Source organism: Pristiophorus japonicus, chromosome 6, assembly GCF_044704955.1.
Source record: "Pristiophorus japonicus isolate sPriJap1 chromosome 6, sPriJap1.hap1, whole genome shotgun sequence".
Classification (NCBI taxonomy): Eukaryota; Metazoa; Chordata; class Chondrichthyes; family Pristiophoridae; genus Pristiophorus; species Pristiophorus japonicus.
This window is the reverse complement of record NC_091982.1, coordinates 150,294,634-150,871,349: the sequence shown is the minus strand read 5'-3', so window position 1 is coordinate 150,871,349 and position 576,716 is coordinate 150,294,634. Positions and strand designations below refer to the sequence as shown.

At 45.0% G+C, this 576,716-nt stretch overlaps 1 protein-coding gene and 1 non-coding gene across 4 annotated transcripts; one reads left to right on the top strand and one right to left on the bottom strand.

Moving 5' to 3' along the window:
- The first annotated feature begins 174,266 nt into the window (after window positions 1–174,266).
- On the top strand, window positions 174,267–552,648 carry LOC139265824 (glypican-1-like). 3 transcript variants are annotated; one of them, XM_070883291.1, is made up of 11 exons: window positions 174,267–174,489; window positions 176,305–176,369; window positions 211,701–212,123; window positions 405,188–405,346; window positions 456,260–456,651; window positions 506,895–507,060; window positions 513,863–513,993; window positions 521,442–521,573; window positions 522,966–523,099; window positions 539,995–540,170; window positions 551,674–552,648. In XM_070883291.1, the coding sequence occupies exons 4-11, from the start codon at window positions 405,238–405,240 to the stop codon at window positions 551,892–551,894; spliced, it is 1,461 nt and encodes a 486-aa protein (XP_070739392.1). In that variant the 5' UTR covers window positions 174,267–174,489; window positions 176,305–176,369; window positions 211,701–212,123; window positions 405,188–405,237; the 3' UTR covers window positions 551,895–552,648. The 3 variants fall into 3 exon arrangements, with proteins under 3 accessions (XP_070739392.1, XP_070739391.1, XP_070739390.1); XM_070883290.1 differs by having other exon boundaries at window positions 174,267–174,551; XM_070883289.1 differs by lacking the exons at window positions 174,267–174,489; window positions 176,305–176,369; window positions 211,701–212,123 and adding an exon at window positions 313,928–314,682.
- trnay-gua (transfer RNA tyrosine (anticodon GUA)) lies at window positions 424,930–425,021 on the bottom strand. The gene is given in 2 exon segments: window positions 424,930–424,965; window positions 424,985–425,021. It is a non-coding gene; the product is annotated as a tRNA-Tyr (tRNA).
- Window positions 552,649–576,716: the final 24,068 nt, after the last annotated feature.

Sequence of the window (576,716 nt, the reverse complement as noted above, 5' to 3'; positions counted from 1 at the left end):
GGGTAAAATTATTCTCTGTCTGGGGGTAAAAGTATTCCCTGTCTAGGGGTAAAATTATTCCCTGTCTCGGGGTAAAATTATTCCCTGTCTCGGGGTAAAATTATTCCCTGTCTGGGGGTAAAATTATTCCCTGTCTTGGGGTAAAATTATTCCCTGTCTTGGGGTAAAATTATTCCCTGTCTAGGGGTAAAATTATTCTCTGTCCAGAGGTAAAATTATTCTCTGTCTCGGGGTAAAAATATTCTCTGTCTCGGGGTAAAATTATTCTCTGTCTAGGGGTAAAATTATTCCCTGTCTAGGGGTAAAATTATTCCCTGTCTAGGGGTAAAATTATTCCCTGTCGAGAGGTAAAATTATTCTCTGTCCAGAGGTAAAATTATTCTCTGTCTAGGGGTAAAATTATTCCATGTCCAAGGGTACAATTATTCTCTGTCTCGGGTAAAATTATTCCCTGTCTAGGGGTAAAATTATTCCATGTCGAGGGGTAAAATTATTCCCTGTCTAGGGGTAAAATTATTCCCTGTCTAGGGGTAAAATTATTCCCTATCTAGGGGTAAAATTATTCTCTGTCTAGGGGTAAAATTATTCCATGTCCAAGGGTAAAATTATTCTCTGTCTCGGGGTGAAATTATTCTCTGTCTCGGGGTAAAATTATTCCCTGTCTAGGGGTAAAATTATTCCCTGATTAGGGGTAAACTTATTCTCTGTCTGGAGGGAAAATTATTCCCTGTCTAGGGGTAAAATTATTCCCTGTCTAGGGGTAAAATTATTCCCTGTCTAGGGGTAAATTATTCTCTGTCTAGAGGTAAAATTATTCTCTGTCCAGGGGTAAAATTATTCTCTGTCTAGGGGTAAAATTATTCACTGTCTAGGGGTAAAATTATTCTCTGGGGGTAAAATTATTCCCTGTCTAGGGGTAAAATTATTCCCTGTCTAGGGGTAAAATTATTCCCTGTCTAGGGGTAAATTATTCTCTGTCTAGAGGTAAAATTATTCTCTGTCCAGGGGTAAAATTATTCTCTGTCTAGGGGTAAAATTATTCACTGTCTAGGGGTAAAATTATTCTCTGGGGGTAAAATTATTCCCTGTCTAGGGGTAAAATTATTCTCCGTCTAGAGGTAAAATTATTATCTGTCTTGGGGTAAAATTATTCTCCGTCTAGAGGTAAAATTATTCTCTGTCCAGGTTTAAAATTATTCTCTGTCTTGGGGTAAAATTATTCTCTGTCTCGGGGTAAAATTATTCTCTGTCGAAAGGTAAAATTATTCTCTGTCTAGGTGTAAAATTATCCCTGTTTAGGGGTAAAATTATTCCCTGTCTAGGGGTAAAATTATTCTCCGTCTAGAGGTAAAATTATTCTCCGTCTAGAGGAAAAATTATTCTCTGTCTAGGGGTAAAATTATTCTCTGTCCAGGTTTAAAATTATTCTCTGTCTTGGGGTAAAATTATTCACTGTCTCGGGGTAAAATTATTCTCTGTCTAGGGGTAAAATTATTCTCTGGGGGTAAAATTATTCTCTGTCTAGGGGTAAAATTACTCTCTGTCTAGGGGTAAAATTATTCTCTGTCCAGGGGCAAAACTATTCCCGATCTCGGGTCAAATTACTCTCTGTCCAGGGGTAAAATTATTCTCTGTCTAGAGGTAAAATTATTCCCTGTCTAGGGGCAAAATTATTCTCCGTCTAGAGGTAAAGTTATTCTCTGTCTCGGGTAAAATTATTCCCTGTCTTGGGGTAAAATTATTCCCTGTCGAGGGGTAAAACTATTCCCTGTCTAGGGGTAAAATTATTCTCTGGGGGTAAAAGTATTCCCTGTCTGGGGGTAAAATTATTCCCGGTCTAGGGTAAAATTATTCTCTGTCTAGGGGTAAAATTATTCTCTGTCTGGGGGTAAAATTATTCCCTGTCTAGGGGTTAAATTATTCCATGTCCAGGGGTAAAATTATTCCCTGTCTAGGGGTAAAATTATTCTCTGTCTAGGTGTAAAATTATTCCCTGTCTAGGGGTAAAATTATTCACTGTCTAGGGGTAAAATTATTCTCTGACTAGGGATAAAATTATACTCTGGGGGTAAAAGTATTCCCTGTCTGGGGGTAAAAGTATTCCCTGTCTGGGGGTAAAATTATTCCCTGTCGAGGGGTAAAATTATTCTCTGTCTCGAGGTAAAATTATTCTCTGTCTCGGGGTAAAATTATTCCCTGTCTCGGGGTAAAATTATTCCCTGTCTCGGGGTAAAATTATTCCCTGTCTAGAGGTAAAATTATTCTCTGTCTCGGGGTAAAATTATTCACTGTCTCGGGGTAAAATTATTCCCTGTCGAGAGGTAAAATTATTCTCTGTCCAGAGGTAAAATTATTCTCTGTCTAGGGGTAAAATTATTCTCTGTCTAGGGGTAAAATTATTCTCTGTCTAGGGGTAAAATTATTCACTGTCTAGGCGTAAAATTATTCTCTGGTGGTAAAAGTATTCCCTGTCTGGGGGTAAAAGTATTCCCTGTCTGGGGGTAAAATTATTCCCGGTCTAGGGTAAAATTATTCTCTGTCTAGGGGTAAAATTATTCTCTGTCTGGGGCTAAAATTATTCCCTGTCTCGGGGTTAAATTATTCCCTGTATCTGGGTAAAATTATTCTCTGTCTCGGGTAAAATTATTCACTGTCTCGGGGTAAAATTATTCTCTCTCTAGGGTTAAAATTATTCTCTGGGGGTAAAAGTATTCCCTGTCTGGGGGTAAAATCATTCCCGATCGAGGGTAAAATTATTCCCTGTCTCGGGGTAAAATTATTCTTCGTCTAGAGGTAAAATTATTCTCTGTCTGGGGGTAAAACTATTCTCTGTCTAGGGGTAAAATTATTCCATGTCCAAGGGTAAAATTATTCTCTGTCTCGGGGTGAAATTATTCTCTGTCTAGGGGTAAAATTATTCCCTGATTAGGGGTAAAATTATTCTCTGTCTAGAGGTAAAATTATTCCCTGTCTAGGGGTAAAATTATTCCCTGTCTCGGGGTAAAATTATTCCCTGTCTAGGGGTAAAATTATTCCCTGTCTAGAGGTAAAATTATTCTCTGTCTCGAGGTAAAATTATTCTCTGTCTCGAGGTAAAATTATTCTCTGTCTAGGGGTAAAATTATTCACTGTCTAGGGGTAAAATTATTCTCTGGGGGTAAAAGTATTCCCTGTCTGGGGGTAAAATTATTCCCGGTCTAGGGTAAAATTATTCTCTGTCTCAGGGTAAAATTATTCTCTGTCTCGAGGTAAAATTATTCCCTGTCTCGGGGTAAAATTATTCTCCGTCTAGAGGTAAAATTATTCTCTGTCTAGGTTTAAAATTATTCTCTGTCTCGGGGTAAAATTATTCTCTGTCTCGGGGTAAAATTATTCCCTGTCTTGGGGTAAAATTATTCCCTGTCTAGGGGTAAAATTATTCTCTGTCCAGGGGTAAAATTATTCTATGGGGGTACAAGTATTCCCTGTCTGGGGGTAAAATTATTCCCGGTCTAGGGTAAAATTATTCTCTGTCTCAGGGTAAAATTATTCTCTGTCTCGAGGTAAAATTATTCCCTGTCTCGGGGTAAAATTATTCCCTGTCTCGGGGTAAAATTATTCCCTGTCTAGGGGTAAAATTATTCCCTGTCTTGAGGTAAAATTACTCTCTGTCTAGGGGTAAAATTATTCTCTGTCTAGGGGTAAAATTATTCCCTGTCGAGGGGTAAAATTATTTTCTGGGGGTAAAAGTATTCCCTGTCTTGGGGTAAAATTATTCCCTGTCTCGGGGAAAAATTATTCTCCGTCTCGGGGTAAAATTATTCTCTGTGTAGAGGTAAAATTATTCTCCGTCTCGGGGTAAAATTATTCCCTGTCTAGGGGTAAAATTATTCCCTGTCTCGGGGTAAAATTATTCCCTGTCTCGGGGTATAATTATTCCCTGTCTCGGGGTAAAATTATTCTCCGTCTCGGGGTAAAATTATTCCCTGTCTAGGTGTAAAATTATTCCCTGTCTGGGGGTAAAATTACTCTCTGTCTAGGGGTAAAATTACTCTCTGTCTAGGGGTAAAATTACTCTCTGTCTAGGGGTAAAATTATTCTCTGTCTAGAGGTAAAATTATTCTCTGTCTAGGGTAAAATTACTCTCTGTCTAGGGGTGAAATTATTCTCTGTCTATAGGTAAAATTATTCCCTGTCTAGGGGCAAAATTATTCTCCGTCTGGAGGTAAAATTATTCTCTGTCTCGGGTGAAATTATTCCCTGTCTGGGGGTAAAATTATTCCCTGTCTAGGGGTAAAATTATTCCATGTCCAAGGGTAAAATTATTCTCTGTCTAGGGGTGAAATTATTCTCTGTCTAGGGGTAAAATTATTCCCTGTCTAGGGGTAAAATTATTCCCTGATTAGGGGTAAACTTATTCTCTGTCTAGAGGTAAAATTATTCACTGTCTCGGGGTAAATTATTCTCTGTCTCGAGGTAAAATTATTCTCTGTCCAGGGGTAAAATTATTCTCTGTCTAGGGGTAAAATTATTCTCTGTCTAGGGGTAAAATTATTCTCTGTCTGGGGCTAAAATTATTCCCTGTCTAGGGGTAAAATTATTCCCTGTCGAGGGGTAAAATTATTCTCTGTCGAGGGGTAAAATTATTCTCTGTCTAGGCGTAAAATTATTCTCTGTCAAGGGGTAAAATTATTCCCTGTCTAGGGGTAAAATTATTCCCTGTCTAGGGGTAAAATTATTCCCTGTCTCGGGGTAAATTATTCTCTGTCTCGAGGTAAAATTATTCTCTGTCCAGGGGTAAAATTATTCTCTGTCGAGGGGTAAAATTATTCTCCGTCGAGAGGTAAAATTATTCCCTGTCTAGGGGTAAAATTATTCTCCGTCTAGAGGTAAAATTATTCTCTGTCTTGGGGTAAAATTATTCTCCGTCTAGAGGTAAAATTATTCTCTGTCAAAGTTTAAAATTAATCTCTATCTAGGGGTAAAATTATTCTCTGGGGGTAAAAGTATTCTCTGTCTGAGGGTAAAATTATTCTCTGTCTAAGGGTAAAATTATTCTCTGTCTAGGGGTAAAATTATTCCCTGTCTAGGGGTAAAATTATTCCCTGATTAGGGGTAAAATTATTCCCTGTCTCGGGGTAAAATTATTCCCTGTCTAGGGGTAAAATTATTCCCTGTCTGGGCGTAAAATTATTCTCTGGGGGTAAAAGTATTCCCTGTCTGGGGGTAAAATTATTCCCGGTCTAGGGTAAAATTATTCTCTGTCTAGGGGTAAAATTATTCCCTGTCTTGGGGTAAAATTATTCCCTGTCTTGGGGTAAAATTATTCTCTGTCTCGGTGTAAAATTATTCCCTGTCTCGGGGTAAAATTATTCACTGTCTAGGGGTAAAATTATTCTCTGTCTCGGAATAAAATTATTCTCTGAGGGTAAAATTATTCCCTGTCTGGGGGTAAAAGTATTCCCTGTCTGGGGGTAAAATTATTCTCTGTCTGGGGGTAAAAGTATTCCCTGTCTTGGGGTAAAATTATTCTCTGTCTCGGGGTAAAATTATTCCCTGTCTCGGGGTAAAATTATTCCCTGTCTAGGGGTAAAATTATTCCCTGTCTTGGGGTAAAATTATTCCCTGTCTTGGGGTAAAATTCTTCCCTGTCTAGGGGTAAAATTATTCCCTGTCGAGAGGTAAAATTATTCTCTGTCCAGAGGTAAAATTATTCTCTGTCTAGGGGTAAAAATATTCTCTGTCTCGGGGTAAAATTATTCTCTGTCTAGGGGTAAAATTATTCCCTGTCTAGGGGTAAAATTATTCCCTGTCTAGGGGTAAAATTATTCCCTGTCGAGAGGTAAAATTATTCTCTGTCCAGAGGTAAAATTATTCTCTGTCTCGGGGTAAAATTATTCTCTGTCCAGGGGTAAAATTATTCTCTGTCCAGGGGTAAAATTATTCACTGTCTAGGCGTAAAATTATTCTCTGGGGGTAAAAGTATTACTTGTCTGGGGGTAAAAGTATTCCCTGTCTGGGGGTAAAAGTATTCCCTGTCGAGGGGTAAAATTATTTTCTGGGGGTAAAAGTATTCCCTGTCTTGGGGTAAAATTATTCCCTGTCTCGGGGAAAAATTATTCTCTGTCTAGAGGTAAAATTATTCTCTGTGTAGAGGTAAAATTATTCTCCGTCTCGGGGTAAAATTATTCCCTGTCTAGGGGTAAAATTATTCCCTGTCTCGGGGTAAAATTATTCCCTGTCTAGGGGTAAAATTATTCCCTGTGTAGAGGTAAAATTATTCTCTGTCTTGGCGTAAAATTACTCTCTGTCTAGGGGTAAAATTATTCTCTGTCTATAGGTAAAATTATTCCCTGTCGAGGGGCAAAATTATTCTCCGTCTAGAGGTAAAATTATTCTCTGTCTCCGGTAAAATTATTCCCTGTCTAGGGGTAAAATTATTCCATGTCGAGGGGTAAAATTATTCCCTGTCTCGGGGTAAAATTATTCCCTGTCTAGGGGTAAAATTATTCCCTGTCTAGGGGTAAAATTATTCTCTGTCTAGGGGTAAAATTATTCCATGTCCAAGGGTAAAATTATTCTCTCTCTCGGGGTGAAATTATTCTCTGTCTCGCGGTAAAATTATTCCCTGTCTAGGGGTAAAATTATTCCCTGATTAGGGGTAAACTTATTCTCTGTCTGGAGGGAAAATTATTCCCTGTCTAGGGGTAAAATTATTCCCTGTCTAGGGGTAAAATTATTCCCTGTCTAGGGGTAAATTATTCTCTGTCCAGAGGTAAAATTATTCTCTGTCCAGGGGTAAAATTATTCTCTGTCTAGGGGTAAAATTATTCACTGTCTAGGGGTAAAATTATTCTCTGGGGGTAAAAGTATTCCCTGTCTGGGGGTAAAATTATTCCCGGTCTAGGGTAAAATTATTCTCTGTCTCAGGGTAAAATTATTCCCTGTCTAGGGGTAAAATTATTCTCCGTCTAGAGGTAAAATTATTATCTGTCTTGGGGTAAAATTATTCTCCGTCTAGAGGTAAAATTATTCTCTGTCCAGGTTTAAAATTATTCTCTGTCTTGGGGTAAAATTATTCTCTGTCTCGGGGTAAAATTATTCTCTGTCGAAAGGTAAAATTATTCTCTGTCTAGGTGTAAAATTATCCCTGTTTAGGGGTAAAATTATTCCCTGTCTAGGGGTAAAATTATTCTCCGCCTAGAGGTAAAATTATTCTCCGTCTAGAGGAAAAATTATTCTCTGTCTCGGGGTAAAATTATTCTCTGTCCAGGTTTAAAATTATTCTCTGTCTTGGGGTAAAATTATTCACTGTCTCGGGGTAAAATTATTCTCTGTCTAGGGGTAAAATTATTCTCTGGGGGTAAAATTATTCTCTGTCTAGGGGTAAAATTACTCTCTGTCTAGGGGTAAAATTATTCTCTGTCCAGGGGCAAAACTATTCCCGATCTAGGGTAAAATTACTCTCTGTCCAGGGGTAAAATTATTCTCTGTCTAGAGGTAAAATTATTCCCTGTCTAGGGGCAAAATTATTCTCCGTCTAGAGGTAAAGTTATTCTCTGTCTCGGGTAAAATTATTCCCTGTCTTGGGGTAAAATTATTCCCTGTCGAGGGGTAAAACTATTCCCTGTCTAGGGGTAAAATTATTCTCTGGGGGTAAAAGTATTCCCTGTCTGGGGGTAAAATTATTCCCGGTCTAGGGTAAAATTATTCTCTGTCTAGGGGTAAAATTATTCTCTGTCTGGGGGTAAAATTATTCCCTGTCTAGGGGTTAAATTATTCCATGTCCAGGGGTAAAATTATTCCCTGTCTAGGGGTAAAATTATTCTCTGTCTAGGTGCAAAATTATTCCCTGTCTAGGGGTAAAATTATTCACTGTCTAGGGGTAAAATTATTCTCTGACTAGGGATAAAATTATACTCTGGGGGTAAAAGTATTCCCTGTCTGGGGGTAAAAGTATTCCCTGTCTGGGGGTAAAATTATTCCCTGTCGAGGGGTAAAATTATTCTCTGTCTCGAGGTAAAATTATTCTCTGTCTCGGGGTAAAATTATTCCCTGTCTCGGGGTAAAATTATTCCCTGTCTCGGGGTAAAATTATTCCCTGTCTAGAGGTAAAATTATTCTCTGTCTCGGGGTAAAATTATTCACTGTCTCGGGGTAAAATTATTCCCTGTCGAGAGGTAAAATTATTCTCTGTCCAGAGGTAAAATTATTCTCTGTCTAGGGGTAAAATTATTCTCTGTCTAGGGGTAAAATTATTCTCTGTCTAGGGGTAAAATTATTCACTGTCTAGGCGTAAAATTATTCTCTGGTGGTAAAAGTATTCCCTGTCTGGGGGTAAAAGTATTCCCTGTCTGGGGGTAAAATTATTCCCGGTCTAGGGTAAAATTATTCTCTGTCTAGGGGTAAAATTATTCTCTGTCTGGGGCTAAAATTATTCCCTGTCTCGGGGTTAAATTATTCCCTGTATCTGGGTAAAATTATTCTCTGTCTCGGGTAAAATTATTCACTGTCTCGGGGTAAAATTATTCTCTCTCTAGGGTTAAAATTATTCTCTGGGGGTAAAAGTATTCCCTGTCTGGGGGTAAAATCATTCCCGATCGAGGGTAAAATTATTCCCTGTCTCGGGGTAAAATTATTCTTCGTCTAGAGGTAAAATTATTCTCTGTCTGGGGGTAAAACTATTCTCTGTCTAGGGGTAAAATTATTCCATGTCCAAGGGTAAAATTATTCTCTGTCTCGGGGTGAAATTATTCTCTGTCTAGGGGTAAAATTATTCCCTGATTAGGGGTAAAATTATTCTCTGTCTAGAGGTAAAATTATTCCCTGTCTAGGGGTAAAATTATTCCCTGTCTCGGGGTAAAATTATTCCCTGTCTAGGGGTAAAATTATTCCCTGTCTAGAGGTAAAATTATTCTCTGTCTCGAGGTAAAATTATTCTCTGTCTCGAGGTAAAATTATTCTCTGTCTAGGGGTAAAATTATTCACTGTCTAGGGGTAAAATTATTCTCTGGGGGTAAAAGTATTCCCTGTCTGGGGGTAAAATTATTCCCGGTCTAGGGTAAAATTATTCTCTGTCTCAGGGTAAAATTATTCTCTGTCTCGAGGTAAAATTATTCCCTGTCTCGGGGTAAAATTATTCTCCGTCTAGAGGTAAAATTATTCTCTGTCTAGGTTTAAAATTATTCTCTGTCTCGGGGTAAAATTATTCTCTGTCTCGGGGTAAAATTATTCCCTGTCTTGGGGTAAAATTATTCCCTGTCTAGGGGTAAAATTATTCTCTGTCCAGGGGTAAAATTATTCTATGGGGGTACAAGTATTCCCTGTCTGGGGGTAAAATTATTCCCGGTCTAGGGTAAAATTATTCTCTGTCTCAGGGTAAAATTATTCTCTGTCTCGAGGTAAAATTATTCCCTGTCTCGGGGTAAAATTATTCCCTGTCTCGGGGTAAAATTATTCCCTGTCTAGGGGTAAAATTATTCCCTGTCTTGAGGTAAAATTACTCTCTGTCTAGGGGTAAAATTATTCTCTGTCTAGGGGTAAAATTATTCCCTGTCGAGGGGTAAAATTATTTTCTGGGGGTAAAAGTATTCCCTGTCTTGGGGTAAAATTATTCCCTGTCTCGGGGAAAAATTATTCTCCGTCTCGGGGTAAAATTATTCTCTGTGTAGAGGTAAAATTATTCTCCGTCTCGGGGTAAAATTATTCCCTGTCTAGGGGTAAAATTATTCCCTGTCTCGGGGTAAAATTATTCCCTGTCTCGGGGTATAATTATTCCCTGTCTGGGGGTAAAATTATTCTCTGTCTAGGGGTAAAATTACTCTCTGTCTAGGGGTAAAATTACTCTCTGTCTAGGGGTAAAATTATTCTCTGTCTAGAGGTAAAATTATTCCCTGTCTAGGGGCAAAATTATTCTCCGTCTAGAGGTAAAATTATTCTCTGTCTAGGGTAAAATTACTCTCTGTCTAGGGGTGAAATTATTCTCTGTCTATAGGTAAAATTATTCCCTGTCTAGGGGCAAAATTATTCTCCGTCTAGAGGTAAAATTATTCTCTGTCTCGGGTGAAATTATTCCCTGTCTGGGGGTAAAATTATTCCCTGTCTAGGGGTAAAATTATTCCATGTCCAAGGGTAAAATTATTCTCTGTCTAGGGGTGAAATTATTCTCTGTCTAGGGGTAAAATTATTCCCTGTCTAGGGGTAAAATTATTCCCTGATTAGGGGTAAACTTATTCTCTGTCTAGAGGTAAAATTATTCACTGTCTCGGGGTAAATTATTCTCTGTCTCGAGGTAAAATTATTCTCTGTCCAGGGGTAAAATTATTCTCTGTCTAGGGGTAAAATTATTCTCTGTCTAGGGGTAAAATTATTCCCTGTCTAGGGGTAAAATTATTCCCTGTCTAGGGGTAAAATTATTCCCTGTCTCGGGGTAAATTATTCTCTGTCTCGAGGTAAAATTATTCTCTGTCCAGGGGTAAAATTATTCTCTGTCGAGGGGTAAAATTATTCTCCGTCGAGAGGTAAAATTATTCCCTGTCTAGGGGTAAAATTATTCTCCGTCTAGAGGTAAAATTATTCTCTGTCTTGGGGTAAAATTATTCTCCGTCTAGAGGTAAAATTATTCTCTGTCAAAGTTTAAAATTAATCTCTATCTAGGGGTAAAATTATTCTCTGGGGGTAAAAGTATTCTCTGTCTGAGGGTAAAATTATTCTCTGTCTAAGGGTAAAATTATTCTCTGTCTAGGGGTAAAATTATTCCCTGTCTAGGGGTAAAATTATTCCCTGATTAGGGGTAAAATTATTCCCTGTCTCGGGGTAAAATTATTCCCTGTCTAGGGGTAAAATTATTCCCTGTCTGGGCGTAAAATTATTCTCTGGGGGTAAAAGTATTCCCTGTCTGGGGGTAAAATTATTCCCGGTCTAGGGTAAAATTATTCTCTGTCTAGGGGTAAAATTATTCCCTGTCTTGGGGTAAAATTATTCCCTGTCTTGGGGTAAAATTATTCTCTGTCTCGGTGTAAAATTATTCCCTGTCTCGGGGTAAAATTATTCACTGTCTAGGGGTAAAATTATTCTCTGTCTCGGAATAAAATTATTCTCTGAGGGTAAAATTATTCCCTGTCTGGGGGTAAAAGTATTCCCTGTCTGGGGGTAAAATTATTCTCTGTCTGGGGGTAAAAGTATTCCCTGTCTTGGGGTAAAATTATTCTCTGTCTCGGGGTAAAATTATTCCCTGTCTCGGGGTAAAATTATTCCCTGTCTAGGGGTAAAATTATTCCCTGTCTTGGGGTAAAATTATTCCCTGTCTTGGGGTAAAATTCTTCCCTGTCTAGGGGTAAAATTATTCCCTGTCGAGAGGTAAAATTATTCTCTGTCCAGAGGTAAAATTATTCTCTGTCTAGGGGTAAAAATATTCTCTGTCTCGGGGTAAAATTATTCTCTGTCTAGGGGTAAAATTATTCCCTGTCTAGGGGTAAAATTATTCCCTGTCTAGGGGTAAAATTATTCCCTGTCGAGAGGTAAAATTATTCTCTGTCCAGAGGTAAAATTATTCTCTGTCTCGGGGTAAAATTATTCTCTGTCCAGGGGTAAAATTATTCTCTGTCCAGGGGTAAAATTATTCACTGTCTAGGCGTAAAATTATTCTCTGGGGGTAAAAGTATTACTTGTCTGGGGGTAAAAGTATTCCCTGTCTGGGGGTAAAAGTATTCCCTGTCGAGGGGTAAAATTATTTTCTGGGGGTAAAAGTATTCCCTGTCTTGGGGTAAAATTATTCCCTGTCTCGGGGAAAAATTATTCTCTGTCTAGAGGTAAAATTATTCTCTGTGTAGAGGTAAAATTATTCTCCGTCTCGGGGTAAAATTATTCCCTGTCTAGGGGTAAAATTATTCCCTGTCTCGGGGTAAAATTATTCCCTGTCTAGGGGTAAAATTATTCCCTGTGTAGAGGTAAAATTATTCTCTGTCTTGGCGTAAAATTACTCTCTGTCTAGGGGTAAAATTATTCTCTGTCTATAGGTAAAATTATTCCCTGTCGAGGGGCAAAATTATTCTCCGTCTAGAGGTAAAATTATTCTCTGTCTCCGGTAAAATTATTCCCTGTCTAGGGGTAAAATTATTCCATGTCGAGGGGTAAAATTATTCCCTGTCTCGGGGTAAAATTATTCCCTGTCTAGGGGTAAAATTATTCCCTGTCTAGGGGTAAAATTATTCTCTGTCTAGGGGTAAAATTATTCCATGTCCAAGGGTAAAATTATTCTCTCTCTCGGGGTGAAATTATTCTCTGTCTCGGGGTAAAATTATTCCCTGTCTAGGGGTAAAATTATTCCCTGATTAGGGGTAAACTTATTCTCTGTCTGGAGGGAAAATTATTCCCTGTCTAGGGGTAAAATTATTCCCTGTCTAGGGGTAAAATTATTCCCTGTCTGGGGGTAAAATTATTCCCGGTCTAGGGTAAAATTATTCTCTGTCTCAGGGTAAAATTATTCCCTGTCTAGGGGTAAAATTATTCTCCGTCTAGAGGTAAAATTATTATCTGTCTTGGGGTAAAATTATTCTCCGTCTAGAGGTAAAATTATTCTCTGTCCAGGTTTAAAATTATTCTCTGTCTTGGGGTAAAATTATTCTCTGTCTCGGGGTAAAATTATTCTCTGTCGAAAGGTAAAATTATTCTCTGTCTAGGTGTAAAATTATCCCTGTTTAGGGGTAAAATTATTCCCTGTCTAGGGGTAAAATTATTCTCCGCCTAGAGGTAAAATTATTCTCCGTCTAGAGGAAAAATTATTCTCTGTCTCGGGGTAAAATTATTCTCTGTCCAGGTTTAAAATTATTCTCTGTCTTGGGGTAAAATTATTCACTGTCTCGGGGTAAAATTATTCTCTGTCTAGGGGTAAAATTATTCTCTGGGGGTAAAATTATTCTCTGTCTAGGGGTAAAATTACTCTCTGTCTAGGGGTAAAATTATTCTCTGTCCAGGGGCAAAACTATTCCCGATCTAGGGTAAAATTACTCTCTGTCCAGGGGTAAAATTATTCTCTGTCTAGAGGTAAAATTATTCCCTGTCTAGGGGCAGAATTATTCTCCATCGAGAGGTAAAGTTATTCTCTGTCTCGGGTAAAATTATTCCCTGTCTAGGGGTAAAATTATTCCCTGTCGAGGGGTAAAACTATTCCCTGTCTAGGGGTAAAATTATTCTCTGGGGGTAAAAGTATTCCCTGTCTGGGGGTAAAATTATTCCCGGTCTAGGGTAAAATTATTCTCTGTCTGGGGGTAAAATTATTCTCTGTCTCGGGGTAAAATTATTCTCTGTCTAGGGGTAAAAATATTCCCTGTCTAGGAGTAAAATTATTCTCTGTCTAGAGGTAAAATTATTCTCTGTCTCGGGATAAAATTTTTCCGTCTAGAGGTAGAATTATTCCATGTCCAAGGGTAAAATTATTCTCTGTCTTGGGGTGAAATTATTCTCTGTCTAGAGGTAACATTATTCCCTGTCTCGGGGTAAAGTTATTCCCTGATTAGGGGTAAAATTATTCTCTGTCTAGAGGTAAAATTATTCCCTGTCTCGGGGTAAAATTATTCCCTGTCTCGGGGTAAAATTATTCACTGTCTTGGGGTAAAATTATTCACTGTCTAGGGGTAAAATTATTCTCTGGGGGTAAAAGTATTCCCTGTCTGGGGGTAAAATTATTCCAGGTCTAGGGTAAAATTATTCTCTGTCTCGGGGTAAAATTATTCTCTGTCTTGAGGTAAAATTATTCCCTGTCTAGGGGTAAAATTATTCTCCGTCGAGAGGTAAAATTATTCTCTGTCTTGGGGTAAAATTATTCTCCGTCTAGAGGTAAAATTATTCTCTGTCTATGTTTAAAATTATTCTCTGTCCAGGGGTAAAATTATTCTCTGTCTAGGGGTAAAATTATTCTCTGTCTAGGGGTAAAATTATTCTCTGTCTAGAGGTAAAATAATTCTCTGTCTGTGGGTAAAATTATTCTCTGTCTGGAGGAAAAATTATTCTCTGTCTGGGGGTTAAATTATTCTCTGTCTAGGGGTAAAATTATTCTCTGTCTCGGGGTAAAATTATTCCCTGTCTCGGGGTAAAATTATTCTCTGTCTGTGGGTAAAATTATTCCCTGTCTAGGGGTAAAATTATTCCCTGTCTGGGGGTAAAATTATTCTCTGTCTAGGGGTGAAATTATTCTTTGTGTCGGGGTAAAATTATTCCCTGTCTAGGGGTAAAATTATTCCCTGTCTAGGGGTAAAATTATTCACTGTCGCGGCGTAAAATTATTCTCTGTCTAGGGATAAAATTAGTGTCTGGGGGTAAAAGTTTTCCCTGTCTGGGGGTAAAATTATTCCCTATCTAGGGATAAAATTATTCTCTGGGGGTAAAAGTATTCCCTGTCTGGGGGTAAAATTATTCCCTGGCTGCGGGTAAAATTATTCTCTGTCTCGAGGTAAAATTATTCCCTGTCTCGGGGTAAAATTATTCCCTGTCTAGGGGTAAAATTATTCCCTGTCTAGAGGTAAAATTATTCTCTGTCTCGGGATAAAATTATTCCCTGTCTCGGGGTAAAATTATTCTCTGTCTAGAGGTAAAATTATTCCCTGTCTAGGGGTAAAATTATTCTCTGTCTAGAGGTAAAATTATTCTCTGTCTAGGGATAAAATTATTCTCTGTCTAGGGGTAAAATTATTCTCTGTCTTGGGGTTAAATTATTCCATGTCCAGGGGTAAAATTATTCCCTGTCTAGGGGTAAAATTATTCCCTGTCTAGGGGTAAAATTATTCTCTGTCTTGGGGTAAAATTACTCCCTGTCTAGCGGTAAAATTATTCTCTGTCTAGGGGTAAAATTATTCTCTGGGGGTAAAAGTATTCCCTGTCTGGGGGTAAAATTATTCCCTATCTAGGGGTAAAATTATTCTCTGTCTGGGGGTAAAATTATTCTCTGTCTCGGGTAAAATTATTCTCTGTCTAGGGGTAAAATTATTCTCTGTCTAGGGTTAAAATTATTCTCTGTCTTGGGGTAAAATTATTCTCTGTCTCGGGGTAAAATTATTCTCTGTCTCGGGGTAAATTTATTCACTGTCTCGGGGTAAAATTATTCTCTGTCTCGGGATAAAATTATTCTCTGGGGGTAAAAGTATTCCCTGTCTGGGGGTAAAAGTATTCCCTGTCTGGGGGTAAAATTATTCCCTGTCTGGGGGTAAAATTATTCTCTGTCTCGGGGTAAAATTATTCTCTGTCTAGGGGTAAAAATATTCCCTGTCTAGGAGTAAAATTATTCTCTGTCTAGAGGTAAAATTATTCTCTGTCTCGGGATAAAATTTTTCCGTCTAGAGGTAGAATTATTCCATGTCCAAGGGTAAAATTATTCTCTGTCTTGGGGTGAAATTATTCTCTGTCTAGAGGTAACATTATTCCCTGTCTCGGGGTAAAGTTATTCCCTGATTAGGGGTAAAATTATTCTCTGTCTAGAGGTAAAATTATTCCCTGTCTCGGGGTAAAATTATTCCCTGTCTCGGGGTAAAATTATTCACTGTCTTGGGGTAAAATTATTCACTGTCTAGGGGTAAAATTATTCTCTGGGGGTAAAAGTATTCCCTGTCTGGGGGTAAAATTATTCCAGGTCTAGGGTAAAATTATTCTCTGTCTCGGGGTAAAATTATTCTCTGTCTTGAGGTAAAATTATTCCCTGTCTAGGGGTAAAATTATTCTCCGTCGAGAGGTAAAATTATTCTCTGTCTTGGGGTAAAATTATTCTCCGTCTAGAGGTAAAATTATTCTCTGTCTATGTTTAAAATTATTCTCTGTCCAGGGGTAAAATTATTCTCTGTCTAGGGGTAAAATTATTCTCTGTCTAGGGGTAAAATTATTCTCTGTCTAGAGGTAAAATAATTCTCTGTCTGTGGGTAAAATTATTCTCTGTCTGGAGGAAAAATTATTCTCTGTCTGGGGGTTAAATTATTCTCTGTCTAGGGGTAAAATTATTCTCTGTCTCGGGGTAAAATTATTCCCTGTCTCGGGGTAAAATTATTCTCTGTCTGTGGGTAAAATTATTCCCTGTCTAGGGGTAAAATTATTCCCTGTCTGGGGGTAAAATTATTCTCTGTCTAGGGGTGAAATTATTCTTTGTGTCGGGGTAAAATTATTCCCTGTCTAGGGGTAAAATTATTCCCTGTCTAGGGGTAAAATTATTCACTGTCGCGGCGTAAAATTATTCTCTGTCTAGGGATAAAATTAGTGTCTGGGGGTAAAAGTTTTCCCTGTCTGGGGGTAAAATTATTCCCTATCTAGGGATAAAATTATTCTCTGGGGGTAAAAGTATTCCCTGTCTGGGGGTAAAATTATTCCCTGGCTGCGGGTAAAATTATTCTCTGTCTCGAGGTAAAATTATTCCCTGTCTCGGGGTAAAATTATTCCCTGTCTAGGGTTAAAATTATTCCCTGTCTAGAGGTAAAATTATTCTCTGTCTCGGGATAAAATTATTCCCTGTCTCGGGGTAAAATTATTCTCTGTCTAGAGGTAAAATTATTCCCTGTCTAGGGGTAAAATTATTCTCTGTCTAGAGGTAAAATTATTCTCTGTCTAGGGATAAAATTATTCTCTGTCTAGGGGTAAAATTATTCTCTGTCTAGGGGTTAAATTATTCCATGTCCAGGGGTAAAATTATTCCCTGTCTAGGGGTAAAATTATTCCCTGTCTAGGGGTAAAATTATTCTCTGTCTTGGGGTAAAATTACTCCCTGTCTAGCGGTAAAATTATTCTCTGTCTAGGGGTAAAATTATTCTCTGGGGGTAAAAGTATTCCCTGTCTGGGGGTAAAATTATTCCCTATCTAGGGGTAAAATTATTCTCTGTCTGGGGGTAAAATTATTCTCTGTCTCGGGTAAAATTATTCTCTGTCTAGGGGTAAAATTATTCTCTGTCTAGGGTTAAAATTATTCTCTGTCTTGGGGTAAAATTATTCTCTGTCTCGGGGTAAAATTATTCTCTGTCTCGGGGTAAATTTATTCACTGTCTCGGGGTAAAATTATTCTCTGTCTCGGGATAAAATTATTCTCTGGGGGTAAAAGTATTCCCTGTCTGGGGGTAAAAGTATTCCCTGTCTGGGGGTAAAATTATTCCCTGTCTGGGGGTAAAATTATTCTCTGTCTCGGGGTAAAATTATTCTCTGTCTAGGGGTAAAAATATTCCCTGTCTAGGAGTAAAATTATTCTCTGTCTAGAGGTAAAATTATTCTCTGTCTCGGGATAAAATTTTTCCGTCTAGAGGTAGAATTATTCCATGTCCAAGGGTAAAATTATTCTCTGTCTTGGGGTGAAATTATTCTCTGTCTAGAGGTAACATTATTCCCTGTCTCGGGGTAAAGTTATTCCCTGATTAGGGGTAAAATTATTCTCTGTCTAGAGGTAAAATTATTCCCTGTCTCGGGGTAAAATTATTCCCTGTCTCGGGGTAAAATTATTCACTGTCTTGGGGTAAAATTATTCACTGTCTAGGGGTAAAATTATTCTCTGGGGGTAAAAGTATTCCCTGTCTGGGGGTAAAATTATTCCAGGTCTAGGGTAAAATTATTCTCTGTCTCGGGGTAAAATTATTCTCTGTCTTGAGGTAAAATTATTCCCTGTCTAGGGGTAAAATTATTCTCCGTCGAGAGGTAAAATTATTCTCTGTCTTGGGGTAAAATTATTCTCCGTCTAGAGGTAAAATTATTCTCTGTCTATGTTTAAAATTATTCTCTGTCCAGGGGTAAAATTATTCTCTGTCTAGGGGTAAAATTATTCTCTGTCTAGGGGTAAAATTATTCTCTGTCTAGAGGTAAAATAATTCTCTGTCTGTGGGTAAAATTATTCTCTGTCTGGAGGAAAAATTATTCTCTGTCTGGGGGTTAAATTATTCTCTGTCTAGGGGTAAAATTATTCTCTGTCTCGGGGTAAAATTATTCCCTGTCTCGGGGTAAAATTATTCTCTGTCTGTGGGTAAAATTATTCCCTGTCTAGGGGTAAAATTATTCCCTGTCTGGGGATAAAATTATTCTCTGTCTAGGGGTGAAATTATTCTTTGTGTCGGGGTAAAATTATTCCCTGTCTAGGGGTAAAATTATTCCCTGTCTAGGGGTAAAATTATTCACTGTCGCGGCGTAAAATTATTCTCTGTCTAGGGATAAAATTAGTGTCTGGGGGTAAAAGTATTCCCTGTCTGGGGGGAAAATTATTCCCTATCTAGGGATAAAATTATTCTCTGGGGGTAAAAGTATTCCCTGTCTGGGGGTAAAATTATTCCCTGGCTGCGGGTAAAATTATTCTCTGTCTCGAGGTAAAATTATTCCCTGTCTCGGGGTAAAATTATTCCCTGTCTAGGGGTAAAATTATTCCCTGTCTAGAGGTAAAATTATTCTCTGTCTCGGGATAAAATTATTCTCTGGGGGTAAAAGTATTCCCTGTCTGGGGTAAAAGTATTCCCTGTCTAGGGGTAAAATTATTCTCTGTCTCGGGGTAAAAATATTCCCTGTCTCGGGGTAAAATTATTCTCTGTCTAGAGGCAAAATTATTCCCTGTCTAGGGGTAAAATTATTCTCTGTCTAGAGGTAAAATTATTCTCTGTCTAGGGATAAAATTATTCTCTGTCTAGGGGTAAAATTATTCTCTGTCTAGGGGTAAATTTATTCACTGTCTCGGGGTAAAATTATTCTCTGTCTAGGGATAAAATTATTCTCTGGGGGTAAAAGTATTCCCTGTCTGGGGGTAAAAGTATTCCCTGTCTGGGGGTAAAAGTATTCCCTGTCTGGGGGTAAAAGTATTCCCTGTCTGGGGGTAAAATTATTCCCTGTCTGGGGGTAAAATTATTCTCTGTCTCGGCGTAAAATTATTCTCTGTCTAGGGGTAAAAATATTCCATGTCTAGGAGTAAAATTATTCTCTGTCTAGAGGTAAAATTATTCTCTGTCTAGGGGTAAAATTTTTCCGTCTAGGGGTAAAATTATTCCCTGTCTAGGGGTAAAATTATTCTCTGTCTCGGGGTAAAATTATTCCCTGTCTAGGGGTAAAATTATTCTCTGTCTAGGGTTAAAATTATTCTCTGGGGGTAAAAGTATTCCCTGTCTGGGGGTAAAATTATTCCCGATCTAGGCTAAAATTATTCTCTGTCTAGGGGTAAAATTATTCTCTGTCTGGAGGTAAAATTATTCCCTGTCTAGCGGTAAATTTATTCCCTGTCTCGGGGTAAAATTATTCGCTGTCTAGGGGTAAAATTATTCCCTGTCTAGGGGTAAAATTATTCCCTGTCTAGGGGTATAATTATTCCCTGTCTAGGGGTATAATTATTCCCTGTCTAGGGGTAAAATTATTCCCTGTCTAGGGGTAAAATTATTCTCTGTCTAGGGGTAAAATTATTCCCTGTCTCGAGGTAAAATTATTCTCTGTCTAGGGGTAAAATTATTCCCTGTCTAGGGGTAAAATTATTCCCTGTCTAGGGGTAAAATTATTCTCTGTCTAGGGGTAAAATTATTCTCTGGGGGTAAAAGTATTCCCTGTCTTGGGGTAAAATTATTCCCTGTCTCGGGGTATAATTATTCCCTGTCTAGGGGTAAAATTATTCCCTGTCTAGGGGTAAAATTATTCCCTGTCTCGGGGTATAATTATTCCCTGTCTAGGGGTAAAATTATTCCCTGTCTAGGGGTAAAATTATTCTCTGTCTAGGGGTAAAATTATTGTCTGTCTCGAGGTAAAATTATTCTCTGTCTAGGGGTAAAATTATTCCCTGTCTAGGGGTAAAATTATTCCCTGTCTAGGGGTCTAATTATTCCCTGTCTAGGGGTATAATTATTCCCTGTCTAGGGGTATAATTATTCCCTGTCTAGGGGTAAAATTATTCTCTGTCTAGGGTTAAAATTATTCTCTGTCTAGGGGTAAAATTATTCCCTGTCTAGGGGTATAATTATTCCCTGTCTCGGGGTATAATTATTCCCTGTCTAGGGGTTAAATTATTCCCTGTCTAGGGGTTAAATTATTCCCTGTCTCGTGGTAAAATTATTCTCTGTCTAGACGTAAAATTATTCCCTGTCTCGGGGTAAAATTATTCTCTGTCTAGGGGTAAAATTATTCTCTGTCTTGGGGTAAAATTATTCTCTGTCTAGCGGTAAAATTATTTCCTGTCTCGGGGTAAAATTATTCTCTGTCTGGGGGTAAAATTATTCTATGGGGGTAAAAGTATTCCCTGTCTGGGGGTAAAAGTATTCCCTGTCTGGGGGTAAAAGTATTCCCTGTCGAGGGGTAAAATTATTCTCTGTCTAGGGGTAAAAATATTCTCTGTCTCGGGGTAAAATTATTCTCTGTCTAGGGGTAAAATTATTCCCTGTCTCGGGGTAAAATTATTCCCTGTCTAGGGGTAAAATTATTCCCTGTCTAGGGGTAAATTATTCTCTGTCTAGAGGTAAAATTATTCTCTGTCTAGGGGTAAAATTATTCCCTGTCTCGGGGTAAAATTATTCCCTGTCTAGGGGTAAAATTATTCCCTGATTCGGGGTAAAATTATTCCCTGTCTCGGGGTAAAATTATTCCCTGTCTAGGGGTAAAATTATTCCCTGTCTAGGCGTAAAATTATTCTCTGGGGGTAAAAGTATTCCCTGAAGGGGGTAAAATTATTCCCGGTCGAGGGTAAAATTATTCTCTGTCTAGGGGAAAAATTATTCCCTGTCTTGGGGTAAAATTATTCCCTGTCTTGGGGTAAAATTATTCTCTGTCTCGGTGTAAAATTATTCCCTGTCTCGGGGTAAAATTATTCACTGTCTAGGGATAAAATTATTCTCTGTCTCGGGATAAAATTATTCTCTGAGGGTAAAATTATTCCCTGTCTGGGGGTAAAAGTATTCCCTGTCTGGGGGTAAAATTATTCTCTGTCTGGGGGTAAAAGTATTCCCTGTCTAGGGGTAAAATTATTCTCTGTCTCGGGGTAAAATTATTCCCTGTCTCGGGGTAAAATTATTCCCTGTCTAGGGGTAAAATTATTCCCTGTCTAGGGGTAAAATTATTCCCTGTCGAGAGGTAAAATTATTCTCTGTCCAGAGGTAAAATTATTCTCTGTCCAGGGGTAAAATTATTCTCTGTCCAGGGGTAAAATTATTCTCTGTCTAGGGGTAAAATTATTCACTGTCTAGGCGTAAAATTATTCTCTGGGGGTAAAAGTATTACTTGTCTGGGGGTAAAAGTATTCCCTGTCTGGGGGTAAAAGTATTCCCTGTCGAGGGGTAAAATTATTCTCTGTCTAGGGGTAAAAATATTCTCTGTCTCGGGGTAAAATTATTCTCTGTCTAGGGGTAAAATTATTCCCTGTCTCGGGGTAAAATTATTCCCTGTCGAGAGGTAAAATTATTCTCTGTCTAGGGGTAAAATTATTCTCTGTCCAGGGGTAAAATTATTCTCTGTCTAGGGGTAAAATTATTCTCTGGAGGTAAAAGTATTACTTGTCTGGGGGTAAAAGTATTCCCTGTCTGGGGGTAAAAGTATTCCCTGTCGAGGGGTAAAATTATTTTCTGGGGGTAAAAGTATTCCCTGTCTAGGGGTAAAATTATTCCCTGTCTCGGGGTAAAATTATTCCCTGTCTAGGGGTAAAATTATTCCCTGTGTGGAGGTAAAATTATTCTCTGTCTTGGGGTAAAATTACTCTCTGTCTAGGGGTAAAATTATTCTCTGTCTATAGGTAAAATTATTCCCTGTCAAGGGGCAAAATTATTCTCCGTCTAGAGGTAAAATTATTCTCTGTCTCGGGTAAAATTATTCCCTGTCTAGGGGTAAAATTATTCCATGTCGAGGGGTAAAATTATTCCCTGTCTAGGGGTAAAAATATTCCATGTCTAGGAGTAAAATTATTCTCTGTCTAGAGGTAAAATTATTCTCTGTCTAGGGGTAAAATTTTTCCGTCTAGGGGTAAAATTATTCCCTGTCTAGGGGTAAAATTATTCTCTGTCTCGGGGTAAAATTATTCCCTGTCTAGGGGTAAAATTATTCTCTGTCTAGGGTTAAAATTATTCTCTGGGGGTAAAAGTATTCCCTGTCTGGGGGTAAAATTATTCCCGATCTAGGCTAAAATTATTCTCTGTCTAGGGGTAAAATTATTCTCTGTCTGGAGGTAAAATTATTCCCTGTCGAGCGGTAAATTTATTCCCTGTCTCGGGGTAAAATTATTCGCTGTCTAGGGGTAAAATTATTCCCTGTCTAGGGGTAAAATTATGCCCTGTCTAGGGGTATAATTATTCCCTGTCTAGGGGTAAAATTATTCCCTGTCTAGGGGTAAAATTATTCTCTGTCTAGGGGTAAAATTATTCCCTGTCTCGAGGTAAAATTATTCTCTGTCTAGGGGTAAAATTATTCCCTGTCTAGGGGTAAAATTATTCCCTGTCTAGGGGTAAAATTATTCTCTGTCTAGGGGTAAAATTATTCTCTGGGGGTAAAAGTATTCCCTGTCTTGGGGTAAAATTATTCCCTGTCTCGGGGTATAATTATTCCCTGTCTAGGGGTAAAATTATTCCCTGTCTAGGGGTAAAATTATTCCCTGTCTCGGGGTATAATTATTCCCTGTCTAGGGGTAAAATTATTCCCTGTCTAGGGGTAAAATTATTCTCTGTCTAGGGGTAAAATTATTGTCTGTCTCGAGGTAAAATTATTCTCTGTCTAGGGGTAAAATTATTCCCTGTCTAGGGGTAAAATTATTCCCTGTCTAGGGGTCTAATTATTCCCTGTCTAGGGGTATAATTATTCCCTGTCTAGGGGTATAATTATTCCCTGTCTAGGGGTAAAATTATTCTCTGTCTAGGGTTAAAATTATTCTCTGTCTAGGGGTAAAATTATTCCCTGTCTAGGGGTATAATTATTCCCTGTCTCGGGGTATAATTATTCCCTGTCTAGGGGTTAAATTATTCCCTGTCTAGGGGTTAAATTATTCTCTGTCTAGACGTAAAATTATTCCCTGTCTCGGGGTAAAATTATTCTCTGTCTAGGGGTAAAATTATTCTCGGTCTTGGGGTAAAATTATTCTCTGTCTAGCGGTAAAATTATTCCCTGTCTCGGGGTAAAATTATTCTCTGTCTGGGGGTAAAATTATTCTATGGGGGTAAAAGTATTCCCTGTCTGGGGGTAAAAGTATTCCCTGTCTGGGGGTAAAAGTATTCCCTGTCGAGGGGTAAAATTATTCTCTGTCTAGGGGTAAAAATATTCTCTGTCTCGGGGTAAAATTATTCTCTGTCTAGGGGTAAAATTATTCCCTGTCTCGGGGTAAAATTATTCCCTGTCTAGGGGTAAAATTATTCCCTGTCTAGGGGTAAATTATTCTCTGTCTAGAGGTAAAATTATTCTCTGTCCAGGGGTAAAATTATTCTCTGTCTAGGGGTAAAATTATTCACTGTCTCGGGGTAAAATTATTCTCTGGGGGTAAAAGTATTCCCTGTCTGGGGGTAGAATTATTCCCGGTCTAGGGTAAAATTATTCTCTGTCTCAGGGTAAAATTATTCCCTGTCTAGAGGTAAAATTATTCCCTGTCTAGAGGTAAAATTATTCTCTATCTTGGGGTAAAATTATTCTCCGTCTCGAGGTAAAATTATTCTCTGTCTAGGTTTAAAATTATTCTCTGTCTAGGGGTAAAATTATTGTCTGTCTCGAGGTAAAATTATTCTCTGTCTAGGGGTAAAATTATTCCCTGTCTAGGGGTAAAATTATTCCCTGTCTAGGGGTATAATTATTCCCTGTCTAGGGGTATAATTATTCCCTGTCTAGGGGTAAAATTATTCTCTGTCTAGGGTTAAAATTATTCTCTGTCTCGGGGTAAAATTATTCCCTGTCTCGGGGTATAATTATTCCCTGTCTAGGGGTTAAATTATTCCCTGTCTCGTGGTAAAATTATTCTCTGTCTAGACGTAAAATTATTCCCTGTCTCGGGGTAAAATTATTCTCTGTCTAGGGGTAAAATTATTCTCTGTCTTGGGGTAAAATTATTCTCTGTCTAGCGGTAAAATTATTCCCTGTCTCGGGGTAAAATTATTCTCTGTCTGGGGGTAAAATTATTCTATGGGGGTAAAAGTATTCCCTGTCTGGGGGTAAAAGTATTCCCTGTCTGGGGGTAAAAGTATTCCCTGTCGAGGGGTAAAATTATTCTCTGTCTAGGGGTAAAAATATTCTCTGTCTCGGGGTAAAATTATTCTCTGTCTAGGGGTAAAATTATTCCCTGTCTCGGGGTAAAATTATTCCCTGTCTAGGGGTAAAATTATTCCCTGTCTAGGGGTAAAATTATTCCCTGTCTAGGGGTAAATTATTCTCTGTCTAGAGGTAAAATTATTCTCTGTCCAGGGGTAAAATTATTCTCTGTCTAGGGGTAAAATTATTCACTGTCTCGGGGTAAAATTATTCTCTGGGGGTAAAAGTATTCCCTGTCTGGGGGTAGAATTATTCCCGGTCTAGGGTAAAATTATTCTCTGTCTCAGGGTAAAATTATTCCCTGTCTAGAGGTAAAATTATTCCCTGTCTAGAGGTAAAATTATTCTCTATCTTGGGGTAAAATTATTCTCCGTCTCGAGGTAAAATTATTCTCTGTCTAGGTTTAAAATTATTCTCTGTCTAGGGGTAAAATTATTCTCTGTCTAGGGGTAAAATTATTCTCTGTCGAGAGGTAAAATTATTCTCTGTCTAGGTGTAAAATTATTCCCTGTCTAGGGGTAAAATTATTCTCTGTCTAGGGGTAAAATTATTCTGTGGGGGTAAAAGTATTCCCTGTCTGGGGGTAAAAGTATTCCCTGTCTGGGGGTAAAAGTATTCCCTGTCTCGGGGTAAAATTATTCTCTGTCTGGAGGAAAAATTATTCTCTGTCTGGGGGTAAAATTATTCACTGTCTAGGGGTAAAATTATTCTCTGTCTCGGGGTAAAATTATTCTCTGGGGTTAAAATTATTCTCTGTCTAGGGGTAAAATTACTCTCTGTCTAGGGGTAAAATTATTCTCTGTCTAGAGGTAAAATTATTCCCTGTCTAGGGGCAAAATTATTCTCCGTCTAGAGGTAAAATTATTCTCTGTCTAGGGGTAAAATTATTCCCGATCTAGGGTAAAATTACTCTCTGTCTAGGGGTAAAATTATTCTCTGTCTAGAGGTAAAATTATTCCCTGTCTAGGGGCAAAATTATTCTCCGTCTAGAGGTAAAATTATTCTCTGTCTCGGGTAAAATTATTCCCTGTCTAGGGGTAAAATTATTCCCTGTCGAGGGGTAAAATTATTCCCTGTCCAGGGGTAAAACTATTCCCTCTGTCTGGGGGTAAAATTATTCTCTGTCTGGGGGTAAAATTATTCTCTGTCTCGGGGTAAAATTATTCACTGTCGAGGGGTAAAATTATTCTCTGTCTAGGGGTAAAATTATTCTCGGTGTAAAAGTATTCCCTGTCTGGGGGTAAAATTATTCCCGGTCTAGGGTAAAATTATTCTCTGTCTCGGGGTAAAATTATTCTCTGTCTGGGGGTAAAATTATTCCCTGTCTAGGGGTTAAATTATTCCATGTCCAGGGGTAAAATTATTCCCTGTCTAGGGGTAAAATTATTCCCTGTCGAGGGGTAAAATTATTCTCTGTCTTGGGGTAAAATTATTCTCTGTCTAGCGGTAAAATTATTCTCTGTCTAGGGGTAAAATTATTCTCTGGGGGTAAAAGTATTCCCTGTCTGGGGGTAAAATTATTCCCTATCTAGGGGTAAAATTATTCTCTGTCGAGGGGTAAAATTATTCTCTGTCTGGAGGTAAAATTATTCCCTGTCCAAAGGGAAAATTATTCTCCGTCTCGAGGTAAAATTATTCTCTGTCTCGTTGTAAAATTATTCTCTGTCTAGGGGTAAAATTATTCTCTGTCTTGGGGTAAAATTATTCTCTGTCTAGGGGTAAAATTATTCACTGTCCAGAGGTAAAATTATTCTCTGTCCAGGAGTAAAATTATTCTCTGTCGAGGGGTAAAATTATTCTCTGTCTGGGGGTAAAATCATTCTCTGTCTAGGGGTAAAATTATTCTCTGGGGGTAAAAGTATTCCCTGTCTGGGGGTAAAAGTATTCTCTGTCTAGGGGTAAAATTATTCTCTGTCTAGGGGTAAAATTATTCTCTGTCTGGAGGTAAAATTATTCTCTGTCTCGGGGTAAAATTATTTCCTGTCACGGGGTAAAATTATTCTCTGTCTTGGGGTAAAATTATTCCCTGTCTGGGGGTTAAATTTTTCCCTGTCTAGGGGTAAAATTATTCTCTGGCTAGGGGTAAAATTATTCCCTGTCTCGGGGTAAAATTATTCTCTGTCTATGGGTAAAATTATTCTCTGTCTCGGGGTAAAATTATTCTCTGTCTCGGGGTAAAATTATTCTCTGTCTAGGGGTAAAATTATTTCCTGTTCGGGGTAAAATTATTCTCTGTCGATGGGTAAAATTATTCCCTGTCGAGAGGAAAAATTATTCCCTGTCTGAGGGTAAAATTATTCCCTGTCTGGGGGTAAAATTATTCCCTGTCTAGGGGTAAAATTATTCCCTGTCTAGGCGTAAAATTATTCTCTGGGGGTAAAAGTATTCCCTGTCTGGAGGTAAAATTATTCTCTGTCTAGGGGTAAAATTATTCCCTGTCTAGGGGTAAAATTATTCCCTGTCTAGGGGTAAAATTATTCCCTGATTCGGGGTAAAATTATTCCCTGTCTCGGGGTAAAATTATTCCCTGTCTAGGGGTAAAATTATTCCCTGTCTCGGGATAAAATTATTCTCTGAGGGTAAAATTATTCCCTGTCTGGGGGTAAAAGTATTCCCTGTCTGGGGGTAAAATTATTCTCTGTCTGGGGGTAAAAGTATTCCCTGTCTAGGGGTAAAATTATTCTCTGTCTCGGGGTAAAATTATTCCCTGTCTCGGGGTAAAATTATTCCCTGTCTAGGGGTAACATTATTCCCTGTCTAGGGGTAAAATTATTCCCTGTCGAGAGGTAAAATTATTCTCTGTCCAGAGGTAAAATTATTCTCTGTCCAGGGGTAAAATTATTCTCTGTCCAGGGGTAAAATTATTCTCTGTCTAGGGGTAAAATTATTCACTGTCTAGGCGTAAAATTATTCTCTGGGGGTAAAAGTATTACTTGTCTGGGGGTAAAAGTATTCCCTGTCTGGGGGTAAAAGTATTCCCTGTCGAGGGGTAAAATTATTCTCTGTCTAGGGGTAAAAATATTCTCTGTCTCGGGGTAAAATTATTCTCTGTCTAGGGGTAAAATTATTCCCTGTCTCGGGGTAAAATTATTCCCTGTCGAGAGGTAAAATTATTCTCTGTCTAGGGGTAAAATTATTCTCTGTCCAGGGGTAAAATTATTCTCTGTCTAGGGGTAAAATTATTCTCTGGAGGTAAAAGTATTACTTGTCTGGGGGTAAAAGTATTCCCTGTCTGGGGGTAAAAGTATTCCCTGTCGAGGGGTAAAATTATTTTCTGGGGGTAAAAGTATTCCCTGTCTTGGGGTAAAATTATTCCCTGTCTCGGGGAAAAATTATTCTCTGTCTAGAGGTAAAATTATTCTCTGTGTAGAGGTAAAATTATTCTCCGTCTCGGGGTAAAATTATTCCCTGTCTAGGGGTAAAATTATTCCCTGTCTCGGGGTAAAATTATTCCCTGTCTAGGGGTAAAATTATTCCCTGTGTGGAGGTAAAATTATTCTCTGTCTTGGGGTAAAATTACTCTCTGTCTAGGGGTAAAATTATTCTCTGTCTATAGGTAAAATTATTCCCTGTCAAGGGGCAAAATTATTCTCCGTCTAGAGGTAAAATTATTCTCTGTCTCGGGTAAAATTATTCCCTGTCTAGGGGTAAAATTATTCCATGTCGAGGGGTAAAATTATTCCCTGTCTAGGGGTAAAATTATTCCCTGTCTAGGGGTAAAATTATTCCCTGTCTAGGGGTAAAATTATTCTCTGTCTAGGGGTAAAATTATTCCATGTCCAAGGGTAAAATTATTCTCTGTCTCGGGGTGAAATTATTCTCTGTCTCGGGGTAAAATTATTCCCTGTCTAGGGGTAAAATTATTCCCTGATTAGGGGTAAACTTATTCTCTGTCTGGAGGGAAAATTATTCCCTGTCTAGGGGTAAAATTATTCCCTGTCTAGGGGTAAAATTATTCCCTGTCTAGGGGTAAATTATTCTCTGTCTAGAGGTAAAATTATTCTCTGTCCAGGGGTAAAATTATTCTCTGTCTAGGGGTAAAATTATTCACTGTCTAGGGGTAAAATTATTCTCTGGGGGTAAAAGTATTCCCTGTCTGGGGGTAAAATTATTCCCGGTCTAGGGTAAAATTATTCTCTGTCTCAGGGTAAAATTATTCCCTGTCTAGAGGTAAAATTATTCCCTGTCTAGGGGTAAAATTATTCTCCGTCTAGAGGTAAAATTATTATCTGTCTTGGGGTAACATTATTCTCCGTCTAGAGGTAAAATTATTCTCTGTCCAGGTTTAAAATTATTCTCTGTCTTGGGGTAAAATTATTCTCTGTCTCGGGGTAAAATTATTCTCTGTCGAAAGGTAAAATTATTCTCTGTCTAGGTGTAAAATTATCCCTGTTTAGGGGTAAAATTATTCCCTGTCTAGGGGTAAAATTATTCTCCGTCTAGAGGTAAAATTATTCTCCGTCTAGAGGAAAAATTATTCTCTGTCTAGGGGTAAAATTATTCTCTGTCCAGGTTTAAAATTATTCTCTGTCTTGGGGTAAAATTATTCACTGTCTCGAGGTAAAATTATTCTCTGTCTAGGGGTAAAATTATTCTCTGGGGGTAAAATTATTCTCTGTCTAGGGGTAAAATTACTCTCTGTCTAGGGGTAAAATTATTCTCTGTCCAGGGGCAAAACTATTCCCGATCTAGGGTAAAATTACTCTCTGTCCAGGGGTAAAATTATTCTCTGTCTAGAGGTAAAATTATTCCCTGTCTAGGGGCAAAATTATTCTCCGTCTAGAGGTAAAATTATTCTCTGTCTAGGGGTAAAATTATTCTCTGTCTGGGGGTAAAATTATTCCCTGTCTAGGGGTTAAATTATTCCATGTCCAGGGGTAAAATTATTCCCTGTCTAGGGGTAAAATTATTCCCTGTCTAGGGGTAAAATTATTCTCTGTCTTGGGGTAAAATTACTCCCTGTCTAGCGGTAAAATTATTCTCTGTCTAGGGGTAAAATTATTCTCTGGGGGTAAAAGTATTCCCTGTCTGGGGGTAAAATTATTCCCTATCTGGGGGTAAAATTATTCTCTGTCTAGGGGTAAAATTATTCTCTGTCTATGTGTAAAATTATTCCCTGTCTAGGGGTAAAATTATTCACTGTCTAGGGGTAAAATTATTCTCTGACTCGGGATAAAATTATTCTCTGGGGTTAAAAGTATTCCCTGTCTGGGGGTAAAAGTATTCCCTGTCTGGGGGTAAAATTATTCCCTGTCGAGGGGTAAAATTATTCTCTGTCTCGAGGTAAAATTATTCTCTGTCTCGGGGTAAAATTATTCCCTGTCTCGGGGTAAAATTATTCCCTGTCCTTCTGGGTAAAATTATTCCCTGTCTCGAGGTAAAATTATTCTCTGTCTCGGGGTAAAATTATTCACTGTCTAGGGGTAAAATTATTCCCTGTCGAGAGGTAAAATTATTCTCTGTCCAGAGGTAAAATTATTCTCTGTCTAGGGGTAAAATTATTCTCTGTCTAGGGGTAAAATTATTCTCTGTCTAGGGGTAAAATTATTCACTGTCTAGGCGTAAAATTATTCTCTGGTGGTAAAAGTATTCCCTGTCTGGGGGTAAAAGTATTCCCTGCTGGGGGTAAAATTATTCCCGGTCTAGGGTAAAATTATTCTCTGTCTAGGGGTAAAATTATTCTCTGTCTGGGGCTAAAATTATTCCCTGTCTCGGGGTTAAATTATTCCCTGTATCTGGGTAAAATTATTCTCTGTCTCGGGTAAAATTATTCACTGTCTCGGGGTAAAATTATTCTCTCTCTAGGGTTAAAATTATTCTCTGGGGGTAAAAGTATTCCCTGTCTGGGGGTAAAATCATTCCCGATCGAGGGTAAAATTATTCCCTGTCTAGGGGTAAAATTATTCTTCGTCTAGAGGTAAAATTATTCTCTGTCTGGGGGTAAAATTATTCTCTGTCTAGGGGTAAAATTATTCCATGTCCAAGGGTAAAATTATTCTCTGTCTCGGGGTGAAATTATTCTCTGTCTCGGGGTAAAATTATTCCCTGATTAGGGGTAAAATTATTCTCTGTCTAGAGGTAAAATTATTCCCTGTCTAGGGGTAAAATTATTCCATGTCCAAGGGTAAAATTATTCTCTGTCTCGGGGTGAAATTATTCTCTGTCTCGGGGTAAAATTATTCCCTGATTAGGGGTAAAATTATTCTCTGTCTAGAGGTAAAATTATTCACTGTCTAGGGGTAAAATTATTCTCTGGGGGTAAAAGTATTCCCTGTCTGGGGGTAAAATTATTCCCGGTCTAGGGTAAAATTATTCTCTGTCTCAGGGTAAAATTATTCTCTGTCTCGAGGTAAAATTATTCCCTGTCTCGGGGTAAAATTATTCTCCGTCTAGAGGTAAAATTATTCTCTGTCTAGGTTTAAAATTATTCTCTGTCTCGGGGTAAAATTATTCTCTGTCTCGGGGTAAAATTATTCCCTGTCTTGGGGTAAAATTATTCCCTGTCTAGGGGTAAAATTATTCTCTGTCTAGGGGTAAAATTATTCTATGGGGGTACAAGTATTCCCTGTCTAGGGGTAAAATTATTCTCTGTCTGGAGGTAAAATTATTCCCTGTCTAGGGGCAAAATTATTCTCCGTCTCGAGGTAAAATTATTCTCTGTCTAGGGTAAAATTACTCTCTGTCTAGGGGTGAAATTATTCTCTGTCTCTTGGTAAAATTATTCCCTGTCTAGGGGCAAAATTATTCTCCGTCTAGAGGTAAAATTATTCTCTGTCTCGGGTGAAATTATTCCCTGTCTAGGGGTAAAATTATTCCCTGTCTAGGGGTAAAATTATTCCATGTCCAAGGGTAAAATTATTCTCTGTCTAGGGGTGAAATTATTCTCTGTCTAGGGGTAAAATTATTCCCTGTCTAGGGGTAAAATTATTCCCTGATTAGGGGTAAACTTATTCTCTGTCTAGAGGTAAAATTATTCACTGTCTCGGGGTAAATTATTCTCTGTCTCGAGGTAAAATTATTCTCTGTCCAGGGGTAAAATTATTCTCTGTCTAGGGGTAAAATTATTCTCTGTCTAGGGGTAAAATTATTCTCTGTCTGGGGCTAAAATTATTCCCTGTCTAGGGGTAAAATTATTCCCTGTCGAGGGGTAAAATTATTCTCTGTCGAGGGGTAAAATTATTCTCTGTCTAGGCGTAAAATTATTCTCTGTCAAGGGGTAAAATTATTCCCTGTCTAGGGGTAAAATTATTCCCTGTCTAGGGGTAAAATTATTCCCTGTCTCGGGGTAAATTATTCTCTGTCTCGAGGTAAAATTATTCTCTGTCCAGGGGTAAAATTATTCTCTGTCGAGGGGTAAAATTATTCTCCGTCGAGAGGTAAAATTATTCCCTGTCTAGGGGTAAAATTATTCTCCGTCTGGAGGTAAAATTATTCTCTGTCTTGGGGTAAAATTATTCTCCGTCTAGAGGTAAAATTATTCTCTGTCAAGGTTTAAAATTAATCTCTATCTAGGGGTAAAATTATTCTCTGTCTGGGGGTAAAAGTATTCCCTGTCTCGGGGTAAAATTATTCTCTGTCTCGAGGTAAAATTATTCTCTGTCTAGGGGTAAAATTATTCTCTGGGGGTAAAAGTATTCTCTGTCTAGGGGTAAAATTATTCTCTGTCTAGGGGTAAAATTATTCCCTGTCTAGGGGTAAAATTATTCCCTGTCTAGGGGTAAAATTATTCCCTGTCTCGGGGTAAAATTATTCCCTGTCTAGGGGTAAAATTATTCCCTGTCTAGGCGTAAAATTATTCTCTGTCTCGGTGTAAAATTATTCCCTGTCTCGGGGTAAAATTATTCACTGTCTAGGGGTAAAATTATTCTCTGTCTCGGGATAAAATTATTCTCTGAGGGTAAAATTATTCCCTGTCTTGGGGTAAAGGTATTCCCTGTCTGGGGGTAAAATTATTCTCTGTCTGGGGGTAAAAGTATTCCCTGTCTAGGGGTAAAATTATTCTCTGTCTCGGGGTAAAATTATTCCCTGTCTCGGGGTAAAATTATTCCCTGTCTCGGGGTAAAATTATTCCCTGTCTGGGGGTAAAATTATTCCCTGTCTTGGGGTAAAATTATTCCCTGTCTTGGGGTAAAATTATTCCCTGTCTAGGGGTAAAATTATTCCCTGTCGAGAGGTAAAATTATTCTCTGTCCAGAGGTAAAATTATTCTCTGTCTCGGGGTAAAAATATTCTCTGTCTCGGGGTAAAATTATTCTCTGTCTAGGGGTAAAATTATTCCCTGTCTAGGGGTAAAATTATTCTCTGTCCAGAGGTAAAATTATTCTCTGTCTAGGGGTAAAATTATTCCATGTCCAAGGGTACAATTATTCTCTGTCTCGGGTAAAATTATTCCCTGTCTAGGGGTAAAATTATTCCCTGTCTAGGGGTAAAATTATTCCCTATCTAGGGGTAAAATTATTCTCTGTCTAGGGGTAAAATTATTCCATGTCCAAGGGTAAAATTATTCTCTGTCTCGGGGTGAAATTATTCTCTGTCTCGGGGTAAAATTATTCCCTGTCTAGGGGTAAAATTATTCCCTGATTAGGGGTAAACTTATTCTCTGTCTGGAGGGAAAATTATTCCCTGTCTAGGGGTAAAATTATTCCCTGTCTAGGGGTAAAATTATTCCCTGTCTAGGGGTAAATTAATCTCTGTGTAGAGGTAAAATTATTCTCTGTCCAGGGGTAAAATTATTCTCTGTCTAGGGGTAAAATTATTCACTGTCTAGGGGTAAAATTATTCTCTGGGGGTAAAAGTATTCCCTGTCTGGGGGTAAAATTATTCCCGGTCTAGGGTAAAATTATTCTCTGTCTCAGGGTAAAATTATTCCCTGTCTAGAGGTAAAATTATTCCCTGTCTAGGGGTAAAATTATTCTCCGTCTAGAGGTAAAATTATTATCTGTCTTGGGGTAAAATTATTCTCCGTCTAGAGGTAAAATTATTCTCTGTCCAGGTTTAAAATTATTCTCTGTCTTGGGGTAAAATTATTCTCTGTCTCGGGGTAAAATTATTCTCTGTCGAAAGGTAAAATTATTCTCTGTCTAGGTGTAAAATTATCCCTGTTTAGGGGTAAAATTATTCCCTGTCTAGGGGTAAAATTATTCTCCGTCTAGAGGTAAAATTATTCTCCGTCTAGAGGAAAAATTATTCTCTGTCTAGGGGTAAAATTATTCTCTGTCCAGGTTTAAAATTATTCTCTGTCTTGGGGTAAAATTATTCACTGTCTCGGGGTAAAATTATTCTCTGTCTAGGGGTAAAATTATTCTCTGGGGGTAAAATTATTCTCTGTCTAGGGGTAAAATTACTCTCTGTCTCGGGGTAAAATTATTCTCTGTCCAGGGGCAAAACTATTCCCGATCTAGGGTAAAATTACTCTCTGTCCAGGGGTAAAATTATTCTCTGTCTAGAGGTAAAATTATTCCCTGTCTAGGGGCAAAATTATTCTCCGTCTAGAGGTAAAGTTATTCTCTGTCTCGGATAAAATTATTCCCTGTCTTGGGGTAAAATTATTCCCTGTCGAGGGGTAAAACTATTCCCTGTCTAGGGGTAAAATTATTCTCTGGGGGTAAAAGTATTCCCTGTCTGGGGGTAAAATTATTCCCGGTCTAGGGTAAAATTATTCTCTGTCTAGGGGTAAAATTATTCTCTGTCTAGAGGTAAAATTATTCCCTGTCTAGGGGTAAAATTATTCCCTGTCTCGGGGTAAAATTATTCCCTGTCTAGAGGTAAAATTATTCTCTGTCTCGAGGTAAAATTATTCTCTGTCTCGAGGTAAAATTATTCTCTGTCTAGGGGTAAAATTATTCACTGTCTAGGGGTAAAATTATTCTCTGGGGGTAAAAGTATTCCCTGTCTGGGGGTAAAATTATTCCCGGTCTAGGGTAAAATTATTCTCTGTCTCAGGGTAAAATTATTCTCTGTCTCGAGGTAAAATTATTCCCTGTCTCGGGGTAAAATTATTCTCCGTCTAGAGGTAAAATTATTCTCTGTCTAGGTTTAAAATTATTCTCTGTCTCGGGGTAAAATTATTCTCTGTCTCGGGGTAAAATTATTCCCTGTCTTGGGGTAAAATTATTCCCTGTCTAGGGGTAAAATTATTCTCTGTCTAGGGGTAAAATTATTCTATGGGGGTACAAGTATTCCCTGTCTGGGGGTAAAAGTATTCCCTGTCTGGGGGTAAAAGTATTCCCTGTCGAGGGGTAAAATTATTCTCTGTCTAGGGGTAAAAATATTCCCTGTCTCGGGGTAAAATTATTCTCTGTCTAGGGGTAAAATTATTCCCTGTCTCGGGGTAAAATTATTCCCTGTCTAGGGGTAAAATTATTCCCTGTCTTGAGGTAAAATTACTCTCTGTCTAGGGGTAAAATTATTCTCTGTCTAGGGGTAAAATTATTCCCTGTCGAGGGGTAAAATTATTTTCTGGGGGTAAAAGTATTCCCTGTCTTGGGGTAAAATTATTCCCTGTCTCGGGGAAAAATTATTCTCCGTCTCGGGGTAAAATTATTCTCTGTGTAGAGGTAAAATTATTCTCCGTCTCGGGGTAAAATTATTCCCTGTCTAGGGGTAAAATTATTCCCTGTCTCGGGGTAAAATTATTCCCTGTCTCGGGGTATAATTATTCCCTGTCTGGGGGTAAAATTATTCTCTGTCTAGGGGTAAAATTACTCTCTGTCTAGGGGTAAAATTACTCTCTGTCTAGGGGTAAAATTATTCCCTGTCTAGGGGTAAAATTATTCCCTGTCGAGAGGTAAAATTATTCTCTGTCCAGAGGTAAAATTATTCTCTGTCTAGGGGTAAAATTATTCTCTGTCCAGGGGTAAAATTATTCTCTGTCCAGGGGTAAAATTATTCACTGTCTAGGCGTAAAATTATTCTCTGGGGGTAAAAGTATTACTTGTCTGGGGGTAAAAGTATTCCCTGTCTGGGGGTAAAAGTATTCCCTGTCGAGGGGTACAATTATTTTCTGGGGGTAAAAGTATTCCCTGTCTTGGGGTAAAATTATTCCCTGTCTCGGGGAAAAATTATTCTCTGTCTAGAGGTAAAATTATTCTCTGTGTAGAGGTAAAATTATTCTCCGTCTCGGGGTAAAATTATTCCCTGTCTAGGGGTAAAATTATTCCCTGTCGAGGGGCAAAATTATTCTCCGTCTAGAGGTAAAATTATTCTCTGTCTCGGGTAAAATTATTCCCTGTCTAGGGGTAAAATTATTCCATGTCGAGGGGTAAAATTATTCCCTGTCTTGGGGTAAAATTATTCCCTGTCTAGGGGTAAAATTATTCCCTGTCTAGGGGTAAAATTATTCTCTGTCTAGGGGTAAAATTATTCCATGTCCAAGGGTAAAATTATTCTCTGTCTCGGGGTGAAATTATTCTCTGTCTCGGGGTAAAATTATTCCCTGTCTAGGGGTAAAATTATTCCCTGATTAGGGGTAAACTTATTCTCTGTCTGGAGGGAAAATTATTCCCTGTCTAGGGGTAAAATTATTCCCTGTCTAGGGGTAAAATTATTCCCTGTCTAGGGGTAAATTATTCTCTGTCTGGAGGTAAAATTATTCTCTGTCCAGGGGTAAAATTATTCTCTGTCTAGGGGTAAAATTATTCACTGTCTAGGGGTAAAATTATTCTCTGGGGGTAAAAGTATTCCCTGTCTGGGGGTAAAATTATTCCCGGTCTAGGGTAAAATTATTCTCTGTCTCAGGGTAAAATTATTCCCTGTCTAGAGGTAAAATTATTCCCTGTCTAGGGGTAAAATTATTCTCCGTCTGGAGGTAAAATTATTATCTGTCTTGGGGTAAAATTATTCTCCGTCTAGAGGTAAAATTATTCTCTGTCCAGGTTTAAAATTATTCTCTGTCTTGGGGTAAAATTATTCTCTGTCTCGGGGTAAAATTATTCTCTGTCGAAAGGTAAAATTATTCTCTGTCTAGGTGTAAAATTATCCCTGTTTAGGGGTAAAATTATTCCCTGTCTAGGGGTAAAATTATTCTCCGTCTAGAGGTAAAATTATTCTCCGTCTAGAGGAAAAATTATTCTCTGTCTCGGGGTAAAATTATTCTCTGTCCAGGTTTAAAATTATTCTCTGTCTTGGGGTAAAATTATTCACTGTCTCGGGGTAAAATTATTCTCTGTCTAGGGGTAAAATTATTCTCTGGGGGTAAAATTATTCTCTGTCTAGGGGTAAAGTTACTCTCTGTCTAGGGGTAAAATTATTCTCTGTCCAGGGGCAAAACTATTCCCGATCTAGGGTAAAATTACTCTCTGTCCAGGGGTAAAATTATTCTCTGTCTAGAGGTAAAATTATTCCCTGTCTAGGGGCAAAATTATTCTCCGTCTAGAGGTAAAGTTATTCTCTGTCTCGGGTAAAATTATTCCCTGTCTAGGGGTAAAATTATTCCCTGTCGAGGGGTAAAACTATTCCCTGTCGAGGGGTAAAATTATTCTCTGGGGGTAAAAGTATTCCCTGTCTGGGGGTAAAATTATTCCCGGTCTAGGGTAAAATTATTCTCTGTCTAGGGGTAAAATTATTCTCTGTCTGGGGGTAAAATTATTCCCTGTCTAGGGGTTAAATTATTCCATGTCCAGGGGTAAAATTATTCCCTGTCTAGGGGTAAAATTATTCCCTGTCTAGGGGTAAAATTATTCTCCGTCTAGAGGAAAAATTATTTTCTGTCTTGGGGTAAAATTATTCTCCGTCTTGAGGTAAAATTATTCTCTGTCAAGGTTTAAAATTAATCTCTATCTAGGGGTAAAATTATTCTCTGTCTGGGGGTAAAAGTATTCCCTGTCTAGGGGTAAAATTATTCTCTGTCTCGAGGTAAAATTATTCTCTGTCTCGGTGTAAAATTATTCCCTGTCTGGGGCTAAAATTATTCCCTGTCTAGGGGTAAAATTATTCCCTGTCGAGGGGTAAAATTATTCTCTGTCGAGGGGTAAAATTATTCTCTGTCTAGGCGTAAAATTATTCTCTGTCTAGGGGTAAAATTATTCTCCGTCTAGAGGTAAAATTATTCCCTGTCTAGGGGTAAAATTATTCTCCGTCTACAGGTAAAATTATTCTCTGTCTTGGGGTAAAATTATTCTCCGTCTAGAGGTAAAATTATTCTCTGTCAAGGTTTAAAATTATTCTCTATCTAGGGGTAAAATTATTCTCTGTCTGGGGGTAAAAGTATTCCCTGTCTAGGGGTAAAATTATTCTCTGTCTCGAGGTAAAATTATTCTCTGTCTCGGTGTAAAATTATTCCCTGTCTAGGGGTAAAATTATTCCCTGTCCAGGGGTAAAATTATTCCCTGTCTAGGGGTAAAATTATTCTCTGTCTAGGGGTAAAATTATTCACTGTCGAGGGGTAAAATTATTCTCTGTCTAGGGGTAAAATTACTCTCTGTCTAGGGGTAAAATTATTCTCTGTCTGGGGGTAAAATTATTCCCTGTCTAGGGGCAAAATTATTCTCCGTCTCGAGGTATAATTATTCTCTGTCTAGGGGTAAAATTATTCCCGATCTGGGGTAAAATTACTCTCTGTCTCGGGGTAAAATTATTCTCTGTCTAGAGGTAAAATTATTCCCTATCTAGGGGCAAAATTATTCTCTATGTAGAGGTAAAATTATTCACTGTCGAGGGGTAAAATTATTCTCTGGGGGTAAAAGTATTCCCTGTCTGGGGGTAATATTATTCCCTGTCTAGGGTAAAATTATTCTCTGTCTAGGGGTAAAATTATTCTCTGTCTGGGGGTAAAATTATTCCCTGTCTAGGGGTTAAATTATTCCCTGTCTAGGGGTAAAATTATTCTCTATCTCGGGTAAAATTATTCTCTGACAAGGGGTAAAATTATTCCATGTCCAGGGGTAAAATTATTCCCTGTCTAGGGGTAAAATTATTCCCTGTCTCGGGGTAAAATTATTCCCTGTCTGGGCGTAAAATTATTCACTGTCTAGGGGTAAAATTATTCTCTGACTAGGGATAAAATTATTCTCTGGGGGTAAAAGTATTCCCTGTCTGGGGGTAAAAGTATTCCCTGTCTGGGGGTAAAATTATTCCCTGTCGAGGGGTAAAATTATTCTCTGTCTCGGGGTAAAATTATTCCCTGTCTCGGGGTAAAATTATTCCCTGTCTAGGGGTAAAATTATTCCCTGTCTAGAGGTAAAATTATTCTCTGTCTCGGGGTAAAATTATTCACTGTCTCGGGGTAAAATTATTCCCTGTCGAGAGGTAAAATTATTCTCTGTCCAGAGGTAAAATTATTCTCTGTCTAGGGGTAAAATTATTCACTGTCTAGGCGTAAAATTATTCTCTGGTGGTAAAAGTATTCCCTGTCTGGGGGTAAAAGTATTCCCTGTCTGGGGGTAAAATTATTCCCGGTCTAGGGTAAAATTATTCTCTGTCTAGGGGTAAAATTATTCTCTGTCTGGGGCTAAAATTATTCCCTGTCTCGGGGTTAAATGATTCCCTGTATCTGGGTAAAATTATTCTCTGTCTCGGGTAAAATTATTCACTGTCTCGGGGTAAAATTATTCTCTCTCTAGGGTTAAAATTATTCTCTGGGGGTAAAAGTATTCCCTGTCTGGGGGTAAAATCATTCCCGATCGAGGGTAAAATTATTCCCTGTCTAGGGGTAAAATTATTCTTCGTCTAGAGGTAAAATTATTCTCTGTCTGGGGGTAAAATTATTCTCTGTCTGGGGGTAAAATTATTCCATGTCCAAGGGTAAAATTATTCTCTGTCTCGGGGTGAAATTATTCTCTGTCTCGGGGTAAAATTATTCCCTGATTAGGGGTAAAATTATTCTCTGTCTAGAGGTAAAATTATTCCCTGTCTAGGGGTAAAATTATTCCCTGTCTCGGGGTAAAATTATTCCCTGTCTAGGGGTAAAATTATTCCCTGTCTAGAGGTAAAATTATTCTCTGTCTCGAGGTAAAATTATTCTCTGTCTCGAGGTAAAATTATTCTCTGTCTAGGGGTAAAATTATTCACTGTCTAGCGGTAAAATTATTCTCTGGGGGTAAAAGTATTCCCTGTCTGGGGGTAAAATTATTCCCGGTCTAGGGTAAAATTATTCTCTGTCTCAGGGTAAAATTATTCTCTGTCTCGAGGTAAAATTATTCCCTGTCTCGGGGTAAAATTATTCTCCGTCTAGAGGTAAAATTATTCTCTGTCTAGGTTTAAAATTATTCTCTGTCTCGGGGTAAAATTATTCTCTGTCTCGGGGTAAAATTATTCCCTGTCTTGGGGTAAAATTATTCTCTGTCTAGGGGTAAAATTATTCTATGGGGGTACAAGTATTCCCTGTCTGGGGGTAAAAGTATTCCCTGTCGAGGGGTAAAATTATTCTCTGTCTAGGGGTAAAAATATTCCCTGTCTCGGGGTAAAATTATTCTCTGTCTAGGGGTAAAATTATTCCCTGTCTCGGGGTAAAATTATTCCCTGTCTAGGGGTAAAATTATTCCCTGTCGAGGGGTAAAATTATTTTCTGGGGGTAAAAGTATTCCCTGTCTTGGGGTAAAATTATTCCCTGTCTCGGGGAAAAATTATTCTCCGTCTCGGGGTAAAATTATTCTCTGTGTAGAGGTAAAATTATTCTCCGTCTCGGGGTAAAATTATTCCCTGTCTAGGGGTAAAATTATTCCCTGTCTCGGGGTAAAATTATTCCCTGTCTCGGGGTATAATTATTCCCTGTCTGGGGGTAAAATTATTCTCTGTCTAGGGGTAAAATTACTCTCTGTCTAGGGGTAAAATTACTCTCTGTCTAGGGGTAAAATTATTCTCTGTCTAGAGGTAAAATTATTCCCTGTCTAGGGGCAAAATTATTCTCCGTCTAGAGGTAAAATTATTCTCTGTCTAGGGTAAAATTACTCTCTGTCTAGGGGTGAAATTATTCTCTGTCTATAGGTAAAATTATTCCCTGTCTAGGGGCAAAATTATTCTCCGTCTAGAGGTAAAATTATTCTCTGTCTCGGGTGAAATTATTCCCTGTCTAGGGGTAAAATTATTCCCTGTCTCGGGGTAAAATTATTCCATGTCCAAGGGTAAAATTATTCTCTGTCTAGGGGTGAAATTATTCTCTGTCTAGGGGTAAAATTATTCCCTGTCTAGGGGTAAAATTATTCCCTGATTAGGGGTAAACTTATTCTCTGTCTAGAGGTAAAATTATTCACTGTCTCGGGGTAAATTATTCTCTGTCTCGAGGTAAAATTATTCTCTGTCTAGGGGTAAAATTATTCTCTGTCTAGGGGTAAAATTATTCTCTGTCTAGGGGTAAAATTATTCTCTGTCTGGGGCTAAAATTATTCCCTGTCTAGGGGTAAAATTATTCCCTGTCTCGGGGTAAATTATTCTGTCTCGAGGTAAAATTATTCTCTGTCCAGGGGTAAAATTATTCTCTGTCGAGGGGTAAAATTATTCTCCGTCGAGAGGTAAAATTATTCCCTGTCTAGGGGTAAAATTATTCTCCGTCTAGAGGTAAAATTATTCTCTGTCTTGGGGTAAAATTATTCTCCGTCTAGAGGTAAAATTATTCTCTGTCAAGGTTTAAAATTAATCTCTATCTAGGGGTAAAATTATTCTCTGTCTGGGGGTAAAAGTATTCCCTGTCTAGGGGTAAAATTATTCTCTGTCTCGAGGTAAAATTATTCTCTGTCTCGGTGTAAAATTATTCCCTGTCTGGGGCTAAAATTATTCCCTGTCTAGGGGTAAAATTATTCCCTGTCGAGGGGTAAAATTATTCTCTGTCGAGGGGTAAAATTATTCTCTGTCTAGGCGTAAAATTATTCTCTGTCTAGGGGTAAAATTATTCTCCGTCTAGAGGTAAAATTATTCCCTGTCTAGGGGTAAAATTATTCTCCGTCTACAGGTAAAATTATTCTCTGTCTTGGGGTAAAATTATTCTCCGTCTAGAGGTAAAATTATTCTCTGTCAAGGTTTAAAATTATTCTCTATCTAGGGGTAAAATTATTCTCTGTCTGGGGGTAAAAGTATTCCCTGTCTAGGGGTAAAATTATTCTCTGTCTCGAGGTAAAATTATTCTCTGTCTCGGTGTAAAATTATTCCCTGTCTAGGGGTAAAATTATTCCCTGTCCAGGGGTAAAATTATTCCCTGTCTAGGGGTAAAATTATTCTCTGTCTAGGGGTAAAATTATTCACTGTCTAGGGGTAAAATTATTCTCTGTCTAGGGGTAAAATTACTCTCTGTCTAGGGGTAAAATTATTCTCTGTCTAGGGGTAAAATTATTCCCTGTCTAGGGGCAAAATTATTCTCCGTCTCGAGGTATAATTATTCTCTGTCTAGGGGTAAAATTATTCCCGATCTGGGGTAAAATTACTCTCTGTCTCGGGGTAAAATTATTCTCTGTCTAGAGGTAAAATTATTCCCTATCTAGGGGCAAAATTATTCTCGATGTAGAGGTAAAATTATTCACTGTCGAGGGGTAAAATTATTCTCTGGGGGTAAAAGTATTCCCTGTCTGGGGGTAAAATTATTCCCTGTCCAGGGTAAAATTATTCTCTGTCTAGGGGTAAAATTATTCTCTGTCTGGGGGTAAAATTATTCCCTGTCTAGGGGTTAAATTATTCCCTGTCTAGGGGTAAAATTATTCTCTATCTCGGGTAAAATTATTCTCTGACTAGGGGTAAAATTATTCCATGTCCAGGGGTAAAATTATTCCCTGTCTAGGGGTAAAATTATTCCCTGTCTCGGGGTAAAATTATTCCCTGTCTAGGCGTAAAATTATTCTCTGGGGGTAAAAGTATTCCCTGTCTGGGGGTAAAATTATTCGCGGTCTAGGGTAAAATTATTCTCTGTCTAGGGGTAAAATTATTCTCTGTCTGGGGGTAAAATTATTCCCTGTCTAGGGGTTAAATTATTCCCTGTCCAGGGGTAAAATTATTCTCTGTCTCGGGTAAAATTATTCTCTGTCTAGGGGTAAAATTATTCCATGTCCAGGGGTAAAATTATTCCCTGTCTAGGGGTAAAATTATTCCCTGTCTAGGGGTAAAATTATTCTCTGTCCAGAGGTAAAATTATTCTCTGTCTCGGGGTAAAATTATTCTCTGTCTGCGGGTAAAATTACTCCCTGTCTAGCGGTAAAATTATTCTCTGTCTAGGGGTAAAATTATTCTCTGGGGGTAAAAGTATTCCCTGTCTGGGGGTAAAATTATTCCCTATCGAGGGGTAAAATTATTCTCTGTCTAGGGGTAAAATTATTCTCTGTCTAGAGGTAAAATTATTCCCTGTCTAGGGGTAAAATTATTCTCCGTCTCGAGGTAAAATTATTCCCTGTCTCGGGGTAAAATTATTCCCTGTCTAGGGGTAAAATTACTCCCTGATTAGGGGTAAAATTATTCCCTGTCCAGAGGTAAAATTATTCTCGTCTACGGGTAAAATTATTCCCTGTCTAGGGGTAAAATTATTCTCTGTCTAGGGGTAAAATTATTCTCTGTCCAGGGGTAAAATTATTCTCTGTCTAGGGGTAAAATTATTCCCTGATTATGGGTAAAATTATTCTCTGTCTAGAGGTAAAATTATTCTCTGTCTAGGGGTAAAATTATTCTCTGTCTCGGGGTAAAATTATTCACTGTCCAGGCGTAAAATTATTCTCGGGGGGGTAAAAGTATTCCCTGTCTGGGGGTAAAATTATTCCCGGTCTCGGGTAAAATTATTCCCTGTCTAGGGGTAAAATTATTCTCTGTCTATGGGTAAAATTATTCTCTGTCTAGGGGTAAAATTATTTCCTGTGTAGGGGTAAAATTATTCCCTGTCTAGGGGTAAAATTATTCCCTGTCTTGGGGTAAAGTTATTCTCTGTCCAGGTTGTAAAATTATTCCCTGTCTGGGGGTAAAATTATTCACTGTCTCGGGGTAAAATTATTCTCTGTCTAGGGATAAAATTATTCTCTGGGGGTACAAGTATTCCCTGTCTGGGGGTAAAAGTATTCCCTGTCTGGGGGTAAAAGTATTCCCTGTCTGGGGGTAAAATTATTCCCTGTCTAGGGGTAAAATTATTCTCTGTCTCGGGGTAAAATTATTCCCTGTCTAGGGGTAAAAATATTCTCTGTCTCGAGGTAAAATTATTCCCTGTCTCGAGGTAAAATTATTCCCTGTCTCGGGGTAAAATTATTCCCTGTCTCGGGGTAAAATTATTCCCTGTCTAGGGGTAAAATTATTCTCTGTCCAGAGGTAAAATTATTCTCTGTCGAGGGGTAAAATTATTCTCTGTCTAGGGGAAAAATTATTCTCTGTCTAGGGGTAAAATTATTCACTGTCTAAGCGTAAAATTATTCCCTGTCTAGAGGTAAAATTATTCTCTGTCTCAGGGTAAAATTATTCCCTGTCTAGGGGTAAAATTATTCCCTGTCGAGAGGTAAAATTATTCTCTGTCCAGAGGTAAAATTATTCACTGGGGGTACAAGTATTCCCTGTCTGGGGGTAAAATTATTCTCTGTCTAGGGGTAAAATTATTCCCTGTCTAGAAGAAAAATTACTCCCTGTCTGGGGGTAAAATTATTCCCTGTCTAGGGGTTAAATTATTCCCTGTCTGGGGTAAAATTATTCTCTGTCTCGGGTAAAATTATTCTCTGTCGAGGGGTAAAATTATTCACTGTCGAGGCGTAAAATTATCTCTGGGGGTAAAAGTATTCCCTGTCTGGGGGTAAAATTATTCCCGGTCTAGGGTAAAATTATTCTCTGTCTAGGGGTAAAATTATTCTCTGTCTGGAGGTAAAGCTATTCACTGTCTCGGGGTAAAAATATTCTCTGTCTCGAGGTAAAATTATTCTCTGTCTCGGGGTAAAATCATTCTCTGTCTCGGGGTAAAATTATTCACTGTCTCGGCGTAAAATTATTCTCTGGGGGTAAAATTATTCCCTGTCTGGGGGTAAAATTATTCCCTGTCTAGGGGTTAAATTATTCCCTGTCTCGGGGTAAAATTATTCTCTGTCTCGGGTAAAATTATTCTCTGTCTAGGGGTAAAATTATTCCTTGTCTCGGGGTAAAATTATTCTCTGGGGGTAAAAGTATTCCCTGTCTGGGGGTAAAAGTATTCCCTGTCTGGGGGTAAAAGTATTCCCTGTCTGGGGGTAAAATTATTCCCTGTCTCGGGTAAAATTATTCTCTGTCTCGGGGTAAAATTATTCCCTGTCTGGGTGTAAAATTATTCCCTGTCTCGGGGTAAAATTATTCCCTGTCTAGGGGTAAAATTATTCCATGTCTAGGGGTAAAATTATTCCCTGTCTAGACGTAAAATTATTCTCTGTCTCGGGGTAAAATTATTCTCTGTCTCGGGGTAAAATTATTCACTGTCTCTGGGTAAAATTATTCTCTGTCTCGGGTTAAAATTATTCTCTGGGGGTAAAAGTATTCCCTGTCTGGGGGTAAAATTATTCTCTGTCTAGGGGTAAAATTATTCTCTGTCTAGGGGTAAAATTATTCTCTGTCTAGGGGTAAAATTTTTCTCTGTCTAGGGGTAAAATTATTCTTCGTCTCGGGGTAAAATTATTCTTCGTCTAGAGGTAAAATTATTCTCTGTCTCGGGGTAAAATAATTCTCTGTCTAGGGGTAAAATTATTCCATGTCCAAGGGTAAAATTATTCTCTGTCTGGGGGTGAAATTATTCTCTGTCTAGGGGTAAAATTATTCCCTGTCTCGGGGTAAAATTATTCCCTGATTAGGGGTAAAATTATTCTCTGTCAAGTGGTAAAATTATTCTCTGTCTACGGGTAAAATTATTCCCTGTCTAGGGGTAAAATTATTCCCTGTCTAGGGGTAAAATTATTCTCTGTCTCGAGGTAAAATTATTCTCTGTCTAGAGGTAAAATTATTCTCTGTCTTGGGGTAAAATTATTCTCTGTCTAGAGGTAAAATTATTCTCTGTCTAGGGGTAAAATTATTCTCTGTCTAGGGGTAAAATTATTCACTGTCTAGGCATAAAATTATTCTCTGGGGGTAAAAGTATTCACTGTCTGGGGGTAAAATTATTCCCGGTCGAGGGTAAAATTATTCTCTGTCTAGGGGTAAAATTATTCCCTGTCTAGAGGTAAAATTATTCCCTGTCTAGGGGTAAAATTTTTCTCTGTCTATGGGTAAAATTATTCTCTGTCTAGGGGTAAAATTATTCTCTGTCTAGGGGTAAAATTATTTCCTGTCTAGTGGTAAAATTATTTCCTGTCTAGGGGTAAAATTATTCACTGTCTCGGGGTAAAATTATTCCCTGATTAGGGGTAAAATTATTCCCTGTCTAGGGGTAAAATTATTCCCTGTCTAGGGGTAAAATTATTCCCTGTCTTGGGGTAAAATTATTCTCTGTCTAGGGGTAAAATTATTCTCTGTCTAGGGGTAAAATTATTCTCTGTCTAGGGGTAAAATTATTTCCTGTCTAGGGGTAAAATTATTCCCTGTCTAGGGGTAAAATTATTCCCTGTCTAGGGGTAAAATTATTCACTGTCTAGGGGTAAAATTATTCTCTGTCTAGGGATAAAATTATTCTCTGGGGGTAAAAGTATTCCCTGTCTGGGGGTAAAATTATTTCCTGTCTAGGGGTAAAATTATTCCATGTCCAAGGGTAACATTATTCTCTGTCTGGGGGTGAAATTATTCTCTGTCTAGGGGTAAAATTATTCCCGGTCTCGGGGTAAAATTATTCCCTGATTAGGGGTAAAATTATTCTCTGTCAAGAGGTAAAATTATTCTCTGTCTACGGGTAAAATTATTCCCTGTCTAGGGGTAAAATTATTCTCTGTCTCGAGGTAAAATTATTCTCTGTCTAGAGGTAAAATTATTCTCTGTCTAGGGGTAAAATTATTCTCTGTCTAGGGGTAAAATTATTCACTGTCTAGGCGTAAAATTATTCTCTGGGGGTAAAAGTATTCCCTGTCTGGGGGTAAAATTATTCCCGGTCTAGGGTAAAATTATTCTCTGTCTAGGGGTAAAATTATTCTCTGTCTTGAGGTAAAATTATTCCCTGTCTAGGGGTAAAATTATTCTCTGTCTATGGGTAAAATTATTCCCTGTCTTGGGGTAAAATTATTCCCTGTCTCGGGGTAAAATTATTCTCTGTCTAGGGATAAAATTATTCTCTGGGGGTACAAGTATTCCCTGTCTGGGGGTAAAAGTATTCCCTGTCTGGGGGTAAAAGTATTCCCTGTCTGGGGGTAAAAGTATTCCCTGTCTGGGGGTAAAATTATTCCCTGTCTAGGGGTAAAATTATTCTCTGTCTCGGGGTAAAATTATTCCCTGTCTAGGGGTAAAAATATTCTCTGTCTCGAGGTAAAATTATTCTCTGTCTCGAGGTAAAATTATTCCCTGTCTCGGGGTAAAATTATTCCCTGTCTCGGGGTAAAATTATTCCCTGTCTAGGGGTAAAATTATTCTCTGTCCAGAGGTAAAATTATTCTCTGTCGAGGGGTAAAATTATTCTCTGTCTAGGGGAAAAATTATTCTCTGTCTAGGGGTAAAATTATTCACTGTCTAAGCGTAAAATTATTCCCTGTCTAGAGGTAAAATTATTCTCTGTCTCAGGGTAAAATTATTCCCTGTCTAGGGGTAAAATTATTCCCTGTCGAGAGGTAAAATTATTCTCTGTCCAGAGGTAAAATTATTCACTGGGGGTACAAGTATTCCCTGTCTGGGGGTAAAACTATTCTCTGTCTTGGGGTAAAATTATTTCCTGTCTAGATGAAAAATTACTCCCTGTCTGGGGGTAAAATTATTCCCTGTCTAGGGGTTAAATTATTCCCTGTCTGGGGGTAAAATTATTCTCTGTCTCGGGTAAAATTATTCTCTGTCGAGGGGTAAAATTATTCACTGTCGAGGCGTAAAATTATCTCTGGGGGTAAAAGTATTCCCTGTCTGGGGGTAAAATTATTCCCGGTCTAGGGTAAAATTATTCTCTGTCTAGGGGTAAAATTATTCTCTGTCTGGAGGTAAAACTATTCCCTGTCTCGGGGTAAAAATATTCTCTGTCTCGAGGTAAAATTATTCTCTGTCTCGAGGTAAAATTATTCCCTGTCTCGGGGTAAAATTATTCCCTGGCTAGGGGTAAAATTATTCTCTGTCTATAGGTAAAATTATTCCCTGTCTAGGGGTAAAATTATTCCCTGTCTAGGGGTAAAATTATTCCCTGTCCAGAGGTAAAATTATTCTCTGTCTCGGGGTAAAATTATTCTCTGTCTCGGGGTAAAATTATTCACTGTCTCGGCGTAAAATTATTCTCTGGGGGTAAAATTATTCCCTGTCTGGGGGTAAAATTATTCCCTGTCTAGGGGTTAAATTATTCCCTGTCTCGGGGTAAAATTATTCTCTGTCTCGGGTAAAATTATTCTCTGTCTAGGGGTAAAATTATTCCTTGTCTCGGGGTAAAATTATTCTCTGGGGGTAAAAGTATTCCCTGTCTGGGGGTAAAAGTATTCCCTGTCTGGGGGTAAAAGTATTCCCTGTCTGGGGGTAAAATTATTCCCTGTCTCGGGTAAAATTATTCTCTGTCTCGGGGTAAAATTATTCCCTGTCTGGGTGTAAAATTATTCCCTGTCTCGGGGTAAAATTATTCCCTGTCTAGGGGTAAAATTATTCCATGTCTAGGGGTAAAATTATTCCCTGTCTAGACGTAAAATTATTCTCTGTCTCGGGGTAAAATTATTCTCTGTCTCGGGGTAAAATTATTCACTGTCTCTGGGTAAAATTATTCTCTGTCTCGGGTTAAAATTATTCTCTGGGGGTAAAAGTATTCCCTGTCTGGGGGATAAAATTATTCTCTGTCTAGGGGTAAAATTATTCTCTGTCTAGGGGTAAAATTATTCTCTGTCTAGGGGTAAAATTTTTCTCTGTCTAGAGGTAAAATTATTCTTCGTCTCGGGGTAAAATTATTCTTCGTCTAGAGGTAAAATTATTCTCTGTCTAGGGGTAAAATAATTCTCTGTCTAGGGGTAAAATTATTCCATGTCCAAGGGTAAAATTATTCTCTGTCTGGGGGTGAAATTATTCTCTGTCTAGGGGTAAAATTATTCCCTGTCTCGGGGTAAAATTATTCCCTGATTAGGGGTAAAATTATTCTCTGTCAAGAGGTAAAATTATTCTCTGTCTACGGGTAAAATTATTCCCTGTCTAGGGGTAAAATTATTCCCTGTCTAGGGGTAAAATTATTCTCTGTCTCGAGGTAAAATTATTCTCTGTCTGGAGGTAAAATTATTCTCTGTCTAGGGGTAAAATTATTCTCTGTCTAGAGGTAAAATTATTCTCTGTCCAGGGGTAAAATTATTCTCTGTCTAGGGGTAAAATTATTCACTGTCGAGGCATAAAATTATTCTCTGGGGGTAAAAGTATTCCCTGTCTGGGGGTAAAATTATTCCCTGTCTAGAGGTAAAATTATTCCCTGTCTAGGGGTAAAATTTTTCTCTGTCTATGGGTAAAATTATTCTCTGTCTAGGGGTAAAATTATTCTCTGTCTAGGGGTAAAATTATTTCCTGTCTAGTGGTCAAATTATTTCCTGTCTAGGGGTAAAATTATTCACTGTCTAGGGGTAAAATTATTCCCTGATTAGGGGTAAAATTATTCCCTGATTAGGGGTAAAATTATTCCCTGTCTAGGGGTAAAATTATTCCCTGTCTAGGGGTAAAATTATTCTCTGTCTAGGGGTAAAATTATTCTCTGTCTAGGGGTAAAATTATTCTCTGTCTAGGGGTAAAATTATTTCCTGTCTAGTGGTAAAATTATTTCCCGTCTAGGGGTAAAATTATTCCCTGTCTAGGGGTAAAATTATTCACTGTCTAGGGGTAAAATTATTCTCTGTCTAGGGATAAAATTATTCTCTGGGGGTAAAAGTATTCCCTGTCTGGGGGTAAAATTATTTCCTGTCTAGGGGTAAAATTATTCCATGTCCAAGGGTAACATTATTCTCTGTCTGGGGGTGAAATTATTCTCTGTCTAGGGGTAAAATTATTCCCGGTCTCGGGGTAAAATTATTCCCTGATTAGGGGTAAAATTATTCTCTGTCAAGAGGTAAAATTATTCTCTGTCTACGGGTAAAATTATTCCCTGTCTCGGGGTAAAATTATTCCCTGTCTAGGGGTAAAATTATTCTCTGTCTCGAGGTAAAATTATTCTCTGTCTAGAGGTAAAATTATTCTCTGTCTAGGGGTAAAATTATTCTCTGTCTAGGGGTAAAATTATTCACTGTCTAGGCGTAAAATTATTCTCTGGGGGTAAAAGTATTCCCTGTCTGGGGGTAAAATTATTCCCGGTCTAGGGTAAAATTATTCTCTGTCTAGGGGTAAAATTATTCTCTGTCTTGAGGTAAAATTATTCCCTGTCTAGGGGTAAAATTATTCTCTGTCTATGGGTAAAATTATTCCCTGTCTTGGGGTAAAATTATTCCCTGTCTCGGGGTAAAATTATTCTCTGTCTAGGGATAAAATTATTCTCTGGGGGTACAAGTATTCCCTGTCTGGGGGTAAAAGTATTCCCTGTCTGGGGGTAAAAGTATTCCCTGTCTGGGGGTAAAAGTATTCCCTGTCTGGGGGTAAAATTATTCCCTGTCTAGGGGTAAAATTATTCTCTGTCTCGGGGTAAAATTATTCCCTGTCTAGGGGTAAAAATATTCTCTGTCTCGAGGTAAAATTATTCTCTGTCTCGAGGTAAAATTATTCCCTGTCTCGGGGTAAAATTATTCCCTGTCTCGGGGTAAAATTATTCCCTGTCTAGGGGTAAAATTATTCTCTGTCCAGAGGTAAAATTATTCTCTGTCGAGGGGTAAAATTATTCTCTGTCTAGGGGAAAAATTATTCTCTGTCTAGGGGTAAAATTATTCACTGTCTAAGCGTAAAATTATTCCCTGTCTAGAGGTAAAATTATTCTCTGTCTCAGGGTAAAATTATTCCCTGTCTAGGGGTAAAATTATTCCCTGTCGAGAGGTAAAATTATTCTCTGTCCAGAGGTAAAATTATTCACTGGGGGTACAAGTATTCCCTGTCTGGGGGTAAAACTATTCTCTGTCTTGGGGTAAAATTATTTCCTGTCTAGATGAAAAATTACTCCCTGTCTGGGGGTAAAATTATTCCCTGTCTAGGGGTTAAATTATTCCCTGTCTGGGGGTAAAATTATTCTCTGTCTCGGGTAAAATTATTCTCTGTCGAGGGGTAAAATTATTCACTGTCGAGGCGTAAAATTATCTCTGGGGGTAAAAGTATTCCCTGTCTGGGGGTAAAATTATTCCCGGTCTAGGGTAAAATTATTCTCTGTCTAGGGGTAAAATTATTCTCTGTCTGGAGGTAAAACTATTCCCTGTCTCGGGGTAAAAATATTCTCTGTCTCGAGGTAAAATTATTCTCTGTCTCGAGGTAAAATTATTCCCTGTCTCGGGGTAAAATTATTCCCTGGCTAGGGGTAAAATTATTCTCTGTCTATAGGTAAAATTATTCCCTGTCTAGGGGTAAAATTATTCCCTGTCTAGGGGTAAAATTATTCCCTGTCCAGAGGTAAAATTATTCTCTGTCTCGGGGTAAAATTATTCTCTGTCTCGGGGTAAAATTATTCACTGTCTCGGCGTAAAATTATTCTCTGGGGGTAAAATTATTCCCTGTCTGGGGGTAAAATTATTCCCTGTCTAGGGGTTAAATTATTCCCTGTCTCGGGGTAAAATTATTCTCTGTCTCGGGTAAAATTATTCTCTGTCTAGGGGTAAAATTATTCCTTGTCTCGGGGTAAAATTATTCTCTGGGGGTAAAAGTATTCCCTGTCTGGGGGTAAAAGTATTCCCTGTCTGGGGGTAAAAGTATTCCCTGTCTGGGGGTAAAATTATTCCCTGTCTCGGGTAAAATTATTCTCTGTCTCGGGGTAAAATTATTCCCTGTCTGGGTGTAAAATTATTCCCTGTCTCGGGGTAAAATTATTCCCTGTCTAGGGGTAAAATTATTCCATGTCTAGGGGTAAAATTATTCCCTGTCTAGACGTAAAATTATTCTCTGTCTCGGGGTAAAATTATTCTCTGTCTCGGGGTAAAATTATTCACTGTCTCTGGGTAAAATTATTCTCTGTCTCGGGTTAAAATTATTCTCTGGGGGTAAAAGTATTCCCTGTCTGGGGGATAAAATTATTCTCTGTCTAGGGGTAAAATTATTCTCTGTCTAGGGGTAAAATTATTCTCTGTCTAGGGGTAAAATTTTTCTCTGTCTAGAGGTAAAATTATTCTTCGTCTCGGGGTAAAATTATTCTTCGTCTAGAGGTAAAATTATTCTCTGTCTAGGGGTAAAATAATTCTCTGTCTAGGGGTAAAATTATTCCATGTCCAAGGGTAAAATTATTCTCTGTCTGGGGGTGAAATTATTCTCTGTCTAGGGGTAAAATTATTCCCTGTCTCGGGGTAAAATTATTCCCTGATTAGGGGTAAAATTATTCTCTGTCAAGAGGTAAAATTATTCTCTGTCTACGGGTAAAATTATTCCCTGTCTAGGGGTAAAATTATTCCCTGTCTAGGGGTAAAATTATTCTCTGTCTCGAGGTAAAATTATTCTCTGTCTGGAGGTAAAATTATTCTCTGTCTAGGGGTAAAATTATTCTCTGTCTAGAGGTAAAATTATTCTCTGTCCAGGGGTAAAATTATTCTCTGTCTAGGGGTAAAATTATTCACTGTCTAGGCATAAAATTATTCTCTGGGGGTAAAAGTATTCCCTGTCTGGGGGTAAAATTATTCCCTGTCTAGAGGTAAAATTATTCCCTGTCTAGGGGTAAAATTTTTCTCTGTCTATGGGTAAAATTATTCTCTGTCTAGGGGTAAAATTATTCTCTGTCTAGGGGTAAAATTATTTCCTGTCTAGTGGTCAAATTATTTCCTGTCTAGGGGTAAAATTATTCACTGTCTAGGGGTAAAATTATTCCCTGATTAGGGGTAAAATTATTCCCTGATTAGGGGTAAAATTATTCCCTGTCTAGGGGTAAAATTATTCCCTGTCTAGGGGTAAAATTATTCTCTGTCTAGGGGTAAAATTATTCTCTGTCTAGGGGTAAAATTATTTCCTGTCTAGTGGTAAAATTATTTCCCGTCTAGGGGTAAAATTATTCCCTGTCTAGGGGTAAAATTATTCACTGTCTAGGGGTAAAATTATTCTCTGTCTAGGGATAAAATTATTCTCTGGGGGTAAAAGTATTCCCTGTCTGGGGGTAAAATTATTTCCTGTCTAGGGGTAAAATTATTCCATGTCCAAGGGTAACATTATTCTCTGTCTGGGGGTGAAATTATTCTCTGTCTAGGGGTAAAATTATTCCCTGTCTCGGGGTAAAATTATTCCCTGATTAGGGGTAAAATTATTCTCTGTCAAGAGGTAAAATTATTCTCTGTCTACGGGTAAAATTATTCCCTGTCTCGGGGTAAAATTATTCCCTGTCTAGGGGTAAAATTATTCTCTGTCTCGAGGTAAAATTATTCTCTGTCTAGAGGTAAAATTATTCTCTGTCTAGGGGTAAAATTATTCTCTGTCTAGGGGTAAAATTATTCACTGTCTAGGCGTAAAATTATTCTCTGGGGGTAAAAGTATTCCCTGTCTGGGGGTAAAATTATTCCCGGTCTAGGGTAAAATTATTCTCTGTCTAGGGGTAAAATTATTCTCTGTCTTGAGGTAAAATTATTCCCTGTCTATGGGTAAAATTATTCTCTGTCTATGGGTAAAATTATTCCCTGTCTTGGGGTAAAATTATTCCCTGTCTTGGGGTAAAATTATTCTCTGTCTAGGTGTAAAATTATTCCCTGTCTAGGGGTAAAATTATTCACTGTCTAGGGGTAAAATTATTCACTGTCTAGGGGTAAAATTATTCCCTGTCTCGGGGTAAAATTATTCTCTGTCTAGGGGTATAATTATTCTCTGTCTAGGGGTAAAATTATTTCCTGTCGAGTGGTAAAATTATTTCCTGTCTAGGGGTGAAATTATTCACTGTCTAGGGGTAAAATTATTCCCTGATTAGGTGTAAAATTATTCTCTGTCTAGGGGTAAAATTATTCCCTGTCTAGGGGTAAAATTATTCCCTGTCTTGGGGTAAAATTATTCTCTGTCTAGGTGTAAAATTATTCTCTGTCTCGGGGTAAAATTATTCCCTGTCTGGGGGTAAAATTATTCTCTGTCTAGGGGTAAAATTTTTCTCTGTCTAGGGGTAAAATTATTCTCTGTCTAGGGGTAAAATTATTCACTGTCTAGGCGTAAAATTATTCTCTGGGGGTAAAAGTATTCCCTGTCTGGGGGTAAAATTATTCCCGGTCTAGGGTAAAATTATTCCCTGATTAGGGGTAAAATTATTCTCTGTCTAGGGGTAAAATTATTCCCTGTCTAGGGGTAAAATTATTCCGTGTCTTGGGGTAAAGTTATTCTCTGTCTAGGTGTAAAATTATTCCCTGTCTAGGGGTAAAATTATTCACTGTCTCGGGGTAAAATTATTCTCTGTCTAGGGATAAAATTATTCTCTGGGGGTAAAGGTATTCCCTGTCTGGTGGTAAAAGTATTCCCTGTCTGGGGGTAAAATTATTCCCTGTCTAGGGGTAAAATTATTCTCTGTCTCGGGGTAAAATTATTCCCTGTCTCGGGGTAAAAATATTCTCTGTCTCGAGGTAAAATTATTCTCTGTCTCGAGGTAAAATTATTCCCTGTCTTGGGGTAAAATTATTCCCTGTCTAGGGGTAAAATTATTCTCTGTCCAGAGGTAAAATTATTCTCTGTCTAGGGGTAAAATTATTCTCTGTCTAGGGGTAAAATTATTCACTGTCTAAGCGTAAAATTATTCCCTGTCTCGAGGTAAAATTATTCTCTGTCTTGGGGTAAAATTATTCTTTGTCTAGGGGTAAAATTATTCCCTGTCTCGGGGTAAAATTATTCCCTGTCGAGAGGTAAAATTATTCTCTGTCCAGAGGTAAAATTATTCTCTGTCTTGGGGTAAAATTATTCTCTGTCTAGGGGTAAAATTATTCACTGTCTAGGCGTAAAATTATTCTCTGGGGGTACAAGTATTCCCTGTCTGGGGGTAAAATTATTCTCTGTCTAGGGGTAAAATTATTCTCTGTCTAGAGGTAAAACTATTCCCTGTCTCGGGGTAAAATTATTCTCTGTCTAGGGGTAAAATTATTCTCTTTCTAGGGGTAAAATTATTCCCTGTCTAGAAGAAAAATTATTCCCTGTCTGGGGGTAAAATTATTCCCTGTCTTGGGGTTAAATTATTCCCTGTCTAGGGGTAAAATTATTCTCTGTCTCGGGTAAAATTATTCTCTGTCGAGGGCTAAAATTATTCACTGTCTAGGCGTAAAATTATCTCTGGGGGTAAAAGTATTCCCTGTCTGGGGGTAAAATTATTCCCGGTCGAGGGTAAAATTATTCTCTGTCTAGGGGTAAAATTATTCTCTGTCTAGAGGTAAAACTATTCCCTGTCTCGGGGTAAAAATATTCTCTGTCTCGAGGTAAAATTATTTTCTGTCTCGAGGTAAAATTATTCCCTGTCTCGGGGTAAAATTATTCCCTGTCTTGGGGTAAAATTATTCTCTGTCTGGAGGTAAAATTATTCTCTGTCTAGGGGTAAAATTATTCCCTGTCTAGGGGTAAAATTATTCTCTGTCTAGGGGTAAAATTTTTCTCTGTCTAGAGGTAAAATTATTCTTCGTCTAGGGGTAAAATTATTCTTCGTCGAGAGGTAAAATTATTCTCTGTCTAGGGGTAAAATTATTCTCTGTCTAGGGGTAAAATTATTCCATGTCCAAGGGTAAAATTATTCTCTGTCTGGGGGTGAAATTATTCTCTGTCTAGGGGTAAAATTATTCTCTGTCTAGGGATAAAATTATTCTCTGGGGGTAAAAGTATTCCCTGTCTGGGGGTAAAAGTATTCCCTGTCTGGGGGTAAAATTATTCCCTGTCTAGGGGTAAAATTATTCTCTGTCTCGGGGTAAAATTATTCACTGTCTAGGGGTAAATATATTCCCTGTCTTGGGGTAAAATTATTTTCTGTCTCGGGGTAAAATTATTCCCTGTCTCGGGGTAAAATTATTCTCTGTCTAGGGGTATAATTATTCTCTGTCTAGGGGTAAAATTATTTCCTGTCGAGTGGTAAAATTATTTCCTGTCTAGGGGTGAAATTATTCACTGTCTAGGGGTAAAATTATTCCCTGATTAGGTGTAAAATTATTCTCTGTCTAGGGGTAAAATTATTCCCTGTCTAGGGGTAAAATTATTCCCTGTCTTGGGGTAAAATTATTCTCTGTCTAGGTGTAAAATTATTCTCTGTCTCGGGGTAAAATGATTCCCTGTCTGGGGGTAAAATTATTCCCTGATTTGGGGTAAAATTATTCTCTGTCTAGAGGTAAAATTATTCCCTGTCTACGGGTAAAATTATTCTCTGTCTAGAGGTAAAATTATTCCCTGTCTAGGGGTAAAATTATTCTCTGTCTAGAGGTAAAATTATTCTCTGTCTAGAGGTAAAATTATTCTCTGTCTAGGGGTAAAATTATTCTCTGTCTTGGGGTAAAATTATTCTCTGTCTAGGGGTAAAATTATTCACTGTCTAGGCGTAAAATTATTCTCTGGGGGTAAAAGTATTCCCTGTCTGGGGGTAAAATTATTCCCGGTCTAGGGTAAAATTATTCCCTGATTAGGGGTAAAATTATTCTCTGTCTAGGGGTAAAATTATTCCCTGTCTAGGGGTAAAATTATTCCGTGTCTTGGGGTAAAGTTATTCTCTGTCTAGGTGTAAAATTATTCCCTGTCTAGGGGTAAAATTATTCACTGTCTCGGGGTAAAATTATTCTCTGTCCAGGGATAAAATTATTCTCTGGGGGTAAAAGTATTCCCTGTCTGGGGGTAAAAGTATTCCCTGTCTGGGGGTAAAATTATTCCCTGTCTAGGGGTAAAATTATTCTCTGTCTCGGGGTAAAATTATTCCCTGTCTCGGGGTAAAAATATTCTCTGTCTCGAGGTAAAATTATTCTCTGTCTCGAGGTAAAATTATTCCCTGTCTTGGGGTAAAATTATTCCCTGTCTAGGGGTAAAATTATTCTCTGTCCAGAGGTAAAATTATTCTCTGTCTAGGGGTAAAATTATTCTCTGTCGAGGGGTAAAATTATTCACTGTCTAAGCGTAAAATTATTCCCTGTCTAGAGGTAAAATTATTCTCTGTCTTGGGGTAAAATTATTCTTTGTCTAGGGGTAAAATTATTCCCTGTCTCGGGGTAAAATTATTCCCTGTCGAGAGGTAAAATTATTCTCTGTCCAGAGGTAAAATTATTCTCTGTCTTGGGGTAAAATTATTCTCTGTCTAGGGGTAAAATTATTCACTGTCTAGGCGTAAAATTATTCTCTGGGGGTACAAGTATTCCCTGTCTGGGGGTAAAATTATTCTCTGTCTAGGGGTAAAATTATTCTCTGTCTAGAGGTAAAACTATTCCCTGTCTCGGGGTAAAATTATTCTCTGTCTAGGGGTAAAATTATTCTCTTTCCAGGGGTAAAATTATTCCCTGTCTAGAAGAAAAATTATTCCCTGTCTGGGGGTAAAATTATTCCCTGTCTTGGGGTTAAATTATTCCCTGTCTAGGGGTAAAATTATTCTCTGTCTCGGGTAAAATTATTCTCTGTCGAGTGCTAAAATTATTCACTGTCTAGGCGTAAAATTATCTCTGGGGGTAAAAGTATTCCCTGTCTGGGGGTAAAATTATTCCCGGTCGAGGGTAAAATTATTCTCTGTCTAGGGGTAAAATTATTCTCTGTCTAGAGGTAAAACTATTCCCTGTCTCGGGGTAAAAATATTCTCTGTCTCGAGGTAAAATTATTTTCTGTCTCGAGGTAAAATTATTCCCTGTCTCGGGGTAAAATTATTCCCTGTCTTGGGATAAAATTATTCTCTGTCTGGAGGTAAAATTATTCTCTGTCCAGGGGTAAAATTATTCCCTGTCTAGGGGTAAAATTATTCTCTGTCTAGGGGTAAAATTTTTCTCTGTCTAGAGGTAAAATTATTCTTCGTCTAGGGGTAAAATTATTCTTCGTCGAGAGGTAAAATTATTCTCTGTCTAGGGGTAAAATTATTCTCTGTCTAGGGGTAAAATTATTCCATGTCCAAGGGTAAAATTATTCTCTGTCTGGGGGTGAAATTATTCTCTGTCTAGGGATAAAATTATTCACTGTCTAGGGATATATTTATTCTCTGGGGGTAAAAGTATTCCCTGTCTGGGGGTAAAAGTATTCCCTGTCTGGGGGTAAAATTATTCCCTGTCTAGGGGTAAAATTATTCTCTGTCTCGGGGTAAAATTATTCACTGTCCAGGGGTAAATATATTCCCTGTCTAAGGGTAAAATTATTTTCTGTCTCGGGGTAAAATTATTCCCTGTCTCGGGGTAAAATTATTCTCTGTCTAGGGGTATAATTATTCTCTGTCTAGGGGTAAAATTATTTCCTGTCGAGTGGTAAAATTATTTCCTGTCTAGGGGTGAAATCATTCACTGTCTAGGGGTAAAATTATTCCCTGTCTAGGGGTAAAATTATTCCCTGTCTTGGGGTGAAATTATTCTCTGTCTAGGTGTAAAATTATTCTCTGTCTCGGGGTAAAATTGTTCCCTGTCTGGGGGTAAAATTATTCCCTGATTAGGGGTAAAATTATTCTCTGTCTAGAGGTAAAATTATTCTCTGTCTACGGGTAAAATTATTCCCTGTCTAGGGGTAAAATTATTCCCTGTCTAGGGGTAAAATTATTCTCTGTCTAGGGGTAAAATTATTCTCTGTCTAGAGGTAAAATTATTCTCTGTCTAGAGGTAAAATTATTCTCTGTCTAGGGGTAAAATTATTCTCTGTCTAGGGGTAAAATTATTCTCTGTCCAGGGGTAAAATTATTCACTGTCTAGGCGTAAAATTATTCTCTGGGGGTAAAAGTATTCCCTGTCTGGGGGTAAAATTATTCCCGGTCTAGGGTAAAATTATTCCCTGATTAGGGGTAAAATTATTCTCTGTCTAGGGGTAAAATTATTCCCTGTCTAGGGGTAAAATTATTCCGTGTCTTGGGGTAAAGTTATTCTCTGTCTAGGTGTAAAATTATTCCCTGTCTAGGGGTAAAATTATTCACTGTCTCGGGGTAAAATTATTCTCTGTCTAGGGATAAAATTATTCTCTGGGGGTAAAAGTATTCCCTGTCTGGGGGTAAAAGTATTCCCTGTCTGGGGGTAAAAGTATTCCCTGTCTGGGGGTAAAAGTATTCCCTGTCTGGGGGTAAAATTATTCCCTGTCTAGGGGTAAAATTATTCTCTGTCTCGGGGTAAAATTATTCCCTGTCTCGGGGTAAAAATATTCTCTGTCTCGAGGTAAAATTATTCTCTGTCTCGAGGTAAAATTATTCCCTGTCTTGGGGTAAAATTATTCCCTGTCTAGGGGTAAAATTATTCTCTGTCCAGAGGTAAAATTATTCTCTGTCTAGGGGTAAAATTATTCTCTGTCTAGGGGTAAAATTATTCACTGTCTAAGCGTAAAATTATTCCCTGTCTAGAGGTAAAATTATTCTCTGTCTTGGGGTAAAATTATTCTTTGTCTAGGGGTAAAATTATTCCCTGTCTCGGGGTAAAATTATTCCCTGTCGAGAGGTAAAATTATTCTCTGTCCAGAGGTAAAATTATTCTCTGTCTTGGGGTAAAATTATTCTCTGTCTAGGGGTAAAATTATTCACTGTCTAGGCGTAAAATTATTCTCTGGGGGTACAAGTATTCCCTGTCTGGGGGTAAAATTATTCTCTGTCTAGGGGTAAAATTATTCTCTGTCTAGAGGTAAAACTATTCCCTGTCTCGGGGTAAAATTATTCTCTGTCTAGGGGTAAAATTATTCTCTTTCTAGGGGTAAAATTATTCCCTGTCTAGAAGAAAAATTATTCCCTGTCTGGGGGTAAAATTATTCCCTGTGTCGGGGTAAAATTATTCCCTGATTAGGGGTAAAATTATTCTCTGTCAAGAGGTAAAATTTTTCTCTGTCTACGGGTAAAATTATTCCCTGTCTATGGGTAAAATTATTCCCTGTCTTGGGGTAAAATTATTCCCTGTCTTGGGGTAAAATTATTCTCTGTCTAGGTGTAAAATTATTCCCTGTCTAGGGGTAAAATTATTCACTGTCTAGGGGTAAAATTATTCCCTGATTAGGGGTAAAATTATTCTCTGTCTGGAGGTAAAATTATTCTCTGTCTAGGGGTAAAATTATTCTCTGTCTTGAGGTAAAATTATTCCCTGTCTAGGGGTAAAATTATTCTCTGTCTATGGGTAAAATTATTCCCTGTCTTGGGGTAAAATTATTCCCTGTCTCGGGGTAAAATTATTCTCTGTCTAGGGATAAAATTATTCTCTGGGGGTACAAGTATTCCCTGTCTGGGGGTAAAAGTATTCCCTGTCTGGGGGTAAAAGTATTCCCTGTCTGGGGGTAAAAGTATTCCCTGTCTGGGGGTAAAATTATTCCCTGTCTAGGGGTAAAATTATTCTCTGTCTCGGGGTAAAATTATTCCCTGTCTAGGGGTAAAAATATTCTCTGTCTCGAGGTAAAATTATTCTCTGTCTCGAGGTAAAATTATTCCCTGTCTCGGGGTAAAATTATTCTCTGTCTCGAGGTAAAATTATTCTCTGTCTAGAGGTAAAATTATTCTCTGTCTAGGGGTAAAATTATTCTCTGTCTAGGGGTAAAATTATTCACTGTCTAGGCGTAAAATTATTCTCTGGGGGTAAAAGTATTCCCTGTCTGGGGGTAAAATTATTCCCGGTCTAGGGTAAAATTATTCTCTGTCTAGGGGTAAAATTATTCTCTGTCTGGAGGTAAAACTATTCCCTGTCTCGGGGTAAAAATATTCTCTGTCTCGAGGTAAAATTATTCTCTGTCTCGAGGTAAAATTATTCCCTGTCTCGGGGTAAAATTATTCCCTGGCTAGGGGTAAAATTATTCTCTGTCTATAGGTAAAATTATTCCCTGTCTAGGGGTAAAATTATTCCCTGTCCAGAGGTAAAATTATTCTCTGTCTCGGGGTAAAATTATTCTCTGTCTCGGGGTAAAATTATTCACTGTCTCGGCGTAAAATTATTCTCTGGGGGTAAAATTATTCCCTGTCTGGGGGTAAAATTATTCCCTGTCTAGGGGTTAAATTATTCCCTGTCTCGGGGTAAAATTATTCCCTGTCTCGGGTAAAATTATTCTCTGTCTAGGGGTAAAATTATTCCTTGTCTCGGGGTAAAATTATTCTCTGGGGGTAAAAGTATTCCCTGTCTGGGGGTAAAAGTATTCCCTGTCTGGGGGTAAAATTATTCCCTGTCTCGGGTAAAATTATTCTCTGTCTCGGGGTAAAATTATTCCCTGTCTGGGTGTAAAATTATTCTCTGTCTATGGGTAAAATTATTCCCTGTCTAGGGGTAAAATTATTCCCTGTCTAGGGGTAAAATTATTCTCTGTCTCGAGGTAAAATTATTCTCTGTCTAGAGGTAAAATTATTCTCTGTCTAGGGGTAAAATTATTCCCTGTCTTGGGGTAAAATTATTCTCTGTCTAGGGGTAAAATTATTCTCTGTCTGGGGGTAAAATTATTCACTGTCTAGGCATACAATTATTCTCTGGGGGCAAAAGTATTCCCTGTCTGGGGGTAAAATTATTCCCGGTCGAGGGTAAAATTATTCTCTGTCTAGGGGTAAAATTATTCCCTGTCTAGAGGTAAAATTATTCCCTGTCTAGGGGTAAAATTTTTCTCTGTCTATGGGTAAAATTATTCTCTGTCTAGGGGTAAAATTATTCTCTGTCTAGGGGTAAAATTATTTCCTGTCTAGTGGTAAAATTATTTCCTGTCTAGGGGTAAAATTATTCACTGTCTAGGGGTAAAATTATTCCCTGATTAGGGGTAAAATTATTCCCTGTCTAGGGGTAAAATTATTCCCTGTCTAGGGGTAAAATTATTCCCTGTCTTGGGGTAAAATTATTCTCTGTCTAGGGGTAAAATTATTCTCTGTCTAGGGGTAAAATTATTCTCTGTCTAGGGGTAAAATTATTTCCTGTCTAGTGGTAAAATTATTTCCCGTCTAGGGGTAAAATTATTCCCTGTCTCGGGGTAAAATTATTCACTGTCTAGGGGTAAAATTATTCTCTGTCTAGGGATAAAATTATTCTCTGGGGGTAAAAGTATTCCCTGTCTGGGGGTAAAAGTATTCCCTGTCTGGGGGTAAAATTATTTCCTGTCTCGGGGTAAAATTATTCCATGTCCAAGGGTAACATTATTCTCTGTCTGGGGGTGAAATTATTCTCTGTCTAGGGGTAAAATTATTCCCTGTCTCGGGGTAAAATTATTCCCTGATTAGGGGTAAAATTATTCTCTGTCAAGAGGTAAAATTATTCTCTGTCTACGGGTAAAATTATTCCCTGTCTCGGGGTAAAATTATTCCCTGTCTAGGGGTAAAATTATTCTCTGTCTCGAGGTAAAATTATTCTCTGTCTAGAGGTAAAATTATTCTCTGTCTAGGGGTAAAATTATTCTCTGTCTAGGGGTAAAATTATTCACTGTCTAGGCGTAAAATTATTCTCTGGGGGTAAAAGTATTCCCTGTCTGGGGGTAAAATTATTCCCGGTCTAGGGTAAAATTATTCTCTGTCTAGGGGTAAAATTATTCTCTGTCTTGAGGTAAAATTATTCCCTGTCTAGGGGTAAAATTATTCTCTGTCTATGGGTAAAATTATTCCCTGTCTTGGGGTAAAATTATTCCCTGTCTTGGGGTAAAATTATTCTCTGTCTAGGTGTAAAATTATTCCCTGTCTAGGGGTAAAATTATTCACTGTCTAGGGGTAAAATTATTCCCTGATTAGGGGTAAAATTATTCCCTGATTAGGGGTAAAATTATTCTCTGTCTCGGGGTAAAATTATTCCCTGTCTAGGGGTAAAATTATTCCCTGTCTTGGGGTAAAATTATTCTCTGTCTAGGTGTAAAATTATTCCCTGTCTAGGGGTAAAATTATTCACTGTCTAGGGGTAAAATTATTCTCTGTCTAGGGGTAAAATTATTCTCTGTCTAGGGATAAAATTATTCTCTGGGGGTAAAAGTATTCCCTGTCTGGGGGTAAAAGTATTCCCTGTCTGGGGGTAAAATTATTCCCTGTCTAGGGGTAAAATTATTCTCTGTCTCGGGGTAAAATTATTCACTGTCTAGGGGTAAATATATTCCCTGTCTAGGGGTAAAATTATTTTCTGTCTCGGGGTAAAATTATTCCCTGTCTCGGGGTAAAATTATTCTCTGTCTAGGGGTATAATTATTCTCTGTCTAGGGGTAAAATTATTTCCTGTCGAGTGGTAAAATTATTTCCTGTCTAGGGGTGAAATTATTCACTGTCTAGGGGTAAAATTATTCCCTGATTAGGTGTAAAATTATTCTCTGTCTAGGGGTAAAATTATTCCCTGTCTAGGGGTAAAATTATTCCCTGTCTTGGGGTAAAATTATTCTCTGTCTAGGTGTAAATTTATTCTCTGTCTCGGGGTAAAATTATTCCCTGTCTGGGGGTAAAATTATTCCCTGATTAGGGGTAAAATTATTCTCTGTCTAGAGGTAAAATTATTCTCTGTCTACGGGTAAAATTATTCCCTGTCAAGGGGTAAAATTATTCCCTGTCTAGGGGTAAAATTATTCTCTGTCTAGAGGTAAAATTATTCTCTGTCTAGAGGTAAAATTATTCTCTGTCTAGGGGTAAAATTATTCTCTGTCTAGGGGTAAAATTATTCACTGTCTAGGCGTAAAATTATTCTCTGGGGGTAAAAGTATTCCCTGTCTGGGGGTAAAATTATTCCCGGTCTAGGGTAAAATTATTCCCTGATTAGGGGTAAAATTATTCTCTGTCTAGGGGTAAAATTATTCCCTGTCTAGGGGTAAAATTATTCCGTGTCTTGGGGTAAAGTTATTCTCTGTCTAGGTGTAAAATTATTCCCTGTCTAGGGGTAAAATTATTCACTGTCTCGGGGTAAAATTATTCTCTGTCTAGGGATAAAATTATTCTCTGGGGGTAAAAGTATTCCCTGTCTGGGGTTAAAAGTATTCCCTGTCTGGGGGTAAAATTATTCCCTGTCTAGGGGTAAAATTATTCTCTGTCTCGGGGTAAAATTATTCCCTGTCTCGGGGTAAAAATATTCTGTGTCTCGAGGTAAAATTATTCTCTGTCTCGAGGTAAAATTATTCCCTGTCTTGGGGTAAAATTATTCCCTGTCTAGGGGTAAAATTATTCTCTGTCCAGAGGTAAAATTATTCTCTGTCTAGGGGTAAAATTATTCTCTGTCTAGGGGTAAAATTATTCACTGTCTAAGCGTAAAATTATTCCCTGTCTAGAGGTAAAATTATTCTCTGTCTTGGGGTAAAATTATTCTTTGTCTAGGGGTAAAATTATTCCCTGTCTCGGGGTAAAATTATTCCCTGTCGAGAGGTAAAATTATTCTCTGTCCAGAGGTAAAATTATTCTCTGTCTTGGGGTAAAATTATTCTCTGTCTAGGGGTAAAATTATTCACTGTCTAGGCGTAAAATTATTCTCTGGGGGTACAAGTATTCCCTGTCTGGGGGTAAAATTATTCTCTGTCTAGGGGTAAAATTATTCTCTGTCTAGAGGTAAAACTATTCCCTGTCTCGGGGTAAAATTATTCTCTGTCTAGGGGTAAAATTATTCTCTTTCTAGGGGTAAAATTATTCCCTGTCTAGAAGAAAAATTATTCCCTGTCTGGGGGTAAAATTATTCCCTGTCTTGGGGTTAAATTATTCCCTGTCTAGGGGTAAAATTATTCTCTGTCTCGGGTAAAATTATTCTCTGTCGAGGGCTAAAATTATTCACTGTCTAGGCGTAAAATTATCTCTGGGGGTAAAAGTATTCCCTGTCTGGGGGTAAAATTATTCCCGGTCGAGGGTAAAATTATTCTCTGTCTAGGGGTAAAATTATTCTCTGTCTAGAGGTAAAACTATTCCCTGTCTCGGGGTAAAAATATTCTCTGTCTCGAGGTAAAATTATTTTCTGTCTCGAGGTAAAATTATTCCCTGTCTCGGGGTAAAATTATTCCCTGTCTTGGGGTAAAATTATTCTCTGTCTGGAGGTAAAATTATTCTCTGTCTAGGGGTAAAATTATTCCCTGTCTAGGGGTAAAATTATTCTCTGTCTAGGGGTAAAATTTTTCTTCGTCGAGAGGTAAAATTATTCTCTGTCTAGGGGTAAAATTATTCTCTGTCTAGGGGTAAAATTATTCCATGTCCAAGGGTAAAATTATTCTCTGTCTGGGGGTGAAATTATTCTCTGTCTAGGGGTAAAATTATTCACTGTCTTGGGGTAAAATTATTCCCTGATTAGGGGTAAAATTATTCTCTGTCAAGAGGTAAAATTTTTCTCTGTCTACGGGTAAAATTATTCCGTGTCTTGGGGTAAAATTATTCTCTGTCTAGGTGTAAAATTATTCCCTGTCTAGGGGTAAAATTATTCACTGTCTCGGGGTAAAATTATTCTCTGTCTCGGGATAAAATTATTCTCTGGGGGTAAAAGTATTCCCTGTCTGGGGGTAAAAGTATTCCCTGTCTGGGGGTAAAATTATTCCCTGTCTAGGGGTAAAATTATTCTCTGTCTCGGGGTAAAATTATTCCCTGTCTCGGGGTAAAAATATTCTCTGTCTCGAGGTAAAATTATTCTCTGTCTCGAGGTAAAATTATTCCCTGTCTCGGGGTAAAATTATTCACTGTCTAGGGGTAAAATTATTCTCTGTCTCGGGGTAAAATTATTCTCTGTCTAGGGATAAAATTATTCTCTGGGGGTAAAAGTATTCCCTGTCTGGGGGTAAAAGTATTCCCTGTCTGGGGGTAAAATTATTCCCTGTCTAGGGGTAAAATTATTCTCTGTCTCGGGGTAAAATTATTCACTGTCTAGGGGTAAATATATTCCCTGACTCGGGGTAAAATTATTTTCTGTCTCGGGGTAAAATTATTCCCTGTCTCGGGGTAAAATTATTCTCTGTCTAGGGGTATAATTATTCTCTGTCTAGGGGTAAAATTATTTCCTGTCGAGTGGTAAAATTATTTCCTGTCTGGGGGTGAAATTATTCACTGTCTAGGGGTAAAATTATTCCCTGATTAGGGGTAAAATTATTCTCTGTCTAGGGGTAAAATTATTCCCTGTCTCGGGGTAAAATTATTCCCTGTCTTGGGGTAAAATTATTCTCTGTCTAGGTGTAAAATTATTCTCTGTCTCGGGGTAAAATTATTCCCTGTCGAGGGGTAAAATTATTCCCTGATTAGGGGTAAAATTATTCTCTGTCTGGAGGTAAAATTATTCTCTGTCTACGGGTAAAATTATTCCCTGTCTAGGGGTAAAATTATTCACTGTCTCGGGGTAAAATTATTCTCTGTCTAGGGATAAAATTATTCTCTGGGGGTAAAAGTATTCCCTGTCTGGGGGTAAAAGTATTCCCTGTCTGGGGGTAAAATTATTCCCTGTCAAGGGGTAAAATTATTCTCTGTCTCGGGGTAAAATTATTCCCTGTCTCGGGGTAAAAATATTCTCTGTCTCGAGGTAAAATTATTCTCTGTCTCGAGGTAAAATTATTCCCTGTCTAGGGGTAAAATTATTCACTGTCTAGGGGTAAAATTATTCTCTGTCTAGGGGTAAAATTATTCTCTGTCTAGGGATAAAATTATTCTCTGGGGTTAAAAGTATTCCCTGTCTGGGGGTAAAAGTATTCCCTGTCTGGGGGTAAAAGTATTCCCTGTCTGGGGGTAAAAGTATTCCCTGTCTGGGGGTAAATTTATTCTCTGTCTCGGGGTAAAAATATTCTCTGTCTCGGGGTAAAATTATTCTCTGTCTCGAGATAAAATTATTCCCTGTCTCGGGGTAAAATTATTCCCTGTCGAGGGGTAAAATTATTCTCTGTCCAGAGATAAAATTATTCTCTGTCTAGGGGTAAAATTATTCTCTGTCTCGGGGTAAAATTATTCTCTGTCTAGGGGTAAAATTATTCACTGTCTAAGCGTAAAATTATTCCCTGTCTAGAGGTAAAGTTATTCTCTGTCTTGGGGTAAAATTATTCTCTGTCTGGGGGTAAAATTATTCCCTGTCTAGGGGTAAAATTATTCCCTGTCTCGGGGTAAAATTATTCCCTGTCGAGAGGTAAAATTATTCTCTGTCCAGAGGTAAAATTATTCTCTGTCTTGGGGTAAAATTATTCTCTGTCTAGGGGTAAAATTATTCACTGTCTAGGCGTAAAATTATTCTCTGGGGGTACAAGTATTCCCTGTCTGGGGGTAAAATTATTCTCTGTCTCGGGGTAAAATTATTCTCTGTCTAGAGGTAAAACTATTCCCTGTCTCGGGGTAAAATTATTCTCTGTCTAGGAGTAAAATTATTCTCTGTCTAGGGGTAAAATTATTCCCTGTCTAGAAGAAAAATTATTCCCTGTCTGGGGGTAAAATTATTCCCTGTCTTGGGGTTTAATTATTCCCTGTCTAGGGGTAAAATTATTCTCTGTCTCGGGTAAAATTATTCTCTGTCGAGGGGTAAAATTATTCACTGTCCAGGCGTAAAATTATCTCTGGGGGTAAAAGTATTCCCTGTCTGGGGGTAAAATTATTCCCGGTCGAGGGTAAAATTATTCTCTGTCTAGGGGTAAAATTATTCTCTGTCTAGAGGTAAAACTATTCCCTGTCTCGGGGTAAAAATATTCTCTGTCTCGAGGTAAAATTATTCTCTGTCTCGAGGTAAAATTATTCCCTGTCTCGGGGTAAAATTATTCCCTGTCTTGGGGTAAAATTATTCTCTGTCTGGAGGTAAAATTATTCCCTGTCTAGGGGTAAAATTATTCTCTGTCTAGGGGTAAAATTATTCTCTGTCTAGGGGTAAAATTATTTCCTGTCGAGTGGTAAAATTATTTCCTGTCTAGGGGTGAAATTATTCACTGTCTAGGGGTAAAATTATTCCCTGATTAGGGGTAAAATTATTCTCTGTCCAGGGGTAAAATTATTCCCTCTCTTGGGGTAAAATTATTCTCTGTCTAGGTGTAAAATTATTCTCTGTCTCGGGGTAAAATTATTCTCTGTCTAGAGGTAAAATTATTCTCTGTCTACGGGTAAAATTATTCCCTGTCTAGGGGTAAAATTATTCCCTGTCTCGGGGTAAAATTATTCTCTGTCTAGGGGTAAAGTTATTTTCTGTCTAGTGGTAAAATTATTTCCTGTCTAGGGGTAAAATTATTCACTGTCTTGGGGTAAAATTATTCCCTGTCTAGGGGTAAAATTATTCTCTGTCTATGGGTAAAATTATTCCCTGTCTGGGGGTAAAATTATTCCCTGTCTAGGGGTAAAATTATTCTCTGTCTAGGGGCAAAATTATTCTCTGTCTAGATGTAAAATTATTCCCTGTCTAGGGGTAAAATTATTCTCTGTCTAGGGGTAAAATTATTCCCTGTCTAGGGGTAAAATTATTCTCTGTCTAGGGGTAAAATTGTTCCCTGTCCAAGGGTAAAATTATTCCCTGTCTAGGGGTAAAATTATTCCCTGTCTAGGGGTAAAATTATTCTCTGTCTTTATTGCCCATATTCTCTGTCTATGGGTAAAATTATTCTCTGTCCAGAGGTAAAATTATTCCCTGTCTAGGGGTAAAATTATTCTCTGTCTTGGGGTAAAATTATTCTCTGTCTTGGGGTAAAATTATTCTCTGGGGGTAAAATTTTTCCCTGTCGAGGGGTAAAATGATTCTCTGTCTGGGGGTAAAATTATTCTCTGTCTCGGGGTAAAATTATTCCCTGGGGGTAAAATTATTCTCTGTCTAGGGGTAAAATTATTCTCTGTCTCGGGGTAAAATTATTCCCTGTCTTGGGGTAAAATTATTCTCTGTCTAGAGGTAAAATTATTCTGTGTCTCGGAGTAAAATTATTCTCTGGCGGTAAAATTATTCCCTGTCTAGGGGTAAAATTATTCTCTGTCAAGGGGTAAAATTATTCTCTGTCCAGAGGTAAAATTATTCTCTGTCTAGGGGTAAAATTATTCTCTGTCTAGGGGTAAAATTATTCTCTGTCTAGGGGTAAAATTATTCCCTGTCTAGGGGTAAAATTATTCTCTGTCTAGGGGTAAAATTATTCTCTGTCTAGGGGTAAAATTATTCCCTGTCTCGGGGTAAAATTTTTCTATGTCTCGAGGTAAAATTATTCTCTGTCTAGGGGTAAAATTATTCCCTGTCTAGGGGTAAAATTATTCTCTGTCTAGGGGTAAAATTATTCCCTGTCTGGGGGTAAAATTATTCCCTGTCTGGGGGTAAAATTATTCCCTGTCTTGGGGTAAAATTATTCTCTGTCTAGGGGTAAAATTGTTCTCTGTCCAGGGGTAAAATTATTCTCTGTCTAGGGGTAAAATTATTCCCTGTCTAGGGGTAAAATTATTCTCTGTCTTTATTACCCATATTCTCTGTCTATGGGTAAAATTATTCCCTGTCTAGGGGTAAAATTATTCTCTGTCTCGGGGTAAAATTATTCCCTGTCTTGGGGTAAAATTATTCCTTGTCTAGAGGTAAAATTATTCTCTGTCTAGGGGTAAAATTATTCCCTGTGTAGGGGTAAAATTATTCCCTGTGTAGGGGTAAAATTATTCCCTGTCTCGGGGTAAAATTATTCCCTGTCTAGGGGTAAAATGATTCTCTATCTCGAGGTAAAATTATTCTCTGTCTAGGGGTAAAATTATTCCCTGTCTAGGGGTAAAATTATTCTCTGTTTGGGGGTAAAATTATTCCCTGTCTAGGGGTAAAATTATTCTCTGTCTCGCGGTAAAATTATTCTCTGTCTAGGGGTAAAATTATTCTCTGTCTAGGGGTAAAATTTTTCCCTGTCTAGGGGTAAAATTATTCCCTGTCTAGGGGTAAAATTATTCTCTGTCTAGAGGTAAAATTGTGCTCTGTCTCGGGGTAAAATTATTCCCTGTGTAGGGGTAAAATTATTCCCTGTCTCGGGGTAAAATTATTCCCTGTCTAGGGGTAAAATTATTCTCTATCTCGAGGTAAAATTATTCTCTGTCTAGGGGTAAAATTATTCCCTGTCTAGGGGTAAAATTATTCTCTGTTTGGGGTTAAAATTATTCCTTGTCTAGGGGTAAAATTATTCCCTGTCTCGGGGTAAAATTATTCTCTGTCTAGATGTAAAATTATTCCCTGTCTAGGGGTAAAATTATTCCCTGTCTCGGGGTAAAATTATTCTCTGTCTAGGGATAAAGTTATTCTCTGTCTAGGGGTAAAATTATTCTCTGTCTAGGGGTAAAATTATTCCCTGTCTCGGGGTAAAATTATTCCCTGTCTAGGGGTAAAATTATTATCTGTCTAGGGTAAAATTATTCTCTGTCTGGAGGTAAAATTATTCTCTGTCTCGGGGTAAAATTATTCTCTGTCTCGGGGTAAAATTATTCCGTCTTGGGGTCAAATTATTCCCTGATTAGGGGTAAAATTATTCCCTGTCTTGGGGTAAAATTATTCCCTGTCTTGGGGTAAAATTATTCTCTGTCTAGGTGTAAAATTATTCTCTGTCTCGGGGTAAAATTATTCCCTGTCTAGGGGTAAAATTATTCCCTGATTAGGGGTAAAATTATTCTCTGTCTAGAGGTAAAATTATTCTCTGTCTCGGGGTAAAATTTTTCTATGTCTCGGGGTAAAATTATTCTCTGTCTAGGGGTAAAATTATTCCCTGTCTAGGGGTAAAATTATTCTCTGTCTAGGGGTAAAATTATTCCCTGTCTGGGGGTAAAATTATTCCCTGTCTGGGGGTAAAATTATTCTCTGTCTAGGGGTAAAATTATTCCCTGTCTGGGGGTAAAATTATTCCCTGTCTAGGTGTAAAATTATTCTCTGGGGGTAAAAGTATTCCCTGTCTGGGGGTAAAAGTATTCCCTGTCTGGGGGTAAAATTATTCCCTGTCTAGGGGTAAAATTATTCTCTGTCTCGGGGTAAAATTATTCACTGTCTAGGGGTAAATATATTCCCTGTCTAGGGGTAAAATTATTTTCTGTCTCGGGTTAAAATTATTCCCTGTCTCGGGGTAAAATTATTCTCTGTCTAGGGGTAAAATTATTTCCTGTCGAGTGGTAAAATTATTTCCTGTCTAGGGGTGAAATTATTCACTGTCTAGGGGTAAAATTATTCCCTGATTAGGGGTAAAATTATTCCCTGTCTTGGGGTAAAATTATTCCCTGTCTTGGGGTAAAATTATTCTCTGTCTAGGTGTAAAATTATTCTCTGTCTCGGGGTAAAATTATTCCCTGTCTAGGGGTAAAATTATTCCCTGATTAGGGGTAAAATTATTCTCTGTCTAGAGGTAAAATTATTCCCTGTCTGGGGGTAAAATTATTCCCTGTCTAGGGGTAAAATTATTCTCTGTCTGGAGGTAAAATTATTCTCTGTCTAGGGGTAAAATTATTCTCTGTCTAGGGGTAAAATTATTCTCTGTCGAGGGGTAAAATTATTCACTGTCTAGGCGTAAAATTATTCTGTGGGGGTAAAAGTATTCCCTGTCTGGGGGTAAAATTATTCCCGGTCTAGGGTAAAATTATTCCCTGTCTCGGGGTAAAATTATTCTCTGTCTATGGGTAAAATTATTCTCTGTCTATGGGTAAAATTATTTCCTGTGTAGGGGTAAAATTATTCACTGTCTTGGGGTAAAATTATTCCCTGATTAGGGGTAAAATTATTCTCTGTCTAGGGGTAAAATTATTCCCTGTCTAGGGGTAAAATTATTCCCTGTCTTGGGGTAAAATTATTCTCTGTCTTGGTGTAAAAATATTCCCTGTCTTGGGGTAAAATTATTCACTGTCTCGGGGTAAAATTATTCTCTGTCTAGGGATAAAATTATTCTCTGGGGGTAAAAGTATTCCCTGTCTGGGGGTAAAAGTATTCCCTGTCTGGGGGTAAAATTATTCCCTGTCTCGGGGTAAAATTATTCTCTGTCTCGGGGTAAAATTATTCCCTGTCTAGGGGTAAAAATATTCTCTGTCTCGAGGTAAAATTATTCCCTGTCTCGAGGTAAAATTATTCCCTGTCTCGGGGTAAAATTATTCCCTGTCTCGGGGTAAAATTATTCCCTGTCTTGGGGTAAAATTATTCTCTGTCTAGAGGTAAAATTATTCTCTGTCGAGGGGTAAAATTATTCTCTGTCTAGGGGAAAAATTATTCTCTATCTAGGGGTAAAATTATTCACTGTCTAGAGGTAAAATTATTCACGGTGGGTACAAGTATTCCCTGTCTGGGGGTAAAATTATTCTCTGTCTAGGGGTAAAATTATTCCCTGTCTAGAAGAAAAATTACTCCCTGTCTGGGGGTAAAATTATTCCCTGTCTAGGGGTTAAATTATTCCCTGTCTGGGGGTAAAATTATTCTCTGTCTCGGGTAAAATTATTCTCTGTCGAGGGGTAAAATTATTCACTGTCGAGGCGTAAAATTATCTCTGGGGGTAAAAGTATTCCCTGTCTGGGGGTAAAATTATTCCCGGTCTAGGGTAAAATTATTCTCTGTCTAGGGGTAAAATTATTCTCTGTCTGGAGGTAAAACTATTCCCTGTCTCGGGGTAAAAATATTCTCTGTCTCGAGGTAAAATTATTCTCTGTCTCGAGGTAAAATTATTCCCTGTCTCGGGGTAAAATTATTCCCTGGCTAGGGGTAAAATTATTCTCTGTCTAGAGGTAAAATTATTCCCTGTCTAGGGGTAAAATTATTCCCTGTCCAGAGGTAAAATTATTCTCTGTCTCGGGGTAAAATTATTCTCTGTCTCGGGGTAAAATTATTCACTGTCTCGGCGTAAAATTATTCTCTGGGGGTAAAATTATTCCCTGTCTGGGGGTAAAATTATTCCCTGTCTAGGGGTTAAATTATTCTCTGTCTCGGGGTAAAATTATTCTCTGTCTCGGGTAAAATTATTCTCTGTCTTGGGGTAAAATTATTCCTTGTCTCGGGGTAAAATTATTCTCTGGGGGTAAAAGTATTCCCTGTCTGGGGGTAAAAGTATTCCCTGTCTGGGGGTAAAATTATTCCCTGTCTCGGGTAAAATTATTCCCTGTCTCGGGTAAAATTATTCTCTGTCTCGGGGTAAAATTATTCCCTGTCTAGGGGTAAAATTATTCCCTGTCTAGGGGTAAAATTATTCCCTGTCTAGGGGTAAAATTATTCCATGTCTAGGGGTAAAATTATTCTCTGTCTCGGGGTAAAATTATTCTCTGTCTAGGGGTAAAATTATTCACTGTCTCTGGGTAAAATTATTCTCTGTCTCGGGTTAAAATTATTCTCTGGGGGTAAAAGTATTCCCTGTCTGGGGGTAAAATTATTCTCTGTCTAGGGGTAAAATTATTCTCTGTCTAGGGGTAAAATTATTCTCTGTCTAGGGGTAAAATTTTTCTCTGTCTAGAGGTAAAATTATTGTTCGTCTCGGGGTAAAATTATTCTTCGTCTAGAGGTAAAATTATTCTCTGTCTAGGGGTAAAATTATTCTCTGTCTAGGGGTAAAATTATTCCATGTCCAAGGGTAAAATTATTCTCTGTCTGGGGGTGAAATTATTCTCTGTCTAGGGGTAAAATTATTCCCTGTCTCGGGGTAAAATTATTCCCTGATTAGGGGTAAAATTATTCTCTGTCAAGAGGTAAAATTATTCTCTGTCTACGGGTAAAATTATTCCCTGTCTAGGGGTAAAATTATTCCCTGTCTAGGGGTAAAATTATTCTCTGTCTCGAGGTAAAATTATTCTCTGTCTAGAGGTAAAATTATTCTCTGTCTAGGGGTAAATTTATTCTCTGTCTAGAGGTAAAATTATTCTCTGTCTAGGGGTAAAATTATTCTCTGTTTAGGGGTAAAATTATTCACTGTCTAGGCATAAAATTATTCTCTGGGGGTAAAAGTATTCCCTGTCTGGGGGTAAAATTATTCCCGGTCGAGGGTAAAATTATTCCCTGTCTAGAGGTAAAATTATTCCCTGTCTAGGAGTAAAATTTTTCTCTGTCTATGGGTAAAATTATTCTCTGTCTAGGGGTAAAACTATTCTCTGTCTAGGGGTAAAATTATTTCCTGTCTAGTGGTAAAATTATTTCCTGTCTAGGGGTAAAATTATTCACTGTCTCGGGGTAAAATTATTCCCTGATTAGGGGTAAAATTATTCCCTGTCTAGGGGTAAAATTATTCCCTGTCTAGGGGTAAAATTATTCCCTGTCTTGGGGTAAAATTATTCTCTGTCTCGGGGTAAAATTATTCTCTGTCTAGGGGTAAAATTATTCTCTGTCTAGGGGTAAAATTATTTCCTGTCTAGTGGTAAAATTATTTCCTGTCTAGGGGTAAAATTATTAACTGTCTAGGGGTAAAATTATTAACTGTCTAGGGGTAAAATTATTCTCTGTCTCGGGATAAAATTATTCTCTGGGGGTAAAAGTATTCCCTGTCTGGGGGTAAAATTATTTCCTGTCTAGGGGTAAAATTATTCCATGTCCAAGGGTAAAATTATTCTCTGTCTGGGGGTGAAATTATTCTCTGTCTAGGGGTAAAATTATTCCCTGTCTCGGGGTAAAATTATTCCCTGATTAGGGGTAAAATTATTCTCTGTCAAGAGGTAAAATTATTCTCTGTCTACGGGTCAAATTATTCCCTGTCTCGGGGTAAAATTATTCCCTGTCTAGGGGTAAAATTATTCTCTGTCTAGAGGTAAAATTATTCTCTGTCTAGGGGTAAAATTATTCTCTGTCTATGGGTAAAATTATTCACTGTCTAGGCGTAAAATTATTCTCTGGGGGTAAAAGTATTCCCTGTCTGGGGGTAAAATTATTCCCGGTCTGGGGTAAAATTATTCTCTGTCTAGGGGTAAAATTATTCTCTGTCTTGAGGTAAAATTATTCCCTGTCTAGGGGTAAAATTATTCTCTGTCTGTGGGTAAAATTATTCCCTGTCTCGGGGTAAAATTATTCCCTGTCTTGGGGTAAAATTATTCTCTGTCTAGGTGTAAAATTATTCCCTGTCTAGGGGTAAAATTATTCACTGTCTAGGGGTAAAATTATTCACTGTCTAGGGGTAAAATTATTCCCTGATTAGGGGTAAAATTATTCTCTGTCTGGGGGTAAAATTATTCCCTGTCTAGGGGTAAAATTATTCCCTGTCTTGGGGTAAAATTATTCTCTGTCTAGGTGTAAAATTATTCCCTGTCTAGGGGTAAAATTATTCTCTGTCTAGGGGTAAAATTATTCTCTGTCGAGGGGTAAAATTATTCTCTGTCTAGGGATAAAATTATTCTCTGGGGGTAAAAGTATTCCCTGTCTGGGGGTAAAAGTATTCCCTGTCTGGGGGTAAAATTATTCCCTGTCGCGTGGTAAAATTATTTCCTGTCTAGGGGTGAAATTATTCACTGTCTAGGGGTAAAATTATTCCCTGTCTAGGGGTAAAATTATTCCCTGTCTTGGGGTAAAATTATTCTCTGTCTAGGTGTAAAATTATTCTCTGTCTCGGGGTAAAATTATTCCCTGTCTAGGGGTAAAATTATTCCCTGATTAGGGGTAAAATTATTCTCTGTCTAGAGGTAAAATTATTCTCTGTCTACGGGTAAAATTATTCCCTGTCTAGGGGTAAAATTATTCCCTGTCTAGGGGTAAAATTATTCTCTGTCTAGAGGTAAAATTATTCTCTGTCTAGGGGTAAAATTATTCTCTGTCTAGGGGTAAAATTATTCTCTGTCTAGGGGTAAAATTATTCACTGTCTAGGGGTAAAATTATTCTCTGGGGGTAAAACTATTCCCTGTCTGGGGGTAAAATTATTCCCGGTCTAGGGTAAAATTATTCCCTGATTAGGGGTAAAATTATTCTCTGTCTAGGGGTAAAATTATTCCCTGTCTAGGGGTAAAATTATTCCGTGTCTTGGGGTAAAATTATTTTCTGTCTAGGTGTAAAATTATTCCCTGTCTAGGGGTAAAATTATTCACTGTCTCGGGGTAAAATTATTCTCTGTCTCGGGGTAAAATTATTCTCTGGGGGTAAAAGTATTCCCTGTCTGGGGGTAAAAGTATTCCCTGTCTGGGGGTAAAAGTATTCCCTGTCTGGGGGTAAAAGTATTCCCTGTCTGGGGGTAAAATTATTCCCTGTCTAGGGGTAAAATTATTCTCTGTCTCGGGGTAAAATTATTCCCTGTCTCGGGGTAAAAATATTCTCTGTCTCGAGGTAAAATTATTCCCTGTCTCGGGGTAAAATTATGCCCTGTCCAGGGGTAAAATTATTCTCTGTCCAGAGGTAAAATTATTCTCTGTCTAGGGGTAAAATTATTCTCTGTCTAGGGGTAAAATTATTCACTGTCTAAGCGTAAAATTATTCCCTGTCTAGAGGTAAAATTATTCTCTGTCTTGGGGTAAAATTATTCTCTGTCTAGGGGTAAAATTATTCCCTGTCTCGGGGTAAAATTATTCCCTGTCGAGAGGTAAAATTATTCTCTGTCCAGAGGTAAAATTATTCTCTGTCTTGGGGTAAAATTATTCTCTGTCTAGGGGTAAAATTATTCACTGTCTAGGCGTAAAATTATTCTCTGGGGGTACAAGTATTCCCTGTCTGGGGGTAAAATTATTCTCTGTCTAGGGGTAAAATTATTCTCTGTCTAGAGGTAAAACTATTCCCTGTCTCGGGGTAAAATTATTCTCTGTCTAGGGGTAAAATTATTCTCTGTCTAGGGGTAAAATTATTCCCTGTCTAGAAGAAAAATTATTCCCTGTCTGGGGGTAAAATTATTCCCTGTCTTGGGGTTAAATTATTCCCTGTCTAGGGGTAAAATTATTCTCTGTCTCGGGTAAAATTATTCTCTGTCGAGGGCTAAAATTATTCACTGTCTAGGCGTAAAATTATCTCTGGGGGTAAAAGTATTCCCTGTCTGGGGGTAAAATTATTCCCGGTCGAGGGTAAAATTATTCTCTGTCTAGGGGTAAAATTATTCTCTGTCTAGAGGTAAAACTATTCCCTGTCTCGGGGTAAAAATATTCTCTGTCTCGAGGTAAAATTATTCTCTATCTCGAGGTAAAATTATTCCCTGTCTCGGGGTAAAATTATTCCCTGTCTTGGGGTAAAATTATTCTCTGTCTAGGGGTAAAATTATTCCCTGTCTAGGGGTAAAATTATTCTCTGTCTAGGGGTAAAATTTTTCTCTGTCTGGGGGTGAAATTATTCTCTGTCTCGGGGTAAAATTATTCCCTGTCTCGGGGTAAAATTATTCCCTGATTAGGGGTAAAATTATTCTCTGTCAAGAGGTAAAATTATTCTCTGTCTACGGGTAAAATTATTCCCTGTCTCGGGGTAAAATTATTCCCTGTCTCGGGTTAAATTATTCTCTGTCTCGAGGTAAAATTATTCTCTGTCTGGAGGTAAAATTATTCTCTGTCTAGGGGTAAAATTATTCTCTGTCTAGGGGTAAAATTATTCACTGTCTAGGGGTAAAATTATTCCCTGTCTAGGGGTAAAATTATTCCCTGTCGAGGGGTAAAATTATTCACTGTCTGGGGGTAAAATTATTCCCTGTCTAGGTGTAAAATTATTCTCTGGGGGTAAAAGTATTCCCTGTCTGGGGGTAAAAGTATTCCCTGTCTGGGGGTAAAATTATTCCCTGTCTAGGGGTAAAATTATTCTCTGTCTCGGGGTAAAATTATTCACTGTCTAGGGGTAAATATATTCCCTGTCTAGGGGTAAAATTATTTTCTGTCTCGGGGTAAAATTATTCCCTGTCTCGGGGTAAAATTATTCTCTGTCTAGGGGTAAAATTATTCTCTGTCTAGGGGTAAAATTATTTCCTGTCGAGTGGTAAAATTATTTCCTGTCTAGGGGTGAAATTATTCACTGTCTAGGGGTAAAATTATTCCCTGATTAGGGGTAAAATTATTCCCTGTCTAGGGGTAAAATTATTCCCTGTCTAGGGGTAAAATTATTCTCTGTCTAGGTGTAAAATTATTCCCTGTCTAGGGGTAAAATTATTCACTGTCTAGGGGTAAAATTATTCTCTGTCTAGGGGTAAAATTATTCTCTGTCTAGGGATAAAATTATTCTCTGGGGGTAAAAGTATTCCCTGTCTGGGGGTAAAAGTATTCCCTGTCTGGGGGTAAAATTATTCCCTGTCTAGGGGTAAAATTATTCTCTGTCTCGGGGTAAAATTATTCACTGTCTAGGGGTAAATATATTCCCTGTCTAGGGGTAAAATTATTTTCTGTCTCGGGGTAAAATTATTCTCTGTCTAGGGGTAAAATTATTTCCTGTCGAGTGGTAAAATTATTTCCTGTCTAGGGGTGAAATTATTCACTGTCTAGGGGTAAAATTATTCCCTGATTAGGGGTAAAATTATTCTCTGTCTAGGGGTAAAATTATTCCCTGTCTAGGGGTAAAATTATTCCCTGTCTTGGGGTAAAATTATTCTCTGTCTAGGTGTAAAATTATTCTCTGTCTCGGGGTAAAATTATTCCCTGTCTAGGGGTAAAATTATTCCCTGATTAGGGGTAAAATTATTCCCTGTCTAGGGGTAAAATTATTCCCTGTCTAGGGGTAAAATTATTCTCTGTCTAGAGGTAAAATTATTCTCTGTCTAGAGGTAAAATTATTCTCTGTCTAGGGGTAAAATTATTCTCTGGGGGTAAAACTATTCCCTGTCTGGGGGTAAAATTATTCCCGGTCTAGTGTAAAATTATTCCCTGATTAGGGGTAAAATTATTCTCTGTCTAGGGGTAAAATTATTCCCTGTCTAGGGGTAAAATTATTCCGTGTCTTGGGGTAAAATTATTTTCTGTCTTGGTGTAAAATTATTCCCTGTCTAGGGGTAAAATTATTCACTGTCTCGGGGTAAAATTATTCTCTGTCTAGGGATAAAATTATTCTCTGGGGGTAAAAGTATTCCCTGTCTGGGGGTAAAAGTATTCCCTGTCTGGGGGTAAAATTATTCCCTGTCTAGGGGTAAAATTATTCTCTGTCTCGGGGTAAAATTATTCCCTGTCTCGGGGTAAAAATATTCTCTGTCTCGAGGTAAAATTATTCTCTGTCTCGAGGTAAAATTATTCCCTGTCTCGGGGTAAAATTATGCCCTGTCTAGGGGTAAAATTATTCTCTGTCCAGAGGTAAAATTATTCTCTGTCTAGGGGTAAAATTATTCTCTGTCTAGGGGTAAAATTATTCACTGTCTAAGCGTAAAATTATTCCCTGTCTAGAGGTAAAATTATTCTCTGTCTTGGGGTAAAATTATTCTCTGTCTAGGGGTAAAATTATTCCCTGTCTCGGGGTAAAATTATTCCCTGTCGAGAGGTAAAATTATTCTCTGTCCAGAGGTAAAATTATTCTCTGTCTTGGGGTAAAATTATTCTCTGTCTAGGGGTAAAATTATTCAATGTCTAGGCGTAAAATTATTCTCTGGGGGTACAAGTATTCCCTGTCTGGGGGTAAAATTATTCTCTGTCTAGGGGTAAAATTATTCTCTGTCTAGAGGTAAAACTATTCCCTGTCTCGGGGTAAAATTATTCTCTGTCTAGGGGTAAAATTATTCTCTGTCTAGGGGTAAAATTATTCCCTGTCTAGAAGAAAAATTATTCCCTGTCTGGGGGTAAAATTATTCCCTGTCTTGGGGTTAAATTATTCCCTGTCTAGGGGTAAAATTATTCTCTGTCTCGGGTAAAATTATTCTCTGTCGAGGGGTAAAATTATTCACTGTCTCTGGGTAAAATTATTCTCTGTCTCGGGTTAAAATTATTCTCTGGGGGTAAAAGTATTCCCTGTCTGGGGGTAAAATTATTCTCTGTCTAGGGGTAAAATTATTCTCTGTCTAGGGGTAAAATTATTCTCTGTCTAGGGGTAAAATTTTTCTCTGTCTAGAGGTAAAATTATTCTTCGTCTCGGGGTAAAATTATTCCCTGTCGAGAGGTAAAATTATTCTCTGTCCAGAGGTAAAATTATTCTCTGTCTTGGGGTAAAATTATTCTCTGTCTAGGGGTAAAATTATTCACTGTCTAGGCGTAAAATTATTCTCTGGGGGTACAAGTATTCCCTGTCTGGGGGTAAAATTATTCTCTGTCTAGGGGTAAAATTATTCTCTGTCTAGAGGTAAAACTATTCCCTGTCTCGGGGTAAAATTATTCTCTGTCTAGGGGTAAAATTATTCTCTGTCTAGGGGTAAAATTATTCCCTGTCTAGAAGAAAAATTATTCCCTGTCTGGGGGTAAAATTATTCCCTGTCTTGGGGTTAAATTATTCCCTGTCTAGGGGTAAAATTATTCTCTGTCTCGGGTAAAATTATTCTCTGTCGAGGGCTAAAATTATTCACTGTCTAGGCGTAAAATTATCTCTGGGGGTAAAAGTATTCCCTGTCTGGGGGTAAAATTATTCCCGGTCGAGGGTAAAATTATTCTCTGTCTAGGGGTAAAATTATTCTCTGTCTAGAGGTAAAACTATTCCCTGTCTCGGGGTAAAAATATTCTCTGTCTCGAGGTAAAATTATTCTCTGTCTCGAGGTAAAATTATTCCCTGTCTCGGGGTAAAATTATTCCCTGTCTTGGGGTAAAATTATTCTCTGTCTAGGGGTAAAATTATTCCCTGTCTAGGGGTAAAATTATTCTCTGTCTAGGGGTAAAATTTTTCTCTGTCTAGAGGTAAAATTATTCTTCGTCTAGGGGTAAAATTATTCTTCGTCTAGAGGTAAAATTATTCTCTGTCTAGGGGTAAAATTATTCTCTGTCTAGGGGTAAAATTATTCCATGTCCAAGGGTAAAATTATTCTCTGTCTGGGGGTGAAATTATTCTCTGTCTCGGGGTAAAATTATTCCCTGTCTCGGGGTAAAATTATTCCCTGATTAGGGGTAAAATTATTCTCTGTCAAGAGGTAAAATTATTCTCTGTCTACGGGTAAAATTATTCCCTGTCTCGGGGTAAAATTATTCCCTGTCTCGGGTTAAATTATTCTCTGTCTCGAGGTAAAATTATTCTCTGTCTGGAGGTAAAATTATTCTCTGTCTAGGGGTAAAATTATTCTCTGTCTAGGGGTAAAATTATTCACTGTCTAGGGGTAAAATTATTCCCTGTCTAGGGGTAAAATTATTCCCTGTCGAGGGGTAAAATTATTCACTGTCTGGGGGTAAAATTATTCCCTGTCTAGGTGTAAAATTATTCTCTGGGGGTAAAAGTATTCCCTGTCTGGGGGTAAAAGTATTCCCTGTCTGGGGGTAAAATTATTCCCTGTCTAGGGGTAAAATTATTCTCTGTCTCGGGGTAAAATTATTCACTGTCTAGGGGTAAATATATTCCCTGTCTAGGGGTAAAATTATTTTCTGTCTCGGGGTAAAATTATTCCCTGTCTCGGGGTAAAATTATTCTCTGTCTAGGGGTAAAATTATTCTCTGTCTAGGGGTAAAATTATTTCCTGTCGAGTGGTAAAATTATTTCCTATCTAGGGGTGAAATTATTCACTGTCTAGGGGTAAAATTATTCCCTGATTAGGGGTAAAATTATTCCCTGTCTAGGGGTAAAATTATTCCCTGTCTAGGGGTAAAATTATTCTCTGTCTAGGTGTAAAATTATTCCCTGTCTAGGGGTAAAATTATTCACTGTCTAGGGGTAAAATTATTCTCTGTCTAGGGGTAAAATTATTCTCTGTCTAGGGATAAAATTATTCTCTGGGGGTAAAAGTATTCCCTGTCTGGGGGTAAAAGTATTCCCTGTCTGGGGGTAAAATTATTCCCTGTCTAGGGGTAAAATTATTCTCTGTCTCGGGGTAAAATTATTCACTGTCTAGGGGTAAATATATTCCCTGTCTAGGGGTAAAATTATTTTCTGTCTCGGGGTAAAATTATTCTCTGTCTAGGGGTAAAATTATTTCCTGTCGAGTGGTAAAATTATTTCCTGTCTAGGGGTGAAATTATTCACTGTCTAGGGGTAAAATTATTCCCTGATTAGGGGTAAAATTATTCTCTGTCTAGGGGTAAAATTATTCCCTGTCTAGGGGTAAAATTATTCCCTGTCTTGGGGTAAAATTATTCTCTGTCTAGGTGTAAAATTATTCTCTGTCTCGGGGTAAAATTATTCCCTGTCTAGGGGTAAAATTATTCCCTGATTAGGGGTAAAATTATTCCCTGTCTAGGGGTAAAATTATTCCCTGTCTAGGGGTAAAATTATTCTCTGTCTAGAGGTAAAATTATTCTCTGTCTAGGGGTAAAATTATTCTCTGGGGGTAAAACTATTCCCTGTCTGGGGGTAAAATTATTCCCGGTCTAGTGTAAAATTATTCCCTGATTAGGGGTAAAATTATTCTCTGTCTAGGGGTAAAATTATTCCCTGTCTAGGGGTAAAATTATTCCGTGTCTTGGGGTAAAATTATTTTCTGTCTTGGTGTAAAATTATTCCCTGTCTAGGGGTAAAATTATTCACTGTCTCGGGGTAAAATTATTCTCTGTCTAGGGATAAAATTATTCTCTGGGGGTAAAAGTATTCCCTGTCTGGGGGTAAAAGTATTCCCTGTCTGGGGGTAAAATTATTCCCTGTCTAGGGGTAAAATTATTCTCTGTCTCGGGGTAAAATTATTCCCTGTCTCGGGGTAAAAATATTCTCTGTCTCGAGGTAAAATTATTCTCTGTCTCGAGGTAAAATTATTCCCTGTCTCGGGGTAAAATTATGCCCTGTCTAGGGGTAAAATTATTCTCTGTCCAGAGGTAAAATTATTCTCTGTCTAGGGGTAAAATTATTCTCTGTCTAGGGGTAAAATTATTCACTGTCTAAGCGTAAAATTATTCCCTGTCTAGAGGTAAAATTATTCTCTGTCTTGGGGTAAAATTATTCTCTGTCTAGGGGTAAAATTATTCCCTGTCTCGGGGTAAAATTATTCCCTGTCGAGAGGTAAAATTATTCTCTGTCCAGAGGTAAAATTATTCTCTGTCTTGGGGTAAAATTATTCTCTGTCTAGGGGTAAAATTATTCAATGTCTAGGCGTAAAATTATTCTCTGGGGGTACAAGTATTCCCTGTCTGGGGGTAAAATTATTCTCTGTCTAGGGGTAAAATTATTCTCTGTCTAGAGGTAAAACTATTCCCTGTCTCGGGGTAAAATTATTCTCTGTCTAGGGGTAAAATTATTCTCTGTCTAGGGGTAAAATTATTCCCTGTCTAGAAGAAAAATTATTCCCTGTCTGGGGGTAAAATTATTCCCTGTCTTGGGGTTAAATTATTCCCTGTCTAGGGGTAAAATTATTCTCTGTCTCGGGTAAAATTATTCTCTGTCGAGGGGTAAAATTATTCACTGTCTCTGGGTAAAATTATTCTCTGTCTCGGGTTAAAATTATTCTCTGGGGGTAAAAGTATTCCCTGTCTGGGGGTAAAATTATTCTCTGTCTAGGGGTAAAATTATTCTCTGTCTAGGGGTAAAATTATTCTCTGTCTAGGGGTAAAATTTTTCTCTGTCTAGAGGTAAAATTATTCTTCGTCTCGGGGTAAAATTATTCTTCGTCTAGAGGTAAAATTATTCTCTGTCTAGGGGTAAAATTATTCTCTGTCTAGGGGTAAAATTATTCCATGTCCAAGGGTAAAATTATTCTCTGTCTGGGGGTGAAATTATTCTCTGTCTAGGGGTAAAATTATTCCCTGTCTCGGGGTAAAATTATTCCCTGATTAGGGGTAAAATTATTCTCTGTCAAGAGGTAAAATTATTCTCTGTCTACGGGTAAAATTATTCCCTGTCTAGGGGTAAAATTATTCTCTGTCTAGGGGTAAAATTATTCTCTGTCTAGAGGTAAAATTATTCTCTGTCTAGGGGTAAAATTATTCTCTGTCTAGGGGTAAAATTATTCACTGTCTAGGCATAAAATTATTCTCTGGGGGTAAAAGTATTCCCTGTCTGGGGGTAAAATTATTCCCGGTCGAGGGTAAAATTATTCCCTGTCTAGAGGTAAAATTATTCCCTGTCTAGGAGTAAAATTTTTCTCTGTCTATGGGTAAAATTATTCTCTGTCTAGGGGTAAAACTATTCTCTGTCTAGGGGTAAAATTATTTCCTGTCTAGTGGTAAAATTATTTCCTGTCTAGGGGTAAAATTATTCACTGTCTCGGGGTAAAATTATTCCCTGATTAGGGGTAAAATTATTCCCTGTCTAGGGGTAAAATTATTCCCTGTCTAGGGGTAAAATTATTCCCTGTCTTGGGGTAAAATTATTCTCTGTCTCGGGGTAAAATTATTCTCTGTCTAGGGGTAAAATTATTCTCTTTCTAGGGGTAAAATTATTTCCTGTCTAGTGGTAAAATTATTTCCTGTCTAGGGGTAAAATTATTCCCTGTCTAGGGGTAAAATTATTCTCTGTCTCGAGGTAAAATTATTCTCTGTCTAGGGGTAAAATTATTCTCTGTCTATGGGTAAAATTATTCACTGTCTAGGCGTAAAATTATTCTCTGGGGGTAAAAGTATTCCCTGTCTGGGGGTAAAATTATTCCCGGTCTGGGGTAAAATTATTCTCTGTCTCGGGGTAAAATTATTCTCTGTCTTGAGGTAAAATTATTCCCTGTCTAGGGGTAAAATTATTCTCTGTCTATGGGAAAATTATTCCCTGTCTTGGGGTAAGATTATTCCCTGTCTTGGGGTAAAATTATTCTCTGTCTAGGTGTAAAATTATTCCCTGTCTAGGGGTAAAATTATTCACTGTCTGGGGGTAAAATTATTCACTGTCTAGGGGTAAAATTATTCCCTGATTAGGGGTAAAATTATTCTCTGTCTGGGGGTAAAATTATTCCCTGTCTAGGGGTAAAATTATTCCCTGTCTTGGGGTAAAATTATTCTCTGTCTAGGTGTAAAATTATTCCCTGTCTCGGGGTAAAATTATTCACTGTCTCGGGGTAAAATTATTCTCTGTCTAGGGGTAAAATTATTCTCTGTCTAGGGGTAAAATTATTCTCTGGGGGTAAAAGTATTCCCTGTCTGGGGGTAAAAGTATTCCCTGTCTGGGGGTAAAATTATTCCCTGTCGAGTGGTAAAATTATTTCCTGTCTAGGGGTGAAATTATTCACTGTCTAGGGGTAAAATTATTCCCTGTCTAGGGGTAAAATTATTCCCTGTCTTGGGGTAAAATTATTCTCTGTCTAGGTGTAAAATTATTCTCTGTCTCGGGGTAAAATTATTCCCTGTCTAGGGGTAAAATTATTCCCTGATTAGGGTAAAATTATTCTCTGTCTAGAGGTAAAATTATTCTCTGTCTACGGGTAAAATTATTCCCTGTCTAGGGGTAAAATTATTCCCTGTCTAGGGGTAAAATTATTCTCTGTCTAGAGGTAAAATTATTCTCTGTCTAGGGGTAAAATTATTCTCTGTCTAGGGGTAAAATTATTCTCTGTCTAGGGGTAAAATTATTCACTGTCTAGGGGTAAAATTATTCTCTGGGGGTAAAACTATTCCCTGTCTGGGGGTAAAATTATTCCCGGTCTAGGGTAAAATTATTCCCTGATTAGGGGTAAAATTATTCTCTGTCTAGGGGTAAAATTATTCCCTGTCTAGGGGTAAAATTATTCCGTGTCTTGGGGTAAAATTATTTTCTGTCTAGGTGTAAAATTATTCCCTGTCTAGGGGTAAAATTATTCACTGTCTCGGGGTAAAATTATTCTCTGTCTCGGGGTAAAATTATTCTCTGGGGGTAAAAGTATTCCCTGTCTGGGGGTAAAAGTATTCCCTGTCTGGGGGTAAAAGTATTCCCTGTCTGGGGGTAAAATTATTCCCTGTCTAGGGGTAAAATTATTCTCTGTCTCGGGGTAAAATTATTCCCTGTCTCGGGGTAAAAATATTCTCTGTCGCGAGGTAAAATTATTCCCTGTCTCGGGGTAAAATTATGCCCTGTCCAGGGGTAAAATTATTCTCTGTCCAGAGGTAAAATTATTCTCTGTCTAGGGGTAAAATTATTCTCTGTCTAGGGGTAAAATTATTCACTGTCTAAGCGTAAAATTATTCCCTGTCTAGAGGTAAAATTATTCTCTGTCTTGGGGTAAAATTATTCTCTGTCTAGGGGTAAAATTATTCCCTGTCTCGGGGTAAAATTATTCCCTGTCGAGAGGTAAAATTATTCTCTGTCCAGAGGTAAAATTATTCTCTGTCTTGGGGTAAAATTATTCTCTGTCTAGGGGTAAAATTATTCACTGTCTAGGCGTAAAATTATTCTCTGGGGGTACAAGTATTCCCTGTCTGGGGGTAAAATTATTCTCTGTCTAGGGGTAAAATTATTCTCTGTCTAGAGGTAAAACTATTCCCTGTCTCGGGGTAAAATTATTCTCTGTCTAGGGGTAAAATTATTCTCTGTCTAGGGGTAAAATTATTCCCTGTCTAGAAGAAAAATTATTCCCTGTCTGGGGGTAAAATTATTCCCTGTCTTGGGGTTAAATTATTCCCTGTCTAGGGGTAAAATTATTCTCTGTCTCGGGTAAAATTATTCTCTGTCGAGGGCTAAAATTATTCACTGTCTAGGCGTAAAATTATCTCTGGGGGTAAAAGTATTCCCTGTCTGGGGGTAAAATTATTCCCGGTCGAGGGTAAAATTATTCTCTGTCTAGGGGTAAAATTATTCTCTGTCTAGAGGTAAAACTATTCCCTGTCTCGGGGTAAAAATATTCTCTGTCTCGAGGTAAAATTATTCTCTGTCTCGAGGTAAAATTATTCCCTGTCTCGGGGTAAAATTATTCCCTGTCTTGGGGTAAAATTATTCTCTGTCTAGGGGTAAAATTATTCCCTGTCTAGGGGTAAAATTATTCTCTGTCTAGGGGTAAAATTTTTCTCTGTCTAGAGGTAAAATTATTCTTCGTCTAGGGGTAAAATTATTCTTCGTCTAGAGGTAAAATTATTCTCTGTCTAGGGGTAAAATTATTCTCTGTCTAGGGGTAAAATTATTCCATGTCCAAGGGTAAAATTATTCTCTGTCTGGGGGTGAAATTATTCTCTGTCTCGGGGTAAAATTATTCCCTGTCTCGGGGTAAAATTATTCCCTGATTAGGGGTAAAATTATTCTCTGTCAAGAGGTAAAATTATTCTCTGTCTACGGGTAAAATTATTCCCTGTCTCGGGGTAAAATTATTCCCTGTCTCGGGGTAAAATTATTCTCTGTCTCGAGGTAAAATTATTCTCTGTCTGGAGGTAAAATTATTCTCTGTCTAGGGGTAAAATTATTCTCTGTCTAGGGGTAAAATTATTCACTGTCTAGGGGTAAAATTATTCCCTGTCTAGGGGTAAAATTATTCCCTGTCGAGGGGTAAAATTATTCACTGTCTGGGGGTAAAATTATTCCCTGTCTAGGTGTAAAATTATTCTCTGGGGGTAAAAGTATTCCCTGTCTGGGGGTAAAAGTATTCCCTGTCTGGGGGTAAAATTATTCCCTGTCTAGGGGTAAAATTATTCTCTGTCTCGGGGTAAAATTATTCACTGTCTAGGGGTAAATATATTCCCTGTCTAGGGGTAAAATTATTTTCTGTCTTGGGGTAAAATTATTCCCTGTCTCGGGGTAAAATTATTCTCTGTCTAGGGGTAAAATTATTCTCTGTCTAGGGGTAAAATTATTTCCTGTCGAGTGGTAAAATTATTTCCTGTCTAGGGGTGAAATTATTCACTGTCTAGGGGTAAAATTATTCCCTGATTAGGGGTAAAATTATTCTCTGTCTAGGGGTAAAATTATTCCCTGTCTAGGGGTAAAATTATTCTCTGTCTAGGTGTAAAATTATTCCCTGTCTAGGGGTAAAATTATTCACTGTCTAGGGGTAAAATTATTCTCTGTCTAGGGGTAAAATTATTCTCTGTCTAGGGATAAAATTATTCTCTGGGGGTAAAAGTATTCCCTGTCTGGGGGTAAAAGTATTCCCTGTCTGGGGGTAAAATTATTCCCTGTCTAGGGGTAAAATTATTCTCTGTCTCGGGGTAAAATTATTCACTGTCTAGGGGTAAATATATTCCCTGTCTAGGGGTAAAATTATTTTCTGTCTCGGGGTAAAATTATTCTCTGTCTAGGGGTAAAATTATTTCCTGTCGAGTGGTAAAATTATTTCCTGTCTAGGGGTGAAATTATTCACTGTCTAGGGGTAAAATTATTCCCTGATTAGGGGTAAAATTATTCTCTGTCTAGGGGTAAAATTATTCCCTGTCTAGGGGTAAAATTATTCCCTGTCTTGGGGTAAAATTATTCTCTGTCTAGGTGTAAAATTATTCTCTGTCTCGGGGTAAAATTATTCCCTGTCTAGGGGTAAAATTATTCCCTGATTAGGGGTAAAATTATTCCCTGTCTAGGGGTAAAATTATTCCCTGTCTAGGGGTAAAATTATTCTCTGTCTAGAGGTAAAATTATTCTCTGTCTAGAGGTAAAATTATTCTCTGTCTAGGGGTAAAATTATTCTCTGGGGGTAAAACTATTCCCTGTCTGGGGGTAAAATTATTCCCGGTCTAGTGTAAAATTATTCCCTGATTAGGGGTAAAATTATTCTCTGTCTAGGGGTAAAATTATTCCCTGTCTAGGGGTAAAATTATTCCGTGTCTTGGGGTAAAATTATTTTCTGTCTAGGTGTAAAATTATTCCCTGTCTAGGGGTAAAATTATTCACTGTCTCGGGGTAAAATTATTCTCTGTCTAGGGATAAAATTATTCTCTGGGGGTAAAAGTATTCCCTGTCTGGGGGTAAAAGTATTCCCTGTCTGGGGGTAAAATTATTCCCTGTCTAGGGGTAAAATTATTCTCTGTCTCGGGGTAAAATTATTCCCTGTCTCGGGGTAAAAATATTCTCTGTCTCGAGGTAAAATTATTCTCTGTCTCGAGGTAAAATTATTCCCTGTCTCGGGGTAAAATTATGCCCTGTCTAGGGGTAAAATTATTCTCTGTCCAGAGGTAAAATTATTCTCTGTCTAGGGGTAAAATTATTCTCTGTCTAGGGGTAAAATTATTCACTGTCTAAGCGTAAAATTATTCCCTGTCTAGAGGTAAAATTATTCTCTGTCTTGGGGTAAAATTATTCTCTGTCTAGGGGTAAAATTATTCCCTGTCTCGGGGTAAAATTATTCCCTGTCGAGAGGTAAAATTATTCTCTGTCCAGAGGTAAAATTATTCTCTGTCTTGGGGTAAAATTATTCTCTGTCTAGGGGTAAAATTATTCAATGTCTAGGCGTAAAATTATTCTCTGGGGGTACAAGTATTCCCTGTCTGGGGGTAAAATTATTCTCTGTCTAGGGGTAAAATTATTCTCTGTCTAGAGGTAAAACTATTCCCTGTCTCGGGGTAAAATTATTCTCTGTCTAGGGGTAAAATTATTCTCTGTCTAGGGGTAAAATTATTCCCTGTCTAGAAGAAAAATTATTCCCTGTCTGGGGGTAAAATTATTCCCTGTCTTGGGGTTAAATTATTCCCTGTCTAGGGGTAAAATTATTCTCTGTCTAGGGGTAAAATTATTCTCTGTCTAGGGGTAAAATTTTTCTCTGTCTAGAGGTAAAATTATTCTTCGTCTCGGGGTAAAATTATTCTTCGTCTAGAGGTAAAATTATTCTCTGTCTAGGGGTAAAATTATTCTCTGTCTAGGGGTAAAATTATTCCATGTCCAAGGGTAAAATTATTCTCTGTCTGGGGGTGAAATTATTCTCTGTCTAGGGGTAAAATTATTCCCTGTCTCGGGGTAAAATTATTCCCTGATTAGGGGTAAAATTATTCTCTGTCAAGAGGTAAAATTATTCTCTGTCTACGGGTAAAATTATTCCCTGTCTAGGGGTAAAATTATTCTCTGTCTAGGGGTAAAATTATTCTCTGTCTAGAGGTAAAATTATTCTCTGTCTAGGGGTAAAATTATTCTCTGTCTAGGGGTAAAATTATTCACTGTCTAGGCATAAAATTATTCTCTGGGGGTAAAAGTATTCCCTGTCTGGGGGTAAAATTATTCCCGGTCGAGGGTAAAATTATTCCCTGTCTAGAGGTAAAATTATTCCCTGTCTAGGAGTAAAATTTTTCTCTGTCTATGGGTAAAATTATTCTCTGTCTAGGGGTAAAACTATTCTCTGTCTAGGGGTAAAATTATTTCCTGTCTAGTGGTAAAATTATTTCCTGTCTAGGGGTAAAATTATTCACTGTCTCGGGGTAAAATTATTCCCTGATTAGGGGTAAAATTATTCCCTGTCTAGGGGTAAAATTATTCCCTGTCTAGGGGTAAAATTATTCCCTGTCTTGGGGTAAAATTATTCTCTGTCTCGGGGTAAAATTATTCTCTGTCTAGGGGTAAAATTATTCTCTGTCTAGGGGTAAAATTATTTCCTGTCTAGTGGTAAAATTATTTCCTGTCTAGGGGTAAAATTATTCCCTGTCTAGGGGTAAAATTATTCTCTGTCTCGAGGTAAAATTATTCTCTGTCTAGGGGTAAAATTATTCTCTGTCTATGGGTAAAATTATTCACTGTCTAGGCGTAAAATTATTCTCTGGGGGTAAAAGTATTCCCTGTCTGGGGGTAAAATTATTCCCGGTCTGGGGTAAAATTATTCTCTGTCTCGGGGTAAAATTATTCTCTGTCTTGAGGTAAAATTATTCCCTGTCTAGGGGTAAAATTATTCTCTGTCTATGGGTAAAATTATTCCCTGTCTTGGGGTAAGATTATTCCCTGTCTTGGGGTAAAATTATTCTCTGTCTAGGTGTAAAATTATTCCCTGTCTAGGGGTAAAATTATTCACTGTCTGGGGGTAAAATTATTCACTGTCTAGGGGTAAAATTATTCCCTGATTAGGGGTAAAATTATTCTCTGTCTGGGGGTAAAATTATTCCCTGTCTAGGGGTAAAATTATTCCCTGTCTTGGGGTAAAATTATTCTCTGTCTAGGTGTAAAATTATTCCCTGTCTCGGGGTAAAATTATTCACTGTCTCGGGGTAAAATTATTCTCTGTCTAGGGGTAAAATTATTCTCTGTCTAGGGATAAAATTATTCTCTGGGGGTAAAAGTATTCCCTGTCTGGGGGTAAAAGTATTCCCTGTCTGGGGGTAAAATTATTCCCTGTCGAGTGGTAAAATTATTTCCTGTCTAGGGGTGAAATTATTCACTGTCTAGGGGTAAAATTATTCCCTGTCTAGGGGTAAAATTATTCCCTGTCTTGGGGTAAAATTATTCTCTGTCTAGGTGTAAAATTATTCTCTGTCTCAGGGTAAAATTATTCCCTGTCTAGGGGTAAAATTATTCCCTGATTAGGGGTAAAATTATTCTCTGTCTAGAGGTAAAATTATTCTCTGTCTACGGGTAAAATTATTCCCTGTCTAGGGGTAAAATTATTCCCTGTCTAGGGGTAAAATTATTCTCTGTCTAGAGGTAAAATTATTCTCTGTCTAGAGGTAAAATTATTCTCTGTCTAGGGGTAAAATTATTCTCTGTCTAGGGGTAAAATTATTCTCTGTCTAGGGGTAAAATTATTCACTGTCTAGGGGTAAAATTATTCTCTGGGGGTAAAACTATTCCCTGTCTGGGGGTAAAATTATTCCCGGTCTAGGGTAAAATTATTCCCTGATTAGGGGTAAAATTATTCTCTGTCTAGGGATAAAATTATTCCGTGTCTTGGGGTAAAATTATTTTCTGTCTAGGGGTAAAATTATTCCCTGTCTAGGGGTAAAATTATTCACTGTCTCGGGGTAAAATTATTCTCTGTCTAGGGATAAAATTATTCTCTGGGGGTAAAAGTATTCCCTGTCTGGGGGTAAAAGTATTCCCTGTCTGGGGGTAAAAGTATTCCCTGTCTGGGGGTAAAAGTATTCCCTGTCTGGGGGTAAAATTATTCCCTGTCTAGGGGTAAAATTATTCTCTGTCTTGGGGTAAAATTATTCCCTGTCTCGGGGTAAAAATATTCTCTGTCTCGAGGTAAAATTATTCTCTGTCTCGAGGTAAAATTATTCCCTGTCTCGGGGTAAAATTATGCCCTGTCTAGGGGTAAAATTATTCTCTGTCCAGAGGTAAAATTATTCTCTGTCTAGGGGTAAAATTATTCTCTGTCTAGGGGTAAAATTATTCACTGTCTAAGCGTAAAATTATTCCCTGTCTAGAGGTAAAATTATTCTCTGTCTTGGGGTAAAATTATTCCCTGTCTCGGGGTAAAATTATTCCCTGTCGAGAGGTAAAATTATTCTCTGTCCAGAGGTAAAATTATTCTCTGTCTTGGGGTAAAATTATTCTCTGTCTAGGGGTAAAATTATTCACTGTCTAGGCGTAAAATTATTCTCTGTCTAGAGGTAAAACTATTCCCTGTCTCGGGGTAAAATTATTCTCTGTCTAGGGGTAAAATTATTCTCTGTCTAGGGGTAAAATTATTCCCTGTCTAGAAGAAAAATTATTCCCTGTCTGGGGGTAAAATTATTCCCTGTCTTGGGGTTAAATTATTCCCTGTCTAGGGGTAAAATTATTCTCTGTCTCGGGTAAAATTATTCTCTGTCGAGGGCTAAAATTATTCACTGTCTAGGCGTAAAATTATCTCTGGGGGTAAAAGTATTCCCTGTCTGGGGGTAAAATTATTCCCGGTCGAGGGTAAAATTATTCTCTGTCTAGGGGTAAAATTATTCTCTGTCTAGAGGTAAAACTATTCCCTGTCTCGGGGTAAAAATATTCTCTGTCTCAAGGTAAAATTATTCTCTGTCTCGAGGTAAAATTATTCCCTGTCTCGGGGTAAAATTATTCCCTGTCTTGGGGTAAAATTATTCTCTGTCTGGAGGTAAAATTATTCTCTGTCTAGGGGTAAAATTATTCCCTGTCTAGGGGTAAAATTATTCTCTGTCTAGGGGTAAAATTTTTCTCTGTCTAGAGGTAAAATTATTCTTCGTCTAGGGGTAAAATTATTCTTCGTCTAGAGGTAAAATTATTCTCTGTCTAGGGGTAAAATTATTCTCTGTCTAGGGGTAAAATTATTCCATGTCCAAGGGTAAAATTATTCTCTGTCTGGGGGTGAAATTATTCTCTGTCTCGGGGTAAAATTATTCCCTGTCTCGGGGTAAAATTATTCCCTGATTAGGGGTAAAATTATTCTCTGTCAAGAGGTAAAATTATTCTCTGTCTACGGGTAAAATTATTCCCTGTCTCGGGGTAAAATTATTCCCTGTCTCGGGGTAAAATTATTCTCTGTCTCGAGGTAAAATTATTCTCTGTCTGGAGGTAAAATTATTCTCTGTCTAGGGGTAAAATTATTCTCTGTCTAGGGGTAAAATTATTCACTGTCTAGGGGTAAAATTATTCCCTGTCTAGGGGTAAAATTATTCCCTGTCGAGGGGTAAAATTATTCACTGTCTGGGGGTAAAATTATTCTCTGTCTAGGGGTAAAATTATTCTCTGTCTAGGGGTAAAATTATTCACTGTCTAGGGGTAAAATTATTCCCTGTCTAGGGGTAAAATTATTCCCTATCGAGGGGTAAAATTATTCACTGTCTGGGGGTAAAATTATTCCCTGTCTAGGTGTAAAATTATTCTCTGGGGGTAAAAGTATTCCCTGTCTGGGGGTAAACGTATTCCCTGTCTGGGGGTAAAATTATTCCCTGTCTAGGGGTAAAATTATTCTCTGTCTCAGGGTAAAATTATTCACTGTCTAGGGGTAAATATATTCCCTGTCTAGGGGTAAAATTATTTTCTGTCTCGGGGTAAAATTATTCCCTGTCTCGGGGTAAAATTATTCTCTGTCTAGGGGTAAAATTATTCTCTGTCTAGGGGTAAAATTATTTCCTGTCGAGTGGTAAAATTATTTCCTGTCTAGGGGTGAAATTATTCACTGTCTAGGGGTAAAATTATTCCCTGATTAGGGGTAAAATTATTCTCTGTCTAGGGGTAAAATTATTCCCTGTCTAGGGGTAAAATTATTCTCTGTCTAGGTGTAAAATTATTCCCTGTCTAGGGGTAAAATTATTCACTGTCTAGGGGTAAAATTATTCTCTGTCTAGGGGTAAAATTATTCTCTGTCTAGGGATAAAATTATTCTCTGGGGGTAAAAGTATTCCCTGTCTGGGGGTAAAAGTATTCCCTGTCTGGGGGTAAAATTATTCCCTGTCTAGGGGTAAAATTATTCTCTGTCTCGGGGTAAAATTATTCACTGTCTAGGGGTAAATATATTCCCTGTCTAGGGGTAAAATTATTTTCTGTCTCGGGGTAAAATTATTCCCTGTCTCGGGGTAAAATTATTCTCTGTCTAGGGGTATAATTATTCTCTGTCTAGGGGTAAAATTATTTCCTGTCGAGTGGTAAAATTATTTCCTGTCTAGGGGTGAAATTATTCACTGTCTAGGGGTAAAATTATTCCCTGATTAGGGGTAAAATTATTCTCTGTCTAGGGGTAAAATTATTCCCTGTCTAGGGGTAAAATTATTCCCTGTCTTGGGGTAAAATTATTCTCTGTCTAGGTGTAAAATTATTCCCTGTCTAGGGGTAAAATTATTCCCTGATTAGGGGTAAAATTATTCTCTGTCTAGAGGTAAAATTATTCCCTGTCTACGGGTAAAATTATTCCCTGTCTAGGGGTAAAATTATTCCCTGTCTAGGGGTAAAATTATTCTCTGTCTAGAGGTAAAATTATTCTCTGTCTCGGGGTAAAATTATTCTCTGTCTAGGGGTAAAATTATTCTCTGTCTAGGGGTAAAATTATTCTCTGGGGGTAAAACTATTCCCTGTCTGGGGGTAAAATTATTCCCGGTCTAGGGTAAAATTATTCCCTGATTCGGGGTAAAATTATTCTCTGTCTAGGGGTAAAATTATTCCCTGTCTAGGGGTAAAATTATTCCGTGTCTTGGGGTAAAATTATTTTCTGTCTAGGTGTAAAATTATTCCCTGTCTCGGGGTAAAATTATTCACTGTCTCGGGGTAAAATTATTCTCTGTCTAGGGATAAAATTATTCTCTGGGGGTAAAAGTATTCCCTGTCTGGGGGTAAAAGTATTCCCTGTCTGGGGGTAAAATTATTCCCTGTCTAGGGGTAAAATTATTCTCTGTCTCGGGGTAAAATTATTCCCTGTCTCGGGGTAAAAATATTCTCTGTCTCGAGGTAAAATTATTCTCTGTCTCGAGGTAAAATTATTCCCTGTCTCGGGGTAAAATTATGCCCTGTCTAGGGGTAAAATTATTCTCTGTCCAGAGGTAAAATTATTCTCTGTCTAGGGGTAAAATTATTCTCTGTCTAGGGGTAAAATTATTCACTGTCTAAGCGTAAAATTATTCCCTGTCTAGAGGTAAAATTATTCTCTGTCTTGGGGTAAAATTATTCTCTGTCTAGGGGTAAAATTATTCCCTGTCTCGGGGTAAAATTATTCCCTGTCGAGAGGTAAAATTATTCCCTGTCTGGGGGTAAAATTATTCCCTGTCTGGGGGTAAAATTATTCCCTGTCTTGGGGTTAAATTATTCCCTGTCTAGGGGTAAAATTATTCTCTGTCTCGGGTAAAATTATTCTCTGTCGAGGGCTAAAATTATTCACTGTCTAGGCGTAAAATTATCTCTGGGGGTAAAAGTATTCCCTGTCTGGGGGTAAAATTATTCCCGGTCGAGGGTAAAATTATTCTCTGTCTAGGGGTAAAATTATTCTCTGTCTAGAGGTAAAACTATTCTCTGTCTCGGGGTAAAAATATTCTCTGTCTCGAGGTAAAATTATTCTCTGTCTCGAGGTAAAATTATTCCCTGTCTCGGGGTAAAATTATTCCCTGTCTTGGGGTAAAATTATTCTCTGTCTGGAGGTAAAATTATTCTCTGTCTAGGGGTAAAATTATTCCCTGTCTAGGGGTAAAATTATTCTCTGTCTAGGGGTAAAATTTTTCTCTGCCTAGAGGTAAAATTATTCTTCGTCTAGGGGTAAAATTATTCTTCGTCTAGAGGTAAAATTATTCTCTGTCTAGGGGTAAAATTATTCTCTGTCTAGGGGTAAAATTATTCCATGTCCAAGGGTAAAATTATTCTCTGTCTGGGGGTGAAATTATTCTCTGTCTCGGGGTAAAATTATTCCCTGTCTCGGGGTAAAATTATTCCCTGATTAGGGGTAAAATTATTCTCTGTCAAGAGGTAAAATTATTCTCTGTCTACGGGTAAAATTATTCCCTGTCTCGGGGTAAAATTATTCCCTGTCTCGGGGTAAAATTATTCTCTGTCTCGAGGTAAAATTATTCTCTGTCTGGAGGTAAAATTATTCTCTGTCTAGGGGTAAAATTATTCTCTGTCGAGGGGTAAAATTATTCACTGTCTAGGGGTAAAATTATTCCCTGTCTAGGGGTAAAATTATTCCCTGTCGAGGGGTAAAATTATTCACTGTCTGGGGGTAAAATTATTCCCTGTCTAGGTGTAAAATTATTCTCTGGGGGTAAAAGTATTCCCTGTCTTGGGGTAAAAGTATTCCCTGTCTGGGGGTAAAATTATTCCCTGTCTAGGGGTAAAATTATTCTCTGTCTCGGGGTAAAATTATTCACTGTCTAGGGGTAAATATATTCCCTGTCTAGGGGTAAAATTATTTTCTGTCTCGGGGTAAAATTATTCCCTGTCTCGGGGTAAAATTATTCTCTGTCTCGGGGTAAAATTATTCTCTGTCTAGGGGTAAAATTATTTCCTGTCGAGTGGTAAAATTATTTCCTGTCTAGGGGTGAAATTATTCACTGTCTAGGGGTAAAATTATTCCCTGATTAGGGGTAAAATTATTCCCTGTCTTGGGGTAAAATTATTCCCTGTCTTGGGGTAAAATTATTCTCTGTCTAGGTGTAAAATTATTCTCTGTCTAGGGGTAAAATTATTCTCTGTCTAGGGGTAAAATTATTCCCTGTCTAGGGGTAAAATTATTCTCTGTCTAGAGGTAAAATTATTCTCTGTCTAGGGGTAAAATTATTCTCTGTCTAGGGGTAAAATTATTCACTGTCTAGGCGTAAAATTATTCTGTGGGGGTAAAAGTATTCCCTGTCTGGGGGTAAAATTATTCCCGGTCTAGGGTAAAATTATTCCCTGTCTCGGGGTAAAATTATTCTCTGTCTATGGGTAAAATTATTCTCTATCTAGGGGTAAAATTATTTCCTGTGCAGGGGTAAAATTATTCACTGTCTTGGGGTAAAATTATTCCCTGATTAGGGGTAAAATTATTCTCTGTCTTGGGGTAAAATTATTCTCTGTCTTGGTGTAAAATTATTCCCTGTCTCGGGGTAAAATTATTCACTGTCTCGGGGTAAAATTATTCTCTGTCTAGGGATAAAATTATTCTCTGGGGGTAAAAGTATTCCCTGTCTGGGGGTAAAAGTATTCCCTGTCTGGGGGTAAAAGTATTCCCTGTCTCGGGGTAAAATTATTCTCTGTCTAGAGGTAAAATTATTCTCTATCTAGGGGTAAAATTATTCACTGTCTAAGCGTAAAATTATTCCCTGTCTAGAGGTAAAATTATTCTCTGTCTCGGGGTAAAATTATTCCCTGTCGAGAGGTAAAATTATTCTCTGTCCAGAGGTAAAATTATTCACTGGGGGTACAAGTATTCCCTGTCTGGGGGTAAAATTATTCTCTGTCTAGGGGTAAAATTATTCCCTGTCTAGAAGAAAAATTACTCCCTGTCTGGGGGTAAAATTATTCCCTGTCTAGGGGTTAAATTATTCCCTGTCTGGGGGTAAAATTATTCTCTGTCTCGGGTAAAATTATTCTCTGTCGAGGGGTAAAATTATTCACTGTCGAGGCGTAAAATTATCTCTGGGGGTAAAAGTATTCCCTGTCTGGGGGTAAAATTATTCCCGGTCTAGGGTAAAATTATTCTCTGTCTAGGGGTAAAATTATTCTCTGTCTGGAGGTAAAACTATTCCCTGTCTCGGGGTAAAAATATTCTCTGTCTCGAGGTAAAATTATTCTCTGTCTCGAGGTAAAATTATTCCCTGTCTCGGGGTAAAATTATTCCCTGGCTAGGGGTAAAATTATTCTCTGTCTAGAGGTAAAATTATTCCCTGTCTAGGGGTAAAATTATTCCCTGTCCAGAGGTAAAATTATTCTCTGTCTCGGGGTAAAATTATTCTCTGTCTAGGGATAAAATTATTCTCTGGGGGTAAAAGTATTCCCTGTCTGGGGGTAAAAGTATTCCCTGTCTGGGGGTAAAAGTATTCCCTGTCTGGGGGTAAAATTATTCCCTGTCTAGGGGTAAAATTATTCTCTGTCTCGGGGTAAAATTATTCCCTGTCTAGGGGTAAAAATATTCTCTGTCTCGAGGTAAAATTATTCCCTGTCTCAAGGTAAAATTATTCCCTGTCTCGGGGTAAAATTATTCCCTGTCTCGGGGTAAAATTATTCCCTGTCTTGGGGTAAAATTATTCTCTGTCTAGAGGTAAAATTATTCTCTGTCGAGGGGTAAAATTATTCTCTGTCTAGGGGAAAAATTATTCTCTATCTAGGGGTAAAATTATTCACTGTCTAAGCGTAAAATTATTCCCTGTCTAGAGGTAAAATTATTCTCTGTCTCGGGGTAAAATTATTCCCTGTCTAGGGGTAAAATTATTCCCTGTCGAGAGGTAAAATTATTCTCTGTCCAGAGGTAAAATTATTCACTGGGGGTACAAGTATTCCCTGTCTGGGGGTAAAATTATTCTCTGTCTAGGGGTAAAATTATTCCCTGTCTAGAAGAAAAATTACTCCCTGTCTGGGGGTAAAATTATTCCCTGTCTAGGGGTTAAATTATTCCCTGTCTGGGGGTAAAATTATTCTCTGTCTCGGGTAAAATTATTCTCTGTCGAGGGGTAAAATTATCTCTGGGGGTAAAAGTATTCCCTGTCTGGGGGTAAAATTATTCCCGGTCTAGGGTAAAATTATTCTCTGTCTAGGGGTAAAATTATTCTCTGTCTGGAGGTAAAACTATTCCCTGTCTCGGGGTAAAAATATTCTCTGTCTCGAGGTAAAATTATTCTCTGTCTCGAGGTAAAATTATTCCCTGTCTCGGGGTAAAATTATTCCCTGGCTAGGGGTAAAATTATTCTCTGTCTAGAGGTAAAATTATTCCCTGTCTAGGGGTAAAATTATTCCCTGTCCAGAGGTAAAATTATTCTCTGTCTCGGGGTAAAATTATTCTCTGTCTAGGGGTAAAATTATTCACTGTCTCGGCGTAAAATTATTCTCTGGGGGTAAAATTATTCCCTGTCTGGGGGTAAAATTATTCCCTGTCTAGGGGTTAAATTATTCTCTGTCTCGGGGTAAAATTATTCTCTGTCTCGGGTAAAATTATTCTCTGTCTTGGGGTAAAATTATTCCTTGTCTCGGGGTAAAATTATTCTCTGGGGGTAAAAGTATTCCCTGTCTGGGGGTAAAAGTATTCCCTGTCTGGGGGTAAAATTATTCCCTGTCTCGGGTAAAATTATTCTCTGTCTCGGGGTAAAATTATTCCCTGTCTGGGGGTAAAACTATTCCCTGTCTAGGGGTAAAATTATTCCCTGTCTAGGGGTAAAATTATTCCATGTCTAGGGGTAAAATTATTCCCTGTCTAGACGTAAAATTATTCTCTGTCTCGGGGTAAAATTATTCTCTGTCTAGGGGTAAAATTATTCACTGTCTCTGGGTAAAATTATTCTCTGTCTCGGGTTAAAATTATTCTCTGGGGGTAAAAGTATTCCCTGTCTGGGGGTAAAATTATTCTCTGTCTAGGGGTAAAATTATTCTCTGTCTCGGGGTAAAATTATTCTCTGTCGAGGGGTAAAATTTTTCTCTGTCTAGAGGTAAAATTATTCTTCGTCTCGGGGTAAAATTATTCTTCGTCTAGAGGTAAAATTATTCTCTGTCTAGGGGTAAAATTATTCTCTGTCTAGGGGTAAAATTATTCCATGTCCAAGGGTAAAATTATTCTCTGTCTGGGGGTGAAATTATTCTCTGTCTAGGGGTAAAATTATTCCCTGTCTCGGGGTAAAATTATTCCCTGATTAGGGGTAAAATTATTCTCTGTCAAGAGGTAAAATTATTCTCTGTCTACGGGTAAAATTATTCCCTGTCTAGGGGTAAAATTATTCCCTGTCTAGGGGTAAAATTATTCTCTGTCTCGAGGTAAAATTATTCTCTGTCTAGAGGTAAAATTATTCTCTGTCTAGGGGTAAAATTATTCTCTGTCTAGAGGTAAAATTATTCTCTGTCTAGGGGTAAAATTATTCTCTGTCTAGGGGTAAAATTATTCTCTGTCTAGAGGTAAAATTATTCTCTGTCTAGGGGTAAAATTATTCTCTGTCTCGGGGTAAAATTATTCACTGTCGAGGCATAAAATTATTCTCTGGGGGTAAAAGTATTCCCTGTCTGGGGGTAAAATTATTCCCGGTCGAGGGTAAAATTATTCCCTGTCTAGAGGTAAAATTATTCCCTGTCTATGGGTAAAATTTTTCTCTGTCTATGGGTAAAATTATTCACTGTCTAGGGGTAAAATTATTCTCTGTCTAGGGGTAAAATTATTTCCTGTCTAGTGGTAAAATTATTTCCTGTCTAGGGGTAAAATTATTCACTGTCTCGGGGTAAAATTATTCCCTGATTAGGGGTAAAATTATTCCCTGTCTAGGGGTAAAATTATTCCCTGTCTAGGGGTAAAATTATTCCCTGTCTTGGGGTAAAATTATTCTCTGTCTCGGGGTAAAATTATTCTCTGTCTTGGGGTAAAATTATTCTCTGTCTAGGGATAAAATTATTTCCTGTCTAGTGGTAAAATTATTTCCTGTCTCGGGGTAAAATTATTCCCTGTCTAGGGGTAAAATTATTCACTGTCTAGGGGTAAAATTATTCTCTGTCTCGGGATAAAATTATTCTCTGGGGGTAAAAGTATTCCCTGTCTGGGGGTAAAATTATTTCCTGTCTAGGGGTAAAATTATTCCATGTCCAAGGGTAAAATTATTCTCTGTCTGGGGGTGAAATTATTCTCTGTCTACGGGTAAAATTATTCCCTGTCTCGGGGTAAAATTATTCCCTGTCTAGGGGTAAAATTATTCTCTGTCTAGAGGTAAAATTATTCTCTGTCTAGGGGTAAAATTATTCTCTGTCTATGGGTAAAATTATTCACTGTCTAGGCGTAAAATTATTCTCTGGGGGTAAAAGTATTCCCTGTCTGGGGGTAAAATTATTCCCGGTCTAGGGTAAAATTATTCTCTGTCTAGGGGTAAAATTATTCTCTGTCTTGAGGTAAAATTATTCCCTGTCTAGGGGTAAAATTATTCTCTGTCTATGGGTAAAATTATTCCCTGTCTTGGGGTAAAATTATTCCCTGTCTTGGGGTAAAATTATTCTCTGTCTAGGTGTAAAATTATTCCCTGTCTAGGGGTAAAATTATTCCCTGTCTTGGGGTAAAATTATTCTCTGTCTAGGTGTAAAATTATTCCCTGTCTAGGGGTAAAATTATTCACTGTCTAGGGGTAAAATTATTCTCTGCCTAGGGATAAAATTATTCTCTGGGGGTAAAAGTATTCCCTGTCTGGGGGTAAAAGTATTCCCTGTCTGGGGGTAAAATTATTCCCTGTCTAGGGGTAAAATTATTCTCTGTCTCGGGGTAAAATTATTCACTGTCTAGGGGTAAATATATTCCCTGTCTAGGGGTAAAATTATTTTCTGTCTCGGGGTAAAATTATTCCCTGTCTCGAGGTAAAATTATTCTCTGTCTAGGGGTATAATTATTCTCTGTCTAGGGGTAAAATTATTTCCTTTTCGAGTGGTAAAATTATTTCCTGTCTAGGGGTGAAATTATTCACTGTCTAGGGGTAAAATTATTCTCTGATTAGGGGTAAAATTATTCTCTGTCTAGGGGTAAAATTATTCCCTGTCTAGGGGTAAAATTATTCCCTGTCTAGGGGTAAAATTATTCCCTGATTAGGGGTAAAATTATTCTCTGTCTAGAGGTAAAATTATTCTCTGTCTACGGGTAAAATTATTCCCTGTCTAGGGGTAAAATTATTCCCTGTCTAGGGGTAAAATTATTCTCTGTCTAGAGGTAAAATTATTCTCTGTCTAGAGGTAAAATTATTCTCTGTCTAGGGGTAAAATTATTCTCTGTCTAGGGGTAAAATTATTCTCTGTCTAGGGGTAAAATTATTCACTGTCTCGGGGTAAAATTGTTCTCTGGGGGTAAAACTATTCCCTGTCTGGGGGTAAAATTATTCCCGGTCTAGGGTAAAATTATTCCCTGATTAGGGGTAAAATTATTCTCTGTCTAGGGGTAAAATTATTCCCTGTCTAGGGGTAAAATTATTCCGTGTCTTGGGGTAAAATTATTTTCTGTCTAGGTGTAAAATTATTCCCTGTCTAGGGGTAAAATTATTCACTGTCTCGGGGTAAAATTATTCTCTGTCTAGGGATAAAATTATTCTCTGGGGGTAAAAGTATTCCCTGTCTGGGGGTAAAAGTATTCCCTGTCTGGGGGTAAAATTATTCCCTGTCTAGGGGTAAAATTATTCCCTGTCTCGGGGTAAAATTATTCCCTGTCTCGGGGTAAAAATATTCTCTGTCTCGAGGTAGAATTATTCTCTGTCTCGAGGTAAAATTATTCCCTGTCTCGGGGTAAAATTATGCCCTGTCTCGGGGTAAAATTATTCTCTGTCCAGAGGTAAAATTATTCTCTGTCTAGGGGTAAAATTATTCTCTGTCTAGGGGTAAAATTATTCACTGTCTAAGCGTAAAATTATTCCCTGTCTAGAGGTAAAATTATTCTCTGTCTTGGGGTAAAATTATTCTCTGTCTAGGGGTAAAATTATTCCCTGTCTCGGGGTAAAATTATTCCCTGTCGAGAGGTAAAATTATTCTCTGTCCAGAGGTAAAATTATTCTCTGTCTTGGGGTAAAATTATTCTCTGTCTAGGGGTAAAATTATTCACTGTCTAGGCGTAAAATTATTCTCTGGGGGTACAAGTATTCCCTGTCTGGGGGTAAAATTATTCTCTGTCTAGGGGTAAAATTATTCTCTGTCTAGAGGTAAAACTATTCCCTGTCTCGGGGTAAAATTATTCTCTGTCTAGGGGTAAACTTATTCTCTGTCTAGGGGTAAAATTATTCTCTGTCTAGGGGTAAAATTATTCCCTGTCTAGAAGAAAAATTATTCCCTGTCTGGGGGTAAAATTATTCCCTGTCTTGGGGTTAAATTATTCCCTGTCTAGGGGTAAAATTATTCTCTGTCTCGGGTAAAATTATTCTCTGTCGAGGGCTAAAATTATTCACTGTTTAGGCGTAAAATTATCTCTGGGGGTAAAAGTATTCCCTGTCTGGGGGTAAAATTATTCCCGGTCGAGGGTAAAATTATTCTCTGTCTAGGGGTAAAATTATTCTCTGTCTAGAGGTAAAACTATTCCCTGTCTCGGGGTAAAAATATTCTCTGTCTCGAGGTAAAATTATTCTCTGTCTCGAGGTAAAATTATTCCCTGTCTCGGGGTAAAATTATTCCCTGTCTTGGGGTAAAATTATTCTCTGTCTGGAGGTAAAATTATTCTCTGTCTAGGGGTAAAATTATTCTCTGTCTAGGGGTAAAATTATTCTCTGTCTAGGGGTAAAATTTTTCTCTGTCTAGAGGTAAAATTATTCTTCGTCTAGGGGTAAAATTATTCTTCGTCTAGAGGTAAAATTATTCTCTGTCTAGGGGTAAAATTATTCTCTGTCTTGGGGTAAAATTATTCCATGTCCAAGGGTAAAATTATTCTCTGTCTGGGGGTGAAATTATTCTCTGGGGGTAGAAGTATTCCCTGTCTGGGGGTAAAATTATTCCCGGTCTAGGGTAAAATTATTCTCTGTCTCGGGGTAAAATTATTCCCTGATTAGGGGTAAAATTATTCTCTGTCAAGAGGTAAAATTATTCTCTGTCTACGGGTAAAATTATTCCCTGTCTCGGGGTAAAATTATTCCCTGTCTCGGGGTAAAATTATTCTCTGTCTCGAGGTAAAATTATTCTCTGTCTGGAGGTAAAATTATTCTCTGTCTAGGGGTAAAATTATTCTCTGTCTAGGGGTAAAATTATTCACTGTCTAGGCGTAAAATTATTCTCTGGGGGTAGAAGTATTCCCTGTCTGGGGGTAAAATTATTCCCGGTCTAGGGTAAAATTATTCTCTGTCTAGGGGTAAAATTATTCTCTGTCTTGAGGTAAAATTATTCCCTGTCTAGGGGTAAAATTATTCTCTGTCTATGGGTAAAATTATTCTCTGTCTTGGGGTAAAATTATTCTCTGTCTTGGGGTAAAATTATTCTCTGTCTAGGTGTAAAATTATTCCCTGTCTAGGGGTAAAATTATTCACTGTCTAGGGGTAAAATTATTCCCTGATTAGGGGTAAAATTATTCTCTGTCTAGAGGTAAAATTATTCTCTGTCTACGGGTAAAATTACTCCCTGTCTAGGGGTAAAATTATTCCCTGTCGAGGGGTAAAATTATTCTCTGTCTAGGGGTAAAGTTATTTCCTGTCTAGTGGTAAAATTATTTCCTGTCTAGGGGTAAAATTATTCACTGTCTAGGCGTAAAATTATTCCCTGATTAGGGGTAAAATTATTCTCTGTCTCGGGGTAAAATTATTCCCTGTCTAGGGGTAAAATTATTCCCTGTCTTGGGGTAAAATTATTCTCTGTCTAGGTGTAAAATTATTCTCTGGGGGTAAAAGTATTCCCTGTCTGGGGGTAAAATTATTCCCTGTCTAGGGGTAAAATTATTCTCTGTCTCGGGGTAAAATTATTCACTGTCTAGGGGTAAATATATTCCCTGTCTAGGGGTAAAATTATTTTCTGTCTCGGGGTAAAATTATTCCCTGTCTCGGGGTAAAATTATTCTCTGTCTAGGGGTAAAATTATTCTCTGTCTAGGGGTAAAATTATTTCCTGTCGAGTGGTAAAATTATTTCCTGTCTAGGGGTGAAATTATTCACTGTCTAGGGGTAAAATTATTCCCTGATTAGGGGTAAAATTATTCCCTGTCTAGTGGTAAAATTATTCCCTGTCTTGGGGTAAAATTATTCTCTGTCTAGGTGTAAAATTATTCTCTGTCTCGGGGTAAAATTATTCCCTGTCTAGGGGTAAAATTATTCCCTGATTAGGGGTAAAATTATTCTCTGTCTAGAGGTAAAATTATTCTCTGTCTACGGGTAAAAGTATTCCCTGTCTAGGGGTAAAATTATTCCCTGTCTAGGGGTAAAATTATTCTCTGTCTAGAGGTAAAATTATTCTCTGTCTCGGGGTAAAATTATTCTCTGTCTAGGGGTAAAATTATTCTCTGTTTGGGGTAAAATTATTCACTGTCTGGGCGTAAAATTATTCTGTGGGGGTAAAAGTATTCCCTGTCTGGGGGTAAGATTATTCCCGGTCTAGGGTAAAATTATTCCCTGTCTCGGGGTAAAATTATTCTCTGTCTATGGGTAAAATTATTCTCTGTCTAGGGGTAAAATTATTTCCTGTGTAGGGGTAAAATTATTCACTGTCTTGGGGTAAAATTATTACCTGATTAGGGGTAAAATTATTCTCTGTCTAGGGGTAAAATTATTCCCTGTCTAGGGGTAAAATTATTCTCTGTCTTGGTGTAAAATTATTCCCTGTCTAGGGGTAAAATTATTCACTGTCTCGGGGTAAAATTATTCTCTGTCTAGGGATAAAATTATTCTCTGGGGGTAAAAGTATTCCCTGTCTGGGGGTAAAAGTATTCCCTGTCTGGGGGTAAAAGTATTCCCTGTCTGGGGGTAAAATTATTCCCTGTCTAGGGGTAAAATTATTCTCTGTCTCGGGGTAAAATTATTCCCTGTCTAGGGGTAAAAATATTCTCTGTCTCGAGGTAAAATTATTCCCTGTCTCGAGGTAAAATTATTCCCTGTCTCGGGGTAAAATTATTCCCTGTCTCGGGGTAAAATTATTCCCTGTCTTGGGGTAAAATTATTCTCTGTCTAGAGGTAAAATTATTCTCTGTCTAGGGGTAAAATTATTCACTGTCTAAGCGTAAAATTATTCTCTGTCTAGGGGTAAAATTATTCCCTGTCTAGGGGTAAAATTATTCCCTGTCTAGGGGTAAAATTATTCCCTGTCGAGAGGTAAAATTATTCTCTGTCCAGAGGTAAAATTATTCTCTGTCTTGGGGTAAAATTATTCTCTGTCCAGGGGTAAAATTATTCACTGTCTAGGCGTAAAATTATTCTCTGGGTGTACAAGTATTCCCTGTCTGGGGGTAAAATTATTCCCTGTCTAGGGGTAAAATTATTCTCTGTCTCGGGGTAAAATTATTCACTGTCTAGGGGTAAATATATTCCCTGTCTAGGGGTAAAATTATTTTCTGTCTCGGGGTAAAATTATTCCCTGTCTCGGGGTAAAATTATTCTCTGTCTAGGGGTATAATTATTCTCTGTCTCGGGGTAAAATTATTTCCTGTCGAGTGGTAAAATTATTTCCTGATTTGGGGTAAAATTATTCTCTGTCTAGGGGTAAAATTATTCCCTGTCTTGGGGTAAAATTATTCTCTGTCTTGGGGTAAAATTATTCTCTGTCTAGGTGTAAAATTATTCACTGTCTAGGGGTAAAATTATTCTCTGTCTAGGGGTAAAATTATTCTCTGTCTAGGGATAAAATTATTCTCTGGGGGTAAAAGTATTCCCTGTCTGGGGGTAAAAGTATTCCCTGTCTGGGGGTAAAATTATTCCCTGTCTAGGGGTAAAATTATTCTCTGTCTCGGGGTAAAATTATTCACTGTCTAGGGGTAAATATATTCCCTGACTCGGGGTAAAATTATTTTCTGTCTCGGGGTAAAATTATTCCCTGTCTCGGGGTAAAATTATTCTCTGTCTAGGGGTATAATTATTCTCTGTCTCGGGGTAAAATTATTTCCTGTCGAGTGGTAAAATTATTTCCTGTCTAGGGGTGAAATTATTCACTGTCTAGGGGTAAAATTATTCCCTGATTAGGGGTAAAATTATTCTCTGTCTAGGGGTAAAATTATTCCCTGTCTAGGGGTAAAATTATTCCCTGTCTTGGGGTAAAATTATTCTCTGTCTAGGTGTAAAATTATTCTCTGTCTCGGGGTAAAATTATTCCCTGTCGAGGGGTAAAATTATTCCCTGATTCGGGGTAAAATTATTCTCTGTCTGGAGGTAAAATTATTCTCTGTCTACGGGTAAAATTATTCCCTGTCTAGGGGTAAAATTATTCACTGTCTCGGGGTAAAATTATTCTCTGTCTAGGGATAAAATTATTCTCTGGGGGTAAAAGTATTCCCTGTCTGGGGGTAAAAGTATTCCCTGTCTGGGGGTAAAATTATTCCCTGTCAAGGGGTAAAATTATTCTCTGTCTCGGGGTAAAATTATTCCCTGTCTCGGGGTAAAAATATTCTCTGTCTCGAGGTAAAATTATTCTCTGTCTCGAGGTAAAATTATTCCCTGTCTAGGGGTAAAATTATTCACTGTCTCGGGGTAAAATTATTCTCTGTCTAGGGGTAAAATTATTCTCTGTCTAGGGATAAAATTATTCTCTGGGGGTAAAAGTATTCCCTGTCTGGGGGTAACAGTATTCCCTGTCTGGGGGTAAAAGTATTCCCTGTCTGGGGGTAAAATTATTCCCTGTCTCGGGGTAAAAATATTCTCTGTCTCGGGGTAAAATTATTCTCTGTCTCGAGGTAAAATTATTCCCTGTCTCGGGGTAAAATTATTCCCTGTCGAGGGGTAAAATTATTCTCTGTCCAGAGGTAAAATTATTCTCTGTCTAGGGGTAAAATTATTCTCTGTCTAGGGGTAAAATTATTCTCTGTCTAGGGGTAAAATTATTCACTGGCAAAGCTTAAAATTATTCCCTGTCTAGAGGTAAAATTATTCTCTGTCTTGGGGTAAAATTATTCTCTGTCTGGGGGTAAAATTATTCCCTGTCTAGGGGTAAAATTATTCCCTGTCTCGGGGTAAAATTATTCCCTGTCGAGAGGTAAAATTATTCTCTGTCCAGAGGTAAAATTATTCTCTGTCTTGGGGTAAAATTATTCTCTGTCTAGGGGTAAAATTATTCACTGTCTAGGCGTAAAATTATTCTCTGGGGGTACAAGTATTCCCTGTCTGGGGGTAAAATTATTCTCTGTCTCGGGGTAAAATTATTCTCTGTCTGGAGGTAAAACTATTCCCTGTCTCGGGGTAAAATTATTCTCTGTCTAGGGGTAAAATTATTCCCTGTCTAGAAGAAAAATTATTCCCTGTCTGGGGGTAAAATTATTCCCTGTCTTGGGGTTAAATTATTCCCTGTCTAGGGGTAAAATTATTCTCTGTCTCGGGTAAACTTATTCTCTGTCGAGGGGTAAAATTATTCACTGTCTAGGCGTAAAATTATCTCTGGGGGTAAAAGTATTCCCTGTCTGGGGGTAAAATTATTCCCGGTCGAGGGTAAAATTAATCTCTGTCTAGGGGTAAAATTATTCTCTGTCTAGAGGTAAAACTATTCCCTGTCTCGGGGTAAAAATATTCTCTGTCTCGAGGTAAAATTATTCTCTGTCGAGGTAAAATTATTCCCTATCTCGGGGTAAAATTATTCCCTGTCTTGGGGTAAAATTATTCTCTGTCTGGAGGTAAAATTATTCCCTGTCCAGGGGTAAAATTATTCTCTGTCTAGGGGTAAAATTATTCTCTGTCTAGGGGTAAAATTATTTCCTGTCGAGTGGTAAAATTATTTCCTGTCTAGGGGTGAAATTATTCACTGTCTAGGGGTAAAATTATTCCCTGATTAGGGGTAAAATTATTCTCTGTCGAGGGGTAAAATTATTCCCTGTCTAGGGGTAAAATTATTCCCTGTCTTGGGGTAAAATTATTCTCTGTCTAGGTGTAAAATTATTCTCTGTCTCGGGGTAAAATTATTCCCTGTCTAGGGGTAAAATTATTCCCTGATTAGGGGTAAAATTATTCTCTGTCTGGAGGTAAAATTATTCTCTGTCTACGGGTAAAATTATTCCCTGTCTAGGGGTAAAATTATTCCCTGTCTAGGGGTAAAATTATTCTCTGTCTAGGGGTAAAGTTATTTCCTGTCTAGTGGTAAAATTATTTCCTGTCTAGGGGTAAAATTATTCACTTTCTAGGGGTAAAATTATTCTCTGTCTAGGGGTAAAATTATTCCCTGTTTAGGGGTAAAATTATTCTCTGTCTAGGGGTAAAATTGTTCCCTGTCCAAGGGTAAAATTATTCCCTGTCTAGGGGTAAAATTATTCCCTGTCTAGGGGTAAAATTATTCTCTGTCTTTATTGCCCATATTCTCTGTCTATGGGTAAAATTATTCTCTGTCCAGGGGTAAAATTATTCCCTGTCTAGGGGTAAAATTATTCTCTGTCTTGGGGTAAAATTATTCTCTGTCTTGGGGTAAAATTATTCTCTGGGGGTAAAATTTTTCCCTGTCGAGGGGTAAAATGATTCTCTGTCTGGGGGTAAAATTATTCTCTGTCTCGGGGTAAAATTATTCCCTGGGGGTAAAATTATTCTCTGTCTAGGGGTAAAATTATTCTCTGTCTCGGGGTAAAATTATTCCCTGTCTTGGGGTAAAATTATTCTCTGTCTAGAGGTAAAATTATTCTGTGTCTCGGGGTAAAATTATTCTCTGGCGGTAAAATTATTCCCTGTCTAGGGATAAAATTATTCTCTGTCAAGGGGTAAAATTATTCTCTGTCCAGAGGTGAAATTATTCTCTGTCTAGGGCTAAAATTATTCTCTGTCTAGGGGTAAAATTATTCTCTGTCTCGGGGTAAAATTATTCCCTGTCTAGGGGTAAAATTATTCTCTGTCTAGGGGTAAAATTTTTCTCTGTCTAGGGGTAAAATTATTCTCTGTCTCGGGGTAAAATTATTCTCTGCCTCGGGGTAAAATTATTCTCTGTCTCGGGGTAAAATTATTCCCTGTCTCGGGGTAAAATTATTCCCTGACTCGGGATAAAATTATTCATTGTCTAGGGGTAAAATTATTCTCTGTCTCGGGGTAAAATTATTCTCTGTCTAGGGGTAAAATTATTCTCTGTCTAGGGGTAAAATTATTCCCTGTCTAGGGGTAAAATTATTCTCTGTCTAGGGGTAAAATTATTCCCTGTCTGGGGGTAAAATTATTCCCTGTCTAGGGGTAAAATTATTCTCTGTCTAGGGGTAAAATTATTCCCTGGCTGGGGTAAAATTATTCCCTGTCTTGGGGTAAAATTATTCTCTGTCTAGGGATAAAATTGTTCTCTGTCCAGGGGTAAAATTATTCTCTGTCTAGGGGTAAAATTATTCCCTGTCTAGGGGTAAAATTATTCTCTGTCTTTATTACCCATATTCTCTGTCTATGGGTAAAGTTATTCCCTGTCTTGGGGTAAAATTATTCTCTGTCTAGAGGTAAAATTATTCCCTGTCTAGGGGTAAAATTATTCCCTGTCTTGGGGTAAAATTATTCCCTGTCTAGAGGTAAAATTATTCTCTATCTAGGGGTAAAATTATTCTCTGTCTAGGGGTAAAATTATTCCCTGTCTAGGGGTAAAATTATTCTCTGTTTGGGGGTAAAATTATTCCCTGTCTAGGGGTAAAATTATTCTCTGTCTCGAGGTAAAATTATTCTCTGTCTTGGGGTAAAATTATTCTCTGTCTGGGGGTAAAATTTTTCCCTGTCTAGGGGTAAAATTATTCCCTGTCTAGGGGTAAAATTATTCTCTGTCGAGAGGTAAAATTATGCTCTGTCTAGGGGTAAAATTATTCCCTGTGTAGGGGTAAAATTATTCCCTGTCTCGGGGTAAAATTATTCCCTGTCTAGGGGTAAAATTATTCCCTGTCTCGGGGTAAAATTATTCTCTGTCTAGATGTAAAATTATTCCCTGTCTAGGGGTAAAATTATTCCCTGTCTCGGGGTAAAATTATTTTCTGTCTAGGGGTAAAATTATTCTCTGTCTAGGGGTAAAATTATTCCCTGTCTCGGGGTAAAATTATTCCCTGTCTAGGGGTAAAATTATTCTCTGTCTGGAGGTAAAATTATTCTCTGTCTGGAGGTAAAATTATTCTCTGTCTCGGGGTAAAATTATTCTCTGTCTCGGGGTAAAATTATTCCGTCTTGGGGTCAAATTATTCTCTGTCTAGAGGTAAAATTATTCCCTGTCTAGGGGTAAAATTATTCTCTGGGGGTAAAATTATTCCCTGTCTCGGGGAAAAATTATTCCCTGTCTTGGGGTAAAATTATTCTCTGTCTTGGGGTAAAATTATTCTCTGGGGGTAAAAATTTTTCCTGTCGAGGGGTAAAATTATTCTCTGTCCAGGGGTAAAATTATTCTCTGTCTCGGGGTAAAATTATTCCCTGTCTCGGGGTAAAATTATTCCCTGTCTCGGGGTAAAATTATTCCCTGTCGAGGGGTAAAATTATTCCCTGTCTAGGGGTAAAGTTATTCTCTGTCTAGGGGTAAAATTATTCTCTGTCTCGGGGTAAAATTATTCTCTGTCTCGGGGTAAAATTATTCTCTGTCTAGGGGTAAAATTATTCTCTGTCTAGGGGTAAAATTATTCCCTGTCTATGGTAAAATTATTCTCCGTCTAGGGGTAAAATTATTCTCTGTCTCGGGGTAAAATTATTCTCTGTCTCGGGTTTAATTATTCCCTGTCTAGGGGTAAAATTATTCTCTGTCTAGGGGTAAAATTATTCCCTGTCTCGGGGTAAAATTATTCCCTGTCTAGGGGTAAAATTATTCTCTGTCAAGAGGTAAAATTATTCTCTGTCGAGGGGTAAAATTATTCTCTGGGGGTAAAATTATTCCCTGTCTAGGGGTAAAATTATTTCCTGTCTAGGGGTAAAATTATTCTCTGTCTAGAGGTAAAATTATTCTCTGTCTCGGGATAAAATTATTCTCTGTCTAGGGGTAAAATTATTCCCTGTGTCGGGGTAAAATTTTTCTATGTCTCGGGGTAAAATTATTCTCTGTCTAGGGGTAAAATTATTCTCTGTCTAGGGGTAAAATTATTCCCTGTCTTGGGGTAAAATTATTCTCTGTCTAGGGGTAAAATTATTCCCTGTCTCGGGGTAAAATTATTCCCTGTCTCGGGGTAAAATTATTCTCTGTCTAGGGGTAAAATTATTCCCTGTCTGGGGGTAAAATTATTCCCTGTCTAGGGGTAAAATTATTCTCTGTCTAGGGGTAAAATTAATCTCTGTCTCGGGGTAAAATTATTCTCTGTCTAGGGGTAAAATTATTCCCTGTCTAGGGGTAAAATTATTCTCTGTCTAGGGGTAAAATTGTTCCCTGTCCAAGGGTAAAATTATTCCCTGTCGAGGGGTAAAATTATTCCCTGTCTAGGGGTAAAATTATTCTCTGTCTTTATTGCCCATATTCTCTGTCTATGGGTAAAATTATTTTCTGTCTTGGGGTAAAATTATTCCCTGTCTAGGGGTAAAATTATTCTCTGTCTTGGGGTAAAATTATTCTCTGTCTTGGGGTAAAATTATTCTCTGGGGGTAAAAATTTTCCCTGTCGAGGGGTAAAATGATTCTCTGTCTGGGGGTAAAATTATTCTCTGTCTCGGGGTAAAATTATTCCCTGGGGGTAAAATTATTTTCTGTCTAGGGGTAAAATTATTCTGTGTCTCGGGGTAAAATTATTCTCTGGCGGTAAAATTATTCTCTGTCCAGAGGTAAAATTATTCTCTGTCTTGGGGTAAAATTATTCTCTGTCTAGGGGTAAAATTACTCTTTGTGTAGGGGTAAAATTTTTCTCTGTCTGTGGGTAAAATTATTTTCTGTCTTGGGGTAAAATTATTCCCTGTCGAGGGGTAAAATTATTCTCTGTCTTGGGGTAAAATTATTCTCTGTCTTGGGGTAAAATTATTCTCTGGGGGTAAAAATTTTCCCTGTCGAGGGGTAAAATGATTCTCTGTCTGGGGGTAAAATTATTCTCTGTCTCGGGGTAAAATTATTCCCTGGGGGTAAAATTATTCTCTGTCTAGGGGTAAAATTATTCTCTGTCTCGGGGTAAAATTATTCCCTGTCTTGGGGTAAAATTATTCTCTGTCCAAAGGTAAAATTATTCTGTGTCTCGGGGTAAAATTATTCTCTGGCGGTAAAATTATTCCCTGTCTAGGGGTAAAATTATTCTCTGTCAAGGGGTAAAATTATTCTCTGTCCAGAGGTAAAATTATTCTCTGTCTTGGGGTAAAATTATTCTCTGTCTGGGGGTAAAATTATTCCCTGTCTCGGGGTAAAATTATTCCCTGTCTCGGGGTAAAATTATTCCCTGTCTCGGGGTAAAATTATTCCCTGTCGAGGGGTAAAATTATTCCCTGTCTAGGGGTAAAGTTATTCTCTGTCTAGGGGTAAAATTATTCTCTGTCTAGGGGTAAAATTATTCTCTGTCTTGAGGTAAAATTATTCTCTGTCTCGGGGTAAAATTATTCTCTGTCTAGGGGTAAAATTATTCTCTGTCTAGGGGTAAAATTATTCTCTTTTCTCGGGTGTAAAATTATTCTCTGTTTGGGGGTAAAATTATTCTCTGTCTCGAGGTAAAATTATTCTCTGTCTTGGGGTAAAATTATTCTCTGTCTGGGGGTAAAATTTTTCCCTGTCTAGGGGTAAAATTAATTATTCTCTGTCGAGAGGTAAAATTATGCTCTGTCTAGGGGTAAAATTATTCCCTGTGTAGGGGTAAAATTATTCCCTGTCTCGGGGTAAAATTATTCCCTGTCTAGGGGTAAAATTATTCCCTGTCTCGGGGTAAAATTATTCTCTGTCTAGATGTAAAATTATTCCCTGTCTAGGGGTAAAATTATTCCCTGTCTCGGGGTAAAATTATTTTCTGTCTAGGGATAAAATTATTCTCTGTCTAGGGGTAAAATTATTCTCTGTCTAGGGGTAAAATTATTCCCTGTCTCGGGGTAAAATTATTCCCTGTCTAGGGGTAAAATTATTCTCTGTCTGGAGGTAAAATTATTCTCTGTCTGGAGGTAAAATTATTCTCTGTCTCGGGGTAAAATTATTCTCTGTCTCGGGGTAAAATTATTCCGTCTTGGGGTCAAATTATTCTCTGTCTAGAGGTAAAATTATTCCCTGTCTAGGGGTAAAATTATTCTCTGGGGGTAAAATTATTCCCTGTCTCGGGGAAAAATTATTCCCTGTCTTGGGGTAAAATTATTCTCTGTCTTGGGGTAAAATTATTCTCTGGGGGTAAAAATTTTCCCTGTCGAGGGGTAAAATGATTCTCTGTCTGGGGGTAAAATTATTCTCTGTCTCGGGGTAAAATTATTCCCTGGGGGTAAAATTATTCTCTGTCTTGGGGTAAAATTATTCTCTGTCTCGGGGTAAAATTATCCCCTGTCTTGGGGTAAAATTATTCTCTGTCCAAAGGTAAAATTATTCTGTGTCTCGGGGTAAAATTATTCTCTGGCGGTAAAATTATTCCCTGTCTAGGGGTAAAATTATTCTCTGTCAAGGGGTAAAATTATTCTCTGTCCAGAGGTAAAATTATTCTCTGTCTTGGGGTAAAATTATTCTCTGTCTAGGGGTAAAATTATTCTTTGTGTAGGGGTAAAATTTTTCTCTGTCTAGGGGTAAAATTATTCTCTGTCTCGGGGTAAAATTATTCTCTGTCTCGGGGTAAAATTATTCTCTGTCTAGGGGTAAAATTATTCCCTGTCTCGGGGTAAAATTATTCCCTGTCTCGGGGTAAAATTATTCATTGTCAAGGGGTAAAATTATTCTCTGTCTCGGGGTAAAATTATTCCCTGTCTCGGGGTAAAATTATTCCCTGTCTCGGGGTAAAATTATTCCCTGTCTCGGGGTAAAATTATTCCCTGTCGAGGGGTAAAATTATTCCCTGTCTAGGGGTAAAGTTATTCTCTGTCTAGGGGTAAAATTATTCTCTGTCTCGGGGTAAAATTATTCTCTGTCTCGGGGTAAAATTATTCTCTGTCTAGGGGTAAAATTATTCTCTGTCTAGGGGTAAAATTATTCCCTGTCTATGGTAAAATTATTCTCCGTCTAGGGGTAAAATTATTCTCTGTCTCGGGGTAAAATTATTCTCTGTCTCGGGTTTAATTATTCCCTGTCTAGGGGTAAAATTATTCTCTGTCTAGGTGTAAAATTATTCTCTGTCTAGGGGTAAAATTATTCCCTGTCTCGGGGTAAAATTATTCCCTGTCTAGGGGTAAAATTATTCTCTGTCAAGAGGTAAAATTATTCTCTGTCGAGGGGTAAAATTATTCTCTGGGGGTAAAATTATTCCCTGTCTAGAAGAAAAATTATTCCCTGTCTGGGGGTAAAATTATTCCCTGTCTTGGGGTTAAATTATTCCCTGTCTAGGGGTAAAATTATTCTCTGTCTCGGGTAAACTTATTCTCTGTCGAGGGGTAAAATTATTCACTGTCTAGGCGTAAAATTATCTCTGGGGGTAAAAGTATTCCCTGTCTGGGGGTAAAATTATTCCCGGTCGAGGGTAAAATTAATCTCTGTCTAGGGGTAAAATTATTCTCTGTCTAGAGGTAAAACTATTCCCTGTCTCGGGGTAAAAATATTCTCTGTCTCGAGGTAAAATTATTCTCTGTCGAGGTAAAATTATTCCCTATCTCGGGGTAAAATTATTCCCTGTCTTGGGGTAAAATTATTCTCTGTCTGGAGGTAAAATTATTCCCTGTCCAGGGGTAAAATTATTCTCTGTCTAGGGGTAAAATTATTCTCTGTCTAGGGGTAAAATTATTTCCTGTCGAGTGGTAAAATTATTTCCTGTCTAGGGGTGAAATTATTCACTGTCTAGGGGTAAAATTATTCCCTGATTAGGGGTAAAATTATTCTCTGTCGAGGGGTAAAATTATTCCCTGTCTAGGGGTAAAATTATTCCCTGTCTTGGGGTAAAATTATTCTCTGTCTAGGTGTAAAATTATTCTCTGTCTCGGGGTAAAATTATTCCCTGTCTAGGGGTAAAATTATTCCCTGATTAGGGGTAAAATTATTCTCTGTCTGGAGGTAAAATTATTCTCTGTCTACGGGTAAAATTATTCCCTGTCTAGGGGTAAAATTATTCCCTGTCTAGGGGTAAAATTATTCTCTGTCTAGGGGTAAAGTTATTTCCTGTCTAGTGGTAAAATTATTTCCTGTCTAGGGGTAAAATTATTCACTTTCTAGGGGTAAAATTATTCTCTGTCTAGGGGTAAAATTATTCCCTGTTTAGGGGTAAAATTATTCTCTGTCTAGGGGTAAAATTGTTCCCTGTCCAAGGGTAAAATTATTCCCTGTCTAGGGGTAAAATTATTCCCTGTCTAGGGGTAAAATTATTCTCTGTCTTTATTGCCCATATTCTCTGTCTATGGGTAAAATTATTCTCTGTCCAGGGGTAAAATTATTCCCTGTCTAGGGGTAAAATTATTCTCTGTCTTGGGGTAAAATTATTCTCTGTCTTGGGGTAAAATTATTCTCTGGGGGTAAAATTTTTCCCTGTCGAGGGGTAAAATGATTCTCTGTCTGGGGGTAAAATTATTCTCTGTCTCGGGGTAAAATTATTCCCTGTCTTGGGGTAAAATTATTCTCTGTCTAGAGGTAAAATTATTCTGTGTCTCGGGGTAAAATTATTCTCTGGCGGTAAAATTATTCCCTGTCTAGGGATAAAATTATTCTCTGTCAAGGGGTAAAATTATTCTCTGTCCAGAGGTGAAATTATTCTCTGTCTAGGGCTAAAATTATTCTCTGTCTAGGGGTAAAATTATTCTCTGTCTCGGGGTAAAATTATTCCCTGTCTAGGGGTAAAATTATTCTCTGTCTAGGGGTAAAATTTTTCTCTGTCTAGGGGTAAAATTATTCTCTGTCTCGGGGTAAAATTATTCTCTGCCTCGGGGTAAAATTATTCTCTGTCTCGGGGTAAAATTATTCCCTGTCTCGGGGTAAAATTATTCCCTGTCTCGGGATAAAATTATTCATTGTCTAGGGGTAAAATTATTCTCTGTCTCGGGGTAAAATTATTCTCTGTCTAGGGGTAAAATTATTCTCTGTCTAGGGGTAAAATTATTCCCTGTCTAGGGGTAAAATTATTCTCTGTCTAGGGGTAAAATTATTCCCTGTCTGGGGGTAAAATTATTCCCTGTCTAGGGGTAAAATTATTCTCTGTCTAGGGGTAAAATTATTCCCTGGCTGGGGTAAAATTATTCCCTGTCTTGGGGTAAAATTATTCTCTGTCTAGGGATAAAATTGTTCTCTGTCCAGGGGTAAAATTATTCTCTGTCTAGGGGTAAAATTATTCCCTGTCTAGGGGTAAAATTATTCTCTGTCTTTATTACCCATATTCTCTGTCTATGGGTAAAGTTATTCCCTGTCTTGGGGTAAAATTATTCTCTGTCTAGAGGTAAAATTATTCCCTGTCTAGGGGTAAAATTATTCTCTGGGGGTAAAATTATTCTCTGTCTAGGGGTAAAATTATTCCCTGTCTTGGGGTAAAATTATTCCCTGTCTAGAGGTAAAATTATTCTCTATCTAGGGGTAAAATTATTCTCTGTCTAGGGGTAAAATTATTCCCTGTCTAGGGGTAAAATTATTCTCTGTTTGGGGGTAAAATTATTCCCTGTCTAGGGGTAAAATTATTCTCTGTCTCGAGGTAAAATTATTCTCTGTCTTGGGGTAAAATTATTCTCTGTCTGGGGGTAAAATTTTTCCCTGTCTAGGGGTAAAATTATTCCCTGTCTAGGGGTAAAATTATTCTCTGTCGAGAGGTAAAATTATGCTCTGTCTAGGGGTAAAATTATTCCCTGTGTAGGGGTAAAATTATTCCCTGTCTCGGGGTAAAATTATTCCCTGTCTAGGGGTAAAATTATTCCCTGTCTCGGGGTAAAATTATTCTCTGTCTAGATGTAAAATTATTCCCTGTCTAGGGGTAAAATTATTCCCTGTCTCGGGGTAAAATTATTTTCTGTCTAGGGATAAAATTATTCTCTGTCTAGGGGTAAAATTATTCTCTGTCTAGGGGTAAAATTATTCCCTGTCTCGGGGTAAAATTATTCCCTGTCTAGGGGTAAAATTATTCTCTGTCTGGAGGTAAAATTATTCTCTGTCTCGGGGTAAAATTATTCTCTGTCTCGGGGTAAAATTATTCCGTCTTTGGGGTCAAATTATTCTCTGTCTAGAGGTAAAATTATTCCCTGTCTAGGGGTAAAATTATTCTCTGGGGGTAAAATTATTCCCTGTCTCGGGGAAAAATTATTCCCTGTCTTGGGGTAAAATTATTCTCTGTCTTGGGGTAAAATTATTCTCTGGGGGTAAAAATTTTTCCTGTCGAGGGGTAAAATTATTCTCTGTCCAGGGGTAAAATTATTCTCTGTCTCGGGGTAAAATTATTCCCTGTCTCGGGGTAAAATTATTCCCTGTCTCGGGGTAAAATTATTCCCTGTCGAGGGGTAAAATTATTCCCTGTCTAGGGGTAAAGTTATTCTCTGTCTAGGGGTAAAATTATTCTCTGTCTCGGGGTAAAATTATTCTCTGTCTCGGGGTAAAATTATTCTCTGTCTAGGGGTAAAATTATTCTCTGTCTAGGGGTAAAATTATTCCCTGTCTATGGTAAAATTATTCTCCGTCTAGGGGTAAAATTATTCTCTGTCTCGGGGTAAAATTATTCTCTGTCTCGGGTTTAATTATTCCCTGTCTAGGGGTAAAATTATTCTCTGTCTAGGGGTAAAATTATTCCCTGTCTCGGGGTAAAATTATTCCCTGTCTAGGGGTAAAATTATTCTCTGTCAAGAGGTAAAATTATTCTCTGTCGAGGGGTAAAATTATTCTCTGGGGGTAAAATTATTCCCTGTCTAGGGGTAAAATTATTTCCTGTCTAGGGGTAAAATTATTCTCTGTCTAGAGGTAAAATTATTCTCTGTCTCGGGATAAAATTATTCTCTGTCTAGGGGTAAAATTATTCCCTGTGTCGGGGTAAAATTTTTCTATGTCTCGGGGTAAAATTATTCTCTGTCTAGGGGTAAAATTATTCTCTGTCTAGGGGTAAAATTATTCCCTGTCTTGGGGTAAAATTATTCTCTGTCTAGGGGTAAAATTATTCCCTGTCTCGGGGTAAAATTATTCCCTGTCTCGGGGTAAAATTATTCTCTGTCTAGGGGTAAAATTATTCCCTGTCTGGGGGTAAAATTATTCCCTGTCTAGGGGTAAAATTATTCTCTGTCTAGGGGTAAAATTAATCTCTGTCTCGGGGTAAAATTATTCTCTGTCTAGGGGTAAAATTATTCCCTGTCTAGGGGTAAAATTATTCTCTGTCTAGGGGTAAAATTGTTCCCTGTCCAAGGGTAAAATTATTCCCTGTCGAGGGGTAAAATTATTCCCTGTCTAGGGGTAAAATTATTCTCTGTCTTTATTGCCCATATTCTCTGTCTATGGGTAAAATTATTTTCTGTCTTGGGGTAAAATTATTCCCTGTCTAGGGGTAAAATTATTCTCTGTCTTGGGGTAAAATTATTCTCTGTCTTGGGGTAAAATTATTCTCTGGGGGTAAAAATTTTCCCTGTCGAGGGGTAAAATGATTCTCTGTCTGGGGGTAAAATTATTCTCTGTCTCGGGGTAAAATTATTCCCTGGGGGTAAAATTATTTTCTGTCTAGGGGTAAAATTATTCTGTGTCTCGGGGTAAAATTATTCTCTGGCGGTAAAATTATTCTCTGTCCAGAGGTAAAATTATTCTCTGTCTTGGGGTAAAATTATTCTCTGTCTAGGGGTAAAATTACTCTTTGTGTAGGGGTAAAATTTTTCTCTGTCTGTGGGTAAAATTATTTTCTGTCTTGGGGTAAAATTATTCCCTGTCGAGGGGTAAAATTATTCTCTGTCTTGGGGTAAAATTATTCTCTGTCTTGGGGTAAAATTATTCTCTGGGGGTAAAAATTTTCCCTGTCGAGGGGTAAAATGATTCTCTGTCTGGGGGTAAAATTATTCTCTGTCTCGGGGTAAAATTATTCCCTGGGGGTAAAATTATTCTCTGTCTAGGGGTAAAATTATTCTCTGTCTCGGGGTAAAATTATTCCCTGTCTTGGGGTAAAATTATTCTCTGTCCAAAGGTAAAATTATTCTGTGTCTCGGGGTAAAATTATTCTCTGGCGGTAAAATTATTCCCTGTCTAGGGGTAAAATTATTCTCTGTCAAGGGGTAAAATTATTCTCTGTCCAGAGGTAAAATTATTCTCTGTCTTGGGGTAAAATTATTCTCTGTCTGGGGGTAAAATTATTCCCTGTCTCGGGGTAAAATTATTCCCTGTCTCGGGGTAAAATTATTCCCTGTCTCGGGGTAAAATTATTCCCTGTCTAGGGGTAAAGTTATTCTCTGTCTAGGGGTAAAATTATTCTCTGTCTAGGGGTAAAATTATTCTCTGTCTTGAGGTAAAATTATTCTCTGTCTCGGGGTAAAATTATTCTCTGTCTAGGGGTAAAATTATTCTCTGTCTAGGGGTAAAATTATTCTCTTTTCTCGGGTGTAAAATTATTCTCTGTTTGGGGGTAAAATTATTCTCTGTCTCGAGGTAAAATTATTCTCTGTCTTGGGGTAAAATTATTCTCTGTCTGGGGGTAAAATTTTTCCATGTCTAGGGGTAAAATTAATTATTCTCTGTCGAGAGGTAAAATTATGCTCTGTCTAGGGGTAAAATTATTCCCTGTGTAGGGGTAAAATTATTCCCTGTCTCGGGGTAAAATTATTCCCTGTCTAGGGGTAAAATTATTCCCTGTCTCGGGGTAAAATTATTCTCTGTCTAGATGTAAAATTATTCCCTGTCTAGGGGTAAAATTATTCCCTGTCTCGGGGTAAAATTATTTTCTGTCTAGGGATAAAATTATTCTCTGTCTAGGGGTAAAATTATTCTCTGTCTAGGGGTAAAATTATTCCCTGTCTCGGGGTAAAATTATTCCCTGTCTAGGGGTAAAATTATTCTCTGTCTGGAGGTAAAATTATTCTCTGTCTGGAGGTAAAATTATTCTCTGTCTCGGGGTAAAATTATTCTCTGTCTCGGGGTAAAATTATTCCGTCTTGGGGTCAAATTATTCTCTGTCTAGAGGTAAAATTATTCCCTGTCTAGGGGTAAAATTATTCTCTGGGGGTAAAATTATTCCCTGTCTCGGGGAAAAATTATTCCCTGTCTTGGGGTAAAATTATTCTCTGTCTTGGGGTAAAATTATTCTCTGGGGGTAAAAATTTTCCCTGTCGAGGGGTAAAATGATTCTCTGTCTGGGGGTAAAATTATTCTCTGTCTCGGGGTAAAATTATTCCCTGGGGGTAAAATTATTCTCTGTCTTGGGGTAAAATTATTCTCTGTCTCGGGGTAAAATTATTCCCTGTCTTGGGGTAAAATTATTCTCTGTCCAAAGGTAAAATTATTCTGTGTCTCGGGGTAAAATTATTCTCTGGCGGTAAAATTATTCCCTGTCTAGGGGTAAAATTATTCTCTGTCAAGGGGTAAAATTATTCTCTGTCCAGAGGTAAAATTATTCTCTGTCTTGGGGTAAAATTATTCTCTGTCTAGGGGTAAAATTATTCTTTGTGTAGGGGTAAAATTTTTCTCTGTCTAGTGGTAAAATTATTCTCTGTCTCGGGGTAAAATTATTCTCTGTCTCGGGGTAAAATTATTCTCTGTCTAGGGGTAAAATTATTCCCTGTCTCGGGGTAAAATTATTCCCTGTCTCGGGGTAAAATTATTCATTGTCAAGGGGTAAAATTATTCTCTGTCTCGGGGTAAAATTATTCCCTGTCTCGGGGTAAAATTATTCCCTGTCTCGGGGTAAAATTATTCCCTGTCTCGGGGTAAAATTATTCCCTGTCGAGGGGTAAAATTATTCCCTGTCTAGGGGTAAAGTTATTCTCTGTCTAGGGGTAAAATTATTCTCTGTCTCGGGGTAAAATTATTCTCTGTCTCGGGGTAAAATTATTCTCTGTCTAGGGGTAAAATTATTCTCTGTCTAGGGGTAAAATTATTCCCTGTCTATGGTAAAATTATTCTCCGTCTAGGGGTAAAATTATTCTCTGTCTCGGGGTAAAATTATTCTCTGTCTCGGGTTTAATTATTCCCTGTCTAGGGGTAAAATTATTCTCTGTCTAGGTGTAAAATTATTCTCTGTCTAGGGGTAAAATTATTCCCTGTCTCGGGGTAAAATTATTCCCTGTCTAGGGGTAAAATTATTCTCTGTCAAGAGGTAAAATTATTCTCTGTCGAGGGGTAAAATTATTCTCTGGGGGTAAAATTATTCCCTGTCTAGGGGTAAAATTATTTCCTGTCTAGGGGTAAAATTATTCTCTGTCTAGAGGTAAAATTATTCTCTGTCTCGGGATAAAATTATTCTCTGTCTCGGGGTAAAATTATTCCCTGTGTCGGGGTAAAATTTTTCTATGTCTCGGGGTAAAATTATTCTCTGTCTAGGGGTAAAATTATTCTCTGTCTAGGGGTAAAATTATTCCCTGTCTTGGGGTAAAATTATTCTCTGTCTAGGGGTAAAATTATTCCCTGTCTCGGGGTAAAATTATTCCCTGTCTCGGGGTAAAATTATTCTCTGTCTAGGGGTAAAATTATTCCCTGTCTGGGGGTAAAATTATTCCCTGTCTAGGGGTAAAATTATTCTCTGTCTAGGGGTAAAATTAATCTCTGTCTCGGGGTAAAATTATTCTCTGTCTAGGGGTAAAATTATTCCCTGTCTAGGGGTAAAATTATTCTCTGTCTAGGGGTAAAATTGTTCCCTGTCCAAGGGTAAAATTATTCCCTGTCGAGGGGTAAAATTATTCCCTGTCTAGGGGTAAAATTATTCTCTGTCTTTATTGCCCATATTCTCTGTCTATGGGTAAAATTATTTTCTGTCTTGGGGTAAAATTATTCCCTGTCTAGGGGTAAAATTATTCTCTGTCTTGGGGTAAAATTATTCTCTGTCTTGGGGTAAAATTATTCTCTGGGGGTAAAAATTTTCCCTGTCGAGGGGTAAAATGATTCTCTGTCTGGGGGTAAAATTATTCTCTGTCTCGGGGTAAAATTATTCCCTGGGGGTAAAATTATTTTCTGTCTAGGGGTAAAATTATTCTCTGTCTCGGGGTAAAATTATTCCCTGTCTTGGGGTAAAATTATTCTCTGTCCAAAGGTAAAATTATTCTGTGTCTCGGGGTAAAATTATTCTCTGGCGGTAAAATTATTCCCTGTCTAGGGGTAAAATTATTCTCTGTCAAGGGGTAAAATTATTCTCTGTCCAGAGGTAAAATTATTCTCTGTCTTGGGGTAAAATTATTCTCTGTCTAGGGGTAAAATTATTCTTTGTGTAGGGGTAAAATTTTTCTCTGTCTGTGGGTAAAATTATTTTCTGTCTTGGGGTAAAATTATTCCCTGTCGAGGGGTAAAATTATTCTCTGTCTTGGGGTAAAATTATTCTCTGTCTTGGGGTAAAATTATTCTCTGGGGGTAAAAATTTTCCCTGTCGAGGGGTAAAATGATTCTCTGTCTGGGGGTAAAATTATTCTCTGTCTCGGGGTAAAATTATTCCCTGGGGGTAAAATTATTCTCTGTCTAGGGGTAAAATTATTCTCTGTCTCGGGGTAAAATTATTCCCTGTCTTGGGGTAAAATTATTCTCTGTCCAAAGGTAAAATTATTCTGTGTCTCGGGGTAAAATTATTCTCTGGCGGTAAAATTATTCCCTGTCTAGGGGTAAAATTATTCTCTGTCAAGGGGTAAAATTATTCTCTGTCCAGAGGTAAAATTATTCTCTGTCTTGGGGTAAAATTATTCTCTGTCTGGGGGTAAAATTATTCTTTGTGTAGGGGTAAAATTTTTCTCTGTCTAGGGGTAAAATTATTCTCTGTCTCGGGGTAAAATTATTCTCTGTCTCGGGGTAAAATTATACTCTGTCTAGGGGTAAAATTATTCCCTGTCTCGGGGTAAAATTATTCCCTGTCTAGGGGTAAAATTATTCTCTGTCTAGGGGTAAAATTATTCTCTGTCTAGGGGTAAAATTATTCCCTGTCTCGGGGTAAAATTATTCCCTGTCTCGGGGTAAAATTATTCCCTGTCTCGGGGTAAAATTATTCCCTGTCGAGGGGTAAAATTATTCCCTGTCTAGGGGTAAAGTTATTCTCTGTCTAGGGGTAAAATTATTCTCTGTCTAGGGGTAAAATTATTCTCTGTCTTGAGGTAAAATTATTCTCTGTCTCGGGGTAAAATTATTCTCTGTCTAGGGGTAAAATTATTCTCTGTCTAGGGGTAAAATTATTCTCTTTTCTCGGGTGTAAAATTATTCTCTGTTTGGGGGTAAAATTATTCCCTGTCTAGGGGTAAAATTATTCCCTGTCTTGGGGTAAAATTATTCTCTGTCTAGGGGTAAAATTGTTCCCTGTCCAGGGGTAAAATTATTCCCTGTCTAGGGGTAAAATTATTCCCTGTCTAGGGGTAAAATTATTCTTTGTCTTTATTGCCCATATTCTCTGTCTATGGGTAAAATTATTCTCTGTCTAGGGGTAAAATTATTCTCTGTCTCGGGGTAAAATTATTCTCTGTCTAGGGGTACAATTATTCCCTGTCTAGGGGTAAAGTTATTTTCTGTCTCGGGGTAAAATTATTCTCTGTCTAGGGGTAAAATTATTCCCTGTCTTGGGGTAAAATTATTCTCTGTCTAGAGGTAAAATTATTCTCTGTCTTGGGGTAAAATTATTCTCTGGGGGTAAAATTTTTCCCTGTCTCGGGGTAAAATGATTCCCTCTCTAGGGGTAAAATTATTCCCTGTCTAGGGGTAAAATTATTCTCTGTCTAGGGGTAAAATTATTCCCTGTCTAGGTTTAAAATTATTCCCTGTCTAAGGGTAAAATTATTCTCTGTCTAGGGATAAAATTATTCCCTGTCTAGGGGCATAATTATTCGCTGTCGAGGGATAAAATTATTCCCTGTCTAGGGGTAAAATTATTCTCTGTCTAGGGGTAAAATTATTCTCTGTCTAGGGGTAAAATTATTCCCTGTCTTGGGGTAAAATTATTCCCTGTCTAGGGGTAAAATTATTCTCTGTCTAGGGGTAAAATTATTCCCTGTCTATGGTAAAATTATTCTCCGTCTAGGGGTAAAATTATTCTCTGTCTAGGGGTAAAATTATTCTCTGTCTAGGGTTTAATTATTCCCTGTCTAGGGGTAAAATTATTCTCTGTCTAGGGGTAAAATTATTCTCTGTCTAGGGGTAAAATTATTCCCTGTCTCGGGGTAAAATTATTCCCTGTCTCGGGGTAAAATTATTCTCTGTCAAGAGGTAAAATTATTCTCTGTCGAGGGGTAAAATTATTCTCTGGGGGTAAAATTATTCCCTGTCTAGGGGTAAAATTATTTCCTGTCTAGGGGTAAAATTATTCTCTGTCTCGGGGTAAAATTATTCTCTGTCCAGGGGTAAAATTATTCCCTGTGTCGGGGTAAAATTTTTCTATGTCTCGGGGTAAAATTATTCTCTGTCTAGGGGTAAAATTATTCTCTGTCTAGGGGTAAAATTATTCCCTGTCTGGGGGTAAAATTATTCCCTGTCTTGGGGTAAAATTATTCTCTGTCTAGGGGTAAAATTGTTCTCTGTCTTTATTACCCATATTCTCTGTCTATGGGTAAAATTATTCCCTGTCTAGGGGTAAAATTATTCTCTGTCTAGAGGTAAAATTATTCCCTGTCTAGGGGTAAAATTATTCTCTGGGGGTAAAATTATTCTCTGTCTAGGGGTAAAATTATTCCCTGTCTTGGGGTAAAATTATTCCCTGTCTAGAGGTAAAATTAATCTCTGTCTAGGGGCAAAATTATTCTCTGTCTAGGGGTAAAATTATTCCCTGTGTAGGGGTAAAATTATTCCCTGTCTCGGGGTAAAATTATTCCCTGTCTAGGGGTAAAATTATTCTCTGTCTCGAGGTAAAATTATTCTCTGTCTAGGGGTAAAATTATTCCCTGTCTAGGGGTAAAATTATTCTCTGTTTGGGGGTAAAATTATTCCCTGTCTAGGGGTAAAATTATTCTCTGTCTCGAGGTAAAATGATTCTCTGTCTAGGGGTAAAATTATTCTCTGTCTCGGGGTAAAATTTTTCCCTGTCTAGGGGTAAAATTATTCCCTGTCTAGGGGTAAAATTATTCTCTGTCTAGAGGTAAAATTATGCTCTGTCTAGGGGTAAAATTATTCCCTGTGTAGGGGTAAAATGATTCCATGTCTCGGGGTAAAATTATTCCCTGTCTAGGGGTAAAATTATTCTCTATCTCGAGGTAAAATTATTCCCTGTCTAGGGGTAAAATTATTCTCTGTTTGGGGGTAAAATTATTCCCTGTCTAGGGGTAAAATTATTCCCTGTCTCGGGGTAAAATTATTCTCTGTCTAGATGTAAAATTATTCCCTGTCTAGGGGTAAAATTATTCCCTGTCTCGGGGTAAAATTATTCTCTGTCTAGGGATAAAATTATTCTCTGTCTAGGGGTAAAATTATTCTCTGTCTAGGGGTAAAATTATTCCCTGTCTCGGGGTAAAATTATTCCCTGTCTAGGGGTAAAATTATTATCTGTCTAGGGTAAAATTATTCTCTGTCTGGAGGTAAAATTATTCTCTGTCTCGGGGTAAAATTATTCTCTGTCTCGGGGTAAAATTATTCCGTCTTGGGGTCAAATTATTCTCTGTCTAGAGGTAAAATTATTCCCTGTCTAGGGGTAAAATTATTCTCTGGGGGTAAAATTATTCCCTGTCTCGGGGAAAAATTATTCCCTGTCTTGGGGTAAAATTATTCTCTGTCTTGGGGTAAAATTATTCTCTGGGGGTAAAAATTTTCCCTGTCGAGGGGTAAAATGATTCTCTGTCTGGGGGTAAAATTATTCTCTGTCTCGGGGTAAAATTATTCCCTGGGGGTAAAATTATTCTCTGTCCAGGGGTAAAATTATTCTCTGTCTCGGGGTAAAATTATTCCCTGTCTTGGGGTAAAATTATTCTCTGTCCAAAGGTAAAATTATTCTGTGTCTCGGGGTAAAATTATTCTCTGGCGGTAAAATTATTCCCTGTCTAGGGGTAAAATTATTCTCTGTCAAGGGGTAAAATTATTCTCTGTCCAGAGGTAAAATTATTCTCTGTCTTGGGGTAAAATTATTCTCTGTCTAGGGGTAAAATTATTCTTTGTGTAGGGGTAAAATTTTTCTCTGTCTAGGGGTAAAATTATTCTCTGTCTCGGGGTAAAATTATTCTCTGTCTAGGGGTAAAATTATTCCCTGTCTCGGGGTAAAATTATTCTCTGTCTCGGGGTAAAATTATTCATTGTCTAGGGGTAAAATTATTCTCTGTCCAGGGGTAAAGTTATTCTCTGTCTAGGGGTAAAATTATTCTCTGTCTAGGGGTAAAATTATTCCCTGTCTCGGGGTAAAATTATTCCCTGTCTCGGGGTAAAATTATTCCCTGTCGAGGGGTAAAATTATTCTCTGTCTAGGGGTAAAATTATTCCCTGTCTCGGGGTAAAATTATTCCCTGTCTAGGGGTAAAATTATTATCTGTCTAGGGTAAAATTATTCTCTGTCTGGAGGTAAAATTATTCTCTGTCTCGGTGTAAAATTATTCCCTGTCTCGGGGTAAAATTATTCTCTGTCTAGATGTAAAATTATTCCCTGTCTAGGGGTAAAATTATTCCCTGTCTCGGCGTAAAATTATTCTCTGTCTAGGGATAAAATTATTCTCTGTCTAGGGGTAAAATTATTCTCTGTCTAGGGGTAAAATTATTCCCTGTCTCGGGGTAAAATTATTCCCTGTCTAGGGGTAAAATTATTATCTGTCTAGGGTAAAATTATTCTCTGTCTGGAGGTAAAATTATTCTCTGTCTCGGGGTAAAATTATTCTCTGTCTCGGGTTAAAATTATTCCGTCTTGGGGTCAAATTATTCTCTGTCTAGAGGTAAAATTATTCCCTGTCTCGGGGTAAAATTATTCTCTGGGGGTAAAATTATTCCCTGTCTCGGGGAAAAATTATTCCCTGTCTTGGGGTAAAATTATTCTCTGTCTTGGGGTAAAATTATTCTCTGGGGGTAAAAATTTTCCCTGTCGAGGGGTAAAATGATTCTCTGTCTGGGGGTAAAATTATTCTCTGTCTCGGGGTAAAATTATTCCCTGGGGGTAAAATTATTCTCTGTCTAGGGGTAAAATTATTCTCTGTCTCGGGGTAAAATTATTCCCTGTCTTGGGGTAAAATTATTCTCTGTCCAAAGGTAAAATTATTCTGTGTCTCGGGGTAAAATTATTCTCTGGCGGTAAAATTATTCCCTGTCTAGGGGTAAAATTATTCTCTGTCAAGGGGTAAAATTATTCTCTGTCCAGAGGTAAAATTATTCTCTGTCTTGGGGTAAAATTATTCTCTGTCTAGGGGTAAAATTATTCTTTGTGTAGGGGTAAAATTTTTCTCTGTCTAGGGGTAAAATTATTCTCTGTCTCGGGGTAAAATTATTCTCTGTCTAGGGGTAAAATTATTCCCTGTCTCGGGGTAAAATTATTCCCTGTCTCGGGGTAAAATTATTCATTGTCTAGGGGTAAAATTATTCTCTGTCCAGGGGTAAAATTATTCTCTGTCTAGGGGTAAAATTATTCTCTGTCTAGGGGTAAAATTATTCCCTGTCTCGGGGTAAAATTATTCCCTGTCTCGGGGTAAAATTATTCCCTGTCTCGGGGTAAAATTATTCCCTGTCGAGGGGTAAAATTATTCCCTGTCTAGGGGTAAAGTTATTCTCTGTCTAGGGGTAAAATTATTCTCTGTCTAGGGGTAAAATTATTCTCTGTCTAGAGGTAAAATTATTCTCTGTCTCGGGGTAAAATTATTCTCTGTCTAGGGGTAAAATTATTCTCTTTTCTCGGGTGTAAAATTATTCTCTGTTTGGGGGTAAAATTATTCCCTGTCTAGGGGTAAAATTATTCCCTGTCTTGGGGTAAAATTATTCTCTGTCTACGGGTAAAATTGTTCCCTGTCCAGGGGTAAAATTATTCCCTGTCTAGGGGTAAAATTATTCCCTGTCTAGGGGTAAAATTATTCTCTGTCTTTATTGCCCATATTCTCTGTCTATGGGTAAAATTATTCTCTGTCTAGGGGTAAAATTATTCTCTGTCTGGGGGTAAAATTATTCTCTGTCTAGGGGTAAAATTATTCCCTGTCTCGGGGTAAAGTTATTTTCTGTCTCGGGGTAAAATTATTCTCTGTCTAGGGGTAAAATTATTCCCTGTCTTGGGGTAAAATTATTCTCTGTCTAGAGGTAAAATTATTCTCTGTCTTGGGGTAAAATTATTCTCTGGGGGTAAAATTTTTCCCTGTCTCGGGGTAAAATGATTCCCTCTCTAGGGGTAAAATTATTCTCTGTCTAGGGGTAAAATTATTCTCTGTCTAGGGGTAAAATTATTCCCTGTCTAGGTTTAAAATTATTCCCTGTCTAAGGGTAAAATTATTCTCTGTCTAGGGATAAAATTATTCCCTGTCTAGGGGTAAAATTATTCTCTGTCTAGGGGTAAAATTATTCCCTGTCTAGGGGTAAAATTAATCTCTGTCTAGGGGTAAAATTATTCTCTGTCTAGGGGTAAAATTATTCCCTGTCTTGGGGTAAAATTATTCCCTGTCTAGGGGTAAAATTATTCTCTGTCTAGGGGTAAAATTATTCGCTGTCTATGGTAAAATTATTCTCTGTCTAGGGGTAAAATTATTCTCTGTCTAGGGGTAAAATTATTCTCTGTCTAGGGTTTAATTATTCCCTGTCTAGGGGTAAAATTATTCTCTGTCTAGGGGTAAAATTATTCTCTGTCTAGGGGTAAAATTATTCCCTGTCTCGGGGTAAAATTATTCCCTGTCTAGGGGTAAAATTATTCTCTGTCAAGAGGTAAAATTATTCTCTGTCGAGGGGTAAAATTATTCTCTGGGGGTAAAATTATTCCCTGTCTAGGGGTAAAATTATTCCCTGTCTAGGGGTAAAATTATTCTCTGTCAAGGGGTAAAATTATTCTCTGTCCAGAGGTAAAATTATTCTCTGTCTTGGGGTAAAATTATTCTCTGTCTAGGGGTAAAATTATTCTTTGTGTAGGGGTAAAATTTTTCTCTGTCTAGGGGTAAAATTATTCTCTGTCTCGGGGTAAAATTATTCTCTGTCTAGGGGTAAAATTATTCCCTGTCTCGGGGTAAAATTATTCCCTGTCTCGGGGTAAAATTATTCATTGTCTAGGGGTAAAATTATTCTCTGTCCAGGGGTAAAATTATTCTCTGTCTAGGGGTAAAATTATTCTCTGTCTAGGGGTAAAATTATTCCCTGTCTCGGGGTAAAATTATTCCCTGTCTCGGGGTAAAATTATTCCCTGTCTCGGGGTAAAATTATTCCCTGTCGAGGGGTAAAATTATTCCCTGTCTAGGGGTAAAGTTATTCTCTGTCTAGGGGTAAAATTATTCTCTGTCTAGGGGTAAAATTATTCTCTGTCTAGAGGTAAAATTATTCTCTGTCTCGGGGTAAAATTATTCTCTGTCTAGGGGTAAAATTATTCTCTTTTCTCGGGTGTAAAATTATTCTCTGTTTGGGGGTAAAATTATTCCCTGTCTAGGGGTAAAATTATTCCCTGTCTTGGGGTAAAATTATTCTCTGTCTACGGGTAAAATTGTTCCCTGTCCAGGGGTAAAATTATTCCCTGTCTAGGGGTAAAATTATTCCCTGTCTAGGGGTAAAATTATTCTCTGTCTTTATTGCCCATATTCTCTGTCTATGGGTAAAATTATTCTCTGTCTAGGGGTAAAATTATTCTCTGTCTGGGGGTAAAATTATTCTCTGTCTAGGGGTAAAATTATTCCCTGTCTCGGGGTAAAGTTATTTTCTGTCTCGGGGTAAAATTATTCTCTGTCTAGGGGTAAAATTATTCCCTGTCTTGGGGTAAAATTATTCTCTGTCTAGAGGTAAAATTATTCTCTGTCTTGGGGTAAAATTATTCTCTGGGGGTAAAATTTTTCCCTGTCTCGGGGTAAAATGATTCCCTCTCTAGGGGTAAAATTATTCTCTGTCTAGGGGTAAAATTATTCTCTGTCTAGGGGTAAAATTATTCCCTGTCTAGGTTTAAAATTATTCCCTGTCTAAGGGTAAAATTATTCTCTGTCTAGGGATAAAATTATTCCCTGTCTAGGGGTAAAATTATTCTCTGTCTAGGGGTAAAATTATTCCCTGTCTAGGGGTAAAATTAATCTCTGTCTAGGGGTAAAATTATTCTCTGTCTAGGGGTAAAATTATTCCCTGTCTTGGGGTAAAATTATTCCCTGTCTAGGGGTAAAATTATTCTCTGTCTAGGGGTAAAATTATTCGCTGTCTATGGTAAAATTATTCTCTGTCTAGGGGTAAAATTATTCTCTGTCTAGGGGTAAAATTATTCTCTGTCTAGGGTTTAATTATTCCCTGTCTAGGGGTAAAATTATTCTCTGTCTAGGGGTAAAATTATTCTCTGTCTAGGGGTAAAATTATTCCCTGTCTCGGGGTAAAATTATTCCCTGTCTAGGGGTAAAATTATTCTCTGTCAAGAGGTAAAATTATTCTCTGTCGAGGGGTAAAATTATTCTCTGGGGGTAAAATTATTCCCTGTCTAGGGGTAAAATTATTTCCTGTCTAGGGGTAAAATTATTCTCTGTCTAGAGGTAAAATTATTCTCTGTCTCGGGGTAAAATTATTCTCTGTCTAGGGGTAAAATTATTCCCTGTGTCGGGGTAAAATTTTTCTATGTCTCGGGGTAAAATTATTCTCTGCCTAGGGGTAAAATTATTCTCTGTCTAGGGGTAAAATTATTCCCTGTCGGGGTAAAATTATTCCCTGTCTTGTGGTAAAATTATTCTCTGTCTAGGGGTAAAATTGTTCTCTGTCCAGGGGTAAAATTATTCCCTGTCTAGGGGTAAAATTATTCCCTGTCTAGGGGTAAAATTATTCTCTGTCTTTATTACCCATATTCTCTGTCTATGGGTAAAATTATTCCCTGTCTAGGGGTAAAATTATTCCCTGTCTAGAGGTAAAATTATTCCCTGTCTAGGGGTAAAATTATTCTCTGGGGGTAAAATTATTCTCTGTCTAGGGGTAAAATTATTCCCTGTCTTGGGGTAAAATTATTCCCTGTCTAGAGGTAAAATTAATCTCTGTCTAGGGGTAAAATTATTCTCTGTCTAGGGGTAAAATTATTCCCTGTGTAGGGGTAAAATTATTCCCTGTCTCGGGGTAAAATTATTCCCTGTCTAGGGGTAAAATTATTCTCTGTCTCGAGGTAAAATTATTCTCTGTCTAGGGGTAAAATTATTCCCTGTCTAGGGGTAAAATTATTCTCTGTTTGGGGGTAAAATTATTCCCTGTCTAGGGGTAAAATTATTCTCTGTCTCGAGGTAAAATGATTCTCTGTCTAGGGGTAAAATTATTCTCTGTCTAGGGGTAAAATTTTTCCCTGTCTAGGGGTAAAATTATTCCCTGTCTAGGGGTAAAATTATTCTCTGTCTAGAGGTAAAATTATGCTCTGTCTAGGGGTAAAATTATTCCCTGTGTAGGGGTAAAATTATTCCCTGTCTCGGGGTAAAATTATTCCCTGTCTAGGGGTAAAATTATTCTCTATCTCGAGGTAAAATTATTCTCTGTCGAGGGGTAAAATTATTCCCTGTCTAGGGGTAAAATTATTCTCTGTTTGGGGGTAAAATTATTCCCTGTCTAGGGGTAAAATTATTCCCTGTCTCGGGGTAAAATTATTCTCTGTCTAGATGTAAAATTATTCCCTGTCTAGGGGTAAAATTATTCCCTGTCTCGGGGTAAAATTATTCTCTGTCTAGGGATAAAATTATTCTCTGTCTAGAGGTAAAATTATTCTCTGTCTCGGGGTAAAATTATTCTCTGTCTAGCGGTAAAATTATTCTCTGTCTAGGGGTAAAATTCATCTCTTTTCTCGGGTGTAAAATTATTCTCTGTTTGGGGTAAAATTATTCCCTGTCTAGGGGTAAAATTATTCTCTGTCTAGGGGTAAAATTATTCTCTGTCTAGGGGTAAAATTATTCCCTGTCTCGGGGTAAAATTATTCCCTGTCTAGGGGTAAAATTATTATCTGTCTAGGGTAAAATTATTCTCTGTCTGGAGGTAAAATTATTCTCTGTCTCGGGGTAAAATTATTCTCTGTCTCGGGGTAAAATTATTCCGTCTTGGGGTCAAATTATTCTCTGTCTAGAGGTAAAATTATTCCCTGTCTAGGGGTAAAATTATTCTCTGGGGGTAAAATTATTCCCTGTCTCGGGGAAAAATTATTCCCTGTCTTGGGGTAAAATTATTCTCTGTCTTGGGGTAAAATTATTCTCTGGGGGTAAAAATTTTCCCTGTCGAGGGGTAAAATGATTCTCTGTCTGGGGGTAAAATTATTCTCTGTCTCGGGGTAAAATTATTCCCTGGGGGTAAAATTATTCTCTGTCTAGGGGTAAAATTATTCCCTGTCTCGGGGTAAAATTATTCCCTGTCTCGGGGTAAAATTATTCATTGTCTAGGGGTAAAATTATTCTCTGTCCAGGGGTAAAATTATTCTCTGTCTAGGGGTAAAATTATTCTCTGTCTAGGGGTAAAATTATTCCCTGTCTCGGGGTAAAATTATTCCCTGTCTCGGGGTAAAATTATTCCCTGTCTCGGGGTAAAATTATTCCCTGTCGAGGGGTAAAATTATTCCCTGTCTAGGGGTAAAGTTATTCTCTGTCTAGGGGTAAAATTATTCTCTGTCTAGGGGTAAAATTATTCTCTGTCTAGAGGTAAAATTATTCTCTGTCTCGGGGTAAAATTATTCTCTGTCTAGCGGTAAAATTATTCTCTGTCTAGGGGTAAAATTCATCTCTTTTCTCGGGTGTAAAATTATTCTCTGTTTGGGGGTAAAATTATTCCCTGTCTAGGGGTAAAATTATTCCCTGTCTTGGGGTAAAATTATTCTCTGTCTAGGGGTAAAATTGTTCCCTGTCCAGGGGTAAAATTATTCCCTGTCTAGGGGTAAAATTATTCCCTGTCTCGGGGTAAAATTATTCTCTGTCTTTATTGCCCATATTCTCTGTCTATGGGTAAAATTATTCTCTGTCTAGGGGTAAAATTATTCTCTGTCTAGGGGTAAAATTATTCTCTGTCTAGGGGTAAAATTATTCCCTGTATAGGGGTAAAGTTATTTTCTGTCTCGGGGTAAAATTATTCTCTGTCTAGGGGTAAAATTATTCCCTGTCTTGGGGTAAAATTATTCTCTGTCTAGAGGTAAAATTATTCTCTGTCTTGGGGTAAAATTATTCTCTGGGGGTAAAATTTTTCCCTGTCTCGGGGTAAAATGATTCCCTCTCTAGGGGTAAAATTATTCTCTGTCTAGGGGTAAAATTATTCTCTGTCTAGGGATAAAATTATTCCCTGTCTAGGGGTAAAATTATTCTCTGTCTAGGGGTAAAATTATTCCCTGTCTAGGGGTAAAATTATTCTCTGTCTAGGGGTAAAATTATTCTCTGTCCAGGGGTAAAATTATTCCCTGTCTTGGGGTAAAATTATTCCCTGTCTAGGGGTAAAATTATTCTCTGTCTAGGGGTAAAATTATTCCCTGTCTATGGTAAAATTATTCTCCGTCTAGGGGTAAAATTATTCTCTGTCTAGGGGTAAAATTATTCTCTGTCTAGGGTTTAATTATTCCCTGTCTAGGGGTAAAATTATTCTCTGTCTAGGGGTAAAATTATTCTCTGTCTAGGGGTAAAATTATTCCCTGTCTCGGGGTAAAATTATTCCCTGTCTAGGGGTAAAATTATTCTCTGTCAAGAGGTAAAATTATTCTCTGTCGAGGGGTAAAATTATTCTCTGGGGGTAAAATTATTCCCTGTCTAGGGGTAAAATTATTTCCTGTCTAGGGGTAAAATTATTCTCTGTCTCGAGGTAAAATTATTCTCTGTCTCGGGGTAAAATTATTCTCTGTCTAGGGGTAAAATTATTCCCTGTGTCGGGGTAAAATTTTTCTATGTCTCGGGGTAAAATTATTCTCTGTCTTGGGGTAAAATTATTCTCTGTCTAGGGGTAAAACTATTCCCTGTCTGGGGGTAAAATTATTCCCTGTCTTGGGGTAAAATTATTCTCTGTCTAGGGGTAAAATTGTTCTCTGTCCAGGGGTAAAATTATTCTCTGTCTAGGGGTAAAATTATTCCCTGTCTAGGGGTAAAATTATTCTCTGTCTTTATTACCCATATTCTCTGTCTATGGGTAAAATTATTCCCTGTCTAGGGGTAAAATTATTCCCTGTCTAGAGGTAAAATTATTCCCTGTCTAGGGGTAAAATTATTCTCTGGGGGTAAAATTATTCTCTGTCTAGGGGTAAAATTATTCCCTGTCTTGGGGTAAAATTATTCCCTGTCTAGAGGTAAAATTATTCTCTGTCTAGGGGTAAAATTATTCTCGGTCTAGGGGTAAAATTATTCCCTGTGTAGGGGTAAAATTATTCCCTGTCTCGGGGTAAGATTATTCCCTGTCTAGGGGTAAAATTATTCTCTGTCTCGAGGTAAAATTATTCTCTGTCTAGGGGTAAAATTATTCGCTGTCTAGGGGTAAAATTATTCTCTCTTTGGGGGTAAAATTATTCCCTGTCTAGGGGTAAAATTATTCTCTGTCTCGAGGTAAAATGATTCTCTGTCTAGGGGTAAAATTATTCTCTGTCTAGGGGTAAAATTTTTCCCTGTCTAGGGGTAAAATTATTCCCTGTCTAGGGGTAAAATTATTCTCTGTCTAGAGGTAAAATTATTCTCTGTCTAGGGGTAAAATTATTCCCTGTCTAGCGATAAAATTATTCTCTGTTTGGGGGTAAAATTATTCCCTGTCTAGGGGTAAAATTATTCCCTGTCTCGGGGTAAAATTATTCTCTGTCTAGATGTAAAATTATTCCCTGTCTAGGGGTAAAATTATTCCCTGTCTCGGGGTAAAATTATTCTCTGTCTAGGGATAAAATTATTCTCTGTCTAGGGGTAAAATTATTCTCTGTCTAGGGGTAAAATTATTCCCTGTCTCGGGGTAAAATTATTCCCTGTCTAGGGGTAAAATTATTATCTGTCTAGGGTAAAATTATTCTCTGTCTGGAGGTAAAATTATTCTCTGTCTCGGGGTAAAATTATTCTCTGTCTCGCGGTTAAAATTATTCCGTCTTGGGGTCAAATTATTCTCTGTCTAGAGGTAAAATTATTCCCTGTCTAGGGGTAAAATTATTCTCTGGGGGTAAAATTATTCCCTGTCTCGGGGAAAAATTATTCCCTGTCTTGGGGTAAAATTATTCTCTGTCTTGGGGTAAAATTATTCTCTGGGGGTAAAAATTTTCCCTGTCGAGGGGTAAAATGATTCTCTGTCTGGGGGTAAAATTATTCTCTGTCTCGGGGTAAAATTATTCCCTGGGGGTAAAATTATTCTCTGTCTAGGGGTAAAATTATTCTCTGTCTCGGGGTAAAATTATTCTCTGTCTAGGGGTAAAATTATTCCCTGTCTCGGGGTAAAATTATTCCCTGTCTCGGGGTAAAATTATTCATTGTCTAGGGGTAAAATTATTCTCTGTCCAGGGGTAAAATTATTCTCTGTCTAGGGGTAAAATTATTCTCTGTCTAGGGGTAAAATTATTCCCTGTCTCGGGGTAATATTATTCCCTGTCTCGGGGTAAAATTATTCCCTGTCTCGGGGTAAAATTATTCCCTGTCGAGGGGTAAAATTATTCCCTGTCTAGGGGTAAAATTATTCTCTGTCTTTATTGCCCATATTCTCTGTCTATGGGTAAAATTATTCTCTGTCTAGGGGTAAAATTATTCTCTGTCTAGGGGTAAAATTATTCTCTGTCTAGGGGTAAAATTATTCCCTGTCTAGGGGTAAAGTTATTTTCTGTCTCGGGGTAAAATTATTCTCTGTCTAGGGGTAAAATTATTCCCTGTCTTGGGGTAAAATTATTCTCTGTCTAGAGGTAAAATTATTCTCTGTCTTGGGGTAAAATTATTCTCTGGGGGTAAAATTTTTCCCTGTCTCGGGGTAAAATGATTCCCTCTCTAGGGGTAAAATTATTCTCTGTCTAGGGGTAAAATTATTCTCTGTCTAGGGGTAAAATTATTCTCTGTCTAGGGGTAAAATTATTCCCTGTGTCGGGGTAAAATTTTTCTATGTCTCGGGGTAAAATTATTCTCTGTCTTGGGGTAAAATTATTCTCTGTCTAGGGGTAAAACTATTCCCTGTCTGGGGGTAAAATTATTCCCTGTCTTGGGGTAAAATTATTCTCTGTCTAGGGGTAAAATTGTTCTCTGTCCAGGGGTAAAATTATTCTCTGTCTAGGGGTAAAATTATTCCCTGTCTAGGGGTAAAATTATTCTCTGTCTTTATTACCCATATTCTCTGTCTATGGGTAAAATTATTCCCTGTCTAGGGGTAAAATTATTCCCTGTCTAGAGGTAAAATTATTCCCTGTCTAGGGGTAAAATTATTCTCTGGGGGTAAAATTATTCTCTGTCTAGGGGTAAAATTATTCCCTGTCTTGGGGTAAAATTATTCCCTGTCTAGAGGTAAAATTATTCTCTGTCTAGGGGTAAAATTATTCTCGGTCTAGGGGTAAAATTATTCCCTGTGTAGGGGTAAAATTATTCCCTGTCTCGGGGTAAGATTATTCCCTGTCTAGGGGTAAAATTATTCTCTGTCTCGAGGTAAAATTATTCTCTGTCTAGGGGTAAAATTATTCGCTGTCTAGGGGTAAAATTATTCTCTCTTTGGGGGTAAAATTATTCCCTGTCTAGGGGTAAAATTATTCTCTGTCTCGAGGTAAAATGATTCTCTGTCTAGGGGTAAAGTTATTCTCTGTCTAGGGGTAAAATTTTTCCCTGTCTAGGGGTAAAATTATTCCCTGTCTAGGGGTAAAATTATTCTCTGTCTAGAGGTAAAATTATTCTCTGTCTAGGGGTAAAATTATTCCCTGTCTAGCGATAAAATTATTCTCTGTTTGGGGGTAAAATTATTCCCTGTCTAGGGGTAAAATTATTCCCTGTCTCGGGGTAAAATTATTCTCTGTCTAGATGTAAAATTATTCCCTGTCTAGGGGTAAAATTATTCCCTGTCTCGGGGTAAAATTATTCTCTGTCTAGGGATAAAATTATTCTCTGTCTAGGGGTAAAATTATTCTCTGTCTAGGGGTAAAATTATTCCCTGTCTCGGGGTAAAATTATTCCCTGTCTAGGGGTAAAATTATTATCTGTCTAGGGTAAAATTATTCTCTGTCTGGAGGTAAAATTATTCTCTGTCTCGGGTAAAATTATTCTCTGTCTCGCGGTTACAATTATTCCGTCTTGGGGTCAAATTATTCTCTGTCTAGAGGTAAAATTATTCCCTGTCTAGGGGTAAAATTATTCTCTGGGGGTAAAATTATTCCCTGTCTCGGGGAAAAATTATTCCCTGTCTTGGGGTAAAATTATTCTCTGTCTTGGGGTAAAATTATTCTCTGGGGGTAAAAATTTTCCCTGTCGAGGGGTAAAATGATTCTCTGTCTGGGGGTAAAATTATTCTCTGTCTCGGGGTAAAATTATTCCCTGGGGGTAAAATTATTCTCTGTCTAGGGGTAAAATTATTCTCTGTCTCGGGGTAAAATTATTCTCTGTCTAGGGGTAAAATTATTCCCTGTCTCGGGGTAAAATTATTCCCTGTCTCGGGGTAAAATTATTCATTGTCTAGGGGTAAAATTATTCTCTGTCCAGGGGTAAAATTATTCTCTGTCTAGGGGTAAAATTATTCTCTGTCTAGGGGTAAAATTATTCCCTGTCTCGGGGTAATATTATTCCCTGTCTCGGGGTAAAATTATTCCCTGTCTCGGGGTAAAATTATTCCCTGTCGAGGGGTAAAATTATTCCCTGTCTAGGGGTAAAATTATTCTCTGTCTTTATTACCCATATTCTCTGTCTATGGGTAAAATTATTCCCTGTCTAGGGGTAAAATTATTCCCTGTCTAGAGGTAAAATTATTCCCTGTCTAGGGGTAAAATTATTCTCTGGGGGTAAAATTATTCTCTGTCTAGGGGTAAAATTATTCCCTGTCTTGGGGTAAAATTATTCCCTGTCTAGAGGTAAAATTATTCTCTGTCTAGGGGTAAAATTATTCTCGGTCTAGGGGTAAAATTATTCCCTGTGTAGGGGTAAAATTATTCCCTGTCTCGGGGTAAGATTATTCCCTGTCTAGGGGTAAAATTATTCTCTGTCTCGAGGTAAAATTATTCTCTGTCTAGGGGTAAAATTATTCGCTGTCTAGGGGTAAAATTATTCTCTCTTTGGGGGTAAAATTATTCCCTGTCTCGGGGTAAAATTATTCTCTGTCTCGAGGTAAAATGATTCTCTGTCTAGGGGTAAAATTATTCTCTGTCTAGGGGTAAAATTTTTCCCTGTCTAGGGGTAAAATTATTCCCTGTCTAGGGGTAAAATTATTCTCTGTCTAGAGGTAAAATTATTCTCTGACTAGGGGTAAAATTATTCCCTGTCTAGCGATAAAATTATTCTCTGTTTGGGGGTAAAATTATTCCCTGTCTAGGGGTAAAATTATTCCCTGTCTCGGGGTAAAATTATTCTCTGTCTAGATGTAAAATTATTCCCTGTCTAGGGGTAAAATTATTCCCTGTCTCGGGGTAAAATTATTCTCTGTCTAGGGATAAAATTATTCTCTGTCTAGGGGTAAAATTATTCTCTGTCTAGGGTTAAAATTATTCCCTGTCTCGGGGTAAAATTATTCCCTGTCTAGGGGTAAAATTATTATCTGTCTAGGGTAAAATTATTCTCTGTCTGGAGGTAAAATTATTCTCTGTCTCGGGGTAAAATTATTCTCTGTCTCGCGGTTAAAATTATTCCGTCTTGGGGTCAAATTATTCTCTGTCTAGAGGTAAAATTATTCCCTGTCTAGGGGTAAAATTATTCTCTGGGGGTAAAATTATTCCCTGTCTCGGGGAAAAATTATTCCCTGTCTTGGGGTAAAATTATTCTCTGTCTTGGGGTAAAATTATTCTCTGGGGGTAAAAATTTTCCCTGTCGAGGGGTAAAATGATTCTCTGTCTGGGGGTAAAATTATTCTCTGTCTCGGGGTAAAATTATTCCCTGGGGGTAAAATTATTCTCTGTCTAGGGGTAAAATTATTCTCTGTCTCGGGGTAAAATTATTCTCTGTCTAGGGGTAAAATTATTCCCTGTCTCGGGGTAAAATTATTCCCTGTCTCGGGGTAAAATTATTCATTGTCTAGGGGTAAAATTATTCTCTGTCCAGGGGTAAAATTATTCTCTGTCTAGGGGTAAAATTATTCTCTGTCTAGGGGTAAAATTATTCCCTGTCTCGGGGTAATATTATTCCCTGTCTCGGGGTAAAATTATTCCCTGTCTCGGGGTAAAATTATTCCCTGTCGAGGGGTAAAATTATTCCCTGTCTAGGGGTAAAATTATTCTCTGTCTTTATTGCCCATATTCTCTGTCTATGGGTAAAATTATTCTCTGTCTAGGGGTAAAATTATTCTCTGTCTAGGGGTAAAATTATTCTCTGTCTAGGGGTAAAATTATTCCCTGTCTAGGGGTAAAGTTATTTTCTGTCTCGGGGTAAAATTATTCTCTGTCTAGGGGTAAAATTATTCCCTGTCTTGGGGTAAAATTATTCTCTGTCTAGAGGTAAAATTATTCTCTGTCTTGGGGTAAAATTATTCTCTGGGGGTAAAATTTTTCCCTGTCTCGGGGTAAAATGATTCCCTCTCTAGGGGTAAAATTATTCTCTGTCTAGGGGTAAAATTATTCTCTGTCTAGGGGTAAAATTATTCCCTGTCTAGGTTTAAAATTATTCCCTGTCTAGGGGCATCATTATTCGCTGTCGAGGGATAAAATTATTCCCTGTCTAGGGGTAAAATTATTCTCTGTCTAGGGGTAAAATTATTCCCTGTCTAGGGGTAAAATTATTCTCTGTCTAGAGGTAAAATTATTCCCTGTCTTGGGGTAAAATTATTCCCTGTCTAGAGGTAAAATTATTCTCTGTCTAGGGGTAAAATTATTCTCTGTCTCGGGGTAAAATTATTCCCTGTGTAGGGGTAAAATTATTCCCTGTCTCGGGGTAAAATTATTCCCTGTCTGGGGGTAAAATTATTCTCTATCTCGAGGTAAAATTATTCTCTGTCTAGGGGTAAAATTATTCCCTGTCTAGGGGTAAAATTATTCTCGTTTGGGGGTAAAATTATTCCCTGTCTAGGGGTAAAATTATTCTCTGTCTCGAGGTAAAATTATTCTCTGTCTAGGGGTAAAATTATTCTCTGTCTAGGGGTAAAATTTTTCCCTGTCTAGGGGTTAAATTATTCCCTGTCTAGGGGTAAAATTATTCTCTGTCTAGAGGTAAAATTATGCTCTGTCTAGTGGTAAAATTATTCCCTGTGTAGGGGTAAAATTATTCCCTGTCTCGGGGTAAAATTATTCCCTGTCTAGGGGTAAAATTATTCTCTATCTCGAGGTAAAATTATTCTCTGTCTAGGGGTAAAATTATTCCCTGTCTAGGGGTAAAATTATTCTCTGTTTGGGGGTAAAATTATTCCCTGTCTAGGGGTAAAATTATTCCCTGTCTCGGGGTAAAATTATTCTCTGTCTAGATGTAAAATTATTCCCTGTCTAGGGGTAAAATTATTCCCTGTCTCGGGGTAAAATTATTCTCTGTCTAGGGATAAAATTATTCTCTGTCTTGGGGTCAAATTATTCTCTGTCTAGAGGTAAAATTATTCCCTGTCTAGGGGTAAAATTATTCTCTGGGGGTAAAATTATTCCCTGTCTCGGGGAAAAATTATTCCCTGTCTAGGGGTAAAATTATTCCCTGTCTAGGGGTAAAATTATTCTCTGTCTCGGGGTAAAATTATTCTCCGTCTAGGGGTAAAATTATTCCCTGTGTCGGGGTAAAATTATTCCCTGTCTGGGGGTAAAATTATTCTCTGTCTCGAGGTAAAATTATTCTCTGTCTCGGGGTAAAATTATTCTCTGTTTGGGGGTAAAATTATTCCCTGTCTAGGGGTAAAATTATTCTCTGTCTGGGGGTAAAATTATTCTCTGTCTTGGGGTAAAATTATTCACTGTCTCGAGGTAAAATTATTCTCTGTCTAGGGGTAAAATTATTCTCTGTCTCGGGGTAAAATTATTCTCTGTCTAGGGGTAAAATTATTCCCTGTCTTGGGGTAAAATTATTCCCTGTCTCGGGGTAAAATTATTCCCTGTCTAGGGTTAAAATTATTCTCTGTCTCGGGGTAAAATTATTCCCTGTCTAGTGGTAAAATTATTCTCTATCTAGGGGTAAAATTATTCTCTGTCTCGGGGTAAAATTATTCTCTGTTTGGGGGTAAAATTATTCCCTGTCTCGGGGTAAAATTATTCTCTGTCTGGGGGTAAAATTATTCTCTGTCTAGGGGTAAAATTATTCTCTGTCTCGAGGTAAAATTATTCTCTGTCTAGGGGTAAAATTATTCTCTGTCTCGGGGTAAAATTATTCTCTGTTTGGGGGTAAAATTATTCCCTGTCTAGGGGTAAAATTATTCTCTGTCTCGAGGTAAAATTATTCTCTGTCTAGGGGTAAAATTATTCTCTGTCTTGGGGTAAAATTATTCCCTGTCTTGGGGTAAAATTATTCCCTGTCTAGGGGTAAAATTATTCCCTGTCTAGGGGTAAAATTATTCTCTGTCTGGGGGTAAAATTATTCTCTGTCGCGGGTTTAAATTCCCCTCCGTCTAAGGGTAAAATTGACCTCTGTGCAGAAAGCTCGTGAGTGCCAACAGTCTAATGCCATCCATCTAATTTTATAATCAAAGATGTTTTGATTCCGTCAGAGGGTATATGCACCATCAGATGTAATAGGAGTTCTGTGGTTTAGTCCATGGTCTGTGCTGAGATCGATGGTCTCAGCCAGGCACTCCAGTTTGCCTCAGTGAAGAGTGAAAACTAAATTCTATCCTGTGAAACCTTCTGGATATTCTGTGAGAGGGGATAGATTACACACATCTGTAATGTCTCCCACCCACCATTGTTAAATATGTTGACACTTAGGACAACATTTCCTGACATCAGGATCAACCGATGAGGTCTCACACACAGCGGGAAGCTTATCAGAAAACACAGGCTCAATGCCCATGATTTTCCAACCAAATAGTCTCTGTTCCTATCAAAAGACTGTAATACCCATGGTACCACTGTGGAGAGGGGATGTCTTCTGTGTCCCTTCAAACATTACTTCCCGCTGGGAGCATAGGATCGATGAATCTATCTTCGTACCCCAACTGCCTTCAGAAGGTGGGAATAGAGGGGGAGGAAATGGAGATGGAGTTGGGGGGGGAAGGGAAGATAATGTAATGAGCTAATATCTACTCTCCTTGGTATGTCATGAGTTGTGAGTCAAGGTAGGACCACTGTGCTGAGCATTAACAGTTTGATGATCACTGCAGTGATGCATGAGCCATCCAGAAAAAAAACAATTGGTCCCAAATGATAAATGTCACTCTCCCTGTCAGCTTGACGTCAGTAATAGCCTTCTTTACCAAGGCATTAAATAATAGGAAATGTAAATGCCCCATCTCGTTTACTACTGATATCTTGTGAACTGTTTCTTTTTTTAATTCATTCTCAGGAAATGGGCATCGCTGGCAAAGTCGGCATTTACTGCCTGTCCCTAATTGCCCTTGAGAAGGTGGTGGTGAGCCGCTTTCTCTTGAACTGCTGCAGTCCCGTGTGGTGCAGGTTCTCCCACAGTGCTGTTAGGGAGAGAGTTCCAGGATCTTGACCCAGCGGCGATGATTGTGCCAATAATGGGTTTGTTCTGGAAATTATTCTGGAACATTCCGAAGTGATGTTGCTTCGGGAAAAATAACAGCTGGTGTCTGCCACAGACGGAATCTGTTGATTAACAAGTGAGTCTTTTCCAGGATGAGCCAATGCCATGTTGAACAAATTTGTAATGAGTAATTTCATGATTCATTGAATCTAATTTCTCATTTAAATGTTTTTGGTGGATACTTGTATTCCTGTGGGCGGATTATATCATTGGTGTGGATAGAACATTTTTGTCGCCCAGTTGTAAGCCTGTAGCTCTCCCAGGTCAGTTATCATGTTTGGTTTAAACTAAAGCTCTCTCTATTGTGTCCCAACAATGCACCTTGATCTCAACCCCACAAGCACAACCCAAATGCATCAGAGCATCCTTTACTGGACCCGTGTGAGGGTATGATCTCCCATACCAGCCATCATATGGCTTCTCTGAGTGAGATTGGCAAGTTAATACCAATTCATGCCTAATGATGAATAGTTCCAGTCCGTGGGTCTGTACCCTCTGAGAACAAGGCTGAGATGGTGCAAACTCATTTCACGTATAGACACAAGAATGGGAAACCTTTCATCCCACCAGTCCAGCTTGGACTCAATTGCAGAACCAGGAAGTGAAAGGATATATAATCTAATGCACTACCCAGTTCCCCATAAATTGGCAAATCGTAAGCAATAATTGAACCACTGTTGCATTATCCAGTCATTTAAAAGAACAAACCTAGGTAAGAATGGCTCTGTCTTCATGCAGGGATGAGTGGCAGCTCCTTGGCTCCAATCCTTGTCTTGTTTGTTGGTGTTGAGTTCCGCTATGTGCAACATTTCTCACAGGGGGTCATTGATGAGTTGGTCTTTGATTGTCCTATCAATGAAAGCCTCAGCTGTGACTCCCCAAACTCCCAAGACAACTAAAAGGGGGCAGCATGGGAAAGATGCCCTTTGTTGGGACGAAAGAGTGTAACACTGAGGAAGTGGAGGGCAGAGAAACCCAAGGCAAAAAACAAAAAGGGCCACTTTGCAGCAAAATTCTAAAGGGTGTAAGTGCGTTAAAAAGACAAGCCTGAAGGCTCTGTGCCTCAATGCGAGGAGTATTCGGAATAAGGTGGACGAATTAACTGTGCAGATAGCAGTTAATGGATACGATGTGGTTGGCATCACGGAGACATGGCTCCAGGGTGACCAAGGCTGGGAACTCAACATCCAGGGGTATTCAACATTTAGGAAGGATAGACAGAAAGGAAAAGGAGGCGGGGTGGCGTTGCTGGTTAAAGAGGAAATTAATGCAATTGTAAGGAAAGACATTAGCTTGGATGATGTGGAATCGGTATGGGTGGAGCTAGGGAATACCAAGGGGCAGAAAACGCTAGTGGGAGTTGTGTGCAGACCTCCAAACAATAGTAGTGATGTTGGGGAGGGCATCAAACAGGAAATTAGGGGTGCATGCTGTGGTGTATGCAGCACACAAATCACTGACTCCACACGGTCTGGTGTTAATCTAACTGCTGTGACCGTAGTCCTTTATTGAACAGCCTCAGAGTGACTCTCAGGTGTGGTGGTCAGCCTTTTATACTGCCTCTTGCAGGTACTTTCAGGTTTCCCACCACAGCGCCCTCTGTGGTGTACCATTGTGCTTATATTACATTTAAGGTACCAGGACGATACACACATCAATACATAACATCACACTTCCCCCCACCAGGACGCAGGACGACGATACACACATCAATATATAACATCTCACTTCCCCCCCCCCCCCCCCGCCAGTCCCGAAGCCGTTGCCGGGGATCTCAACCTTGTTTGTCCAACGGAAGGCAGGTAGGCATAGACAGTGCATTAGTATGGTACATGTTATCTGGTACATTAAATTGTTATTGACTGGTAACGGATCCCTGATTTCCTTATTAGCTCTTATCATTAATTGTACTTCATCTCCATTATTATACACAAACACAGTGACCATTAATGTTAATTCTTATTATAAATCCGCCATCTCACATTAACATAGCTCATTTTAGACTCGCTCTTGCCTTACAGAAGTCCTTTGTGGGGACCACCACGTGGTAAGGCCCTTTTAAGACTACCGGGTGCATTTCCTTTTTAAGGCGCCATCTTTGATGCAGCAGGATTCCACGAGGCTTCTCCTTGGGCGCCGCCATCTTTGATGCTCTGCTGCTCTGGATACGAGGCCGCCGCCATCTTGCTCTCTGCCGCTCCGGATGCCCTCCGCCGCCGCAGCCTCCGCTCCCCTCCACTGCCACCTGACTTGCCGTCTCTCCTGCGGCCGTCATCGTCGCTTCTCCGGCGGCCACCATAGCGGCCTCCCCTGCAGCTGCCGTGGCATCTCCAGCGGCCGCACTTGCCGCCTCCCCTGCGGCCTCCGTAGCGGCCTCCCCTGCGGCCGTCGTGGCCTCTCCAGCGGCCTCCAGCTGCTGTCGCCGCCCAACTCTCCCTCTGCATGGGCCCCTCCGATCCGCTGACCATCCTGGATCCCTCGCCCCGCGCCCGCAGTGCCCCGCCGGCTCACACCCCCCCGCCCCCCCCACCCCCCCCGCCACTAGGCCCGCCTCTGCAGGGCTGCTTGCCTGTGGGGGCTGAGGCTGCAGGATCTCTGTGGTTTGAGGTCCGGGGCTGGGGCTTGCTCTGCTTGCCTGTGGGTGGATTGAGGCTGCAGCTCCAGCTTGGTCAGCGCTGCTCTCTGGGGACCCGTGGCATGGCAGCACCCCGGGGAGCAGCAGCCTGTGGAGTGGTGAAGTCTTCCCAGCTCCCACGGACCGTCTCCATCCACCTCCAGCTGAGGAGTGTCGGCCCATCGCCAGCAATGACCCACAAAGGCAAAGCGTGCGTCTCGTCCCCATGGGATACTTGCACCATCGCTCTGCCAAGAACAGGTATTAGTTCCCTGGTGTAGGCACGCAGCTTTGCAGTGACCGGGACCAGCTTGTGTCGTGCAGCTGGGTTAATCCACAGTTTATCAAAAGTTCTCCGACTCATCAACGACGGACCCGAGCCCGTGTCCACTTCCAGACTCACAGGGACTCCGTTGATTTTTACTTCCATTATCACTGGGGGCGAATCGTCGGTACACGTGTACAGTCCCAACACCTCATCTTCTTCTGCCTGTTCCTCGCTGAACAGTGGATCATCCCCCATCTCCTCAGCCACATGGTGAGTCCGATTTCTTTTACACATACGCTGAAGTTGGCCTTTAACGTGGCAGGTATTGCACGTGTACTCTGCAAACCTGCACTGGTGAGCCCCATGGCTTCCTCCACAGCGCCAGCATGGTGCTCCTTGATTGGCCCCTCTCAGCGGACTCTGAATTCCAGGACCCCGAGGTCCGTGCTCTCTGCCCCGGGCAGAGCCACGTTCTGCAGTTTTGTCCGTGGTGGGCGCTATCCTGTGGACAGTGCCTGTCGGGTTCGAGACTGTGTGGATTATTTGCTTGATGCTGCAAGTCGAGGTCATAGATGCCCGGCTGATGGTGATGGCCTTTGTCAGGGTGACTGTGGGTTCCATGGCTAACAGCATGCGAAGGAGGCCCTCGTGGCGAATCCCCAAAACGAAAATATCCCGCAACGCCTCATCAAGGTGTGCGCCAAAATCACACGGCGCCGCGAGTCTCCTGAGGTATGCAGCATATTTGGTGACATCCTGGCCCCAGGTCTGCAGTGACGGTAAAATTTGTATCTGGCCGTGAGGATGCTCTCCTTCAGTTTCAACTGTTCATGAATGAGTTCAGTCAGCTCCTCGTATGACTTGTCCCTGGCGCTCCCGGGTGCCAGCAAATCCCTGACGAGACAGTAAACCTCATCTCCACAACTGGAAAGCAATATCGCCTTACGCTTATCTCTCATTGCGTCCGTGTCCTCTGTCAGGTCGTTTGCTGTGAAGTAGTACTTGAGCCTTTCCATAAAGGCCTCCCAATCATTGCCCACAATAAAATCCTTTAGCGAGCCCAGAGTAGCCATGGTTGCGTGGAGTTCGTCCACTTCCTTGTCGCCAATGTGGTGTATGCAGCACACAAATCACTGACTCCACACGGTCTGGTATTAATCTAACTGCTGTGACCTTAGTCACTCTGAGGCTGTTCAATAAAGGACTATCAGGTGTGGTGGTCAGCCTTTTATATTGCCTGTTGCAGGTACTTCCAGGTTTCCCACCACAGCGCCCTCTGTGGTGTACCATTGTGCTTACATTACATTTAAGGTACCAGGACGCTACACACATCAATACATAACACAATAAATAATGGTGCAGCAGTTATCATGGGTGACTTTAATATGCATATAGATTGGGCTAACCAAACCGGAAACAATACGGTGGAGGAGGATTTCCTGAAGTGCATAAGGGATGGTTTTCTAGACCAATATGTCGAGGAACCAACTGGGGGGGAGGCCATCTTAGACTGTTATGCAATGAGAGAGGATTAATTAGCAATCTCGTTGTGCGAGGCCCCTTGGGGAAGAGTGACCATAATATGGTGAAATTCTACATTAGGATGGAGAATGAAACAGTTAATTCAGAGACCATGGTCCAGAACTTAAAGAAGGGTGACTTTGAAGTTATGAGGCGTCAATTGGCTAGGATAGATTGGCGAATGATACTTAAGGGGTTGACAGTGGATGGGCAATGGCAGACATTTAGAGACCGCATGGATGAACTACAACAATTGTACATCCCTGTCTGGTGTAAAAATAAAAAAGGGAAGGTGGCTCAACCGTGGCTATGAAGGGAAATCAGGGATAGTATTAAAGCCAAGGAAGTGGCATACAAACTGGCCAGAAATAGCAGCGAACCCGGGGACAGGGAGAAATTTAGAACTCAGCAAAGGAGGACAAAGGGTTTGATTAGGGCAGGGAAAATAGAGTACGAGAGGAAGCTTGCAGGGAACATTAAAATGGACGACAAATGCTTCTGTAGATATGTAAAGAGAAAAAGGTTAGTAAAGACAAACGTAGGTCCCCTGCAGTCAAAATCAGGGGAAGTCACAACTGGGAACAAAGAAATGGCAGACCAATTGAACAAGTACTTTGGTTCGGTATTCACTAAGGAGGACACAAACAACCTTCCGGATATAAAAGGGGTCAGAGGGTCTAGTAAGAAGGAGGAACTGAGGGAAATCCTTATTAGTCGGGAAATTGTGTTTGGGAAATTGATGCGATTGAAGGCCGATAAATCCCCAGGGCCTGATGGTCTGCATCCCAGAGTACTTAAGGAGGTGGTCTTGGAAATAGCGGATGCATTGACAGTCATTTTCCAACATTCCATAGACTCTGGATCAGTTCCTATGGAGTGGAGGGTAGACAATGTAACCCCACTTTTTTAAAAAGGAGGGAGAGAGAAAACAGAGAATTATAGACCGGTCAGCCTGACATCGGTAGTGAGTAAAATGATGGAATCAATTATTAAGGATGTCATAGCAGCGCATTTGGAAAGAGGTGACATGATCGGTCCAAGTCAGCATGGATTTGTGAAAGGGAAATCATGCTTGACAAATCTTCTGGATTTTTTGGGGGATGTTTCCAGTAGATTGGACAAGGGAGAACCAGTTGATGTGGTGTATTTGGACTTTCAGAAGGCTTTCGACAAGGTCCCACACAAGAGATTAGTGTACAAAGTTAAAGCACATGGGATTGGGGGTAGTGTGCTGACATGGATTGAGAACTGGTTGGCAGACAGGAAGCAAAGAGTAGGAGTAAATGGGTACTTTTCAGAATGGCAGGCAGTGACTAATGGGGTGCCGCAAGGTTCTGTGCTGGGGCCCCAGCTGTTTACACTGTACATTAATGATTTAGACGAGGGGATTAAATGTAGTATCTCCAAATTTGTGGATGACACTAAGTTGGGTGGCAGTGTGAGCTGCGAGGAGGATGCTATGAGGCTGCAGAGTGACTTGGATAGGTTAGGTGAGTGGGCAAATGCATGGCAGATGAAGTATAATGTGGATAAATGTGAGGTTATCCACTTTGGTGGTAAAAACAGAGAGACAGACTATTATCTGAATGGTGACAGATTAGGAAAAGGGGAGGAGCAACGAGACCTGGGTGTCATGGTACATCAGTCATTGAAGGTTGGCATGCAGATACAGCAGGCGATTAAGGAAGCAAATGGCATGTTGGCCTTCATAGCGAGGGGATTTGAGTACAGGGGCAGGGAGGTGTTACTACAGTTGTACAGGGCCTTGGTGAGGCCACACCTGGAGTATTGTGCACAGTTTTGGTCTCCTAATCTGAGGAAGGACATTCTTGCTATTGAGGGAGTGCAGAGAAGGTTCACCAGACTGATTCCCGGGATGGCGGGACTGACATATCAAGAAAGACGGGATCAACTGGGCTTGTATTCACTGGAGTTCAGAAGAATAAGAGGGGATCTCATTGAAACGTTTAAAATTCTGATGGGTTTTGACAGGTTAGATGCAGGAAGAATGTTCCCAATGTTGGGGAAGTCCAGAATCAGTGGTCACAGTCTAAGGATAAGGGGTAAGCCATTTAGGACCGAGATGAGGAGATCTTCTTCACCCAGAGAGTGGTGAACCTGTGGAATTCTCTACCACAGAAAGTTGTTGAGGCCAATTCACTAAATATATTCAAAAAGGAGTTAGATATAGTCCTTACTACTTGGGGGATCAAGGGGTATGGTGAGAAAGCAGGAATGGGATACTGAAGTTGCATGTTCAGCCATGAACTCATTGAATGGCGGTGCAGGCTCAAAGGGCCGAATGGCCTACTCCTGCACCTATTTTCTATGTTTCTATGAAGGAGGGAAGGTAGATGGAGAGAAAAAGCCTTATTTAATACCAGTATAATGAGCAGACTTGGTAAATTTTCACAAAAATTAACCTAAAACCAGTGTAACCGAAGCTGTTTTAAAATGCTAGTTTGATGTTTGATGATCTATTGAATAAAATGTTACCAATAAAATGTACTTTCCCACAATTGTCTCTGGTATCTGCATGTTTCTGCCATCATAAGATGTCTTAACAATCCTAAGCAGTGAGAAAGTGGGTGTGTAACAAGGATATTGAGCCAATGGGGAATCTAGTTTGATGCTCGTCTATGGTGAGGCCTACATAATCACCATGCAAAATGATGTCGCAAGAGGGGTAATTCTCCAACTTTATGCTCCCAGCCGAGACCTTTGTCTACTAAGAAGACATGTTGGAAATTCAGGCACAATTTCCTGACTATGTAAATAGATGGGCGTAAGCAGTGGGCAACGTATGGCCGAATTTCTGACATGCACTCTTGGTAGGCAAAGCCGCCTGCTGAGAGCACAGAATCGGAATATAACACCTGATATGTGTGTTCCAAGAATGGCTGTACCGTGACAACTTTTCTCTCTTAATTCTCAATGGCTGCAACATTTGACACTGTCAGCTTCATCTCGCCAGTTTTCTATGTCACTTCTTTCAGAAGCTCGGTCACAACTTCTTGCAGCAGGAAGAACATAAGAAATAGGAGCAGGAGTAAGCCATTTCAGTTTTTTTTCGCATCTCAGTTCCACGCCAACGGGTTATTATAGGAGTGCATCTCCTTATGGGCTGCACTGATGTAAAGCACAGTGTGCACACCAGGCCCCTTAACATATAGTATAATCATTCATAAAGCACCATAACACAGGAAACTAGTTCCATATCCCAAACACTTGAAACTGGATTGGGATAGGAAAAGGCGTAGGCCATTCAGCCCCTCGAGTCTCTTCTGCCATTCAATTAGATCATGGCTGATCTGCATCTTAACTCCATTTACCTGCCTTGGTTCCATATCCCTTAATACCCTTGCCTAACAAAAATCGATCAATCTCAGCTTTGAAATTTTCAATTGACCCCCAGCTTCAACAGCTTTCTGAGGGAGAGAGTTCCAGATTTCCACTATGCTTTTTGTGCATCACCCGAACGGCCTAGCTCAAATTTTATGGTTCTGTCTTCTTGCTCTGGACTCTCCGCCAGAGGAAATAGTTTCTCTGCCCGATCAAGTTCTTTAATCATCTTAAACAGCTTAATTGAATAATCTCTTAATCTTGTATGTCCAGGGGAATACAAGCCAAGTCTATGCAACCTGTCCTCATAATTTATCTCACTCTTCAGCAGTTCTTTGTGATGAAGTCAGTCAGAGATCTCTGTAGAAGGCCAGATGCATAAATCTGAGATACGCTTGATGTTTTGTATTGAATGTTGTCACTTCCTAGTACAACAAACACTATGGGGCCGAAATTGCCCCTGACCAAAAAGTAAGCACACTTGCCGATTTTGAAGTTTTTTCTCTGCCCCAATCCATGGGGCGGATCTTGCGCCGATAATCAGGTCTTTTTTGTGCATTTGCAGTCGGGGTGGTGTTGAGGGGCGGAAGAGCCGTTCAGTCGGGTTGGCCGCCCCGAGTCATCAGCGCCACGCTGATGTTGTCACACTGACACGTCGCCATGTACCTCCCCTTCAGTTAAAGCGGACAGAGCCACTGAGAACTCTGCATGGGCTTTAGTTCGGCCTACTGGGCCACCAGGGAGGGTTTCAGCCTGGCCAGCGGCCCGGAACCCAAGAGAGGATACGGGCTGCATCTTAGAGATGGTAATAGAGCTTAAGGAAGGGGCAATTTCAGCCCCTGCCTCTCATCTCCTCCCCATTCCCATCCACTGTTCCATGTAAACTCTTTTTTGGCCGACAAATTCCTAGGAGTTGTTCCTGCTCTGCAGCCATACACAGGTTCCTGCTGCACTCCCGGTGAGGCTATGCTGGTGCAGCAGGTGCAGCTCCAAGGAGCTTCCCAGTCTTTGTGAATGTTTTGACTCATCAGGTGAGGAAGGTCATTGCAAGGCAAGGAAACACTTTGCCATTACAGGCCCTTTATGTCACCATTAAGCACACCAGGTCAGGCACAGAAGCCTCACCTTCTCTGCATGAACAGCGCGCCTCAACCCCAACTTCAGAAAAGCCACTGCACCAGTGTGATATCTTATTCCATTTGCCACTCTCGCTAACCTGTGGCCAATTAATGCTCGATCAAGGGCAGTGTTAAATTGTGAGCCCAGAGCTCACCAGGAACTGGGATGAGACTTAATACCCTTGCCTAACAAAAATCGATCAATCTCAGCTTTGAAATTTTCAATTGACCCCCAGCTTCAACAGCTTTCTGAGGGAGAGTGTTCCAGATTTCCACTATGCTTTTTGTGCATCACCCGAACGACCTAGCTCAAATTTTATGGTTCTGTCTTCTTGCTCTGGACTCTCCGCCAGAGGAAATAGTTTCTCTGCCTGATCAAGTTCTTTAATCATCTTAAACAGCTTAATTGAATAATCTCTTAATCTAAATTCACATTTTACCACCAATAACAACAACAACTTGCATTTATATAGTGCCTTTAATTTAGTAAAACATCCTTTGGCGCTTCACAGGAGCGTAGTCAGACAACATTTGACACCGAGCAAACAGAGATATTAGGGCAGATGATCAAAAGCTTGGTCAAAATGAAGAAGAGACTTCTATTGCATTAGTCGGGGCTGGATTTGAGTCTATGTTGCTGAGTTTAAAGGTATTAGTCAGCCGCACGGCACATCATTCCGCCATCCCAAAATTATGCGGAAATACATCCAATTTGTGCAAGAGGCAGGATTGAGGGGGTGATCTAACCAATGCCTTGAACATGTTAAAAGGATTTGTTAGGGTAGATAAAGAGAAACTATTTCCTTTGGTGGGGCAATCCGCAAAATTAGAGCCAAGCCATGAGCCAAGGAGTAAAATCAGGAAACGCTTTTCTCACTGGATGCAGTGGAAAACTGGGACTCTTTCTCAATCAGCCATGATCTTATTGAATGGCGGAGCAGGCTCGAGGGGCCAAATGGCCTACTCCTACTCCTATTGCTTATGTTCTTAAAGGGCTGTGTATTCAATTGAAATTTCAAGATGAAGGTCGACAGATTTTTGTTAGGTAAGGGTATCAAGGGATGTGGACCTAAGGCAGGTAAATGGGGATTAAGGCACAGATCAACCATGGCTTGATTGAATGGCGGAGCGAGCTGAAACAGCTGAATGTTTTTGATCGTGTAGTTTTGATGACGAGTGAGTTTGGATTGAGACAGGGAAGAGAGAGTATAAAGTCTGCACCATGAGACGTGACTTGTGGTGATCAGCGTCAGCACTTTTCAGAATGCAGAAATTGGTGGCTTCTTAATTTCGGGAGGGAGAATTGCATGGCACATTAGACCGGAGGAACACAAAAGACCTACAGAAATATTTTGAAGGATAAACGTTTGAATTTTGCGATGCCAGCCAGTCACTTGACCACACTCTGAACATCTGCTGGTATAAAATCCTCAAAGCTGGCAACCATTTTGGCTGGCTTTCAGCCACAAGACCAGCTGCACAACCAGCTCCCAAGAAGCTCATCGAATAGTCTTCAACTGCTACAAACCACAGCAAAAATAGCACGAAATGACTGAAAGTCTTGTGTGCTTGGTTGCTCTAATAATGACTCCACGAGGCAATGTGTTGTACTTGAACTGTAGTGACCTTAGTCCTTTATTTGTTAACTCCAGAGTGAGGACTACATTTGGTGGCCTGCCTTTTATACTAGGCCAGGCACACCTGTACAAGTAACCTACAAGTCTCCCACTGCTGTGCCCTCTGGTGGCACACCTTGTGATAGTACCAACAGTAGCCATGTAGGATACATGACATACTCACCCCTGAGCCTTTAGTGCAAATCGTCTCTGCATTGACTGTGCTCTGGGCTTAGCTCCATATGGGCTCTATCTGCTTGACCCTTGGCAGGTCATTTCAATCTTGGGTGAGTGGTTGGTGCAGTAGAGTTCTGGTGGTTGCTGTTTGTGTGTGTCCCTGACCAATCCATTCTCCCCATCCCACATATAGATTATACCAGAGGATCATTGCATTCATATACATTCAAGTTCAGGATAACAGGTTTGCATTATATTTGTGATTCCGTTGTGAGACAAGTACGTTAGACTGGTGAGATACATTATCGATGCGGTGACCAGTACATAAGGACGAACTAGTTCCAGAACTATTGGATGGTGTCCAGGCAGTCTGGTGGTGGCGCGGTGCCCAGTGCTGGCAGTGGGAACCTAGTTGGCTCAGTTGTCTGCTCTTGGGGCTGTTGCCGTGATTCCTAGTGTCGGGCAGGTTCACAGATGCCTGTGACCTCCCTGTCCTTTCTTTGTGCCCTGGGTCGCTGCTGCTCCCTGAGAAGCTGGCGTCTAGCAGTGCACAGGGAACTGCTGACTCGCTAGCCTGGGCGTTGTTTGGTTTGGGATCCTGGCTGGTCCCGGTCCCCTTTGTGGGGACTGTAGCAGGTGACCCTTCGTTTCCGGGTATGGCCTTGGTGACGATGAGGTCTGGGGGCTGCGCCTTAGCACAGTTTGCTCTTCCAGGCTCGTGGCGGTTGGTGCCATTGGGTGCCTGAGAGGTGGAGCTGATCAGGAGCAGGGTATCGATACCGATGCCATTGCCCTGCTGAGATCGCTTGCTCTGCAGCTCGTGTGTATTGCTGCTTGTGGCCACACTCCATAACTCTGGTCCCAGGGATGCGGGCTACAGCATTGGGTAGCTCGCTGGACCTGTGTGCGCCCGATGGGTGTCTGCCTGCTGCATTGGCTGCGTGCAGTTGAAATCCTACATCGCACAACTTTTCATTACTTATTATGGATACTCTGTAGCTCCGATCGCGATCGCGTGACTTTTCCTCGCTGGTTGAATGTACACAATTCTGATCATCAATTACACATTTTACATGATCGCGTGACTTTTCCTTGCTTATTGCATGTACACAACTCTGATCGTCAGCTATAATTTTATCTCTAACTTACAGTTGCTATTACATTGCTTGAGTGTGTGGAACTGTCACTTTAATTGTAGTGGGTTGCAGGCCTCCTTTAAGAGAGCCTTGCCATCTTTCCTCCATCCACGATGTCGACTGCGGTGATCCTCTTCTCCCCGGGTTCTGCCATCGAAGCTGGGAAGTCGCCTTTGGATCCGATTTTCTTCCTCCGGAGTCTTGCCACTGGAGCCTGGAATGTGCGTTTGGGTCGTCTCAGCTGGATCATCTCCACGCAGTCGTGCTGAGCGGTCTGTGCCTTGGGTGCTGTGCTGGTCTGCTCTCTGGTGCCGGGTCCACCCTCAAGTGAGGGATTGCTGTGCCTCCGAATGTTGGAGGGGTGAAGTCATCCCACTTCCAATGGATCTTCTCCATCCACCTTCTGCCGAGCAGCGTTGGTCCATCAACAATCCACAGAGGTAACTTGTACACCGCGCCATCATGGAGTACCTTTACATTCGCACCACCAACGACTGGGATAAGTTCATCGGTGTAGGTGCGTAGCTTTGCCTGAACGGGACCAACTTGGGTCGTTCAGCTTGATTGTCCCATAGCCTCTCAAAGGCTTCTTGATTCATTACTGACTGGCTCGCCCGTGTCCACTTCCATGAAGACTGGAACAACATCTATCTCGACTTCCATCCTCAATGGGGAACAATCGGTGGTGCAGGTAAACATGCTATAAACCTCATCGTGGGGCTGAGTTGCCTCTCTGCCTATTGTTTCATAATCCGTGCTGGATTCATGGCCATTAGCAGACTCTTCATTGACACAGTGAGTCATATTTCTCTTAAACATTCGCTGGAGGTGGCCCTTTATGCTGCAGCCCTTGCATACATAGTCGTTAAAGTGGCACTGGTGAGCCCTGTGATTCCCTCCACAACGCTAGCATGGAGCCCCTCGACAGACTCTGAATTAAGGGACTCGGGGGCCTGCTCTCTCTCCCCTGAGAGGGTTCGTGTTCTACAGTCCAGCCTCTAAAATGCACCACTCGTTGCACAGTACCTGTCAGGTTTGAGTCCTGAGGGGGAGTCATCTGCCTAGAACTGCAGGTCGAGGTCGTGAACGCTTGGCTCACAGAGATGGCCTTCTGCAGCGTGACTGTGATATCCGCTGACAGTAGCTTATGAAGAAGGCCCTTATGGCCAATCCCAATGACAAAAATGTCCTGCAGCGCTTCGTTGATGTGGTTGCCGAAATCACACGGTGCCACCAGCTTCCTGAGGTCTGTGGCGTATTTTGCGATCTCCTGGCCTTCGGGCCGTCGGTGGGTGTAGAACAGGTGTCTGACTGTAAGTGTGCTCTCCTTGGGCTTGAGTTGCTCATGGATCAGGGTTACGAGCTCCTCATACATCTTGGTCATTGTCATCGCTGGTGCCAGCAAGTCCCTGATGAGGCCATAGACAGTGGGCCCACAACTGGTTAGCAGGATAGTTCTGCGCTTATCAGCCAGTGTGGCAGCGTCGTCTCCTGCCAAGTTGTTTGCTGTGAAGAAATGGTCAAGCGTCTCCACAAAGGTGTTCCCAATCATCACCATCGGTGAACTGCTGCAACGTACCAAGGGTAGCCATTTTCGCGTGAAAGTTTGTAATCTCGTCGCCAGTTGTTGTGCCCTTGGATGCTTGAATAATGACTCCACGAGGCAGTGTGTTGTACTTGAACTGTAGTGACCTTAGTCCTTTATTTGTTAACACCAGAGTGAGGATCACACCTGGTGGCCTGCCTTTTATACTAGGCCAGGCAAACCTGTACAGGTAACCTACAAGTCTCCCACTGCTGTGCCCTCTGGTTACACACCTTGTGACAGTACCAACAGTAGCCATGTAGGATACATGACAGAAAGGACTTTCACAAGTGAATGAATCGCAGGGGGGAATTGAGTGGTGCCATGGCCTAGCATGCTGTTCTTTCGTCGACAGTCTATCGACTCTGGATCAGTTCCTATGGACTGGATGGTAGCTAATGTAACACCACTTTTTAAGAAAGGAGGGAAAGGGAAAATGGGTAATTTTAGACTGGTTAGCCTGACATCAGTAGTGGGGAAAATGTTGGAATCAATTATTAAAGATGAAATAGCAGCACATTTGGAAAGCAGTGATGGGATTGGTCCAAGTCAGCATGGATTTATGAAAGGGAAATCATGCTTGACAAATCTTCTGGAATTTTTTGAAGATGTAACTGGTAGAGTGGACAAGGGAGAACCAGTGGATGTGGTGTATTTGGACTTTCAAAAGGCTTTTGACAAGGTCCCACACAAGAGATTGGTGTGCAAAATCAAAGCACATGGTATTGGGTTAATATACTGACGTGGATAGAGAACTGGTTGGCAGACAGGAAGCAGAGTCGAGATAAACGGGTCCTTTTCAAAATGGCAGGCAGTGACTAGTGGGATACCGCAGGGCTCAGTGCTGGGATATTTACAATATACATTAATGATTTGGATGAGGGAATTGAGTGTAATATTTCCAAGTTTGCAGATGGCACGAAGCTGGGTGGCAGTGTGAGCTGTGAGGAGCACGCTAAGAGGCTGCAGGGTGACTTGGACAGGTTAGGTGAGTGGGCAAACGCATGGCAGATGCAGTATAATGTGGATAAATGTGAGGCTATCCACTTTGGTGGCAAAAACACGAAGGCAGAATATTATCTGAATGGCGGCAGATTTGGAAAAGGGGAGGTGCAACGAGACCTGGGTGTCATGGTACATCAGTCATTGAAAGCTGGCATGCAGGTTCAGCAGGCGGTGAAGAAGGCAAATGGTATGTTGGCTTTCATATCTAGGGGATTTGAGTATAGGAGCAGAGGTGTCTTACTGCAGTTGTACAGGGCCTTAGTGAGGCCTCACCTGGAATTTTGTGTTTAGTTTTGGTCTCCTAATCTGAGGAAGGACGTTCTTGCTGTTGAGCGAGTGCAGCGAAGGTTCACTAGACTGATTCCCGGGATGGCAGGACTGACATATGAGGAGAGACTGGGTCGACTGGGCTTGTATTCACTGGAGTTTAGAAGGATGAGAGGGGATCTCATAGAAACATATAAAATTCTGACGGGACTGGACAGGTTAGATGCAGGAAGAATGTTCCCGATGTTGGGGAAGTCCAGAACCAGGGGACATTGTCTAAGGGTAAGGGGTAAGCCATTTTGGACTAAGATGAGGAGAAACCTCTTCACTCAGAGTTGCTAACCTGTGGAATTCCCTACCACAGAAAATTGTAGATGCCAGTTCATTGGATATTTTCAAGAGGGAGTTAGATATGGCCCTTACAGCTAAAGGGATCAAGGGGTATGGCGAGAAAGCAGGAAAGGGGTATTGAGGTGAATGATCAGCCCTGATCTTATTGAATGGTGGTGCAACTCAAAGGGCCGAATGGCCTACTCCTGCAACTATTTTCTATGTTTCTATGTTTCACCTCTGGCACATGGGGTTCGATTCCAGCCCAGAAAGAGGAGAAGAGAATCCCCTCTGTCTTCTGGCTGTAAGGGTGTGAATGAGATGTGCATTTTCAATCCATGTTCCTCATCGGCCCCAAGTCAAAGCAGCATAAAAGTGCCTATTGTTCAGTCAGAGAGGCCACAAGAATGGCTAGTGCGGGAAATGGAAATAGCTTATTGCTGCCCCTTCTGAAGTTAGGGTCAAGACCCATGATGATGCTCCCATCACACAACTGGTTTATACCGTGGCCGATGTGGGTCATGCTGACTCAGGGTGGAAAGGTCTTATAGTCCCCAAACAATGAAATGCCAAACTAATGAGGACAGAAATTCCCTTCAATAAAAAAATGATCTTCCTTTACCTGAACAGTCCCAAGCCATCAAGTTGCTAAAAATATAATATAAATATGGTACAGTAAAGCAGACACATTGTACCATTTAAGGGTCAAGGGAGGCCTAATTTCAACATCATTGTGCCCATTTTATGGGCATTAAAGGCCACAACGATAACAAGTTTAGCAGTGCGGATGCCTGCTCCCGATCTGCACGAACATTGCCCACTGCTGAATTGGTCGGGGCCTTTTCCTAGCCGGGCCTGGTGATTGCCTGATTTGGTCGGGGCCTTTTCCTAGCCGGCCTGGTAATTGCCTGAATTGGTTGGGGCTGTTAAGTATGGTAGAACTCCACAAGACTGAATACTGTGAGCTAAAACTGATGTGACCTTAGTCTCTATGGGCTCAAGTTTCGGCCTGAGTTGCTCCTATTTTTTTGGAGCAAGTAATTTAGAATGGAGCATCTTAGAAATTTCTGTTCTACAAATTAGGCTGTACTCTCCGATGTGCCCCGTTCTTGCGGGGGTCCGAAACTTGAGCCCTTTAATACAACTCCAGAGTGCCTAAGCAGCATGGCAGACAACCTTTTATACTCCCTTGCACGAGGTGTGCAGGTGACGCTTGGGGATTCAACAGTGGCGCCCTCTGGTGGCAAGTGTTACAAAGTTAAATTTTTACATACAAAACATCACTCCCCCCGAAACTCTTTGATACAAATTATTTACAAATTGAGACAATCCTGGGCCCTATGCTCCCTGGTTGATTGCCTGAGTTCAAACTCTGGCATGGGTGAGTTGGTCGGACCATTGCTGCACTGCGGCGCGGCTGGTCTGACAGGACTGTTGGGAATGGTGGGTTCATCTTCTTGATTGACAGCGAGGTCAATTGCTGGTTGGGCGTGTGTCGGTGGATCGATAATGGTGATATCCTCTTCAGGTTGTTCCTGGTTGTCGGTGAACTGCAGTTTGGTCTGATCCAAATGCTTTCTGCATGTTTGTCCATTCAATAGTTTGACTATAAACACTCTATTCCCCTCCTTGGCCAAGATAGTGCCAGCAACTCATTTAGGACCATGACCGTAATTAAGGACAAACACAGGATCATTAACATTAATGTCACGCGATCGTGCTACGTGTTTTGCGAGTGACGCCGGGTTTCCACATGATCATTTAGATCCGGGTGGACATGGGGGAGCCTGGTTTTGAGTGCTCTCTTCATTAACAATTCTGCAGGGGGCACCCCAGTGAGCGAGTGGGGTTGCGTCCGGTAGCTGAGCAGAACCCGAGATAAACGGGTCTGCAAGGAGCCTTCCGTCATGCGTTTCAAGCTCTGCCTGATAGTTTGGACTGCCCGTTCCACTTCACCATTGAATGCGGGCTTAAATGGGACAGACTGACATGCTTGATGCCATTGCGGGTCATAAACTCGTTGAATTCCGAGCTGGTGAAACACGGTCCATTGTCACTGACAAGGATGTCGGGCAAGCCATGTGTGGTGAACATGACCTGGAAGCTTTCAATGGTGGCAGCGGATGTGCTGGATGACATAATTACACATTCAATCCATTTAGAGTAAGCATCCACTACAACAAAAAACATCTTTCTGAGAAAGGGACCAGCAAAATCTATGTGGATCCTGGACCACGCTTTGGAGGGTCATGACCACAGACTCAATGGAAAGTCCCTTGGTGCATTGCACAATTGTAAGCACTGGTGTACGCATGACGCTAAGTCCGAGTCAATCTCGGGCCACCAAACATGCGACCTGGCTATAGCCTTCATCATGACTATGCCTGGGTGAGTATTGTGTAGGTCACGTATAAACGTTTCCCTGCCTTTTTTTGGCAAAACCACCCGATTACCCCATGAGACAATCCGACTGGATAGATATTTCATCTTTGCGTCGGTGAAACGGCTTAATTTCATCTTGCAATTCCCCGGGAATGGCCGACCAGCTCCCATTGAGGACACAACTTTTTATAAGTGATAGCACAGGATCCTGACTGGTCCAGGTCCTGATGTGGCGAGCAGTGACGGGTGACCCCTCGCTCTCAAAAGCATCCATGACCAGAAGCAAGTCTGCGGGTTGCGCCATTTCCACTCCGGTAGTGGGCAATGGTAGCCGACTGAGGGCATCAGCACAGTTCTCCGTGCCTGGTCTGTGGCGGATAACATAGTCATAGGCAGACAATGTTAATGTCCATTTTGGATGTGGGACGAAGCATTGGTGTTTATATCTTTTGCTTTCTGAAAACACCGAAATGAGCGGTTTGTGGTCGGTTTCAAGCTCAAACCGAAGTCCAAATAGGTATTGGTGCATTTTCTTAACCCCATATACACATGCTAACGCCTCTTTCTCGACCATACTGTAGGCTCTTTCAGCTTTAGACAGAATTCTAGATGCGTATGCAACCAGTTGAAGTTTGCTCGATACATTGGTTTGCTGTAACACACAGCCGACCCCGTACAAAGATGCATCACAAGCTAACATTAATCGTTTACACGGGTCATACTGTACAAGTAACTTATAGAACAAAGTAGGTTTCTGGCCGTATCAAAGGCTGTCTCTTGAGATTTACCACAAACCCAGTCATCACCCTTATGTAGCAACATGTTCAACGGTTCCAGCAAACTGCTTATCCCAGGTAGAAAGTTACCAAAATAGTTGAGTAGTCCCAGGAACGAACGCAGCTCCGTCACATTCTGCAGTCTGGGTACATTCTTGATGGCATCTGTCTTTGAGTCCGTGGGTTTGATGCCATCTGCCGCAATCTTTCTCCCCAGAAGTATGACCACTGGCGCCAGGAAAACACATTTGGAACGTTTCAGCCTGAGTCCCACTCTGTCTAGTCAACTTAGAACCTCTTCCAGATTGGGCAGGTCTTCAGTGGTGTCACGACCGGTGATCAGGATGTCATCTTGAAACAAAACGGTGCGCGGAACCGATTTCAGCAGACTCTCCATGTTCCTCTGGAAGATGGCAGCAGCAGAGCGAATCCCAGAAGGGCACCTGTGGTATATAAATAGCCCTTTGTGTGTATTGATGCAGATCAATCTTTTCGAAGATTTAGCCAGCTCCTCTGTCATGTAGGCAGAGGTTAGGTCCAACTTGGTGAATGACGTCCCCCCTGCCAATGTTGCGAACAGGTGATCTGCCTCGGGTAGCGGGTACTGGTCTTGCAACGAGACTCGGTTGATCGTTACCTTAGAAACATAGAAACATAGAAAATTCGTGCAGGAGTAGGCTATTCAGCCCTTCAAGCCTGCACCACCATTCGATAAGTTCATGGCTGATCATTCCTTCAGTATCCCTTTCCTGCTTTCTCTCCATACCCCTTGATCCCTTTAGCCATAAGGGCCATATCTAACTCCCTCTTGAATATATCCAATGAACTGTCATCAACAACTCTCTGTGGCAGGGAATTCCACAGGTTAACAACTCTCTGAGTAAAGAAGTTTCTCCTCATCTCAGTCCTAAATGGCCTACCCCTTATCCTAAGATTGTGTCCCCTGGTTCTGGACTTCCCCAACATCTGGAACAATCTACCCACATCTAACCTATCCCGTCCCATCAGAATCTTGTATGTTTCTATGAGATACCCTCTCATCCTTCTAAACTCCAAAGTATAAAGGCCCAGTTGATCCAGTCTCTCCTCATCTGTCAGTCTGGCCATCCCGGGATTCAGTCTGGTGAACCTTCGCTGCACTCCCTCAATAGCAAGAATATCCTTCCTCAGATTAGGAGACCAAAATTGAACACAATATTCCAGGTGAGGCCTCACCAAGGCCCTGTACAACTGCAGTAAGACCTCCCTGCTCCTATACTCAAATCCCCTAGCTTTGAAGGCCAACATACCATTTGCCGCCTTTACCGCCTGCTGCACCTGTATGACAACTTTCAATGACTGATGAACCATGACACCCAGGTCTCGTTGCACCTCCTCTTTTTCTAATCTGCCACCATTCAGATAATATTCTGTCTTCGCATTTTTGCCCCCAAACTGTATAATCTTGCATTTATCCACATTATACTGCATCTGCCATGCATTTACCCACTCACCTAACCTGTCCAAGTCATCCTGCAGCCTCTTAGCGTCCCCCTCACAGCTCACACTGCCACCCAGTTTAGTGTCATCTGCAAACTTGGAGATATTACACTCAATTCTTTCATCCAAATCGTTAATGTATATTGTAAAGAGCTGGGTTTGCAGCACTGAGCCCTGCGGCACTCCACTAGTCACTGCCTGCCATTCTGAAAAGGACCCGTTTTTCCCGACTCTCTGCTTCCTGTCTGCCAACCAGTTCTCTATCCACATCAGTATATTACCCCCAATACCATGTGCTTTGATTTTGCACACCAATTTCTTGTGTGGGACCTTGTCAAAAGTCTTTTGAAAGTCCAAATACACCACATCCACTGGTTCTCCCTTGTCCACTCTACTAGTTGCATCCTCAAAAAATTCCAGAAGATTTGTCAAGCATGATAACCCCTTCATAAATCCATGCTGACTTGGATCGATCCTGTCACTGCTTTTCAAATGCGCTGCTATTTCTCCTTAATAATTGATTCTGACATTTTACCCAACACTGATGTCAGGCTAACAGATCTATAATTACCCGCTGTCTCTCTCTCCCTCCCTTTTAAAAAATGGTGTTACATTAGCTACCCTCCAGTCCATAGGAACTGATCCCGAGTCGAAAGATTGTTGGAAAATGATCACCAATGCATCCACTATTTCTAGGGCCACTTCCTTAAGTACTCTGGGATGCTGACTATCAAGCCCCGGGGATTTATCAGCCTTCAATCCCATCAATTTCCATAACACAATTTCCCGCCTAATAAGGATATCCTTCAGTTCCTCCTTCTCACTAGACCCTCGGTCCCCTAGTACTTTCGGAAGGTTATTTGTGTCTTCCTTCGTGAAGAAAGAACCAAAGTATTTGTTCGATTGGTCTGCCATTTCTTTGTTCCCCATTATAAATTCACCTGAATCCGACTGCAAGGGACCTACATTTGTCTTCACTAATCTTTTTCTCTTTACATATCTATAGAAGCTTTTGCAGTCAGTTTTTATGTTCCCGGCAAGCTCCTTCTCGTACTCTATTTTCCCCCTCTTAATTAAACCCTTTGTCCTCCTCTGCTGAATTCTAAATTTCTCCCAGTCCTCAGGTTTGCTGCTTTTTCTGGCCAATTTATATGCCTCTTCCTTGGATTTAACACTATCCTTAATTTCCTTTGTTAGCCATGGTTGAGCCACCTTCCCCGTTTTATTTTTACTCTAGACAGGGATGCACAATTGCTGAAGTTCATCCATGTGATCTTTAAATGTTTGCCATTGCCTATCTACCGTCAACCCTTTTTAAGTATCATTTGCCAGTCTACTCTAGCCAATTCACGCCTCAAACCATCGAAGTTACCTTTCCTTAAGTTCAGGACCCTAGTTTCTGAATTAACTGTATCACTCTCTGTAGTATATATAGGCACCTTTAGTAATGACTCCACGAGGCAGGGTATGATACTTAAACTGTGCAGACCTGTCATCCTTTATTTGCAGCTCCTGAGTGATGACAACAAGCTGTGAGTTCTCTTTTATACTGGATTACCTGCCGTGTGCAGGCAACCCCTAGGACTCCAGCAGCAGCACCCTCTGGTGTACAGGCAAGGTGTGTACAGTGTAAGGGTACATTCAGTGTTGCATAACAGTGTTACAGACATCACACAGTAAACAGGCATGCATACACAATACTCCCCACTGAGCATTTTTCATATCCTCATTGTCATGACGAGGGGAGGTGATTAGTGGTGGGCTATGGGGGGTTGTGGTGAGGGTTGTGTGATTGCCAGGTGTGACCCCTGTGCTTGAGGCTGGCCTCGTACGTTTCCCCTCCCTCACACACAAACCAAGTGGGTGTAACTGTTGTGGGATCCCTCGGGGAGGTAGCCACGGCAGCAGTGGGTGGTGTATATACACTATGATGTGGGTAGTTGTGGGGTGGTGGGCAGGGCCACAAGACTGGGTGGGCTCCTTGTCCACCAATGGGGATGAGGGTCAGGTCATCCCATGGTTTGCCAGGGAAGCTGGAGGGTATTGGCCTCATGCTCCTGGTGTTGGACCTGGTGGCCAGGGGCTGTAGGGCTGGTCTGGTGCAGGTTGCCATTGGTGGTGGCTGGGCTGCCCATTGAACACTGTCCTTGTAGTGGGTCTGCTCCCACTGCCTGTGTGTGTGTCCTGCAAGGGGCATCACATTCGTTCCAAAGGTTCAGGCTACATGGTCAGGTAGCCTGCTGGACATGGGGGTCTCCCACAGGGGGATTCCATTGGCATCAGCATGGTCCCTGTAGGACCCAATGTCCTTTGGCAGTGTCCTACCAGTATACATGACAGCTTGGCTCTGATCTCACATAGTCGAGCCTGCATTATCCATTCCAGCATTTGCATCACTTTTGGGTGTCCTGGTTTCAACAGACATGGTTACATTAGGCATTTCACAATCTCTATCATTACTGTTAAGCATAATAAACTTGTTCTTAACCTTATTGGCACCTGCATTCATACCATTAGTTAAACCAACACCACAATTCATTGTTACATTGCATACATTTTCATACTTGCACCCTTTAGGAGGAGGTGCGTGGAGAGGCGGGAGTTCCGGGGTCGGCGAGAGGCCTATAAAGGCCAGTGAGACCGGGAGCAGTGTCGAGGAGGTGCGTGGAGAGGCGGGAGTTCCGGGGTCGGCGAGAGCCTATAAAGGCCAGTGAGACCGGGAGCAGTGTCGAGGAGGTGCGTGGAGAGGCGGGAGTTCCGGGGTCGGCGAGAGCCTATAAAGGCCAGTGAGACCGGGAGCAGTGTCGAGGAGGTGCGTGGAGAGGCGGGAGTTCCGGGGTCGGCGAGAGCCTATAAAGGCCAGTGAGACCGGGAGCAGTGTCGAGGAGGTGCGTGGAGAGGCGGGAGTTCCGGGGTCGGCGAGAGCCTATAAAGGCCAGTGAGACCGGGAGCAGTGTCGAGAAGGTGCATGGAGAGGCGGGAGTTCCGGGGTTGGCGAGAGGCCTATAAAGGCCAGTGAGACCAGGAGCAGTGTCGAGGAGGTGCGTGGAGAGGCGGGAGTTCTGGGGTCGACGAGAGGCCTATAAAGGCCAGTGAGACCGGGAGCAGCGCCGAGGAGGTGCGTGGAGAGGCGAGCCGGTGCAGCTACAGGGAGAAGGCAAAAAAGAAGTAGAAAGAAACAGAAAGGTGACGTCACAGCCAAGGGGATAAGTGATTGGTGAGTAGTTTTTCTTTTTTCTCCGATAACAGTGAGTAAACTTTAGCATTGTTGTTGCCAATTTAAGTTAATCTAAGGGTTAAGTCATGACAGGAGAGCTCGGTCACGTGATATGCTCCTCCTGTACCATGTGGGAACTCAGGGACACTTCCGGTGTCCCTGACGGCTACGTGTGCGGGAAGTGTATCCGCCTCCAGCTCCTGACGGACCGCATTGCGGAATTGGAGCTGAGGGTGGATTCACTCTGGAGCATCCACGATGCTGAGAACGACGTGAGTAGCACGTGAAGCGAGTTGGTCTTACCGCAGGAGAAGGGTCCACAGCCAGATAGGGAATGGAAGACCAGCAGGAAGAGTAGTGGAAGGAAGGTAGTACAGGGGTCCCCTGGGGTCATCCCCCTGCAAAACAGATACACTGCTTTGAGTACTGTTGGGGGGATTGACTCATCAGGGGAGGGCAGCAGCAGCCAAGTTCATGGCACCGTGGCTGGCTCTGTTGCACAGGAGGGCAGGAAAAAGAGTGGGAGAGTGATAGTGATAGGGGATTCAATTGTGAGGGGAATAGATAGGCGTTTCTGCAGCCGCAACCGAGACTCCAGGATGGTATGCTGCCTCCCTGGTGCAAGGGTCAAGGATGTCTCGGAGCGGGTGCAGGACATTCTAAAAAGGGAGGGAGAACAGCCAGTTGTCGTTGTGCACATTGGTACCAACGACATAGGTAAAAAAAGGGATGAGGTCCTACAAAACGAATTTAAGGAGCTAGGAGCTAAATTAAAAAGTAGGACCTCAAAAGTAGTAATCTCGGGATTTCTACCAGTGCCACGTGCTAGTCAGAGTAGGAATCGCAGGATAGCGCAAATGAGTACGTGGCTTGCGCAGTGGTGCAGCAGGGAGGGATTCAAATTCCTGGGGCATTGGAACCGATTCTGGGGGAGGTGGGACCAGTACAAACAGGATGGTCTACACCTGGGCAGGACCGGAACCAATGTCCTAGGGGGAGTGTTTGCTAGTGCTGTTGGGGAGGAGTTAAACTAATATGGCAGGGGGATGGGAACCAATGCAGGGAGACAGAGGGAAACAAAAAGGAGACAAAAGCAAAAGACAGAAAGGAGATGAGGAAAAGTGGAGGGCAGAGAAACCCAAGGCAAAGAACAAAAAGGGCCACTGTACAGCAAAATTCTAAAAGGGTGCTAAAAAAACAAGCCTGAAGGCTTTGTGTCTTAATGCAAGGAGTATCCGTAATAAGGTGGATGAATTAACTGTGCAAATAGATGTTAACAAATATGATGTGATCGGGATTACGGAGATGTGGCTCCAGGATGATCAGGGCTGGGAACTCAACATCCAGGGGTATTCAACATTCAGGAAGGATAGAATAAAAGGAAAATGAGGTGGGGTAGCATTGCTGGTTAAAGAGGAGATTAATGCAATGGTTAAGAAGGACATTAGCTTGGATGATGTGGAATCTATATGGGTACAGCTGCAGAACACCAAAGGGCAAAAACGTTAGTGGGAGTTGTGTACAGACCTCCAAACAGTAGTAGTGATGTTGGGGAGGGCATCAAACAGGAAATTAGGGGTGCATGCAATAAAGGTGCAGCGGTTATAATGGGTGACTTTAATATGTACATAGATTGGGCTAGCCAAACTGGAAGCAATACGGTGGAGGAGGATTTCCTGGAGTGCATAAGGGATGGTTTTCGAGACCAATATGTCGAGGAACCAACTAGGGGGGAGGCCATCTTAGACTGGGTGTTGCGTAATGAGAGAGGATTAATTAGCAATCTCGTTGTGCGAGGCCCCTTCGGGAAGAGTGACCATAATAGAGTGGAATTCTGCATTAGGATGGAGAATGAAACAGTTAATTCAGAGACCATGGTCCAGAACTTAAAGAAGGGTAACTTTGAAGTTATGAGGCGTGAATTGGCTAGGATAGATTGGCGAATGATACTTAAGGGGTTGACTGTGGATGGGCAATGGCAGACATTTAGAGACCGCATGGATGAATTACAACAATTGTACATTCCTGTCTGGCGTAAAAATAAAAAAGGGAAGGTGGCTCAACCGTGGCTATCAAGTGAAATCAGGGATAGTATTAAAGCCAAGGAAGTGGCATACAAATTGGCCAGAAATAGCAGCGAACCCGGGGACTGGGAGAAATTTAGAACTCAGCAGAGGAGGACAAAGGGTTTGATTAGGGCAGGGAAAATGGAGTACGAGAAGAAGCTTGCAGGGAACATTAAGACGGATTGCAAACGTTTCTATAGATATGTAAAGAGAAAAAGGTTAGTAAAGACAAACGTAGGTCCCCTGCAGTCAGAATCAGGGTCAGTCATAACGGGGAACAAAGAAATGGCAGACCAATTGAACAAGTACTTTGGTTCGGTATTCACTAAGGAGGACACAAACAACCTTCCGGATATAAAAGGGGTCAGAGGGTCTAGCAAGGAGGAGGAACTGAGGGAAATCCTTATTAGTCGGGAAATTGTGTTGGGGAAATTGATGGGATTGAAGGCCGATAAATCCCCAGGGCCTGATGGACTGCATCCCAGAGTACTTAAGGAGGTGGCCTTGGAAATAACGGATGCATTGACAGTCATTTTCCAACATTCCATTGACTCTGGATCAGCTCCTATTGAATGAGGGTAGCCAATGTAACCCCACTTTTTAAAAAAGGAGGGAGAGAAAACAGGGAATTATAGACCGGTCAGCCTGACCTCAATAGTGGGTAAAATGATGGAATCAATTATTGAGAATGTCATAGCAGCGCATTTGGAAAGAAGTGACATGATAGGTTGAAGTCAGCATGGATTTGTGAAAGGAAAATCAAGCTTGACAAATCTTCTGGAATTTTTTGAGGATGTTTCCAGTAGAGTGGACAAGGGAGAACCAGTTGATGTGGTATATTTGGACTTTCAGAAGGCTTTCGACAAGGTCCCACACAAGAGATTAATGTGCAAAGTTAAAACACATGGGATTGGGGGTAGTGTGCTGACATGGATTGAGAACTGGTTGTCAGACAGGAAGCAAAGAGTAGGAGTAAATGGGTACTTTTCAGAATGGCAGGCAGTGACTAGTGGGGTTCCGCAAGGTTCTGTGCTGGGGCCCCAGCTGTTTACATTTACATTAATGATTTGGACGAGGGGATTAAATGTAGTATCTCCAAATTTGCGGATGACACTAAGTTGGGTGGCAGTGTGAGCTGCGAAGAGGATGCTATGAGGCTGCAGAGTGACTTGGATAGGTTAGGTGAGTGGGCAAATGCATGGCAGATGAAGTATAATGTGGATAAATGTGAGTTAAACACTTTGGTGGTAAAAACAGAGACAGACTATTATCTGAATGGTGACAGATTAGGAAAAGGAGAGGTGCAACGAGACCTGGGTGTCATGGTACATCAGTCATTGAAGGTTGGCATGCAGGTACAGCAGGCGGTTAAGAAAGCAAATGGCATGTTGGCCTTCATAGCGAGGGGATTTGAGTACAGGGGCAGGGGGGTGTTGCTACAGTTGTACAGAGCCTTGGTGAGGCCACACCTGGAGTATTGTGTACAGTTTTGGTCTCCTAACTTGAGGAAAGACATTCTTGCTATTGAGGGAGTGCAGCGAAGGTTCACCAGACTGATTCCCGGGATGGCGGGACTGACCTATCAAGAAAGACTGGATCAACTGGGCTTGTATTCACTGGAGTTCAGAAGAACGAGAGACGATCTCATAGAAACGTTTAAAATTCTGATAGGTTTAGACAGGTTAGATGCAGGAAAAATGTTCCCGATGTTGGGGAAGTCCAGAACCAGGGTTCACAGTCTAAGGATAAGGGATAAGCCATTTAGGACCGAGATGAGGAGAAACTTCTTCACCCAGAGTGGTGAACCTGTGGAATTCTCTACCACAGAAAGTTGTTGAGGCCAATTCACTAAATATATTCAAAAGGGAGTTAGATGAAGTCCTTACTACTAGAGGGATCAAGGGGTATGGCGAGAAAGCAGGAAGGGGGTACTGAAGTTGCCTGTTGAGCCATGAACTCATTGAATGGCGGTGCAAGCTAGAAGGGCCGAATGGCCTACTCCTGCACCTATTTTTCTATGTTTCTATGTTAATCGCATCTTTAGCTTTAAAGTCCTTGTACTCAAATATTTGAAACTTCCCCTTTAAATTTCTTTGGTTCCCGATCTCCTTTAAGGGAGCCTTCAAATCCGATTGGGCGCTTGGTGTCATGTGATGCTCCTGCATGCTCACTGGTGGCATGGTGGCGGCCATTTTGATTACAAGTGTTTCTCCTTGCGCTGCTGGTGCTGCAGCCATTTCTTGGCTTTCCTGCAGGAGGGCTGTGGTGGTCTTTTCTTCCACAGCGCCACTTCGCCTGATGTGGACCCAGTTCATCCAAATTTTTTCAAAGGTCATTTGGCTCATCACAGACTGACTCGCCCCTGTGTTGATTTCAATGGAAACTGGGACCCCGTCGATGTCCACTTCCATCGTTCACGGAGAACTTTCGGTGGAGCAGGTAAAGATTCCATACTCGACTTCCAGGGTTTGAGCAGCTTCATCTTCATCTGTGTCAGAGCCCGGTTGATCAGCCAGCTCATCAGAGATGCGGTGAGTGAAGCATTTTCTGCACATTCTCTGAAGGTGTCCTTTCTCTTTGCAACCTTTGCATGCATTATCTTTGTAGTGGCACTGGTGGGCCCTGTGGTTTCCTCCACAGTGCCAGCACGGGGCCATCCGGTTTGCCCCATGTGGTGGACTCAGGTTTGCGGGACTCGGGGTAGCATTTCTGCCTTTAGATGTATCTATGCAGTGCACTGCGCTCACCGGTTTAGAGTCCTGGGTCAGTATTCGCCTGGAGTCGCCAGCCAAAACTATGTAGGCCAGGTTCACTTGGATTGCTTTCTGCAGGGTGACCGTGATGTCAACCAAGAGCAATTTGTGTAGGAGGCCTTCGTGGCTGATTCCGATGACAAATATGTCCCTTAGTGCTTCTTTAAGGTGGTCGCTAAAATCACACGGTGCAGCTCGTCTTCTTAAGTATGCAGCATACTTGGCAATTTCTTGGCCCTCAGGTCGCCGGTATGTGTAGAATGCTGGCTGTGAGGATGCTTTCTTTTGGTTTTAGTTCTTATATGATTGTTACAAGTTGCTCACAGCTCTTGGTGGTTGTCTTCTCCGGGGCTAGTAAGTCCCTGACGAGACCATAGATGGTGGGCCCACAACTGCTAAGCAGGATGGCCCTGCGTTTAATCGGTAGTGTAGCCGGTGTGTCCCCGTCCAGGTCGTTCCTGGAAAGAACTGTTCCAATCTTTCCACAAAAGGGTCCCAATCTTCCCCCTCTGTAAATTGCTGGAAGTTGCTGAGGTTAGACATGTTGAGCGTATAGTTCGTGACCTCGTATTCCCGTCGCCAGTTGTAGTATATGTAGGCATCTTTAGTAATGACTCCACGAGGCAGGATATGATACTTAAATTGTGTAGACCTGTCGTCCTTTATTTGCAGCTCCTGAGTGATGACAACAAGCTGTGAGTTCCCTTTTATACTGGGTTACCTGCCATGTGCAGGCAACCCCTAGGTCTCCAGCAGCAGCAACCTCTGATGTACAAGCAAGGTGTGTACAGTGTAAGGGTACATTCAGTGTTGCATAACAGTGTTACAGACATCACACAGTAAACAGGCATGCATACACAACACTCTCCATCCTAATAAAAAATTCTACCATGTTATGGTCACTCTTCCCCAAGGGGTCTCGCACAACAAGATTGCCAATTAGTCCTTTCTCATTGCACATCACCCAGTCTACGATGGCCAGCTCCCTGTTTGGTTCTTCGACATATTGGTCTAGAAAACCATCCCTAATACACTTCAGGAAATCCTCCTCCATCGCATTGCTACCAGTTTGGTTAGCCCAATCAATATGTAGATTAAAGTCACCCATGATAACTGCTGTACCTTTATTTCATGCATCCCTTATTTCTTGTTTGATGCTGTCCCCAACCTCACTACTACTGTTTGGTGCTCTGTACACAAGTCCCACTAGCGTTTTCTGCCCCTTGGTATTCCGCAGCTCCACCCATACCGATTCCACCTCATCCAAGCTAATGTCCTTTCTTACTATTGCATTAATTTCCTCTTTAGCCAGCAATGCTACCCGCCTCCTTTTCCTTTCTATCTATCCTTCCTAAATGTTGAATACCCCTGGATGTTGAGTTCCCAGCCTTGGTCACCCTGGAGCCATGTCTCCGTGATGCCAATTACATCATACCCGTTAACTGCTTGTAGTCTCCGCAGATTCTGATGATGCCATCGCTTTTCAACACTGGAACAATTGGACTGGCCCACTCGTTGAACTTGACTGGCGATATGATTCCCTCTTGTTGAAGTCTGTCCAGTTCGATCTCGACTTTCTCCCTCATCATATATGGAACCGCTCGAGCCTTGTGATGAACAGGCCTTACATCGGGGACTAGATGGATCTGCATTTTGGCGCCTGTGAAGTTGCCGATGCCTGGTTCAAATAATGACGGAAACTTGCTCAGCACTTGGGCCCATGAATCATCATCCACTGAAGATAGTGCTTTGATGTTGTCCCAGTTCCATCCAATCTTTCCCAGCCAGCTTCTGCCGAATAGCGTTGGGCCATCGCCTGGTATAATCCACAGTGATAAATCATGCACAGCTCCATCGTACAATCCCTTAACTGCCGCACTGCCACTGCACAGCTTTGTCTGAGTCAGGCTCAGTTTGGACCTTTGTGCCTTGTTGCCCCACAGTTTCTCAAAAACCTTCTGGCTCATAACTGACTGACTCGCCCCCGTGTCCAACTCCATTGATACCGGAATACTGTTCAATTTGACTTTCAGCATGATAGGAGGGCTCTTGGTGGTGAAGGTATGTACCCCATACACTTCTTCCTTGGATTGAGTTGCCTCTCTTGTTTGTTCTGTGTGATCCATGCCGGATCGATCATCCTCTGCTGACTCTGCCACGTGGTGAGTCGCAGCACTCTTGCACATTCACTGGAGGTGCCCCATTGTTTCGCAGCCTTTGCACACGTAGTGCTTGAATCGACATTGATGGGCTCGATGATTACTCGCGCACGCCAACATGGTGCTAATGGATTTGCATTCACACCCGATGGCGAACTCTGAGTCATCCCAGATCTTGCAGGTGCAGACATGTAGGCCGGCTAGCAACGTTATTTTATGCACAGTATTTGCCGGTGAGCTTCGATGCTGGGAAGATATGTGTCTGGTATTATCGCTCGTGGATGTGAATGCCTGGTCTATTGTGATGGCCTTGCTCAGGTCTAGGAATTCGGTGGACAGCAGCTTGCCGATGCCAAGCACAAAAAAGTCCCTCAGCATTTCCCCTGAAAATCCAGCAAATTCGCAAGTTCCCGCAAGGTGTCTCAGGTTGGCGACATAACTCGCCACATTGTCGCCCTCGGAGTGGTGGTGCGTGTCGAAGCGATACCTGGCTATTAAGACGCTCCTCTTTGGCTTGAGGTGGTTCCGAACCAGCGTACACAACTCTGTATATGTCTTCTCCGCTGGTTTTTCCAGTGCTAGCAGATTCTTGATGGGGCTGTATATTGTGGACCCACACATGATGAGGAGAATCGCCTCACACTTGATCGCTTTATCGTCCCTATCCAGCTCGTTGGCCACGAAGTACTGGTCGAGACGCTCAACAAAGGCTTCCCAATCATCACCCTCTGCAAATCTCTCTAAAATACCAACGGCAGCCATGACCGTGTGAAAGTTCGTAATCTGATACTCATTGCCAATTGTTCAGTATGGAAGAACTCCACAAGACTGAGTACTGTGAGCTAAAACTGATGTGACCTTAATCTCTTTAATACAACTCCAGAGTGCCTAAGCAGCATGGCAGACAACCTTTTATACTCCCTTGCACGAGGTGTGCAGGTGACTCTTGGGTTTCCAACAGTTGCGCCCTCTGGTGGCAAGTCTTACACAGTTACAATGTTTACATACATAACGGGGACCTTTTCCTAGCCGGGCCGGTGATTGCTTGAAATGAGCATGGGCCTCCACGGTGAAATGAGGTTCTTGCATCCAGTTCAGACCCCGCACTCCTAAATTTGTTACGACTGGATAGAGTTTATGATGCACTGGCACCGGTCATTATTTCCGGAGTCTTGAGCTGCCTAACCGAGGATCCTTAAAGGGACGCCAGAGGCCATTGAAAAAAAGGTCCCCAAAACCTCTAAAATATTATTTTTTTGTGGAGTTGAAAGGTGTAGGAGAGCTTCTCTCAACTCCACAAAGCAACCGCTGGCCTTCTGCCAGTCTGAGTCAGCACCGAAATTCTGCCATTTTGAGGTCCCATGCTTCATTTGCATTCTGCTGGCGAGCTGCAGTCACCAAACGGGTGATTTATGGAACATTGCCGGTTCTGGGCAAGTGGGAAAAAGGAGACAGTCAGAGCCTGTGCAGTTTGGTGAGCAGCGTTCAGCGCTGGTCCCTTTAAGAGCCACTCTCCGTCGCTTACAGATGGGCGGAGCACTGCTCGGTCCACGCGTCGCCCATTTGTACTTTGGAATTGCAATGGTGGGGTCCTTGGGTACGTAGTAATAGGCCTGATCGTACCTTTCACCCGAAGAGGCGAGCGCACCAACGCCCATCTCAGCGCCCTAACCGACGTGGCGGCAACGTAAATGGAGCGCCAATTGACACACTGCCATTTCGGGTTCGCCACCGCTCCGCTTCTGCCTGTCAGAGAGAGATCAAATCGGCCACTTGCATCTCTGAACCGCGGGGTGGGGCGGTCGTATGCGTCAGAGTGATTGGTCGGTTTAAAACCCAAATGTTGTCGGGACTGAAACCGTGAAATAAAAAAGGCTGCAAATTAATCGGACATCACGGGGAGAATTCCGGCCAGACTGGTTCCCAGTGAGTTTTTTGGGGGCTTATTGAAGCTGTCGCCAGTTTTCCAACTGAACACCTCGATAAACGTAAAATAATTAAGTTCATTCAAGGTTTATGGGGAACAAAGGGTAATGAGTACCTTCAACTGTGTGTCTAACAACAAATGAGTGCGAGTGCACAAATATTAAAATAAAAATGTAAATATAAGTCAGTGGGAAGTGTTGAGGCTTGTTTTAAATTTGATTTAAATAGGCTGTGTTTCACACCTGCTTCCTTCAGTTGGGATTCACCACGCCTTTAATTGGTTTTAATTGGTGTGTTTGTCACCTTGACTCATTCTGTTAAAGTGATGCTTCACCAAAGTGAAAGGATGCAGTGGTAATTACAGTCGTATCACTCATTATCATCGTAGCCCAGAGAGCTTCAGATGGTTTATATAGAAATAATGGATACCTGGGAGTGAGTTACAGGCCAGAATCTAATCGTGAGGTTCAGGTGGTTTATTGATCGGATCCTACATATCCCCTGGGAGGACAGATGCACCAACATCAGTGTCCTCGTCCAGGTCAACATCCCCAGCATTGAAGCACTGACCACATTTGATCAGCTCCGCTGGGCAGGCCACATTGTCCGCATGCCAGACACGAGACTCCCAAAGCAAGCATTCTACTCGGAACTCCTTCATGGCAAACGAGCCAAAGGTGCATAGAGGAAACGTTACAAGGACACCCTCAAAGCCCCCCTGATAAAGTGCAACATCCCCACCCACACCTGGGAGTTCCTGGCCAAAGACCGCCCTAAGTGGAGGAAGTGCAGGAGGGCGCTGAGCACCTCGAGTCTCATCGCCGAGAGCATGCAGAAGACACGCGCAGGCAGCGGAAAGAACATGCGGCAAACCTGTCCCACCCTCCCTTACCCTCAATGACCGTCTGTCCCACCTGTGGCAGGGACTGTGGCTCTCGTATTGGACTGTTCAGCCACCTAAGGACTCATTCTAAGATTGGAAGCAAGTCTTCCTCAATTCTGACAGACTGCCTATGATGATGATGATAGGATACCTGAGAGTGAGTTACAGACTGGAATCTAATCATGGGATTCTAATTGTTTTAAATATAAAATCATTGATTCTGGGGAGTGAGTTACAGGCTGGGTTCTAGTTGAAGGGTTTGGTTCATATACAAATAGAGCTCTGGAATTACTTGTCAATTTGGCGAATTCCGGCGCAATCAAGGAAATTCTGGTGTGAAGCATACACCCATTTTTTACGCTTCACCCGAATATCCTCCATCTTTTGCACGGTTCTTTCGTAACCTTCACTCAGACCCTCTGCTGCTCATTAGCATATCCCTGCCTCCTAATTGGAAAGAGTCGCAATGCAACTTTCCTGGCCTGATGCAGGATCAGCGCAAGTGTAAATTTGCTCCCCAAATTTCAGGCCTCTGGATTCTCACTGCTCCGAGATTGGAAAACCTGGTTGCAGTCCTGGAATTCAAAAGCACAGGCACAGTGAATAAAGACACGTTAAACCTGTTTTGTTGCCTATTTAAATTGGGAAGCTGTAATGTATGGTCTATCAATAGATCCTAATGAAAGACTAGAAACTAACTTCAGTTCTGTTCTGCCTGGGGTACAATCATTCCATTGCACAACAGACAGATAAAGCTATCTCTTCAGCAGGGCCTTCAATTTAAAGATGTGGAGCAGAGTGTAGCTCCTCAGTAGTATCACTGTAGGGGTGGGGAAAGGGGGGCAAATTGTTCTTCATCTATAGCTGAAACGGGGACATAATGAGTCGGACGCCACGTTTTACACCACTGCTACTTTTCATTTCTATTGCAGGAACGGAAATCAGGCGTAGAGTGAAAGGAGCTGACGATTGGCTGCGAGCCCATTTCTTGCAACTGGTGGGGACCAATTTCACTTCCAATTAGAATGTTTTAAAAAGCCCCGAAACGCATATCTTTTGATGAAAGGCAGTTATGTGATCTGGTATTTGGTTGTTAAAATGATGAGAGCTAAGTGACTTTTTTAAGAGAGCTATGATACTTCCCTTTCATGCTGCTGTGGGACAAAGTCAAGAAAAATAATATTTTCACACACATAGTTTATGAGAAGCATAGGAATAATGATCTGACTATTCTCTTCACAGCCCAGTAAATGAAAATATTCATTGAATTAGCAGTGACAAGTGATTCAGTTGACGTTGTGCTGCAGGGAGATTGGATAGTTGGGATATCCGATTATATCATGGAAGCAGCATGCATTTTTACAACACATTACATGGGTGGCTCAGTGGACAGCACTCTCGCCTAAGTCAGCAGGTGGTGGGTTCAAGTCCCACTCCTGAGGCTTGTGCACAAAACCTAGGCTGACACTGCAGTGCAGTACTGAGGGAGTGCTACACTGTCCGAGATGCAGATGAGACGTCTCATCCACCCATCTGCCCTTTTGTGTGTATATAAAAGATCCCATGGCACTATTATGAAGAAAAGCAGGTGAGTGCTCCCCCAGTGTCCTGGCCAATATTAAACCCTCAAACAAAACCTAAAAACACATGATCTGGTCATTATCACATTGCTGTTTGTGGGAGCTTGCTGTGTGCAAATTGGCTTCTGCGTTTCCCTAACATTACAATAATGACTACACTTCAAAGCTACTTCAGTGGCTGTAAGGTGCTTTGGGACATCCTGAGCTCATGAAAGGAGCTATATAAATTCAAGTATTTTAAAAAAATGTTGTTGTCACGCTGGTTTTTAATGGTCCGTTGTAGTCTAAGCACTGCGTTCATTTCTGGGCACTGCCCCTCAGGAAGGATATGTTGACCTCGGAGGGAGTAAAGCGCTCATTCACCAGAATGATATCAGGCTAAAAGAGTTAAATTATGAGGACATGGACTAACTAATCTTATATTCCCCAGAACATTGGAGATAAAGGGGTGATCTAATTGAGATGTTTAAGATGATCAAAGGATTTAATAGGGTAGATTGGGAGAGATTATTTCCTCTGGTGGTGGATGTTGTGTATGCAATAACTCAATAGACTGAATACTGTAAACTCCGAACAGGTACAAACCTGGCTCTACTTTATTAGGGCCAAAAGGATGACATTACAAGATGACTGGCTTTTTATACCTGGGCCGCATACACGTGTGCGCAGCTCAATGACCTCCGACAGTGATGCCACCTGCTGGCTAATAAACCCAAGCATACACACATGACAATATCCCCCTTTAAGATATTAGTAACAGTCTTTTTTACAAATTGAGACGGTCTGGGGCTTTCCGCTCCCGAGTTGAACGTCTCATTGCAACTCCAGCCTTCGGCGAGCGTTCTGAGTCCGTCATGACTGGGAGCTGGGTAGCCGATCTGATGGGAGTGGCAATGACCACATCAGGGATTGAAAGTCTAGATTCATTGACCAGGTTAGTGATTGAAAGTCCAGATTCATTGATGACAGCGGAGTCCTCTGATGACTGGGGGTAGATTGGTTGGTCACTGATTGTGTCTTCCTCAGACTGTTCCAGTTCATCCGTGTGCCGCAGCTTTATCTGATCGACATATTTCCTGCATGTCTGCCCATTCTTGAGCTTGACGATATATACTGTTACCCTCCTTGGCCGTAACAGTACCGACAATCCATTTGGGACCTTGACCATAATTCAGTACAGACACAGGGGTATTGATAGAAATGTCACGTGACATAGTAGCGCGATCATGATACCCTTGCTGCCTTTAACGTCTGTATTTGACACGATTATTCAAGTCAGGGTGGACAAGAGAGAGCCTGGTCTTGAGACCTCTCTTCATCAATAGTTCAGCAGGGGAGACCCCATAAGTGTATGGGGTCTTGTCCTGTAACTAAGCAATATGCATGACAAGCAAGTTTGCAGTGAACCTTGAGTTACACATTTCATACTCTGCTTGATGATTTAGACCGCACGTTCTGCTTGTCCATTGGATGTGGGTTTGAATGGTGCTGACCTCATATGTTTGATACCATTGAGTTTCATGAACTCTTGAAATTCCATACTGGTGAAGCAAGATCCGTTGTCGCTTACCACGATGTCAGGCAGACCATGCGTAGCAAACACAACACGAAGGCTCTCAATGGTAGGTGTGAATGTGATGGATGACATGATTGTACACTCTATCCACTTGGAATAAGCATCCACCACAACTAAAAACATCTTTCCCAGGAAGGGACCTGCAAAGTCGATGTGGATCCTAGACCATGGTTTAGCTGGCCACTGATATGACCTTACTATACAGTATAAATGCACACGAGGCCCATATTTGAGAAAAGGTCACTCTGTGACCAGTTACCTTTATTCCAAGACCTCAAGTGTTGACGGTGGGTGGAGTTTCCCCTTTTATACCTGAAAGTCCAGGTTAGGAGTGGCTCCCACAAGTTCGCCCCTTGTGGTCAATGTTCTCAAGGTGTACAACTTAGGTCAGCTTATACATGGGTTACAATGATAGTTGAATACATGACATTACCTCCCCCCCCAAAGTCTCATTGGGATCACAGGTTAAGTCTCTCTGGTGGTTTATACTCCCTTGTAGAGCGCCTGAGTTGGGGCTCCAGTTGTTGGGCGCTGGCCTGAGTGTCTGCTGTTTGCAGTGCCTCATGCCTGTCCGAACTGCCCACGGTGACTGGGCTCTCCTCCACTTGGTTCCAGTGTTCGGTCACCTGTGGTGGAGTAAACTCTATGTCGTGTTCTTCCTCTGCTTCTTCTATGGGGTTGCTGAACCTCCTTTTAGTTTGATCCATGTGTTTGCGGCAGATTTGTCCATTGGTAAGTTTAACTATCAAAACCCTATTCCCCTCTTTGGCAATCACAGTGCCTGCAAGCCATTTAGGTCCTGCAGCGTAATTAAAGACAAAAACAGGGTCATTGACATCAATACATCGCACCGTCGCATTCCTGTCATGGTAGTCACATTGTGACTGACGCCTGCTCTCAACAATTTTTTTCAGAGTCGGGTGTATAAGGGATAACCTAGTTTTGAGCGTCCTTTTCATTAGCAGCTCTGCGGGTGGAACCCCTGTGAGCGAGTGTGGTCGGGATCTATAGGCCAACAGGAGGCGTGATAAGCGGCTTTGTAGGGAATCCCCTTGGATTCTGAGCATCCCCTGGTTGATTATCTGCACTGCTCGTTCCGCCTGGCCGTTTGAGGCCGGCTTGAATGGTGCCGTTCTGACATGGTTAATTCCATTGCCTGCCATGAAGTCCTGGAATTCAGTGCTTGTGAAGGATGGGCCATTGTCGCTGACCAAGACATCCGGTAGACCATGGGCGGCGAACATTGCCCATAGACTCTACTGTGGCAGAGGATGTGCTTGAATTTAAAATGGCACACTCAATCCATTTGGAGTCGGCGTCATCTACAACCAAAAACATTTTTCCCATGAAAGGAGCTGCGTAGTCCACATCGATGCGTGACCATGGCTTGGTGGGCCAGGACCAGGGGCTAAGGGGGGCTTCCCTGGGTGCCTTGCCCAGCTGAGCATACCTGTTGCACCTGTGAACACAAAGTTCCAGGTCTGCATCTATCCCTGACCACCAAACGTGTGACCTGGCAATTGCCTTCTTCATGACAATGCCCGGGTGTTATTGTGAAGTTCTCTGTTAAACACCTCTCTGCCCATCTGTGGCATGACTACTCAGTTTCCCCACAGTAGGCAATCGGCCTGAATCGAGAGTTCATCCTTGCGCCTATGAAACGGTTTAAATTCCTCAGGGCATGCCCCGTACGTGGCTGCCCAGTCCCCATTCAGGACACATTTCTTGACTAAAGACAGTAGCGGGTCTTTATTTGTCCAGACTTTAATCTGACGGGCTGTCACAGGCGAGCCTTCGCTTTTGAAGGCATCAACAGCCATGACCATCTCAGCATCATGCTCAGTTGCCCCCTCAGTGGTGGCTAGTGGGAGCCTGCTGAGTACCCCGTCTGTGCCGAATTGTGTAGTCATAGGCGGCTAACGTGAGTGCCCACCTCTGTATGCGGACCGATGCATTCACATTTATGGTCTTGTTGTCGGCCAAAAGGGACGTTAGGGGTTTGCGATCCATCTCCAGCTCAAATTTCCTGCCAAATACACATATACACATGCTAGCGTATACTGCATATACACATGCTAGCGCTTGCTTTTCTACCATCCCGTAGCCCCTTTCTGCCTGGGACAGACTTCTGGAGGCATAAGCTGTAACTGACCATTGGCATTCACATGCTGCAACACACACCTGACCCCACAGGATGACGCATCGCAAGTTAAAACTAGTTTCTTACATGGGTCATGTAACGTTAACAGTTTGTTGGAGCATAACAAATTGCGTGCCCTTTCCTGGCTGACCACCCAGACCCAATCGTGACCTTTGCGTAGGAGCATGTGTAGCACCTCTAACAGCGTGCTCAATTTGGGAAGAAAGTTACCAAAATAGTTCAGGAGCCCCAGGAACGAACGCAGCTCCATCGTGTTACGGGATCTGGGTGCTCTCTGGATTGCTTCCGTTTTGGATGCAGTAGCTCTGATCCTGTCTGCTGCTACCCGCCTCCCCAGGAATTCTACCTCTGGAGCTAAAAAGACGTGCTTTGCCTTTTTCAGTCGCAGCCCTACCCGGTCCAGTCTGCGTAGCACCTCCTCCAGTTTGTGGAGGTGTTCTTCAGTATCGCGACCCATGGTGAGGATGTCGTCTTGAAAAACCACTGTCCTTGGAATCGACTTGAGGCTTTCCATATTTTGCTGAAAGATCGCGGCGATCGAACGAATCCCGAACAAACATTTGTTATACTCAAACAACCCCTTATGTATCGTGATGGTGGTCAGCTTCTTTAACTCACTCGCCAGCTCCTGCGTCATGTAAGCTGAGGTCAGGTCCAATTTTGAAAAGAGTTTGCCACCGGATAGCGTCACAAAGAGGTTCTTCGCTCTCGGTAGCAGGTACTGGTCTTGGAGTGACACCTGATTGATGGTGGCCTGTAATCACCACATATCCTGACCGACCCATCCGCCTTGAGCACCAGCATGATCGGGTTCGCCCAGTCACTGAATTCGACTGGCGAGATGATGCCTTCCCTCAGCAGGCGGTCCAATTCGCATTCTATCTTTTCTCGCATCACGTACGGCACCGCTCTGGCCTTGTGGTGTGCTGGCCTGGCGTCCAGGTTTATGTGAATCACTACCTTGGCCCACATGAAAGTGCCAATGCTGGGTTGAAATAATGAGTCTAATTTGTCCAGGACCTGTGAGCATGATACTCGCTCCACAGAAGAAATTACATTGACATTGCCCAATTTACAGTTCATGACAGCAAGCCAACTCCTTCCCAGTAGTGCGGGACCATCCCCCCGGGACAATCCAGAATGGCAACCTGTTCTCCGAATCTATGTGGGTCACGACTACCATGGCGCTGCTTAGCACCGGAATGATCTCCTTTGTATATGTCCGTAGCTGTGCGTCAATCGGCAATAATTTTGACCTTCTGGCCTTGGACACCTCCCAACCTTTCGAACGGTTTGATACTCATCAGGGACTGGCTGGCCCCCATGTCCAGCTCCATTAATACTGGGATGCCATTGAGGAGCATTTTCATCATTATCAGTCGCGTCCTGGTATATAAACTGTATATGTGCTCCACATGAACTCGCTGAACTTCAGCTTCCAGCGATTTTCCCCAGTATTCATTTGGCCTCGTAGGGCTTACATCGGGCCCGTCCTCCTCGTACACCAACCTGGCTGCAGGCTTCCTGCACATATGCACCAAGTGACCACTGACGTTACAGTTTCTGCAGGTATATTGCTGATAGCTACAAGCTCTGGCTGGGTGTTTGCCTCCACACCTTCAGCATGAGTTGGAAACAAAAGGTCCATTACCAGTCAATCGTCTCTGCCTGTCTCTGTAACTGTCCTTAAGCGCACCATTAACAGGTGTTGATGGCCCTATTACTGGCTGCATTGTCCATTGCGATGGCATGAATCACCGTTCAGCTAGCCATTGTCTCTGTTGTCCCTTTGGGTTTGATTACATGCTGGGGCATGTCCGATTGCCCTTGTCTGCCTGGAGAACTGTGTGCCGCATTAACAATGTTGACTCCCTAGTCGTTTGCCGCATTTGAGCCAAGATTTTTGTCATACATCATTCTGGTCTCTTCCTTCCCTGAGATAAATGTCTGGCCTATCAGAGCCACTGCTTCCAAGGTCAAGTCTTTGGTCTCAATCAGTTTCCTGAAAACCCCAGCGTGCCCGATGCCCTCAATAAAAAAGTCTCGCAGCATCTCCGCTCTGCATGCATCTGGGAACTTACATAGGCTCGCCAGTCGCCAGAGATCTGCCACGAAGTCTGGAACGCTTTGCCCTTCTCGCCGCCGGTGCGTGTAAAAGCGGTGTCTCGCCATGTGCATGCTGCTCGCCAGTTTAAGGCGTTCCCCAATCAACTTACTGAGCTCTTCGAACGTCTTGTCCACTGGCTTCTCTGGTGCTAGAAGGTCCTTTATCAGGGAGTACGTTCTGGATCCACAAACCATCAGGAGATGAGCCCTGCGTTTGTCGGCCGAATCCTGTCCCAACCATTCCTTAGTGACAAAACTTTGCTGTAGTCTCTCAATAAAGTCGTCCCAATCATCACCAACACAGTACCTCTCTTCTGTGCTGCTAGTAGCCATGCTCGCATGGTTTAAATTCCAGTTTCTCGTCGCCAATTATATGTCCTTACTATACAGTATAAATGCACACGAGGCCCATACTTGAGAGAAGGTAATTCTGTGACCAGTTACCTTTATTACCAAGACCTCAAGTGATGAAGGTGGGTGGAGCTTCCCCTTTTATACCGGAAAGTCCAGGTTAGGAGTGTCTCCCACAAGTTCGCCCCTTGTGGTCAATGTTCTCAAGGTGTATAACTTAGGTCAGCTTATACATGGGTTACAATGATAGTTGAATACATGACAGCCACGACCACAGACTCAGCAGCGATTCCGCTCGTGCATTACTAAGTTGCTTGCAAGTGTTGCACTGATGCACACATGATTCCAGATCAGAGTCAATTCCAGGCCACCATACATGAGACCTGGCAATGGCTTTCATCATGACAATACCGGGATGTGTGCTATGTAGATCATGCACAAATTTGTCTCTGCCTTTTTTGGGCATAACAACACGATTACCCCACAGTATGCAATCTGATTCAATGGATAGTTCGTCTTTGCGACGGATGTAAGGTTTATTCTCCTCGCACATTTGCTTGGGTATGGCAGACCAATCACCACTAAGGATACAACATTTCACAAATGAAAATATCGGGTCCTGGCTGATCCAGGTCTTAACTTGTTGGGCCATGACAGGGGTTCCTTCACTTTCAAAAGCATACATGACTAACAGTAGGTCTGCCTGTTTGGCCTCCGGTGTGGGCAACAGCAGATGGCTCAGTGCATCAGCACAATTCTCAGTGCGCGGTATATGGCGAATGATATAATCATAGGCAGATAATGTCAGCGCTCACTTCTGGATGCAGGACGATGCATTGGGATTGATACCTTTGTTTTCCGAAAACAATGAAATGAGTGGCTTGTGATCTGTTTCCAGTTCAAACCGAAGACCAAACAGATACTGATACATCTTTTTAACCCCATACATACAGGCTAGTGCTTCTTTTTCTACCATGCTGTAGGCTCTTTACGCCTTTGACAAACTTTTTTAAGCATATGCAACTGGTTGTAATTTGCCCGGCTCATTAGCTTGTTGGAGCATGCAACCAACTCCATATGATGAAGCATCACAGACCAATACTAGACACTTACACGGATGTACCAGCAGCTTGTTAGAGCAAAGCAGATTAGTAGCTTTCTCAAAAGCTCTATCTTGAGACGCACCCCAAACCCAGTTGTCGCCTTTTCTTAGCAGCATGTGCTCATAGCAGCATCTAATAAGGTGCTCAATCTAGGTAAGAAATTACCAAAGTAGTTGAGTAGACCAAGGAACGAACGCAGCTCCGTCACATTCTGAGGCTTGGGTGCATTTTTGATGACCTTGGTTTTCGAGTCCGTAAGCCTGAAACCGTCAACAGCAATTTTCCTCCCCAGGAATTCGACTTCCGGTGCCATGAAGATGCACTTTGAGCGTTTCAGTCTGAGTCCCACTTTGTCCAGACGATGTAGAACCTCTTCCAAGTTGTTCAGATGTTCGGCGGAGTCACGACCTGTGACCAGTATGTCATCTTAGAACACAACGGTTCTGGGGACGGACTTCAGTAGACTCTCCATGTTCCTCTGAAATATGGCTGCAGCCGAGCGAATTCCAAAAGGCACCTGTTGCAGATAAACAGTCCTTTATGAGTGTTGATGCACGTAAGTTTCTTCGACTTATCGACCAGCTCCAGGTATCATGTAGGCCGACGTCAGATCCAGTTTTGTGAACGACTTCCCCCCGGCTAGCATTGCAAACAGGTCATCAGCCTTCGGTTATGGGTATTAATCCTGTTTTGAAACTCGGTTGATCGTATCCTTGTAATCTCCACAAATCCTGACAATGCCATCACTTTTCAACACGAGAACAATAGGGCTGGCCCATTCATTAAATTCGACCGGTGATATGATCCCGTCACGCTGGAATCTGTCCAGTTAGATTTTGACCTTCTCCCTCATCATGTACGGAACTGCCTGAGCTTTATGATGGACAGGTCTTGCATCCAAGTCCACGTGGATCTGCACCTTGGCTCCCATGAAATTCCGATGCCTGGTTCAAAGAGCGAGGGGAACTTGCTCAGCACTTGAGCACATGGAGTATCCTCCGACGACAATGCTTTGATCTCGTTCTAGTTCCATTTAATTTTTTCTAACCAGTTCCTGCCGAACACCGTTGGAGCATTGCCTGGAACAATCCATAATGGTAAATCGTGAACTGCACCATCATATGACACCTTGATTACTGCACTGCCAATCACCGTTTTGAGTTCTTTAGTGTACATACACAACTTGGCATTGACTGGAGTCAGCTTAGGCCTCACAGCCTTAGTATCCCACAGCCTGTCGAATGTCCTCTGGCTCATTATTGATTGACTCGCACCCGTGTCCAATTCCATTGATACCGGCACACCATTAAGTTTTACATTAATCATTATCGGTTGGGTCTTCGTTAGGGACGAATATAGTCCACTTCCTCCTCTGATATCTCGGATTGCATAGCCAGATCCACGCTATACTGGTCATCATCCTCCATGGGGTGTGTTGCAGCACGTTTGCTCAGTTGCGGACACATACACTGCAGATGCCCCATTCTCGAACAGCCTTTACAAATATACTGTTTAAACCGACACTGATGATGCCGATGATTTCCCCCACAACGCTAACACGATGATATTGGATTCATTCCTGTTGGTGGACTTTGAACAGCCACAGGTTTCACATACGCAATCGGGTAGGCCCTGCCATATGCAGCTCTGCCAAACGATGATACTATCTTGTTTACACTACTTGCCGAGTTCCAATTTTTCAATGATATCTGCTTTAAACTTTCGTCATGCATGATTAGGCAATCGTGATGGCCTTGCTCAAATCCAGCATCTCTATCGCCAGTAGCTTATCTAGGATCACCTCGTGGTTGATGCTGATTACAAAGAAACTGCTGTCTGCCAACGCAGTTTCGAACTTACACGGTCCAGCTAGATGTCTTAGGTCCGCAACAAATTCCAATACATCCTGGCCCTCAGAACGAACGTGCGTATAGAATCGATATCTTGAGATGATAATGCCTTCATCTGGTTGGAGATGATCATGTACCGGAGCACACAATGTTTCATAGCCCTTGTCCGTTGGACTTAAGGGTGAGAGGAGATTCTTTGAGTCCATAGATTTTCGGACAGCAAACCATGAGGAGGACCGCCTGGCACCGAACTGCTTCTGCCTCTTTCTCCATTTTGTTGGCCACAAAATACTGGTTCAAGTGGGCTACAAAGTCTGCCCAATCTCTCCAGAATTCCAATTGTGCTCATTTTTGCATGTGAAGGTTCTTGTTACCTTGTCGCCAAATGTTGTGTATGCAATAACTCAATAGACTGAATACTGTAAACTCCGAACAGGTACAAACCTGGCTCTACTTTATTTGGGCCCAAAGTGATGACATTACAAGATAGCTGGTCTTTTATTACCTGGGCCGCACACACGTGCACACAGCCCAATGACCTCTTACAGTGGCGCCACCTGATGGCTAGTAAACCCAAGCATACATACCTACATGACTGTGGAGTCCAGAACAAGGGGACATAACCTTAAAATTAGAGCTTGGCTGTTCAGGGGTGATGTCAGAAACGACTTCTACACATGAAGGGTAGTGGACATGTGGAACTCTCTCCCCCAAAAAGCTGTTGAGGCCGGGAGTCAATTGAAATTTTCAAAACTGAGATTGATAGACTTTTGTTATGCAAGGGTATTAAAGGTTATAGATGCAAGGTGTGTATATGGAGTTAAGATGCAGATCAGCCATAATCTAATTGAATGGCGGAACAGGCTCAAGGGGATGAATAGCCTCCTCCTGTTCCTATGTGCTTAATTAAGACAGGACATTCGGCATCGATTTGCATTGGGGTACAAATGGGCGTAACTTCATTACACTGCACAATGCGACAGAATTGAAATACTTGGTTGTGGGTATTGGGGGGATGGTAATGGTTGTTTGGCCGTCTGGGTAGTAGGAGGATGAGAATGGTTTGCAGACAGGTAACATTCAGGCAGTTGGTATCTGAGTGCCAGTGGCCATTGGGAAATGGGGGCACTTGGTGGGGTAGAGTGAGCCTTAATAAATCAATTCCTGATTACCTGCGGTTCCCCCATAAACAAAGTCCGCACTGATTAAATTGATGCCCAGCTACCTTGCTGCTGGATTGAGGCTGTATTTATTGTTTATTAACTGGACTCCTGGCTGGGCCGCAGATAAGTTCCATGAACAGAATTTAAGAAAATATTTTTAAATTAAACATAGACATATTCCCGGATCCCTTGGTATCCCAATTCGATGAATAGAGACCGTGTGTTGGCACTGATGGATCTCGGCCTGGAAAGAGCATTGACAGAAATGGCAGCACCAATGTGGGTCCAGGGCCAATGAGCCAGGGAGTGTACAAGGGATGGGTGCAGAGAGGGGATTCCTGGGAGCAGGGCTGGGAGGTGGGTGGAGAGAAGATTCCCGGGAGGGGAGCTGGGAGGTGAGTGGAGAGGGAGGAATTCCTGGGAGTGGGGTTGGGAGGTGGGTGGAGAGGGGGGATTCCCGGGAGGGGTGCTGGGAGATGGGTGGAGAGGGGGAGGGGGGCTGGGAGATGGGTGGAGAGGGGGGATTCCCAGGAGCAGGGCTGGGAGGTGAAGCAACAGGGCCTGAACGATGTGCGGGGCCTGTCAACACGGCAGGGAGCAGAAAGATGTCACTTGTAGGGTTGCCAACCCACCAGGATTGGCCTGGAGTTGCCAGGAATTAAAGGTTAATCTCCAGGGCATCGCTGTGAGCCAATCCAGGAGAAAAATCAGTGGGTCATTAAAAAGTATTTTGTGTTAATTTAATTTTCATGGAACACTTCTGTTTATTAGTTATAAAAACATTGGAGATGCAGCAAAATGGCTGTTTGGCTGACAGTTAAGAATCATCCAATCGGCTAATGAAGAGTCTGTTTGTTTCCCAGTTGGCATGGGAATGGCGGGGTGCGAGAATGGGCATGTTAGAACATAAGAATTAAGAGCAGGAGTAGGCCATTCGGCCCCTCGAGCCTGCTCCACCATTCAATAAGATCATGGCTGATCTTCAACCTCAACTCCACTATCCTGTACTGTCCCCTTATCCCTTGATTCCCTTAATATCCAAAAATCTATCGATCTCTGTCTTGAATATACTCAAAGACTGAGCCTCCACAGCCCTCTGGGGTAGAGAATTCCAAAGATTCACCACCCTCTGACTGAAGAAGTTTCTGCACATCTCAGTTCGAAATGGCCGACCGATTATTCTGAGACTGTGATCCCTGGTTCTAGACTCCCGAGCCAGAGGAAACATCCTCCCTGCATCTACCCTGTCAAGCCCTGTAAGAATTTTGTATGTTTCAATGAGATCACCTCTCATTCTTCTAAACTTTAGAGAATATAGGCTGAGTACACTCAATCTCTCCTCATAGGACAATCCCCCATCACAGGAATCAGTTTGATGAACCATCGTTGCACTCCCTCAATGGCAAGTATATCCTTTCTTAGGTAAGGAGATCAAAACTATTGTGTTCCTAACACAGATGAGGCTGCACACAGGGAGGTTAAAGTAACAGTGACCTCAGTCTTTAATAAGACACTCCAGAGTGAGGAACAGGCCTTAGGGGCCGGCTTATATACAGTGCTCCCAAGGGATGCTGGGATCCCTTGGGACTTCAGGGGATGAGCTCCCTAGTGGCGGAACATAGGAGTGCGTGCTTTACAGATACACAACATCACTCCCCCCACAAAGTCGAAGTGAAAACTATTTACAAGGTGAGGCGGTCGGGAGTCTTTCTTTCCGTGGTGGACCGCCTCGGTACAAATGTCTGTTCTGGTGTGTTGGCTGTGCCCTCGCTGGGCTGGCGTGTTGTTGGCCCTGCAGGGCTGCTAGGTGAGCCTGGTCTTGCTGGGCTGTTGGGCATGATGGGTTTGATTTCCTGATCCGGCGTGGTGTCGTTGATCCTTTGGGTGTGTGTTGTGGGCTCGAAAAAGGTGGTGTCTGCTACGGGTTGTTCAGGGCAGTCTGTGAACCGCAGCCTCAGTTGGTCCAGGTGCTTTCTGCAAATTTGTCCATTGTCTAGTTTGACTACAAACACTCTGTTCCCTTCTTTAGCTATCACCGTGCCCGCGATCCACTTGGGACCATGTCCATAGTTTAGCACATACACAGGGTCATTCAATTTCCCGTGACACAATGGCACGACCATCATTTACATTTTGTTGCTGCCACCAGCTCTCTACCAGATCATGCAGGTTGGGGGTGAACCAGCGAGAGTCTGGTTTTAAGTGTCCTTTTCATGAGCAGCTCAGCTGGGGGTCACCCCTCTGAGCGAGTCGGGTCTCATGAGGTAGCTGAGCAGTACTCGGAACAGGCGGGTTTGGAGTGAGCCTTCTGTGACTCGTTTGAGGCTCTGTTTGATGGTTTGTACTGCCCTATTTGAGGCTGGTTTAAACGGGGCCGAGGTGACATGTTTGATCCCATTGCGGGTCATGAATTCTTTAAATTTTGGTGAAACATGGCCCGCTGTCACTGACCAGTATGTGAGGCAGGCCGTAGGTGGCAAAAATGGCCCTCAGGCTTTCAATGGTGGCGGTGGCAGTGCTTCCTGACATTATTTCACATTCAATCCATTTTGAAAAAGCATCCACCATCACCAGGAACATGTTACCGAGAAACGGACCCACATAGTCGACATGGATCCTCGACCATGGCCTGGAGGGCCAGGATCACAAACTTAGTGGTGCCTCTCTAGGCGCGTTGCTCAACTGAGCACATATGCTGCATTGCCGTACACAGGACTCTAAGTCAGAATCGATACCGGGCCACCACACGTGGGATCTGACTATCGCTTTCATCATTACTATACCCGGGTGTGTGCTGTGGAGATCCGAGATGAACGTTTCCCTGCCCTTTTTTGGTAGCACTACGTGGTTACCCCACAACAGACAGTCTGCCTGAATGGACAGCTCGTCCTTTCGCCGCTGGAACGGCTTGATTGACTCTTGCATTTCAACGGGGATGCTGGCCCAGCTCCCATGCAGTACACAGTTTTTTACTAGGAACAGCAGAGGATCTTGGCTGGTCCAAGTCCTAATCTGGCAGGCCGTGACAGGTGATTTATCATTTTCAAACGCTTCCATGACCATCAATAAGTCTGCGGGCTGCGCCACCATCAACAAGTTTGCAGGCTGTGCCATTTCCACCCCCGTGGTGGGCAATGGTAGCTGACTGAGAGCATCCGCACAGTTTTCGCTGCCTGGCCTGTGGCGGATGGTATAGTTATACGCTGATAGCGCGAGTGCCCACCTTTGTATGCGGGCTGAGGCATTAGTATTTATCCCCTTGTTTTCAGCGAACAGGGATGTGAGGGGCTTGTGATTGGTTTCCAGCTCAAATTTGAGGCCAAACAGGTACTGATGCATTTTCTTTATCTCGAACACACATGCTAATGCCTCTTTCTCAATCATGCTGTAGACCCTCTCGTCCTTAGACAAGCTCCTGGAAGCATAGGCGACAGGTTGCAACTTTCCCGCAATGTTAGCTTGTTGTAATACACACCCGACTCCGTACGACGATGCGTCACATGCTAGCACAAGTCTTTTCACGGGTTATACAATACAAGCAGCTTGTTGGAGCATTAAATGTTTCTGGCTTTCTCAAAAGCAATTACTTGGTTTTTTCCCCATACCCAGTTCTCAACTTTGCGCAATAACACATGTAGGGGCTCTAAAAGAGTGCTTATCCCCAGTAGAAATTTACCAAAATAGTTGAGTACTGGAACAATCGGGCTGGCCCACTCGCTGAATTCCACTAGGCAGATGATGCCCTCGCGTTGCAGCCTGTCCAGCTTGATTTCCACTCTTTCCTTCAGATCGTTGGCACGTGTTGAACCGATACCTCGCCATTAGCACACTTTCCCTCGGGTTAAGATGCTCCCGAACCAGTGTACACAGCTCCTCATATAACTTATCTGTGGGTTTCACCAGAGCCAGAAGATTCTTCATGAGGCTGTAGTTCGGTGCCCCGCAGACTGTGAGGAGGACCGCTCTCCTTTTTGCAGCGCTTCCTTCTCCGTCCAGCTCGTTGGCTACAAAGTACTGGTCTAGCCGTTCGACATAGGCTTCCCAGTCCTCACCCTCCGAGAACTTCTCCAGGATGCCCACAGTTTGCTGCATCTTTGCGTTGGATTCGTATTCTCGTCGCCAGTTATTGTGTTCCTAACACAGATGTGGCTGCACACAGAGAGGTTAAAGTAACAGTGACCTCAGTCTTTAATAAGACACTCCATAGTGAGGAACAGGCCTCAGGGGCCGGCTTATATACAGTGCTCCCAAGGGATGCTGGGATCCCTTGGGACTTCAGGGGATGAGCTCCATGGTGGTGGAACATGGGAGTGCATGCTTTACAGATATGCAACAAAAACTGTACACAATACTCCAGGTGCGGTCTCACCAGGACCCTGTATAATTGCAATAAGATGTCCTTACTCTTATACTCAATCCTCATGCAATTTTGGGTGACCACTGGCAGGGATGTGAAGGAGGGGCAGTTGGAGGCGGGAGAGCATGTGAGCAAAACTTCCAGGAATACATTCGACTCGAGTTGGCAACCCTATCCCTGAGTGAGGCCAGGGCAGTAGGTATTGCAGCAGGTGGGACTGTGAATTGAAGGCCTCGGGGTCTGAAGAGAAGGTTTGAGGGATTCAGGCCATGGAATGCGGCTCTAGTTGGGCCACAGCAGGGAACCAAGGCAGATCAAGGAAGGAGATGTCTGCAGCTCACCAATCGCAAAGCAACAAAATTGGAGACATGGAAATAGTTGAAAATCTACAACATATTTCTTGAGGTACTCAAAGATACATCAGAGAAAGCTTTAGAAAAGAATGAGCGGGCTGTACACCACATGCTGGTGTAGCCGAGAGCCCTGATTAAGACTGATTAGATTAACACCGGAAATCCTATCAAAGCACGAACCTGTGGCATGGCACGGAATCATGACGGGTAACTATGAAAGTTTGAACTGGGAGTCCCGACGAGAACTGTTTCTATGGAAGTGTTCAATACAGTGCGCGACCGATGTAGGAATTTTATTACATTAAAGGTTATCCACCTGAACCCCTTGATTTGTGCCAGTAAGAACAGGATGGGCCGAAATGGCCTCCTTCCATGCTGTAAATTTCTATGGGCTAGATTTTCCACTTTTTTTGCATTCTTAACGGCCACTTAACATCCATTTTACCGCAGAAATGATGTATAACGCCCATTTAACCACAAAATGGAAACTGACGTGCATTTTTCAGACACTTATCGCCGAGCATTAATTTCCTCTGAGCAAGTTTCCATCGTTGTTTGAGCCAGGCATCGGAAGTTTCTCGGGGCGAAGGTGCAGATCCACTTGGTTGCCGGTACACGACCCATCCACCACAAGGCATGGGTGATGCCATATATGATGCGAGAGAAAGTGGAAATTAAGCGGGACAGACTGCAGCGAGAAGGCATCATCGCGCTGGTGGAGTTCAACGAGTGGGCCAGTCCAATTGTTCCAGTTCTCAAAGGCGATGGCACGGTCAGAATTTGTGGGTACTATAAAGTAACGATTAACCATTTTTCACAACAGGACCAGTACCCGCTACCCAATGCAGACGATCTATTTGCGACCCTGGCTGGAGGAAAGACGTTCACCAAGTTGGACCTGACCTCGGCCTACATGACGCAGGAGCTGACAGAATCTTCAAAAGGCCTCACCTGCATCAACACACACAAAGGTCTGTTCATCTACAATAGATGTCCGTTTGGAATTCGATCGGCCGCGGCAATTTTCCAAAGGAATATGGAGATCCTGCTAAAGTCGGTTCTGCGCACCATGGTTTTCCAGGACAACACACTGGTCACAGATCGGGACACCATCGAACACTTGAAGAACCTGGAAGAGGTTCTATGTCGGCTAGATCGCGTGGGACTCAGGTTGAAATGCTCAAAGTGTGTTTTCCTGGCACGAGAGGTCGAGTTCTTGGGAAGAAGAATCATAGCAGATGGCATCAGACCCACCGACGCCAAGACGGATGCCATCAAGAACATACCGAGACCACAGAACGTGATGGAGCTGCGGTCGTTCCTGGGACTCCTCAACTATTTCGGTAATTTCCTACCCAGGTTAAGCACCTTGCTAGAACCCCTACATGTGCTGCTACGCAAGGAAGATGACTGGGTATGGGGGAAATCACAAGAGGCTGCTTTTGAGAAAGCCGGAAATCTGTTATGTTCCAATAAACTGCTTCTTCTGTATAACCCATGTAAACGTTTAGTGCTTGCTTACAATACGTCTTCGTACGGGGTCAGGTGTGTGTTACAACAGCAAACGAATCGGGAACATTGCAACCGGTCGCCTATGCTTCCAGGAGTTTGCCCAAGGCCAAAAGGGCCTACAGCATGATTGAAAAAGAAGCTCTGGTATGCGTTTACGGGGTAAAAACAATGCACCAGTATCTGTTTGGTCTTAAGTTTGAGTTAGAAACCGACCATAAGCCGCTCATATTGCTATTCTCAGAGAGCAAAGGGATTAATACCAATGCCTCTGCCCGCATCCAAAGATGGGCGCTCATGCTGTCGGCATACAACTATGTTATCCTCCACAGACCAGGCACAGAGAACTGCGCTGATGCTCTCAGTCAGCTACCATTGCCCATCACCGGCATCGAAATGGCACAGCCTGCAGACTTACTCTTGGTGATGGATGCATTTGAAAATGAAAAGTCACCCGTTACAGCCTGCCAGATCAGGACCTGGACCAGCCAGGGTCCATTACTGTCCTTGGTAAAAAAAACTGTGTCCTCCATGGGAGCTGGTCCAACATCCCAGCAGAGATGCATGAAGAGATCAAGCCATTCCAGTGGCGCAAAGACGAAATGTCCATACAGGCGGACTGTCTTTTGTGGGGCAATCGCTTGATTTTGCCCAAGAAAGGCAGGGAAACTTTCATAGCCGACCTACACTGTACCCACCCAGGCATGGTAATGATGAAAGCCATAGCCAGATCCCATGTGTGGTGGCCCGGCATCAACTCAGATTTGGAGTCATGCGTGCGCCAGTGCAACACTTGCTCTCAACTGAGCAATGCACCCAGAGAGGCACCCTAAGTTTGTGGTCATGGCCCTCCAAACCGTAGTCTAGGATCCACGTTGACTTTGCGGGCCCGTTTCTAGCAAAATGTTTTTGGTTGTTGTGGATGCTTATTCAAAATGGATTGAATGTGTAATAATGTCTGTAAGCACGTCCACTGCCACCATCGAAAGCCTACGAGCCATGTTCACCACGCACGGCCTGCCTGATGTCCTTGTCAGCAACAATGGGCCGTGCTTCACCAGTGCTGAATTCAAGGAATTCATAACCCGCAATGGGATCAAGCACGTCACATCTGCCCCGTTCAAGCCCGCATCTAATGGCCAGGCAGAACGGACAGTCCAAACCATCAAGCAAAGCTTGAAATGTGTGTCAGAAGGCTCCTTGCAGACCCGCCTGTCCCAAGTCCCGTTGAGCTACCGCACCAGACCCCACTCGCTCACTGGGGTTCCCCTAGCCGAGCTGCTCATGAAAAGGACGCTCAAAACAAGGCTCTCTCTTGTCCAACCTGATCTCTATGATCACGTCGAGGGCAGGCGGCATCAACAAAGCATGTACCATGATCGCGCAAACTTGTCACGTGATACTGAAGTCAATGACCCTGTATTGTACTCAACTATGGACATGGTCCCAAATGGCTTGCTCGCACCGTCATAGCCAAAGAAGGGAGTAGGGTGTTTCAGATCACACTTGCCAATGGACTAACTTGCAGAAAACATTTGGATCAAACCAAACTGCGATTCACGAATAGCCACGAGCAACCCGAAGAGGACACCACCAACTTCGACCCTCCAACATATACACAAGTGACAATTGACATCACGGTCGACCACGAAGCTGAACTCACCATCCTCAGCAGCCCGGCAAGACCAGCTGCCCAGCAGCCCAGCGAAGAACCAACCAACTCACCCACACCTGCATTTGTACCGAGACGATCGACAAGGGAGCAAAAAGCCCCAGATCATCTCACCCTTTATATAAGTGTGCTGTTGACTTTGGGAGGGAGTGATGTTATGTATGCAACCCTAGGCAACCTGTATCATACCGCCAGCAGAGGGCATACCTGTTGGAGTCCCAAGGGATTCCGGCATCCCTTGGGAGCACTGTATATAAGCAGGCCTCCTATGCTGTACCAACACTCTGGAGTTTAATTAAAGGAGCTAAGATCACACTTACTCATTGTCTATAGTACTCAGTTGCATTAGTTTATTATGAACCTAACATTGCCCACAATATCGCTCGCTCAAAACACCGCTCAGAAAAAGTGGAACTATTCTGAACGAATCACAGCGGTGTGGGGGCTATTTTTAAAATCGCAGGTCGCTTCATTCAAAAGGCTTCAACTTCGGGGGGTTTGGATTGACTCTGGAATTCTTCTCAGGTGAAGTGAACATCTCAACAGAAATATTTTCAGACTCTGGACTATTGGGGGTTTATTGTAGGTTTATTTTGGTGAGGAAATTATTGCTTCTGATCAATCGCTATTATACTTTCATTGCAATGGGGCCAGCCATTTTTCAGCCTGCATCGATTAATACACAGATGCTGCAGAGTGCAAATGGCTCAATGTGTGATGCACATCATTATGTGCCCAATTTAAGATGTGCAAGAATAAAGAGGAGGTCCACACCATACACACCATGTACGTACAGGAAAAAGAGATCTTACCTCGTATCCGAGCACACCTGCCTTCGGAGATTGCGCTTCCACAAGGTGGTGATCAATGAAATATGTGAGCTCATCAGGCCACATATGCAGCCTGCCATCAGGACATCAGTGTCGGTCGAGGTCAAGGTCACCACGGCACTGTCTTTCTACGCGTCTGGTTCCTTTCGGGCCTCCGCGGTCGAGATTTCCCCTCTGTCTCACCATGCCACCCATCGCTATATTAGATAGGTCACAGAGACCCTGTACGTGCGAAGGATGGACTTTAACAGCTTCCCCATGACCAAGGAGGCTCAGACTGACAGGGTTGGAGCATTCTACCGCATTGCTAAGTTCCCTAGGGTATAGGGAAGAAGCAATACAACCAGAGCCACAGGGACAGACGGAATGTGGTCCAGAAAACAATAATTATGCTTAAGCAGCACTTCATTCAGATGCCTGGACCACTCAGGATGGGATCTACAATACAACCCTGAGCAAGTAGGTAAATTCGTGGTCGTGTGCTCCATGCTGCACAACCTGGCTACCAGGAGGGGGCAAGAATTGGCAGAAGGGACTGATGCTCCACCTCAGGAAAGAGAGGAAGAGGACGACGAGGGGCTGGATGCTGACCTAGAGCCAGACAATCAGGCTGGCTATGCAACCATGCCCACGACCCCCTCCAGACCGCAGGAAAGGGCCTATGGTGGCTACATAGCTGCAAGACTCTTACGCGAGGAGCTGATATCTGAACAATTTGCCTGAAAGAACGTTGCTGTAATTGACAACGCTGACACACTCTTGTGTGTGCAGCTCAGACATCAATGGTGCCCATCACCTTGATGCCAGTTAAAGTTTACGTTGATTGAAGTTAAGTTTTATTTCACCCTTTCATGTTAAGGAATCACCAGTGTGTAATGGTCCAGCTATCTGAGACAATGCGCAACAAGGTTATGTTCAATAAAAAAAATTTTTTTTTACCAACATTGGTCTGAAATCATAAGTATATCAGGCAATACCACCCAACCCCCGCCCACACCCCACTTTTTCCACCATTGACATCAATCAAATGTTCAACATGTCCAGCAACACAGAATACAAATACAAAGCAGGAGGGTGGTCCTCTCCCCTCATACATTACAACAAATTGCATACGCCCAGATGGAGATATAACACAGCCATCACCTGTGGACATACACCTCACTTTCCTTCCCCCCTCCCCTTCTTCTCCCCACCTCTACCCCTTCCCCTCCTCACTCCATGCCGCCTGGCCAAGGAGCTCCTCAGGTGGTGCCTCATTGGGGGGGATGAAAGCAGAGGCGGTGGTTGCATGGGTACGGGAGTGGGGGGTGCCGAGGGGGCAACATTCTCTGATGCAGAAGCAGTATCTTGGTCCCGCCTCTCATCTGTTGCTCGCAGTGGTGGTGCGGAACTTGGGGGTGGAGTGCCGCACTCCGGAACCACTGGGAGGCCTGTGCCAGCAGTGTTCCTGGCTATCATATCCAGGGTCTCTGCCATCTGCAGAACCTACTCAGTCATGGTGGCCAGCTGTCAGGATATGCCCCACAATGCTTTGAGGAGCTGGTCATGAATGTCTACAGTCCTCCTGGACAACTGTACCATCTCTCCGCTCTCATGTGGCGCTCGTGGACCAGACCTGCTGCATCCACGAGACCTCCGCAGGGTCGGCCCCGTCCTGGGGACAAATGGGGTGCCCTGCGGTGAGGTGCTTGGGGCCGCTACCTCCAGAGTGGAGGCGAGAATGACCGGAGGAGCACTAGATGGCCTTGGGGTGGAATGGGTTCTGGTGCGTGCCGATGCAGGTTCCTCGAAGTCCACGCTCTCATCCGTGGAGAACAGACCCAGCGGATTGACGGGTGAGAATCGGAGCTCCTCAGTAGATGTAGGATTGTCCGGCGAGTCCAGCACTGCGCCCCCACCTTCTAGCCTCTGTGGCCTTGCCTGGGGCCGCACTGCTGGCTGAGCTGCAAAACACAAATGTGATTATTGGAGGAGAAGGGGGTGCTAGGGTGACAAGGTGATTCCAGCGCTACACGCAGCATATGCACGACAAAAGCACCACCGCTATCAAGATCATCACAGACAACACATTTTATGATTATCAACACATTGGGCATTGCATGATTTTTATTCGGCCAGCATTATTTCTTGAACAATTTTACAGATTATCTATCATATATGATTGTTCAGATATGAGTGGATGTGGCATCTATTGACTTTACACCATGCAATGGTGTAAACTTTACTCACGTCGCTTCACTTTAGGGTCTGCAGCTCCTTGCGTGGCTGTCCGGGGATTGATTCCCCATAAGTGCGAGCACCCGCTCCTCCATCTCAGTGATGTCGCTGGGGACTGGTGGCCCCCCACCCGCTCGCCTCTGCATGGACCTCATCATCGAGAGCTCCTTCTGTAAAAGGTGACAGGACAACATGGCATGAGATTATTGCATGATATCATTGCTAGGTACTGTCACAGAGACTGATACAACATATAACCGACAGAAGTAATCATGATTATTATGATAATTATCATTTTTTACCTAAAGACACGCACTGTGACCGCAGGCTTTAACTGCAACATTCCTGGTAAAAGTGAAAGACCTCACATCTGCTGATAGTCACTCATGACTGTTACAAATAAAATTATATAAATACATAAATACATGTAAATCAATGTAATACTTATTCTTGCGGATCCCACAAGGTCGTTCCATCGTTTGAGGCATTGGTTGCCCTCATGCACCTCGTTGGTCACCAACGATACCACCTCTGCTATCTCGGTCCATATCCTCTGGTAGGCCTTTGGGGTGGGCTTTCCACGCCCTCCCTGTGTCCAATCACCCCAACTTGACTTGACCTCCTGCATGAGGGAGGCATTAGCCTCATCTGAGAACCTCCTCGCTCTTTTGCGCCCTCCATTTTGCTCCTCTCCCACCTCACTACTCTCACCAGCATCAGTCTCCAAAGGATGCTGTGATGCCTCCTCCTCTCCCTCCATAATAGGGCAAATACGGGCAAATATGTGGCTGGTAACAGCTAAATTTTGTTTCTCTATTTGCTCTAAAGCTCTAAACTCACCCTTCCTCCTCCCAAAGCAGCCACACCACACCCAGACACGCCTTCAGTCCCTCTCAGCTCTCTCTCTCTCTGTCGTCTCTTCTGCACATGTCATGATGACCCTTGACCTCCTGATTCGCAGAAATCGAGCGTTGCCATGCCGTTGCTAAGGACAGCAACACTTTATGGCAGATGGTCAGAGAAATTTAATGCTACCACCCATTTCATATCACTCGCGGTAACGCCCAATTTCAAGAATGGAGACAAGGGGCTTTGAGAATGGGCGAGAAGCTGATAATCTGAAAACCCATTTTTACCGCCTACACTGGAAATAACTCCCGTTTTTGGGAGATCTGCACAAAAGTGTAAAATCTATTCCTATGACTCTATGATTAGATTTCAACCTGTACCTCCCAAGTATCTATTACTCTATGAATAAACCACCCAGATTCCACGATTAAATTCATGTCTCTAACTCACTGCAATTGCCCATTAGTCTGACTCAACTCTGACTTTTGGATTAAAAACAACAACAACAACTTGTATTTATATAACACCTTTAAGGTAGTGAAACGTCCCAGACTGCTTCACCGGCGTGATTTGAGATTTTAAAAAGTTGACACCGAGCCACATAATTAGAAATTATCGCAGGTGACCAAAAGCTAGGTCAAAGTGGTATGTTTTAAGGAGCGCCTTGATGGAGGAAAGAGAGGTGGAGAAGTTTAGGTAGGGAGTTCCAGAGCCTGGGGCCTAGGCAAGAGAAGGCACTGCCACCAATGGTTGAATGATTGTAATCAGGGATGCTCAAGAGGGCAGAATGAGAGGAGCGCGGGGAGGGGGGGGCGGTTGTGGGGAAAGGGGATTACAGAGATACTGAGGGGCGAGTGTTGTGTATGGAGAAAAAGTCAGACTGAACACTGTGAGCTCAAAGTAAAGTGTGACCTTAGGCTTTTATTGCAGGTTTCCAGAGTGCCTCTTCAACCTGTGAAGCCTTCTTAAATACCTGTGCTCCCAAGGGATTATGGGTTCCATTGGGACTCTGGGGAATGAGCCCTCTGGTGGCTGTACAGAGTAAATACAAGTCCACATATATAACAACATTTCCCCCCCCAAAGTCAATCGTGTAACTATTTACAATGTGAGTCGATCTGGGACCCTTCTTGCCCTGGTTGATCGTCTCGGTGTGAAAACTGGTGTTGTTGAATCATTTGTTGGGCCCTCGCTAGGCTGCTGTGCAGCTGGCCTTGCTGGGCTGCCTGTTGTGTTGGGCCCTGCAGGGCTGCTGTGGATAATGGGCTCTGCTTTGTGGTTAACCGTGGTGTCGGTTGCCACTGGTGTGTGTGTTGGGGAATCAAAAAAGGTAGGGTTCTAGGTGGGTTGCTCAGGGTAGTCCATGAATCTGAGTTTGATTTGGTCCAAGTGCTTCCAGTGAATGAGTCCATTTGAAAGTTTGACCCGAAACACCCTGCTCCCCTCTTTGGCCACAACAGTGACGGGAAGCCACTTGGGACCTTGTCCATAATTTAATACAAATACAGGATCATTGACTTCAATCTCACGTGACACAGTTGCGCTATCATGATATGCACTTTGTTGAAGCCGCCTGCTCTCTACCTGTTCATGTAGATCAGGGTGAACTAACGAGAGCCTTGTCTTATGTGTTGTTTTCATGAGCAGTTCAGCAGGTGGGATCCCAGTGAGTGAGTGTGGTCTCGTGCAGTAGCTAAGCAGGACTCGGGATTGACGAGTCTGCAGTGAGCCTTCAGTTACCCTCTTCAAGCCTTGCTTGATGGTTTGCACTGCTCTCTCTGCCTGACCATTGGACGCTGGTTTAAACGGGGCAGATGTGACATGTTTGATCTCGTTATGGCTCATGAATTCTTTGAACTCAACACTGGTAAAACATGGCCCGTTGTCGCTCACCAGGACATCGGGTAAGCCGTGTATGGCAAACATGGCCTGCAGGCTTTCAGTGGTGGCAGCGGACGTGCTAGCCGACGTTATCTCACATTCAATCCACTTGGAGTACGCGTCTACAACCACAAGGAACATTTTACCCAAGAACGGGCCTGCATAGTCGACATGTACCCTAGACCACAGTTTGGAGGGCCAAGATCATAAACTTAGCGGCGCCTCCCTGGGTACATTGCTTAATTGCGAGCATGGATTACATCTGTGAACGCAGGACTCGAAGTCCGCATCGATACCGGACCACCACATGTGGGATCTGGCTATCGCTTTCATCATCACGATGCCTGGGTGGGTACTGTGGAGGTCATTGATGAAGGTGTCTCTGCCCTTCTTGGGGACCACTACTTGACTGCCCCACAGAAGGCAGTCTGCCTGTATAGAAATGTCATCTTTGCGCCGCTGGAACCGCTTTATCTCTTCCTGCATTTCCACTGGGACATTGGACCAGCTCCCGTGAAGCATACAGCTTTTGACTAGAGATAATAAAGGGTCCTGACTTGTCCAGGTTTTGATCTGCCAGGCAGTGACGGGTGATTGCCCACTCTCAAATGTTTCCATAATCATGGCTAGATCTGCGGGCTGCGCCATTTCCACCCCCCTGGTGGACAATGGCAGCCTACTGAGAGCACCAGCGCAGTTTTCTGTGCCTGGCCTGTGGCGGATGGCATAGTTGTATGCGGACAACGTGAACACCCATCTCTGGATGTGGGTCGATGCATTGCTATTTATTCCTTTGCTCTCGGAAAACAGGGATATAATTGGCTTATGGTCAGTTTCCAATTTGAATTTTAGCCCAAACAGGTATTGATGCATTTTCTTTACCCCATAGACACACGCTAACGCTTCTTTTTCAATCATGCTGTAGGCTCTCTCGGCCTTAGACAGATTCCTGGATGCCGAAGCAACCGGTTGCAGTTTCCCGAAATCATTAGCTTGTTGCAATACACACCCGACGCCATATGACGACGCATCACATGCTAGTACCAAACGCTTACATGGATCATACAACACAAGCAATTTGTTTGAGCATAACAATTTTCTCGTTTTTATAAAGGCTTTTGCCCCAAATCCATTCGTCCCATTTTCGTAGTAAGACATGTAGCCTTGCAGGGTGCTGAGACCCGGTAAGAAGTTACCAAAGTAGTTCAAGAGTCCCAGAAACGACCGCAGCTCCGTCACGTTCTGTGGCCTCGGTGCGTTCTCGATTGCCTCCGTCTTCGCGTTGGTGGGCCTGATGCCGTCCGCCGCAAACCTCCTTCTCAGGAACTCCACTTCAGGCACCAGGAAAATGCACTTCGAGCATTTTAACCACGTGGTTGAGTCGACTAAGAACCTCCTCCAGGTTCTGCAGGTGCTCGACTGTGTTCCGACCTGTGACCAAGATGTCTTCCTGGAAGACCACGGTGTGCGGGACCGACTTCAGTAAACTTTCCATGCTTTTCTGGAATATCGCTGCCGCTGATCGGATTCCAAATGGGTATCTATTAGAAACAAAAAGACATTTGTGTGTGTTGATGCAGGTGAGGGCCTTTGATAATTCCGCCAGTTCCTGCATCATGTAGGCTGAAGTCAGATCCAGCTTCGTGAACGTCTTTCCTCCCGTCAGCGTTGCAAAGAGGTTGTCGGCTTTTGGTAGTGGGTATTGGTCCTGCAGGGAGAAACGATTGATAGTTACTTTGTAATCGCCACAGATTCTGACGGTGCCGTCTCCCTTGAGGGCTGGGACAATAGGACTGGCCCACTCGCTGAACTCGATCGGTGAAATGATGCCCTCTCGTTGCAGCTGATCTAGCTCGATCTCTACCCTTTCTCTCATCATATACGGTACTGCTCTCACCTTGTGATGGATGGGTCACGCCCCCGGAATTAGGTGGATCTGCACTTTTGCTCCTTGGAATTTCCCGCTGCCTGGTTTAAACAGGGAAGGAAATGTGTTTAAGACCTGGGCACACGAAGTGTCGTCAGCGGGCGATAGCGCTCAGACGTCGTCCCAGTTCCAGCATATCTTTCCCAGCCAGCTCCTACCGAGCAGCATGGGACCATCGCCCGGTACCACCCAGAGTGGTAGCTTGTGCACCACTCCATCGTAGGAGACCTTTACAGTAGCAAAACCGATTACAGGAATCAGTTCTTTAGTGTAAGTTCTTAGTCTCGTGCAAGCTGGAGTTAAGACTGGCCTTGAGGCCTTGTTGCACCACAACCTTTCGAAAGTCTTTTTGCCCATGATGGACTGGCGCGCGCCCGTGTCCAGCTCTATTGACACCGGGAGTCTATTTAGTTCAACATTCAGCATTATCGGGGGACATTTCGTGGTGAATGTGTGCACCCCATGTACCTCTTCCTCCTCTATCTGAGACTCTGGTTCATAGTGATCCTCCGTGGATCTGTCCTCCTCTGCAACGTGGTGGTTTGTAGGTTTAACAGGCTTAGCAGCTCGCCTGCACACTCGTTGGAGGTGTCCCATTGTTCCACAGCCCTTGCAAACGTATCCTTTGAATCAGCATGAATGGAAACGATGATCACCCCCACAGCGCCAACAAGGTGTTAATGGCCTTGCATTCATCACTTTTGATGGAGGACTCTGAGACATCTGCGGATGTGTAGCTGCAGGTATGTGTGACCTACCCTGTACGTTACAATTCAAAAACTTTGTTCACAGTACTTGTAGCAGCACTTGTGTGCTGAGAGATTTGCTTCGTATTGTCACTGGTGGCAATGAATGCCTGGGCTGTCGCTGTGGTCTTACTCAAGGTTGGGGTCTCTACAGTCAAAAGCTTACGAAGTATGGTTTCGTGGCCAATGCCAAGTACGATAAAGTCTCTGAGCATGTGCTCCAAATGTCGTTCAAATTCGCAATGTCCTGCAAGGCGTCTCAGCTCAGCGACATAACTTGCCACTTCCTGGCCTTCAGACCTTTTGTAGATGTAGAACCGGTACCTCGTCATCAGAACACTTTCCTTCGGGTTCAAATGCTCTCAGACCAGTGTGCACAAATTCTCGTATGATTTCTCCGTGGGTTTCGTTGGAGTGAGCAGATTCTTCATGAGGCCATACGGTGGTGCCCCACAGACGATGAGGAGGATCACTCTACATTTGGCAGCGCTCTCTTCCCCATCTAGCTCGTTGGCCATGAAGTATTGGTCGAGTCGCTCCACAAAAGTTTCCCAATCATCTCCGTCCGAAAATTTATCCAGGATGCCCACTGTTCTCTACATCTTTGGGTTCACTATCTGTATCTCGTCGCCAGTTTTTGTGTATGGAGAAAGAGGCAGACTGAACACTGTGAGCTCAAAGTAAAGTGTGACCGTAGGCTTTTATTGCAGGTCTCCAGAGAGCGTCTCCAACCTGTGAAGCCTTCTTAAATACCTGTGCTCCGGGGAATGAGCCCTCTGGTGGCTGTACAGAGTAAATACAAGTCCACATATATAACAACGAGGCCATGGAGGGATTTGAAAATAAGGATGAGAATTTTTAAATCGAGGCATTGTAGATCAGCGAGCACAGGGGTGATGGGTGAGCGAGACGTGATGTAAGTTAGGACATGGGCAGCTTAGTTTTGGATCACCTCAAGTTTAGAAAGTGGGAGGCCAGCCAGGAGTGCATTAGAATAGTCAAGTCTAGAGATAACAAATGCATGGACGAAGGCTTCAGCAGTGGATGAGCTGAGGCAAGGGCAGAGACGGTCGATTTTACAGAGGTGGAAATAGGCGGTCTTAGTTATGCTGCGGATATGTGGCCGAAAGCTCATTTCGAGGTCAAATATGACATCAAGGTTGCGAACAGTCTGGTTCAGCCTCAGACAGAAGTTGGGGCGAGGGATGGAATCAGTGGCCAGGGAACAGAGTTTGTGGCGGGGACCGAAAACAATGGCTTGGGTCTTCCCAATATTCATCCATCTCACCGGCTGGGTTGTTGCGCTATTTCTTTTCCTGGCTGGGATCTTGCTGTGTAAAATCTTCAAAAAGGCAACACCAGGAAAGCCTGATGCTGGCGCACAAATTCTGCCAATCCCACAATCTGCAGTGACCCAAGAGAGGAATTACACAGCCAGCCTGTCCATACCTGCTGTCATGTTGAATTAAACTGCTGGTATCTGACACAAACAAACACTGTACCATTTCCCAATACATTGAAGCGAACTGAACAGAGAGAGAAAGGACAAACATCCATTCACCATCTCCTCTCGACAGTCACCTGTATCGCCTAGACAATGAAAAGAACCTAAATTGTCTCTGCCAACAGCCAGAGTTAGATGCACAGTTTGCGATGATTGGTTAACATTTTTCTGCTGTTGCAATAATCATTTTGTTCTGTCAGTACATGAGTTTGCTCTATTTATTGACTCTACGCATACCAGGGAGGATCCATCATGCAAAATACCCACCGCCACTTCCCAACCCTGACCCCGTACTGACCTTCCGAGGTGCAGGGAGAAGTTATCTGTACAACCACATCCCACAACTGTCATGACGACGGTTGTTGGTTTTGACCAATCAGTGAGCAGATTGGCTGTAATAAACTTCCTTGACCAACACTGCCCAGCCAGATAACATACTGAGCACTATTGCCATCCAGTTTCTGGGTCGTTTGGTGCTATCAAAGTGCAAGGTAAGCGACACAATAGTGCTGGTATTAATGTGGGGGCAGCTTCCGAGCAGGGGTGGAATTGCGTGGGCGAAATCTGAAAGTCAAATTAGCAGGTCAGAATTGGCGATCGCAACTGAATGGAAGCAATTCATTTTGACGTTGCGTCTCCAAGCTGCGCGGCAGGCGTGAGGCGGACTCGCATGAGGCAGCCTCAGCTCTATCCAAAGGGACAATGTACAAATGGAAATTGGAGGTTTGTTCAGGAGTCTTTAGGATGGATGCACAGAAAGCAAGGCCATGGGTTCTTTGCTTAAGAATTGATAGCAACAGCTTCAAGCCTGCACTATCATTCAAAATGATCAGTACCCCATTCCTGTTTTCTCTCCATACCTCTTGATCCCTTTAGCTGTAAGGGGCACATCTAACTCCCTTTTGGATATATTGAACGAACTGGCATCAACAACTCTCTGCGGAAGAGAATTCCACAGTTTAACAACTCGCTGAGTGAAGAAGTTTCTCCTCATCTCGGTTCTAAATGGCTTACCCATTATCCTTAGACTGTGACCCCTGGTTCTGGCCTTCCCCAACATCAGGAATATTCTTCCTGCATCTAACCTGTCCAATCCCATCAGAATTTTATATATTTCTATGAGATCCCCTCTCATTCTTCCAAATTCCAGTGAATACAGGCCGAGTCAATCCAGTATTTCTTCATATGTCAGTCCTGCCATCTTGGGAATCAGTCTGGTGAACCTTTGCACTCCCTCAATAGCAAGAATGTCCTTCCTCAGATTAGGAGACCAAAACTGAATACAGTATTCCAGGTGAGGCCTCACCAAGGCCCTGTACAGCTGCAGCAAGACCTCCCTGCTCCAATACTCAAATCCTCTCGCTATGAAGGCCAACATGTCATTTGCCTTCTTCACCGTCTGATGTACCTGCATGCCAACTTTCAATGACTGATGTACCATGATACCCAGGTCTCGTTACACATCCCCTTTTCCTAATCTGTCACCATTCAGATAATATTCTGCATTCCTGTTTTTACCACCAAAGTGGATAACCTCACATTTATCTACATTATACTGCATCTGCCATGTATTTGCCCACTCACCTAACCTGTCCAACTCACCCTGCAGCCTCTTAGTATCCTCCTCACAGCTCACACTGCCACCCAGCTTAGTGTCATCTGCAAACTTAGAGATATTACATTCAATTCCTTCATCCAAATCATTAATTTATATTGTAAATAGCTGGGGTCCCAGCACTGAACCTTGCCATACCCCACTAGTCACTGCCTGCCATTCTAATAATGGACCTGTTTATTCCTACTCTTTGCTTCCTGTCTGCCAACCAGTTCTCTATCCACGTCAGTACATTAACCCCAATACCATGTGCTTTAATTTTGCACACTAATCTCTTGTGTGGGACCTTGTCAAAAGCCTTTTGAAAGTCTAAATACACCACATCCACTGGCTCCCCCTTGTCCACTCTACTAGTTACATCCTCAAAAAATTCTAGAAGATTTGTCAAGCATGATTTCTCTTTCATAAATCCATGCTGACTTGGACTGATCCTGTCACTGCTTTCGAAATGCGCTGCTATTACATCTTTAACAATTGATTCCAACATTTTCTCCACCATCAATGTCAGGCTGGCCGGTCTATAATTCCCTGTTTTCTCTCTCCCTCCTTTTTAAAAAAGTGGTGTTACATTCACTACCCTCCGGTCCATAGGAACTGATCCAGAGTCTATAGAATGTTGGAAAATGACCACCAATGCATCCACTATTTCTAGGGCCACTTCCTTAAGTATTCTGGGATGCAGACTATCAAGCCCTGGGGATTTATCGGCCTTCAATCCCATTCATTTTCCTAATATAATTTCCTGACTAATAAGGATTTCCTTTAGTTCCTCCTTCTCGCTAGACTCTCGGTCCTCTAGTATTTCCGGAAGGTTATTTGTGTCTTCCTTAGTGAAGACAGAACCAAAGTACTTGTTCAATTGGTCTGCCATTTCTTTGTTCCCCATTATAAATTCACCTGATTCTGGCTGTAAGGGACCTACATTTGTTTTCACTTATCTTTTTCTCTTCACATATCTGTAGAAGCTTTTGCAGTCAGTTTTTATGTTCCCTGCAAGCTTACTCTCATATTCTATTTTCCCCCTCCGAATTAAACCCTTTGTCCTCCTCTGCTGAATTCTAAATTTCTCCTAGTCCTCAGGTTTGCTGCTTTTTCTGGCCAATTTATATGCCTCTTCGTTGGATTTAACATTATCCCTAATTTTCCTTGTAAGCCACGGTTGAGCCACCTTCCCCGTTTTATTTTTACGCCAGACAGGGATGTACAATTGTTGAAGTTCATCCATGTGATCTTTAAATGTCTGCCATTGCCTATCCACCGTCAACCCTTTAAGTATCATTCGCCAGTCTATCCTAGCCAAATCATGCCTCATACCGTCGAAGTTACCTTTCCTTAAGTTCAGGACTCTGGTCTCTGAATTAACTGTGTCACTCTCCATCTTAATGAAGAATTCTGCCATGTTATGGTCACTCTTCCTCAAGGGGCCTCGCACAATAAGATTGCTAATGAATTCTCTCTCATTACACATCACCCAGTCTAGGATGACCAGCTCTCTAGTTGGTTCCTTGACATATTGCTCCAGAAAACCATCCCTTATACACTCCAGGAAATCCTCCTCCATCATATTGCTACCAGTTTGTTCAACCCAATCTATATGATTAAGTCACCCATGATAACAGCTGTACCTTTATTGCACGCATCCCTAATTTCTTGCTTGATGTCATCCCCAACCTCACTATGAATGTTTGGTGGTCTGTACACAACTCCCACTAGCGTTTTCTGCCCTTTGGTGTTCCGCAGCTTTATCCATACAGATGGCCATCCAAACCTTGGTGTTGGATCCATGTAGGTTTTACAGGTCCCTTACTGGGCAAGAATATTTTAGTGGTGGTGGATGCTTATTCGAAGAGGATAGAGAATGCATTATCCCGTCATTCAATACGTCCACGGCAACCATAGAGAATCTCAATGTCATGTTCGTGACACCTGGTCTGCCTGACATAGTGGTGAGCAACAATGGGTTGTGCTTCACCAGTCAGGAGTTTCAGGAATTTGTCAATCTTAACGGCATAAAACATGTAAGATCAGCACCATTCAAGCCTGCATCCAACGGACAAGCAGAACATGCAGTACAATTATCAACCAAAGCATGAGGAGAGTAACCCAAGGGTTACTGCAGACCCGCTTGTCTTGCATACTGCTGAGTTACAGGACAAGACCCCGCACACTCATGAGGGTCTCGCCTGCTTAACTCATGATGAAAAGAGGTGTTGAGACCAAGTTATCTCTTGTACACCCAGATTTAAGTAATCATGTTGAATATAGAAGACAGAGCCAACAAGGGTACCATGATCGTGTAACTGTGTCATGTAAGATTTCTGTTAATGATCCTGTATATGTGTTGATCCCAAATGGATCGCTGGTACGGTCACGGCCAGGGAGGGCAACAGAGTAACATAGAAATATAGCAAATAGGTGCAGGAGTAGGCCATTCGGCCCTTCGAGTCTGCACCACCATTCAATATGATCATGGCTGATCATGCAACTTCAGTACCCCATTCCTGCTTTCTCTTCATACCCCTTGATCCCTTTAGCCGTAAGGGTCACATCTAACTCCCTTTTGAATATATCTAACGAACTGGACTGAACAACTTTCTGTGGTACAGAAGTTTGAGTGAAGAAGTTTCTCCTCATCAAGGTCCTAAATGAATTACCCCTTATCGTTAGACTGTGACCCCTGTTTCTGGACTTCCCCAACATCGGGAACATTCTAAGGGAATTAAGGGTTACGGGGAGCGGGCGGTAAGTGGAGCTGAGTCCTCGGCCAGATCAGCCATGATCTTATTGAATGGTGGAGCAGGCTCGAGGGGCTAGATGGCCTACTCCTGTTCCTAATTCTTATGTTCTTACGTTCTTCCTGCATCTAACCTGTCCAGTCCTGTCAGAATTTTATATGTTTCTATGAGATCCCCTCTCATTCTTCTAAATTCCAGTGAATATAGTCGATCCAGTCTTTCTTCCTTTGTCAGTCCTGCCATCCCGGGAATCAGTCTGGTGAAACTTTGCTGCACTCCCTCAATAGCAAGAATGTCCTTCCTCAGATAAGGAGACCAAAACTGTACACAATATTCCAGGTGAGGCCTCACCAAGGCCCTGTACAGAGTAAGACCTCCCTGTTCCTATACTCAAATCCTCTCGCTATGAAGGCCAACATGTCATTTGCCTTCTTCACCGTCTGATGTACCTGCATGCCAACTTTCAATGACTGATGTACCATGATACCCAGGTCTTGTTGCACCTCCCCTTTTCCTAATCTGTCACCATTCAGATAATATTCTGCCTTCCTGTTTTTGACACCAAAGTGGGTAACCTCACATTTATCTACATTATACTGCATCTGCCATGCATTTGCCCACTCACCTAACCTGTCCAACTCACCCTGCAGCCTCTTAGCATCCTCCTCACAGCTCACACTGCCACCCAGCTTAGTGTCATCCGCAGACTTGGAGATATTACATTCAATTCCTTCGTCCAAATCATGAATGTATATTGTAAATAGTTGGGGTCCCAGCACTGAACCTTGCCATACCCCACTAGTCACTGCCTGCCATTCTGAAAAGGACCCGTTTATTCCTACTCTTTGCTTCCTGTCTGCCAACCAGTTCTCTATCCACGTCAGTACATTACCCCCAATACCATGTGCTTTAATTTTGCACACTAATCTCTTGTGTGGGACCTTGTCAAAAAGCCTTTTGAAAGTCTAAATACACCACATCCACTGGTTCTCCCTTGTCCACTCTACTAGTTACATCCTCAAAAAATTCTAGAAGATTTGTCAAGCATGATTTGTTATTAAGAGTATTTGTTATTAAGCTCAAGAATGGGCAAACTTGCAGGAAACACATGGATCAAACAAAGCTGAGGCACACAAACGAGCCAGAGCAGTCGGAAGAAGAAACCGTCGATGACCAACCAACCTACCAGCAGCCTTCAGTGGACTCAAGGGTCAGCAGTGAACCTGGAATTTCCATCACGGACTTGTTCAATAAAAATGGACTTGCAATTCCTCACACGGCCACTGCCACCCCCAACAAGTCAGCCATCCAGCACCAGCCACAACAGACACCGCACATTCACCCAAGGATGGAATCGAACTGAGACCGTCAACCTGAGAGCGTACAGCACCAGTCCATCTCGATTTGTGAAAGACAGTGATAAGATCACAGAGGAGGGTATTGTCATGTATGTACATTCTGTTTGTAGCCACCAGGTGGTGTAATTGTTGGAGGCCACAGCAGCACGCACATGGTGCTGCTCTGGTATAAAAGGCCAGCCATTTTGTGAGTCAGGCACTTTGGGCCGTAATAAAGCAGAGCCAGGGTTGTATCTTGTTCAGTTAAACAGTACTCAATTTGTACCTTTATTGCATACATAACACTAACACTATCAGGAAAAATGAGTACATGCTGTGGTTTAAGTCCCCACCTGCCTTTCACTCTGTCTTGCCAAGCGTACTCCAACACATCACTCGTCACACCCACTCAGCTTTCAGCAGCACTCAACCTTCACTTTCTGTGCACTTCATCAGCTCCGCTTTGATCCATCCATCATTGACACACACCCCAATCCTTAGGTAATGTGATGGATCCGTCTCATAGTCAGCCTTACTGAATGCACTGCATCCATCAGGTAAAGACCTCACCATTACTCACTCACAGGTCTGTTTTTTCGACCTTTGTAGAAGAGTGCAAAATGCATGGGAGAAGTAGAGGATTGGAGGTGGGCTGCCACAAATGGTCCAGCTCACACATGCAGAGGAGGAGACCCTGGAGATAAGTGGCACATCGACGTCCCTCTCAGTCGGAGATGGAGAGACTGGGAATTCTCAGATAGCTACTGACAGACTTACAAATACATCTGACATGCATAAGCTGACTACATTTCATCAGTGACTGAACTATGATAAGACTAAATTTGGTGATTGTCAAGATCATTACTTTGCCATAACTGAATCATATCCCTTTCTTTTCTCTTCCAGGGCCTTCACAGGAACAACCGGTATCGCTGGACATCAATGAGGATGATTCCTCAGACGACATAAGAACATTCCTTCTGAGGGTGCACCATCATGGGACCTACAGCCATGCACCAATGCACATACTCACCCTTCGCTGGGTCCAGTTAGACAGTTAGTTGGGTTATAACCAGGTGATTCACAACTCACAAGCAAGCACGAGAAGCTACTGGTGGCAGGGACAGCTGTGGAGCCGTAATCCTCTCCAAGCCCTGCTCAGTTGGACATAGATGCTGAATCCCAGGTGTAAAGTCCTTACTCTACAACATGAAACCACACAAGGCTCATTCCAGGAACAAGGCCACTCTGTGACCTTGACTCTTTATTACAGGACTCCAGAAGTGATGACCCTGCGTGGGACTTCCCTTTATATACCTGTGTGATCAGGTAAGGAGTGTCTCCCACAAGTTCACCCCCTGTGGTCAAGGTGTGCATCTAAGTTGAGTGTATACAGTAATACAGTGGTATTATATTGTGGTTACATACATGACATCACCTCCCCCCAAAGTCTTACTGGGATCATAGGTTCAGTCTTTCAGGTGGTCTATGCTCCCTCGTAGAGCGCCGCAGTTGGGGCTCTGATTGTTGGACTCTGACGTGAGTGTCTGTCACCTGTGGTGATTCCGGCCTGTCCGGGCTGACCTCAGGGACTGTGCATTCTTCCGATTGCTCTTGTTGCACGTTCGCTGCTGGTAGTGTGAGCTCCATCTCATGGTCTTCTTCAGGTTCCTCCGTGTCCATGCTGAACCTTTTTTTTACTTGGTCCAGATGTTTACGGCATATCTAGCCATTGTTGAGTTTTACCACGATGATCCTATTCCCCTCTTTGCCAATTACAGTACCCTCAAGCCATTTGGGCCCCATGGCGTGATTGAGGATGAATACAGGATCATTTATTTCTATACATCTCCCCCTTGAATTTCGGTCATGGTACTCATTTTATGACTTGCGCTTGCCCTCAACTATGTCGGTCAGGACTGGGTGGATGAGGGACAACCGAGTTTTGAGTGTCCGTTTCATGAGTAGCTCTGCGGGTGGGACCCCCATGAGCGAGTGCGGGTGGGATCTATAGGCCAGCAGGAGGCGCGATAGGCGGCATTGTAGGGAGGATCCTTGAATCCTGAGCATACCTTGCTTAATGATTTGGACTGCCAATTCCGCTTGGCAATTGGAGGCCGGCTTGAACGGCGCAGTCCTGACGTGGTTGATGCCATTGCCCGACATAAACTCCCAGAATTCATAGCTCATGAAACATGGGCCATTGTCACTAACCAGGATGTCCGGCAAGCCATGGGTTGCAAAGATCGCATGTAGGCTTTCCACGGTGGTGGATGACGTGCATGAATTCAAGATGATGCACTAGATCCATTTCGAGTACGCATCTACTACATTGGGGAACATCTTCCCCATGAACGGGCCGGCATAGTCAACGTGAATGCGTGACCATGGCTTGGTGGGCTCGGGCCACGGGCTGAGTGGGCCCTCCCTGGGGGCATTACCCAGCTGGGCACAGGTCGTGCACCTGCGAACACAGTGTGCCAGGTCTGAATCAATTCCAGGCCACCAAATGTGTGACCGGGCAATGGCCTTCATTATCACAATGCCTGGGTGCTCGTTGTGGAGTTCCCTGATGAATGCCTCCCTGCCCTTCTGGGGCATGACTACCCGGCTGCCGCATAGTACGCAGTCAGCTTGGATGGAGAGCTCATCCATCCGCCTGTGGAACGGTCTGACCTCCTCAGGGCATGCTCCATGTGCGGGCGCCCAATCCCCAGTCAGGACACATTTCTTAATCAAGGATAGGAGGGGATCTCTGTCCAGATTTTGATCTGGCAGGCTGTGATAGGGGAGCCTGCACTGTCAAAGGCATCGTCAGCCATGACCATCTCAGCGCTTTGCTCAGCTGCCCCCTCGGTGGTGGCCAGTGGGAGCCTGCTGAGTGCGTCAGCGCAGTTTTCAGTGCCGGGCCAGTGCCGGATGGAGTAGTCATAAGCAGCTAGCGTGAGGGCCCACCGCTGAATGCGAGCTGATGCATTGGCATTGACAGCCTTGCTGTCTGACAACAGGGATGTGAGTGGCTTGTGGTCCGTCTCTAATTCAAACTTCCAACCGAAGAGGTACCGATGCATTTTTTTTACACCATAGACACATGCAAGCTTCCTTCTCGACCATGCCATATCCCCGTTCTGCTTGAGAAAGCGACCTGGAGGCATAAGCCACAGGTTGTAGCTGACCCTCAGCATTACCCTGCTGCAACACGCACCCAACCCCATAGGACGATGCATCACAAGTCTGAACTAAACGTTTACAGGGGTCGTACAGGGTCAACAATTTGAACTAAGTAGGTTTCGCTCCCGATCAAAAGCCCGTTCCTGACAGTCCCCCCAAAACCAATCGCAACCCTTACGCAGGAGCACGTGTAGCGGCTTCAACAACGTGCTCAAGTTCGGCAGAAAGTTCCCGAAATAGTTCAACAGTCCCAGGAATGAACGCAGCTCTGATGTGTTGCAGGGCGTGGGTCCTCGTCGAATCGCCTCTGTTTTGGATTCGGTGGGCCGAATCCCAATTGCAGCAACCCTCCTGCCCAGAAACTCAACCTCAGGAGCTAAAAACACACATTTAGACCACTTGAGTCGCAGACTACCCGGTCCAGTCGGCATTGCACCTCCTCCAGGTTGTGGAGGTGTTCTTCGGTGTCTCGACCCATGATGAGGATGTCGTCCTTGAATACGATCGTTCCAGGAATAGATTTAAGCAGGCTTTCCTTGTTATGTTGAAAAATCGCGGCCGCTGATCGAATGCCAAACGGGCACCTGTTATACACAAACAGTCCCTTGTGCGTGGTGATGGTGATCAGTAGTTTGGATTCGTCAGCCAGTTCCTGGGTCATACAGGCCGAAGTGAGGTCCAACTTGGTGAACAGCTTGCCACCTGCCAGCGTGGCGAAAAGGTCCTCCACTCCCGGGAGTGGGTATTGGTCTTGTAGGGACACCCGATTGATGGTGGCCTTGTAGTCGCCACAGATCCTGACAGAGCCATCCGCTTTTAGAACGGAAACGATGAAACTCGCCCAGTCGCTGAATTCAACAGGCGAGACGATGCCCTCTCGCATCAGCCGGTCCAATTCGCTCTCGATTTTTTCCCGCATCACATACGGCACCGCTCTGGCTTTGTGGTGCACTGGCCTGGTGTCTGGGGTGATGTGTATCACTACTTTAATGCTTTTGAAAGTCCCGATGCCCGGTTGAAATAATGACTCAAATTGTTGTCGGACTTGTGAGAATGAACTTCGCTCCACCGAGGATATTGCGTGAACATCCCCCCATTTCCAGTTCATCTTGGCTAACCAGCTCCTCTCCAAGAGTGGGACCATTTCCCAGGACAATCCAGAGTGGCAGCCGGTTCACTAGCCCATTGTGTGTGACAGCCATCATTGCACTGCCTAGCACCGGAATGATTTCCTTGGTGTAAGTCCGTAATTGTGTCTCAATACGTTCTAATTTGGGTCTACTGGCTTTGAGTGGCCATAACTTCTCGAATTGCTGAATGCCCATGAGTGACTGGCTGGCCCTAGTGTCCAGCTCCATGTGTATTGGGATGCCGTTCAACAAAACCCTCATCATCATTGTTGGTGTTTTGATGTATGAACTGTGAATATTCGCCGCATGGACCCGCTGAACCTCAGCGTCCATCAATTTGTCCCAAAAGTCATCCTGCCTCACAGAACCCTCTTCTGGTTCATCTGCCTCATATATTAGTCTGGTTGCAGGTTTTCTACACATTCGAGCTAAATGGCCACTGAGATTGCAGTTTCTGCAGACAAAATGTTGGAATCTGCAAGATCCAGCTGAGTGTTTTCCCCCACACCTCCAGCATGAGTTAAAGTTTCCATTGTTGGGGACAAAGGGACTATGGCCAGAATTCCATGCTGACTGTGCCTTTAACTGCTCTTAAGTACCTTACTAGTGGGTGTCAATGGCCCCATCCCGGGCCGCATTGTCCACAGTGATGGCGTGAACGTCCGTTCAGCCTGCCATTGTCTCTGTTGAGATCCTGCTCTGGGATCTATTGCTGCCTGATAAATGTCGGACTGCCCCTGCCTGCCTGCGGGCCTCTGAGTAGCATTTATGATGTTGACTCCCTGATCCATCGCCGCGTTAGAGGCAGAATTGCGCGCGTAAATCATTTTCGTCTCTTCCTCCCCCGCCATGAAAGTTTGAGCTAACAACGCTGCCACTTCCAAGGTCAAGTCCTTGGTCTCAATTAACGCGAAAAATTCCCGCATGACCGATACCCTCGATGAAGAAGTCGCTTAGCATCTCCCCCCTGCAGGCATCTGTGAACTTACAGAGGCTGGCCAAACGCCGGAGGTCCGCTACAAAGTCCAGTATGCTCTGTCCTTCACGACGTCGGTGGGTATAGAATCTGTGCCGAGCCATGTGTATGCTGCTCGCCGATTTGAGGTGCTCCCCAATTAGTTTGCTGAGCTCTTCAAACGTTTTGTCCGACGGCTTTTTGGGTGCCAGTAAGCCCTTCATGAGCGCATAAGTCTTTGGCCTGCAGCTGGTCAGGAGATGAACCCGTCACTTGTCGGCCGCTGCATCCCCTAGACAGTCTTTAGTTATGAAGCTTTGCTGAAGCCTCTCGACAAAATCGTCCCAGTCTTCCCCAACACAGTACCATTCCTCTGTGCTACCGGTGGCCATTCTCGTGGGTCATGAATTCCCGTTTCTCGTCGCCAATGTAAAATCCTTACTCTGCAACATGAAACCACACGAGGCACATTCCAGGGACAAGGCCACTCTGTAACCTTGACTCTTTATTACAGGACTCCAGAAATGATGACCCTGCATGGGACCTCCCTTTATGTACCTGTGTGAACAGGTAAGGAGTGTCTCCCACAAGTTTACCCCCTGTGGTCAAGGTGTGCATCTAAGTTGAGTGAATACAATAATACAGTGGTGTTACATTGTAGTTACAAACATGACACCGGGGACGATCATTAAGAAGGAAAATGGTAGAGGTGCATCGGCAACTTAGCGAGGTACTGACAGATGTACAATGCCCACTCCCCACAATAGCAGGGAGAATGGAGGAGTTGTACTCGATCGCTAGTGCATTGATGGCGCAGGTACTTGCGAAAATATCTGACATGGAGAGAGAGGTCTCCTCCATGGAGCTTCAAGCAAGGCTCTCAAATTAGTCCATGGAGGCCATTACCACGGCTGTGCAGACTTCGGATGCGAACATGTCGGCTGTCTTAAACAGGATGACAGATACTGTATCCATGGCTTAACAATGTGTCACTGATCTCCACCAAGCTGCTCTACAGTAGAGCGCTAGGAGTGATCTGGCACCTACACAGGACAGGACTGATGGTGAAAGAAAACGTGGAAATAGGAACTCTACTCAAAGCACTTCTCACCCATTGCCCCCACCTCCCCTCCCCGTACCAGAAATCCTGCCTGGTGTCGCCATGGCTGAGTTTGTCCCTATACATGTGCAGATGGAACAGTTTTTGGGGCTCCAAAACCCAGAAGGCGTAGGCCAAAAACATCTCAGCAGTCAGGGCAGGGGTCTGAGCAGCTTCCCTCTGTCTCTGCTGCAGCCGCACGGAATGCACCACGTAGAAACGAAGATAAAACTATTGTAGTTCACCAAGAGCATGCACATGGGTGGTTAACAAAATGTTCTGTTGTTAAGTTTCCTTTTCTTATAAGGATGCAGAAAAAGTATTGATTAGCACCACTTCCACGTCTTGCCCATTATTGCGTCCTCAGTGTTAATTCGCCCTTTCACTTGTTTCATGGTGAATGTCAATGCATGACGGGACCCATTGGGTGGATGAACGTCAATGCATGACGGGGCCCATTGGGTGGATGAACGTCAATGTATGACGGGGCCCATTGGGTGGATGAACGTCAATGTATGACGGGACCCATTGGGTGAATGAACGTCAATGCATGACGGGGCCCATTGGGTGGATGAACGTCAATGTATGACGGGACCCATTGGGTGAATGAACGTCAATGCATGACGGGGCCCATTGGGTGGATGAACGTCAATGCATGACGGGGCCCATTGGGTGGATGAACGTCAATGCATGACGGGACCCATTGGGTGGATGAACGTCAATGTATGACGGGGCCCATTGGGTGGATGAACGTCAATGTATGACGGGACCCATTGGGTGGATGAACGTCAATGCATGACGGGACCCATTGGGTGGATGAACGTCAATGCATGACGGGACCCATTGGGTGGATGAACGTCAATGTATGACGGGGCCCATTGGGTGGATGAACGTCAATGTATGACGGGACCCATTGGGTGAATTAATGTCAATGCATGACGGGACCCATTGGGTGGATGTGCAACAAATTGATGCAAGATTGAAGGACTGATTAATACACAGGGAAGGGGGTGGGGGGCTGGTGGTGGTGGTGGAAGCAGGCTGGAGGATTTCATTGGTACTGTTTTCCTGTGTGAATCAACACAATGGTGTGGTGAGCCTGCGCAATATTAGGGCAGCCCTAGCAACAATAATAGCAGTTAGTCTGGCGATGGATACCCCATTTTCGTCCTCCACCTCCTCCACTATGTTCTCCTCATCCAAAAATGAGTGATGCGCCCCTTCGGCTCCTTCACCTGTGATCCTCTCTGCTGCGCAATGTTGTGCAGGATGCAGCATATCATTATTAGCCTGGACACCCTCGCTGGTGAGTACTGAAGGGACCCTTCAGACCGAGTTAGGCACCTGAAGCACATCTTCAACATTCCAATGGCTTGCTCCATGTCTCTTTGGTGGGGCTCCACATAGCTTTCATGAACCAAGTTTGAAGGGGATATCTCTTGTCTCCTTAGAGCCAGCCCTAAAGCCTGCCTCCTGGAAAGAAAAGGTCTGTAATTGTGATATATTCACAGAGCACAGCACACACAGCTTCCTAACATGGCAGGCAGCTCTCTCGGAAGTCTCCGGAATTGCCTGGTTCTGTTTAATTATTAACTGTGCAATTGCAGTACACAATGCGTCCACATCCACTGTGTGGAGCTACAAACATTACAAGCTTACAGACATTACACTTCTCCCTCCTTAATGAAGAAGCCATCATAACAAACATCATACATAACGTTCATGTTTATACATAACACAGGATATAGACTTTTTTTTTCATATTTACAAATGTAACTTTACCGCTTGTTTTCTGTTCGGAAGAGGATACCTTCACTCTCAAACAGGACATTCCAAACACGGTGTCGAATCTAAACTCATTCGAGGCTCATCCTGAGGAATGTTTCCTCCACGGAATTTCCTTGATTTTCATTTGAACTCATTCTAACTTCAGGCACTTTGTTTTCCTGACTTGGACTCAGACTTTCATTCTGATTCTCTCCTGGATTTGTTGCCAGTACATTGGATTTAGGATTTGCTACTGCTATATCAAAACTATCTGATGAGTCAGAAATAATTGAATCGTTCCCACCTTCAACTCCTTCCATGTCTGCAGGTAAAATATGATCAATGTGAATAAACCTAACCTGTCCATTATCAAACATCTTTACCAAATATGTGCGAGGACCACATATTTTCACCACTCTTCCTGGTAACCACTTTAACCATTTATGGTGATGGTTCTTTACTCTCACCTTCTGGTTTAATTTCACACTTCTCTCTTTTACTCTACATCTATCATGATTTTCTTTCTGTCTTAATTGTGTCTCTTCTACGGACTGTGCCAAATTTGGATTTAACAACGAGAATCTGGTTCGTGGCTGTCGTTTGAGAAACAACTCTGCTGGTGTTCTACCAGTAGTTGTATGAGGAGTATTTCGATATGTAATCAAAAAATTAGCCAATTTGTGATCCAATGATAACTGTCGTTTCCTTGGATTTGGAACTACCATTTGTTTTATGAGGGCACGTTTTACAATTTGTACAGTGCACTCTGCTGCACCATTCGAAGCAGGGTGGTATGATGGAACCTTGGTATGTTTCACACCATTTTTGCTCGTGAATTGTGCAAATTCTTCTGAATGGAATTGTGTTCCATTATCCAAAACAATTTCTTCAGGGGGGCCAAATGCAGAAAATAATTTTCATAAAATGTCCAATGTTTTACTTGTTGTTATTTTCCACATTGGAAACACCTCAACCCACTTCGAATGGCTATCAATCACAATGAACAATTGTTGTCCTACTAACTCAGCAAAATCAATATGCAGCCATTTCCATGGCTGGAATGGTACTTGTGGTGGTTGCTTGCTTACCGATTGACATGTCGTACACTGACTCACGATGTACTCTATATCTTTAACAAGACCTGACCACCATAAATAACTGCGTGCAAAACTCTTGGTCAAGCACATTCCCAGGTACTCGTCATAGAGGTCTCCTAATAATTTGGACCTGAATTTATTTGGTATAACCACTCTTGCACCCGACATGATACAATCTTTATCAACTGATAATTCATTCCTACGAATGAAGAATGGATGTGTATCTTTGTCTGTTACCTGGTTTGGCCATCCATTTGCAATATACTTATACACCTTTGACATCACTGGGTCACGTTTGCTCTACCAATCTCTTCAGCTGTGACTGGCAGTTCATCAATGAATGAAAAATAAAACACTTCTTCCCTATCGGGTGTAACTTGGGATGGGGAAGGCAATCTCGACATTGCATCAGCATTACTGCGATCAGCTGATCATCTGTATTCAATATCATATGTATATGCTGACAAAATCAAAGCCCATCTCTGCATTCGGACTGCAGCTAATGTTGGAACTGGGGACTTTGGATGGAGGATTGCTGTCAGGGGCTTATGGTCCGTAACGATAGTAAACTTACGACCATACAAGTATTTGTGAAACATCTTGACCCCCAAAATTAATGCCAAGGCTTCCCTTTCACTTTGCGCATAATTACTCTCACTGGCACTGAGAGTGCGTGAAGCAAAAGCAATTGGTCTTTCCTCCCCACTACTTAATACATGAGAGATTACTGCCCCAACTCCGTATGGAGAGGCATCACATGTTAGCTTAATCTCCTTAGATATTTCATAGTGAACTAACACGGTGCTCTCTACCAATTTGCTTTTACACTCCTTGAATGCTGTATCACATTCTTTTGACCACCTTCAATGGACCTGTTTTTCAAAAGTTTATTCAGTGGATGTAATACTGCAGCCAAATTTGGTAGGAACTTCCCATAATAGTTCAAAAGACCCAAGAATGAATGAAGTTCAGTGACATTCCTGGGAGTTGGATGTAAATCATCTTTGTCAACTCTATACCCTAAGTACTCCACTGAGTTTTTAAATAACTCACACTCACGAGCAGACATTCTTACTCTGTGCTTCTCTAGCCATTTGAGGACTTTATTCAATATGTTATATGAATTTGCCTATTTGGTGTTGAAATTAGGATGTCATCCAAATAACATGCTACCCCTTCAATATCCTGCAAAATCTGCTTCATCACTCCTTGGAATATGGCAGGGGCAGAAGACACTCCAAACGCTAGCCTATTAAATTGATGTAGGCCTAGATGAGTATTTATAGCCAATCATGACTTGGACTCCTCATCTAGTTCAAGCTGTAAGTAGGCATTCGTAAGATCCAGTTTTGAGAAGATCTGACCACCTGTCAGTGTTGTGAACAAATCTATATTTGGCAATGTATTGGGTACATTACCGTCTAGAACCTGGTTTATGGTTACTTTATAATCACCACACAATCGTACCTTACCATCGGACTTAGGTACAACAACAATGGGTGTAGCCCAATTATATCGATCTATCTTACAAATAATGTTCTCAGTCTCTAGTCTTTCGAGTTCTTGCTCAACTTTCTCCTCGAGTGCATATGGTACGGATCGTGGCTTGTAGTAAACCGATCTAGCGTCCTTCTGTACCCTGACACTCGCTTTGAAGCCTTGGATCGGACTGCCCGTTTTGCAGAACACCTTCGGATACTGCTTGATAACCTCATCCGTTGATGAAAATCTCGCTTCCACACAGAAAATCTTACTCCAATCCAGCTTCAGTGAGCTCAACCAATTTCTTCCTAGTAAGGCAGACTTGTCTCCTTTCACTACTATTAGAGGCAAGTTCTGAAATTGATATTTATATTTCACCGGTACGGTGATACAGCCAAATACAGGAATTTTCACTCCCGAGTAGCCTCGCAGCTCTATCTTGGATTTCTCCAATTGGAAATCACGCAATTTGTCAAGGTACAGTGACTCCGGTACTAGAATCACTGAGGCATCCGTGTCAATTTCCATTGGTATCTTTAATCCCGCAACATCTATGTGGATTTTGATGCTTCCCGAATTGCTGTCCGTTAACCTCGTGCTCCTGATGACGTGTAATTCTAACATCTCCTTATCCTGTTGTTGTACTTCCATGCTCAGTAGTCTCTTGGGACTTCTACTCATAGCTTTGAACGCTGGACTCATAGCTTTAAAAGCTGGTTTACCCTTCAGTCGGCATGCCTTAGCAAGATGTCCAGTCTTCTTGCAGAAGAAACACTCTGCCTTCACGTATGGACAACTTTGAGCAATGTGTTGTCCCAGGCACCTATAGCACGACTTCGACGCTCTGTTAGAATTTCCCGTTTCTGAGAATCTGGGCCCCCACAGTCTTTTACTTTGAACCTCCAGGTGATTTACTTCGGTTGACGACCGTAATTATTATTCAATTTTCGGGAATATTGTTTGGCCATGCCCATCAACCTCGTTGTCTGACAAGCAATCTCAAAAGTCAAGTCATCCGTCATCAATAACTTCCTTCTGATCGCATCATTTTTCACCCCACAAACAAAACAATCCCGTAATGCTCGGTTTTGAAAGTTTCCAAAATTACAGTGCATCGATAGCTTTTTTAATGCTACGATGTAATCACTGATAATTTTATCAGCCTTTTGATTCCGAATCCCGAAACGATAGCTTTCAGCAATTTCTAACGGTTTGAGGTTACAGTGCTGCTCCAGCTTCGTTAAAATCTCTTTAAGTGTTGTGTCCCTTTGGCTCATCAGGCACAAGCAGATTTACAGGGTTTTGCATAATGCTGGACCTGCCTTCAATAAGAAGATCGCTCTCTTACGTTCCAACACAGCCTGGTTCTGGACTGCATTGTCTGAAACTTTGACTGTTATTTGCAATGAAATACATTTCTAGCCGATCCACATACGCTTTAAAACTTTCCCGGTCGTGTCTATATTCTCCCAAATATCCCAATACACCTGCCATTTTAATCTCTAGCTGTTCACACCATGTGCTGTATTTTACCTCAGATTTTGTAGCTTTTTTCAAAGACAGAAACTTCCAAAGTGTCTCTGTCGGCTGGCTGAATCCTTCACCAACAAAAATTAAGCTTTAAATCATCCGAAAAATCCCATCTCAGTCGCAAAATGTGATATATTCACAGAGCACAGCACACACAGCTTCCTAACATTGCAAGCAGCTCTCTCGGAAGACTCTGGAATTGCCTGGTTCTGTTTATTATTAACCCTGCACTTGCGGTACACAATACGTCCACATCCACACTGTGGAGCTACAAACATTACAAGCTTACAGACATTACAGTAATGTTGGACTGTCGCAGCATGAAAGCATCATGACACCTCCCAGCGAATCTGCTGCAGACCTGCATGAGCCCTTTCCTGTGGTTACACACCGCTGCGTGTTGATGGAAGAATAACACTTGGGTTTTATAAACCCTACAGATTGCTGTGCTGATGCTCGTATGGCCACGTGTGTGCCGTCAATGGCACCCTGGAATCCAGCCAGAGAGACAAATCTGAGTGCCCGCTCAATCTGGCTATTGTCGTATAGAGAAAGATAACAGAACTCCCAATCCTGGCAAACCATCCATCCATTACCTGTATTATGCAATGCGAAGATGCAGCGGGAGATCGTGGCGGTGGTGTGGTGAGTGCTTTTGTGGCGGAGGTGCAGCTGGAGATCATGGCGGAGGTGTGGCGAATGTTTGTGGCGGAGGAGGGGCGAGAATTCATGGTGGAGGTGCGGCGAAGGAGGGTTACGGGGTCCAGAAGAGCCGAGGGCCCAGGGGCAGCACTGGCCTGCCCACACTGCATATGTGTGTGCATTAGGTCCGTTCAGCAGAGCAGGTCTCCAATCATCCTGGTTAACCCTTGCCACTGGATAAAGGCCTAGTTCTGTCAAGCCTGTGTGGTGGCTGATGTGCAACGGTCACCACACGTTAAAAAAAATCCATGTACAGGCATTTTCCACCCCCTCAATTGGAGTTCAGGACTGGAACATCGGGTCCTTCATTGAAACCTCTGTGAACTCGTTTGAGGGACCACCTATGATGATAATATGTAGTTATGTGCAGCGGACTGCAAGACCCTCAAGATATCTCCTGTAGGGCTCTACAAGGAACCAGAGACAAAATAATTGAGGGTTGTGATGACCTTCACAGTCACTGGTAATGCATGGTCTTCAGGCCCAGCAGGAAGCAGGTCTTCTTTCAAGAAGCTACAGATGATGGGACCTCAGCCTGCAGTAGCACTGCTCTTCCGAGAGGTCAAGAAAGCAGAGCATTTGTCTGTACACACGGTTACTTGGGTAGTGTCTCCGGTGACCTCAGCCCCCCTCCTGTGCACCTCCCTCCTATATAAGAACATAAGAAATAGGAGCAGGAGTAGGCCATAGGGCCCCTCGAGCCTGTCCACCATCTAATATCATGGCTGATCTGATCATGGACTCAGGTCCACTTCCCCGCCCACTCCCCATAACCCCTTATTCCCTTATCGGTTAAAAAATTGTCTATCTCTGTCTTAAATGTATTCAATGTCCCGGCTTCCACAGCTCTCCGAGGCAGCGAATTCCACAGATTTACAACCCTCTGAGAGAAGAAATTCCTCCTCATCTCAGTTTTAAATGGGCGGCCCCTTATTCTAAGATTATGCCCCCTAGTTCTAGTCTCCCCATCAGTGAAAACAACTTCTCTGCATCCACCTTGTCAAGCCCCCTTAGAGCCTTATATGTTTTAATAAGATCACCTCTCATTCTTCTGAACTACAATGAGTCGTGGCCCAACCTGCTTAACCTTTCTTCATAAGGCAACCCCCTTATCTAAGGAATCAACCGAGTGAACCTTCTCTGAACTACCTCCAATGCAAGTATAGGATACTTCAAGTATGCTGCCTCCTGCGCATCTTTCTCCTGTGCCCCTCTCCGTCCTGTACACCTCCCCCCTGTGCCCCTCTCCCCTGTGCCTCTCCCCCTGTGCACCTCTCCCCCGTGCCCATTCCCCTGTAGCCCTCTCCCCATGCCCCTCCCCCGTGCCCCTCTCCCCCGTGTCCATCTCCCCCGTGCCCCTCTCCCCTGTGCTCCTCTCCTCCGTGCCCCTCTCCTCTGTGCCCCTCTCATCTGTGCACCCCCCTCCTGTACACCTCCCTCCTGGGCACCTCCCTGATTCCCAGTGTAAGGTCTGAATCCCAGATTGAGGCCTGGGTCTTTGATCCCTGCAAGATATTGTCCCATAGGACGATATAAGCTGGGGCAGCTGTACAGTTCCCCACAGGAAGCCAAGGGGAGGCCAACACTTCGGTTTGAGTGGAGCCCTTTCACATACTGGGATAACCTTGCTTCCTAGTTAGATGCCATTGCTGGAAATCAATAAGAGCAGGGGGGAGCTGCCAAATGACTTGGTCGGGAAGTAGGTTAATCAGTGTGGAATTGAGCCATACCTATCAGCAAGGCAGCAGGTTCGACTCCTGGGACCAAATTTTCTAATTGGTTTTATTTCAACCCAAGTATTCATCCATTTATTTTAAACAGGTTAACATCAGCCAGGATCAAAATCCTCATGGGGATTGGTTGGGGGAGATTTGCTAGTGCTGTGGGGGAGGGGTTGAGCTAATTTGGCAGGGGAAGGGCACCAGGATGTAGCATTAGAAAGGAGAAATGAGGTGCACAAAGGATTAGGAGAGACAGAGAGCACTAGAGTAAGAAATAGTACCGTATTAGGTGGGGTCAGACTGAGAGAGAATACAGGATGGTCTAAGATAGGTTTACAGTGCATCTGTACAAATGCACAGTGTTGTAATTAAGGTTGGTGAGATGTAGGTGCAAATAGATGCATGGGAATATAATGTCGTGGCGATAATGGAGACCTGGCTCATAAAAGGGCAGGATTGAGTACTAAATATTCCTGGATATAAGGTGTTCAGAAAAGATAGGGAAGGAAAGAAAGGAGGTGGGTGGCAGCATTGATTAAGGAGAATATTACAGTGCTGGAGAGCGAGGATGTCCTGGAGGGGTCAAGGACAGATTCTATTTGGTTCGAGTTGAGAAACAGTACAGGTGCCATTACAGTACTAGGTGTATTTTATAGGCCACCATCTACTGGGAAGGATAGAGAGGAGCAAATTTTCAGGGAAATTACAGAGAGGTGCAAGAACTGTATAGTGATAATGGGGGACTTCAACTATGCTAATATAGACTGGGATAGCAATAGTGTAAAGGGCAGAGAGAGGAAGAATTTCTGAAGTGTGTTCAGGAGAACTTTCTTAATCAGTACGTTCTGTGCCCAAAGAGGAAGGAGGCATTGCTGGATCTAGTTCTGGGGAATGAGGTGAGTCAAGTGGAGCAAGTGTCAGTAGGGGAACATTTAGGGAACAGCGATCATAGTATCATGAGGTTTAGATTAGCTGTAGGAAAGGACAGAGAGCAATCTACAGTCAAAATACTGTATTGGAGGAAGGCCAATTTCAGGGGGTTGAGAATGGTTCTGGCCCTGGTAAATTGGAATCAAAATTGGCAGGCAAAACTGCAATCGAACAATGGGTTGCCTTTAAAGAGATAGTTCAGGTACAGTCGAGGTACATTTCCACAAGGGTGAAAGGTAGAGCAACCAAAGCTAGAACTCCCTAGATAATGAAAGAGACAGTGAGTAAGAAGAAGCAGAAAAAGGGGGTGTATGACAGATGTTAAGTTGACAGTACAAATGAGAACGAGGCTGAATATAGAAAGTTCAGAGGGGTAGTGAAAAAGGAAATAAGAGGGGCAAAGAGAAAATATTATAATATACTGGCAGCTAACATAAAAGGGAATTCAAAAGTCTGCTGTTGAGGGGGATGACTCATCAGGGGAGAGCAGCAGCAGCCAAGTTCATGCACCGGAGGGCAGGAAAAAGAGTGGGAGAGCGATAGTGATAGGGGATTCAATTGTAAGGGGAATAGAAGGTGTTTCTGTGGCTGCAACCGAAACTCCAGGATGGTATGTTGCCTCCCTGGTGCAAGGGTCAAGGATGTCTCGGAGCGGGTGCAAGACATTCTGAAAAGGGAGGGTGAACAGCCAGTTGTCGTGGTGCACATTGGTACCAACGATATAGGTAAAAAATGGGATGAGGTCCTACGAGACGAATTTAAGGAGCTAGGAGCTAAATTAAAAAGTAGGACCTCAAAAGTAGTAATCTCAGGATTGCTACCAGTGCCACGTGCTAGTCAGAGTAGGAATCGCAGGATAGATCAGATGAATACGTGGCTTGAGCAGTGGTGCAGCAGGGAGGGATTCAAATTCCTGGGGCATTGGAACCGGTTGTGGGGGAGGTGGGACCAGTACAAACCAGACAGTCTGCACCGAGGCAGGAGCGGAACCAATGTCCTAGGAGGAGTGTTTGCTAGTGCTGTTGGGGAGGAGTTAAACTAATGTGGCAGGGGGATGCGAACCAATGCAGGGAGACAGAGGGAAACAAAATTGAGACAGAAGCAAAAGACAGAAAGGAGATGAGTAAAAGTGGAGGGCAGAGAAACCCAAGGCAAAAAACAAAAAGGGCCACTTTGCAGCAAAATTCTAAAGGGTCTAAGTGCGTTAAAAAGACAAGCCTGAAGGCTCTGTGCCTCAATGCAAGGAGTAGTCGGAATAAGGTGGACGAATTAACTGTGCAGATAGCAGTTAACGGATACGATATGGTTGGCATCACGGAGACATGGCTCCAGGGTGACCAAGGCTGGGAACTCAACATCCAAGGGTATTCAACATTTAGGAAGGAAGGACAGAAAGGAAAAGGAGGCGGGTGGCGATGCTGGTTAAAGAGGAAATTAATGCAATTGTAAGGAAAGACATTAGCTTGGATGATGTGATATCGGTATGGGTGGAGCTACGGAATACCAAGGGGCAGAAAACGCTAGCGGGAGTTGTGTACAGACCTCCAAACAGTAGTAGTGATGTTGGGGAGGGCATCAAACAGAAAATTAGGGGTGCATGCAATAAAGGTGCAGCAGTTATCATGGGTTTAATATGCATATAGATTGGGCTAACCAAACTGGAAACAATACGGTGGAGGAGGATTTCCTGGAGTGCATAAGGGATGGTTTTCCAGACCAATATGTCGAGGAACCAACCAGGGGGGAGGCCATCTTAGACTGGATGTTGTGTAATGAGAGAGGATTAATTAGCAATCTCGTTGTGCAAGGCTCCTTGGGTAAGAGTGAACATAATATGGTGGAATTCTACATTAGGATGGAGAATGAAACAGTTAATTCAGAGACCATGGTCCAGAACTTAAAGAAGGGTAACTTTGAAGGTATGAGGCGTGAATTGGCAAGGATAGATTGGCAAATGATATTTAAGGGGTTGACAGTGGATGGGGAATGGCAGACATTTAGAGACCGCATGGATGAACTACAACAATTGTACATCCCTGTCTGGTGTAAAAATAAAAAAGGGAAGGTGGCTCAACCGTGGCTATCAAGGGAAATCAGGGATAGTATTAAAGCCAAGGAAGTGGCATACAAATTGGCCAGAAATAGCAGCAAACCCGGGGACTGGAAGAAATTTAGAACTCAGCAGAGGAGGACAAAGGGTTTGATTAGGGCAGGGAAAATAGAGTACGACAGGAAGCTTGCAGGGAACATTAAGACGGACTGCAAAAGCTTATATGGATATGTGAAGAGAAAAAGGTTAGTAAAGACAAATGTAGGTCCCCTGCAGTCAGAATCAGGCGAAGTCATAACTGGGAACAAAGAAATGGCAGACCAATTGATTCGGTATTCACTAAGGAGGACACAACAACCTTCCGGATTTTTAAGGGGTCAGAGGGTCTAGTAAGGAGGAGGAACTGAGGAAAATCCTTATTAGTCAGGAAATTGTGTTAGGGAAATTGATGGGATTGAAGGGCGATAAATCCCCAAGGCCTGATGGACTGCATCCCAGAGTACTTAAGGAGGTGGCCTTGGAAATAGCGGATGCATTGACAGTCATTTTCCAACATTCCATACACTCTGGATCAGTTCCTATGGAGTGGAGGGTAGCCAATGTAACCCCACTTTTTAAAAAAGGAGGGAAGAGAGAAAACAGGGAATTATAGACTGGTCAGCCTGACATCGGTAGTGGGTAAAATGATGGAATCAATTATTAACGATGCCATAGCAGCGCATTTGGAAAGAGGTGACATGATAGGTCCAAGTCAGCATGGATTTGTGAAAGGGAAATCACGCTTGATAAATCTTCTGGAATTTTTTGAGGATGTTTCGAGTAGAGTGGACAAGGGAGAACCAGTTGATGTGGTGTATTTGGACTTTCAGAAGGCTTTCGACAAGGTTCCACACAAGAGATTCGTGTGCAAAGTTAAAGCACATGGGATTGGGGGTAGTGTGCTGAATTGGATTGAGAACTGTTTGGCAGACAGGAAGAGTAAATGGGTACTTTTCAGAATGGCAGGCAGTGACTAGTGGGGTACTGCAAGGTTCTGTGCTGGGGCCCCAGCTGTTTACATTGTACATTAATGATTTGGACGAGGGGATTAAATGTAGTATCTCCAAATTTGCGGATGACACTAAGTTGGGTGGCAGTGTGAGCTGCGAGGAGGATGCTATGAGGCTGCAGAGTGACTTGGATAGGTTAGGTGAGTGGGCAAATGCATGGCAGATGAAGTCTAATGTGGATAAATGTGAGGTTATCCACTTTGGTGGTAAAAACAGAGAGTCAGACTATTATCTGAATGGTGACAGATTAGGAAAAGGGGAGGTGCAACGAGACCTGGGTGTCATGGTACATCAGTCATTGAAGGTTGGCATGTAGGTACAGCAGGCTGTTAAGAAAGCAAATGGCATGTTGGCCTTCATAGCGAGGGGATTTGAGTACAGGGGCAGGGAGGTGTTACTACAGTTGTACAGGGCCTTGGTGAGGCCACACCTGGAGTATTGTGTACAGTTTTGGTCTCCTAACTTGAGGAAGGACATTCTTGCTATTGAGGGAGTGCAGCGAAGGTTCACCAGACTGATTCCCGGGATGGCAGGACTGACATATCAAGAAAGACTGGATCAACTGGGCTTGTATTCACTGGAGTTCAGAAGAACGAGAGGGGATCTCATAGAAACGTTTAAAATTCTGATGGGTTTAGACAGGTTAGATGCAGGAAGAATGTTCCCAATGTTGGGGAAGTCCAGAACCAGGGGTCACAATCTAAGGATAAGGGGTAAGCCATTTAGGACCGAGATGAGGAGAAACTTCTTCACCCAGAGAGTGGTGAACCTGTGAAATTCTCTACCACAGAAAGTTGTTGAGGCCAACTCACTAAATATATTCAAAAAGGAGTTAGATGTCGTGCTTACTACTAGGAGGATCAAAGGGTATGGTGAGAAAGCAGGAATGGAGTACTGAAGTTGCATGTTCAGCCATGATCTCATTGAATGGTGGTGCAGGCTCGAAAGGCCGAATGGCCTACTCCTGCACCTATTTTCTATGTTTCTATAGGCATATAAATCATAAAAGGGTGATAAGAGGAGTAGTGGGGCCGATTATGGACCAAAATGGAGAGCTACGCATGGAGGCAGAGGGCAGAGGGCATGGCTGAGGTACTAAATTAGTACTTTGCATCTGTCTTTACCGAGGAAGAAGATGCTGCCAAAATCATCATGAAAAAGGAGATAGTTTAGATACTGGATGAGATAAAAATTGATTAAGATAAGGCACTAGAAAGGCTGGCTGTAATTAAAGTCACCGGGAACGGATAGGATGTATCCTAGAATGCTGAGGGAGGTAAGGATGGAATTTGCCACAGTACTGGCCATAACCTACCAATCCTCCTTAGATACGGAGGTGGTGGCAGAGGACTGGAGAATCTCAAATGTTACACCCTTGTTCAAAAAAAGTGTAATGATAAACCCAGCAACTACAGGCCAGTCTGTTTTACCTCGGTCGTGGGGAAGCTTTTAGTAATGTTAATCTGGGACAAAATTAACAGTTACTTAGACAAGTGTGGATTAAATAAGGAAAGCCAGCACGGTTTTGTTAAAGGCAAATCGTGTTTAACCAACTTGATTGAATTTTTTGCTGAGGTAACAGAGAGAGTTGATGAGGGCAATGCGGTTGATGTGGTGTGCATGGACTTCAAAAAGACATTTGATAAAGTGCCACATAATAGGCTTGCCAGCAAAGTTGAAGCCCATGAAATCAATGGGACAGTGGAGCCTATTTACGAAATTGGTTAAGTGACAGGAAACAGAACGTCGTGGTGAACGGTTGTTTTTCAGACTTGTGGAAAGTACACAATGATGTTCTTGATGTATATTAATGACTTGGTCTTGAGTGTACAGGGCACAATTTCAAAATTTGCAGATGACACAAAACTTGGAAGTATAGTGAACAGTGAGGAGGAGAGTGATAGACTTCAAGAGGACATAGACAGACTGGTAGAATGGGCAGACACGTGGCAGATAAAATTTAACACAGAAAAGAGAGAAGAGATACATTTTAGTTGGAAGAACAAGGAGAGGCAAAATAAACTCAAGATAGAGCTGGGGGTATATGTGCACAAATCGTTGAAGGTGCCAGGGCAGGTTGAGAAAGCGGTTAAAAAAGCATACAGGATCCTGGGCTTCATACATAGAGGCATAAAATACAAAAGCAAGGAAGTTATGATGAACCTGTACAAAGCACTGGTTCAGCCTCGACTGGAGTATTGTGTCCAATTCTGGGCACCACACTTTAGGAAGGATGTGAAGGCCTTAGAGAGGGTGCAGAAAAGATTTACAAGAATGGTTCCAGGGATGAGGGATTTCAGTTATGTGGACAGACTGGAGAAGCTGGGGTTGTTCTCCTTTGAGCAGAGAAGGTTGAGAGGAGATTTGATAGAGGTGTTCAAAATCATGAGGGGTCTAGACAGAGTAGTTAGAGAAAAACTGTTCCCATTGGCGGAAGGGTCGAGAACCGGAGGACACAGATTTAAGGTGATTGGCAGAAGAATCAAAGGCGACATGAGGGAAAACTTGTTTTCGCAGCGAGTCGTTAGGATCTGGAATGCACTGCCTGAAAGGGTGGTGGAAGCAGATTCAATCATGGCTTTCAAAAGGGAGTTGGGTAAGAACCTGAACGAAAAATTTTGCAGGGCTACAGGAAAAGGGCGGGGGAGTGGGACTAGCTGAAGAGCTTTTGCAGAGAGCCGGCACGGGCTCGACGAGCCAAATGGCCTCCTTCTGTGCTGTAACCATTCTAGGATTCTAGGGTTCTATCAGCATCAAAATAAGGCAAATCGGCAAATCCAGGCGATGGTCTTTGCTGATCAGGACTGGAGATGGTTCACTATAATTAGCTTCCGTGGACCTGGTGTAGGAAAGGGGAAATCAGCCAATACCCCAACTCCTGATCCAAGATATCCCTAATCAAATCATCAATGAGTTTCTTTGTGATTGCCCTGCATTTCATTCTTTGCCTCTGCAACCTTTGACACGATGAACCACACCATCGTCCTGGAGATAGGGAGGAGCGAGGTCACGGGGGAATTTGAAGTCAGGTTGTAATATTAAAATTGAGGTGCTGGTGGAGTAGGTCAGCAAGGGTGGTGCAAATTACGATGCGGACAGCAGAGTTTTGGCTGAGCTGAAGCTTATGGAGGCTGGCAGACAGGCGGTTGGTCAGGAGAGCATTGGAATTGTTGAGTCTGGAGGTGACAAAAGCAGGAACAAGGATTTCAGCAGCAGGCAAACTGAAGTGGGGCAGGGATAGGTGATGTTACAGAGGTGGAAGAGGTGCTCTTGGTGATGCAAAGGATATCGGCCTGGAAGCTCAGTTCAGGGGAGGATAAGGCACCGAAGTTGCAAGCAATCTGGTTAACCTGAGACAGTGGACAGGAAGAGGAATGAAGTCGGTGGAGAGGATGCGGAGTTTGTGGCGGGGACCGAAAACAATGGTTTCAGCTTCCCAATACTTCATTGGAGGAAATTGGTGTTCATCCATCACCATCATCATAGGTAGTCCCTCGAAATCGAGGAAGACTTGCTTCCACTCTAAAAATGAGTTCTTAAGTGACTGAACAGTCCAATAGTGGAGAGGTTGAGAGCGGTAGCGGTGAGGTAGAGCCAGATGTTGTTAGTGTACATGGGGAATATGATGTGTTTTTGGATGATGTTGCCGAGGGGCAGCAGGCAGATGAGAAATAGGAGGGGGCCGAGGATAGATCCTTGGGGGACACCAGAGGTAACGATGCGGGAGCAGGAAGAGAAGCCATTTACAGGAGATTCTCTGACTACGACTCGAAAGGGAAGGGTGGAACCAAACGAAGGCAGCTGGACAAAATAGCAATTTCTAGGCTTTTACATTTTAATTTGAAGTTGAACAAGCCTGAATAAGCTCCTTCGTTGGAAGTCAGTCAGCCGATTCTTGTTTGAAAATGTCTTTTGGGTGGGGGGCATCCCGATTTGTTCCGTCCCAGGGTCAGTTTCATCTCTGATTTACCAGCCGCACATTTTAATTTCTGTCATCTCCTGAACACTTAATTGTAACCACATTAAAAATTAAAATTCTGATTCTGCAGCAATCCTGCATTGATCTTTTATTTATAAAAAGCCCACATCTCCTTTCAAATTCAAATCACTTTTTCGCCCTTTTAATTCTGCTGCCCAGAGACATGAATATTTTCACGACATCACTTCACATCAACGGAAAGGCTTCTGCTTACTTAAAATAAGAAATTTGACACTTTACAGAATATTCTTTCACTTCTGTTCAAGTATATTAAGATGCAGGCTTCAATTTGTCATTCCTTTCATGCATTTTTTAACCACACCGTATTCTAACATTATTTCTTCGAGATATATTCACTGCTTTCCTTCCTCAGCCTCCGCACCGAGGACTTCTCATCCGATGGATTGCAACCTCTATCTCAACTCACCTTGCTCTGTCTTGGAGTTCGCTGCCCTCCGGTCCTCCCTTAATCTCTCCCTCCAAATAAACTCCCAACCTATAGTCATGGCCATCTCCTCAACCTTGCCATCTCACAGGACCTCTGTATTCCCATTGTGTCAATCACAGACAGGGCCACCTATGATCACTTCCTTGTATCCTTCACCGCTGACCACCCCGCTTCCTATCACACTTCCTTCTGTGCCTGCCCCTGGGAAAAACACGCCTCCAATTCACTTCTAACAGCACTTTCAATCTTCTGTATAAACTTTGGCCCTCCTTTCACAATGACATTTCTATAGCTACCGATCTGCTCAATCGCACCTTTCCTTCCACCTTTGACGCCCTTGTCCCCATTAAAACCATTACTCTCTCCCACCCTGGCCGCTCCAGCTGTTATGGCCGCCATCTTCGCTCCCTTGAGTCCAAGGGACACAGGTTTGAACGTTTATGGCACGCAACTGGCCCTGGGTACGGTAATGTTACGGAGGTTGTGGGTGGGCGGCTTGGGAAGGCAGTTAAAATAGAATGGGGACACTTGTGCTCTCGTGTCCCCACAAGGAAAGTAAAATAAAAACCTACCTGTTTGAGCCTCTTCTGGCCCAGGATCCTCTGCCCCCAAGAAGTAACAGTCGGGGCCCGATGACGTCATGGAGCCCCAATCCGCCTTTTTAGTGAAGTAAAAAAGGAAGGGATTGCATTTATCCAGTGGCTTTCACAACTTCAGGATGGCCCAAGGCGCTTTACAGCCAATGAAGTACTTTTGGCAGCCATGTGGCGCACAGCAAGCTCCCACAGACAGGAACATGACAATGATCTGTTTTAGTGACGCTAGTTGAGGGATTAATGTTGGTCAGTACTCCCCTGTTCTTCTTTGAAATAGTGCAATAGGATCTTTTACTTCCACCCGAGAGGGCAGACGTGGTCGCAGTTTAACGTCTCATCTGAAAGCCAGCAACTCCGTCAGCGCAGCACTCCCTCAGCACTGCACTGCATTGTCAGCCTGGATTTTGTGCTCAGTTCTCTTAAACTTGGATTTGAACCCACAAGCTTCTGACTCAGAGACGAGGGGCCGAAATTGATGGCCTTACCACCCACTCCCGCCCACTGCCCCTGACATTCCTCTGGAAAATCCACCCAGTGCCACTTTAGACGTGGCCTGGAATGGGCGGGAGGGGAGAGCCGCCGGGAAGCGCCTGCCAACGTCAGTGGACGGCCGAGTCGTGCAACTGAGCTGCCGCCGCTGAAATGCAATATTCATGTGGGCAGGAGTCGGCAGGACTCGGCGGTAGAATGGGGCTGGGCCGCTGGCTGGAGGTTGGTCTGACCCCGATGGTAAATAGGAAGATGGGGAAAAAAAGGTAAGTGAAATTTTTGTAATTTTTGTCTTTACAGCAACTTACCTGAATGGGGTCCCCTGAAGGTCTTCAAATTTTTATTTGTTGATGCTTTTTCTTTCCAGCTCTTCGACTCTCCGTGGGCCCGATTCCATCCTCGGCGGCACTTGGGCGGCCAGCACCTTTGCCACTGAGAATGGTAGCTCCCGCCCACTGCCAACCAGATTGGCGGCATAAGTCGCTCATTTGCCGCCCGCCAACCTCTGAGGGACCTTCTTCATGAATATCCCACCCAAAGTACCATCAGGTACCTCGGCGGCCATTGGTGGTCCTTTGAGCGGCACTTGGGTGGGCGGGGGCCTTCATCAATTTCGGTCCCAAGGGGGCCATGACTGACAGTAAAACTATACGAGGTAAAGTAATGGAAACCAGTCTAAAGAGCAGCCCCTATACAGCAAAAATCTCATAAAAATAAAAATTCAGATTGAAGAACATAAGAAAGTCCTGACTAACAAAGGCCATTCAGCCCATCAAATCCAGTGTCCCTAAATGTGGTTATTCTATCATGGACATCCCACACCACCTGCTGATGCCTGTCCTTTAAGGAATATTAACGGCTACAATTTTTGTGTGCGCTCTCCCAATCTCCTGCTGTTTACTCAGTTTGTCCAAGGATTCTGCCGATATTCTGACAAAGAGAATCTGCCCCAAAGTTACCCCTATCCGCTCCCCCCCCCCCCCACCAAAAAAAATCCATTAAGCGCTGTTAACAACAGATATCCGGAACAACAGTTATCCCTCAACTAACGTCACTAAAATTCGGTAAATTGTGAGGTAATGCCTTTGGGGAGGGGGCAACAAGGCAAGGGAATGCACAATAAATGGTAGGTTACTGAGAGGTGTGGAGAGACAGAGGGACCTTGGAATGTATGTCCATAGATCCTTAAAGATAGCAGGACAAGTCGATAAGGTAGTTTAAAAAGGCATACAGAATGCTTTCCTTTATTAGCCGAGGCATAGAATACAAGAGCAGGGAAGTTGGGCTAGAATTGCATACTCTAGTTAGGCCACAGCTTGAATATTGTGTACAGTTCTGGTCAACATATTACAGGAAGGATGTGATTGCAGACAAGATTTACGAGGATGTTGCCAGGACTGGAACATTTTTGCTATGAGGAAAGACTGATAGGCTGGGGTTGTTTTCTTTGGAACAGAGGAGGCTGAGGAGAGATTTAATTGAGGTGCCTGGATAGTGTGGATAGAAAGGATCTATTTCCCCTAGCAGGAGGCATAGATTTAAAGTACTTGGGGGCAGGTTTAGAGGGGATTTGAGTGAACATTTTTTCACCCAGAGGGAGAAGGGGGTCTGGAACTCACTGCCTGAAAGGGTGGTAGAGGCAGAAACCCTCATCATATTTAAGAAGTACTTGGATGTACACTTGAAGAACCGTGACTTACAGGGCTACGTACCTAGAGCTGGAAGGTGGAATTAGGCTGGGTAGCTTTTTTTCGACCAACACAGACGCGATGGGCCAAATGGCCTCCTTCTGTGTCAGCGTTTTCTATGGTTCTCTGATTCTATATCGATTCAGCTTCCTTTTAAAGGCATCAGTTGACCCTCCAACCTCACTTGCGGCTGTGTATTCTGTACCAGCCCCAAGCTCAGTGTCAAGTTAAAGAACTTGTTGACTTCAATCTTATTCCTACTTTTATTTACTTTAAAGACCTACATCAGTTCTCTTTTAGAAAGAGAAGGTCCTATCTGGCAAACATCTTTGAATTCTTCAAGGATGTTACAGGCAAATTAGATATAGAACTTCAATTATATCATTTTATTTGGATTTACCAACATGTTTTTATCATCAACAACGATGTGCATTTATATAGCACCTTTAAGAAACAAAAATAAAACATCTCAAGACAATTCACAAAGGTATCAGGAAAGTAAAATGGATGATGAGCCAAGGAAGATTGTTGTCAATGATCACAGCCCCAGGACATTACTGCAGGAGTTCCTCTGGGCAGTGTCCTAGGCCCAACCATCTTCAGCTGCTTCATCAATGACCTTCCCTCCATCATAAGGTCAGAAGTGAGAATGTTCACTGATGATTGCACTGTGTTCAGTGCCATTCACGACTCCTCAGATAATGAAGCAGTCCATGCCCACATGCAGCAAGACCTGGATGACATTTAGGCTTGTACTGATAAGTGGCAAGTAACATTCACACCACACAAATGTCAGGCAAAGAGTATCTCTAACAAGCAAGAGTCTAACCTCCGCTCCTCGACATTCAACAACATTACCATTACCGAATCCCTTGCCATCAACATCCTTTGACCAGAAACTTAACTGGACCAGCCACATAAATACTGTGGCAACTAGAGCAGGTCAGAGGCTGGATCTTCTGTGGCGAGTGTCTCACCTCCTGACTCCCCAAAGCCTTTCCACCATCTACAAAGCACAAGTCAGGAGTGTAATGGAATACTCTCCACTTGCCTGTATAAATGCAGCTCCAACAAGACTGAAGAAGCTCGACACCATCCAGGACAAAGCAGCCCGCTTGATTGGCACCCCATCCACCACCTTAAGTATTCACTCCCTCCACTACCGGTGCACCGTGGCTGCAGTGTGTACCATCTACAAGATGCACTGCAGCAACTCGCCAAGGCTTCTTCAAAAGCTCCTCCCAAACCCGAGACCTCTACCACCTAGAAGGACAAGGGCAGCAGGCACATGGGAACACCATCACCTCCACATTTCCCTCCAAGTCACTTGGAAGTATATCGCTGTCCCTTCATCGTCGCAGTGTCAAAATCCTGGAACACACCACACAGACTGCAATGGTTCAAGAAGGTGGTTCACCAACATCTTCTCAAGGGCAATTAGTGATGGGCAATAAATGCTGGCCTTGCCAGTGACGCCCACATCCCATGAACGAATAAATAAAAGGAGCTACTTAAGAGGGGTGACTAAAAGGGTTGAAGTGGTGAGCTGAAGGGTCTTAAAAGAGGATAGGGAGGTGGAGAGGTGGAGAGGGTTAGGAAGGGAATTCTAGAGTGTGTGGTCTAGGCAGCTGTAGGCATGGCTGCCAATGGTGGGGCAAAGTGAGGGGAGGTGGCACAAGAGGCCAGATTCGGTGGAGAGGGAGTTAATGTAGGTCATCGAGGACAGGGATGATGGGGGAATGGAAATTGGTATGGGATAGGATATGGGCAGCAGAGTATTGGATGGCCAGAAGTTCCACATGAAAGACTTCTCACTAAGCTAAAAGCCATATGTAATATATAATCAGATCCATCTAGTAGACTACTGTGGTAATGCAGCCATTGCTGTTTTCACAATAAAGCATCAGGGAAAAGTCATCTGACAAGTTCCTGAGTTAACAGCCATCTTGGAGTCTGTGTGTGTTTGTGATATCATACAGAATATATCACGTTGGCGACGTAGTATCAGATTTCTGGATACCCTAGCTGAAATTTTTGTTGGTGGATGATTCCAGCTAAACAACAGAGAGACTAGCGAGGTCCTTTGTGTTGCAGCACAGTTAAAAATCCAAGGTAAATTACAAGCACACTTGGCTAAATTGCCAGAGTCTAGATATTGCGCCTTTGGGAATAATAGAATGCTTGGGTGAATTCCATCATGACCGTGAGACTTTCAGAGCGTATGTGGAGTGGCTAGAAATGTTTTTCACAGCGAATAGTATCATCGAATTCCACGATGATAAAAACCGTAACCGGGTGGTGTGGGAAAGAAAACGGGCTATTTTCTTAACTGAAGCAGGCCCCGAGGTGTGTGAAACCCTGAAAAATATGCTTGTGCCTGTCAAGCCAAAGGACGCATCACTTATGGAGATTCTAAGCAAGTTAGAATAGCACTACAGTCCTGAGACGCTGGACATTCCTGAAAGTTATTGTTTCAGAACACGAGATCAGTTAACCGAAGAAAATATCAGTGAGTACATTGTAGCATTAAAAAAGCTATCTATTCACTGTCATTTTGGAAACTTTCAGGACCAAACATTGCGTGACCACTTTGTTTGTGGGATGAAAAAAGAAGCAATCAGAAAAAAGTTATTGACAACCCCTCACTTGACTTTTGATTCAGCTTGTCAGACAGCTATGTCGATGAACATGGCCGACCAATATTCCCAAGAATTTAGTACCATTTCTAGTCATCAGACAACTGAGGTGAATTGCCTGCAGGTTAAAAGTAAAAGGCAGTTGGGACCCAAGGTCTCAGCAACTGGCAATGGTAACAGAACATTGAAGTCATGCTATCGGTATCTGGGACAACATATTGCTCAAAGTTGTCCATATATGAAGGCAGAGTGTTTCTTCTGCAAGAAAACTGTGCATCTTGCGAAGGCATGCAGACTGAAGAGTAAACCAACTTTCAAGGCTATAAATAGAAATCCACAGAGAGTACATAACATGGAAGAAAAGCAACAGGTTCAAGTGATACATGTCATCAGGAGCATGAGAGTATCTAACAACAATTCAAAAAGTATCATCATCCACATAGATGTTGCAGGAACCAAGATACCCATGGAAATCGACATTAGTCCATCCGTGAGCATAGTACCGGAATCACTATATCTCGACAAATTGCGTGATTTCCCATTGGAGAAATCCAAGATGGAGCTGCGAGGCTACTCAGGAGAGAACATTCCTGTGGTAGGTCGTATCACCGTACCAGTGAAATACAAGGATCGATTTCAGAGCTTCCTCTCTTAGTAGTGGCAGGAGACAAGCCGGCCTTACTCGGAAGAAATTGGTTGGGATCACTGAAGCTGGATTAGAGTGAGATTTTTCGTGTTGAAACGAGATTTTCATCGAAGGATGATGTCATCAAGAAGTATTCAAAGGTGTTCCGCGAAACAGGCAGTCCGATCCAAGGCTTCAAGGCGAGTGTCAAGGTACAGAAGGATGCTAGACCAGTTTACTGCAAGCCACGTTCCGTACCGTATGCACTTAAGGAGAAAGTTGAGCAAGAACTCAAAAGACTAGAGACTGAGAACATTATTTCTAAGATAGATCTATGTAATTGGGCTACACCCATTGTTGTTGTACCTAAGTTCGATGGTAAGGTAAGGTAGTGTGGTGATTATAAAGTAACCGTAAACCAGGTTCTAGCGGGTAATCTCCCCAAATATAGAAGATTTGTTCACAACACTGACAGATGGTCAGATCTTCTCAAAGTTGGATCTTAAAAATGTCTACTTACAACTGGAGCTAGATGAAGAGTCCAAATCATGCTTGATTATAAATACTCATCTCGTTTATGAATTTAATAGGCTACCATTTGGAGTGTCTTCTGCCCCTGCCATATTCCAAGGGGTGATGAACCAGATTTTGCAAGGTATTGAAGGGGTCGTATGTTATTTAGATGACATACTCATTTCAGCAACAAACAGACAAATCTATAATAACATATTGAAAGAAATGCTCAAACAGCTAGAGAAGCACAGAGTACAAGTGACTGCTCGCAAGTGTGAGTTATTTCAAAACTCAGTGGAGTACTTAGGGCACAGAGTAGACAAAGATAGTTTACATCCAACCAAGGAAAAGCTGGATGCAATTAGAAATGCACCCACTCCCAAGAATATTACAGAACTTCGATCATTTTTAGGTCTTTTGAACTATTATCGGAAGTTTCGACCAAATTTGGCTACAGTTTTACATCCACAGAATGAACTGTTGAAAAAACAGGTCCTTTGGAAGTGGTCAGAAGAATGCGACATAGCATTCAAGGAGTGTAAAAGCCAGTTAGTAGAGAGCATCATGTTAGTTAACTATGACGTATCTAAAGAGAATCATGATAGAGGTAGAGTAAGAGAGAGAAGTGTGAAATTAAATCAGAAGGTGAGAGTGAAGAACCATTATCATAAAAGGTTAAAATGTTTACCAAGAAGAATAGTCAAAATATGTGGTCCTCGCACATATTTGGTCAAGATGTTTGATCATAGACAGGTTAGGTTTGTTCACATTGATTATATTTTACCTAGAGATATGGAAGGAGTTGAAAATTGGAACATTTCGATTATTTCTGACTCATCAGATAGTCTTGTTACAAGTACAGTACCAATAGCAAATCCTACACCAGATGTATTAGAATCAAGTCCAAGAGAAAGTCAGAAGTTAAGTCCGAGTCTGAGTCAGGCAGACAAACAGTCTGAAGTTGAAGAGAATTCAAATGTAGATCAAGGGCATTCCTTGGAGACAAATTCTCCTCAGGATCAGCCTAGAATGTGTCTAAGTTCGACACCATGTTTGGAAGGTTCTATTTGAGAGCAAAGGTATCCTCTTTGAAACAGAAAACCCGTGGTTAAGTTTGATTTTAAATATGCCAAAAAAATTAATATTTTTTGTTATGTATAACCATGCAATTTATGTATGATGATTGTTTGTTATAATTATTTCTTCATTAAGGAGGGAGAAGTGTAATAGAGCTCCACCTAATGGACTACTGTGGTAATGCAGCCTTTGCTGTTTTCACAATAAAGCATCAGGGACAGATCACACAACAAGTTCCTGAGTTAACAGCCATCTTGGAGTTTGTGTGTGTTGTGAGGTCGTGAGGAATATATCACACCATAGAATTCCTGGATAGGATACGACTTGGGAAAGCAGTCGGTTTAAGGTAGGAAAGAAAGCATACTTATGGGAGGTGTAATGCTAGCCTGGAGGAAGGTGTTCAGTGGAATCACACAGTGGTCAGTGCTTGGACCCATGTTGTATTTAATCTACAAAAGAGACCTGGATGTCAAAACCAATTGAAAACTTGTCAAATTTACAGACATACTAATGTGCAGAATTCAGTAGAGAGAGCAAACTCAGTTAAAGATGTGCAGCGGGATTTTAATCAGTCATCCAACTTGGTCGGACAAATCAAATTCAATACTGACAAAAATAAAGTATTACACATTCGGTGAAAATTGTGCAACATAAGTACACAATCAATGGGACAGCATTAGCAGAGAGAGAGCGAGAAATGGATCTGGGACTAATAATAGATACGTCACTTTCAATGTCTGGAGAGTGTGGAGAAGGAATTTAAAAAGGTAACACAATACTGGGATACACAGCTAGAAGTGTGGAGTACCAGGACTTTACGATGCATCGATCAGACCACACTTAGATTGTTGGATTCAGCTCTGCTCTACACAATAAAAAAAGGATGTACATACATTAGAGGGTGTGTGGTGAAGGCCAACAAGACTGATCCCAAGGGATCCCAGAACACGAGCTTTGCAGTCTAGGGAGAAGCATAAGACATAAATCAAACATTAAATGGTATTAATAAGTGATAAAGGTTTCCCTATATTTAACAGTGACTATATTTCAAAAGTACTTCATTGGCTATAAAGCACTTTGGGATTTCCTGAGGTCGTGAAAGGGACTATATAAATGTAGGATCTTCCTTTCTTTCTATAAGACAGAACCTGGGGCAGATTACACTTAAGCTATTGCTCATTTCTAATGTTTGTTTTGCTGCTGGTAAAAAGCGGAAATGATATCTGTCTGTCAGTCTCTCTCTGTTAATTTTGTTAGATAACACGCCTGGGAAGCACCTGGGACATTTTGCTACATTAATGGCACTATATAAATATAAGTTGGTGTTGTTCTCTCTCTCTGCCAGTTCTTCCTCTCCGTCTGTAATGTCTGTAAGCTTGTAATGTTTGTAGCTCCACACTGTGGATGTGGATGTATTGTGTACTGCAAGTGCAGGGTTAATAATAAACAGCCCAGGCAGATTTCCGGAGACGTCCGAGAGAGCTGCCTGCCATGTTAGGAAGTTGTGTGTGCTGTGCTCTGTGAAGATATCACATTTGGCGATGGAAGATGGGATTTTTTGGATGATTTAATGCTTAATTTTTGTTGGTGAAGGATTCAGCTAACCGACAGAGAGACTTTGGAAGTTTCTGCCTTTGAAAAAAGCTACAAAAATCCGAGGTAAAATACAGCACATGGTGTCAACAGCTAGAGATTAAAATGGCAGGTGTATTGGGATATTTGGGAGAATATAGACATGACCGGGAACATTTTAAAGCATATGTGGATTGGCTAGAAATGTATTTCATTGCAAATAACATAATCGAAGTTCCAGACAATGCAGTCCAGAACCGGGCTGTGTTGGAACGTAAGAAAGTGATCTTCTTATTGGAGGTAGGTCCTACATTATATGAAACCCTTGTAAATCTGCTTGTACCTGACGAGCGAAAGGACACAACGCTTAAAGAGATTTTAACGAAGCTGGAGCAGCGCTATAACCCCAAACCATTAGAAATTGCTGAAAGCTATCATTTCGGGATTCAGAATCACAAGGCTGATGAAATATCAGTCATTACATCGTAGCATTAAAAAAGCTATCGATGCACTGTAATTTTGGAAACTTTCAAAACTGAGTATTACGGGATCGTTTAGTTTATGGGGTGAAAAATGATGTGATCAGAAGGAAGTTATTGACAACAGATGACTTGATTTTTGAGATTGCTTGTCAGACAGCGAGGTCGATGGGCATGGCCGAACAATATTCCCGAGAATTAAATAACGATTACGGTCGTCAGTCAACCGAGGTAAATCACTTGCAGGTTCAAAGTAAAAGACGGGCATGGCCGAAAGTCTCAGAAACTGGAAATTCTAACAAAGCGTTGAAGTTGTGCTATAGGTGCCTGGGACAACACATTGCTCAAAGTTGTCCATATGTGAAGGCAGAGTGTTTCTTCTGCAGGAAGACTGAGCATCTTGCGAAGGCATGCCGACTGAAGGGCAAACAAGCTTTTAAAGCTATGAGTCCAGCGTTCAAAGCTATGAGCAGAAATCCCAAGAGACTACATAGCATGGAAGAACAACAACAGGACGAGGAGATATTAGAGTTACACGTCATCGGGAGCATGAGGTTAACGGACAGCGATTCGGAAAGCATCAAAATCCACATAGATGTTGCGGGATTCAAGATACCAATGGAAATCGACACGGTGCATCTGTGAGTGTAGTACCGGAGTCACTATATCGCGACAAATTGTGTGATTTTCAACTGGAGAAATCCAAGATAGAGCTGGGAGGCTACTCGGGAGAGAAAATTCCTGTGGTAGGTCATATCACTGTACCGGTGAAGTAAATAGTAGTGAAAGGAGAAAAGCCTGCCTTACTAGGAAGAAATTGGTTGAGCTCACTGAAGCTGGATTGGAGTAAGATTCTCTGTGTGGAAGTAAGATTTTTATCAACAGATGTGGTTATCAAGAAGTATCCGAAGGTATTCTGCGAAACGGGCAGTCCGATCCAAGGCTTCAAGGCGAGTGTCAGGGTACAGAAGGACGCGAGATCGGTTTACTACAAGCCACGTTCCGTACCATATGCACTCAAGGAGAAAGTTGAGCAAGAACTCAAAAGACTAGAGACTGAGAACATTATTTGTAAGATAGATCGATGTAATTGGGCTGCACCCATTGTTGTTGTACCTAAGTCCGATGGTAAGGTACGATTGTGTGGTGATTATAAAGTAACCATAAACCAGGTTCTAGAGGGAAATGTCCCCATTACATTGCCGAATATAGAAGATTTGTTCACAACACTGACAGGTGGTCAGATCTTCTCAAAACTGGAACTTACGAATGCCTACTTACATCGTGAACTAGATGAGGAGTCCAAGTCATGTTTGACTATAAATACTCATCTAGGCCTATATCAATTTAATAGGCTACCGTTTGGAGTGTCTTCCATCCCTGCCATATTCCAAGGGGTAATGAACCAGATTTTGCAAGGTTTTGAAGGGGTAGTATGTTATTTGGATGACATACTAGTTTCAGCGCCAAATAGGCAAATTCATAATAACATATTGAATGAAGTCCTCAAATGGCTAGAGAAGCACAAAGTCCAAGTATCTGCTCGTAAGTGTGAGTTATTTAAAAACTCAGTGGAGTACTTAGGGTACAGAGTAGACAAAGATGGTTTACATCCAACTATGGAAAAATTGGATGCAATTAGAAATGCACCCACTCCCAGGAATGTCACTGAACTTCGTTCATTCTTGGGTCTTTTGAACTATTATGGGAAGTTCCTACCAAATTTGGCTATAGTATTACATCCACTGAATGAACTTTTGAAAAAACAGGTCCATTGGAAGTGGTAAAAGGAATGCGTTACAGCATTCAAGGAGTGTAAAAGCAAATTGGTAGAGAGCACCATGTTAGTTCACTATGACATATCTAAGGAGATTAAGTTAGCATGTGATGCTCTCCGTATGGAGTTGGGGCAGTAATCTCTCATGTATTAAGTAGTGGGGAGGAGAGACCAATTGCTTTTGCTTCACGCATTCTCAGTGCTAGTGAAAGTAATTATGTGCAAATTGAAAGGGAAGCTTTGGCATTAATTTTTGGGGTCAAGAAGTTTCACAAATACTTGCATGGTCGTAAGTTTACCATCGTTAAGGACCATAAGCTCCTAACATCAATCCTCGATCCAAAGTCCCCAGTTCCAACATTAGCTGCAGCCCGAATGCAGAGATGGGCTTTGATTTTGTCAGCATATATATATGATATTGAATATAGAAGCTCAGCTGATCACAGTAATGCTGATGCAATGTCTAGATTGCCTTCCCCATCACAAGTTACACCCGATAGGGAAGAAGTGTTTTATTTTTCATACATTGATGAACTGCCAGTCACAGCTGAAGAGATTGGTAGAGCAACCAAACGTGACCCAGTGATGTCAATGGTGTGTGATTATATTTCAAATGGATGGCCAAACCAGGTAGCAGACAAAGATACACATCCATTCTTCATTCATAGGAATGAATTATCAGTCGATAAAGATTGTATCATGTGGGGTGCAAGAGTGGTTATACCAAATAAATTCAGGTCCAAATTAGTAGGAGACCTCCATGACCAGCACCTGGGAATGTGTTTGACCAAGAGTTTTGCATGCAGTTATTTATGGTGGCCAGGTCTTGATAAAGATATAGAGTACATCGTGAGTTGGTGTACGACATGTCAATCGGTAAGTAAGCAATCACCACCAGTACCATTACAGACATGGAAATGGCCTCCCATGGTGTGGCAAAGGCTATATATTGATTTTGCTGAGTTAGAAGGACAATAATTGTTCATTGTGATTGATAGTCATTCAAAGTGGGCTGATGTGTTTCCAATGTGGAAAATAACAATAAGTAAAACATTGGACATTTTACGAAAATTATTTTCTTTATTTGGCCTCCCTGAAGAGATTGTTTTGGATAATGGACCACAATTTCGTTCAGAAGAATTTGCACAATTCACGAGAAAAAATGGTGTGAAACATACCAAGGTTCCACCATACCATCCTGCTTCGAATGGTGCAGCAGAGCGCACTGTACAAATTGTAAAACGTGCCCTCATAAAACAAATGTTAGATCCAAATCCAAGGAAACGACAATTGTCACCGAATCACAAATTGGCTAATTTTTTGATTACGTATCGAAATACTTCTCATACAACTACTGGTAGAAGACCAGCAGAGTTGTTACTCAAACGACAGCGAAGAACCAGATTCTCGTTGTTAAAGCCAAATTTGGCACAGTCTGTAGAAGAGACACAATTAAGACAGAAAGAGAATCATGATAGAGGTAGAATAAAAGAGAGAAGTGTGAAATTAAAACAAAAGGTGAGAGTGAAGAACCATCACCATAAATGGTTAAAGTGGTTACCAGGAAGAGTGGTGAAGATATGTGGTCCTCGCACATATTTGGTAAAGATGTTTGATAATGAACAGGTTAGGTTTGTTCATATTGATCATATTTTACCTACAGACATGGAAGGAGTTGAAGGTGGGAATGATTCAATTATTTCTGACTCATCAGATAGTTTTGATATACCAGTGGCAAATCCTAAATCCAATGTACTGGAAACAAATCCAGGAGAGAATCAGAATGAAAGTCTGAGTCCAAGTCAGGAAAACAAAGAGCCTGAAGTTAGAGTGAGTTCAAATGAAAATCAAGAAAATTCCGTGGAGGAAAACGTTCCTCAAGATGTGCCTCGAATGAGTTTAGATTCGACATCATGTTTGGAAGGTTCTGTTCGAGAGCGAAGGTATCCTCTTCGAAACAGAAAACAAGTGGTTAAGTTAAATTTGTAAATATGGAAAAAAAATAAGTTTATATCCTGTGTCATGTATAAACATGAAAGTTATGTATGAAGTTTGTTATAATAACTTCTTCATTAAGGAGGGAGAAGTGTAATGTGTGTAAGCTTGTAATGTTTGTAGCTCCACACTGTGGATGTGGACGTATTGTGTACTGCAAGTGCAGCTTGAATAATAAACAGCCCAGGCAGATTTCCGGAGGCTTCCGAGAGAGCTGCCTATCATGTTCGGAAGTTGTGTGTGCTGTGCTCTGTGAAGATATCACACTGTCAGTCTCTCTCACTATTTCTCTCTCTCTCAGTCTGTGTCTGTCAGTCTCTCTGTGTCTGTCTGTGTCTCTCACTCTTTCTCTCTCTGTCTGTCTCTCAGTCTCTCTGTGTCTGTCTGTCTCTCTCCTTCTCTCTCTGTCTGTCTGTCTCTCAGTGTCAGTCAGTCTCTCACTTTTTCTCTCTCGCTCTCTCTCTCTCAGTCACTATGTCTGTCAGTCTCTCTGTGTCTGTCTGTCTCCTTTTCTCTCTCTCTGTCAGTCTCCCTCTCTGTCAGTCTCTCTCACTCTTTCTCTCTCAGTTTCTGTGTCTGTCTGCCTCTCTCACTCTTTCTCTGTCTATCTGTCTCTCTGTCTGTCAGTCTCTCACTCTTTCTCTCTCTCTCTCTCGGTATCAGTCAGACTCTTACTTTTTCTCTCTCTCTCGCTCTCTCTCTCAGTCACTATGTCTGTCAGTCTCTCTGTGTCTGTCTGTCTCTCTCCTTTTCTCTCTCTCTCTGTCAGTCTCCCTCTCTATCAGTCTCTCTCACTCTTTCTCTCTCAGTCTCTGTGTCTGTCTGCCTCTCTCACTCTTTCTCTGCCTATCTGTCTATCTGTCTGTCAGTCTCTCACTCTTTCTCTCTCTCTCGGTGTCAGTCAGTCTCTCACTTTTTCTCTCTCTCTCGCTCTCTCTCTCTCAGTCACTATGTCTGTCAGTCTCTCTGTGTCTGTCTGTCTCTCTCCTTTTCTCTCTCTCTCTGTCAGTCTCCCTCTCTGTCAGTCTCTCTCACTCTTTCTCTCTCAGTCTCTGTGTCTGTCTGTCAGTCTCACTCTTTCTCTCTCTCTCTCTCTCTGTCAGTCTCGATGTGTCTGTCTGTCTCTCTCACTTTCTCTCTCTGTGTCTATCAATCCATCTCTCTCTGTCAATCTTTCTCTCTATCAGTCTCTCTCCCTCTTTCTCTCTCTGTCAGTCTTGCTGTCTGTCAGTCTCTCTGTCTCCTTCTCTCTCACTCCTCTCTCTCTGTCTGTCAGTCTCTCTGTGTCTGTCAGTCTCTCCCCCTCTCTCTCTGTCAGTCTGTCTGTCTCCTTCTCTCTCACTCTTTCTCTCATTCTGTCAGTCTCCCTCTCTGTCAGTCTCTCTCACTCCTTCTCTCTCTGTGCCTGTCAGTCTCTCTCACTCCTTCTCTCTCTCTCTGTCTGTTAGTATCTCTGTTTGTCTCGCTGTCTCCTTCTCTCTCACTCCTTTTCTCTCTCTCTCTGTTTGTCAATCTCTCTGTGTCTGTCAGTCTCTCTCACTCCTTCTCTCTGTCAGTCTCTCTGTGTCTGTCAGTCTCTCTCCCTCTCTCTCTGTCTGCCTCTGTCTCCCTCACCTCGTATCAGCAACAAAATGTACATGAAACCACAATTAAAAGGCTCTGCAGACATTACTCAAACCGTGTCACTATAGCTGCTGCACCATCGGGCTCCGGCTTCAAATTTAAATAACTAAAAAGATTTCCTTCATTCATTTGTTTTGTCCATCTGTAGGAAGTTGGAATGTGCGTTTGACATGCCCGATCTGCATAACAATTTTGATAGAATTTAATTTGATATATTTCACATCTTTAGTCCACCGTGCTATCACGTTGCTATATCCAACAGTGGATGTACTGTTGAGGAGAGAGAAAGGAGAGAAAAATCTGCAAGTTTTTTTTTGTTCAAAGTACTTACGAATTCTCTAGAAGGTGTTTTACATTAGTACAAAAGCAAAATACTGCGGATGCTGCAATCTAAAATAAAAACAGAAAATGCTGTAAATCTCAGCGGGTCAGGCAGCATCTGTGAAGAGAGAAACAGAGTTCACGTTTCAGGTCTGTGACCATTTGTCATCGACCTGAAACATTAACTCTGTTTCGCGCCACAGATGCTGCCTGACCCGCTGAGAGTGCCAGCATTTTCTGTTTTATATTAGTATCTATCTGTCTCTCGACTTTCTAAAAATTATTTTTCTCTGCACACATTTCCTGACTGCGCTTATTGTCACATTAAGGCTCCGATATTTGGGGGGAGGGGAGACAACTGCTTGCAGCTGGGGAGCATGGACATGGCGGGATCGGGGGAGGTCTTGCCGGATTTTTGTACTCCATTTCCCGCCCGAAGTTCATGGGAGAGAGATCGCGGGGAGAGATCGCAGGGGCAATGAATGCAACGGGGGGGAGGGAGGGCGAGGGGAGAGATGGGGTGTGGGGGGGGGGAGGAGAGAACGCCGGGGAGAGAGATCTCAGGGAAAATATTGTGGGGAGAAGATCACGGGGGTAATGGCGGTGGGGGGGGAAAGAGATCGCAAGGAGAAATTGTGGGGGGGATCTGGAGATCACGGGGGGATGAGGGTTGAGTCACTGATCTTGGCAGGTAAGCTTGGAGAGACTGGGAGGGGGTTACAGTTCTGCACCTCATGGCCCACAAGCAGGTGTCCTGAACCCTGGGAGGCCCAGCTCCAGCTGTTAAGTCCGAATGGTTGCTAACATCTAATGCACGCAGCCTCGTTAACATATTATAATTGCTGGCCCACCTCTCGGGAGCCGACCTCCAGCCCCTCCCGCCACTTTCCCACCCGTCCTGTGGAGTTAAAACTCCCACTTGGTGTCAACCTTATACCATAATAAATTCCTGTGTCCACGTTGAAAAGGGGATTTGCCTGTGAAAACTTGTCATACTGATTGCACAAATTGCAAGTGGCTGTGGGACAACATTGTGAATTTTCTCATGGAGCTCGAGCACCATCTTGGATCTTTTTTCCAGAGAGTTTTTTTCCCCCCTCCGGAAACTCACTTTGTGTGTCAGGCGTGGCTCAGTGGGTAGCACTCTCTCGCCTGTAAGTCAGAAGGTTGTGGGTTCAAATCCCACTCCAGGGATTTGAGCACATAATCCAGGCTGGCACTTCAGTGCAGCGCTGAGGAAGTGCTACACTGTCACAGGTGTTAGGTTCTGGATGAGATGTTAAACCGAGGCCCCATCTGCTCTCTCGGGTGGACGCAAATAATCCCATGGCACTATTTCAAAGAAGAGCAGGGGAGTTCTCCCCTGTGTCCTTGTCATTTATCGTCTATTCACCAGGGGCCTCAAATTTACAAGCACTTGCAAAACTGTAACCCTCCCTCATCAACAGCAATTAACTTCAACATGTCCCTGCTGAGCACAATTCGATGTTTTTACAACACCAGCAACTTGCATTTATATAGGGCTAAAAATCCGAGTGGTTTAAGGAGATAAGAACATAAGAAATAGGAACAGGAGTAGGCCATAAGGCCCCTCGAGCCTGCACCGCCATTTAATAAGATCATGGCTGATCCGATCACAGACTCAGCTCCACTTTCCCGCCCGCTCCCCATAACCCTCTATCCCCTTATCGTTTAAGAAACTGTCTATTTCTGTCTTAAATTTATTCAATGTCCCAGCTTCAGCAACTCTCTGAGGCAGCAAATTCCATAGATTTACAACCCTCTGAGAGAAGCAATTTCTCCTCATCTCTGTTTTAAATGGGCGGCCCCTTATTCTAAGATCATGTCCTCTAGTTCTGGTCTCCCCCATCAGTGGAAACATCCTCTGCATCCAACTTGTCAAGCCCCCTCATAATTTAATAATTTTTGATAAGATCACCTCTCATTCTTCTGAATTCCAATGAATAGAGACCTGCAATGTCTGTAAGCTTGTAATGTTTGTAGCTCCACAATGTGGATGTGAATGTATTGTGTACTGCAAGTGCAGGGTTAATAATAAACAGAACTAGGCAGCTTTCCAGAGGCTTCCGAGAGAGCTGCCTGCCATGTTAGGAAGCTGTGTGTGCTGTGCTCTGTGAATATATCACATTTGGCGATGGAATATGGGATTTTTCGGATGATTTAAAGCTTAATTTTTGTTGGTGAAGGATTCAACCAGTCGACAGAGAGACTTTGGAAGTTTCTGTCTTTGGAAAAAAGCTACAAAAATCCGAGGTAAAATACAGCTTACGGTATGAACAGCTGGAGATTAAAATGGCAGGTGTGTTGGGATATTTGGGAGAATATAGACATGACCGGGAACGTTTTAAAGCGTATGTGGATCGGCTAGAAAATGTATTTCATTGCAAATAACATAATCGAAGTTCCAGACAATGCAGTCCAGAACCGGGCTGTGTTGGAACGTAAGAAAGCGATCATCTTATTGGAGGCAGGTTCGGCATTATATGACACTCTTGTAAATCTGCTTGTGCCTGATGAGCCAAAGGACACAATGCTTAAAGAGATTTTAATGAAGCTGGAGCAGCACTTTAACCCCAAACCGTTAGAAATTGCTGAAAGCTATCGTTTTGGGATTCGGAATCAAAAAGCCGATGAAAGTATCAGTGATTACATCATGACATTAAAAAAGCTATCGATGCACTGTAATTATGGAAACTTTCAAAACCGAGCATTAGGGAATCATTTTGTTTGTGGGGTGAAAAATGATGCGATCAGAAGGAAGTTATTGACGACGGATGACTTGACTTTTGAGATTGCTTGTCAGACAGCGAGGTTGAGGGCAAGGCCGAACAATATTCCCGAGAATTAAATAATAATTACGGTCATCAGTCAACTGAGGTAAATCACCTGCAGGTTCAAAGTAGAAGGTGGTTGAGGGCCCAAAGTCTCAGAAACTGGAAATTTTAACAGAGCATCGAAGTCGTGCTGTAGGTGCCTGGGACAACACATTGCTCAAAGTTGTCCAACGTGAAGGCAGAGTGTTTCTTCTGCAGGAAGTCTGGGCATCTTGCGAAGGCATGCCGACTGAAGGGTAAATCAGTTTTTAAAGCTATGAGTCCAGCGGTCAAAGCTATAAGTAGAAATCCCAAGAGACTACATAGCATGGAAGAAGAACAACAGGACGAGGAGATGTTAGAATTACACGTCATCAGGAGCACGAGATTAACGGACAGCGATTCGGAAAGCATCAAAATCCACATAGATGTTGCGGGATTCAAGATATCAATGCAAATTGACACGAGTGCATCCGTGAGTGTAGTACCGGAGTCACTGTACCTCGACAAATTGCGTGATTTCCAACTGGAGAAATCCAAGATAAAGCTGCGAGACTACGCGCGAGAGAAAATTCCTATGGTAGGTCGTATCACCTTACCAGTGAAATATCAAGATCAATTTCAGAACTTGCCTCTAATAGTAGTGAAAGGAGTCAAGTCTGTCTTATTAGGAAGAAATTGGTTGAGCTCACTGAAGCTGGATTGGAGTAAGATTTTCTGTGTGGAAGTGAGATTTTCATCAACGGATGAGGTTGTCAAGAAGTATACGAAGGTGTTCTGCAAAACGGGTAGTCCGATCCAAGGCTTCAAGGCAAGTGTCAAGGTACACAAGGATGCTAGATCGGTTTACTATAAGCCACATTCTGTACCATATGCACTCAAGGAGAAAGTTGAGCAAGAACTCAAAAGACTGGAGACTGAGAACATTATTTGTAAGATAGATCGATGTAATTGGGCTACACCCATTGTTGTTGTACCTAAGTCCGATGATAAGGTAAGATTGTGTGGTGATTATAAAGTAACATTAAACCAGGTTCTAGAGGATAATGTCCCAAATACATTGCCGAATATAGAAGATTTGTTCACAACACTGACAGGTGGTCAGATCTTCGCAAAACTGGATCTTACGAATGCCTACTTACATCTTGAACTAGATGAGGAGTCCAAGTCATGTTTGACTATAAATACTCATCTAGGCCTATATCAATTTAATATGTTACAGTTTGGAGTGTCTACCGCCCCTGCCATATTCCAAGGAGTGATGAACCAGATTTTGCAAGGTATTGAAGGGGTAGTATGTTATTTGGATAACATACTAATTTCAGCACCAAATAGGCAAATTCATAAGAACATATTGAATGAAGTCTTCAAACGGCTAGAGAAGCACAGAGTACGAGAGTCTGCTCGTGAGTGTGAGTTATTTAAAAACTCAGTGGAGTACTTAGGGTACAGAGTAGACAAAGATGGTTTACATCCAACTATGGTAAAATTGGATGCAATTAGAAATGCACCCACTCCCAGGAATGTCACTGAACTTCGTTCATTCTTGGGTCTTTTGAACTATTATGGGAAGTTCCTACCAAATTTGGCTACAGTATTACATCCACTGAATGAACTTTTGAAAAAACAGGTCCATTGGAAGTGGTCAAAAGAATGCGATACAGCATTCAAGGAGTGTAAAAGCAAATTGGTAGAGAGCACCATGTTAGTTCACTATGACATATATAAGGAGATTAAGCTAGCATGTGATGCCTTGAAAGAGAAGTTTTGGCATTAATTTTTGGGGTCAAGAAGTTTCACAAATACTTGTATGGTCGTAAGTTTACCATCGTTATGGACCATAAGCCCCTAACAGTAATCCTCCATCCAAAGTCCCCAGTTCCAACATTAGCTGCAGCCCGAATGCAGAGATGGGCTTTGATTTTGTCAGCATATACATATGATATTGAATATAGACAATCAGCTGATCACAGTAATGCTGATGCAATGTCTAGATTGCCTTCCACATCACAAGTTACACCCAATAGGGAAGAAGTGTTTTATTTTTCATACATTGATGAACTGCCAGTCACAGCTGAAGAGATTGGTAGAGCAACCAAACGTGATCCAGTGATGTCAAAGGTGTGTGATTATATTGCAAATGGATGGCCAAACCAGGTAACAGACAAAGATACACATCCATTCTTCATTCATAGGAATTAATTATCAGTCGATAAAGATTGTATCATGTGGGGTGCAAGAGTGGTTATACCAAATAAATTCAGGTCCAAATTATTAGGAGACCTCCATGACCAGCACCTGGGAATGTGTTTGACCAAGAGTTTTGCATGCAGTTATTTATGGTGGCCAGGTTTTGATAAAGATATATAGAGCACATCAAGTGTCAGTGTACAACATGTCAATCGGTAAGCAAGCAACCACCACCAGTACCATTACAGCCATGGAAATGGCCTCCCAGGGTGTGGCAAAGGCTACATATTGATTTTGCTGAGTTAGTAGGACAACAATTGTTCATTGTGATTGATAGCCATTCGCAGTGGGTTGAGGCGCTGCCAATGTGGAAAACAACAACATGTAAAACATTGAACATTTTACGAAAATTATTTTCTTCATTTGGCCTCCCTAAAGAGATTGTTTCAGATAATGGAACACAATTTCCTTCAGAAGAATTTGCACAATTCACGAGCAAAAATGGTGTGAAACATACCAAGGTTCCACCATGCCATCCTGCTTCGAATGGTGCAGCAGAGCACACTGTACAAATTGTAAAACGTGCCCTCATAAAACAAATGTTAGATCCAATTCCAAGGAAACGACTGTTGTCATTGGATCACAAATTGGCTAATTTTTTGATTACATATCGTACACTCCTCATACAACTACTGGCAGAAGACCAGCAGATTTGTTTCTCAAACGACAGCCACGAACCAGATTCACGTTGTTCGAGCCAAATTTGGCACAGTCCGTAGAAGAGGCACAATTAAGATAGAAAGAGAATCATGACAGAGGTAGAGTAAAAGAGAGAAGTGTGAAATTAAACCAGAAGATGAGAGTGAAGAACCACCACCATAAATGGTTAACGTGGTTACCAGGAAGAGTGGTGAAGATATGTGGTCCTCGCACATATTTGGTAAAGATGTTTGATAATGGACAGGTTAGGTTTGTTCATATTGATCGTATTTTACCTACAGACATGGAAGGAGTTGAAGGTGGGAACGATTCAATTATTTCTGACTCACCAGATAGTTTTGATATACCAGTAGCAAATCCTAAATCCAATGTACTAGAAACAAATCCAGGAGAGAATCAGAATGAAAGTCTGAGTCCAAGTCAGGAAAACAAAGAGCCTGAAGTTAGAGTGACTTCAAATGAAAATCAAGGAAAATCCATGGAGGAAAACGTTCCTCAGGATGAGCCACGAATGAGTTTAGATTCGACATCATGTTTGGAAGGTTCTGTTCGAGAGCGAAGGTATCCTCTTCGAAACAGAAAACAAGTGGTAAAGTTAAATTTGTAAATATGGAAAAAAAAAAGTTTATATCCTGTGTATTGTATAAACATGAAAGTTATGTATGGTGTTTGTTATGATGGCTTCTTTATTAAGGACGGAGAAGTGTAATGTTTGTAAGCTTGTAATGTTTGTAGCTCCACACTGTGAATGTGGACGTATTGTGTACTGCAAGTGCAGCATTAATAATAAACAGAACTAGGCAGATTTCCGGAGACTTCCGAGAGTGCTGCCAGCCATGTTAGGAAGCTGTGTGTGCTGTGCTCTGTGAATATATCACAAGGCCCAACCTACTCAACCTTTCCTCATAAATCAACCCCCTCATCCCCAGAATCAACCTAGTGAACCTTCTCTGAACTGCCTCCAAAGCTAGTATATCCTTTCGTAAATATGGAAACCAAAACTGCACGCAGTATTCCAGGTGTGGCCTCACCAATACCTTATATAGCTGTAGTAAGATTTCCCTGCTTTTATACTCCATCCCCTTTGCAATAAAGGCCAAGATACCATTGGCTTTCCTTATCACTTGCTGTTCCTGCATACTATCCTTTTTTGTTTCATGCACAAGTACCCCCAGGTCCCGCTATACTGTGGCACTTTGCAATCTTTCTCCATTTAAATAATAACTTGCTCTTTGAGTTTTTCTGCCAATATGCCTGAACTCACACTTTCCGACATTATGCTCCATCTGCCAAATTTTTGTCCCATTCACTTAGCCTGTCTATGCCCTTTTGCAGATTTTTTGTGTCCTCTTCACACATTGCCTTTCCTCCCATCTTTGTATCATCAGCAAACTTGGCTACGTTACACTCAGTCCCTTCTTCCAAGTTGTTAATATAGATTGTAAATAGTTGGAGTTGCGCCGCCTGTTAACGCCGAAGTGTTGAAAGAACGACGGCCGGCACTCTCCTACCACCTGGTGGCGGACTCCGCGTCAGGTGCCATTTTGCAAGTGTCCATAGCGCTGCTGGTAAAGGCGATCGTTGGAGGGGTTTAAATCAATGAGATCATGAAGTCAGGGAGTGTGCAACGCTCACTTGACGCCCGATCTGCAGCGTTCGATTTCGCCGTTCAACTTACCAGCAATGTCAAAACAACAACAGGGAGAGCAGGCATTCAACAGCAGGAAGGAGGCTCCAACAACGATATTTAAAGGGATCATCCGCAATCAGTTGTGCCTGACATGGTTATGCAGGCTGAGTGGCTGTGTGCTTCTTTCTGCAACTCCAGTGGCTTTCTCTACTTAGTTCAAAGTTCTGGGGCAACATGGAGTGTTGTCACAAGTGCGAACTCCATTATCTTTTAAAGGCTTCTGCTCCCAACACGTGCTCATGGTCATGGCGGCTGTACTGGCAGTCCCCCTCGCCCTCCAGGATCGACTGCAGAGGGAGCAGAGGCATCAAGGAAGATGGGAACATGCACGCAAGGGGATGAGACGGCTCTCAACAGGAGGCCTTGCCCACCTAGGGTCTTCTGACAGCACTTCTCCAGAGCAGCAAACCTGGTCAGGAACAGAGAGGAGAGAAAACAAAATCAAGCAGGGCCGTCATAGGACAGCAGGTAGGTGATTGGTTGGTGAGTATCACTGTTATGTTTTCTTCTCTCTAAGTTAGGGCAGAGGGTTATACGAAAAACTTTAGTTAATAATCTATTAAATAGAAGCATGGCAGGGCAGCTCAATCCCCTGAAATGCACATTCTATGCCATGTGGGAAGTCCTGGTCAGGATGAATGCGGGGAATGTTGCCACGAGAAGCGGGTTTCGGAGCTTGAGCGGCGTCTGGCGTCACTGCAGTGCATCCGCGAGGCTGAGAACTTTGTGAGTAACATGCTTCAGGAGGTGGTCACCCCGCAGCTTGAGAGTGTGCAGGCAGAAAGGGAATGGGTGACCACCAGACAGACTAGGAGGACCAGGCAAGTCTTGCGCGGGAATCCCCTGAGTACATATTCCTCCCCAACCGGTTTTCAGTTCTGGATACTGGTGAGGGCGATGGTTCCTCTGGGGAGTGCAGCCAGAGCCACGGGGGCCAGGGGGTGAGTGGAGGGCGGGGGGGTAGTGGAAGAAGAGTGGAAGAGGAATAGTGGTAGGGGATTCGATAGTTAGAGGAACAGATGGGCGTTTCTGCGGCCGCAGACATGACTCCAGGATGGTATGTTGCCTCCCTGTTGCCAGGGTCATGGATGTCACTGAGCAGCTGGGGGTGTGGGGGGGCTGAACAGTCAGAGATCGTGGTCCACATCAGTACCAAAGACATAGGTAGAAGGAGGGATGAGGTCCTGCAGGCAGAGTTTAGGGAACTAAGAAAGAAATTAAAAAACAGGAGCTCAAAGGTAGTAATCTGGATTACTCCCGGTACCACGTGCTAGTGAGTACAGAAATAGGAGGATAGAGCAGATGACTACGTGGCTGGAGATATAGTGTAGGAGGGAGAGCTTTAGATTCCTGAGGCATTGGGACCGTTTCTGGGGGAGGTGGGACCTGTACAAGCCAGACGGGTTGCACCTCAACAGGGTCGCGACCAATATCCTCACGGCGGGGGTTGCTAGTGCTGTTGGGGAGGGTTTAAACTAGCTTGGCAGGGGGATAGGAACCTGAGAGTCGATTCAGAAGGGAGAGAAGAAAAGCTGGAAAAAGAAGGCAGAAAATTAGTAAATGAGTTGGAAGGCAGAGGAAACAAAGGCTAGAAAATAGACAATGGAGTTTGGCAATGATAAATGGTATATTCTGCACTGCAAGGACTCTAGGGAACAAGGCAGATGAGCTGAGAGCACAGATAGATATGTGGGATTATGATATTATAGCCATTACTGAGACATGGCTAAAAGAAGGGCAGGAATGGCAGCTCAACATTCCTGATTACAGGGTTTTCAGACGGGATAGAGAGGTGGATAAAAAAAGAGGGTGGGGTCGCAGACTTGATTAAAGAAACAATTATAGTTGTGAGGAGGAATGATACGTTAGAAACATCAGCGAATGAGGCCATATCGGTTAAACTGAAGAACAAAAAAGGGGTAATCACACTACTGGGAATGTAGTATAGACCCCCAAACAGTCAGAGGGAGATAGAAGAGCAAATATGTAGAAATATGTAGAAGTGCAAAAACAATAGGGCAGTAATAGTAGGGGATTTCAACCATCCTTATATTAACTGGGATAGAATTAGTGTGAAAGGTATAGCGGGAGCAGAATTCTTAATACGCATTCAGGAGAACTTTTTCAGCCAGTAAGTAGCAAGCCCAACAAGGGAGGGGGCGGTTCTGGACTTGGTTTTAGGGAATGGAGCTTGGGCAGGTGGAAGGAGTATCAGTGGGAGAGCATTTTGGTGGGCCGGAAAATTGCCGGCCCAACTTTCATGTCCCATCGCTGAGGTGATCGCCCATACATCGCCCAGCGCAACTTTTGGCATATCACTCACACATTGCCAGGCTGATCGCTCGCCGATAAGATCGCTGGACATTGCTGGAGAAAAGCCGCTCTTACCTGACTTTCCTCGCAGAACTCAGCACTACGGACGCCATTTTGAACGTTGGAGGAAGTGAGAGGCTGCTTAAACAAGGGGCTTATAATTTGTGAGTTATTTAAGGGCCTTTTATATAAAATATCATAAGAAATAGGAACAGGAGTAGGCCATACGGCCCCTCGAGCCTGCTCCGCCATTCAATAAGATCATGGCTGATCTGATCATGGACTCAGCTCCACTTCCCCGCCAGCTTCCCATAACCCCTTATCCCCTTAACGTTTAAGAAACTGTCTATTTCAGTCTTATATTTATTAAATGTCCCAGCTTCCACAGCTCTCTGAGGCAGCAAATTCCACAGATTTACAATCCTCTGAGAGAAGAAATTTCTCCTCATCTCTGTTTTAAATGGATGGCCACTTATTCTAAGATCATGCCTTCTAGTTCTAGTCTCCCCATCAGTGGAAACATCCTTTCTGCATCCACCTTGTCAAGCCCCCTCATAATCTTATAGGTTTCGATAAGATCACCTCTCATTCTTCTGAAATTCAATGAGTAGAGGCCCAACTTACTCAACCTTTCCTCATAAGTCAACCCCCTTACCTCCGGAATCAACCTAGTGAACCTTCTCTGAACTGCCTCCAAAGCAAGTGTATCCTTTCTTAAATATGGAAACCAAAACTGCACGCAGTATTCCAGGTGTGGCCTCACCAAAACCCTGTATAACTGTGACAAGACTTCCCTGCTTTTATACTCCATCCCCTTTGCAATACTGATAGATCCAGTCGCATTTATACTAAGATTTATATTTATAATTTAGACTTTTTTAGTATAAAGGGCATTTATAACAACAGTGATAGTAATAGTGATAATAGTGATGGCGATGGGGCCTGTAGCTTCTCTACCATTACTTGTAAATGCTCAAATGCTGGTGTCTGAGGTTGAGTTAAATGAAGGGTTTTGTGAAGGGGCCAATCGAACAGATGGCAGACTAATGCGGAGGCGGAGGAGGAGAACGTACACCCGACGAACTTACAGGGAAAAGCAATTTTACCTCAACTTTTCTGATAACATGTGCCTTAGGAGGCTGTGCTTCCGGAGGGTGGTCATCAATGAGATATGCCAGTTCATCAAGGGGGATATGCAGCCTACCAGCACCATCAGGACCGCACTGCCCATTGAGATAAAGGTTACTGCGGCACTATTCTTCTACGCATCGAGCTCCTTTCAGGCCACAGCTGGCGACACATTTGCGGTATCTCTCAGCATGCCACACATTGCTCCATGCGACAGGTGACTGAAGCCCTTTACACTCACAGGATGGATTTTATAAACTTCCCTATGACCAGGGAGGCACAGACCGGGAGGGCTTTGGGTTTCTCGAAAATAGCAAACTTCCCCAAGGTGCAGGGAGCAATAGACTGTACGCACATCGCCCTGAAAGCATCTTTATAGAACGCAGAGGTGTTCCACTCCCTGAATATGCAGCTCGTTGTCGACCACACCAAATAATCATGGCAGTTAATGCTAAATTTCCAGGCAGCAGCCATGCTGCATTTATCGTGCATGAGAGCGCTGTCTTTGACCTGTTTGACAGTCAGTCACAAGGTCACGGTTGGATGCTGGGGTATAAAGATAAGGCCTTGCCAGCTAGCCTTACGTAATCTCCCGACGGGAGCAGAGAAACATTACAACGAAAGCCACATAGCTGCACGCAATATCGTCAAAAGACAATTGGAGTGCTCAAGCAGCGCTTCAGATGCCTGGACCACTCTGGAGGCAGCCTACAGTACCACCCTGACCAAGTCACTGAGTTCATTGTGGTGTGCTGCATGTGAAGACAGATATAGGTCCCTTGCAGTCAGAAGCAGGTGAATTTATAATAGGGAACAAAGAAATGGCAGACGAATTGAACAAATACCTTGGTCTGTCTTCACGAAGGAAGGCACAAATAATGTTCCGGAAATACTAGGGGACCGAGGGTCTAGCAAGAAGGAGGAACTGAAGGAAATCCTTATTAGTCAAGAAATTGTGTTAGGGAAATTGATGGGATTGAAGGCCAATAAATCCCCAGGGCCTGATAGTCTGCATCCCAGAGTACTTAAGGAGGTGGCCCTAGAAATAGTGGATGCATTGGTGATTATTTTCCAACAGTCTATCGACTCTGGATCAGTTCCTATGGACGGGAGGGTAGCTAATGTAACACCACTTTTTAAGAAAGGAGGGAGAGAGAAAATGGAGAATTATAGACCGGTTAGTGTGATATCAGTAATGGGGAAAATGTTGGAATCAATTAATAAAGATGAAATAACAGCACATTTAGAAAGCAGTGACAGGATCGGTCCAAGTCAGCATGGATTTATGAAAGGGAAGTCATGCTTGACAAATCTTCTAGAATTTTTTGAGGATGTAACTGGTAGAGTGGACAAGGGAGAACCAGTGGATGTGGTGTATTTGGACTTTCAAAAGGCTTTTGACAAGGTCCCACACAAGAGATTGGTGTGGAAAATTAAAGCACATGATATTGAGGGTAATGTACTGACGTGGATAGAGAACTGGTTGGCAGTTAGGAAGCAGAGAGTCAGGATAAACGGGTCCTTTTGAGAATGGTAGGCAGTGTCTAGTGGGGTGCCGCAGGGCTCAGTGCTGGGACCCCACCTATTTACAATATACATCAATGATTTAGATGAAGGAATTGAGAGTAATATCTCCAAGTTTGCAGATGACACTAAGCTGGGTGGCGGTGTGAGCTGTGAGGAGGATGCTAAGAGGCTGCAGGGTGACTTGGACAGGTTAGGTGAGTGGGTAAATGCATGGCAGATGCAGTAAAATGTGGATAAATGTGAGGTTATCTACTTTGGTGACAAAAACATGAAGGCAGAATATTATCTGAATGGCGGCAGATTAGGAAAAGGGGAGGTGCAACGAGACCTGGGTGTCATGGTACATCAGTCATTGAAGGTTGGCATGCAGGTGCAGCAGGCGGTGAATAAGGCAAATGGCATGTTGGCCTTCATAGCTAGGGGATTTGAGTATAGGAGCAGAGAGGTCTTGCTGCAGCTGTATAGGGCCTTGGTGAGGCCTCACCTGGAATATTGTGTATAGTTTTGGTCTCCTAATCTGAGGAAGGACGTTCTTGCTATTGAGGGAGTGCAGCAAAGGTTCACCAGACTGATTCCTGGGATGGCTGGACTGACATATGAGGAGAGATTGGATAGACTGGGCCTGTATTCACTGGAGTTTGGAAGAATGAGAGGGGATCTCATAGAAACATATAAAATTCTGATGGGACTGGACAGGTTAGATGCAGGAAGAATGTTCCTGATGTTGGGGGAGTCCGGAACCAGGGGTCACAGTATAAAGATAAGGGGTAAGCCATTTAGAACCGAGATGAGGAGAAACTTCTTCACTCAGAGAGTTGTTAACCTGTGGAATTCTCTTCCGCAGAGAGTTGTTGATGCCAGTTTGTTAGATATATTCAAGAGGGAGTTGGATATGGCCCTTACAGCTAAAGGGATCAAGGGGTATGGAGCGAAAGCAGGAAAGGGGTACTGAGGTGAATGATCAGCCATGATCTTATTGAATGGTGGTGCAGGCTCGAAGGGCCTACTCTTGCACCTATTTTCTATGTTTCTATGTTTCTATGTTACATAACCTAGTTATAAGGAGAGGACAACAATTGCCAGATGGGGCTGCAGGTCCACCTCAGGAAGGAGTGGAGGTGGAAGAGGCAGATGATGAGGAGCAGGAGGATAAGAAGGAGGCTGATGAGGACCTTGGGGAGGACAATCAGCCTGGTGATAAATCTATAGTCCCACCATCCCCCCTACCCCCAGAAGACTGGAGAAATCCCGTTGGAGTTACGCGGCTGCAAAGCTGTTGCACCAGCGGCTCATTTTGAACGCTTTGCATGAATTTACATTGGGGACAGTCACAGTTACAGTTACAGTTCGACAACTGTTGCATTTGCGTTGAGTTACATTTCATCTTTGCCTGGTCTGGCCTAGCCATTGTTTTACAACAGCTGCATTCATGTTTTACCTTAACTTACGTTATTAGAAGATACTGCACAACAATTGTAAAGTGAAATAAAAATGTTTTATTCAATTAACAAAATTTTTTTAATGCAACACCCACCCACCCCACAACACACCCCAACAGTGAACCAACAATAAAAAGAACAACAACAATACACTCAATAATATAACAATATAACGTGTAACAATGAAAAAAACAATAAAGCACCTCCTTCTCTACTTGCTGCCACGTTTCCCTCCAGATTCTGTACCCCCCCCTCCGTATCATAACCCCACCCAGTTTTGGTCCCATGGCGAGATGGTGTGCAGCGGGCGATGGCAAGACTTCCTGCCATGGTGGCGCGATGGTAGCGCGATCGCCTGTTGGGTGCTGTTAGAGTGGAATACAAAGCTGGGGAATCATCTTCCGAGTCCTCCTGACTCGCTTATGTGCTGGTGCTTGTGGTGTGTGTGATGCACCTTGGGATTCAGTGCCGTGTCCCGCCAACCACGCATCGATGGAGGTTTGCGCACGGATCTCCAAGAGCATCTGCTGCGAAACCTCTGATTGGCGATCACACACCCGGGACATGTCCCTCGTGAATACCACGAACACCTGGAGAGGCTCGCGACTAATCGCGACACTCTCCTCGCACAGTCTGCTCAAGCCCTCGATCCGATCGGCCAGAGGAGGTGTGTGCTGACCTCGCTGACCCGACCTCCGTAGGGTCGGCATGAGCACTATTAACTGCCTTGGCATCGCCGGCTGCACGCTGCTTGGTCCCACCACCTCTTCGGTCGAAAATGACATTATGGCCGCAGGTCCCACAGTTGAAAGATTAGATGGGGATAGTAGGGGCATCCTCCTCCATTTCAACAATATCCTCCTCCTCCCTTTCCATAACCTCCTCCTCTGATTCGGTGGTGTCTTCCTCCTCCGCACCCGTGGTGATGACCACCTGTATGTTGCCAGGGGCAGGGGCAGGTGTCGGTGTGGCCTCCCTCTGTGCCATCGGAGTTGTGGGACCTGCAAATTGAGCTTATTGAGCTTATTCGAACAGAAGGGATTCTTGCGCTGCGCTGGCATACGTAGGAGGAGCGGCATTACTACAAGAAATGTGACCGAGAGACATTACATATTAATGCATCATATGGTAGTACATATGGTAGTACATCTATGTGGAATTCAGTGCCCCAGAGAGCTGTGGAGGCTGGATCAGTTGGAGGTAGACAGAATGATAAGGGAATGAGGGTTTATGGGGAGTGGACAGAGAAGGGAACAGATAGCCAGATGACCTGCTCCTGCTCTTATTTCTTATGTTTTTATGTTGTCAACCTGAGAGTAGCACAGAGGCTGCATGCATAACATGACATCATTTGTATATTATAATTAAATAACGTTACATTACTTTAACACTGCTTGATACATTACTCATGTTATGCAACACCACGGCTGGTGGTCGAGTGACAGTGGCTCTCAACAAGTGCGGCTGCTCACTCCTCGAGGTTGGTCAGCGGTTGGAGCTGAGCAGAGCCTCCTCCGCTGTGCCTCTGCTCAGACCGGTTGTTAGATATCTTCCTCTGCAAACATGAAAAGAGCATGGCATAAGCTCATTGACTAGGTATTATCATGGAAAGACAGCATTCGCCAACGTTATATGCTAATAGGGTTAGTATCCACAATTGATGCACGGTAATAACAAAGATTGTGTTTAGGAGCTACAACTTGACACAAACATCTCTCTCGACTACAATCTCCATTGAATTCGGCAATGGCCAGAGCTAATGTCCCAAAGTGTCCCAGCGCAGACAGTGAGTAAGGGCAGCTCTCCCCCAGTCCAGGCTGGCTCACTGTGTAATTAACAGCAGACAGAGAGACTTAAAAAGGGCACAGGTTCATAGCCCTCTCCAGATCTTCGCAGGGAATATATATGTAATATATGTAAGAATAACAAGCTTAAATTCAATCCAGATTTATAATTATAATTACAATTTGCATCATTACAATATAAAATCTGTACTTCCTCTTGCCAAAGCAACAAGGCTGTTCCAGCGCCTCCGGCACTGGTCGGGCCCCTTCGCCTTGTGGGACATGGAGGAGACCACATCCGCGATCTCGGCCCAAATCTTTCTGTAGACCCAGGGTGGAGGTTTCCCACGCCAACCTCGGGTTAATTGGGCCCTCCGAGAGTGCACCTCCTGGACGAGGGCCTTGTTTGCCTCATCTGAAAAGGGCTTTGCCCTCCTCCTCCCCCCCTCCACATCATGCACGCTACTATCTGATGATGAAATATTATTTTTCTTTTTATCTTTACCTCTTTGTCTCTTTATCTCTCTCTGCTTTCCTCCTCTCTCTCTATCCTCTCTCTCTCTCTCTCTCTCTCCCCTTCCCTTTGCCTTCTGTGCATGTGTGGATGACCCCTGATCTCCCGAAACACGTGAAAACCTGTTTACCAAAAGAAAACGCATGCGCAGAAGGCCGTTGCTAGGGAAGCTTTGCCTTCACATCGCTGAAGTCCATTTTGCATCGCTAGGCTATCGCTGAGCCGAAAGTCGTGATCTTAAAAATGGGCGATGTTCTAGCAATCATCAAGGCTGACACATCACCAAGCTGGAACATTGCCCATTTCTTGGGCCCAGCGATCTGAGTGGAAAGTCTAGTTCTTAATTACAGGCCAGTCAGCCTAACCTCGGTGGTAGGAAAATTATTGGAAAATAATTGACGGACAGGATAAATCTTTATTTAGAAAGACACAAATTAATCAAGGACAGTCAGCATGGATTTGTTAAGGGAAGATCGTATCTGACTAACTTGATTGAATTTTTGTCAGGAAGGAACTAGGAGGGTCAATGAGCGTGGTGCATTTGATATAGTCAATATGGATTTTAGGAAGGCTTTCGAAAAGGTCCCACATGGCAGACTGGTCACGAAACTGAAAGCCCATGGGATCCAGGGCAAAGTGGCAAGTTGAAACAAAAATTGTCTCAGAGGCAGGAAATAAAGGGTAATGGTCGATGGGTGTTTTTGTGACTGGAAGGCTGTATCCAGTGGTGTTCCGCAGGGCTCAGTACTGGGTCCCTTGCTTTTTGTGGTATATATCAATGGTTTGGACTTGAATGTAGGGGGTATGATTAAGAAGTTTGCAAATGATACAAAAATTGGCCGAGTGGTTGATAATGAAGAAGAAAGCTGTAGATTGCAGGAAGATATCAATGGACTGGTCAGGTGGGCAGAACAGTGGAATTCAATCTGGAGAAGTGTGAGGTAATGCATTTGGGAGGGCTAACAAGGCAAGGGAATGAGGGGATTGACTTATGAAGATAGGTTGAGTAGGTTGGGCCTATACTCATTGGAGTTAGAAGAATGAGAGACGATCTTATCGAAACGTATAAGATAATGAGGGGGCTTGACAAGTTGGAAGCAGAGAGGATATTTCCACTCATAGGGGAATTAAAACTCGGGGACATAGTCTCAGAATAAGGGGCCGCCCATTTAAAACTGAAATGAGGAGGAATTTCTTCTCTCAGAGGGTTGTAAATCTATGGAATTCTCTGCCCCAGAAAGTTATGGAGGCTGGGTCATTGAATATATTTAAGGCAGAGATAGACAGATTTTTGAGCGATAAGGAAATAAAGGGTTATGGGAAGTGTGTAGGGAAGTGGAGCTGAGTCCATGATCAGATCAGCCATGAATTTATTAAATGGCGGAGCAGGCTCAAGGGGTCAGGTGGCCTACTCCTGCTTCTATTTGTTACGTTCTTATGTTCTTATGAATACACATTAAATGGTAGGACACTGAGAAACATAGAGGAATAGCGGCACCTTGGAGTGCATGTCCACAGATCACTGAAGGTAGCAGGACAGTTAGATAAGGTGGTTAAGAGGCATACGGGATACTTGCCTTTATTAGCCGACACATAGAATATAAGAGCAGTGGGGTTATGCCTGAACTGTATAAAACACTAGTTAGGCCATAGCTAGGGTACTGCATGCAGTTCTGGCCTCCACATTACAGGAACGATGTGATTGCACTAGAGATGGTACAGAGGAAATTTAAGAGGATGTTGCCGGGACTGGAGAATTTTAGCCATGAGGAAAGATTGGATAGGCTGGGGTTGTTTTCTTTGGAATAGAGGAGGCTGATGGGAGACCTTGTTGAGGTGTATAAAATTACGAGGGGGCTGGATAGAGTGGATAGGAAGGACCTATTTCCCTTAGCAGAGGGGTTAACAACCAGGGGGCATTGACTTAAAATAATTGGTATGAGGTTTAGAGGAGAATTGAGCAGAAATGATTTCATGCAGAGGATTATGGTGGTCTGGAACTCACTGCCTGAAAGGATGGTAGAGGCAGAAACCCTCATAGCATTTAAAAAGTACCTAGATATACACTTGAAGTGTTGTAAGCTACAAGGCTACGGACCAAGAGCTAGAAAGTGGGATTAGGCTGGATAGCTGTTTGTCGACCAGCGCGGCCATGATGGGCCGAAATGGCCTCCTTCCATGCTGTAAACTTCTATGATTCTATGAGCGTCTTAGGAGGCTACGCTTCACCAAGGAGGTGATCTCAGAGCTCTGCCACCTCCTACAAACAGACCTCGGCTCTCCCAGCAGCAGTCACAGTCACCATGGCCCTCACCGTGGTTGCTTCCAGTCTGCAGCAGGAGACGTAGCTAGCATCTCACATTTCGCCATCCATCGCTGCATCTGGGAGGTCACTGAGGCTCTGTACACCAGGGGACGTGACGATGTTGGCTTCTCTTTCAGCAGACAGAAGCAGGACGAGCGCGTATGTGGCTTTGACAGGATAGCTGGTTTCCCCAACGTGCAGGGCACCATCGACTGCACACACGTGACTTTGCGGGCGGGCATAACAATCCTGAGATCTTCCGTAACTGCAAAGGCTACTACTCACTTAATGTGCAGATGGTGTGTGACCATGCACAACGAATCCTCAAGGTCAATGCCCGCTATCCATGATGTCTTCATCCTGCAGCAGTCTGATGTGCCAGCAATCTTTCAGACACCACAGTAAACCCGAGGGTGGCTGCTACGAGACAGGGGCTATCCACTGTCCACCTAACTCATGACTCCACTCTGCCATTCCAACACTCCTGCCCAGCACACATAATGAGAGCCATGCTTCCACCAGGACCATCATCGAGTGGACCATCGGCCTGCTGAAGCAACGGTTCTGCTGCCTTGACCGCATGGGAGGAGCCCTCCAGTACTCGGCTGAGCGGGTGTCCCATTTCATGGTTTAGCTACATGCTGCACAACTTGGCGATCAGTCTTTGCCACCAGCGATTGCGGGACCACCTCAGGAGGAGGACGAGGGAGAGGAGGATGAGGAGGATGAGCAGAACGGCGAGGAGCAATAGGAAGAGGAGCGAGGGAGGAAGTAGGCAGCCAATCGCACATCCAAGCGGGCTGTCCATGAAAGGCTCATCAGACTCCAATTTGAATGACTGAAACCCCAGATCCCCATTGCTCAGCACATCCGCATCATACCAGACCTGTCTCACGGAATATCACAGCGTTCTCCTGGGCACAAAGCTGAAATGAGACACACTACAAAAGATTTCAAACAAAGTTAATAAAATTATTAATAATCAAACCACACATATTTACATTAATACTATTAACTAAGCACCCTTGTGCAATACCTTAATGTGTGTGTTTCCTAACCTAATGTTGCAGCAAGGCTGATGAAAGGCTGCTAACATTCATTGGAGGAGACTTCAGATGGCCTTGGAGGATGACCTCGAGCAACTCTGACGCGAGAAGGCCCGGCTGTAGACTGCGCCACCTCGGCCTGGGCGGCAGCAGTCTGGGCTGACTGGCTGACAGGCAGCAGCAAGGCAATGGCGGAGTGGCAGTGGTGGGAGCAGGAATGCCATCATCCTGATTGCTCCACTGACCCATTGCCACTCCCCTGGGACAGAGCCTCAGCATTCCGTGCGACCTGTCGGTTACCTTTCTCAAGCCACAGCTCGTGCTGCAGAAATGTAATGGGACAACAGTAAATCAAGCAGTTTCTGCTGTGATCTCCTTCTGAAAGATTTGTTTACAGCCTCGTTTGCAAAACAATTTCTGTTTCCACACAACCAAGAAGCTTCTCTGAGAGCAGAGAAGCAATAATTATGAGCTGCACAGATGATATCACACAGATGCAAGTTGCTGCTGACTCGGTCAATTCACTTACATCATCTTATATTACAGGAGTCATTTTGCAGGACAAGGCTCCCAGTAACAAGATCATTAAATGATGCTCAATTGTGGTGGGGTGGGGCCGATGACTGTATCATTCCTTCTATCTGCTGGAATGCACTGCCTGAAAGGGGGGGTGGGAGCAGATTCAACATGAACTTTCAAAAGGGAATTGGGTATATGAACAACAATTTATATTTATATAGCGCCTTTAACGCAGTAAAACATCCCAAGGCGCTTCGCAGGAGCATAAATCAGACAGAATTTTAAGCCGAGCCACAGAAAGAGATAGTATGACAGTTGACCAAAAGCTTGGTCAAAGTGGCAGGTTTTAAGGAGCAACTTAAAGGAAGAGGAAGAGGTAGTGAGACGGAGATTTTTGAAGAGGGAATTCCAGAGCTTAGGGCCTAGGCAGCTGAAGGCATGGCTGCCAATTGTGGGGCGATGAAAATTGGGGATGCGCAAGAGGCCAGATATACTTTAAAAGGTAAAATTTGCAGGGCTATGGTGAAAGAGCAGCGGGAGCAGAACTAATTGTGTAGCTCCTTCAAAGAGCCAGCACAGGCACAATGGGCCAAATGGGATCCTTCTGTGTATTGTTCTACGTGTAAAAAGAGCTGAGATAACTCATCGCGCAGAACCTCAGATGACCTTGCATTTTGAAAGTCACTTCTAATTTGCATCTTTGAAATAAGAGTGAAAAAACACATGTATTTCTACAGCCCTTGCCTGTAACTGTGATTAAATGGTAGCTGTGCCTTAATGTTCTCTGCCGGATAGGGAGCTGCCTGCCCTCACTGTAACCCACGCTGGTTTAACACTGACCTTGGTTTGATGCTGCCTCATGGTAAACCCCCGCCCCGCTGTGATTTAACTGTATCCTCAGGCTTCCACACTGCAATGCTCTCCGATTTTATCAGGGCCTGTGCTTTAATATGGTTTGCTCTTCGTTCCTTTACTGATAAAGACGGTGTACATCGGCGCACTCCCCTCTGTGAACAGCTTGTTCCTACAGTCATGTGTCGTGGGGGAGGAAGCATTGAAAAAAAGTAACATAAGAACATAAGAAATAGGAGCCCCTCGAGCCTGCTCCGTCATTTAATAAGATCATGGCTGATCCGATCATGGACTCATCTCGACTTCCCTGCCGTCTCCCCATAACCCTTTATTCCCTTTATCGCTCAAAAATCTGTCTATCTCTGCCTTAAATATATTCAATGACCCAGCCTCCACAGCTCTCTGGGGCAGAGAATTCCACAGATTTACAACCCTCTGAGAGAAGAAATTCCTCCTCATCTCAGTTTTAATTGGGTGGCCTCATATTCTGATGCTATGCCCTCTAGTTTTAGCTTCCCCTATGAGTGGAAATATCCTCTCTGCATCCACCTTGTCGAGCCCCCTCATTATCTTATATGTTTCGATAAGTTCACCTCTCATTCTTCTGAACTCCAATGAGTATAGGCCCAACCTACTCAACCTTTCTTCTTCCTAAGTCAACCCTCTCATCTCTGGAATCAACCAAGTGAACCTTCTCTGAACAGCCTCCAATGCAAGTATATCCTTCCTTAAATACGGAGATCAAAACTGTACTCAGTACTATAGGTGTGGCCTCGCCAGTACCCTGCACAGTTAAAACAGGACTTCCCTGCTTTTATACTCCATCCCCCTTGCAATAAAGGCTAACATTCCATTTGACTTCCTGATTACTTACTGTACCTGCATACTAACTTTTTGTATTTTATGCACAAAGATCCCCAGGTCCCTCTATACTGCAACACTTTGCAATTTTTCTCCATTTAAATTATAAATTGCTTTTCTATTTTTTCTGCCAAAGTGGATAACCTCACATTTTCCCACATTATACTCCATCTTCCAAATTTTTGCCCACTCACTTAGCCTGTCTATATCCCTTTGCAGATTTTTTGTGTCCTCCTCACAACTTGCTTTCCCACCCATCGTTGTATCGTCAGCAAACTTGGTTACACTACACTCGGTCCCTTCATCCAAGTCATTAATATAGATTATAAATAGTACAGGCCCCAGCACTGATCCCTGTGGCACCTCACTAGTTATTGTTTCCAACTGGAAAATTATGCATTTATCCCGACTCTCTGTTTTCGATTAGTGAGCCAATCTTCTATCCATGCTAATATATTACCCCCTACTCCGTGAACTTTTATCTTATGCAGTAACCATTTATGTGGCATCTTATCGAATGCCTAACACATCCACTGGTTCCCCCTTATCCACCCTGCTCGTTACATCCTCAAAGAACTCCAGAAAATTTGTCAAACATGATTTCCCTTTCATAAAATCATGTTGACTCTGCTTGATTGAATCATGCTTTTCCAAATGTCCCACTACTGTTTCCTTAATAATGGACTCCAGCACTTTCCCAAAGCCAGATGTTAGGCTAACTTGTCTGTAGTTTCCTGCTTTCTGTCTGTCTCCTTTTTTAAATAGGGACGTTACATTTGTGGTTTTCCATTCCGGTGGGAACTCCCCAGAATCCAGGGAATTTTGGTAGATTACAACCAATGCATCCACTAGCTCTGCAACCACTTCTTTTCAGACCCTAGCATGCAAGCCACCAGGTCCAGGGGACTTAGAACATAAGAACATAAGAAATAGTAACAGGACTAGGTCATGCCGCCCCTCGAGCCTTCTCCACCATTCAATAAGATCATGGCTGATATGATCATGGACTCAGCTCCACTTCCCCGCCCACTCCCCATAACCCCTTTTCCCCTTATCGCTCAAGAAACTGTCTATTTCTGTCTTAAATTTATTCAATGTCCCAGCTTCCACAGCTCTCCGAGACAGCAAATTCCACAGAGAGCTGTGGAAGCTGGGACATTGAATAAATTTAAGACAGAAATAGACAGTTTCTTGAGCGATAAGGGGATTTTACTGAGCACTACTTTCGTGATAGTGATTGTATTAAGTTCCTCCATCCATATAGATCCTTGATTATCCATTAATGGAATGTTTTTAGTGTCTTCTACTGTGAAGACCGATACAAAATATTTGTTCAAAGTCGCTACCATTTCTCTGTTCTCCATTATTAGTTCCCCAGTCTCATCCTCTAAGGGATCAACATTTACTTTAGCCACTCTTTTCCTTTTTATATATCTGTAGGAACTTTTATTATCTATTTTTATATTTTGTACTAGTTTGCTTTCATAATCTATCTTCCCTCACTGTTATTATTTTTGTCGTTCTTTGTTGGCTTTTAAAAGTTTCTCAACCATCTGGCCTCCCACTAGTCTTGGCCACATTGTATGCCCTTGTTTTCAATTTGATAGCATCCCTTACAGCTCACACCGCCACCCAGCTTAGTGTCATCTGCAAACTTGGAGATATTACACTCAATTCCCTCATCCAAATCATTAATGTATATGTAAATAGCTGGGGTCCCAGCACTAAATCTTGCGGTACCGCACTAGTCACGGCCTGCCATTCTGAAAAGGACCCATTTATTCCTACTCTTTGCTTCCTGTCTGCCAACCAATTCTCTATCCACGTCAATACATTACCCCCAATACCATGTGCTTTAATTTTGCACACTAATCTCTTGTGTGGTACTTGTGAAAGCCTTTTGAAAGTCCAAATACACCACATCCACTGGTTCTCCCTTGTCCACTCTAATAGTTACATCCTCAAAACTTCTAGATTTATCAAGAATGATTTCCCTTTCATAAATTCATGCTGACCTGGACCTATCCTGTCACTGCTTTCCAAATGCGCTGCTATTACATCTTTAATAATTGATTCCAACATTTTTCGCACTACTGATGACAGGCTAACCAGTATATAATTACAGTTTTCTCTCTCCCTACTTTTTAAAAAAGTGGTGTTACATTAGCTCCCCTCCAATCCATAGGAACTGATCCAGAGACGATAGAATGTTGGAAAATGACCATCAATGCATCCACTATTTCTAGGACCACTTCCTTAAGTACTCTGGGATGCAGACTATCAGGCCCTGGGGATTTATCGGCCTTTAATCCCATCAATTTCCCTAACACAATTTCCTGACTAAGAAGGATTTCCTTCCGTTTCTCCTTCTCGCAAGACCCTCAGTCCCTTGGTATTTCCGGAGGGTTATTTGTGTCTTCTTTAGTGAAGACAGAACCAAAGTATTTGTTCAATTGGTCTGCCATTTCTTTGTTCCCCATTATAAATTCACCTGATTCTGACTGCAATGGACTTACATTTATCTTCACTAATCTTTTTCTCTTCACATATCTATAGATATCTATAGAAGCTTTTGCAGTCAGTTTTTATGTTCCCTGAAAGCTTACTCTCATACTCTATTTTCGCCCTCTTAATTAAACCCTTTGTCCTCCTCTGTTGAATTCTAAATTTCACCCAGTCCTCAGGTTTGCTGCTTTTTCTGGTCAATTTATATGCCTCTTCCTTGGATTTAACACTATCCTTAATTTTCCTTGTTAGCCACGGTTGAGCCACCTTCTCTGTTTTATTTTTACTCCAGACAGGGATGTACAATTGTTGAAGTTCATCCATGTGATCTTTAAATCTTTAAATGTCTGCCATTGCCTATCCACCATCAACCCTTTAAGTATCATTCGCCAGTCTATCCTAGCCAATTCATGTCTCATACCATTGAAATTACCTTTCTTTAAGTTAAGGAACCTAGTCTCTGAATTAACGATGTCACTCTCCATCTTAATGAAGAATTCTACCATATTATGGTCACTCTTCCCCAAGGGGCCTCGTACAACAAGATTGTTAATTAATCCTCTCTCATTACACAACAGCCGGTCTAGCTGGCCAGCTCTCTAGTTGGTTCCTCGACATATTGGTCTAGAAAGCCATCCCTTATACACTCCAGGAAATCCTCCTCCACCGTATTGCTACCAGTTTGGTTAGCTCAATCTATATGTAGATTAAAGACACCCATGATAACCTTTATTACACGCATCCCTAGTTTCCAGTTTGATGCCATCCCCAACCTTACTACTACTGTTTGGTGGTCTGTACACAAATCCCACTAGCATTTTCTGCCGTTTGGTGTTCCGCAGCTCTACCCATACAGATTCCACATCATCCAAGCTAATGTCCTTCCTTACTATTGCTTTAATCTCCTCTTTAACCAGCAACGCCACCCCACCTCCTTTTCCTTTCTGTCTATCCTTCCTGAATATTGAATACCCCTGGATGTTGATTTCCCAGCTTTGGTCATCCTGAAGCCATGTCTCCATAATCCCAATTACATCATTTCCGTTAACAGCTGTCTGCACAGTTAATTCATCCACCTTATTACGAATGCTCATCGCATGGAGACACAAAGCCTTCAGGCTTGTTTTTTTAACACTCTTTGTCTTTTTAGAATTATGTTGCAAAGTGGCCCTTTTTGATTTTTGCCTTTGATTTCTCTGCCCTCCACTTTTACTTATCTCCTTTCTACCTTTTGCTTCTGCCCCCATTTTACTTCCTTCTGTCTCCCTGCATAGATTCACATCCCACTGCCTCAAGCCACGTATTAACTATCCTGCTATTTCTACTCTGACTAGCACGTGGCACTGGTAGCAATCCTGATATTACTATCTTTGAGGTCCTACTTTTTAATTTAACTCCTGGCTCCCTAAATTCAGCCTATAGGACCTCATCCCATTTTTTACCTCTATCATTGGTACCTATTTGCACCACGACAACTGGCTGTTCACCCTCCCCCTCCAGAATGCTCTGGAGCCGCACCGAGACATCCTTGACCCTTGCCCCAGGGAGGCAACATACCATCCTAGAGTCTCGATTGCGGCCACAGAAATGCCTATCTATTCCCCTTACAATAGAATCCCCTACTATATCTCTCCCACTCTTTTTCCTCCCCTCTTGTGCAGCAGAGCCACCCACAAACTTGGCTGCTGCTGCCTTCCCCTGATGAGCCATCTCTCCAACAGTATCCAATGCGGTATACCTGTTTTGGAGGGAGATGACCGCAGGGGACTCCTGTACTACCTTCCTACTCCTGCTCTGCCTGATGGTCACCCATCCCCTATCTGCCTTTTTAACCTTTACCTGTGGTGTGACCAACTCACTAAACGTGTTATTCACGACATCCTCAGCATCGCGGATGCTCCAGAGTGAATCCATACGCAGCTCCAGTGCCATCATGTGGTCTGACAGGAGCTGCAGCTGGATACGCTTCCTGCACACATAGTAGTCAGGGACACAGGAAGTGTCCCTGATTTCCCACATAGCACAGGAGGAGCATGACATGGGTCTGGGCTCTCCTGCCATGACTTAACCCTAAATTAACTTAATTTGGCAACAATGCGAAAGGTTTCTTACTGATAAGGAAAAGAAAAAAGGTAAAGAAAAAAAAAACTACTCACCAATCAATCAGCCAATCTTACCCTCTTGGCTGTGACATCACACTTCAATTTCTTTTTACTTCTTTCTTTAAACTTTTGACCCTGCTGCAGTAGCTGGCTCCTCCTCGACTGCCGCTACTCCTCGCGGCCGCCGGGCCTTTTATACGCCTCGCCGCTCATCCCCGAGGAGGCAATATCATTTCTCACTAACACATTTATCTCATCCTTTATTAACAGAGCTACCCACCTCTTTCCTTTCTATCGGTCCTTCAGAATTGTCAAATACCCCTGAATATTTAGTTCCCAGCCTTGGTCACCTTGCAACCACGTTTCTGTAATTGCTATCACATCATACCCATTTGTATTTATTTGTGCTGTCAACTCATCTATTTTGTTATGAATGCTATATGTATTCAGATAAAGAGTTTTAAAAAAACATTTTTAAATCATTTTTCCCTGCTTTGACACCACTTTCTGATACACTCTTATCGTTATACATTCTGTCCCTTTCTGTCACGCTCTGATTGTCATTTCCCCCAGTGCTACCCTGCTCTATTGCCCTCTCCTTATGCATTAACTTTTAAAATTTCCGCTCACCTGAACCCTCCCCTCCAATAATTAGTTTAAAGCCCTCTATACAGCCCTAGTTATTCGATTTGCCAGGATGGTCCCAGCACAGTCTAAGTGGAGCCCATCCCAATATAGAGCTCCCCCTTACCTCAATACTGGTGCCAGTGTCCCACGAACCAAAACCCATTTCTCCCATACCAGTCTTTGAGCCATGTGTTTAACTCTGATCTTATTTACTCTATGCAAATTTGCTTGTGGCTCAGGTAGTAATCCAGAGATTATTACCTTTGTGGTTCTGCTTTTAAATTTGGCCCCCAGCTGCTCATACTCCCTCATCAGAACCTCTTTCTTTGTCCTATCTATGTTGTTGGTACCCACGTTGATCATGACAATTGGATCTTCCCCTTCCCACCCCAAGTTCCTCTCCAGCCCTGAGGAGATGTCCTTAATCCTGGCACCGGGCAGGCAACACAATCTTTGGGACTCACGCTCTCGGCTTCAGAGAACAGTATCTATCCCCCTAACTATACTGTTCCCTATCACTACTGTTATGTATGTATGTTGACCTTACCCAATGTAAGACTTGTCACCAGGGGGCACACCTGTGGGAGACCTAAAGGTCACCTCTGCACCCTAGGACAAGCAGGTATAAAAGGTGATTTAGACTAGAATCTGAAATAAAGAGACCCAGGTCACAACAGTTTGAGCTTGCGATATAGTCCTGTGGATTTATTCTGAGCATAGCAACTACAATGTTTCTTTTTACTCCACCCACTTGAATGGCCCCCTGAACCACGGTGCTGTGCTCAGTTTGCTCATCCTCCCTGCAGTCCCTACTCTCCTCCACAAAGGGAGTAAGAGCCTCGAACCTATTAGACAAAAGCAAGGGCTGAGATTCCTCCATCACAACCTCCTGGGTCTCCATACCTGCCTCACTCGTAGTCACATCCTCCTGTCCCTGACCATATCGGTTATACTTTCATACAGCTGATTGAGGCAGTGAGCCAGATGTATCAGGGACACCCAAGGTTAGAGCACTGGCTTGTGCTGAGCTAATTATTCCAAGCCAGAGCAGTTGGACTGGCTTCAGTTCCCCTGCTATCAGAGGTGCGGATTTGTACACAACATTGGGGGAGCAGGACTTTTTTCAAATCCATTCTCGGGATGTGGCGTCACTGGCAAAGCTGACATTTATTGCCCATCCCTAGTTACCCTTGAGATGATGGTGTTGGGCCACTTTCCTGAACCGCTGCGATCTGTGTGGTGAAGGTACTCCCACAGTGCTGTTAGAGAGGGAGTTCCAAAATTTTGACCCAGTGACGATGAAGAAACAGCGATATATGTTAGTCAGGGGGCCGTGTGATATCGAGGGGAACTTGGAGGTGGTGGGTGTTCCCATGCGCCTGCTGCCCGTGTCCTTTTAGGTGGTGGAGGTTGCGCGTTTGAGATGGGCTGTCGAAGAAGCCTTGGCGAGTTGCTGCAGTACGCCTTGTAGATGGTACACACTGCAGCCATGGTGCGCCAGTGATGTATGGAGAAAGAGTCAGACTGAACACTGTGAGCTCAAAGTAAAGTGTGACCTTAGTCTTTTATTGCAGGTCTCCAGAGTACCTCTCCAACCTGTGAAGCCTCCTTAAATACCTGTGCTTCCAAGAGATTATGGGATCCCTTGGAACTCCAGGGGATGAGCCCTCTGGTGGCTGTACAGAGTAAATACAACTATACATATATAACAGGGGACTGGATGTTTAAGGTGGTGTACGAGTTGCAAAATATATTACAGCTGGGATGAACAGCCTCCTGAGATGGTGGGAAGTAGGTTAAAGGAATTAGTCGGAAAACAAAACAAACCCCATTTTCTTCATGTTCACCCTATTGTGACTTAGAGTTCCAAGTATCATAGCACATCAGACCACAGAAAAGGCCATTTAACTCTTGAAGTGTATGATAGAGAGGGTTGGATTATACATGGAACCACTTGGAACATGTGCCAATAGAACCGTTTCCAGCAACCACTCAAGAGAATAGGGGCAAGACCACCCATTTTATAAATCATGATGAAGCACTACTTTCTAACACCGTTTTTTGAGGTCCTCTCAATTTGTGCATCCTTTTAATTATTAATAATGTAATGTCAACTCAACTGGATTCCAGTTTCTTAATAATAACAAAAAATGGCCTCGAAATTGTAAAGTGCGAAAGGCCTGCCAGTGGCACCACGGGGCAGAGATAATGACTGCCAAGAGTAAAGCTGCTGGCAGGGTTGAGATATTGGTGTTGGTTGCTAATTAACATTAGTCCAGCACTAAACTTATTGCGCAATGCTGTTTTCGTGCCGGTAATCTCAGCAGGAGACCCAATGTCGTGGGGCTGTAGCGTCATTGGAGCATGAACAGCTTGCTCTTATAGCAAAGCTGTCATTTTAGAGAGCAGTGCGGTCCCTTAAAGGGGAACTGCCTTCTAAAATGAAAAAAAAAAATTAAAAATGGCCACGTCTATTTGCAGCACCAAGGCCGGACATTTCCTCACCAAGTCGAGTCAGGTGTGTGCGGGTCGAGTGGCAGGTCGCAACCGCGATGTATTGATCAGCCCACTCTCTCAGAGCGACTTTCGGTTAATGGCAATTATTAAGACAGACTTGTGCATTTCCCGGCCCTATTAAATGGTGCGGGTCTCATGATGACATCGGTGACTCATTTCCAGCAAGGATATTTAAGGCAGCCTTGGCCACATTGTATTTGAAAGTTCATCTAGGAATGTGCAGAGAGTTGGAGGACCCTGTTATTGCTGAGATTTCTAAACATGACTTACCAAAGACAGAGGGCTGCACCTAATGAGGAGGAAGTCAGATGGGTGGAAGAGACCTTCCGCAGAGCAGGTGAACAACAGGGATATGGTGAGTAGGACCTGGGTATAGTGCCGGAAGAGCTTCACTGATCTGATGAGATCAGGAAAGTCAGGAAACTCACCTTCATCCAATGTGCCTGTCACCACAACCACATCCCAAGCCTGCTTCTGGACATCATATCTCACACGAACTTACCTTGCACATCCACCCATCCCTCTCTCTCTATATATATGTATATATTCACATCCCCCTCTGAATAAACACCCCTCACACTCACACTTACCCTAATGCAATCATACCAAGCAACACCACAGAAGGAGGCCATGTGGCATTGGCACCCCATTCCCTCATAGTCACCTCCTATAGATGCAACCCACACAATCCTTACACTCATTCCATCACTCTCACTCAAAGTTCTCTTCTTTCCCTCCTTGCAGGAGAAGACAGCCCACAATAAGAGGGAGAGGGAGAGAACTGGAGGTGGCCCTCCATCCTTCAGTACTTTAACTGCAGCAAAGGAGGTGGCCCTGGAGGTCTCAAGAGTTGCAGAGCTTCTGACGGTGGGAGACAGAGACAGGGGGACATCTCAGCAACCTGGTGACAGAATGACATCTCGTATAGCCATGTGCCATACAGCAGTATATACTCATATAGTGACTGATGTCAGCAGCCAGTGAACGTTCAGCAATCGCATCATGGTAGAAGCACATCTTCAGCATGCCGATTGTTTGCTCAGTGACACATCTGGTGAACATGTAGCTCTCATTATAATGCTATTCAACCTCATTGCTTGGGCTCCTCGAGGGTGTCATGAGCCATATCTTCAGTAGATAGCCCTTGTCTCAAGAAGCCAGCCAGTAAGTCTGCTTGACAGTGCGAAAAGCTGAGGGAGGGTGGATTGGCGCAGGAAAAAAGCATCATGGCAGTTGCCAGAGAATTTGGCGCACACATGCATGATGATCTTCCTATAGTTGCAGATGAGCTGCACATTGAGGGTGTGCAAGCTCTTGTGGTTCACAACCATTCCTGGGTGATGGGTTCACATAGGATTACATAGGATATACGGTACAGAAACAGGCCATTCGACCCAACCAGTCCATACCGGCGTTTATGCTCCACTCGAGCCTCCTCCTGTCTTTCCTCGTCTAAATCTATCAGCATAACCCTCTATTCCCTTCTCCCTCATATGATTGCCTTAAATGCATCTATATTATTTGCTTCAACCACTCCCTGTGGTAGCGAGTTTCACATTCTCACCACTCTTTGGGTAAAGAATTTTCTCTGAACCCCCTATTTGATTTCTTGGTGACTATCTTATATTGATGGCCTCTAGTTACGTTCTTCCCTACAAGTGAAAATATTCTCTCTGTATCCACTCTATCAAAACCTTTCATAATTTTAAAGACCTCTATTAGGTAACCCTTCAGCCTTCTTTTTTCAAGAGAAAAGAGACTCAGCCTGTTCATGCTTTCCTGATATGTATACCCTCGCATTTCTGGTATCATCTTTGTAAATCTCAGCACCCTCTCCAGTGCCTCTATATCCTTTTTATAATATGGCGACCAGAACTGTACACAGTACTCTAAATGTGGTCTAACCAGGGTTCGATAAAGGTTTAGCATAGCTTCCCTACTTTTCAATTCTATACTCTAGAAATAAACCCTAGTGCTTAGTTTGCTTTTTTATGGTCTTGCTAACCTGTGTCACAACTTCTGGCGATATGTGTATTTGTACTCCGAGATCCCTTTGTTCCTCTACCCCACCTAGACTTGCATCCTCCAAGTAATAAGTGACCTCCCTATTCTTCCTACCAAAATGTAATACCTCACATTTATCTGTGTTGAACTTCATTTGCCAATTATATGCCCATTCTGCAAGTTTATTAATGTCCTCCTGTAATGTGTTGCAGTCCTCCTCAGTATTGACAATCCGCAAATTTAGAAATTGTGTTTTTGATTCCAAAGTCTAAATCGTTAATATAAATTGTGAACAACAGTGGTCCTAGCACTGATCCCTGTGGAACACCACTACCCACCTTCTGCCACTGTGAATAGCTACCCTTTACCCCTACTCTCTGCTTTCTGTCTTGAAGCCAACTAGCTATCCATTCTGCTACTTGTCCCCAGACTCCTCATTCTCTGACCTTGTTCATCAGTCTATTATGGGTTATCTTATCAAACGCCTTTTGAAAATCTAGATAAATTACATCGACTGCATTACCATGGTCTACCCTCTCTGTTACCTCTTCAAAAAATTCAATGAGGTTGGTCAAGCAAGCCTTTCCCTTTTGAAATCCCCGATGACTATTCAATATTAATTTTTGGGAGTTTCTAGATGTTCTTCTATTTTCTCCTTTAGTAGGAATTCCATTATTTTTCCTACCAGCGATGTTAAGCTGACTGGTCTGTAATTCCCTGGACATATTCTATCTCCCTTCTTAAAGGGGGATGGCCACATATGTGCAGTCGATGCTGCCCATGGGAAGCCAGCCAGTGTGGCAAAGCTGAGCGCTTGCTCAGTAACACTGGTTTCATCAGTGGCTAATTGATATAATTAGCTGAATTGTCAAGCAAGGTGACCTGGGTGATGCATCTGTGGGCGTCCGGCTGCAAGATGCCGCAAATTTCTGCTGCAGATCTGTGCAAGGAGCCTGAGGTGAAGACATTGAGGGCGCTGCTGACTTTAACAGCCCCTGTTAAGGCTTGTCCACCCGCTCCTCTGGGCTGCAGATCTTACTCAAGCAATGTGCAAATGTCGGCGACGACCTGGCGCAATAGCCTGAGCCTCCTTTGGCACTGCTGCTCAGTCATGTTGAGGAAAATCATCCTCTGCCCTTATTCCCTGTGTTGGGGGTATTGCCTGCGGCAGGGTGTGGTCCTGCACTGATGCCCACTGTCCCGTGGAGCATCAAGTTGTTGACGAGAAGGTTGTTGGTGGTGTTGCTGCTTCTGCTTCTAGTGTTGGAGCTCATCCTGGTCCGATTGTGAGGACCAAGGTGAGACAATATAAACGGCACTAATGCTGATGGAATAGATAGCAGAGGTCAGAGGAGCAATCTTTTAAGTGTTGTGATAGTTACTAGCAATGGGGTGAGAGTGGCTTCCAAGGTTGCAGAAAAAACTTGCAAACTCTAGACATCTAAATCTGTGCTGAAAATGGAGTCAGCAAGAGTCTTTTCTTAGGCAAATAAACAAGTGTCACGAGGAAGTATTTATTCCATGCTCTGCAGCAATGACCTCGATCAATGGCTACTGAGCTTCTACCTCAGGTTGATAGGTGTGGTTCTGAGCTGTGTGATTCCTGTGGTCATCCAGTAAAATTCAAATGGTCTGATTAAAATCCCTGTTAAGAGTCTCACAACAAGGATTTAATAAAATGAATTAGATCGCTCGCCTCTGCCGTTGGGGTCTGTGGCGCGTTGGCAAACGTGCCCGTGTTAGGGGTACGAGGAGGTGGGAAGATGGCACGTTCCCGATGTGCTCCCGTTTTCTGCAACTTTTACTGCCGACCCACCTCCAAACCCGCACTCACAGCAGCGGGAAAATTCTGTCCCTGATTTCTGATTGGTCCCCTTGGAGGGCACGGAACACCCAGCAGTTTATCTGGATGCTGCCTACCTAAGTAATCAAGTACTTAGTGTAATTCGTGCAAGTAATTCTGACAGCCAGGCTCCAGACAGAGCTCACAGAGAACAGACGGGGTTCACCCTCGCGAGTTAGGACCTTCTCCCCCCAAAAAAGTTCCTAACCCCAGCCCCCCCCCGCCGCCCCCCCGCCCCCCCATCCGCCCAAGTTTCTGACCTTTTCTCTCCCCAACAAGTTCCAGACCTTCTCCACCTGCCCAAGTTGCTGAACTTCCACGCCCCCGCCCAAACCCTTCCCAAGTTCCTGACCTTCTTTCCTGGTCCTACCCTGGGCCCCTGACCTCTCCTCCTGCCCAAATTCCTGGCCTTCATTTCTCTCCCCACTCCCCACCCCAGGTTCATGAGCTTTTACACCCCCGCCCCGTGCGAGTTCCTAACCTTCCTCTCATACTCCTAGAATCCTAACCATCTCCCCCGTCCTCCAACCCACGCCCTTTACACCCACACCACACTCTCCCAGCCCCGCCCCCTTTACATTAGCACCGCGCTCTCCCTCTCCTCCCCCAGACTTGGTTGATTTCTCGGAGAGCTGGAGCGTGTGTGGCAAGTGATATCATTGGACTGGACGAAATCCGGAAGTTATGACACTGTGCCTATTCACTTCATACCCAATAAACCTGTTATCAATCCGTTACCCACACACAATGCCCCATCTATGGGGCGGGGGGGGGAGGGGGAAGGGGGCGGGGTAGGTCAGGTACTTGTTGGGGGAGGAAGATCAAGAACTAGTGCATGGGAACAAGATCAGGAACAAAGGGGATCACATCTGGATCACATTCTGGCTCATCCCCCCACCCCCCCGCCCCACCGCCTTTACACATTCTTCCTCCATCCCCACTGTACTCTTGTCCTCTTTACCCCAAACACCGACCTTCTTCCCCCCGAGTTCGTGACCTCCTCTACCCCCCCCCAAGCTCCTCACCCCATCTACCTCTCTCTTTCCCCCTCCTCTCTCTCTCTCCCCTCTCTGATCTCCTGTCTTCTCCTGCTCTCTCTGCTCTCCTCCAATCTCCTCTCCATCCTCCAATCTCCTTTCTCTCCGATCTCCTCTCTCTCAACCCCCTCCACCCCCCCCCCCGCTTTTTGATCTCCTTTCTCTCCAATCTCCTCTCTTTCACTGCAATCTGCTCTCTCTATCCTCTCCTCCAATCCGCTCTCTGTGCCCTCCTCTAATCTCCTCTCCATTCTCCAATCTCCTCTCTCTCTGATCTTCTCTCTCTCTCACTACCCCTTCCAATCTCCTCAGTCTCACTCTGATTTTCTCTCCCCCCCCCACCCCACCCACCCCCGGTCTCCTCTCTCTCTCTCCCCCCTCCGATCCTCTCTCTCTCTCACACCCCCTCCAATACTCTCTCTCTCTCTCCTTCCCCCCACCGATCCTCTCTCTCTCTCTCTCTCTCACACCCCATCCAATACTCTCCCTCTCGCTCCCTCCCACCACCGATCCTCTCTCTCTCTCACACCCCATCCGATACTCTCTCTTTCTCGCCCTCCGATCTTCTCTCTCTGCAATCTCCTCTCACTCCCCCCTGTCCGATCTCCCCCCTCCAATCTCTCTCACTCAGATCTCCTCTCACCCGCCCCCCAACTGTCCCACCTCCCCGCTGTCCGATTCCCTGTCTCTCTCGCTCCGCTTCAATTCACTCTCTTCTCCCACTACCAGACCCCAGCCACCAACAGATCTGCTGACCTTGTCGGCTGGGAGCTGAGTAAAGCGTGGCCCACAGACGGTGCAGGCGTGGGTATACAGCGTCCATGCGCAGAAGGGGATCGGGTGCACATGAGCGACTCCGTGCGCATGCGTAGGCCACAAAGGTGTTCATGCAAATAGTCACAGCGTTTAAAAATTTGCACATCGTAGCCCTTACAGCTCAACTGCCCTCTGGAAAAAAAAAATTACATTAAAATAAATTCCCAAACGTGAGTCTTCAGCTCATAAAGCTGAATGGCCTTCCGCACCTAAAAAAAAATTAGAAACGTGCTTCAGCACAAATGGCTGAACAAGCCAGGAAGGGGCACCCAGTGTCTCGCATGCAGTACTCCAGCTTTGTGCAGGGGGTCAACACTGCAAGAGAGGCCCTCTACCCACAGGGGCCAGGAAGCTCTCCAGAAAGAACGATGTGAGAGTACATCACCGAGGCCATCGCTGCCAGCAGTATTGCCCCTGTTACCTGGCTCCAGTGCCCAAAGAAGCTTCATGACCTCAATGTCAAGGTCAGTGAATACATCTTCAAAAGCCACCTCCTATCAACTACATCACTAGCCTCACACACAATGCTCAATGCACAACTTCCCTTGCCACCCAATCACTCATCTACCAACAATCTGTACCAAACACGAGGCAAACCTCCCATTCCTGGCTTCACCTCACCCCCTTCGAGGACACGGTGCTGGCCATTTTTGGCAGGGGCATAACTGAGCCCTTGGCCAGCGGCGGGGCTGAAAGGATGCAAGCTGCTGGTATCCTCGAACGTTATCCTCTTTCTCACATACACCTCTTGCTTTCCCGCCCTCCCCTCATCACAACTCCACCCTTGTGCCTTCCTCATTTCACACACCCAAAGAATGCAGCCTGCCCAGCCAGTGGTAAGAGGAGGAGGACGAGGACAGGGAAAAGGAAAAGGAGGAGGAGGAAGAGAAGGAGGACAAGAACGAGGATGAGGAACAATTTTTTACTGCTAGCCACCAACTCCACGACATCAATAAATAGGCAAAGGCACACACAGGACAGTCACTAAGGGAATGCATAAAGGTGATTAGTTGATTTATTGCTGTCAAATTGGATAGATAGATGTATAAAGTTGGATTGGAAATGTTGTTTTGTGATAGCTTTTACTTCAGCAGTGTGGCCAAGAGGACACTATGATGGTCAGTAACAGAGGGAAGATAAGCTGTGGGGACTAATGTTGAAAGGAGAATTGGGCTTGTGGTCACTGGTACCGGAGGCAGATAAGATAACAACATAAGAACATAAGAATTAGGAACAGGAGTAGGCCATCTAGCCCCTCAAGCCTGCTCCGCCATTCAACAAGATCATGGCTGATCTGGCCGTGGACTCAGTTCCACTTACCCGCCCGCTCCCCGTAACCCTTAATTCCCTTATTGGTAAAAAATCTATCTATCTGTGATTTGAATACATTCAATGAGCTAGCCTCAACTGCTTCCCTGGGCAGAGAATTCCACAGATTCACAACCCTCTGGGAGAAGAAATTCCTTCTCAACTCGGTTTTAAATTGGCTCCCCCGTATTTTGAGGCTGTGCCCCCTAGTTTTGGTCTCCCCGACCAGTGGAAACAACCTCTCTGCCTCTATCTTGTCTATCCCTTTCATTATTTTAAATGTTTCTATAAGATCACCCCTCATCCTTCTGAACTCCAACGAGTAAAGACCCAGTCTACTCAATCTATCATCATAAGGTAACCCCCTCATCTCCGGAATCAGCCTAGTGAATCGTCTCTGTACCCCCTCCAAAGCTAGTGCATCCTTCCTTAAGTAAGGTGACCAAAACTGCACGCAGTACTCCAGATGCAGCCTCACCAATATCCTGTACAGTTGCAGCCGGACCTCCCTGCTTTTGTACTCCATCCCTCTCGCAATGAAGGCCAACATTCCATTCACCTTCCTGATTACCTGCTGCACCTGCAAACTAACTTTTTGGGATTCATGCACAAGGACCCCCAGGTCCCTCTGCACCGCAGCATGTTGTAATTTCTCCCCATTCAAATAATATTCCCTTTTACTGTTTTTTTCCCCAAGGTGAATGACCTCACATTTTCCAACATTGTATTCCATCTGCCAAACCTTAGCCCATTTGCTTAACCTATCTAAATCTCTTTGCAGCCTCTTTGTGTCCTCTACAAACCCGCTTTCCCACTAATCTTTGTGTCATCTGCAAATTTTGTTACACTACACTCTGTCCCCTCTTCCAGGTCATCTATGTATATTGTAAACAGTTGTGGTCCCAGCACCGATCCCTGTGGCACACCACTAACCACCGATTTCCAACCCAAAAAGGACCCATTTATCCCGACTCTCTGCTTTCTGTTAGCCAGCCAATTCTCAATCCATGCTAATACATTTCCTCTGACTCTACGTACATTTATCTTCTGCAGTAACCTTTTGTGTGGCACCTTATCGAATGCCTTTTGGAAATCTAAATTCACCACATTCATCGGTACACCTCTAACCACCATGCTCGTTATATCCTCAAAGAATTCCAGTAAATTAGTTAAACATGATTTCCCCTTCATGAATCCATGTTGCGTCTGCTTGATTGCACTATTCCTATTTAGATGTCCCGCTATTTCTTCCTTAATGATAGCTTCAAGTATTTTCCCTGCTACAGATGTTAAACTAACTGGCCTATAGTTACCTGCCTTTTGTCTGCCCCCTTTTTTAAACAGAGGCATTACATTACCTCCTTTCCAATCCGCTGGTACCTTCCCAGAATCCAGAGAATTTTGATAGATTATAACGAATGCATCTGCTATTACTTCCGCCATCTCTTTTAATACCCTGGGATTCATTTCATCAGGACCAGGGGACTTGTCTACCTTGAGACCGATTAGTCTGTCCAGCACTATCCCCTAGTGATAGTGATTATCTCAAGGTCCTTCCTTCCCACATTCCCGTGACCAGCAATTTTTGGCATGGTTTTTGTGTCTGCCACTGTGAAGACCGAAGCAAAATAATTGTTTAAGGTCTCAGCCATTTCCACATTTCCCATTATTAAATCCCCCTTCTCATTTTCCAAGGGACCAACATTTACTTTAGTCACTCTTTTCTGTTTTATATATCGGTAAAAGCTTTTACTATCTGTTTTTATGTTTTGCGCAAGTTTACATTCGTAATCTATCTTTCCTTTCTTTATTGCTTTCTTAGTCATTTTTTGATGTCGTTTAAAACTTTCCCAATTTTCTAGTTTCCCACTAACCTTGACCACCTTATACGCATTGGTTTTTAATTTGATACTCTCCTTTATTTCCTTGGTTATCCACGGCTGTTTATCCCTTCTCTTACCGCCCTTCTTTTTCACTGGAATATATTTTTGTTGAGCACTATGAAAGAGCTCCTTAAAAGTCCTCCACTGTTCCTCAATATTCCATCTGGGATATCCCAGCCAGAAAGAGGCTGTCTGGGTCGCATCCTTCCTTCTTACATTACAACAGTGACTACACTCCGAAAATACTTCATTGGCTGTAAAGCTATGAGACATCCAGTGGTTCTGAAAGGCGCTATATAAATATAAGTCTTTCTTTCTTCTTTCATTCTGCTGCCTCCTCTTCTTCTTCTTCCTAATAAACCAACTAGTTCTTAATGGCAATGTGTTGCTATGAATTCTTGAGCAAAAAACCCATGAAGCAAATACGTTACAGTGTGGGACAAATATTGAAAGGAAACTTGAGGTTATGGTCATTAATACCAAAAGCTCCAGGGACTTGAGCATATAAATCTAGGCTGATACTCCAATGCAGTGCTGAGGGAGCGCTGCACTGTTGGAGGTGCTGTCTTTCAGACGAGACATTAAACTGAGGCCCCGTCTGCTCTCTGAGGTGGACATAAACGATCCCATGGCACTGTTTAGAAGAAGGGCACGGGTGTTATCCACGGGTCCTGGCCAATATTTATCCCTCAACCAACATATCAAAAACAGATTATCTGGTTATTATCACATTGCTGTTTGTGGGAGCTTGATGTGCGCAAATTGGCTACTGCGTTTCCCACTTTACAACAGTGACTACACTCCAAAAAAGTACTTCATTGGCTATAAAGTGCTTTGAGACGTCCGGTGGTCATGAAAGGCACTATATAAATGTAAGTCTTTCTTACTTTTTTCTTATCACTGGTTGGGCGTTCGTACCATCAGGGATCAGGAACTGGCACGTGCTTCAGGGTTTAAAGGTCTGCAGCAGCCAACCAAATAAATGGCCTGCTGGGAGACTTAGAGAGCCCACACGATGTCAGATGGAGCTGTCAAAGTGCTACTGGGTAATGTAAGGTAGTGGCAGGCATGCCACTGGGTGCCTCTTCCAATATTCCACACAAAACTAAAGGTTTAACGACTTTACCAGCTCTGGCAAGGTAGGAGGAGCCAGCCACATCCTTAAAGAATAAACTGTACTGAGCATGTCTGGCGCTTGCAATGGCTTTCCCCTCACACTGTGTAAAGTGTTTGAATTGCTGACCATCAGTGCCCAGGAGGAGGTAGTGCTGTTTGGGTATGCATCCTGCACAATTTGATATCCAAGCTTCGTGCTTCGGGAGAGAGTAAAGAAAGAACGAAAGACTTGCATTTATATAGCGCCTTTCATGGCCTCAGCACTTTAGCACAAATTCAAAATACTTTTGAAGTGCAGTCACTGTTGTAATGTAAGAAACACGGCAGCCAATTTGTGCACAGAAAGTTGCTGTAGACAGTATTGAGACAATGACCAAATCATCTATTTTTAGGTGTTGGTTGAGGGATAGATATTGGCCAGGGCTCTTCTTCAAACAGAACCGTGGGATTCGTTCTGTCCACCTAAAAGGACATCTGTTTAACATTTCCTCCTAGGGATGGCACCTCCGACAGTGCAGCTGTAATTTGGAAGGCACAATTTTCTGTCCGTTAAAATGACCAGATGGTGACTCGCGGGGGTGGCTGCATTCAATCTCATGATGTATGTTCCGAGTGCGCAAAGGTCGATACTGGGAGAGCGAGAAACAAAAGTTTGCTTTGCTGACTTTGTAAACCGAACCATTGGAAGAGCTGCAATCGGTTATTTGTCGGGATTGTCATTCATATGTTTGGATTTAAGGCAATGAAATGGAGATCTTTTACTGCCGCAGCTCCACCTTTGATGTCCATGCCACAAATAAAACCCTTACACTCTTCCAGCCTGACTGTTTTCCCTGGAGTGGCCCCCATCCTTGCTCCCTCAAGTCCAAGGGGGACACGCTTGTGCCTATCGGGTGTACAACTGTATTTTTCCATCATCGCCATCACCATTGTAGCAGGCTCCTTCAAAGCATTGATTGGTGGATCGCCCACCTCTGCCAGTCCTCGACTCTACTCATGTCGGAGAAGATCCCTACATTCTGGGACCGGACGTCGGCTGTAACGGTCAAAAGCCAGGTGCGTCTTGGCCTTTCAGGAGGCACTTCCAGGCCTTCGGAGAACAGGCTCTGAGCGCCCTGGGAGTATCATGTGCTCAGTCGAGCCAAGCCATGCACCCGAACGGCGATAAATGTCTTTGCGCAATTATGACACTTTTAGTGACTCGGTCACTCCACTGAATGCGCCAGATGTGGTAAACATACCACTGGCCTGCTGCATCAACTGTTGCCTGGTATGCTTGCAAAAATTGCAATGTACACAGGAGAACTGGCATGATGCCGGTATTGTAGAAGTTTTGTTGGGAGCAAAGAACGCGATGACCAAGTCCAACACCACCCAGTGCATCAGCGCAATTCTGCATCGTATTTTGGATGTGCTTCTATGAAAGTGCACTTTCAATGTGGGCAACATGAATAATTCTGATGTGGCATCTCTCCATTTGAGAGAACTATCGCAACCTCACATTTCGCTTGCAGGATTACATAAGGCCAGACAGGGAGGGTGAGGTCATGGGGGATTTGAAAACAAGGATGAGTTACTTAAAATCGAGGCCTTGTCAGACCGGGAGCCAATGTAGGTCCGCGAGCACAGCAGTGATGGGTGAAGCACTGACCACACTCAACCAGCTCCGTTAGGCGGGCCACATTGATCGCATGCCTGACACAAGACTCCCAAAGCAAGCGCTCTACTCGGAACTCCTACACGGCAAGCGAGCCCAAGATGGGCAGAGGAAACACTTCAAGGACACCCTCAAAGCCTCCTTGATAAAATGCAACATCCCCACCGACACCTGGGAGTCCCTGGCCAAAGACCACCTTCAGTGGAGGAAGTGCATCCGGGAGGGTGCTGAGCATCTTGAGTAGGACCTCAAAGGTAGTAATCTAAGGATTGCTACCAGTGCCACGTGCTAGTCAGAGTAGGAATCGCAGGATAGCTCAGATGAATACGTGGCTTGAGGAGTGGTGCAGAAGGGAGGGATTCAAATTCCTGGGACATTGGAACCGGTTCTGGGGGAGGTGGGACCAGTACAAACCGGACGGTCTGCACCTGGGCAGGACCGGAACCAATGTCCTAGGGGGAGTTTTGCTAGTGCTGTTGGGAAGGGGTTAAACTAATACGGCAGGGGGATGGGAACCTGTGCAGGGAGACAGAGGGAAGTAGAATGGGGGAAAAAGCAAAAGGTAGAAAGAAGAAAAGTAAAAGTGGAGGGCAGAGAAACCCAAGGCAAAAATCGAAAAGGGCCACATTGCAGCAAAATTCTAAAAGGGCAAAGTATGTTAAAAAGACAAGCATGAAAGCTCTGTGCCTCAATGCGAGGAGTATTCGTAATAAGGTGGACAATTAACTGCACAGGCAGCAATTAATGAATATGATATAATTGGCATCACGGAGACATGGCTCCAGGGTAACCAAGGCTACCATCCAGGGGACTCAATATTCAGGAAGGATAGACAGAAAGGAAAAGGAGGTGGGGTAGCTTTGCTGGAAATTAACGCAATAGTAAGGAAGGACATTAGCTTAGATGATGTGGAATCTGTATGGGTGGAGCTGCGGAATACCAAAGGGCAGAAAATTCTAGTGGGAGTTGTGTACAGACCACCAAACAGTAGTAGTGAGGTTGGGGACAGCATCAAACAAGAAATTAGGGAAGCGTGCAATAAAGGTACAGCAGTTATCATGGGCGACTTTAATTTATATATAGATTGGGCTAACTAAACTGGTAGCAATACGGTGGAGGAGGATTTTGTTGAGTAGTATTAGGGATGTTTTTCTGGACCAATATGTCGAGGAACCAATTAGAGGGCTGGCCATCGTAGACTGGGTGATGTGTAACGAGAAAGGACTAATTAGCAATCTTGTTGTGCGAGGCCTCTTGGGGAAGAGTGACCATAATAGGGTAAAATTCTTTATTAAGATGGAGAGTGACACAGCTAATTCAGAAACTAGGGTCCTGAACTTAAGGAAAGGTAACTTCGATGGTATGAGCCGTGAATTTGCTAGAATAGACTGGCAAATGATACTTAAAGGGTTGATGGTGGATAGGCAATGGCAAACATTTAAAGATCACATGGATGAACTTCAACAATTGTACATCCCTGTCTGAAGTAAAAATAAAACGGAAAGTGGCTCAACCGTGGCTAACAAGGGAAATTAAGGATAGTGTTAAATCCAAGGAAGAGGCATATAAATTGGCCAGAAAAAGCAGCAAACCTGAGGACTGGGAGAAATTTAGAATTCAGCAGAGGAGGACAAAGGGTTTAATCAGGAGGGGGAAAATAGAGTATGAGAGGAAACTTGCCAGGAACATAAAAACTGACTGCAAAAGCTTCGATAGATATGTGAAGAGAAAATGATTAGTGAAGACAAACGTAAGTCCCTTGCAGTCAAATTCAGGTGAATTTATAATGGGGAACAAAGAAATGGCAGACCAGTTGAACAAATACTTTGGTTCCGTCTTCACGAAGGAAGACACAAATAACCTTTTGAAAGTACTAGGGGACCGAGGGTCTAGTGAGAAGGAGGAACTGAAGGAAATCATTATTCGGCGGGAAATTGTGTTAGGGAAATTGATGGGATTGAAGGCTGATAAATCCCCAGGGCCTGATAGTCTGCATCCCAGAGTACTTAGGGAAATAGCCCAGAAATAGTGAATGCATTGGTGATCATTTTCTAACAGTCTATCGATTCTGGATCAGTTCCTATGGACTGGACGGTAGCTAATGTAACACCACTTTTTTAAAAAGTAGGGAGAGAGAAAACTGTAATTATATACTGGTTAGCCTGTCATCAGTAGTGGGAAAAATGTTGGAATCAATTATTAACGATGAAATAACAGCGCATTTGGAAAGCAGTGACGGGATCGGTCCAAGTTAGCATGGATTTATGAAGGGGAAATTATGCTTGACAAATCTCCTGGAATTTTTTAAGGATGTAACTAGTAGAGTGGACAAGGGAGAACCATTGGATGTGGTGTATTTGGACTTTCAAAAGGCTTTTGACAAGGTCCCACACAAGAGATTGGTGTGCAAAATTAAAGCACACGGTATTGGGGGTAATGTACTGACGTGGATAGAGAACTGGTTGGCAGACAGGAAGCAGAGAGTTGGGATAAACCGGTCCTTTTCAGAATGGCAGGCAATGACTAGTGGGGTGCTGCAGGGCTCAGTGCTGGGATCCCAGCTATATACAATATACATTAATGATTTGGATGAGGGAATTGAGTGTAATATCTCCAAGTTTGCACACGACACTAAACTGAGTGGTGGTGTGAGCTGTGAGGAGGACGCTAAGAGGCTGCAGAATGACTTGGACAGGTTAGGTGAATGGGAAAATGCATGGCAGATGCAGTATAATGTGGATAAATGTGAGGTTATCCACTTTGGGGGCAAAAGCACAAAGGCAGAATATTATCTGAATGGCGGCAGCTTAGGAAAAGGGGAGGTGCAACGAGACCTGGGTGTCATGGTACATCAGTCATTGAAAGTTGGCATGCAAGTACAGAAGGCGGTGAAGAAGGCAAATGGTGTGTTGGCCTTCATAGCTAGGGGATTTGAGTATAGGAGCAGGGAGGTCTTACTGCAGTTGTACAGAGCCTTGGTGAGGCCTCACCTGGAATATTATGTTCAGATTTGGTCTCCTAATCTGAGGAAGGACGTTCTTGCTATTGAGGGAGTGCAGCAAAGGTTCACCAGACTGATTCCCAGGATGGCTGGTCTGACATCTGAGGAGAGACTGGATCGACTGGGCCTTTATTCACTGGAGTTAAGAAGGATGAGAAGGGATCTCATAGAAACATAAAATCCTGACGGGACTGGACAGGTTAGATGCAGGAAGAAGGCTCCCGACGTTGGGGAAGTCCAGAACCAGGGGACACAGTCTAAGGATAAGGGGTAAGCCATTTAGGACTGAGATGGGGAGAAACCTCTTCACTCAGAGAGTTGTTAACCTGTGGAATTCCCTACCGCAGAGAGTTGTTGATGCAAGTTCATTGGAAATATTCAAGATGGAGTTAGATATGGCCCTTACAGCTAAAGGGATCAAGGGGTATGGAGAGAAAGCAGGAAAGGGGTACTGAGGTGGATGATCAGCCATGTTCTTATTGAATGGTGGTGCAGGCTCGAAGGGCCGAATGGCCTACTCCTGCACCTATTTTCTAGGTTTCTATTTTTCTATGTCTCGTCACCGAGAGCATGCAGAAAACAAGCGCAGGCAGCGGAAGGAGCGTGCGTCAAACTCGACTCCCCACCCACCTTTTCCTTCAACCACTGTCTGTCTGCCCCACCTGTGACAGAGACTGTAATTCCCGTATTGGACTGTTCAGTCACCTCAGAACTCACTTTTAGAGTGGAAGCAATCTTCCTCGATTTCAGGGGACTGCCTATGATGATGATGATGGGTGAATGGGACCCAAGTTTATGGAGGGTGCAAGTTGGGAGACTGGCCAGGAGAGCATTGGAATCGTTGATTCTAGAGGTAACAAAGGTAGTATGGATGAGAATTTCAGCAGCAGATGAGTTGTGACTGGGGCGGAGACAGGCGATATTAGGTATAGACTCCAATCAAGAAAACTAACACAGATTATGCAACCGCCAACATACAAGAAGTCATCCTTATTGTTTAAGAGCAAGACATGTCAAAGCAGGTTACATCTTTCTCTGCCTGTTTACTTTTCTTCTCCCACTGCCTCTGTCTCAAGTACGGCTCCATGGATCCAGTTACCCCTCAGAACCTTGCTGTGGTGTCAACTATTCACGTGTGAGTTTAGATGGTGTGTGTGGACAGGCTGTTCAACCGTTGGAATAGGGGTGTTACAGCAAAGTCCGATCACATGTTCAGCTGACAGCCACACACACATATTGCTGCTCCTTCATCACAATCCTGGAACTCCCTACATGTATCGATGCATTTAACAGGAAGTTAGATAAGTGCATGAGGAAGAAAGGAATCGAAGGATATATTGATGGGGCTCAATGAAGTAGGATGGGAGAAGGTTCATGTGGAGCATAAACACTGGCTTGGACCTGTTAGGCCGACTGGCCGGAGTCTATGCTATACATTCTGTGCATTTGATGTAGTTCTATGTAGGCTTGTTACATCTTAAAACCAGAATTAATGCGTCTTGCTTCCAATGCATGAGGACTGGGTTCTGCTCGTATTCAAATGTGTCCAGCAAGGAAGCTGATTTATACAAAGGTCAAACCGCTTATTAAATTTGTGTGCTTTGAATCATTTACCACTGCAAGTTTCATATGATCAACAGCAGGAAACAGCCATAAAGCAACCTGGAGATATGGTCCTGCAGTAAGAATGTACAATTAACGCATAAAAAATGTCTTAATAAAGTTGGGACATGTCTACATCATCTTGTCTATAAGGAGCTATATACAATGTCAAGTCTTCCTGAAGCTTTCCTCATGCAGTCTCACTACCAGATTCGAAAAGAGCAGATCCTAATCCAATTTTCCAGAAGTGACTTGTTGATTTACCTTAATTGGTCAATTAGCTTCACTTAGTACAATTTGTTCCACTTTAGGCTGCAGATGACATCCTTGCACAGAATGCTCACACACTTCTGTTTGTCAGGTCGGTGTGCCAGAACCAGTAACAACACCCCTTCCCTGGTCTTTGCAGTGCAATTATATAGGACCCTGGTGAGACCACACCTGGAGTATTGTGTACAGTTGTGGTCTCCTTACCTAAGGAAGGATATACTTGCCAAAGAGGGAACGCAACAAAGATTCACCAGATTGATTCCTGGGATGGGGGGGATTGTCCTAAGGGAGAGATTGAGTAGACTAAGCCTATATTCTCTAGAGTTTAGAAGAATGAGAGATGATCTCATTGAAACATACAAAATTCTTACAGGGCTTGACAGGGTAGATGCAGGAAGGATGTTTCCCCTGACTGGGGAATCTAGAACCAGGGGTCACAGTCTCAGAATAAGGGGTCGGCCATTTAGGACTGAGATGAGGAGAAACTTCTTCAAACAGAGGGTGGTGAATCTCTGTAATTCTCTACCCCAGAGGGCTGTGGAGGCTCAGTCTTTGAGCATATTCAAGACAGAGATTGATAGATTTTTGAATATTAAGATAATCAAGGGATATGGGGATGGTGCAGGAAAATGGAGTTGAGGTAGAAGATCAGCCATCATCATCATCATCATCATAGGCAATCCTTCGAACGAGGATGACTTGCATCCACGAGTTCACAGATGTTTCAATGAAGGACCCGATGTTCCAGTCCTGAACTCCAATTGAAGGGTGGAAGATGCCTGTGCGTGAATTTTTTTTAACATGTGGTAACCATTGCACACCAGCCACCAGACGGGCTCGAGAGAGCTAGGCCTTTATCCAATGCCAAGTGTTAACCAGGATGACTGGAGACCTGCTCTGCTGCACCTAGAGTGCACACATATTGCAGTGTGCTGCCCCTGGGTCCTCGGCTCTTCTGGGCTCTGTACCCTCATTCGCCGCACCTCCGCCATGATCTCTCGCCGCTCCTCTGCCACAAACATTTGCCGCACCTCCGCCACGATCCATCACTGCTCCTCTGCCACAAAATCACTCGCCACACCTCCTCACCAAACATTCGCCGAACCACCGTCACGATCCCTCACCACTCCTGCGCCCTGATCATTTATCGCAAGTCCGCCAAGACCTTCCCGCTGCTCTGCTGTACCAGGGCTCAGCCAGTGCTCTTGCCCACGGTCCAAACAGCGACCTGGGTCCTCATGACGTCACCTCGAAGCCGTCGCACACTTGAAGCGGCTCGCGCTGGCAGCTGCAGTAGTATGCTGCAGCTCTATTTATAGCCCCAACCTGCAGTGGTGTTCTCACACAGGTCGGGGCGGCCCATGATATTCCAGGGTCCGACACTCCAGCTCTATTTATAGCCCCGACCTGCAGTGGTGTTCTCACACAGGTCGGGGCGGCCCACGATATTCCAGGGCCCGACACTCCAGCTCTATTTATAGCCCTGACCTGCAGTGGTGTTCTCACACAGGTCGGGGCGGCCCACGATCAGCCATGATCTTACTGAATGGCGAGAGGTCGAATAGCCTACTCCTGCTCCTATTTCTTACGTTCTTCTGGGGATGTCCTGCACTGTGGACCTTGGCCCATCTCCTTGGCTTCTCAGTGAACAAAAAAAGAAAATGTCTGCCCAGATGCCAGCCACTTCGCCGCACCTGGTCATGAACTACACTCGAGCAACACTCAAGACATTTTTTGTAGGCAGCTGAAGACATTTATTGTCGACAGCTCAGTACCTAACTTATGTCCCAGCGGGAAACAATATCTCTTCTTAAAACTACCCTCCAGTAATATTACATAATATTGGATATTGAGACGCCTCAGCCTCTCCTACTTAAGCATCTGTGTCTTTCTCTGGAACAATCGACCCTTTGATACTTGCTGAATGTTACCTGTAGTGGTGTCAGAGGTTTTTCTCACCAGAGTTCAGACCTTTGTTTTTGCTGAAATTTGAGCCCCATGTGTGAGCCGCATTGTTTGACAGCTCCGGGGTAACTGACAGCTCCCCTCAATTTGTTTGTCATTCTGTGACAAAAGCTGCTTTTCCCTCTGAGGCATTTAATTTGACAAGGATTAAATAATAAAGAAAAGATATTGGGAGTGAGCGGGTAGTGGAAGATGTGAGAAAGTCCCTGAACAGCTCCTGACCTCAGTCTCGTTCAAAGAAAGACTTAGATTTATACAGCGCCTTTCATCACCACCGGACATCTCAAAGCGCTTTACAGCCAATGAAGTACTTTTGGAGTGTAATCACTGTTGTAATGTGGGAAACGCGGTAGCCAATTAGCGCACAGCAAGGTCCCACAAACAGCAATGCAATAATGACCAGATCATCTGTTTTTGTTATGTTGACTGAGGGATAAATATTGGCCAGGACACTGGGGATAACTCCCCTACTCTTCTTCGAAATATTGCTATGGGATCTTTTTCGTCCATCTGAGAGAGCAGACGGGGCCTCGGTTTACCATCTCATCCAAAAGACGGCACCTCTCTCAGCACTGCACTGGAGTGTCAGCCTAGATTTATATGTTGAGGTCCCTGGAGTGGGACTAAAACTCACAATCTTCTGACTCAGAAGTGAGTGTGCTACTCACTGAGTTACAGCTGACACTGTCATTGAGACTCCGATGAAGTCGCATTCACTTACTGGCTAGCAGTAATTCAAATATTGCACCAGTGTGACATTCTATCAGTTAAAGGCTGTATATGTTAAAGGGAGCATCATAATTATGCGTGCTTTTCGGGGAGGGTGGGGTGGGGGGGGGTTGCGGGGTGAAAGGTAGACCTTCCCTGGAAACTGTTTCCATCACTGCCACCATGTTATTAAATTGCAAGAATGTGTCTGTTGAGATGTGCTTTTAAACTTTATTCCCCTCATCCTCCCCCTCGACTCTTGCTTAGCGACATTCCATGAGTGCTGTCAACCTTCTTCACCTTATCCAAGTGGCTGATCCTCATGTGTGAGCCCAGTGAGTGCAGGCAGGCTATTCAACCACGTGACCATCACAACCAATCCCAATCCGGTCTTTACATATCATGCACGCGCACACACACACACACACACATACATCTCCGCACACAAATACCGACACAGAAACATCGATACATCTGCATGCACACACATACACAGGCGTATGCAAGTATGAACACACAAATACACGCACAAGCACACCCACAAGCATAAACGCGCGCGCGCACGCACACATACAGTTCAGATGGTTGATATATGAATAACAGAAACCTGGGAGTGACTAATAGGCTGGAACCTAATCAGGGGTTTGGGTGATTTATATATAGAATAATAGATACCCGGGAGTTATTTACAGGCTGAAAACTAATCGAAGGGCTCGGAGTGTTTATATATATAGAAAAATGGATACCTGGAAGATAGTTACAGACTGGAATCTAATCAGAAGCTTTGGAGGGTTTATATACAGAATAATGGATACCTGGGAGCATCATTCTCAGTGACGTGCAGCAGTGGGCACCAGATTCTCTCGGCGATATTACTGTACTGATGCCATATATTGAACTGATTACTGAGTACATACCATTTAACCAATTCACAGCCCTGGATTTGTCTTGTAAACCTTGGATTTAACGAGAAGAATATAGATTTGTTTAAAAAGTGAATTGACTAAATTCGAACTTACAACTTGGCAGAACAGCTTTTGAGTCTGTCTGATTAAAAGTAGTGAATCCCAAAATTCCTCTATATTCTTGTCCACCTGGGATTTCCGCAGTTATCCAGCATAAAGTCAGTGAGCCCCAGGGAAAATGCCGTAAATGGCCACCAATGGTTCCACCTGGAGGGGATTCCCGCCAATCTTCCGTCAAACTTGTGGCAAGAGAAATCCGTGGAAATTGAGGGCCAATGTGTTTTAATGAAACAATGTTTTTACCTCCTAACTCCCCTAGTGGCTTAGTATTTCAAAGCACTGCCCAAGACTGAGCACTGCAGAGCATGAAACGTTGCCCTTGAAAAGGTGGTGATGGGCCTTCTTGAACCATTCCAGTCTACATAAGAACATAAGAAATAGGAGCAGGAGTAGACCATTTGGCCCCTCGAACCTGCTCCGCCATTCATTATCATGGCTAATCTGATCTTGACCTCAACTCCACTTTCTTGCCCACTCCCCATAACCCTTGATTTCCCCATAGTTCAAAAATCTATCTATCTCCATCTTAAATATATTCAATGACCCAGCCTCTACAGCTCTCTGGGGTAGAGAATTCCAAAGATTCACGACCCACTGAGAGAAGAAATTCCTCCTCATCTCTGTTTTAAATGGGTGACCCCTTATTCTGAAACTATGCCCCCTAGTTCTAGATTCCCCCACGAGGGGAAACATCCTCTCTGCATCTACCTTGTCGAGCCCCCTCAGAATCTTATACGTTTCAATAAGATCACCTCTCATTCTTCGAAACTCCAATGAGTATAGGCCCAACCTGCTCAACCTTTCTTCTGTGTGGTGAAGATGTCCTCACATTGCAGTTGGCTAGGGAGTTCCAGGATTTTGACCCAGCAACAACAACAATAGCAACTTGCATTTATACAGGACCTTTAATGTACTAAATTGTCCCAAATGCTTCACATGGATCTCATCAAAATTTGACACGAGGCACATAAGGAGCTATTAGGATAATGACCAAAAGCTTGGTTAAAGAGGTAGGTTTTAAGGAGTATCTTAAAGGAGGATAGAGAGCCAGAGAGGGGGAGAGGTTTAGGGAGGGATTCCAGAGCTTGGGGCCTAAACAGCTGAAGGCATGGTCGCCAATGGTGGGACGATGAAAATCGGGAATTGACAAGAGGCCAGGATTGGAGGAACGCAGAGCTCTCTGAGAGTTGTAGGGCTGGAGGAGGTTACAGAGATAGGGAGGGGCGAGACCATGGAGGGATTTGAACACAAGATTGTGAATTTTTAATTTGAGGCGTTGCTGAACCAGGAGCCGATGTATTTCAGCAATTACAGGGCCAATGGGTGAACAGGACTTGGTGTGCGTCAGGATACAGGCAGCAGAGTTTTGAATCAATTTACAGAGGGTGGAAGATTGGGTGGTTGGTCAGAAGAGCACTGGAATAGTCGAGTCTGTAACTAACAAAAGCATGGATAAGTGTTTTAGCAGTGCATGGGCTGAGGCAGGGGCAGAGACAGGTGATGTTATGGAGGTGGAAATATTGGTGGAAACTGGAGTATTGTGTCCAATTCTGGGCACAGCACTTTAGGAAGGATGTGAAGACTTTAGAGAGAGAAAGATTTACAAGAATGCTTCCAGGGATGAAGGATTTCAGTTATGGGGATAGACTGGAGAAGCTGGAGTTGTTCTCCTTAGAGCAGAGAATATTGAAAGGAGATTTGATAGAGGTGTTCAAAATCATGAGAGGTCTGGACAGAGTGGATAGAGAGAAACTGTTCCCATTGGCGGAAGGGCCGAGAACACAGATTTAAGGTGATTGACAGAAAAACCAAAGGCGACATGAGGAAAAAAATGTTTACGCAGCAAGTGGTTAGGATCTGGAATGCACGGCCTGAAAGGGTGGTGGAGGCAGATTCAATCATGAATTAGATAAGGGAATTAGTTAAGTACCTGAGGAAAAAAAGTGCAGGGCTACGGGGATATGGCGGGGGAGTGGGACTAGCTGAAGTGCTCTTGCAGGGCGCTGGCACGGGCTCGACGGGCCGAATGACCTCCTTCTGTGCTGTAATCATGGAGCCGTGATCTATGTCCAAGTTTAGATTGGTGTGTGATCAGGAGGGGAACGTGGAGGTGGTTGTGTTCCTATCCTGCCCTTGACCTTCTAGGTGGTGGAGGTCATGGGTTTGGGAGAAGTGAGGCAAAGGAGACCAGAATAGGTAGAGCTGAGGGTGTGCTCAAAGATACAGGCCAAGTAACGGATTGAAAAGGTAGAGAAGGGTGAGGAAATGAATGGATTTGTAAAATCCATGGTGGTGTGGAGGGTGCGGGGGGGTGGTGGGGTGGTGGGTGGGGAGCAGGCTCAGCTGTTTTTACAAGAAATGGAGTCCAAATGTAATTATGGAACCAAAGGCTAATCCTTGTATCCATCAAAAGTGTCCCTGCACTTTCTGGAAGCATCAATCAATAAGACGGCAATTGCTGGTGAACTGTTTGGCCAGACAATAGCAGCCATTTTAAAATGTAGCTGAATTTATTTAACTGTGTTGCAGTGTTGGAAATTAAATTATCTCTTTATTTGAAAATGATATAATTCTCTGCTTAAGAATTGGTGCTTTTCTCTTCATTCCCTGATGGTCTAATTGGTAAAGACACAGCAACCACACCTCCCCTGACCCCTGACCTCTGCCGTCCCCCCCCCGCCCCCCCACCCCCGGCCAGTGTAGAACTGAACCTTACAGACCAGCAGGCCCCAGGTAGCTGACCTCAGCAAGACAATGGACCTCAGTGCCCTGAAGTAACAAATATGAAACAGGGTTCCCGTTCCCGATTGCTGTCCAGTGACTCCTGCTGGTAAGTGCGTGTTGGGTGGATGATGACAAGGGCATGCTCAGTTACGATGCCTTCCACAGTTCAACAGCCTGTCAACACTCACTGTCTGGGCTCGCGCACGGCGAATGGACAGTGTGCAAGGTACCAGAAAGCGACTGACATGCGTGGAAATGTACCCCAGCAAAATATCAGCAAGCGCGGGTGAAAAGAGGAGCAAATCACACAGTTGTACTCACATAGAATACCTTATTTCTTATGGAGAACTGGCACATGGAATAGATTGATAATATCCTTCAGTTCCAACCAGAACCTTAAGGAACATAAGGCTTTAAGCTGAACAGCTGCGAGTCATTTTCACAGTGATAGTGAACACATCACATCATAACGCATAACTCATGATATCACTAGGATTGATGTACATTGCATCGCTCTTTATCCCATTTTCTTCATTCCTGGCTCCTTGGCTGCATCTCTCTGTGTTCATTCCCCCACCGCCCCCCCGTCCCCGCCCTTCTCTTTCTCCCAGGAATATAGGTTGTAACTGAATATAAGAGTGTAGGTCTCTGAACAGATGTAATATAGCAGAGCTGTGATACGCATAGCTCTCTCTGTGCCTTGCTCTATATATGCAGAGTACAGTCTTTGTCTTGCCTGCTTGATCCTTCGCTGATTTGGCAAAATAAATTATTGTGTAGTCTATTTAGGGAACAGATTGCTGGAGGAAAAAAAAACACTTGAAATATTTAACTCCCTCAAAAGGGAGCTAGATTTTAATACTTGTTTGGGAGAAGCAGTACAGAGTGTGGGGAAAGGAGAGAGATGATCCAATACTCCATAAGTTAGGACACTGCGGATGTGGGACAGGGGTGGTGCTTTGTAAGGCGGAGACGAGGACTGTGTAGTGGAGCTGTGAGGATGGGTGAATATTCTCTAGTTTTTCTCAATTTCCTTTGGGTGTATTTATACAGGTCTACAATAGGGTAAATTGTACATGGCTGTGGGAGGAGATTAGATGGGTGAAACATAGAAACATAGAAAATAGGTGCAGGAGTAGGCCATTTGGCCTTTTGAGACTGCGCCACCATTCAATATGATCATGGCTGATCATGCACTTCAGTACCCCTTTCCTGCTTTCTCTCCATACCCCTTGATCCCTTGAGCCGTAAGGGCCACATCTAACTCCCTTTTGAATATATCTAACGAACTGGCCTCAACAACTTTCTGTGGTAGAGAATTCCACATGCTCACAATTCTCTGAGTGAAGAAGTTTCTCCTCATCTCGGTCCTAAATGGCTTACCCCTTATCCTTAGACTGTGACCCCTGGTTCTGGACTTCCCCAAAATCGGGAACATTCTTCCTGCAACTAACCTGTCCAATCCCGTCAGAATTTTACATGTTTCTATGAGTGCCCCTCTCATTCTTCTAAATTCCATTGAATATAAGCCTAGTCGATCCAGTTTTTCTTCATATGTCAGTCCTGTCATCCCGGGAATTAGTCTGCTGAACGTTCGCTGCACTCCCTCAATTACAAGAATGTCCTTCCTCAGATTAGGAGACCAAAACTGTACACAATATTCACGGTGTGGCCTCACCAAGGCCCTGTACAACTGCAGCAAGACCTCCCTGCTCCTATACTCAAATCCTCTCGCTATGAAGGCCAACATGCAACTTGCCTTCTTCACCGCCTGTTGTACCTGAATGCCAACTTTCAATGACTGATGTACCATGACACCCAGGTCTCGTTGCACCTCTCCTTTTACTAATCTGTCACCATTCAGATAATAATCTGCCTTCCTGTTTTTATCACGTTTATCTACATTATACCACATCTGCCATGTATTTGCCCATTCACCTAACCTGTCCAAGTCACCCTGCGGCCTCTTAACATCCTCCTCACGGCTCATCCAGCTTAGTGTCATCTGCAAACTTGGAGATATTACATTCAATTCCTTCGTCTAAATCATTAATGTATATTGTATACAGCTGGGGACCCAGCACTGAGCCCTGCGGTATGCCACTAGTCACTGCCTGCCATTCTGAAAAGGACCCATTTATTCCTACTCTTTGCTTCCTGTCTGCCAACCAGTTCTCTATCCACGTCAGTACATTACCCCCAGTACCATGTACTTTAATTTTGCACACTAATCTCTTGTGTGGGACCTTGTCAAAGGCCTTTTGAAAGTCTAAATATAACACATCCACTGGCTCCCCCTTGTCCACTCTGCTAGTTACGTCCTCAAAAAATTCTAGAAGATTTGTCAAGCATGATTTCTCTTTCATAAATCCATGCTGACTTGGACCGATCCTGTCACTGCTTTCCAAATGCGCTGTTATTACATCTTTACGAATCGATTCCAATATTTTCTCCACCACCGATGTCAGGCTAATCGGTCCCTGTTTTCTCTCTCCCTCCTTTTTTAAAAAGTGGGGTTACATTAGCTACCCTCCAGTCCATAGGAACTGATCCAGAGTCTATAGACTGTTGGAAAATGACCACCATTGCATCCACTATTTCTACGGCCAATTCCTTAAGTACTCTGGGATGCAGACTATCAGGCCCTGGGGATTTATCGGCCTTCAATCCCATCAATTTTCCGAACACAATTTGCTGACTAATAAGGATTTCCTTTAATTACTCCTTCTCGCTAGACCCTCGGTCCCCTAGTATTTCCAGAAGGTTATTCATGTCTTCCTTAGTGAAGACAGAACCAAAGTATTTGTTCAATTGGTTTGCCATTTCTTTGTTCCCCATTATAAATTCACCTGATTCTGACTGTAAGGGACCCACATTTGTCTTCACTAATCTTTTTCCCTTCACGTATCTTCAGAAGCTTTTGCAGTCAGTTTTTATGTTCCCTGCAAGCTTAATCTCATACTATATTTTCCCCCTCCTAATTAAACCCTTTGTCCTCCTCTGCTGTATTATAAAATTCTCCCAGTCCTCAGGGTTGCTGCTTTTACTGGCCAATTTATATGCCTCTTTCTTGGATTTAACACTATCCCTAATTTACATAGAAACATAGAAAATAGGTGCAGGAGTAGGCCATTCGGCCCTTCTAGCCTGCACCGCCATTCAATGAGTTCATGGCTGAACATTCAACTTCAGTACCCCATTCCTGCTTTCTCGCCATACCCCTTGATCCCCCTAGCAGTAAGGACCTCATCTAACTCCTTTTTGAATATATTTAGTGAATTGGCCTCAACAACTTTCTGTGGTAGAGAATTCCACAGGTTCACCACTCTCTGGGTGAAGAAGTTCCTCCGCATCTCGGTCCTAAATGGCTTACCCCTTATCCTTAGACTGTGACCCCTGGTTCTGGACTTCCCCAACATTGGGAACATTCTTCCTGCATCTAACCTGTCTAACCCCGTCAGAATTTTATATGTTTCTATGAGGTCCCCTCTCATTCTTCTGAACTCCAGTGAATACAAGCCCAGTTGATCCAGTCTTTCTTGATAGGTCAGTCCCGCCATCCCGGGAATCAGTCTGGTGAACCTTCGCTGCACTCCCTCAATAGCAAGAATGTCCTTCCTCAGGTTAGGAGACCAAAACTGTACACAATACTCCAGGTGTGGCCTCACCAATGCCCTGTACAACTGTAGCAACACCTCCCTGCCCCTGTACTCAAATCCCCTTGCTATGAAGGCCAACATGCCATTTGCTTTCTTAACCGCCTGCTGCACCTGCATGCCAACCTTCAATGACTGATGTACCATGACACCCAGGTCTCGTTGCACCTCCCCTTTTCCTAATCTGTCACCATTCAGATAATAGTCTGTCTCTCTGTTTTTACCACCAAAGTGGATAACCTCACATTTATCCACATTATACTTCATCTGCCATGCATTTGCCCACTCACCTAACCTATCCAAGTCGCTCTGCAGCCTCACAGCATCCTCCTCGCAGCTCACACTGCCACCCAACTTAGTGTCATCCGCAAATTTGGAGATACTACATTTAATCCCCTCATCTAAATCATTAATGTACAGTGTAAACAGCTGGGGCCCCAGCACAGAACCTTGCGGTACCCCACTAGTCACTGCCTGCCATTCTGAAAAGTACCCATTTACTCCTACTCTTTGCTTCCTGTCTGACAACCAGTTCTCAATCCATGTCAGTACACTACCCCCAATCCCATGTGCTCTAACTTTGCACATCAATCTCTTGTGTGGGACCTTGTCGAACGCCTTCTGAAAGTCCAAATATACCACATCAACTGGTTCTCCCTTATCCACTCTACTGGAAACATCCTCAAAAAATTCCAGAAGATTTGTCAAGCATGATTTCCCTTTCACAAATCCATGCTGACTTGGACCTATCATGTCACCTCTTTCCAAATGCACTGCTATGACATCCTTAATAATTGATTCCATCATTTTACCCACTACCGATGTCAGGCTGACCGGTCTATAATTCCCTGTTTTCTCTCTCCCTCCTTTTTTAAAAAGTGGGGTTACATTGGCTACCCTCCACTCCATAGGAACTGATCCAGAGTCAATGGAATGTTGGAAAATGACTGTCAACGCATCCACTATTTCCAAGGCCACCTCCTTAAGTACTCTGGGATGCAGTCCATCAGGCCCTGGGGATTTATCGGCCTTCAATCCCATCAATTTCCCCAACACAATTTCCCGGCTAATAAGGATTTCCCTCAGTTCCTCCTCCTTACTAGACCCCCCGACCCCTTTTATAACCGGAAGGTTGTTCGTGTCCTCCTTCGTGAATACCGAACCAAAGTACTTGTTCAATTGGTCCGCCATTTCTTTGTTCCCCGTTATGACTTCCCCTGATTCTGACTGCAGGGGACCTACATTTGTCTTTACTAACCTTTTTCTCTTTACATATCTATAGAAACTTTTGCAATCCGTCTTAATGTTCCCTGCAAGCTTCTTCTCATACTCCATTTTCCCTGCCCTAATCAAACCCTTTGTCCTCCTCTGCTGAGTTCTAAATTTCTCCCAGTCCCCAGGTTCGCTGCTATTTCTGGCCAATTTGTATGCCACTTCCTTGGCTTTAATACTATCCCTGATTTCCCTTGATAGCCACGGTTGAGCCACCTTCCCTTTTTTATTTCTATGCCAGACAGGAATGTACAATTGTTGTAGTTCATCCATGCGGTCTCTAAATGTCTGCCATTGCCCATCCACAGTCAACCCCTTAAGTATCATTCGCCAGTGGGTAGAGTCCAGGATAGATTCTGGCCCATAGAGTATTTGATCAGCTCAGTACCCCTATAACCATCAATCCAATTTACGTTCTGAGTTCTCCTCTGAGTCAGGAGGTTATGGGTTCAAGTCCCACTCCAGGGACTTGAGCACATAATCTAGGCTGACACTTCCAGTGCCGTACTGGTGGAGTGTTACACTGTTAAAGGTGCCGCCTTTCAGATGAGACATTAAACCGAGGTCCCGGTCTGCCCTTTCAAGTGGACATGAATGATCTCACGCCACTATTAGAAGGAGAACAGGGGCATTCTCCCTTGGCCAATATTTAACCCTCAACCAACATCACTAAATACAGATTATCTGGTCATTATCTCATTGCTGTTTGTTGGAACTTGCTCTGCGCAAAGTGGCTGCCGTGTTTTCCACATTGCAACAGTGACTACAGTTCAAAAAGTACTTCATTGGCTGTAGAGCGTTTTGGGACATGCTGAGGTTGTGAAAGGCATTATATAAATGCAAGTCTTTCTTCTTTTTTCTTTATAGAAGAATAATGGGCACTTGTCAGGGACACTGGAGAGTGACTGGTGCCCCATGGAATTTCCCCGACTGGGGAATCCATACGCTCTGAGCCACAGCTGTGTTAGGAATAGCTGTTCAGCTGTGCCTCAGTCGGGAGCACACTCGCCTCTGAGTCAGAAGGTTGTGGGTTCAAGTCCCACTTCAGGGACTTGAGCTCATTAATCTTTTGGATGAGATATTAAATCGAGGCCCCATCTGCCCTCTCAGCTGGAGGTAAAAGATCCCATGGCACTATTTTGAAGAAGAGCGGGGGACTTATCCCCGGTGTCCTGGCCAATATTTATCCCTCAATCAACATGACAAAAAACAGATTATCTGGCCATTATTGCATTGCTGTTTGTGGGAGCTTGCTGTGCGCAAGTTGGCTGTTGCATTTCTCACATTACAACAGTGACTACACTTCATTGGCTGTTAAGCGCCTTGTGATGTCCATTGGTCGTGAAAGGCGCTATATAAATGCAAGTCTTTCTTCACTAGAGGAGGAGAGAAAATGGACAATGGAGTGACTGGTGGTGAACAAAAAACCAACTCAACCTGTAATGAAAGGGTTAAAATATAACTTGGGAGATAGAAGAAAAAGGAGGTAACTGAGATAAAAAGTGCAGGGAACCCTCAGCAGGTCAGGCAGCTACTGTGGAGAGAGGAAGGTAGGGTTAACATTTCAGGTCAATGACCTTCCGTCGGAAGCCATTGAATCAGACTGAACTGCTTTTCCTTGGAGTCCATTACTTTTGCTGTCAGCGATGTTGTTAAATGAGCTCTCAGGGGATAGATTCCCGTGGGGGTTCTCCTGCTCATTCCTCCATGAATGCATCTTTGCTGGGGTCTCTGTGGCTCTTTGCCCCCTCAGTGCATCATTTCACCCCCTTAGTGTGCTTGTACCAACTCCCTCTCTCGCTTGTAATGCATAACTCATTCAAAATAACCCCTCCATTCCTGGCCAATATTTATCCCTCAACCAACATAACAAAAACAGATTATCTGGTCATTCATCACAGGCAATCCCTCGAAACGAGGATGACTTGCTTCCACGCCAGAGTTCACAGGTGTTCCAATGAAGGACCTAAAATTCCAGGTCCTGAACTACATCCTGAAGGATGGAAAGTGCCTATGCGTGAATTTTTTTAACGTGTGATGGTCGTTGCACACCAGCCACCACACGGGCTTGACAGAGCGAGGTCTTGGTCCAGTGGCGAGGGGTTATCCAAGACGACTGGAGACCAGCTCTGCTGCACGGACCTAGTGCACACACATATCGCAGTGTGGGCTGGCCCGTGCTGCCCCTGGGCCCGAACTCACGCCTCTCCTGGGCCCCGATCACATCCCTCCATAGTCTCTCGCTGCTGCTGTAGCTGCCCACGCTCCAATCACCGACATGGCCCACAGGGAACTGCAGTCCGGCCCGGGAGGTGCGAGACTTGGCCTTGGCTAGAGTTTTACCGCCAGTTTTCCTCTTCCAGATATATCTGGTCATTATCACATTGTTGTTTGTGGGAGCTTGTTGTGCGCAAGTTGGCTGCCACGTTTCCCACATTACAACAGTGACTACACTTCAAAAAGTACTTCATTGGCTGTAAAGCGCTTTGAGATGTCCAGTGGTCATGAAAGGCGCTACATAAATCTAAGCCTTTTTTTCTTTTTCTAAAACAGCAAAAGGGGAATTAAGTATGAGCGCACAAACTATTTGTATAATAACATCACACTCAACAAAGCACAGCAGCAAAGTCAATGGAAATAACAATGGGGAGTGATGTAAAATGGGTGGCCGAATCGCTATCACCCGTCTTACACCATCACACAATGTCACGATCTACCCCAGGGTCACGAGGCCAGTTGAGCTCAGCTGATTCAGTCTAGACTGAGGATGGTATCTGAAGAAAGGTGGCTGGACGCTGATTCATCTTATCAATACGTATTTTTATTAAACTCTTGTGGTCGATTGCAGCAATTTTGGTCTCCTATCACAGAGTATACAGAAAAAATTCACAGAGAAATATTCTACACATATACATATTGGACTCCTTTTCATTAAAAATTAAATTGGCATGTGTGACATGAGTATCTCTTCGAACGTCCCAGATTCCATCCTAGTTTGGGTTGGATTAGCTGATCCCAGCCAGGGCTGAGAGCACTACACTTGGCCTCAGTGTTCTCGCCTGCAGTGGGAGGGGACAATCAGCTATGTTTCATGCGCCTATCCCTTGCGCTTGTTGGTGAGAAGAGGATTGTGCTCAGTTGTGATGCCCCGTAAGGTCAAATAGCCAGCTGGCACTTCCTGTCGTGGCTCCATGTATCATTTGACCACTTGGGGTGGATTACTTAAGGCAGCTGGGCCCTGTGCAACTGGGTCCCAGCAAGAGACTAACACCATAAGAAAGTAAATAAGAATGAGACTCGGCAACCCTTTCCGCTGGCAGGCCACATTGTTCGTGTGCCAGACACGAGACTCCCAAAGCAAATACTCTACTTCACAGCAAATGAGCCAAAGGTGGGCAGAGGAATAGTTACAAGGACACCCTCAAAGACTTCCTGATAATCCCCACTGACACCTGGGAGTCCCTGGCCAAAGACCGCTCTAAGTGGAGGAAGTGCATCTGGGAGGGCACTGAGCACCTTGAGTCTCGTTGCCGTGAGCACGCAGGAAATAAATGCAGGGAGCGGAAAGAGTGTGCGGCAAACCAGTCCTACCCACAATTTCCTTCAATGACTATCTGTCCCACCTGTGACAGTCTGTGGCTCTCGTATTGGACTTTTCAGCCATCTAAGGACTCATTTTTAGAGTGGAAGCAAGTTTTCCTTGATTCCGAGGGACTGCCTATGATCACCTGAATTCTGACCTCTTGTCCAAAAGAAGCTGCAATATCATTGTCTCCTCCCGATAACTAAGTGTTAGTTGGGCACTTGTGTCTCTGAGTCACATGATTGAAAGTACAGACCCAACCACTAAAATATGTAATCTGGGATTACTCTTCCTGAGTATGTGAAAGGTGCTCCATAATAAGAATATAAGAACATAAGAAATAGGAGTAGGAGTAGGCCATAGGGCCCCTCGAGCCTGTTCCACCATTTAATACGATCATGACTGATCTGATATGGACTCAGGTCCACTTCCCCACCTACTCCCCATAACCCCTGATTCCCTTATCGGTTAAAAAACTGTCTATCTCTGTCTTAAATGTATTCAATGTCCCGGCTTCCACAGCTCTCTGAGGCAGTGAATTCCACAGATTTACAACCCTCTGAGAGAAGAAATTCCTCCTCATCTCAGTTTTAAATGGGCGGCCCCTTATTCTAATATTATGCCCCCTTGTTCTAGTCTCCCCATCAATGGAAATATCGTCTCTGCATCCACTTTGTCAAGCCCCCTCGTAATCTTTGCGTTTCGATAAGATCACCTCTCATTCTTCTGAATTCCAATGAGTAGAGGCCCAACCTACTCAACCTTTCCTCATAAGTCAATCCCCCTCATCTCTGGAATCAACCTAGTGAACCTTCTCTGAACTGCCTCCAAAGCAAGTATATCCTTTCATAAATATGGAAACCAAAACTGCACGCAGTTTTCCAGGTGTGGCCTCACCAATACCCTGTATAACTGCAGCAAGACTTCCCTGCTTTTATACTCCATCCCCTTTGCAATAATGTCGATTCCTTGTTTCCCCCAAGTCCTTATCCTTCTGTTTCCGAAGATGCTGACGCACACTGAATGGAAATGTTTCAAGGACACCCTCAAAGCCTCCCTGATAAAGTGCAACATCCCCATTGACACCTGGGAGTCCCTGGCCAAAGACCGCCCTAAGTGGAGGAAATGCATCCGGGAGAGCGCTGAGCACCTCGAGTCTTGTCGCCGAGAACATGCAGAAATCAAGCGCAGACAGCGGAAAGAGCGTGCGGCAAACCAGTCCCACCCACCCTTTCCCTCAACGACTGTCTGTCCCCCCTGTGACAGAGTCTGTGGTTCTCGTATTGGACTGTACAACCACCTAAGAACTCATATTAAGAGCGGAAGCAAGTCTTCCTCGATTCCAAAGGACTGCCTATGATGATGAATGTTTTTACATGAACCTCATTGCAATAATCCTATTCGGAAAATTGACTTTTTGAAGTCGTTTTGTTTGGTCTGGCAAACTAATATCGAAAACATCTTTCCCACCCCACTGCATCATACATATGCCCATCATTCATACCTGATCATACATGTTGAGGTTCTCCTCTCATGGAGACAGTGCCTGATCATAGACAACAACAACAACAAGAACTTGTATTTATATAGCACCTTTAATGTAGTGAAATGTCTCAAGGCGCTTCACAGGAATGTTACGCGATAAAAAATTTGACACCGTGTGGCATAAGTAGAAATTAGCACAGGTGACCAAAAGCTTGGTCAAAGAGTTTTATGGAACATCTTGAAGGAGGAAAGAGAGGTAGAGAGGCGGAGAGGTTTAGGCAGGGTGCTCCAGAGCTTGGGGCCTCGGCAACAGAAGGCACGGCCACCAATGGTTGAGCGATTATAATCAGGAATGCTCAAGAAGGCAGAATTAGAGGAGCGCAGAAATCTCGAGGGGTTGTGGGGCTGGAGGAGATAACAGAGGTAGGGAGGCGCGAGGCCATGGAGGGATTTGAAAATAATGATGAGAATTTTGAAATTAAGGCGTTGCTCAACCAGAAGCCAATGTAGGTCAGCAAGCACAGGGGTGATGGGTGAAAGGAATTGGTGCGATTTAGGACGCGGGAAACCATGTTTTGGATCATCTCTAGTTTACGTAGGGTAGAATATGGGAGGCCAGCCAGGAGTGTTTTGAAATAGTCAAGTTTAGAGGTAATAAAGGCATGGATGATGGTTTCAGCATCAGATGATCTGAGGCAAGGGCAGAGGCGGGCGATGTTCCGGAGGTGAAAATAGGCGGTCTTAGTTATGCTACGGATATGTGGTCGAAAGCTAATTTCAGGGTCAAGTATGACACCAATGTTGCGAACAGTCTGGTTCAGCCTCAGACAGAAGTTGGGGAGAGGGCTGGAGTCAGTGGCTAGGGAACGCAGTTTGTGGCGGGGACCAAAAACAATGGCTTCAGTCTTCCCAATATTCTGTTGGAGACAATTTCTGCTCATCCAGAACTGGATGTCGGACAAACAGTCTGACTATTTAGAGACCGTGGAGGGGTCGAGAGAAGTGGTAGTGAAGTAGAGCTGGGTGATATCAGAATATACTGACACTGTGTTTTTGGATGATGTCACCAAGGGACAACATGTAATTGAGAAATAGGAGGTGGGGGGGCAAGGATAGATCCTTGGGGGTCACCAGAGGTAACGATGCGGGGCTGGAAGAGAAGCCATTGCAGGTGATTCTCTGGCTACGATTAGATAGATAAGAATGGAACCAGGCGAGTGCAGTCCCACCCAGCTGGACGACGGTGGAGAGGCATTAGTTGAAGGATAGAGTGGTCAACCATGTCAAAGGCTGCAGACAAGTCAAGGATGAGAAGGGATAGTTTACCTTTGTCACAGTCACAAAGGATGTCATTTGTGACTTTGATGAGAGCCGTTTCGGTCCTGTGGCAGGGGCACAGTGAAGAACCCCTTCAAACAGTGAAGAATGTCTCACGGAGACACTGTCTGATCGTAGACTGTGAGGTTCGCCGCTCACGGAGATGGGGCCAGATTGCAGACAGTGGGGGACCCCTCACACCGGCTGCTGATCTTATTCTGACCAGTAAGAGTGACTGTACTGGGAGCAAGAGCAGAGACCTTGGCTCATGGTTCCCTGTCCAAGCACCGGGTGGGGGGGGCGGGCGGGGGCACTGGGTCAAACCATCAAGCGCCCGCCATCAGCTAATTCAAAGCCCCCTCCCCCACAAACCGCAATCGAATTTGGGAATCTTTCTCAGGTCTGTTTGTCTCAGTACCACAGCATGCAGCAACTGAGTCATGGAGTGAGGGGAGAGGCTCCCCAAAAAATAACAATCAAAATAGATTAGGAATAAGGAAGCCTTTCCCCTGAAAATTTTAAATTAGTATCAAGCAAACCAGGGTGAATAGATTGTGTCCATTTGAATCCAGTTCTCGTTGTAAAACAGTATCTCAGGACACTGGGTGTCTTGATGTGCAAATTGGCAATAGTGTGTGGCTGGAAGGGTTAAATTAATGCAAGATTGGAAGTACACACACATCCAGACACACCAGCGCATACTTGCTCACTAGCAGCCTGGTGGGAGGAGGAGATGACATTCCTGCGGATCAGTGACAATAAAAAAGGGGGAGGTGATTGAAAAAAGCTTTGGTTCATCTTCATTGGTCCCAGCCCAAGCCTTTCGTAACATCCTGTGAGCGTGGGGGAGTTGCGAGGTTGGCCAGCGCACGGTCTGCACAGAAAGAGACAGAGAGAGGCAGTCACTCTGTCTCTGTCTGTGCCAGGTGGGATTCCTCATCCACACACCACCTCTGTTGCTCTCTCTCTCTCTCTCTGCACACTTCATCATTTACCCAGAGGCTCCAACACCATCTGCACAGCAACAAACAAACAGAGAGAGAAAAAAAAAGCGAACTGGAATTAAGAAAGGAAAAAGGCTCCGGAGGATTTGTTTATTTATTAGAGAAGAAGCATATTGTCAGTTCCATCCTTTTCTTTGTGTGTGTTGTGTGTGGGAGCTGTGGATTTTACTGTGACATTAATACATCTGCAAATCCTTGGGATGGATTGAATCACACAATCTTCACTGAAGATTGCAAGTCAGAAGCCGCTGTGTTCTTGAGGAGGAGTAAAAAAGAAACATTTGTTTTTTTATTCCTGCAACGGATTGGGAAACTTTTATTTAGCTTGTATTTGTGCGTGTGCGCGTTGAATCTAGCTTCTTGTGGACATCTGACTGAGCAGATCTTTGATTCATCTCGTTTGGGGATTTTTTTGTGTGCTGTATGTGAGCTTGTAACACACACAGACAGACACCTTTCTCGATTTGTTTCCATCGCCCCTGTGAAGATGATGTGGATTTCGCTCGCTTTGCTTTTTCTGGGACTCCTCTCCTCCCCAGTTCTCGGGGACCAGAGACCCCGAACATGCTCGGACATGAGATATCTTTACAACTCCAAAGGATTCGCAGTGACCGGGGTACCTTCAGCCGAGATCTCTGGTAAGCGAGGCTCTGAGACCCTACATTCAAAGGAGGAGACAAGGACTCCCTTTTGAAAGGGAGTTTTCTGTTTTGTCTTGCTCAGTTTGGGAAGGAGATACGTCTCCAAAGAAAGAGACTAAAGGATTGAGGCTAGGGCTGAGAATTGCATTGGGATTGATAGTAGCTGGGGAAAAAAAATCTGTCTTTTAAATGCAAAATAAGGTCTGGGGAAGCGGAGAGTGCCGAAGGACTCTATGAAGCATGGCTTATTTTAGCTTCTAATTATTTGTCTTCTCCCGCCCCCATATTATTTTAAAATGATTCAATTCTTAAGCAAGGCGATTGGAAAGTTAAATATGTGTGTGTGTGTGTTGGATGGGGTGAACACAGACTGAAATGTAAAAGTATCAGGAGCCACCAGCATTGCAACCTGGGGTCTGCTTTGTTGGGTGAGCTGGGATTGAGGAATAAAATTAGCCAGCCCCCAGGGGGAAAAAAAATCCACCCAGACGGGGCTGATCTGCCCAAGGTGGAAAAGCAGAATGGGACAATGATTTGGGGAGTGATCTAGACACTGTGTGTGTCGGGGGGGGGGGGGGGGGCGGGGAGAAGGTGGGGGTGATAGCCAAGCTGTGCAGCAATTTCCCAAATCCCACTTTTTAATAGCCATGTCAAACAGTTGCCCTGATTTAGCGGGAGGAGAATTCCCCTTTACTCAGTGAACTCTTTGCCAGCGACCCTTTTGTTTAAGAATGCCATGCGGCTTGGCTTTTTGTGTGTGTGTGTGCTTGTTATGTACATGTCACCTGAGAGTTGGCATAGCGATTGTACTGCGATTCCAGCGTGCCTTTTTCAAGCGATTAAATGTGGGGGGGGGGGGGGGGGGGAAGAGAGCTGAGATTTGCCAGGCGCCTCTGTGGCCGGAGTCGGTGCCCGTGTAAGCGATGCCACCCTGCCGCCTGGTGCCCGCCTGGGGGTCGGTGCGCCCTCTCGTTGCTGCTGGCTTGTGCCGCCCAGTCCTGTTCACTGTGGCTGTCTTTGATGCCAGCGGTTTTCAGGCATGTCTCCTTCCCTTCCCCCATGTAATCAGAGTCATGGTGCAAGGACAATAGCAATTACTGCAGAAAGATCACTGCCGTATGCTGCCAGGGCATGTTACTGTTGGAGAGTTTGCCGGCGACTGTCTTTTTTGTTGTTGTGCTGGTGGAGAAAGGGTTCGAGTGAGTCCGTCTCACTTATTCATGCTCGTTGACCATTTTGCGAGGAATCCGAGCTGCAAGGGACGGGGATTTGTTGTGCAGGCAAAAGGGAGAGATTGAAGAGACGCAGCAGGTTATTTTGCGCCAGTTTATTCACTTTGGGTTAAATACAGTTGGTTCCTAGTGCCCCCCCCCCCCCTCCATATGTGTGGCGCTTTATGTTTCCATCCAGTTCTCCTTCCTCGTCCACAAGGCACACCGACCGGCCCATGCCATCCTGGGGCACGCAAGCTCGGTGTCTTGGCGCCTCGCCCAAGTGCGCAGCCTTCACGAAGGTGAGACTCCGGGTCGGCTGTTCGGCCACGGGGGGCGGCGCAGCACAGCCCCCGGTGCCCGCGGGCAGCGACAGGCGGGCGTTGCTGAGTCGCGATCGGGAGCAGGAATCCCGGCTGGTCTCATCCCTTCATCCAGGGGCCAGCTGCAATGTCCTATCGCTGCCTGGCGGAGATCTCAGTAAAACCCGCTGCTATCCCGGCACCTTTTAATTGGCATTGCTGGAGCTCGATGCCCACGGTGCCAGTTCCTCAGTTCAATGCGAAGTCTGAACTTACTCTGGTGCCAGGCTTTCAGCCCCAGCTCAAGTCAGCCCCAGCTCAACCTTCCTGGTCTTATAACTTATAACCGCTCAACCATCGGTGGCCGTGCCCTCAGCTGCCTGGGCCCCAAGCTCTGGAACTCCCTCCCCAAACCCCTCCGCCTCTCCACCTCTCTTTCCTCCTTGAAGACCCTCCTTAAAAACTACCTCTTTGACCAAGCTTTTGGTAATCTGTCTTAATTTCTTCTTAAGTAGCTCAGTGTCACTTTGTCTTATAACACTACTGTGAAGCACCTTGGTCTGTCAGAGTGTTAGTCATTTGAATGCAGCCGCTGAGCAGTTAGTCGGGCGGGGGGAGCCTGCATCTCTTCCTCCCTCGCTCTTTGGTCTTGGGACCCACTCAGATTAGAGGGTAACATAATCCTTCCAACAAGGTGTCAGCTGGGGCTCAGTGGTAGCAGACTCGCATCTGAGCAGAGGAGGTTGTGAGTTCAAGCCCCATCCAGTGATTTGAGCACGTAATCCAGGTTTATACTTCAGTGCAGCATTGATGGAGTGCCACACAGTCACAGGGGCTGTCTTTCGGATGAGACATTAAACCGAGGTCCCCTCTGCCCTCTCAAGTGGATGTAAAAGATCCCATGGCACTATTCAAAGAAGAGCAGAGGAGTTCTCCCCAGTGTCCTGGCCAATATTTATCCCTCAACCAACGCCATCTAAGAAATAGATTATTTTGTCATTAACTCATTGATGTTTGTGGGAGCTTGCTGTGCGTAAATTGGCTACTGTGTTTCCTACATTACAACAGTGATGACACTTCAACATTACTTCATTGGCTGTAAAGTGCTTTGGGACATCCTGAGGTCGTGAAAATGTGACATAAATGCAAGTCTTTCTTTTTCTTTTACACCCTCATTTCTGAAATGCCCCCTGCAGTTCAGGCATATACCTGTTTTTTTTTATTCATAGTTTATCAGCTGTGTTTCGTTGCTGAAAAGTCCTGGATGCCACAGGGTCTTGGTAAACCATTGTGGCAAAGGACGGTCTCCCATTCCCAGTACTCCACTGTCTTACTATGTCAGTGGTCGTTGTTGTATCTGTAGAAATAAGTTTGTCATTTTCTTGGCCTGGTGCCTTGAGTGGTGAAATCTGGAGACTCGCGACTCAGAGGAGTCTGTTCTGTTCCCCTGTTGCGTCCAGCTGGAATTCCTGTGCCTCGACCATTGTTTAGAGTCGAGAGTCTACATGCCATGTTCCCCCCTGCCCCATGTTCCCCCCTGCCCCATGTTCCCTCCTGCACCATCTTCCCCCCACCCCATCTCCCCCCACCCCAAATCCCCCCCACCCCATCTCTTCACCCTGTCCCAACTCCCCCCACCCCATCTCCACCCCCCCCACCGTACCCTGCCCCCACATCTCCCCCACCCTCCATCCAATCTCCGACCATCCTACCCCAACCCCCCATCTTCCCCACCACCCACCCCAACTGCCCCCCCCACCCACCTCAATACTACCCCTCACCATCTCCCCACCCCATCCCAACCCCCCCAACTCCCCCATCTCCCCCCACCCGCCTCAATGCCACCTCTCACCATCTCCCCCTCCCCCCCGCCCCATCTCCCACCCCTTTCGAAGAGCAGTCCAGTTAGTCCCACTCCCCGCCTCTTTTCCTGTATCCCTGCAATTTTTTCTCCTTCAAGTAGGGGGGGAGCATTTAAAACAAGTGACATTAACACAGGAATTGCTTGACCAAGAAAGACCAAGGTCCATCTAGTTCGCCTTCTGGTAGTGGAATGATACAACGATAATTGAGTCGTTGACTAATCGTGGCAATCAATCTCTAGCAATGAGTTTACAACAGAGCCAGACATGAGATGGGGAAAACCCCCACTGGTGGACAGTCATCTTGTTCTTCTCAAATAATATTTCACTTGCCACATGACATATCTCAAATTACTCATACATTGTATCCCAATATGTTATTTTCTGTTGCATTTTGTTACAATTGCAGCCAGCTCCATCCAGTGTGCTGTGCTGTGTTTAAAAATAAAAGTTTATTTGCTGGTGGCAGTACTGGGAATATTAAGCGTGTTGGTAGCAATAAACTATTGGAAAAGTCACACATCAGTCAATTTGTTTCACTGCTGTGGAGCGCACTTCTGGTGTGATGCTCTTAATTCAACACCTCAAATTGCTCTCATCATCAGTGAGAAAATTTGTCTTGCTGGAGTCGCTGTGATAAGACTGTCATAATTCACTCGTGTTCTGGTGCACAGGCACCGAACACAGGACTTTTCAAATACCCGATTCCTTCTCTCTGCAGACATGGGGCTAGCTTTTCGTCTTCACCTCCTGGGCAGTGACCTGACGCAATGGATCGCACGGCCTTTAGAGTACGCCCGATTTTCAATCTATTAATTTCAATGGGCTGGTTCTACAATGGGTTATGTGCATTCCTTCACCCATTGGTGGCCTTGCCTTCAGCCGTCTGGGCCCTACGCTCTGGAGTTCTCTTCCTAAACCTCTCCACCGCTCTCCTACTTTACGATCCTACGATCAGGCCAACATCCCCAGCATCGAAGCACTGACCGCACTCGACCAGCTCCGTTGGGCCGGGCCACATTGTTCGTATGCCCGACACATAATTCCCAAAGCAAGCACTCTACTCGGAACTCCTACGTGGCAAGCGAGCCCCAGGTGGGCAGAGGAAACGTTTCAAGGACACCTTCAAAGCCTCCCTGATAAAGTGCAACATCCTCACTGACACCTGCGAGTCCCTGGCCCTAAGTGGAGGAAGAGCATCTGGGAGGGCGCTGAGCGCCTCGCACCTCGACGCCGAGAGCATGCAGAAATCAAGCACAGGCAACGGAAAGAGCGTGCGGCAAACCAGACTCCCCACTCACCCTTTCCTTCAATCACTGTCTGCCCCACCTGTGACAGAGACTGTAATTCCAGTATTGGACTGTTCAGTTACCTGAGAACTCACTTTTAGAGTAGAAGCAAGTCTTCCTCGATTTTGAGGGACTGCCTATGACGATAATTTTAAGACCCATCTTTTTGACCAAACTTTTGTTCACTCTTTGCCCCATGCATCTTTCTTTGACTTGGTGTCCTTTTTTATTTCCTACGCCTCTGTGAAGTGGTTTAGAAAATTTTTCTAAGCTAAAGGTGCTTTTAAAAAAAATATTCATTCACGAGATGTGGGTGTCGCTGGCAAGGCCAGCATTTATTGTCCATCACTAATTTTCCTTAAATATAAATACAAGTTGTTCTTCCTGTATGCGTACCCTCAGCACTTGCGCTGTCCTTTTGACCAATTTGGACCATTGCTTTTGAGGTACTTGTCCCCACCAATTTCATCATTCATGCAGAGAATTACTTGAGAGGTTCAGTAAACGGATGGCATTTGTTCAAGGTTGCGGGGAAAAAGAGAAAGACTGCCCTTTGTTTCAACCCGAGAAGGAAGATGGCAATTCTTGCTGCCCATGCGTTTGTCTTTTCAAAGGACGAACTTGCATTTATATAGCGCCTTTTACAACCTCAGGACGTTGCAAAGTGCTTTACAGCCAATGAATCAAGTTAGTACTTACTGTTATACAGTCGGGAAACACGATAAGCAGTTTGGGCACAGCAAGGTCCCACAAACAACAACAAAAGATAAGCGGCCAGATAATCTGTTCTTGGTGATGTTGTTTGAGGGATAAGTATTGACCAGGACACCGGGGATAATGCCCTTGCTCCTCCAATGAGGATCAGTGAATTCAACATTCAATTGATTTTTAAAAAATTCCTTTTGCAAAATTGCTGTTTCTGTTTGGTGAATGATAATGAACATTGCACAGAGAAAACTAGATCTGTGGATCAGAGCCAGGCACGGAGTGGGCACTGAATCTCAGTAGCGGTCTCCTGATAGCCCTCCTGATCATTCTGTTTTCTAAAGCAGCGTGGGGTACTGAGGTAGAAACAGCCCAGAAGGTCCCAGGCTTGCTTTCTGGTCCGTGTTGAGCTTCTGGCCTCGTACGCACCTATGCTTTTTGCTACCTCCAGACTGGGCTCGGAAGCTTAGCTTCCTGCACTGTTCCAATGAAGCTCACCGTAAGCTCGAGGAACAGCACCTCATCTTTCGATTAGGCACTTTACAGCCTTCTGGACTCAACATCGAGTTCAACAATTTCAGACCAGATCCTCTGCCCTTCTTGTTTCAGGCGTCAGCTGTTGCTGATTCTGCCGTGCCCATTTACAGCATTTAACACACCTCCTCCCCCCGCCCTATCACAGACCCTCGCTTTTGTTCTTTCCTCCCCTCCCCCCTTTCCCTGCCTCTGCACCTGCTTAAAATCGGTGACATCTCTAACGTTCCCAGTTCTGACGAAGGGTCTCAGACCTGAAACGCTAATTCTGTTTCTCTCGCCACGGATGCTGCCTGACCTGCTGAGTGTTTCCAGCAGTTTCTGTTTTTGTTTTGGATTTTTCTAATGCGTCCCGTTTTCCACCCGCCATAAACTAGAGGTGATCCAAAGATCTGCTGCCCGTGTCCTAACTCGCTCCAAGTCCCGCGTTCACCCAGCATCCCTGTGCTCGCTGACCTACATTGGCTCCTGGTTTGGCAATGCCTCGATTTTAAAATTCGCTCTATGGCCTCGCCCCTCCCTATCTCTGTGGCCTCCTCCAGCCCCATAACCCCCAAGAACTCTGCATTCCTCCAACTCTGCCTCTTCTACATCCCCCTCTTCCTTCGCCCCACTATTGGGGCATGTGCATCAATTGTCTCGTCCCTCAGCTAAGTAATTCCTCCCCTAAACCCCTCCACCTCTCTTCCTTTAAGACGCTCTTTAAACCCAATCACTTTGAATAAGTTTTTAGTCACCTGCCCTAATGTCTCCTCCTTTGGCTTGGTGTCAATTCTTGCCTGATTTTTGCTCCTGTGAAACGCCTTGGGATGTTTACTACATTAAAGGCACGATATAAATACAAGTTGTTGTTGCTTGATTGTGCGGCAGTGCCCTGGGGCATGATTCCTTGTTTTGGACACCAGCTGTCGACCCCTCCCCACATTGCTGGAAAGTGCACACGTGCGGCCGTTGAATGAGCAGAAGATCAGGCTCAGTCGCGATAATCCCCTCCCTTGGTGAGAGAGCCCGCTGACACTCACAATCTAGGTTTGCATGCAAAGAGCAGCCTAACACCTGCGCAATGGGGCCCTAGCACCCTTCAGTGCCTGTAGGGCGGTGGGGAGGGGGAGCAGAAAAGTAACTGCAAGGGTTACAAGAGCTGAGGGGAAATTCCCAGTGTGACATGGAAAGGTGGCAGCCAATTTGTGCACAGCAAGCTCCCACAAACAGCAATGTGATAATGGCCAGATTTTTTTTTTGTGATTTTGCTTGAATGATAAATATTGACCAGGACTCCCGGGATAACTTGCCTGCTCTTCTTTGAAATAGTGCCATGGGATATTTTATGTCCACCTGAGAGAGCAGACGGGGCCTCGGTTTAATGTCACATCTGAAAAATGGCACCTCCGACAGTGCAGCACTCGCGCTCAGCACTGGAGTGTCAGCCTAGATTATGTGTTCAAGTTCCTGGAATGGGGCTTGAACACACAACCTTCTGACTTGGAGGGTAACAGGAGCTGAGGGAAAAATGCCGACCTGATTACCTGCGGCCTGCGGTACGTCCGATTTCCAACCCAAGCCTTTTGTGGAGCTTTGAACAGTCCACCCCAGCGTTGCCAAAGAAAATGTTGTTTTTTAAAGTGGACACATCAAATGTTTGGCTTGCGCATTAAAAATTCCTCTTGACAAAGGCTGACAGGCTTGGCCTGTGTCCAGGCTGGTGGTGGACGCCCAGGCTGCTACACGTTTCACAGTGAAATCATGCTTCAGCTTCGAACAATAAGTATATTCAACAGCTTCTTTATTGCAAAACTCCGATGGCTCCTCGCCTGTGTGATGCTCTGTTTGCCGTATAGCAGTGATTCATTGGCCAGATCTTGATGGACTTCCTTTGTGGAAGGTCGGGATTGTGTAGCAATCATTTCCAGCCGGCCCCGCCACCCAACAGCCATTTTATAATGGCCCTGAATTTCCGATGTCCCAGACCCGTACGAAGTTTCTACGGACCCGGAAAAGCATCGGTAAAGCCGGTTTTCAGCGCGCAATGCGCATGCGCTAGAGAACTATGAGTTCTCGTGCAAAATTCCAACTTTTAGAGATCTTCTGCCCAGGATTAGGGCACGAAAGTTCTGCGTGAGATAAAGCAGGTATACAGCCTGCATTCTGTGTGCATCTGCATCATCTGAAACTTTGCTTCAAACAGCTCAATAGCCTTCAGCATAAGCAGCAGTCGATGCTGAAGAGTTCTGTAGAGTAAAAACTTAACACAAACTAAATAAACAGCAGGAAATAGAAACAAGCAGCTTCCTCTCAAAGTAATGAGAGATTCAAATCTTCCAACTTTTATATCGCTTGAGGTACCGTGTTGTCTATTGCAGCTTGGTTTGTAAAATATGATCTACTTTATGCAAGTGTGCACGGGTGTGAACAGTAAATTGGGTGAAATCGATACTCTATACTAAACAATTTCAACTCTATTTATGCCGATCAACTAGTTTTTTAAAATATGGAGATGGACAAATTGTTCAGCTCTTCTACTTTTGTGGAAATGTAACGTGTTGCTCCGCCCCGTGCTCAGACCCGACACCTTAGGTCAGGGGCGTGGCCTATGTAAATGAGCTCCTTTGGACAGCTCCTCTGGATGGGGACAGACTCCGAAAGAAGCCACAGGCTTTGCGCGCGCTGCGTTCCCGGGGGGTATGATGTCATTCACTGTCCGGGAATCTTCATCACAGAATTGGAAGTTCAAGAGGGCGCAGGAGAGAAAGGTAAGTGCGCATTTTTTTCCTTTATTTTACCAGATTTCCCGCGGGAATGGCGTTACAGGAATTTCTGGGCCAATATTTGTTCCAATCTTTTTCAACCATGCCCCTCTATTAGTCTTTCACATCAACTCCGTCCCTGAAGGCACAGTGGGAGCACCTTCACCATACGGACTGCAACAGTTCAAGGCCCACCTCACCACCTTCTTGAGGGTAACTCGGGATGCTCAATAAATGCTGGCTTTGCCAATGACGCCCACATCCCGAGAATGTATAAAAACATAAATGAGTGCGCCCTTGTTATATTGTTATGTTGACCTGTGCTGGAGCTGCCCAGAATGCTGACGTCCTTACTTCCCCTGCCACGTGGGTACTCTAACGTCTGGTCTCCACGCTAAGCCCCGAGCCCCTCCTCCCCTCCATGGTACGACAGAGCTTCGGAATTTGCTGTACAATTAAGAACATTGGTTTCAGTCTAACACCTGATTCTGCACTCTCTCAGTTTAAAGGGTTAGTTATGACTGTATCGCCATGTTCATTTTCACTTTTAAATGTCAATATTTTGTGTTTAAGACAAGGATGTATTTTATTCTTTTTAATCCACTGATCCTTCTCTTTGCTTCACCCGAGAGAGTACATGGCTGGGCTGGTGAGGGTGGGGGGTGGGGGTGAGGTGGGTAGAGGTTAGGATGTGTCTAATCATGATGTTCCAGGCAGCTTGAGTGTGGGGCAGGCTTGATGAGCTAGCTGGTCATTTCCTGCCATGTCATTTCCACATGTCTCTTGCCCTGCGGACACTGCCACACGGTGGGGTACACGTTCAGTGGGGCTTGCCGCCCTCCAGTACCTCAGCTCACATGGGGGCCTGCACGGTGATTTCAGCCAAGGTGTTCTACCACAGGGGGCCAAGGCCTAGCCTCGCCTCACTGGAGGTCCACCATAGGAACAGGAGGAGGCCATTCAGCCCCTCGAGTCTGTTCTGCCCTTCAACTAGATCATGGTTGATCTGTACCTCAACTCCATCGACCCGCCTTGGTTCCGTAACCCTCAATACCGTTGCCGAACAAAAATCTAGCGGTCTCAGTCTTGACATCCCCCCCCCCCCCCTAGCCTCAAGGGCTTTTTGAGCGGAGAGAGTTCCAGATTTCGACGACCCTTTGTGTGAAGGAGTGCTTCCTGACATCACCCCTGAATGACCAAGCTCAGAGGATTGCGATCAGGAGCCTCTTGTCAGGGGAACCTGAGGCCCAGTCTAGTCTCTCCATCACTGTCCAGGGCTGTGAATTCACACAGACCAGACCAGCGATTGAATATTGAACCTAGCCGGTGTGTCTGGGCAGTGCATTCATGAGCCGGGGGACATCTGTATGTCGCTGCGTGAGTCAAGATTCATTTTTTCTTTTGAACAGTTGCTCCTCCAACGCAGCTGTAGTGGCAGACATGACCTTACTGTTCCATTGGCTCAGTTCCCTGATCGCTGGCTGTCCCTGTACATTCTGAGCACTCTGCCTACATTTTTTTGATGCCTTAGTTTTACTTGCCAGCTGAGTGCTGGGCCCAGTGATTTGCACGTGGTTGTTTGGTGTAGGTTGGGAAGAAGGGAAGAACTTGCATTTGTTTAGCCCCTTTCATATCCTCCGCAGTCTTCACGTCCAACACGTGACTTTGTTTTTTGAAGCGCAGTTACTGATGTCACGTGGGCAACCGCGAGATCCAATCCATACACAGCAAGGCCCTATACACGGGAAGTGACATGAACGAACATTTAATCTGTTTTTGATGGAATGGAGGGATGCTGATGGAATCATTTACGTCTATCTGAACTCTCAGCCGAAAGATGCACTCTCTCTCAGTACTGCACCGGGTGCCTCCATCGTCTGATCATTGAATCATAGAATCATACGGCACAGAAGGAGGCCATTCAGACCATCCTCTTTGAAAGAACTATCCATTAAGTCCCACTCCTCTCGCTCTTTCCCCATCGCCTTGCAAATGTTTCCTTTTTAAGTATTTATCTAAATCTCTTTTGAAAGTTACTAATGAATCTGCTTCCTTTATCCTTTCAGACCACGGCAACTCACTGTGTGTTTAAAAAAAATACTCCCCTTTTCCCCTCTGGTTCTGTGCCAATTATCTGAATTCTGTGCCCTCTGGTTACCGACCCTCCTGCACAGAGGGAACAGTTTCTTCCTATCTACTCTCAGTACCCCTGAGGATTTTGAATGCCTCAATTAAATGTCCCCATAAATTTCTCTGCTCTAAGGAGAACAAGCCCGGCTTCTCCGGTCTCTCCACATAACTGTAGTCCCTCATCCCCAGTCCCATTCTGGTCAATCTCCTCTGCACCCTCTCCCAATGCCTTGACATCCTTCCTAAAGTGCGTTGGCCAGAATTGGCCACAATACTTCAGCCTATTGCAGTGTTTCCTCCATCATATGGGCTGTGAGGTCTTGCAGCCGCGTGTGTGGGCTGACCTTATCTCCTCGCACTTTGGCTGTACGAACATGCAAAATTGGCGGGGAGGAAAAGACCAGCTGGTCCAGCAAGCCTGCCCCACAGCATGATGGCTGAACCATCACGACATCATAATGCTTTGCAGTGATTGATTAAAACAGTATAATCATGAGGCAGCACTGCAAGGGGGCTATGATGATGTGCTCCGATCTCCAACCCCTTTCATATCTAGCAAGGCAGAGAAATATAAACCCTAGTGTACTTGCGATCTGCTGCATTGGATAATGGATGAGAAGCAGTACTGTTGGAGCTGGGAAATGGTCAAACCATCCAGCAAGGTAAAAGAGGCAAGAAAACTGGCATTAAAATTACACTGTGGGGCAGCAGGATATGAAGGCTTGGCACATTTGACAGGGTTGACTTATGAAGAAAGGTTGAGCAGGTTGGGCCTATACTCATTGGAGTTTAGAAGAATGAGAGGTGATCTTATTGAAACGTATAAGATTCTGAGGGACTGTGCAGGGTAGATGCCGAGACGCTGTTTCCGTCGTAGGGGAATCTAGAACTAGGGGGCATAGTTTCAGAATAAGGGGCCGCCCATTTAAAACTGAGATGAGGAGGAATTTCTTCTCTCAGAGGGTTGTAAATCTGTGGAATTCTCTGCCTCAGAGAGCTGTGGAGGCTGGGTCATTGAATATATTTAAGGCAGAGATAGACAGATTTTTGAGCCATAAGGGAGTCAAGGGTTATGGGGAGCAGGCAGGGAAGTGGAGCTGAGTCTAGGATCAGATCAGCCATGATCTTATTGAAAGATGGAGCAGGCTCGAGGGGCCAAATGACTTACTTCTGTTCCTATTTCTTATGTTCTTATGTTTGTCTGAGATTCCCACCTTTACCCTCCTGAGCATCCCTGATTGTAATCGCTCAACCATTGGTGGCCGTGCCTTCTGTTGCCTGGGCCCCAAGGAACTCCCTCGCTAAACCTCTCTGCCTCTCTAACTCTCTTTCCTCCTTCAAGATGCTCCTTAAAGCATACCTCTTTGACCAAGCCTGTGTTAATTTCTACTTATGTGGCTCGCTGTCAATTTTTTATCACATAATACTTCTGTGAAGCACCTTGGGACGTTTTATTACATTAAAGGCGCGATATAAATACAAGTTGTTGGTGTTGTTGTTTGCTATTTTAGTGATGATAATCCATTTCTTTTAAATAGCCTTGATGTGCTGTACTAAAATAATTTCACATGAATGTGTGTTCGGAGACCATGTTGGGAACATAGGAACAAGAGTTGGCCGTTCAGCCCCTCAATCCTGTTCTGCTGATCCTACTGGACTACGGCTGATCTGTACCTCAGCTCCCACTTACCTACCTTCGATCTCTATCTACTTATGCCCTTACCCACAAAAATATATCCACCTCCGTCTTCAATTGACCCAGCCTCCACAGCCTTTTGATGACAACAGTTCCAGATTTCCGCTACCTTCGATGTGAAGAAGTGCTTCCTGATTTCAATCCTAATGGCTCAGCTCCAGTTTTAAGGTTATGCCCCATTGTTCTGGATTCCCCCAGCAGAGGAAATAGATTCGCTGGCCGGGGTTTCGCCTACCAAGGCGGGTTTGGTGTGGCCTATGTAGGTGGCGAACTGACACCCTGCTCTGGGCTCCATCGCGCTCTGTTGAAGTGATCTTGCCCTGATTGGGCTTGTGAGGTTCCCGGCCAACTAAAAGGAAGTGGAGTCTGATGGAAACATAGAAACATAGAAAATAGGTGCAGGAGTAGGCCATTCGGCCCTTCGAGCCTGCACCGCCATTCAATAAGATCATGGCTGATCATTCCCTCAGTACCCCTTTCCTGTTTTCTCTCCATACCCCTTGATCCCCTTGGCCGTAAGGGCCATATCTAATTCCCTCTTGAATATATCCAATGTACTGGCATCAACAACTCTGCGGTAGGGAATTCCATACGTTAACAACTCTCTGAGTGAAGAAGTTTCTCCTCATCTCAGTCCTAACTGGCCTACCCCTTATCCTAAGACTATGTCCCCTAGTTCTGGACGTCCCCAACATCTTCCTGCATCTAATCTGTCCAGTCCCGTCAAAATCTTATATGTTTCTATGAGATCCCCTCTCATCCTTCTAAACTCGAGTGAATAAAGGCCCAGTTGATCCAGTCTCTCCTCATATGACAGCCCAGCCATCCCTGGAATCAGTCTGGTGAATCTTCGCTGCAGTCCCTCAATAGCAAGAACGTCCTTCCTCAGGTTAGGAGACCAAAACTGAACACAATATTCCAGGTGAGGCCTCACTAAGGCCCTGTACAACTGCAGTAAGACCTCCCTGCTCCTATACTCAAATCCCCTAGCTATGAAGGCCAACATACCATTTGCCTTCTTCACCGCCTGCTGTACTTGCATGCACACTTTCAGTGACTGATGAACCGTGACACCCAGGTCTCGTTGTACCTCCCCTTTTCCTAATCTGCCGCCATTCAGATAATATTTTGCCTTCGTGTTTTTGCCCCCAAAATGGATAACCTCACATTTATCCACATTATACTGCATCTGCCATGCATTTGCCCACTCACCTAACCTGTCCAAGTCACCTTACATCCTCTTAGCATCCTCCTCACAGCTCACACTGCCACCTAGTTTAGTGTCATCTGCAAACTTGGAGATATTACACTCAATTCCTTTCTGTAAATCGTTATTGTGTATTGTAAAGAGCTGAGGTCCCAGCACTGAGCCCTGCGGCACTCCACTAGTCACTGCCTGCCATTCTGAAAAGGACCCGTTTATCCCGACTCTCTGCTTCCTGTCTGCCAACCAGTTCTCTATCCACGTCAGTATATTACCCCCAATACCACGTGCCTTGATTTTACACACCAATCTCTTGTGCGGGACCTTGTCAAAAGCCTTTTGAAAGTCCAAATACACCACATCCACTCGTTCTCCCTTGTTCACTCTGCTAGTTACATCCTCAAAAAATTCCAGAAGATTCGTCAAGCATGATTTCCCTTTCATAAATCCATGCTGACTTGGTTTAATCCTGTCACTGCTATTTCATCCTTAATGATTGATTCCAACATTTTCCCCACTACTGATGTCAGGCTAACCGGTCTATAATTACCCATTTTCTTTCTCCCTCCTTTTTAAAAAAGTGGTGTTACATTAGCTACCTTCTAGTCCATAGGAACTGATCCAGAGTCAATAGACTGTTGGAAAATGATCACCAATGCATCCACTATTTCGAGGACCACTTCCTTAAGTACTCTGGGATGCAGACTATCAGGCCCTGGGGATTTATCGGCCTTCAATCCCATCAATTTCCCAAACACAATTTCCCACCTGAAAAAAGGATATCCTTCAGTTCCTCCTTCTCACTAGATCTACTGTCCCCTAGTACATTCGGAAGGTTATTTGTGTCTTCCTTTGTGAAGACAGAACCAAAGTATTTGTTCAATTGCTCTGCCATTTCTTTGTTCCTCATTATAAATTCACCTGAATCCGACAGCAAGGGACCTACGTTTGTCTTCACTAATCTTTTTCTCCACATATTTATAGAAGCTTTTACAGTCAGTTTTTATGTTCCCTGCAAGCTTCCTTTCATACTCTATTTTCCCCCTCTTAATTAAACCCTTAGACTTCCTCTGTTGAATTCTAGATTTCTCCCAGTCCTCAGGTTTGTTGCTTTTTCTAGCCAAATCATATGCCTCTTCCTTGGCTTTAACACTATCCTTAATTTCCCTTGTTAACCATGGTTGAGCCACCTTCCCCGTTTTATTTTTACTCCAGACAGTGATGTACAATGACGTAGTTTGATGACTCGTCATCAGCCGGTTTCCTTAAAGGGACCATGCTCACATTCATATTGACAGTTGTGCTGTCAGAGTTCTACAAAAGTGTATTCCAGATCCTGAAGGCGCCAGCTTCTAATGTTAGAAAGTGAACAGCTGTGAAATGGTAGATTTAATACCACTTTTGCAGCTGTCACCTATTCAGAGCAACTGAGAGTCATTGAAAACCCGACATACTTACCTCACGTGATCCCCGAGCGATGGGAACCTCATGAAACAGTTGGGAAAATGGTTAGTAGGTGGTAATATGCTGCTTCAATATCTTTAAACACCCTCTTTACTATTTCAGTTAGCTCACCCGCCGCTTTAGTACCTGGTCTGTAAAGCGCAGGCAGAGCCGTTACTTGGCAAACTTACCCGGAAGTGGGTTCAGAGCGGGATACCGCCCTGCTGTCAATCTTTTAGATTCTGATAGTGGACCCGCCTCCGAACCCGCCCTCTGAGCACCTGCAAAATCCAGCCTCTGTATCTGCCCTATCAAATCCTTTAATCATTTTAAAACCTCAATTAAACTACCCCTCAACCTTCTAAACTCAACAGAGTAGAAGCCAAGTTTTTGCAACCTTCCCTCATAACTTAATCTTTTAAGCCCCGGCATCACTCTGGTGAATCACCCCTGTGCTCGCTGATCTACATTGGCTCCTGGTTAAGCAATGCCTCGATTTCAAAATTCTCATCCTTGTTTACAAATCCCTCCATGGCCTCGCCCCCTCCCTATCTCTCTAATCTCCTCCAGCCCCACAATCCCCCGTGATGTCTGCACTCCTCCAGTTCTAACAGTAACTAGTAAAGGACTAATTAACAATCTTGTTGTGCGAGACCCCTTGGGGAAGAGTGACCATAACATCGTAGAATTCTTTATTCGGATGGAGAGTGACACAGTTAATTCAGAAACTAGGGTCCTGAACTTAAGGAAAGGTAACTTCGATGTTATGAGGCGTGAATTGGCTAGAGTAGACTGGCAAATGATACTTAAAGGGTTGATGGTGGATAGGCAATGGCAAACATTTAAAGATCACATGGATGAACTTCAGCAATTGTACATCCCAATCTGGAGTAAAAATAAAACGGGGAAGGTGGCTCAACCGTGGCTAAGAAGGGAAATTAACATAGTGTTAAATCCAAGGACGAGGCAAAGAAATTGGCCAGAAAAAGCAGCAAACCTGAGGACTAGGAGAAATTTAGAATTCAGCAGAGGACAAAGGGTTTAATTAAGGGGGGTAAAATAGGGTACGAGAAGAAGCTTGCTGTGAACATAAAAACTGACTGCAAAAGCTTCTATAGATATGTGAAGAGAAAAAGATTAGTGAAGACAAATGTAGGTCCCTTGCAGTCAGATTCAGGTGAATTTATAATGGGGGACAAAGAAATGGCAGACCAATTGAACAAATATTTTGGTTCTGTCTTCACGAAGGAAGACACAAATAACCTTCCGAAAGTACTGGGGACTGAGGGTCTAGTGAGAAGGAGGAACTGAAGGATATCCTTGTTAGGCAGGAAATTGTGTTCGGGAAATTGATGGGATTGAAGGCCGATAAATTCCCCGGGACTTGATAGTTTGCATCCCAGAGTACTTAAGGAAGTGGCCCTCGGAATAGTGGATGCATAGGTGATCATTTTCCAACAGTCTATCGTCTCGGGATCAGTTCCTATGGACTGGAGGATAGCAAATGTAACACCACTTTTTAAAAAGGGAGTGAGAGAGAAACCGGGAAATTATAGACCGGTTAGCCTGACATCAGTAGTGGGGAAAATGTTGGAATCAATTATTAAGGATGAAATAGCAGAGCATTTGGAAAGCAGTGACAGGATCGATCCAAGTCAGCATGGATTTATGAAGGGGAAAACATGCTTGACAAATCTTCTGAAATTTTTGAGGATGTAACTAGTAGAGTGGAGAAGGGAGAACCAGTGGATGTGGTGTATTTGGACTTTCAAAAGGCTTTTGACAGGGTCCCACACAAGAGATTGGTGTGCAAAATCAAAGCACATGGTATTGGGGGTAATATACTGACGTGTATAGAGAACTGGTTGGCAGACAGGAAGCAGAGAGTCGGGATAAACGGGTGCTTTTCAGAATGGCAGGCAGTGACTAGTGGAGTGCCGCAGGGCTCAGTGCTGGGAACCCAGCTCTTTACAATATACATCAATGATTTGGATGAAGGAATTGAGTGTAATATCTCCAAGTTTGCAGATGACACTAAACTGGGTTGCGGTGTGAGCTGTGAGGGGGAAGCTAAGAGGCTGCAGGGTGACTTCGACAGGTTAGGTGAGTGGGCAAATGCATTGCAGATGCAGTATAATGTGGATAAATGTGAGGTTATCCACTTTGGGGGCAAAAACACAAAGACAGAATATTATCTGAATGGTGGCAGATTAGGAAAAGGGGAGGTGCAATGAGACCTGAGTGTCATGGTTCATCAGTCATTGAAAGTTGGCATGCAGGTACAGCAGGCGGTGAAGAAGGCAAAAGGTATGTTGGCATTCAAAGCTAGGGGATTTGAGTATAGGAGCAGGGAGGTCTTACTGCAGCTGTACAGGGCCTTGGTGAGGCCTCACCTGGAATATTATGTTCAATTTTGATCTCCTAATCTGAGGAAGGAAGTTCTTGCTATTGAATGAGTGCAGTGAAGGTTCACCAGACTGATTCCCGGATCGCCGGACTGACATATGAGGAGTGACTGTCTCAACTGGGCCTTTATACATTGGAGTTTAGAAGGATGAGAGGGGATCTCATAGAAACATACAAGATTCTGATGGGACGGGACAGGCTAGATGTGGGTAGATTGTTCCCGATATTGGGGAAGTCCAGAGCCAGGGGACACAGTCTTAGGATATGGGCTGAGATGAGGAGAAACTTCTTCACTCAGAGAGTTGTTAACCTGTGAAATTCCATGCCACAGAGAATTGTTGATGCCAGTTCATTGGATATATTCAAGAGGGAGTTAGATATGGCCCTTACGGCTAGAGGGATTAACGGGTATGCAGAGAAAGCAGGAAAGGGGTACTGAGGGAATGATCAGCCATGATCTTATTGAATGGTGATGCAGGCTTGAAGGGCCGAATGGCCTAATCCTGCACCTATTTTCTATGTTTCTATGTTTCTGCCCTCCTGAGCATCCCTGATTATAATCGCTCAACTATTGTTGGCCGTGCCTTCTGTTGCCTAGGCCCCAAGCTCTGGAACTCCCTGCCTAAACCTCTCAGCCTCTCTATCTCTCTTTCCTCCTTCAAGACACTTCTTAAAACCTACCTCTTTCACCAAGCTTTTGGTCACCTGTGACATTTTCTACTTATGCAGCTCGGTGTCAATTGTTATTGCGCAATACTACTGTGAAGTGCCTTGGCACGTTTCACTACGTTAAAGGCGTTATATAAATATAAGTTGCTGGCTGGTATTCCGTATTGTTGCAATACAGAATACCAGCCAAGGACGGGGGTCATTGGGTGGATTTGTTTTGTCTGTTAAACGATGCATTAAAATAATCCCCCCTCCCCCCATCCCCCGCCCAACTTTCTAATTATTAAAAAGCCACACGCTCAGAAGGTCAATCAGCTGCTGTGGAAAGAACGGACAAGTTAATGTTTCAAATACAGAATCTTTCTTTGAATTCAAAATAATACAGATGGACAGGTGGGGGAAGGATCGTGTGCTCGAACACACACACGCACGCATACATAAACACAAGCACCCTCAGACACACACACACATGCACACATACATAAACACAAGTACCCTCAGACACACACATACACGCAAACATACTCAGACACATGTACACACACACACGCACCCTCAGACACACACACATGCACATATGCACACAAACCCTCAGACACACGCACCATCGCACCCTCAGACAAACACACGCACCCTCACACACGCACACTCGCGCGCACGCCCACACACGCGCACGCGCACACGCGCACATCCTCACAGACACACGCACACACACGCACACTCGCGCGCACGCCCACACGCGCGCGCGCACCCTCACACCCGCACACGCGCGCACACCCACACACACACGCGCTCACACCCACACACACACACCCGCACACGCGCGCACACCCACACACACACACGCGCGCACGCACGCACACCCTCACTCATGCACACACGTAGAAGCTGCAAGCGTGTATGTACACGCATAAATAGCATATCCTAAGATGATTCAATGACTAAAATAACGTTAGCATGAGATAAGAGGCAGAGCGAGAGAAATCAAAGAGAGGAAAGACCTTTGCAAGGCCCAGAGAAGGTATGAATCACTGAGGGAGAAATTCGGGTCATTTGCAACTCCTGTTAGTGTCTCGGGGATGGGGACGGGCACCATTAATGTGGTGTGAATTACTTTACGATCGAGTGCGGAGCCACTATCGACTCCTGCTGATTCCGGCTGGTGTTTAGCGGCGGCGCTGTAGCGTTACACCCCAATCTCCCGCGCCTGGAGAACGTGACGTCATCGCTGTGCGCATCGCCCCGTTAGCGCCCGGCTTCAAAATTGGGTATTGCCCCCTGAAGCCACGTGGGGCAATGACAGCGACAGCTTCAGGGGGCGTGTAATGGGCAGTCGGCCGCTAGCGGGGCGAACGTTAAAGTGGTGGTGGCCGACTCCCCATCAAAAAATGTCCGCTTTTTTTTTTGCTCACCTCTGCTTGCATGCCGGGCTGATCGCGCAGCTCCCCTGCTCCCCGGTGGCCCAGGTATAAAATCCAATGTATGCAGCTTGGGGAATTAATTCAGGGACGAGCCCCTCCTACGCAGCAGCGGCAGGTGGCCCAGTGTATAGCGCTGTGCCCCGCTCCCAAGGCGTGCGCCCCGCTAGCGCCCCAGAAATCAAGCGCTTGATTTCGCGCTCCACTTCCTTTCAGGGACGGTAACCCCAATTCTTTGCGAGACGTGAGTGATCTGCACCCGGGCACAAAGTTCTGCGCCTGGCGTGTGTTACCGCCCCCAAACAGGACGAATTCGAATTTTTAGCCAAGCCCTAAGTTTGTACCTGCATGCGGCATGGGTTTGCCAATATTTTGATGGGGGAATGGAAGGCTGGTTGATCCTGTTCACCTGTAACTCACACACCCAGAACATTGACTCACCCGTTCTCTCCACAAGTGCTGACTGATGGTAAGCAGCAGCTTCTGTCGTTTTGTTTCAGATTTCCAATGCCTGCAGATTGCTTTTTTTTCTTCTTCCTCATTTTAACCTTTTGTCTCTTGGAATGTGAACTCCTCGCCATTTGCTCAGGCCAATTCTTCCCCACAGTCTTAATATCTTAAGCCAAGTGGCCTCAAAAGTTGTCTTCTTCTTCCAAAGGAAAAAGTAAAACCCAATTTGCTTGTCTCAGAATTTGCCCGCAATCGCTTCTGTTGCTCTGCTGTCCTTCCAGTCAGTGCTACCCTTGGTCCCTGCTGCCCGCTCAATGTACTGTTGGACTATCAAGGTTTCTGTGGCTGAATCAAGTGGTACTTGAGATGTCATCTTCAAGTGGTCATTATGCAGTGTGCTTATTATCCCGAAAATGTCAACGCTTCTGTTTAATGAGAGATTGAGGGGACATGAATTGCAATCTCACCTTGTAATCTGGTGCGACCGGTTTTGTTCTTCTACTCTGCTGGTTCATGCTGGTACTTGGCATGTCTCCCGTGCAGTTAAGCCCATCTCGTCAATCTATCTGCACCCTGCAAAACATGTGTGCGGATCGCTGAAATGAGGATGCGTCCAAATGCTTTCTTTTGGAAGGTTGAAAGCTGAATGCCTTGTTACCAAATGGCTTGGTTGGTTGCCCAGTATGGCACTAAGTCAGGACGTGCCTACATTTGATTCACAGACCGTGCTGATTTAGTTAATCTCGGCTTGGGCAACAGTTGCTGAGCATCTTGGCATCCCTGGGCTAGGAAATGGCAAAGGACTATCGGGGTTCTCGCTCCTGACTCCAGATTCTCCTCTTCATTTTCAAATCCCTTTACACCTTCACCCTACCCTAACTCAGTGATATCCTCCTGTGCTTCTTCTGTCCCACCTCACTCCTTTGACCATTGTTTCCTGCTCCCTTTGGTCCCTCAATGGTGGCCACTCACTCATACAGCCACTATCTCCCTTTATCCCGCCCCCCCTCCCCTGCATCTCTCCACTCCATTTCTAAACAAGGATGAGATTTTTGAAATCGAGGCGTTGCTTAACCAGGAGACAATGTAGGTCAGCGAGCACAGGGGCGATGGGGACTTGGTGTGAGTTAGAACATGGGCAGCCGAGTTTTGGATGACCTCAAGTTTACATAGGGTAGAATGTAGGAGGCCAGCCAGGATTGCGTTGGAATAGTCAAGTATAGAGGTCACAAAGGCATGGATGTGAGTTTCAGCAACGGATGAGCTGAGGCAGGGGCAGAGACGGGCAATGAGACGGAGGTGGAAATAGGCGATCTTCGTTATGACTCAGATATGTGGCCGGGAGCTCATTTCAGGGTCAAATATGACACCAATGTTGCGAACACTCTGGCTCAGCCTCAGACAGATGCTAGGGAGAGGGATGGAGTTGTTGGCTAGGGAACGCAGTTTGTGGTGGGGACTGAAAACAATGGCTTCGGTCTTCCCAATATTTAATTACAATGTAAAAGCTGGTGAGCGGCCTGGCGCAGGACCTTGCAGATCACCGTGCAGACGTGCATGTGCTCATAGCCTTCGGTCGCCTGAGGAAGAGAGTGTTTGAAGACCAGGACCTCAACTCTGGCACAGGGTTATGGTCTACAGGGAAGTACTGATAACCGCCCTCCTTTATGGGTTAGAGACATGGACTATATTCGGCAGCCATCTCAAATCGCTGGAGAAAAATCACCAGCATTGCCTCCGCAAGATCCTGCAAATCCCCTGGGAGGACAGACGCACCAACGTCAGTGTCCTAGCTTAGGCCAACATCCCCAGCATCGAAGCACTGACCACACTCGACCAGCTCCATTCGGCGGGCCACGTCATCCACATGCCCGATACGAGACTCCTGAAACAAACGCTCTATGCAGAGCTCTGACACGGCAAGCGAGTCAAAGGTGGGCAGAGGAAACATTTCAAGGACACCCTCAAAGCCTGCCTGATAAAATGCAACATCCCCACTGGCACCTGGGAATCCCTGGCCAAAGACCGCCCTAAGTGGAGGAAGAGCATCCGGGAGGGCGCTGAGCACCTCGAGTCTCGTCGCCGAGAGCATGAAGAAAGCAAACGCAGAGAGCGGAAGGAGCGTGTGGAAAACCAGGCTCCCCACCCACCCTTTCCTTCAACCACCGTCTGCCCCATCTGTGACAGAGACTGTAATTCCCGGTTTGGACCGTTCAGTCACCTGAGAGCTCACTTTAAGAATGGAAGCAAATCTTCCCCGATTTCGAGGGACTGCCTATGATGATGATGCATACCTTTGTGGGAACAGTGTTGGCAACCCTACAAGGGTTATGTCCCCCTTTTCCCCCACGTATCCCAACTCCAGCGCCCCATAAGTACATAAGAAATAAGAGCAGGAGTAGGCCATTTTGCCTCTTGAGCCTCTCCACCATTCAATACGATCATGGCTGATCTGATCTTGGCCTCAACTCCACTTCACTGCTCACTCCCCATAACCCTTGACTCCATTATTGTTCAAAAATCTGTCTATCTTCACCTTAAATATATTCAATGACCCAGCCTCCACAGCTCTCTGGGACAGAGAATTCCACAGATTCTGAGAGAAGAAATTCCTCATCATTCTCCGTTTTAAATGGGTTACCCCTTATTCTGAAACTATGCCCCCTAGTTCTAGATTCCCCCACGAGGGGAAACATCCTCTGTACATCGACCCTGTCGAGCCCCCTTTTAATTCTATGTTTCAGTAAGATCACCTCTCATTCTTCTAAACTCCAAATGAGTACAGGGCCATGGCCCTCACTCTAAAACCTGGCATCACCCCTGATGTTCCCCGGTGTGTAGGATTGGACCTTTGACGATTGCACACATGCCCAGTTGCTTGTGTGTCGCCCGGTGCTCTGACGGGATAAATGGATAGTGTCCTACATGCGAGCTGCCTAGGTTCGAAGCAGTTGTGCATTATAAATGAGCTATCGACCTCGGATAATGAGAAACCGAATCACAGCTGCCCCAGCACATCTCCAAGTGGGGGGCGGGGGGAGGGGGAGAGGGGGTGATTTAATGAAAACTGGTCCCAAAATTACTCTTCCATATCAATGCTCCCACCTCCCCTCCCACATATTTAAGCAATAACTTGTGCAGATATAAAAATTAATTGGCTGTATAAATTCATTACAGTCTGAGCTTAATTACAGAAATTCCTCCCATATAAAATCCCTTACGAGACAGGTATTGGCCTTTTAATTGGTGTGTAAGGAAGAGAAGGAGGAGAAGAAAGAAAATCTGGGGCTATTAACTTGTCTGGCCTTGTCTGGACCACTGGCCAGGCCGTCTGGACATGCTCAGACCTATTGTCATCAATCATCCCCACCCACTCTGCCTCTTCCCCACAATCCCCACCCACCGACCGAGGGCAAATCTCATTCAGCCTTTGTTGCGCTACGCCTAAAGAATGTCCCTTGAACAATGGCCGGTGCAGTGCTATTAACCTTCGCAAAGATAATGTGCGAATGACCCTTTACCTACATTTCTCCCTGTCGGAAAATAGACTTGCTTAAATGTGCCTTTGTTTCAAACGCTGCTCAAAAGGCCAGCTTTCTGACCAGTGCACAAGACCATACAATACTGCGCAGGACGAAGAACCCTATACGGATTATTGCAAAGTTAAGAGCTGGTAAACTCTGTAATTGACGGAAGCCTCCTTTGTGAACTTGTGTTCCACAGGAGTAGACTTTTTGGACCCGCTGCTGGGGTTTCCATAGAAACCAACTAGGCCCCTGACCAAAACACACTCTAAATTCAAATAGATTCCACTGGGTCCTTTCAGCCTTTGTAGATTTTTTTTGCAAAGCGCATTGTAGGGTCCTGCAGGAGAACTTGGGCCGGGATTTCTAAATGATTATGAAGGGAAGTGTTTGCATTTTAAGAAGTGCCATTTGTTGGACTGCGTTCCCCGATAGGTTGTTCTCTGCAGTGTTCCTCTCGCACTGTAGCAGTCTGCAGCTCGGCAAAAGCCACAATCTTGCCCAAGGTTCATTCTCAGAAATTCTGCACCCATGGAAGGAAAAATTGGGTGATTTCTATTGTGTTCCTAACACAGATGAAGCTGGACACAGGGAGGTTAAAGTAACAGTGACCTCAGTCTTTAATAAGACACTCCAGAGTGAGGAACAAGCCTTAGGGACTGGCTTATATACAGTGTTCCCAAGGGATGCTGGGATCCCTTGGGACTTCAGGGGATGAGCTCCCTGGTGGCAGAATATGGGAGTGCATGCTTTACAGATACACAACAATTCCCTCGCTCAATCGGGCCACTGCGACCAATTGCCAAATGGTCTTCATTTCGCTCCCTGTAATGGAAGCTGGAATAACCTATTCTTCCCCGTCGCATCACTACGCTGTCCTTTGACTGGAAAACAAGGGTTTAATATGACGAAAGGTTGGGACAGTGTTGATAGAAGCAGGCTGTGTCCAGTAGCTGAGGGGTCAAGAATGAGAGGTTGTAGATACAAGATGTTAGAGATCTAGAACAAAGGTTAGGAGAAACTTCTTGTTGTGAGGCTGTGTAATTCACTTCCAGGTTTAGTGGTTGAGATAAAAACTATGAAACATTCAAGATTCGATTGGATACATAACAACATAAGAAATAGGAGCAGGAGTGGGCCATTTGGCCCCTCGAGCCTGTTCCGCCATTCAATAAGATCATGGCTGATCTGATCTTGGCCTCAACTCCACTTCCTTGCCCGCTCCCCATAACCCTTGACTCTCTTCTCGTTCAAAAATCTATCTATCGCCACCTTAAATATATTCAATGGCCCAGCCTCCACAGCTCTCTGGGGTAGAGAAATCTACAGATTCACAACCCTCTGAGAGAAGAAATTCCTCCTCGTCTCCGTTTTGAATGGGTGACCCCTTATTCTGAAACTATGCCCCCTAGTTCTAGATTCCCCCATGAGGGGAAACATCCTCTCTGAATTTACCCTGACAAGCCCCCTCAGTATCTTATATGTTTCAATAAGATCACCTCTCATTCTTCTAAACTCCAATGAGTATAGGCCCAACCTGCTCAACCTTTCTTCATGTGACAACCCCTTCATAGCATAGGGGGATGAAGGAAAAGGGGTTGAAGGGATGTGAAAACAGGGTAGGTAAATGTGATTAGGACCATTCGCTTGTGTGGAGGGTATAAACACCAACATGGACTGGCCTGTTTCCCTGTTGTGATTTCTATGGAGTTATGGTGATGAGATAATTGGCGATGGGGAAGGTAATGATCCAGGCCTTTAGTTAACTTGGCTCAGTGGGCAGCACCCTTGTCTCTAAGTTAGAAAGTTGTGGGCTCAAGTCCCACTCCAGAGACTTGAGCTTATAATCCCACTGACACTTCAGTGCAGTGCTGTGGGAGTGCTGCACTCTCAGAGATGACATTTTTCAGATGAGACGTTAAACCAGGGCCCAGTCTTCCCTCTTCGCTGGGCATAAAAGATCCCATGCATATTATTCGGAGAGGAGCAGGGTGGCCTGGACAATATTTAGCACTCAAGCAACATTACTAAAACAGATGATCTAGCCATTATCACATTGCTGTTTGCGGGAGCTTGCTGTGCACAAATTGGCTGAGGCGTTTACTACATTACAACAGTAAGTATACTTAAAAAGTGATTCGTTGGCTGTAAAGCACTTTGGGATGTCTAGAGATTGTAAAAGGCACAATATAAATGCAAGGCTTTCTTTATATCTATGTATTTCTATGTTTAGAAAGTTGGGGGGGTGGTGGGGAGACTGGATTCCAGTTCGGGCAGCTCACAGATGGGTAGCCGAGAATGCAAGCCAAGAGGCTTTTTGGAGACTGCTGAGGGCCACAGGTGAATGAGAGGCAGGCTGTGAGTTGGTACCCAGATTGTATTATGATTACCATTGCTTCCAATTATCTGCCATTGTGCATGGAGCATTCTTTAGCCGATAAAAGGTTTGTTGTTGTGCTTCAAGCAGGTACTGGACTGGTCCCAGGGTGCAGGGCAATTGAGGACATTTTAGGGACTGCTGGACTTGTACATTCCTGCAGAATTTCCCGGGAGGAAGGGGTTGGAAAACTTTAGGGATGCTTGGATTTTACAGTGAAGATCCCCCTCTGACAGGTGTCAGCCTTGGCTCGATGGTGGCACTCTCACCTCCAAATCAAAAGGTTGTGGGTTCAAAGATCACTCCAGGGATCTGAGCGCACAATCTCAACTGACATTTGTGTACAGTACTGAGGAAATGCTGCACTGTCGGTGGTGTCCTCTTTCAGCTGAGTTGTTGAACCGAGGCTCCGCCTGCACCCTGGTGCATGTAATAGATCCCCATGGCACCATTTGAAGAAGAGCAGGAGAATTCTCTCGGTGTCCTGGCCTACATTTATCCTTTATATCCAACATCACTAAAGCAAATTGTCTGACCGTTTATCTTATTCGTGCTTCTGGGAGCTTGCTGTGCGCAAAACGGCTGCCGCGTTTCCTAGATTACAATAGTGCCTACACTTCAAAACTACTTAGTTGGCTATCAAGTGCTTTGAGACATCCTGAGGCCATGAAAGTTATTTTGTTCTGAAAGTTGGTTATCACATTTTATGTTGAGCAGTTGCGAGCCGATTTAGTGCATCGTTTTGGTCGTGTGTTAGCATGTGCGCAGGGCGTTGCTCATTCCCAAGTTTGCAACTGCTGTACTTGATTGAAGTTACAGGGCTCCTCACCTTAATAGATCTGTTCCAGCCAAATTTTCCCTATATGCAAACAGTACTCGGGCTGGAAATTCAGCATTTTTAAGGTGTTCATGTCGGGCGGTGGATAAATTTAGCGCCGGGAAGCGGTTTGCGTCGGCAGCCAACAAATTCAGTGGTTGCGCCCTGACAGTGGAGTCGAGCGCTAAGGGAAGTGTTCCACATTTAACTTAGGGCGTTAGGCCGGGTGAGCAACTGATTATCTCGAGCTAAAGAACCGGATTCGTAGTGCTCTAAGAGAGGTTTCCATGCAACAACAAAAAAAAATCTGAAGATAAAACACAACAAACATTGCCTATATATTTCTCACCCCAAATAAAGATAAATCGCCAAAAAAATTAAAACTAAAATCGATCACGCTTACCTCATTCCTTCCCCCACCGCCGGGACAGCTTTCTCTGGTGGTGTCACTATGGGGCGCTACGGGTGTAGCGCAAAAAAAATTAGAATGCGTGTGGATACCGGGGGCGTTGCACACCGGCGCGATGCTCCCGGGCGATACTCCTCAGCGTCGCTGGTATCGGCACACTGAATTTGCCGAGCGCCGCGAATGCTGGCTCTCGCGGCTGCAAACCCTTTAACGCCCCGGTTCCAACGCTCGCCAGGGGCGCTGTCTCACCGAATTTCCAGCCCTAAGTTTGATTGTATCTGAGATGTATTCCTCTCACCTTTTGTCCGTCAATTCAAACTGGCACTCGTCTCTCCTCTCTGTACTGGCATTCTCCTTTGCCAACTTATGCTGCCATCCTTCACACTCTCTTCTCCCCACTCCTCAACTCAAGCTGGCACTCTGCACGCTGCTCCCCCCCCCTCATTTCACACTGGCACTCCTGATCACTGCCCTCTTGTCCCTGTGGATAGTGCATCTGTGTGGAGCTGGAGTGAGGGCCCCGTGTGACCCTAACCCTAACCCTAACCTTAACCAAGTGCTCATTTACCTAGATTCACTCATGAAGAAAGGCCACCGTTGACCCAGCGCTTGAGGAAATGCTGGGCAAGTTATTTTAAAACATTTGTGCGGGAAGTTACTTTTTTTGTGGAAACCATGTCCTGCAGTGCTAAATAAAACTGGGTTGTGGTGCTGCGCACTTACCAGGTCCGACATCTATTGGCAGGGTTTCCAAGCAAGTTGCGCAAGAACCTATGCATGCCGATAACTGCGTGCATGTGGTATATCCTAAAGCGGGCTGTAAGTTTATCGGGGCCGTTCAGCCCGACTGCCGGCCTCTCTTCAGCGGTTACGTTCGAGCCAGGGTGTCCCTGGAGATGGAGCACGCGGTGTCCACCGGTACGCTCGCGGCCTTCTGCGAGAGGTGGGCACCGGAGGGACTGGAATGCATCATCACCCCCGGCAACCAAATTTGAATTTGAATTAAGTTTATTTGTCGGTTTTAGTGCCCCCTTTAATAAAAGGGCACTTGATTTATGGTTTCAACTTAAAATAGTTGTCGAGCTGATGATAGATCGCAGCTTCCTCCAGCAACAGTGGACTGAGCATTAGTCTGAAGATGACCACAGTGAACATATCAACCAGCTCCTGGTCAAACCGTCGATCAGTGTTGGCGAAACTGAATTCAACACAGCCAAGGAGTTCCCCAATCTTGGAAGTAAGTGCACTATCTGATGATACAGGGACCTATAAGGAAGTGATGGTTATCGTACGGAGAGCAAGGGTGGCCCTTGGGCGATTGTCCAATGGCGTTTGGAATCAGCGCACTATCAGGGTGCCCATTAAACTGATGCCGGTTGTCCATATCGATCTCCTGTGTGGACGTGAAACGTGGGCACTCAATAGAGAGCACACACAACATCTGGAAAGGTTTCACCAAAGACACCATTGCACTTTACATTGTATAAGATGACCGAGCACAAGCACCAACAGTGAAGTACTGGAACATGTTGAAAGCAGCAGCGTGCAGGGTATGATAATCGAGGATCAGCTCCGTTGGGTTGGACATCTTGTTAAAATGGATGACGTACGATTGGTGCTTGATCGGAAACTGATAGATGGCAAATGAAAGCAACAAGGCGCGACCAGGGCACGGTGTAGATTCACTTGAAGTAGTGCAACATGGGGCTAGAAAATGGCCTCCTAAGTGCCTCCCATTGTCGCCAGCGGGGGGGAGGGGGGGGGGGCAATAACGGGCGCTGAGCAGTTACCGACAGGGCGTGGCCAGAAGGTCGACTCCCGCCAAGTTCGGTGGGAGGTTTGTGGCGACGGTAAGACGTTGCGCCCCGATCTCCTTCGCCCGGAGATCGTGATGTCTTCGCCGTGCACATCACCCCGGTAGCGCCCTGGACCCGAACTTGGGTTCTGTCCTCTGTAGCATCGCCGGGCGACAACACCAACAGCTGCAGGAGGCGTTGTTAGGGCGGCCGGGTACTTGGGGGCAGAAGTTAAAGGGGAGGTGGCCCAGGTAAGTCAAGAAAACCATTTAAAATCCTCTCTTTGAATTTTTTGTCGATGATTTTTGCCCGCGCTCGATCAGCCCGGCACTCTGCTGCAGAGTATGGGGCTGATCGGGCCGGATGGCGGCTGCCATCGGGGACCAGCTCAATGGTGCTAATGCAGAGCCTGCAGCGATGGCCTGTCTCTTTAAGGGAGGGGAGGAGCCTCGGATCGTGGCAGCGCTGCACAGACCAGTGAGCAGCGCCGCATGCCTATCGCCCCACCTGCTGTCTCTTCCAGGAAGGATGCGGAGTGCTTGATTTAGCACTCCCAGTTCAATCCTGGAGCGCATATCCTGAATTTATAAAAAGCCTGGCGCTAATTTTTTCCAATTGTTAAAAGTTAACGCCCCGATTGGAGCGCTCCTGAATTTCTCCCCCATTGTCTTTGACTCTAAGAAAACTGTGGCCATTTACAGGTGGCAATGGTGTGAAGTGGATGAAGGAGGGGAAGGGCTTTGAGCCACAACCATGTGCCTGTGTGGGGGCAAAGTACGAGAGACGGAGATTGACCACCTCACAGAACCTCTAGCAACGTGGTCATGTGACGCTTGTGGTGGACAATACCTGTCACTCGTCGCCCTGCGTAGTCATCAGCGCACCCATCTCCCGGGGACATGTGCTCCCTTCATTGATGGAACTCTCATCCTCAAGTTCAAGGGACACTTCTGTGCACCAGATGATCACATTGGGGGAGGGTTTAGCGAGACACAGTTTCCCCGCCCCCCTGCCACCCCCAATTCGCGGAGTGGTAACGCACTCTCTGACTCAACCCTGCAATCCAGAAAATCTCAGCTTGTATTTCTGATCTGAGCTGATTTTGTTTGGGGAGTGGTGGTGGATGGAGGGGAGGTGCAGTGATAGGGTTACCACAATTGGGCTCAGTGTCACTGGGTTAGAGAGAGAAAGAGCACCCTCGGCTGCTGGTGTGGATGCAGTGACCAGTGTGGGCATCAGGTGATGCAGACAGGATATGCCTCGGATGCAATGTGATGTGTCTGCCGGAGCAGTCACCCCGGGATTACACGATTACTGGATTAACCAGGGGCCCGGGTCACTGGTAATGGCTGGCTCCTCAGCCGCAGAGATCCCTGTTCCTGTTTGCTCTGATTATTAAACAAAAAAAGGTGGGGGAGAAATGAGATGTCTGAGGCTATCGGCTTAATACAAACTGAAGCATTTAAATGGGGATTGGTGGGAAATATTTTCCTTTCTCATATATGACTGTACCTACTGAGCCACAGCTGATACTGCTCCTAATGTAGGAAACACGGCAGCCAATTTGCACACAGCAAGTTCCCACAATATGGTCATGGCCGAATAGTCTGTTTTAATGATGTTGGTTGAGGGATAAATGCTGGCTGGGACACCAGGGTGAACTCTCCTGCTGTTCTTCGAAGTAGCCTCGTTGGATCTTTTCCATCCACCCGAGAGGGCGGATGGCAATGTTCCCGTTAAGCTGCGAGTCCGTGCGGCCATGCAGCGGTCTGGAGGTCCCGCGGAAGCCGCTCAACGGCTTGTAAATGGCAAAAGCCATGCAAGCAAAGATATTTGAATGGGCCACACACCCAAAAAAAAGATTAGCAAAGGACTTTGCAGACGGGTGGGGGTGGGGGGGGTCGGGCGGGGGCCTCTGTTTAACATCTCATCGAAAGTCAGCACTTCCGGCAGTGTTGCACTCCCTCAGCATTGGAGTGCCAGCCTGGATTTTGTGCTCAAGTCTCTGCAGTGGGATTTGAACCCACAACCTTATGACTCAGACCCAAGAGTGCGACCATTGTGCCATTGAATCATCTTTTCTCAAGGCCTTTTTTTTCCTGCACTTGGTTATTTCATAACCGTTTTCAAGTAACGGTGCGAGCCACACAGGTCAGGGTGGTCCCTGGTTTCATTGTCTGCTCTCTCTGAGTTTCCGGAGATCAGCTCGTGCAGTGGTCCCGCACAGCTATCATTAACTTGTTCTAAGGAATGGAAACATTGGCCAGGGTCTCTGCTGTTCACTGCTTTCCACTGACTCCTCCTGGAAAGGCTGATCTGTGGATATCTGATGAGTGCAGAGTTGAGTTCATCATAATGAAGTCATGGTGGAATAACCTGCCAGCACTCACTGCCCAAACACACACACACACAGAATGGCAATTTGGGTGAGGACCCAGATAGAGCTTGGAACCTATGGTGCCTCTTTGCCAGCACCTCCCATCCCGCGACCACCACCACCACCACCACCTAGAAGGATAAGGGCAGCAGGTGCATGGGAACACCATCCCCTCAAAGTGCCCCTCCAAATCACACCATCCTGGCTTGGAATTAAATCACCGCTCCTTCATCGTTGCTGGGTCAAAGTCCTGGAACTCCCTCCCTAACAGCACTGTGGGAGTACCTTCACCACACGGACTGCAGCGGTTCAAGAAGGCGGTGACCACCAGCTTCTCAAGGGCAATTAGGGATGGGCAATAAACGTTGGCCTTGCCAGTGATGTCCATATCTCAAGAATGAATAATAATATAAAAACTACACTTGCATGGATGTACCTTTTGTGATGGAGGTGGGAGAAGAAAAGAATTCACTGCTTTCAGGCCTCAATCTAGTAACTAGGCCGCATCCTTTTGCAGGTCTCCAATCGTCTTGGTTAACCCTTGCCACTGGACCAAGACCTAGCTCTGTCTAGCCCGTGTGGTGGCTGTTGTGCAACACCACACAGGCATCTTCCACCCTTCACGATGTAGTTCAGGATCTGAATGGAATATTAGGTCCTTCATTGAAACATCTGTGAACTCATACAATTCACACTTTTTTGGCGTTTCGAGGGACTGTCTATGATGGTATGACTTTGGTGATGACTGAAACAGTGCAATGTTTGCGTAGAAAGAGCTCTGGTTATGGTCAATAATCTTCAAAATCCAGGCTGTGAAGGGATTCTGTGCAAGCCGTTCACTCGATACCAAGGGGCAGGAGGCTTGTTTCCATTTGATATTCAGTCCTGGTGGTGGTTGCCCCTTTGAAGCAGCCAATATAATCCGGTCCCCAAGGGTCAGCTTCTCTGCGGTGCAGGTCTTGATTGTATAAGGAGGCTTGCAGTCAATGTTGATGTACTAATGAGATCATGTGTTCGAAAATAACCCATGGAGACTGCAGCAGCTCACCTGCAATGTTTTTGATGTAAAATTCCCGTCCTTTACAGGCAGGTTGATTAGCTGGTAGTATCCCCAGAGTCCAATGGAGTTGGGATGCAACTCGGTGCAAGATTGATTGGGTGAAGAGAAAAGATTATCAGTGTTGCAACTACTCTTCTGGTTACCCGGAGTTTTCTGCAGAATTTTAAACACCACAAAGCGTCGTCCTCTGTGCAAAAACAGTCCCGGCTGGGGATGAAGCGACGGTCTCGTGGCTATTGTCAGTTGGTTGTCATCCAGCAAGTTTCAACAAGAACTGGGTGGCCGCTGTGCTTTCCTGCAAACATCTTTACTTTTGAGGAACCTGCGGTTCACAGCACGGGGAGTACAGGCCTACAAGTGTATGAGATGTTACTGGCATCTCTCAGTTCTCTTCATTGAATGAAGGTTCTTCAGGCTGATGTTTCCACCGTCCCAGATCTTCATTCGGATATCATAGCCCCTGAGAGAGATTTACAAAAGCAAGCAACAGAGATGAATTCAAGTGTGATGAATCTTGAGCTATAAGGACTAAGGACGTGGAGTTTTCTTCCTTTGAGAAGAGGGAAGGTGACCTGATTGAAGTCTTCAAGCTCATGGATGAGATTGACCAGGCTGGTCCAGACAGCTTGTTCTAGAAGGTGAAGGATTCAAACCCCAAGGTTCAAAATTGGGAAATTATGAGGAAGAAGGGAAGAAGGGCAGAATATTTTTTGCACCGAGTGTCATAGGGCTATGGGCGAATTTACCACACACGGCCATTTTATGCAGATGGAATAACTGGTTTGAAGGGACAATTGGCTGTGTTTTGCAGGGAGAGAGAAGGGACTGAGGTGTGTGATGAGAAGGTGATTGTCCAAAATGGAATAGGATCCTTGGGCCAAATGGCCAAATTTTTTCCCCCAAACCTTTTCCAGCTTGTAGGAATGTGGCTTCAGCTGATGGGAAGATGCAGAAACCTGCGATGATGGAGAATCCTCAGCGAGCCGAGAAGCTACGGCTGGACTTTCCGGTTTCTCCGTTTCAGGGAGAAAACTGCGGCGGTGCGGGAAAATGACCATTTTCGCTCGGTTTCAGCATTTAGGGTCTGCACCAGGGGCGCAGCACAAAGGGAGGCGTTGCACAATTAATTGCGGCGCAAAAACACGATCCTCGCCAGCTGTAGTGTGGGGCCGGGAGCGCAGCGAGAGAGGCCTTGGGAGAGGAGCAAAAGAAATTCAAAAAAACATTCAAAAACAGTACCAACACCCTTATCTAACAAATGGCTGCAAAAAAAATAAAAATATAAAAACTTTAACTTGCCTTTTTTTCAGGTTTTCCAACTTGCCGCTGCTGACAGGGCTGCACCGCTAGGTTTTACCGGGCGGTGCTCGGGGCGCGGCATACGGGTCGGGTGAGTGGCGAAACTCGGACGTTATCGCAATCCGAGTCGTTCCACCCCCTGCGCAGCTCTCCCCGCCGGTGCTTCCAAGTGCCGCCTCAAATATGGAACCGAGGATCGGGCCCGGGGCACAGCCACGGAGGGTCAAAACGCGGCGAAATAAAACCCGGTCACAAAGCACCCGAAAATCCAGCCGAAACGGATTTGATCAATAATCTTCCTAATCTGTGCCGATTTACTTCATAATCTTCTGATGGTAGGACCTATCCCGGTAACATTGGCTGGGGTGTCGGGAGCCCGGGAGTTGAAATCTCCCGACATTTATTTGGTTCAGAACATTTTGTCTGCGATTTACGGATGACCTGCAGATTGTCAGTCCTTTTTAGAATTGTTTAATCCAGTGTAACTGAGCTGGCCTGCCCTGCGCAGCAGATCTGCATTGTGCCATTCCAACATTCACTGCTGCTGCTTCAGCTTTCCAGTGTTTGTGGTTCATTGTTGAAAAATCTTTAAATTGGGAGTTGTGTCATTGCAAGATACTGGGTTAGGCTTCCGTATTCGAGGCCCCTGCTTTCACTCGCTGTGTCGAATCGGAACAGTGGAGTTTGTTATAAATGGCCTAACTGAACTCTTTCAGTGCTGTAGGTCTCTTAATTTTTTTTTAAAGTAGGACATGCGCCTTTAATGACCTCAGGATGTCCCAAAGCGCTTTGCAGCCAAATACTTTTGAAGTGTTGTAAAGTAGGAAAACGCGGTAGCCAATTGGCACACAAGGCAGTTCCCACAAACAGCAATGAGATAATGTCTAGATCATTTGTTTTGGTGTGTTTGGTCGCAGGATAAATATTGGCCAGGATACCGGGGAGAACTCCCCTATTCTTCTTCGAATAGTGCCGTGGGATCTTTTACATCCACTCAGGGCAGAGGGGGTCTTGGTTTAAGGTCTCCACCGAAAAACAGCACATCCTTTTATGTAGTACTCTCTCAGTGCCGCACTGGAGTGTCAGCTTAGAATTTGTGCTCAGGTCCCTGGAGTGAGGTTTGAACTGACAATCTTCTGGCTCAGAGGTGAGGGTGCTGCCCACTGAGCCACAGCTGACACCTAATGCCATGTGTGCCCTGGGCACTATAATCTTGCCAGGGTTAGCAGCTGCTGGGCCTGAGCGTACAGCTCTGTTACAATATTCAGATGCCATTACTGCTCCCGTATCAGCCCTGCCAAAACAGGTGAGTGATGAAATACCAGCAATGATGCCTCCGCAAGATCCTACAAATCCCCTGGGAGGACAGACGCACCAACGTTAGTCCTCGACCAGACTAACATCCCCAGCATCGAAGCACTGACCACACTTGATCAGCTTCGCTGGGCAGGCCACATTGTTCACATGCTGGACACGAGACTCCCAAAGCAAGCGCTGTACTCGGAAATCCTTCACAGTAAGCGAGCCAAAGGTGCGCAGAGGAAACAGTTCAAGGCCACCCTCAAAGCCTCCCTGATAAAGTGCAACATCCCCACCGACACCTGGGAGTCCCTGGCCAAAGACCGCCCTAAGTGGAGGAAGTACATCCGGGAGGGCACTGAGCACCTCGAGTCTCGTCGCCGAGAGCATACAGAAATCAAGCGCAGGCAGCGGAAGGAGCGTGCAACAAATCTGTCTCACCCACCCTTTCCCTCAACGACTATCTGTCCCACCTGTGACAGGGACTGTGGTTCTCATATTGGATTGTTCAGCTACCTAAGAACTCATATTAAGAGTGGAAGCAAGGCTTCCTCGATTCCCGAGGGACTGCCTATGATGATGATGAGCGGACCCCGGTGTCCTTGGACAGGCACATGATTGGGTTGGGCTGTGCTGCACCTTATGGTGGAACAGCCGCCCAACACTCCCTGTTGTGGTCTCACACCTGACCAATGGTACCAGAGCGAGACTACACCCGTCCAAGTGTATCCCAGCTAGGGCTCATTTCACCCGCTGCAGCGAGGCTGGAGATAACTGGCCCCAGAAAGTCATTCCCCTTTCTGCTGTGGATTTTCCCACTACTGGGGGGGTGGAGAGTTAGGGGGTGATCGAGGGAGAAGAAGCTGTATTGATTGGCAATGTCAAAGTCACATGGGCTCGAGTTCGACGGGCAGACTTGACGGTGATGCCAAGTGTTCGGGACCTTATGTGTGAGATTATTAGTGAAGGGAAAAGAAAGTGTAAGTCAAGTTAAACGGCAACCTCGTGGCCAGGGCACTGTGATACACACTGGTTAAAGTGGAGTTCCCGGCTGATGTCAGGAAGCACATCTTCACACAAGGACTGAACAAAAGCTGACATGGATTCTGGGGTTGGGGAGTGGAGTTATTCACGAGACAGTTGGATGTGGTGAGGGTGGGATGGGCGGTTTCTGTGGAATGTAGCACAGAGGAGATTAAAGGATGATCCCACCCTAGTCATTCCCCGTGGTATGGCCACCCCTTTGCTCCCTCAAATCCAAGGGTGCAGGCTTGAACGTATCTGGCACGCAACTGGTAAAGCCATTCATTGCCAGATCTGGCTGGACCACATCTTGCACTATCGGGTCTTGCTCACCTCTACCAAACCTGCTCACTATTCCAGGATCATCCTGTAAAGCAAAGATACCGCCCCCACCCCCTCCCCCTCCCAGCTCCTCTTTTCCACTGCAAACCATCTTCTTAAACCCCTCTATCTAACTCCTTCCACTCTCATCTAAAGCAACAAGTGCAAGGGGTTCCTGGACTTCTTTGTCACTAGGATTGAGACCACCCCTTCCTCCCCCGAGCACTGAACTCAACTCATTCTTTCCTATCTCCATGCTCACCTTGTCCATGAGATCCACCTCCTGCTCCCTATTCCCACCAAACCGCCATGTCCTCAGGTTAGCTGATATTATTAATGGTTGCTTCATTTCGGGTACTTCCCTCACCCCTTCAAATCTGCCATCATCACGCCTCTCCTCAAAATAAACCCCCTCCACCCCTCTGTCCTTGCAAACTATTGCCCCATCTCCAACCTCCCTTTCCTCTCCAAAGTCATTCAATGTGTTGTCGCCTCCCAAATCCGTGCCCACCTTTCTTGAAACCCCATGTTTGAATCCCTCCAATCAGGTTTCCGCCCCCTGCCACAGGACCAAAATGGCTCTTATCAAAGTCACAAATAACGTCATCTGTGACTGGTAAACTATCCCTCCTCGTCCTTCTCGACCTGTCTGTAGCCTTTGACACGGTTGATCGCATCATCCTCATCCAACGTCTTCATTCACCAGCTGAGTGGGACTGCCCTCACCTGGTTCCACTCCTGCCCATCCAATCATTGCCAGAGAATCTCCTCCAATGGCTTTGCTTCTTGCCCTCGTACTATTACCTCTGGAGTCCCTCAAGAATCTATCCTTGACCCGCTTCTTGCGACGTTTTCCCATGCACGCAAGTTATTGTTGATTTTGATGGAGGTTATTAAAAATATGAAATGGCGGGACAGAGTAGATAGAAACTGACTTTCCAATCACTGAGGGATCTAGAACGAGGGGACATAGATTGAATGTAAGCTATTTAGAACAGGGAGCAGGAGAACAGAGGGCAGTGAGGTTGTAGAATGTGCGACCAAAGTTAGTGATTAAAGAAGAGATTTTTTCAACATTTAAGAATAGGTCAGATAGGTGGTTGAAAGAAAGGGATATGGGAACAGGGCGGTAACATGGGATTAAAAGTCTGGCTTGTGCGGAGGTTAAACACAGATGGGCCCGTTTCCGTGTTGTAATTTCGGTAGCAGGATGAGCTAGATGGGCTGAATGACCTCCCCACTTCTGTACGTACCCATGGGATTTTTGCTGTGCCCGCCAGCGAGCCTCCTTTGTGAGGCGGGCAGCCCCACTTTGCCTCCACGTACAGGTGGTGCAACTCACCCCCCCCCGAGATTGGTGCTGGCACCATTATCCTTCGCCCTCGAACAATGGGGTCGAAATCCGGCCCTGCCGTTTTTGAGGTGGTGACATGGGCCGAGCGCTGATTTTAACGGCAGGTGGTAGGTGCCGCCTCAAACTGCTAAATTCAGTTTTCCTGGCCAAAGATGAGAGAGCGGCGCTAACGGTGGCGTTGCACACTCAGCCTCGGGCACCCACGGGGCGGGAGCTCAGGAGGCCGACCGAATTTCCTCACTGTCGGCATGCGAGTTGGAAAAACTGGAAAAAAATATTCAGAAAATTTATCTGACACACAGCTACACTTCCCCACTGCTGCTATTAACACATAAATGCTGAAAAATTAAAGATAACCATTTACCTTGATCCCTGTGGAAACTCCCACCCCAGGATCTCCAATGTCCCGCCACCTTTCCCAGACTGTACGGATGCCTGCCGGTAAGGCCACCGTATTCACCAAATATCGCAGTGATGGTGGCACGCTCGAAGACGTCACCACGTGGGTGGTGGCTGAGCGCACAGCAGTGCGTCTTGGCGCCCCCCACCATCCAGCTAAATTTCCTGTCAACCCACTCCCCACTCCCCACCGACGGTCAGGACTTAGCTGGCCGTTAGTCGCCTCTCTCCGGTGGCATTGGGTGGCGTTAGAAACGCAATTTCGACCCCAAAGCGTCTGCCGATGCATGGAATCCAGAGCCTCAGTTTGACTTCATGTAAACAGCAACTGAATCCCAGCTGTGCCGGCCGTATCATGGCCGTTGGTCGGCGCACTAACCATGGGGCGGTCTTGCACACACTGCTGCGGATAGATGGTTGCCTTGCACAACCTAACGCAACAGCCCTCGTTCTGCAACCGTGCAGCCATGGCACGGACTGTACCATGGCTGGGACACAGACTGTACCATAGCCAGGACACTGACTGTACCACAGCCATGGCACGGACTGTACCACAGCCAGGATACAGACTGTACCACGGCCAGGACACGGATTGTACCACGGCCAGGACACGGATTGTACCACGGCCAGGACACGGATTGTACCACGGCCAGGACACTGACTGTACCACGGCCAGGACACTGACTGTACCACAGCCAGGACACTGACTGTACCACAGCCAGGATACAGACTGTACCACGGCCAGGACACGGATTGTACCACGGCCAGGACACGGATTGTACCACGGCCAGGACACGGATTGTACCACGGCCAGGACACGGATTGTACCACGGCCAGGACACGGATTGTACCACGGCCAGGACACGGATTGTACCACGGCCAGGACACGGATTGTACCACGGCCAGGACACGGATTGTACCACGGCCAGGACACGGACTGTACCACGGCCAGGATACGGGCTGTACCACAGCCATGGCACGGACTGTACCACGGCCAGGACACGGATTGTACCACGGCCAGGACACGGATTGTACCACGGCCAGGACACGGATTGTACCACGGCCAGGACACGGATTGTACCACGGCCAGGACACGGACTATACCACGGCCAGGATACGGGCTGTACCACAGGCTGTGGAAATCCAACCCCCTTGTTTTAAAAAGACCTTCAAATCCTTTGCAATTTCCCAACTCCTGGTGCGCCATGCACCCTATCTCAGATCTTTGACCACCTGCTTTGGGGGAGACTCAAGTTTAGAGCATAGAAGCATTGGCATTTTCAACCTGGGATGAGGTCATTTGAGTCTTTTTGCTTGTGTTAAATTTAGGCCCGTCTCAGGCACTGATTTTAAACAAGCCGATATTCTTGTCCTCTCCCCAAGCTAGCTTGGAATGATCACTGCAACGTCTTGTATGTTCCGGAGCCCTGGTAACAGTGTCCTACTGGGGCTGTCAAGGACGTACAGTGTGCGTTTTGATTGAATTATGCAACTTTAATGAGCACACTGTAAAATGTTACTGCCTCATGTCGAGGTACAAAAGCGTGTCTCTTCCTTGGTTGTCAACCAGATGTCACCTCTCATTTGGTTCAAAGGGCGATAGATAAATGGCAGCTCCCACTTCTCCCCCACACTTTTGGAGCTTATTTGTAGAGTGGCTGCTTCATATGCTGCTCATTAGCGAGTGAGTGAGAGAGCTGACATTTAAATCCATCCTAATGCACTTGCAACTGCAAATCCCCGACGCTGGCAAGGGACTGGGTCTGAATCACTGACTCTGAAGCACGTAGCATAGTCTGGGGAGCCACGAACTGCCAGAGGCAGGTATGGTCTTGTCCAATAGAAGGGGGGTGTGCGGGGGGGCGGGGGAAAGAGGATGAACAAGTAGAAATGATGAGGTTTAACTGGTCTCACCCCCCTGCGTCCTGCGCTGATAGTCGTGCTAGCTTCCACGTGACAAGTTGATCATGTATGTTGGAGGGAATCACGTGGTGAACCTGGCTTTGCCCGTCTCCCGGGACAACCACATACATTTCCCACATTACAGCAGTGACTACACTCCAAAAGTATTTCATTGGCTGTAAAGCGCTTTGAAACATCCGGTGGTCGTGAAAGGCGCTATATAAATGCAAGTCTTTCTTATTCCAGCCGCAGTCCCTGGATAGTAATGGGAATTTCGAGATGAATTTCCCTTATCTGCCCTGGGATCCTGAAATCAATATAGAACTTGCATTTTTAGCGCGCATTTCATGCCCCCTGAACGTCCCAAAGTGCTTTACAGCCAGTGAATTACGTTTTGAAGTGTAGTCACTGTTGGAATATAGCAATTTGCAGCAGCCAATTTATCTACAGCAGGATCCCACAGACAGCACTGAGATAATGAGCAGATATTCTGTTTTACAACAACAACTTGTTTTTATGTAGCACCTTTAAAGTAGTAAAACGACCCAAGGCACTTCACAGCAGTATTATAAGACAAATCAAATAAATTTGACACCGAGCCACATATGTAAAAATTACGGCAGATGACCAAAAGCTTGGTCAAAGGGGTAGGTTTTAAGGAGCGTCTTAAAGGAACGAGGAGCGGTTTAGGCAGGGAGTTCCAGAGCTTGGGGCCCAGGCAGCTAAAGGCACGGTCACCGACGGTTGAGCGATTATAATCAGGGATGCTCAAGATAGACAGAGTTAGTTTTAGGTGTACATTGAGAGATAAATATTGACCAGGACACCGGGGGAAAATCCACTGCTCCTTTTCAAAATAGTGCCACGGGATCTTTTACATTCACCTGAGAGGGTAGGCAGTGCCTCGATTTAACATCTCATCTGAAAGACGGCACCTCCAACAGTGCCGCACTCCCTCAGTATTGCACTGGAGTGTCGGCCTGGGTTATGTGTTCAAATCTCTGGAGTGGGACATCAACTGAGAGGCGAGAGTGCTATCCACTGAGCCAAGCTGCCTCTATTGTGCTCCCTAGAGCTGTCCAACATGAAGCAGTTCATTTGCCCACTGAGTCACTAAGGAGAACGAGACTGTTTCGTCACATCTCTGCTGAACATTAGATGTTGGGTCCGTCCCACTGATTTGTGTGTGGTGCGGGGTCGGGGGTGAGGCGGTTAGGTGGTTCCGGCTTATGTTCACATAGTGGTGCCTGCCTAGCAATTGATTGTTGCTCAGGCTTCCCCCGGCGGCCCAGTCAGTTGCTGGAACATTCCAAATCAGGATGATCCTGGGCTCGGGGACCTGTCACTGCTGAGATCGGGCAACCAAGGTGGCCCTAGGGATGCTGCACTCAGGCCGGTGCGGAGCGCTTAATGTAACATCTGCGGGTTGGTTCGTGCTCTGGGTCACTGTCTCACACTCCCTGCTGTAAGGTCTGTGTATGTCTGGTGAGAACAGAATGGGGCTCACGGTCTGTCTATCTTCATCTCTCTCACTTTCCCATTCTCTCTCGTTCCTTCTATCTGGATGTCTGTGTCTTTCTCTCTCTCTATTTGTTCTCACATTTCTCTAACGCAGTGTGTCACTTTTTTTTCTCCAATTGTGCTTTCTCTTTCTGTTTTTCCTTTTCTCACTCTTCTGCCTTTCTCTCTTCCAGCCTTTCTCACTGTCTTTTATACTCACTCACTCTCACTCGCTGTCTCTCTCTCTCACACTGTCCTTCTCACTCACTTTTCTTCCTGTTTTTCACTTGCATTTTCATTCTGTCAGTCTTTAATTTTTTTCTCTCTCTGCCTCACTCTGTGGTCTCTATCTTTGTCTCTTTGTTTTTGTCTTTCTCTGTCACATTCTTGCTCTTCACCCTCTGCCTTTTTTTTCCTGTCTGTCCGTGTCTCTCACTGTGTGTCTCTCTCCGCCTTTCTAACTCACGCTTTATCTCTGTCTCTCTCTCTTTCTTTCTCTGTCTATCTCTCTGTCTCTGCCTATCTATATACAAAACACATTTCCTTTCTCTCTCTCCCTTCTGACACAGGGGTAAGGGAGCTCCCCCTGAGCCAGGGGCAGATCCATATACTCACAACACCAGCACTTCCAAACAGCAGTGGTGCTATTTACAGAGCATCTTGTGCTTGTCATTTCTCCAGCGGAGATGTTTTCGTCTGGTCCCTCAGTATTAACGACGTTGTAAACATTTCCTCTGACAGACTGTTGCCAGCCACATTATGCAAGACTAGAGCCAGAGGAACTCTCGCCCCTCGCCCCTCCTAACATTTGGGGAACATTAAAAGGACATAAAGGCCTGTCATAGAACAAAAAGCAGAATTCTCCCCCTTCCTTCGCTTCTCCTGAAAACCGACCAGTTCGGCACTACAGTTTTCTTTTACTCGTTTATGGGATGTGGGTGTGGTTGGCAAGGCCAGCATTTATTGCCCATTCCTAAAAGAGCCGCCTTCCTGAACTGCTGCAGTCCGTGTGGTGAAGGTGCTCCCACAGTGCTGTCAGGGAGGGAGTTCCAGGATTTTGACCCAGCAACGATGAAGGAACGGCGATATATTTCCAAGTCAGAACAGTGTGTGACTTGGAGGGGAGTTTGCAGGTCTTGGTGTTCTCATACATTTGCTACCCTTGTCCTTCTAGTTGGGTTTGGGAGGTCCTGTCAAAGAAGCCTTGGCGAGTTGCTGCATTGCATCTTGTAGATGGTACACACTGCAGCCACGGTACGCCGGTGGTGGAGGGAGTGAAAGTTGAAGGTGGTGGATGGGGTGCCAATCAAGCAGGCTGCTTCGTCCTGGATGGTGTCGAGCTTCTTGAGTGTTGTTAGAGCTGCACTCATCCAGGCAAGTGGAGAGTATTCCATCACACTCCGGACTTGTGGCTTGTAGATGGTGGAAAGACTTTGGGGAGTCAGGAGGTGAGACCCAGCAGAATACCCAGCCTCTGACCTGCCCTTGTTGCCTCTTGTGGCTGGTCCAGTTAAGTTTCTGGTCAATGGTGACCCCCAGGATGTTGATGGTGGGGGATGGCCACAAGTTCCCTTTTTCTTTTCATGTGGGCTTAGATGACGCATGTCAGTGGGCAGTTCGATTGTGGTAAGGATCACATCCACGCATGATCCTGCCCACACTGTAGTAGAGCTCCATCTAGTGGACCACTGATGTAATAACAATAAAAGGTCATGTGGCAAGGTCATGTGATCAACGTTCTATTAGGAGCCATCTTGTAAGTGTGCGTGTGTAGCTGTGTCTAAAGATATCACACCCACTTAGTTCAGATGCAAAGCACTGTCCAGGAGGGGTCACTGTTGAGTGATGGGGAATAAGAACTCAGGGCGATTCTGAGCCTGGTTATAGCTCATCCCCACCCCCCCTTACCCCTCCCACCCTGCACTCCGCTACCTAAACTCAGGTCAGCCAACTCGGCATGGTCTGGAAAAAGAGCTTGGGCCATTCCTGGTGTGCTCCATTTACCAGCTGACTTGTTGGCCGGCCCCATTGCTACTGCAGTGGCTCCGTGACTTTGTAAATGACAATTATATCGCTTCCACACTTTGATGCGACAGCAGATAATGCGAGTTTCCTGCCGTGGTGCTCGGAGATAACGGGCTCCATTGATGGGGAATGGACAGGGCCGTCATGTGAGACCAGGCAGCACTGACCCACTGATGTCACTAGTCTCTTATGAACTCTCTCTTGTGCTGCAGTTACAATGGTGTCAGTGTTTGGTTGGTTAGCTAAAGTTGTTGATGCTGGTTGCATGTGACTGTTTACCCGAGATCTAATCTGCACGGTTTGCTGCAACCTCTATTGATTGAACTTTCTCCACATTTTGCCTGGAGCCTGCAGCTGGGCAAAGGATAGGTAACGCACTGATTTGCACGAAATTTACAGTTTCAATTCCCTTTTTTCTTTGTTTCATTATTTCCCCACTTCCCATTTTAATTCCTTTGCGAGTCACATTGTGAGTCTTCCCGCACCCACCGTGGCACCGAGAGCACTGGGTCTATATTGAAGGATCGCGGCAGCCACGAACCAGGTGGCTTGCGGGCATCGGCAGAACCTGCTATCGCAGTCGCCCCTCTGCCAGCCCGGCCTTGGCCAGTTGCCATTCTTTCATTCGGGTCTTCCTATACGCAGTCCCGCCCTCTCAGCATTAACCTTCCGCTCGGTCTCACTCCACCGGCTGCTTGGGCACAGCACCCGAGCCCACCACGGCCATTTTTGCCGTAACGCGCTGGTCGCTTCATCTCTCTGGCCAATGGTCGTCAGTCTGCCCTCACAGTGAGTACTCAATTGCGATATATTCTCTACGTCATCACAAACACACACATACACAAGATGGCTCTACAGGAACTTGTCATGTGACCTTGTCACATGATCCTTTTATTGGATAAACATTATCTGCTGCACTACCACAGTAGACCACTAGATGAAGCAGTAGTCCACTAGGGGGTGCTCTATATTACACTAATGTCCCCACACAGTGCTGCCCCTCACTCGGAATTGCCGTGGGCGATTAGCTGATTGGTCTATCTCCCCTTATCTTTCTCTTTGGGCCATCGTGGACTGCACATCACCAGCGAAGAGGCTGGTCACTGGATTCCTGCTGACTGCAGTGAAGGGGCGCAGGATTAGTTTGATGACGCCATCGCCCAATTTTCCTGTTCCTTTCTGTGGGGGAAAAGGTACCCGTCAATCTGTTTCACAACAACAGCTCCTCACAAGAGCACTGCGAGCATTGTCCGTGGGCACACATATACTTGTGCCAGCACTGTGCGGCACTTCAGGAGGAGGGCGATGCATCACCAAGCTGTCGTTTAATCTCGTTGAAATATTGTGTGTAGCTAGCCTAATCTTCAGCGGGACATTGGTGGTTCAGAGCACAGCAATGTGATGATTCTCAGAACTGTGTTTAAAATTGTGAAAGGATGGGACATGGTAGAGAGAAGCAGGCTGTTTCCAGTAGTTGTGGGGCTTAGAACGAGGGGCCAAGATTAATGTTGGAGCTTTAAAGAAAGACTTGCCTTTATATAGCACCTTTCATGACCACCGGACATCTCAAAGCGCTTTACAGCCAATGAAGTACTTTTGGAGTGAAGTCACTGTTTTAATGTGGGAAACGCGGCAGCCAATCTGCGCACAGCAAGCTCCCACACACAGCAATGTGATGATAAGATAATCTGATCTTATTATAGTGGTTGAGAACAGAGGGTGGGAGAAACTTCTTCAGAGAGAGCTGTGAGGCATTTCCAGGGTTAGTGTTTGAGGCAGAAACAATGTCACCATTCAAGGTTAGATTGGATAGGGGGATCATCATCATCATCATCATAGGCAGTCCCGCGGAATGGAGGAAGACTTGCTTCCACTCTTAAAATGAGTCCTTAGGTGGCTGAACAGTCCAACACAAGAACCACAGTCCCTGTCACAGGTGAGACAGATAGTCGTTGAGGGAACGGGTGGGTGGGACTGGTTTGTCGCACGCTCTTTCCGCTGCCTGCGCTTGATTTCTGCATGCTCTCGGCGATGAAGAGATATGGGTAAATTAGAACTATTTACTTGTGTGTAGGGTAAATAACAACACGGACTAGTTGGGCCGAATGGCCTATTTCCATGTTGTAACTTTCATCGTGTTGTGGGGATGGGTTCATTGTTTCACTGGAGGTAGAAAAAGGAAATGAATCTTTAATTATCCTCATTTATAGTGTTAGCTGTGGCTTAGTAGGCAGCGCTCTTGCCTCTGGGTCAGAAGGTTGTGGGTTCAAGTCCCACTCCAGGGACTTATACACAATAATCCAGGCTGACACTCCAGTGCAGTGCTGAGGGAGTGCTGCACTGTCGGAGGTGCCGACTTTCGACTGAGATATTAAACCAAGGCCCTGTCTGCCCTCTCAAGTGGATGTAAAAGATCCCATGGCACTATTTCGAAGAAGAGCAGGAGAGTTATCCTCGGTGTCCTGGCCAATATTTATCCCTCAATCAACATAACAAAAAAAAAGATTATCTGGTCATTATCACATTAATATTTATGAGAGCTTGCTGTGCGCAAATTGGCTGCCGCATTTCCCACAATGCAACAGTGACTACATTTCAAAAGTACTTCATTGGCTGTAAAGTGCTTTGAGACGTCTGTCATGAAAGGAGCTTGAGAAATGCAAGTCTTTATTTAGGAGGGAAGGAGGAGAAGTTGGCAGATTTCTGGAGTCAGAATGGCTCACAGGTGACGTGCCTTGCCGTGAAAGACTGGAGCAAAGTGAGTGGTCCGTGGCAGACCCTGCCATTCGATGCCTAAGCCAGGCAGAGCCGCAATGGCCCAGAGCGCCGTTGGTGATTGGCAAGGCAGTCTGAGATTGATGGGACCTGGGAGGGTTGAACTGGTTACAGAATGCTTGGGACACTTCCTACTTGGCGGCAGATAAGCACACCAGGTAAAAGCAATGAACAATAGCTTGGTCCTGACTCGACATTTCAGGGGGAGCCTCAGCACTGCTCCATGCTTCTTGGCTCCATCACAGCCCTTTGCACGTGTGTTGCGGGGGTGGGGGGGGGGGGGAGAAATTCCAAGACCTCGGCTCCATCAAACAATGTGGACTTGGGTAAGTGGGGTGCGCCTCAAGGGGAGAGAGAGTGCAGTCCATATCGAGCAAGCAGAAATCCCCGACCCGTGCAGATGTCTCAGTAGCTTGGTTTAGAGACTCTTGGACATGGGGATAGACTTCCCTGTGAGCCGGAGATCAAACTGACTGATTGAAATGCCGAAGACGATGGATAATGTAAGCAAGGCTTGTTCAATTTGCCTGAATGGGCGAGGGAAGCAGATTCAATAGTAACTTTCAAAACGGTATTTGTATAAATACTTGAAGGGGAAAAATTCACGGGGCTTTGGGGAAAGAGCAGGGGGAATGGAATTAATTGGATAGCTTTTTCAAAGAGTCGATACTGGCACGATGTCCTAACTCGCAATCAGTCCTGTTCACCCATCACCCCTGTGCTCGCTGACCCGTGTCCTAACTCGCACCAAGTCCCGATCACCTATCACCCCTGTGCTCGCTGACCCATATCCTAATTCGCACCAAGTCCCGCTCACCCATCACCCCTGTGCTCACTGACCCATGTCCTAACGCGCACCAAGTCCTGCTCACCTATCACCCCTGTGCTCGCTGACCCATATCCTAACTCGCACCAAGTCCCGCTCACCCATCACCCCTGTGCTCACTGACCCATGTCCTAACGCACACCAAGTCCTGCTCACCAATCACCCCTGTGCTCACTGACCCGTGTCCTAACTCGCACCTAGTTCCGCTCACCCATCACTCCTGTGCTCACTGACCAACATTGGCTTCCAGTTAAGCAACGCCTCGATTTCAAAATTCTCCTCCTTATTTTCAAATCCCTCCATGGCCTCGCCTCTCCCTATCTCTGTAATCTCCTCCAGCCCCACAATCCCTTGAGATGTCTGCGCTTCTCTAATTCTGCCTTCCTGAGCATCCCTGATTATAATCACTCAATCATTGGTGGCCGTGCCTTCTGTTGCCAAGGCTCCAAGCTCTGGAACTCCCTCGCTAAACCTCTCTGCCTCTCTACCTCTCTTTCCTCCTTCAAGATGCTCCTTAAAACCTACCTCTTTGTCCAAGCTTTTGGTCACCTGCTCTAACTTCTACTAGTGCGGCTCAGTGTCAATTTTTTAAATCTCATAATACTCCTGTGAAGGGTCTTGGGACGTTTCACTGCATTAAAGGTGCTATATAAATACAAGTTGTTGTTGTTGGTGTTAAAATCAGAGGTAAAATCTGGAATGTTCTGTATTCGGCATAGAGGTAGAGGATGTAGATCCCAGTCCAGAGGAGTAGCAGCTGGTCTGGATAAATCCCCTGAATCGGCCCCTTGTGGCTAAAGCTGACATGGCTGATCTCCGTCAGACAGTGTTGACGTGAGTAACAAATAGGAGCCTTTGAGCTCTCGAGGAGGTTGGTTTCACACTTCTTTTTGTTTCTTGTGGGGGGGGCGGGGGAGTGGGGGGGAGGGGAGGTGCTCTACAATGAAAAGTATTGTCATGGTAACGTCACTGTGTGAAGTGAGGGATGATGGGATAATTAAAGGCATGGTGCCATTTTAATTTGGGATTCCGAGAGGTTTCAACATGCGAGTGTTTACACTGCTGAATCCGATCGCTAGTTATTCTGGCATTAGACTCGTGGAGCCATGAAAATCTTGGCCTGTTCGTCTTCTCCTGGGATAAATGAGCTAGATTTGGCGGCTGCAGTTGGCTGGTGGATGCCGACCTCCCCAAATCCAAACCAAATGAGCAACACTGTAAAAAAAAAACCCGATGGCTTTAAATGCCTCTGCATCTTATCCTGAGTGAGTGACTGTGCCACAAACCATTATTCATTTGTCATTTAAAAAAAGATCCCGAGGGAGCAAGGAAGGTTTTAATGCCGGATTGCCAGCGAGTCTGGCCCTCCAGGCTAAACCCACAACAGAGAGACAGGATGTAGAAAATTAATGGGAGCTTTATTGTGACTTGGGCCCCACATCAGAGAACAATTTAAAAGGGCAGTTCTTTTGTCACTTGAAACATGACTCTTCTAAAAGGTTTCTCTCTGCCTCTCTCTCTTTCTTTAATTAGTTTCCAAGACTAAATGATGAGGAAAAGCAGTATTTCAGGTCGAAATGTCCTTGGGTTAAAGGTCAGCATTCCTACTTTTCCCTAATTCATTGAGCAGGTGAAACTATAAGGTAGGCCCTAAAACCAGGCCTTGTGCTGAAAGGTTGGGGGCAGAGTTTTTTGTTTTGTGCATTATTTTAATTTTTTCCTTTGTGAACTGGCTGACTGGCCTCCACAACTCAAGGCTGCAGCTGATGGTGTCATGGCTACCTTAAGGGGCACAGGTGAGGGGGAAGGGAACAGAAAAAAACAGACATTTTAGCCCAGCGGGAGGTAATTCAGCCTGCCTTGCCTGCCCTGTAATTGGACTCCTCAGGGGCTCCTTTTACACAGATCTGCCCGCCGCCTTTCTCCTCAAACCTCCTCCTCCATTTTAAATTCTGGATTTGGTCATTATCCAGGACCTTTCTCAATGCTACAATCGAGTTAGCATCGATTACCACTTGTGGTGAAACATTTGCACATTCCAATAACTAGGTGAAAAGCCGCCTTCTAATCTGCCCCTCTCTGTACCTCATGCTTATCTTGAGATCACGGCCTCTTGTCTTCAATTTATAGACCAATGGAAATTATCTGTCTTTATCTTCATTATTTTGGACACGTCTATTAAATCTCCTCTCAATTTTCTCAGCTGGAGCAAACCCCAGCCCTAGTTCCACTAGCCTTTCACTAATTCCAACCATTCATCTCTGATATCGTCCTGGTAAATCTGCCTTCCACTTTCTCCAGGGTGAAGGAAGTATGAGAAACTCCACTGACTTCCCTGTTGGTTATTTTGAAGAAGAGCAGGCGAGTTCTCACCGGTGTCCTGGCCAACACTTAGCCCTCAACCAACTTCATTAAACACAGATTATCTGGTCATTATCACAGTGCTGTTTGTGGGATCTTGCTGTGCGCACACTGGCTGCTGCATTTCCCACATTACATCAGTGACTATACTTCAAAAAAGTTCTTCATTGGCTGTAAAGCGCTTTGGGTCACGCTGAGGCCATGAAAGACGCCATGTAAATACAAGTATTTCATTTTCTTTCTCTTATCTTTCTCCTTTTATGTGACTTGCTTTTTCAGACTGTCTGTTGGTAAATAGAACTGAGGACTTGATTCCTCCCTCCATGCTGGCTCTAAGCTGGTTTCGTACAGGATAAAATGGCCAGGCCGTCTCTTCCCCTGCCATCCTCCTGTTTTGGTTTCAATAGGGCTATTCTCATTCCTACCCCAAACTCCCAAGCTCTGGTCTTTGGTTGAAGCTTAGTACCAGGCTCAAGTTGCCCGCTCCGTTTGGTGAAAGAACTGCTCCATTTTTATTGTAACAACAACAACAATTTGTACTTATATAGCGCCTTTAATATAGTAAAACCTCCCACGGCGCTTCACAGGAATGTTATAAGACAAAAATTTGACACCGAGCCACATAAGAAGAAATTACGGCAGATGACCGAAAGCTTGCTCAAAGAGGTAGGTTTTAAGGAGCGTCTTAAAGGAGGAAAGAAAGGCGGAGAGGTTTAGGGAGGGAGTTCCTGAGCTTGGGGCCCAGGCAGCTGAAGGCACGGCCACCAACGGTTGAGTGATTATAATCAGGGATTGCGGCGAATGTTGTGGCGGAGGAGCAGTGAGAGATCGTGGCGGAGGTGCGACAAATGGGGGTACGGGGCCCAGAAGAGCCGAGGGCCCAGGGGCAGCACGGACCAACCCACACTGCGATATGTGTGCACACTAGGTCTGTGCAGCAGAGCAGGTCTCCAGTTGTCCTGGTTAACCCTTGCCACTGGATAAAGGCCTAGCTCTGTCCTAACCTGAGGAAGGACATTCTTGCTATTGAGGGAGTGCAGCGAAGGTTCACCACACTGATTCCCGGGATGGCGGGACTGACCTATCAAGAAAGACTGGATCAACTGGGCTTGTATTCACTGGATTCAGAAGAATGAGAGGGGACCTCATAGAAACGTTTAAAATTCTGACGGGGTTAGACAGGTTAGATGCAGGAAGAATGTTCCCAATGTTGGGGAAGTCCAGAACCAGGGGACACAGTCTAAGGATAAGGGGGAAGCCATTTAGGACCGAGATGAGGAGGAATTTCTTCACCCAGAGAGTGGTGAACCTGTGGAATTCTCTACCACAGAAAGTTGTTGAGGCCAATTCACTAAATATATTCAAAAAGGAGTTAGATGAAGTTCTTACTACTAGGGGAATCAAGGGGTATGGTGAGAAAGCAGGAATGGGGTACTGAAGTTGCATGTTCAGCCATGAACTAATTGAATGGCGGTGCAGGCTAGAAGGGCCGAATGGCCTACTCCTGCACCTATTTTCTATGTTTCTATGTTTCTAAACCCGTGTGGTGGCTGATGTGCAATGGACACCACATGTTAAAAAAATCCACGCACAGGCATCTTCCATCCCTGGAGTTCAGAACTTGAATATCGGGCCCTTCATTGAAACATCTGTGAACTCATCCCTTTTGGTGTGGAAGCAAGTCATCCTCGTTCGAAGATGAAGATGATGATAATCAGGGATGCTCAGGAGGGCAGAATTAGAGGAGCGCAGATCTCGCTGGGGGGAGTGGGGGCGGGGTTGTGGAGCTGGAGGCGATGACAGATTGTAGGGTGGGTTTAACCAGCTGGAGAGAGGATAAAACGGCCAGGCCGTCTCTTCCCCTGCCATCCTCCTGTTTTGGTTTCAATCGGGCTATTTTTGTTTAAATGACTGTTTCATTATTATTGAATTGAACTGCCCAACCCCCTCACTATTTTATTAAACAAAAGAGTAATGATAAAATTGTGTGGGGGCTGGGTACTGTGTCTACCCACTGATACAAATACTATTAGTTCAATCTTTTCTTCAGCTGCTTCAGATCCAAGGGCTAAACGCCAGAGTAGCTGTCCTAACAAATCAGGTTAGATACAGAGTAAAGCTCCCTCTACGCTGTCCTATCGAACATTCCCAGGACAAGTACAGCACGGGTTAGATACAGAGTAAAGTTCCCTCTACAGTGTCTCATCAAACACTCCCAGGGCAGGTACAGGGGGTTAGATACAGAGTAAAGCTCCCTCACTGTCCCATCAAATCCCCCAGGGCAAGTACAGCATGGGTTAGATACAGAGTAAAGCTCCCTCACTGTCCCATCAAATCCCCCAGGGCAAGTACAGCACGGGCTAGATACAGAGTAAAGCTCCCGCTACACTGTCCCATCAAACACTCCCAGGGCAGGTACAGCACGGGTTAGATACAGAGTAAAGCTCCCGCTACACTGTCTCATCAAACACTCCCAGGGCAGGTACAGCACGGGTTAGATACACAGTAAAGCTCCCGCTACACTGTCCCATCAAACACTCCCAGGGCAGGTACAGCACGGGTTAGATACAGAGTAAAGCTCCCTCTACACTATCCCATCAAACCTCCCAGGGCGGGTTCAGCACGGGTTAGATACAGAGTAAAGCTCCATCTCCACGGTATGAGTTTGGAAATTCAACCTGGTGAGTTGTGAACATGAACCTATTTCCTATCCTGTGGTGGATTTTATTCTATGCGTTACTGCACAGATTGTTTCCTGGGGCTGGATTTTCCCAAGAGGGTTTTTAGAAGCAGCAATGTCAGCTGGTGGATATATTTAGCGCCCGGAAATGGTTTGCCTCAGCAGCTACAAAATTCAGCATCTGCGCCCTGAGAGTGGGGTGGAGCGTTAAGGGAAACATCCCACACTTACCTCAGGGTGCTAGGCTGGGTGAGTAACTGAATATCTGTTGCTAAAGAGCGGATTCATAGCGCCCTGAGAGAGGCCTTCCTGGGAAAAAGGAAATCGGTGCAAAAAACATTCTCAATATATTACTCAACCCAAGTAAAGATAAATCGCCAAACAAAAACAAACAAAACCAATCGGCCTTACCTCATGCAGTCATGCCTTCCCTCACTGCCGTCGGTATAGCTCTGCTTTCTCTGGCGGGTTGTCGACAGGGTGCTACAGGGTCAGTGCTAATCAAATGTTGAGATCGGGACGATACCGGGGGCATTGCCCACAGGCGCGACGCTCCCAGGGATACTGCTCAGTGTCGCCACATAACCGGCACCAAATTTCCCGGCGGAGTGCTGGAAGCTGGCGGTAAGCATTTACAGACCCATTACTGTCTCTCTGGGGCACTAACAGAGGTGCAATCCAACCGAAAATCTGGCCCTAGGTCGCTAATACATGGTATTGGATTGTTGCACAATGACATGTTGTCGTTTAATGGAGCATTTAAAACTGAGTACGGTTTGAACCGGTGACTGTTTAATTGCCCTTTCATCCCAATTTAGCTCTCCAGTCCTCTCCGGAAGACGCTTACCCCTGCTGGGATATGGTTGAATTTGGTTTGTTAGCCCTTTCGCACCTTGCCTAGTGACAGTTCTTCATGGAAGAGCATCGGCAGTAGGTGTAGCCAAGCTCTTGGGCTGTAGACAGGCAGCCAAGCCGAGCCAAATCCTGTCCTCCTCTGATGTGTACACACAGCCGGGGTCACTAGATTGCAATCGGGAGCAGTGGGGTGGGACCGGGGAAGGAGTACCCGTCTAATATTTTCCTTCGCTAACCTGGGGCACTGAGGCCCAAAGTCGCACTCTGACTGCAGCCTTGGCTGAGCCTATCTAGCACGGCACACACCGAGGATGAAACCGTGGGCCTTTCTGGTTGATGCTCTTGAATCTGGCAGTGTGCTCACCCACCAGGCCCTGGGGGGGTTGGGGGTGGGGGGGGACATGTGTTCAGCCTCTTTAATATGCAGTAACTGTTTCCCATGACCAGCAATCAAATGAGAGTGGGACGGATGTACAAGGCGAGCATGGGTGGGAGTGGATAAGCGAGCAGAAGCAGGGAGCAGATTAAATGTGCGAGGGGAAGCTTGGCAGTTTTATGAGCCCATTCCCAACACTGTTGGATCAGTCAGCCTTACAGCCCCTGGGCATCAGAAATGTTTTCATTTCGAGTTCTGTGACTGACGTGTGACTGCAGGACGACTTGAGAAGAAATGGCAACCTTGGAGCACAGCGTCCTGTAAAATTTCCTTCCCTAAACCCGCTGCCTTGCACTGGGGTCCCAGCTGCCATGGCTGCCTGGCACCTCACCCCAGGTGGTCATACTTTGTGTCACAGCCCAGCCTGAGCATGCACGTCTGCGCACGCACTCGGTCTCTTTCCAATGGCAGTCACTGGGAACTCTAGCTTCTTACAGCACCAGCCGTGGCTCAGTGCGCAGCACTCTCACCTCTGAAACAGGAGGTTGTGGATTCACATCCCACTCCAGGGACTTGAGCACATAGGCTGACACTCCAGACCAGTGCTGAGGGAGCGCTGCACTGTAGAAATGCCGTCTTTCAGAGAGCAGTATGCCCTTCAAGATGTAGTTCGGGATCTGGAATATTAGGACCTGTGTTCCCTTTTTGGCGTGGAAGCAAGTCATCCTTGTTTCGAGGGACTGTCTCTGATGATGTTGACTTTCAGATGAGACGTTAAACCGTCTGCTCTCTCAAGTGGACGTAAAAGATCCCATGGCACTGTCTCGAAGAAAAGTAGGGGAGTTATCCTCGGTGTCCTGACCAATATTTATCCCTCAAAAAAGAAAGACTTGAATTTATAGCACCTTTCACGACCACCGGATGTCTTAAAGTGCTTTACAACTAATGAAGTCCTTTTGGAGTGCAGTCACTGTTGGAATGTGGGAAACGTGGCAGCCAATGTGTGCACTGCAAGCTCCCACAAATAGCAATGTGATAATGACCAGATGATCTGTTTTTGATATGTTGATTGACGGATAAATATTGGCCAGGACACCGGGGATAACAATCAACATAACTTGGTTGCCGCGTTTCCTACATTACAACAGTGACTGCACTTCAAAAAAAGTACTTAATTGGCTGTAAAGCACTTTGAGATACCCGGTGGTTGTGAAAGAAACTATATAAATGCAAGTCTTTCTTTTTCCCCATGGGCTTCCATCTTGGTCTGGAGATTCGAGAAGGAAGGGGGGCCTAGCCCACCACTCGAAGGCTACGTAGAGCTCTGGAGCCTTGGCGCTCTGTCCCGCTTTTTGTTCTTGTATTTCTTATTCGCTGCTTAAATTCTGTGGGCCTGGAGGTTTGGAAAAATAGCTGTTGTCTTGTTAGGGGATAAATCCTAAATCCCAACTCCAAATATCAGCACTTGATCAATGCCAGATTGAAGGGAACATTGATCACGGAATCTGACAGCACATAGAAACATAGAAACTTAGAAAATAAGTGCAGGAGTAGGCCTTTCGGCCCTTCAAGCCTGCACCACCATTCAATAAGATCATGGCTGATCATTCCTTCAGTACCCCTTCCCTGCTTTCTCTCAATACCCTTGATCCCTTTAGCCGTAAGGGCCATATCTAACTCCCTCTTGAATATATCCAATGAACTGGCATCAACAACTCTCTGCGGCAGGGAATTCCACAGTTAACAACTCTCTGAGTGAAGAAGTTTCTCCTCATCTCAGTCCTAAATGACCTGCCCTTTATCCTAAGACTGTGTCCCCTGGCTCTGGACTTCCCCAACATCGGGAACATTCTTCCCGCATCTAACCTGTCCAGTCCCGTCAGAATCTTATATGTTTCTATGAGATCCCCTCTCATTCCTCTAAACTCCAATGTATAAAGGCCCAGTTGATCCAGTCTCTCCTCATATGTCAGTCCAGCCATCCCGGGAATCAGTCTGGTGAACCTTCACTGCACTCCCTCAATAGCAAGAACGTCCTTCCTCAGATTAGGAGACCAAAACTGAACACAATATTCCAGGTGAGGCCTCACCAAGGCCCTGTACAACTGCAGTAAGACTTCCCTGCTCCTATACTCTCATCCCCTTGCTATGAAAGCCAACATACCATTTGCCTTCTTCACCGCCTGCTGTACCTGCATGCCAACTTTCAAGGACTGATGAACCACGACACCCAGGTCTCGCTGCACCTCCCCTTTTCCTAATCTGCCACCAGAAGGAGGCCATTCAGTCCATTGCTTCTGTATCACTTTTTAAGAGTTCTCCAATTAGTCCCAATCCCACGCTCTTTCCCCACAGCCCTGCACATTTTTCCTTTGCAACGAACTCCCTTTTGAAAGTTACTATTGAATCGGCTCCCACCGCCCTTTCAGGCAATGTGTTCCAAATCATACAACTCGCTGCATAAAAAAATTCTCCTCATCACCCCGCTGGTTCTTTTACCAATTATCTTAAATCTGCGTCCTCTGATTATCAACCCTCTTGGCAGTGGAGGCACTTTCTCTTTATTTGTTCTGTTGAAACCCTTCATGATTTTGAAGACCTCGACTAAATCTCCCCTTAACCTTCTATGTTCTAAGGAGAAAAATCCCAGATTCTCTAGTCTTGGCACATAATTGAAGTCTCTCATCCCCGATGCCATTCTAGTAACTCTGCTCTGTACCCTCTCCAAGGCCCTGACATTCTTCCTCATGTGTGATGCCCAGAATTGGACACAATTAGCTTGGGTCTAATCAGTGATTTATGAAGGTTTAGCATAACTTCTTTGCTTTTGTACGCTATGGCTCTCTTTATAAAGCCAAGGATCCTGTCTGCTTTTTTAACAGAATTATCAACCTGCCCTGCTATCTTCAAAGATTTGTGTACATACCCCCCCAGGTTTCTCTGTTCCTGCACCCCGTTTAGCATTGTACAATTTAGTTTGTATTGCTTCTCCTTAATCTTCCTGCATCACTTTATACCTCTCTGTGTTAAATTTCTTCTGCTTTGTGTCTGTCCATTTCACCAGTCTGTCTATCACCACCTGAAGAATAACAAAGGGAATTAGGTATAGTGTTAAATCCAAGGAAGAGGCATATACATTGGCCAGAAAAAGCAGCAAACCTGAAGACTGGGACAAATTTAGAATTCAGCAGAGGAGGACTAAGGGTTTAATTTGGAGGGGGAAAATAGAGTATGAGAGTAAACTTGCAGGGAACATAAAAACTGACTGCAAAAGCTTCTATAGATATGTGAAGAGAAAAAGATTAGTGAAGATTAATGTAGGTCCCTTGCAGTCAGAATAAGGTGAATTCATAATGGGGAACAACAAAATGGCAGACCAATTGAACAAATACTTTGATTCTGTCTTCACTAAGGAAGACACGAATAACCTCCCGAAAGTACTAGGGGAGCGAGGGGAACTGAGGGAAATCCTTATTAGTCAGCAAATTGTGTTAGGGAAATTGATGGGATTGAAGGCTGATAAATCCCCAGGGCCTGATAGTCTGCATCCCAGAGTACTTAAGGGAGTGGCCCTAGAAATAGTAGATGTATTGGAGGTAATTTTTCAACATTCCATGGACTCTGAATCAGTTCCTATGGATTGGAGGATAGCTAATGTAACCCCACTTTTTAAAAAAGGAGGGAGAGAGAAAACGGAATTATGGACCGGTTAGCCTGACATCGATAGTGGGGAAAATACTGGAATCAATTATTAAAGATGTAATAGCAGCGCATTTGGAAAGCAGCGATAGGATCGGTCCAAGTCAGCATGGATCTATGAAAGGGAAATCATGCTTGACAAATTTTCTAGAATTTTTTGAGGATGTAACTAGTAGAGTGGATAAGGGAGAACCAGTGGATGTGTATTTGGTCTTTCAAAAGGCTTTTGACAAGGTCCCACACAAGGGATTAGTATGCAAAATTAAGGCACATGGTATTGGGGGTAATATATTGACGTGGATTGAGAACTGGTTGGTAGACAGGAAGCAAAGAGTGGGAATAAATGGGTCCTTCTCAGAATGGCAGGCAGCGACTAGTGGGGTACTGTAAGGTTCAGTGCTGGGACCCCAGCTATTTACAATATATATTAATGATTTAGACGAAGGAATTGAATGTAATATCTCCAAGTTTGCAGATGACACTAAGCTGGGTGGCAGTGTGAGCTGTGAGGAGGATGGTAAGAGGCTGCAGGGTGACTTGGACAGGTTAGGCAAGTGGGCAAATGCATGGCAGATGCAGTATAATGTGGATAAATGTGTGATTATCCATTTTGGTGGCAAAAACAGGAAGGGATTATTATCTGAATGTTGACAGATTAGTAAAAGGGGAGGTGCAACGAGACCTGGGTGTCATGGTACATCAGTCATTGAAAGTAGACACACCGGTCCAGCAGAGAGCAAAGAAAGCAAATGGTATGTTGGCCTTCATAGCGAGAGGATTTGAGTATAGGAGCAGGGAGGTCTTACTGCAGTTGTACAAGGCCTTGGTGAGACCACACCTTGAGTATTATGTGCAGTTTTGGTCTCCTAATCTGAGGAAGGACATTCTTGCTATTGAGGGAGTGCAGCGAAGGTTAACCAGACTGATTCCCGTGATGGCGAGGCTGACATATGAAGAAAGACTGGATCGACTAGGCTTATATTCACTGGAATTTAGAAGAATGAGAGGGGATCTCATAGAAACATTTAAAATTCTGATTGGATTGGACAGGTTAGATGCAGGAAGAATGTTCCCGATGTTGGGGAAGTCCAGAACCAGGGGTCACAGTCTATGGATAAGGGGCAAGCCATCTAGGACCGAGATGAGGAGAAACTTTTTCACACAGAGAATTGTGAATCTATGGAATTCTCTACCACAGAAAGTTGTTGAGTCCAGTTCATTGGACATATTCAAAAGGGAGTTAGATGTGGCCCTTACGGCTAAAGGGATCAGCGGGTATGGAGAGAAGGCAGGAGTAGGGTATTGAAGTTGCATGATCAGCCATGATCATATTGAATGGTGGTGTCGGCTCGAAGGGCCGAATGAACTACTCCTGCACGCATTTTCTATGTTTCCATGTTTACAGCTCCTTATATCTCCGAGCTAGAGGTTGCTATACAGTATATTGGTACCTCCTAGATAGAGGGCGCTATACATTATCTCGTTATACTTATTTCGACAAACACAGTGGCCAATTTGCACAGACAGCACATGAATAAATAACCAGGGAGCTTGCTTTTGTTGGTGTTGTTGAGGAAATACCAGCTAGATCATTATTTCTGCTCTCCTTAGAATAGTATTATGGAATATCTTATGTCCACTGTCTGAAAGACAGCACCTCTGACAGTGCAACACTCCTCAATACTGTACTGGAGTGTCAGCCTACATTATGTGCTAATGTTTGTATTGATTGAGATAAGTATATAATTCTAGTCATTATTATTTATTATACATCTATTTAATCCATACCCCATAGCCTTGTCTAGATTTAGAAGACTGCTTTCTTTTTGAAAGCATTTACAATCTGATTTTTTACTAAAAGATTTCTCCCCTATGATGTTTTATTCAATTCAGCCATAGCCTCCATGGGGTAATGCCCCGTGCTGGGGTACAGTTCTCCATGGGGTAATACCCATTGCTGGGGTACAGTTCTCCATGGGGTGATGCCCATTGCTGGGGTACAGTTCTCCATGGGGTGATGCCCATTGCTGGGGTACAGTTCTCCATGGGGTGTTGCCCTGTGCTGGGGTACAGTTCCCCATGGGGTAATGCCCCGTGCTGGGGTACAGTTCCCCATGGGGTAATGCCCCGTGCTGGAGTACAGTTCCCCATGGGGTAATGCCCCGTGCTGGGGTACAGTTCCCCATTTGGTAATGCCTCGTGCTGGGGTACAGTTCTCCATGGGGTGATGCCCATTGCTGGGGTACAGTTCTCCATGGGCTAATGCCCCGTGCTGGAGTACAGTTCTCCATGGGGTGATGCCCGATGCTGGAGTACAGTTCTCCATGGGATGATGCCCAGTGCTGGAGTACAGTTCTCCATGGGGTGATGCCCGGTGCTGGGATACAGTTCTCCATGGGGTGATGCCCGATGCTGGGGTACAGTTCCCCATGGGGTAATGCCCCGTGCTGGGGTACAGTTCCCCATGGGGTAATGCCCCGTGCTGGAGTACAGTTCCCCATGGGGTAATGCCCCGTGCTGGGGTACAGTTCCCCATTTGGTAATGCCTCGTGCTGGAGTACAGTTCTCCATGGGGTGATGCCCATTGCTGGGGTACAGTTCTCCATGGGCTAATGCCCCGTGCTGGAGTACAGTTCTCCATGGGGTGCTACACGATGCTGGAGTACAGTTCTACATGGAGTAATGCCCCATGCTGGGGTACAGTTCTCCATGGGGTGATGCCCATTGCTGGGGTACAGTTCTCCATGGGGTGATGCCCGATGCTGGAGTACAGTTCTCCATGGGATGATGCCCAGTGCTGGAGTACAGTTCTCCATGGGATGATGCCCAGTGCTGGAGTACAGCTCTCCATGGGGTGATGCCCGGTGCTGGGGTACAGTTCCCCATGGGGTAATGCCCCGTGCTGGAGTACAGTTCTCCATGGGATGATGCCCAGTGCTGGAGTACAGTTCTCCATGGGGTGATGCCCGATGCTGGAGTACAGTTCTCCATGGGGTAATGCCCCATGCTGGGGTACAGTTCTCCATGGGCTGATGCCCAGTGCTGGAGTACACTTCTCCATGGGGTGATGCCCGATGCTGGAGTACAGTTCTCCATGGGGTAATGCCCCATGCTGGGGTACAGTTCTCCATGGGCTGATGCCCAGTGCTGGAGTACAGTTCTCCATGGGGTGATGCCCGATGCTGGAGTATAGTTCTCCATGGGGTGATGCCCCATGCTGGAGTACAGTTCTCCATGATCTTACCCAGATGGGCATCATTTAAGTTCCAGCCACACTGGCCACGATAGTCTGTGGGTTGATGTCTGGTCTGCGCTGAATTAACCCATCTCATCTGGGGTGGACATTTATGGGTGATCCCTTTGGTCTCCGTGCCCCAGAGACTAAATGAAACAGACATCCCTGGTGAAAAGTGTGCGTGTGTTGGCATCGGCCGAAGGCAGGATTAAACTCAGATATGATCTAATACCTGGCCCTTTTTATGTATTTGCTTCATGGATTCTTTGCTTAAGAATTCATAGCAACACCTTGCTATTAAGAACTAGTTGTTAAACCTTTTGCTAATAAACCAATCACACTACACATTACCAGTTCATCCACCAGGCTCACAATCACCTGCCCCATCGTGGATCCCCCGAATCCAACTGGCTGGGGTTTTATTGAGTCTTGTGAACATCACGTGACTGGCTAAGCCACTCCCAACTCAGCTCTGCAACTATTTTGTTGCAAACAATAATCAAGAGCCCCCTGATTAAAGGGGGTCACTAAAACTGACAAATTAAACAAATCGACCTTTTAACAGTAAACTTTTAGCAGTAACTTGGATCAAGTTAAAATTTGGTTGCCGGGGGTGATGATGCACTCCAGTCCCTCTGGTGCCCACCTCTCGCGGTAGGCCGCGAGCGTACCGGTCGGTGGACACCACATGCTCCATCTCCAGGGACACCCTGGCTTGAATGTTCCCACAGAAGAGAGGCAGGCAGTCGGGCTGAACGACACCCTCGACCGCCCGCTGCCTGGACCAGCTGATGGCCCCCTTGGCTATGCCCAGGAGCAGTCCCATGAGGAGGCCCTCGGATCTACCCGCTCCCCTCCACACAGGGTTCCCAAAGATCAGGAGCGTGGGACTGAAGTGTAAGCAGAACTTGAGGAGCAGCCCCTTCAAATCATGGAAGAGGGGCTGCAACCTCGCACATTGAACATATACATGGTTCACGGACTCCTGTAGAGCGCAGAAATTGCAGGCGGCCTGGGAGTCCGTGAACCGACTTAAAAACCGATTGCACGGGACTGCTCTGTGCAACACCCTCCAGGCCAAGTCCCGTCAACAGCTCCACAAGCCTGTGCACATACTCACAGGGGCATACATTACAACCCTCCCTCCCCAGTTCACACGTGAAGCCTGATTGCCGGACCTGCGCTCCCGACGAATGCCGCATCCCGAAAACCCATGATCAGCACAGCGGTAATCATCTCATTTCTTGCTGCTCCGTTCTTTTGGCCGATTGCCGTGGAGTCTGGCGTGTTTCTTTAAAAAAAAATGTGCTGGAAATCTCACTGCCGCTTTGACGTTGCAGTCTTCAAAGACTCTCAGGAGGATGAGGGCTAATGGTTGTTTGGTAAGGTACAGCTGGCTACCACTACCTAGTACGTTTGTGTAGGGCATGGTAGGACATCTGCTTAGTTTTGAACCCCGCCTCAAATTGCCCCCATGCCCCCTGTGGATCAAGGTCAACCTGTGATCACCCAGATCAGAAGGATTGTGTTTGAGGGCTGTGTAACCGTGTGCATGAAGCCTTGGCAGTCCTCACCTGTGCATGGAATCCAAGCCTGCACCTCTCACCTTCCCAGCCAATGCAGTGACAGGAGGAAGAAATAACGATCAGAAAGGTAAGTTGAAGGAGTCAGTGCCTCAAGTCTCAAAGGTTCCTTCAGCAATGGGTTCATTAAGGGCCGTACCTGATCAAACCTTCCAAAACAAAATGGCCACTCACGCAATGACTATGGGGGGGTGCGGGGGGCGGGGGCGGAGGATAGTGAGAGGAAGAGGAACTTTAATGCTCAGTGCTACGTTCAATGCCATCCGCGATATAGATCTCTCCTGTCTAGGGTTACCAATCCTCCAGGATTGTCCTGGTGTCTCCGGGATTTAAAAATTAATCTCCAGGCCCCTGCTGTGAGTAACCGTGAAAAATCATAGGGGCATTAAAAAAAAGACTGTTTTTTTCCTAATTTCTTTGAATGCTTCTGGTTATTGGTTATAAATATATTGGAGTGGAGTGGGGGGTGGGAAGACTGTTTGACTGGGTGGGGCAGTTGGAGATGGCAGGTCATGTGACAAAATCTCCAGGAAGACCCATAACAAGAGTTGGGAACCTTACTTGAAACACAGTGGTGCTGGGAATAGTTAGTGCCAACAGACCGTGCTACCATTTTAATTTTTAATTTTATTGGCCAAGGGTAGGTGGGCATGCATACCAGCAGTGCCTGAAATGCACAACAACAACAACTTGCCTTTATATAGCGCCTTTAACGTAGCAAAACATCCCAAGGCACTTCACAGCAGTGTTTTAAAGCAAAACAAAACAAATTTAACACCGAGCCACATAAGAAGAAATTAAGGTAGATGATCAAAAGCTTGGTCAAATAAGTGGGTTTTAAGGAGTGTCTTAAAGGAGGAAAGAGGTATAAAGAGGTGGAGGGATTTAGGGAAGGAGTTCCAGAGCTTGGGATTGGGCGGCTGAAGGCACGGCCACCAATGATTGAGCGATTATAATCAGGGATGCTTAAGATGGCAGAATTAGAGGAGTGCAGACATCTCCGGGGGGGTGGGGGGGAAGGTGGTTCTGAGGCTGAAGGAGATTACAGAGATAGGGAGAGGCGAGGCCATGGAGGGTTTTGAAAATAAGGATGAAAATTTTGAAATTGACTCAGTTGTTTAGTATAAATGGGGTAAGAGAAAATTTGAGATGGAGCGAGGGGGAGGTTTAACCACATTAACAGAGCACCATCTTCACAAGAAGGTGTTTGTGGGGGAGATTGAAGCAATAGATTGCCCAACTGCCTTTCACCTTTGGGACTGTGGATTTGGTACCACCTCAGACTGTTGGGAGAGAAGTAAATGCCCCTTATACAGCAGTTGAATGTTGAGCGTGCACAACAGTCGAAAGGACTTGCATTAATACAGCTTTAAAAAAAAATAACTTCCGCAAACAAATCCCTGGGGGAGAAAAATTACAAAGGGAAATGGCAGCAGGTAAGCTGAGCCAACTGCTGTCTCGATTTGTCAATTCATTTAAATGAATAAAACTTGCATTTATACAGCGCCTTTCACGCCCTCAGGACATCCAAAGCACTTCACAGCCATTAAACAACTAATGAAGTGTAATCACTGTTGCAATGCAGCAGTCAATTTGCACACAGCAAGCTCCATAAACAGCCGTGAAATAAATGGCCCAATTGGTGTTGGTTGAGGGATAAATATTGGCCAGGACACTTGGGAGAACTCCGCTGTTCTTCTTCAAATAGTGCCTTGGGAGCTTTTACATCCATCTGAGAGGGCAGAGGATTTATCATCTGAAAGACAACACCTCTGAGAGTGCAGCACTCCCTCAGTACTGCAGTCCGGATAATGTGCTCACATCTCTGGAGTGGGACTTGAAACCACAACCTTCTGGCTAAGAGGCGAAAGTGCTGCCCATTGAGCCAAGGCTGATGCTCGGTTGACATTGCTTTTAAAATTGCTGGCAAAGGACTTTCAAGCCAGGCATGGCGAGTTTGTAACCTCGCCCAGTGCGATCCTGGCTCAATCCTGTTGAAGGCAGTTCCCCATCAACTGTGGGACGTGGTGGAGAGTTAAACGATGAAATGATGTCAGAAAGGTGGTCTGAATGCTCTGTGATGGGTCTGTCCATTGAGAAGGGTCACAGTATGGGATCCATTCCGTCCTCACTGGATCATCATTAACCAAGATACACTAAAGGCTGACCTTCCCAGTATAGCATCATCATCATCATAGGCAGAATCTCGAAATCGAGGAAGACTTGCTTTCACTCTAAAAATGAGTCCTTAGGTGACTGAACAGTCCAGTACGAGAACCACAGTCCCTGTCACAGGAGGAACAGACAGTTGTTGAGGGAAAGGGTGAGTGGACTAGTTTGCCGCACGCTCTTTCCGCTGCCTGCACTTGATTTCTGCACGCTCTCGGCGATGAGACTCAAAGTGCTCAGCGCCCTCCCGGATGCACTTCCTCCACTTAGGGCGGTCTTTGGCCAGGGACTCCCAGGTGTCAGTGGGGATATTGCACTTTATCAGGGAGGCTTTGAGAGTGTTCTTGTAACGTTTCCTCTAGCCATCTTTGGCTCGTTTGCCGTGAAGGAGTTCCGAGTAGAGCGCTTGCTTTGGGAGCCTTGTGCCTGGCATGCGAACAATGTGGCCTGCCCAGCGGAACTGATCAAGTGTGGTCAGTGCTTCAATGCTGGGGATGTTGGCCTGGTGGAGGTCGCTAACGTTGGTGCATTTGTCCTCCCAGGGGATTTGTAGGATCTTGCGGCGACTTGAGATGTCTACTGTATATAGTCCATGCCTCTGAGCCATACAGGAGGGCGGGTATTACTACCCCTGTAGACCATGAGCTTGGTGGCAGATTTGAGGGCCTGGTCTTCAAACATTCTTTTCCTCAGGTGGCTGAAGGCTGCACTGCTGCACTGGAGGCGGTGTTGGATCTCGTCGTCAAAGTCTGCTCTTGTTGATAAGTATAGCACAATGCTCACAACTTCAGTTCAGTATAAGCTGACGCACAGCCGGTTTCAGGTATTTAAACGCCAGAGCATCATTGTGGAGGAGATGTTGTAACCGCAGCTTAATAAGCACCTCAAGGCGGTTTATGCCTGTTAATGGCTGCGGTGTAATTCATGGTGTCTTGTTTGTAGATGACCTCCCAGTTTGTGTGACTGCTTTCTTACAAATCCTCTCCAACCTGCACATCCCATTAGTCTGCTCTCCACCTATGCCGTTGCCTGGACAACAGTGTCGGCAGGAGATCCATCTTCCAGGGTTGGGGTCACCTTGAGCTGGATGGTGGGAGGTGTGCAGGGGTGGTCTGCCAGCTGATGCTCCCTAGTTTCTGGGTAAGCAAGCAGCTCTCTATGGGCTAGCCGAGATAGGAACCTTGCTGTTTATATGTGCGGAGTGTGGCTTGTAGATCTATCTCCGATACCATTCCTTTATTTAAGTAAGAAGGCGATTTCCTTTTAATAAACTTCCTTCAGAGAGTCAACTCCCATCCCCCTCACCTTCCAATCCCCTCAGCCCTCCTTAACGTTCTCCTCCTTTGTGCTGTAAACATCTTTTATTTCCTTTCTCTTCTTTACTTACAACAACAACTTGTATTTATATAGCGCCTTTAATGTAGTAAAATGACCTGAAGCACTTCACAGCAGTGTTATAAGACAAACCAAATAAATTTGACACCAAGCCACATAAGATGAAATTATGGCAGAAGGAGGTAAGTTTTAAGGAGCGTCTTAAAGGAGGAAAGAGAGATAGCGAGGTGGAGAGGTTTAGGGAGGGAGCTCCAGAACTGAAGGCACAGCCACCAATGGATCAATCAAGGATGCTCAAGAGGGTAGAATTAGAGGAGCGCAGATATCTGTAGGGGGAGGAGGGGTGGGCGGTTGTGGGGCTGGAGGAGATTACTGAGATAGGGAGGGGCGATGCCATGGAGAGATTTGTAAACAAGGATGACAATTTTGAAATCGAGGCGTTGCCTAACCAGGAACCGACATAGGTCAGCAAGCACAGGGGTGATGGGTGAGCGGGACTTGGTGCGAGTTAGGACATGGGCTGCTGAGTTTTGGATCACCTCTGGTTTATGGTAGGCAGAATAGCTTACTCTTGAGCTGTGCTAAAAATGAAACGAGAAGATGAACGAAGATCAAAGAGTAAAGTTGAATGCGAGACTTTATTGAGATGAAGATATTAATTAGCATACAGATAACATAGATTCATATTTCAAAGTAAGCAGGCATAAAGTAGAGTGAAGCAGATGTAAAAGATATGAATGGAAGAATTTCCCATACCTTGGGAGCCTTTTATCAACAAGGAGGAAATATATCCGGGAAAGCGCCGAGCACCTCGAGTCTCATCGCTGAGAGCATGCACAAATCAAGCGCAGGCAGCGGAAAGAGCGTGCGGCAAACCAGTCCCACCCACCCTTTCCCTCAATGACTATCTGTCCCACCTGTGACAGGGACTGTGGTTCTCGTATTGGACTGTTCAGCCACCTAAGAACTCACTTTTAAGAGTGGAAGCAAGTCTTCCTCGATTTCGAAGGACTGCCTATGATGATGATGATGACAGTTGAATGCGAGACTTTTTTGAGATGTAGAAGATATTAATTAGTATACAGATAACATAGATTCATATTTCAAAGTAAGCAGGCCATGACATAAATTTATAGTGTGAAGCAGATGTAAAAGATATGAATGGAAGAATTTATTTATTCTGAGTGTGACAAGTATTTGCATTAATTTACTATGTGGGTTGGCGGTAGAGGCCAAGACATTGGCTGAATTTGAAGTGCACTTGGATGCCAGAATGTGAAGGAAAGAGAGAGAAAGACTTGCATTTATATAGCACCTTTTGCGACCTCAGGACAAAACAAAGCGCTTTACAGCCAGTGAACCAGTTTTGAAGTGTAGTCACTGTTATAATGTAGGAAATGTGGCAGCCAATTTGCGCACAGCAAGCTCCCACAAATGACAATAAGATAATGGCCCGATAATCTGTTGAAGCGATGTTGGTTGAGGGATAAATATTTGCCAGGACATCGGGGAGAATTCCTCGGCTCTTCTTCCAAATAGCACCATGGGATCTTTTACATCCACCTGTTTAATGTCTCATCCGAAAGATGGCACCTCAGTCCTGCACAGAAGTGTCAGCTTAGATTATATGCTCAACTCTCTGGAGTGGGGCTTGAACCCACAACGGCCTTCTGACTCAGAGGCGAGAGTGCTACCCACTGAGCCACGGCTGATTGGACGGAGCCTTCACTTGTGGTTCCATCTTGTGGGGCCAGATTAGGAGACATTTAACAGCTATTCTGGTGTAAAAGTGCAGTACAGTCACGGTATCAGACGGAAGATTACGAGAGACTGAAGAGGGAAGAAAGCAGTGCTGAGATAGACTGAAGAATGCTCGTCCTTCCAGATAATGAGTTACCGCAGTTAATTAAACACGTGAAAAATATTTGAAAAATGTGAGATGAATAAAACTTTCAGAACTCCTAAACCATGCTGGTTGATACTTACTTAAACCACTGCAAAATAACTTTAATGCTGAGCCCTTTTGCTAAGGTTTAGAATTGATTTGAGTCAGGGACCTTGTATCCCTCAACAGGCACCAGACGTTGGTGTTTTTATCTGAATCTCAGCGTGGGTCCTCAGCCTTGCCTCTTCCTGCACTTCACTCTGCTCCTCACCCTTGCCTTGCCTCCTACTGGGCCTCCTTGTGTACCTTCTTGGCTTTCCCCTTCTCTCCCCTGGCCACTCCTCTTCTCCCCAGGCACCTCCTCCTCTCCACAGGCCCGTCCTCCTCCCCTGGCCCTGTCTCTCTACTGGCCCCTCCTCCTCCCCCCAGGTCCTCTCCTCGACCCTGGCACTGCACCCCTCCTCTCCACTGGCCCTCCTCCCCTCTGGCTCTCCTCCTACTCTCTCCTGGCCTACCTCCTCTCGCCTGACCCCCCTCCTCCTCTTCCCCCAGCCCCTCTCCCCTAGCACCTCCTCCTCTCCTCTGGCCCAGCCTCCTCTCCCCTGGGCCTTCCTCCTCCTCTCCCCTAGCCCCCCTCCTCTCCCCTGGCCCCTCCTCCTCTCCTCTGACCCCTCTTCTCCACTGGCCCCTCCTCCTCTCCCCAGGTCCCCTCTCCTCTGTCCCCTCCTCTCCCCTGTCTCTGGCCCCTCCTCTCCACTGTCCCCGCCTCTCCCCTGGACCCACCTCCTACCTTCTGGCCCATCCTCCTCTCCTCTGGCTCACCTGGCCCCCCTCCTCCTCTACCCCCCCCCCAGCCCCTCCTCCTCTACCCCCCCCCAGCCCCTCCTCCTCTACCCCAGCCCCTCCTCTCCCCTAACCCCCCTCCTCTACCCTAGCCCTCCATCCTCTCCCCTAGCCTCCCCTCCTCTCCCCTGGCCCCATCTCCTCTCCTTATCCCTCCTCTCTCCTAGTCCATCCTCCTCTCCCCAGCCCCCTTCCTCTCCCCTAGCCCCTCCTCCTCTCCCCTAGCCCCTCCCCCTCTCCCCATGGACCCCTCCTTTCCCCTAGCCCCCCTACCTGTCCCCTAGCCCCTCCTCCTCTCCCATGGCCCCTCGTCCTCTCCCTTATCCCTCCTCTCCCCTAGCCCCTCCTCCTCTCCTCTGGCCCTGCCCCTCCACCTTGCCTCTTCCTAGGTTCCTTCAAACCAACACCACCAAAAGCAGGTTATCAGGCCCTTCATTCCATTGCTGCACATGAGTGCTCAATGGCTGCTGCACTTTCCTGCATCAAAGTGATTCATTGAAAGGCTTTGGGATGCTTCCTGTGAGACACAAGATGCTACGTTAATATTAGTTCTTGTTACACCTGTGAGTTTGGACCAGAGCATTAAATTTTTTACTCTTTATTTAAACACAGTGTTGCAGAATATTTCTAATTATTCTCCAGTAGTGTTTCCTGTTGGCTTTGGCAGAAAGTGAAGAGTATCGATCCTGGGGGAAGGAGCACTTGCTCTCCTTGTTAAGCCAGCAATTCTCGTCCCTCAACGACTGGTACCAGTTCAGTGCTGAATTGTGGAAGTCTCTGTGCTGAGGGCCAGTGTCTGCGGGGAACAGGGTTGAACTCGTGTCATACAGGAAAGAAAGAATTTTCATTTATTTCGGGTCTTTCATGACCTCAGGATGTCCTAAATTGCTTTACAAAAATTGAAGTACTATTGAAATATCGCCACTGTTGTAATGTAGGCAAGCACAGCAGCCGATGTGTGCATAGCAAGATCCCACAAACAGCAACAAGACCAATGGCGAGAAACTCTGTTTTAGTGATTTTAGTTGAGGGATAAATATTGTCCAGGACACTGGGAATAACTCCCCTGCCCTTCTTCCAAATAGTGCCATGGGATCTTTTGCATTCACCTGAGAGGGCAGACAGGGCCTCGGTTTCACGTCTCATCCGAAAGTCGACACCTCCGACAGTAAGCACTCCTTCAGCACTGCGCTGGGAGTGTCAAAGGATTCCTGCACAATAGTTACACAAAGCATTACCTGCGATGGAGGAACAGGTACTATATGGTGTTCAAGGTCATTGTGCAAACACATCAGTGCCTAACCAGCGGCACGAATGGATTTTCTACCCATTACTAGCTTACCGGATACCTTGAAGGCTCTGATGGGCCTTGACATTGGCGATGAGCTCCAAACCCAGGGCAGCCTGAGCCCACACTAAGTCCCGCTTGCACTGGCAGCGTGGCGGACACAGACCAGGCTGTCAAGCAGCCCTTGTCAAGCCGAGATCAAAGTGAGCATTATTATTAGAACATGACAGGCCGTGACTAGCAGCCAACTGATTACTGACTCATCGTGGGTCTGGTCTCTTGCTGCTTGTCAGCACGGGAGGAGATAAGAGTGGCGTGGTATTCACCAGAGGGTTGGAGGCAGCTGCGTGGGTCATGTCTCAAACCTTGTTCGGTGACATTAAGAGGATGTGTTGACCATTGAGGATCTCGGCCAGTGCAGGGAGAACGGGTTAGTTCTGGCATTAGATTAGCAGCAGGCTTTCCCACAGCTGCACTATGAAGTCTCCTCAGTTCTTGCTACCCTAATTGTCGATCCATGAATGCTTACAAAAAACTATGGATCAATGTTCCCTCTCATTTATTTTGCTCGTGGAGTCGCTTTAAATTTGCCACGCGGCTGTACATGCGCGATATCGTTTCCAGCGGCAACAGCTTGTGAGCGGCCTGCACAGGACCACCTGATCGATGCGCGGCCACGCACCTTAGGGGGAACGTTGCTATGGATTCATGGGCACTGGAAGCCCCCGACCTCCAATGTACCTTGACAGAGCGGCCCGTCTCACGGAGACTGAGATGGGCACCTTTTCTGCTTTAACGGTTTTGTGGTACGTCACCGCACGCTTCGGTATTGCACTCGGATGTTTGCACATTCCCAATTCGCGATCCTCCACACCGACTATTCCGATGTGGTCTTCCAGTGCCCGGTTAACTGCACCATGATTGCCAAAGAGGAAAATTAACCCACGTTAACTGGGCGGGCTCCTCATGGCTGAATCTGCTCTGCCTGTCCCTTCCCACACGTTCCCGCACACTTTCCCAAGCATCGCAAGGTACACATGGATGAGAGAGGCCATTCGGCCCATTTTAATTCAACCCGACAGTCCTGTCGCCCCAGTGCTGCATCTCATTGTAAATGATTGTGGGATTATCACCTCCACCACTCTGCCTGAAGTCCATTCCACATGTTGATCACTCTCGGTATCATGAGGAACCTCCGGCTATCAGTCCGAAAGTTGCCTTGGACAACTTTCAGCTGTGTCTTCTTGTCCTACTCCCACAGGTTGATCTAAAGTAAAATTCCAAATTGATGCTCCTTCACTGTATTAAATACCTCTGTAGGATCACCCCTTTCCTGGCTGAAAGGCCCAAGTCTCTCCACTCTTTCCTCATAATCCAGACCCCTGACTCGAGGGATCAGTTTGTGGCCTTTCGCGGCACTGCCCCCGGCACTTGGATGTCTCCTGCATGTCTCCACAACCAGAACTGAAAAAGGACTCGAGGTGTACTGTGCCCAGAGTGTGTACAGTTTGATGGTCTCGAGGTATGGTGTGCCCAGAGTGTGTACAGTTTGATGGTCTCGAGGTATGGTGTGCCCAGTGTGTGTACAGTTTGATGGTCTCGAGGTGTGGTGTGTCCAGTTTGTGTACAGTTTGATGGTCTCGAGGTATGGTGTGCCCAGTGTGTGTACAGTTTGATGGTCTCGAGGCATGGTGTGCCCAGAGTGTGTACAGTTTGATGGTCTCGAGGTGTGGTGTGTCCAGCGTGTGTACAGTTTGATGGTCTCGAGGTATGGTGTGTCCAGCGTGTGTACAGTTTGATGGTCTCGAGGTATGGTGTGTCCAGTGTGTGTACAGTTTGATGGTCTCGAGGCGTGGTGTGCCCAGAGTGTGTACAGTTTGATGGTCTCGAGGCGTGGTGTGCCCAGAGTGTGTACAGTTTGATGGTCTCGAGGCGTGGTGTGCCCAGAGTGTGTACAGTTTGATGGTCTCGAGGCATGGTGTGCCCAGTGTGTGTACAGTTTGATGGTCTCGAGGCGTGGTGTGCCCAGAGTGTGTACAGTTTGATGGTCTCGAGGTGTGGTGTGTCCAGCGTGTGTACAATTTGATGGTCTCGAGGTATGGTGTGTCCAGTGTGTGTACAGTTTCGGCAGAGCTGGTCTCCAGTTGTTTTGGATAACCCTTGCCATTGGACCAAGACTTAACTCTGTCAAGCCCGTGTGGTGGCTGATGTGCAACGGCCACCCCACGTTAAAAGCATTCACGCACAGGCATCTTCCACCCTTCGAGATTTAGTTTGGGACCTGGAATATTAGGTCCTTCATTGAAACATCTCTGAACCTTCTGGCGTGGAAGCAAGTCATCCTCGATGCCTACGATGATGATGATGGTGAATGGTGACCAGAAGTCGGACCTGTGACTAATTCCCCTCCCCCCACCCACCACCCTATGGAAAGGGAGGACTAAGGACCACTACTGCCACCAGCATGACAGTGCAGCGCTCCACTGTTCTTTGCTTTTGATTCTTTCGCATGAGAGATTTGCTTAATGGCCAGACTGACATCACTCGCCCAGTCCCACTGCACGTCAATCAATGCTTATGGTGGACTGGCCATATGGGAAATCAGGAGAATTCCCGATTGCCCCCGGGAATGATCCTGTAATGCTGTATGATCGACGCCTACCTCACATTGTACGTGCACCAAGCCCATCGTGCAGTAACCTGGTAGGCTGCAAAAGAGCAACAAGGAACACAATGTAAATCAAGAGGCGGGGATTAGTTGGTGCCAAATGAAGAAAGGACTTGCATTTCTATAGTGCCTTTCACGACCTCAGGACGTCTCAAAGCACTTTACAGCCAATGAAATACTTTTGAAGTCACTGTTGTAACGTAGGAAACATGGCAGCCAATTTGTGCACAGCAAGCTCCCACAAACAGCATTTAGATAGTGACCAGATAATCTGTGGTTGCAGTGTTGTCAATATTGTCAAGGACCAGATGACCTCATTGGAGGAACTGGCTGGAGAAGTTGCCTCTGGTGGTGCGATGGTCTGGCTGCGAATGACTCAATCACTCAGCACCAGGGTTAATGACCACCTTCATCGCTACTAATTACACTCCCCTTTACACAGGAGAACTGCCCTACTCTTCTGTGAATAGTGTCAAAGTATCTTTTACATCGATCCCCGTCTGCTCCCTCAGGTCCCAGGTCCCAGGGCTCTATTTGGAAGAAGAGCAGGATAGTTATCCCTGGTGTCCAGGGGCCAATATTTAGCCCTCAACCAACATCACTAAAAGCAACTTATCTGGATATTCTCACATTGCTGTTCATGGGAGCTTCATGTTTTTAAAATTGAACACGGGGGCTGTGTTTTTCAGATAAATATTCGAAACAAATTTGCTTTCCTACATTACAACAGTGACTACACTTTGTGAGTACTTCATTGGCTGTGAAGCACCAGGAAGCTCCTGAGTTGTGAAAGGCGTGGGAGAAATACAAGTTCTTTCTTTGTGAAATATTTTTAATAAATAGACTGCGCTGATGAGCGCATTGGAGGAACTGGCTTGGAGAAGTTACCTCTGGTGTTGCGATGGTATGATTGCGGATGAGTCAATCACTCAGCACCAGGGTTAATGACCAGCTTTATCGATGCTAATTACACTGCTCTTTACTCACGCCAAACTCGGTGACGTGTTGCAAAGCTTCACCTGGCGTTGTCAGCACAACTCAACATTCAAAGCTGTAATTTAACAACAACAAAAAAAACCAACAGCAAAGAAAAGGCTGGTTGTGTTAATAATAACTCATTGCCGCTGATTTAAAAATAGCTGCTGGAAATGTCACTCCCTCTCTTTAGATAACACGCTAACCTCTGAGAGTTCTTGTCCCATTATTCGACACGCTCGCCATTCATGGTTAACCTTTGCAAATGCGAAATGCTGGCCACTACTGAATGCCGGGAGCCTGTCCCAGTGTATGCGCCATTCAGCATGCCCCCCCCCCACCATCATATCTGCCCCCCACCCCCCCAGTGTGTGTCGCAAGCTGCAACTGAGATGCAGAACAAAAGGCTCTGAGAGGCAGTAGGGCTGTCACAGCTACAACTGGGAACTCATGGCCAGCATCTGAATTGTATCAAGTTCACACAGAATGTCTAATCTCTCTGAGTGGGGTGGGGGTGAGGGTGGGGTTGGGGGGAGAAGGAGGAAAAAAGGCAAGTTATTGTTACCCCCAAATCAACCTTCCTCCCCTCCCCCACCTTCAGCTATTTTACATTTCACGTCAGATCAAATCCCGGCGGCGTCAACCGTACCAGACCCTTTATTCTCTGCGGCTTAAAGAAAGAAGAACAAATTTACATTTATATAGCGCCTTTCACAACCTCAGGACGTCCCAAAGCGCTTTACAGCCAATGAAGTACTTTTGAAGTGTAGTCACTGTTGTAATGTAGGAAACACAGCAGCCAAATTGCTCACAGCAAGCTCCCACAAACAGCAATGAGACAATGACCAGATAATCTGTTTAAATGATGTTAGTTGCAGAATAAATATTGACCAAGGCATTGGGGATAACTCCCCTGCTCTTCTTTGAAATAGTGCCATGAGATCTTTTATGTCCTCCTGAGAGAGCAGACTTGGTTTAATGTCGACTTCAAAAGACAGCATCTCCAAAAGTGCAGCGTCCCTCAGTACGGCATTGGAGTGTCAGCCTAAAATTTTGTGCTCAAGTGTGAGGAGTGGGACTTGAACCGATGACCTTCTGACTCAGAGGCTGGGGTGCTACCCACTGAACCACAGCTGACACAGTTAGAATAGTGCACTGCTGGTTTCAACCAGCTATGGGAGACTACCCCTTGATTGATGGTTATGGTGATAAGAACATAAGAAATAGGAGCAGGAGTAAACCATTCGGCCCCTCGAGCCTGCTCCGCCATTCACTAAGATCATGGCTGATCATCAACCTCAACTCCACCTCTCATTATTCTAAACTCCAGAGAGTATAGGCCCATTCTACACAATATCTCATCATAAGACAGCCCTCTCATCCCAGGTATCGATGTGATGGCAACGATGCCCCCGTCACTGCAGACGGTCTGAGGCGGTTACTTTGTGGCACGCCAGGCTTGACAGCCAATATATACAGCTGGGCATTGTGCCCCCTTACTCCCACCCAACTTTGAGCCCCCGCCCACCTTTGTTGCCGCTGAACTGGCCCATAGGGTGATGTCAGGCAATAGGCCCGGGTTTTTGCACTGGGACCGGCCTTACTGTTCGGACTTCCCGCCGAGCCTGTCGCTTGTACAATGCAGAGAGGTGTTTGTGAAAACAGGGTGTTGAAGGGGAGGAACTGATAATTCAACGGATCAACAAAGTGTTGAATTTACTAAGGAGCAGGTTCTCCATTTCTACAGTCTCTTGCTTGCAAGTTCAGAGTTACTACCTAATCCCTGTCAGAACAGAGGGTTGATGGACGGAGCAATGGAGGCAAAACCCTGCCTCTCCACAGCCTTCACCTCTGTAACATCGCCCATCTCCGCCCCTGCCTCCAATCATCTGCTGCTGAAACCCTCATCCATGCCTTTGTTAGCTCTAGATTGGACTACTCCAACGCACTCCTGGCTGGCCTCTCACATTCTACCCGACGTAAACTTGAGGTCATCCATAATTCAACAGCCCGTGTCCTAACTCGCACAAATCCTGCTCACCCATCACGCTTGTGCTCGCTGACCTACATTGGCTCCCGGTTAAGCAACGCCTCAATTTCAAAATTATCATCATTGTTGACAAAGCCCTTCATGGTCTCGCCCCCTCACTATCTCTGTAATCTCCTTCAGCCTCACAACCCCCCGAGATGTCTGCGCTCCTCTCATTCTGCCCTCTTGAGCATCCCTGATTATAATCACTCCTCCATTGGTGGTCGTGCCTTCAGCTGTCTGGACCCAAGCTCTGGAACTCCCTCCCTAAACCTCTTCGCCTCTCTACCTCTCTTTCCTCCTTCAAGACAATCCTTAAAACCTACCTCTTTGACCAAGCTTTCGGTCACCTGCCGTAAATTCTTCTCATATAGCTCGGTGTCACATTTATTTTTGTCTTATAACACTGCTGTGAAGCTCCTTGGGATGTTTTACTACGCTAAAAGCGCTATATAAATACAAGTTGTTGTTGTTGCATGGCGAAGTGACTTCACCCACGTGACCCCTGGGCAGCTGAGCTTTGTTGCTGCATTTAACGATGCTGCTTCCCCCAATGGCTCGGTGGCATTATCCAGTGAGTAACTGAGCCATACAGACTAAGGGTATCGCGGGTTTAACACCCACCCCCCGCCCTGGTCTACGCTGCATTACCTACCTAATCTGGGTGACCGTCAGAGTGCCACGATTGTTTCAGGACCCAGGTCAAGGAGGAGGTTAAAGGTGGGCAGTCTCTGTGCTCTTGATTGATGTCGAATGACGCCTGATGGAAGCGCTTGTGGATGATCTGGGCTCTGCCTGTAATGCCACCTGCGGTCAAATAGTCTACTGACACGATGCAGCCTAACATAAGGACCATTGTACCAGGTGCCAGAGGGCTCTTGGTCCCCTCAGTTTAACACGGGTTGCTTGAGGAGAGGAGAAAAGCTGGCACGGAGGAAGAAACAAAACCATTCGTGACTAATGGTTCCACATGGCGACACAGGAGTAAGCATTTTAGAGATTTCCAGGCCGATCAAGAACTAGACAGTCTGGTCCAAAACCAGTTGGGTGGCAGCCATGTATGAGCTGCATGTTTTCAGTTAATGCATCGATGCTGAATTCATCGCTTCATTTACTACTGAAAGCCCAGCAACTGCGTGACAACTGGGAATACAGAGATTGCCAGACAAAGAAAGACCAAGGTCCATCTAATTCACCACCTACCATCCTGGCAGTCGCATGATACAACGATAATGGAATTGTTGACTAATCAAAGCAATTGATCTCGATCAATTAGTCTACAAAAGAGCCAGATATGAGGTGAGGAAAGCTCCAGTGATGGAGAGCTTTGCGAACATAGAAACATAGAAACATAGAAAATAGGTGCAGGAATAGGCCATTCGGCCCTTCAAGCCTGCACCACCATTCAATAAGATCATGGCTGATTATTCACCTCAGTACCCCTTTCCTGCTTTCTCTTCATACCCCTTGATCCCTTTAGCCGTAAGGGCCACATCTAACTCCCTCTTGAATATATCCAACGAACTGGCATCAACAACTCTCTGCGGCAGGGAATTCCACAGGTTAACAACTCTGAGTGTGAAGAAGTTTCTCCTCATCTCAGTCCTAAATGGCTTACCCCTTATCCTTAGGCTGTGTCCCCTGGTTCTGGACTTCACCAACATCGGAAACATTCTTCCTGTTATCTAACCTGTCCAGTCCCGTCAGAATTTTATATGTTTCTATGAGATCCCCTCTCATCCTTCTAAACTCCAGTGAATACAGGCCCAGTCGATCCAGTCTCTCCTCATATATCAGTCCAGCCATCCCGGAAATCAGTCTGGTGAACCTTCGCTGCACTCCCTCAATAGCAAGAACGTCCTTCCTCAGATTAGAAGACCAAAATTGAACACAATATTCTAGGTGAGGCCTCACCAAGGCCTTGTACAACTGCAGTAAGACCTCCCTGCTCCTATACTCAAAACCCCTAGCTATGAAGGCCAACATACCATTTGCCTTCTTCACCGCCTGCTGTACCTGCATGCCAAATTTCAATGACTGATGTACCATGGCACTCAGGTCTCGTTGCACCTCCCCTTTTCCTAATCTGCCGCCATTCAGATTATATTCTGCCTTCGTGTTTTTGCCCCCAAAGTGGATAATCTCACATTTATCCATATTATATTTCATCTGCCATGCATTTGCCCACTCACCTAACCTGTCTAAGTCACCCTCTTAGCGTCCTCCTCACAGCTCACACCACCACCCAGTTTAGTGTCATCTGCAAACTTGGAGATATTACACTCAATTCCTTCATCTAAATCATTGATGTATATTGTAAAGAGCTGGGGTCCCAGCACTGAGCCCTGCGGCACCCCACTAGTCACTGCCTGCCATTCTGAAAAGGACCTGTTTATCCCGACTCTCTGCTTCCTGTCTGCCAACCAATTCTCTCTCCACATCAGTACATTACCCCCAATACCATGTGCTTTAATTTTGCGCACCAATCTCTTATGTGGGACTTTGTCAAAAGTCTTTTGAAAGTCCAAATACACCACATCCACTGGTTCTCCCTTGTCCACTCTACTAGTTACATCCTCAAAAAATTCCAGAAGATTTGTCAAGCATGATTTACCCTTCATAAATCCATGTTGACTTGGACCAATCCTGTCACTGCTTTCCAAATGCGCTGTTATTTCATCTTTAATAATTGATTCCAACATTTTCCCCCCTACTGATGTCAGGCTAACCGGTCTATAATTACCCGTTTTCTCTCTCCCTCCTTTTTTAAAAAGCGGTATTACATTAGCTATCCTCCAGTCCATAGGAACTGATCCAGAGTCGATAGACTGTTAGAAAATGATCACCAATGCATCCACTATTTCTCGGGCCACTTCCTTAAGTACTCTGGGATGCAGACTATCAGGCCCTGGGGATTTATCGGCCTTCAATCCCATCAATTTCCCTAATACATCCATAGATCCAAAGTCACCTTTTTATCCCAAGCACACTACACTCGCCACATGTCATGTATGAAATTACTCATATCTTGGCTCAAGCCAATTTCTAACGGGCATGGGTTGAAGGTGAAAAACTGGCGGTAATTGGCACTCTCTCAGGCCGAAGATGACTGATGTGGAAAATGGTAAATTGTTACACTGCTGTTGTGGGGCAGAGTAGAGGGAGCACTCCAGTGCAGTGCTGAGGGAGTACTGGACTGTTGGAGGTGCCATCTTTCAGATGAGACGTTAAACCGAGGCCCCGTCTGCTCTCTCAGGTGGACGTAAAAGATCCCATGACACTATTTCAAAAAAGAGCAGGGGAGTTATCCCCAGTGTCCTGGTCAATATTTATCCCTGAATCCGCATTACAAAAACAGATTATCTGGTGATTATCACATTGCTGTTTGTGGGCACTTGCTGTGTGCAAATTGGTTGCCCCGTTCCCTACATTACAGCAGTGACTGCACTTCAAAAGTACTTCATTGGCTGTAAAGTGCTTTGAGATATCCGGTGGTCATGAAAGGCGCTACATAAATGCAAGTCTTTTTTTCTTTCTTTAGTCTGCACCTGAGGCTATAGATGCACTCCCACTTTGACTGGCATCTGTGGAATAAGCTGTAAAGCTAGCTGACTCAAGTTATACTGCCACGACGGACACGGTTAGATTGGTACCATGCCAACTTCACCCAACTATGGGAGAGTACCACGCATTGAGTTTAGCGAAAAGTCTAAGCATCAGAATGCTTGGATGCATATGCTGAACTCTTGTAGCCCCGCTCCCCAGATTGCTAACTTGGGAGGTAGCAGGTGTGATAGTTTTCAGGACGTCCTTTGGCAGTTTCACAGTGTACTCGGTGCACAATCCACAGGGGGTAAGACTAGAGATAGTCTCCTACCTCTCTATGCGAGTGCATTGCAAGGGAATTAAGGGTTATGGGGAGCGGGCGGGTAAGTGGAGCTGAGTCCATGGCCAGATCAGCCATGATCTTGTTGAATGGCGGAGCAGGCTCGAGGGGCTAGATGGCCTACTCCTGTTCCTAATTCTTATGTTCTAAGTCAGATTGCTGACAGTCAGGACTATTGAACAGTATCAGGTAAAATGGGATACAGTATGATTGATGAATATGGACCTTTCCAATCTCGAACAGTCCTATGTTCCTCAGGGTATTGGGATCTATGTGAATGAGGTAGGTTAGTTAAGTGCATCGAGTGATGTGTCGTGGTTTATTATGGTCTTCTGATTATCAGGGAACTGGGTACGAATTCCCTTTGTTTAACCTGAAGTTTTCTTTTCCTTTCTGCTATTTTTGACCCATTGCAATGCAAGGGGATTCCACCCTCTATGATGAGCATGATGGGTCTGATTTTCTTGCCCTCCTTCTAAATGCAAGCTGTTGTTCTCTGTGCTTGTTCGACTCCCTCGATACGCCAACACTTTGAAAGGAAGACAGAACTTGCATTTCTGTAGCTCCTTTCACAACTTTACAAAGCGCTTTACAGCCACTGAGATACTTTTGAAGTGAGGTCATTGTTGTAACTTAGGAAACGCGGCAGCCAATTTGCGCACAGCAAGGACCCACAAACAGCAATGAGCTAAATCGGCAGTTGGCGAGAGGTGGGAGCATCGTCGGAGCGGCCTATAAAAGGCCCATTGGGAGCTCGAGAGTCAACGGCAGTTGGCGAGAGGCGGGAGCAGTATCGGAGCGGCCTATAAAAGACCCAGCGGGAGCTCGAGAGTCAGCGGCAGTTGGTGAGAGGTTGGAGCAGTATCGGAGCGGCCTATAAAAGGCCCAGCGGGAGCTCGAGAGTCAGCGGCAGTTGGTGAGAGGCGGGAGCAGCGTCGGAGCGTCCTATAAAAGGCCCAGCGGGAGCTCGAGAGTCAGCGGCAGTTGGTGAGAGGCGGGAGCAGCGTCGGAGCGTCCTATAAAAGGCCCAGCGGGAGCTCGAGAGTCAGCGGCAGTTGGTGAGAGGCTGGAGCAGCGTCGGAGCGTCCTATAAAAGGCCCAGCGGGAGCTCGAGAGTCAGCGGCAGTTGGCGAGAGGCTGGAGCAGCGTCGGAGCGGCCTATAAAAGGCGTACCGGTGCAGCTACAGCGGGAGAGAAAGCAAAAAAGAAGTAGAAAGGAATCAAAAGGTGACGTCACAGCCAATGGGGTAAGTGATTGGCTGGTGATTGGTGAGTAGCTTTTCTTTTTATTTTTATATCAGTAAGTAAACTAACATTATTACCAATTTAAGGGTATCTAAGGGTTAAGGCATGGCAGGAGAGATTGGTCACGTGATATGCTCCTCCTGTGCCATGTGGGAACTCGGACGCTTCCGGTGTCCCTTACGACTACATGTGTAAGAAGTGTATCCGCCTCCATCTCCTGATGGACCGCGTTGCGGAATTGGAGCTGAGGGTGGATTCACTCTGGAGCATCCACGATGCTGAGAATGACATAAGTGGCACGTGTAGTGAGATGGTCTTACCGCATGAGAAGGATCCACAGCCAGCCAGGGAATGGAAGACCAGCAGGAAGAGTAGTACAAAGAAGGTCGTGCAGGGGTCCCATCTGGTCATCCCCCTGCAAAACAGATACACTGTTTTGAGTGCTGTTGAGGGAGATGACTCATTAGGGGAGAGCAACAGCAGCCAAGTTCATGGCACCGTGGCTGGTTCTGTTGTACAGGAGGGCATAAAAAAGAGTGGGAGAGCGATAGTGATAGGGGATTCAATCATAAGGGGAATAGATAGGTGTTTCTACGGCCGCAATCGAGACTCCAGGATGGTATGTTGCCTCCCTGGTGCAAGGGTCAAGGATGTCTCCGAGCGAGTGCAGGACATTCTGAAAAGGGAGTGAGAACAGCCAGTTGTCGTGGTGCACATTGGTACCCAACGACATAGGTAAAAAAAGGGATAAGGTCCTACGAGACGAATTTAAGGAGCTAGGAGTTAAATTAAAAAGTAGGACCTCAAAAGTAGTAATCTCGGGATTGCTACCAGTGCCACGTGCTAGTCAGAGTAGGAATCGCAGGATAGCACAGATGAATACGTGGCTTGAGCAGTGGTGCAGCAGGGAGGGATTCAAATTTGTGGGGCATTGGAACAGGTTCTGGGGGAGGTGGGACCAGTACAAACCGGATGGTCTGCACTTGGGCAGGAACGGAACCAATGTCCTAGGGGGAGTGTTTGCTCGTGCTGTTGGTGAGAAGTTAAACTAATATGGCAGGGGGATGGGAACCAATACAGGGAGACAGAGGGAAACAAAAAGGAGACAAAAACAAAAGACAGAAAAGAGATGAGTAAAAGTGGAGGGCAGAGAAACCAAAGGCAAGAAACAAAAAGGGCCACTGAATATAAAAGGGCTGCAGCAGGGGTAAAAACTAAAAATCATGGTTTAAAAACTAGGATGAAAACACTCTACCTAAATGTACGCAGCATGAGAAATAAAGTAAATGAGTTGACGGCACAAATCATTACAAATGGGTATGATTTGGTGGCCATTACAGAGACATGGTTGCAAGGTGGGAATTAAACGTACAGGGGTATCTGACGATTCGGAAAGATAGGCAGGAAGGGAAGGGAGGTGGGGTAGCTCTGTTAATAAGGGATGATATCAGGGCAGTTGTGAGGGATGATATTGGCTCCAATGAACAAAATGTTGAATTATTATGGGTGGAGATTAGAGATAGTAAGGGGAAAAAGTCACTGGTCCGCGTAGTTTATAGGCCCCCAAATAATAACTTCATGGTGGGGCGGACAATAATCAAGGGAATAATGGAGGCATGTGAAAAAGGAACGGCAGTAGTTATGGGGGATTTTAACCTACATATCGATTGGTCAAATCAAGTAGCCTGGAGGAGGAATTCATAGAATGCAGACGGGATTGTTTCTTAGAACAGTATGTAACAGAGCCTACAAGGGAGCAAGCCATTTGGATCTGGTCCTGTGTAACGAGACAGGAAAAATACACGATCTCCTCGTAAAAGATCCTCTCGGAATAGTGATCACAATATAGTTGAATTTGTAATACAGATTGAGGATGAGGAAGTTGTGTCAGAAACGAGCGTACTATGCTTAAACAAAGGGGACTACAGTGGGACGAGAGCAGAGTTGGCTAAAGTAGACTGGAAACAAGGATTAAACGGTGGCACAATTGAGGAACAGTGGAGGACTTTTAAGGAGCTCTTTCATAATGCGCAACAAAAATATATTCCAGTGAAAAAGAAGGGTGGCAAGAGAAGAGATAACGAGCCGTGGATAACCAAGGAAATAAAGGAAAGTATCAAAGCAAAGACCAATGCGTTTCAGGTGGCCAAGGTTAGTGGGAAACTAGAAGATTAGGAAGATTTTAAGCAACAGCAAAGAATGACTAAAAAAGCAATAAAGAAAGGGAAGATAGATTACGAAGGTAAACTTGCGCAAAACATAAAAACAGATAGTTAAAGCTTTTACAGATATATAAAACGGAAAAGAGTGACTAAAGTAAATGTTGGTCCCTTAGAAGATGAAAAGGGGGATTTAATAATGGGAAATGTGGAAATGGCTGAGACCTTAAACAATTATTTTGCTTCCGTCTTCACAGTGGAAGACACAAAAACCATGCCAAAAATTGCTGGTCATAGCAATGTGGGAAGGGAGGACCTTGAGATGATCACTATCACTACGGAGGTAGTGCTGGACAGACTAATGGGACTGAAGGTAGACAAGTTCCCTGGTCCTGATGAAATGCATCCCAGGGTATTAAAAGAGATGGCGGAAGTTATAGCAGATGCATTTGTTATTATCTACCAAAATTCTCTGGACTCTGGGGAGGTACCAGCGGATTGGAGAGCAGCTAATGTAACGCCTCTGTTTAAAAAAGGGGGCAGGCAAAAGGCAGGTAACTATAGGCCGGTTAGTTTAACATCTGTAGTGGGGAAAATGCTTGAAACTATCATTAAGGAAGAAATAGCGGGACATCTGGATAGGAATAGTGCAATCAAGCAGACTCAGCATGGATTCATGAAAGGGAAATCATGTTTAACTAACTTACTGGAATTCTTTGAGAATATAACGAGCATGGTGGATAGAGGTGTACCGATGGATGTGGTGTATTTAGATTTCCAAAAGGCATTCGATAAGGTGCCACACAAAAGGTTACTGCAGAAGATAAAGGTACGCGGAGTCAGAGGCAATGTATTAGCATGGATTGAGAATTGGCTGGCGAGCAGAAAGCAGAGAGTTGGGATAAATGGGTCCTTTTCCGGTTGGAAATCAGTGGTTAGTGGTGTGCCACAGGGATCAGTGCTGGGACCACAACTGTTTACAATATACATAGATGACCTAGAGGAGGGGACAGAGTGTAGTGCAACAAAATTTGCAGATGACACTAAGATTAGTGGGAAAGCGGGTTGTGCAGAGGACTCAGAGAGGCTGCAAGGAGATTTGGATAGGTTAAGCGAATGGGCTAAGGTTTGGCAGATGGAATACAATGTCGGAAAGTGTGAGGTCATCCACCTTGGGGGAAAAAAAACAGTAAAAGGGAATATTATTTGAATGGGGAGAAATTACAACATGCTGTGGTGCAGAGGGACCTGGGGGTCCTTGTGCATAAATCCCAAAAGGTTAGTTTGCAGGTGCAGCAGGTAATCAGGAAGGCAAATGGAATGTTGGCCTTCATTGCGAAAGGGATGGAGTACAAATGCAGGGAGGTCTTGCTGCAACTGTATAAGGTATTGGTAAGGCCACACCTGGAGTACTGCGTGCAGTTTTGGTCACCTTACTTAAGGAAGGATATACTGGCTTTGGAAGGGGTACAGAGACGATTCACTAGGCTGATTCCGGAGATGAGGGGGTTACCTTATGATGATAGATTGAGTAGACTGGGTCTTTACTCCTTGGAGTTCAGAAGGATGAGGGGTAATCTTATAGAGACATTTAAAATCATGAAAGGGATAGACAAGATAGAGGCAGAGAGGTTGTTTCCATTGGTGGGGGAGACTAGAACTAGGGGGCACAGCCTCAAAATACGGAGGAGCCAATTTAAAACCGAGTTGAGAAAGAATTTCTTCTCCCAGAGGGTTGTGAATCTGTGGAATTCTCTGCCCAAGGAAGCAGTTGAGGCTGGCTCATTGAATGTTTTCAAGTCAAAGATAGATAGATTTTTAAGCAATAAGGGAATTAAGGGTTACGGGGAGAGGGCGGGTAAGTGGAGCTGAGTCCACGACCAGATCAGCCATGATCTTATTGAATGGCGGAGCAGGCTCGAGGGGCTAGATGGCCTACTCCTGTTCCTAATTCTTATGTTCTTATGAGAGAGAGAAAGAGAGAGGCAGGGGGAGAGAGAGAGAGGCTGGGGGAGAGGGAGAGAGGCTGAGGGAGAGGGAGAGAGGCTGGGGGAGAGGGAGAGAGCCTGGGGGAGAGGGAGAGAGGCTGGGGGAGAGGGAGAGAGAGAGAGAGAAGCTGGGGGAGAGAGAGAGAGGCTGGGGGAGAGAGGCGGGGGAGAGAGAGAGCACGGGTAGGGTGGCGGAGCAGGCTCGAGGGGCTAGATGGCCTACTCCTGTTCCTAGTTCTTATGTTCTTATTAAATGACCAGATAACTGTTTTGATGATGCTGGTTGAGGGATAAATATTGATGAGGACAGTTGCAGAACTCCCCTTCTCGTCTTCGAAATATTGCCATGGGATCTCTTGTATGCACTTGAGAGGGCAGACAGGCCCGGATAGCACCTCCCTCAGTACTGCACTGGAGTGTCAGCCTAGATTTTGTGCTCAAGATCCTGGAGTGGAACTTGAACCCACAACCTTCTGACACAGAGGTTAGAGTGCGACCACTGAGCCATGACTGGCACGGTTAGATTGGTACCGTGCCGACTTCAACCAACTATGGGAGAGTACCCTGCAATTTACCTGTTACGTTGACGGATGCAGTGCTCCCGGGGGTCCCCGTAGGTGGTTGCTTTGTGCTGTGTACACCAGACGCCACTCTACGTTGTTGTGGAATTGGCAATGTAACTGTAACCTATCATGTCCTGCGCCTGACCGGGGGATACTGCGACATCAAAATGGTCAAACTCTCCGTACCAACATCCCTCGTGGTGATGAGCTCAAAATTCAGCGTGAAAAGATTTGTTTCTTTCGGTTGAAAGAGGAAGCTAATTGAGGGCATTCTGAAGGGGAGAGGATGAACAGCCAGAGGTCGTGGTCCACATCGGCACGAATAACATAGGGAGAAAGAGGGATGAGGTCCTGCAGGCAGAGTTTAGGGAGCTCGCAGAGAGATTAAAAAGCAGGACCTCAAAGGTCATCATCATAGGCAGTCCCTCGGAATCGAGGAAGACTTGCTTCCACTCTTAGCGTGAGTTCTTAGGTGGCTGTACGGTCCAATACGAGAACCACAGTCTCTGTCACAGGTGGGACAGATAGTCGTTGAGGGAAAGGGTGGGCAGCGAGCCTGGTTTGTCGCATGCTCCTTCCGCTGCCTGCGCTTGATTTCTGCACGCTCTCGGCGACGATAACCTCAAAGGTAGTAATTTCCGGATTACTCCCAGTGCCACGAGCTAGTGAGTACAGAAATAGGAGGATACAGCAGATGAATACGTGGCTGGAGAGATGGTGCAGGCGGGAGGGCTTTAGTTTCCTGAGGCATTGGGACCACTTCTGGGGAAGGTGGGACCTGTACAAGCCGGACGGGTTGCATATCAACAGAGCCGGGACCCATATCCTCACCCGGGGGGGTTTGCTAGTGCTATTAGGGAGCGTTTAAACTAGCTTGGCAGGGGGATGGGAACCTGAGAATAGATTTAGTAGGGAGAGGAGTAAAGCTGGAATTAGAAAGTACAAATAAAGAAAGTGAGTTTGAAGGAGGAAACAAGTAGGAAAAAAGAGTAAAAAAACAAACTTAAAGGCACTTTGTCTAAATGCACGTAGCATTTGTAACAAAATAGATGAGTTGACAGCACAAATTAAGACAAATGGTATGATCTGATAGCCATTACAGAGACGTGGTTGCAAGGTGACCAGAACTGGAAATTAAATATTCAGGGGTACTTAACAATCCGGAAGGACAGACAGAAAGGAAAAGGAGGTGGGGTAGCTCTACTGATAAAGGATGGAATCACTGCAAACTATATTGACTCAAATGATAAGGGTGTTGAAACAGTTTGGGTGGAGATAAGGAACAATAAGGGGAAAAAGTCACTGGTGGGCATAGTCTATAGGCTCCCTAACAGTAGCAACTCTGTTGGTCAGAGCATAAACCAGGCGATAGTGGGAGCTTGTAAAAAGGGAACAGCAATAATCATGTGTGATTTTAACCTCCATATTGATTGGACAAATCAAATTGGTCAGGGTAGCCTTGAGGAAGAATTCATAGTGTGCGTAGGGGATGGGTTCCTTGAGCAGTACGTAACGGAACCAACCAGAAGGCAGGCTATCTTAGATCTGGTCCTGTGTAATGAGACAGGATTAATAGACAATCTCCTAGTAAAGGATCCCCTCAGAATGAGTGATCATAGCATGATTGAATTTCAAATTCAGATGGAGGGTGAGAAAGTTGGAACTCTAACCAGCGTACTAAGCTTAAATAAAGGAGACTATGAAGATACGAGGGCAGAGTTGGGTAAAGTGGACTGAGAAAATAGATTAAAGTGCAGGACGGTTGATGAACAGTGGTGTACATTTAAGGAGATATTTCACAACTCTCAAGAGAAATATATTCCAGTGAGGAGGAAAGGGTGCAAGAGAAAAGATAGCCATCCGTGGCTAACTAAAGAAATAAAGGATGGTATCCAATTAAAAACAAGGGCATACAAAGTGGCCAAAACTAATGGGAGGACAGAAGACTGGGAAGCTCTTAAAAGCTAGCAAGGAACGACTAAAAAAATGATTAAGAAAGGGAAGATAGACTATGAAAGTAAACTAGCACAAAATATAAAAACAGATAGCAAGAGTTTCTCTAGGTATATAAAAAGGAAAAGTGTGGCTAAAGTAAATGTTGGTCCCTTAGAGGATGAGACCGGGGAACTAGTAATGGGGAACATGGAGATGGCAGAAACTCTGAACAAATATTTTGTATCAGTCTTTACAGTAGAGGACACTAACAATATTCTGACAGTGGATAGTCTAGGCTATAGGTGGGGAGAAATTTAACACAATCACAATCACTAAGGAGGTGGTACTCAGTAAGATAATGGGACTAAAGGCAGATAAACCCCCTGGACTTGATGGTTTGCATCCTAGGATCTTAAGAGAAGTAGCAGCAAAGATTGTGGATGCAATGGTTGTAATTTACCAAAATCCCCTGGATTCTGGGGAGGTCCCAGCATATTGGAAAACTGCAAATGTAACGCCCCTATTTAAAAAAGGAGGCAGACAAAAAGCAAGAAACGATAGACCAGTTAGCCTAACATCTGTGGTTGGGAAAATGTTGGAGTCCATTATTAAAGAAGCATAGCAGGACATTTGGAAAAGTAAAATTCGGTCAGGCAGAGTCAGCATGGATTTATGAAGGGGAAGTCATGTTTGCTAAATTTGCTGGAGTTCTTTGATGATGAAACAAACAGGGTGGATAAAGGGGAACCAGTGGATGTGGTGTATTTGGACTTCCAGAAGGCATTTGGCAATGAGCCACATAAAAGGTTACTGCACAAGATAAAAGTTCACGGGATTGGGGGTATTATATTAGCATGGATAGAGGATTGGCAAACTAACAGAAAACAGAGTCGAGATAAATGGTTCATTCTCTGGTTGGCAACCAGTAACTAGTGGGGTGCCGCAGGGATCAGTGCTGGGACCCCAACTATTTACAATCTATACAAATGACTTGGAAGAAGGGACTGAGTGTAACATAGCCAACTTTGCTGACGATACAAAGATGGGAGGAAAAGCAATGTGTGAGGAGGACACAAAAATTCTGCAAAAGGACATAGACAGTGAGTGGGCAACAATTTGGCAGATGGAGTATAATGTTGGAAAGTGTGAGGTCATGCACTTTGGCAAAAAAAATCAAAGAGCAATTTATTATTTAAATGGAGAAAGATTGCAAAGTGCTGCAGTACAGCAGGACCTGGGGGTACTTGTGCATGAAACACAAAAGATTAGTATGCAGGTACAGCAAGTGATCAGGAAGGCCAATGGTATCTTGGCCTTTATTGCAAAGGAGATGGAGTATTAAAAGCAGGGAAGACTTGCTACAGCTATACAGGGTATTGGTGAGGCCACACCTGGAATACTGCATGCAGTTTTGGTTTCCATATTTACAAAAGGATATACTTGCTTTGGAAGCAGTTCAGAGAAGGTTCACTAGGTTGATTCTGGAGATGAGGGGGTTGACTTATGAGGAAAGGTTGAGTAGGTTGGGCCTCTACTCATTGGAATTCAGAAGAATGAGAGGTGACCTTATCGAAACGTATATGAGGCTTGACAAGGTGGATGCAGAGAGGATGTTTCCTGATGGGGGAGACTAGAGCTAGAGGGCACAATCTTAAAATAAGGGGCTGCCCATTTAAAACAGAGATGAGCATAAATTTCTTCTCTGAGAGTTGTTAATCTGTGGAATTCGCTGCCTCAAAGAGCTGTGGAAGCTGGGACATTGAATAAATTTAAGACAGAAATAGACAGTTTCTTAAACGATAAGGGAATAAGGGGCTATGGGGAGCGGGCGGGGAAGTGGAGCTGAGTCCATGATCGGATCAGCCATGATCTTATTGAATGGCAGAGCAGGCTGAAGGGGCCGTATGGCCTACTCCTGTTCCTATTTCTTATGTTCTTATGTACTTATGAGATCATTCAGATGGATTGGAATCACAAAAATGTCCATCTTGTGAGAGGGATGTCTTTGTGTGGAGAAGAGCCAGCAATTGTTGGCAGCAGGAATGGAACATTCCAGAAGATGCCCTCTTCTCCTGCTTCCTTCCCTTCAGTGCCACTCCCAAGCTTTATCCTGCTGGCGTTCCTACAGTGAATGATGGTTCTGCCCACTGTGGGTGGGAATTCCCGGTCTTGGGAGAAATCTGGTGGCCCGTGGCTGAAAACGGCAACAGTTCCACCAGTATCCTTCAGGGAAGGGATCCTGACACCCTGACGCAGTCTGACCTGGACATGAGTCCAGTTCCGCACAACGTGGATGACTCAATGCCCTCTACTCCGCTATAAAAAAAACAATCATTGGGAACACCATCACCACAAGACCTGCAGGGGTTCGAAAGCTCAGTCCAGCATCACCTTCTCAGGACAGCCAGGGATGGGCGATAAATGAGACTTTGCCAGTGTCGCCCACATCCTGAGAGCACGTTGAAAACTATGTTGGGGTGGGGAATGGAGTTAGGTCAGCACTTCGATGTACCTCAGTGACATTGAATGTTGCTGTCGCTGAGCCATCAGAGGAGCTGGATTTTTCAATGAGATATACACGCAAGAGTTTGTCTCTGTTGACAGGAGTTGTGGACCAAACTTAAAGTCCTTCAGACATTTGTTTCCAGGACTCCGACTGATGTCGAGTCATCGAATCATACAGCACAGAAGGAAGCATTTCTTTGCAAGAACAAACCAATTAGTCCCACTAACCCGCCCTTTCCCCATTAGCTTGCAAACATTTTCTTTTCAAATACAAAACCAATCCCCTTTTGAAAGTTACTGTTGAATCTGCTTCCACCACCCATTCAGGCAGTGCCTTCCAGGTTTGATCCTTCAGGTTGTACTGTGGGGTCCTCTATAAGCAATCCATTCTGCATGTTGCAGTTCTTCCAAGCATTTCGCCGTCGGTCATCAAGGCTGAGGGGAGATTGCTGAAGGGCTTCAGCGACGGTCCCAAAATGGCCGTCTAGATTGGAGGCGGGTTGGTGGTAGGTTGTTTGAGTCGGCCTGGATCGGCATGTCTTTGCTGGTGTAGTGGTTGTATTCTCTGGAGACTGAATATTCGTAGGTGTGCTGGTGCGATGTTTGCAAGCACGGGCAGCCAAGGTGTTTGTGTCGATAAAAGTGTACCGGTGATAATTCTCATAGTAGAGTTTAGCTGGACATCAACAGATTTGAAATTTTACTATTGAAAGCGACTATTGAATCTGCTTCCACCACCCTTTCAGGCAGTGCCTTCCAGATCACAACTCGCTGTGTAAAAACATTCTCCTCATCTCCCTCTGGTTCTTTTTCCAATTATCTTAAATCGGTGTCCTCTGGTTACCGACCCAACTACCAGTGGAAGCAGTTTCTCCCTATCTACTCTGACCAAAATCCTTCATAATGTCTTACACCTTTATTAAATCTCCCCTTTACCTTCTCTGATCTAGTGAGTCCCAAGTGTTCCTTAATGTTCACTGGGCCATTTGGGAGATTGCATTTTGGGAAATTTGAAAATGTTTTGGTCAGACCTTAATTTGGAAGGATGTTCCGCCCTCACCAGCAACCTAAATTGGATGTGTGTTGTGTTTCAGGGGAGCACCTGCGGATCTGCCCACAGGGTTACACCTGCTGCACCAGTGAAATGGAGGACAACTTGGCCAAGAGGAGCCGCAGTGAATTCGAGGCCCTGGTGAGGAACGCCAGCCATGCGGTGCAGACGATGCTCATGGCCCAGCACAACAACTTCAACAGTAAGTAGCGGACTTCCTGAGGGGTGACGGCACTCGGGGAGAAGCCGGACGGGACCAGGCCTGGGGCGCGCAGGTTGGGAGGAGATGTCAGGATTCAGCCTGAGCCTTGGGATTGGGTGGGCAGCTGGTTGGGAGGGGCACCTCAGAGAGTCAGTAGAGTTTGTAACTACAAGATGTTGGGTTTGCGACTGGTTCTTTTCACGTCATGTGGAACACAGACTTGAACGGAAATGGCAGACATCTGGTTTAGTCATTCACCGCCACATCTGGCTGGGCCACATAAAGCAATATCGGATCCTCCATTCATCTGCCAAAACTGCTCTGTAACAATAAATCCCAGCTTCTATTCTCCACCGCTAACGTCTTTTTGAACCCCTCTCCCCAGTCTCCACCCTCACCTCCAACAATAAATATGAGGAGCTTATGGACTTCTTTGTCTCCAAGATTGAGACCATCTGTTCGGCCGCCTGTGCCTCTTCCCTTCCTTCCCCTGGCCCACTGGGCCAAACTTCCTCTATGGATCCCCCCTGCCCTAGCCCTGACCTCACATCTTTCTCCAGTTTCTCTCCGATCTCCCCTCATGACCTTTCCAAGCTCATCCTGTCCATGAGACCCACTTCCTGTTCCCTTAACCCTATTCCCACCAATCTGCTGACCACTCACATTCCTTTCCTTGCACCCATGTTAGCTGACATTGTTAACGGTTCTCTCTCCTCAGGTACTGTCCCCTCTCCCTCAAGTCTGCCATCATCACCCCTCTCAAACTCCTTGAACGCGTTGTCGCCTCCCAAATCCATGCCCATCTTTCCTACAATTCCATGTTTGAATCCCTCCAATTCAGTTTCCTCACCTGCCACAGTACCAAAACAGCTCTCATCAAAGTCACAAAGAATATCCTTTGTGACTGTGATGAAGGCAAACGATCCCTCCTCGTCCTTCTTGACTTGTCTGCAGCCTTTGACACGGTTGACCACTCTATCCTTCAACACCTCTCCACCGTTGTCCAGCTGGGTGGGACTGCATTCTGATCTATCTAATCGCAGCCAGAGAATCACCAGCAACGGCTTCTATTCCCGCCACCGCATCGTTACCTCCGGTGTCTCGCAAGGATCTATACTTGGCCCCCCTCTTATTTCTCATCTACATATTGCCACTTGGTGACATCATCTGAAAACACAGCATCAGTTTCCAAATGTACACTGATGACACCCAGCTCTACCTCGTCCCCACTTCGCTCAACCCCTCCTCAGTCTCTAAATTGTCACCCTGCTTGGCTGACATCCAGTCAGGATGAGCAGAAATCTTCTCGAAAGATTGAAGATCAAAGCCATTGTTTTCAGTCCCCGCCACAAACTCCGTTCCCGAGCCACTGACTCCATCCCGCTCCCCAACTTCTGTCTGAGGTTGAACCAGACTGTTCGCAACCTTGATGTCATTTTTGACCCTGAAATGAGTTTTCGACCACATATCCGCAGCATAACTCAGACCACCTATTTCCATCTCCGGGACATCACCCGTCTCTGCCCTTGCCTCAGCTCATCCACTGCTGAAGCCCTCATCAACACCTTTGTTACCTCTAGACTTGACTATTCCAACACACTCCTTGCTGGCCTCCCAATCGTACCCCATGTAAACTAGAGGTGACCCAACTCATCTGCCCATGTCTTAACTCGCATCAAGTCCCACTCACCCAGCTCCTCTGTGCTTGCTGACCTACATTGGCTCCCAGTTAAGCAATGCCTCGATTTTAAAATTCTCATCCTTGTTTTTAAATCCCTCCATGGCCTCACCCTCCCTATCTCTGTAATCTCCTCCAGCCCCACAACCCCCCCGAGATATCTGTGCTCCTCTAATTCTGCCCTCTTGAGCATCCCTGATTATAATCACTCAACCATTGGTGGCCGTGCCTTCTGTTGCCTAGGTCCCAAGCTCTGGAACTCCCTGCATAAACCTCTCCACCTCTCTTTCCTCCTTCAAGACGCTCCTTAAAACCTAGCTCTTTAACCAAGCTTTTGGTCCCCTGCGTTAATTTCTCCTTATGCGGCTCAGTGTCACTCCTGAAGCACCTTGGGACGTTTCACCATGTTAAAGGCGCTATATAAATACAAGTTGTTGTTGTTTATCATTGGGGGACTGACTCTGGCTATGAGTCCTTGCCTTCAACCTGCTGACCTTCAAGTGGCAAGAATGAAGGCGACATTGTTGATATTGTACATGTTCCTAGTTGCAGCCTGTGTAAGATACTTCTGATGCAACATTAGTTTCATGATCGAAAAGTTACATTATAATTGGAACTACTGAGCACCAGAGTGTGTAAGACGATTTGTTACTTGCGGGAATTTGTCGTGTACAAGAGCAGAGCTGTATAGCTGGATTTCAGGCTGTGATCTAATCAATGATTTGTAGAGAGAAGTAGATATATGCAGGAGTGAGTTACAGGCTGGTATCTAACCAAGGGGTTTAACTGAAGGAAGGAACGTGCATTTATATAATGGCATTCCGATCCTCAGGATGTCCCAAAGAGCTCTTCACGGACAATTCATTACATTTGAAGCGTAGTCACTTTGGCGGAGAAGCGGCAGCTCAGCAAAGTTCCACAAACAGGACACGAGATAATAGGCCGGTTAGTCAGTTTTTGGTGGTGTTGGTTGAGCAATGAGTGTTGAGAAGGTCACTTCAGTTCCTGCTCTTCTTCAAAAAGAAGTGTGCTTGCATCTTGCTCCATCTGATCAGGCACTTCGGGCCATCAGCTTCACCGTATTGTCTGAAAGACGGCACCTCTGGCAGTGCAGAACTCCCTCAGTATTGCACTGGAGTGTTGGCCTACATTATGGGTTCAATCCTGGGCTTGAACCCACAGCCTTTTGGACTTGCAGGCAAGAAAGCTATCACCGAATCAAGATCACACATGGAATATTGGATATGTGGGAGTGAGTTACAATCAAGAGGTTCAGCTGGTTTATATATAGAATAATAGATACCTGGGAGTGAGTTACAGGCTGGAATCTTACCGAAGGGTTCAGGTGGTTTATATATAGAATAATGGATGCCCGGGAGTACATTACAGGCTGGAATCTAATTGAGGGGTTCAGATGGATAATATATAGAATAATGGATACCTGGGAGTGAGGTACAGACTGGAATCTAATCGAGGGGTTCAGGTGGTTTATATATAGAATAATGGATACCCGGGAGTGAGGTACAGGCTGGAATCTAATCAAGGGGTATGGGTGGTTTATATATAGAATAATGTATACCCGGGAGTGAGGTACAGGCTGGAATCTAATCGAGGGGTACGGGTGGTTTATATATAGAATAATGGATACCCGGGAGTGAGGTACAGGCTGGAATCTAATCGAGGGTTATGGGTGGTTTATATATAGAATAATGGATACCCGGGAGTGAGGTACAGGCTGGAATCTAATCGAGGGTTATGGGTGGTTTATATATAGAATAATGGAGTCCCGGGAGTGAGGTACAGGCTGGAATCTAATCGAGGGGTTCGGGTGGTTTATACATTTGTTAATGTTCTGGTTGGAGACATTTTTGGTTCTGAAGGGGGCTCCTATCTTTAAAAAGTGAATCCTTTTTTCTACTGTGTGTGTACTTTCTGCTTTTGTGTAAAAATGCGTTAAGTATTTCTGGGCTTTTGACTCTGCAAGGTTTGGCTCTCTCACTTGCACTGCCATAGAGCAGGAACTTCTCATTCTGTGTTGGGCCATTGGTAGCTGGATGGCACTATTCTGCTGGATCTGAGTGTGTTTGGACCGTGGCTGTTGCCTCCGAGTAACCGCAGCTCGGTGAACAGAATGATGTGCATCTGCCATAGCATGAAGTTAGATCGTCGTACATCAGACTCATCCAACCGGCCGTTGATCGTTACCAGCTCACCCATTTTACAAGTTGGTATCCAGCGTGCCTCCATGGCCCCGTCCCTCCCTCTCTCTGTAATCTCCTCCAGAGCCACAACCCCCGTCCCCCCCCCTCCCCCGCACCCCACCTCCCCCGAGATATTCGTGCTCCTCCAATTCTGGCCTCTTGAGCATCCCCGATTTTAATCGCTCCAGCTGCCAAGGCTCAAGACCCTGGAATTCGCTCCCTAAATCTCTGCCCCTCTATCAATATTCCCTCTAAATTGTCTCTGTTGTCCACGGCCTGTTTATTTCAATGCGCGGTCCCTTTAAATGTCTGTGCAGACGCTGTATTTCAAGTGGGAAGCTTGTGAGCGGCCTGCATGGCACCGTGCAGATTATTGCGTGGTCGTGCACATGTGCAGCTTAGAGGGAACATTGCTCTCTGTCTCTCTCTCCCCCTTTAAGACGCTCGCCCCTCCCTATCCCTGTTATCTGCTCCTGCCTCACAACCCCCCGAGATGTCTGTGCTCCTCTAATTCTGCCCTCTTGAGCATCCCTGATTATAATCACTCAACCATTGGTGGCCGTGCCTTCAGCTGCCTGGGCCCCAAGCTCTGGAACTCCCTGCCTAAACCTCTCCGCATCTCTACCTCTCTTACCTTCTTCAAGACGCTCCTTAAAACATACTTCTTTGACCAGTCACCTGCTCTAATTTCTACTTATATGGCTCGGTGTCACATTTTTATCTCATAATACTGCTATGAAGCGCTATATAAATACAAGTTGTTGATGTTAAAATTTACAGACAACAGATTATCTGGGTCATTATCACATTGCTGTTTGTGGGAGCTTGCTGTGCACAAATTGGCTGCCGCGTTGCCCACATTACAACAGTGAAAACACTCCAAAAGTACTTCATTGGCTGTAAAATGCTTTGGGGCATCTGGTAGTCGTGAAAGGGGGTATATAAATGCAAGTCTTTCTCTCTCTCTTTCTGTTTAACCAAGCTTTTGGTTACCTATCTGCCTTAATATCTCCTTATGTGGCTCAGTGTCAAATTTTGTTCATGCTCCTGTGTAGCACCTTGGGACATTTTACTGCATTAAAGTCACTATATAAATATAAGTTGTTGTGCCAACAGGAGAGTAGAGGCGCAGGGAGACTGACACACTGAGGCATTGCTCTTCCAAAATCTGGAGACGTAGAATCACATCGGGAATTATTTGCTTATTGTTGGGATTGAACTCTCCTCCAAGGTCACAAGCCAGGGTTTCTCGAAGCTCACTGCTCCCGCTTCTTGTCTATAAGGGTCTCCTGTGAAATTACTTGGGGCAATCTCATCCCATTTCATGGGGAATGTATGACACTGCCCACTGGGAATGATTTGGTATTAGGTGAAAGACTTGCATTTATATAGAGTCTTTCTCGACCTTGGGATGGATGAATGTGCTGCACAGCCAATGAAGTACTTTTAAAATGTAATCACTTTTTGTAACTGAGGAAACATGGCAGCCAACTTGCACACAGCAAGCTCCTCCGAACAGCAATGGGATAAATGACCAGAAAATCTGTTTTAGTGCTGTTACTTGAGGGATAAATATTGACCAGTACTCTGGAGAGTGCTCTTCTTCAAAATTATGGCATGGGATTTTTACATCCACCTGAGAGAGCAGATGGGACCTTGACTGTACATCGCATGCAAAAGACAGCACCTCCAACAATGCAGCACTCCTTCAGTGCTGCACTGGAGAGTCAGCCTAGATTTTGTGCTCAGGTCTCTGGCGTGGGACTTGAACCAACAGCTTTTTGACTCAGACGTGAGAGTGCCACCCACTGAGCCACAGCTGACACTTATTAATTGAACTTGGCCAGCTCGCCAAAGTAGGCCAGATTGGAGTTGTGGAGACTGCCCATCAAAAGGTGCATAAAATATATGAATCTGGAGCAAAGGAGAGAAATTGAGATCTTTAAAACTATTGAATCACTCTGCCGTTGTGTGTTCCCTCCCTATCTCTGTAATCTCCTTCAAACCGCCCCCCCCCCCCCCCCACACCCCCCACAAGATGTCTGTGCTCCTCTAATTCTGCCCTCCTGAGCATCACTGATTATAACCGCTCAACCATTGGTGGCCATGCCTTCTGTTGCCTGGGCACTAAGCTCTGGAACTCCCTCCCTAAACCTCTCCGCCTCTCCACCTCACTTTCCTCCTTTAAGACACTCCTTAAAACCCACCTCTATTCATCTGCCGTAATTTCTTCTTATGTGGCTCAGTGTCAAATTCATTGTTTTGTCTTAAAACACTCCTGTGAAGCAGGGAGACTGAAACACTGAGGCATTGGTCTTCCAAAACATTTGGGACATTTTACGTTAAAGGCGCTATATAAATACAAGTTGTTGTTGTACTCCCCTCCTTTCTAGAAGGCGGTGACTTGCTGGGTAAAGTTCCACTACCCTTTGGGGTGGGTGGTCTTGGCTGATTTTTTTCTCCCCCTAACCCCCTCCCCCCCCCCCCCCCCACTCCAGTTCAGGGTGTTGAGACCATTGGGAGCACTTCTCCTTCCACCCCTCTTCCCAATATTGTTCTTCATAAGATGAAGTAAGTCGAAAGCACCCATGGATGAATCCTGGACCGTCTCTGCTCTGTGTGGCTCAGTGTCAGGAGAACACGCAGTGTGCATTGGTGAAGTGAGCCATCACCTTTGGCTTCCGAGCCTCTTCAAAGCCTTCAGTTTCCGGTGTGAAAGGAGGAGGCGAGTGGCTGAAGAATGTGAGGCAATTCACAATGTGATCACTCGGGGAGGTCTCTGTCACAGCCATCAACACATCAATATTTAGTAGCTGCTGGGTCTATGAGCCAGAGATTCCAGCCTGTAAACCAATCCACTTCTGTCTGCATCCCAGATCGAGATGGAATGTGATTCTTTGACTAACTTCACAGTCAGTACTTTGAGCTTGCACTTTCTACATTGACACTTTTTACACCTCACTGAATGTTTGACTGTGTTCAGGGAGAATAGCCTCTGTACATCCCTTTCCCTCTGTTTGTAGCCTGCCCCTGTGGTGTTGCCGGTCCCCTGCATACTGTACAGGGACCCGGACTCCAAACGGGCTGGACTGACTTCCAGCCATTACTTTCCTAAAACACACAAAGAGCACTTGGAGACACGGTGATCTGTGGTGTTGTCAGTTCGATGACTTTGTCATGGCATCCAGCTGACAGAGGTAGAACCAAGTATCTCTTGACAACTACTCTCCACTACAGAAGGAACCTGCACTTATATATAGCGTCGCTCACATCCTTAAGACGATCCAAAATACTTCACAGCCAATGAGTTACTTTCAATGTGTAATTATTGTTGTAATTCAGGCAAATGTGGGAGCCAATTTGCACACAGCCAGATCCTACAAACAGTAAATAAGATAAATGACCAGATTATCTGTTTTAGTGGGATTTGGTTGGAGCCATTGGGTGAATTATTTGGGCAATATCTTACAAGCAGAGCTGATTGTTGGCAGCTGGGATCCTTACCCGTACTGGGTGGGATGTTTGTTGGAAGCAGTGTTGACTGGTGTCGAAATAACTCTGACAAAGGAAAGAAATGCAAACGCAATAAGTGACCGAGGCTCAGAAAGGGCAACTCCTCTGCTGGCTCAGTGGGACTCCAGGTGAAATATTAAACACTTTCGAGGTGATGGAGGATTGTGCTCACGTGTGCACAGTGTGTTATCGTGGGCCGCGGATTGCTTCTACGAAGGCAGTTGTGGCAGCCTCTTTGCATACAGCAAGATCCCACAGTTGGCAATAGGATGGATTTTTGGCAGTGGTGGTGGTTGAGAGAGGAACACCGGGAAAGCTCTTTGCTCCTGTTCAAGTAGTGCCGTGAGATCTTTCAGCATCCACCTGAACAGTGAGATGGGGCCCTTTGGTTAACATCGGCCATGGAATCTGTGGAATTCGCTGCCTCAGGAGCGGTGGAAGCTGGGACATTGAATAAATTTAAGACAGAAATAGACAGTTTCTTAACCGATAAGGGAATAAGAGGTTATGGGGAGCGGGCAGGAAAGCAGACCTGAGTCCATGATCGGATCAGCCATGATCGTATTAAATGGTGGAGCAGGCTCGAAGGGACATACGGCCTACTCCTGCTCCTATTTCTTATGTTCTTATGGAAGACGGCACCTCTAACGGTGCAGCACTGCCAGTGAACTCAATGCTAACCGATGCAAACTTACCTGCCTATTTGATGTATTTATTTTTTTGTTGCCTCTTTTCCAACTGTCCCTTATCAATCTTGAAGGGGCAATGCCTTTGTGAAAGTCATTGGGTGACCTTTTTGTAATTTATCTACAAGCGCCGATGTACAATGGCATGAATTAAACAGATATATGATTGCCTAGGATGTCATTGCGATGAAAGGAAAATGGGGGCATGATGGTTCTTCAGCAAACAAAAGAAAAGGCTTGGCAAGGCCCTTTTAATTAGTGTTGTTGCTAGTTCCCGATGCTCATACAAGGGGTTGTTAGTTGGTCTGAGCTGTTCGGAGTTGACTCATCAGTCTCAACTGAAGGCACGGAGTCATGCCTCGACTAGTCCTGCACTTACTGCTCATCTCTAATAGCTCCAGTCACATCTATGAGTATTAAATGGAACCACAAACAGATGTTATGATGAAATAGTCGCTTTATTTACCTATTCAGCCAGCTCCAGAGGGATCTCACTGCAGGCTCTACCCTGGCAAACAGGCGAGGTGTTGATCCCTCAAGTCTACAGACACAGCGACAATTTACTGTGGTATCTGAAAACCGGTCCATGAATCATAGAATGATGCAGCGCAGGAGGAGGCCATTCGGCCCATCGTGCCTGTGCCAGCTCTTTGCAAGAGAAATCCAATTAGTCTCACTCCCCCTACTCTTTCCCCACAGCCCTGCAAATATATCCTATTCAAGTATATATCTAACTCCCTTTTGAAAGTTACTATTGAATCTGTTTCCACCACCCTTTTGGGCAGCGCGTTCCAGATCACAACTTGCTCCGTAAAAAAAATTCCCTTCATCTCCCCTCCGGTTCTTTTGCCAATGATCTTAAATCTGTGTCCTTTGGTAACTGACACTCCCCCCACCCCCCCGGGGAAACAGTTTCTCCCCGTCGCCTCTATCAAAATCCTTTATAATTTTGAAGACCTCTATTAAATCTCCCCTTAACCTTCTCTGCTCTAAGGAGAACATTCCCAGCTTCTCCAGTCTCTCCACATAACTAAAGTCCATCATCCCTGGTACCATTCTAGTAAAGTAATATATGGGACATATTAATAATGACTCAGTGGCAGCACTCATTTCTGAGTCAGAGTGGTGGTGGATAATTAAACAACTAACGGGAGGAGAAGGCTCCATGAACTTCCCATCCTCAATGATGGCGGAGCCCAGCACGTGAGTGCAAAAGACAAGGCTGAAGCGTTTGCAACTATCTTCAGCCAGAAGTGCTGAGTGAATGATCCATATCGGCCTCCCCCTGAGTTCCCCACAATCACAGAGTCATCAGTCAATTCAATTCACTCCACGTGATATCAAGAAATGGCTGAGCGCACTGGATACAGCAAAGGCTATGGGCCCCAGCAATATCCCGGCTGTTGTGCTGAAGGCTTCTGTTCCAGAACTAACCGCACCTGTTCCAATACAGCCACAACACTGGCATCGACCCGACAATGTGGAAAACTGCCTAAGAATATCCTGTCCACAAAAAGCAGGACAAATCCAATCCAGCCAATTACTGTCCCATTAGCCCACTCTCAATCACCAGCAAAGTGATGGAAGGTGTCGTCGACAGTGGTATCAAGTGGTACTTACTCACCAATAACCTGATAACCTTGCTCATTATGGGTTCCGCCAAGACCACTCGGCTCCAGACCTCATTACAGCTTGGTCCAAACATGGAAAAAAGAGCTGAATTCCAGAGGTGAGGTGAGAGTGACTGCGCTTGACATCAAGGCAGCATTGGACCGAGTGTGGCATCAAGGAGCCCTAGTAAAACTGATGTCCATGGGGATCAGGGGGGAAAACTCTCCACTGGCTGGAGTCATACCGAGCACAAAGGAAGATGGTTGTGGTAGTTGGAGGTCAATCATCTCAGCCTCAGGACATCGCTGCCGAGTTCCTCAAGACTGTCTCTTAGGGCCAACCATCTTCAGCTGCTTCATCAATGACCTTCCCTCCATCACAAGATCAGAAGTGAGGATGTTCGCTGATGATTGCACAGTGTTCGATGCCATTCGCGACTCCTCAGATAATGGAGCAGTCCATGCCCACATGCAGCAAGACCTGGACGACATTCAGGCTTGGGCTGATAAGTGGCAAGTAACATTCACGCCACACTAGTGCCAGGCATTGACCATCTCTAACAAAAGAATGGCTAACTACCACCGAATCCTCACCATCACCATTCTGGGGGTCATCATTGACCAGAAACTTAACTGGACCAGCCAAATACTGTGGCTAAAGGAGTAGGTCAGAGGCTGAGTATTCTGCGGCGACTGTCTTACCTCCTGATTCCCCAAAGTCCTTTCACCAAGGCACAAGTCAGGAGTGTGATGGAATACTCTCCACTTGCCTGGATAAATGCAGCTCCAACAACACTCAACAAGCTCGACACCATCCAGGACAAAGCAGCCCGCTTGATTGGCACCCCATCCACCACCTTAGACATTCACTCCCTCCACCACCGGTGCACCGTGGCTGCAGTGTGTACCATCGACAAGATGCACTGCAGCAACTCGCTTCTTCGGCAGCACCTCCCAAACCCGCGAATTCTATCACCTGGAAGGACAAGGGCAGCAGGCACATGGGAACACCAGCACCTCCAAGTCACACACCATCCTTCATCATCGCTGGGCCAAAGTCCTGGAACTCCCTCCCTAACTGCACTGTGGGAGTACCTTCACCTCACGTACTGCAGCGGTTCAAGAAGACAGCTCACCACCACCTTCTCAAGGGCAATTAGGGATGGGCAATAAATGCTGGCCTTGCCAGCGACGCCCTCATCCCCAGAATTAATTTTTAAAAAAGGTTGTGGGCTCAAGTTCTGCTCCAGAGACTTGTGCATAAAATCCAGGCTGATGATTCTGTGCAGTGCTGAGGGAATGCTGCATTGTCGATGTGCTGTGCTGTCTTTCAGATGAGACGTTAAATCAAGGCTCCATCTGCTCTCTCAGATGGACATAAAAGTTTCAATGGCACTAGTTTGAAGAAGAGCAGGGGAGTTCTCTCCAGTGCCCTAGCCAATATTTATCCCTCAACCAACACCACTAAAACAGATTTATCTGGTCATTATCTCATTGCTGGTCATGGGATCGTGCTGTGTGCAAAGTGGCTGTCGCCTTTCCGACGTTACAATAATGACTACAGCTCAGATGTACTTCATTGACTGTAAAGGGACATCCTGAGGTTGTGAAAGGTGCTATATAAACACACTTTTTGTTTTTTGCAGCTGGGATCACTGCTGGGAGCATAGAGGTGGGGGTGGGGGGGGGGGGGGGGGAGTGTTACTGAGGCTCATTGTAGACCCTTCTGCTTTTTTTTCCTCTTCCGGTAGGGAAGGTGGAAGGAAGGCCCGCCCACTTGAAGCAGCCCTGCAGCTCCTGGCTGCCGTGATAGAGGGATGCTAACTGAGATCAGGGATGTGGCCTTTGACCTCCATGCTCATCATGCCTCAGGCCAACGCTTTTATCAAATGGGATCACAGAGGGAAAGTACAACTGTCCAATCTATGAAGCATTTGTAACCAAGTCCATGGCTGATTATTCAAACACCCTTGGACTGCCTGACATCCAGAGCAGTGTTGGGTGGGACCAATTGACATTTCCAAAATACCTGTCTGTACCACACACACCTCAATGCAGTCGGAGCTGAAGTCATGCATTAAGCGATTTTCTGGGATGTCTTGCTTTTCAGTTTATGTCATAGTTTTGGCAGTGAGTGGTCTGTCATTACCCTTTATCGTGATGCTCATCCATTGCCTGCCTGAAGTTGAGGTTTGATCTTGATCCATTTCTCCGAGAGCGCGGTGCCATTGGCTGTAACCTCACATCCTCACAACTCCCTGAAGATTGACGCTTGATGCTTTGTCAGAGCCAATTAGCTAGCTGGACGAAGAAGAAAGTGTTCCTTGTCAGAGGGCGGAATTCCTTTCTTCCTCCCCTCGCTTTTCCTTGAAGATCTGCTTTGAATTCTCTTTCATCAGATGGCAGCCTTTATCAAACACTTTTTATATAATATACAAAGCTATCTCAGCAAGTCTGTGCAGGAGCGAGCAGCATTGTTGGAGAACATCCTGAATAGCTTGGGGCTGACCATGTAGGACTGCGCCTGTTGTTTTGGGTGTCGGTTCGTAAGGCTTGGAGCAGCACGGCCTCATGCATACTCCACCTTGTTAAGTATGGAAGAATTCCACAAGACTGAGTACTGTGAGCTAAAACTGACGTGACCTTGGTCTCTTTAATATAACTCCAGAGTGTCTAAGCAGCATGGCAGACAACCTTTTATACTCTCTTGCATGAGGTGTGCAGGTGATCCTTGGGTCTCCAACAGTTGCGCCCTCTGGTGCCAAGTCTTACACAGTTACAATGTTTACATACATAACACACATCATCCTTCTGAGCCTGTTGGCTAAATGTGTGGCACAGTGCAGTAATGACTGGCGAAGGTCAGGAAAAGGCCCAGGTTTGATTCCCAGCGGAACCTGCTGATCTCATTTCGGGTAAAGCAGCCGAAAAACAGGCCAGGCGTCCTGCTTCTGATTGCTGCTCAGTGACCGTGGCCGTGAAGTGGCAACTTGTTTGAACTTGGCTCCGATGCCTCCCATGCTGTCTTGGCTTACATAAGATGGCTGGCCCCTTGGGTGAGAAGCTGGAGGGCTAACAAGGCTTGTGGAATTGTACCCCACCACGCGTCACTGACTTCAGGAGCGGAGGGGAAAAAATGGGAGAGAAGGATTGAAAAAAAATGATTTCCTCAATGTTCGTCTCCCAGTGTTCCTCTCTGGCGTGCATGTCCACAGATCCCTGAAGGTAGCAGGCCAGGTCGATAAGGTGGTTAAGAAGGCATACGGAATACTTGCCTTTATTAGCCGAGGCATAGAATACAAGAGCAGTGGGGTTATGCTTAAACTGTATAAAACACTAGTTAGGCCACAGCTAGAGTACTGCGTGCAGTTCTGGTCACCACATTACAGGAAAGATGTGATTGTATTAGAGAGGGTACAGTGGAGATTTACGAGGATGTTGCCTGGACTGGAGAATTTTAGCTATGAGGAAAGATTGGATAGGCTGGGGTTGTTTTCGTTGGAACGGAGGAGGCTGAGGGGAGACTTTATTGAGGTGCATAAAATTATGAGGGGCCTAAATAGAGTGGATAGGAAGGACTTATTTCCCTTAGCAGAGGGGTCAACAACCAGGGGGCATAGATTTAACGTAACTGGTAGGAGATTTAGGGGGGATTTCAGGGGAAATTTCTTCACCCAGAGGGTGGTGGGGGGTCTGGAACTCACTGCCTGAAAGGGTAGTAGAGGCAGAAACCCTCACCACATTTAAAAAGTACTAGAATGTGCACTTAAAGTGCCATAACCTGCACGGTAACGGACCTAGAGCTGGAAAGTGGGATTAGGCTGGATGAGCTCTTTGTCAGCCAGCGCGGACACGATGGGCTGAAATTACCTCCTTCCGTGCTGTAAACTTCTATGATGCTATGATTCTTCCGCTGGAGCCACAGTAGAGCAATATAGTGACATAATTGCAGGTTTTCCTTCATTCATTCTTGGAATGTGGGCGGTGTTGGGAAGGCCACATTTATTGGTTGCCCTGAAAAGGTGTTGGTGGGCCTTCTTCCTTGAACCACTTCAGAACGTGTGGTCATGGTGCACCCACAATGCTGTTAGTTCAGGAACTGTACCGAGCTGACTAGGTTTATGTGGGGAAGTCATCATAGTAGGCAGCTCCTCGAAATCGAGGAAGACTTGCTTCCATTCTAAAAGTGAGTTCTCAGGTAACTGTACAGTCCAATACTGGAATTACAGTCACTGCCACAGATGGGGACAGACAGTTGTTGAAGGAAAGGGTGGGTGGGACAGGTTTTCCGCATGCTCCTTCCGCTGCCTGCGCTTGTTTTCTGCATGCTCTCGGCGATGAGACTCGAGGTGCTCAGCGCCCCCCCGGATGCTCTTCTTCCACTTCGGGTGGTCTTGGGCCAGGGACTCCCAAGTGTCGGTGGGGTGTTACACTTCATCAAGGAGGCTTTGAGGGTGTCCTTGAAATGTTTCCTCTGCCCACCTGTGGCTTACTTGTCGTGTCGGAGCTCCGAGTAGAGCACTTGCTTAGGGAGTCTTGTGCCGGGCTTGCGGACGATGTGGCCTGCCCAATGGAGCTGGTCAAGCATGCTGAATGCTTCAATGCTTGGCCTGAGCGAGAACACTGACGTTGGGGCATCTATCCTCCCAGTGGACTTGCAAGATCTTGTGGAGGCAGCGCTGGTGGTACTTCTCCAGCGCTTTGAGATGTCTGCTGTATATAGCCCACGTCTCTGAGCCATATAGGAGGGCGGGTATCACTACTGCCCTGTAGACCATAAGCTTGGTGGCAGATTTGAGGGCCTGGTCTTTGAACACTCTCTTCCTCAGGCGACCGAAGGATGCGTTGGCACACTGGAGGCAGTGTTGGACCTTGTCATCAATGTCTGCCCTTGCCGATAGTAGGCTCCCGAGGTATGGAAAATGGTCCACGTTGTTCAGGGCCGCGCCATGGATTTTGATGGCCGGAGGGCAGTGCTGTGTGGCGGAGTCAGGTTGATGGAGGACCTTTGTCTTACGGATGTTTAGTGTAAGGCCCATGCTTTCCTACGCCTCGGTGAAGGTGTTGACGATGGCTTGGAGTTGGGCCTCTGAGTGCACGCGGACGCAAGCGTCATCCGTGTACTGTAGTTCGATGACAGAGGATGGGACGACCTTGGATCTAGCCTGGAGGTGACGAAGGTTGAACAGGTTCCCATTGGTTCTGTAGTTTAGTTCCAATCCAGCGCGGAGCTTGTTGAGAGTGAGATGGAGCATTGCAGCGAGGAAGATTGAGAAAAGCGTTGGCGCGATGACGCAGCCCTGCTTGATCCCGGTCCGGACGTGGATTGGGTCTGTGGTGGATCTTTTGGTCAGGATCACGGCTTGCATGTCATCATGGAGCAGGCAGATGATGGTGACAAACTTTTGTGGGCAACCGAAACGGAGGACGACGCTCCATAGTCCCTCACGGTTGACAGTGTCAAAAGCTTTTGTGACGTCAAAGAAGGCCATGGTATAGGGTTGATGCATTTCTCTTCCAGTTGTCGTGCAGTGAAGATCAGGTCCGTTGTACCCCTTAGTGGATGGAATCCGCATTGTGACTCTGAAAGGAGCTCTTCAGCCACAGGGAGAAGATGGCTGAGGAGGATAGGGAGGTAGGGCAGGCTGAGACACCATGCCGCACTGTGCAGTATGGGAGCACCCACCTATCGCACTGAAATAGAGTAATTGGCCCTGAAATTCCGATGTCCAGGGCCCGTACGAAGTTTCTACGGACCTGGGAAGGCATTGGAAAAGCCGGTTTTTGGCGCACAATGTGCATGCGCTGAAAACCGGCTTTTCCGATCTGTTGAGCTGGAGCTTGACAGGTCTTCGCCATGCGCTAGAGAACTATGAGTTCTCGTACAAAATTCCAACTTTTAGAGATCTTCTGCCCAGGATTCGGGCACGAAAGTTCTGTGCGAAGTAAAGCAGGCATACAGCCTGCATTCTGTGTGCATCTGCATCATCTGAAACTTTGCTTCAAACAGCTCAATAGCCTTCAGCATAAGCAGCAGTCGATGCTGAAGAGTTCTGTAGAGTAAAAACTTAACACAAACTAAATAAACAGCAGGAAATAGAAACAAGCAGCTTCCTCTCAAAGTAATGAGAGATTCAAATCTTCCAACTTTTATATCGCTTGAGGTACCGTGTTGTCTATTGCAGCTTGGTTTGTAAAATATGATCTACTTTATGCAAGTGTGCACGTGTATGAACAGAAAATTGGGTGAAATCTGTTGTGTATGTATATACCCTGTACACTCAAATGTACTGTTACATAAGATCACTGAATGTATCTTCACACTGTCTACACTATGCCTGTACCACCAGAGGGTGCAACTGGTGGAGACCTAGAGGTCACCTGCACACCGCAGGTAACCAGGTATAAAAGGGAGCCCACCTTACTGTAACCTCATTCAGGAGCTGCAATAAATGGACTAAGGTCACCACAGTTCAAGTACAATACCTTACCTCGTGGAGTCATTACTAGAGTGCTTACAGATGTAACAAAATCGATACTCTATACTAAACTATTTCAACTCTATTTATGCTGATCAACTAGTTTTTTAAAATATGGAGGTGGGAAACCTGCACGAATTGTTTAGCTCTTCTACTTTTGTGGAAATGTAACGTGTTGCTCCGCCCCGTGCTCAGACCCGACACCTTAGGTCAGGGCATGGCCTATGTAAATGAGCTCCTTTTGACAGCTCCTGTGGGCGGTGACAGAAAGGTTAAGCAGGTTGGGCCACTACTCATTGTAGTTCAGAAGAATGAGAGGTGATCTTATTAAAACATATAAGGCTCTAAGGGGGCTTGACAAGGTGGATGCAGAGAGGATGTTTCCACTGATGGGGAGACTAGAACTAGGGGGCATAATCTTAGAATAAGGGGCCGCCCATTTAAAACTGAGATGAGGAGGAATTTCTTCTCTCAGAGGGTTGTAAATCTGTGGAATTCGCTGCCTCGGAGAGCTGTGGAAGCCGGGACATTGAATACATTTAAGACAGAGATAGACAATTTTTTAACCGATAAGGGAATAAGGGGTTATGGGGAGTGGGCGGGGAAGTGGACCTGAGTCCATGATCAGATCAGCCATGATATTAGATGGTGGAGCAGGCTCGAAGGGCCCTATGGCCTACTCCTGCTCCTATTTCTTATGTTCTTATATAGGAGGGAGGTGCACAGGAGGGGAGCTGAGGTCGCCGGAGACACTACCCAAGTAACCGTGTGTACAGACAAATGCTCTGCTTTCTTGACCTCTCGGAAGAGCAGTGCTACTGCAGGCTGAGGTCCCATCATCTGTAGCCTTTTGGAAGAAGACCTGCTTCCTGCTGGGCCTGAAGACCATGCATTACCAGTGACTGTGAAGGTCATCACAACCCTCAATTGTTTTGTCTCTGGTTCCTTGTAGAGCCCTACAGGAGATATCTTGAGGGTCTTGCAGTCCGCTGCACATAACTACATATTATCATCATAGGTGGTCCCTCAAACGAGTTCACAGAGGTTTCAATGAAGGACCCGATGTTCCAGTCCTGAACTCCAATTGAGGGGGTGGAAGATGCCTGTGCGTGGATTTTTTTAACATGTGGTGACCGTTGCACATCAGCCACCACACGGGCTTGACAGAGCTAAGCCTTTATCCAGTTGCAAGGGTTAACCAGGATGACTGGAGACCTGCTCTGCTGCACGGACCTAGTGCGCACACATGTCGCAGTGTGGGCTGGCCCGTGCTGCCCCTGGGCCCTCGGCTCTTCTGGGTCCCGGACCCTCATTCGCCGCACCTTCGCCCACGATGTTCCAGGGCCCAGCGTTCCAGCTCTATTTATAGACCCGACCTGAGGTGGTGTTCTCTCACAAGGCGGGGTGGCCCACGATCAGTGTGACGAACCTTGTTCTCAATAAAGTGAAGACTCAGGGAGTGCAATAGCTATTTAAGAGATCAGGAGATGCGAGAGAAGTTCAGAGGAGCACTGGTGTCGGTAAAATAGAGAAAGGTTGACATGGAGAGAGAGAGAAAGAGAGAGGTTGAAGGTTAGCTGTAATGGAGGAATCACCAATCAGACGGCAACCTTTTTCTGGTAATCTCCATGAGGGAGAGAGGTTGTTTGCGATGTGTCTGATCGGCTAGTTCAAGGGCTGACTATCTTTCCTGCTTGCTTGCGTTAATGTGACATTTTGGGAGTTTTGCCGGTACATTCTGATGTTGCTGGCCAGCCATACACAGCGCCAAAAGGTTTGAATTCTAAGTCAGTCACTGAGCTGCAAGTGGTTGGGGGATTTCCCCTGACAAATGTAACATCCACCGAGGATCTTAAAAAAGAATCTTGTTCTCACAAACAGACAGGAAGCGGATGTGGAACAAAAATCTGAATGTCGCTCAAAGTTTTTGAAGAGTCTCGATATGACAAATATCAAACTATTGCTGAATATTATCATATATCCAGATGTCTATTTTAATATCTTGTTTTTGAGTACTGATTAAACAGGTATATTCACCCAAAAGGCATTACTCCCAAAGAGACACTGAGCCCGACAATGTGAGGGAGCTGGATTAACATCAGTAGAGATACAGTCAGTAACACAGGGCGCTGAGGGAGAGGGGTTGCTGAGTGACAGTGTGAGGGAGCTGGATTAACATCAGTAGAGATACTGACAGTGACACAGGGTGCTGGGGGAGAGGGGTTATTGAGTGACAGTGTGAGGGAGCTAGATTAACATCAGTAGAGATACAGTCAGTGACACAGGGTGCTGGGGGAGGGGTTACTGAGTGACAGTGTGAGGGAGCTGGATTAACATCAGTAGAGATACAGTCAGTAACACAGGGCGCTGAGGGAGAGGGGTTGCTGAGTGATAGTGTGAGGGAGCTGGATTAACATCAGTAGAGATACAGTCAGTAACACAGGGCGCTGGGGGAACGGTTAGAGTGACAGTGTGAGGGAGCTGGATTAACATCAGTAGAGATACAGTCAGTAACACAGGGTGCAGGGGGAGAGGTTACTGAGTGACAGTGTGAGGGAGCTGGATTAACATCAGTAGAGATACAGTCAGTAACACAGGGTGCTGGGGGAGGGGTTACTGATTGACAGTGTGAGGGAGCTGGATTAATGTAATGCCTCTGTTTAAAAAAGGGGGCAGGCAAAAGGCAGGTAACTATAGGCCGGTTAGTTTAACATCTGTAGTGGGGAAAATGCTTGAAACTATCATTAAGGAAGAAATAGCTGGACATCTGGATAGGAATAGTGCAATCAAGCAGACGCAGCATGGATTCATGAAAGGGAAATCATGTTTAACTAACTTACTGGAATTCTTTGAGGATATAACGAGCATGATGGATAGAGGTGTACCGATGGATGTGGTGTATTTAGATTTCCAAAAGGCATTCGATAAGGTGCCACACAAAAGGTTACTGCAGAAGATAAAGGTACGCGGCGTCAGAGGAAATGTATTGGCATGGATAGAGAATTGGCTGGCGAACAGAAAGCAGAGAGTCGGGATAAATGGGTCCTTTTCCGGTTGGAAATCAGTGGTTAGTGGTGTGCCACAGGGATCAGTACTGGGACCACAACTGTTTACAATATACATAGATGACCTAGAAGAGGGGACAGAGTGTAGTGCGACAAAATTTGCAGATGACACTAAGATTAGTGGGAAAGCGGGTTGTGTAGAGAGGCTGCAAGGAGATTTGGATAGGTTAAGCGAATGGGCTAAGGTTTGGCAGATGGAATACAATGTCGGAAAGTGTGAGGTCATCCACCTTGGGGGAAAAAAACAGTAAAAGGGAATATTATTTGAATGGGGAGAAATTACAACATGCTGTGGTGCAGAGGGACCTGGGGGTCCTTGTGCATGAAACTCTTTTTGGAAAGTACACTAGCTCCTTCGAGCCGGAATTGAACCAGCGACCTAAGGATGACTTTGCTGAGTATTTCACTACAGTCCTCCGCTCTACCAACTGAGCTATCGAAGGGAAGCGGCAAGACAGCACAGTACTCCACTGGAGTGTCAGTCTAGATTTTTGTGCTTAAGTTCCATGGGTGGAATTTGAACTTGCAACCTTCTGAATCAGAGGCAAGAGTGCTACCCACTGAGCCATGCCCCCAGGTCCTTGTGCATGAATCCCAAAAGTTAATTTGCAGGTGCAGCAGGTAATCAGGAAGGCAAATGGAATGTTGGCCTTCATTGCGAAAGGGATGGAGTACAAAAGCAGGGAGGTGTTGCTGCAACTGTATAAGGTATTGGTAAGGCCGCACTGGAGTACTGCGTGCAGTTTTGGTCACCTTACTTAAGGAAGGATATACTAGCTTTGGAAGGGGTACAGAGACGATTCACTAGGCTGATTCGAGAAATGAGGGGGTTACCTTATGATGATAGATTGAGTAGACTGGGTCTTTACTCCTTGGAGTTCAGAAGGATGAGGGGTGATCTTATAGAAACATTTAAAATCATGAAAGGGATAGACAAGATAGAGGCAGAGAGGTTGTTTCCATTGGTGGGGGAGACTAGAACTAGGGGACACAGCCTCAAAATACGGAGGAGCCAATTTAAAACCGAGTTGAGAAAAAATTTCTTCCAGAGGGTTGTGAATCTGTGGAATTCTCTGCCCAAGGAAGCAGTTGAGACTGGCTCATTGAATGTTTTCAAGTCAAAGATAGATAGATTTTTAAGCAATAAGGGAATTAAGGGTTACGGGGAGAGGGCGGGTAAGTGGAGCTGAATCCACGACCAGATCAGCCATGATCTTATTGAATGGCGGAGCAGGCTCGAGGGGCTAGATGGCCTACTCCTGTTCTTAATTCTTATGTTCTTATGTTCTTATGGATTAACATCAGTCGAGATACAGTCAGTAACACAGGGCGCTGAGGGAGAGGGGTTGCTGAGTGACAGTGTGAGGGAGCTGGATTAACATCAGTAGAGATACTGACAGTAACACAGGGTGCTGGGGGAGGGGTTACTGAGTGACAGTGTGAGGGAGCTGGATTAACATCAGTAGAGATACTGACAGTAGCATAGGGTGCTGGGGGAGGGGTTACTGAGTGACAGTGTGAGGGAGCTGGATTAACATCAGTAGAGATACTGACAGTAACACAGGGTGCTGGGGGAGGGGTTACTGAGTGACAGTGTGAGGGAGCTGGATTAACATCAGTAGAGATACTGACAGTAGCATAGGGTGCTGGGGGAGGGGTTACTGAGTGACAGTGTGAGGGAGCTGGATTAACATCAGTAGAGATACAGTCAGTAACACAGGGTGCTGGGGGAGGGGTTACTGAGTGACAGTGTGAGGGAGCTGGATTAACATCAGTAGAGATACTGACAGTAACACAGGGCGCTGAGGGAGAGGGTTGCTGAGTGACAGTGTGAGGGAGCTGGATTAACATCAGTAGAGATACTGACAGTAACACAGGGCGCTGAGGGAGAGGGTTGCTGAGTGACAGTGTGAGGGAGCTGGATTAACATCAGTAGAGATACAGTCAGTAACACAGGGTGCAGGGGGAGGGGTTACGGAGTAACAGTGTGAGGGAGCTGGATTAACATCAGTAGCGATACAGTCAGCAACACAGGGCGCTGAGGGAGGGTTACTGAGTCACAGTGTGAGGGAGAGAGCCATTGAGTAAACCAACGCAAACTGTTAATCCATTGATGCAGTGTTCCCTCAGCACTGCACTGCAGTGTCAGCCTAGATTATGTGCTCAGATCTCTGGGGTGGGGCTTCACCTCACAACCTGCAGATTCAGAGGTGACACTGCTACCACTGAGCCTGCTACTACACCAGCCTTGCACATTTGAGTTGCGTCTGCAGGGAGCAATTTGACCTGTGTAGCACTGGGGTGAAGTAGTGGTGGGGACAGGTCTGACACTGTGGGTGGGGAGGGAGTGAACAACCAGAGAGAATACACGAAGCATGTCAAGCGAGAGAGATGAGTCTCACCACTCAGGAGCCCATATTGGCATGGCGTGCCCGCAACTTCTGTACCTACCCCAGTGGCTGAGGCTGTGTGCCAAGGGTGCATGTTCAGACAATAGGCCCTGCGCTATATGGGCTGCAATATATCTTTCTTCGCCACTGTACATTTGCCCTCAGGTGTTGGGTCTGTGATCTTCTGTGTGATATGGATGTGTGACTTACGCGAGAAGGTGATACCCTCCTCCCCAATACCATTCCATCGGTAAATCACAAGTGCCCCTGACCCAGGAGCAATGGGACCATCCCCTGGTTGAGCTGAGATGACTCCACACAGACCAGAGGATTCACCTTGCTGGTCTGTGAGGATTGGCCAACTAGACAGCTCATTTACCAATTTTTGCATGATAAGGGAGTCAAGGGTTATGGGGAGCGGGTAGGGAATTGGAGCTGAGCCCTGGACCGGATCAGCCATGATCTTATTGAATGGTGGAGCAGGCTCGAGGGGCCAAATAGCCTACTCCTGCTCTTATTTCTTATGTTCTTAAAGTGTTCCAGAAAGTCTCCTGATGTGTTTCAGAGGCCCTCCTCACAACTCCAACAGCAAGCGAACATGCAATGGTTAGCATCCCTTTAAGTCGCGTTTGAAATCCATACCAACGCTGTGTTTACTCCCAAACAGCTGGTCGCTGTTAGAGGGTATTAGGACAAGCACTGGCCCCAAAATGTCACGCAGCCTCGTTAATGAGTGCTAGCAGGCAATTTAACTGGCAATCAGCTTGTTACCGATCGTCCAGCCAGCCGTTGCTAGCGCTGGCTTCAGCTCCTTTACCAAGATGGCGTCTTGCATAAAACCTGGACTCAGGACCCCCATCTTGGCCACCTCAGAGGATTGTTAGTCTCTGAACATGCTGCCGAAAATTGGCCCCGCTGTCCAACACAGAGTGCCCATGCTCCCTGTGCAGGGACTGATCCAACTTAACCTAAATACCCCAGCCCCCCCACCCCACCGAGTGTGTGCAGGGGAACTGCTGGAGTTTAACAAGGCTAAAATCGAGCAGATCACCGGAGCAGATCACCAATGAGCTTTCCATTGTTTACGCAGTTAGCCCCGCCCTAACCGTTAGGCTGTGGCCGAGAGAGTTATCTGGAAGCGTCCCGGCCCCAGCGACAGGTCTAGCTTGCCAGGTTCTCGTAGTAAGCAGGCCTGGCTGGTCAATCATCAACAGTGCCCTGGGGTTCATTGTGGGTTTACAGAGAGACAATGTATAATTACTGGAGAAAAGAATTGCCTTCTAATTAACATTCATTATTTGATTGTTTCCGCCTGCCCCACCCCACAACATTTCTTCGCTCTTCTCCTGAAGCACTGAAGTCACCACTGACCCCGGTACCATTTTAGTGCCTCGTCTGTAGATCCATGCTATCTTTTTGTTCTGCAGTTGTACGGAGACTGTGGTGTTATTAAGAATGCCTGAGTGTTCAATTCTCCGACTGTGCTTCTCATCTTTAATTATTTAAGTGGTTTATTTTCAAAGCTGAGGTATTACGGTTTGTAATTACAAAAATATGTCGAGCTTCCCAATCTCTCTCTCCAGTTATGTAGGCTGGTTCTCTATTATTAGTGCCTGCAGCATGCAACTGAGTGACCTTCCTACTTTGAATGGAGGTTGAGGCGGCGTACAGATTAATATAACGAGTTAGTTTTACAGGGCATCTGTGATCATTGCAGAAGACTAATGTCTATGTTAGTACCTAAACTGCTTGCCGGATGTACACCTTGATTGCAGCTTCGGGTCATCATTGGCTGTGGCACTGACCAATGGTGTGTGACTTGATCCCACCATTATATGTTGTTCCCGGTTGTTGCCAAGGGACCGCGAGTCCGTGGGGGGGGGGGGGAAATACCCTGAGATTGCTGCTTGACCTCGCCTGCAGGGAGCACCTATTGGGAATTCAGGAGTTTGCTTCCTTCGATTTTCCGTTTAGGAATGGGAAAACGTGTTCAGCGTGCACCAGATTTCCTGTCATTCCTGCTCTACCTGGGTGAGGATCCAGGCGTGGTTGTGATTCCAAGTGGCCTCCCTCCCATCTTTCACCCTATAAACTTGAGCTCATCCAAAACTCGGCTGCCCGTGTCCTACCTCACAACAAGTCCCGCTCACCCATCACTCCTGTGCTCGCTGACCCGTGTCCTAACTCGCACCAAGTCCTGCTCATCCATCACCCTTGACCTACATTGGCTCCCGTTTAGGCAACGCCTTGATTTTAAAATTTTCCGCCTTGTTTTCAAATCCCTCCACGGCTTTGACTCTCTCTATCTCTGTAACCTCCTCCAACCCTCCAAGAACTCTGCGCTCCTCCAATTCTGGCCTCTTGAGCATCCCTCACTTCCTTCGCCCCACCATTGGTGGCTGTGCCTTCAGCTGCCTGGGCCCCAAGCTCTGGAACTCCCTGTCTAAACCTTCCCGTCTCTCTGCCTCTCTTTCTTCCTTTAAGACGCTCCTTAAAACCTACCTCTTTGACCAAGCTTTTTGTCATCTGTGCTAATATCTCCTTATAAATACAAGTTGTTGCTGTGGTGCAGCGTCAAACTTTGTTTGATAACGCTCCTGTGAAGTCCCTTGGATGTTTTTGTGGTGCCTGAGCCAGAGACTATAATGTCATTTAAAAGGAGAATTTGATAAGGAAGAATATAAATTGTTACTGGGGAAAGGGCAGGGAAACTGGATTGGACTAAACTGCTCAAGTTGAAAAGTGATGGCCCGAGTAAATACTATTCTCTAATACTGCATCTCCAAACAAAATTTCAGTGAGAGAGGTGTTTCCAACAGATGACTTTTCTCTGGGTTTTAAGCTTATCTCGGTGAGGGAAATGGAACTCTCCGATTTCAGGGGCCTCACTTTGGTGTCAAGTGCTCCCAGGTCAAGTCTGCCACAGCAGAGCTCCCTCTTGAATGCCAACTTCAAGCCTCAACGGAGCAACATTTGTCTTCTTCCCAACACAGCCTTTTGGAATGAAATGGTCTATTTAGTGCCATTTAATGCCAAGGGTTAACACCACTTCATGGCAGGGACGCAATCCCACCAATTGGCCAAACTCATTTCATGTAGCACCCTTGCGACCAACAAATAAGACTGGGTAGATTTGAGATTTGCTCCCAGAGGTGAAAGGTCAGTGCATAATCTCGCCAGTGCTGGGTGTCCATAGTAATGAAGGATGGGAACAGAGGCAGATTTTTTATAAACAGCCGATAGGGTGGTAGTGTCAGCCGTGGCTCAGTGCTAGCCCTCTCGTCTCAGATTCAGAAAATTGTGGGTTCAAGTCCCACTCCAGAGACAAAATCCAGGCTAACACGCCAGTGCAGTGCTGAGGGAACGCTGCACTGTCGGAGGTGCTGCTTTTCAGATGAGACATTAAACCGAGGTCCCGCTTGCTCTTGGATAGATGTGGAAGATCCCGTGGCACTATTTTGAAGAAAAGCAGGGGAGTTCTCACCGGTGTCCTAGCCAATATTTATCCCTCAACCAATATCATTAAAAACCATTATCTGGTCATTATCACGATGCTGTTTGTGGGAGTTTGCTGTGCGCAAATTGGCTGCCATGGTTCCTACATTTCACCAGTGACTACACTTCAAAACGTACTTCATTGGCTGTACTGTGCCATGGGAAATTCTGAGGTTATAAAAGGCGTTATATAAATGTAAATTTTTGTTTAGTCCTACACGGCGGAAGGATTTTTTGAGTTGCCACAGTCCATGTGGTTGTGTGTGTCGGGCGGGCAATCGCACTCTCCGGACACAAGTGTCTCGCTGGGTGTAAACCCAGTATCCAGAACCAGAGCTCCAGTCTCCAATCACGGACTGGGCTTTGAACCCTGCATCTTTCTGACTCGGGCAGGGAATGCTACCATTGAGCCAAAGCCTCGCTCCGCCAGGCCCAGTAATACTGAGCAATTAGTTCCCCTTCCCCGTTCAGGGGATGCTGAGCCTCACTGTCACATTCCGTATCGTTGTCCACCCGTGAGGAAGAGAGTGTTTGAAGACCAGGTCCTCAAATCTACCACCAAGCTCATGGTCTACAGGGCTGCAGTGATAGCCGCCCTCCTGTATGGCTCAGAAACGTAGACCATATACAGTAGACACCTCAAATCGCTGGAGAAATACCACCAACGATGTCTCCACAAGATCCTGCAAATCTCCTGGGAGTACAGACGCACTCACGTTAGCACCCTCAACCAGACCAACATCTCCAGCATCGAAGCACTGACCACACTCGACCAGTTCTGCTGGGCGGGCCACTTTGTCCGTATGCCTGACACAAGACTCCCAAAGCAAGCACTCTACTCAGAACTCCTACACAGCATGTGAGCCCAAGGTGGGCAGAGGAAACGTTTTAAGGATACCCTCAAAGCTTCCTTGATGAAATGCAGCATCCCCACCGACACCTGGGAATCCCTGGCCAAAGTAGAGGAAGTGCATCCGGGAGGGCGCTGAGAGCATGCAGAAATCAAGCGCAGGCAGCGGAAGGAGCGTGCGGCAAACCAGTCCCACCCACCCTTTCCTTCAATGACGGTCTGTCCCAACTGTGACAGAGACTGTAATTCCCGTATTGCACTGTTCAGTCACCTGAGAACTCACTTTTAGAGTGGAAGCAAGTCTGCCTCGACTTCGAGGGACTGCCTATGATGATGATATAATGATGATGATTGGTTGCTTGGGCTCAGAGCAGCAATGAGTCTGAGACACATTGCTCCTGCACGGGGCTGTGCATCTTCCCACCGAGCAATGGCGAGCCGTGCCAGAGACAGAACAGCTCCATAGCGGCAGTTCACCCCTGAGGTCACAGCACTCTTAACCTGTACAATCGCTGAGAGCCGACACATTCCTGTAAGGAAATTCATTGTGATCTTTTGCAGCCCCCGCTCAATGTACGAGATGGATTTGTGCATTAATGTAATGAGAAATTTAGCGAAACCAGTCCTTTGCTATTAATATACTCGTGGAAGCAATGATAATGAAATGCACAGATTTAGTTACATACCACGTCTGCATTAACTTACTTGTAACACAAGACAACAATGAAATGAGCCACTGCAGATCCACAGGGGAGCCTGTGCCTTGGATTGTGAGTTTGGCTTGTTCAAACTATTCCGCAATAAACCTGAAACAGACCCACGTCAACCACTGCGCTTCCCCCACACCCCCACCTGGAAACTCCTCACCCGTTTAGCGGTGGCGCGGAGCAGTACTGCCCGGAAGAGCTGCGCCCGGTATGCAAGGCCCCTGGTTGGGACACCAGCACGAGTTTTGACTCCCGTACGCAGCGCAGCACGCCCCGCACTGAGCGCCTGGGAAATCAGGCGGTCTGACCATCCCGACAGCGGAGAGGTAATTAATGGACTCCTAAGGTAAGTGTCATTGTTTTTACTTTGAATTTTTTTTGCAATTTATGTTTGGGTGGCATGGGCAATGTTTTGGGAATGTTTTTGTGGGGTTTGTTTCAGGGTTTCCTCTTCACCCGCCCCGCCCCAGGCGTCTCTTGGAGCGCTCCCGGCCCTGCTCTTTAGCTCGGGAGTTTCAATCATAGCGCCCAAGAGAGGTGTGCAACGCCTCCCTTAGCGCTGTGCCCCCTGACTCCGTGCCCAGCTACTCAATGTTATTTACTGAGGCGCAAACTGTTCCCGGGCACTAACTTTACCGCCCCATTGCCATTACCGCCCCGAAAACATCAAAGCCGGAAATCCAGCCCAGATCTGAAGGTCCCGACCTGTATAGGTCACCATGTGAGGGAATGCTGGGAAATGACTTTATTGAGTCCAAAGTGAAACCATTGTGGCTACCAGTCCTTAGATGAGGTAGCCACAGGAAACTCATGGCCAGGTGCATTACTACAAACTTCTAAGGAGCCACCTCACCGGCGCACTGTGTCCACCAAACAAAGAAAGGACTTGTATTTAGACTGCGCCTTTCTTGACCCGGACGTTCAAAAGTGCTTTGCAGCCAATGAAGTACTTTTGAAATGTAGTCACTGTTGTAATGTCAGAAATGGAGCCGCCAAGTTGTGCACAGCAAGCTCCCACCAACAGCAATTGACCCGATCATCTGATTAGTTGCTATTGGTTGAGCGATAAATGTTGGACAAGGCTCTGTGAGAACTTGCTGCTCTTCTTCGAGTAGTGCCATGGGATCGTTTATGTCTAACGACGCTTGACTCCTAAGTTTGAACTGGGGATAGCTTTTACGATTTAGTGGTCTAATTCGCGTCCTGCTTGGTTTGCCATCCATTAGCGCTGCGGATACCCAAAGCTGTGAATAAAATGCCACAGATCTTAAACACACCGGGGAAAAAAAGAGTAGCCAATATGTTCGTACATGGGCCACCCAAGGACAATGTGGCGGAGTTTCAGTGCAGTTTATGGAGTGGGCTGTTCCTGGCGTGTACAGCAACTTTAGCCTCCTCTCCCCCTCCCTCGCCCCAACACAAAGGTCCCCAAAACAGTGACAGACTGACCCTTTTAAACACTGCAACCTCGGACCTGTCCCGCATCACAAACTTGAGCACATAAATCTAGGCTGACACTCCAGTGCAGTGCTGAGGGAGCGCTGCACTGTCGGAGGTGCAGTCTTTTGGGTGAGACGTTAAACCGAGGCCCTGTCTGCCCTCTCAGGTGGACGTAAAAGATCCCATAGCCCTATTTTGAAGAAGAGCAGGGGAGTTTTCCTCGGTGTTCTGACCAATATCTATCCCTCAATCAACATAACAATATTATCTGGTCATTATCATATTGCTATTTCTGGGAGCTTGCTGTGCGCAAATTGGATGGCGTGTTTCTTGCATTGCAACAGTGACTACCCTTCGAAAGGCACTGTGGTTGTGAAGCATCTGGGATGTCCTGAGATGGTGAAAGGCGCTACTCAAATGCAAGTTCTTTTTTTTCTTTCCCCAGTTCCCACCCTCGTGCCGCATTTTCCAACTCCGCTCTTCCCAATGCGTGCTATTTGAATGACAGTCCCTGATAGATATGAAACCACTCCTGCCCTCGAGCTGCAGGGAGTGAGTGCGATAGAAGGCAGGCCGGCATTTCTTAATGTTGCTTCCTGCCATTTAAAGAGCTGACTGGACGAAGGGTCCAGGGGTTGGGGGGGCAGGGCGGCCCCAGGGCATGAGGTAGTTCAGGTGATCAATCTTGGTGCAGAAAATCAAACAGCAAATTGGAAGCCATAGCCAGGGGCGCCATCCTAATCCCCATGTGCAGTGACCCGCGGAGGCCCTGGATACGGAAAGGGGAACTGGAATGCCGTCCCTTGATTGGATTAATAATTGGTGAGACGGTCAGTTAAGCATAGTGGTTGAGTAAGTACGCTGATTGGAAGCAATTTTTTTTTGAACTTGGTGGGCTGGGGGTGGAGTGACAGAGGGGTGATTGGTGTTTTTGTGGCTTGTGAAGTGTCACAGAGTTTGTGGGTGAGTGCTCTCTGATGCAATTGCGTTAACAAAAGGGGGGAGAAATAAGAACATAAGAATTAGAGGCAGGAGTAGGCCCTTCTAGCCTGCTCCGTCATTTAATAAGATCATAGATAAGCTTTGTTTGCGGACCTGAAGTTTGTCTTCTTTCGAATTCACAAGGTGGCTTTGTGAAACATTCCAACACAAAACCTGAGCACGGATCACGTTGGCCTCGATCCCAGTGACGGCACGGTTTCCACAAGGGTCCCTCTCACATTCCTGCAGTATCCCCCTCCCTGCCCCCTTCCTGAACACTCGCATTTAAAGACGGTGTCCGTTGTGGCTCAGTGGGCAGCACTCTTGCCTGGGAGTCAGAAAGTTGTGGGTTCAAGTTCCAATCCCCAGACTTGTGCATATAAATCCAGGCTGACCCTCCAGTGCTGTGCTGAGGGAGTGCTGCACTGTCGGAGGTGCCGTTTTACGGATGAGACATTAAACCGAGGCCCCGTCTGCCCTCTCAGGCGGACGTAAAAGAACTCATGAAGCACTGCACTGGGAGTGTCAGTCTGAATTATGTGCTCAGATCGCTGGAGTGCAACTCGAACCCACAACCTTCTGAAAAGGTGAAATCATTCCCTCTCTCCCCAGTAGTCTGCTGTGAAACCTCTAGCAAAGGGGCACAATTCTAGGATAATTAGTGTACCAGTTGCACCAGTAGAACAATTGTGATCTCCAAACAGCCATATGGCAGCTACGGAATACAAGCAAATTGTGATGATGTGCAAATGATTGATGTGCAGGAATGCAGGATATATGGGCCTAGAATTTCGGGGCGGTAATGGCGGCGGGGTGGTAAAGTTTGCGCCCTGGAACAGTTTGCGCCTCAGTCAGCAAAATTGGGCAGCTGCCCTGAGTGTGGGGTTGAGTGCTAAGGGAGGTGTTCTACATAGGGCGCTAGGCCAGCTGAGCAAGCGACAATCCCGAGCTAAACAGTTGGCCTCGGAGCGGTCCGAGAGAGGCCTGGGGAGGAAGAAAAAACACACCAAATACATTCCCAATAAATAACTCACGCCACCACAACATAAATCGCAAAAAAGCCAAAAAAAGCAATCACACTTACCTGAGGAGGACATTGCTGACCTCACTGCAGCCGCGACAGCTCGGACCGCCCGCTTTCACAGGCGGTCCCAGCAGGGGGGCGCTGCGGGGCGTACGGGTCGGGCGAGAGAAAAAAATTGAGCCGTTGTCGCAACCAGGGGCGTTGCACACTGGCTCGTCTCTTCCGGGCGGTAATGCACTGCGCCCCACCGAAACTGGCCCCGGAAACCCCCGCGGGGTGCTGAAAGCTGGACACCCGCCCGGAAGAGCTCACCGCCGCCATTGCCACCCCTCCGAGGCGAAAACAGAGGCAGCAACGAGCCGAAAATCCAGGCCAGGGTTTTAACACCAGGGTAAATTGTACGCGCGTGTCTCCGGCATGGATGCGGCAGTGTGTATTGATTTTCTGACCAGATTTTCCGGGCTGCCAGCAGGAATATCTGGTCAGAAAATCGCGAGTGGCATGTGCTAAAATTGCTAATACGGACTTGTACAAAGTCAACTTGAACTGTGCAAAACACCATGCAGTACAATTTGAAACTCTGTCCTTCCAAACCTAGGTTGTATCTGGAGAGAGCACGTTCAGCAGTAAAACGCTAGGGCGAGGTTCGTGGAGGAGGGGTGCAGGTGGGTCCTTCAAAGATGATGGTGTGTGATGTCACAGAAGGCCTTTGCCACATTTTTGCCGAGGTAAAGGACGATCAGTTTTACTTGTGGTGGATTGGTGCCAACAGGCCTAATCTGCCCAGTAACAGTACTAAATAAATGTAAAAAGAAGTGAAAGTTGTTGGGACACAACTGTTCTGAGCACAGGAGCAGGAGGAGGCCATTCAGCCCCTTGAACCTGCTCCGCCATCCAATGAGAGCATGGCTGATCTGCGACTTAACTGCATATACCCGCCTTTGGCCCATGTCATGAGCTGGGGGCCGTGATTACCCACTCAGGATCGCTTGCCTCTCTGGGTCCATTGACACGGTTTCCGAGAAAGAGGCAGCCCATTTATGAGGTGCAATGCATAGCTAATCATCATCATCATCATCATCATCCTCATAGGCGGTCCCTCGAAACGAGGATGACTTGCTTCCACACCAAAAAGGGATGAGTTCACAGGTGTTTCAATGACGGACCTAATATTCCAGATCCAGAACTACATCCTGAGGGTGGAAGATGCCTGTGCGTGGATTTTTTTAACGTGCTGTGGCCGTTGCACACCAGCCACCACATGGGCTTGACAGAGCTAGGTCTTGGTCCAGTGGCAAGGTTTAACCAAGACGACTGGAGACCTGCTGTGCTGCATGGGCCTAGTGCGCACACATATCGCAGTGTGGGCTGGCCCGTGCTGCCCTTGGGCCCTCGCCTCTTCTGGCCCCGAACTCACGCCTCTCCTGTGTCCCGATCACATCCCTCTACATTCTCTCGTATCACTTCAAGGTATAGCGCGAGCTGGTGCAGGAGGGCGACGGCAGCGAAATGGGACATCATGAAGTCCAGGTCGGTGCTTGGAGCGTGGGCAGGTACAGCAGGAGCGGCGAGGTCGGGACGAAGGAGCGGCGATAGCTAATAGTTATTACGCAACGTCACAAGGCCGGTGGAGTTGAAAGAAAGACTTGGATTTATATAGCGCCTTTCACGACCACCGGACATCCCAAAGCGCTTTACAGCCAATGAAATACCTTTGGAGTGTAGTCACTGTTGTAATGTCGGAAACATGGCAGCCAATTTGCGCACAGCAAGCTCCCACAAACAGCAATGTGATGATGACTAGATAATCTGTTTTTTTTTTGTTATGTTGATTGAGGGATAAATATTGACCAGGACACCTGGTATAACTCCCCTGCTCTTCTTTGAAATAGTGCAATGGGATCTTTTACATCCACCTGAGAGAGCAGGCTTAACGTCTCGTCCGAAAGACGGCCCTCCGACAGTGCAGCACTCCCTCAGCACTGCACTGCAGTGTCAGCCTAGATTTTTTTGTGCTCAAGTCCCTGGAGTGGGACTTGAACCCACAACCTTCTGACTCAGAGGCGAGAGTGCTACCCACTGAGGGCCCATCAGAAGCACTCTCCGGCTCCTCACCAAAAACACCCAACTGTTTCTTAAAGTCCATCCCATGTATTGATTACTCTTGAGAATATCAGTTCCAGTGTGTCTCCTTGTCCTCGTTGGACGGTTTAACATAATTTCAGTATCTACAAGGTCAACCTGAGGCCGGCTTTGTGCCATGAAGCTTATTTTTTCCCGAAAATAATGTATTAAAACATTGTATCTGCGTGAACCCTGAAGGAACAGCATGTTTCTGTCGCTGAGAGAGAGGCTGTCACCTTGGGTTCGAATGAACTGGGCTCTGTCGGCCTACTTCTTGAAGGAAGAAGAAGTTGTTGTTCTCTGCCTGTGACAACTACCAGTGACCCAGCCTCCCCGGGTGCCACAAAGCAATTTGGAAGCTGCCAGCTTGTCATTTCATCCTTCAGATGTCATGATGATGGGAGCAGCTCACCAGAGCTGGAATTTATTTTGATGCTTCCTCTGGGGTTACTTGACATGTCCTGCAGATGGGGTGAGGCCATGAAAGTAAGGGGATTTCTCACAAGTCATCGCCACTCAGCTGCGCGGCACACACTGCTGCATTGGTAGCCCCATGTAGCGTTGAAATCATAGCATCTTAAGGCACAGGAGGCCATTTGGCCCAGTGAGCCATGGCAGCTCTTTGACAGAGCTGTCCAAATTAGTGCTACCACTGCCCCCGTCCTTTCTCCATAGCCCAGCAGATTTTGCCTTTTCAAGTATTTTTCCGATTCATTTTTGAAAGTTACTTTCAGGCAGTGCATTCCGGATCATAACAACTCGCTGCGTCAAAAACAATTAATCTCCTCACCCCTCTGGTTCTTTTGACAATTAGCTTAAAATTTGTGTCCTCCGGTTACCGAGCCTCCTGCCAGTGGAAATAATTTTTCCTTATTTACTCTAGCCAAACCCCGGGTAATTTTGAACACCAATATTAAATCTTCCCTTAATCTTCTCTATTGTACAGTCTCTCCAATTTGGGCAATAATGGTTGGAGGAGGCGGATTACCTAGCTGGTGCTGTGGCATGAAATGCAGTGTAGTTTAAAGCCTTCAATCTCGCTGTTACCCTCGGGAAACACCATAGAAATTTGCTGTTGATACTGGATGAGTGATATAACACTTAACTTTTTTGCAGAGTAGAACAGCTTCAAACACCAGTAAAGCACCGAGTTAGTTGCAACAGTACTGGGTAGAACCTTTCTAAAGAAGAGCACCCAACATTATTAGAGATTCCAAGATGATGGAGGGGGTGGTGTGGGCAGTCTCGGCTATTCTTGTTGCTGGCATCTACATCACTGAGGTCCTGTTCCATTTCCCAATCTCTTTCACTACAATACAATCAAGTGCCTTGACTCAGTGGGCAGCACTCTCACAATCTCATTTCAGAAGGTTGTTGGTTCATAAGCCCGTTCCAGAGACTTGAGCACAAATCCAGGCTGACTCTTCAGTGCAGTTCTGACAGAGGTGCTCCACTGTCGGAGGTGCTGTCTTTTGGATGGGACGTTAAACTGAAGTCTGAAGATGTCGAAGATCCCATGGCACTATTCAAAGATGATCAGGGGAGTTCTCCCCAGTGACCTGACCAATATTTATCCTTCAACCAACGTCACTAAAAAACAGATTACATGGTCAGTATCTCGTTGCTGTTTGTGGGAGCTTACTGTATGCAAATTGTCTGCCGCGTTTCCGATATTACAACAGTGGCTGCACTTCAAAACTATTTGATTGGCTGTAAAGCACGTGGGACGTCCTGACATCATGAAGGGCACTATATTAACACAACGTCTTTCTTTGTGCATATTTTATAAGCCAACATTTGTACTGGACTGGACTTTCGACAGTGTGTTTGATATTTCAGGCATCGTACAGTGATGGAAAGAGGTGAGAGTAAAACGCCCCATTTAATGTATTGCTTGCCTCCTTTCGAGCCAGGAGCAGTTGTCTCTGCCTTTGTCTCGTCTTGCCTGGACACCACCAAATTGGCTTCCATCTCTTCAAACTGAGCTGTGGGATAAAGACTCCGCCAGGATGCATTTATTGGAAGTATTGTTGCCCATTTGGGTTAGAAGCGAAAGTTCACATTTCTGACAAAAGGAAATTGTTGGCCCAAATTTCAATCTCTTCAACTCTCTGCTTCGCTGAAGAGATTTTCCCTGCTGCCGTTTCATACCTCTCCTTCAAGTCACTCGTTGTGTGCTGGGAGAATTCTCTGACGAGCTATGACTTTTGGCCAGAGACTTTGCTTCTGGCTCGACTTTGTTCACTGTGTCCTTGGCAACCATAGCAATATAAACAGGGTTTTATAAGAGTGAGGCAGTGTCTTTCATTTAGCATTGGTGCTGCACACACGCCAGAACTCCAGAACCATTCCACTACTGCTGTGCATGGCTTTATCACCGCTCAAATCATTCGTATCTTCGGTTGTGTGACAGCTGGTGGAAATAAAAAGAGGAAGCCTATTAATGTTTAATGAGGAATATTGCCGAGGAAGAAGTACAGCACCATGGAACATTTCATTAGTGTCACTTGGCTGGACAGCTTTCCTTATGGAGAATTGCATCGAATGTACAGCAACCAAACAGGCCTTCCGGCTCAACTGGTCCATACCGGTGTTTAAGCTCCTCACGGGCCTGGGGCTCATCTCTTCAGGGAGGAGAAGAGGAAAAGTGCACAAGTCTGCATCTCTTCTGGGTAAGGAAGGATGTCAGATGGACAGACAAGCAGCCTTCTCCCAGGACCCCTGGTAATTCCACTCTCGAAGCAACTGCGAGGCAGTGTACAGCGAGATTACCATTGATCTTGGGTGGGTGTCGAGCCCCGACTTGGCAGCTGCCAACACAACTGAAGCCAGAGCCCCAAGACGGTGGGGAGAGAGTGGAATGGAGCTGAATAGATCTTGGTGGAGATGATATCCTAAGCTTTGGTGGGCTTCCTGTGCGCTTGGGTCTCTGTCGGTATGAGCTTACATGGTCAGAGATGATAATTCTTTGACTTCACCAACATTCTGGAAAAGCTACTCAATGGAACCCCATTTTGATTTAGACCCCTGAAGGTGAGACTTCCTCTTGCTGTTCATACCCATAAGATCGGCAATGCCAAGTGGTAAAAATCTGATGGGCAATCTGGCAACATTTAAATGTCTTTCCTTAAGTTTCCAAAGTGTACGGGGTGGAAATTCGGCTTGAGGCTAATTCGAGCGTGAATGGTGGCGGGACGGTAAATTTTGGGCGGGGAAATGGCATGCATTTACAGTCACAAAATTCACCAGCTGGGCCCTGAGTGTGGGGCGGAGCACTAAGGGAGGCGTTCCACACCTCTCTCAGGGCGCTAGGCCGGCCGAGCATCTGAAAATCTTGAGCTAAACAGCTGGCCACCGAGCGCCTTGAGAGAGGCTTCCCTGGGGGAAAAAAATCGCCCCCAAAAAAATTCCCAATTCCTCGCTCACCCCCACAAAAACATAAATTTCAAAAGTAAAATAAATAAAGACAATCACACTTACCTGGTGTATTCATTGCTTCCCTCACCGTCGCCAGGACAGCTCGGACCGCCCGCTTTCCCAGGCGGTCCCACTAGGGGGCGCTACGGGTCCCGCTGCAGACAGATTTCAGAACGGTGTCCGAACCGGGAACGTTGCACACCGGCTGGACTCCCCCCACCCCTGGCGGTACTGGTCAGCACCACAGGCACCGGCATACTGAATGTGCCGGGCGGAGCGAATGCCGGCACTGGAGGCTCCAACCCCTTTAGCGCCCCCTGTTCCCACCCTTTCCAGGGGCACGAAGCCACCGAACTTCTACCCTAAACTTCCCTAGGAAGAAATCGAGAAGGACAGACATGGTTTGAGCGAACAGAAGCAGCAGTTTCTGAAAACGCTCAGCAAGTTAGTCAGCGTCTGTGGAGAAAGGGGACACCTTCATGTTTTGAGTGCAGTTTTGAGAAAAGGTTCCCTGTTGAAGCCCAACTCGATTAGTTATTCGTCAGTCAGCTTTCATTTTGCTCTTCTGAGATACAAAAGTTAGATGGTGTTGGGCTGAGCACCTACGGCTGTGACTGAATGTCCAATTTCTACAGGAGGAGATCAGTACAATAATCCTGAAAGACGTGTGAGCTCTACTCAGAACTCCTACATGGCAAGCGAGCCCCAGGTGGGCAGAAGAAACGTTTCAAGGACACCCTCAAAGCCTCCTTGATAAAGTTCAACATCCCCACTAACACCTGGGAGTCCCTGGCCAAAGACCGCCTTAAGTGGAGGAAGAGCATCCGGGCGGGCGCTGAACACCTCGAATCTCGTCGCCAAGAGCAGGCAGAAAGCAAGAGCAGGCAATGCAAGGAGCGTGCGGCAAACCAGACTCCCCACCCACCCTTTCCCCCAACCACTGTCTGTCCCACCTGTGAGACTGATTTGAAGGGGGGGCTTCTTTACACAGAGGGTTGTGGGGATCTGGAACTCGCTGCTGGAAGAGTGGTGGATGCAGAAACTCTCAACACTTTTAAGAGATAGTGGGATGGGCACTTAAAGTGCCGTAACCTGCAGGGTTACGCACCTAGAGCTGATAATTGGGATTAGACTGGATAACCTCTTGTTGGCCGGCGCAGATACAATGGTAAGTACTGCAGGGAATCGAATCCAGCCAGGGTGATCTTCTGGACTAGTTTCGATTGCCTGGATGGGTCGGAGAGGAATTTTCCCAGATTTTTTTCTCCCTAAATTGGCCTGGGTTTTTATCTGTTTTTTGCCTCTCCCAGGAGATCACATGGCTCCGGTTGGGGTGGAGTGTAGAATGTTTCAGTGTAAGGGGTGTCACAGTTGTGTGAGGCGGATTGGTTGGGCTGGGTGCTCTTTGCCTTTCCGCCATTGTTCATTGTTCATAGGTTTGTATGTAACCTTCAGGGCTGCTGACCGAGGGCCGTGCGGCTCTTTGTCGGCCGGCGGGACACGATGGACCGAAATGGCCCCCTTCTGCACTGTAAATTTCTATATTTCTTTCTATGTTTCTGCTGTAATTCCCGTATTGGACTTCCAGCCACCTGAGAACTCACTTTGAGAGTGGAAGCAAGTCTTCCTCGATTCCGAGGGACTGCCTATGATGATGATGATGAGCTCTGTATCTGGGTAGAGCTGCTGTTTGCACAACATTGAAGGAGCCTTCCATGAAACCATCATGCTGTTAACGCCCTTGTAGCACCACTCTGAGAAGTGTTGGCACTCCGCTTTGTCCTTGAATCTCATTTACACCATGTAATGGCCTGAGGCACAATGACTTGAGCAGCCAATCGTGTTGGTAATGTGCCGGGCTCGGAGGACGCTTTTACAATAAGGGTGCAACGCTGTGAAAATTAAGCTGCATCGAAAAAATAAATGGATTGAATCAGAGGTCTGACTTTGTGAGGGCAGCTGTACTCCTTTATTAATGCCTCTTCCATTACAATTCGCTGACCCGTGTCTTCTGTGCCCAGGAACGACTGAAGAGGCCCTTTCAAGGGTATTTTATTAATTCAGATTCTGGGAGTTAAAAAAAAAGATTAATTCTCTGGATGTGGGTGTTGCTGGCAAGGCCAGCATTTATTGCCTCTCTCTAGTTGCCCTTGAGAAGGTGATGGTGGGTCGCCTTCGTGAACCGCTGCAGCAGTTTGTAATGGGCAGTCGAAGGGTCGACCACCTCGGTGTGGAGCTGGAGTCACGTAGCACCTTACAGAACGGCTAAGGAGGGCAGGTTTCCTTCCCACAGGTGATTAGTGAACCAGTTGGACTAATCCGACAGCGTCATGGTCACTTTTACTGTTACTAGATTTTAAAAAAGAAATTGGAGGAGTGGGTGGGGGGAGTGTGGGTGGGATGGGGGGAGGAGGGGGTGGTGGTGTGGGGAGGAGGAGCGGGGGGATCGGGGAGGAGGAGCGGGGGTGGGGTGGAGTAGAGGAGTGGGGGGAGGAGCCGGGTGGGGGAGGAGGAGCGGGGGTGGGGGGAGGAGTGGGGGTGGGGTGGAGGAGTGGGGGTGGGGTGGAGTAGAGGGGTGGGGGGAGGAGCCGGGTGGGGGACGAGGAGCGGAGGTGGGGGAGGAGGAGCGGGGGTTGGGGGGAGGAGGAGGAGCGGGGGTTGGGGGGAGGAGCGGGGGTTGGGGGGAGAAGCGGGGGCGGTGGAGGGGAGGAGGAGGAGTGGGGGGGTGGAGGGGAGGAGGAGTAGGTGGGTGGAGTGGGGGTGGGGGGGAGGAGGAGCGGGGGGGGGGAGGAGCGGGGTGCGGGACGTGAGTCTTGGGGCGGGAGATATTTGAAAGCGAAGAGTTTAGAAGTGAGGGCGCTGGGGTTCGGGCCGCTGGCGGTGCTCGGAGAGGGCGGGGACGATGGATGGGGCATCGGACGATTGGTGCCTCTGGGTGGTTGAGGAAGGGATGCTGGGACACCGAGTGGATGGTCTGACTATTGGGTTTCCCATCGGGTGCTGACAATCTCATGAATAAGACTCCATTTGAAAGGACCAGTGTGGACTGCTCCTGCCAATTGGTTACGGCTCAGCTGATTGAAGGACTACGCTTGTTATGTTTGGAATTGCCTTGCTGCTTCAGTCTTGTGTGTTGCATATTGTACCCGAGAAACTAAACACGCACATCAGGGCCAAATATTGTCAGAGCTGTAACAAAACCTGACTCTCAAGCCAAGAAAATATCACAGCATCAGCTCTGACTGTCAGTATTGAAGAATTTTCAGTAACTCTTCCTCACTGTCTGTTAGTGTGCATCCCTCGCTGTGTATATCACAGAATCTGAGAAACTTGGAGCATACAAGGAGGCCATTCGGCCCATCATGCCTGTGCTGGCTCTGTGAAAGAGCAGGCGTGCTTATACCCACATTCTGCTTTTTGTCCGTAACCCTGTAAGTTCCTCATCCTTAAGTCCCTGTGCAACTCCATTTTACCATTATTGATGGAGTCAGCTCCACCTGCTTTTCAGGTGGAGCGTTCCAGATCCTGACAACTCTGAGTGAAAAACATTTCTCCTCATCTCCCCTCTCGATCTTTCTCGAATGATTTTCAATCTATGGCGTCTGGTTATTGACCCACTCACCACAGGGAATATTTTAATATCTGCCTCTTCCTCTCTCTTTTCACATTTCATACGTCCCTCCCTGCACCTATCAGCCTGGCCCCGTCTCTCACAGTCGTTCTCTCTTTCCTCAGCCTCTCACTGCGTCTGTATCTCTACTTCACTCACTGTCTTGCTTTCTTTCTGTCTCTGTCTTTCTCCTGCTCTCTGCCTGTATCTGTCTCTCGCACTGTTTCTCTCTCTGCCTGTATCTGTCTCCCTCATATTTTTCTCTCTCTCTGCCTGTATCTGTCTCTTTCATACTGTTTCTCTCTCTGCCTGTATTGTCTCTCTCATACTGTTTCTCTCTCTGCCTGTATCTGACTCTCTCATACTGTTTCTCTCTCTGCCTTGTCTGTTTCTCTCATACTCTCTCTCTGCCTATATCTGTTTCCCTCATACTGTTTCTCTCTCTCTGCCTGTATCTGTCCCTCTCATACTGTTTCTCTCTCTCTGCCTGTATCTGTCTCTCTCATACTGTTTCTCTCTCTCTGCCTGTATATGTCTCTCTCATACTGTTTCTCTCTCTCTGCCTGTATCTGTCTCTTTCATACTGTTTCTCTCTCTCTGCCTGTATATGTCTCTCTCATACTGTTTCTCTCTCTCTGCCTGTATCTGTCTCTCTCATACTGTTTCTCTCTCTCTGCCTGTATATGTCTCTCTCATACTGTTTCTCTCTCTGCCTGTATCTGTCTCTCTCATACTGTTTCTCTCTCTGCCTTGTCTGTTTCTCTCATACTGTCTCTCTCTGCCTGTATCTGTCTCTCTCATACTGTTTCTCTTTTTTTCTGTTTGCACCTGTCACTCTCACACCTATCTTTGCCACTCCCTTACCCTGCCTGTGTCCATCTGTCTCCCGTATTCCCTCCCAATGATTGTCTGTCTGTCATTCACACATATCTTTGTCACTGTCTTACTCTGCCTGTCTGTTTCTTTCACTATGCTGTTTGTGCGTGTGTGTCTGTGTCTCTCTTGTACTCTGTCTGTCTCTCTCCCACACTCTCTGTTACTCTCTATCCTTCGCTCTGTCTCTCTCCCACACTCTGTTACTCTCTATCCCTCACTCTGTGTCTCTCCCACACTCTCTGTTATTCTCTCCCTCACTCTGTCTCTCTCCCACACTCTCTGTTACTCTCTATCCCTCACTCTATCTCTCTCCCACACCTGAGGTCTGTACAACAGCTTCCAGCAGTGACTGAGGAGCGGATGAGGGGAACAAGCCAATAAACTAACAAGAAAAGGAAATCAAATATTTCCGACCGTCACTTGTTCCAAGCCAAACCCCCGCGACGAAGTGCCCCAGGTTTTGTGGAAAAACCCGGGATTATAACTGCGGCTGTCAATCCCGCAGATGATGGGAAACACTTCCTTAATGGTGCTCATTTCTGAGTCAGAAATCTCAGCTGTCAGGAAGCTCTGCAGGCCCTCACAGAGTGGCTGTGTGGTCTAATCCCCAGCAGATCCCTGGATCCTGCTTTCGATTTCTTTCTGTGAGTCACTGGCTGTGCTCGGGTCCTCCGACGAGGCCGTGGTTGGCCGGGCTGGGGATGTGCCTGTCTCCCATCTGTTCCTTCGACGTCAGCCGCTGCGCCGGGGAATGGTGGAGCGGGGGCGCTGAGCACAGCTGCCTGGCCTGGCGGAGAGCGAGGAACAGCTGGCAGGGTACTGTGGCGCTACAAGTCTGATTCCTCCACAGCTGGCCTGGCTGCTTAAACCACAGCCTCGAGTGCTGTAATTGAACCTGACCTGCTCCTGCAGGCAAGGAGCTAGGAGCGTCTCTTCACCCCCTGCCCCCCCCCACACAGCCCTCGCCCTCCCAAAAAATCATCCCATTCTTTGAGTCTCAAAACAAGGACTGCGAGGGGGGGGGGGGTTTTTTTACACAGCGAGTTGATGTGATCTGGACCACACGGCCTGAAAGGGTGGTGCAAGCAGATTCAGTGGTAACTTTTAGAAGGGAATTGGACAAATACAAATTGGATACCCCACACCCCTCACTGTACTCGCTTTCTCTTCCCCAACCACAGCATTCACAAACTGGCAAGTACCTCAAAACCAAACAATCCTACCGCGCCAACAGTTCTCTCTAATTTTTCCTCACTCAGTTAAATGAACTGCAAAATATAATTTCATGAGATAGACATCTGAAGGAAGGAAGAGCATTCTCATGCACACATTCACCACTGCATTTTCAAAAGCAGCCATTTTATGCTGGAAATAATTACAAAACAGCTGGGGTCAGTCAGTTGGCACAGTACAAGTGGGTGCCCCTGCCAGTATTGGCACATATCGGATGTGTGCTAGGGGCGGGGGGAGGGGGGGGCGCGACGGGGGTGAGCAACATGTGACCGTTGCCAAGCTGCTTGAGCGTGAAGCCAGCAACACAGGCTTAGAAAAGTGGATCATGTTTGAACACAACATCCTTTCCCAGACATTTATCTCTCGGGAGCGTTGCAGGCCCTGCTGCCAGTCTGGGGCACTCGGTGGGCCCCACTGGTGCTGCTGAACCACACTGAACACCAGACACATGCCTGTGCCCCGCTCACTCCGGGTAGAGGGACAAGAATGAGAGAGGTACGGGAAGCTGCTCTCCTTTCCGTCCCGCTTCCTCTCCCTCCCACACTCTCCCTCTCCCTGTCCCTCTCTCACTATTGCCCTTGATCTCCCTCTCTCGCTCTCCCTCTCACTCTCCCTCTCACTCGCCCTCGATCTCCCTCTTTCGCTCTCCCTCTCACTCTCCCTCTCTCTCTCCCTCTCCCTGTCCCTCTCTCACTATTGCCCTCAATCTCCCTCTCTTGCTCTCCTTCTCACTCTCCCTGTCCCTGTCCCTCTCTCCCTCTCCCTGTCCCTCTCTCCCTCTCCCTCTTGATCTCCCTCTCCCACTCTCACGCTCCATCTTTCTCTTGCTTTAAATCTCCCTCTCTCACTCTCCCACTTCCTCTCGATCTCCCTCTTCCTCGCGATCTCCCTCTCGCTCGCTCTCTCCCCCTATCTCCCTCTCCCCCTATCTCCCTCTCCCCCGATCTCCCTCTCCCCCGATCTCCCTCTCCCCCGATCTCCCTCTCCCCCGATCTCCCTCTCCCCCGATCTCCCTCTCCCCCGATCTCCCTCTCCCCCGATCTCCCTCTCCCCCATCTCCCTCTCCCCCTATCTCCCTCTCCCTTTATCTCCCTCTCCCTCTTTCACTGTCCCTCTCCCTCTTTCACTGTCCCTCTCCCTCTCTCTGTCCCTCTCTCTCCCTCTCTCATTCTCTCTCACACTCCCTCTCACTCTCTTGCTCTCTCGCTCTCTCTCTCTCTCTCCCTTTCTCTCTCCCTCTCTATCTCTCACTCTCCCTCTCTTACTGTCCCTCTCCCCCCCTCTCTCTCCCTCTCTTGCTCTCTCGCTCTCTCTTTCCCTTTCTCTCTCTCTCTTGCTCTCCCTCTCTCTCACTCTCACTCTCACTCACTCACTCACTCTCACTCTCTCACTCTCCTTCTCTCTCTTGCTCTCCCTCTCTCTCGATCTCCCTCTCTCTCTCCCGATCTCGATCTCGCTCTCCCTCTCCCTCTCCCTCTCCCTCTCCCTCTCCCTCTCTCATTCTCATTCCCCTCGATCTTTCTGTCCCTCTCTCGCTCTGGCCCGCTGGAGTTAGCCGGTCTGATAGAATTGGACCCATTCCTTCCCCTTTGTGCTGAGACGCTGGGGCTGGGCAGCTGGTTGAGCCCATTCCTGCTGGCATTGTGCACATTTGTCAGACTAGCCCGCTGGTTTTAACTGGAATCTGATACCTAATTGCATGGATAATATTAACCCCCTCAGTGCTGGGCCAGTGCGGCAAACGCACCATCTCACTGTAATCATTGATGAACAATCAGAATCAGTGTAATAGCTGTAACAAAGCTTATTTATTCATCCTACTGCAAGTATAGGTGTTGACTTTGTAGCAATAGTCGCGGCACTACCAGCGTTCCTTATCAGTGCCCGCCAAGGTACAAATTTAAGCTCAGAGTTCAACAAGATTAGTGCTGGCAGTGTTTGAGGGGTGTGAACACAAGGGTGGAGCCTTCTTGGGTCGTGTGCTGTTGAAATCTGTCACGCTGGCTGTCTGTCCTTCGCTGAGCTTCCAGAGAGCGGGTTTGAGGCTCGCAGTATTACTCTCGAGATCTCTCCAGCTCTGAGTCATGGATCGTGTCTGTCAACTGTGGCTGAAATGAACCCGTGTATCACGTCTCGTATCTCTGCCCGTTGACATGTTGGTTGGCCTCTCTGCCCGCTGACATGCAGCAGTTCAATCTCTGTTGCACATGTATTTCATCTTTTAAACATCTAACGTAGAGGGTGCACTTCCTGTAAGTGTCACACTTTTTGTAACACCTTCCTGTCATGCCTGTTTCAGACTTATTACTTCTGTCACGCCCATCTGTCACGAGGTGTCCAAGGTGGGCGGTGCAGTTGCATGTTTAACCTCTGAGTCCTCCCAGTTCCTTCGCTAAGGTAGGTGGCGCTGTGGTGCTCTGCCCGGAGTATTGGCCCCTTGCGTCCAACCCACACTTTGCAACCTGCCCCCGAGCCCCGTCCTCGAGGTTACGAAGCCCCAACAGCAACAAGAGCCGTGGGATGGATTTCTCACGGCGCGTGAACAAGGTCTCCAGTTGTGCAAATGCCGCGTCAGAGAATGGCAGCCCTGTCCTGCAGTGTGTCTCTTATTAAATGACAGAGCAGACTTGAGGGGCCGTATGGCCTACTCCTGCTCCCATTTCTTATGTTCTTATGAAAGGATACTCAGCAAAGCATTGGCCCTCAAAAGCCCTCGAGAAAGATTATGAGCATTTGGAGTGTCCTCGAGCCTGCAGATCAAGAGCTCAGCATCCTTACAAATTGAATTAAACCCAGTGCAGCAGCTTTTATCAGTATGTAATGAGGTAGCGTTATCTTTTATAACTGCAATCTTCTGCTCCTTGATTAAATGCGTGTCAAAATGCGGCAAACTTTTAACGGGAGCGTGGTAAAATTGGGCAAGAAGCAAGACAATTCATTTTCTTTTCAGCCAGCTTGACATGTTAAGGTCAGGGTGACACACTGTCCGCTGTAAGGGTGCAATGGGATTCTTTCCATTGATTTCTTCAGCAATTGATTAAATGCTTGCATGTTCCGAGAAAACCCTTTGCTTTATTCCACCAGCGGAGTACCCTGGCCAAGTGGCTATCCTTCAGGCGTGGGCTTGACAATGATCGAGCAGAATTAGCCGAGTGGTTCGTGGAGAAAAACCACCCGGGCAGATTTTATGGGCCGAATGGCCTGTTCCTTGTGCTAGAATATTCCACGATTCTCTTGAGGGCTTTAGAAGCAAAACCTCACAGTCTCCCCAGTTAACATCCACACACACACACTCACACGCCACACACACACGTGCACATCCACACACTCACACACACACACATACACACACCCTACACACTCACACACTCACACACTATACACATACCACACACCCCACGCACACACCACACACACACACCACACACACACCCCCCGCCCCCCACGCACACACCACACACACACCCCCCGCCCCCACGCACACACCACACACACGCCTCCCGCCCCTCACGCACACACCACACACACCCCCACCTCTCACACCACACCCCCCCACCCCCCACGCACACACCACACACACACCACACACCACAACCCCCCCCACACACAAACCACCCCCCCACATACACACCACACACACACCACGCCTCCCAGACACACACACCACACCCCCACACACACCACACCCCCACACACACCACACACACACTCACCAAACACACACACACACTCACACACACCACCCCTCCCCCCACACGCACACCACACACACACACACACACACACACACACACCCTACACATCCACACACAAACCCACATACCAACACACACACCACACACCCCCCCCACACCTCATACACACACCACCCACACACCACACACACACCACAACCCCCTCCCACACACACACACACCACCCCCCCACATACACACCACACACACACACACACCACACTCCCCCAGACACACACACACCACACTCCCACACACACCACACACACACTTACCAAACACACACACACACACACACACACACCACACACCTCCCCCCCCCACACACACACCACACAACACACACACACATTCACACACAAACCCACATACCACACACAAACACCACACCTCCCACCCCTCATACACACACCACACACACACCACACACCTCCCACCCCTCATGCACACACCACACACACACACGCCCCCCCACCATACACACACCACCCCCCATACATACACCACACACAAACCACACATCACACACACTCACACACCCCACACACACACACACCACACACACCGCAACACATACCACACCACACACACATACTAACCACACACACACACACACCTCACACAATACACACACCACAGACACACACCACACACACACACTCACCACACACAGGCACACACACACACATGCACCCCTCAACACACCGCGCGCACACACACACACACACACACACGCACACACCCACACACACACACACCACACACCCCCACACAGACGCACCACACAGGCACACACCACACACATACTACACACACCACACACAACATACACACCACACACACACACTCACCACACAGAGACACACACACACATGCACCCCCCCACACAAACCACACACATACCCACACACACCCACACACACTACTCCCCCCCCACACACACACACACACACACCACACCCCCTCCTACACATACACACACACACACCTTACACACCCTCCCACAACCCCCCCCAACACCCCCCCACACACACACCCCCACCGCACACGCGCACACACCCACTCACCATACACACTCCCTACACACACAACACACACACCCCACACACACACACACACACACAAACGCCTGAGTCATTGGAAAGCCGGTTCCTTTAGAATTCTTACCACTGAACCCAATGAACAATGGAAGAGGACGTATTGGCAAATTAAATTACAAGCATGGTTTACAAGGCATCTGCAGCATCTCTGAGTTGTAGTTGTGCCTCATCCTAATCCTCTGGTAATCCACATTAGGTTGAACTGACCATCGATGTCTCTTCCTCTATCTGTTTCTTTCCTAGGATGTTGAAATTGTGGAACTCCTCGCCCCCCCCTCAGTCTTTCCTTCCTGCTACAATATAAGGGGCTGGATTTTAAGCTTTTCTGTTTTCGGGGTGAAAACGGAGGCAGGGCGGGAAAATTACCGGCCGGGAGTAGTTTGTGTTTGGTAAGGAAGTTTGGGCATCTGGGCCCTGTGTCAGGGGGTGCAACGCGAAGGGAGGCGTTGTACAACTTTTTGAGGCGCAAGGATGGGAAACTCGTGAACTGAAGAGCCGGGCCGTGTGCGCTCCGAGAGAGGCCGGGGGGGCGGGGGGGGGGGGGAACACTGTAAAAACATTCCCAAAACATTGCCCACCCACCACAACACAAATCATTAAATAATTTAATGAACACTCGCACTTACCTGCGGAGTAGTTTACCGTTCTCGGCACCGCCGGCAATGCTGGACCACTCTGATTTCCCAGGCGCTCATTGCGGGCGCACTGCTGGGCGGACGGGTTGGGCAAGAGCTCAAACTCGCGCCGATGTTGCAACCAGAGCCGTGCACACCCAGCGCAGCTCTTCCCGGTGGTCCTGCTCAGTGCCGCTGCAAAACCGACCGGAGGATCGCGACGGGGTGCAGGAGATCTCACCGCCGCTTTTCACACCGCTCCGGGGCGAAACCCCGAGCGCAAAGGGCCCGGAATCAAACCCAAGGAATTTCAAACTTCGAACTTAGTGCCATCTCATCACGACTTACCTAATTTTCTCTCCTACAACTAGTTGGACTACGGATCTTAGTCCCGTCACCCAGGTTTCCCAGCATTAAAAATACCAGCCTAAGTCCCTCAATTCTAATCGAACAACACTGCCATCCAAACACATCAATTTCAAAATCCCTTTCATCATCTGTATCTCCCACCATCACATGACCTCCTCCACCCTTATGCCTTGTCCGCAGCCCTTTGTCCCTCTCAGTCTATAGTCTCCTGTGCTTCAACCTCCACCCACTGTTCCAACATGGAAGCTGGCGTTTTCAGCCCTACTCTCTGGAACTCTCTCCCTAAACCCCTCTACCTCACTCAATCTCCCTCAGCCCTTGAAACTACCTTGGAAACTAACTTGCAACGGAAAGATTTGCAGGGCTACAGCGAAAGAGCAGGAAAGTGGGCCTAATTGAAAAGCTTTCAAATGTGGTCTCCTCTACATTGGGGAGACCAAGCGTAAATCTGGTGAGCGCTTTGCGGAACACCTCCATTCAGTCTGTAAATGTGATCCTGAGCTTCCGGTCACCTGTCACTTTAAATCTCCGCTCCACTCCCACTCTGATCTCTCTGTCCTCAGACTCCTCCACTGTTCCAATAAAGCTCGAAGAACAGCACCTCATCTTTCGTTTAGGAACCTTACAGTCTTCTGGACTCAACATCGAGTTAAACAATTTCAGAGCATAAATTCTGGCCAAATTTGGCTCCCTTTCCCTCCCCCCCCCCCCATTTTATGTTTTTCCCCCTTTTTTCTTCTCTTTTGGTTCTCTTTGTCTATAATGGCAGCTGGTCATTACTACGCCATTCACACCCTATCCAGATTAGCCTTTTTCTAACCTCTATCATTAGCATTTCAATTCGGCCCATCATCCCTTTTGTCTCTCTAATCTCTCCTACCTTCCACCCTATCACCGACCTTCCCTTTTGTTCTTTCTTCCCCTCCCCCTTTCATTGCTTAAGAATGTGTTCTTTTCGAACGTCCGGCAGTTCTGATGAAGGGTCGTTGACCTGAAATTTTAACTCTGTTTTTCTCTCCATGGACGCTGCTTGACCCGCTGAGATTTCCAGCATTCTCTATTTTTATGATAGCTCTTTCAAGGAGCTGGCACAAGGCACGATGGGCCGAATGGCCTTCCTTCTATTCTATGATTCTTTCTATGATTCTCCCCCATTTACAACAGCAACCTTTAATGTAGTGAAACGCAGCAAGGCATTTCACAGGAGAAATTATCAACATAATTTCACACCACGCCACATAAGGAGATGTTAAAGCAGATGACGAAACACTTGGTCAAAAAGGTAGGCTTCAAGGAGTGTCTTGAAAGAGGAGAGAGTCCATCATTACTGTTCTGCAAAGTGCCTTGGGCATTTATTTCACATTAAAGGCACTATATAAATGCAAATGTGCTGTTGCTGTTGTCAGTCGTTGCACCTGGTTTGCAAACACTGTAAAGATGTCGGCAAGCGTGGGCTGACTTCAGCACAATCCCAGTGCAACGCTGCTCCGTTTGGCTTCAGTTTGAACCAGCAGATGCTTGGCCACAACATAGAGTTTATCTCACGAGTATTTGTAATCATCCCTCTTGGCTGATCTGCCCAGCATCTGTAGGACACTGCTCTGGACGTGCAAGGATACGATCTCGGTGGACATGTGTTCCAGGAATGGACACATGTCCAGCTGCTGAACACAACAGTTGGGGCAAAGCTTCCTTTAAGGCTTTTATTTTTAGGTTGATGGATCAGATCATATTAGCAGGCTACCAAAATATATGGAATAGTTGGGACTCCAGTTTTTCTTCCGATAAAATTATAGCAAGTGTTGATTCACGACATTATTGTAAAAACCTGCTGAATAATTCTCTTCTTCGCACAGGGTTTTATGACCTTTGAATGTAATCTCACCAAACAACTCACTCAAGTGGTAATTTTTTGTGTCTGGGCCCAAATAGTGAAAGAAAAACTTGCATTTATATAGTGCCTTTCACGACCACCGCACGTCTCAAAGCGCTTTACAGCCAATGAAGTACTTTTTGGAGTGTAGTCACTGCTGTAATGAAGGAAACGCAGCAGCCAATTTGCGCACAGCAAGCTCCCACAAACAGCAATATGATAATGACCCGGTAATCTGGTTTTTTTGTTATGTTGATTGAGAGATAAATATTTTCCAGGACACCAGGGATAACTCCCCTGCTCTTCTTCGAAATAGTGCCATGAGATCTTTTACATCCACCCGAGAGAGCAGACGGGGCCTCGGTTTAACGTGTAATCTAAAAGATGGCACCTCTGACAGTGCAGCACTCCCTCAGCACCGCACTGGAGTGTCAGCCTAGATTTATGTGCTCAAGTCCCTGGAGTGGGACTTGAACCCACAACCTTCAGACTCTGAGGTGAGGGTGCTACCCACTGAGCCACAGATGAGCGAGGCCCGGATTTGAACTGCGGGCCTATTTTGGGGTGGGTTGGTCTAGCAGTGCGTGAGTTCGGCCTGTGGTATCTCAACTCTTGGGCTTCATTTAAATCCCGCCAGTGGATGGAATTGGCTGCTGGGCTGTTCTGTGGTGTTCCCCGCGATCGAGGGGGGTGCAGGAGATTGGGCGAGATCACGGCAGGGGAGGCTGAGCTTTTCTTGGGTACTGGAGGAGCAATCCTGGTCGTCCTGGCCCCACAAGGAAAGTAAAACCCCCAAAAATGGGCAAACTTAACCTTTCAGGGCCCGATCCTCTTTGCCACGGGGTTGAGCCTGGTGGGGAAACTCACCACCGCAACCCGTGCAGGTCGGCAAGTTCAAATTGCAGTCAGGTCCCACTGATATCATTGGGAGGTGATATGCATATGTTATAAAGGATCACCCCCTCCCCTCCCCCCCCCCCAGCCCTTGGCTTTGGGCAGGAGGCCTTGTGAAAATCCGAGCCTGTCAGTGCCTGGGCAGTTCAAGCGATTTGCACTGCCTGCCCACCCACTTTTTGCCGGGATGACAGGGTTAAAATCGGCACTTGAGACGCAGCAGGCTGTTCCACCATGGAGGGCATCAGAGAGAGGTTGCATGCTGTTCTCACCTGCATATCATCCAGTGTGTGGGGGGGGGGGGCGGGTGTGCACTGGGTAATGATGATTATTTGGCAGAAGCGACCCTGAGAACACTTGCAGTACCTATGGCAGTGGCTCAGCACAGATCAGCAATCAAACTTGGGATCTCCTCCTTTGCATGGCAGCGCCAAGCGTTGAGCCACTGAGTTCTCGGGGCGAACTGTGGGACAATTTTTATTCCGGTATTTCAGCCGGCGAGGGCAATAGTGTTTAACACGTTGTCGTTCCGTCAACGGAGAAGGAGGGAAGACCACGGAAGGTAAGGAAGGTGAGGTCCAGGGAAAGAATGGACAGAGATGTCCCGATAAATCTTGGTGTCAACGTTGGGAGGGGGAGACACACATGGGGCAGTGCATGTGGAGCTTGAATGGTACAAGAGGAAGGTATGGAGGAACACTGAACATAACCAACAGTTTGCTATAGATAGGGATGGAAGAGGCATCACCGACACACATTTCCTTGTACCTTGTCTAAGAGTGTGAGAGAAGTGTTAGACTCTTCCTGATAGTGCGGGGAGGGGGTGGTGGGGGGGCGGGGCAGGGGGCCGGGGAATGGAGTAGGATTCAAGTCTTGGATGGACCTGGGGTTTAATGTGTCTCAGGTATCCTGGCTACCATATCCTGACCGTTGGGTTTTCTCACCCGCAGGCTATTTCCAGGAGCTACTGGACCAGTCGGAAAAAAACCTTCACAAGAAGTTCACGCACATGTACGGGCTCCTTTACTTTGAGAATAGCAAGATCTTCAAGGACCTGTTCAGCGAGCTCCGCCGTTACTACAACGGTGCCAACATCAACCTGGAGGAGGTGCTGAATGAGTTCTGGTCGAGGCTGATGGAGCGCCAATTCAAACATCAGAACCCACATTACCAGATCAGCGACGACTACCTGGAGTGTATGGTTAAGCACACAGAGCAGCTGAGACCCTTTGGTGAGGTGCCTCGCTTCTTCAAGATAAGGCTAACTCGGGTGTTAATCGCAGCTCGCTCCTTCGTGCGGGGTCTCAACACCGGCACGGACGTGGTGAAGAAAGTCTCTCAGGTAGGTGCAATGGTCCTTCCTTAACTTTAATCCCCACTTTTCTCCCTTCAAGCAGAGATATCCTTCTGGGGTCACAAGAACTGTCGCAAAGGTCAGCAGAGAAAAGGAAGACTTGCATTTATATAGTGCCTTTCACAACCTCAGGGCATCCCAATGCGCTTTACACCCAATGAAGTACTTTTTTAGCGTAGTCACTGTTGTAACGTAGGAACCGCGGCAGCCAATTTGCGCACAGCAAGCTCCCACACAAGCAATGTGATAATGACCAGGTCATCTATTTTTGATATTGTTAGTTGAGGGATAACTATTGGCCAGGACACCGTGGAGAAATCCCCAGTTTTTCTTAGAAATAGTGTCATGGGATCTTATACGTCTACCTGAGAGGGCAGCTCTGACAGTGTGGCACTCCCTCAGCATTGGAATGTCAGCCTAGATTATGCGCTCAAGTTTTTGGAGTGGGACTGGAACCCACACCTTCTGACTCAGAGACGAGTGTGCTACCCACTGAGCCAAGGCATTGAAGGGGAAAACAGCACTTTATACAAATGATTTAAAAATCCCAGGCGCTCAGTGGTAACACTGGTTGGTAATCCAAAGCAGTACCTGGACTCGAGGCTGAGACGTTAGCAGAATATTACTTAGTAGCAACTATACGAAGGAATTACAGTGCTTGTTTGGTTTGGAAGTTTTAACTTTCAATGCGGAACACAGGTGTGTTGAAATGAAGGAGCGTTTGCCGATAGATTCCACACGGCTTCTGTTCGAAGCAAGTGTTCGAGATTGAGACTCGCAATGCTGACAGCTGAGGGTGGAGAGGGTAGCAGCTGTGGCCGGTCAGCCTCCGCCACGATAGTGACAGAAAACAGTGAAATAAATAAAATTCTTCTTTCTATCATTTCCCCACCTGAAGATGTCTATCCTGAAGATGTGGGTTATGACTTGGTGAGGAGGGTGTGGGGTAGTCACTCTCTTGATAAGGCTGCAGCCTTATTGCCAAACCTGCCTCATTTACTGAACGAGCAGACTGTGTCTTTTGATCGGAAGATCAAATGGGGGCTACACAAAGAGTAGAGTCGGCCTGCTCTGCCATTTTGTTAGCCCATGGCAACTTGCCTTTTTATTGCTGATTGCCTTGCATTTCTCTATGTCCATTATCATCACTCAATATCGAGACAGGCACGTGCATGCATGATTATACATGCACACACACACACAGCCTGCATGTACACACATGCGGACACACACATGCACACCCATTCACATGCACGCACTCATACATACTACAAGTGCAAGCTCCCATGTGGCAACAGAAGAATTGAAGCTAGTTTGGTGTTTCTCGGTGTATTCGGTGTGGCAGGGACTGCAGTGTGGGTAGCGTTTCAGAATGGGGACAAGGATCGAGGCTACGATCTCCGACATTAATTCAGTGTGTGCTATGCTGAACGCAGAATGAATGTATAAGTACAGTATAGAATGTGGAGTGTTCGCTCTTGGGAGGGGAGGAAAGTTAATAGGTCCAACACTCTAAATTAGGGACACAATCTATAGCGTGCCGGTCCCCAAATGAAGTTTAAATCTGCTTGTAGATCATGCAGATGCAATGATCAAATGCAGTTTGCCAAAAAGCTATTTCGATTTCCCATCAGTTTGTCTTGGATTTCTCTACGACTAAGGTAGTCACTGTGTGTTCTGTTTGTTCCCTGAAACCATATTGCCAGTATAAGCAGCACACTGGGGAACAAAACTTGCATTGGAGGCAGTTCCAAGAAGGTTCACGAGGTTGATTCCTGAGATGAGGAGGTTGACTTATGAGGAAAGGTTGAGGAGGTAGGGCCTTACTAGCTACGGCAAGTGATCAGGAAGGCCAATGGAATCTTGGCCTTCATTGCAAAGGTGATGGAGTATAATAGCAGGGAAGTCTTGCTACAGCTATATAAGATTTTGGTGAAGCCACACCTGGAATACTGCGTGCAGTTTTGGTTTCCATATTTACGAAAGGATATACTTGCTTTGGAGGCAGTTCAGAGAAGGTTCACTAGTTTGATTCCAGAGATGAGGGGGTTGAATTATGAGGAAAGGTTGAGGAGGTTGGACCTCTACTCATTGGAATTCAGAAGAATGAGAGGTGATCTTATCGAAATGTATAAGATTATGAGGGGGCTTGACAAGATGGATGCGGAGAGGATGTTTCCACTGATAGGGGAGATTAGAACTAGGGGGCATAATCTTAGAATAAGATGAGGAGAAATGTCTTCTCTCAGGTGGTTGTAAATCTGCGGAATTCACTTCCTCAGAGAGCTGTGGAAACCGGGACATTGAATAAAGTTAAGACAGAGATAGACAGTTTCTTAACCGATAAGGGATTAAGGGGTTATGGGGAGCAGGCAGTGAATTGGAGCTGAGTCCATGATCGGATCAGCCATGATCGTATTAAATGGTGGAGCAGGCTCGAGGGACTGTATGGCCTACTCCTGCTCCTATTTCTTATGTTCTAGAAGATTCTGAGGGGGTGTGACAGGATAGATGCGGAGTGGATGTTTCCCTTCGTGGGGGAATCTAGAACTAGGGGGCATAGTTTCAGAATAAGGGGTCGCCCATTTAAAACGGAGAAGGGGAAGAATTTCTTCTCTCAGAGAGTCATGAATCTTTGCAATTTTCTGCCCCAGAGAGCTGTGGAGGCTGGGCCATTGAATATATTTAAGGTGGAGATAGACAGATTTTTGAACGATAAGGGAGTCGAGGGTTATGGGGAGCGGGCAGAAAAGTGGAGTTGAGGCCAAGATCAGATCAGCCATGATCTTATTAAATGGCGGAGCAGGCTCAAGGGTCCAATTGGCCTACTCCTGCTCCTATTTCTTATGTTCTTAAAACTGTTTATAAGTCAATCGCTGATGTGATTATTCATCACCGTATAAATTGCCTTTTCATGATCCAGAATCACTGCAGTTTACAGCACTGATTGAAAGTGTAATGGTTAATAAAGTACAAGGCTGGGATTAACGGGGTACCTGCTCTCGGCAATGCTGCTGACTGGCATGTGATAAAGATGAACAATGCAGTGCTCTGCTCACAGTGCAGTATTGTGGTTAACTGCTGTCCCACGTGGCATTGTGACCGTTGGATTTGTTAATCATTTGGGGGCCTGTCAACCTGATCAACTCTTCCATTACATGCTTGCTAAAGTTTTAAATATTAGAATTTTCTTAACGGACACGCTTATTTGTACTGCAAAAATGGCTGTCATGCTCCATCCTTTGTTTCTGATTGGTCCCCTTGGAGGATAAGCCACACCCTGAAGTTTCACAGTAATATGCAACTGGAACCGACCATCCCAAGGTCTCACTGACTTTGCAAATTGTAAGTCGATCCACTTTGAATTCCTGAAGTGACGGAGGACAGAGCTCCCCAGAAGACAGCAAGAGCCAGCCAAAGATCCTCACCCCAGTCCAAGTGAATGCCTCCCCCAGCCGAAGTGCCTTACCTCAGCGCAAGTGCATCCTTCTCCACCCCCCCACCCCACCATAGATGAGGCAGTCATTGTGTACGGATTGTTAACAGGTTTATTTGGCTTTGAAGTGAATAGTGACAGTGTCGTGACTTCTGGATATCATCCACTGCAACAATGTCCCTTGTAGGGGGTTGGAAGATCGTGATCCGTCTCCCCTGAGTTCCCTCTCTCCCTCCGATACCCCCCCGCACCCGTGTCTCTCTCCCCTATCCGTGTCTCTCTCTCCCCTACCCGTGCTCTCTCTCTCCCCCGCCTCTCTCCCCCAGCCTCTCTCTCTCTCCCCCAGCTTCTCTCTCTCTCTCTCCCTCTCCCCCAGCCTCTCTCCCTCTCCCCCAGCCTCTCTCCCTCTCCCCCAGCCTCTCTCCCTCTCCCCCAGCCTCTCTCCCTCTCCCCCAGCCTCTCTCTCTCTCCCCCTGCCTCTCTCTCTCTCTCTCTCTCTCATAAGAACATAAGAATTAGGAACAGGAGTAGGCCATCTAGCCCCTCGAGCCTGCTCCGCCATTCAATAAGATCATGGCTGATCTGGTCGTGGACTCAGCTCCACTTACCCGCCCTCTCCCCGTAACCCTTAATTCCCTTATTGCTTAAAAATCTATCTATCTTTGACTTGAAAACATTCAATGAGCTAGCCTCAACTGCTTCCTTGGGCAGAGAATTCCACAGATTCACAACCCTCTGGGAGAAGAAATTCTTTCTCAACTCGGTTTTAAATTGGCTCCTCCGTATTTTGAGGCTGTGCCCCCTAGTTCTAGTCTCCCCGACCAGTGAAAACAACCTCTCTGCCTCTATCTTGTCTATCCCTTTCATGATTTTAAATGTTTCTATAAGATCACCCCTCATCCTTCTGAACTCCAAGGAGTAAAGACCCAGTCTACTCAATCTATCATCATAAGGTAACCCCCTCATTTCTCGAATCAGCCGAGTGAATCGTCTCTGTACCCCTTCCAAAGCTAGTATATCCTTCCTTAAGTAAGGTGACCAAAACTGCACGCAGTACTCCAGGTGCGGCCTTACCAATACCTTATGCAGTTGCAGCAACACCTCCCTGCTTTTGTACTCCATCCCTTTCGCAATGAAGGCCAACATTCCATTTGCCTTCCTGATTATCTGCTGCACCTGCAAACTAACCTTTTGGGATTCATGCACAAGGACCCCCAGGTCCCTCTGCACCACAGCATGTTGTAATTTCTCCCCATTCAAATAATATTCCCTTTTACTGTTTTTTTTCCCAAGGTGGATAACCTCACACTTTCCGACATTGTATTCCATCTGCCAAACCTTAGCCCATTCGCTTAACCTATCCAAATCTCCTTGCAGCATCTCTGAGTCCTCTACACAACCCGCTTTCCCACTAATCTTAGTGTCATCTGCAAATTTTGTTGCACTACACTCTGTCCCCTCTTCTAGGTCATCTATATATATTGTAAACAGTTGTGGTCCCAGTACTGATCCCTGTGGCACACCACTAACCACTGATTTCCAACCGGAAAAGGACCCATTTATCCCGACTCTCTGCTTTCTGTTAGCCAGCCAATTCTCTATCCATGCTAATACATTTCCTCTGACTCCGCGTACCTTTATCTTCTGCAGTAACCTTTTGTGTGGCACCTTATCGAATGCCTTTTGGAAATCTAAATACACCACATCCATCGGTACACCTCTATCCACCATGCTCGTTATATCCTCAAAGAATTCCAGTAAGTTAGTTAAACATGATTTCCCTTTCATGAATCCATGCTGCGTCTGCTTGATTGCACTATTCCTATCCAGATGTCCCGCTATTTCTTCCTTAATGATAGTTTCAAGCATTTTCCCCACTACAGATGTTAAACTAACCGGCCTATAGTTACCTGCCTTTTGCCTGCCCCCTTTTTTAAACAGAGGCGTTACATTAGTTGCTCTCCAATCCGCTGGTACCTCCCCAGAGTCCAGAGAATTTTGGTAGATTATAACAAATGCATCTGCTATAACTTCCGCCATCTCTTTTAATACCCTGGGATGCATTTCATCAGGACCAGGGCACTTGTCTACCTTCAGTCCCATTAGTCTGTCCAGCACTACCTCCGTAGTGATAGTGATCATCTCAAGGTCCTCCCTTCCCACATTGCTATGACCAGCAATTTTTGGCATGGTTTTTGTGTCTTGCACTGTGAAAACGGAAGCAAAATAATTGTTTAAGGTCTCAGCCATTTCCACATTTCCCATTATTAAATCCCCTTTTTCATCTTCTAAGGGATCAACGTTTACTTTAGTCACTCTTTTCCGTTTTATATATCTGTAAAAGCTTTTACTATCTGTTTTTATGTTTCGCGCAAGTTTACCTTCGTAATCTATCTTCCCTTTCTTTATTGCTTTTTTAGTCATACTTTGCTGTTGCTTAAAACCTTTCCAATCCTCTAGTTTCCCACTAACCTTAGCCACCTAAAACGCATTGGTCTTTGATTTGATACTTTCCTTTATTTCCTTAGTTATCCATGGCTGGTTATCTCTTCTCTTGCCGCCCTTCTTTTTCACTGGAATATATTTTTGTTGCGCATTATGAAAGAGCTCCTTAAAAGTCCTCCACTGTTCCTCAATTGTGCCACCGTTTAGTCCTTCTACTTTAGCCAACTCTGCCCTCATCCCACTGTAGTCCCCTTTGTTTAAGCATAGTACGCTCGTTTCTGACACAACCTCCTCATCCTCAATCTGTATTACAAATTCAACCATATTGTGATCACTCATTCCGAGAGGATCTTTTACGAGGAGATCGTTTATTTTTCCTGTCTCGTTACACAGGACCAGATCCAAAATGGCTTGCTCCCTTGTAGGCTCTGTTACATACTGTTCTAAGAAACAATCCCGTATGCATTCTATGAATTCCTCCTCCAGGCTACCCCCTGCGATTTGATTTGACCAATCGATATGTAGGTTAAAATCCCCCATAACTACTGCCGTTCCTTTTTCACATGCCTCCATTATTCCCTTGATTATTGCCCGCCCCACTGTGAAGTTATTATTTGGGGGCCTATAAACAACGCCGACCAGTGACTTTTTTCCCTTACTATCTCTAATCTCCACCCACAATGATTCAACATTTTGTTCATTGGAGCCAATATCATCCCTCACAACTGCCCTGATATCATCCCGTATGAACAGAACTACCCCACCTCCCTTCCCTTCCTGCCTATCTTTCCGAATCGTCAGATACCCCTGTACGTTTAATTCCCAGTCCTGGCCATCTTGCAACCATGTCTCTGTAATGGCCACCAAATCATACCCATTTGTAATGATTTGTGCCGTCAACTCATTTACTTTATTTCTAATGCTGCGTGCATTTAGGTAGAGTGTTTTCATCCTAGTTTTTAAACCATGATTTTTAGTTTTTACCCCTCCTGCAGCCCTTTTATATTCAGTGGCCCTTTTTGTTTCTTGCCTTTGGTTTCTCTGCCCTCCACTTTTACTCATCTCTTTTCTGTCTTTTGTTTTTGTCTCCTTTTTGTTTCCCTCTGTCTCCCTGTATTGGTTCCCATCCCCCTGCCATATTAGTTTAACTCCTCACCAACAGCACTAGCAAACACTCCCCCTAGGACATTGGTTCCGTTCCTGCCCAAGTGCAGACCGTCTGGTTTGTACTGGTCCCACCTCCCCCAGAACCTGTTCCAATGCCCCACGAATTTGAATCCCTCCCTGCTGCACCACTGCTCAAGCCACGTATTCATCTGTGCTATCCTGCGATTCCTACTCTGACTAGCACGTGGCACTCTCTCCCCTAGTCTCTCTCTCTCTCTCACCCAGCCTCTCTCTCTCTGCCCCAGCCTCTCTCTCTTCCCCCAGCCTCTCTCTCTCTCCCCCAGCCCCTCTCTCTCTCTCCCCCAGCCTCTCTCCCTCTCCCCCTGCCTCTCTCTCCCTCTCGGCCCCACGCCGGCCAGAGTGGGGAGAGAGTCGGGGGCGGGGGAGAGTGTTGTGGGGCAGAGGGGGAGAGGGGACAGGGCCAAGGACGGGGCCTGAGTGGGCGAAGAGAGTCGGAGCCTCAGATCCTGCTTCTCGGCACCAGGTGGATGGAATGTTTCGGGCTGGAAGGGGGGAGGCGGAGCTTGACAGACGTATATCTTTCAAAAAAAGTACCGTACACATAGTTACACTGTTTCTTAACGATGCCCAAAGGTGACAACGAAGTGTTTTTAATTCTCTTTCCACTGGTTTTTCAAGGAGGGGCCGGAAAACCACTTCATACCGCTGTACTGAAGGCACTGGCATTCATTTCCAGAGGGATTGAAATGAAAAGCAGAAAAGTTAATGTTAAACATGTACAGACCCTTGGATAAACCACACTTGGAGTAGTGCGAACAGTTCTGGTCCCCATATTATAAACAGGATATAGAGATACTGGAGAGGTTGCAAAAAAGATTTACTAGCATGATAACAGAACTAAGCAGATCCAACGATCAAGGAAAGCTTGAACAGGCTGGGGTTTTTTTCTCTGGAAAAGCGAGGGCTGGGGGTGACCTGACAGAGGTTGTTAAGATTATGAAAGTGTTTGATGGGCTAGATATAGAGAAGATGGGCTGGATTTCCAGGTTTCTCCCTTTTTGGGCGAAAACTAAACGATGCGTGAAAATTACGGTTTCCGCTGTGTTACCGATTTAAGGCCCAACTTTCGGCCTTTGGATCATTGCCAAGGGGAGGGTTGCACAATTAATCGCGGCGCAAATCGCGATCCTCGCCAACTTTCGTGCGGGGCCGGGAGCTCTGCGAGAGAGGCCTTGGGGGAGGGGTGGGAAATTCAAAAAATCATTCAAACAACATTACCAAGACCCTTAGCAAACAAATCAATGCAAAAAGATTTAAAAATAAAAACTTTAACCTACCTTTTTTTCAGGTTTTCCAACTTACCGCTGCCGGCAGGGCTGCACTGCTAGATTTTACCTGTCGGTGTTCGGGGCGTGGCGTCTGGGTCGAGTGAGTGCCGAAACTCAGACGGTAATGCAATCGGAGCCGTTACGCGCCCGCGCAGCTCTCCCCTGCGGTGCTTCCCAGCGCTGCCGCAAACACGGAGCCGAGGATCGCGCTTGGGCTCAGCGACCGTGTTTTCGCCATGGAGGGTCAAAACGCGGCGAAAAAACCCGGTCGCAAAGCACCCGAAAATCCAGCCCAATGGGGCGAAATTGCCCCTCGCCCCGATTGCGGAAGGAGGGTAACATTCCAGGCCGGAACATTTATCGCCCGGCCCAGAGGTCCCGCCCGACGTGGAATTTGGCCGTGCGCCCCTCCAAGGAAGCGGAACGCTGTCACTCCCAGGCCCAGCATCGCGCTGAGGATGGCAGCTCTACGCGGATGCTCCGTGTCTCACTGACATGCAACAATGCCCCCACCCGCCCCCCCCATCCATTTAAAGGGGAGGGCCGCTATGCACTCTGCAGGCCGTTTAGTGGCCAGCCACTGGGCCATCAGGGACAGCATCGACCCGACCAAATGATGTTGGCCCAGTTGCCACGAGGGCCACCACTGTCGGGCCGACGCAAGAGTCGACCGACAAAATAAAATGGCGGCCTGCATGGGGGCTAACGTCCTCCCCTTTAAGGGATGCCCCAGTGACGCGCTGACATCGGCCCACTCCAACCTCGCGGCCCGTGGGACAATTTCCCCGCCGGCGCATAGGGGTCGGCGCGGGGTGGTAAAGGGTCGGCGCACACGGCAACTATGTCATCGGCGGGTGTGCGCCGGCCCGGGCCACTAATCGCGAGGCGCCGCGCTACTGGCACGGCGCTCCCCAAATCTCCGGGGCAATTTCCCCAAAGGTGCTACTGACCCCTCCCCCGGGCGATAATACCATTACACCTCATTAGCACCCCACCCAGAGGCGCTAACGGGGCTATAAAAAGGGGCAATTTCTACTCCTAAATCTGAAACACTCCCCTGTCTATATGGCTGAGGTACTCAGGGGAGCCGAGTTGCCGATACTGTCGATAAACTACATGAAGCGTTGGATGAATTCACCAATCCTGCAATCCCAACGGAGAGCCGCATTTCAGGAAGGAGCGGGTTTGGGGCGGGGTTAACGCACTGTAGCTGCGATGTCACCCCCCCTCCCCTCCGAACACGCGGTTTGCTGGGGGGCTGGGGTTTGGTAGATTTAGCCTCGTGTTCATGTTTATTTTTGAACACGCTTCACTTCTTGCTGCACCTGGGTACAGAGCTTTTTAAAAAATCCTCTGGCTGGGTTCTGCCTTGTAATTCCACTGATCATGAGAAAGAGCTGAAGGATCTGCTCACACCTGCAGAGTGCTGGCAGATCAGCTTTCAGAGGATAAATGGATGTAACCTGACTACGGAACATGGGGAAGCTCACACCACAGCTGCGGGGTCCAAGCGGAGGGTGCAAATAAGTCTTCACAGTCTCAGTCCAGAACGAGAAGCCTTTTTGATCCCGATTTCTTCCCGTCTCTCTATATTCATTATAAGCTGTACTTCTCAAGTACAGTATCTATGTGCCTTTTACACACAATTGATTCTGCTTCTCTAACCTTCTGGGACAGAGAATTCCATATTCTCATAACCCTTTGTGTGAAAGTATTTTTGCCTGGATTCACTTTTGACTGGCCGAGTTCCAATTACATAAGAACATAAGAAATAGGAGCAGGAGTCAGCCATTTGAGCCTGCTCTGCCATTCAACAAGATCATGGCTGATCTTCTACCTCAACTCCACCTTTCAGCAATATCCCTGTATCCCTTAATTCACTTAGTTCCCAATAATGTATCGACCTCTGTCTTGAATAGACTCAACGACTGAGCATCCACAGCTCTCTGAGGTGGAGAATTCCAAACATTCACAACACTTTTGAGTGAAGAAATTTCTCCTCATAAATGGCTGATTCTGAGACTGTGACCCCGATTTCTAGATTCCCCAGCCAACATTAATCCCTGTCAACCCCCTTAGGAATTGTACATGTTTCAATTAGATCGCCTCTCATTCTTCTAAACTCTTGGGAATGTAGGCATAGTTTACTCCATCTCTCCTCTTAGGGCAATCCCCTCATCCCAGGAACCAGTTTAGTGAACCATCGTTGCACTCCGTCTAAGGAAAGAGACCAGAACTGTGCACGGTACTCCGGTGTGGCCTCACCAATGCCCTGTATAATTGTAGTAAGACTTATTTACTCTCGTATGCTAATCCCTTTGTAACAAAAGCTAATGTACAATTTTCTTTCCTAATTGCTTGCTGCACCTGCATCTTAACTTTCTGTGATGCATGTACAAGGACACCCTCTGAATGCAAACATTTCCCAGTCTCTCACCATTCAAAAAATATTCTACTTTTTTATTTTTTCTATCAAAGTGGAAAACATTCACACTTCACCACATTGTATTCCATTTGCCATGTTCTTGGCCACTCATTCAACCTGCTTATATCTCTCTGCAGCTTCTTTGCATCTTCCTCACAGCTTACTTTCCCACCTCACTTTGTATCATCATCAAACTTGGATATGTTACAATCAGTCCCTTCATCTAAGTCATTAATATAGATTGTAAATAGCTGAGGCTCCAGCACTGATCCTTGTGATGTCTTGTTAGTTACAGTCTGCCAATCCGAAAAATTCACTTTTATTCCTACTCTCTGTTTTCTGTCCATTAACCAATACACAGTCTATGCTAATATATTACCCCCAATCCCATGAGTCCTAATTTTGTGTAATAACTTCTTATGTGGCACCTTATCGAATGCTTTTTGAAAATCCAAATACACTACATCCACTGTTCGCCCTTATCAATTCTACTAGTTACACTTTCATAAAAACCCTTCACAGAATTGTCAAACACGATACCCCTTTCATAATACCATGTTGACTCTGTCTAATCATTTTATGATTCTCTAAGTGCCCTGTTACCATGTCCCTAATAATAGATTCTAGCATTTTGCCTACAACTGATGTTAGGCTAACTGGCCTATAGCCTGTTTTTTCGCTTCTTCCTTTCTTAAATAGCAGGGTTATGTTTGCTACCTTCCAATCCTTGGGGACTGTTCTAGAATCTAGGGAATTCTGGAAGATTAATACCAGTGCATCCACTATTTCTGCAGCTACATCTTTTAAAACACGAGGATACAAATTGTCAGATCTAGGGGATTTGTTGCTAATTAGTCACATTAATTTCTCCAGTACTACGTCTTTACTTATACTAATTTCTTTAAGTTCCTCATTTTTTATAGACCCTTGGTTCCCCATTATTTCAGGAATGTTTTTTGTATCTTCTACCATGAAGACAGATACAAAGTATTTGTTTAATGCCTGTGCCATTTCCTTTTTGCCCATTATAATTTCTCCTGTCTCTGCCTCTAATGGGCCCACATTTACTTTCACTAACCCTTTCCTATTTTCATACCTATAGAAACATTTACGATCTGTTTTTGTGTCTCTTGCTAATTTACTCTCATATTCTTTTTTCTCTTTCCTTATCAATTTCTTGGTCCTCCTTTGCTGAATTTGAAAATCCTCCCAACCTCAGGCTTACTACTCTTTTTGGCATTATAAGCCTCTTCCTTTGATCTAATACTATCTTTAACTTCTCTTGTTAGCCACGGTTGGACCACTTTTCCCGTAGGGTTTTCGTGTCTCAAAGGAATGTATATTTGTTGTAAAGTATGCATTAATTCTTTAAATGCTAGCCATTGCTTGTCTACTGTCATACCTTTTAATGTAGTTTCCCAATCTACCTTAGCAAACTCTCCCCTCATACCTACATCGTTTTCTTTGTTTAGATTTAAGTCTCTAGTTTTGAACTTAACTAAATCACTTTCAAACTCAATATTATGGTCACTCTTCCCTAAATGCCTCTTTACTACAAGGTTAAGAATTAACCCTTTCTCATTACACAATACTAGATCTAAATTAACCTGTTCCCTAGTTGGTTCCTCAACATAATAAGCTATCATAGAATCATACTGCACAGAAGGAGGCCATTCGGCCCAACCTGCCAGTGCCAACTTTTGAAAGAGCACTCCAATTAGTCGCATTCGCCTCCTCTTTCCCCATAGCCCTTCAAATATTTCCTTTTCCAGTATATATTCAATTCCTTTTGAAAGATGCTATTGAATGTGGCTCCACCAGCCTTTCGGGCAGTACATTCGAGATCACAAAAACTTGCTGCACAAAATAATCATTCTCATCTCCTCCCTGATTCTTTTGCCAATCATCTTAAAACTGTGCCCTCTGGTTCCCATCCCTCTTGCCAGTGGAAATAGTTTCTCCCTATCTACTCTATCAACATGCTTCATAATTTTGAACACCTCTATTAAATCTCACCTTAACCTTCTCTGCTGTAAGGAGAACAATCCCTGTCTAGTCTCTCTGCATAACTGGGTCCTTCATCCGTGGTATCATTCTGGTAAATCTCCTCTGCACCCGTTCCAAGGCCCCTTATTCTGTATTCCCGAAGCAGGGGGAGCATCAGCTCTTTCAATTCCCCGTCGTTATTGTAAACACCCTCAATGAAATCACTGGGATCTGCATGTTCAGATGTCTATTGTGATCTCTGGGATACTGAGTAAGGATTTGGATTGCTATTTCTTACTCCAGCTAACCTGTTCTGCACCATGTACTCAGTTAGGACCACATTCTTTGGTTGCTTACAGACAACAGACAGAGACAACATTGTCTTATTAATCTTGATTGTATTCAAACTCGGGGTCCAGTGGTAAAATATGTGTGTTAAACTATGCCATCCAGCTGCCATTTCCATTTTCATTGAGAGATCTGAATGACATAGATATTAAGGCACAGAAACCGACCATTTGGCCCAACTGGTCTGTGCTGATGTTTAAGCTCCACACAATCTCCTCCCACCCTTCTTCATCTAAACATATCATCATATCCTTCTATTCCTTTCTCCCTCATGTACTTATCTAGTTTCCCCTTAAATCCATCTACGCTATTCGCCTCAACAACTCCATGTGGTAGCGAGTTCCACATTCTCTCTATTCTTTGGTAAAGAAATTTCTGCTGAATTCCTTATTCGATTTATTAGTGCCTATTTTGCATTTGTGACCCCTAGTTTGGGACTCCCCTGCAAGTGGAAACATGTCCTCTACATCTCCTCTGTCGATGCCCTCCATAGTTCTAAAGACCTAATAGGTCACCTCATTTTTTTTGAGAAAAGAGCCCCAGCTTCTTCAGTCTTCCCTGATAGCGAAAACCTCTCAGTTCTGGTAACTTTGTAAATGTTTTTTTTGTTCCTTCTCCAGTATCTCTATAATCTTTTTGTAATATGGAGACCAAAACTGAGCACAGCATAGTAATTGAAGTGTGATCTAACCAAGGTTCTATATACTTTTAGCATAGCTGCGCTGCCTTTGAATTGTAATCCTATAGAAATGAGCCCCAGTGCTTTGTTTGCATTTTTAATCGATTTGTTGACCTGATAAAAGTTGATCTGATTTTTGAGGGGTGAATGTTGGCAAAGGCAATTGTAATGTATTTGCTTCATGGGTTAAGAATTCATAGCAATACATTGCTATTAAGAACTAGTTGGTTTATTAGCAAAGGTTTAACAACCAGACTACAAATTACCAGTTCATCCACCAGGCTCGCAACCACCTGCCTCATCGTGGATCCCCTGAATCCAACTGGCTGGGGTTTTATTGAGTCTTGTTAGCATCACGTGACTGGCTAAGCCACTCCCAACTCAACAGCTCTACAACTATTTTTGTAGGAACATTAATACAAGTGCCCTCTGATTAAAGGGCGGGGGGGGCGGGGGGTTCACACCCCAGAAACTTTCAATCAAGTGCCCCTAATATTTTTTTTTGAGGGCACCAAAAACACAAATTAACAATTCAACATAAAGGGAATCTTTGTCAAATCAAATCAAATCAAATTAAAATTCTGTTCCCAGTTGAAATGATGCACTCCAGTCCCTCCGGTGCCCACCTGTTGAGGAAGGCTGAGAGAGTACCAGTGGACACCGCATGCTCCATCTCCAGGGACACCCTGGCTCTGATGTAACCGCAGAAGAGAGGCAGGCAGTCGGGCTGAACGACCCCCTCGACCGCCCGTTGCCTGAACCGGTTGATAGCCCCCTTGGCCATGCCCAGGAGCAGTCCTATGAGGAGGCCTTCCGACCTGCCCGCTCCCCTCTGCACAGAGTGCCCAAAGATCAGGAGTGTGGGACTGAAGTGTAACCAGAATTTGAGGAGCAGCTTCATCAACTATTGGAACAGGGGCTGCAACCTCATATATTCGACATAAATGCGGAACATGGACTCCTCTAGACCGCAGAAATTACAGGCGGCCTGGGAGCCCGTGAACCGACTTAAAAATTTATTGCACGGGCCTGCTCCGTGCACCACCCTCCAGGCTAAGTCCCCATTAAATAGTGGGAGGACTCCCACGTAGAGTGCACTCCATCAGGGACCCCCGCCTCCTCTGGACAGCAAGCTGGTGCGCCATGGCGTGTCCAGATGGCAGACGAGGCTGGCAAGGTTGAAAGTGTGCAGGAGCAGTCCGCCCAGGAAATCCCTCCGCGCAGAACTGAAAGGCACGGAGGGGATTTCCCCGAGGAGGCTCAAGCTGTGAGGTGCCGGCTCCCGAGGGAGGTTTCAGGGCTTGGCGTCAACAGCTCTACAAACCTATGAACTTACTCGCAGGTGCATACATTACAACACTAGGAGAACTTTATTGCTCCTCTCCAAATTGTGCCACAGGATCTTTGACGTTCAGCTGTACAGACAGTTTAACGTCTGATCCAAAAAGCAGCAGCTCTGACAATGCAGCACTTCCTCAGTAAGTGTTAACCTCGATGATGAAGTTAATTCCCAGAGTGAGGTTCAAACCCACAACCTGCAGACTCCAAATTGCTACAAATCAAACCACACTGACATGGATAATTGTTTGGATAATTTGCAAGGCCAAGTCTTTTGAGACGAAGCACAAGGGTACGGTAGCATAGTGGTAACGTCACTGGACCAGTAATCCAGAAGCCTGGACAAGGATCTGGAGACGTGGGTTGGAATCCCTGCACAGCAGCTGGGGAATTTAAATTCAGTTAATTAAATAAGTCTGCAATTAAAAAGCTAGTATCAGTAATGGTGGCCATGAAACGAGTGGATTGTTGTAAAAACCCATTTGGTTCACTAATGTCCTGTAGGAAAGGAAATCTGCCATCCTTACCTGGTCTGGGTCTATATGTGACTCCAGACCCACAGCAATGTGGTTGACTCTTAACTGCCCTCTGGAATGGCCCAGCAAGCCCCTTAGTTGTTCCAAACCACAATGACAAAGTCAGCACTGTGGCAATGGTTTCTTGCAGGTCGGGGTCTCAACGTTGTTCCCGGGCTGCTGCATCTCTGCTTCTATTATGGCCCCAACCTGCAGCGTGAGTTTGGGGCCCAGACGTGGCGAGGGCCCAGGGGCAACACGGGCCAGCCCACACTGCGATACGTGTGCGCACTAGGTCCATGCAGCAGAGCTAGTCTCCAGTCATCTTGGTTAATCCTTGCTACTGGACCAAGACCTAGCTCTGTCAAGCCCGTGTGGTGGCTGGTGTGCAACGGCCATCACATGTTAAAAAAATTCACGTACAGGCATCTTCCGCCCTTCAAAATGTAGATTGGGACCTGGAATGTCAGGTCCTGTGAACTCATCCCTTTTTGACGTGCAAGCGGGTCATTATTGATACAAGAGACCGCCTAAGAAGGAGAAGAAGACTGTGGGAGCATCTTCACCACAAAGACTGCAGTGGTTCAAGAATGTTGCTCACCACCACCTTCTCAAGGGCAATCTGGGATGGGCAATAAATGCCGACCTTGTCAATGATGCCCACATCCTGTGAACTAATTTTTAAAAAGGGCAATTGGATACCAAAATGGGAGTGTTGGGGGTCGCAAACAGCCTTTTCTTGTCTTGACTTCTCTTACATTTCAATATCTCATCTCCTTCCCTCTTGTTTGCTGCAATTTGCGTTTTAACAAATTACAGTCCAAATGAGCCAAAGAGAGACAAATGAAATCTTGTCCACACAACAGAGACAGTATTGAGAGAGCAGGTCGATGATGTACAAAAACAGAACTCTCCACCTGCGTCTCACAATCAAAGCATTCTGCACCACAGCAAGTTACCTCAACTGTGGCCATTAATATCGTAGAGAACTGGAAGATGTCCAGCCAGATAGAGTGAGGACTTCATCAGGGATACACAAGCAGTTCAGACAGCGGTGAATATTGAAGCTGTTGTTGCCCACGGCAGAACATGAACTTGTTTGAAATGGAAATGGAGAATGCTTAGGGATACGCAGAAGGACACCAACATCTGAGAGAAGAAAGGGACAGGTTAATGTTTCAGGCACAGAATGCTTATTTTCACCAAAGTATGCAGCAGGTCAACGGGAAACAAGTCAGTATTTGCACAGTTATGTGTTTTACAAGCAGGCAATTTTGAGGAAAGATTAACTGTGCATTAGGTGAATATAGTTTTCAAACAAGAGATACCAGCTGTTTTCTCCCGCCAATGGGTATCATGTACAGAATGCTGTGGAATAGGGCTTACAGACCAAGGCGGTCCCGCTCCCACTCATGGTCCCACTCCCGGTCCTGCTCCCACCCCCGCTCCCGGTCCTACTCCTACTCCCGCTCCAGATCCTAATCCTGCTCCCTCTCCTGGTTCTGCTCCTGCTCCCGGTCCTACTCCTGTTCCCGCTCCTGGTCCTAAACCTGCTCCCGCTCCCGGTCCTAATCCTGCTCCCGCTCCCGCTCCTGGTCCTAATCCTGCTCCCGCTCCTGGTTCTACTCCTGCTCCCGGTCCTACTCCTGCTCCCGCTCCCGGTCCCACTCCTGCTCCCGCTCCCGGTCCTACTCCTGCTCCCGCTCCTGGTTCTACTCCTGCTCCCGGTCCTACTCCTGCTCCCGGTCCTATTCCTGCTCCTGCTCCTGCTCCTGCTCCTGCTCCTGATCCTACTCCTGCTCCTGGTTCTGCTCCCGGTCCAGGTCCTGTTCAGCCAGATCGTATGATGGGCCTCAGCATCACAGAAGATCTGGAGAGGAAGGAACAATCATTTCTCCTGTAGCCAGTGTTGGTTTCAAGCGATTGATCATCTCATTGCTGTTTGTGGGATGATATTGTGTGCCGAATGGCCGTCGTGCTTACCTCCATCACTGCACTGTGAAAAGGCATTCAACGCGCGGAGCACTGTGGGACAATCAGGCTGGAAAGCTGCACCTGACCTCCAGGAAAATGATGTATTAAAATGTCAGCAGGGACTGTACCTGGCAGGCCGGGAGGTGTGAGTCATGGTTTAAAACAAGACATGAAACTCTGAGATTGCTGAGACAATAACATAAACCCTCCAGTGTAGCGGGGAGGGAGGTGGAACAGGCTTTCAGACTGGATTCTCAGTACGGATCACGTTTCGTGACGCGTCCAAACCAATTGGCTTTCTGACCGGTGGGGTTCATGAACTTAGCGCTATGTGTGCTGGAGAGCGATGTCGGACTTTTAATGGACAACACTCGAAATTGGCAAGACTTTTGCAGGAGTACTCCACTCTCAGTCACACCTATATTTTAAAGTTTGATGTCGGAGTGAATGACAACAAATTTGCCCCCTTCCGGATATTAATAGTCTGCTTGCACGGAAGAATTGCTCCACGGAGCCGCTTCTAATTAGACAGTATTCTACTGTTGTGTGTATTAATTGTGACAGATTCAACTTGGCTCCCAGGCTTTAATTTGGCAATAATTGAAGCTAAATTGGCATTTCATTTCGCTAGGGCCACAGCACGGTTGATGCAGGGAATGGAAAGTGCCGTTCTGGTGTCGTTGTGAGTACTTTTCTGAGGTAAGGGTCGCGGTCCGATGTACACTGCATCTGGCTGTGCTATAGCTGACCTGGCTGTGCTCCACGGTGATCCCACCTTGACCTCTTTGACCAAACTTATGGTCGCCTGTCTTAATATCTCCTTATGTGGTTCAGTGTCAGTTTTATTGTTCAATAATCACTCCTGTGAAGTGCCTTGGGACGGTTGACTACACTAAAGGCGTTATATAAATGCAAGTTGTTGTTGTTAAGTTGGCAAATCCACAAGACGATGGAGAACTTCCCTCATCTGCCCTCATCTGCTGCCAAGGGTCATGGGTCACGGCTGGAAGCTTTGTTGTATCACTCGCTCAGAGATGCTCGTGAGGCAAGTCTGTGACAGGAGCGAAACACCGGGAGCTGTTCTCCTCGCTGACCTTTGCGGAATCGGGCCTCCTCCGCTCCTCTCCGCCTACTTAATTACAGGAGCTGGGAACGCTTCCAAACCTTTGCTGCGCTCGGTTCAATGCAGCGCTCAACCTCTCGAGGAAGGTTCTTATTTTACCCCAGACAGCTGGTCAAAGCAAAATGTTGCGTGTGAGAGTTTCTTCTGAGAGTCACAGTGGGTTCTTCACTAATTCCTCTTATTAAGCATTGATTTTTTTAAAATCCGTGTCTTCTTTCATCCTGCCTGGATGAGCTGTGGGCAGGTCCTCCTCAGGGATGGGCGGACAGGGTGCCTTTCACACATCGCTTTGTGTGCCAGCTCTTTCATTTAACAAGTGTCAGCTGCGGCTAGGGGGGAGCACTCTCGTCTCTGAGTCAGGGAGGTCGTGAGTTCAAGTCCAACTCCAACTGTGTATGAAAGTTAGGCTGACATTCCAGTGCAGCAGTTTGTGGGAGCTTGCTGTGCGCAAATTGGCTGCCATGTTCCCTACATTACATCAGTGACTGCACTTCAAAAATATTTAATTGGCTGTAGAGTGCTTTGAGACATCCTGAGGTCATGTAAGAACATAAGAATTAGGAGCAGAAGTAAGCCATTCGGCCCCTCGAGCCTGCTCCGCCATTCAATAAGATCATGGCTGATTTTCCACCGCAACTCCACTTTCCTGCACTATCCCCATATCCCTTGATTCCTTTAATATCCAAAAATCTATCGATCTCTGTCTTGAATACACTCAAAGTCTGAGAATCCACAGCCCTCGGGTGGAGAATTCCAAAGATTCACCACCCTCTTGAGTGAAGAGGTTTCTCCTCATCCCAGTCCTAAATGGCCGATCCCTTATTCTGAGACTCTGATCCCTGGTTCTAGACTCCCCAGCCAGGGGAAACATCTTCCCTGCACCTACCCTGTCAAGTCCTGTAAGCATTTTGTATGTTTCAATGAGATCACCTCTCATTCTTCTAAACTCTAGAGAATATAAGCCTAGTCTACTCAATCTCTCCATGTGCAAATGGACAGCCCTAATCCACGTACAAATGGACTGCCCCAATCCACATACAAATGGACTGCCCAACCATCGTAGGCCCCTTGGCATTACACCCTCCACTACTGCGAGCAGGGCTCTGCTTGTGACTGCAGTGCCACACACTCTGTCTTCCCAGCTTATAGTAAATATGAATCATAAGAGCATGTCGAAGAGTTCAGAGAATAGAGACAGGCATGATTGCTGCACCTAAGCTATGAGCGTCTCCATGAACTAAACCTGCTTATTCTGGAGGGTATGAGAATTAAGTGAAGATAGTGTAGAGTGTACATGGGCTGTGGAAGGAGATTAAATGGGATGGGATAGATTGTATATGGGCTGTGGAAGGAGATTAAATGGGATGGGATAGATTGTACATGGGCTGTGGAAGGAGATTAAATGGGATGGGATAGATTGTACATGGGCTGTGGAAGGAGATTAAATGGGATGGGATAGATTGTACATGGGCTGTGGATGGAGATTAAATGGGTGGAATAGATTGTACATCGGCTGTGGGAGAGATTAAATGGGTTGGATAGATTGTACATGGGCTGCGGGAGATTAAATCGGTGGTACAGTCCATGATAGGGTAGTCGTACATGGGCTGTGGATAGAAATTGAATGGGTGGGGTAGATTGTACATGGGCTGTGGATAGAAATTGAATGGGTGGGGTAGATTGTACATGGGCTGTGGATAGGAATTGAATGGGTGGGGTAGATTTTACATGGGCTGTGGATTCAGATTGAGTAGAATTTCTGCAGGGGTTCTGCGATCACCTGCCATAAATTTGGCGGAAACCCTGGAGAAGTGCCCAGAAGTGGCCCTTTAGTCCATTTTTCCAAGGTTTCTGCTGAAGCTATGGCAGATGAGCGGGAGAACCCCTGTAGAAATTACTGGTGTAAATGTCCATGGAAGGAAGAAGTTTGAAACACTTACTCGAGCTTTCTCATTGCAGGGTAAAATGTGGTCAAAAAACAAGCATTGGCCCAATGAAGTGGCAGGGGCTTCATAGAAACGTTCTCCTCAACAACGGTGTAACCCACATCCAAACACATTCACCAAACCCTTTACTGTTAGCTTGCCAAACTGCTGATGTGATGATGCGATTCATGTTGAGACAAACCTGGACATTGCACAAACGATGTGCTTTGTAATAACACTTCACAACACTGAACGTTGCTGAGCTCAGGAGCAAGGTTGGGTTGGGGAATGAGTGGACCTGACCATATGGCAGAGCTGGCTTACCATTGGCAGAGGGCCATTGGCTTCAGTGATCTCACCTGGTCAAGACTAATAAATCAACCAGCACTCATTGCGGAGATATTTATTTCAGTCAATTGTCTTCCCTCATTATGCCCCTTGGAACCTGTTGACTCCGGGCGGGGAATTGTGCTGTCGGTGTTGGTCACCTCCGGCACTTGGCCCATATTACCAAGAATGAATTTAGACATTGAGTATGTAGGCTATTTGATAATCATGGGGTGCGGTAGCACTTTGTTACGTATCTGGACCAGTAATCCAGAGGCCTGGATGATCCAGTGACATGCGTTCAAATCTCTCCACGACAGCACCATGTAAATTTAAATTTAAATAAATCTAGAATTTAGAAAATGCTAGTATCAGTAATGGTGACCATGAAACTACCAGATTGTCGGAAAATCCCATCTAATTCACACACGTCCTTTCGGGAAGGAAATCTGCCATGGTTGCCTGGTTTGTGACTCCAGACCCAGAGCAATGTGGTTGACTTTTAACTGCCTCTGAAATGGCCAATCAGCCACTCCATTGTATTTAAGAAGGCGGCTCACCTCCACTTTCTCAAGGGCAATTAGTGATGGGCAATAAATGGGCTTGCCAGCGATACCCACATCCCTTGAATTATTATTTTTTTAAATCAGACGCTCTCAGATCAATTACAACATGGTTTAGATACAGACGAAAGCTCCCACAACACTACGCTGTCAAGCACACTCATGGCAGATCTAGTATGAGTTAGATTCAAGAGTTGAGCTTTCTCTGAACTACCCCATCAAGTATTCCCATGTTTGATACAGTACAGATTAGATGTCGTGTCAAGCTCGCTCTACATTGTCCCATGAATCACTTCTAAGTAATGTACAGAACAGCTTAGTTACAGAATAAAGCTCCCTCTCTGCTGTCCTATCAAACTCCCCCAAGTTAGAAATAGCAAGAGTTAGATACAGAGTAAAGCTCCCTCTATACTGTCCCATCAAACACTCACAGAGCAGGTACAGCACGGGTTAGATACAGAGTAAAGCTCCCTCTACACTGGCCCATCAAACACTCCTAGGGCAGGTACAGCATAGGTTAGATATAGAGTAAAGCTCCCTCTACACTGTCCCATCAAACACTCCCAGGATAGGTACAGCATGGGTTAGATACAGAGTAAAGCTCCCTCTACACTGTCCCATCAAACACTCCCAGGGCAGGTACAGCACAGGTTAGATAAAGAGTAAAGCTCTCTTAATTCCCGACCAATGTGGATTATTCATAATTCAAGGAGAGCACCACTTATTACTGCCATACGCTGGTGCCTCTGAGTGGGGCTATGACTTTAATATTGAATTTTTAGAGAGTTTTGTAGAGAAGAGCAGAATGCAGAGGAGTGTTTACTACTGCTGACGGGTCAGTGAATCACGAGCATTTCCACACCGAAGGGACGAAACCACCCCGGTTGTCATTAACTGAGATTCAGGTCCTGAGAGAGTGGAATTAGCGGTCTGTACGCTAACAGTGTTCAGATGCTGTTTGTAATCTTGAAGAAGCTATCATTCCTCCGGGAGCTTTATCCCTTGTAGTACGTGTTGGTTTGTGTGTGGCTGCAAGTGGTCTGTTGGTCTTGAATTGCATAACAGCATTACAATATGAATCATAGAATGATACAGAAGGAGGCTGTTCAGCCCATTGAACCTGTGCTAGCTCTTCGAAAGAGCTAGCAAATTATTCCAACAGCCCCATCCTTTCTCCATCGTCTTGCAAATGTTACCTTTCCAACTATACATCCTAGGTTATTCCAGCCTTTTTTTAAAGTAGCATTTTCAGCTTAACTCTATATGACAAATCATCATACAGAATTTAAATGTCATTGTTGACACAAATAACTTCCTCTTATTGAGAAATGATATTATCTCAATGAAATGCGTAGGCAGCTTCGGTCTGAGGTTATTGTTATCAGTCGACTGCTTTCAGCAGTCAGGATCATTGATTGTTTTACTAGTCTTTTTCTTTCGTACGGCAGTAGAAAAGCAAATCAAAAGCCAATATCCAAGTCAGATATCCAGGCCAAAGCTTCCGGTGCACCAGCGTGGATATCTTGTTGGCGAATTTCCTCTGAGGGCAGTGCTCAATGATCTGTTCCAGGGTCTGATTAGGAGCTCCACAGTCCCATGATGGGGATGCTTTAATCTTCAACCTGTGGAGTAGGTGGGCAGCATCAACCATGGCTGGTTCTGAGGCGGTTGATGGTTGTCCAGTGTTTGCGAGGAAGGTTTGATCCTTCAGGTTGTACTGTGAGGTCCTCTATAAGCAATCCATTCTATACGTTGCAGTTCTTCCAAGCATTTCGCCGTCGGTCATCAAGGCTGAGGGGAGATCGCTGCAGGGCTTCAGCGACGGTCCCAAAACGGGCGTCTAGATTGGAGGCGGGTTGGTGGTAGGTTGTTTGAGTCGGCCTGGATCGGCATGTCTTTGCTGGTGTAGTGGTTGTATTCTCTGGAGACTGAATATTCGTAGGTGTGCTGGTATGATGTTTGCAAGCACGGGCAGCCAAGGTGTTGGTGTCGATAAAAGTGTACCGGTGATAATTCTCATAGTAGAGTTTAGCTGGACATCAACAGATTTGAAATTTTACTATTGAAAATTTTACTATTGAAAGCGACTATTGAATCTACTTCCACCACCCTTTCAGGCAGTGCATTCTAGATCACAACTCGCTGTGTAAAAACATTCTCCTCTGGTTCTTTTGCCAATTATATTAAATCTACGATCTCTGGTTACCGACATTCCTGCCAGTGGAAACAGTTTTTCCTTATTTACTTTAACAAAATGCCTCTTGATTTTGAGGAGCTCCATTAAATCTCCCCTTAACCTACTCTGCTCTGAGGAGAACAATCCCACCTTCTCTAGTCTTTCTATCATATAACTATGATATATCATCACAGCCCTGTAACACAGTGTGTTACATCTCTGTGATGACAATCGCATCGTTATATATGTAGATGCCTCGTATATTCTGTCACCCGTTCCTGAGGCTGACGTCTGCTGTGGTGCAGACCCCCCCCCAAATGTTGGCCAAATAGTCAAAATTTTGGCCAAAAAATCTAGTGCAGTGCTGAGGGAGCGCTGTACAGTCGGAGGTGCCGTCTGTCGGATGAGACGTTAAACCAAGGCCCCGTCTGCTCTCTCAAGTGGACGTAAAAAATCCCATGGCACTATTTCTTTGCTTCGTTCTTTCTTTCTTTCCTTCTTTCCTTCGTTCTTTCCTTCCCTCACCCAACACCCACACACATATGTACACATCCTTCCCACTGGATAAGGATCTGGATTGGGAGCCCACTGCACCACCCCAATCTCCCTCGCCCTACCCCTCGGGTTTATAAAATGCAATGTTGGACAGTTATATTCAGAAGCCCATCCCCGCTGAGTTCACAAGAGCTCGCCCCTGACAACCCAAGATCGCTTCTAATTGCTGGTGCCTCAAGGGCGTTGGCTGATCTCGTGAGCGAGCTCCCTGGAACCCACTTTCTGATGAGCGTGTGAGTCAAAAATGAGATGCACCGAGCATTTATCTGTACTGTGATCCACAAAAATAATTTCCAATATAGTCCCAGCCTCAGTCAGCTCTCTCCTGGTTTCTGAGAGGTGATTGGGCAGTAATCATCTTGGAAAGGTGTCTCCTAAGTTGGAGGGGGTGAAAGATGATGAGGATGAGTAATAGGGCCGGCACTGGCTCCTGGCGTGCTGCCCTTTCTGTGCATGATACCGAACCAGTAGCAGTGAAACTGGCACCTCGTTTTACAAGTACATGATCGGGGCTTACCCATTTATTCAGTGGGTGCCAGTCCCTTGTGCTGCCAGGTTAGATCCCCTGTGCCAGGTCAGCTGACCTCAGTGGAGACAGTGAACTTCTGCAGTTAGGAAATCTGGGAGGGGAAAAATAGACATCAAGATTTCTGTTCCTGATCCTTGCCAGGTCAGGTACTGCAGCATTAGATATGGAGTAAAGCTCCCTCTACACTGTCCCATCAAACACTCCTAAGGCAGGTACAGCAGCATTAGATACAGAGTAAAGCTCCCACTACACTGTCCCATCAAACACTCCCAGGGCAGGAACAGCACAGGGTTGGATAAAGAGTAGACCTCCCTCTACACTGCCCCATCAAAGATTCTCAGGGCAGGAACAGCACGGGTTAGATACAGAGTAAAACTCCCTCTACTCTGTCCCATCAAACACTCCCAGATCAGATAAAGCCTGGGTTAGACACAGTAAAGCTCCCTCTATGCTGTTCCATCAAACACTCCCAGGGCAGATCCAAGAGGGTTAGATACAGAGTAGACCTCCCTCTACACTGTCACATTAAACACTCCCATATTAGATATAACATAGGTTAGATACAGAGTAAAGCTCCCTCTGCAGTCTCCTACCAAAGTGTCTCTATCCTGGACTCAGAGAAGAACCCATGACAGCACCAGTGTGATAAGTGCCAATCCTATAGACGCTCTGATTGACCTTGCCAGCTTGTGCTGGACCAGGCTGATTTTGTACACCCACGGAGAAGTGGATTGATTCTGCCGACTCTAATTGCAGTTTTAACACCTGAGCCTAGGTTGGATTCGAGCCCAGGTTCTGGGTGTGGAAGGGCAGCACGGCTTAGATACAGAGGGCTCAATTTTCCCCAGTGAGTTGCGCCGTTTTTTTGGAGCAGGCTACTCTTTTTGGCCTAAGTTGAAAAACCAAAAAACCACAGTTTCCCTAATCAATTTGCACCAGCGTAACTCAGTTATAATTTTTTTAAGTCAGTTTTTTTTCAGCCAAACGGGGCGTAACCAGACACCTACACCAATTCTGGCCATTTAGGGAAGTTTGGCCAGCTGAGAGTTACTCCAGTTCTGATTTGGCCAGCGCATGTGGCCTTCCCGAGAGTTAAGGAAATCGGCGCAGGTAAGGAAAGAGGCGCAGACAGTGAAAGAATTGAAAAACACATAGCGGCAACTTACCTTCAACCTCACCTGATTCAAACACACAGTCTGGTCCCATACTTGGGTCCCTGGTTCTCACACACACAGTCCAATCCCTGAGAGAGAGAGAGTTTCCAACTTAGAATTTTTTTTTTTGGCGTACTTGGGCCTCAAAAAATTGGGCATAACTCTTCAAGTACGCTAAAAAAATGCCTTGGGGATAATTGAGCCCAGAGTAAGGCCATTCCACCAACTGGCCTTACTCTGGGCAGTAAAATGTCATTTACAAGTTCAAAGGTAGCTGAACATCACAGTATCAGGCAGTCAGCTCAAGCCATTTTTAGACTGCAACCAGGGCGCTTAACCCTGATATTCCGATATGCGCTAGGTGTGCTTGAGGCCCGACTAGGGGTAGGCCAGGGGATCTCACAAAATGTACCCTTTGTGTGTCCGTGTGAAAACTGCAACTCAAAGGCTTCCCATACTGATCACAATAGTTTAATTCAAAATGTAATTTTGCAAATTGACAAGCATAACAACTTGGATCTTTAACATAGAAAAACATCCAGTGTTTGAATACCTTTCTTTTTGTTCATTTAAACACACAAAATGACACCCGAAGAAAGGCTCGACAGATTGTGTCTGTGGGACAGAGGAGGTTAAGGAGGGGTGGAACGGAAGTTTTCAAATTATGAAAGGATAAATTGTGAAAGATGTGTCTTAATGGTTGGTGAATTGACAATAAGGGGGCACAGACTGAGGATTATCACTAAGAATGAAGGGAGAACTCAGAAGATATATTTTCACCAAGAGACTTATAGGAACATAAAATGTTATTGTGCCATTGAGATGTTTTAAAGGCAGTTATACAATTGTTTGACAAGTAAGAATATACAAGAGTGCAGAGAAAAAGCAGGGGAATGAGATTGGAGGAGACAACTCCAGTTGAGGAGCGAGCACAGACGAGATAAGCTGAATGGCCGTCAATGCTGTAATGATTGTGTACACACACACCCACACACACCCACACACACACACACACACACCCTTCAATGGACATGCCACCAGCCCCAATCACTCCATAACTTTGCCATGATCCCCCTGACTAGGCAACCCAAGTGTGGAGAGCAAAGGAATAAAAATCAAAGTGCTATAGGGTGGGAGTGGCACAGAGAGACCAGGATATTAGAGAGGAAGCTATCGGTACACATTGGTGATGAGAGAGTGAAACTTCGCTTGTGGTGTGAAACCTCCCTATGTAACGGAAAATCGGCCTGTAAATGTTGCATTGGATCGATGTTCCGACCAGTGATGCTCCCTTGAGATTTGATACACTCATATTAAATTCCTCGGAGTGCTGTTTCACAGGAAGTGTTGCATCAGGTTAACATTTCAGCTTCAAAAAAAGTGAATAGTGCGATGTGTTAGGTGTTCAGTTCCAGAACCTACCCCATGCATCAGTTCGAGAACATACCCCATGTCCCAGTTCCAGAACATAACCCATGTCCCAGTTTGAGAATGTACCCCATGTGGCAGTTTGAGAACCTACCCCATGCACCAGTTCGAGAACATACCCCATGTCCCAGTTCCAGATCATAACCCATGTCCCAGTTTGAGAACGTACCCCATGTCCTAGTTCGAGAACATACCCCAAGTTGCAGTTCCACAATGTACCCCATGTCCCAGTTCGAGAACATATCCCATGTCCCAGTTCAAGAACTTACCCCATGTCCCAGTTCCACAAAGTACCCCATGTCCCAGTTCCACAATGTACCCAATATCCCAGTTCCACAATGTACCCCATGTCCCAGTTCGAGAACTTACCCCATGTCCCACTTCCAGAAAGTACCCCATGTCTCAATTCGAAAACTTACCCCATGTCCAAGTTCAAGAATGTACCCCATGTCCCAGTTCCAGAACTTACCCCATGTCCCAATTCCAGAAAGTAGCTCATGTCCCAGTTCCAGAACTTACCCCATGTCCCAGTTCCACAATGTACTCCATATCCCAGTTCCACAATGTACCCCATGTCCCATTTCGAGAACTTACCCCATGTCCCAGTTCCACAATGTACACCATGTCCCAGTTCCAGAACTTACCCCATGTCCCAATTCGAGAAAGTACGGCATGTCCCAGTTCCAGAACTTACCCCATGACCCAGTTCCAGAACTTACCCCATGTCCCAGTTCCACAATGTACTCCATATCCCAGTTCCACAATGTACCCCATGTCCCATTTCGAGAACTTACCCCATGTCCAAGTTCAAGAATGTACCCCATGTCCCAGTTCCAGAACTTACCCCATGTCCCAATTCCAGAAAGTAGCTCATGTCCCAGTTCCAGAACTTACCCCATGTCCCAGTTCCACAATGTACTCCATATCCCAGTTCCACAATGTACCCCATGTCCCATTTCGAGAACTTACCCCATGTCCCAGTTCCAGAAAGTACCCCATGTCCCAGGTGCAGAACTTACCCCATGTCCCAATTCGAGAAAGTACCCCATGTCCCAGTTCCAGAACTTACCCCATGTCCCAGTTCCAGAACTTACCCCATGTCCCAGTTCCAGAACTTACCCCATGTCCCATTTCCACAATGTACCCCATGTCCTAGTTCCACAATGTACCCCATGTCCCAGTTTGAGAATGTACCCCATGTCCTAGTTCGAGAACATACCCCAAGTTGCAGTTCCACAATGTACCCCATGTCCCAGTTCGAGAACATATCCCATGTCCCAGTTCAAGAACTTACCCCATGTCCCAGTTCCACAAAGTACCCCATGTCCCAGTTCCACAATGTACCCAATATCCCAGTTCCACAATGTACCCCATGTCCCAGTTCGAGAACTTACCCCATGTCCCACTTCCAGAAAGTACCCCATGTCTCAATTCGAAAACTTACCCCATGTCCAAGTTCAAGAATGTACCCCATGTCCCAGTTCCAGAACTTACCCCATGTCCCAATTCCAGAAAGTAGCTCATGTCCCAGTTCCAGAACTTACCCCATGTCCCAGTTCCACAATGTACTCCATATCCCAGTTCCACAATGTACCCCATGTCCCATTTCGAGAACTTACCCCATGTCCCAGTTCCACAATGTACACCATGTCCCAGTTCCAGAACTTACCCCATGTCCCAATTCGAGAAAGTACGGCATGTCCCAGTTCCAGAACTTACCCCATGACCCAGTTCCAGAACTTACCCCATGTCCCAGTTCCACAATGTACCCCATGTCCTAGTTCCACAATGTACCCCATGTCCCAGTTCGAGAACTTACTCCATGTCCCAGTTCCAGAACTTACCCCATGGCCCAGTTCCAGAACTTACCCCATGTCTCAGTTCCACAATGTACTCCATGTCCCAGTTCCAAAATGGACCCCATTTCCCAGTTACACAATGTACCTCATGTCCCATTTCGAGAACTTACCCCATGTCCCAATTTGAAAATGTACCCCATGTCCCAGTTCGAGAACATACGCCATGTTGCAGTTCCAATGCGTACCCCAAGCACCAGTTCCAGCACCTACCTCATGTCCCAGTTCCACAATGTACCCCATGTCACAGCTCGAGAACATATCCCATGTCCCAGTTCCAGAACTTAACCCATGTCCCAATTCGAGAAAGTACCCCATGTCCCAGTTTCAGAACTTACCCCATGTCCCAGTTCCACAATGTACCCCATGTCCCAGTTCCACAATGTATCCCATGTCCCAGTTCCTGAAAGTACCCCATGTCCCAGTTCCAGAAAGTATCCCATGTCCCAGTTTCAGAAGTTATCCCATGTCCCAGTTCCAGAACTTACCCCATGTCCCAGTTCCAGAACTTACCCCATGTCCCAGTTCCACAATGTACCCCATGTCTCAGTTCCAGAACTTACCCCATGTCCCAGTTCCAGAACTTACCCCATGTCCCAGCTCCAGAAAGTACCCCATGACCCAGTTCCACAATGTACCCCATGTACCAGTTTGAGAACTTACTCTATGTCCCAGTTCCACAATGTATTCCATGTCCTAGTTCCAAAACTTAACCCATGCCCCAGTTCCAGAAAGTACCCCATATCCCAGTTCCAGAACTTACCCCATGTCCCAATTTGAGAATGTACCCCATGCCACAGTTCCAGTACTTGCCCCATGTCCCAGTTCCAGAACTTACCCCATGTCCCAATTTAAGAAAGTACCTCATGTCCCAATTTTAAAATGTACCCCATGTCCCAGTTCGAGAACATACGCCATGTTGCAGTTCCAATGCGTACCTCAAGCACCAGTTCCAGCACATACCTCATGTCCCAGTTCCACAATGTACCCCATGTCCCAGTTCGAGAACATATCCCATGTCCCAGTTCAAGAACTTACCCCACGTCCCAGTTCCAGAATTACCCCATGTGCCAGTTCTACAATGTACCCCTTGTCTCAGTTCCACAATGTACCCCATGTCTCAGTTCCAGAACTTACCCCATGTCCCAGTTCCAGAAAGTACCCTATGTCCCAGTTCCAGAAAGTACCCCATGTCCCATTTCCACAATGTACTCCATGTCCCAGTTCCACAATGTACCCCATGTCCCAGTTCGAGAACTTACCCCATGTCCCAGTTCCAGAACTTACCCCATGTCCCAGTTCCACAATGTAACCCATGTCCCAGTTCCAGAACATACCCCATGTCCCAGTTCCACAATGCACCCCATGTCCCAGTCGAGAACTTACCCCATGTCCCAGTTCCAGAACTTACCCCATGTCCCAGTTCCACAATGTACCCCATGTCCCAGTTGCAGAACTTACCCCATGTCCCAGTTCCACAATGTACCCCATGTCCCAGTTGCAGAACTTACCCCATGTCCCAGTTCCACAATGTACCCCATGTCCTAGTTGCAGAACTTACCCCATGTCCCAGTTCCACAATGTACCCCATGTCCCAGTTCCAGAACTTACACCATGTTCCAGTTCCACAATGTACCCCATGTTCCAGTTCCAGAACTTACCCCATGTCCCAATTCGAGAAAGTACCCCATGTCCCAGTTCCAGAACTTACCCCATGTCCTTTGGTTCGGTATTCACTGAGGAGGACACAAATAACCTTCCGGATATAAAAGGGGTCGGAGGGTCTAGTAAGGAGGAGGAACTGAGGGAAATCCTTATTAGTCGGAAAATTGTGTTGGGGAAATTGATGGGATTGAAGGCCGATAAATCCCCAGGGCCTGATGGACTGCATCCCAGAGTACTTAAGGAGGTGGCCTTGGAAATAGTGGATGCATTGACAGTCATTTTCCAACATTCCATTGACTCTGGATCAGTTCCTATGGAGTGGAGGGTAGCCAATGTAACCCCACTTTTTAAAAAAGGAGGGAGAGAGAAAACAGGGAATTACAGACCGGTCAGCCTGACATCGGTAGTGGGTAAAATGATGGAATCAATTATTAAGGATGTCATAGCAGTGCATTTGGAAAGAGGTAATATGATAGGTCCAAGTCAGCATGGATTTGTGAAAGGGAAATCATGCTTGACAAATCTTCTGGAATTTTTTGAGGATGTTTCCAGTAGAGTGGACAAGGGAGAACCAGTTGATGTGGTATATTTGGACTTTCAGAAGGCTTTCGACAAGGTCCCACACAAGAGATTAATGTGCAAAGTTAAAGCACATGGGATTGGGGGTAGTGTGCTGACATGGATTGAGAACTGGTTGTCCGACAGGAAGCAAAGAGTAGGAGTAAATGGGGACTTTTCAGAATGGCAGGCAGTGACTAGTGGGGTACCGCAAGGTTCTGTGCTGGGGCCCCAGCTGTTTACACTGTACATTAATGATTTAGACGAGGGGATTAAATGTAGTATCTCCAAATTTGCGGATGACACTAAGTTGGGTGGCAGTGTGAGCTGCAAGGAGGATTCTATGAGGCTGCAGAGCGACTTGGATAGGTTAGGTGAGTGGGCAAATGCATGGCAGATGAAGTATAATGTGGATAAATGTGAGGTTATCCACTTTGGTGGTAAAAACAGAGAGACAGACTATTATCTGAATGGTGACAGATTAGGAAAAGGGGAGGTGCAAAGAGACCTGGGTGTCATGGTACATCAGTCATTGAAGGTTGGCATGAAGGTACAGCAGGCGGTTAAGAAAGCAAATGGCATGTTGGCCTTCATAGCGAGGGGATTTGAGTACAAGGGCAGGGAGGTGTTGCTACAATTGTACAGGGCCTTGGTGAGGCCACACCTGGAGTATTGTGTGCAGTTTTGGTCTCCTAACCTGAGGAAGGACATTCTTGCTATTGAGGGAGTGCAGCAAAGGTTCACCAGACTGATTCCTGGGATGGCGGGACTGACCTATCAAGAAAGACTGGATCAACTGGGCTTGTATTCACTGGAGTTCAGAAGAATGAGAGGGGACCTCATAGAAACGTTTAAGATTCTGACGGGGTTAGACAGGTTAGATGCAGGAAGAATGTTCCCAATGTTGGGGAAGTCCAGAACCAGGGGACACAGTCTAAGGATAAGGGGGAAGCCATTTAGGACCGAGATGAGGAGGAATTTCTTCACCCAGAGAGTGGTGAACCTGTGGAATTCTCTACCATAGAAAGTTGTTGAGGCCAATTTACTAAATATATTCAAAAAGGAGTTAGATGAAGTCCTTACTACTAGGGGAATCAAGGGGTATGGTGAGAAAGCAGGAATGGGGTACTGAAGTTGCATGTTCAGCCATGAACTCATTGAATGGCGGTGCAGGCTAGAAGGGCCGAATGGCCTACTCCTGCACCTATTTTCTATGTTTCTATGTTTCTATGTCCCAGTTCCAGAACTTATCCCATGTCCCAGTTCCAAAATGTACCCCATGTCCAAGTTCCACAATGTACCCCATGTCCCATTTTGAGAACTTACCCCATGTCCCAGTTCCAGAAAGTACCCAATGTCCCCGTTCCATAACTTATCCCATGTCCCAGTTCCAGAACTTACACCATGTCGCACTTCGAGAAAGTACCCCTGTCCCAGTTCCAGAAAGTACCCCATGACCCAGTTCCAGAAAGTACCCCATGCCCCAGTTCCAGTACTTACACCATGTCGCACTTCGAGAAAGTATTCCATGTCGCAGTTCCACAATGTACCCCATGTACCTGTTCTAGAACTTACTCCATGTCCCAGTTCCACAATATATTTCATGTCCTAGTTCCAGAACTTACCCCATGTCCCAGTTCCAGAAAATACCCCATGTCCCCATTCCAGAAAGTACCCCATGCCCCAGTTCCAGAAAGTACCCCATGTCCCAGTTCCAGAAAGTACCCTATGTCCCAGTTCCAGAAAGTACCCCATGTCCCATTTCCACAATGTACTCCATGTCCCAGTTCCACAATGTACCCCATGTCCCAGTTCGAGAACTTACCCCATGTCCGAGTTCCAGAACTTACCCCATGTCCCAGTTCCACAATGTACCCCATGTCCTAGTTCCACAATGTACCCATGTCCCAGTTCGAGAACTTACCCCATGTCCCAGTTCCAGAACTTACCTCATGGCCCAGTTCCAGAACTTACCCCATGTCTCAGTTCCACAATGTACTCCATGTCCAAGTTCCAAAATGGACCCCATGTCCCAGTTCCACAATGTAACCCATGTCCCATTTCGAGAACTTACCCCATTTCCCAGTTCCAGAAAGTACCCTATGTCCCAGTTCCAAAAAGTACCCCATGTCCCAGTTCCAGAACTTACCCCATGTCCAAATTCGAGAAAGTACCCCATGCCCCAGTTCCAGAACTTACCCCATGTCCCAGTTCCAGAACTTACCCCATGTCCCAATTTGAAAATGTACGCCATGTTCCAGTTCGAGAACATACCCCATGCTGCAGTTTCAATGCGTACCCCAGGTACCAGTTCCAGACCATACCTCATGTCCCAGTTCCACAATGAACCCCATGTCCCAGCTCGAGAACATATCCCATGCCCCTGTTCAAGAACTTACCCCATGTCCCAGTTCCAGAACTTACCCCATGTCCCACTACCAGAAAGTACCCCATGTCCCAATTCGAAAACTTACACCATGTCCCAGTTCCAGAACTTACCCCATGTCCCAATTCCAGAAAGTAGCTCATGTCCCAGTTCCAGAACTTACCCCATTCCCACTTCCACAATGTACGCCATGTCCCAGTTCCTGAACTTACCCCATGTCCCAATTTGAGAAAGTACCCCATGTCCCAGTTTCAGAACTTACCCCATGTCCCAGTTCCACAATGTACCCCAGTTCCACAATGTACCCCATGTCTCAGTTCCAGAACTGACCCCATGTCCCAGTTTCAGAACTTACCCCATGTCCCAGCTCCAGAAAGTACCCCATGACCCAGTTCCACAATGAATTCCATGTCCTAGTTCCAGAACTTACCCCATGCCTCAGTTCCAGAAAGTACCCCATATCCCAGTTCCAGAACTTACCCCATGTCCCAATTTGAGAATGTACCCCATGCCACAGTTTCAGTACTTGCCCCATGTCCCAGTTCCAGAACTTACCCCATGTCCCAATTCGAGAAAGTACCTCATGTCCCAATTTTAAAATGTACCCCATGTCCCAGTTCGAGAACATACGCCATGTTGCAGTTCCAATGCGCACCACAAGCACCAGTTCCAGCACATACCTCATGTCCCAGTTCCACAATGTACCCCATGTCCCAGCTCGAGAACATACGCCATGTTGCAGTTCCAATGCGTACCCCAAGCACCAGTTCCAGAACTTACCCCATGTGCCAGTTCTACAATGTACCCCTTGTCTCAGTTCCACAATGTACCCCATGTCTCCGTTCCAGAACTTACCCCATGTCCTAGTTCCAGAAAGTACCCTATGTCCTAGTTCCAGAAAGTACCCCATGTCCCATTTCCACAATGTACTCCATGTCCCAGTTCCACAATGTACCCCATGTCCCAGTTCAAGAACTTACCCCATGTCCCAGTTCCAGAACTTACTCCATGTCCCAGTTCCACAATGTAACCCATGTCCCAGTTCCAGAACATACCCCATGTCCCAGTTCCACAATGCACCCCATGTCCCAGTCGAGAACTTACCCCATGTCCCAGTTCCACAATGCACCCCATGTCCCAGTTCCACAATGTACCCCATGTCCCAGTTGCAGAACTTACCCCATGTCCCAGTTCCACAATGTACCCCATGTCCCAGTTGCAGAACTTACCCCATGTCCCAGTTCCAGAAAGTACCCAATATCCCCATTCCAGAAAGTACCCCATGTTCCAGTTCCAGAACAAACTCCATGTCCCAATTCGAGAAAGTACGCCATGTCCCAGTTCCAGAACTTATCCCATGTCCCAGTTCCAGAACTTACCCCATGTCCTAGTTCCACAATGTACCCCATGTCCCAGTTCCACAATGTACCCCATGTCCCATTTCGAGAACTTACCCCATTTCCCAGTTCCAGAAAGTACCCTATGTCCCAGTTCCAGAAAGTATCCCATGTCCCAGTTCCAGAAAGTATCCCATGTCCCAGCTCCACAATGTATCCCATGTCCCAGTTCCAGAAAGTATCCCATGTCCAAGTTCCAGAAAGTATCCCATGTCCCAGTTCCACAATGTATCCGATGTCCCAGTTCCACAATGTACCCCATGTCTCAGTTCCAGAACTTACACCATGTCCCAGTTCCAGAACTTACCCCGTGTCCCAATTCGAGAAAGTACCCCATGTCCCAGTTCCAGAACTTACCCCATGTCCCAGTTCCAGAACTTACCTCATATCCCATTTCCATAATGTACCCCATGTCTCAGTTCCATAATGTACCCCATGTCTCAGTTCCAGAAAGTACCCCATGTCCCAGTTCCAGAAAGTACCCCCGTCCCAGTTCCAGAAAGTACCCCATGACCCAGTTCCAGAAAGTACCCCATGCCCCAGTTCCAGAACTTACACCATGTCCCAGTTCCACAATGTACCCCATGTACCTGTTCTAGAACTTACTCCATGATCCAGTTCCACAATGTATTTCATGTCCTAGTTCCAGAACTTACCCCATGTCCCAGTTCCAGAAAATACCCCATGTCCCCATTCCAGAAAGTACCCCATGCCCCAGTTCCAGAAAGTACCCCATGTCCCAGTTCCAGAAAGTACCCTATGTCCCAGTTCCAGAAAGTACCCCATGTCCCATTTCCACAATGTACTCCATGTCCCAGTTCCACAATGTACCCCATGTCCCAGTTCGGGAACTTACCCCATGTCCCAGTTCCAGAACTTACCCCATGTCCCAGTTCCACAATGTACCCCATGTCCCAGTTCAAGAACTTACCCCATGACCCAGTTTGAGAAAGTACCCCATGTCCCAGTTCCACAATGTAACCCATGTCCTAGTTCCACAATGTACCCATGTCCCAGTTCGAGAACTTACCCCATGTCCCAGTTCCAGAACTTACGTCATGGCCCAGTTCCAGAACTTACCCCATGTCTCAGTTCCACAATGTACTCCATGTCCAAGTTCCAAAATGGACCCCATGTCCCAGTTCCACAATGTAACCCATGTCATTATGAGAACTTACCCCATTTCCCAGTTCCAGAAAGTACCCTATGTCCCAGTTCCAAAAAGTACCCCATGTCCCAGTTCCAGAACTTACCCCATGTCCAAATTCGAGAAAGTACCCCATGCCCCAGTTCCAGAACTTACCCCATGTCCCAGTTCCAGAACTTACCCCATGTCCCAATTTGAAAATGTACGCCATGTTCCAGTTCGAGAACATACGCCATGTTGCAGTTCCAATGCGTACCCCAAGCACCAGTTCCAGAACTTACCCCATGTGCCAGTTCTACAATGTACCCCTTGTCTCAGTTCCACAATGTACCCCATGTCTCAGTTCCAGAACTTATCCCATGTCCCAGTTCCAGAAAGTACCCCATGTCCTAGTTCCAGAAAGTACCCCATGTCCCATTTCCACAATGTACTCCATGTCCCAGTTCCACAATGTACCCCGTGTCCCAGTTCAAGAACTTACCCCATGTCCCAGTTCCAGAACTTACTCCATGTCCCAGTTCCACAATGTAACCCATGTCCCAGTTCCAGAACATACCCCATGTCCCAGTTCCACAATGCACCCCATGTCCCAGTCGAGAACTTACCCCATGTCCCAGTTCCAGAACTTACCCCATGTCCCAGTTCCACAATGTACCCCATGTCCCAGTTGCAGAACTTACCCCATGTCCCAGTTCCACAATGTACCCCATGTCCCAGTTCCAGAACTTACACCATGTTCCAGTTCCACAATGTACTCCATGTCCCATTTTGAGAACTTACCCCATGTCCCAGTTCCAGAAAGTACCCAATATCCCCGTTCCAGAACTTACCCCATGTTCCAGTTCCAGAACAAACTCCATGTCCCAATTCGAGAAAGTACGCCATGTCCCAGTTCCAGAACTTATCCCATGTCCCAGTTCCAGAACTTACCCCATGTCCTAGTTCCACAATGTACCCCATGTCCTAGTTCCACAATGTACCCCATGTCCCAGTTCCACAATGTACCCCATGTCCCATTTCGAGAACTTACCCCATTTCCCAGTTCCAGAAAGTACCCTATGTCCCAGTTCCAGAAAGTATCCCATGTCCCAGTTCCAGAAAGTATCCCATGTCCCAGCTCCACAATGTATCCCATGTCCCAGTTCCAGAAAGTATCCCATGTCCAAGTTCCAGAAAGTATCCCATGTCCCAGTTCCACAATGTATCCGATGTCCCAGTTCCACAATGTACCCCATGTCTCAGTTCCAGAACTTACACCATGTCCCAGTTCCAGAACTTACCCCGTGTCCCAATTCGAGAAAGTACCCCATGTCCCAGTTCCAGAACTTACCCCATGTCCCAGTTCCAGAACTTACCTCATATCCCATTTCCATAATGTACCCCATGTCTCAGTTCCATAATGTACCCCATGTCTCAGTTCCAGAAAGTACCCCATGTCCCAGTTCCAGAAAGTACCCCCGTCCCAGTTCCAGAAAGTACCCCATGACCCAGTTCCAGAAAGTACCCCATGCCCCAGTTCCAGAACTTACACCATGTCCCATTTCCACAATGTACTCCATGTCCCAGTTCCACAATGTATCCCATGTACCTGTTCTAGAACTTACTCCATGATCCAGTTCCACAATGTATTTCATGTCCTAGTTCCAGAAAATACCCCATGTCCCCATTCCAGAAAGTACCCCATGCCCCAGTTCCAGAAAGTACCCCATGTCCCAGTTCCAGAAAGTACCCTATGTCCCAGTTCCAGAAAGTACCCCATGTCCCATTTCCACAATGTACTCCATGTCCCAGTTCCACAATGTACCCCATGTCCCAGTTCGGGAACTTACCCCATGTCCCAGTTCCAGAACTTACCCCATGTCCCAGTTCCACAATGTACCCCATGTCCCAGTTCAAGAACTTACCCCATGACCCAGTTTGAGAAAGTACCCCATGTCCCAGTTCCACAATGTAACCCATGTCCTAGTTCCACAATGTACCCATGTCCCAGTTCGAGAACTTACCCCATGTCCCAGTTCCAGAACTTACGTCATGGCCCAGTTCCAGAACTTACCCCATGTCTCAGTTCCACAATGTACTCCATGTCCAAGTTCCAAAATGGACCCCATGTCCCAGTTCCACAATGTAACCCATGTCATTATGAGAACTTACCCCATTTCCCAGTTCCAGAAAGTACCCTATGTCCCAGTTCCAAAAAGTACCCCATGTCCCAGTTCCAGAACTTACCCCATGTCCAAATTCGAGAAAGTACCCCATGCCCCAGTTCCAGAACTTACCCCATGTCCCAGTTCCAGAACTTACCCCATGTCCCAATTTGAAAATGTACGCCATGTTCCAGTTCGAGAACATACGCCATGTTGCAGTTCCAATGCGTACCCCAAGCACCAGTTCCAGAACTTACCCCATGTGCCAGTTCTACAATGTACCCCTTGTCTCAGTTCCACAATGTACCCCATGTCTCAGTTCCAGAACTTATCCCATGTCCCAGTTCCAGAAAGTACCCCATGTCCTAGTTCCAGAAAGTACCCCATGTCCCATTTCCACAATGTACTCCATGTCCCAGTTCCACAATGTACCCCGTGTCCCAGTTCAAGAACTTACCCCATGTCCCAGTTCCAGAACTTACTCCATGTCCCAGTTCCACAATGTAACCCATGTCCCAGTTCCAGAACATACCCCATGTCCCAGTTCCACAATGCACCCCATGTCCCAGTCGAGAACTTACCCCATGTCCCAGTTCCAGAACTTACCCCATGTCCCAGTTCCACAATGTACCCCATGTCCCAGTTGCAGAACTTACCCCATGTCCCAGTTCCACAATGTACCCCATGTCCCAGTTCCAGAACTTACACCATGTTCCAGTTCCACAATGTACTCCATGTCCCATTTTGAGAACTTACCCCATGTCCCAGTTCCAGAAAGTACCCAATATCCCCGTTCCAGAACTTACCCCATGTTCCAGTTCCAGAACAAACTCCATGTCCCAATTCGAGAAAGTACGCCATGTCCCAGTTCCAGAACTATCCCATGTCCCAGTTCCAGAACTTACCCCATGTCCTAGTTCCACAATGTACCCCGTGTCCTAGTTCCACAATGTACCCCATGTCCCAGTTCCACAATGTACCCCATGTCCCATTTCGAGAACTTACCCCATTTCCCAGTTCCAGAAAGTACCCTATGTCCCAGTTCCAGAAAGTACCCCATGTCCCAGTTCCAGAAAGTATCCCATGTCCAAGTTCCAGAAAGTATCCCATGTCCCAGCTCCACAATGTATCCCATGTCCCAGTTCCAGAAAGTATCCCATGTCCAAGTTCCAGAAAGTATCCCATGTCCCAGTTCCACAATGTATCCGATGTCCCAGTTCCACAATGTACCCCATGTCTCAGTTCCAGAACTTACACCATGTCCCAGTTCCAGAAAGTACCCCATGTCCCAGTTCCAGAAAGTACCCCATGTCCCAGTTCCAGAACTTACCCCGTGTCCCAATTCGAGAAAGTACCCCATGTCCCAGTTCCAGAACTTATCCCATGTCCCAGTTCCAGAACTTACCTCATATCCCATTTCCACAATGTATTCCATGTCCCAATTCAATAATGTATCCCATGTCTCAGTTCCAGAAAGTACCCCATGTCCCAGTTCCAGAAAGTACCCCATGCCCCAGTTCCAGAAAGTACCCCATGTCCCATTTCCACAATGTACTCCATGGCCCAGTTCCACAATGTACCCCATGTCCCAGTTCGAGAACTTACCCCATGTCCCAGTTCCAGAACTTACCCCATGTCCCAGTTCCACAATGTACCCCATGTCCCAGTTCAAGAACTTACCCCATGACCCAGTGTGAGAAAGTACCCCATGTCCCAGTTCCACAATGTAACCCATGTCCTAGTTCCACAATGTACCCATGTCCCAGTTCGAGAACTTACCCCATGTCCCAGTTCCAGAACTTACCTCATGGCCCAGTTCCAGAACTTACCCCATGTCTCAGTTCCACAATGTACTCCATGTCCAAGTTCCAAAATGGACCCCATGTCCCAGTTCCACAATGTAACCCATGTCCCAGTTCAAGAACTTACCCCATGACCCAGTGTGAGAAAGTACCCCATGTCCCAGTTCCACAATGTAACCCATGTCCTAGTTCCACAATGTACCCATGTCCCAGTTCGAGAACTTACCCCATGTCCAAATTCGAGAAAGTACCCCATGCCCCAGTTCCAGAACTTACCCCATGTCCCAGTTCCTGAACTTACCCCATGTCCCAATTTGAAAATGTACGCCATGTTCCAGTTCGAGAACATACCCCATGCTGCAGTTTCAATGCGTACCCCAGGTACCAGTTCCAGACCATACCTCATGTCCCAGTTCCACAATGTACCCCATGTCCCAGCTCGAGAACATATCCCATGCCCCTGTTCAAGAACTTACCCCATGTCCCAGTTCCAGAACTTACCCCATGTCCAAGTTCCAGAAAGTACCCCATATCCCAGTTCGAGAACATATCCCATGTTCCAGTTCAAGAACTTACCCCATGTCCCAGTTTCAGAAAGTACCCCAAGTCCACAATGTACCCAATATCCCAGTTCCACAATGTACCCCTTGTCCCAGTTCGAGAACTTACCCCATGTCCCACTACCAGAAAGTACCCCATGTCCCAATTCGAAAACTTGCACCATGTCCCAGTTCCAGAACTTACCCCATGTCCCAATTCCAGAAAGTAGCTCATGTCCCAGTTCCAGAACTTACCCCATGTCCCAGTTCCACAATGTACGCCATGTCCCAGTTCCTGAACTTACCCCATGTCCCAATTTGAGAAAGTACCCCATATCCCAGTTCCACAATGTCCCCATGTCCTAGTTCCACAATGTACCCCATGTCCCAGTTTGAGAATTTAGTCCATGTCCCAGTTCCAGAACTTACCCCATGTCCCAGTTCCACAATGTACCCCATGTTCCAGTTCCAGAACTTAACCCATGTCCCAGTTGCAGAACTTAACCCATGTCCCAGTTCCAGAACTTACCCCATGTCCCAATTCGAGATAGGACAAAGTACGCCATGTCTCAGTTCCACAATGTACCCAATGTCCAAGTTCGAGAACTTACCCCATATCCCAGTTCCAGAACTTATCCCATGTCCCAGTTCCACAATGTACTCCATGTCCCAGTTCCACAATGTAACCCATGTCCCAGTTGCAGAACTTAACCCATGTCCCAGTTGCAGAACTTTCCCCATGTCCCAATTCGAGATAGGACAAAGTACGCCATGTCTCAGTTCCACAATGTACCCAATGTACAAGTTTGAGAACTTACCCCATGTCCCAGTTCCAGAACTTACCCCATGTCCCAGTTCCACAATGTACCCCATGTCCCAGTTCCGTAATGTACCCCATATCCTAGTTCCACAATGTACCCCATGTCCCATTTTGAGAACTTACCCCATGTCCCAGTTCCAGAACTTACTCCATGTCCCAGTTCCAAAATGTACCCCATGTCCCAGTTCCACAATGTAACCCATGTCCCATTTCGAGAACCTACCCCATGTCCCAGTTCCAGAAAGTACCCTATGTCCCAGTTCCAGAAAGTACCCCATGTTCCAGTTCCAGAACTTATCCCATGTCCCAGTTCCAGAACTTACCCCATGTCCCAGTTCCAGAACTTACCACATGTCTCATTTCCACAATGTATTCCATGTCCCAGTTCCACAATGTACCACATGTCCCAGTTCCAGAAAGTACCCCTTGTCCCAGTTCCAGAAAGTATCCCATGTCTCAGTTCCAGAACTTACCCATGTCTCAGTTCCAGAACTTACCCCATGTCCCAGCTCCAGAAAGTACCCCATGACCCAGTCCCACAATGTACCCCATGTCCCAGTTCCACAAAGTACTCCATGTCCCAGTTCCACAAAGTACCCCATGTCCAACTTCCATAATGTACCCCATGTCCTAGTTCCACAATGTCCCCCATGTCCCAGTTCCACAATGTACCCCATGTCCTAGTTCCACAATGTACCCCATGTCCCAGTTCCAGAACTTAACCCATGTCCCAATTCGAGAACGTACCCCATGTCCTAGTTCCACAAAGTACCCCATGTCACACTTCCAGAATGTACCCCATGTTTCAGTTCCACAATGTACCCCATGTCCCAGTTCCAGAACTTACCCCATGTCCCAGTTCCAGAAAGTACCCCATGTCCCAGGTGCAGAACTTACCCCATGTCCCAATTCGAGAAAGTACCCCATGTCCCAGTTCCAGAACTTACCCCATGTCCCAGTTCCAGAACTTACCCCATGTCCCATTTCCACAATGTACCCCATGTCCTAGTTCCACAATGTACCCCATGTCCCAGTTCCAGAACTTACCCCATGTCCAAGTTCCAGAACTTAACCCATGTGCCAGTTCCAGAACTTATCCCATGTCCCAATTTGAGAAAGTACCCCATGTCCCAGTTCCACAAAGAACCCCATGTCCCACTTCCACAATGTACCCCATTTCCTAGTTCAACAATGTACCCCATGTCCCAGTTCCAGAACTTACCCCAGTCCCAGTTCCACAATGTACCCCATGTCCCAGTTCCACAATGTACCCCATGTCCCAGTTCAAGCACTTACCCCATGTCCCAGTTCCACGATGTATTCCATGTCCCACTTCCAGAACTTACCCCATGTCCCAGTTCCAGAATGTACCCCATGTCCCAGTTCCAGAACTTACCTCATGTCCCAATTCGAGAAAGTACCCCATGTCCCAGTTCCACAATGTACCCCATGTCCTAGTTCGAGAACTTACCCCATGTCCCAGTTCGAGAACTTACCCCATGTCCCAATTCCAGAACTTACCCCATGTCCAAGTTCCACAATTTACCCCGTGTTCCAGTTCCACAAAGTACCCCATGTCCTAGTTCAACAATGTACCCCATGTCCCAATTCCAGAACTTACCCCATGTCTCAGTTCCACAATGTACCCCATGTCCCAGTTCCACAATGTACCCCATGTCCCAGTTCGAGAAAGTACCCCATGTCCCAGTTCGAGAAAGTACCCCATGTCCCAGTTCCAGAACCTACCCCATGTCCCATTTCCACAATGTACCCCATGTCTCAGTTCCAAAACTTACCCCATGTCCCAGTTACAGAGAGTACCCCATGTCCCCATTCCAGAAAGTACCCCATGTCCCAGTTCCAGAAAGTACCCCATGTCCCATTTCCAGAACTTACTCCATGTCCCAGTTCCAGAACTTACCCCATGTCCCAATTCGAGAAAGTACCCCATGCCCCAGTTCCAGAACTTACCCCATGTCCCAGTTCCAGAACTAACCCCATGTCCCAATTATAGAATGTACCCCATGCCCCAGTTCCAGAACTTACCCCATGTCCCAGTTCCAGAACATACCGCAGGTCCCAATTTAAAAAATACCCCATGTCCCAATTTGAGAACGTACCCCATGTCCCAGTTCGAGAACATATCCCATGTTGCAGTTCCAATGTGTACCCCAGGCACCAGTTCCAGAACATACCTCATGTCCCAGTTCCACAATGTACCCCATGTCCCAGCTCGAGAACTTACCCCATGTAACAGTTCCACAATGTACCATTGTCCCAGTTCCACAATGTACCCCATGTCCCAGCTCGAGAACTTACCCCATGTAACAGTTCCACAATGTACTCCATGTCCCTGTTCCACAATGTACCCCATGTCCCAGTTCCAGAACTTACCCCATGTCCCAGTTCCAGAACTTACCCCATGTCCCAGTTCAAGAACTTACCCAATGTCCCAGTTCCAGAACTTACCCCGTATCCCAGTTCGAGAACTTACCCCATGTCCCAGTTCCAGAACTTACCCCATGTCCCAGTTCCACAATGTACTCCATGTCCCAGTTCCACAATGTACTCCATGTCCCAGTTCGAGAACTTACCCCATGTCCCAATTCCAGAACTTACCCCATGTCCCAGTTCCAGAACTTACCCCATGTCCCAGTTCCACAATGTATCCCATGTCCCAGTTCGAGAACTTAACCCACGTCCCAGTTGCAGAACTTACCTCATGTCCCAGTTCCGCAAAGTACCCCATACACCAATTAGAAAAATTGAACCACTGATTCCTCATATTTAATAATATTTTCCACATCAGACAGATTGATGAAAGAAAGAAAGACTTGGATTTATGTAGCTAGCGCCTTTCACGACCACCAGACGTCTGAAAGCGCTTTACAGACTATGGAGTACTTTTGGAGTGTAGTCACTGTTGTAATGTGGGAAACGCAGCAGCCAACTTGAGCGCAGCAAGCTTCCACATACAGCTATGTAACAATGACCAGATAATCTATTTTTGTTATGTTGATTGAGGGATAAATATTGGCCAGGACACCGGGGATAACTCCTCTGCTCTTCTTCGAAATAGTGGCATGGGATCTTTTACGTCCACATGCGGGAGCAGATGCGGCCTCGCTTTAACGTCTCATCTGAAAGACCCATCAGCACTCCCTCAGCACTGCACTGCTGTGTCAGCCTAGATTTATGTGCTCAAATCCCTGGAGTGGGACTTGAACCCACAACCTTCTGCCTCAGAGGCGAGAGAGTCACCCACTGACACTGTGATGAATACACAGAAGTGGTTAAGGTCAAGATTGTCAACAGGGTTGTAAGACAGTCCTAACAAATTCAAAACAATATTTTTTAAAATGGACATGGATCTTCTCCCTGCGTTTGGACCTGCCAGTTATCTGCAATGGGGTGGGATGCTGAGGCACTGGACTACGTTTTAGCTGAGGCCCACGTTTTCTCCCAGAAAGTTCTGTTTGTGGTGACTTGCTGTGATTTTAGCAATTTAGTCCTTTTGGCCAATGGGGGGAAAAAAGGAGTTCTGTGTTGGTATTCGCGATCAAGTGCCTCCATGATATTCGCTTACTAGTTCACCTATTGTTCAGCAGCGCCGCAGTACAGAGTGATAAAACCCTTTTGGCAATCGAGCCCGTGCACCTGTGTGTCGAGGGCATGTAAAGGCAGATTTTAATTATAAGGTGTTACAACAGCAGACTTCCCCCTGAAGCGATGTGCGCTGAGAAGATCCTCCCACCTCCTGTTGAGAAAATGCCTGGAAATCGAGATAAAACTATTGCATGTCCACCCAACAAAGGAGCTCCTGTTGTTGAGAAGACGGAGTTGTCAGATTACATCATAACAAATGGAAAGCAGCCGTCTCTTCAAATTAGCTGTTTTTTATAGGAGTGTATCTGTGATTTGTTTTTCTCACATCCCGCTAATATCTGCAGAGTGACGGAGCAGAAACATGGAACATTTATTCCAGCTTTATACCTTTCTGCAGTTCACTTGATCTGTCGAAGGTGTCAGCTTGGTTCAGTAGAGAGCAGAAGGTCGCAAATTCAAGTCCAACTGCAGAACATAAGCCTGCAATCTAGGGTGAATAAGCCCATGATCTTCAGTGAAATACAGAGGGAGTCATCATCATCATAGACAGTCCCTCGGAATCGAGGAAGACTTGCTTACACTTTTAAAATGAGTCCTTAGGTGGCTGAACAGTCCAATATGAGAACCACAGATTCTGTCACAGGTGAGACAGATCGTCATTGAGGGTAAGGGAGGGTGGGACAGGTTTGCCGCACGCTCTTTCCGCTGCCTGCGCTTGATTTCTGCATGCTCTCGGCGATGAGACTCAAGCGCCCTCCCGGATGCACTTCCTCCACTTAGGGCCGTCTTTGACCAGGGACTCCCAGGTGTCGGAGGGTGACGCTGTTGGAGGTACTGTCTTTCGATTGAGTCTTGGAGTCAAGGCCCTGTTTGCTTGTTTAGCTGGACGTAAAATATTCCCATGACATGATTCGAAGAGCAGGGAGCTCTCTCGGAGTCCTGGGCAATATACTTCTCTCAATCAACACCATCAAAACAGATTAACAGGCCATTATCTTGTTCTTGTGTATGCCATTACAGCAGTGTCTACACTTTATGAGTACTTCATTTGGACATGCTGAGGATGCGAAAGGTGCAAAATAAAAGGAAAGACTTGCATTTCTGTGGCACGTTTCGCAACCTCAGGAAATCCGAATGCGCTTTACAGCCAGTTAGGTCATTTGAAGTGTAGTCACTGTTGTATTGTTGGAAACGGGGAAATCAATTTGTGCACAGCAAGGTCCCACAAACAGCAATGAAATAATGACCAGATAATATAGTGATGTTGGTTGAGGGATAAGTATTGACCAGTACCCCCTGGAGAACCAGCCTGCTCTTTGAAATAGTACCACGGGATCTTCTGCGTCCACCTGAGAAAGCAGATGGGAGTCTCAGTTTAACATGTCATCTGAAAGACGGCACCTTCGACAGTGCAGCATCCACTCAGTACTGCACTGAAGGATCAGCCTAAATGATGTGCTCAAGTCTCTGGAGTGGGGACTTCTTCTTGTGCTTTAAATACACTGTCCTTCAATGACCGCAAGCTTCACTTGCATACTATACTGCCTTTAACATATAGAAGCATCTCAAGGTGCTTCACAAGTAGGCAGAAGAAAAACAGACACTGCTCCAGAGAGGGAGCGGTTATAGGGAGGACTGCAAGCTCGTTCAAAGAGATGGATTCTGAGGAGCTTGCGATGTGGACAAAGCTGGCAGTGTTGTGTTTATTGCCCATCCCTTGCCGCCCGACAAAGGGTGCTGGTGGTTCTAGTTACTGTAGTCCGTGTGGTGAGGGTACTCCCACTCTGTTGTGAGGTAGGGATTTCCAGGATATTGACCCAGCAACCGTGCATGACTAATTAAAATGGTTTTAATAATATTGGTTGAGGCATAAATATATGGGTGAACTCCTCTGCTCTTCAGAATAGCACCATGGAATCTTTAAATCTACCTGAGAGGGCAAATGGGACCTCAGTTTAACATCTTACCTGAAAGAAGGCACCTTGACAGTACAGTGTTCCCTAAGTACTATGCCTAAGTTACGTGTTTGAGTCCTGGAGTGGGACTTGAACTCACAACCTGGTGACCCAGAGGTGAGAGTGCTACCCACTGAACCTGGGCTGACAGCGAAAAGGCGGATTGTAACCGAACCCAGAAAGTAAGCAAAGTGAGTGAGACATTTGAGCTTGCTGGCGGTTCAGAGATCAGCTCCTTTCTATTTGAACACTGTCACCGATGGTGGGGGAGGGGAAGGGTGGCTCCTGCACACCTGACACATTCAGGATAAAAGTACTGACAGGATCTTCACCAAGATAGGCAGTTAACACACGGAGCACAATGTACTGAGTAAAAACACCGTGTTTGAAGAGCTTAGTGCCAGTTGGTTACTGTACAAGGTGCTGAATGTATCTTTAGTCAACCTTTTAAGAATAGGTAATAGAAATATAGAGGAGCCAAAGATGCCCCTTTCCTGAAGGCCTGTTAACACCGGAAATCGGCGGCCACACTGCGGAGTGCAATGGCCGCCGACTTTTCGTGTAATGGCCGCCATTATCAAAATTCCGCTCCCATTTTATCCCGGCGGTGACCCGCTCCCCTCTGCCTACCGCTCCGCTGCTGCCGATCCATGCAAAGTGCGTCATCACAGTGCACAACCCCCCCCACCCCACCCCCCCCAATGGTGAAATTGCACCGTGAAAATCTTCAGCACACCAGGCATTGCCAAGACCTGTTTTTTCCCAGTGGTCCAGTGAGGCTGTGGCCTTCTGCAGCGGCGATGCGGCTTCCCTTAAAGGGGAGGGCACACTGCCGCTGCCGCCATGTTTTTTTTGTCAGCCAACTGCGAGTTCGGCTCGACAATTATGCGCCGCCAACAGGCAGCCTGGCAACCCCTCTTGTGTGCCAGGCCGCTGGCCCGGCTGAAACCCTCCCTGGTGGCCCAGTGGGCGGAAGTTTTACAATTGCGGAGGCTCTCCCCTTTAAGTGAGGGGGAGAGCCATGGTGACGTGGCACCGTGATGACATCATCCCGGTGATCACTCTGCACCGGCACCAACTCCTGCCCCTCAGGTGTTAGCACCGCCGTGTATCCGCCCCTCTCATGTAGTCACCGCCCCCATTAAGAGCGACTTCCGGATCCGAATAAAAAAAACAACAACAAAGAGCGGAATTTCGCTCAAGAGGCAACCTCAACCACCGTGGTGGTAAAAACCATAGAAACAGGGTGTGTGCGCCCCATTTTGGGCGAGGGACAACTTCGGCTCCAGAAAGTTTATCACAGGGAGACATCATCCGACCTCTCTCGCCTGCCGTTCACTGGCTGCTTTTATACAGTTCCTTTTCCTGCTTTTCTCCCCGTTCCCTTTTATAATCGTGTGCCAGTAATTATCCAGGACCTTTCTGGACGGTGGAATCGGGTTAACATCAAATGCCACTTGTGGTAAAACCATCCACGGTCCAATAACGCTGCGTGTAAAAGGCTTCTTTTAATCCCTTTGCGCATCAGATGCTTATCTGGAGATCACAGCTTTGTCTCTGCTCTACTACCAATGGAAATCAGTTATCTGTGTTTACCTACTCTGTTCCTTTCATCATTTAGGACATGTTTTCAATCCCCCTTCAATCTTCTCAGTTTAAGATCTAGCATTTCCTCACGACTCCAATCCCTCATCGCTGAAAAATTCTGGGTCATATCTAAGTGTTCGACTTTTTTTTTTAATAGACAACCTGTTTTCTTGCAGCTGCTCCTGAGTCACCTAAGCTTTGTTATCGTGAGTGAGGTACTGAGCTAACACACTGGCACTCCCTTTCCCCCACCCTGTGTTTCAATCCAACTCCTCTGCTGGCTGCAAAGCTCTTATATAAGTCCCAGTTAATAGTTGGAACCAGGTCACAGCACAGGACTGCCTTCAAATTGGCCATGCTTAGCAAATTGTGCTCCGACTGGGCGTCGTAGGAAGCGGACAAGACAGCAGGGGGCGATGTTGTGAGCTTGGGTTGAAACATTGGACTGAAGCAGAGGGAGGGGAGCCATGCTTACCTGTATGTGTTGTACCTGACCCGGGGATGCTGAATGCTGGCACTGGCCTCAAATGGAAATGTAGGGTTTGCTCTCACTAAAGAAAATATAAGAACATATGAACATAAGAATTAGGAACAGGAGTAGGCCATCTAGCCCCTCAAGCCTGCTCCACCATTCAACAAGATCATGGCTGTTCTTTGGGTGTTGGGCATTTGTCACTTGTAGGGCCGGTTGAGTTGGTGGCAGGTGTCTTTGAAGGACGTTAGCGAACCAGTATGGTTTTTTAATGGTTATTTTCTAGAAAATTACCAAGGGTGCTTTTTTGAAATTCAATTTCACAACCTGCCCCGATGAGATTTGAACTCTCAACTTGTGGATTACAAGTTAACCACTGGACTACTGTAACTATTCCTTTCTATATCTGACAATAAGGCAGAGGGAGAGAACGGAGGGAAGCATTAGTTTGTGTCTGCCAGTTGTAATGTATTTGCTTCCTGGGTTCTTTGCTTAAGAGTTCATAGCAACACATCGCTATTAAGAACTAGTTGGTTTATTAGCAAAGGTTTAACAATGGCACTACACATTACCAGTTCATCCACCAGGCTCACAACCACCTGCCTCATCGTGGATCCCCCGAACCCAATTAGCTGGGGTTTTATTGAGTCTTGTGAACATCAGGTGACTGGCTAAGCCACTCCCAACTCAACAGCTCAAACAACCTGTGAGCATATTTACAGGTGCATACATTACACCAGTGTTGTACCTAACCTGGGCATATCTCTACCATTCCCGAGCACTAACCTTGAAGAGCGCAAACATTCACTGAGGAAGAAACACCTTCTCCCGATGGACAAATCTGGGTGGAGGGCTTTTTATTGATGGATGATTCTTTTCAAAGTATTCAAAGTTGTGTTAAATCTTTGCCCCCAGGTGCCTCCAAGCCCAGAGTGTGTTCGAGCCATGATGAGATTGATGTATTGTCCACACTGCCGGAGCATGGCAAGTGTGAAACCCTGCAACAACTACTGCCTTAACATTCTCAAGGGCTGCCTAGCCAATCAGGCCGACCTAGACAGCGAATGGAGAAACCTAGTCGGTAAGTCTAATGTATTTGCTTCATGGATTCTTTGCTTAAGAATTCATACCAACACCTCGCAATTAACAACTAGTTGGTTTATTAGAAAAAGGTTTAACAATCACACTACACGTTACCAGTTCATCCACCAGGCTCACAACCACCTGCCCCAGCGTGGATCCCCCGAACCCAACTGGCTGGGGTTTATTGAGTCTTGTGAACATCACATGACTGGCTAAGCCAATCACAATTCAACAGCTCCACCAACCAATGAGCATCCTCACAGATGCATAGATTACAGTATGGCTCATGGTGACCGGGGACTGGGGGGGGGGGCTGGCAGTCATGGACAACGAGCTTCAACATTCCGTACCTTTGTAGGTTCCTACTCAATATCTAAAGAATTTTTCTTCATTCTTCTCGAACTTCCCATTGATTTTGGAAGCCAGAAATGTCCTCGATCATCGCCCATACCTTTGGCAGGAAGCTCCATTACCTCGATTTATCCGAAGTTTCCGCCAACCTAACGCCAAAGTTGCGGCAGGCAATCGGGAGAAGGCCTGAGGAAATGACCTTCTCTTTAAACCATGAGTGCTGATCACATCATTGGTTGAACTGGCTGGGAGGGTTACTGGGTGACAGTGTGAGGGAGCTGGATTAACATCAGTACAGATACAGTCAGTAACACAGGGCGCTGGGGGAGAGGGGTTATTGAGTGACAGTATGAGGGAGCTGGATTAGGAGCATAGAAACATAGAAAATAGGTGCTGGAGTAGGCCATTCAGCCCTTCGAGCCTGCACCACCATTCAATATGATCATGGCTGATCATGCAACTTCAGTACCCCATTCCTGCTTTCTCTCCATAACTTTTGATCCCTTTAGCCATAAGGGCCACATCTAACTCCCTTTTGAATATATCTAACAAACTGGCCTGAACAACTTTCTGTGGTAGAGAATTCCACAGGTTCACAATTCTCTGAGTGAAGAAGTTTCTCCTCATCTCGGTCCTAAATGGCTTAACCCTTATCCTTAGACTGTGACCCCTGGTTCTGGACTTCCCCAACAATGGGAACATTCTTCCTGCATCTAACCTGTCAGAATGTTATATGTTTCTATGAGATCCCCTCTCATTCTTCTAAATTCCAGTGAATATAAGCCTAATCGATCCAGTCTTTCTTCTTATGTCAGTCCCGCCATCCCGGGAATCAGTCTGGTGAACCTTTGCTGCACTCCCTCAATAGCAAGAATGTCCTTCCTCAGATTAGGGGACCAAAACAGTACACAATATTCAAGGTGTGGCCTCACCAAGAACCTGTACAACTGCAGTAAGACCTCCCTGCTCCTATACTCAAATCCTCTCGCTATGAAGGCCAACATGCCATTTACCTTCTTCACCGCCTGCTGTGCCTGCATGCCAACTTTCAATGACTGATGTACCATTACACCCAGGACTCGTTGCAACTCCCCTTTTCCTAATCTATCACCATTCAGATAACATTCTGCCTTCGTGTTTTTGCCACCAAAGTGGATAACCTCACATTTATCTACATTTTACTGCATCTGCCATGCATTTACCCACTCACCTAACCTGTCCAAGTCACCTGCAGCCTCTTAGCATCCTCCTCACAGCTCACACTGCCACCCAGCTTAGTGTCATCTGCAAACTTGGAGATATTACATTCAATTCTTTCGTCCAAATCAGTAATGTATATTGTAAATAGCTGGGGTCCCAGCACTGAACCTTGAGGTACCCCACTAGTCACTGCCTGCCATTCTGAAAAGAACCCATTTATTCCTACTCTGTGCTTCCTGTCTGACAACCAGTTCTCTATCCATGTCAATACATTACCCCCAATACCATGTGCTTTAATTTTGCTCATCAATCTCTTGTGTGGGACCTTGTCAAAAGTCTTTTGAAAATCCAAATACACCACATCCACTGGTTCTCCCTTGTCCACTCTACTCGTTACATCCCCCAAAAATTCTAGAAGATTTGTCAAGTATGATTTCCCTTTCATAAATCCATGCTGACTTGGACCGATCCTGTCACTGCTTTCTAAATGCGCTGCTATTACGTCTTTAATAATTGATTGCAACATTTTCCCCACTACCGATGTTGGGCTAACTGTTCTATAATTCCCTGTTTTCTTTCTCCCTCCTTTTTTAAAAAATGGGGTTACATTAGCTACCCTCCAATCCATTGGAACCATAGAGTCTGTAGAATGTTGGAAAATGACCACCAATGCATCCACTATTTCTAGGGCCACTTCCTTAAGTACTCTGGGATGCAAACTATCAGGCTCTAGGGATTTATTGGCCTTCAATCCCATGAATTTCCCTAAAACAATTTCCTGAAGGATTTCCTTCAGTTTCTCCTTCTCGCTAGACCCTCGGTCCCCCAGTATTTCTGGAAGGTTATTTGTTTCTTCCTTAGTGAAGACAGAACCAAGTATTTGTTCAATTGGTCTGCCATTTCTTTGTTCCCCATTATAAATTCACCTGATTCTGACTGTAAGGGACCTACATTTGTCTTCACTAATCGTTTTCTCTTCACGTACCTATAGAAGCTTTTGCAGTCAGTTTTTATTTTCCCTGCAAGCTTACTCTCGTACTCTATTTTCCCCCTCCTAATTAAACCCTTTGTCCTCCTCTGCTGAATTCTAAATTCCTCCCAGTCCTCAAGTTTGTTGCTTTTTTCTGGCCAATTTATATGACTTTTCCTTGGATTTAACACTATCCCTAATTTCCCTTGTTAGCCACAGTTGAGCCACCTTCCTCGTTTTATTTTTACTCCAGACAAGGATGTTGAATTGTTGAAGTTCATCCATGTGATCTTTAAATGTCTGCCATTGCCTATCCACCATCCACCCTTTTTATATAATTTGCCAGTCTATCCTAGCCAAATCATGTCTCATACCATTGAAGTTACCTTTCTTTAAGTTCAGGACCTTAGTCTCTGAATTAACTGTGTCACTCTCCATCTTAATGAAGAATTCTACCATATTATGGTCACTCTTCCCCAAGGGGCCTCGCATAACAAGATGGCCATATAATCTTCTCTTATTACACAAGACCCAGTCTAGGATGGCCTGCTCTCTAGTTAGTTCCTCAACATATTGGTCTATAAAACCATCCCTTATACACTCCAGGAAATCCTCCTCCACCGTATTGCTACCAGTTTGGCTAGCCCAATCTATATGTAGATTAAAGTCACCCATGATAACTGCTGTACCTTTATTGCACACATCCCTATTTTCCTGTTTGATGCCATCCCCAACCTCACTACTACTGTTTGGTGGTCTGTACATAACTCCCACTAGCGTTTTCTGCCCTTTGGTGTTCTGCAGCTCTACCCATACAGATTCCACATCATCCAAGCTAATGTCCTTTGTTACTATTGCGTTAATCTCTTCTTTAACCAGCAATGCTACCCCACCTCCTTTTCCTTTCTGTCTATCCTTCCTGAATATTGAATACCCCTGGATGTTGAGTTCTCAGCCTTGGTCACTCTGGAGCCATGTCTCCGTAATCCCAATTACATCATATCCGCTAACAGCTATCTGTGCAGTTAATTCATCCATCTTATTACGAATGTTCCTCGCATTGAGACACAGAGCCTTCAGGCTTGTTTTTTTAACACTCTTTGTCCTTTTAGAATTTAAGTTGTAATGTGGCCCTTTTTGATTTTTGCCTTTGATTTCTCTTCTCTCCACTTTTCCTTATCTCCTTTCCACCTTTTGCTTCTGCCCCCATTTTCCATCTGTCTCCCTGCATAGATTCCCATCCCCCTGCCGTATTAGTTTAAACCCTCCCCAACAGCACGAGCAAACACTCCCCCTCGGACATTGGTTTCATTCCTGCCCAGGTGTAGACCGTCCGGTTTGTACAGGTCCCACTTTCCCCAGAACCGGTTCCAATATCCCAGGAATTTGAATCCTTCCCTCTTGCACCATTCCTCAAGCCATGTATTCATCTTAACTATCCTGCTATTTCTACTCTGACTAGCACATGGCACTGGTAGCAATCCTGAGATTACTACCTTTGAGGTCCTACTTTTTAATTTAACTCCTAGCTCCCTAAATTCAGCTTGTAGGACCTCATCCCATGTTTTACCTATATCGTTGGTACCAATATGCACCACAACAGCTGGCTGTTCACCCTCCCACTCCAAAATGCCCTGCAGCCGCTCCGAGATATCCTTGACCCTTGCACCAGGGAAGCAACATACATTGAAACATAGAAACATAGAAAATAAGTGCAGGATTAGGCCATTCTGCCCTTCGAGCCTGCACCACCATTCAATAAGATCATGGCAGATCATTCACCTCAGTACCCCTTTCCTGCTTTCTCTCCATACCCCTTGATCCCTTTAGTCCTAAGGGCCATATCTAACTCCCTCTTGAATATATCCAATTAACTGGCATCAACAACTCTTTGCAGTAGGGAATTCCACAGGTTAACAACTCTCTGAATAAAGTAGTTGCTCCTCATCTCAGTCCTAAATGGCTTATCCCTTATCCTTAGACTCTGTCCCCTGGTTCTGGACTTCCCCAATATCGGAAACATTCTTCCTGCATCTCACCTGTCCCGTCCCATCAGAATTTTATATGTTTCTATGCGATCCCCTCTCATCCTTTTAAACTCCAGTGAATAAAGGCCCAGTCGATCCAATCTCTCCTCATATGTCAGTCCAGCCATCACGGGAATCAGTCTGGTGAACCTTCGCTGCACTCCCTCAATAGCAAGAATGTCCTTCCTCAGATTAGGAGACCAAAACTGAACACAACATTCCAGGTGAGGCCTCACCAAGGCCCTGTACAACTGCAGTAAGACCTCCCTGCTCCTATACTCAAAACCTCTAGCTATGAAGGCCAACATACCATTTTCCTTCTTCACCGCCTGCTGTGACTGCATGCCAACTTTCAATGACTGATGTACCATGGCACCCAGGTCTCGTTGCACCTCCCCTTTTCCTAATCTAGCACCATTCAGATAAAATTCTACCTTCGTGTTTTTGCCCCCATAACCTCACATTTATCCACATTATACTGCATCTGCATCACTCACCTAACCTGTCCAAGTCACCCTGCAGCCTCTTAGCGTCCTCCTCACAGCTCATACCGCCACCCAGTTTAGTGTCATTTGCAAACTTGGAGTCTTGATTGCGGCCACAGAAACGCCTATCTATTCCCCTTACAATAGAATCTCCTACCACTATCGCTCTCCCACTCTTTTTCCTGCCCTCCTGTGCAGCAGAGCCACCCATGGTGCCATGAACTTGGCTGCTGCTGCCCTTCACTGATGAGTCATCCCCCCCAAGGTGGTATATCTTTTTTGGAGGGGGATGACCGCAGGGGACCCCTGCACTACCTTCCTTCCGCTATTCTGCCTGATGGTCATCTATTCCCTATCTGCCGAAGTAATCTTTACCTGCGGTGTGACCAACTCACTAAACGTGCTATCCACGACATCCTCAGCATCGCGGATGCTCCAGAGTGAATCCATGCACAGCTCCAGTGCCACAATGCGGTCTGTCAGGAGCTGCAGCTGGATGCACTTCCTTCACACATAATAGTCAGGGACATTGGGAGCGTCCTTGACTTTCCACATAGCACAGGAGAAGCGTGACACGGGTCTGGGCTCCCCTGCCTTGACTTAACCCTTAAATTAACTTAATTTGGCAACAATGTCGAAGGTTACCTACTGATAAGGAAAGAAAAAGAAAAAGAAAAAGATTAAATACTCACCAATCCACCAGCCAATCACTTACCCGCTTGGCTGTGACATCACCCTTCGATTTCTTTCTACTTTTTTGTTTTATCCTCGGCCTCTGCATCAGCTGGCGCCTCGGACTGCCGCCGCTTCGACTTGCTGCCGCCGTCCTTTATCCTCCCACGTCACTCCTCATCAGTACAGATACAGTCAGTAATACAGGGCGCTGGGTGTAATATGTGCTCCGTGCTGAGTTAGCTGATTCCATCAACATTGGGACTGAGCTGGCGATGAAACTTTCAGTGTCGCTCCCAGCCTTTGCTGGACAGTACATGCTAATATCAGGTAAAGGGCAGGATGGGGATTGGCTGTGATGCTGTGCATGGTTGAATAGCCCACTGATATCCACTCTGGGTTCACACATAAAGAATAGCTACTTTGGGAAAAGGTTTTATGGGTGTCCTGTGCCTACAGAGCTCTACTCTAGCTAGAATCAGCGGCTCTAGAGAACTGTGGAGTTCGGGAGGGGAAAAGCTTACGTAATATATCAACTTACATTTACCTAGTGCCTTTAATGTCGAACAAATTCCCTCGGCGCTTCACAGGCGTATAATCAGATAAAAATCAATGCCAAGCCAAAGAAGGAGATAGGAGGATGGGCGACTAAGAATAATGGGTTGCCCATTTAAAAAGGAAATGAGGAATTTCTTCTCTCAGAGGGTCATGAATCTTTGGAATTCTCTGCCCCACAGAGCTGTGGAGGCTGGGTCATTGAATATATTTAAGGTGGAGATAGACAGATTTTTGAACGACGGGGGAGTTAAGGGTTATGGGGAGTGGGCAGGAAAGTGGAGTTGAGGCCAAGATCGGATCAGCCATGATCATATTGAATGGCGGAGCAGGCTCGAGGGGCATTTCTTATGTTGTTATAACGAAAAACCTGGTCAACGAATGGCTTTCAAGGGTGGTCTTAAAGGAAAATAAGGAGGAGAAGCAGAGAGGTATAGGGTGGGAATTGTAGAGTGTGTGGCCGAGACAATGTACTGGCAGTAGGGCGATCCATGGGAGGAATTTGATTGCTGATCTTACCTCTTCTGCTTGATATTTCAGACTCTATGCTTCAGTTGGCTGACCGGCTTAATGGGCCGTCAAACATGGAGTCGCTGGTTGATACCATTTATTTGAAGATCTCCGAAGCAATACAAACCATGAGAGATAACAGAGCTCACATCTCATCCAAGGTAAGGGTAGTGAGGACAGAGTGTGAATGTTGGACTTGGAGGTACAGGTACTGGATGGCACGACCGGTCAGAACGCTGCTCTTTCACTATGGCAAATGCTCCTCTCTGTTCCAGCTGCAAGGCCCCATGCGAAATAGGTTTGGGCAGTCTCGGGCAAGTTCTATTCGATGCAAATCACCAATACAAAACTGCCCATCAATGGGCACTAAGTGGCACCGAGTTGGCATCACACTCAGGTTATGTCATAGGACTGGCACGTGTGATGGAATTATAATACTAGTGCCACACAAGTGCTATTTACCTGTAATTGGAATCAAATGGGGAGCCAGGGTTGGAATTGGGAGTCGTGGTTGGAATTGGATTTGGGACCAAGGTTGGGGAGGGGGTTTTGATTGGCCATTATTAGCCTGATTTAATAAACCACAGCGATATAACTTTACAATATATATCATTGATTTGGATGAAGGAATTGAGTGTAATATCTCCAAGTTTGCAGATGACACTAAACTGGGTGGCGGTGTGAGGGGGACGCTAAGACAGGTTAGGTGAGTGGGCAAATGCTTGGCAGATGCAGTATAATGTGGATAAATGTGAGGTTATCCACTTTGGGGGCAAAAACAGAATATTATCTGAATGGTGGCAGATTAGGAAAAGGGAAAATGCAACAAGACCTGGGTGTCATGGTTCATCAGCCATTAAAATTTGGCATACAGGTGCAGCAGGTGGTAAAGAAGGCAAATGGTATGTTGGCCTTCATAGCTAGGGGATTTGAGTATAGGAGCAGGGAGGTTTTACTGCAGTTGTACAGGGCGTTGGTGAGGCCTCACCTGGAATATTGTGTTCAATTTTGGTCTCCTAATCTGAGGAAGGACGTTCTTGCTATTGAGGGAGTGCAGCGGAGGTTCACCAGACTGATTCCCGGGATGGCCGGCCTGACATATGAGGAGAGACTGGATCAACTGGGCCTTTATACTTTGGAGTTTAGAAGGATGAGAGGGGATCTCATAGAAACATACAAGATTCTGTCGGGACGGGACAGGTTAGATGCGGGTAGATTGTTCCTGATGTTGGGGAAGTCCAGAACCAGGGGACATAGTCTTAGGATAAAGGGTAGGCCATTTAGGACTGAGATGAGGAGAAACTTCTTCACTCAGAGAGTTGTTAACCTGTGGAATTCCCTACCGCAGAGAGTTGTTGATGCCAGTTCATTGGATATATTCAATAGGGAGTTAGATATGGCCCTTACAGCTAAAGGGATCAAGGGGTATGGAGAGAAAGCAGGAAAGGGGTACTGAGGGAATGATCAGCCATGATCTTATCGAATGGTGTTGCAGGCTCGAAGGGCCGAATGGCCTACTCCTGCACCTATTTTTTATGTTTCTACATTTCTATACAGGTTATGTAAGGCTGTAAACAACCAGTTTTGCTGTTTTCCCATTGTCGTGTTAGTCAAAATATAAAACATGCAAAAATGGAATGGCCATTCTCCCTCCCCCCAACAATTAGTTGCAATTATGTAGTGCCTTTTACGTGAAATAAATGCTCCAAAGCACTTTGCAGAGCAGTAATGATGGATACTTAGAGCACCTCTCTCTCCTCCTTTAAGACACTCCTTAAAACCTACCCCCGTGACCCGTCCTAGTATCTTCTTCTGTGGTTCGGTGTCAATGTTTATAATGCTCCTGTAAAGCACCTTGGAAGATTTTACTATTTTACAGGCGCTATATAAATGCAAGCTATTGTTGTTGTGTCATTAAGTTAGTCTTGGCTGGTAAAATTAGAATGAAGGATGAAAGTTAGCAGTCCTACTCGCGATACCCAGGCATTACACAGGACTATTGAAGAACACAAGGCTCCTAAGCTACCAGCATCCATGTTCTGCAGATAATCCCCCTCTAGCTACCAACCCAAATCCCACCTGTTGCTAATTGAGCGGCCTGGGGACACATACCCAAGAGGAGGGAAGGACATTGCCATCTTACAATGGACAAAGTGGGCACCCAGAACTTAGCTGCACTCCTCCAATTCTGGCCTCTTCTGCATCCCCAATTTCATTCACTATACCACTGGTAGCCGTCCCTCAGCTGCCTAAACCCCAGGCTCTGTAACTCCCTCCCTAAACCTCTACGCCTCTCTACCCCGCGCTCTCCTCTTTTAAGTAGCTCCTTACAACCTACCTCATGTGTCATAATATTGCCTTATATAACTCTGTGCCTAACTTGTTTGACAATGCTCCTGTGAAACATTGTGGGGTGTTTTTACTAAAGTAAAGGTGCTGTATAAATACACATTTTGTTGCTGCTGGTCCAAGTACAATGACCCTTGACATCCCTGGACTATAGTTTGTAAATAGAATTAACTTGTTCTCTCAGACCTGAGTGGATATGTTGAAGAGATTCTTTTAGAGTGCAAACAGCTTTGTGCAGAAACATCTGCAATTATCGCTCATGTTTAGACTTGCACTGTTCCATCCACTCCTTCATTGTTCTGGAGTGCAACTTCTAAACCAGTTCCACTAATTACTTTCCTCCCCTTTCTTTCCCCCCTCCTCTCCTGAAAGCACTTGCATTTGCTGAGACCCTGTTTCAGTTGTTCTTCATTTGTGACTCTGGGCACTGAGTGCTGTCAGATAGTGAGTGTTAGTGTGGATAGGGAGCAGCGTGCAGGCCCCGACCTGCGTGAGAACACCAGCGGCAGGTCGGGGCCATAAAAGAAGCGGAGGTGCGGCGGCCCAGGGAGCAGTGTGGAGGCGCACTGTTTCAGGGAGCGGCGCGAGCTGGTGCAGGAGGGCGACGGCAGCGAAGAGTGACATCATAAAGGTCCAGGTCGGTGATTGGAGCGTGGGCAGATACAGCAGGAGCGGCACGAGACTGTGGAGGGATGTGATTGGGGCCCAGGAGAAGCGTGAGTTCGGGGCCAGGGGCCCAGGAGCAGCACGGGCCAGCCCACACTGTGATATGTGTGCGCACTAGGTCCGTGCAGCAGAGCAGGTCTCCGGTCATCTTAGATAACCCTTGCCACTGGACCAAGCCCTAGCTCTGTCAAGCCTGTGTGGTGGCTAGTGTGCAACGGCCACCACACGCTAAAAAAATCCACGCACAGGCATCTTCCACTCTTCAGGATGTAGTTCAGGACCTGGAATATTAGGTCCTTAATTGAAACACCTGTGAACTCATCCTTTTTTGGCGTGGAAGCAAGTCATCCTGGTTTCGAGGGACTGCCTATGATGATGATGATGTTACTGCCAATATGTTGGGAGCTGGTGTCAGAGCCATATAACAGCATGGGCTGGATTTTCGATTTTGATGTTTTGCGGGCTGTAATGGTGGTGTGGCGGGACAGTTAGCAGCCGGGAACAATTTGCGCCTCAGTAAGTAACATTGGGCAGCTGGGCCCTTAGTGTGGGGCGCAGCACTAAGGTAGGCGTTGTACACCTATCTCTCTTAGGGCATTAGGATGGGAAACTCCCGAGCTAAAGAGCCGGACAGGGGGCGCTTCGAGAGACGCCCGGGGGGGGGGGGCATTATACTTTCACAATTAAAAATAATTATTTTGCTTAGAAACAAAAAGTCTGAGGGGTGATCTGATAGAGGTCTTTAAAATGATGAAGGGTTTTGATAATGTAGAAGTAGAGAAGATGTTTCTACTTGTGGGGAGTCCAAAACTAGGTGCCATAAATACAGGATAGTCACTAATAATCCAAGCAGAAATTCAGGAGAAACTTCTTTACACAGAGAGTGGTTAGAATGTGGAACTTGCTATCACACAGAGTAGATAAGGTGACTACATAAGAACATAAGAACATAACAACATAAGAATTAGATGCAGGAGTAGGCCATTCGGCCCCTCGAGCCTGCTCCACCATTCAATAAGATCATAGCTGATCTTCTACCTCAACTCCACTTTCCTGCACTATCCCCATATCCTTTGAATCCCTTAATATCCAAAAATCTATCGATTTCTGTGTTGAATAAACTCAAAGACGGAGCCTCCACAGCCCTCTGGGGTAAAGAATTCCAAAGATTCACCACCCTCTGAGTGAAGAAGTTTCCCCTCATCTCAGTCCTAAATGGCTGAGCCCTGATTCTGAGACTGTGACCCCTGGTTCTAGACTCCTCAGCCAGAGGAAACATCCTTCCTGCATCTACTCTGTCAAGTCCTGTAAGAATAGCATAGATTGCATTTAAGGGTAGGCTAGATAAGTACATGAGGGAGAAAGGAATAGAAGGATATGTTGATAGGGCTAGATGATGTATGGTGAGAGGAGGCTCGTGTGGAGCTGCTCATCTGCTCATCAAAAAAAGCTGCTCCCTGACAACGGAGGCAGCTCGAGCCTGGAGCAGCTGGAGGGAGTTTCAAAAAAAGCTGCTCTCTGACAACAGACCTGTCTAGGGGACAACATGAGAAATAAAATGTTATGACATTACAAGGATGGAGAGCAGTGATTGGTTCTTCCATATTAATTGAATCGCTGGACAGGGAATTAATTTTAAAGACAGCTAACAACAGATTTCATTTGCTTATTTTCTAATTTTAACTTAATTTATAATTATTTTATATATTATTTAATTTTGTTCAATTATAATTAATCTTTATTATGCTGTTTTTACTATTGTATCCACCTTATTGTATTATTTACAATGCAAATTTATTTTTTATTTGTTTTTTTCGGCTGTGTTTATCTGCATGCGCATTTTGGCTGCTGCTTTAGACCCGAGCCATTAACCTGTTTACACTTCCATCTCATGCTTTTTCTCTCGTTCCCTCCCTTGTCAATATTTAACGTGTTGTAAGACTATTGTGAAGCACCTTGGGATGTTTTACCATGTTAAAGGCGCTATATAAATAAAAGTTATTATTTTTACTTTAAATCTATGCCTCCTGATTATTGACCCCTCTGCTGCGGGAAATAGGTCCTATGCCCCTCATAATTTTATACACCTGAATAAGGTCCCCCCTCAGCCTCTTCTGTTCCAAAGAAAACAACCCAGCCTATCCAATCTTTCCTCATAGCTAAAGTTCTCCAGTCCTGGCAATATCCTCGTAAACCTCCTCTGTGCCCTCTCTCGTGCACTCACATCTTTCCTGTAGGCGTCTCCTCTCCATGTGCTCGGGTGATGTCACGGTGGAGGCTGCCACACTTGACATAGGGCTTGGGAGAGAATGAGAATAGCAATTCTCCCGGGCTCTCAGGAGCTGGGAGCAGTTGTATCATCCTGTAGAGCAAACAAAGTGAGATCAAGGGAACAGAATTGTTCATCTGCCATGCAGGGGATAGGGGTGAGGGGAGATTTATGATTCTCTGCCTTCCCACCGCCCTCTCGCAAATATTGCTGCTTCGATCTGTGTCTCCTCTCCGCCTTTCAGTCATCCCTTCCAACATTTTTTTTGTGGTCATTTCTACAAGTCAATTGAGGGATTATCTTGTTACGCTTTTAAATAATGACCCCCATCGATGCAGCAGTTCGATAGCAAAAATCCTCCACCCACCCTCCGCATCGCCACCGCATGTTTTATCAAGCCCATAATTAGCTCTCTTCAAACCATTAACAATTAATTGCGCATTTGCTGGAATCCAGTATTGATCTGCTCCTAGCCACTTTACCTCAGCTTGCTGAGTGAGTGCCTGTGATCTGGGATCAAAGGGGAAACGCAACAGCTCAAAAGGAAAGTCGGGAAATCTAGAGGAGACAAAAGCCAGGCAGACTGGAAAAACACAGCAGGCCCGGCAGCCACTGGAAAGAGAAAATTTGGCAGAGTCTCCGGTCACAATGGGGTCAAAATTCACTTTGGAGACGGTGACACCGGCTGAGTGCTGATTTTAACGCCGGGCGGTCATTGCCGCCTCAAACTGCGAAATTCAGTTTTACCACCCAAAGATGAGAAAGCAGCACTAACGGTGGCATTGCACTCTCATCCTCGGGCCCCAATGGAGCGGGAGCTCAGGAGGCCGACCGAATTTCCCCATGGTGGGCAAGTGGAAAAAATGGGGGAAAAAAGTTGCAGACACTTTCCCTCACCCACACCCACGCCACCCCACTGGTCAATAACACATAAATCACCCCCCAAAAATAAACATAACCACTTAACTTGGACGCTCCCGCCACCTTCCCAGACTGTACGGACACCTGCCGGTAAGGCCACCGTACTCACCGAATATCGCAGCGACGGCGGCAAGGGGGCGTTGCACACTCGATGACATCACCATGTGGGTGGCGGCCGAGCGCGCAGCAGTATGTCTTGGCGCCGCCCCCACCGCCCAACTAAATTTACCGTCAGCCCAGGAACCTGGTCGCCCCTCTCCGGCGCTAACGTGTGACGTAAGAAACCGAATTTTGACCCCTATGCGTTTCACAGTCTGTAAACATCTTTATGAAAAAGCTGAATAAAGCCACTGCGTTATCTCAGTAAGGTTGTGAAAGGACGTTAGAAAGACCCCCAAAAAATGGATGAAAATAGCTTCAAAATGGAAGGGAAGGAATTGGAAGTTGGCTGGAAGGGGAATGAGTAACAGAATGGGGGGATTTACAGCTGAACTCAGAGGTTGCTACAGTCAGGACTGGGACTGCAGAGTGCCCCGCAGGAAGATAATATACTCTTTCTAAACGTGACTTTAAGGTTGGTGGGGACCACCATCCTCCACCCTCGACGAACTTGAGCTCATCCAAAACTCGGCTGTTCATGTCCCGCTCACCCATCACCCCTGTGCTCGCTGATCTACACTGGCTCCCGGTCCAGCAATACCTCGATTTTAAAATTCTCATCCTTGTTTCCAAATCCCTCCATGGCCTCACCCTCTCTATTGCTGTAAGCTCCTCCAGCCCTACAACCCTCTGAGAACTCTGCGCCCCTCCAATTTGACCCCTTAGGAATCCCCGATTTCCTTCGTCCCCACCATTGGTGGTCGTGCCTTCAGCTACCTGGGCCTGAAGCTCAGGAATTCCCTTCCTAAACCTCCCCAGCTCTCTCTCCTCCTTTAGGACCATCCTTAAAACCTATCACTTCGACCACACGTTTTGTCATCTGTCTTAATATCACATGGATCAGTGCCAAATCTTTTTTGATAATGCTTCAGTGAAGCACCTTCGGACATTTTAATCTGTTATAGTCGCTATATAAATGCAAGTTGTAGTTGTAGTAATAGTTATGGTGTGAAGGTCAGTGATACAGAGGAAGATCAGGATTACACTTGTGAACAGGAATGTGTGCTGAAAGTAAGCTATTCTGTGGCACACCCCCACTACAAATGGTTATTCATAGTGTGATTTCTGTGCCGCTCAGCATTGTGGGAAACTTCACTCTCCATTGGCGTGAGTTAACATCATGCCAAATATCTGTCTAAAACTCTGTGCTTTAGTTTATTTATTTAAGCAGCAAATTCCTACCTCGTAAACGGGATATGTTTGTTTGTTTGACTGAATTTTTCGTTCTTTACGTATCTTTCCCAGGTTCTTCAGGGCTGTGGTAATCTCAAATCATTGGCCAAACGGTCAGCCGAGGATGACCCAAAGAAGCGTGGGAAGCCGTACCCAGTGGAGGAGAAGCCAGTCAGTCCAGTCACTCCCCGCATGGACAGATTGGTAGGTGCTAGATGAATCAGCGTACCATATCAAGAATTACACTCATATAAACACTACCATTGCTGAATATTTTTAAAGGAAAAACAATTCCTAGAAAGTGAGGGGTAGCTGGCTATTTGACTGTGGGCGGCAGCACCACTTAACCTGATCATGCGCTTACAGTTTCCATTTGGGTTCCCTGGATCATGAGTGGGGGCCTGTGTCTTTTATTCCCTTTTCCCAGCCCAGGGGAGTTGTGACGAACAGCAGTGTCCTGTCCCGCTGACTCAATTCAGACCAGGGCTTGAACCCAGGTCATTATGGTGTGTAAGACAAAGTACTGAACCACACACTGCATTTACCATCATTTGCCGTCGGAGAACCGCTCGCTGATGGGCCATTTCTTTTGGGGAAGGGCGAGCACCCTACAGCTATTTTGGACGTCACCAGCAACGACAGGGAAATGGCAACCCATGATTTCTGTGACGATGGAGAGTATTTCTTCTCTGAAGCTGCCATTGTTGCCAAGCACACGATGGTCACCAGGGCACTGGCTGAGGACTCCACAGTGCAATATAAAGTCCTTTCGGGTGCGTTGGTGATTATGTAGCGCCCTCTGGAGTTTGGGCTCAAGGCTGCTGATTATATGTGGCCTCTTCACTCCCAGTGCCATCTTAGTTTGGCTTTTGCAAAGAAAGAAAGATTTGCATTTATATAGCGCCTTACACGACCACCGGACATCTCAAAATACTTTACAGCCAATGAAGTACTTTTTGGAGTGTAGTCACTGTTGTAATGTAGGAATCGCAGCAGCCAATTTGTGCACAGCGAGCTCCCACAAACAGCAATGTGATAATGACCAGATAATCTACTTTAGTGATGTTGGTTGAGGGATAAATGGGATCTTTTACATCTGTCTGAGGGAACAGACGGGGCCTCGGTTTAAAGTCTCATCCGAAAGACGGCACCTCCGACAGTGCAGCGCTTCCTCAGTAATGCACTGGAGTGTCAGCCTGGATTTTTTGTGCTCAAGCCCCGAGCGTGGAACTTGAACCCACAGCCTTCTGGATAGATGGATAGACCAGCTGGTCCACCAACTCTGTCCCACTCTGCCATGTTGCTACTAAACAACCCAATCATTCTCACCCAACTGTGTCTCAGAACACGCCTTGCGTGAAGAAGATTTTGCTTGATGTAACGAGAAACGGCTTGCTAACCAGCTGTGTGATTGCATCCAGGTCTTCAATCCATCGTTGGCGAGGTCAACCACAACTGTTTCTAGGGAAGGGGGAATCCGCAGTGTTTCAGAGTTTGCGTGGCGCACTAAAGAGATGGCTTGTATGCGGCTGGGATTTGAAGGCACAGGTGTTTGGGCTGGAGTTCGATGTGCAGTAATGGCTGGTGTCCTTTCAGGTTACTGAAGTCAAGATGAAGCTGCGAGACGTGCGCGAATTGTGGGTCACCCTCCCGAGTTCCCTGTGCAGTGAGAAGGTCACCGCGGGGTCAGCCAACGAGGAGAGGTGTTGGAATGGACAGAGCAGAGGGAGGTAAGATGCTGCTTTCTCGGTCGCAGCTGGAGAAAGGTGTCCATACCTCTTTCGACGACTGTAAAATCTAGGGTGTCGTTTGCAGCATTGAGCCTAGTTCTTGTGTTTGCTAAATATAGCGAATGAGCCATTTCTCGTTTCAGTTTTCCGTCCCTCATCTCCTGAGGGCACTGAATCTTGTCAGGGTGCTGGGAGTATTCCATTTCCTCAGTTCAATGGCCATTCTTCATGTGTGAGCCCAGACAGTGAGCGACAGCTAGCTATTCAACTGTAGGAGGCATCATGTCCAATAAGCATGCGTGCGCATTCCACCAAGGATCGTTGAATAGCGACCAAGAGTGCAAGTCCTGATTTCCACCTCCTTCTTCCTTCCCAATCTTTGCTTTCAATGCTCCCAAAGGCCTCACCTTGCCCTGCCTTAGTCATCTCCCCCAGCCTGGTGTATCTTCTGACACTGTGCTGCCCCTGGCCTCTCACTCCTTCCACTTCACCATCTTTGGCCGCTAATTCAGCCACTGCGCTCCTGCTCTCTGGAATTCTCTGCCTAGTTCCCTCCATCCTGCCAGCTCCCACCTTGTTTTCAAGACCCTTCTCTCCAACGTTCACCACTAACCCCTTTCCTTTTCCCCTTCCTCCCTCCTGCTTCGCTTCCACTATTCTTCCTTCTTCGCACCAAGTCCCGCTCACCCATCACCCCTGTGCTCGCTGACCCGTTCCCTAACTCGCACCAAGTCCCGCTCACCCATCACCCCGTGCTTGCTGACCCGTTCCCTAACTCGCATCAAGTCCCACTCACCCATCACCCCTGTGCTCACTGACACGTATCCTAACTCGCACCAATCCCGTTCACCCATCACCCCGTGCTTGCTGACCCATTCCCTAACTCGCACCAAGTCCTGCTCACCCATCACCACTGTGCTCGCTGTCCCATATCCTAACTCGCACCAAGTCCCATTCACCCATCACCCCTGTGCTCACTGACCCATATCCTAACTCGCACCAAGTCCCGTTCACCCATCACCACTGTGCTCGCTGACCGACATTGGCTTACAGTTAAGCAAAGCATCAATTTCAAAATTCTCATCCTTATTTTCAAATCCCTCCATGGCCTCGCTCCTCCCTATCCTGTAACCTCCTCCAGCCCCACAAGACCCCCCGATATGTCTGTGCTCCTCTAATTCTGCCCTCCTGATCATCCCTGATTAATATTACTCAACCATTGGTGGCCGTGCCTTCTGTTGCCTCGGCCCCAAACTCTGGAACTCCCTGCCTAAACCTCTCCGCCTCTCTACCTCTCTTTCCTCCTGCAAGGCGCTCCTTAAAACATACCTCTCCACCTGCGCTAATTTCTACTTATGCAGCTTGGCGTCAAATTTATATCGCGTAACACTCCTGTGAAGCACCTTGGGACGTTTCACTACATTAAAGGCGTGATATAAGTACAAGTTCTTGTTTTTATTATAATGCACCGTGAGACTCCCCCTTGCAAATGACCAGCAGTGTTTGGGAAAGTAAAACTCACCTGCAGTCCAACGGTCAAAACAGCTGCTAGGTGGAACTGGTATCTCTGAGGAGATTTTCCGCTTCGGGTGTTACTGGCACATGTCGGGAAACCTAGCGCCCAGAGCCCGTTATCTCACAAGCTGGGATGCACAGTTTCCTGTAATGTTAAGTCTCGCCTCTTACTGCTCCACTGAATTAGTTGTGGTTAAATACACCTCACTTCTCCGAGTTCCGCATCGAGCGCCAACGTTTTTTGGAAGTTTACCAACTCGCCATTCTATGTGGGCAGTGTTGGCGGGAAGGGAACATCAGAGCGGAGCCCAATTTCGTGTTCCCCTCATGGCTGAACATAGAAACAAACATAGTAATTTACAGCGCAGAAGGAGGCTATTTCGGCTCATTGTGTCTGTGCCGGCCGACAAAGAGCCACATGGCCCTCGGTCAGCAGCCCTGAAGGTTACATATAAACCGACAAACAAAGAGCACTCAGCCCAACCAGTCCACCTCACCACAACTGCGACACCCCTTATACTGAAACATTCTACATTCCACCCCAACCGGAGCCCCGTGATCTCCTGGGAGAGGCAAAAACCAGATAAAAACCCAGGCCAATTTAGGGAGGAAAAAATCTGAGAAAATTCCTCTCTGACCCATCCAGGCGATCGAAACTAGTCCAGGAGATCACCCTGGCCGTATTCTATTCCCTGCAGTACTTACCATTTATACTGCGTCGGCCAACAAAAGGTCATCCAGTCTAATCCCAAATACCAGCTTGAGTTCCGTAACCCTGCAGGTTACTGCACTTTAAGTGCCCATCCAACCATCTCTTAAAAGTGGTGAAGGTTTCTGCTTCCACCGCTCTTCCAGGCAGCGAGTTCCAGATCCCCACAACCCTCTGCATAAAGAAGCGCCCCCCCCACCTCTCAAATCCCCTCTAAACCTTCCACCACCCACCTTAAAACTATGCCCCTCGTAATAGATTCCAGTGCAAATAGGCCCTTACTATTCACTATGTCCAGGTGCCTCAATATTTTGTACACCTCAATGAGGTCTCCTCTCAACCTCCTCTGTTCCAATGAGAACAAGCCCAGCCTATCCGATCTGTCCTCATAACTAAGATTCTCCATTCTAGCATCCTAGTAAATCCCCTCTGCACCCTCTCTAGTGCAATCACGCCCTTCCTATAATACGGCAACCCGAACTGCACGCAGTAATCCAGCTGTGGCCCAACCAAAGTATTATACAATTTAAGCATAACCTCCCTGCTCTTATATTCTATGCCTCGGCCAATAAAGGCAAGCATTCCGTATGCCTTCTTAACCACATTATTCACTTGGCCTGCTACTTTCAGGGATCTGTGGACAAGAATTCCAAGGTCCCTTTGTTCATCTACACTATTAATTGACCTACCGCTTAATGTGTACACCCTTTCCTTATTAGCCCTCCCAAAGTGCATCACCTCACACTCCTCTGAATTAAATTCCATTTGCCACTGCTCTGCCCACCTGACCAGTAGATTGATATCCTCCTGCAGCCCATGACTTTCCTCTTCATTATCAACCACACACCCAATTTTAGTGTCGTCTGCAAACTTCTTAATCATACTCCCTATATAAATCGTTGATATATAACACAAAAAGCAAGGGATCCAATACTGAGCCCTGCGGAACCCCACTGGAAACATCCTTCCAGTCACAAAAACATCCATCAACCATTACACTTTGCTTCCTACCTCCGAGCCAATTTTGGATCCAATTTGCCACTTTGCCCTGGATCCCATGGGCTTTAACCTTTTTGACCAGTCTACCATGTGGAATCTTATCAAAAGCCTTGCTAAAGTTCATACACAGTACATCGTACGGGGGTTAAAGGTCAGGGCCCACCTGGCTGAAATTGTTTCCCCATCCCCCGTCGCGAGCTGAGCCCAATGGTACGGCCCCTCCCACTGGAGCTAGAATCAGCGAATCCGGCACAGACTGAGGAATGATTTCCGCCCCCCGCCCCCCACAGCTGAGCAGCACATTCACCCATTGTGCCATCAAGGAGAGCTGGCATTTGCGCCTCAAATCCAATATGGTGGCATGGTCCTGCTGAAAGAGGGGAGGTAATGACTGGGAATCCAGCGCCCATATCTAGAGCCCACACTCCAGAAATGGCACTGACCATATGAATTGAAGAATTGGATTAAATGAATATTCTCCGCTTGAATCCATGGGGCATAGAATAGAGGGAAATTGCCCTCTTTTTATGTTTGGGGCAGGGAGGGGAGTACCGCGTCACACTGACACATAGCGACCTCCCTCCCCTCAGTTAAAGAGGAGGGCCACTGCAAGCTCTGTAGCCACTTTAATGGTGCCCACTAGGCCACAAGGGAGGGCTTCGGCGGGGCCAGAGGTCCGGCACCCGAGAGTGGTTGCCAGACTGCCTGTTGGCAGCCCGGCCGATCCCGTGACCATCATTATTCGGCCGACTGCAGAGGTGACCAACAATTAAAATAAAATGGTGGACGCGGCGCCCAGCCACGGGCAGCTTCCCGCCGGGAAAAGCTGTTGGGGGCACTGAGCGGCGGCAGCTCCGCTTCTGCGGGGCAATTTCCCTCGCTGGAGAGTAAGGGGTTGGCGCCGGGCGGTAAGGGGTCGGCGCCGGGCGGTAAGGGGTCGGCGCCAGGCGGTAAGGGGTCGGCGCCGGGCGGTAAGGGGTTGGCGCGGGGCGGTAAGGGGTCGGCGCCGGGCGGTAAGGGGTCGGCGCGGGGCGGTAAGGGGTCGGCGCCGGGCGGTAAGGGGTCGGCGCGGGGCGGTAAGGGGTCGGCGCCGGGCGGTAAGGGGTCGGCGCGGGGCGGTAAGGGGTCGGCGCCGGGCGGTAAGGGGTCGGCGCCGGGCGGTAAGGGGTCGGCGCGGGGCGGTAAGGGGTCGGCGCGGGGCGGTAAGGGGTCGGCGCGGGGCGGTAAGGGGTCGGCGCGGGGCGGTAAGGGGTCGGCGCGGGGCGGTAAGGGGTCGGCGCGTGCCCGACGGGGCAGAAACCTGTTTCTGCCGTTCCCGGCCCGGGAGCCATTTCGGATGGGTCAGACCATCTGCCTGTCTCCGGTCGGAAAGGCATTACCACCCGGCGGACCTAAAAGAAGGGGGCAAGTTCGGTCTCTTGGAGATTAAATTACTCAGATATCAGGGAGTGTAGTCAATGGCAGCCCATCTTTTTAACGCACTCTCAGAAAAGCACGACTTCACTCTGCGCCCTTTCTGTACATGTGGAGGATTCTAACTAAGCATTCCGCTTCTGTAGCCAGCCCGAATATAGTGACTGGGGAGCTCGAACCTGCAGACATTAGCTAATGGTGTGCTCTGATTGGCTCAGTTAACCTGATGTATCCAGAAGGCCTTGCGTTGGCACGTGCCCATAATGCCCAATCATTCTGCTTTTTCTGTGGTTCTGGGATTTCTGCACTCTCTATGCTGCTTATTTGAGATTGTCCCCACTTCCAATTTGCCTGAGGCATTTCAAGCCCCTTCCCATTCCCGGTGAGCAGGATTCCTGACCGTCCTTTCTGGGGAAATGTGATAGCAAAGAAAATACCTCTGAACACTTAACAAGCAACAACAACAACTTTTATTTATAGACATAGAAACATAGAAAATAGGTGCAGGAGTAGGCCATTCGGCCCTTCTAGCCTGCACCGCCATTCAATGAGTTCATGGCTGAACATTCAACTTCAGTACCCCATTCCTGCTTTCTCGCCATACCCCTTGATCCCCCTAGTAGTAAGGACCTCATCTAACTCCTTTTTGAATGTATTTAGTGAATTGGCCTCAACAACTTATATAGCACCTTTAACGTAGAAAAACATCCCAAGGCGCTTCACAGGAGTAATATGCGATAAAAATTTGACATATAAGCAGAAATTAACGCAGGTGACCAAAAGCTTGGTCAAAGAGGTATGTTTTCAGGAACATCTTGAAGGAGGAAAGAGAGGTAGAGAGGTGGAAAGTTTTATGCAGGGAGTTCCAGAGCTTGGGGCCCAGGCAACAGAAGGCACTGCCACCAATGGTTGAGTGATTATAATCGGGAATGCTCAAGAGGGCAGAATTAGAGGAGCGCAGACCCTCGGGGGGGGGGGGGGGGGGGGGGTTGTGAGGCTGGAGGAGATTACAGAGATAGGGAGGGGTGAGACCATGGAGGGATTTGAAAATAAGGAAGAGAACTTTGAAATGGAGAACCAGTAGGTCAGTGAGCACAGGAGTAATGGGTGAGCGGAACTTGGTGTGAGTTAGGACACGGACAGCCGAGTTTTGAATCACCCCTAGATTACGTAGGGTAGAATGTGGGGGGCTAGCCGTTGGAATAGTCAAGGTAACAAAGGCATGGACAAAACAAGAGAAAGGACGGAACATTTGGAAAGTGGGAGGTTGAAGGCACGGTCAGAGGGAAAGATTTTTAGGAAATTTCTCAAACCGGTGAGGGATGTGGCGAGACATTGTTTTTTCGGGAGAGGAAAGGGGCGCAGTGACTGAAAGATCAGCTTCCGATTGTGAGCAAACAAGCAATGGCTGAAGAGTGGAGGGCACGAGCAAGGCCATGAAGCTGGGGAGGACCACTTATATCAGGAGGAGCAAGGCCACAGAGGGATCTTGAGGTTAATACAGGGAGCTTGGATGCTAGCCGAACGAACAGGTATGCAGGAGAGGACATGGCCGCAGACCCCTGAATAAGTTTGACTTTTTAGAGGCAGGGAGCAGAGGTGAGGAGAGGGTTAACAAGCAAAGGCATAGTTTATGCTGAGTCCCTGCATAAATATATAAAATGACTACACTTTAGCACTCACTCTAAGAGATTTATTTTATGCCCTGGATGGGTTTTTTAGTGCAATACCAATTTTATGAGACTTGAGAGGAAAAGCTTCATTTATGAGTTATTTGATCCTTGCCTGCGAGATAAAAATGTCCCATTGTCATTCACCAAATCCCTCTCTATCTCCAGCACCTTTGAGCTCCTTGTAGGTAAATCATTTCAAATCTTTTTTCCTGTCCGGGCTATTTATGTTCCTGAGAACATTCGGGACAGGAGTAGGCCATTCACTCCTCGAGCCTGCTCCGACATACGATTATATCATGGCTGATCCACACCTCAACTCCACTTGCCCACCTTTGCTCCACGGCAGCCAATACGTGAATCCTGCCCCAAGTGAGCCTCAGGAGTTGGGAGTCTTAGCAAGTGTTTGATATTTACGTGTTGAGCACACCAGGTGGCTTTGGTTTGGAAGAGTGCTTCGCAGTTGAGAGTCTTCAACAGTAGTGATAGGCTCTTTAAGGGGGTCAAGAATCGCTATCCTGAGCAATCAAAATTCAGATAGTTCCTGCTGTTAGCAGTCCACCATGCCTGAGCTGAATTAGACACTCAGCACTTGTGACTGGCCCAATCTTCAAGCCTTAGGAGGGATTGTGTGTGTGGGTGGGAGTAATTAGCACTAAAAAAGAGCAGATGTTTTATTGAGGTCGCCAGGGCAGGATTGACTGGATGGGTTGTCATGGAGCACTTAGCATGTGGTAGCCTGGATACGCAGCTCCAAATTTCTATGTCTGAGCAAGCGACCCCCACAAGGACTGTGTTCGATTGGCTTGGGGAGAGAGTAGATTATGTTGCATGTGGGGACATCAGGGCAGCGGTGAAAAGTGGAGATGGGTCAATATTCTTGAGTTTTTTTAAATTAGCTTGGGATATAATGGGAGTATTTAATTTGGAACAAGGCGTCTTTATGTAACACATTTTCTCAGCACATTGCTTAGGTGGGACAGATAGGTAGTGTCCATAAGAGAGCAGTTTGGACACGCTCTATAGAGAGAGCAAGCCCTTTTAAACAATTGGCAGGATTCTCATTCTGTGCTTTCTTAGAAAACTTTTTTTCTTGGGCAGTCCCTCAGATTGAGGATGACTTGCTTTCACGCCGAAAAGGGATGTGTTCAATGAGTTCACATGTGTTTCAATGAAGGACCTAGTATTCCAGGTCCTGAACTGCATATTGAAGGGGTAGAAGATTCCTGTGCGTGGATTTTTTTAACGTGTGGTGGCCGTTGCACATCAGCCACCACACGGGCTTGACAGAGCTTGGTCTTGGTCCAGTGGCAAGGGTTAACCAAGATGACTGGAGAACAGCTCTGCTGCACGGACCTAGTACATACACATATCGCAATGTGGGCTGGCCCGTGCTGCCCCTGGGCCCTCGCCTCTTCTGGGCACCAAACTCATGTGTGAGTTAGAAAACTACAAGGCAAGTAACAGAATTGGAGTTAGATATATTGTCGGACGCATAATACAGGTTATTAGTCATTTGGGGCCTGCTTTTCCTTGACCAATTTTCATCCCACATGTTCCTAGGCCTCCATTTGTGGCCCGCCCAGCTGTGAAGTAATGACTGGGCTGGGATTCAATTATGTTCCTTCTCTTTTTCCTGTTCTCCGACAACAGATGGCCAACGGGATATCACTGAAGGCAAGGTAGTCCCAATTACCACACAGCAAGTGAAGGGCTGTATCAGATTACTATTACATTAATAGAACTATAAATTCACTCAGAAATTCTCACCCGTGGTGTGATTGAAATCAGGGACTCGTTGTGCGAGCAGCAGGGGTCATCGGTGCAGACCCACATCCCATCATTCTGATGTCGGTCAGTCCTGAAAGCATCTCCCTTGGCGACAAGTTAATAAGTAGCCCTGTTGCAAACTGTAGAGGCTCAATTTTGGTCGCTGCCCGGTTGATTTTTCCAACCGGTACACGGCTGGTCAGAGAGCTTTGCATGGCAGCTGGTGATGTCACTGGGCTTTGCCAGTCTCCTACCTTGAAGTCCGTGAACATAAGAACATAAGAAATAGGAGCAGGAGTCGGCCATTTGGCCCCTCGAGCCTGCTCCGCAATCCAACAAGATCATGGCTGATCTGATCCTGGCCTCAACTCCACTTCCCTGTCCGCTCCCCATTACCCTTGACTCCCCTATCATTCAAAAATCTGTCTATCTCTACCTTAATAATTTCAATGACCCAGCCTCCACAACTCTCTGGGGTAGAGAATTCCAAAGATTCACCACCCTCCGAGAGAAGAAATTCCTCCTCATCTCTATTTGAAATAGGCGACCCCTTATTCTGAAACTATGCCCCCTAGTTCTAGATTCCCACACGAGGGGAACCATCCTCTCTGCATCTACCCTGTTGAGCCCCCTCAGAATCTTACATGTTTCACCTCTCACCTCTCATTCTTCTAAACTCCAATGAGTATAGGCCCAACATGCTCAACCTATCTTCAGTGAGCAGCCCCGGGAACAACAGAGATGCTATGTGTGTGTTTTTTGGACAATGGAATTTGTACATATTGTAAAAAGGGCCCTTTAAGAAGTCCACGGACTTCGTGGTGATGAACAGGGTGATGTCTAACGGCAGAATCCAACTTGGCAGCACACGATACACTGCACCCCTGAGGATTGCCAGAGTGTGCGATGCTGATCTTGTTAGGGAGCAACGGATGGACTTTCTCCTGCAGCCTCCCAACTGAGGCAATTCTTTTCGCATTGATTATTGTGCTAAAAATTTACCCAAAGGGAATTGTGCAGTCTTAAGTAATGGGAATGTGTTTTATTTTTTTTTAAAGAAAATAATGGAAATTTATCATTTGAGTGGTTTTCTAATTAAAAATCTTATTGACTGAATTGCAGAGCCTGTGTACAGAGATGGGGGCTCGAAGCTATTAAGTGGTGTATTAGGTTGCTCAATCTATATCTCAATATAGATAGTGCTGCTATTTATCCAAACCAAGCAGATTTGGTTTCCCCTCCCTGAACCGCAGTGTGCAATATATTGCTGTATCGTTGCAGCTGTTTTTGCAGGCATGTAATGCACACTGGGTTGGGTTGTGTGACTAGTCAATGTAACAATTTAAATACCAAGCCCAGCTACTGTTGGGGCAAGCTTATCGGGGAAAGGTGTGATACGTGTGTGTGAGCGTGTTTGTGCACGTGGGCAGGTGCCTGTGTGTGTGCATGTGTGTGTGATTGCACTTTGAAACGCACATGTGAACTTAAGAAATAGGAGCAGGAGTAGGCCACTTCACCCCTCGAACCTGCTCTGCCATTTAATAAGATCATGGCTGATCTGATCATGGGCTCGGCTCCACTTCCCATAACCTTTCATTCCATTATCATTCAAAAATCTGTCTATCTCCACCTTAAATATAGTCAATGACCCAGCCTCCACAGCTCTCTGGGGCAGAGAATTCCACAGATTTACAACCCTCTGAGAGAAGAAATTCCTCCTCATCTCAGTTTTAAATGGGCAGCCCCTTATTCTGAGACTATGTCCCCTAGTTTTAGTTTCCCCTATAAGTAGAAATATCCTCTCTGCATCCACCTTGTCGAGCCCCCTCATTATCTTATCTGTTTCAATAAGATCACCTCTCATTCTTCTGCACTCCAATGAGTATAGGCCCAACCTACTCAACTTATCTTCATAAGTCAACCCCCTCATCTCCGGAATCAACCTAGTGAACCTTCTCTGAACAGCCTCCAATACAAGTATATCCTTCCTTAAATACGGAGACCAAAACTGCATGCAGTACTCTAGGTGTGGCCTCACCAGTACCCTATACAGTAGTAGCAGGAGTTCTCTGCTTTTATACTCTATCCCCCTTGCAATAAAGGCCAACATTCCATTTGCCTTCCTGGCTGTACCTGCATACTAACTTTTTGTGTTTCATGCACAAGAACCCCCAGGTCCCTCTGTACGGCAGCACTTTGCAATTTTTCTCCATTTAAACCATAATTTGCTTTTCTATTTTTTCTGTCAAAGTGGATAACCACACATTTTCCCATATTATACTCCCATCTGCCAAATTTTTGCCCACTCACTTAGCCTGTCTATATCCCTTTGCAGATTTTTTGTGTCCTCCTCACAATTTGCTTTCCCACCCATCTTTGTGCCATCAGCAAACTTGGTTACATTACACTCGGTCCCTTCATCCAAGTCATTAATGTAGATTGTAACTAGTTGAGGTCCCAGCACCGATCCCTGCGGCACCCAACTAGTTACTGTTTGTCAACCCATTTATCCCGACTCTGTTTTCCGTTAGTTAGCCAATTCTCTATCCTCAGCCACTTCTTTTAAGACCCCAGAATGTAAGCCATCAGGTCCAGCGGACTTGTCCATCTCTCGTCCCATTATTTTACCGAGTACTACTTCTTTGGTGATAGTGATTGTATTAATTTCCTCCCTCCCTATAACCCCTTGATTATCCACTATTGGGATGTTTTTAGTGTTTTCTACCGTGAATACCAATACAAAATATTTGTTCAACATCTCTGCCATTTCCCTGTTCTCCATTATTAATTCCCCAGTCTCATCTTCGAGGGGACCAACATTTACTTTAGCCACTCTTTTCTTTTTTATGTACCTGTTGTAAGGGGGGGGGGCGGGGTGGGGGGGGGGTTGTTTGGGGTGTGTTGTGGTCTCTATGAGGGGGTCAGGTTCCCTTCTGACCAACTTGAGCAGTTTCGAATCGCTCCCATTCCCTTGGGTTCTGTACTCTGGATTTATTTGGGGTGTGTGACAAAAGTGCAGAGGACATTGGTTTGATACAAAGAACTTTGGTTTTATTACAGTCAAAGTAATACAGGCTTATTACTCTCGTAAGAAAATACATGGCCAAACTTACAATCACTCTAATAAAGAACAAGACAAGGAAAGGTACAAGGTCAAACTTATAATCACTCTAATAAAGTACCATACACTACACATTCAAAGCGGGTTGCAGTAAAATTATACCTCCCTCCTCCCAATACCTAATTCTAGCTAGGTTAGACTCCAGGGCAGGGACTTATGCTTACCAATCCTTTTGATAGTTAATGGTAGATGGTGATGTTCTTCCTTCCTTCAGGACTTCAAGACTCCGAGGCTGAGGAAGTTAGTTTTACAACTGTCACGTTGGTTTCTCTCCTTGTAGTAGCGACCACCTCTCTTCCCCACTTAACCTCTGTTGAAAACAGGGGCAGTTATACGATTTCAGTGTTCTACCTTGCCGCCCAATCTGTTCACAATCCTTTGTATAGTTTTGGCGGGCTTGGTTCTTCTTTGTAATATTTTGTCGGGTTCGTTAAAGTTGATATGTCTTGGGTGGGTTGATCTTCGAAAAACTGTTTCCTGGTGGAAAAATTAGTTTGGTAATTGCAATGTCCTTTTGTGCTTAGTCTTTCGCGTACAGGCTGGATTGGGCCTCTTTGTGATGTATATGCTGAAAATGGTTTGTCCAGACCCATGTTGATGGGGAGCCACCTCTGGGTGATTTGTGATGGTAATGTCTCTTTGGAGGAAGATTTCCAAATACTCATTCTTCCAGACAGGTTAGCTCAGTCCTCACACCCAGACAGTTCCATTAATCAAGTGGGCTTCTTTTGTTCCCTAGGTCCGCCCACAGGCTTGAATTTGTCTTGTAAAAGTTCATAATTCTATTAAAGTTCGTAGTTTCTTCCATAGCACATTAGAGTTCCAAACTTTTTGGTAGATAGTCCCAAATTAAATTTCCTTTCGAATGAGCCCAAACACAGTGCGGGGTTCTGGTGAATTTTGCTCTCTGCACTGTATCTGTTTTTATATTCAGTGCTAGTTTACCTTCACAATCTATCATCCCTCTCTTTATCATTTTTTTAGTCGTTCTTTGCTGGCTTTTAAAAGTTTCCCAATCCTCTGGCCTCCCACTAGTCTTGATCACATTATATGCCCTTGTTTTCAATTTGATACCATCCCTTATTTCCTTAGTTAGCCACGGATGGTTGCCTCTTCTATTACAATCTTTCCTTCTCATTGGAATATATTTTTGTTGCGAGTTATGAAATATCTCCTTAAATGTCCGCCACTGCTCATCAACCGTCCTACACTTTAATCTATTTTCCCAGTCCACTTTAGCTAATTCTGCCTTCATATCTTTGTAGTCTCCTTTGATTAAGCTTAGGACACTGGTTTCAAATCCAACTGTCTCACCCTTCAACTGAATTTGAAATTCAAACATGTTATGGTCACTCATTGCTAGAGAATCCTTTACTAGGAGATTGTTTATTAATCCTGCCTCATTACACAATACAGGTGCAGCGTCCGAATCCGGAACCCTCGGGACCGAGGCCGTTCCAGATTCCACGTTTTTCCGGACTTTGGACGCCTTTCTGATGTTACAAATCTGGAAACGCCTAAGTTTGGGTATTTCCGTATTTCGGAACGTCAGAGGGTGGGATGGGCGGGAAATACCTGCCGAGGAGCTGTTTGCGTCATCCGGGGCCCGCCGAGGAGATCGTCGGGCAGGTCCCCACTGAGGAGATTGTCGGGCGGGCTGGCCCCACTGAGGAGGTATTTGGGCGGGCTGGCGAGGAGGCCCCCGAGGTAAGGGCAGCGGCGGCAGGGTCGTCTGGTCTGGATTCTGGAACATTCCAGATTCCGGAACTCCGGATTCTGGACACTGCACCTGTACCAGATCTAAGATAGCCTACTCCCTGGTTGGTTCCGCAACGTACTGTTCAAGGAAACTATCCCGGATACACAGTCTATGAACTCTTGCTCAAGACTACCCTGGCCAATTTGCTTTGTTCAATCAATATGAAGGTTAAAATCGTCCATGATTATTGCCGTTCCTTTTTTACAAACCTCCATTATTTCTTGATTTATACTCCGTCCAACAGTGTAGCTAATGTTAGGGGGCCTATAGACTATGCCAACCAGCGACTTTTCCCCTTATTATTCCTTATCTCCACCCGAACTGATTCAACATCTTGATCTTCTGAGCCAATATAATTTCTCACTAATGCGCTGATCTCATCCTTTATTAACAAAACTACCCCATCTCCTTTTCCTTTCTGTCTGTCCTTCCGAATTGTCAAATACCCCTGAATATTTAGTTCCCAGTCCTGGTCACCTTGCAACCACATCTCTGTAACGGCTATCAGATCATACCCATTTGTATCTATTTGTGTCGTCAACTCATCCATTTTGTTATGAATGCTGCATGCATTCAGATAAGGAGCTTTTAAATTTGTTTTTTTACCATTTTTTCCTGCTTTGACTCCACTTTCTGATTCACCTTTATGTTTATACATTCTGTGCCTTCCTGTCACACTCTGGTTGTCATTTCCCCCAGTGCTACCCTGCTCTATTGCCTTCTCCTTATTCTTTGACTTTTAAAATTTTTGCTCACCTGAATCCTCCTCCCGCCGCCGCCCCCCCACGAATTAGTTTAAAGTCCTGTCTACAGTCTTAGTTATTCGATTCGCCAGGAACCTAGTCCCAGCACGGTCTAAATGGAGTCCGTCACAACTGAACAGCTCCCTCTTACCCCAGTACTGGTGCCAGTGTCCCACGAACCAAAATCCATTTCTCCCACACCAGTCTTTGAGCCATGTGTTTAACTCTGATCTTATTTACTCTATGCAAATTTGCTTGTGGCTCAGGTAGTAATCCAGAGATTATTACCTTTGTGGTTCTGCTTTTTAATTTGGCCCCTAGCTGCTCGTACTCCCTTAGCAGAACCTCTTTCTTTGTCCTATCTATGTCATTGGTACCCACGTAGACCACGACAACTGGATCTTCGCCCTCCCATTCCAAGTTCCTCTCCAGCCCTGAGGAGATGTCCTTAACCCTGGCATTGGGCAGGCAACACAGCCTTCGGGACTCACGTTCTCAGCTGCAAAGAATCTTATCTATCTCCCTAAAGATACTGTCCACTACCACTACAATGTTTCTTTTTACTCCCTCCACTTGAATGATCTCCTGTACCACGGTGTTGTGGTCAGTTTGCTCATACTCCCTGCAGTCCCTGCTCTCGTTCACACAGGGAGCAAGAATCTCCGACCTGTTGGACAAGAGCAAGGGCTGACGCTCCTCCATCACTCCATCCTGAGTCCCCATACCTTCCTCACTCATAGTCACACCCTCCTGTCCTTAACCACGGATCAAATTTGAAGTAATTAATCTAATTGGTGTGACTAGCTCCTGGAACGCAGCGTCCAGGTAACTCTCCCCTCCCTGATGTGTCGCAGTGTCTGCAGCTCGGACTCCAGCCGAAGTTCCTTGAGCTGCAGACACTTGCTGCAGATGTGGTCACCGTGGACCTCAATGGTGTCCCCCAGATTCCACATATTGCAGAAGTGACACATTGCCAGCCCTGCCATCTCTAATGTAGTTCATGAATTAGATTTCGTTTTTAGTTATTAATCCCGAGCCCCGAATTTAAGGCCCTTAATTTAAAGCAAGGAGAGAGAAAAACTCACCAACCAATCACTTCCCTGCCTTCCTGTGATGTCGAATGTAGTCGCCCTGTTCTCCTTTCTCGCCCTCTTACCATCTCACACTGCTCCCTGCGGGAACTGGCTGCTCGCTGGTCCTTTTATCCCCGCTGCTCCTCCGGTGTTCCCTCCTAGGTCGTGCGGCGGGGTTGTGGAGGGGAGTCAGCACAGTGTGCTGGGGCTGGCTGCTGTACTGTGAGCGAGTGTATGCATGTGAACGTGTGTGAGCATGTGTGCGCATATTTGTGCAAGCCCTAGCTCCTCAGTTTCATTGCTTGGCTTCGTGTCCCTGCTGAAGTTCAATGGTGTTGGGGAATTAAACTTTGTCAGGGAGCGTGTAACTGCATTGCCCAGTGGGGTACAGTGGGATCTGGGGGTACTTGTGCATGAAACACAAAAGGTTAGTATGCAGGTACAGCAAGTGATCAGGAAGGCCAATGGAATCTTGGCCTTTATTGCAAAGCGGATGGAGTATAAAAGCAGGGAAGTCTTGCTTCAGTTATACAGGCTATTGATGAGGCCACACCTGGAATACTGCGTGCTGTTTTGGTTTCCATATTTACAAAAGGATATACTTGCTTTGGAGGCAGTTCAGAGAAGGTTCACTAGGTTAATTCCAGAGATGAGGGGGTTGACTTATGAGAAAAGGTTGAGTAGGTTGGGCCTCTACTCATTGGAATTCAGAAGAATGAGAGTTGATCTTATCGAAATTTATAAGACTATGAAGGGGCTTGACAAGGTGGATGCAGAGAGAATGTTTCCACTGATAGGGGAGACTAGAACTAGGGGCCACAATCTTAGAATGTGGCCGCCAATTTAAAACTGAGATGAGGAGGAATTTCTTCTCAGAGGTTTGTAAATCTGTGGAATTCGCTGCCTTAGAGAGCTGTAGAAGCTGGGACATTGAATAAATTTAAGACAGAGATAGACAGTTTCTTAATCGATAAGGGAATAAGGGGTTATGGAGAGCGGGCGGGGAAGTGGACCTGAATCCATGATCGGATCGGCCATGATCGTATTAAATGATGGACCAGTCTCGAAGGGCTGTATGGCCGACTCCTCTTATTTCTTATGTTCTTATGTACCGAGCTGTACCGTCCAGGAGGGTGGCAGTTTCAATCCCTGGTCTGTGCTGTATTGGCTGGCCTTAATGGTGAGAGCACAGTTAGCCTCAGTGCCCCTAGACTCGAAAGAGAGAGGGAAAAATTTAATCTGCCAGGGATCCTGCTCTTGGCACCCAGTGCACATATAAGATAATGAGGGGCTCGACAAGATGGATGCAGAGAGGATATTTCCACTCATAGGGGAAACTAAAACTAGGGGCCATAGTCTCAGAATAAGGGGCCGCCCATTTAAAACTGAGATGAGGAAGAATTTCTTCTCTCAGAGGGTTGTAAATCTGAGGTATTCTCTGCCCCAGAGAACTGTGGAGGCTGGGTCATTGAATATATTTAAGGTGGAGATAGACAGATTTTTGAGCGATAGGGGATAAGGGGTTATGGGGAGCGGGCAGGGAAGTGATCAGCCATGATCTTATTGAATGGTGGAACAGGCTCGAGGAGCCAAATGGCCTACTCCTGCTGCTATTTCTTATGTTCTTATGGACAGAGGCTACTCGTTATGTGTGCACCTAGAGATTGAGCATCAGCTGGCTCTTTGACCATGTAGGGCATCACACGTGAGGGCAGTCCTGCCATTACCCAATGCCTGCACATGTGCGTTTTCCAGCAGGAGTTGGTAGATAGTGGATAGTGATCCTGACTGATTTATTTCTCTCCTGATGGGGAGTTGATGGCAATTGTTGTGTCCATACCACTTCCCTCGATGAGTTGAACTGTCAAGGCACTGACCATGTGGTCCTGTGTAGTTCAGTATACACAAGTGGGCCCTTTGACCACTGGATGTCAGTTATATCATCATGACCCGTTTGCTGCTGTTTAAAATACCCGAGGATTGCTGCTATAACTCATAGACAATACTATCTCACCTCGAATTATTTCAAATCATTACATTTGAAGCAGTTCAGCATTACGCAGACGGGATGCTGGTTCGTGGACACTGGACTAATGCTTGTTAACTCTGATTACACATGACAGGTACCTCCCAGAGGTTATGGCAGATGGACTAGCCAATCAGATTAATAATCCAGAGGTCGAGGTTGACATCACCAAACCGGACATGACCATTCGTCAACAGATCATGCAGTTGCGAATAATGACCAATCGGCTGCAGAACGCCTACAATGGCAATGATGTGGAATTCCAGGATACGAGTGAGTACCCGACTGCTCTATCTTTATTGTCTCTGTCTGTTGGTTCTTTTTATTGCAAGCATCTGTGCTCACTGATGCGATTGGCTTTACGTGTTGAGGAGAGGTTCTGTCCAGTCATTCGGTCCTTTGTACAGTATTATTCAGGCGTGGGGATGTGGTTTCTTGACATTTTCCTCTGGAGCATCTTTTCGCCCCTGCCCCTTTAATCTCTTTTTACTTCTTTTTCTTCTCTTATCTTCCCTCCTCCCTCTTCTGTTATTCGCACATATCACTTCCATCTTTCCAGCTTCCTCCCCCTTCCTCATCTTTTGTGCCCCTTTTTCTCTTTCTCATTCTCTTCCCTTTATCTCTTTGTCTCTGCATTCTCATCTCACCTTCTATCTTTTTTTGGTATCTGCTTCCTCTCCTTTTCCCCAATATCCCAATGATCCCTCCTTCTGCTTCAATCTCTTCTTCGTCATTCTTAGGGGGTTCCCCGGAGTCGAGGATAACTTGCTTCCACACTAATATGAGTTCTCAGATGACTGATGAGTCCAATGTGGGATCTACAGACTCTGTCACAGGTGGGACAGGTGGTGGTTGGAGGGATGGGTGGGTGAGATGCTTGGTTTGTCGTACGCTGCTTGCGCTGTCTGTGCTTGGCTTCCGCGTGCTCCCAGCGAAGAGACTCGAAGTGTTCGGCGCCTTCTTGAATGCTTCTCCTCCACCTGGCCCAAGACCGCTCAAAGTTGAGACTCGGTGGCGATGTTACATTTTTTCAAGGAGGCTTTGAGAGTGTCCTTGAAGTGTTTTCTCTTCCCTCCTGGGGCTCGCTTGCCATGTTGGAGCTCGGAGTAGAGCGCTTGTTTCGGGGGTCTAGCATCGGGCATGTGGAAAATGTGGCCCATCCATTGGAGCTGATCAAGCGTGGTCAATGCTGGGGATGTTGGCCTGAGAGAGAACACTGATGTTGATACGCCTATTCTGCCAGTGGATTTGCAGGATTTTGTGGAGGCAGCATTGGTGGTACTTCTCCAGTGCTTTGAAGTGCCTGATGTACATAGTCCTTCAATCTAGCAATGCTGGCACTGAGGCCATTTTTACATTTCTCCCAACACTTTACCGTAACCAATGTGAGTTTCCCATGAACCGAAATCTGTGTGATTATATAGGCCCTGATCAGGAAGACATCAATCAGTGGAGTTCATGGGGAGTGGGGGGGGCAATAACCACCATGTTCTCCTTAGTCCTTTCAATAGGCAGCAAATACTATACTGGCAGACCATTAATAGTCAGATATACTTACAGGCTGAATAATACAGAAACCAGTAAAGACATAGCCAATTACTGAAAGTGCATTACCTGTACTTAACATAGCAAAGAGAATCAGATCACACACAGTTAATTAAATGACCCTCTTTAGAACAAACCACTTGATGGTGCTTCATAGACCCTCACGGTTTGATGTTGTATGAGGATGATGTGAATTTCCAATCCAGAGATCAGATCTCCTGACAGAACTAAAGCTGAGATTTATTGCCACGGGAATTCTTTGAATGCCATGCCTTTGAAGTCTGCTCTTGTGAGTCGGGATGTAATGTGTCTGTCAATGCCATCTTCTTGCCAACCTCACTGTAATGGTTCAGTGATTAGATTAATTGAATTCATCTCACCTGCGGTTTGTTGAACTGTTTTTGTTGACATTTCAAACTGACAGTTCTTGCATCAAACAACTTTTGACATAGTTAATTAAGGAATACTGCTACAAACAAAGAAAATCTATCCTGGACTAATATCTCCCATTAGCAAGGTCTGATTGGCCACCTTTGCCATTGGAATACTGAGCTTCATCCTGAGTCGCAAATCACGTGTCACTAAACAGAGCCACGCATCACTTCCTGAAACTGATGCAACTAAAAAAGTTCCAGTCTTTCATTTTTATCACACTTTTATGTCAACTTTTTTCTTTCTTAATTTCTGAATCCACCTTTCTATTTCTAGCTGTGTGAACTTGTCATGCTGTAGTTACACCCTCGTGCCAGGGGTGGTGCTGCAGTGCCTATGTTTTATATCTCCAGCCTGTACGCCAGAGAAACTACTGTGCTCCGACCAACTTTACTTCCTTGCTTTCCAAACTGCCGTACATTTCCTTCACCCATCACCCCCTGTGCTCACTGGCCTACATTAGCTCCCGGTGGCGTCTCAAGTTTAAAACTCTCATCATTATTTTCAAATGCCTCCGTGGTTCAGCCCTCCCTATCTCTGCAACCTCCTCCAGCCCTACAACCCTCTGAGACCTCAGCACTCCTCCAATTCTGGCCTCTTGCACATCCTTGATTTTCATCACCCCACCATTGGTGGTTGTGCCTTCAGCTGTCAAGGCCCCAAGCTCTGGAACTCCCTCCCTAAACCTCTCCGCCTCCCTACCTCTCTCTCCTCCTTGAAGATGCTCCTTAAAACCTAACCCTATAACCAAGCTTTTGGTCACTTGTCCTGATATCTCCTTCTGTGACTCGATGACAAATGTTGTTTGATTTACGCTCCTATGAAGGGCCCTGGGAGGTTATGCTCCCAACCTATTGCATCGAACATGATCCCACTGCAATTTTATTTATTGTTGCTGTTAACAAAGAGTTGCATAGAAATAAGGATAGAATGTCTGACATTAAAACGGGAACTGCATTAGGTTTGACATACTCTGGCCAAATTATTTCCGGCTCTCTGACCCAGCTTCAGCGGAAAACCAAACTTGGGACTGACTGCCCGTGTGCAATGCCAGGGGAGGCCGACTAGTAATATATCAAACTTTAACCATTAAAACATTTGCAAAACTTGCCCATTCTAATGTCCAATGTCTGTACAGCCTTGCCCTCTTTTTATGGGGCTCGGGCATACCTTCCGCTCCGTCCCTGGAGCTCGGGTTCTGACATTTCTGTGACAGTGTCCTGTGTGTCTTTGTGCCTGGCTGACTGCCCACATGCTACTGTACGTAAACTTGAGGTGATCCAAAACTCGGCAGCCCGAGTTCTAACCCGCACCAAGTCCCGTTCACCCATCACCCCTTGTACTTGCCAACCTACATTGGCTCCTGGTTAAGCAACACCTCGATTTAAAAATTCTCATCGTTGTTTTCAAATCCTTCCATGGCCTCACCCTTCCCTATCTCAGTAATCACCTCCAGCCCCACAACCCCGCAAGATGTCTGCGCTCCTCTAATTCTGCCCTCTTGAGCATCCCTGATTATAATCGCTCAACCATTGCTGACCGTGCCTTCAGCTGCCAAATCCCAAGCTCTGGAACTCTCTCCCTAAACCTCTCCGCCTCTCCACCTCTCTTTGCTCCTTTACGACGCTCCTTAAAACCTACCTCTTTGACCAAGCTTTTGGTCATCTGCCGTAATTTCTTCTTATGTGGCTCGGTGTCAAATTTATTTGTTTTGTCTGATAACACTCTTGTGAAGCGCCTTGGGACGTTTTACTACGTTAAAGGTGCCATATAAATACAAGTTGTTGTTGTTGTTGCTGCTCTACCCAAAACTTCCTTTCATAATTCCACATTCCCTACCACAGTGTTGGCTGTGTACTTTGGCTCCTGACAAACACGGTTATTGCTCCAGTAAAAACACATTCCTAGTGCGGCCACTGTCTGTTCTCTAGGCTGTTTACTCTCTACTTTGCTGGCATGGCCAAATCTCCTTAGTTGACACAGCATGGGTCCTACCCTGACCAAATCTAGCAACTTTCGTGTCTTTTTTCCAGACAGTTTCTTTCAGAATAGATTGATTGACCCATTCCGAAACGCTTCCAATGCCAAACTCCAATCACATTCCCATGCTCACTTACTGCAGCTCGCCTGACATTTAATCCTTCGCCTGAGTGCTCAGAGACTCGAAACCCCCCCCCCCCAAATGTGTTCACGAACCTCCCCAATGACCAATTATGTGCTGACCCGCTCCCCACTCTCCTTAGCACTCCCAAACCCCACTCCCACTTAATGCCCCAGAACCTTGACTACTCCTGGGGCCCAGCCCCACTGAGTGCTCCGAAGCTCTACACCTTACATTTCGCAAACCAAACCTCCATAAATATTCCCAGGCCTGAGAAACCTCTCTTTCCATCCCTCCCCAACTCCCTGCAAACCTAAGCCCCGCACCCCTCTCTATGCGGCCTCTCATGCCAACCCAGACCTCACCCTAGCATTTCCTGGAGCTTGCACTCTGGGAGTATGACTGGGCCTGAAGCTGGGAGTGAAACTGGGCCTGGAGTTGGGAGTATGACTGGGCCTGGAGCTGGGAGTATAACTGGAGCTGGGAGTATAATAGGCCTGGAGCTGAGAGTATAACTGGGCCTGGAGCTGGGAGTATAACTGGAGCTGGGGGTATAACTGGGCCTGGAGCTGCGAGTATAACTGGAGCTGGAGGTATAACTGGAGCTGGGGATATAACTGGGCCTGGAGCTGGGAGTATAACTAGGCCTGGAACTGGGAGTATAACTGGAGCTGGGAGTATAACTGGGTGTTATATCTTCAGTAACTCACAAACACATACACAGCCTTAAGATGACAGAACAGGTGACCTGTTCCCTTCTTTATTATAAACAGCACTGGCTGCAGTGCCACAGTAGTCCACAGGTGGCGCTATATATGTTACAATTCTCCCTCCTTAATGAAGAAGGAATTATATCAAAATAATCATCATACATAACTTGCATGGTTATACATAACAAAAGATATGGACTTATTTTGCCATATTTACAAATCAGGCTTAACCACTTGTTTTCTGTTTCAAAGAGGATACCTTCGCTCTCGAGCAGAAGCTTCCAAACATGGTGTCGTTCGAGGCTGATCCTAAGGAAAGTTTTCCTCCAAGGGATACCCTTGATTTCCATTTTAACTCTCTCTAAGTTCAGACTGTTTGTCTGCCTGACTCGGACTCAGACATAAATTCTGACTTTCTCCTGGATTTGTTTCCAGTACACTAGATGTAGGATATGCTATTGGTGTATCAAAACTATCTGATGAGTCAGAAATAATTGAATCATTCCCACCTTCAACTACTTTCATGTCTTAGGTAAAATATGATCAATGTGAACAAACCTAACCTGTCCATGATCAAACATCTTGACTAAATATGTACAAGGACCACAAATCTTCACCACTCTTTCTGGTAACCACTTTAACCATTTATGGTGATGGTTCTTCGCTTTCACCTTCTAATTTAATTTCAGACTTCTCTCTTTTACTCTACCTCTATCATGATTCTCTTTCTGTCTTCATTATGTAACTTCTACGGACTTTGCCAAGTTTGGTTTTAACAACGAGAATCTGGTTCGTGGCTGTCGTTTGAGAACTCTGCTGGTGTTCTACCAGTAGTTGTACGAGAAGTATTACGAAAATTAGTCAATTTGTGTTCCAATGACAACTGTCGTTTCTTTGGATTTGGATCCAACATCTGTTGATGAGGGCACTTTTTAGAATTTGTACAGTGCGCTCTGCTGCACCATTTGAAGCAAGATGGTATGGTGGAACCTTGGTATGTTTCACACCATTTTGCTCGTGAACTGTGCAAATTCTTCTGAACGAAATTGTGATCCATTATCCAAAACAATTTCTTCTGGGAGGCCAAATGAAGAAAATAACCTTCGTAAAATGTCTAATGTTTTACTGTTGTTATTTTCTACATTGGAAACACCTCGACCCACTTCGAATGGCTATCAATCACAATGAACAACTGTTGTCCTTCTAACTCCGCAAAATCGATATGTAGCCTTTGCCACACCCTGGGAAGCCATTTCCATGGCTGTAATGGTACTGACGGTGGTTTCTTACTTACCGATTGACATGTCGTACACTGACTCACGATGTACTATCTATCTTTATCAAGACCTGGCCACCATAAGTAGCTGCATGCAAAACTATTGGTCAAGCACACTCCCAGAAGCTGGTCATGGAGGTCTCCTAATAATTTGGATCTGAATTTATTTGATATAACCACTCTTGCACCCCATATGATACAATCTTTATTGACTGATAATTCATTCATATGAATGAAGAATAAATTAATATCTTTGCATGTTGCCTGGTTTGGCCAGCCATTTGCACTATAATCATACACCTTTGACATAAGTGTTCTATTTTTCATCCATTGGTGAACTGCCAATCACAGCTGAAGAGATTGGTAGAGCAACCAAACTTTGACATGACGTTTGGTTGCTCTACCAATCTCTTCAGCTGTGATTGGCAGTTCACCAATGGATGAAAAATAGAACACTTCTTCCCTATCGGTGTAACTTGTCATGGGGAAGGCAATCTAGACATAGCATCAGCATTACTGTGATTCAGCTGATCGTCTGTATTCAATATACGTATATGCTGACAAAATCAAAGCCCATCTCTGCATTCGGGCTGCAGCTAATGTTGGAATTGGGGACTTCAGATGGAGGATTACTGTCAGGGGCTTATGGGCCGTAATGATGGTAAACTTATGACCATACAAGTATTTGTGGAACTTCTTGACCCTAAAAATTAATGCCAAAGCTTCCCTTTCAATTTACGCAAAATTACGCTCACTGGCACTGAGAGTGCGTGAAGCAAAAGCAATTGGTCTCTCCTCCCCACTACGTAATACATGAGAGATCACTGCCCCAACTCCATATGGAGAGGCATCACATGCAAGCTTGATCTCCTTAGGTACATTATTCAAAAGGGAGTTAGATGAAGTCCTTACTACTCGGGGGATCAAGGGTTATGGCGAGAAAGCAGGAAGGGGGTACTGAAGTTTCATGTTCAGCCATGAACTCATTGAATGGCGGTGCAGGCTAGAAGGGCTGAATGGCCTGCTCCTGCACCTATTTTCTATGTTTCTATGTTTCTATAGTGAACTAACATGGTACTCTCTACCACTTTGCTTTTATACTCCTTGAATGCTGTATCGCATTCTTCTGGCCACTTCCAATGGACCTGTTTTTTCAAAAGTTCATTCAGTGGATGTAATACTATAGCCAAATTGGGTACGAACTTCCCATAATAGTTCAAAAGACCCAAAAATTATTGAAGTTCAGTGACATTCTTGGAAGTGGGTGCATTTTTAATTGCCTCCAGCTTCTCCTTGGTTGGATGTAAACCATCTTTGTCTACTCCGTATCCTAAGTACTCCATGGAGTTTTGAAATAACTCACACTTGCGAGCAGACACTCGTACTCTGTGCTTCTCTAGCCATTTGAGGACTTCATTCAATATCTTATTATTATGAATTTGCCTATTTGGTGCTGAAATTAGTATGTCATCTAAATAACATACTACCCCTTCAATACCTTGCAAAATCTGGTTCACCACCCCTTAGAGTATGGCAGGGGTGGAAGACACTCCAAATGGTAGCCTATTAAATTGATATAGGCATGACCATGAGTATTTATAGTCAAACATGACTTGGACTCCTCATCTAATTCAAGCTGTAAGTAGGCATTCATAAGATCCAACTTTGAGAAGATCTGACCACCTGTCAGTGTTGTGAAAAAATCTTCTATATTTTGCAAAGTATTAGGGAGATTACCCTCTAGAACTTAGTTTACGATTACTTTATAATCACCCCACACAATCTTACCTTACCATTGGACTTAGGTACAACAACAATGGGTGTAGCCCAATTACATCGATCTATCTTACAAATAATGTTCTCAGTCTCTAGTCTTTTGAGTTCTTGCTCAACTTTCTCCTTGAGTACATATGGTATGGAACGTGGCTTGCAGTAAACCGATCTAGCGTCCTTCTGTACCCTGACACTCGCCTTGAAGCCTTGGATCGGACTGCCCATTTCGCAGAACACCTTCGGATAATTCTTGATGACATCATCCCTTGATGCAAATTCTGTTTCAACACGAAAAATCTCACTTCAATCCAGCTTCATTGATCCCAACCAATTTCTTCCTAGTAAGGCAGGCTTGTCTCCTGCCACCACAAATAGAGGCAAGCTCTGAAATTGATCCTTGTATTTCACCGGTACGATGATATGACCTGCCACAGGAATGTTCTCTCCTGAGTAGCCTGACAGCTCTATCTTAGATTTCTCCAGTTGGAAATCACGCAATTTGTCGAAGTATAGCGACTCCGGTACTACACTCACGGATGCACCAGTGTCGATTTCCATGTGTATCTTGGTTCCTGCAACATCTATGTGGATTATGATACTTTTAGAATCGCTGTCAGTTAACCTCGTGCTCCTGATGATGTGTTGCTCTAAAACCTCCTCGTCCTGTTGTGTTTCTTCCATGCTATGTAGTCTCTTGGGATTTTTACTCATAGCTTTGAACGCTGGACTCATAGCTTTGAAAGCTGGTTTACCCTTCAGTCTGCATGCCTTCGCAAGATGCCCAGTTTTCTTGCAGATAAAACACTCTGGCTTCACATATGGACAACTTTGAGCAATGTGTTGTCCAGGCACTGATAGCAGGACTTCAATGCTCTGTTACCATTGCCAGTTTCTGAGACCTTGGGGCCCACTGCCTTTTACTTTTAACCAGCAGGCGATTCACCTCGGTTGTCTGATGACTGGAAATAGTATGAAATTCTCGGGAATATTGGTCAGCCATGTTCATTGACAAAGCTGTCTGACAAGCTTAATCAAAAGTCAACTTAGGGATTGTCAATAACTTTCTTCTGATTGCTTCATTTTTCATCCCACAAACAAAGCGGTCACGCAATGCTCGGTCCTGAAAGTTTCCAAAATTACAGTGAATAGATAGCTTTTTTAATGCTACAATGTGCTCACTGATATTTTCTTCAGTTAACTGATAGAAACATAGAAATTAAGTGCAGGAGTAGGCCATTTGGCCCTTCGAGCCTGCACCACCATTCAATAAGATCATGGCTGATCATTCAACCTCAGTACCCCTTTCCTGCTTTCTCTCCATACCCCTTGATCCCTTTAGCCATAAGGGCCACATCTAACTCCCTTTTGAATATATTTAACGAACTGGCCTCAACAACTTTCTGCGGTAGGGAATTCCACAGGTTAACAACTCTCTGAGTGAAGAAGTTTCTCCTCATCTTGGTCCTAAATGGCTTACCCCTTATCCTTAGACTGTGACCCCTGGTTCTGGACTTCCCCAACATCGGGAACATTCTTCCTGTATCTAACCTGTCCAGTCCTGTCAGAATTTTATATGTTTCTATGAGATCCCCTCTCATTCTTCTAAACTTGAGTGAAAACAAGCCCAGTCGATCCAGTCTCTCCTCATATGTCAGTCCGGTCATCCCGGGAATCAGTCTGGTGAACCTTCGCTGCACTCCCTCAATAACAAGATTGTCCTTCCTCAGATTAGGAGACCAAAACTAACACAATATTCCAGGTGTGACCTCACCAAGGCCCTATACAACTGCAGCAAGATGGCCCTGCTCCTATACTCAAATCCTCTCACTATAAAGATCAACATACCATTTGCCTTCTTCACCGCCTGCTGAACCTGCTTGCCAACTTTCAATGACTGATGTACTATGACACCCAGGTCTCGTTGCACCTCCCCTTTTCCTAATCTGTCACCATTCAGTTAATATTCTGCCTTCCTGTTTTTGCCACCAATGTGGATAGCCTCACGTTTATCCACACTATACTGCATCTGCCATGCATTTGCCCACTCACCTAACCTGTCCAAGTCACCCTGCAGCCTCTTAGCATCCTCCTCACAGCTCACACCGCCAACCAGCTTAGTGTCATCTTCAAACTTGGAGATATTACATTCAATTCTTTCATCTAAATCATTAATGTATATTGTAAGTAGCTGGGGTCCCAGCACTGATCTTGTATTCCGAAATGATAACTTTCAGCAACTTCCAGGGGTTCAGGGCTGTCGTGCTAAATCTGCTTAAGAGTTGTGTCTTTTGGCTTGAAAGGCACAAGCACATTTTTCAAGGTTTCATACACCTCGGGCCCTGCTTCAGTTAATAAAATAGCCCTTTGTCGTTCCAACACAATGATTTTCATCATTGGGTACTTCGATGATATTATTTGCGGTGAAAAACATTTCTAGCTGCTCCACATATGCTCCGAAACTTTCACGGTCATGTTGAAACTCCCCCAAACACATTAATTTTCCCACAGGTACAGCCATCTAGACTCTGGCAGTTCAGACAAGTGTGCTTGTAATTTACCTAGGATTTGTAGCTGTTAATCAAAACAGAGAGGCTCTCAAAGTCTCCCTGTCCGTTGGCTGAATCATCCAAAAATTGCAGCTTTTTTTATCCGCTTTATCCCATCTTCATCGCCTTTGTTATATCTTCAGTAACTCACAAACACACACACAGCCTTAACATGGCAGAACATACCGGAACTCAGTCAGGCGACCTGTTCACTTCTTTATTATAAACAGCACTGGATGCAGTGCCACAGTAGTCCACAGGTGGAGCTATATATATTACACTGGGCCTGGAGCTGGGAGTATAACTGGGCCTGGAGCTGGGAGTATGACTGGGCCTGGAGCTGGGAGTATAACTAGGTCTGGAGCTGGGAGTATAACTGGGCCTGGAGCTGGGAGTATGGCTGGGCCTGGAGCTGGGAGTATGGCTGGGCCTGGAGCTGGGAGTATAACTGGGCCTGGAGCTGGGAGTATAACTAGGCCTGGAGCTGGGAGTATGGCTGGAGCTGGGAGTATGGCTGGGCCTGGAGCTGGGAGTATGGCTGGGCCTGGACCTAGGAGTATAACTGGGCCTGGAGCTAGGAGTATAACTAGGCCTGGAGCTGGGAGTATGGCTGGGCCTGGAGCTGGATGTATAACTAGGCCTGGAGCTGGGAGTATTACTAGGCCTGGAGCTGGGAGTATGGCTGGGCCTGGAGCTGGGAGTATAACTGGGCCTGGAGCTTGGAGTATAACTGGGCCTGGAGCTGGGAGTATGGCTGAGCCTGGAGCTGGGAGTATGGCTGGGCCTGGAGCTGGGAGTATAACTGGGGCTGGAGCTGAGAGTATAACTGGGCCTGGAGCTGGGAGTATGACTGGGCCTGGAGCTGGGAGTATAACTAGGCCTGGAGCTGGGCGTATAACTGGGCCTGGAGCTGCGAGTATAACTGGGCCTGGAACTGGGAGTATAACTAGGCCAGGAGCTGGGAGTATGACTGGGCCTGGAGCTGGGAGTATAACTGAGCCTGGAGCTGGGAATATGACGGGGCCTGGAGCTGGGAGTATGACTGGGCCTGGAGTTGGGAGTATAACTGGGCCTGGAACTGGGAGTATAACTAGGCCAGGAGTTGGGAGTATGACTGGGCCTGGAGCTGGGAATATAAATGAGCCTGGAGCTGGGAGTATGACTGGGCCTGGAGTTGGGAGTATAACTGAGCCTGGAGTTGGGAGTATGACTGGGCCTGGATCTGGGAGTATAACTGGGCCTGGAGCTGGGAGTATGACTGGGCCTGGATCTGGGAGTATAACTGGGCCTGGAGCTAGGAGTATAACAAGACCTGGAGCTGGGAGTATGGCTGGGCCTGAAGCTGGGAGTATGACTGGGCCTCTCCTCATTAACACCTTTGTGTTTCCCACAGGCGACGACAGCAGTGGATCTGGAAGTGGCGACGCCTGTTCGGAGGACGGCTGCGGCAGGAGACGGTTCATCAACGCCGCGACCAGGTCGCCCATCGTCTATGCCATCCCGGAGCAGAGCGGGAAAACCAAATCCACCAACGGCGGCGACACCCTGCGATGCTCAGTCGGCTTCCTCCACCTGCTGGCCTTGGCCCTTGCCCTGCAGTGTTTCTGTCGGTAGAATTCTTCGTGGGGCACGAGAGAGAGAGAGAGAGACTGAGGCAAAACCTTTGCCAAAACGGACAAGCGTTTTGTTTATCTTTGCAACGAAAAAAAAAGAATCTTTTGGCTATTTGTAAATTCTGCCGGTGCTGGAGGTGAATATACTTTGGATTTTTGAACACTTTGGGAGGGGAGTTTCCTCTGTGCAGTTTGAGGAGGTTCCAGTACTTTTCAAGCCTAATTTTTTTTTTCCAGCTTTAGGGCATCTAATTGTTCTGATCACCTGTTCTCAACACAGCACAGACACAGGCTCCCACTGGGAGGCAGGGAGCTTTCCATGTATCGAGAGGCTAATAATAATTTTTTTAATTCTTAAGTTTGAGATTGAACTTCTTTTCTTGAAGATAAAATGCCCCAGCGAGGTATTTTCAGGTACATTATTTGCAGTGACAGAATGGATACCCACAGGGATATCATGTTGGGTGTTATTCCTTTAATTCCAGGTGAACTGCATCCTTATGGAATACCAGGATCAGTCTTCCTGGAGATTGTTTTCCCCAATAACAAGGCCATCCGGTTCTCCTTAACCTATAAGTATATGAAGCGTTGGTATAATCGTTTGTGAAATGTCCATGTCGCTGAGTTTCTGGTTCTCATATTAGGCCTTTAAAAGCAAAATGGCGGTCAATATCTCTCGAAGGATCAGAGAGCGACTGATGCTACTTGTAATGTTTTTAACGCTACACTGTCAAGTTGGTAGAGAATGGGATTGTTAAGTGGGGTTGGAGGGCGGGGGTGGGTGGGAGGGGGCACGGGTAGTGGTTGAGAGTGGGGAGTTGGGTTCTCTGCAAGTTAAAATATTTTTTGAAATAATTGAATTGAAATGGTTCTGTTGATTGCAGCATGAATGTCTCCTCACTGGCACAGACTGTGATCGGGCTGCCATCTGCAGAAATTCGTGCAAGCAAGTGTGAAGCTCTGGTTCAACGGAAGGATAGAATAGGCAGAGAGGAGGTTTTTAAAAGAAAAAATGATTACATGCACACACAGATAAAAGGCCAACTTCAAGTGGACACAGAGGTAGCCAATTAAAATTTAGCGCCTGGCTGCCTGGGAGGATGATGGGTAAAATATCCCCATGCTTTCTGGCTCCTGAATCTTCAACTTACTGAAAGAAGGAGCTCAATAAGTGAGGGTGGGGGGTGATACAAAGAGAACGGTCCTTCGATCTGACACTGTCCTTGTACGTTGTCCATTATGTGGTAGAAGTGTAGTAACGTTGTTGTGTTTTAAGATATGGCCAACCAAAGGACACAGCTATGGGGGAAGTCATGCAACCCGAGGTCGGATGATGGAAATGTTGGGCCTAAGGGGGTTGCCACTGCTTTAGAACTGCAAAAATGAAATACAGAAAATGAATTGAGTTTTACTGTTTGAAAGGACATAATCAGGATACCTCACTGGGCCAGTAATGGGTGGTTAGGCTATGGCATTAGTGTGCTGGCTGGGGGGCAACTGCCCATTCGTTCTAGGAACTCATTCAGTTCTCAACATTTTTGTGTTTGGGTTTTACTGTTTTCTTTTTAGGGGGAAAAAAAATCAAAATTACACACCGAGAATGCATGCTACCCTCCAATTTATTTCTATACGCTCTGACTTTTTTTGTTAGCATTTTCAGATTTCTGCTTAATTTAATCTTGCGTTTCAAGCCCACACGCGCACCCCTCACCCAGGATTTTTTTTTTCCAATATTGTGCATAGTACGTAGGTAGGTGTTTCCTACAGCGATGGTTTGATGTGTCAGTGGTAACGCTGGATATGGCCAAAGCCCGCTCACCCAGTGGTAACACTGGATATGGCCAAAGCCCGTTCACCCAGTGGCAACACTGGATATACCCATAGCCCGCTCACCCAGTGGTAACGCTGGATATAGCCCCAGCCCGCTCACCAGTGGTAACACTGAATATAGCCCCAGCCCGCTCACCCAGTGGTAACGCTGGCTATACCCACAGCCCGCTCACCCAGTGGTAACACTGGATCTGGCCAAAGCCCGTTCACCCAGTGGTAACACTGGATATACCCATAGCCCGCTCACCCAGTGGTAACGCTCGATATAGCCCCAGCCCGCTCACCCAGTGGTAACGCTGGGTATACCCACAGCCCGCTCACCCAGTGGTAACACTGGATATACCCACAGGCACCTCACCCAGTGGTAACGCTGGATATACCCACAGCCCGCTCACCCAGTGGTAATGCTGGGTATAGCCCCAGCCCCCTCACCCAGAGGTAACACTGGATGTAGCCACAGCCCGCTCACCCAGTGGTAACGCTGGATATACCCACAGCCCCCTCACCCAGTGTTAACGTTGGATATAACCCCAGTCCGGTCACCCAGTGGTAACACTGGATATATCCATAGCCCGCTCACCCAGTGGTAACACTGGATATAGTCCCAGCCCGCTCACTCAGTGGTAACACTGGATATGGCCAAAGTCCCCTCACCCAGTAGTAATGCTGGATATAGCCCCAGCCCGCTCACCCAGTGGTAACGCTGGATATACCCACAGCCCGCTCACCCAGTGGTAACGCTGGATAAACCTGCTCCTAGTGTGCAGTTTGCCTCATTTCACAGAAGGTGACCTGTATAGAACTTCATTAAACAAATCTTTGTTAAAAAAAAAGAATAACCGTGTACTTTATAGTTGGCTAGGTTACAAATGTCACATGGTAACTAATGTGGAAGATTTCCCTATTCACATTTTTTAAATTACATTTTTGACGCAATTATTCTTCGTGACATGTTGACACAGCAGAAAGCACTGGAAGGAATGCAAACGTGGAAAAGGGTAAACCAAAGTCAAATATATTGGCGGCTTAAAATAGAGGCTGTCCATCAAGACCTGACAGATTCATAAAGATTCCCTCTTCTAAACTCCACTGAAGCCATGCAAATCTCCTCAGCACATTTAATTTATCAAGAGCTGTTCTGTTGGTTTCCCTCCGTCAGACTAACCTCACATTGGAGGAACAATTCCTTCTCCCATTTAGGATGCTATATCCCCTGTTCCTGTTTTATATCGGTTCCTATTTCACACACACACTGCTAATATTCCAGCTTGTGATTGTGATTCTTTCAAAAAATATATATTTTCGTCAATTTTTTGCATTGTCTTAACATTGGTTTCAAAATGAAGTGTAATTTGGACCACGCTGGTTTTAAGTCTAAGGACCCAGCAATACTAGAGGGGCCATTTAACCCCCCACCCAAGCCCTTTGGGTTCCGATTCTTTTTTCTATAATTCCCACTGTTCACTGTTACTGGAACAAAGCTTCTGTTCGTTGCAGTTCTCGGGATATGTTTAACTCTTCTGTTCATGTGCTCGGAGCAAAACCTCCCCAAAAATACTTAAAAAAAATATATAATAATCTCTCCTCTCTCTTGTGCTGCCCACCCCCCCCAACCCCCGCTCTCGTGTTCTCTCTTTCACTTTTTCCTCTCACTTTCCATGTTTTCTGTCGGTTTTCCCTTCGCTTGCTCTCCGTCTCGCATTCTCTCTGAATCGTTCCCTTGTGTCTTTTCTCTCTCTCTCTCAATTGCTCTCTCACTCGCTCTCTTGCACAGTAGGGAGTAAACTTCTCACCCCGAGACAAGAGATGCAGTTTACGCGCGATTAAATCTTCTCGGTATCTTTATGAGTGAATGGTTTAGGATTTTTTATATTACCACAGGTGTAAATTTTTGTAAAATCTATTAAGTTAAGAAAAAAAGCGACCTTTTGATGACAATATTGAGGAGTGTAATGGGTTGGGAGAATGATTTAATGTGATCGGAGGAGGAAGTCTTTGTTTTTGACCTTTTGATCTATGTACCAACGGTAGTTAAGTCGCTGTATGGAGGAATCAACACATATTGCTTTCGGGGTTGCAAGGCACAGATGCAATCGGTTAGCCTGCCAAAAAGGGGACCTACCTTCACGCCTGGTGAGCTTTGGGTATCAGTTTGGAATTGCTAGTCGAGTCTGGCTTCAGCGGGTGGCAGGGGTAGATGGGGAGAGGAGGGACTCTTGCCGTTTCCGTTCATCCCAGATAACAGGTAACCTTTTATGGGTGCAGAGAAGAGGGGTTGGCAATAGTTTTTGCAGACGCAGCATAGCAACAGCAAGTATGTACTTCTGAAAATATGAACATGAAAGGACGATGTCTAACCCTTTCCCCATCCCTTCACCCTTTAAGTTGCTTGAACTGTATCTGTTTTTTGTACTACTATCAGCTCAGGGTTCATGCAGTTCCGACACTAAACGTGCTGAGACAGGCCTTGAAAGGCCTACCTTTTTCCTGTGATGTTTGACACTTTACATAATTGTCAAGTCATTTGTGGACATCTTTTGAGAATGCTCGTGGTTGGGGGTAGGATCGGGGCTTCTTGTGCACCATCGACGGTAACACACACATCATGACTGTTTGGTCTTTTTTTTCCGAAAAGGCAGCGTCTGACTTATTGAGGCCTTTCAACTGCGTCTTATTTCTCGGTTCTGTTTCATTTATGGTCCTGACCATCGGCAGAATGTGTTGTTTTTTTTTTGTCGTTTCTGGGAGGTGGGAGCTGTTATGGTCTCCGAACAAGCTGACCAATCTTGTTCAGTCTGACTGCACTAATGGGCCTTTACAGTTGGCTTATTGCTCTGGGGGTCAAGCACCAGCAAGCAGGGAAGAGATTGCTGGAGTTAGAGGTTCTTTATGGCCACCCCTCCCTTAATTTTCCAGGTGGAAATTTCTTTTCATTTTTAATAGTAAGTGGAATGAGGGACAAAGACTGTGGCCCAGATATGTTCTACTAGCTGGTCCCAAGCCCTACAAGTAGGAAGGACCATTTTTTACTTCACTGGGTACATTTCTCTTCCTTCCACCATTCTGGCCTCCTTGCCAGCAAATTTCCGCCCTCCCCCTCCCCGATTGCAACTTATTTCCCCCCTTTTTATTAGGGTCGGGGAGAGAGAGATGAGAGCCCGTTGTACCATCGGAGACCCTCTTAAATGGCTCTAATCACAAGGGTGCATTGTCACCATGCCAACAGCAGCCTCGGGCCGAGCTAGTACAACCGTTGCCCCCTATAGTCACATAAATCCAATGGATTGTTTTACTCACTTCATGGGTTCGTCAATGTAGATAAAAACTTTGCCCTGTCAAGTTGAAACACCTCACAAGTCATTCTGTGCCTTTTTAAACTCAAAAGGAATGTATTAAATGTCAATATGGTAGTCTCCCTTTAATTTTAATGTTGATCGTTTGATTGGGTCGTTTACTGTCAATAACCTCCAAGACTAAGATGCTTTGGAAATCAGTGTTGTTAAGTTTTTCTTTATTGTGTTACTTTATTTTGTTGCTTAAAAAATAACAAAAGTACACATTCACCTGTTTACTACATGTTTGGTTTCAAAGCTTTTCAGAAAATAAAAAGAACATTTTGAGTCTATGTCACAGATGTTCTTGCCTCTTTTAAAACTTGCATTTCACAACCTCAGGATGTCCCAAAGTGTATTACAGCCATTGAAGTTCTCTTGAAGTGTAGTCATGTAGGAAAATGGAAGTTGTGCACAACAAGGTCCCACAAATGGCAATGTGATAATTACCAGATAATGGGGCTGGAGTTTCGTTTGCCTAATGCCTCAGTTGGCGGCCAGAGGGGCCGTTAATGGGAGCGTTCGAGGTTACCGACCGGGAGCACAGCATTTAACGCCCCGACTGAAAATTCATTAGGGGCTCACTGGGGTCGCAAACCTGTAGTGGTGACGATCAGTCCGATCCTGACGTCAGTCCTGGTGCAATGCCCACCCTTGCGTCCCGGTCGGTAAGTTAGGTGCGGCCGTCTGGAAAAACAGTGGGTACAGACTTGCAGGGTCGTTAACTGGTGGCTACTTAAAGGGATGAAGAAGCGCTTCCCTCTGAGGTCACAGTCAGAAGTGGGAGGGGACCAGGAACCCAGTCAGTTACAGTTCCCATTTCCACTTCCATTGACACTAATGTATCAGCCCTGGCTCTGTGGGCAGCACACTCACATCTGAGTCAGGTGATCATGGCCCATCCAAAGAATGAGCACAAAATCTAGGCTGGCACTCCAGTGCAGTGCTGAATGAGTGCTGCACTTTCGGAGAAGCCGTCTTTCAGGTTGAAAATAAGTGCTATTCCCGGGATCTGATTCGGAGTCCCACGAATGCGCAATCGGTCAGCAAAATGTAGCGACCAAACTTTCATCATCCCCGCCCCCCGCCAGCTCTGGTGTGCAACGGCTGATTTATCGCCCCTGTCAGCTCTTCGACCCATTCTTACGAATTTCTCGGCGCAAGGGGCAAACTATTTCAAGACACTAAAATTACCACTCCGCCTGGGTTAATGCCACAACAGAGTCACAACCGAATTTCTCCCTCTATCTGTTTTAGTGATGTTGATTGAGGGCTAACCATTGGCCAGGACACGGCGGGGGCGGTGGCGGGGGGTGGGGGGGGGGGAGGGGGGGAATCCCCTGCTCTTCTTTAAAATAGTGCGATGCAATCTTTTACGTCCACCCAACAGGGCCTCAGTTTAACGTCTCATCCGAAAGACGGCTCCTCCGAAAGTGCAGCACTCTTTCAGCACTGCACTGGAGTGCCAGCCTAGATTTTGTGCTCATTCTTTGGATGGGCCATGATCACCTGACTCAGATGTGAGTGTGCTGCCCACGGAGCCAGGGCTGATACATTAGTGCCAATGGAAGTGGAAATGGGAACTGTAACTGACTGGGTTCCTGGTCCCCTCCCACTTCTGATCCCAGGTGCTCGGGTGCGGGCTTTCAACATAGAGCAGCATTGCTGTTTATTCCTGGATTTTTTCCCCCAACTCGGCTCCCCCCCCCCACCCCCGGCCCCTAACTGAAGCCAACTCGTGCCAGGGCACGGAGTTCACAGCCACCGCACCGCCCCCATCAGCCCCCTCCCCCCCCATCCCGGGGTACCTAACAGTAAGTGGCCCGCCCTTTCAGTGGGGGCTAGACTGTGAGTGTTGCCAGGCTATTTTACCATGCGAAAATCACAGCCTTGTCCAGTGTGTGTGCTTTCAGAGGGCGCGGCTGCTCAGAACTCAGGATTTGGAACCCTGGCTGACCTTCCTATGCCAACAACCTCAGTCTAGGACACTGACTCCAATTGTACCACCTTTACCAACTAACTCAGTGTGTATAGCAACTGAGCAGTCAGGGCCTGGTGGAGGGAAAAACCCTTGCACTGTTCAACTCAACGGTTTGCAACATCCGACAGAACATGCTCACTGCCCATTTCCTGTTGCTGCTTCAACTCGCTGGGGCAGGGAAATGGTGCTCTGATATTCCCTGAACTGCCATGCAACTTCGACGCCCGCGAAGGCCTGCAGCAGTTGGCATAGCCCCTTGGGCAAGAGATGAAAGCTGTGGCTCTGCCTGGACACAAGCTTCAGTCGCCGGTGGGTCAGGTTGAGCAACAGTTTGCATTGGGCAGGAGCCTTGTATATGAAAAATATTCTGAATAATCGCAGGCATTGGCCACTCTGGTGATTCTGCATGTGTGGCACTTCTACCACATGGGCCAGTGTGGCTGAACTGGACCCCGTTCTGTGAGAACCTTAAGCAGGGAAACTTCAGCACAGAGGTCCGAAAATGCTCAAAAGCTGGCAGAGGGAAGGCTGAGCAGCTCACTGGTTTGGGAGGGGGAGGTAAATGGAACAGCCCATTAGTTTGGGAGGTGGAGGTAGATGGAGCAGTCCATTAGTTTGGAAGGGGGAGGTAGCAGGAGAATTGCATTGGTTTGGAAGGGGAAGGTTCCACCACTGCACCTAACCTCAGTGCTGTCAATTTTGGGAAAATAGTGGGTTTGATTTAGATTGCAAATTCATTTCCAAGAGTGATTTAATTTTAACAGCCAGGATGAGTCCCAATGAGTGGTCCCACTCCTAATGAGATTGAAAAATCTCCAGGGTCCGATGGTTTCCACCCCAGGGTATTAACAAAAGCAGGCGAGGAAATTGTAGATGTTTCAGTCATGATCTTCCAAATCTCTTTAGATTCAGGAATTGTCCCCTTGGATTGAAAAACTGCCAATGTCCCTCCATTATTTAAGCAGGGTTGGAGAGAGAAACCAAGAAATTATAGGCCTGTTAGTCTAACGCCAGTTGTGGGTAAGTTACTAGAATCTGTTATTAGGGACAGAGTGACTAAACACTTGGATAAACATGAGCTAATCAGAGAGGGCCAGCATGGATTGGTTTGTAACGTATTTGCTTCATGGGTTCTTGGCTTACGAATTCATAGGAACACATTGCTATTAAGAACAAGTTGGTATATTAGCAAAGGTTTAATAATCACACTACACGTTACCAGTTCATCCACCAGGCCCACAACCACCTGCCTCATCGTGGATCCCCTGAACCCAACTGGCTGGGGTTTTATTGAGTCTTGTGAACATCATGTGACTGGCTAAACCACTCCCAACACAACAGCTCTACCAACTTTTGAGCATAAACAGGTGCATACATTACAGGCAAGTCATGTCTAACCTAGTTGAATTATTTGAGGAAGTAACTTAATGTGCTAGACAAGGGAGAGTCTATGGATGTTATGGACTTCCAGAATGCATTCGATACGAACATAAGAAATAGGAGCAGGAGTAGGCCATTTGGCCCATCGAGCCTGCTCCGCCATTTAATACGATCATGGCTGATCCGATCATGGACTCGGGTCCACTTCCCTGCCTGCTCTCCATAACCCCTTATTCCCTTATTGTTTAAGACACTGTCTGTTTTCTGTCTTAAATTTATTCAATGTCCCAGTTTCCACAGCTCTCTGAGGCAGCAAATTCCACAGATCCGCAACCTTCTGAGAGAAGAAATTCTCCTCATCTCAGTTTTAAATGGGCAGCCCCTTATTCGATGCCCCCTAGTTCTAGTCTCCCCGATCAGTGGAAACATCCTCTCTGCATCCACCTTGTCAAGCCTCCTCATAATCTTGTACATTTCAATAAGATCACCTCTCATTCTTCTGAATTCCAATGAGTAGAGGCCCAACCGACTCAACCTTTTCTCATAAGTCAACACCCTCATCTCTTGAATCAACCTAGTGAACCTTCTCTGAACTGCCTCCAAAGCAAGTATATCCTTTCATAAATATGGAAACCAAAACTGCACGCAGTATTCCAGGTGTGGCCTCACCAATATCCTGTATAACTGTAGCAAGACTTCCCTGCTTTTATACTCCATCCCTTTGCAATAAAGGCCAAGATTCCATTGGCCTTCCTGATCGCTTGCTGTACCTGCATACTAACCTTTTGTGTTTCATGCATAAGTACCCGGACAAGGTTCCACACAAGAGACTGTTAGCAAAAATGAAAGCACATGGAATTGGAGGCAGTGGTAGGGGATTGGTTAGGAGGCAAGAGACAGTGAGTAGGGTTAATGTGTATGTACTCCAATTGGCAGGTTGTGACAAGTGGTGTCGCCCAGCGATCTGTAATGGGGCCTCAGCTTTTCACTATACTGTATTTATCAATGATTTAGCTGAAGGAATAGAGAGCCATATAACCAAGTTTGCTGAATGCACTATGTTAGCGGGCATAGTGGGTAGTATAGATATTAAAGAGTTGCAAAAGGACATTACTGGATTAAGTGAGTGTGGTAGATGGAGTTTAATGTGGGGAAGTGTGAGATCATCCACTTTAGACCTAAGAAAGATAGATCAGAGCATTTTCTAAATGGTAGTCACTAAAAACTAGTGGACAGGTACAAAAATAATTCGAATGCTAATGAATGTTAGCCTTCCTCTCAAGGGAGCTGATATACAAAGGGGTGAACACTATGCTAGAGTTATATAGGCTCTGGTTAGACCGCAGTTAGAGTACTGCGTTCAGTTCTGGGTACGACACTGCTGGAAGGATATATTGCCCTTGGAGAGGGTGCAGTACAGATTCACCAGAATGATACTGGGGCTAAAAGGGTTAAATTATGAGGACAGATTGTGTAGAGTAGGCTTGTATTTGGTTGAGTATAGCACATTAAGGGGTGATCTAATTGAGCTGTTGAAGATGATTAAAGGAGTTGAAAAGGTAGATAGAGAGTATTGATTTCATCTGGTGGGGAGTCCAGAACAAGGGGGCATAACCTTAAAATTAAAACTAGGTCATTTGGGGTGCTGTCAGGAAGCACTTCTTCACACAAAGGGTAGTGGAAATCTGGCACTTTCTCCGCCAAAAAGGATAGGTCAACTGAAAATGTCAAAACTGTGATTTAGATTTTTGTTCGACAAAGGGTATTAAGGATTATGGAACCAAGGTGGGTAAATGGAGCTAAGAAACAGATCAGTCATTATGCAATGGTGGAACAAGGGATTGAACCCACAGATGGGAAGGCAGTGGGAACAGATAGCCGTGGAGGTCAATGCCAGGAGCATATGGACACAGGGCAGGAAGAAGTTTAATGATTGGACACGAGTGGTCAAGGTCAGGGACTGCATCTTCAAACGCCATATCCTTCAAACTGTACCACCAGCAGATTAGAAAATCGCAAATGTAACATCCCTATTTAAAAAAGGAGGAAGACAAAAAGCAGGAAACTGTAGACCAGTTAGCCTAACATCTGTGGTTGGGAAAATGATGGAGTCCATTATTAAAGAAGCAGTAGCAGGACATTTGGAAAAGCAAAATTCAATCAGGCAGAGTCAGTATGGATTTATGAAGGGGAAGATTCAACACCGCCTCCAGTGCGCCAGTGCAGCCTTCAGCCGCCTGAGGAAAAGAATGTTTGAAGACAAGGCCCTCAAAACATTTGCGATTTTCCAATCTGCTGGTGGTGCAGTTTGAAGGATATACCACCAAGCTCATGGTCTACAGGGCTGTAGTGATACCCGCACTCCTGTATGGCTCAGAGACATGGACCATGTACAGTAGCCACATCAAGTCGCTGGAGAAATACCACCAACGATATCTCCGCAAGATCCTACAAATCCCCTGGGAGGACACATTAGCGTCCTCGACCAGGCTAACATCCCCAGCATTGAAGCACTGACCAAACTTGATCAGCTCCACTGGGAAGGCCACATTGTTCGCATGCTAGACACGAGACTCCCAAAGCAAGCGCTCCACTCGGAACTCCTTCACGGTAAACGAGCCAAAGGTGCGCAGAGGAAACGTTACAAGGACACCTTCAAAGCCTCCATGATAAAGTGCAACATTCCCATCTACACCTGAGAGTCCCTAGCCAAAGACCGCCCTAAGTGGAGGAAGTGCATCCGGGAAGGCACTGAGCGCCTCGAGTCTCCATGCCGAGAGCATGCAGAAATCAAGCGCAGGCAGCGGAAAGAACATGCGACAAACCAGTTCCACCCACCCTTTCCCTCAATGACTATCTGTCCCACCTATGACAGGGACTGTGGTTCTCATATTGGACTGTTCAGCCACCTAAGAACTCATTTTAAGAGTGGAACAAGTCTTCCTCGATTCCGAAGGACTGCCTATCATGATGATGAAGCAGAAGTCATGTTTGCCAAATTTGCTTGAATTCTTTGAGGATGTAACGAACAGGGTGGATAAAGGGGAACCAATGGATGTGGTGTATTTGAACTTCAAGAGGCATTTGACAAGGTGCCACATAAAAGGTTACTGCACAAGATAAAAGTTTACGGGGTTGGGAGTAATATATTAGCATGGATAGAGGATTGGCTAACGAACAGAAAACAGAGAGTCGGGATAAATGGTTCATTCTCGGGTTGACAATCAATAGCTAGGTGTCACAGGGATCAGTGCTGGAACTCCAACTATTTACAATCTATATTAATGACTTGGAAGAAAGGACCGAGTGTAATGTAGCCAAGTTTACTGACGATACAAAGATGGGAGGAAAAGCAATGTGTGAGGAGGACACAAAAAATCTGCAAAAAGACATAGACAAGCTAAGTAAGTGGGCAAAAATTTGGCAGATGGAGTATAATGTTGGCAGAAAAAAATCAAAGAGCAAGTTATTATTTAAATGGAGAAAAATTGCAAAGTGCTGCAGTACAGCAGGACCTGGGGATACTTGTGTATGAAACACAAAAGGATAGTATGCAGGTGCAGCAAATGATCAGGAAGGCCAATGGAATCTTGGCCTTTATTGCAAAGGGGATGGAGTATAAAAGCAAGGAAGTCTTGCTACAGTTATACAGAGTATTGGTGAGGCCACACCTGGAATACTGAGTGCAGTTTTGGTTTCCATATTTACGAAAGGATATACTTGCTTTGGAGGCAGTTCAGAGAAGGTTCACTAGGTTGATTCCGGAGATGAGGAGGTTGAGTAGGTTGGGCCTCTACTCATTGGAATTCAGAAGAATGAGAGGTGCTCTTTTCGAAAGATTAAGATTATGAGGGGGCTTGACAAGGTGGATGCAGAGAGGATGTTTCCACTGATAGGGGAGACGAGAACTATGGGGAGTAATCTTAGAATAAGGGGCCACCCATTTAAACTGAGATGAGGAGGAATTTCTTCTCTCAGAAGGTTGTAAAATGTGGAATTTGCTGCCTCAGAGAGCTGTGGAAACTGGGTCATTGAATAAATTTAAGACAGAGATAGACAGTTTCTTAACCGATAAGGGAATAAGGGGTTATGGGGAGTGGGCAGGGAAGTGGACCTGAGTCCATGATTGGATCAGCCATGATCGTATTAAATGGCAGAGCAGGCTCGAGGGGCCATATGGCCTACTCCGCTTCCTATTTCTTATGTTCTCATGTTCTAGCCTCAGTCACTGTTCAATCCCCTACACCCCCATCACTCACCTACCAACAATTTCTATCAATCAGGACTCATATCTAACATTCATATGCTTCATCTCACCCTCACACACTTAGCACTGTTGCAAGCCTCACACCCACATCTCACGGCTTGCACACACCGTCAGCTATTCAACCATGACAGCCACATCATCCAAACAGATTGCACAACACTCACTGACACACTTGCCTCTCTCTTTCAGGAGCAGGTGGCACACAAAGGAGGCAGAAGGAATTAAAGGGAGAGGAGAGGTCACCAGCCTGTTCTAACCCCCATGGAGGAGACGGTTCTTGCCGTTACGGGAAGGGCCATTGTTGAGGGCGTGGCCACTGGTGGAGCTGAAGCCTTTGAAGATGAGGGTATCTGTACAGCTAATCCTCTTCTCTCACCCCCCTTCTCTCTCATCCCACAATCCCTTCTGACTGAGAAGCTGCTAATGATGTAAGCACGCATTTCTTACTTTTTCGTCTTGCTTCATCACAACCCAACATTATCCCTTTTACCTTCAGATGCCCATGAACTGCAACCTGCCCAGCCAGTAGAGGAAGAGCAAGAAGACAGTGAAAGTCATAAAATCATAGAATCATAGGATGTTTACAGCACAGAAAGAGGCCATTTGGCCCGTCGATCCCGTGCCGCCTCTCTGCAAGAGCACCTCAGCTAGTCCCACTCCCCCGCCCTTTCACCATAGCCCTGCAAATATTTTTCCTTCAGGTACTTATCCAATTCCCGTTTGAAAGCCACGATTGAATCTGCCTCCACCACCCTCTCAGGCAGTGCATTCCAGATCCTAACCACTCGCTGCATAAAAAGTTTTTCCTCATGTCGCCTTCAGTTCTTCTGCCAATCACCTTAAATCTGTGTCCTCTGTGTTATGTATGCATGCCAATGATGTATTGATGTACTGTAACACTAGACCTGAATGTACCTTCACCCTGTATATACCTTACCTGTACACCAGAGAGAGCTGCTGCTGGAGACCTAAGGGTCACCTGTACACTGCAGGTAACCCAGTATAAAAGGGAGCTCACCTCTTGGTGTCCTCACTCTAGGAGCTGCAATAAAGGACTACAATCTGTACAGTTCAAGTGCCATACCCCTGCCTCGTGGAGTCATTAACAGAGTGCCTACACATACAATACTTTGGTTCTCGACCCTTCCGCCAATGGGAACAGTTTCTCTCTATCTACTCTGTCTAGACACCTCATGATTTTGAACACCTCCAACAAATCTCCTTTCAACTTTCTCTGCTCTAAAGAGAACAACCCCAGCTTCTCCAGTCTCTCCATGTAACTGAAGTGCCTCATCTCTGGAACTATTCTTGGAAATCATTTCTGCACCCTCTCTAAGGCCTTCACATCCTTCCTAAAGTGCGGTGCCCAGAATTGGACACAATACTCCAGTTGAGGCCGAACCAGTATTTTATACAGGTTCATCATAACTTCCTTGCTTTTGTACTCAATGCCTCTATTTATCAAGTCCAGGATCCCATATACTTTGTTAACCACTTTCTCAACCTGCCCTGGCACCTGCAACGATTGGTGCACATATACCCGCAGCTCTCTCTGTTCATGCACCAGCTTTAGAATTATATCCTTTAGTTTATTTTGCCTCTCCTTGTTCTTCCTACCAAAATGTATCACTTCGCACTTTTCTGTGTTAAATTTCATCTGCCACGTGTCCGCCCATTTCACCAGACTGTCTATGTCGTCTTAAAGTTTATCACTCCCCTCCTCACTGTTCTCTATACTTCCAAGTTTTGTGTCATCTGCAAATTTTGAAATTGTGCCCTGTACACTGAAGTCGAAATCATTAATATATATCAAGAAACTCATTGGTCCTAGTATCAGCCCCTGGGGAACACCACTGCATTTAAGGTTAGAGTTAGGTTTAGGTTTAGAGTTAGGGTTAGGGTTACCTTCCTCCAGTCTGATAAATAACCCTTCATCACTACTCTCTGTTTCCTGTCCATTTGATTCCATGGGCTTCAACCTTGCTGGCAAGCCTATTACGTGGCACTTTATCAAATGCCGTTTGGATGTCCATGTACACCACATCAACTGCATTTCCCTCATCAAGCCTCTCTGTTACCTCAGCAAAAAACTCAATCAAGTTAGTTTGAATGAAGACACACCGTCACTCCATTTCACAGTTGCAGCTAACAGCTCAGATACTGGCTCTACGCGTAATGTAGAGGATTGCATAGAGGCGGGATCTGCACGGGGCGAGATACCGGGCACAAGTACATTGCAGCCGGGGAAGGGGGATAGGATAGCGCAGGTGGTAGCTCACTGGAGGGTGAGGTCGCACACTAGTTCTGCTGCAGAGGACTCAGATGATGACTTTGGTAGGTCAGACTACAGAAGGAGGCTGCTGGTATGCACACCCAAATGCACTGGGAACCCTGCAGGAAAGCCTGCGTGCAATGTCAAGGAGCATGGAGGCGTCTCGCACCAACTTGGCACAGGGCTTTGCACAAAGCCGGAGCCCATCCTTTCCAGCATGAGTGGTCCGTTCCATCTTAGCACCTGTGGCACTGACCATGATGCAGCACAAGCAACTTCCACCCAAAGTTTGAGTGCAGCAGTGGAAGCTGAGATTGGTGTCAGTGCAATCCCAGCTGGCTGCCATGGAAGCTCAGGCTGATGCCAGGTCATCACTGCACTCCTGCAATCTGTTCTCCAACAGATCTACTCCTTAAAGACCCTCTGCTGATATGGCCTCCTACTGAGAGCCCTTCTCCCCCCACCCCCCTCTTCTAGCAGCTTGTCCTGCTCTGCGTGGCCTCTGCTGATTGTGCCAATCATGCTCAATGCCAAGAGGAAGCCTTACATGTCTGGAAGCAACTGATTTGTGCACAAGCCCTTAAGTCACCAAAATTATTTCAGCATCAGCCAGACCCCCTTTGGACGATTGAAACTTTAGATCAGTCTGGAAAAGCACCCAAAATATGTAGAATAGCAGCAACAGCCAGAAAAATTAATCCAGCAACTAACCTGTAAGTAGTTGATGACGCCTTTAAATAGCGCCATTGAATGTGTGTTCAGCTGTGGGAGGTTCAGAGAGGGTGTAGGTTGGAGTGCCAACTGCCTGCCTCTCTTCCACGGCTATGTTCGCGCCAGGGTGTCCCTGGAGATGGAGCATGCGGTGTCCACCGGTACGCTCGCAGCCTTCTGCGACAGGTGGGCGCCGGAGGAACTGGAGTGCATCATCACCCCCGGCAACCAAATTTTAATTTGACCGTTTAAAGTGTCAAAAAGTTTTATTTGTTCATTTGTCGGTTCTCGTGCCCCTTTAATAAGGGGGCACCTGATTTTAAAGTTTTACAAAAATAGGCGTAGGCTGGAGCGTGGAGCACAAAAATGGCAGCACTGGCGTCAAATCAGCGTTGCATGCTGCCAGCAGATGTTAGGCGTGTGCGGGCAAGCCCCTTTACAAATATGGCGTCTGGCGAATTTCACGGCAGAAGTGTGTGCATGCGCTACAGACGCCACTTTTGAATCTTAAGGAGCAAAAAAACAAGTGCTACCAAGCCCAACTTCACCTCCACTGTCTAACCTAGTATGTAGGTGGTCCAAGTCAGGGAGGTTTATCCAGCACAGGGAGCTATTGTGCTGAAGTCCATTCCGAGAGCTCGCGACAAGGATTCCCATTGGATAAAGCTTTGCCTCTGCTATATCCCGGTCACTTTTCACAAACCGCCTGATGTAAGTGCCAAGGGGGACCTGCTAATAATAAGTGATACTTGCATCCAGTCAGCTCCTGCTTACATCGCAAGGTCCCATTTAGCTCGCTACACCAGGGGAGGTCAGGGAGTGCTCCCGCTCACCCAGCCGTAACGTTGGCAAGAGCGCCGGGGAATCCCTGGAGCGAAGGTGCTCAATCCGCCCTTCAGCAACTGGCGGCATCGACACAGATGGAATGGCAGCTTTAGAACTCGAACTAAGGAGGTTAGAAGGGAATGCGCCAGACGCTAGCCCAAAAGGCCATTGATGCAAAGTCAACAGAGGTGTTGAAAGATACTTGTGAAGTCAGCATATTGAGGAATATGGAGATAGAGAAGGAAATTAAAGAGAGAGCTGCCATGACTAACAAAATGGTGGAGCATGCTCGATGGGCTGAATGGTCTCCTCATTTTCCGGTGGAGCATTTGCCTCCAAAGTTCCCGACAGATGGTTGGAAGTGTTTTCTCTGACTTATGATCAGTTAAGCTTCAGCCTCAGAGATGCACACAGTTCCTTGAACTTTACAGCCTTGATTTGAAATTTTATTGTATTCAGAGCTCTATGTTTTCTCTTCAAATTCGAATACCAAGCGTAGCGCCACTACTCCTGATAGGCTAGATGGCCTACTCATGTTCCTAATTCTTATGTTCTTATGTTCTTATTTACTCACTGAATCCCATGAGGTTCTTTGATGAATGACACACCAGTCTCCTCCCAGCGGAGGGAGCATTGCACTGCTCATGGTCTGGCAGGATCTGATATTTCAGAACTGAATGATCACTCGCTGTGATTGCCAAGATCGTTGTGTACATGAGCTCTGCTGATTCCCGGTCAAAGGGACTTGACCAGGATCAGGAGCCCAGTTAAAGTCTTCTAAGGCCTCGGTAAGTGCTGTCCCACACAATACATTTTTTGATACAAAAATTAAATAATTTACACCTATAGATCATAGAGTGCTGAGAATGTGGAACTCGCTACCACACGGAATGGTTGAGATGATTAGCATAATCCCATTTAAGATACATGAGGGAAAAAGGATTAGAAAGTTATGTTGATAGGGTGAGATAAAGTAAGGTGGGAGGAGGCTTGTGTGGAGCATAAACATGGCATTGACCAGTCGGGCCAAATGGCATTCTAGATAGAACCTGATTTATTAAAAAATTTGTTGCACACTTTACGGAGGCAGTTAACCGTATTTCTTTATTTTGAGTTCCTATAGCTGTTCGGAGAATGCAGAGTAGAAAGGAGGGAAGCTGTTTAGCTAATTGCTGCGATCCACTACTATTCTAAGTGTGTTTCATGGGATTACAATGGCCTTTGACCCCTGCGTAGCTCATACGAGATAAAGAAGGAAACTCATTTTGCTTTGATCATCCAAAAGGACAGTGATCTAACAAGTTCATTGAAATCCTCTTGGGTCTCCGAGCTTATGACTATTATATTACCGTGTTGAGCAGAATGCAGAATGGATAACGATACCCATGAGCCTCTCCACCAGTTGCTACGCCAACCCAAAATTTCCATCTGTAACTGAGGCGGCCATTTTTTATTTCTGTGTGGTGCAAATTGAGATTATTAACAGAGTATGATCAATTCCGTTCTGATAAAATATGTATTTTTAGAACATTGAGAAACCAGAGTGTTTGCTGCTGACGACTTTCGTAACTAGAAAGTGCTTGTTTATGGATATCAGATGAGAACAAGATCAGGCTCAGCTGTAATGCCCTTCCACCATTGAATAGCCTGCCCAACACTGCTCAAAGCTTCTCCTGTCCTCCTCCCCAGGTGTAGCTCTGGTTCCTCCTCGCTCTAAACCCCACTCCTAATTTCTCCTCTTTCTTCCCCATACAGAAAGTATGCTCTACCTTTTCTCCCTTTCCCCAGCTGCCATTCCCCGACCTCCTGTCTGCCAGCACTCCTGCTGTGTTTGCTATTATGCCACGCATTGTGAGCGATAATTCCAGATTTTGTGAGACCTCCCGCCCACAGTGCATAGCGCTGTAAATCACAGCAGGTCGGAGGTAGCGGGACCATTTTGGCACCTGGTTGCCGTGCATTGCTTTGCACTGCCTGAAAGGACGGATCCAAGCAGATTCAGTAATAACTTCCAAAAGGGAATTGAATATATACTTGAAAAGGAAAAATTTACAGATATATGGGGAACAAGCAGGGGATTGGGACTAATTAGATTGCTATTTCAAAGAGCCGGCATAGACGTCTTGCACCAAATGCACCAATCTCTCTGTGCTGTAAGATTCTATGATTGTAGTCACGTTAGTTGAGGAGTAAGTACTGGCCAGGACATATCCCCTGCTCGTCTTCAAATAGTGCCATCCATCTGTTTTTCAAGTTTTCCTGAGGAGGCCAAGGTTTTATGTCTTATTCGAAAGACGGCACGTCTGACAGTGCAGCATTCGTCTAACACTGCACTGGAGTGTCAGCAAAGATGAGTTGCTCAAATCTCTAGAAATGGGCTTCACCCATGACCTTCTGACTCAGAGGGGAATGTATTACCACAAAGTCAAGGCTGGCTTGGGTTGTTTTTCTATGTTAAAAACAACAACAACTTGTATTTATATAGTGCCTTTAACGTGGTGAAACGTCCCAAGGTGCTTCACAGGGGTATTATGAGATAGAAGATTTGACACCGAGCCGCATAAGGAGAAATTAGGTGACCAAATAGATCCTTGGGGGACACCAGAGGTAACAATGCGGCGGCGGGAAGAGAAGCCATTGCAGGTGATTCTCTGGCTACAATTAGATGGATAAGAATGGAACCAGGCGAGTGCAATCCCACCCAGCTGAACGACGGTGGAGAGGCTTTGGAGAAGGGTAGAGTGGTCAACCGTCTCAAAGGCTGCAGACGCGTCAAGAAAGCTTATTAGTAAAAATACTAGTAGTTGTGGTGTACCGTGAAAGGAATTTTGAAAGCAAGCTCATCAATGTGACCTTGTTTCCAACTATTTAAGTTCAGGTCAGATTGTACTCTCCGCCCACACCTTATCCACGAATGTACTGGCCTCACTAACCACCTACACGCACACAAAGGACAATCAGACACGAACTTAATGTGCGACTGTTAGCGACACCCTCATCAAAGTCAAAGTGACAACAGTCAGTAATCCACCTGATGCTGGACTCTACCTTCCCTTTTAATCTGCCGAGAGCAGGTTACCTGGCAACCCACCCCTCCCCGTACACTAACTAAGCGAACATTGTCTCACTGTGGTTGATTACCTGTCCAAGTGAACCTGGTTTCCTGTTGGGGAAAAGTCTAAATATTATTATTTAAGAAACATCTATATTAGCTAACCATGGGAGAGCCCGCTATCCTGGCAAAGGCACAGGAGTGCTCATCCCGGTTCTCCCTGGACATGCTGAACTTTATGTAATCCATTCATCTGCTGTAGAGAGCATCGGTGACCTGGAGAATGCAGCAATGTGCTGCAAACGGCGAGATGTTGCACATATTGCCTACAGGAGCCTGGAAGGACCTGGTAGCGTAGAAGTTCAGCGCTACTGTCACTTTCACTGGCACTGACAGTGAGGTCCTGGTCAGATTCGAGGTCTGTCTGCAGCAGGTGGCAGAGCTCTGTGACCACCTCCTTGTCGAACCGCAGCCTTCTTATGCACTGCTCCTCGGACATATCAAGGTAAGAGTAATGCGCACGGTAAGCCTTGCGTGTGTAGGCCCTCCTGCCCCGACGCCTGTCACCTCTCCTCTAGCGTGGACCCACGTTGGCCACAACCCGTCTCTGTAGCCGGCGCTTTTGAAGTCTTCGCCGCAGGACGAGGTGGTGTGCCAGCATTGCCCCCATTAAGTTGCCGAATATAACAGCGAGATGCTACTCACCAATCGATCAGACCTGGCAGCCAGCAATGTTGCCGAAATGGTTGTAGTCGAGCTGAGTCATCAGCAGCAGCAGTACACCAACACTTATGCACTGTGCTAGGGGGATACGTAGCACTCACTGCGACCTCTGTGCCCCGGTTGCAACTCCCGTTATATGCCGCCCCGGCATCATGACCTCAACTTGTGCATGCCTAGTTTTTGAAGTTCTAAAAGCGCCACCTATCCAGCAAAGATTGAGAAGCAAACAGCTGTTAAATAAAGGCACCAAATCGCAACAAGAAGGCGGGAAGAATGGGAAATGGACAAGAAATATCACCGGCGCAGAGAGAGAAATACACAAGGGGCTGGACAGTGGGAAAGGGCAATTGACAGGAGTCAGAACATTACTCAATATTATATCAATAGTTCTAAAAAACCATTGTATGAAAACTAACTTCCAGCTGAGAATGAACAAATATAAAAAGACATCCATTACAAATGGGAAAGATGAATGTGGATTAAAAATAAAATGAAACAATCCCTGTGAGAATTTCTAAACTCTGAAAGAGAAACTGACTGTACGTCAGGTGTTGATTGCTTCTATCTGTTTTTCCAAGCTATCTCCTCCCCGGATCAGTGGTTGCTCTGACTCCAGCGCTCCAAAGCTGAACAAATCGTCGGTAGCTTCAGAGAAATATGCCGCTGCCAGATACCTCCAAAAGCGTGCAGATTATCCCGGGAAGTCGGCTGCTGTGGAAGATAGCACCCAGACCACCCAATTCTGAGCAGGTGGATAATTGTGACGGAGGTTCGACAAATGTTTGTGGCGGCTGAGCGGCGAGAGATCGTGGAGGAGGTGCAGCGAATATTTGTGGCGGAGGAGTGGCGAGAGATCGTGGCGGAAGTGTGACGAATGAGGGTATGGGGCCAAGAAGAGGCGAAGGCTCAGGGGCAGCATGGGCCTGTCCACACTGCGATATGTGTGCGCATTAGGTCCATGCAGCAGAGCAGGTCTCCAGTCATCCTGGTTAACCCTTGCCACTGGATAAAGGCCGAGCTCTGTCAAGCCCATGTGGTGCTGGTGTGCAACGGTCACCACACTTTAAAAAAATCCATGCACAGGCATTTTCCACCTCCTCAATTGGAGTTCAGGACTGGAACATTGGGTCCTTCATTGAAACAGCTGTGAACTCATGTGGAAGCTAGTCGTTCTCGTTCGAGGGACCGCATATGATGATGAACATAAGAACATAAGAAATAGGAGCAGGGGTAGGCCATTTGGCTGCTCAAGCCTGCTCCACCATTCAATAAGATCAATAAGATCATGGTAAGTGAGGCAGCAAAACGGAATTTATCATGATAGGCGCCAGCAAGGCGTTGCACGCGTACTGACATCATGATTTCCATGGCGGTAGTTGGCGAGGTGGTAAATCTTCCCGCTGCTGGAAAAACTCAGCCGAATTTCGCAGTAGGCTGCAACAATGCTTAACGCTGGCGCTCATAAGAACATAAGAACATAAGAATTAGGAACAGGAGTAGGCCATCTAGCCCCTCGAGCCTGCTCCGCCATTCAATATGATCTGGCCGTGGACTCAGCTCCACTTACCCGCCCGCTCCCCGTAACCCTTAATTCCCTTATTGGTTAAAAATCTATCAATCTGTGACTTGAATACATTCAATGAGCTAGCCTCAACTGCTTCCGTGGGCAGAGAATTCCACAGATTCACAACCCTCTGGGAGAAGAAATTCCTTCTCAACTCGGTTTTAAATTGGCTCCCCCTATTTTGAGGCTGTGCCCCCTAGTTCTAGTCTCCCCGACCAGTGGAAACAACCTCTCCGCCTCTATCTTGTCTATCCCTTTCATTATTTTAAATGTTTCTATAAGATCACCCCTCATCCTTCTGAACTCCAACGAGTAAAGACCCAAACTACTCAATCTATCATCATAAGGTAACCCCCTCATCTCCGGAATCAGCCGAGTGAATCGTCTCTGTACCCCCTCCAAAGCTAGTATATCCTTCCTTAAGTAAGGTGACCAAAACTGCACGCAGTACTCCAGGTGCGGCCTTACCAATACCCTATACAGTTGCAGCAGGACCTCCCTGCTTTTGTACTCCATCCCTCTCGCAATGAAGGCCAACATTCCATTCGCCTTCCTGATTACCTGCTGCACCTGCAAACTAACTTTTTGGGATTCATGCACAAGGACCCCCAGGTCCCTCTGCACCGCAGCATGTTGTAATTTCTCTCCATTCAAATAATATTCCCTTTTACTGTTTTTTTCACCCAAGGTGGATGACCTCACACTTTCTGACATTGTATTCCATCTGCCAAACCTTAGCCCATTCGCTTAACCTATCCAAATCTCTTTGCAGCCTCTCTGTGTCCTCTACAAACCCACTTTCCCACTAATCTTTGTGTCATCTGCAAATTTTGTTACACTACACTCTGTCCCCTCTTCCAGGTCATCTATGTATATTGTAAACAGTTGTGGTCCCAGCACCGATCCCTGTGGCACACCACTAACCACCGATTTCCAACCCGAAAAGGACCCATTTATCCCGACTCTCTGCTTTCTGTTCGCCAGCCAATTCTCTATCCATGCTAATACATTTCCTCTGACTCCGCATACCTCTATCTTCTGCAGTGACCTTTTGTGTGGCACCTTATCGAATGCCTTTTGGAAATCTAAATACACCACATCCATCGGTACACCTCTATCCACCATGCTCGTTATATCCTCAAAGAATTCCAGTAAATTAGTTAAACATGATTTCCCCTTCATGAATCCATGCTGCGTCTGCTTGATTGCACTCTTCCTATCTAGATGTCCCGCTATTTCTTCCTAAATGATAGTTTCAAGCATTTTCCCCACTACAGATGTTAAACTAACCGGCCTATAGTTACCTGCCTTTTGTCTGCCCCCTTTTTTAAACAGAGGTGTTACATTAGCTGATTTCCAATCCGCTGGTACCTCCCCAGAGTCCAGAGATTTTTGGGAGATTATAACGAATGCATCTGCTATAACTCCGCCATCTCTTTTAATACCCTGGGATGCATTTCATCAGGACCAGGGGACTTGTCTACCTTGAGTCCCATTCGCCTGTCCAGCACTACCCCCCTAGTGATAGTGATTGTCTCAAGGTCCTCCCTTCCCACATTCCTGTGACCAGTAATTTTTGGCATGGTTTTTATGTCTTCCACTGTGAAGGCCAAAGCAAAATAATTGTTTAAAGTCTCAGCCATTTCCACATTTCCCATTATTAAATCCCCCTTCTCATCTTCTAAGGGACCAACATTTACTTTAGTCACTCTTTTCCGTTTTATATATCTGTAAAAGCTTTTACTATCTGTTTTTATGTTTTGCGCAAGTTTACCTTCGTAACATATCTTTCCTTTCTTTATTGCTTTTTTAGTCATTCTTTGCTGTTGTTTAAAATTTTCCCAATCTTCACGTTTCCCACCAACCTTGGCCACCTTATACGCATTGGTCTTTGATTTGATACTCTCCTTTATTTCCTTGGTTATCCACGGCTGGTTATCCCTTCTCTTACCACCCTTCTTTTTCATTGGAATATATTTTTGTTGCGCACTATGAAAGAGCTCCTTAAAAGTCCTCCACTGTTCCTCAATTGTGCCACCGTTTAGTCTGTGTTTCCAGTCTACTTTAGCCAACTCTGCCCTCATCCCACTGTAGTCCCCTTTGTTTAAGCATAGTACGCTCGTTTCTGACACAACTTCCTCACCCTCAATCTGTATTACAAATTCAACCATACTGTGATCACTCATTCCGAGAGGATCTTTTACTAGGAGATCGTTTATTTTTCCTGTCTCATTACACAGGACCAGATCTAAGATGGCTTGCTCCCTTGTACGTTCTGTTACATACTGTTCTAAGAAACAATCCCGTATGCATTCTATGAATTCCTCCTCCAGGCTACCCCGTGCAATTTTGAGTTGACCAATCGATACGTAGGTTAAAATCCCCCATGACTACTGCCGTTCCTTTTTCACATGCCTCCATTATTCCCTTGATTATTGCCCGCCCCACCGTGAAGTTATTATTTGGGGGCCTATAAACTACGCCCACCAGTGACTTTTTCCCCTTACTATCTCTAATCTCCACCCACAATGATTCAACATTTTGTTTATTAGAGTCAATATCGTGTCTCACAACTGCCCCTGATATCATCCTTTATTAACAGAGCTACCCCACCTCCTTTCCCTTCTTGTCTATCTTTCTGAATCGTCAGATACGCCTGTATGTTTAATTCCCAGTCTTGGTCACCCTGCAATCATGTTCTCCAATGGCCACCAAATCATACCCATTTATAATGATTTGTGCCGTCAACTCATTTACTTTATTTTGAATGCTGCGTGCGTTTAGGTCGAGTGTTTTAATCCTAGTTTTTAAGCTCAGCTGTTGCCGCCCAGGTACCACGTTTCCACGGTGGTAATGGCTGGTGGTAGCAACAGAATTTTGGTCTCT

Coding starts and splice junctions, on each gene's coding strand:
- LOC139265824 (XM_070883289.1), top strand. CDS start 314,532: ATGATGTGGATTTCGCTCGCTTTGCTTTTTCTGGGACTCCTCTCCTCC. Junction 405,347..456,259: donor CCAGCACAACAACTTCAACA/GTAAGTAGCGGA, acceptor TCTCACCCGCAG/GCTATTTCCAGGAGCTACTG. Junction 523,100..539,994: donor AATGGACAGAGCAGAGGGAG/GTAAGATGCTGC, acceptor TACACATGACAG/GTACCTCCCAGAGGTTATGG.